The sequence below is a fragment of the Mobula birostris genome, chromosome 3, assembly GCF_030028105.1.
Source record: "Mobula birostris isolate sMobBir1 chromosome 3, sMobBir1.hap1, whole genome shotgun sequence".
Classification (NCBI taxonomy): domain Eukaryota; kingdom Metazoa; phylum Chordata; class Chondrichthyes; order Myliobatiformes; family Myliobatidae; genus Mobula; species Mobula birostris.
This window is the reverse complement of record NC_092372.1, coordinates 32249324-32826039: the sequence shown is the minus strand read 5'-3', so window position 1 is coordinate 32826039 and position 576716 is coordinate 32249324. Positions and strand designations below refer to the sequence as shown.

General features: G+C 41.5%; 1 protein-coding gene across 3 annotated transcripts; it reads left to right on the top strand.

The window, feature by feature from the left end:
* The first annotated feature begins 118654 nt into the window (after positions 1–118654).
* Positions 118655–506358, top strand: LOC140194560 (GTP-binding protein Rit2-like). 3 transcript variants are annotated; one of them, XM_072251777.1, is made up of 6 exons: positions 118655–118903; positions 277139–277195; positions 294415–294488; positions 322478–322522; positions 343781–343972; positions 504212–506358. In XM_072251777.1, the coding sequence occupies exons 1-6, from the start codon at positions 118789–118791 to the stop codon at positions 504434–504436; spliced, it is 708 nt and encodes a 235-aa protein (XP_072107878.1). In that variant the 5' UTR covers positions 118655–118788; the 3' UTR covers positions 504437–506358. The 3 variants fall into 3 exon arrangements, with proteins under 3 accessions (XP_072107878.1, XP_072107879.1, XP_072107880.1); XM_072251779.1 differs by lacking the exon at positions 118655–118903 and adding an exon at positions 217721–217911; XM_072251778.1 differs by lacking the exon at positions 322478–322522.
* Positions 506359–576716: the final 70358 nt, after the last annotated feature.

Below are 576716 nucleotides of genomic sequence, written 5' to 3'. Positions count from 1 at the left end.
TCTCCGCTGCTGTGCGAGTGTAAGATTTACTGAGTTACTACAATTTCCAGCAGGTGAAAGGCTACACAATCTGTAGCACTAAGTGGCATTAAGCTGAATTCAAACTCTGAGGTATATAATTGTAAATTGATATTAAATTAAGGTTGTCAAATGATTAAGAAATTAATTGCAATTAATCTCTCAATTAAAATGTTAATTATAGTTCATCTTAATTTTAATTGCATACTTAATTGATACAATTAATGCATCATCTCTTTCAGGTTTATTTAATGATATTATTATTGTGATTCCATAAACTGAACAATTAATAGGGAAACGTATTTCTGTGATATTGGAATCCAATATAACAATAAAGTAACCTTTTTATTCAAATAACATTTTTTCCAATGAACTTCCAATTCACATATCCTTATAACTGTTCTTTTTTTGATAATGTTTCATTTTCCTTTCAATGGATATAGACTGTAGAACTGTACAGCACAGAAACAGGTCCTTCGGCCCACAATGTCATGCCAAACTAATTAAACTAGTCATTAAATGTCTAATTAGGCTAATCCTTTCTCCCCAGACAATATCCATAATCTCTCCGTTCTATGCAGTTCACTTTTATTTTTTCCAGCTGTTTATGTTGGTTATTGGTCTACACAAATGGAGATTCACTTGACAAGCCTAGTCTTTTTCTTCTTTTCTCTTTCAATAAGGCATGTTCATTGTCAATCTGCCATATTTAGGCTTTCTATCCTACCCACTTACTGAGCCTAAGCTGCTACCTTTCAGTCCAGTGGCCGACACATTTGTATTCAATATCAAGTATCAGGACCATTGCTCCCTAATTGACATTCTCCATTATTTATCTCCTTCTCTTCTTGTTCCTCCAGGGACAGTGTTTCAGATGGTATTCAAGTGGTGCCCACAAAGGCAGGCTCTCAGCATTAGTTGTCTGAATGATTGAAGTAACTTTAAGCTAAAACACAAAAGAACAGTTAGTAGGCAGTTGAAGGAGTTATGTTATAGAAAGAGTGTGAGGGACTTTTTAGAAAGAAATTATAGAAAGGAAGCAAAGTCCAAAGACTGACTGAGCTTATGAATCAGTGAGACTGAGGCCAAGTGTCTCAGGTCTTAACATCAGCAAGGCTGGTGTTTGGTCCTGGGGTTGGTGCAGAGGATCAAGGCCTGAGAATCAAGTCAGAAATCTAGAAGTCAAGGCCTGTTGGCCAGAGCCCCAAGTCTGCGAATCTCTGGTGAAGTTGAAGCCTGATGTCTGTGAGTCAAAGTTTGAGCCGGAATGAAGGAGCTGGAGGCTGAAGACGACCTATCCTGTGGTTCGACGACTGTGAATGTGTGCGTGGATGGTGGTGGGGGGGTGGAGAAGAATGGGGCTTGTTCAGCTGCTGTTGTTTTACTGCTTCTTGTGTTACATGCTGTTCTGCTGAGCATTGTGAACATGCCATGTTGGTGCCAAAATGTGTGGCAACACTTGCAGGCTGCCCCCAGAACTTCCTTGGACGTGTGTTGGTGTTAACGCAAACAATGCATTTCAATGTACATGTGATAAATAAATTTGAATCTTGATCTTGATTCTAGAAAGTATTATTTTATTAACCACTGTTGCTAAAGCATGAGAAAAAATTGCCCAAAATGAATGAACTCATTGCAGAGACTAACCTTGATTAATCAATAATGGCAGTTAAAAATAAAGAAGTCCCACGTGTTGACCACTGATTTCTTTAAATGAAGGTTAATGCACATTGTTAAGATCCTCTACTCTTAACCATGACATACCTGACTTAGAAATTCCGAGCCTAACACTAGAATAAGAAGTTCTTTCACCTTTTTATGAGCACAAAATATGCCTTTCAATTTAACCAAATTACAATGTGAAGGCAATCTATCAAACTGTTAATATCTGCTGTGTAAAGGTGTAAATTTATGTCAGTATACCTGCTTGCATGCTCACATAAGATGTTTTTCTATGGTATTTCTTGCAGTGAATTACATAGAATTTTATAAAAAATGTAACAGAGAATTAGGGCATTCTTCACCCATGGTTATTTATCATCTGCATGAGCAGAAGTCCTAATTCTGTCTACCCATTCTTTCCCCTATAATGTGTGCTTAAACCTATAGTCTCAGCTACAACTGTTAATTTAGCTACACCATTGCCTTACAGCCCGTGTGAAGAACATTTATCCTGAATACATTGAATCTAATATCTATCTTGCTTGGAAGCCAGCCATTTATTAACAACAGGGGTAATTAGACCACGTTGGTGGAAAACTTCATTGACAATGAGTAAATAAATTTCTATTTTACTTAATAATACTGAGAGTTTTGCGGATGCTTTTAAAATACTTTCTACATATCTGCATTATTCTGTGAATGCAGCAAATAAATATGTACTTTTTCAGTTCCCCTGTCTACGTATTTAATTTTAATGCATTGCTAGTTTTGTAATATAGGGTACATATGCAGGTGGGATGGAAGATGTAGCAGTAGCTAAAGATCTATAATCTGTATATTCAGCTTTTTTATGGCATTACTTTGATGCAATAAGAATGAAGGGACACAAGAATATGATGAATCCTGCTTCTGCCAGATTACTACATCATGCTCCTTCACAAATTTTATGGAAGGAGGATAATCACATTTTTTTTCCAACTCCTCTATTCAAGTGTCACAGTTTGGGAGAGGATTATTCATAAAGTCATAGAATTATACAGCACACAAACAGACCCTTGGGCCCAACACATCCATTCCTTTTTGAGATAGTCACATCTGCCTGTATTTGGTACTTATCTAAATATTTCCTATCCATGAATCTTTCCAAATGTCTTTTAAGCTTTGCAATTGTACTCGCCTCTATCACTTTGTCTGGCAGCTTATTCAATATACTCACCATCCTCTGTGTGAAAAACCTGCTTCTCAGTTTTCATTGAAATCTTTCTCTTCTCACCTTAAAGCTATACTCCCCAGATCTGTGCTCTGATTCCTTGGGGGAAAGAAAATCTGATCATCCATCTCATCATTCCCTTCATGATTTTTGAACCTTTATAAGGTTCTACTTCAGCCTCCTTCACTTCAGGGAAATCAGTCTATAGTCTATCCATTCTCTCTTCATTATTAAGTCCCTCCAATCCTGGCAACACCCTTGTGAATGCTTTCTGCACTCTCTTGTCTTATTGTCACCTTTCTTATAGCATGATGACCTGAACTGCACACCGTATTTCAGATGTGGGCATTCTTTATGGTTGCAAAATGTCATCCCAACTCTTGAACTTAATACCCCATCCAATTAAACCAGGAAAGTCATTTGGCTTCTTCCCTCATTCTGGGATCTTTACCTTGCTCCCCAGAGAAAGGTGGGAGTACCATCACCCGAAGGAGTGTGACTGTTGAAGTAAGCAGCTCCCTACGCACCTCAGGACAATTGTGGAGAGGGCAGTACATGTTGGTCTTGCCAGTGACACCAAGAGCCCAAGCAAATCAATCAGCAAGTAAGTGAACCCTGCTACATGTCATTAAAAGCTGATTGGCAAGATCTGTATACTCATACTGCTGTGAGCAGCTGACTGAAACAAAAAAAACTAGAAATGTTGCAAATTCAGTAACACTTTGGACATTAATTTTTCCAGCATCTTCCCTCTAGATTTTTAAAATCGAAGGCTTGGAGAAGAATCTGTTTTGAACATATGTTCAGTATATCATGTTCTTTGGTATCTCTGTATCTTTACAATTTCTTCATGCAGTATTTACTCTTGAAGGATATAACAAGTCTTCATTTACCACCCTGTGAAATCTCAGGTCTTGCATCAACTCTCTATATATCACCTTTTTTTTTTCATTCTATTATTTGAGAAGGACTATGGGGAATCCACTGAAAATTTGGCTGGCCCATGGGAATTTCTCCGCATTTTATGTTTGCTTCCATCTGTAGTCTTAATCCAGAGCAGACCCAATCTTTACTGCAGACTGCTGTCAACCAAAGTCGCTTTATCACTATAACATTTTTCTCTTCTTTTCAACTGCCTTTAATTACTTCAATTATTCATTTAGTCATTTCAAATTCCTCATTATACACATCACTGAGGATCTCACCTGGACTGTACGTACCGGCTGTGTGGTGAAAACAGCACAACAGCACCTCTTTCACCACCAACGGCTGAAGTTTGTCATGAGTCCCCAAATCCTCAGGACTGTCTACAGGGGCACCATCGAGAGCATCGTGACCGGCTGTGTCACTTCCTGGTATGGGAACTGTACTACCTTCAATAGCAGGGCACTGTAGAGAGTGGTGCAGACAGCCCAGCGCCTCTGTGGATGTGAACTTTCAGGACATTTACAGCAGTAGGTGTGTAAAAAGGGCCTGGAGCATTATCGGGGACTCCAGCCACCCCAAACACAAACTGTTTTAGCTGCTACTGTCTGGCAAACGGTACCGCACCATTAAGGCCAGGACCATCAGGCTCTGGGACAGCTTCTTTCACCAGGCCATCGGATTTATCAATACACATTGATCTGATTGTATCTGTCTTACTTACATGTTTAGAAAACAATTATGTATACAATCTGGGCAATATCATCCCACATTTCCCCTCTTTATCGCTGGTACATTGCGACATAAATACTTTTACTCCCTTGGATGTAAGAAATAGCTTTATTATTATTATCTTAAATAGTAGTTCAACATTAACAATCTTCCAATCTATCAGTACTGCTCCAGTAGCTAGGGAAGATTGTATAATTAAGCTCTATAAATTCCCCCTTTGTTTCTTTCCACTGTATATGGTATATTTCATTTAACCTAGCGATTTAAGCATTTTCAAAAACCTTTTACTAACTCCACTTTATTATGTTACCCCATCCAAATATTTCACATCCTTCTTATCAACAGCTTCAGCATCATCATCCTCCTTCTGAGCTCTTTAAAATCTACTGAAAAGACTTCAACTTATTTGCTTGACTGTTTCATGACTTCTGGTGACTAGTGATTTTCCACTAGGTTTAGTGCTGGGTCTGCTACTCTTCACATTGTATGTTTATGGTCTGGATGTAGGAATTAATGACTTTGTGGCCAAATTTGCAGATGATACGCAGATTGGCGGAGGGGCAGGCATTGTTGAGGAACCAGGGAGTGTGCAGAAGTACATGAATAGATTAGGACAATGGGCAAAGAAATGTCAGATGGAAAACAGTGAAAGGGAAGTATATGATAAAGCTATTAGTGAGATTGAAATATCGAAACAAATGCAGAGTGTGAGTGTCGGCAGCTTGCCTTTTGATCACTGGTGTGATCGCTCTGCTCCCGGAGAGGCAAGACTGCCTTCTGATCACTGGTGGAATCGCTCTCCTACCAGAGAGGCGACACTGCCTTTTAATTGCTGATGGATCGCTCTGTGACCAGAGAGGCGAGACTGCCTTCTGATCACTGGTGGGATCGCTCTGCAACCAGGGAGGCCAGACTGCCTTTTAATTGCTGATGGATCACTCTGCGACCGGAGAGGGGAGACTGCCTTCTGATCACTGGTAGAATTGTTCTGCTACCGGAGAGGGGAGAGTGCGTTTCGACTGCTGGTGGGATCGCTCTGCTGGTGGAGAGGGAAGACTGTTTGGCCTCCTGCTGTGCCTGGAGAATGTTATCCAGGTGTTCTGCATTTTGGATTTGGATATGGGCATGGACTTGGACTATAGCCCTTTTCTTAATTTCATATTTTTTTATATTCTGTGTTTTTCACCTGAACTTTCTGATTCTGTTTTTTTTTTTGTGTGAGGGAGAGAATTTGAGGATTGGTATGCCTGTTCCTTTTTTGTTCATTTTTTTGTGCTGAGAGGGGGTATTTGTGGGTTAATGATTGTACTGCCATTCTTTTCTATTTTGGTTTCATGGCTATCCAGAGAAGAAGAATTTCATTGTTGTATACTTTGATAATAAATGAACCTGTGAACATTTGAACCTTTAAACCTTCAGAGAAATAAAGGCGTAGATTATTTTATAAATGAGAAACAAATTCAGAAATTCAAGGTGCAAATAGCCTTGGGAAGTCCTAGAGCAAGATTCCCTTAAGTTGAGTCTGTAGTAAGGAAGGCAAATATTTCAGAAAGGACTATTTTTATCTCTCCCCAGTTTTTGCATTCATCCCGTTTGCCTATATTTTACCAGACAAAAACTTTTTATCTCAGAATATGGGCTGGCTGGTGGTGTAGTAGCATCAGAACTGGACTTCAAGGCGGATGGTCCTGAGTTCAATCCCAGCCGGGTCCCAACTTAGTCAGCAGCAGTAATTGCATGGAAGAAAGGCCTGGCAATCTACTTCTGTATCTTGCCATGAAAACCCTTTGGACCCTATGGTCCATGAGGTCACAAAGAGTTGGACTTGACTTAACAACTGAACAACATAGATCATGTGAAAATAATAAGCCTCGGAACATTTGATGGTATCAGAAGTGATGTGGTAAGTGTGGATTGCGACAGGCTGTTTTCTGGCAAAGGTGTACTTGGTAAGTGAAAGGCTATCAAAAGTGAAATTTTGAGAGAATAAAGATTGTATTGCCTGTCAGAATAATAAAGTAAGGATAAAAAGTGTAGGGAATCTCAGTTTTCAAGAAATATGAAGGCACTGGTTAAGAGAGTTAGGGAGGCGCATAGCAGGTATCGGCAAGTAGGAAAAAATGAGGCACATATGGAGTATAAGGAATGCCAAAGAATACTTAACAAAGATATCAGGAGGGCTAAAAGGAGTAATGAAGTTGCCCTTGCAGACAAGGTGACAGACAATCCTAAGGGATTCTACAGATATGCTAACAGCAAATGGATTGCAAGGAACAAAGTTGGTCCTCTGGAAGACCAGAATGGTAATCCATGTGTGGAGCCAAAACAGATGGGAGACATCTTAAATTAATTTTTTTGCATCTGTATTTACTCAGGAGATGGACACAGAGTCTATAGAAGTGAGGCAAAGTGGCATCAACTTCATGGACACTGTAAAGCTTACAGAGGAGTTGGTGTTTTCTGTCCTTAAGCAAATCAGGGTGGATAAGTCCCCAGGGCCTGACAAGGTGTTCCCTTGGACTTTACAGGAGGCAAGTGCAGAAATTTCTGGAGCCCTAGCAGAGATATTTAATTGATCCTTAGCAACAGGAGAGGTACCAAAGGACTGGAGGATAGCCAATGTTGTTCCGTTGTTTAAGAAAGGTTCTAAACATAAACCAGGAAATTACAGACTGGTGAGTCTGACATCAGTTTTAGGAAGGTTATTGGAAGGTATTCTAAGGGATTGGATACATAAGCATTTGGATAGGCATGGACTGATTAAGGATAGTCAGCATGGCTTTGTGTATGGTAGAACATGTCCACCCAATCTTATTGAGTTTTTTGAGGAAGTTACCAGAAAAGTGGATGAAGGCAATGCAGTGGGTGTTGTCCAAATGGACTTTAGCAAGGCACTTGACAAGGTCCCGAACAGGAGGGTGGTCAAGAAGGTTCAATTATTTGGCATTCATGATGAGGTAGACATTGGCTTTGCTGAAGAAGCCAGAGAGTGGCAATAGATATAACACACACAAACTGCTGGAGGAACTCTGCAGGTCAAGCAGCCTCTATGGAAAAGAGTAAATAGTTGATGTTTCAGGCTGAAACCCTGCATCTGATCTGGAAAGAGAAATCAGCTCAGATGAAGAAGGTGAGGGAAGGGGAAGATGGACTACAAGATGGTAGGTTTTAGGTGTAACTGGGAGAAGGGGCGGATTGAAGTAAAGAGTGAGGAAGTCGGTTGGTGAAAGTGATGCAGTCAAGGGCTGGAGAAGGGGGAATTTGATAGGAGAGGGCAGAAGGCCATGAAAGAAAAGGAAGGGGGAGAAACACGAGAGGGGGGTGATGGATAGGTAAGCAGATAAGGTGAGAGAGGGAATTGGGAATGGGAAATGGTGAAGGAAGGATCAATTACTGAAAGTTTGAGAAATTGATGTTCATGCCATCAGGCAGGAAGCTACCCAGATGGAATATAAGATGTTGCTCTTCCAACCTGAATGTGGCCTCATTGCCACAGTAGAGGAGGCCATGCACTGATATGTCAGAATGGGAATGGGAAGTAGATCTGAAATAGGTGGACACTGGGAGATCCCACCTTTCTAGTAGTAGATGGTTGCCTCTCTGACAGAAGGCCTGTGACTAGAGGTGTGCTGCAGGGATCAGTGCTGTACCCATTGTTCTTTGTCATCTATATCAATGATCTGGATGTTAATGTGGTTAACTGGGTCAGCAAATTTCCCAACGACAGCAAACTTGGAGTGTAGTGGACAGTGAGGAGGGTAAATATGGTTTGCAGAGGGATCTGGATCAGCTGGAACAATGAGCTGAAAAATGGCAGATGGAATTTAATGCAGACAAGTGCAAGGTGTTGCACTTCAGTAGGATCAGTCAGGGTAGGTCTTACACAGTGAAATGTAGGGCACTGAGGAGTGTGGTAGAACAAAGGGATCTGGGAATACAGGTATGTAATTAATTGAAAATGGCATCACAGGTAGATATGGTTGTAAAGAAAGCCTTTGACACATTGGCCTTCACAAATCACTGTACCGAGTACAGGAGGTGGGATGTTATGTTGAAGATGTGTAAGGCATTGGTGAGGCCTAATTTGGAGTATTGAAGGCCTGTGCCAACCACCTGGCTGGTGTGTTCATGGATATCTTCAGCAGTGTGTGGTGCCCACTTGCTTCAAGAAGGCTTCAATCGTGCCAGCATCCAAGAAGAGCATGGTAACTTGTTTAAATGACTATTGCTCAGTGGCACTTGCAGCCACAGGGATGAAGTATTTTGAGAGGCTGGTTTTGAAGCATATCAGCTCCTGTCAGAATGCTAACTTGGATCCACTCCAACTTGCATCCCAAAACAACAGGTCTACGGTAGACACTATCACGTTGGCTCTTCACGCAACTCTGAAACATCTGGACAGCAAAGATGAATACATTGGGATGCTCTTTCTTGATTACAACTTGGCACTTAACATCATCTGCTCAAAACTAATCAGTAAACTCCAAGACCTGGGACTCAAAACCCCCTCGCACAATTGGATCCTGGATTTCCTCACTTGTAGACCTCAGTCAGTTTGGATTGGCAAAAACATCTCCTCCACAATCTCCATCACCACAAGGACACTGCAGGGATGGGTACTTAGCCCCCTGCTCTACTTGCTTTACACCAATGACTGTGTGGCTAAGTACAGCTCCAACAAGTTTACTGATGACACCACTTTTGTAGGCCGTCTCAAAGGTGGTGGTGAATCAGCATAAAGGAGGGAGAGTGTAAATTTGGCTGAGTAGTGTAATAACAACAACCTCACAGTCAATGTCAATAAGACCAAGGAACTGATTGTAGACTTCAGGAGAGGGAAGCCAGAGGTCCTTGAGCCAGTATTCATCGGAGGATCAGAGGGAGGGAAGGTCAGTAATTTTAAATTCCTGGGTGTCACTATCTCAGAGGACCTGACCTGGAACGATGATATAAATATTATTGTGAAGAAAGCACAACAGCGCCTCTGTTTCCTCAGGAGTCTGCGGAGGTTCAGCATGTCATCGAAAACCTTGGCAAACTTCTATAGATGTGTGGTGCGAAGTGTGCTGACTGGCTACTTTGCAGCCTCATATGGGAATATCAATGCCTTTGAGCAGAAAATCTTACAAAAAGTAGTGGATTCAGCCCAGTACATCACAGGTAAAACCCTCCCAACCACTGAGCACATCTACATGAAATATTGCCGTAGAAAAGCAGCATCCATCATCAAATATCCTCACAACTAAGTCCATGTTCTTTTCTCGCTGCTGCCAACAGGTAGAAGGTAGAAGTGCATTGGGTTCAAGAGCAGTTACTACTCCTCAACCATCAGGCTCTCGAACAAAAGGGGATAGCTACACTCATGTAAGGACTCTGTTATATTGTTATTTCATGTTTATTATTTATTGCTCTTTATTTATATCAGTATTTGCAGTTTGTTTACAGTTTATATTTTCCAGTGTTTACAGATTACAGTTACTGTTCTATAGGTTTACTAAGTATGCCCTCAGAAAAATAATCTCAGGGTTGTATGTGGTGACATAAATGTACTCTGATAATAAATGTTACTTTGAACTTTGAATATTGTGTGCTGTTTTGGTCGCTTGCCTGCAGGAAAGATGTAAGTAAGGTTGAAATAGTACAGAGAAAACTTACAAGGGTGCTGGGTCTGGAAGACCTGAGTTATAAGGAAAGATTGAATAGGTTAGGACTTTATTCCTAATAATGTAGAAGATTGAGAGGAGATTTGATAGAATGAAACAAAATTATGTGGGGTATAGATAGGGTATTACAAGCAGGCTTCTTCCACTGAGGTTGAGTGGGACTACAACCAAAGGTCATGATTTAAGATTGAAACGTGAAAAGTTTAAGGGGAACATGAGGGGAAACGTCTTCACTCAGAGGGGTCATGAGAGTGTGGAATGAGCTGGCAGCCCAAGAGGTGCATGCAAGCTCAATTTCAACATTTAAGCAGTTTGGATAGGTGCATGGATAGTAGGGGTAGGGAAGGCTCTGATCCCGGTCAGTCAGATCGATGGGAGTAGGCAGTTTAAAATATTCTTGGCATGGACTAGATGGGCCAAAGGGCCTGTTTCTAGGCTGTACTTCTCTATGACTCTATTGGTCTATAACAATAATAAATTGATTAATTAATTAAAGTAAATAATTAATAATGAAACTATTAAAGAATAAACTGGGCTCGAGAACAGCTTCCACCCAACTGTCATAGCACTATTGAATAGTTCCTTAGTATGATATACTGGACTTTTGACCTCACAATCGACCTCGTTTTGCCCATGCACCTTATTGTCTACCAGCACTACACTTTTTTCTGTAACTGTAATGCTTTATTTCTGCATTTTGTAACTTTTTTATTTTGTACCTCCTCAATTCACTGTTGTAATGGTGTGATCTGTCTGAATGGTGTGCAGGTTTTTCACTATGCCTCATTACATGTGACAATAAAAAATGATTTACTAACACTGGACAGCAAATTTTTCAGAAGTATTGCTTCCTCAGAATTTTTTTGTGATTACAATAGACTGCTTGAAGCTGAACACAAATATAATTTCAGAGTACTTGTAGAAACAAGACTTTAATTTTTATTGAATATAATGTGTTTAATTGCATAATGGTGCTGATGCTTTGCAATAGATCAACTGAGCTTGAAATGTTTTGTTGATGATTTTTGTTTGCACTCAGTGTCTGAGACTTCTTGCACAAGCGTCCAACAATAATCAGCCAGCATTGATAGATTCCTGTTGTGCGTATATTTTTCCTCCATGACCACAATGTCCTGGTGAATCTTTTCACCATGCTCTTCTCTGACAGCACCAAGACTTGCGGGGAAGAAGTCTAGGTGGGAATGTAGAAAATTAATCTTTAGTGACGTGTTGCACTTCATGGTTTTGTGTGCTTGGAGCATTTTGTCAACCAGCTGCATGTAGTTTGGTGCTCTGTGGTTGCTAAGAAATTGTTCAACAGCATCCTTGAATGCCTTTCATGTGATTGCCTCCGCTCCCACTAGAATTTCTTTAAATTGCCTGTCATTTTTTAAATTGCTGTTTGATTTGTGGACCAACAAAATGTCTTCCTTAATCTTGGCATCAGTTATTCTAGGAAACATCTGTCTCAAGTATTGAAATCCTTCATGGAATTTTTTGTACCTGGTGACAGCAGATTCCATCCTTACAGTCTTGAACTCAGTAATTCTACTTTTGCCTTTGACAAACCCAGGTGTCTGACCAGGTCCTTTAACTCAGATTGAGTTATCAGAGGAGGCACACTTGACTTAAAGGTTTCAACATCTGTATCAGTGTCAGTGTCATTTTCCATTCCTGGCTCATGCATCATGGCATCTTTGTCTGCTTCATGTCTCTGGTGACTTCAGTACTGGAAGACTATCATCATGGCTGAAGGGAGATTGGGGTATTCAATCAATTTCTTGTTTTTAGCAGAGAAACCGGACACACTGGTGAGACGGAAGTAGCAGTCTGTCACATGATCCTTCTGTTCTCACCATATCATCGGGACAGTAAACAGCATTGACTTCCCAGTACCTCTGAGCCAAGCTCTAAGATCAACAGTGCATGTTGCGCAATAAATATGAGGCTTTGTCTTGGTTGGCAATTTTATGCCCAAAGTAGAGCCCAAAGGCTTTCTCAATAAGAAGAGTCATGCTGTGCCTTTTAGGTATAAGCATATACTCCTCAGTAATGTAACAGAAAATATCATGGCTGTTGGCAAGACATTTCACTATCACAAATACTCCTACAAATACAATGAAAACACACAATATGCTAGGCTTGTAGAGTATGTGCATCAAATTGATCGCAAACTGATATACAAATAACGCAATGCATTGAACGGTGTGTGCATGATGCTTTTATAGTCTTTCTAAAACCTGCCCTCCATGCAGCATCCTCCCTGTCTAAGCATGCCCAGGCAAGCCTGGACAAGGTAGAAAACTTTTCAGGTTCCATTGTGGGCAACATTTTAATTGACTTGAACTATGAATTGAAATATGAGTTATAGGTAATTTCAAAACAAATGCTGCATGATAGGGAAACTTCATGATGCTTTTCATGATCAGCAGCCCAAACTCCATAAGATACACCCAAAAGTATTTTGGAAGCAAAATCTTTGTTGTCCAGTATACTTTACCAATTGCTAATTCATGAATTTCACATGATTAGATCATTGCCTGTACCAGGATGGACCAATTCTCTGTTACCTCACTAATTTTTTCCTGATACAGTACTGACATGCTGACAATAATTATAGCCAGGCAAATGTGCTTCTCTCAACATCCCTAATGGCATAAGTGTTAAATCCAGACCACTCTTACATAATATTTTGTTCATGGAGTAGGATCTTAAGGCTTATATTCTGTTACAAACAGTTTTCATCGGAGAATAAAAATCTGCCAAACGTGAAATCACAGTTAGTGCTTTCAGTGAATCCTATTAAATAAAAAAATCTCTTGAGTGACATCTGTTGATTTTATGCTGCTGCTTTTTCTCATAGTAGTTGCAACTAACAACACTTCAATACATTTAGGATCCAATGCTTGGCTAATTGTTGAAATCTCAGGCTGGATCATGCTGGTATTGAATCGAGAGTTCCACAGAGAAATGCTCTCTGGCTATAGTGCATGTTCCAGACTGTACCTACGTATCTGACCTCTCCCTCTACTCTGATCTAGTTAATTAGCTCAGGAGTATTCTTTAACAACCTGAGCTGAGGGCTGAATACATGTTGTAACTTGTTGCTTGGCTTTACACCAGGCACACCAAGTGCATTAATCCACAATGGGATCTTTAACCCAAACAATAGAAAATCTGCAGATGCTGAAAATCCAAGTAACACACAAAAAGTGCAAGAGGAACTCAGCAGGTCAGGCAGCATCAATGTAGGGGAATAAATGGTCAACATTTTGGGCTGAGATCTTTCTTGAGGACCCTACAGATTGTACAGATTTCCAGCATCTGCAGGGTCTCTTGTGTTCATAATATACATACCTTGCTTGTATTTGTGCATGCTTGGAGTCAAAAATCCAAAGAATCATCACTCCTTCATTGAAACATTCACTGAGATTTTTGGTTTTTTTAAGGCAAAAATGTTAGAAAGAGATAATAATTTAACTTTAGACAACATGTGCACAAAATTGGATAGTGAATACAGTAGTGTAGGTATATCTGAATGTACACAGTATATAAAATAAGGTAGATAATCTAGTAGAGCAGTTAGAAATTGGCATGGAAAACAATGTAGGCATTGCAGTGCTGTCATTAAGAAAATATCACTACACTCTTTGAGAAGGGAGGGAGGCAAAATGTAGGACATTATTAGCCTAAATTCAGTGGTTGGCGAGATTAAAGATAAGTTTTTGAGGTACTTGGAGGCACACAATAAAATAGGCTAAAGTCAGCATAGTTTCCTGTTAGAATTCTTTGAGGAAACAACAGATAGGTAGACAAAGGAGAGTCACTGGATGTTGTTGTTTATTTGGATTTTTCAAAAGGTTGTTAACAATGTGTCTCACATGCAGCTGGTTAAACAAGATAAAAGCCCATGGTATTACAGGAAATATACTGGTATGGATAGAAGATTGGCTGACTGGCAGAAAACAGAGTGGGAATAAAGGATACCTTTTGTTGTTGGCTGCCCATAGTCGTATTCCGTAGGGTCAGAGTTGGATAAACCTGAATTCATTACGCTCTACACCTTGTCTTCAGTAATTTGTGATACATTTTCTCCATATATTCTTTCACCTGTGGTGAACTGACATTCACCTCAATCAAACTGCAGCTTTGTTTTGTTATTTATTTATCTTCTGGCTCGTATTAGGTATTTCTCTCTTTCATATCATTGGAGTCAATGGAAACACATTTCAGAAATAGATACAATTCTCCTGCAATAAGGATATATTTTCTGTAGTAAACTGAAGTTTCTGTCACGATTTTTTTAACTCAATGCATTTATTCTCAACTCTTTGGTCACTGGGGATTGGAGTGCAGAGCAAGAGCAAATTTCTGACTTCTCCAAATTTGAGCCCTCCGAACCATTGAGTACATCTACATGAAATGCTGTCATAGGAAAGCAGTGTCCACCATCAGGGAACCCCACCATTGGGGAACCCCCATCTCTTCTCACTGCTGCCATCAGGTAGAAGGCACAGGGTGCCTCAGGACTTGCACTACCAGGTTCAAGATCAGTTACTACCCCTCAACAAATAGGTTCTTGAATAAAAGAGAATATTGACACTCACTTGCCCCATTATTGAAATTTTCCTACAACCAATATTCTCACTTTAAGGACTCCTTTTCTCATTATCTCATGTTCTTGTTATTTATTGCTATTTATTTATATTTGCATTTGCAGTTGATTGTCTTCTGCACTCTGGTTGATCTTTCTTTGATTCTGTTACAGATACTCTTCTATAGATTTGCTGTGTATGCCCACAAAACATGAATGTTAGGGTTGTATATGGTGACATATATGTACTTTGATAATAACATTTACTTCGAACTCTGAAATTAATAAGAATGAATACTCAATGAAATGTATGAAGGCCAGCTGAATTGATATCACACACTTTATATTATCATTCAGGGCAAAATACCTATCATCTATTTAGGATATACTGTATGCTCATTCCATTGAAATTGCTCTTTTGAAAATTGTAAACCTGTTCAGAAATTGTAAACCTGTTCAGGCAAATGACACTTAAAGGATTGACGGTGGATATGCAATGGCAAGCATTTAAAGGTTGCATGGATGAACTGCAACAAATGTTCATCCCAGTTTGGCAAAAGAATAAATCAAGGAAGGTAGTGCACCCATGGCTGACAAGAGAAATTAGGGATAGTATCAATTCCAAAGAAGCAGTATACAAATTAGCCAGAGAAAGTGGCTCACCTGAGGACTGGGAGAAATTCAGAGTTCAGCAGAGGAGGACAAAGGGCTTAATTAGGAAGGGGAGAAAAGATTATGAGAGAAAACTGGCAGGCAACATAAAAACGGACTGTAAAAGCTTTTATAGGTATGTAAAAAGGAAAAGACTGGTAAAGACAAATGTAGGTCCCCTGCAGACAGAAACAGGTGAGTTGATTATGGGGAGCAAGGACATGGCAGACCAATTGAATAATTACTTTGGTTCTGTCTTCACTAAGGAGGACATAAATAATCTTCCAGAAATAGTAGGGGACAGAGGGTCCGGTGAGATGGAGGAACTGAGCGAAATACATGTTAGTAGGGAAGTGGTGTTAGGTAAATTGAAGGGATTGAAGGCAGATAAATCCCCAGGGCCAGATGGTCTGCATCCCAGGGTGCTTAAGGAAGTAGCCCAAGAAACAGTGGATGCATTAGTGATAATTTTTCAAAACTCGTTAGATTCTGGACTAGTTCCTGATGATTGGAGGGTGGCTAAAGGGGTAACTCCCCTTTTTAAAAAAGGAGGGAGAGAGAGACCGGGGAATTATAGACCGGTTAGCCTAACGTCGGTGGTGGGGAAACTGCTGGAGTCAGTTATCAAGGATGTGATAACAGCACATTTGGAAAGTGGTGAAATGATCGGACAAAGTCAGCATGGATTTGTGAAAGGAAAATCATGTCTGACGAATCTCATAGAATTTTTTGAGGATGTAACTAGTAGAGTGGATAGGGGAGAACCAGTGGATGTGGTATATTTGGATTTTCAGAAGGCTTTTGACAAGGTTCCACACAGGAGATTAGTGTGCAAACTTAAAGCACACGGTATTGGGGGTAAGGTATTGGTGTGGGTGGAGAGTTGGTTAGCAGACAGGAAGCAAAGAGTGGGAATAAACGGGACCTTTTCAGAATGGCAGGTGGTGACTAGTGGGGTACCGCAAGGCTCAGTGCTGGGACCTCAGTTGTTTACAATATATATTAATGACTTGGATGAGGGAATTAAATGCAGCATCTCCAAGTTTGCGGATGACACGAAGCTGGGTGGCAGTGTTAGCTGTGGGGAGGATGCTAAGTGGATGCAGGGTGACTTGGATAGGTTGGGTGAGTGGGCAAATTCATGGCAGATGAAATTTAATGTGGATAAATGTGAAGTTATCCACTTTGGTGGCAAAAATAGGAAAACAGATTATTATCTGAATGGTGGCCGATTAGGAAAAGGGGAGGTGCAACGTGACCTGGGTGTCATTATACATCAGTCATTGAAAGTGGGCATGCAGGTACAGCAGGCGGTGAAAAAGGCGAATGGTATGCTGGCATTTATAGCGAGAGGATTTGAGTACAGGAGCAGGGAGGTACTACTGCAGTTGTACAAGGCCTTGGTGAGACCGCACCTGGAGTATTGTGTGCAGTTTTGGTCCCCTAATCTGAGAAAAGACATCCTTGCCATAGAGGGAGTACAGAGAAGGTTCACCAGATTGATTCCTGGGATGGCAGGACTTTCATATGAAGAAAGAATGGATGAACTGGGCTTGTACTCATTGGAATTTAGAAGATTGAGGGGGGATCTGATTGAAACGTATAAGATCCTTAAGGGATTGGACAGGCTAGATGTAGGAAGATTGTTCCCGATGTTGGGGAAGTCCAGAACGAGGGGTCACAGTTTGAGGATAGAGGGGAAGCCTTTTAGGACCGAGATTAGGAAAAACTTCTTCACACAGAGAGTGGTGAATCTGTGGAATTCTCTGCCACAGGAAACAGTTGAGGCCAGTTCATTGGCTATATTTAAGAGGGAGTTAGATATGGCCCTTGTGGCTACGGGGGTCAGGGGGTATGGAGGGAAGGCTGGGGCGGTGCTCTGAGTTGGATGATCAGCCATGATCATAATAAATGGCGGTGCAGGCTCGAAGGGCCGAATGGCCTACTCCTGCACCTATTTTCTATGTTTCTATGTTTCTATATTGAATTCTAGTCATTTATTAATTGCTCCAGGCTTTTACTTCCTAAGGATGTCACGACCTCCACTCTCTGCATTTAGTCAGGGTCATTTACCAGCAGCAGTTTAAATTGTATGTTTTCTGTTGTAGTTTATCTGAGCAATTTGATTGTTACCTGGTTTACTTCGTGTTGACGACTGGTTGAAAAAGACAGAATTAACAATACATTAATCATAATAACCTTTTTGATTTGAACTTTGATTTGGAAACAGCAACTAATAGTGTGAGTATTGTGACAAACCAGAAGTACTGGAAATATACTATAGAACAATTTGCATCCATAACTTAAGACAGCAAAATAAGTTAATCTTTTAGTTGCTGCTTTTCATTAAAGGTCATTCAAGCACAATCTATACTTAAAGGGAAATCAATCACTCCCTTGTCTATAAGTTTTTACATCTAAACCAATGTGTTTTCCTTTATCCTCAGCCAGTAAAGTTTTCTCAGGTAGAAGAGATGATTATTGGAAGTCTGCCATCCATTGTAAAGGGCTGAGATATGAAGCAACAAGAGATTTCTGTTCATCCACTGCAAGTGGTGTTACATTGCAATTGCTTGTACTGAATCAAATCGATAGTAAGAAGTTGGACAAACACTTCTTTGCAGACTTGTCTTAAACTTAAATGCCCTGTGTGTTTAATACCACTCTCCTCTTTTTTTTCTGGCACACTGCATTTTATGTGGGTCACTTTTCATAATCTCATTTAATGAAAATGAGACAAAATATTTACCAACTAAGTTATAACAGTTGTTTCATTCAATTTTGAGACGGAAGAGACATTGTGCATTCTGATATTTTTGTAATAATGCCTGATTATCTCTGTAATATAAATTTGGTATGCAGTAGAAGGCAATATAAGTAAGATAATGCTTTACTGGAAATAAAAGTAGATGCAGAATGCAAAATTATATGTCTGTGAGTATTGTTACAACCTTCAGGCATTTATTTCTGCAATATTTCCTGGCCAATTGATGTTATTATTCATATAACCTTGAGATACACTTGTGAATTGCACTAAAAACAATAAAAGTATACTTCAAGAAAGATAAATTACTTATTGTTTATTTGGTAATGTTACTGCATGTTGATATGTTTTATTCTGTCCTGCTCAACTCAAAATTTATAATCACTGCCACATTTTCCTCCTAAGGAGCTCTCACCCCATCATTATGAATGCATCGCTCAGTGAAAGTATATGTAGCGCAAGTCCAGAATGAATGGCATAGTTGAGAGCAGTTTTTCTGTTGAACCACAGCTATCAGAGGTAATAATCTTGTTAAAAGAATTAACCAATATTCCTTAAAGGAATATTATGTTTTATAACTACAAAAAAAGCATGTAAGAATTTGCTTTGCTCAGAATGATGTTAATAATATAAAATTAAAGTAGTTCACTGCCTTCAAAGGATGCATAATCCATTAAAATTTTATCATTCTTGAGTGTTTAGCATTGTCCAATTCAAACAACTGAAGCAGAGTGCAGTGATCTTTGGCCAACAGTTTCATGGGGTCTGGCTGACAAACAGCAGGTTAGCTCAGCACAGCATCTGACTAGAGATCTCTGCGGTGAGTAAAATGGTGAAGGAAACATTCTGAGATGTCAGTCTCATTGGTTTCATTAGACATGAGACTCATTGCTTAGTCCTATGCCAGCCATAGTTAGCTTCAGCAACACTCTCCTATTCATTTGATTGTCAAGATTCAGAATCAGAATCAGGTTTATTATCATCGGCATGTGACGTGAAATTTCTTAACTTAGCAGCAGCAGTTCAATGCAATACATAATATAGAAGAAAAAAAAACAAAATAAAATGATAAAAATAATCAATAAATAAATTACAGTATATGTGTATTGAATAGATTAAAAATCATGCAAAAAGCAGAAATAACATATATTAAAAAATGAGGTAGTGTCCAAGGTTTCAATGTCCATTTAGGGATCAGATGGCAGAGGGGAAGAAGCTGTTCCTGAATCGCTGAGTGTGTGCCTTCGGGCTTCTGTATCTCCTACCTGATGGTAACAATGAGAAAAGGGCATGTCCTGGGTGCTGGAGGCCCTTAATAATGGATGCTGCATTTCTGAGACACTGCTCCTTGAAGATGTACTGGGTACTTTGTAGGCTAGTGCCCAAGATGGAGCTGACTAAATTTACAACCCTCTGCAGCTTCTTTCAGTCCTGTGCCGTAGCACTCCCACCACCCATACCAGACAGTAGTGTAGCCTGTCAGAATGCTCTCCATGGTACATCTATAGAAGTTTTTGAATGTATTTGTTGACATACCAAAAATCTTCAAACTCCTAATAAAGTATAGCCGCTGTCTTGCCTTCTTCATAACTGCATCAATATGTTGGGACCAGGTTAGATCCTCAGAGATCTTGACACCCAGGAACTTGAAGCTGCTCACTCTCTCCACTTCTGATCCCTCTATGAGGTTTGGTATGTGTTTCTTCGTCTTACCCTTCCTGAAGTCCATAATCAGCTCTTTTGTCTTACTGACATTGAGTGCCACGTTGTTGCTGTGATACCACTCCACTGGTTGGCATATCTCGCTCCTGTACGCCCTCTCGTCACCACCCGAGATTCTATCAACAATGGTTGTATCACCAGCAAATTTATAGATGGTATTTGAGCTATGCCTAGCTGCACAGTCATGGGTATACAAAGAGTAGAGCAGTGGGCTAAGCACACACCCCTGAGGTGCACCAGTGTTGATTGTCAGCGAGGAGGAGATGTTATCACCATTCTGCACAGATTGTGGTCTTCTGGTTAGGAAGTAGAGAATCCAATTGCCGCTGGAGGTACAGAGGCCCAGGTTCTGCAATTTCTCAATCAGGATTGTGGGAATGATGATATTAACTGCTGAGCTATAGTCAATGAACAGCATCCTGACTTATGTGTTTGTGTTGTCCAGGTGGTTTAAAGCCATCTGAAGAGCCATTGAGATTGCATCTGTCGTTGACATATTGTGGCAATAAGCAAATTGCAATAGGTCCAGGTCCTTGCTGAGGCAGGAGTTCAGTCTAGTCATGACCAACCTCTCGAAGCATTTCATCACTGTAGATGAGAGTGCTGCCGGGCGATAGTCAACAACCTGTCTCTGAATGTAAACAAAACAAAATAGATGGTTGTCTTCAGGAGGACACGGAGTGACCAGTCTCCGCTGAACATCGATGACTCCTCCGTAGAGATCATTAGAAGCACCAAATTTCTTGGTGTTCACCTGGCGGAGAATCTCACCTGGTCCCTCAACACCAGCTCTATAGCAAAGAAAGCCCAGCAGCGTCTCTACTTTCTGCAAAGGCTGAGAAAAGTCCATCTCCCACCCCCCATCCTCACCACATTCTACAGAGGTTGTATTGAGAGCATCCCGAGCAGCTGCATTACGGCCTGGTTCGGGAATTGCACCATCTCGGATCGCAAGACCCTGCAACGGATAGTGAGGTCAGTTGAGAAGATCATCGGGGTCTCTCTTCCCGCCATCACAGACATTTACACCACACGCTGCATCCACAAAGCAAACAGCATTATGAAGGACCCCACACACCCCTCATATAAACTCCTCTCCTTCCTGCCATCTGGAAAAAGGCACTGAAGCATTTGGGCTGTCACGACCAGACTATGTAGCAGTTTCTTCCCCCAATCTGTCAGACTCCTCAATACCCAGAGCCTGGCTTGACACCAACCTACTATACCCTCTACTGTGTCTACTGTCTTGTTTGTTATTTATTATTGTTTATTGTAGTGCCTGCACTGTTTTATGCACTTTCTGCAGTCCTGGATAGGTCTGTAGTCTAGTGTAGTTATTATGTTTTTTTCTTACGTAGTTCAGTTTAGTTTTTGTGTTGTTTCATGTGTCACCATGGTCCTGGAAAATGTTGTCTCATTTTTACTATGTTCTGTACCAGCAGTTATGGTTGAAATGACAATAAAAAGTGACTTGACTTGAAGACAGCTCACATTATTCTTCTTAGGCACTGGTATAATTGTTGCCTTTTTGAAGCAAGTGGGAACTTCTGCCCATAGCAGTGAGAGGTTGAAAATGTCCTTGAATACTTCTGCCAGTTGGTTGGCATAGGTTTTCAGAGCCTTACCAGGTATTCCATTCGGAGCTTCCGCCTTGCGAGGGTTTACTCCCTTTAATGACAGTCTTACATCGGCCTCTGACACAGAGATCACAGAGTCATCAGGTGCAGCAAGGATCCTCAAACCTGTAGTTATATTCTCCATTTCAAAGCGGGCATAGAAGGCATTGAGTTCCTCTGGTAACGAAGCATCACTGCCATTCACGCTGTTGGATTTTGCTTTGGACCCAAAACTGTTCACAAACCTTGAGTATTGTGAACAGTTTTGGGTCCTTCATCTTAGAAAAGATGTGCTGGCATTGGAGAGGGTCCAGAGGAGGTTCACAAGGATGATTCCAAGAATGTAAGGGTTATCATATAAAGAACATTTGATGGCTCAGGGTCTGTACTCGATGGAATTCAGAAGTATTGGGGGGGCGGGGTGGTGGGAATCTCACTGAAACCTATTGAATGTTGAAATGCCTAGACAGAATAGATGTGGAAAGGATGTTCCCATGGTGGAAGAGTCTAGGACAAGAGGGCACTGCCTCAGGATAGAGGGGCACCCTTTCAAAACAGAGATGCAGAGAACTTTCTTTAGCCAAAGAGTGGTGAATTTCTGGAATTCGTTGCCACATGCAGCTGTGGAGGGTAGGTTGTTGGGTGTATTTAAGGCAGAGATTGCTGGGTTCTTGATTGAACATGGCATCAAGGGTTACAGGAAAAAGTTTGGGAATTGGGGTTGAGGAGGAGAAAAAAAATGATCAACCATGATTGAACGGTGAAGCAGTCTTGATGGACCAGATGGCCTAATTTTGCTCTTAATTCTTATAGTCTTATTGTCTTATGGACCTGCTTCCATGTTTATGACTCTAATCAACAGAGATAGTCTTTTTCTCCAGTTGGGGAGTCAAAGACTATGAAACCAAGAGTGAGACCGTTCCACAAATAAAAGATTGTAAATGTTTAAAACTATTTTGCAAATAATGACTGATGCTAGATTAATTGCTAACTTTAAATAGAAAATTGATATTTTTGTTTTCAGTAACCAAACATATTGAGGGATCTGGGGGAAGAACTGCTCGACAGAGTTGATCACAAATTAATCATGATTTCATGAAAAGTAATAACATCCTCTTCCTCTTTTTATTCCATCATCCTAAAGCTAGTCAGTTCTCCTGAGTTCCAACTGTTATTGTGACAAAGTCCATTTTAAACACCTTTCCTGTCCAGTTTTCAACAACGTATCTGCGAGAAAAATAGACAATGTCAAATTAAATGGCTGGATATACGCACCAGAAATAAAACTACCTGGTAAGACCATGATCTATCTTAGGTAATACTACATTCCAGCCTTCATAAGTTGCTAGCTACTCACTGTGCATTTTGACCTAATTTTACCATATGGACAATAAGCAAATATTCTCCTGTGCATAGATTTACATGGTTCTACTATATATGCTTCAGTGTTATAACTAATTTATCACTGATGAAATAGTGAGTGGTTAGAAATAAGCATAGACCATTATCAATTTCACAATTCTATCAGATTAGGGCTGATCTATGTTTTCAGTCCAATTACCAGCCTTTAATCCATGACCTGAACCCAACAAAATTCAATTGGTTTCTGGCATCACTATTAAGCAGCACCAGAGAAGTTGAGAGAAGCTGATTTCCAATCTCCTCCTTCTGAAGAAAATCCTCTCTGATATCACAGTGAGCCAGCTTAGCTCCAGCTTTTTGATAAAGCATAGCTGAAAGTTACTGAATAGGTTTAAGCACTGACAACATAAATCAACTAATTAAAAGATTAGGACCTGTTATAGTGAGGATATTATCATTCACTTCAATCAACATTATTAATATGCAGAAGAAAAATCATTTCAATAAACAGCAAAGCAAATTGCTTGAACTACCAACGTGAAACACTGAGAAGAGCATTACTGTTAACTTTAGTTTCAGGTAATTTTAATTGGGGAATCTAATCTCTGTATGATTAAAACAAAGCCAAAATATAAAGCATTTTGAAGGCTGTATCTGGAAGTGAAAAGGCAGATACAATAGATGCAAGCAAAATATGACTATAGATAGGATAGAGCTGGCAGATGAATGTTAAAGACTATAAAAAAGAGATAGTGGGGAAGCTGTGTTCATCAGAGATGACATAACAGACAAAGAGATGGAAGCAGAATCTATAGAAATTGAATAATGTGTAGGGAAAATTCACTCACATAAGAGAGAAGGAAATAAACTGAAGATAAATATTGGCAGTCAAAGAAAACAACAGTGAGCAGCATTTAAAGGAGAGATCAATTAAGCATAGAGGCAAGAAATTTCACTAAAATAAGGATAAGCATACCAATAATACGATGTTCTGGACAAATAAAGAACTGAAGATAAAATAGAAGGGAAAGAAAAAGGCTCAGGCATGGTAGATAAACAACAAGGAAAATGATGAGCAAATATGAAGATCTTATGATTTTAAAAGATCACAATGAAGAAGAACGGAGATGCAAAATTAAAATATCAAAACTAGTAAGTATTCTACACAAATATAAGTGACAAAGAAATAACTTAAATTTTGGTAAGGTTACTGATGCAAATATCAACATGCTAATATTGAAATAATAAGAATAGAGAAAAAATAATTCACCTTAATTTTCATATTGGAGGTTTCTTTGCATATTTATGACAAGATGACATATGCTTTGAGATCTTCAGTGAAGGAACAGCAGAATCCTTATCCAAGAACCAAGCTGTGGGATAAAAGCAGAAAATGTCTGCAAAGACTCAACATGTCAGGCAGGATAGAGAATTTCAAAGATTCAGTCTTCCTTGGAAGAAGAAATTTCTTCTCATCTCCATATGAAGTGAGTGACCATTAATTTGGAAACTATCTTTGCTGTTTTAAATACCCCCTCCATGAAAACAATCTCATAGTATCAACCGTCTCAATCCTACCCAGAATCTTAGGTTCTTTAATAAAATTCTGAGTGGGTTTGAGAGTGTTAATGCATTAGCATCAACCCTCTTAATTCTTTTTATTCTTCTGATTCCAGTAAGTATAGGCCCAACTTACCTTCATCATATGTCAATCAGTTAATCTGCAGTAATCAAGCTTCACTGCAATACAAGTGCACACTTCCTTACATATACTGTACTCCAGGTACAGTCTTTCAAATGCCCTTTAAAATTGCATAGATCTTCATTACCTTTATACTCCTTATCCTTGCAAATAAAGGCCAACATGGAAATGTTGGTACTACAAAGTTTTGAAGTCTCACCCTATTTAATTATTTCCTTTTCTCTTCTTCCTTACAAAGTGGATAACCTCACATTACCACAATTTATATTCCATTTGCTCACTTGTTACCCGCTGATCAGCTGGCTTTTCCTGTCCGCACAATTTACTAACCCACCCACCTTTGTATCATCAAGAACCTTGGATACTGAATACCATTTCTCTTCATCTACTGTAATTCATCAATAAACATACATAGAACATAAAAATCTACAGCACATTATAGGCCCTTTGGCCCAGAGTGTTGTGCCGACCGTGTAACCTACTCGAGAAACTGTCTAGAATTTCCCTAGCATGTAGCCCTCTATTTTTCTAAGCTCCATGTACCGATTCAAGAGGCTCTTAAAAGACCTTATTGCATCCGCTTCCACCACCACCGCTGTCAGTGCATTCCACACACTCACCACTCTCCATGTGAAAAACTTACCCCTGACATCCCCTCGGCACCTTAAAACTATGCCCCCCCATGTTAGCCATTTCAGCCCTAGGAAAAAGCCTCTGGCTATCCACACGATCAATGCCCCTCATCACCTTATACACCTCTATCAGGTCATTTCTCATTCTCTGTCGCTCCAAGGAGAAAAGGCCAAATTCATTCAACATATTCTCATGAGGTACACCCTCCAATCCAGGCAACATCCATGTAAATCTCCTCTGCACCCCCTCTATAGTATCCACATCCTTCCAGTAGCGAGGTGACCAGAAATGAGCACAGTACTCCAAGTGGGGTCTGACCAAGGTCTTATATAGCTGTAAAATTACCTCACGGCTCTTGAACTCAGTCCCACAGTTGATGAATGCCAACACACCATAGACCTTCTTAACAACACTGTCAACCTGCGCAGCAGCTTTCAGTATCCTATGGACACGGATCCCAAGATCTCTCAGATTCTCCACATTGCCAAGAGTCTTACCATTAACATTATGCTCTGTTTTCAAATTTGACCTACCAAAATGAAGCACTTCACACTTACGTGGGTTGAAGTCCATCTGCCACTTCTCAGCCCAGTTCTGTATCCTATCGATGTCCCGCTGTAACCTCTGACAACCCTCCAGACTATCCACAACACCCCCAAACTTTGTGTCATATATATTATAAACAGTTGAGGCTCTGGTTTGACATGGTACCCCACTAATTAAATTAGTGATTGCCAAGCTGAAAACAAACCATTTATTATGACCTTAGTTAGTGACTTACCTATCTTGTCAATATATTACCGCTAATCCTGTGTACTCTTATATTTTGCAGTAATCATTTATGTGGCTTAGGCTTGTACCAGTTCTGGACTTCGTGAAAATTCCACTGAGAAACACAGAAATGCTGATGACCAGGTGTGTGACCTGTCCCCACATTCTATTTTAAGCTTTCATGAAATCCAAATATGCCACATTTATTGATCATCCTTTATGCACTCTTAGGTCCTTAAGGCACTCAAGGATATTTATCGTTAAGGCATGCTGACTCAGCTTGATCTTCCCCCAGTTTTCCAAATGTCTTATCTCCTCAGTAATGTATCCCTGCATTTTATTTGTTTTTGTATTTTATGTCATGGTCTATTGTTCTTGCAGATTTCTTTTAAACACTGTTTTACTAAATAGTCTATTACCTAAATATGCATAGGCATTAATAGTTATCGTGGGACATTTTGGATATTTCTTCAAGAGTGTCGAAGTGATTTATTTATATATTTACAGGTCTAATAATGATTTTGGTGCACGATCTATACTTTGACTATTTGACTGTAATACAGAAGAAAATACAGTTCCAAAATATAAAGGCTGGGGATCCTGCTGAGAGAACTAATGTGCAATCGCTCACTCTCACACCGTACACACAGTTTCTTGTCAATCTTTTCCTCAAGCTTGTTCTTTTTTTCTAGGAAATACTGTATATTTCTTCTGGTATTTCTTCCACTGCAAAAAAAAATCACACCCTAAACATTGCCAAATACATAATTTATTGAATTAATGTTTAAATTCCATACAGCTATGAACAGATGGCTGCATTTAAATTGACTACAATATTTAAACAGAGGAGACGCATTTGCATTGTGAGGAAGGTTATTGACAGTCTAAGAAAATGAAAAAGAAGTATTACTTTCATAACCGTTGTGGTAACATAACATTGGAAAATATAGCAATGTTTAAAGTGTGATGCAAGTACAAATGAATACTTTGGCCTACAATTGTGGACAGCAGCCAGCTGCTTTCTTTCTTCTTGATTGTGTGCACTTAATTTATTATCTCTTCTTAACCATTTCGACAGGACTGAGACTGACTTACTGCCATTCTAAATAGAGGCATAGGAACACGCCCTTCAGCCTATCTAGTCCTTGGCGAACTATTTAAACTGCCTAGTCCCATCAATCTGAACACGGACCATAGCCCTGCCATCCATGCACCTATCCAAACTAGTCCTAAATGTTGAAATCAGTCTCGCATGCTCTGGCTAAATCTATGGCTAACTGGGCCAGTGAGGGTCCTTTCAACTCCCACATGTGGAGGAGGAGCTGTTTGATAAGGACGGGACTGGGGTACATTTGTCAGGTTGTGCCTCACATTGTTTATGCTTCCAAGGAAGGGATTTGATAAATACAACATATCGCCCGATTGTTCCTCCTCTATTTTCAATAGTCAAGGACCAGAGATCCAATAAGGGAAACTTTAGGATTATAGACTCATAGAGTAATACAACAGAGAAACAGGCCCTTCAGCCTGACTGGTCCATGCTAAGCACAGACTCATCCCTGTCTGTGTCAGTTTATACTTTAAAGCAGTTTTGACAACATTGTTCAGCAGCTGCAACTTACTATTAAGGGCTAGGTCACACAGAAGGCTATTCCCACTGTCAGGAACTGACATGGAGAGGGAACTGACATGAGAGATTAACCACTCATAAAAATCTAAAACAATAAGCAGTAAGCTAAGCATTGACTCTTATTTTCTGTCACATAATTACAATGCTCCAAATATTTTTGACATTCAGAAACAAAACTATTACCAACATTTAAAATTAATAATCCAAAGAGTCTAAGAACTATGTTGTCCTTTAAGCATTTTTATATTTTTTCATTTGTTTAAAAAATCTTATGATTATTATGTAATACTTACTTCAGGAACAAACACCTCACAGCAATAACTGGTCAACCCTTCCTTTCATTAAAATGATTCCAGTGCAGAAGATCTAAGCAGTTTCTCCACTGTGAGTGGTGGGCAATTGCTGCATCCTTATTCTTCAATCCTGGACCGTTTGAAAAATCTCATGTTGCAAAAAGACATCAAACCACTCAAGGCAGCTTCAAAACCAATGTGTCGATATGGAAATTCCACAACTCAGATTTGTACAGGAAAATGACAAAACAGCCCTGTAAAATCTTAGTAACTAAATTATAAGAGATTAACCATTCAATAAAAATCAAAAACTTCAAGTTCCTTCCTTGGAACTGTAAAAAGTGTGAGACAGTACTGAACAAGCTATCCACACGCCACCAGCAACTAAAAAGGTAGACACACTTCCCCCAGCTGCTGTCTGACTGACTGAATGCTTCTAGAATTTTCTACTTATATTTTAGCACCCGCTTGCTTGTTTTATGCTAACAATAAAAGTTATAAACACAAACACAAGGAAATCTGTAGATGCTTGAATAAAAGTTATAATTTAGATTAAAAGTTAAAATATTGCATTCAGTTCTCATGATAAGGATTCCTTCTGTGACCAGAATACACATAGATAAGATGTTAGCTGTCCTGTGTGATCAGCAGTTGGTCTGCCACCTGTCTTCAAGAGAGAGATAAGGAACACAATGAAACAGCATCTGGAGATGTGTAATGAAGGGACGGGAAAGAGAGAGCTGTCTGGAGCGGCTCCCCCTTTGAACCCTGAACTGTTTGAAGTGATGGACAGGCGATACCCCAGCAGGGGGATAAAAAGGGACAGGTTCGCTAAGGCAGGACACACACGACACCCGAGGTAACGAGACCCTGGAAGCGGTGCGCCTCTCACGAGTCGGTGGGAAGTACCGGACCTTAAAAGCACAGGGTGGAAAGGTACGATCAGCGGGAACCTGGTGTGTGTCCGCTCTTGCTTGGGTGCCGGGTTCACTGCAGAGGATCGACCGCATCTGGAGGAGGGGTCACAGTTGGTGACCTCAGGTGACATCACCAAGGACCTGCCCGAAAGCTGCTTGTGAGCAAATATCGCCGGTCTGTGAGTGGAAGCTGTTTCTGAATGATCAGTCGTTCTCTCTCTCTCTCCCCCCCACGTTGTCCATCGCCATGGCAATGATTACTGCGAACTGAACTACTAAATTGGACTGAACTTTGTGTCACTTTGAAATTGGTCATTTATCCCTAGACAACGATAGAGCTTGATTGATGCTGTTAACTTAATTCTGTGCACATGTGTGTTTATCATTGCTGAACTGTTGCATTTATTATCCTTTCGATTACTGTGTTGCTTGTTTCTTTAATAAAACTTTCTTAGTTCTAGTAATCCAGACTCCAACTGAGTGATCCATTTCTGCTGGTTTGGCAACCCAGTTACGGGGTACGTAATGCATCAGCGAGATGATTAGTGCAGACTAGGCGATCATTTTGTGGAGCATCTTCACTCGGCCCACAACAAATACCTTGTGTTTCTGGTTGCATGAAACTTCGACTCCCCTTCCCAGACCAACTTCAGAATGAGAATTCTGCTTATTTACACTGACATATGCCGCCAAATTTGCTGTTTTGCAGCAGCAGTAAAGTGAAAAAAAAATTAAAATTACTATAAATTACAAACTAAACAAATTCTGCAAAAAGGCTAGTCTGTCCTGAGCCTTCTCCCCTTTCATAGTGAGGCCAAAGGAAAACTAGAAGGACAACTCTTTATACTCCACCCGGGCAGCCTGGAACCCAATGCTAGAAACTTCCAAATTTTCATTTCTGTGTTCTTTTCTCATTCTTTGTCCACCGAGGTTCTCCCTCTCTCAGTTTTTCTATCCCTCATTACTTAGATTCATCACCCTCCCCTACCTGATTCCATCCATTATCCCATCCTTCTATCATGGTTCCTTTGTCCGGTTCTACCTATCACATGTTAATCTCACTCGGTATGCTCCCACTGCCCCACCCCATTTCCATCTGTCTATTGGGTCTGTGTGTTTTTAGTCATCTAGTGAATAAAGCAGAGAGAAGTAAAATATATCAAAAGATGATATGATGAAGCTAATTCTGCCTGCTTTATCAGAATACTCCCCAGATTGTGTATTTAAAAACCTCCTGACTTAGATCAGTGCCAAGGCTCCATTCTTTCACGAAACTGCAAATTATTTATCCTTTCTGACAGTTCCTGTTCATAAGCTTGAGTTTGATCATCAGAAACGTTCTGGTAATATGAGGCAAAACACATGAAAATAGATGAAAACGATTACTTCAATTCCTCCTGAAAACTAAAATTCTTACAATGGAATTTAATGATTGAGAAGTTTACAGGATCATAATATACTGTAAACGTTAATCATGAAAAAAGAAGACTATTAAATCTATCTCAGGCACAGAATACGATATTTATCACCCATATGTGTTCAACATCCTAATGTGGTCTATTCTGCTTCTGTCTCAATTGTTGAATAATGACTAAACTTTCGCTATTGAATCCACATAGGTGTCATGCAGAGAAGGGCTGAAGGGAAAAAAGTCTTCCACTGGATGTACCAATATGAAATGCTGATGCGGATTTTGCTCATTGTATATTTGAAAAACTAAAGTACAACTTTCAGTGCTGAAGATTTCTCTAATTTGTTCTGCTTTTGCTTTTCATCATATCTGTTGTGACAGCAAGTTAGGTATTTTTTCCCTGTAAGTACTAATGCTGTTTTCCTTAATTTGGTCATTTATTTTCAGGCATAAATTGCCAATTTTGACAAAAGTCCACCTTGCAATATCACAAATGCTTTGACAAGATTACCAATGAAAGTGATACAAGTGATGATCCATTCTCTTTCTCCCATTTGAGATGATGGAATAATAATGAAATGCCTGATTAAACTACAAATAATACCTCATGCTGCAACTTTAAATTACTGAAGTAAAGCTTACAAAGTAATCAGTAGGACCTGACCCCTTGATCTCATTAATAAATTCAGGTGAACAATATATCTCAATCAGTTTGGGAGCATAATTGTATTATTGCTCAGTCTCTCAAATCCTCTCTGCCTTTCTACATCAAGAAGTTGCTTAAAACCAACTTGTTTGAGCAAGTATATGTCCCTTCTCCTGCCAGCAACATTCTTGCTCCTATACCGTCCGTATCTTCAGCATTTTTACCTGGCATGTCCTTCCTTACTTTCCTTTCAGGCTTTCACTGGCATTGTTTCTCTATGGATACTGGCATTTCTAGCTCAATTCCTGCTGCTAATCTCATTGGTATCTTTAATTATTGCTCCTTATTTCTGATGTATCCATGTTTAAATATCAGCCATTTTAACTCATCTTCTCTAGAATGAATCCATGGAACCACTATTAATTTTTTACAAGTTCCTCAAGTTCAGTAAACACATTTAGTATTATTGATGAAAGAATGAAGTCATGTTGCTCCTGGCTACTTGCAAAAATTGGTGAATTGAAATTAACTCCTCATGGGACATAGACCAGCTGTTCACCTTGGTCCCACAGATGCTTTCTCAAGATTTGAGCTAATATTTAATATGGCAAAACCCCCTAAGGTCAACAAACTGCTACATTTCATGGCTAAGTGAGCTTATAATATAGTAGTTATAAGTCAACTCTTTTAGTGCAAGAAGTACAAATTATAATTATGAAATAATGGCAAATAATTCTGATCAAATTTGATCATCACATCTGGAACTACTATTGCCACTTGAGAACTCCATGTGAAAACACATAATTGAGAAATTCTTCAATATCAGTTTGAGCTTCCAAGAGACTGGTGGTAAAAAAGGCGTTGAGGGTATTGAATCTCCTGTTGTTCACACTGTCTATGACGCAGATGCACTGAAATGAAATATAGAGACCTTAAGGTTCATCATGTACATTCTCAATTCTATCAAATTATTTAAAAGGACCTTAATTGACCTCCTGTGAAGTTTCTCAAAGCAAAGTATATTTTGTAATGATAAGACAGCTTCATTGTGAAGTAAAAATAAATTAAAATATAATATATTTAATGCCACACACCATTTCACATAGACACATAAATATCTCTGTTTACCTTCCATTCCAGTTATTTTGTGTCCACCACTATTTTTCATTTTTATTGCATTTCTGTTACAATATTTTTTGTTGGTTATTCAGATTATGCCTGTGAAGTCTCTATTTCACTGATTTGCAAATACTTCCTTGTTTCCGTGTCACCTCATCAGCACTCCTCTCTTTCTCTTCTTCCATAAATGTATCTTTCTGTCTCTGGCCTGGAAATTACAATGCAACAGTAGTGATTGCGTCAGTATTGGAACGTGAATTGGAAAGAAGCTTGAAACTGTGGCCTACTTGTAATTCCCAACAGCTGCCTATAGTATTGAAAAAGAAACTACCAGCAACACTCAGATAAAATGCACAGCATCAAAGTATTATTACTAATTCTCGAATAGTTGCTAGCTTCTGGGGTGGGGCGACCTGTACAAGAAGGACAGGTTGCACCTAAACTGGTGGGTAACCAGTATCCTGGCAGGGAGGTTTGTTAGTGTTACATCTCTCACGTTTTAAATTCTGAACGGGAAACTGTTCAGTTGAAACTGCTCAAAGTACATTTATTATCAAAGAATGTATAAATTAGGAGAGAGGAGAAGATGGCAGCGCGACACAGCTTGCAGCGGCCACTTCGGTGAATAATATCTGTTATCTGTCAAGTAGGGTGCCGTGTACGATCCTGATTTGATGGAGACAGATGTGAGAGTACGGAGGAACATCTGGTGAAACTTCTGAAATGCCTGTTTCGCTGCCGCTGCTACTGTGTGATCCAGAATCTTCGGAGGGGAAGGCCCCGAGTCCTCGGCTTTGCTTGTTGCTCGGCGGCTGGGGCGGGGTTGAAGTGCTCGGCAGAGATGGTGCTCGGTGCTTGGTGTCGGAGGGCTGGTCGGAGGCTCGAAGTTTTTGGATGGACTCAGAGTCGGCTGCAGTTGGGTGCTTCCAATGCATCGGCAAGTTTGCGGCGCTTCCGTCTGCGTGAGATGATGGGGCTATCGGGATTTGAGACTTTTTTTACTGTGCCCATGGTCTGTTCTTTATCAAATTACGGTATTGCTTTGCACTGTTGTAACTATATGTTATAATTATGTGGTTTTGTCAGTTTTAGTCTTGGTTTCTCCTGTGTTTCTATGATATCTTTCTGGAGGAACATTGTACCATTTTTTTAATGCATGCATTTCTAAATGACAATAAATGAGGACTGAGTGTCCTCATAATCTAATCTAAAACAAATTATACACCTTGTAAGCAAACAAAGGTTGTAGAATTTATACATTCTTTGATGATAAATATACTTTGAATCTTCGGTTAGTAAATGTTGGAAAAGCTCCTGGAGGCTTATACCATGTCAACTTGGAATTTGGAGTGATGTCAAGTTGAACAACACTTGACCATTTCAGTATGGGTTATGGGTTATGATGATAATTCGTTCCTCTGGTTCTTCTCATACAAGTCCTGCTCCCTTTCTATCAGTCTGAACCTCATCACACAACAAAGGACTAGAAACAGTTGACACTACAATGGTTGCAGTATCAGTGTCCTTGACTTATCCATGACATAAGGTATATATAGAAGATCTCAAGGCTCCAGAGCATCTGGAATGGAATTGCTTGGGGCACATAATAACCGATGGAAACAACAGGAATTCTGCAGATACTGGAAATTCAAGCAACATACATCAAAGTTGCTGGTGAACGCAGCAGGCCAGGCAGCATCTCTAGGAAGAGGTACAGTCGACGTTTCAGGCCGAGACCCTTCGTCAGGACTAATTTGAAGGAAGAGTTAGTAAGAGATTCTCTCTTATATATCCCTTACTAACTCTTCCTTCAGTTAGTCCTGACGAAGGGTCTCGGCCTGAAACGTCGACTGTACCTCTTCCTAGAGATGCTGCCTGGCCTGCTGCATTCACCAGCAGCTTTGATGTGTGTTGCCTAATAACTGATGGTCTCGTTTCTGATTTGTCTCCACATCGGCAGTACCATTACATTCACAATGAGGTTGTACTTGAGTTATAAGCCCCTTTATGCCTGAAGCAGGACCCAAAAAAAACCCATGATTTCCTACCGTTATCCTAGTACTCCCATCTTTTCCCCCATATCATCATTACTCAACTTTGATTAATGGCAGACATTGGTCTCACTTCTTTTACAAAATTTCATCTCAGTTCTTCATCAATTCATACCACCTTTTCACTTTTCTGATCTACACAGTCCACTGCTTCTAATGGAATTCAAATAGACTTTTCCATGAATGTCGTGAATAGTTCATCTGCAGCCAGTCTAAACTTCTTACTTTGCATTTCTCCAGATGAATATATAATTAGCCAATAATACACTTTAACCTTCAGCAAGGCCTTTGATCACTATGAGGCCACTCAATAGGACTATTTCAACATCAATCATTTCCTAATGTGTGAAGAAAGTGCAGTTTTTGTACTTAACTAATCATCTGATGCTTCATCTTATTTCAACTCTTCCGTCTCCCACTGTATTTCCAGGATATGCGGTGATAAACGCAGCTTCTCTCTTCCATTAAGTCTGCCTTGGCTTGGGTATTACAGTGATTACCTTGCCTTAGCCCTCCCCTGTTGATACTGATGTTACCTTTAACCTCCGGATGCAAGCTGGAGGTTGTCGCCCAGCTCACTAAGGCGGCAACTGCTCCTTCATCCTCGTCATCATCGATGGCCTGAAAAATAAATCTGCGAGCATCATCATCTCCTTCTAGAACATTCCACTGACAATGTGACTTACGGACCTCAGCTATTAGAGGACATTGACTATCTCCAAGTGGTTTCAGTTAGTTAATATGATACTAACCTAACTTATTAGCAGCTGTCCGGATTTGATATCCTGATGGACTAGCTCTGTCAAATGGTCCTACAAATCTCAAAGATATAAAAGGACCCAGTTGATGTACAGAGATCATAATCTTCTGTCTTATTTCCAACTCCCTAGGTTTTATTCACACGTCAAAATAAGCTTTACCTTGCTGACTCTTCCATCCCATATTATGGACTGAGACATAATGGGCATCCTTCATAGTGACAATTAATTGCCGTACACATATGTCCTTTACAAAACCATCATACTCAGGCTTTGATAAATCTAGCCCAACCAAGAATTCTATCTCTGTCATTTCTCTCCGGATCATCAACTTAAAAGGTGTAAGTCCAGCAATTAAGCTTCAGTGTTACAGGTTATCATAAGGACGTGGGGTAAGACAGTGACCTATGTGGTCCTGTGCTGTTAAGCATTTTAGTTGACTCTACAGCGTTAAAGTCCTGTTCATCTGTTCAATAATTCCTCTGGGTTGGGGTCAATAAGTGACACAGAACTTCTGTTTTACCAAGACTGATAATCAGATTTTGCATCACCTGTGCGATGAAATAAGGAACTTGATCTGATTCTAGACTCTTTGGTGATCCCCAATGGGTGAAAGCTCCCTCGAACAAAATCCTGGCTGTAACCTTAACATAGTTATTTCTAGTTGGGAAAGCTTCTATCCACAGGGCGTGTGCATCTTAAAACTGCCTTTCTATCCAACTTATCTGGATTTTATTGGACACAGATCAAACAATTCTGGCCGCATCCTTGACCATTCTCTCTCATAGGTGGCGCTGCTGAGCACAATGACGACATACCCAGACAGACACCCCATCTCTCTTTATTCTGCCACTGCACACCTTGCTCTTTTATAGGGGCCATTTTAGAACCCTGTTTCCCCTTAACCTCCTTAGTGCCTTTCTCTCTTACTTCCTTTTCCCATACTCATACCATCCTCTGAGAACCCGTGCTTCAGTGTGTGTGGGATCCATGGGATCAAATTTATCACACACTTGTCTACTCTTCTCAGTACTGTATGATACCAGGGTCCTCAGCTAGTTACTATTCCGTTGAGTCAAATTCCACCTATGGGATCACAAATATGTCATAACTGCAGTGGGGTGCTCGCCTTTTTGCTGTCTACACTTACACAAACCCTCCAGCAGGTCACTTTGATTAGACCCTGCAGCTACTAATATCACCTCCTGTAAATCACCCAGTGTCCTCTGGACGTGCCTGTTCCTCCGGCAGGGCTGAGCGTAACACTGAGGTCAGACACAGGAGGGTTAACTTCTTCTCTTCTGCTTCATCTAAGCCATGAATTATCCTATGCTGCAGAATGCGCCAGAAACGTTCAAGGGTCGACTCCCAGCCCATACTTTTATATATTTGCAACTCTAGAACAAAATTGGACCATGTCAAAGGGGAGAGAATACTGTGTCACAACTGATCATCCTGGATCTGGTGTCTCCGGAATTCTCTCTGCTACTACAGGCGCCATTGGGAAGGACATACAGATAGTTGCCTCCCTGCCTCTCATCCGGAAAAGTACAGAGGTAGGTGGGCCACTTCTCCAATCATCCTCATTATTATGTCGAGAAGTCTCATCCAAATCTCCCTGATCTATATCATCATCATCATCTGACCACACCCCAAATGCACATATCACTCCTCTCTAAGATGAAAGTTTTTGATGTGTTTTAAACACTTGTTGTGATCAGTGCTGCCTTTCTTCTCAGCTGCCAATTTCTACGTGACATTCATAGTAGTCCATAAATTCTGACACTGACTTTTCCATTTCTCTACTTCCATATTTGCCTTTTTACACTCCTCTTCACTTTTCTCCTTTTCTCTTGTCAAGTGTTCACATGGAGATTAAAACTGATTCATGTGCATCAAATTCACCTGACCCTGCTCCCTCAGCATTTAATTTTCTTTTCTTTCTCTCTCTAGCTCCTTTCTCTCTCTCTAACTTGTCTCTACATGTGCACAATTCTTCTACTTTTTTCTCGTCACTTCAATTATGTTTTCCAGCAAATATTCCCTTGTAACAGCTTTTTAAGATCCCTTGTAATATCTTTTCACTAACTGCTTTCTACAATCACAAACAAGTGAAAATTTGCAGATGCTGGAAATCCAAGCAACACACACAAAATGATGGAGGAACTCAGTAGGCCAGGCAACATCTATAGAAAAGAGTACAATTGACATTTCTAGCTAAGACCCTTCATCAGCACTGAAGAAAAATAAAGATGAGGAGTCAGAGTAAGAAGGTGGGAGGAGGAGAGGAAGAAACACAAGGTGATAGGTGAAACCAGGAAGGGAGGGAAGGGTGAAGTAAAGAGCTGTGAAATTAATTGGTCAAAGAGATACAGGGCTAGAGAAGGCGGAATCTGATAGGAGAGGACAGAAGACCATAGAAGAAAGAGAAAGGGGAGGAGCACCAGAGGGAGGTGATGGGCAGGTAAAGAGATAAGATGAGAGAGGGAATTGGGAATGGGGAATGGTGAGGGGTTGGTGCATTGCCAGAAGTTCGAGAAATTGACATTCATGCCATCAGGTTGGAGGCTACCCTGACGGAATATAAGGTGCTGCTCTTCCAACCCGAGTGAGGCCTCATCGCGACAGTACAGGAAGCCATCGACTGACGTCAAAATGGGAATGGGAATGGGCCACTGGGAAATCCTGCTTATTCATGCAGGTAGAGCATAGGTGCTCAGCGAAGCAATCTTAGAAGATTAAGATGCATGGGATCAATTGTGAATTGGTCGTTTGGATTCAGAACTGGCTTGCCCATGGAAGACAGAGGGTGGTATTCAAAGGGACTTACTCCAGCTGGAGACCTGTGATTAGTGGTATTTTGCAGGGATATGTACTGGAATCTCTGCATTTTGTTCAGATGATAAAAAGATTGGTGCTGTTGTGAATAGCATAGCTGACTGACAAATAATAGAGTGGGATATAAATCAGTTGCAGATATGGACAAAGAAATGGCAGTTAGATTTTAACCCAGCTAAATGTGAAGTGTTTCACCTTTGTAGTCCAAATGTAAAGAGCCAGTCCACTGCTAAGGGCCAAAACAGTGCCAAAAGCAGAGGGATCATGAAAGTGGCAATGCAGGTCGATAGGGCGGTGAAGAAGGCATATAGCATGCCTACCTTTATTAGTTGAGGCACTGAGTTCAAAAAATCAGTAAGTTATGTTACAGCTTTATAAAAGACTAGTTAGGCTACATCTGTAGTATTTGCATATAGTTCTGGCCACCCCATTATAGGAAGGATGTCAAAGCTTTGGAGAGGGTGCAGAAGAGGCTTACCAGGATGCTGCCTGGATTAGAGCACGTGTTATACCAAGAGGTTGGGCAAACTTGTTATTTTCTCTGGAGCATCAGCGTCTGAAGGGGGATCTGGTAGGGGTTTATAAGTTTATGAGGGGCAGAGATAGAGAGTATCCTTTTTCCAGAATTGAAATGCCCAATGCATTTCAGGTGAGAGGGGCTAATTTTAAGGGTGATGTGCGAAGCAAATTTGTTACACAGGGAGTGATGGATAGCTAGAATACACTGCCTGGGGTAAAGGTAGAGGCAGATACATTAAGGACTTTTAACAGATGTTTAGATAGGCACATGAATGTGAGGAAGGTGGGACATTGTGTCGGCATAAGGGATTAACTTAGTTGCCCACTTGATTATTAATTGGTTCATTGTGGCTGAAAAGCCTGTTCCTGTCCTGTATTTGTTCCATGTTCTATATTCTATGACATAGGGAGTTTGAATTGATATTATATTCTTTCCACTCAGATAACATGAGTTTTAGGAGTGAAACTGTGACCTGTAACCACAGAGAATTTTTCAGTTTTCTGCTCCTGACATCTGTTGCGAAGTAACTGCCACACGAGCAATCCACTTATTGTGATAATTCCACTAAAACAATCAAGGTAAAATCTTCTTGGCACATTTAGCTGATCCCATCAAGAGCAGTTGTTTAAGCAGAACTCAAAATGAGTTTTAATATGGAAATAGACAAAATATTTGTAAAAGGAAACTAAGAATTTGGGAGGAAAGAGCAATGGAATTGAAGTGATTAATGATTCTATGTACTGTAAACCCTTACTGTTACCCAGCCATCTCCATTCCATTTCTGACCACTTGCTGTTGGAACTTTTGATCAATGCTTTCGTCTCCAGCAATGCCAATGCCACCACTCATTTCAGAGATTATTTTTCTTTAATGGAGGATTCCTTATCACTGTGTTTAACAAGGCCCTTATCTATTCTATGTTCACACAATTCAGGTTCTGTTACTTTAGTCCTCCATCACCTCCCAGAACTACAAGGTTGCCCTATTCCTTAATTCCCAAAATCCATGCTCAAAGGTACATCCTCCACTAATTGTGCTGCCTTCATCATACTGACACCACAAACACACCCTCTCCGCTCTTAGTATTCCCTCGAAGCTGCATGTTACGATTTAATATTTCTGAAACATTTGATTAGACTTGTAAATACATTGTTTGATGAAGCATACTTGTTCTTTTCAAGAATCATTAGAGGTTATATGTATAAATACATGAATTGCATATGTCATCACGCTACCACATGGCACGTACACACACTGCTTAAAGAAGACACTAAGTTAGACCCGCATTTCGGACTCCCATGTCTTCCTGTGAATCAGTTTAATGCTTTGAAGTTACAAAACATTACATTGCTCTTTTACTGAGATATTCTGGTTCATTTTCCATTATCCTGTGCACTGAAGACCAATCCCATAAGTGCATGAGAAACAAAATCTTGCATTCTCCCACAACTCATAGTCGGTGTTCCCATGCACTCTTGCCAGGTGAGGCAGTGATTCATTTGTTTGTTTTTGCAATTATTTAACGCACTGCAAATTGGTAAATGGGTTCAGTGTTTTCACGTGCACCCACACACAGTGAAATACTGTGGTTTACACACCATGCATACAGATCTTTATATCACACCACTGAGGTCGTACAAAGAGAAAATCAATAACAGAATGCTAAGTATTTTTCTCCACGCATCTATGCAAATGCAGATATCCATCATGATATGAACCAGAATGCGAAACGCAGAACAGTGTGTGGAGGGACTTATGAATAAAAGCTGGAAACACTTTGAGAAGAGTTCCTGCATCATCCAGCAGAACTTTGCTGATATCACTGTGCTGAAGAATACCTTATCCTGGATAAGGAGATGAGAGGTCTAGGGCAGGAACTCTGGCTTCCTATTTAATGTGGTTGCAGGGCTTCATGGTACCCATTCAATTGTTATGCTTGACGTCTAGGCCATTAACAGCACTGCTTTCTTTTAAGGATTGCCTGACCTCCTGACTATTTCCAGTGCTTTCTGCTCCATTTTTATTTTCAACAACTAGAAAGGATTGGAAACTTAATAGGTTGATTGGCCTCTTTATGTGCCTTTAATGCTCTAAACCCAAAACATTACAATTGTTCAATAATGTGGGACAGATTCTTAAAAACTGTTAACTGCCCATCTACATGACCCCTTATCATCAAATCGTTTCCAAAAGCTAAATCTAAAAGAGCAGTAACTTCATGTGAGGATAATCTAATCACGTCAAGTCAGAAGCATTTTTTGGTTAAGAATCTTTCTCCAGTAGATCTTAAATTAAATAGACCTTATATATATAAATCTCATCACATAGAAATATGGAACAGTTAAAGCTCTTTTTGTGTTGAAATTATTATTTTTAAGGAAAATATTGTTTATTGGAAATGTACAAGCTAACAGTTCGAGGTCAGATGGGGCACGTATCTGGCTCACAGCAAACAAAGTCAATTCACTCAGAAAACAGAGTCTGTTCAAGAGTCAAGGAAACACAATTTTATGAAAGAAAGTAAAATAACTTCTCCCAGTATATTTAGGGCAATTTTAACACAGTGAATAAATTAGTTGCATACAAATGATGTGCATAAAATAATTTTCAGCAATAACCATCTCCAGGTTTGACTGACAGAGAAATTTTCCAGTCTTCCCCACGATGTCTGTAAATAATGTTAGTCTGACATGCAGTCTTTAAAAATAACAGATATTTACTTACAGAGTTTAGTGAGAAGAATATACTTGTTTTTCATTACAGGTGATATTTCAGCACAGTGTGATGTTTCACAATGGTAATCAGCAATCATTTTTTCATTGCTGCCCCTGCAGAAAAGAAATTCTGTAAATATAAGGCATTAAGACCATAAGACATAGGAGTAGAATTAGGCATTTTGGCTCATCAAGTCTGCTCCATCATTCACTCATGGCTGATCTTTTTCTACCCTCTTCAGCTCCACTCCCCGGCCTTCTCCCCTTAACCTTTGATGCCATGTCCAGTCGAGAACCTATCAAGCTCTACCTTAAAATACATCCAACAACCAGGCCTCTACAGTTGGTTATGGTAACAAATTCCACACATTCTCAGCACTCTGGCTAAAGAAATTTCTCTGCTTCTCTATTTTTAATGGATGCCCCTCTATCCTGAGGCTCTGCCCTCTTATCCTAGACTTCCCCCATCATGGGAAACATCCTTTCCACATCTACTCTGTCTCAATGAGATCTCCTCCCCCCATCCTTCTGAATACAGGGCCAGAGCCATCAAATGCTCCTTATCTGATAACCCTTTCATTTCTGTAATCATCCTTGTGAACCTCCTCTGAAACCTCTCCAAAGCCAGCACAACTTTTCTTAGATAACGAACCCAAAACTATTTATAATACTCAAGGTGAGGGCTCACCATTGCCTGAAAAAGCCTCAGCATCACATCCCTGCTCTTATATTCTATACCTCTTGAAATTATTGCTAACATTGCATTTGTCTTCCTCACCACCAACTCAACCTAGAAGTTAACCTTTAGTGCGTTCTGCACAAGGACTTCCAAGTCCCTTTGCTTTTCATATTTTTGGATATTTCCACATTTAAAAAATATTCTGCACATTTATTTCTTCCACCAAAGTGCATTTTCGAACATCGTATTTCATTTGCCATTTCCTTGCCCATTTACCTTATCTGCAAACTTCCTCAACACTACCACCAATCTTCATATCAACTGCAACCTGGCAACAAAACCATCTATACCATCATCTAAATTATTGATTTGCAGCATAAAAAGAACCGGTCCTAACTCTGACCCTTGCAGAACACCACTAGTTACTGGCAGCCAACCAGAAAAGGATCTTTTTATTCCCACTCACTGCCTCCAATGAATCAGCCAATGCTCTAACCATGCTAGCAAATTTCCTGTAATACCATGGGCTCTTAAATTGGTAAGCAGCCTCATGTGTGGCACCTTGTTAAAGGCCTTCTGAAAATCCAAATATACAACATCCATTGCATCCCCTTTATCTATCCTACTTGTAATCTCCTCTAAAAATTCCTACAGGTTTGTCAGGCAAGATTTTTCCTTAAGGAAACCATGCTGACTTTGTCCTATCTTGTCCTGTATCACCAAGTACTCCATAACCTCATCCTTAATAATTGACTCCAGCATTTTCCCAACAACTGAGGTCAGGCTAACTGGCCTATAGTTTCCTTTCTGCTGCCTTCCTCCTTTCTTAAAGTGTGGAGTGACATTTGCAATTTTCCATTTCGCCAAAACCATTACTAATGCCTCTACAATCTCTACAGCTACCTCTTTCAGAACCCTTGGGTGCAGTTCATCTGGTCCAGGTGACTTATGTACTTTTATGTCTTTTTAAGCACCTTCTCCCTTGTAACAGTATCCACGATCACTCCTCTTCCTTCACTCCCTTCAACACCTGGTACACTGCTAGTGTCTTCCTTAGCTAAAGGAGGGATTGGACAGGGTCAAGATTATTTTCTCTGGAACATCAGAGGCTGAGGGGTGAACTGATAGAAGTCTATAAAGTTATGAGAAGCATCAGTAGTGTAGGTAGTCAGAGTCTTTATCCCAGTGTGGAAATGTCAAATACCAGAGAGCATAGATTTAATGTGAGAGGAGGAAAAGTGAGATCTATGAGGCAGAGAAAGTGATGGAGTTAGATAGGATAACAATGTTTAAGAGGCATTTTAGACAGGCACATGAGCAGGCATGGAATGTGGAGATATATGCTACTTGCAGACAGATGGGATTAGTTAACATTGATCTGGTCAACACGGACACTGTGGGCTGAAGAGCATGTTTCCGTGCAGTATTGTTATATGTTCTATGTTCAATATGCTGTCGGGAACAGTATCATTGCTTCCTTTCCAAGCTCAAAATTGCAAAATTGTTTCTTCGAGAAACCAATTTTACTGAATGGTGTCAGAATATTTTTAACAGCCTTTACTTTTCCACCTAAGCAACAAGGTGATACATCAAATATTGAAAATTTGCTTTTGTTTGAATAATACGGGATATATTTTCAAAAGAGTCACAGAAGTGCTCAGCCAGTTTTGCAAAATAAGCAATGGATACTCAACCATCATTGTGTTTCCATCCAGAAAGTTATATAACAACAGGACCCTCTCTGAAATATCGTTGCTCAGACCAATCTGCAAAATCCTTCTTTTTTCCATAATGTTGCATCTTTATTAAATGATTTGTGTTTGCTCAATGTCAGCTTTGAATTGAATGATTCAGCATCAGATGTTAAAATGTTTTTGAATTTTGTTACCATCAGTATCAGAAACATAGTCAGTGAGTGTTCTTTATAAGGATTTACAGCGCCTTCCAATCTGATCAATCTTTTAGGCAAGGAAATGCACTATCCTTACCTAACCTGGTTGTATATCACCCAAGATCTACCAAAGCTGGTGAATCTTAACTGCAGCCTCAGTTCAGGGGTAATTATGGATAGACAATGTTCCCTCTACATTGTAATGACCAGTGTGTGCAAAAGTCTTGTGCTGTGTAAATTTTTGCCCTGTGACAACAACATGTGCACACTGAATTTTTAAGTGAAAGTAAACCAGAAACCATTATAAGACTAATGAGCCATTCCGCTTTAAATGAACTAGCAGTTCATTCCCTTTGTTTCTTTGGAATTTGACATAGTGAATCAATTTTTTTTCAATAAAAATAGTATAATTAAGGCAGTTGTAAAATCTGCAGACAAATCATCTCAAACTCCACATTGTCAACACAGTCCACATCAGAAACCAGACAAAGAAATGCAATTGTGTACAATCATGAAATATACTTACCATGCCAACGAGGTAGAAGGTGACAATCTCGGGATTGCTACCTGTGCCACGTGCTAGCGAGGGCAAGAGTAGTCGGATCAGGCAGATGAATGCGTGGCTGAGAGACTGGTGTAGGGGGCAGGGCTTCAGATTCTTGGATAATTGGGATCTCTTCTGGGGGAAGTATGACCTGTTCAAAACGGACAGGTTACACCTGAACCTGAAGGGGACCAATATCCTGGCGGGAAAGTTTAATAGAGCTGTTAGGGAGGGATTAAACTAATTTGGCAGGGGGATGGGAACCGGAATGATAGAGCAGAGGAAGGGGAAAACAGAAATAAATCTAAGATAGTGAGCAGTAAAGATGTCAGGAAAGACAGGCAGGTGATGGGGCAAATGTGTAGCCATTGGGATGAGTTGCAGTGCAATAAAGTTGCAGTGAAATCAAAGCAAAAAGTATCAAATACTGGTCTTAAGGTGTTGTACTTAAATGCACGCAGCATTAGAAATAAGGTCGATGATCTTGTTGTACAGCTACAGATTGGCAGGTATGATATTGTGGCCATCACTGAGACCTGGCTAAAGGATGCATGTCTCTGGGAGCTGAACGTCCAAGGATACACGGTGTATCGGAAGGATAGGAAGGTAGGCAGAGGGGCAGGCATGGCTTTATTAGTAAGAAATGATATTAAATCATTAGAAAGAGGTGATATAGGATCGGAAGGTGCAGAATCTTTATGGGTTGAGCTAAGGAATAGCAGGGGTAAAAGGACCCTGATGGCAGTTATTTATAGGCCTCCAAACAGCTGCAGGGATGTGGACTACAAATTACAACAGGAAATAGAAAAGGCTTGTCAGAAGGGCAGTGTTATGATAATTGTGGGGGATTTTAACATGCGAGTAGATTGGAAAAATCAGGTCGGCACTGGATCTCAAGAGAGAGAAATTGTAGAATGTCTGCGAGGTGGCTTTTTAGAACAGCTTGTTGTTGAGCCCACTAGGGGATCGGATGTACTGGATTGGGTATTGTGTAATGAACCGGAGGTGATTGGAGAGATTGAGGTGAAGGAACCCTTAGGAGGCAGTGATCATAACATGATTGAGTTCACTGTGAAATTAGAAAAAGGGAAGCCAAAATCTGATGTGTCGGTGTTTCAGTGGAGTAAAGGAAACTACAGTGGCATGAGAGAGGAACTGGCCAAAGTTGACTGGAAAGAGACACTGGCGGGAAAGACGGCAGAGCAGCAGTGGCTGGAGTTTATGCGAGAAATGAGGAATGTGCAAGACAGGTATATTCCAAAACAGAAGAAATTTTCGAGTGGAAAAAGGATGCAACCGTGGTTGACAAGAGAAGTCAAAGCCAAAGTTAAAGCTAAGGAGAGGGCATACAAGGAAGTAAAAATTAGTGGGAAGACAGAGGATTGGAAAGTCTTTAAAACCCTACAAAAGGAAACCAAGAAGGTCATTAAGAGAGAAAAGATTAACTATGAAAGGAAACTAGCAAATAATATCGAAGAGGATACTAAAAGCTTTTTCAAGTATATAAAGAGTAGAAGACAGGTGAGAGTAGATATAGGACCGATAGAAAATGATACTGGAGAAATTGTAATGGGAGATGAGGAGATGGCAGAGGAACTGAACAACTATTTTGCATCAGTCTTCACTGAGGAAGACAGCAGGATACCGGACACTCAAGGGTGGCAGGGAAGAGAAGTGTGCATAGTCACAATTACGACAGAGAAAGTACTCAGGAAGCTGAATAGGCTAAAGGTCCATAAATCTCCTGGACCAGATGGAATGCACCCTCGTGTTCTGAAGGAAGTAGCTGTGGAGATTGCGGAGGCATTAGCGATGATTTTTCAAAAGTCGATAGATTCTGGCATGGTTCCGGAGGACTGGAAGATTGCAAATGTCACTCCGCTATTTAAGAAGGGGGCAAGGAAGCAAAAAGGAAATTATAGACCTTTTAGCTTGACGTCGGTGGTTGGGAAGTTGTTGGAGTCGATTGTCAAGGATGAGGTTACAGAGTACCTGGAGGCATATGACAAGATAGGCAGAACTCAGCATGGATTCCTTAAAGGAAAATCCTGCCTGACAAACCTATTACAATTTTTTGAGGAAATTACCAGTAGGCTAGACAAGGGAGATGCAGTGGATGTTGTATATTTGGATTTTCAGAAGGCCTTTGACAAGGTGCCACACATGAGGCTGCTTAACAAGATAAGAGCCCATGGAATTACAGGAAAGTTACATACGTGGATAGAGTGTTGGCTGATTGGCAGGAAACAGAGAGTGGGAATAAAAGGATCCTATTCTGGTTGGCTGCTGGTTACCAGTGGTGTTCCACAGGGATCAGTGTTGGGGCCGCTTCTTTTTACATTGTACATCAACGATTTGGATTACGGAATAGATGGCTTTGTGGCTAAGTTTGCTGACGATACGAAGATAGGTGGAGGGGCCGGTAGTGCTGAGGAAATGGAGAGTCTGCAGAGAGACTTGGATAGATTGGAAGAATGGGCAGAGAAGTGGCAAATGAAATACAATGTTGGAAAGTGCATGGTTATGCACTTTGGCAGAAAAAATAAACGGGCAGACTATTATTTAAATGGGGAAAGAATTCAAAGTTCTGAGATGCAACGGGACTTGGGAGTCCTCGTACAGGATTCCCTTAAAGTTAACCTCCAGGTTGAGTCGGTAGTGAAGAAGGTGAATGCAATGTTGGCATTCATTTCTAGAGGAATAGAGTATAGGAGCAGGGATGTGATGTTGATGCTCTATAAGTCACTGGTGAGACCTCACTTGGAGTACTGTGGGCAGTTTTGGTCTCCTTATTTAAGAAAAGATGTGCTGACATTGGAGAGGGTACAGAGAAGATTCACTAGAATGATTCCGGGAATGAGAGGGTTAACATATGAGGAACGTTTGTCCGCTCTTGGACTGTATTCCTTGGAGTTTAGAAGAATGAGGGGAGACCTCACAGAAACATTTCGAATGTTAAAAGGCATGGACAGAGTGGATGTGGCAAAGTTGTTTCCCATGATGGGGAAGTCTAGTACGAGAGGGCATGACTTCAGGATTGAAGGGCGCCCTTTCAGAACAGAAATGCGAAAAAATTTTTTTAGTCAGAGGATGGTGAATCTATGGAATTTGTTGCCACGGGCAGCAGTGGAGGCCAAGTCATTGGGTGTCTTTAAGGCAGAGATTGATAGGTATCTGAGTAGCCAGGGCATCAAAGGTTATGGTGAGAAGGCGGGGCAGTGGGACTAAATAGGATAAAATGGATCAGCTCATGATAAAATAGCGGAGCAGACTCGATGGGCCGAATGGCCTACTTCTGCTCCTTTGTCTTATGGTCTTATGGACAACCTATTGTGTGCTGTTTAAATTCCTTTAAACAGTGCACAAGTGGCAAAAGATGTGTGCACGTGCAGCCGTGCACACCTGAGAGGAAACATTATGGATGGGCATCCTTGACAGCAATATCACATGAATTGAATGAAACAAAAAGTATAATTCCAAGAGTCTGTTTTTTTGTTTTATAAAATTCCTGAGCCAAAATGTGATATTGCAGTAATGAAATGAGTCTTGTATTTACACCCTTGAGGTATTCTTATTATTTACTTTAATATTGGTGGATTGATTTAAAATAATTTTCAGATTAATTCTTTATTCCTCGGGATAAAATATAGGAAGGATCAGAAAATGACTGCCTTTTGCTGGAATTATCACTGAAAACTGTACGTATTGGAAATTACATGGGTTTTCTAATTCAAACAAAAAAAGTCACTCGACGAACAGAGGAAAATTAATTCACTATCTAAGAAAACTTGTAGGATTTAAAAGCCTTGGGGGATAGAAATTCCCCAGGCTGCTGTGTATAGCAACAGTATGGTCTGGAAATTTGATAGTGCATGAAAATAAGAGCAACCGAGGTCTTCTTCTCATTCTCATTTGTAATTCCAGGGACTAGGAGGTGAATATTAATATCCCTTATCCTCATTTCTCCCCACTTGGTTTCTCCCTCCTGGAGATGACAGCTAAAATAGAACAAAGGATTTACCTACTCAATTCTTAATTCAAGTTGAGTTTTAAAGCTTTTTCAATGGCTTGGCTAATATGTGAATCTGAACAAAGCAATGTGATCATTTTAATTGCTGACTGAAATGTTTGGCAAATCATCCAGTTCAGGGTCAATTAGGCATAGGTAATAAATATTAGCCATACTTGTGTCAGTAAATGAAAGGGAATCATCTCTTCTGAAAAGTTTTATTTCATGACTTTAACCCCAATGATTTAACTTTGAACTGTAATCCTTGTCATTCTATAGATGCCTTTTCTTCTATTTTCACTGCTGTCAATAATACAACGGATGCCAAGAATTCTGAAATAATTGTGTTTGCAAACAAGTGTGTTGAGGGGATGTATCCATTGATTTGAAAAAAAAGCTGAACTAATGCAGTCTATGAAACTTGATTAACCAGTTTCTAAGTGGCACCTCACATCAAAGGGTCTCGGCCTGAAACATCGACTGCACCTCTTCCTACAGATGCTGCCTGGCCTGCTGCGTTCACCAGCAACTTTGATGTGTGTTGCTTGAATTTCCAGCATCTGCATAATTCCTGTTGTTTGCGTCTAAGTGGCACCTGCTGCTTTCTTGTTTGCTTCATTTGGTCTGGCATGATGGTGATGTAGATTCTTCCTCTAAAGGGAAGAAGTTAATCTCCAATCTGGAAAAGCAGAGAACAGGCAGCAGTGGGATGCAATGTTCCTTCTAATTTGTAATGACCAGTGAGTGCAAAAATCTTGTGCTGTGCAATTTTTTGCCCATTGACAACAACATATGTGCACTGAATAATTTCTTCATAAGAAAACAGTATAAGTAAGCCATTTCTAAAATCTGCAGACAAATCACCACAATCTCTATGTTGTCAGCACCGTCTGCATCAGAAACCAGAAAAAGAAATAAGACTGTGTACGATCCTGAAATATACTTAACATGCCAACGAAGGGAGAGGGCGACCACCTTTTGTGGGCAGTTTAATTCATTTGCGCACTAGTGGCAAAAGATGTATGCGTGCACACACATGCACATCTTAGAGGGAACATTGATGGGATGCCACATGCTGAAGGCTGTAATGGCTTCTTGGGACAATAAGTAAGGGCCATGGTTACCCTGAACGGCCCACATTCAACATTGTATCTGCGCTGCTTTGGTGTGCAGACATAATTTGATAGGGTGCTGATATGCAGACTGCCCCTCGATCACAGGATACAGTCTCCCTCTCATTCATCTTCTCCACGCTCCTGTCTTAGTTGCAGACTCCAACCCCACCCCACCCCCATCTCTTCTTCAACCAGGAAGATACACCTATCAGGTCACTACATTCCTTCCCTTACCTTATCAGAGGCCTCTTTCCCTTTAGCTCTCTTCCTGTAAATCACTACCTACCACCCACCATCTTTGAGCCCTACCGACACCTACATAAAAGCTGATCACCTCTAACTGCCAGCCACTCTAAAGGAAGCATATCAATCCTGTCATGTTAATTTTGCTTCCCTCTCGAGATGCTGCCTGATATTCTGACTGGTTTACCACACTTTTAGCTTCAGATACTGTATATTCCATTCACCATATTTTGCTATTAATATTAAAGCCTCCTGAGTAATATAAAATATATATTAGATAATGAAAGCCTCCTGGCACTTTTATGAGAGCTCTTGAGATAGCAGAGTTTGGTGACCTCTAGCAGTTCTGCCCAGAGAGAGTCCAGCTGTCACATTTCAGCTGCTGCAGTGGGGCATGTGTTGCCTGATGTCCAGCACCACAGCACACAATGATTAACATCCTAAGGACGAGTAACGCATATTACTCTTGTCCCCTTCTTTTGCAGGCCGGAGCTCATCTCCAAATGACTTGCAGATATTTCTAACCCACTCTTTGAAGCAAGCAAGCTTGGGCTTTTCATTCTGCTGCCTGGGAAAGGTGTCATGAGTACTACTAATTTTCCAGCAACATTCATTGGCACTGTAATACAACACCGGGCTATAATGTGAGAACTCCAGAAGTAAGAGAAATGTTGAGAACATTAGGTAGGTATCAATACAGCTTCTAAGCTCAGCAGCACAGAATACCTTCGAGGCCCTCTGGCCCATCTATTTGTGGCCTCAAATGTAAGCTGGTCATCCCATAGGCTTAGTTCACTCTTCTAATCTGGAGCAGCCACTCTCCTGCAGAGAAAGAGAGGAATTGAGTTGTATGTTATTTTTCTTTAGGATTGTGTTTATGTATTAGGCTGCTTCAAATTAGATGCATGCTGAGAGGAAGAGGGTGGAGAGTGAGGCACATGGAAAATAGCTTCAGGGTGAAGAGCAAAAGTCAGCGGGGTCGGGGTGCGGGATAACCTCCATGCATTTGCTGCAAGCAGAAAGACACAATGGTATTATAAATACAAGCGATCCCGCAGATGCTGGAAATCCAGAGTAAAACTCAGCAGGTCAGGCAACATCTATGGAACTGAATAAAGAGTCAAAGTTTCAGGCTGAAACCCTTCATCAGGACTGGACAGGGTGGGGGGGAGGGGGAGAAGATGCCAAAATAAGAAGTTGGGGGGAGGTGAAGGAGAACAAGCGAGAAGGTGATAGGTGAAGCCAGGTGGGCGGGGGAAAGGGGATGAAGTAAGAAGCTGGGAGGTGATACATGGAAAAGGCAAATAGTTGAAGAAGAAAGAGCCTGATAGAAGAGGAGAGTGGATCATGGGTCATGAACCAACATGTCCGAATGGGAATGGGGATGGGAACTGAAGTGGTTGGCCACAGGGAAATTTCACTTTTTGCAGCTACAGTTGAGGTGCTCAAAAGACTGCCCCCCCAGTCTATATTAGGTCTCACCAATGTAGAGAAGGCCACATCAGGAGCACTGTATCTGATCCATGACCTCCTCTTCTGCCATAATGAGGCCACTCTCAGGTTGGAGGAGCAACACCTTGTATTTTGTCTGTCTCCATCTGATCGAATGAACATTGATTTCTCCAACCTCTGGTACTTTTCCATTCCCTCTTCACTCTCCTTCACTTCCCCACTCTGGCCCCTCACCTCTTCTCCTCACCTGCCTATCACCTCCCCTGATGTCCCTCTTCCTTCCCTTCCTCCCATGGCCCATTCCCCTCTCATATCAAATTCTTTCTTCTCCAGCCCTTTGCTTTCTAAACTGATCGCTTCCCAGTTTCTTACTTCATCCCCTCACCCCCACCCACCTGACTTCTCCTATCACCTTCTAGCTTGTCCTCTTTCCCCTTTCACCATCTTGTTATTCTGGCATCTTCACTCTTCCTTTCCAGTCCTCATGAAGGGTTTAGGCCTGAAACATTGACTGTTCATTCATTTCCAGACATGCAGCCTGGTTCCTTAAGGTTATTATAGCTGGGGTTGGTAATTGGACAAGCTCCTACAAACAATTAAATGTGGCTCATCAGCAATGCTTGGCTCCTTACCAAGGAGAATGAAAATGCTGATCTCAAACCATTTCTGCCTTGGGGCTACACCCACTCATAGGGAAGGCTTTGGGAGTAAACCCTAAGGGACAAATCTGGAGCTGGAGTCCCTAAGGCAGTCTTATGATGAGTTCTGCAATGCTGCTGGTGCCAAATTCTATTTCTCTGCAGTTCCATTGGGTTCATCAGATGCATGGAAGCGGGAGCTTGTTACATGGACAACTGCTAGATCTCCACATTGTACTGTCCAGGTTAGCATACCTAGACAGCTAGAATGCAACATCCAGAGTTGTACCTGACAGACACCTCAATCAGATGCTGCTTGACCTGCCGAGTTCTCCATGTAACAATGGTATTATACCTGTTTTAAGAATTGCAGCAAGTTGTGCTATTAGCAACTTTTGGGTAATGGTGAGGAACTTCTCCAGTGATTCAGTGAACTTACACCATAACTTCACAAACTCTGGGTAAACTGATATAACCATGTAACAATTACAGCACGGAAACAGGCCATCTTGGTCCTTCTAGTCCTTGCTGAATGCTTACTCTCACCTAGTCCCAATGACCTACACTTAGCCCATAACCCTCCATTCCTTTCCTGTCCATATACCTATCCAATTTTTCTTTAAATGACAATATCAAACCTGCCTCTACCACTTCTGCTGGAAGGACGTTCCACACAGATACCAGTCTATGAGTAAAGAAGTTCCCCCTCGTGTTACCCCTAAACTTTTGCCCCCTAACTCATAACTCATGTCCTCTTGTTTGAATCTCCCCTACTCTCAATGGAAAAAGCCTATCCACATCAACTCTATCTATCCCCCTCATAATTTTAAATACGTCTATCAAGTCCCCCCTCATCCTTCTATGCCCCAAAGAATAAAGACCTAACTTGTTCAACCTTTCTCTGTAACTCAGGTGCTGAAACCCAGGTAACATTCTAGTAAATCTTCTCTGTACTCTCTCAATTTTGTTAACATCTTTCCTATAATTTGGTGACCAGAACTGTACACAATACTCCAAATTTGGCCTTACCAATGCCTTGTACAATTTTAACATTACATCGCAACTCCTATACTCAATGCTCTGATTTATAAAGGTCAGGATACCAAAAGCTTTCTTCACCACCCTATCCACATGAGATTCCACCTTCAGAGAACTATGCACCATTATTCCTAGATCCCTCTGTTCTACTGCATTCTTCAATGCCCTACCATTTACCATGTATGTCCTATTTTGATTAGTCCTACCAAAATGTAGCACCTCACACTTATCAGCATTAAACTCCATCTGCCATCTTTCAGCCCACTCTTCTAACTGGCCTAAATCTCTCTGCAAGCTTTGAAAACCTGTTTCATTATCCACAACGCCACCTATCTGAGTACCATCTGCATACTTACTAATCCAATTTACCACCCTATCATCCAGATCATTAATGTATATGACAAACAACATTAGACCCAGTACAGATCCCTGAGGCACACCACTAGGCACCGGCCTCCAAACTGACAAACAGTTCTCCACCACTACTCTCTGGCGTCTCCCATCCAGCTACTGTTGAATCCATTTTACTACTTCCATATTAATACCTAACGATTGAACCTTCCTAACTAACCTTTCGTGTGGAACCTTGTCAAAGGCCTTACTGAAGTCCATATAGACAACATCCACTGCTTTACCCTCACCAACATTCCTAGTAACCTCTTCAAAAAATTCAATAAGATTTGTCAAACATGACCTTCCACGCACAAATCCATGTTGACTGTTCCTAATCAGACCCTGTCTATCCAGATAATTATATATACCATCTCTAAGAATACTTTCTATTAATTTACCCACCACTGACGTCAAAATTACAGGCCGATAATTGCTAGGTTTACTCTTAGAATCTTTTTTAAACAATGGAACAACATGAGCAATGCTCCAATCCTCTGGCACCATCCCCGTTTCTAATGATATTCGTAATATTTCCGTCAGAGCCCCTGCTATTTCTGCACTAACTTCCCTCAAGGTCCTAGAGAATATCTTGTCAGGACCCGGAGACTTATCCACTTTTATATTCCTTAAAAGCACTAGTACTTCCTCTTCTTTAATCATCATAGTATCCATGAGATTTTTGATTGAAGAAAGGCTAACTTTGTGGAGATGCGAGGATTTAGGAGTGGATTGGGACAATTTGTTTTATGGGGAGGATGTAATAGAGAAATGGAGGTCATTTAAAGGTGTAATTTTGAGGGTACAGAATCTTCATGTTCCTGTTAGGTTGAAAGGAAAGGTTAAAAGTTTGAGAAAGCCATGGTTTTCAAGGGATATTTGAAACTTGGTTCAGCAAAATAGAGATATCTACAATAAATATAGGCAGCATGGAGTAAATGAGGTGCTCAAGGAATATAAAGAATGTAAAAAGATCTTAAGAAAGAAATTAGAAAAGCTAAAAGAAGATACAAGGTTCCTTTGGCAAGCAAATAAGGTGAAAATAAATCCAAAGGGTTTCTACTGTTATAGAAATAGCAAAAGGATAGTGAAGGATAAAATTGGTCCCTTAGAGAACCAGAGTGGACAGCTATGTGTGGAACCAAAAGAGATGGGGGAGATTTTGAACAATTTCTTTTCTTCGGTATTCACTAAGGAGAAGGATATTGAATTGTGTAAGGTAAGGGAAACAAGTAGGGAAGTTATGGAAACTGTGATGATTAAAGAAGAGGAAGTAGTGGTGCTTTTAGGGAATATAAAAGTGGATAAATCTTCGGGTCTGACAGGATATTCCCTAGGACCTTGAGGGAAGTTAGTGTAGAAATAGCAGGGGCTCTGACAGAAATATTTCAAATGTCATTAGAAACGGGGATGGTGCCAGAGGATTGGAGTATTGCTCATGTTGTTCCATTGTTTAAAAAGGGTTCTAAGAGTAAACCTAGCAATTATCAGCCTGTGAGTTTGACATCAGTGGTGGGTAAATTAATAGAAAGTATTCTTAGAGATGGTATATATAATTATCTGGATAGATAGGGTCTGATTAGGAACAGTCAACATGTATTTGTGCTTGGAAGGTCACATTTGACAAATCTTATTGAATTTTTTGAAGAGGTTACTAGGAAAGTTGGCAAGGGTAAAGTGGTGGATGTTGTCTATATGGACTTCAGTAAGGCCTTTAACAAGGTTCCACATGGAAGGATAGTTAGGAAGTTTTAATTGTTAGGTATTAATATTGAAGTAGTAAAATGGATTCAGCTGTGGCTGAATGGGAGATGCCAGAGAGTAATGGTGGATAACTGCTTGTCAGATTGGAGGCCGGTGAACAGTGGTGTGCCTCAGGGATCTGTACTGGGTTTAATGTTGTTTGTCATATACATTAATGATCTGGATGATAGGGTGGTAAATTGGATTAGTAAGTATGCAGATGGTACTCAGATAGGTGGCGTTGTGGATAATGAAACAGGTTTTCAAAGCTTGCAGAGAGATTTAGGCCAGTTAGAAGAGTGAGCTGAAAGATGGCAGATAGAGTTTAATGCTGATAAATGAGAGGTGCTACATTTTGGTAGGACTAATCAAAATAGGACATACATGGTAAATGGTAGGGCATTGAGGATTGCGGTAGAACAGAGGGATCTAGGAATAATGCTGCATAGTTCCCTGAAGGTGGAATCTCATGTGGATAGGGTGGTGAAGAAAGCTTTTGGTATGCTGGCCTTTATAAATCAGAGCATGGAGTATAGGAGTTGCGATGTAATGTTAAAATTGTACAAGGCCAAATTTGGAGTATTGTGTACAGTCCTGGTCACCGAATTATAGGAAAGATGTCAACAAAATAGAGAGAGTACAGAGAAGGTTTACTAAAATGTTACCTGGGTTTCAGCACCTAAGTTACAGAGAAAGTTTGAACAAGTTGGGTCTTTATTCTTTGGAGCGTAAAAGGTTGAGGGGGGACTTAATAGAAGTATTTAAAATTATGAGGGGGATAGATAGAGTTGACATGGATAGGCTTTTTCCATTGAGAGTAGGGGAGATTCAAACAAGAGGACATGAGTTGTGAGTTAGGGGGCAAAAGTTTAGCGGTAACACGAGGGGGAACTTCTTTACTCAGAGAGTGGTAGTTGTGTGGAACGAGCTTCCAGCAGAAGTGGTAGAGGCACATTCGATATTGTCAATTAAAGTAAAATTGGATAGGTATATGGACAGGAAAGGAATGGAGAATTCTGGGCTGAGTGGAGGTCAGTGGGACTAGGTGAGAGTAAGCGTTCGGCACGGACTAGAAGGGCTGAGATGGCCTGGTTCTGTGCTGTAATTGTTATATGGTCATATAACTTCTCTACTTGTTTCCCTTACCTTACACAATTCAATATCCTTCTCCTTAGTGAATACCGAAGAAAAGAAATTGTTCAAAATCTCCCCCATCTCTTTTGGCTCCACACATAGCTGTCCACTCTGATTCTCTAAGGGACCAATTTTATCCCTCACTATCCTTTTGCTATTTATATGACTGTAGAAACCCTTTGGATTTATTTTCATCTTACTTGCCAAAGCAACCTCGTATCTTCTTTTAGCTTTTCTAATTTCTTTATTAAGATCCTTTTTACATTCTTTATATTCCTCGAGCGCCTCATTTACTCCATGCTGCCTATATTTATTGTGGATGTCTCTGTTTTTCCGAACCAAGTTTCTGATATCCCTTGAAAACTATGGCTCTCTCAAACTTTTAACCTTTCCTTTCAACCTAACAGGAACATAAAGATTCTGTACCCTCAAAATTTCACCTTTAAATGACCTCCATTTCTCTATTACAGCCTTCCCATAAAACAAATTGTCCCAATCCACTCCTTCTAAATCCTTTCGCATCTCCTCAAAGTTAGCCTTTCTCCAATCAAAAATCTCAAACCTGGGTCCAGACCTGCTCCGTAATGATATTGAAACTAATGGCATTGTGATCATTGGACCCGAAGTGCTCCCCAACCCATACCAAGACATTTATTTGCTTTTTATAGTAACAAACCTGCAGTTCGCAAGTATTGATGCTTTTTGCCAGAAATATCTCTGTTCTATCCATGGTGGCCACACATGATGCTTATCACTTCAACACAATTCTTTTGCTCTTCTTCCTGGAACTACTTCTCTGCAAGTTCCTCATTCTCTAGCTGTTCATATGTTACTTCTCTCTCTCTCAGCATGCATCAGATATGAACTGGATATTGTCAAGCTTCAGGGTGCTGTGGAACCATGCCTGATTATAAGGAGATATTTGATTGCAGTATATGTGGTGCTCTGCTGCAACGGAGCATTAATCTATTATCTCCCATGGAATACTTAGTGAGCTTGATAGACAGCACTGCCAGATTGCCTCTACCTGGGAATGAAAGGGTTTGTTGGCTCTGGGCCTGTACTCTCTGGTATTTAGAAGATCTCATTGAAACCTATTGAATATTGGAGTAGGAGGAGAAGATGGCGGCGTGATGCAGCTTGCATTCACTCCAGTGAATGATATCTGTAATCTGTCAAGTAGGGTGCCGTGCACGATCCTGATTTGATGGAGACAGATGTAAGAGAACGGAGGAACACCTGGAGAAACTTCTGAAATGCCTTTTTCACTGCCGCTGCTACTGTGCGATCCTGAATCTCCGGAGGGGAAGGCCCCGAATCCTCGGCTTTGCTTGTTGCTCGGCGGCCGGGACGGGGTCGAAACGCTCGGCAGAGATGGTGCTCGGTGCTCGGTGTCGAAGGGCGGAGGCTCAAATTTTTCGGAAGGACTCACAGTCGGCTGTGGTCGGGTGCTTCCAATGCATTGACAGTAGTCGGTGTCTGGAGGTTTATGGCAGAGAGAGTTTCTCCCTTCTGCCGCCTGCTATCGGGGACTATCGGGAGTCAATCGGAACTTTCAGACTTTTTTTTTACCGTTCCCATGGTCTGCTCTTTATCAAATTATGATATTGCTTTGCACTACTGTAACTATATGTCATAATTATGTGGTCTTGTCAGTATTAGTCTTTGGTTTGTCCTGTTTTTTTTGTGATATCACTCTGGAGGAACATTGTATCATTTCTTAATGCATGCATGCATTTCTAAATGACAATAAACGAGGACTGAGTGTCCTCATCATCTAAATCTAATCTAATAATCTAAATATTGAAAGGCTAGATAGAATGGATGTGGAGAGGATGTTTCTGATAGTGTGGGAGTCTAGGACCAGCGAGCACACCCTCACAGATTAAAGGACATCCCTTTCAAACAGAGATGAGGAGGAATTTCTTTAGCAAAGAGGGTGGTTAATCTGTGAAAATCACTGCCACAGACAGCTGAGGAGGCAAAGTTATTAGGTACATTTAACATAAAGGTTGATAGATTCTTTATTAGTAAGGGTATCAAAGGATACGGGGAAAAGGCAGGAAACTGGGGCTGAGTGGGATAATGAATAAGCTGTGATAGAATGGTAGAGCAGACTTGATGCACTGAGTGACTCAATTTTACTCCTATGTCTTATGGTAATCATATCAGGGATCTATGTCACCAGCTCCTCAAAATCTGATTGTAGTTACTCCACCTTAAGACTGCAGTTTTCATCATATCTCAAATTCTGGAGGAAAGACTTTCACAGTCATGTTACAGATCAGTAACAGTGAGTACACAGCAGTGATGAACAATGGCCCAGAGAGCACCAGTTAGTAATATCTCCTTCATCTTCAACAAAGCTAAGAACTGAATTCACCCTCCAGTGAGTCAGCTTCATGTAGTACTCTACCTCTGAGATTCAGTTCCAAATCCTTTATCTAATCCTTTTATTTCTTCAGAGAGCTTAATAAGATTCATTAAATATGACCTTCCATCACAAAATTCATGTTGACCAATTTTGTAACATTTCAATTTCCAAATGTTTTGGGTATCTGGGCTCCTAAAGCTGGCTGATTTGTCTGTAATCTCTTTTCTGACCTTATTAACTTTTGTACTATCTCTCTTGACATCTACTTCTGTCATTTCTTTTTTGATAATCTTAGCAGTGGAGAGAGGCAATGCTCTTTTTTCAGTATTTCTGGCAATTGCTGAATCATTTCTTTTGAATTTATCTTGCTCATTCCTTTGTGACTCTGCCTTTAATTTAATTTTCCTTCCAGTGCTAATGTGCCTTTAGAAGACTTGACTGTTTTTTTTACATTCATTGATAGTTTCATTTTGTAATTCCCCCTTACCTCCAAATTGATATGTTTCCCTCTTCCACGTCCCATCATGTTCCTTTATGTCACCCTCCTGTGCTTGTTTTATTACTTCTGACATTTTGGCAAGAAGCAGAAGTGCCCGTAGTCAAACTGCGAAAGCACTGGGAATTTCTGCAATCAGCTTTCAGGTCAGCAGCTTTTAACTATGGTTAGATACGTCCCTAAGGAGACTCATTCAGTTGGATATAGTGGAATACACAGCAAATTGAATGTGGTCTTTAGAGGGAACATGCTTCATCGAAGAAGTGATCTTTTATCATTCCATGCTGCTTTATCACCTTAAGTAACCACATTACTGTTCCTCTAAAGCTCCTAATGCTATTGATGATTCTCCTGGTGTTACCTGCCTCATTGCAGCAAATGAAGAAGCTAATCTTGGCTTCCGTATTTGTTACTATTGTAGCATGTACAAAGGTAATTACTGCAACAGAGCTGAAATAACTGTAGTGATACTGAAAATGAATATTTCAACATACCCTTGTGAAATTCTTCATTCTGCTTTTTAATTATTGTTAACCTGTGGGTTAATGTTTTCCTCTGAATAACAGATAAAAGCTTTCTAACAAATGCATCAATATGCCAGTGTAACTCTTGGATCTCAAACTTTAAATCATGCAAGAAAATGAATTAGATTTAGATTATGAAGACAGGCAGTCCTCTTTTATTGTCATTTAGTAATGCATGCATTAAGAAATAGTCATAGTCATAGTCATGTCATACTTTATTGATCCCGAGGGAAATTGGTTAAATTGAGGGAAATGATATAATATTTCCTCTGGTGTGATATCACAAAACACAGGACAGACCAATACTGAAAAAACTGACAAAACCACATAATTATAACATATAGTTACAACAGCGCAACAATACCATAACTTGGTGAAGAAGTCCATGAGCACAGTAAAAAGTTCAAAGTCTCTCAAATGTCCCACATCTCACACAGACGGGAGAAGGAAGAAAAACTTTCCCTGCCATGCCTGACCACAATCCGTCTCTGAGTCATCCGAAAACTTCGAGCCTCCGAATCAGCTCTCCGACACCGAGTACTGAGCTCCATCTCTGTCCGAACGATTCGACCTCAATCTCGATCGCCAACAGCAGGCAAAGCCGGGGATTTTGAGGCATTCCCTCCAGAAGATTCCCGACCGCGCAGTAACAACAGCAGCGAACAAGCATTTCAGAAATTTTTCCAGATGTCCCTCTGTGCTTTCATGTCCGTCTCCATCAAATCAGAATTGTCCACAGCCCCTATTTAACGGATACAATATCATTTTTCACCGGAGGGCTGCGCACGCGCAGTGCACTGCTCTCTCTCCTCCCGCCTCAAAGTCTATTTGTGAAATATACTGTATCAGCCAAACTTAGATCAAGATTTTTTTTCTCTCAGTTCTATAGCAAATAACCACAAATGTCTGTAAGTGACTATACAGGTTGAAACAATCTGGTCCAGCATTCCATGGTCCAACATGTTTTGAATCTACAGTACAAAGAAATAAGATATAAAATTAACTCAGATCGGTGTTAATCTCTAGCTAATTAACCTACCAGTGTAACCTTTGCAAGTCTTAGCCAATAGTGATCTCAGTGTTTCCCACTTAAGGGAACTTTGGGTTACCAACAGTTCTTAGAATCCTGCAGGACCCAGGGAGTGTCTATTCTTAAAAAGAATAATTTTCCTGCTCAGAAGAAACTTCTGTGATCTGGATATTCTGTTGTCCAGCACCAGTCATTTCCCAAGGATGTCAAACTAAAGTTTCAACCTGTAGTACTAAATGGAGTTTGACTGTTCAATAATTATTATCGTTATTTCTTCCCAATTTTAGAAGTCCAAAATGGAATTCTTTAAATTATTAATATTGCACCTTGATAAAGAGATTTCACAACCATAAAGAACAAGTGGGCTAGATTGTAAAATCCTCAAAAACAGACAGGAGTTCACAATTAATTATCAACTTGCTCACACTTGACTTGATGTAGCAAGGCTTTGCTGCTTCTTCCTAATAATGAATCAGACATTCTGTTGTGCAACAAACTTCTGGAGCTTGTGAATTTAACATTGAATATATTACCTGGAAAACAAACACTAGATGTAAGCTTTCATTACAAAACTGACTGCCTGCTACTTACTGAGTCCAGTGACATTTTGATTATCAGAGAAGAAACAGCAGTTAGCACTGTTGACTCGGTTTCAGGGAACCTGGATTCAATCCTTACCCTGGGCAGTGTCTATATGGAACATGCACACTCTCCCAGTGATCATGCGGGCTTACTGATGCTCTGGTTTCCCTTCACGTCCCAAACACCTACAAGCAGGTTAAATGACAGCTAAGTGACAGAACAATCAAAGGGGACTTGATGGGTGTGTGAGTAAAAATACAGGTCCTCAGGTATACAAGAAGAATGGGATGGATGGAATTGCTCTGTTAGGAGCTGGTAGGAAACTGAATAGCAAATCTCGAGACATGGCCAGAATCAGCTCTTTTCTTTTGAAGCAATGCTGTTTCTAATTGTAACGAATCTGTATGTTTATTACATTAATTTGCATGCCAAGTAGTTTTACAAATGCATTTTTAGTAAAGAATTTTCTTCAAGCACAAGTCAGAAATGAAGTACATACCAAATATTCAGGTGGATGTTTCCAGCTTTAGCCCCTCAGGAATTGTTTCAACAAATCCATGTAATTTCAAGTTGAGGCATTTTGGTACACCAGTCCAGGTCTTGTTTGGCCGTCGAGGTGTATATTTGGATGGATTGGTTAATCTTCTTGGACAGCAGCATGCTCTGGATGTTGGGCTGGACCCCATACCGGATGATGGTGACACCATACAGCTTGTTGAGCTTCTTGTCATTGAAGACATTGAACTGCAGATCCTTGTCTTCTTGTTAGCTCAGGCCGCGATACCCACCAGCTGCAAGATCTCAGTTGTCAGGTTCTCAAGAACTGCTGCTAGATAGATCAGATCTCTCATTCCCATTCATTCAGCATAGTTCCCTCTGTGAAGGAGTCAGCAAATGCAACCCAGCACAAGATGAGTGTGTCTTGGCTTAGGCATGATTATTCCCAACAGCTTCATCTTGCCCTAACATCCTCCTGTCTAAGCAAAGACCGAGACCCGTTGTGATTTGCCTATCCCCAGAATAGTTCTACAGCATATGCAGTCTCCCTGGCTCTCCATCATCCTTGGATCACCTGGACAACAGCAATACCTACATTAGGCTGATGTTTATTGATTACAGCTCAGTGTTCAACATGTCCATACCCTCAGTACTTACAAACAAGCTATAGAACTGAACCTCTGAACCTCTGGACCTCCCTCTACAACAGGATCCTTGACTTCCCCCACTGGGAGACCACATTCAGTGCATATTGAAGATAACATCTCCTCCTAGCTGACAACAGCAGCACACCTCAGGATGTGTGCTTAGCCCAATGCTGTACTCTCTCTTCACCCATGACTCTGTGGCTAGGCATAGCTGACACAGGATAGCGTGAAGCTGCTACCCTTACCTTATCTGGACTCCATGTGATTATAAACCCACCATTTTATGTAATTCACATGCCCTCTGAAATGGGCCGCCAAGCCACTCAATTCAGGTGCAAATGATTGGAAATCAGTCCTGTCTCTAAAATGAGCACTGCAGCACCAATTGATGCCCTGTTCTGTATTTCCAGTTACTGTTCTGCATTTTGTGGTGATTATCAGATGTGCATAACATAGCATTCATAACATAATCAGTTGTATAAAATGGATAAAAAATTAATCCCTCACAGTCACCCAAACATCCCAAGCAACAGACACAAATGTGCCTGTTTTGTGGTCAGGCAAGTTACTTTCTGTGTGATGGAATCCAGAACATAATGGTGAGAAGTAAATGTAGAATCTGGACATTTAGAAGTCAGGAAGTATTTTCTTTTCAATGTTATTTCCCCCAAAATTTGTATTGACATTCACCTGATTCTACCATGCTCTTACACAAAATGAACAATTTACAGCAGCTAGCTGAATGATCTGTACGTCTTTGGCAGATGTGGGAAGGACACTGAGGCAACTGAAATCCATGTGGCCACAGAGAGAATGGGTAACCTCCACATGGATGGCACCAGAGGTCAGGATTGGGTCCAGATCCCTGCTACTGCTTGCACTAATATGCATCCCCAAAAATTGTTAGCTGTATTTCCACCTAAAATTGGAAACAAAAACTATCTACAGATTAGGAAAGCGAACCCTACTCATTGAACATAGAACAGGACATTCACTAAACAGGCAATTTGGCCCATTATATAATGCCATTTGTTATGCCAATTTTCAATAAATGTCTTATTCCAGAGTATTATCCTCCAATCCCCTTATGTTCATGTGGCGATCTAAAAGCCTCTTAATCTCCAGCAAACCTCCTGCCTCCACTATTGCCCCTGCTAACCTAGTCAAAACACCTTCCACTCTCCATGTAAAAAGCTACCTCTGCTAACCTTAAAATCATATCCTCTGCTGTTTGACGTTTCTACCCTGGGGAAAAGATTCTGACTACCTATCCTATCTATGCCTCTCATTGTTTAAAAGCCTCCTTCAGGTCTCCCCTCAGCGTCTGATGCTCCAGGGAGGACAATCCAAGTTTGTCCACCCTTTGCTTATAGATCATCGTCTCTAATCCAGACAGCATCTTAGGAAACCTCTTCAGCCCCTTCTCCACAGGTTTCACATCCTTCATTTAATGGGGCAACTAAAATTTCATGCAATACCTGAAGTCCAGTGTGAGTAAAATTTTATATAACTGCATTGTGATTTCCTTACTGTTGTTATTAGCATCCCTATCAATGAAAGTAAATATGCCATACAACTTCTCTGCTACCTCATCCACTCGTATAGACACTTTCAGGGAAATATGGACCTGGACCCCAAGATTTCTTTGCATCTCAAAACTGTTAAGGGATCTAACATTAATTGTATTATTTTTTTCATTTGATCTAAAAAGGACAATAGTTCAGAATTGCCTGGATTAAACTCCATCTACCTTATAGGTAACTGATCTATATCCTGCAGTATTCTTGGATAGTCCTTTACACTCCACAACTCCACCAATATTGGTGTGTCATCTGCAGACTTGCTAATCCAACCATCTACATTTACAATCCAAATAATTGATTTATATCACAAACAACAGAGGTCCCAGCACCGATCCTTGTAATACACCACTGGTCACTGACCTCCAGCCAAAAAAACAGCCTTCTATCACTATTCTTTGTTCTTTAAGGGCAAGCCAGTACTGAATGCAAGCTTGCAATTCACCCTGGAGTCCTTGCATCTGTATCTTATAAATAAAACTAGCACTAAGGACCTTATCAAATGCCTTGATAAAATCTATGTAACACTTCTGACCATCAAACTCTTTTATCACCTACTCAAAAAATGCAACCACGTTTATAAGGCATGACTGCTCTGCATAAAGACATATTACCTCTCCTAAGGAGGCCATGGTTTTCCAAATGTTCATAAGTCCTATACTCAACTTTGTACCTTCCTGCAGGATCCAATCCCTATTCCAATCCATTCACATTGTCCCTATGTCGACAGGCAGGAATTCTACCTATTATACTAACATTGGTAACTTGTTCTCCAAAAAGACTTTCAATTAACTCTCAAAATTTAGATACAGCTAAAATTTTATCTAGTACTGTAATTCTGTCAAGTGATCAGGAGAGAAATTTAGATCGCTGTTGTGGGATAAACAATTTAAATGATTTGCATAATAGAATCGTGAGATTGAGTGACTGATTTGGTTCTCATTTCCCATCAACATTGGCATAGATTATGAAATGTGAAAATGTACAACATGCAGATAAATAATCTGCCATATAATAAGGAAACATTACATTACATAGGTTCTGTCACTTCTGATTGTGTTACATTATTTTATCTACTCTATTAGTTGAGCTCTGTGCTGTCTCTGTAATTCAGACAGTCCACTAACATGTTCAAGTCAGCAACATCATTTGGAAGGACTGTCTGGGTTTGGTGTGGGGTAGGGGGATTTTGGGCTGGGGAAGGAATGTGCAGGGATCACCGCTCCACTCCCAACAACGCCAAGGTTTCTGGTCAATATAGAGCCAGGATCAGGAAAAGAATTCTTTCTCATTGATCAACAAAAAAAATTAAATCACATTTAATGAATTAAAGACAAAATTCCACCACTTTATATGGGAACTGACCATAAATTATGATTATACAAGACCAGATACACCTACCATTATATGTGCCAATAACTGCACTGGCATTTCATTAATGATAAATATATCATGGATATTACTGCCATGTTTAATGTGACCAAGCTAATTTTCAATCAATTATGCTTTGATATAGGGGATTTGATCTTTGATATCCTCTGAAGGCTGTGTGCTTAGTGCCCTGCTCTACTCACTGTATACCTATGATTGTGTGGCTAAGTGCATCTCCCATGTCATATTTAAGTTTGCTGGCAACACCACTGTTGTGGGCCAAATCATAGGTGATGATAACTCAGCAAATAGGAGAGAGATTAAAAATCTGGCTGAATAAAGCCACAGCAATAACTTTTCATTTAATGTCAACAAAACCGAAGAACTGATATTGGTGACAGGAGGAGGAAACTGGACTTTCATGTTCCATGAGCCAGTCCTCTTCAGGGGATCAGAGGTGGAGAGAGTCAGCAACTTTAAATTCTTCAGCATTTTCATTTCAGAGGCTCTCTCCTGGCTCCAGTATATTACTACCATTATAAAGAAGGCACTGCAGCACCTCTCGTTTCTTAGAAGTTTGTGCTGACTTGGCATGGCATCTAAAACTTTGACAAACTTTTATAGATGCATGGCAGAAAATATACTGACTGGTTGCAACGTGGTCTGGTATGGAAGCACTAATGTCCTTGAAGGGAGAAACCTACAAGAAATAGTGGATATAGCATAGACCATCACAGATAAAGCACTCCCCACCTCTGAATACAAATACAAGGAATGCTGTCAAAGGAAAGGACTGCCACCACCCAGGCATGCTCTCTTTCCACTGCTGCCGTCAGGAAAGAAGTGAAATCCTTAGGTACAGTTATCAGATCTCAATCATAAGGCTCTTGAACCAGAGGTGATAATGTCTCTCACCTCAGTACTGAAACAATTCCACAACCTATGGATTCACTTGTAAGGACTCTACAACTCTTGTTCTCAATATTTATTGCTTATTTATTATTATTTATTTTAATATTTGCACTGTTTGTTTTCTTTTGCACGAGTTGTTTGCCCTTTTCTATTGTGTGCAGTTATTCATTGATTCTACTGTGTTTCTTTGTATTTACTGTGAATTCCTGCAAGAAAATGAATCTTGGAGTAGTATATGGTAACATATACCGTATGTACTTTGATAATAAACTTACTTTGAAATTTGAAAATATTTTACATTACATAAAATATTGAAATTTACTCTCTAAGACATTAACCTTTGTCTTAATGTTTCTGTCACGAACATCTAAAGAATGTGAAATAAATACTTTAGTGAAAGGAAGAGAGCACATTTAGCATTGTCCGTACGTTGGTTAAATACATGCACAGATGGTAAAACATTAAGCAATGGCTTAATGTGAGGCAAGGAATGCCCACCTCCCATTTAGAAGGATGGATTTTGCTTTGCTTCAGTTAATACATGGGCTGAAGTGAATTGAGGTATTAAAATTTAATACAAGCAATGCCTTTGTTGGATGCTCCTTACTCTAACAGTTATATTCTTCCAAAACACAAGCATACTTGATATTTCTCCTAATTTGATTTGTTTGCTGTACCTTGTAAGTTTTTGGAAATTTCAGCCTTTTATTGGATACTAATTCCTTAGCCAGATGGACTGTTGAAGATCAGATCATAAGGTAAAATTGGCTATAATCCAGAATCTGAGTGAACTCAATTAATTTGTTGCAAGTCAAGGTAACCTGGACTGTGTTGTAATGTCACCAGTGATCCAAAGGGCAAATAGTTTATTCTGGGTTAACTTGAAGGCAGATCTAGCAACTGCTGTAGCTGCTGTAAATATAAGAAGATTAAAACTTGCTGGGATCACTCATATTTTTGTAGTGAGAAAGAGGGAGCGTGTATTTATAGTGAAACATATTTAAATCAAGTGTAATTTTGGTTTTAGATGGAACATAAATTTAATTACAATACAGCAGTGAAAACCTGGACCTATTAGTACAGCTGTTAGTTGAGGAACAAGTTCAAAATCTGAGATATAATGATTAGACTAATTCACATGGATTTCAGAAAGACCTTGGACCAGGTCTCACATTGAACACTGGTTCAAACGATGTGATTGAAGGGAAGTTGGAAAATTGGGATTAGTACTTGATGGCCAGCATGGGCATTCCCGGATATTATTTATTCCTCCATAGTAGAATTTATACGATAAAGATTGGATTAATGACCTCAATGAGGAAGTTCAGTGCATGCTAACCAGCACACCAAACCTCACTAGTGGTTCTTATGAGACTACCAGCTAAGCAACAGTCCAAGTTAGCCAATTAATTTTTGGAATGGTTAAATGTGTGAGATTAAATAGCCCTTTAAACTTGTTACTTGGACCCTTACTTGTAAAGACTCATGCAGTGATATCAAAGTGACATCTGAGTGTGGTATTAGGGACTCAGGTAAGATCTATCAATAAGAATGAGAGAGTACAGAGAAAACATGGGAGGAATGTTGCCGAGACTTGAGGACTTCAGTTATAGGAAAAATTTGAATAGATTACAGCTTTATTCCTTGGAATGTAGGAGAATGATGAGAGATTTGATAGAGGTATATAAAATTATGAGAGATATAGGTAGGGTTAATGCAATCAGGTTTTTGCCACCAAAGTTGGGTAAAACTAGAACTAGAGGTCATAGGTCAAGGGTGAAGTACTTAAGGGGAATCTGAGGAGGAATTTCTTTAGAGGGTGGTGGGTGCGAGTGTGGAATGAGCTGCCAGAAGAGGTGGATATGGGTTTGATTGCAACACTTAGAGAAATTTGAATAGGTTCCTTGATGCAAAAACCAATTTCCCCTGAGATCAGTAAAGTATGACTATGACTATGAGAAGGGTATGGAGGGCTGTGGTCCTGATCTGGGTCAATGGGACTACACAGAATAGAAGTTTGGCACAGACGACATGAACCGAAGGGCCTATGTTTGCACTGTAGTGCTCTATGACTCTATGAGCTCAATGGATATCAAGAAAATGCTCTGAAACAACTGGTCATATTTCACACAAAGGAAGCTGTGGTTGTAAGAAGTCAATCACATCAGATCCTCAGAGCAGAACCATAGAGCAGCCATCTTCAAATAACTTATTAATAGCTGTCTTTCCATTAAAGGAGGGCTGTAGAGGTGTGGCAGAGTCTCGGACGAAAGGGCACGGCCTCAGAATAGAAGGACTTGCCTTTAGAAGAGAGATGAGGAGGGATTTCTTTAGCCAGAGGGTAGCAAATTCATTGCCAAGGACTGCTATGGAGGCCAAGTCAATGGGTATACTTAAAGTGGAGGTTGATAAGTTATTAATTAGTAAGGGCAGCAAGGGTTGTGGGGAGAAGGTGAAAAAATGGGAAAAATACATCAGCCATGATCAAAAGGCTGAGCAGACTCGATGGGATGAATGACCTAATTCTGCTCTTCTCTCTTATGGTGTGTCGGTCATTTGCTCGCTCAACTTTCACTTCCATTCAAAACTCCTTAGCACATAAAGTGGTTCAGGAGGCATATCATCATCACTTTCTTAAATGAAAATAGAAATGTACACAAATGTTTCCCTGCTTGCATCCCAGAAATGAAAGAAAAGAATGACAGTTACCAACAGGAGACAGCAGGATTGAATTTAACTGGTGCAAGGTAGTTGGTGGAACATCTCCATGTTCTCTATTGACCACTCTCACCCATCTTAAAGCTGCAAATCATTTTGAAGATCAGCTACCTTGCACCATATTGTCTACCTGCACCGAACTTTATTTTTAGCTGTTACACTTCATTCTGCATTGTTATTATTCTGCTTTAATGTATTGTGTAATGATTTGATCTGTATAAACAGTATGCAAGACAAGCTTCCACAGTACCTTGGTGCATTCGGCAATAATAAAACAATTCCAATTCCATTGTGTGCAATTCTGATCGCCATGCCATGGGAAGAATGTGATTAGGCTGGAGATAGTGTGAAAAGACTCTCAAGGATGTTGTTTGGACTGTAGAGTTTGAGTTATAAGAAGTGGCTGGATAGGATGAGACTTCCTTGGAGTGAAAAATGTTAATAAAATCATGAGGGATGTGTATAAGGTGCATGGTCACAATATTTTTTGCCAGTGTAAGGAAGTCAACAACTAGAGAGCATAGGTTTAATGGGAGAGGAGAAAGATTTAAAGGAGACCTGAGAGGCAAGTTTTTAACATGAGTATGTAGAATGAGCTGACGCAGAAAATGATAGTGGTGGGTACAGTTATAGGTTTCAAAAACACAGTAGATTCTGCAGATGCTAGAAATCCAAAGCAACACACATAAAATGCTGGTTGGACTCAGCAGATCAGGCAGCATCAATGAAATGAATAAACAGACAACATCTCGAGCTTGTCTCGGTCTTGGCCCAAAATGTTGACTCATATTTATTTCCATAGATGCTGCCTGACCTGTTGAGCTCCTCCAGCACTTTGTGTGTGTTGCTAAAGGCTTCAAAATATATTTGCACAGGTACATGGATAAGCAAGGCTTAGTGGAATATAAACCAAACACAGGAAAATGGGACATGCTTGGGGACTTTGGTCTGCATGGACAAATTGGGCCAACATATCTGTTTCTGTCCTGTATAATTCTATATTTCCACACTTCAAAATTTGTGAGAGGTCATCTATAACTCAGAGGTCAGGAAGTTCAAATACAAAACTAAATTGGGCATCAGACAGACAAACATCAGGCCAAAGATGTGTTTTTTTTTGAGACCTTGAGAGAAGTTTGATTCCTCCTGCCCCCACCAATAAAATCACTTGTTTCTTGGATTGTTCTCTGAATGTGTTTAATTCACCAGATCATGTATCAATTAATGCAGTATATCATCTATCATTGGTGCCTCAAACTTGTAATGAGGGTAATTGGCATATCCCATTCAAAGAAACCTTTTAGGTATAGTAGGTATTGGCCGCATTCCTGGCTTTTGTGTCCTTCAGCCAGTTACAATAAATAAAAATTGGTCTTGGGCCAACAGAGTATCAGAAAAAAAAACATTTATTTCTGAAGTGAATAAAATAAATAATACCTATCCAATCAATACTTATCTCAAGAGCATGATCCTCTAAGTCATTGGGAACCGAACTGGTGATCCTGTAGCAGAAGCCACCAAAGATGGCATGGTTCCTCCTCATTACAAACTGCCACTGAAAGTGGTGGATGTAGGTATACTTTCAACATTTAATAGAAATTTAGACAAGTACTTAGATGGGAGGAGTAAGGATGGCTATGATCCAGGTGCATGTTGATGGGATTAAGCAGAATAACAGTTCAGCGTGGACTACACGCACAAAATGCTGGAGGAACTCAGCAAGCCTGGCAGCATCTAAGGAAAAGGGTAAACAATCAATGTTTCAGGCCTTCATGAGGACTAGAAATGAAGTGGGAAGGAGACAGACTAAGGAGGTGGAGGGAGGGGAAGATGTAGTACAAGGTGGCAGGTGATAGGTGAAAGCAGGAGAGGGGGAAGGGTGAAGTAAAGAACTGGGAAGTTGATTGGTGAAAGAGATAAAGAGATGGAGAAGGAGGAATCTGATAGGAGAGGACAGAAGGAAGAAGCACTAGAGGGAGATGATGGGCAGGCAAGGAGATAAGGTGAGAGAGGGAAACAAGAATGGGGAATAGTGAAGTGGGGGGTGGGCAATTACCGGAAGTTGGAAGAATCTATGTTCTTGCCATTAGGTTGGAGGCTACCCAGAATATGAGGAGTTGCTCCTCCAACCTGAGTGTGGCTTCAATGTGGCAGTAGAGGAGGTCATGGACTGACATGTCAGAATGAGAATGGGAAGTGGAATTAAAATCATTGGCCACTGGGAGATCCTGCTTTTTGTGGCATACGGAGCAAAGGTGCCTGACTAAGCAATATACACAGGTTCTCGCCGATATGCAGGAAGCCATGCGGGGACACCAGATACGGTAGATGATCCCAACAGACTCACAGGTGAAGTGACACCTCACCTGGAAGGACTGTTTCGGGCTCTGAATGGTAATGATGGAGGAGGTGTAAGGGTAGTTGTGGCACTTGTTCTGCTTGCAAGGATAAGTAAGAGGAGGGAGATCAGTGGGGAGGGATGAATGGAGCGATCCCTGTGAAAAGTGGAGGGGGGGGAGGGAAAGATGTGCTTGGTCCTGGGATCCATTGGAAATCACAGAAATTACAGAGAATTTTGTGCTGGATGTGGAGGCAAGTGAGGTGGTAGGTGGGGACAAGAGGAACCCTATCCCTGGTGTGGCAGCAGGAAGATGGGGTGAGGGCAGATGTGCACGAAATAGAGGAGATGCAGGTGAGGGTACTGTTGATGGTGGGAAAGGAAGTTATTTTCTTTGAAGAAGGAGGACATCTCAGTTGTCCTGAAATAAAAAGCCTCATCTTGAGAGCAGATGCAGCTGAGATGGAGGAACTGAGAGAAGGGAATGACACATTTATAAATGACAGGGTGGGAAGAGGTATAGTCCAGATAGCAGTGACAGTCAGTGGAGTTTTAAAAGATCATTAGATATAGACTGTCTCCAGAGATGGAGACAGAGAGATCAAGGGAGGGGAGAAAGGAGTCGGAAATGGACCAGGTAAATTTGAGGGCAGGGTGGAAGTTGGAGGCAAAGTTGATGAAATTGCTGACCTTAGCATGGGTGCAGGAAGCAGCAGCAATGCAGTAGCAGATGTAGTGTAGGAAGAGTTGGAGAGCGATGCTAATGTGGGCTTGGAGCGTGGACTGTTCCACGTAGCCAACGAAAAGGCAGGCAGTGCTGGGACCCATCCAAGTGCCCATGGATACTCCTTTGGTTTGACAGAAGTGGGAGGAACCAAAGGAAAAATTGTTAAAGGTGAGAACCAGTTGAGCCAGACAGAAAAGAGTGGTGGTGGAAGGGATCTGGTTGGGTCTGTTGTCCAGAAAGAAGTGAAGAACATAAGGCCCTCCTGGTGGGCGATGGAAGTGTGGTGTCCAGAGCAAAGGTGCTTGATTGAACAATATATGTTCATCCCAGTAATGGCATGAGCATCAACTTCTCCAACTTCCGGTAATTGCCGCCCTCTCTCCTTCACCATTCCCTATTCTTGTTTTCCTCTCTCACCTTATCTCTTTACCTGGCCATCAGCTCTCCCCGGTGCTCCTCCCTCTTCCCTTCCTTCCATGGTCTTCTGTCACCTCCTATCAGTTTCCCCCTTCTCCAGCCCTTTATCTCTTCCTCCAATTGACTTCCATCTGTTCACTTCATGCCTCCCCCTCTCCCACTTTCACCTCTCACCTGCCACATTGTACTGCTTCCTTCCCTCATCCCACTTCTTTGTCTGACTCCATCCCCCTTCATTTCCTGTCTGGTGAAGGATCGCAGCCCAAAATATCGAGTGTTTACTATTTTCCATAGATGCTGCCTGGCCTGCTGAGCTCCTCCAGCACTTTTTGTGCTTTGCTTTGGATTTCCAGCATCTGCAGGTTTCCTCAAGTTCAGCATGGGCTGGTGGGCCAAAGAGGCTGTTTCTATGCTGTTCTGATTCATTAGGAGAGCATCATGTCTGAGATTTTCCATGCAGTAAAGAAACACAAATGCTATATTATCTAGGACTGTGTAGTGAGCTCAAAATGAGTATGATAAAAGGTGTGAGGTACATACCCAAGGGCATCTGGATTGGCAGTTGTGGCCACATGACTGATATCCAGACCTAAGAAGGTACTCTGGGTCAAGACGAATGGCAGAATTTGTTGCAAAATTGATGTTAATCCGCTTAAACATGAATCATTAAAAATCAGTATGGCATGGTAGCATAAACCTATTCAGCACCAACAACCCAGGTTCATTTTCAGCCACTGAATGCAAGGGGTCTGTGCGTTCTCCCTGTGAATGTGTGGGTTTCCTCGAGGTGCTCTAATTTCTTCCCACATTCCAAAGAAGTATGGGTTAGTAGGTTAATTGGTGACATGGGTATAACTGTTGGTGCAGACTCATTGAGCCTGAAGAGGCTGTTACTGTGCTGTACCTCTAAATAAAATGAGTAGATAAACAAAATCATCAATGTGGAATCTAGGATTGGAAAATAACACTTTCAGAGGAATCATGCAGAAAGATACAGCTCAAGAAACTTAATAAACAAGAATCTTGATCTAATTGTGCTATCTTACATCAAAAAAAGAGTTCCCAGCTTGTGGAGGATAATATAAAATGATAAATTAGGGAAGAATTTAGCTCTAGCAGGCTGAAATGAGAAAATTTATTTGTATCCATTGAGAGTTCTGCTGCCACACGAGTCACCTCGAGGCACCCCAGAAGTTAGCATTCAGCATACAGGAGTGAGATATGCCAACCAGTGGAGTGGTGCCACAGCAACAACCTGGCACTCAACATCAGTAAGATGAAAGAGCTGATTGTGTACTTCAGGAAGGGTCAGACGAAGGAACACATACCAATCCTCATAGAGGGATCAGAAGTGGAGAGAGTGAGCAGTTTCAAGTTCCTGGGTGTCAAGATCTCTGAGGATCAAACCTGGTCCCAACATATTGATGCAGTTATAAAGAAGGCAAGACAGCGACTACACTTCATTAGGAGTTTGAAGAGATTTGGTACGTCAACAAATACATTTAAAAACTTCTATAGATGTACTGTGGAGAGCATTATGACAGGCTGCATCACTGTCTGGTGTGCGGGGGGTGCAGTGGGGGGCTATTGCACAGGACTGAAAGAAGTTGCAGAGGGTCATAAATTTAGTCGGCTGCATCTTGGGCACCAGCCTACAAAGTACCAAGGACACCTTCAAGGAGCCGTGTCTCAGAAAGGCAGCGTCCATTATTAAGGACCCCCGGCACCCAGGCCATGCCCTATTCTCACTGTTATCATCAGGTAGGAAGTACAGAAACCTGAAGGCACACACTCAGCGATTCCTAAATGGACATTAAACCCGTGAACACTACCTCACTTTTTTAATATATATATTATTTCTGTTTTTGCTTAATTTTTAATCTATCCAATATACATATACTGTAATTGATTGATTTATTATTATTATTATTATTTTCTTCTATATTATGTATTACATTGAACTGCTGCTGCTGTTAACAAATTTCACGATAGATACCGGCGATATTAAACCTGATTCTGATTCAGATTCTAAATTAGGGCCTCATGGATTTATCAGATAGAAAGCTTACACAAGACCTATTCCATGAGAAAATAAAGAAAAGCAGTGCAGTGGTAGATCTCAAAATAATTGCCAGTAGATTAGTGCCTCAATCATCAAATCCTAACACCATACCTTCACTGAACACCCTAACCCTCCCCTCCCCTCTAACACTATCGACCCTCTTCCCCCCTCTGATCCCAGCCCTAATCCCTGCAGTCCCGTCATCATTCCCTTCAACATTCCCCTATCTAAGATGGAACATTCTGTTCCCAGCTAGGGTCTTACCTTTGTCCCCCTTTGCTCACACCTCAGTGAGTTCCATGTTCATCACAATGCTGAGCTCTTCTTCTGTCACCCCAGTCTCTGGGCCCACTTTATTGGCAAGAATGATGACCCCTTCTCCTGAGCCCAACCCTCCTCCTCTTCTTGGACACCCTGCTCTGGTTCTCTGCCTGCTCTGGATCTTTTCTTCTCTAATTGCCAACAAGACATCAACTGACATAACTTCTCTCTCCTCTTCGAACCTTGCACTCTCTGAAGGTACTGCCCTCCACTCTCTCCATATCAATCCCAACCTTACCATGAAACCTCCAGAGAAAGGGGTGCTGTTGTAGTGTGATAGACTGACCTCTACTTTGCTGTTGCCAAGTGGCAACTCTCATATATCTCCTCTTACTTACCTCTTGAAGTGGACCCCACGCAGGACCATCAGAAGATTGTCTCTGACAACACACCAACCTCATCTACTTTGGAGATCTCCTATCCACAGCCAACAAACTTTTAGTTTCCCTTACCCCATAATGCTCATTTCTACCTCTGAGCCAAAATCCTAAACCTAACTCCCTAGGTAAGCCCGTTCATTTCTACCTGCTCCTGCCACACTAAACTCATGTCTGCATAACTTGATTCCATTTTACCCCCCTTGGTTCAGACCCTCCTCACCTATACCTGCAGCACTTCACATGCTCCTGATCGCCTCAATAACTTTCAATTCACTGGACCTAATCACCTCATTTCACCATGGATGTCCAGTCCTTATTCACTTCTATCCACTATCAAGAAGGCTTTAAATCTCTCCACTTCTTTCTTGACAGCTCACACAACTAGTTCTCCTCCAGCACCAGCCTCCTATTTCTGGCAGAACTGCTCCTCACCCTCAATAATTTCTCATTCCAATCTTCCCACTTTCTCCAAACTCAAGGTAACAGCACAATCCCCAGCTATGCCTGATTTTTTGGTGGCTATGTGAAAATTCCATGTTCCAAGTCTTCCCCGGTAAATCTCCTCAACTCTTTCTGTGTTCCATTCAGGGCTGCATTGGTGTTGCTACGTGCACCTATGCTGAGCTTGTCAATTTCATCAACATTGCCTCCAGCTTCCTCCCTGCCCTTAAATTCACTTGTTCCATTTCTGGCACCTCTCTCTTCTTTTGCAATCTCTCTGATTTCATCTCTGGAGACAAATGACTATAGATGTACCCATCAATTACCATGATTATTTTGAATATGCATCTTCTTACCCTGTCATAGAGTCATAGAAAACTACAGCAGAGAAACAGGCCATTTGGCCCACCTAGTCCATGCAGAAATATTTAAACTGCTGAGTCCCATTGACCTGCAGCTGGACCATAGCCCTCCATACATCCCCCATCCATGTACATATCGAAACTTCTCTTACTCTTACAACCCTCTGAGTGAAGAAGTTTCCCCTCATCATCCCCTTAAACTTTTCTCCTTTCACCCTCAACTCATGACCTCTAGTTATAGTCTCATCCAACCTTTTTGCATTTACCCTCTCTATGCTTCTCATTATTTTGTGTACCTCTGTCAAATCAAAGGTTCAACTTTAAAATAACACCCCAACACCTGTACCTCAGTACTTTGATATATGAAGGCCAATGTGCAAAAGCTTTTACGACCTTTTGTAAATGTGACACCACTTTCAATGAATTGTGGACCTGCATTCCCAAATTACTTTGCTCTACTGCTCACTGTGCAAGACCTAATCTGTGTGGCCTCCTAAAGTGCAAGATCTTAGATTTGTCTGCATAAAATTCGATCTGGCATTTGTCCATTCATTTTTCCAGCTGGTCCAGATTCCGCTGTAAACTTTGATAGTCTTTCTCACTGCCCACTACATCCCCAATCTTGGTGTCATCTGCAAATTTGTTGATTCAGTTAACCACATTATCATCCAGATTGCTGATACAGATGACAAAAAAACAAAGGATCCAGCACCGAGCCCTGCAGCACTCCACTAGTCACAGGCCTCCTGTCAGAGAGGCAACTATCTACTACCACTCTCTAGCTTCTTCCACAAAGCCAATGTCTAATCCAATTTACTACCTCATCTTGAATGCCAAGTGACTGAAACATCTTGACCATATTTCCAAGTGGGACCTTGCCAAATGCCTTCTTGACATCCATGTAGACAACACACTGCCTTGCCTTCATTAACTTTCCTGGAAACATTCTCAAAAACTCTATAAGTTTGACTAGACACGATCTACTATGCACAAAGCCATGCTAACTATCCCTAATCAATCCCTGTTTATCTGAATACTCATATTTCCTGTTCCTTAGATTATCTTCCTATAACTTCCCTACTAGACTTAATAGGCCAGTCTTACTGGCCTATAATTTCCTGGTTTATTTTTAGACCCTTTCTTAAGCAGCAGAACAACATTAGCCAAAACTCCAAGCCTCTGGCAACTCACCTGTAGCTAAGGATAATTTAAATATCTCTGCTAGGGCCCTTACAATTTCTGCATTTGCCTCCCACAGGGTTTGAGAGAGTATTTTGTCAGGCCCTGGAGATTTGTCCACCCTGATTTGCCTTAAGACAGCAAACACCTCCTTCTCTGTAATCTGTATAGAGTCTATGACCTTGCAGCTGTTTTGTTTCACTTCTATATACTCTGTGTACTGAGAAAGTACAGGTGGAAAAATTCCATTTAAGATCTCCCTCATCTCTTTTGCTCCAAGCATAGATTACCATTCTGATCTTCCTGATGATCAATTTCGTCCCTTGCCATCCTTTTGCTCTTAACATATCTATAGAAGCCCTTAGGAGTCTCCTTCACTTCGTCTGCCAGAGCAATCTCATATCTTCTTTTAGCCCTCCTGATTTTTTCTTAAGTGTTCTCTTGCACTTCTTATACTCTTCAAGTGTCTCTTTTGTTCCTACCTGCCTATACCTGCAATGCAGCTCTTTTCTTTTTTAACCAGGGCCTCAATATCTCTCAAAAACCAAGGTTCCCTAAACCTGTTATCCTTGTCTTTTATTCTGATAGGCACATACACACTTGTGCTCTCAAAATTTCACTGTTGAAGGCCTTCCACTGACCAAGTACACCTTTGCAGAAAACAGCTGTCCCAATCCACTCTTGCCAGATCCTTCTGATAACATGAAACTTGGCCTTCTCCCAATTTAGAATCTCAACCCGCAGACCAGACCTATCCTTTTCCATAATTAGCTTGAAACTAACAGCATTATGATCAGTAGATGCAAAGTGTTCCATGACACAAACTTCAATCACCAGCCCTGTCTCATTCCATAATAGAAGATCAGGTTCTGCATACTCCTTCACTGAGACTTCTACGTGCTGAATAGGGAAACTTTTCTGAACACATACGATAAACTATATCCCATTTAGTCCTTTGAAAGTATAGGAGTCCCAATCAATACATGGAAAGTTAAAATCACCTGATGACTCTTTCAATCTCTCTACAAATTTATTCCTCTAAACCCTGTGGACTGTTAGGTGGTCTATAATATTGCCCCATTAACATGGTCATACCTCTCCTATTCCTCAATTCCACTCATATATCCTCAATAGACGAGTTATCCAGTCTGTCCCGGCTGAGCACTGTTGTGACATTTTCCCTGACTAGAAACAGCACAACTCCCCCTTTAATCTCACCTGCTCCATCATGTTCAAAACAAAAAAACCTCAGAATATTGAGCTGCCAGTCCTGCCCCTACTGAAGTCATCTCACTATTAGCTACAATATCATAATTCCATGTGTTGATCCATGCTCAGATCTCATCTGCCTTTCCTACCATACTTCTTGCATTTTAACTCAGATTACAAGTCCCACAATACTCAACCTTTTGATTCCTGACTTTGTCTGAGGTCTTAACAACATCTGTCTCCACAACCATTCTACTCTCTGTTCTGTCAACTCTGGTTCCCATTTCCCTGCAACTCTAGCTTAACACCCCACCCCCACACACTCCGTGCAGTACCAGCAAACCTTCTCACCAGGATATTAGCTCCCCCTCCAGTTTAGGTGCAAACTGTCTCTTCTGTACAGGCCCCACCTTCCCTGAAAGAATGCCAAATGATACAAAAATCTGAAGCCCACTTGTTAACCTGTATGATCTTCATATTTTTGGCCTCACTGCATTTCATTGGCTTTGTATCTGTACTCGGCACAATGACAATGAAGTTGAATCTAATCTAATCTAATCTAATCACTGGCACGTAGCATCCGTAACAATCCTGAGATCACAACCCCAGAAGTCCTGTCCTTTAACTTAGCACCTAACTCCCTGAACTTACTTTGCAGAATCTCATCCCTCTTCCTACTTATGCTGTTGGTACCTCTATGAATCATGCCCTCTAGATGCTCACCCTCCCACTTAAGAATACTAAGAACTCGATCTGAGATATCCTGGAACCTGGCACCCAGGAGGCAACATACTATTCGGGGATCTCATTCTCTTCCACTGAACCTCCTTTCTGTTCCCAATAACTGATGAATCCCCTGTGACTACAGCTTGCCTCTTCTCCCCTCTTCCTTTCTGAGCCACAGAGCCAGACTCAGTGCCAGAGACCTGACCACTGTGACTTTCCTCTGAAAGGTCATTTCCCTCACAACGGTATCCAAAGTGGTATGACTGCTGTTGATATGGATAGCCAGAGGTGTATTCTATGCTGGCTGTTTAACCACTTTCACCCTTCTGACTGTCACCCTGTGTCACGTGCTCTGCACCTTGCGTGGAACTACCTCTCTATCAACCTCATCCTCCTGAACGATCTGGAGTTTATCCACTTCCAGCTCCAACTCTTTAATGTGGTGGGTTAGAAATGTTTCTGGATGCACTTCTTGCAGTCATCAGTGACACTGGAGGACTCCTCATCTTCCTTCATCCCACAAGAGGAGCATTCACCTATACTGCCTCCAAATCTACCCACAGCTTTTCGCCTTCTTTCACTAAAGTCTCTTCTCCTTGAAGCCCCAAAAAGCTAAAGCCTTAAAATCACCACTTTAACACTGTCCCCTCCAACAACGGCAACACCATCAAAGATCTCTCTACTTGCCCATGTCTTACTTTAATTTGCACGTGATGAATCTGGATCTCTTCTTTGTCTCCTGTAAAAATGACATTCCACTTTCTCAGTTCCTTTGTCTCTGCCACATCTGTTCCCACAATGAGGCTTTCCTTTTCAGGACATTAGAGTGGTCCTCCTTCTTAAATGAACAGGGATTCCCTTCCTCCACCGTTAATGGCACCCTCATGTGCATCTCCTCCATTTCCTGGATGTCCATGCTCACCCTATCTTCCCATTGTAGTAAGGCAAATCAAGTACAGAAGTGGTAGGAAAATTCAGTGCTGTAGGATTCAGACTGTGAACTGCAAGAAATGGGAACTGGAGCTCACTCTATGTTAATGTTGATGCCAGATTTTGTATCTTTCCAGTAACTTTTTTGGGAAACCAGCAAGAGCGACCCTACTGTTACCACCAACATTCTTTCCTGCAGATCTTTGGGATAAAGGCATGATGTGAAGTTTATTAGATAGAATCTACTAGAATTTGAAATATGCTATTCCAAGAAAGTGGTGAATAATAAACTGCACTATTTGTTTAGAACAAACCCCGGGTTATACAAGTGAGCATTTAGAAATATTTTGAAAGTCAAAAAGAAACACAAACACTAACATGTCACAAATTTAATTGAGTTTACTTGCTGAAATGACTCATTATAAATATAAATTGAATGCAACACATCTCTTGGATGCATTTTCATGAGGCATTTGGCAAGACGTCAAGCAGAAGGCTTGTTAAAAAATTCAGGTAGAAAGGTGCAGAGGGAGAGAGAGTAGTCTGATCAGGTTAGGATTTCTAAGTCTTGTTCTGTTTGAAGAATTGCAGTAAGCCTTATGCCACAGGGAACAATGGTGGGCTTGGCATAAACTGCGCAAAATTAGATTTTCTCATAATGCATATGTAGGTAGTGAGTTTGCGAAACAGTGGGCAGGACTACAAATGATTTAAGGTTGACATAGACAGATGAGAAAAAGGGGCAATCAGATAGAAAATGCTATTTCATATTGAAGAGCAGGAGATGATGTATTATGGCAGGCGAAGCAAGAATTAGGGTGTATCTCAGTGTCAAAAAGTGAAATATATTGATGAATGAAGAAAACTTGGGAGTCAAATACAAAACTCTTGGGTTGGGGCTGAGCAAGAGAAGCCCTAGAATAGATTACATGCAATGGTGAGAATAGACTAATGATGATGTTCAGGGTAAGATTCTGGATAGCTTTCAGTGTATCGTGTAGCATGCTTTCAGCACAATGTTGCAAAAATGGTGCCATATTGTAAACTTCATAACTTTGCAGAATGAAATGATAAAGGTCAGCTATGAGAAAGAAGGGTGACATTTCTAATGAGGGAGTGAGGGAGAAAGCTAACATTGGGTTCAGCAGAAGCAGAGACAGACAACTGAGGGGATGATAAATTCAAAATTTAAAGAAAAACTGCAGATGCTGAAAACTAGAACTTCAGATCTCCTGAGATCTCACGGGCTTCTTCAACCTACCTTCATAAATGAACATTGCCCTATTATTAGAATTCACAGCTGTACAAGAAAATAGAATAACGAGTAGGTAATTTGTTCCCTCTAGTCTTTCCTTCCATTCAATATCATTATAGTGAATCTGCTCCAGGCCACATCTCCTCTCCATGCCAGTTTATCAAAGCTCTTAATTCCTTGATCTTTTAAAAATGTGTCTACCTTTAAATACACATAATGATTTAGCCTGCACGACTCCCCAGTGTAGAATTCCAGAGATCCACTTTACTCTGCAAAAAGAATTTCCTATATACCTCAGTTTTAAATGACTACCCCCTAACATTGTGTAATTTTTCTTTGAGATTCTCCTACAAATGGAAGCATCTTAACATTTGCCCTCCTGCTCCCTAAGGAGCTTTTATGTTTCAATAAGATTACGTTTCATTCTTCCAAACTCAAAAGAATATAGATTTATTTTTTTAAGCTGCTTGTGGTACAACAACACTGTGACCTCAGGAATCAGCCTAGTGAATCTCTTCTGGACTGCCTTCAATACCAGAAACCCTTTCTTAAATAAAGAGACTAAAACTGTGTATCCTCATCAGTACCCAGCACGATTGCAAAAATATATCCCTATTTCTGCAGTGCAGCCCTCTTGCAATAAAGGCCAATATTTCTTTTGTCTTCCTAACTACCTTCTCAAACATTCCCCTCACCACTGTGGCTAACTTCTTGCTCCTCAAAGCCAATCATTGGGAGTCAGTGTTTCTGATGCCCAAGTACACCGGTAAAAGTCAAAGGGAGCAGACTATTTCAACCAGACGTTTTCCAAGTGTAACTCCCCAGATGGTGGCAATTCCTTAGTTGATTAAGAAAGAATGTATCTAAATGTAAGTGACATGCCTGAATGGCATTCACAGCTGCTCTGCTCATTCAGATACTTACACGAGGCTTCTGTTTGCTCCCAGTGCACGACAGGTGTTTGTGTACTGGCCTGAATGTTCCTTTTCCATGATGAGTGGAAATGGGTCAGAGATTCTCAAAAGTGGGGACATTGCACTTCAAGCAGGCTTGAATATTTCCTTCTGTGTACCAACTAATCTCTTCCCATGAAAGAATTTGGAATAGAATGTCTGTTTACTCACCCTGGTGTTGGGCTTGCAAGTGACCAAATGCAATTATAGCCTTAATGTTCAAGATATCGGTCTGGGAGAGCACTCTGACATTGATTTACTTATCTGCCCAGTGAACTGAGGATTTTGAGTTAATAGTAACTGTCCAATGCTATGTTACTGCCGCAGGTAGTCCAAGTCTTAGAAGCAGATGGGTGTGGGAAGTCACTGCTGTCATGTGGCTCATAAGCAATGTATCATCTGGTCAAAGATATTCTCAATCAACAAAATCCTATGCTGACAATGGTGAATTTCATCGATGAGAGGTAGTTGGAAATAATTCAGAAGATGTGTAGCTCAGGCGGTTGATGTTTGGGTTGAGTTGTTCTCCAATCTTGGCAATTTACTTGCAAACATTTTGTTGCAATGCTGTGATGACAGTCCCTGCTGAGGATGGTTTGTACCCAATTGCTGTACCCAAGGCTAGGATCGAGACACGGAATAAAACTGGATCAAGAACTGAGCACAAAACAGAATGCTAGGCGATATACCTGGTTGGGCTTATGATTGAGCACTGAGGCTCCGTTTCATGTGCTCTTTAAATACTCAATTCTTGGCCCCCAAAACATGATTGCCAATGAGCGGGACAGTCTTGAACGCTTAAAGGGACCATGCCAGCTAGCTATACTCTGCAGAGTTAAAGGTCTAAACCCCAGAAGCTGGTGCAACTGGGAGCGTCTCAGAACACGTGCGAGGACATATCATCAGTGCACTGTTGAATGTGGGATGTCCTCTGATTGTTTGGCCTTTATATGCTTTTCGACATTGAATCAGCTGATTGAAAAGTATATAAGGGCCAAGCAATTGGAGGATACACCACAATCAACAGCACACTGCCAATGTCTTCTCACATGGTGATGAAATATTTGCGAATAAATTGCCAAGATCAGAAAACAGCTCAACCCAACCTTGAGAGGTAGTTGCTAAAATATGAGAAAGGGTGCAAGATCTCTCTGTACGTTTTGTTGTTGGGAGCAGAGTGGCATAGTGAGGACAAAGTTGCTGAAAGAACCTTGGATGTGCAGATGCAGGCCATACTGGAGTGTTGTACTTAATGGCAAAGTATATAACTGTGAAAGTTGCTAGCCATAGTTGCCTCCTTACTGGAAAGTGTGAAAGTAAGCATATAAAGCTTCTGAAAAATCAATAGAACTTTGTGTTTTATTAATACTAGGGTTCAAAGAAATGGGGCTGTAACAAATGATTGCAAATGCAAAGTTAAAGCAGTACATACAGCTCTGGATTAGAAGGAATGTAATGACAAATAAAGTTCAAGAGGTTGTCAGGAAAAAAAAAGTAAAGGAACTTTGTTGGATTATTTGATAATTTTTGGGAAATGAGAGATGGAGAATTAAGATGAAGTTAAAATTGCAGGTACAATTTTTGACAGTTAAAGTTTAAAGTGTGCAAATATTAAATTAAGGAGACACAAGAGTATAGATGCTTAAGGTCTGGATCAACACACACACACACGCACAAAATGTTAGAGGAACTCAATGGATCAAGCATCATTGATGGAGGGAAAAGAACTGTCAATATTCTGTGTCAAGCCCTTCCATCAGGACTGGAAAGAAAAGGGCAGAAGCCAGAATATAAGAGTGGGGGGGTGGTGGAGCAGGAGTTGACACTGCCAGGTGGTAGGTGAATCCAGATGGATGGGGAAGCCGGAGGGTGATCAAGAGGAATAAAAGGAAATGATGTGAGAAGCTGAGAGGTAATAGATGAGGAAGGCCTGACTGAGGAATCTGACAGGAGAGGACAGTGGACCATGGAATAATTGGAAGGAAGTGGGAAACCAGAGGGAGGAAGCTGAAGGTGAAGGGCAGACCATGAAGTTATGTAATTTGCATTCCAAAAAGACATATTTATATCACTTTTTGTATCAAAAGATGAGGAGATATGAAATGATAAAGGGACTTAGACTGCCCTATGCATATATAACTAAACACTAAGAGATAGGTACCATTGCAGAGACTAAATGTTTAACTTGAATTTGAGGGTGGGAAAATGGTAGGGAGCTATGTCTAAGTTGAATAGTGTAAATTCTATCTAGATCATTGATTTTAGGAAAGCCATATTGATTGTGGATAGGAGAGTGTGCTAATAAAGAATTCAGGTACCACTACAACTTTCAAACTTGGCTTGTATCCCTTGATCAGTGTTGGAAAAAGCTTAATGATTTCACTAGGTCAGCAAAAGTAGTTGAGGAGTGATTAATTGGAGGGCATAGAAAGATAAGGGGTAACTGATGTGAGAATCTAGAAATGCGTTCAAGTGAAAGGCAAATTAGCCATGAAAATGAAAGGGCTGTTCTCTGAAAGGACTGGGGAAGCCTACAAATGTCTTCCCAATGGCTATGGTTCAGAGTGAATTAATATGTTTGAGGCTAAGATCAATAGATTTTTGTTAGGATAAGGCATCAAGAGATATTGATCCAGCAGAGATAAATGCAATTGAGCTACAGATCGACCACAACCTGACTGAATGACAGTAGTTATATGCCTGATCGTCTGGGTGGTCTACGCTTATTCTTATGCTACTTTTCAAACAAAAATGACCAAACTTGAAAGGGTATAGTAACACCCTTCTAATCCAACACACTTAGAATTTGGTGTTGGCAGATTTTTCAGATTATGTTTTTCTCTGTTAAAGGCAAAACAATTTTAATTCACTTTGTTCCTGTATGTTTCATGCATGTTAATATATTTTCTATTGAACCAGGTAAGGAAAACGGAACGCTGGAATCTAACCCCAGTGAACTGAAAAGCAGAGCAGGCACCAGAGATTGATTGGAGCTTCTCAACATCTTGCAAAATATTTAGCTTGGATAGGGAAACAAGGGTATGCATGCAAGCTTAACTGGGGGTGGAATGGAAGTATGCATACACACCCCATAATACTAAGCATGTGCTTGGCAAGAATTGGCAACTTCCAGCTGGTAAGCTGATGTGAAATTTAAGACTCACACTAAGAACACTGTTTAATGCTCATACTTAATTATTTATCTTAATGATTCAATGAATCCAGTAAAAAAATAAATAGAGCTTTGAAGTAAAAGTATATAGATATTGGGGGAGAAGATAAAGCATTTAGAAACACATTTTGGCAGCTGTAGCAAAAAGATGTCAAGTAGAGCAACTAGATTCTATGCTGTAAGTCTCTGTTCGTCTTCAAGAAAGGAAACCAAGCAGTGCATGTGGCCATCTATTAAAAATGAGGTGGGATTATACATTGGCAGTAGAGATCAGCACTTGATGGGCATGTAGACAGGAGATTAAGTTGTAACACTCAATCATAGTTTTTACTACCACCTTCCTGTTGTTTATGTTTCCCAGTTGGAAATATGACATACAAAACCATGTAAAATTAAATTACTTATCAGAAGAGTGTTGATAAAATTGCAGAAATTAGATTTTTAAAGGACATTGATAAAATTAGTATTAAGTTAAGAATATTTTTAATTATTCAGTTTTTGGATCTGGATGTTGCTGGTAAAGCCAACATTGATTTCCCATTGAGAAAGGAACAACCTTTCTGAACGACTATAAACATTCAAGTGAAGGCACTCCCACAGTGTGTTGGGTTCCAGGATTTAGATACAGTGTCAATGAAAGACTGATGATGATGCATAACTTCGAGGGAAAACTAAAGCGGTGATGTTCCTATGCACTTGCTAGCTTTATCCTTCTTGGTGGTAGATGTTGCATGGCGACAGAGTGAGAAACAAAATTCTGCACTGTCTTTGTATGAGCTTTCATATTATAATTATTCTTTTAGTAATTTACAACATTCATTTACGGCCCAAGGCGTACTGACTTGATAACATGCACTCAAGCAGGCAGCAGAAAGAGACCAACACAAGAGATTCTGCAGATGCCAGAAATCCAGAACAACACACATAAAATGCTGAGGATCTCAGTAAATATAGTAAATATAGTATAAGTAAAGTAAATATATGTCATCACATACAACATTGAGATTCATTTTCTTGTGGGCATAGTCAATTAATCTATAGAATAATAACCATAACAGCGTCAATGAAAGACACATTAAACCAAAGTGCAGAATACTACAAGCTATGTAAATAAAAAAGAAGAAATGATAATAATAAATAAGCAATAACTATTGAGAACATGAGATGAAGAGTCTTTGAAAGTGATTCCATTGGTTGTTGGAATATTTCAATGATGGGGAATTGAAGTTGAGTGAAGTTATCCCAATTGGTTAAAGAGCCTAATGGCTGAGAGTTAATAACTGTTCCTGAACCTTGTGAGTCCCGATGCTCTTTACCTTCCTTCTGAAGGCAGCAGCAAGAAGAAGAGAGTAGTATGAAGAAGAGGAGGAAGAAGGGGAAGAGAAAGAAGTGAAAGAGGAATAACAAGAGGAAGAAGAAGAAGAAGAAGGAGGTAAAGAGAAAGAAAAAGAGGAAAATGAAAAGGCAGAAGAAGAAGCAGAGGAAGCAGAAAACGTGGAAGAAGAGGAAAAAGATGAAAAGGAAGGAGAGGAGAAGAAGAGGATAATGAGGTAAAAGAGGAAGAAGAAGAATTGGAAGAAGAGGAGAAATAAGATGAAGAAGATGAGGAAGAGGAATAAAAGGAAGAAGAAGCAAAAGAGGGAGTGGAAGATGAGGATGAGGAAGAGAAACAAGAAGGGGAGGAAGATGAAGTAGAAGAAAAAGAGGAAGAGGAAGAAGAAGAAGGAGGAGGTAAAGGTGTTGGGAGTAAAAGTAACTTATTAAAAACATTTCAGTAACTTTTTTGTTGTTATCCTTAATCTGTGATGCAATTTAACCAAACTGGCAGTCGGAGCAGTGCAATGTTTATATGCGTACAATGAGGAAAGGGTTATTTACAGCCTTTGAGTATATCAAGGCTCTAGAGAGAATGGCCATGTGGCTCAGAAGTGTAGGGAAAGGAAGAGGAAGGCAGTAGTGATAGGTGACTCTATATTTAGGGGGTCAGACAGGCGATTCTGTGGACCCAGGAAAGAAACTCGGATGGTAGTTTGCCTCCCAGGTGCCAGGGTCCAGGATGTTTCAGATCACATCCAAGATATCCTGCAGTGGGAGGGAGAACAGCCAGAGGTCATGGTACATATTGGTCCCAATGCCATAGGTAGGAAAATGGAAGAGGTCCTGAAAAAAGGGAACAGGGAGTTAGGAAGGAAGTTGAGAAGCAGGACCGTAAAGGTAGTAATCTCGGGATTACTGCCTGTGCCACGCGACAGTGAGAATAGGAATAGAATGAGGTGGATGATAAATTCGTGGCTGAGGGATTGAGGCAGGGGACAGGGATTTAGATTTCTGGATCATTGGGACCTCTTTTGTGGCAGGTGTGACCTGTACGAAAGGACAGGTTGCACTTGAATCCCAGGGGGACCAATATCCTGGCGGGGAGGTTTGCTATGTTTACTGGGGAGAGTTAAAACTAGAATTGTTGGGGGCTGGGAACCGAACTGAAGAGACTGGGGAAGAGGAGGTTGGCTCACAAATAAAGAAAGCTTGTAGAAAGTGCAAGAGGGAGGACAGGCAGGTGATAGAGAAGGGACGTGCTCAGAGTGAAGGATTAATACGCGTCTATTTTAACACAAGGAGTGTTGTGAACAAAGCGGATGAGCTTAGAATGTGGATCAGTACTTGGAGATATGATGTGGTGGCCATTACAGAGACTTGGATGGCTCAGGGACAGGAATGTTTATTTCAAGTGACGAGTTTTAGATGTTTCAGAAAGGAAAGGACAGGGAGGGAGGCAAAAGAGGTGGGGGCGTGGCACTGTTGATCAGAGGTAGTGTCATGGCTGCAGAAAAGGTGGACGCCATCGAGGGATTGTCTATGGAGTCTCTGTGGGTGGCGGTTAGGAACAGGAAGGGGTCAATAACTTTATTGGGTGTGTTTTATAGGCCGCCCAATAGTAACAGGGATATCGAGGAGCAGATAGGGAAACAGATCCTGGAAAAGTGTAATAATAACAGAGTTGTTGTGATGGGAGATTTTAATTTCCCAAATATCGATTGGCATCTCCCTAGAGCAAGGAACAAGGGGTGAAGTTTATTAGGTGTTTTCAGGATGGTTTCTTGACACAATATGTAGATAAGCATACAAGAGGAGATTTGGTATTGGGAAATGAACCTGGTCGGGTGTCAGATCTCTCAGTGGGAGAGCATTATGGAGATAGTGATCATAATTCTACCTGCTTTAGAATAGCATTGGAAAGAGATAGGAACAGACAAGTTAGAAAAGCGTTTCAGTTAGAGTAAGGGGAATTATGAGGCTATCAGGCAGGAAATTGGAATCTTAAATTGGAAACAGATGTTCTCAGGGAAAAGTACGGAAGAAATGTGGCAAATGTGCAAGGGATATTTGTGTGGAGTTCTGCACAGGTACGTTCCAATAAGACAGGGAAGTTATGGTAGGGTACAGGAACCGTGGTGTACAAAGGCTGTAATAAATCTAGTCAAGAAGAAAATAAAAGCTTACAAAAGGTTCAGAGAGCTAGGTAATGTTAGAGATCTAGAAGATTATAAGGCCAATAGGAAGGAGCTTAAGAAGGAAATTAAGAGAGCTAGAAGGGGCCATGAGAAGGCCTTGGCAGGCAGGATTAAGGGAAACCCCAAGACATTCTACAAGTATGTGAAGAGCAAGAGGATAAGACGTGAAAGATTAGAACCTATAAAGTGTGACAGTGGGAAAGTATGTATGGAACCGGAGGAAATAGCAGAGGGACTGAATGAATACTTTACTTCAGTATTCACTATGGAAAAGGTTCTTGGTGATTGTAGTGATCACTTGCAGCAGACTGAAAAGCTTGAGCATATATATTGAGTATATCCCTTACTCACTCTTCCTTCAGTTAGTCCTGACGAAGTGTCTCGGCCTGAAATGTCGACTGCACCTCTTCCTAGAGATGCTGCCTGGCCTGCTGCGTTCACCAGCAACTTTTATGTGTGTTGCTTGAATTTCCAGCATCTGCAGAATTCCTGTTGTTAGCATATAGATATTAAGAAAGAGGATGTGCTGGAGCTTTTGGAAAGCATCAAGTTGGAAAGTCACCAGGACCGGATGAGATGTACCCCAGGCTACTGTGGGAGGTGAGGGAGGAGATTACTGAGCCTCTGGCAATGATCTTTGCATCATCAATAGGAACAGAAGAGGTTCTGGAGGATTGGAGGATTGCAGATATTGTTCCTTTATTCAAGAAAGGGAGTAGAGATAGCCCAGGAAATTATAGACCAGTGAGTCTTACTTCAGTGGTTGGTAAGTTGATGGAGAAGATCCTGAGAGGCAGGATTTATGAACATTTGGAGAGGTATAATATGATTTGGAATAGTCAGCATGGCTTTGTCAAGGGCAGGTCGTGCCTTATGAGCCTGATTGAATTTTTTGAGGATGTGACTAAACACATTGATAAAGGAAGAGCAGTAGATGTAGTGTATATGGATTTCAGCAAGGCATTTTATAAGGTACCCCATGCAAGGCTTATTGAGAAAGTAAAGAGGCATGGGATCCAAGGGAACATTGCTTTGTGGATCCAGAACTGGCTTGCCCACAGAAGGCAAAGAGTGGTTGTAAACGGGTCATATTCTGCATGGAGATCGGTCACCAGTGCAGTGCCTCAGGGATCTGTTCTGGGACCCTTACTCTTCGTGATTTTTAAAAATGACCTGGATGAGGAAGTGGAGGGATGGGTTAGTAAGTTTGTTGATGACAAAAATGTTAGAGGTGTTGTGGATAGTGTGGAGTGATGTCAGAGGTTACAGCGGGACATTGATAGGATGCAAAACTGGGCTGAGAAGTTGCAAATGGAGTTCAACCCAGGTAAGTGTGAAGTGGTTCATTTTGGTAGGTCAAATACGATGGCAGAATATAGTATTAATGGTAAGACTCTTGGCAGTGTGGAGGATCAGACGGATCTTGGGGTCTGAGTCCACAGGATGCTCAAAGCACCTGCGCAGGTTGACTCTGTGGTTAAGAAGGCGTACGGTGTATTGCCCTTCATCAATTGTGGAATTGAACTTAGGAGCCAAGAGGTAATGTTGCAGCTATATAGGACCCTGGTCAGACCCCACTTGGAGTACTGTGCTCAGCTCTGGTCGCCTCACTACAGGAAGGATGTAGAAACCATAGAAGGGTGCAGAGGAGATTTACAAGAATGTTGCCTGGATTGAGAAGCATGCCTTATGAGAATAGGTTGAGTGAACTCCGCCTTTTCTCCTTGGAGCAACAGAGGATGAGAGGTGACCTGACAGAGGTGTGTAAGGTGATGAGGGGCATTGATCGTGTGGGCAGTCAGAGGCTTTTTCCCAGGGCTGAAATGGTTGCCACAAGAGGACACAGGTTTAAGGTGCTGGGGAGCAGGTACAGAGGAGATGTCAATGGTATGTTTTTTACCCAGAGAGTGGTGAGTGCGTGGAATGGGCTGCCGGCAATGGTGGTGGAGGCGGATACGATAGGGTATTGTAAGAGACTTTTGGATAGGTACATGGAACTTAGAAAAATTGAGGACTATAGGTAAGCCCAGTAATTTCTAAGGTAGGGCATGTTCAGCACAACTTTGTGGGCCAAAGGGCCTTTATTATGCTGTAAGTTTTCTATGTTTCTATGTAAAGGACTGACTTTCATGATTTTATGAATTTCTGATTTATCTCTCTTTCTCCTATGCTCCATAGAATAGTCAACTTATCCACTCTATACCTCTGAATCTTTAAATGATAGCATTTCTGTTGAGCATTTCTTAAATAGTTTAAGTATTCCTTCGCTTTCTCCTGATCTCAAAGTAAAACTTAATGAGCCATTATCACTAGAGGAAATGTCCTTAGCCATTTCTGCACTGCTGTCTGGTAAATCTCCTGGACCTGACGGGTTCTCTGCAGAATTTTATGAATCATTTTCCTCACTCCTCTTGCCTCAATTAATCTTAGTTTTATCCGATTCGTTTAAACATGGTAAATTACCAGCATCATTTAATGAGGCAAGTATCATTCTTTTAGCGAGAAAAGGTAAAGACCCAACAAAGTGTTTTTTATATAGGCCGATTTCTTTGTTAAGTATTGATGTTAAAATTTTGGCTAAAGTTTTGGCTCGTAGATTGGAGAACATTGTACCCTCAATTATCTCTGAAGATCAAACTGGTTTTATTAAAAATCGCCTCCCTTTTTTTAATATACGATGTATATTTAATATCTTATATTCACTTTCAACTGGGACTCCTGAATGCGTCATCTCTCTTGACGTGGAGAAAGCGTTTGATTGTGTGGAGTGGAACTATCTTTTTGCGGTTTTAGAAAATTTGAGTTTGGACAAAATTTTATTACGTAGATTAAATTACTATATTTATTCCCCATTGTCTCTGTTTTGACCAGCTCTCAGCAATCCCACCCTTTAAACGTGGCACCCGGTAAAGGTGCCCTTTAAGTCCCTTACTTTTTGATCTGGCCATAGAGCCATTGGCGATTGCCTTTCGTAGCTGTGCTGAATTGACGGGGGTTCGGAGGTGGGTGTTGAGCATAAATTTTCTCTTTATGCCGATGATCTTTTACTTTTTATATCAAAACCGACTACCTCCTTACCTACAATGTTTTCACTCCTTAACAAATTTTGCCAGCTTTCCGGATACAAACTTAATTTACATAACAGCAAACTTTTCCCAATTAACAGAGAAGCACAAATATTAGAAATTCATAACCTCCCTTTTAAAGTAGTAAACAATCAATTTACTTATCTCAGTATTACAGTAACAAGGAACTTCAAGCGTCTTTTTCGAGAAAATTTCACCAATCTTTTAAACCATACAAAACAGAGTTTGGCACACTGGTGACCTCTGTCCATGTCTCTGGTAGGTCGAATTAATGTTGTTAAAATGTATATCCTTCCTAAATTTTTATACTTATTTCAATCTTTACCAATTTTTATTTCTAAAGCTTTTTTTGATTCATCAGATTCTATTATTTTGTTCTATCTATGGAAGGGAAAACATTCCAGACTTGATAAAGTTCACCCTCAAAAACCTAAAAAGGAAGGTGCATGGCCTTGCCTAATTTTCGCTTACATTACTGGGCAGCCAATATACATTGTCTTACTTTTTGGTCTTTCTTTTATAATCAGTCTGACTGCCCAAAATGGGTGGCAATGGAGTTGAACTCTTATAAGGATTTCTCCATTTCCGCACTCCTTGGATCTGCACTTCCTTGTCATTTGCCTAAACTAATTGTTAATCCTCTCATTAGACATACTCTGAGAATATGGGCTCAGTTCAGAAAATATAATGGTCTTCACGGTTTCTCTCTCTCTAGTCCTATTTTACATAACCATCTTTTCTGACTTTCTATGCAAGATTTAACATTTCATTTCTGGTACAGAAAGGACATCAGGCGCTTTGAAGGTCTTTTCATACATAGATAGATAGATAGATAGACATACTTTATTGATCCCGAGGGAAATTGGGTTTCGTTACAGTTGCACCAACCAAGAATAGAGTATAAATATAGCAATATAAAACAATAAATAATTAAATAATTATATGTAAATTATGCCAGATGGAAATAAGTCCAGGACCAGCTTATTGGCTCAGGGTGTCTGACCCTCCAAGGGAGGAGTTGTAAAGTTTGATGGTCATAGGCAGGAATGACTTCCTATGATGCTCAGTGTTGCATCTCGGTGGAATGAGTCTCTGGCTGAATGTACTCCTGTGCCCAACCAGTACATTATGTAGTGGATGGGAGACATTGTCCAAGATGGCATGAAACTTGGACAGCATCCTCTTTTCAGACACCACTGTGAAAAAGTCCAGTTCCATCCCCACAACATCACTGGCCTTACGAATGAGTTCATTGATTCTGTTGGTGTCTGCTACCCTCAGCCTGCTGCCCCAGCACACAACAGCAAACATGATAGCACTGGCCACCACCGACTCGTAGAACATCCTCAGCATCGTCCGACAGATGTTAAAGGACCTCAGTCTCCTCAGGAAATAGAGACGCTCTGGCCCCTCTTGTAGACAGCCTCAGTGTCCTTTGACCAGTCCAGTTTATTGTCAATTCGTATCCCCAGGTAATCCTCCACCATGTACACACTGACCACCTGGATGGAAACAGGGGTCACCGCTGCCTTAGCCCTCCTCAGGTCCACCACCAGCTCCTTAGTCTTTTTCACATTAAGCGGCAGATAATTCTGCTCACACTATGTGACAAAGTTTCCCACCGTAGCTTTGTACTCAGCCTCATCTCCCTTGCTGATGCATCCAACGATGGCAGAGTCATCAGAAAACTTCTGAAGATGGTAAGACTCTGTACAGTAGTTGAAGTCCGAGGTGTAGATGGTGAAGAGAAAAGGAGACAAGACAGTCCCCTGTGGAGCCCCAGTGCTGCTGACCACTCTGTCTGACATACAGTGTTGCAAGCACATGTACTGTGGTCTGCCAGTCAGGTAATCAATAATCCATGACACCAGGAAAACATAATCGTTTTGCAACTTTTGAACAACTGTCTGCAAAGTTTAACCTACCTAATACTCATTTTTTAAGATATCTTCAAATTAGACATTTTATTAACCCTTTAATACCAAACTTTCCTGAGATGCCCGAGAAAAACATTGTGGACTTGTTTCTTTGTATAAATCCATTGGGTAAAGGTTTAATATCTACTATTCGCGATAAGTTAGTGACCTTGAGGCGTGCCCCCTTTGATAAAATTAGAACTGTTTGGGAGCATGATTTAGATATTTCTCTGTCTGACGAGGTTTGGGATTCAATTCTTAAGTCAGTTAGCTCAACCTCTTTATGTGCTTGCCACTGCCTTTTGCAGTTCAAGGTTGTACATCGGGCTCATATGTCTAAAACTAAATTATTACGGTTCTATCCTGATATTAGGCCCTTTTGTGAAAAGTGTAAGGGGGACGAAGCTTCTCTCATCCATATGTATTGGGCTTGTCCTAGTTTGGAGAAATTTTGGAGAGAAGTCTTTTTAACTTTATCCCATATTCTTAATTGCCACTTGGTACCTAACCCTTTGATTGCTCTTTTTGGCATCTCGGGTGAAGTTGACATGCATTTGAGTCTGACTAAACATTGAACGTTATCTTTTGCCTCTCTTTTGGCTAGACGTTTAGTTCTAGATGGAGAGATGTTGCTCCACCCACTGATGCTTATTGGCTTAGAGACATTATGTCCTGCTTAGATCTTGAAAAGATTCATTATTCACTTCTTAATTCGGACATAAAGTTGCATAAGGAGTGGGGACCTTTTCTTGAGTATTTTCATAATTCCTCCTAGATTAAAGGTTTATCTTCCTTTTTTTGTATTTTATTCCCTTACTTTCAGCTTTTTTTTCTGGTTAAGTTTTACATTTTTTTCATGTGAAATATATTACAGTTTAGGTAGTAGGCATTTTTTTTTATATTTACAGCTCTGTGATGACAACAAAAGGTCTGTTTAACTTTTCTTTACATTGAAGTTGTTGGCTTGGAGTTGCGTAGTGGGAGGGTGGGGAGGATACTAACTTTATATTATTTTATTTTGTGTGCTTTTTCTTTACTGTTATGAATTATATATTAAACATATTTGTTTTGCACTGTATAAATCTCTTTTTTGCTCGTGTTTTTTTTGTCGTATTGTAGAAGCTCATAAAATTTTTGAAAAAAAAATAGCCAACTTATCCCTATTACTCAAGTTCTCTAGTCCAGGCAGCATCTTTGTAAATTGCCTCTGAATCCTCTCCAACTTGACAGCATCTTTCCTATAACAGGGTGACCAAATCTGCACAGAATGGATCACATGTGGCTTCAATAATGACAAATATAACGGCAGCACGATGTCTCTGGTCCTAAACTCATTGCCCTGACTGATGAAGGCCAGTAATGCTAAACGCCTTCTCTACCACCTTATCTACTTGTGTGACAATTTTCAATGAACTGTTACACAACATTCGTCAGTGCTCTGCCATCCACAGTCTAAAAAGCATCACTTCACACTTCTTCAAGTTGAAATTCAGCCCATCTCCCTAATTGATCAAGATCTGTTTGCAATGCCTATAACAATAAGACCCCCTCTCTCATGCAGAATCATTTGTAAACTTGCCTTATACGTTCACTTCCAAATTATTTACATAAATAATAATATCAAGGACCCCGCACTGACCCCTGAGGCACTACACTAGTCACGGGTCTCTAGTCAGAGAATTAACCTTCAACCATCACCTTCTGCTTCCTATTATTGAGCTAATTCTGAATTCATTTAAATAGTTCTCCCTGAATCCCATGCAATCTAACTTGCTACATCAACTTACCATGTAGGACTGTATTCAATACCTTCCTACCTCAAGTCCATATAAACAATATCCATGGCCCTATCTTTATCCACCCCTTTAGGTACCACTTCAAAAACCTCCAATGGATTAATTAGACTTTTGCAATGAGCGAATGAAGTGAACCCAAGTGCAGGACACAGGCACGGAGACTGAGTTAGAATGCTTACGCGGACATGAACGTTGAACAGCAAACAGGAGGGATCTTGACATGTACCCTTGACACAGAGAGGCGGAATTTCATAGGTAAACCTTGAAACTGGAACAAAACTTAGAACACATGGTCCTAAGAGGTCGGGAAATGTTAATTACCACACAGGCAAAACCAACAATCTGGCGACTAGTGGTTGTAACGCTAAGGTTCTTATGATGCAGGTCTTGATGGAAACCAGGCGTGTCGTCATCAAAGAGAATTAGAAGCAAATGGGAAATTAACGGTCGGAACCATGGCACAATCAAAGGAAATTAGGAGAAAAATAGGGAATTAACGATCTGGACCGTGACATAGACATGACTTCCTATGCACAAAACCGTGCTGACTACTCCTGATCAGGCCTTGATGATCTAAGTGATGTTAGATCCCGTCCCACAATTCCCTTTGGAAACTCAGCTACAACTGAAGTCAGGCTCACCATTCTGCAATTTCCTGGCCTGTCTTTATACTACCCCTAATGAACCATAGAACAACAGTAACAAATCTCCAGTGTCCTGGAACTTCAGTGGTTCATGACAAAATAAATATTTCTACAAAGGCCTCACAATTTCTTCACCAGCCTCCCAGAAGGTTCAGGGGTGTACTTAGTCACACCCTGGGGATTTGCCTACTTTGATATACTCAAAGGTTGCAAATAACCCTTTCCTCATTATGTGCATACAAACATTGCACTGCCCCGACTGCCAGTTTGGTTAAATTGAATCACAGATTAAGGATAACAACAAAAAAGTTACTATCACTCCCAACAGCTTTACCTCCTCCTCCTTCTTCTTCTTCCCCTTCCTCTTTTTCTTCTACTTCTTCTTCCTCCCCTTCTTTTTTCCTCTTCATCTTCATCTTTCATTCCCTCTTCCTTTTATTTCTCTTCCTCTTCATCTTCTTTCTCTTATTTCTCCTCTTCTTCCAATTCTTCTTCCTCCTCTTCTGCCTCACTATCCTCTTCTTTTCCTCTACTTCCTTTTCATCTTCTTTTTCCTCTTCTTCCACATATTCTGCTTCCGCTGCTTCTTCTTCTGCCTCTTCATTTTCCTCTTTTTCTTTCTCTTTACCTTCTTTTTCTGCTTCCTCTTTTTATTCCTCTTTCACTTCTTTCTCTTCCCCTTCTTCCTCCTCTTCTTCATATTACTCTTCTTCTTGCTGCTGCCTTCAGGAGGAAAAGGCATCAAACTCACACCACAAGGTTCAGGAACAGTTATAAACTCTCAGCCATTAGGCTCTTGAACCAAATGGGATAACTTCACTCAACTTCAATTCCCAATCATTGAAATGTTCCCACAACCAATGGAATCACTTTCAAAGACTTTTCATCTCATGTTCTCAATTGTTATTGCTTATTTATTATTATAATTTCTTCTTTTTTATTTACATAGTTCGTAGTATTCTGCACTTTGGTTTAATGCATCTTTCATTGATTCTGTTATGGTTATTATTCTATAGATTTATCGACTATGCCCACAAGAAAATGAATCTCAATGTTGTATGTGGTGACATATATTTACTTTGATAATAAATTTAATTTGTACACTGCACTTTTTACTTTGTACTCTTCTTCATCTTCTCTTCTTTCTTTCTACTTCTTCTTTATCTTCTTCCTCTTCCACCTCTTATTTGTTTCCATCTGCTTGCTCTTCATCTTCTTATTCCTCTTCTTCCTCTTCTGCTGCTTCTTCTTCCTCTTCCTCTTCTTTTCTTACCTCTTCCTCTTTCTCTTATTATTCTTTCTTCTCACAGATGTTGTTTGACCCTTTGAGTTGCTCCAGAAGATTGTTGTTTCAGATTTCAGCATCTACAGTCTCTTATGTGTCCAAAATGCTTTATTTGAACTGTCTAGACTCACACCTAGATATAGTGGTTAAGTAAAAAAGCAGTGCAGACTCTTTAAATTTTTCAACAAAAAAATCTGCAATGCCATGTATAAGCATTGGAGATGATTGTTAAAGGAAATGAACACTAAATTGCCAATTTTTACTTAGGTAATCAAAATGATGATCAGAAACAGATTCTGTTGGACAGTCATACAGAGGCTTGACTAGTAAATAGACAGCATTTTCATTTCTGGCCAATCAAGCCTATCAAGAAATGGAAGAAAGAAGCTGCAGAGGGTTGTAAATCTAGTCATTTCCATCTCGGGCACTAGTCTGCAGAGTACCCAGGACATTTTAAGGCAGCAGTGTCTCAGAAAGGCAGCGTCCATTATTATGGACATCCAGGGTATGACCTTTTCTCACTGTTACCATCAGGTAGGAACACACTCAACGATTCAGGAACGGGTTTTTCCCCTCTGCCATCCGATTCCTAAATGAATATTGGAGCTTTGGACACTACCTCACCTTTTTTTTTAATATAGAGGTTTTCCCTGCTATCCGAAGGTAGAACATTCCTATGAAACGGTTCGTAAGCCGTAATGTCGTAAAGCGAAGAAGCAATTACCATTTATTTATATGAGAAAAATTTGTGAGCGTTTGCAGACCCAAAAAATAACCTACCAAATCATGCCAAATAACACATAAAACCTAAAATAACAGTAACATATAGTAAAAGCAGGAATGATATGATAAATTCACAGCCTATATAAAGTAGAATTACTTTTCTACAATCATTGCCGCCCTGTTCTCCATAGCAAAAATCTCACACAAGCGCTCTCGGCAGAAACACTCTCTCCAGTAACCTTTAAGCTATGAAGCTGCCAAATCATACCAAGTAACACATAAAAATACACAGCCTATATAAAGTAGAAATAATGCATGTACAGTGTAGTATCACTTACAAGAATTGGGAAGACAGCGCCGAGCACACTGATGATGGTGTGTTAGGCTGAGTCGTCGGAGGTTGGGGTGGTGCAGTGGACCCTAACCTCCAGGCCGCGGACTCATACCAATCTGCGAAGAATGCAGTGGTGTAGCGGTAGCCGGGATGCACCCAGCACATCTTTAAGAAAAAAGCCGAAATAAACAAGTTAATTGATTAAGTGCTGCCCGGCACGTAAATGTCGGCCCAGATCAAAGGCGACACAATCAGCTTTTTTCTTAAAGATGTGCTGGGTGCATCCTGGCTACCGCTACATTCTCCGCGGCAATGTATCAGTTGGCGGTCTGGATGTTGGGGTGGTGGGATACTGGGGTGTCATCTCATCGTCGTCTGTTTCCGTCAGGCAGGCAGGTCATCTTCTTCTATGTCTGCCTGCCTCGATGTCGAAGGTTGTGGTTCATTGTCTGCTGTGGCTGATGTGGAAGGCTCGAAAAACTACAGTATGCTTGGCTGCTTAGCCTCGCGCATTTTTCTATCATACAGTTCTTTGTAAGCACTCAAACCATCCTGTAAATATGCCCTAAAGCTACGTACCCTTTCAAAATTGAAGTTGTACTTTTCTGCAATCATTGCAGCAAAATCTCATGCAGTTGCTCCACATTCAGTTCCTGGATGACTTCACTTTCGGTCCGTTTGCTACTGTATTCCGTTTCGATTGTTATCCTTTCCTTTTCCAATTGCGTCAGCTCTTCATCTATCAGTTCTTGGTCATGGGATGCCAAAACCTCTTCAACATTATCTTCGTCAACTTCCACAAGCCAAACTCATTTTGTCCTTACTTCGTTAACCACGATCGGAACGCTTAATTATGTCTAGTTTTACACTAAGTGTATCACCCTTATGAGCTCTTTTAGGCTTTTCCGATACCTTAGAACTCATCTTGCAAACGGAAGCTCAAAATAAATCCACATAAAGCACAGATGCTCACAGGCACGTGTTTAAGCAATGCCGGCTAGAATGCAGTTCCGGGGGAGGAGCTTGGCTGCTCGGGGCGCGTGCTGCCTTTTATCGCTCAGTGCTTTTTTTCGTAACAGTGAAAACATCTTCTGTTAGCGAAAACAGGTAACTAATGTAGGTCTTTCGTAACAGCGAGGTTTCGTAAAGCGAACGTTCGAAAAGCGGGGGACACCTGTACAGTATTTCTGTTTCTTCACATTTTTAAAAATATATTCAATACATGTAATTGATTTACTTGTTTATGTACTATTATATTTTATTTATTTTCTCTCTCTCTCTCTCTCTCTGGTGGATTACGTATTGCATTGAACTGCTGCTGCTAAGTTAAAAAATTTCACATCACGTGTCGGTGATAATAAACCTGATTCTGAAGTCATGACTAGTCACTAAGAGCATCCACCAAAACGTGAAGTTGCTGAGAGTAAATTGACCTCCAAATGGGATGTATCTGATCATTTTATTGTTTTAAAATGTTTTTCTGATTCTGCATTATCTAGTTTCAAAGCATATGTGTAATCATGTCAATAATATTAGCTGCCCTTCAAGCATTTGGGAAGTTGTTTTGTTTGAGGGGAAAAGTTTCGGGGAAGATGTGAATTCCATTTTAAACCTTGAGAAAGAAGATCGCTGCAAATGGAAGAGCCTATTTAATTTTGACTGAAACTGTAAGTAATAAAATATATGAAATAAGTTTTGCCAATGCGGCTGTAGCATGCCAGCTACATCTGCACACACTGGCGTAAATGATGCCAGTCTTATCTCAGAACCTAGCAGCTCATCAGTTTCAAATAAATTATGTGCCGGTGGGTCCTTCCACTGCTATTGGCGAGATTTTAATCAAGTGACTTTGACTTCCTGCAAATTATGGCAGATAATAATTATCTTGTTGGGTTATGTTCCACTGACAGTGCAAACTTTTAAATACCATTTAGCTGCTGTATAATTTGTGCTCATAGGAATGGACTGAGGTAATGAGAGGACCCAGATTATCATCAATTCTCTCCTGTTCAGCTGCAAGAAGCATGTTTATTGCTGCCTGAGGCATCTCCCAGAGCAAAAAAAATTACTCTTAAATCTAAAGAGAAATTATTTATAAATGTGCATTCTTAAATATATGGAAATTTTACATGTAGTAGCTTAATTAAAGCATGGCAGCTTCACTGTGAATCGATAAATATTTAAGAACATCCAAGGTTAAGCTAAGACTCTGTACCTCACCCAACAGGTTTAAAAATGGTCACAAACACCAGGAAGTTCTGTTCCATATGCAAATTCAAATATAAAAAATGTTTTGTGCAATGTATCTGCAGGGAACAGGAGTCATCCATAAACTTCATGTGTATTCTAACATGTACAACACTGTTGTTATGACAGTGGCAGGATAGGTTTTAAGCAACGTATTTATTCTTATAACATTTTAAAGCTTATAGCTGCCTACAACTTTCTAGCTGCTAGTTATACCCAAAAATATAATGTGATATTGATTTTATGATATGCATGTATTATTCTTAGGATATAGTGCATGTATGTAAAGCAACTTTTGCGATTGGAGAGTAAAGTATTAATTTTCATTCTTAGTTTCTAATAGACTGTTCTTAAAAACAATGACCATCCACAAAAATCTAAAAGCCCACGTTTGAACCAATTAATAACGCTGTGCATTTTTGGATGAACAATTAAGATAGAGACACCTGACAGCAACAGAAACAATCGCATGTCTTCCAGGTGTAGATTTCTCTCATAATTGTATTACTGACTAAGGTATATTTGCTTAAATGCATGATGAATAGTTCATCTAAAATACTATATTTGTACATCAATTATTTTTAAATATTGCAGTAAATATGTAAGTGTATTTTGGCAAAGAGCAAAAAATAAGGCCATTCTTGATCTTACTGGCTCAAATATTAAAAATATAAGTCATATCAGAGGATTCTTTTTTCCTCCTACGTTCTTGTAGTTTACAATGTAAGATCTTAAAGTTAACCGCTTTGGAAAACTCTCTGGTTAGACCATGATACTTATGTATGTCTGGCAGTTATGCTTATTTAAGAACATAGGAAATAGGAGAAATAGGAGAATGTCTGGCTCTCTGGCCTGCTCAGCCTTTTAAAAGATCATGGCTGATCTGGCCATTGTCTCAGCTCGATCTTCCTGCCTTTTCAATGTGATCCTTAATTCTCCTACAAGGCAAGAATCTATCTAACTGTGTCTTACACATGTTTATTAAAGTAGCCTCTACTGCTTCCCTAGCCAGAGAATTCCATAGATTCACTGCTTCTTGGGAATAGCATTTCCTCTTCATCTCTATCCTAAATCTACTCCACTGAATCTTGACGTTATGTCCCCTAGTTCTTATGTCACATACTAGTAGAAGCACCATTCCTGTTTCTACCTCTTCCATAATGTTAAATACCTATAAGATTCCTTCTCATTCTGCCTCTTACGCAGTCTCTCAGGACTGAGCGTAACTTGTGTTCTCTCCAGTTTTGTAGGATCTGAGGTAACTGAAGAAGTCAATGTGACGGCATGCACATTGGCAAGAGGGACGAGTACACTTTGTACTCTTTTCATTACTGTCATCAGGAAGGAGGTAGAGGAGCCTGAGGACCCACACTCAATGCTTTAGGAACAGTTTCCCCCCTCTGCGATCAGATTTCTGAACGATTCATGAACTACCTTGCTATTCCTCATTTGTGCTATATATTGATTCTTTTAAAATTATAAATTAGAGCAATTTTTATGTCTTACAGTGCCCTGCTGTCACAAGTCAACATATTTCCTGACATATATGAAATATATATGGTAACATATGTGATAATAAACCTGATTCTGATTCTGGAACTGTACACTCCTACATGGCAATGTGCTCCTTTCACCACTTACACAGGCCTTCAGTGAGCTCCCAATGCGTTGAATAGAGGCTCTCAGCTTATTACATATGTTCCTTCTCCCCCTTTGGTTGGTTATCGAGCAGCAAGTCCTAGCAGTTTGTGGTAATGTTCAATTTTTCAAGGAGACCTGGAGGATATCTTTGATTGTCCTTTTCTCCATCTGCTTGCCCAGACAGGATTTGGACAGAGCATCTGTTTCAGGTGTTTGGAGTTTGTGTGGCTTGCCCAGAGGAAATAGCAGTGTGTGACTAAGGCCTCAATACAATGGATACAGACACGGGACACAGATGTTGTTTTGCCTGCCTGTTCAAGTAAAAATGGAGATTTTTCCAATACAGCATTGATCATTCACTCAGTGATTCATAATCTGCATCTTTTTCATCAATTGTCTAAACAGCGTAGAATTCCATCATTGTTATGTTACTTCTGTTTAAACGTACGGCGGGTTAACAGTAAAGAATCATATTCTGGAAGAATTAAAGAACTTTTATTTACAGTAATAAACAAACAAGTCTTAACCCAGCCATGCGCTGGAACATTCTGGCAATACCATGCATGCTCAGTGCTCTGTCCAATCATGTACTGGCACATCATTGCACGTGATATCACCACAATCATCACTCTCTGGCTTCAATGGGTATGAAGATTCTGGGTATGAGAAACAGCATTTAGTGGCTGTTTGGTTTGGTTGGAACTTGTAGTTCTCAGTTTTCCTAGAAATTAAATTTGTATGATTATACATTCAATTTACATATAATGGTTCAAGGGACTGGCATTTTATTGTAACAAAATATACATCATGGATTTTGTTTAGTTGAAGTTCAGCTGAGCTAGAAGATATCATAATCAACAATTTCTAAAAGCAACTGAAAAATTTTCTCCATTTCATCAACTTGTCTCCCTAAGGCATTGTGTGCATCATTCGCTCTGTGATGCTTTATATTGGTAGCTAATATCCTATTGTGAACTATGTAGGGAACTGATCCATTTTCTGATTGTTAAATCACTACAACAAAACAATATTAGCTGAACAGAGTCTATGGAACTGCTTAGACCCATGTAAAATCATGCTCTTTTGTTACCTGTGCTGGGTTTGTAAACTGATCCTTTCCACTCCCATGTTTTGTTCATCAAATCATTCATTAGCAAGGCCAGCCGGTCTTATCCACCCCAAATAGCTCTGTCAAAGAACTCAGTATACTGGAAGCACTCAGTAACGTTAAGCAGCATCTGTGGAGGTGAAGGACTGGTCAACACTGAGAGGGAAAATGGACAGTAAGGAGAAGTAAGGGGAGAAGGGCGAGACAGGAGCTCGTAGATACCAGGTGAAAATAGATAAGATGGTGGGGGGGGGGGGGTGTGACAAGGCAGATGGAACTGGATGGTGAGGATGGAGACAGATGGTGATACTGAATACCTGGTAGGATACTCTGACCCCTTGCCTCACCCTAATATCCCAAGATTCTACCACTCCTAGGGAAATATTACTGCTTATTCACCGCAGGTTGTTTTCACATCTCAGTTGACAGCTGATTGCAAAATAATGTACCCTTTAGTCTGTATATTAAGCCACAGATCATTCATGTTTGCTTCTCTAAAACTAAAAGATTCCTTAAAACCCCCTTTCCATGGGTGTTCCAGGTTGTTCCAGGTAGGGATAAAAATCATGTATCACTATCTCCGGTCCCAAAATTCAAAAAGTTTAATGTAAATTTATTATCAAAATACATACAGTATATGTCACCATATACTAGCCAGAGATTCATTTTCTTGCAGGTGTACACAGTAGAACAAAGGAATACAATAGAATCAATGAAAAGCTACACACAAAGACTGGCAGGTAATCAGTGTGCAAAAGAAAACGAACTGTGCATGTACAGATAAATCTAAATAATAAATAAACAAATAAATAATACAGAAAACGTGAGTTGTAAGTCCTAGAAAGTGAGTTCCTAGATTGTGTTCTGTGATCAGTTCAGTGCTGAGTTGAGTGAAGTTATCCATACTGGTTCTGGAACCTGATGGTTGTAGGATAATATATAACTGTTTCTGAACCTGGTGGTTTGGGATCTAAGGCTCCTGTACCTCCTTTCCAATGTCAGCAGTGAGAAATAGCAGTAGGAAATTGCTATAAAAATCTTAGGGAATAGAGTTGGAAGAGTAATGTTCATATTGGTTGCTGGTTATCTACTTCAATAAAGAAGGTTCTGATTAACTGCACCTTTTTATTGAATCAAGTAGCTTCTTTAAAGATGTAAAACACAAGAAATTCTGCAGATACTGTAAATCCAAAGCTACATACATAAAACGCAGGAGGGAGTCAGCAAGTAAGGCAGCATGCGTGGACATAAACAAACAGCCGACATTTCAGGCCGAGATCCTTCTTCAGGACAGAACCCTTGTCTTGAAGAAGGGACTTGGCCTGTATGCTCGTCTGTTTGTTCTTTAAAGATTTGCCATCTTTTGTTTTGACGGAAACATTACCAATCTGTTTTATTGGAGGGATTGTTACATTTATTGAACGACTATTTATTTCTTCATTAGTAATTATAATCACATTCTGCTGGCTTTCCTCCTTATTTGAATATTTTGTCTACATTGCCAGAAAGTGTCGCTTTGGGCGATTTTGTACTCTTTGAAGCAAATATTAATGTAAATGAGATTATAATATGCAATATTCTAACATCGATAGACCAAATTAACTTCAGAATCATTAGTTATTACTGAGATTCTCCATTCATTAGAGAAAATTAAAAGAAATTTACATTATTTTGAGATGATCAAGGTCTTTTATTTACTGCCATTAGAAATACCAGATTTATACACATTTAATTGACATAGCGTGGGAGCCACAGTTTGGTTTGCCTTGAGAATGGAAGGATCTAAAAATATGCTGGAGGCAGCCTGCACGTGTCATCAAAGGTTTCAAAGGTACATTTAATGTCAGAGAAATGTATACAATATACATCCTGAAATGCTTTTCTTTCGCAACCATCCACGAAAACAGAGGAGTGACCCAAAGAATGAATAACAGTTAAATGTTGGAACCCAAAGACCCTCCAGCTCCCCTTCCTCCTGCCCGTAAGTGGCAGCAAACAATGATCCCCCCTCCCCGCACTGGCAAAAAAAAGCACTGGCACCCACCACCGAGCACTCAAGTGCGCAGCAAAAGCAACAGCAAAGACACAGACTTGCAGTACTTCAAAGACTACATGTTCACTCCGTATTTGACATACCATAGTCTCTCTCTCTCCCTAATAAAGGAGAAAGAGTGTCTCCGTTACACAGCGAGAGGGGAGACATAACAAACATCTCGCTGGTTTACGATGTTAAAAATCCGTTCCGAGCTCTGTGCCCAAAGATCTCAGGTCTCTAGGCACACAGCCAAAGATCCTCTAGCTCCCCTGACACACCATTCCGGGACACTGACCTTTGATCTACCCATCTCCACAGCCCCAAGATCTTTTGCCTCCAAAGGCAAGCTGAACTCTTACGCCGCGTCCTTGACATGTCGGATAACAGCCAGTCGTGACACACCGAGAGCGGGTCCCATTCCTGCAAAGAACTGAACTCAGCGTGTAACTCCAGGTCAGGGTCTTCAAAAGAACCCTGAAAGGGAAAAATAGTGATATTATTGGAAACTGCTCTATTTCCATTTTTCTATTTTCTATTTATGATTTATAATTTAAATTTTTAATATTTACTATTTTTTACTATTTTTAATATTTAATATTTGTAATCCAGGGAGTGGGAAGCGCAGAATCAAATATCGCTGTGATGATTGTATGTTCCAGTATCAATTGTTTGGCGACAGTAAAGTATAAAGTATAAAGTATTTACATCTTTAACCAAAACAACAAGAGCAAAACAAGCCCCTTTCCTCCTTCCCACCTAGCCACTGCCATACATACATAGTCAGACTTTCAAGCCCAGGACTGTTTACCTCTGGGCAGTCTTCAGTAGACCCACATAATCGCAGACACAGAGCTTCAATCATCGGGCCTCGACATCTGGAATCGCTGACTTCGGTCTCCAACCGCTGAACATCAGCCCTAGTACTTGCCAGTGACTGGATCCTAAATTCTAGGCCTTGAACTCCAAACTCACCAACCCATTGACCTGGGGGTTCACCAAGCCTTGTGTTTTCTACCTGCATGGACCTCCAATCCTGGAACCTGCCAGCTTGGGGAGACTTAGCGAATTTGGGGTCACCAGTCAACATCACAGCAGGTCTTTGTCCAGAGCACTTGCTGACCCAACATCAGTCCACAGGGATCACTGGCCTTTAACCGCAGAGTGCTCCAACCTGGACTTTGGCCTGATCTCCAACTTCCCCAAATATCTGTCACTAAACCCTTACCTGACCTCTAGTTTCCTGCTCTGTCCCAAAAACCATTCCTATGAACTTAAGAAGCAGCTAAGTCTGAGCCAGGATATCGCAGCACAGCTCTGTCTAAACTTGAAGTTGACCAGAATGCATGAGAAAAGGAGTTAGAGAGATATGAATGGGATTGAGACAATTGACCAGAAAGCAAACATACACCTGATGGGATGAAAGGTCTCATCTTAGACCATAAGATCACAAGACATAGGAACAGAGTTAGGCTATTCAGCATATCGAGTATGCTTTACCATTTGTTCATGTCTGATTTATTTTCCTTCACAAGCCTTTTCTCTTGCTTTCTCCCCATAACCTTTGATGCTATCAACCTCTACTTTAAATACACCCAATGATGTGGCCTTCACAGCTGTCTGCAACAATAAATTCCATAAGATTCATTGCCCTCTGGCTGAAGAAATTCCTTCCTTCTATTCTGAGGCCTTTCTCTCTGGTCGTAGACACTCATCACACTATTGGAAAATATTCTCTCCACATCTAGGCCTTTCATATTTGGTAGGTGTCTATGAGATCCCCCTCATTCTCCTAAACTCCATTGAATACAGACCCATAGACATCAAAAGCTCCTCATACTTCAATACTTCCATTTCTGAGATTATTCTCATAAACCTCCTCTGGACCCTTTCAATGCAAACACGTTTCTTCTTACATAGGGGGCCTGAAATTGCTCATGGTCTGCCCAATATCTTATAAAGCCTCGGCTTTCAAAGAAAATACTAAAAAAAAATCTGTAATGATCTGGACACAGAATAACAGGAGGAATACTTAGAGAGGAATGGCAGAGAGGTATTTCTGTGATTGGACATTATTGGGGTCAGGGGAGTAGATAAGGGGGTAAGCAGCAAATCACAGGAAAAGACTGGTGATAAAGTCAATAGTTTTGAGGAGAGAATCTTAATTAGGAGGTAAAAGGGGAGAAGAATTCAGAGAAATGGCATGAAGATTAGAGGTGAAAAAAGATTAAAATAGGATGGGAAGAAGATGATAGAGGTTGGTAAAGAGGAAGAGAAGAGGAAGCTGGGAGAAAGCAATGAGAAATTCAGAGAAGGATTATCAGGGAAGAGATCAATGGGTCAGAGAGATTAGAGAGGAAATAGAGGAATGACTGATGAAATTAAAACAGCTAAAATTTTACAGGGGCACCAATTACAGCTATAAGGGTTGACACAGAATATTGAAGGGGAATAAACACCAAGGGCAGAAGAGAGTGGTGGGTTGGTCACCATGGCAATATTCAGAGAAAGTACAAGCATATCTCAAGGGCAAAGAATGCATTCTGGGAATATTCACTGATTGACTGCCTGGCAGTAGTATCGGCACAGAGAGGCTATTTAATGTAACTCAGGGTTAGGCCTAAATCCTCTATTTGATAGCTGCCCACTTCATTGTAATTTGAGAAGAAAATTAAGTATTGTGCTTACTGGCTTCTGAGTTGATCAAAGCTGACAATGCTGCAGTGCCACTTCTGGCATTCTGGCTGTCACTTAGCATGTTCAGGACAATGACTTCACTTTACATGGAGATTCTGGTAAGTATCATATTTATTTTGCTACAGGCTTGGTTTCTTCGATGCATCATTGAAGCCAATTTTCTAATGAGGCATTGAGAAAGGCCTGAGCAAATTCCAAACGTCTGCTTCAGACATGAGTAACAGATGCTTTTTTGATTGTTTTTATCCAGTATGTATTCTTTCTGATCTCTTCTTGTCACCCTACAGACCACAATGCACCAGTTGCTAATACTCCTTGACAACCAACATCTACATTTTATTTTTATCTATTTAACAACTTAACAAATCAATAAAAGCATGTTTCTAAAAATGTTTTTACACATCGGCCACCACAACTCCATGTGACAACTAAGATCTCTATCTTTTTGACCTCAGCTTTTCTTAAAATCTGCCCATTATAGTCGCTACAAAACATTCTTAGTACTAAATGCTAGGCAGTTACATATAAAGCAATAAAATCATTCTAATTGTGCATTTCATCCCGAAAACTTTTCACTGCATTTCAGTAGCACTGTTCCCTGTTCACCAAAGCACAATTACTGCAGTCCAGGCTGTCAGGACCATTATAATTATGCAAAGCATTACCTTTTGGCAACAACAGTAACCATGGAATTAACCTTATAAAGCTGGAATTCTGCTGGCAGGATTTCTGTGATCAGCTAATGGGGAGTTGGATCTAATTCAACAGTTGTTAAGTTCTTGATTCTGCTTAATATGTCTTCCCAGAAGGACTGACAGTTGTATAACACAGCCACGTCATATTTTCCTAACAACCCACGAGAAAATTAGAGTATGGAAGATAAGCTCTACCACATGTAGCTGATTGAGTATTAAATCTCCTTTATGCAGTAACTTAATCTCTATGAGCCTCAGTGTTGCTTTTGTGTAGGTTGCCACATATTCATATCTTTCTTTACTAATCTGTATGTCAGTTTTTTCCCCCTTGTTTGCACTACAGCTCAAAATGGAGGCCTAGGTTTTAGCCTGGAGGATTGCTGTGTGGGGGGTTTAGAAAATGGACAAAACTAGCTTCCCGGTTGTCCTACAAATTATAACTACAATACTGTTTTCAGGAAGGTTCCTGCATACAGACAGCCTGATCAATGGGAAGGATGCTTTATAAGGCCAAAGTAGTCTAAAGCAGGCATGTGTGTTTGGTTGGGAAAGGAGTGAGGAGACTGTGGGGGGAACAAGTTAGTTTGAGTGTCCCACCTACAGTCTTCTTCATCCCTCACACAACCAAAACTTGATTGTAGAGGAGGAGGGAGATGGATCACAGAATGAGGTCCAGTTCACAGGAGAGTGGAAAGAGGAGCTATGTTTACAGCTAGTAGGAGTGAGGGTGGTATTTGGGAGGAAGTGACTTGATGGTAGAGTGTGAAGTTCGAATTCTGAAGGGATATCCCAGTTGGAGGGGTGTCTTAATTACAAGATGATTTAAACTGAATAAAGGTTTGGAATTTGTTAATGGTAGGAGAGTGATGATGGTAGTCATGGGGTCCAAATATGGACTAAGCAGATAGTAGGGTGATGATTGGTGCTCATTTTGTAAATTCATAGTAATGGAGTAGGGTGCATGGAGACATTTCATGGCCAACAAGGTCTGGTAATGTTCAGGAAGGAAAGTAATGGCTTCTGAGGGTACAGAGTGACTGAATGCAACATCTTACTGGTTGATGTGGTTCTGAAAATAAAATCTTGGACCTCCTTTCCCTGCACACTTTCTGAAGCCACTTCTGTCTGAGACTCAATCCTAATTGCCAGTTTCTGGTTACCTGTGAAAACTACTGAATGCTGAAAATACTCTGCAGGTCAGGCAGCAACTGTGCAAAGATAAACAGACAATATTTCAGGTTGAAGAACCTTCACCAAAATTGGAAAATTTCATCCAAATTACCAACTTGTTTCCTGTGAAAGTACTAATGGCCTTCCTTTCTCCCCATTTTTGCAGTATGACATCTGGATACAGTTGGCTCAAGGCAAAAGGCAGATATAGGAGCTAAATTAGGCCATATGACCCATCAGGTTTGCTTTTCTATTCAATCATGGCTGAGTTTTTTTCAACTCCATTCTCCCGCTTTCTCCTCATAACCTTAACACCATGACCAACCAAGAACCTATCATTCCCTGCTTTAAATACACTCAATGACTTGGCCTTCACAGCTCTTGCCCCCATGCCAGTGAATTCCACACATTCATCACCCTGTTTCTGAAGAAATTCTTCATCATCTCAGCTTAAAAGGGACATCCCTGCAGGCTGTGCCCTCAGATCCTAGATACTCTTACTAATGGAAACATCCTCTCCAAGTCCACTCTATCCAGGCTTTTCAGCATCCTGCAAGTTTCAATGAGATTCTCCTTCATCCTTCTGAAAGCAATTTCAGTTTGTGCTTCAGATATTTTGCAAAGTCCTAATCCCAACTGCTTTTGAGGATTAGAATGCCATCTATACTATCTCTAGTGAATTGTAATCAGTTATATGTTGTCTAATAACTATTGAAATATTCTCACTCGCATTAACATAATATTGATTTTACCTGCAAAAATCAGTATATTGATTCTTCCCTTCCACTTCAGATTAATCTGATATTTAGAGAAGCTTCAACAACTGGAAGTGTAATATAGTGTACTCTTCTTCCAAAAGGTAGGATCTTGTTGGGTAAATGCTTTGAAAAATGGAACCAAAAGATGAAGGTAAGGACAAAACATCGTAAAAAGATATTTCTAAAAAGGCTTCAGTGCGGTTACAGATATTATAACCAAATTCAGAACCATGCAAAGTCAGGAGACAGACAGATTGGGTAATAAACTAGCTGAAAAGAAAAAGCCCACAATGGCAAATGGGAGGGAATGATGGTCCACAAGGAATTTGCTGAGACAGCTGCTGTAATACTTACATGCAATTACAAAGTTTCCTACTATACCCCAGTACATGTTATATTTATAAACCAATTTACCAATTAGGACTTGAGAAACATAAGTTTAATTTCAAAGTCACTAGATGCTGCCAAATCTGAGGATGCTGTTATACAGAGGATCCTGATAAAACATGTTAATAAATAGCAAGGGATATGCTTGGCAGGCATTAATGAGGAAAGGCCTCAGCAGAAAGAATAAGGAGATTGAAAATGCTTTGGATCATAAATATCAAAATGAGGTATAGGAACAGAGGAGCTGAGGCGATAGTTGCAAAAATTAGAGTGATTGTAATCCTATTCCCACAAGCAGTATTTTACTACTGTTCAAGTGCCAACAGCCAATAAATGCTGATTGTTGCAACCCTGGCTGAGGCAATATTGTTGAAAGCTTCATTGATAAGTCTTCTGGGCACTGATCATTGATTTCATATTCACCGTTATTCTCGCATTGTGTTCATGCAGGTGCTGTGACGGTCAGGAAGAGAGGACAGATGAGATCAAAGATGTAGATATAGAGGAATTGTGCTTGAGATTATTGGTAAACAGAAGGAATAAATGGATTCCTTCTTCAGGCCTTTGCCTCCTCCCCCTAACACCTCCCAGCTTCTTGCGTCATTCCCCCTCCCCCACCCCACTGGCTTCACCTATCACCTTCTAGCCTGCCCTCCTTAATCATCCCTCCTCCTTTCCACTCCTGGTGAAGGGTCTCAGCCCAAACCGTCGACTGTTTATTCATTGCTAGAGATGCTGAGTTCACTTAGCATTTTTGGTGTATTACTCTGGATTTCCAGCATCTGCAGAATCTTTTGTGTTTTTAAACAGGAATAACCTGGTCCAATTGAGCTCATTTTCTCCCTTCTTCTCCTTCCCCTCTTCCTCTTTTTCCTTAATACCTGCTCAGAGACGAGTCACTCACTGCAAGTAATTAAGCCCTTGTGTCCATGGTATTTATAAGTTTCTGTTCAATGGAGAACCATAGGATATTGATGATTATGGGTCTGGAGGTGGGCATTGCCTTTGAATGCCAAGGTGAGTGGTTAAATTCTTTTACTTTGTGCATGGTGATTGCTTGACACATTTGTGCCCCTAATGTTATATGCCATTCATTAGTATTTACCGGAATGTTGTCTGGGTCATGCTGCACGGAGGCAGGGGTGGCTTTTATTTGTTGAGAAGTTGTGAAATTTAAAATCATCACCTGACCTTACAATGGAAGAAAGATTGTTGATGAAGCAGCAGAAGGTGAAGGGGGGCACAGACACTGTCTTGAAGAAATGGGGTCAGGATGGTTGACCTCCAATAACCACAACCATTGTATTTGGTTGACAAGTGATTACAGCCAAATGAGTGTTTTCACTTGCCAGTGATGTCAAAAACAGTCACTCACATGAAACCTTTACAATTTAGCTCTTTGGTGCACATCAAATAAAATTGCAAGTGAGGGTAGATTCTTGTTAGTTTTACCTCCAATTTGATTTGAATGATTTGAAGATCCAATAAATGCAGTGGTTTTGCCCATTTGTATTTAGAGAAAGTGATCAGAGCAGGTGAGATGACAAAATATGGTTAGTAGAATAGAAATATACTAGAGTTTTTTTCTTTGTCAGCAATGATCTATTATGGACTGTTTTGGCACATGATGGAAAGATTAATTAAAGACTGCTGTGGTCTGGCAATGCATAAATAAGTGAGAAACATGGCTGCATTAGCACCCATTGGACAATAATGGGAACCTGGGGACAGAAAAATGGATGTAAAGGTTTTATTGCACATCAAAGATATCAAGAAATTAATTTTCTTTGTTGCATTTGGCTTAACTGTGATAACGCTTGCTTTTTTCCCCCAGGTTAAATGCATTAACTTTCAATTCAGCAAAAACATTCACTGCCTAAAATGTTCTCTTCTGTATAATAGGAAGACCAAATGAAGATTTGGGTGACTCCCTGCTAGTACGTTTCCATTCAGATTCTATGTGATCAAGGTGAATGAGAATCAGAATCAGGTTTAATATCACTGGCATAAAATTCATCATGAATTTTTTCTTTTTGCAGCAGTACATTTCAATACATTATAATAAAAACTACAAATTTACAATAAGAAATATATATATATATACTCAATTAATAGGCAGTGCAAAAAGAAAGCAAAAAACATAGTGAGATATTGTTCATGGTTTAATTGTCCATTCAGAAATCTAATGGCAGAGGGGAAGAAGCTGTTTCTGAAACATTGAGTGTGTGTCTTCAGGCTCCAGTACCTCCTCCACGACGGTAGCAATGGGAAGAGGGTATGTCCTGGCTGAAGAGGGTCCTTAATGATGGACGCAGCCTTCTTGAGGCATTGCCTTTTGAAGGTGTCCTTGATGTTGGAGAGGATAGTGCCCATGATGGAGCTGACTGAGTTTACAATTTTCTGCAGCTTTTTCCAAACTTCTGCAGTGGCCCCTGCATACTAGATGGTGATGCAACCAGTACTCCTGTAGAAATTTGCGGGAGTTTTTGGTAACATGCTCCCAAACTCCTAATGAATATAGCCGCTGTCATGCCTTCTTCGTAATTGCATCAATATGTTGGGCACAGAATACACCTTCAAAGGTGTTGACAGCCGGGAACTTGAATCTGCTCTCCCTTACCACTGCTAATCTTTTGATGAGGATTAGTGTGTGTTCCCTCAACCTCCTGTTCCTGAAGTCCACAAGCAATTCCTTGGTCTTACTAATGTTGAGTACAAGGTTAACCATCTCAAAGCAATGTTGCTTACTGAAGTACCTATGGCAGTTTCTGTGGATTTCACCTGCAGTAGTCCTAAACAGGAATATTTTATGATTCCCATCGGAGCTGCACGCATAGAATCACCACTTATCTGCGACATATTCGCCAACTTAAACCAGCTGCCTTAACTCTATGTCTCACTGCCAGGTTTCTTGATCTATTGTACCGTTCTATTACACAGATCTATTCACTGAGGCTCACCAGCAAAAAACTTCGTTGAATTTAGCACATTACAACACCAAGTTGATCAATGGTTTTAGCCCATTTTTTTTTGTTTCTGTGCATGTTCCATTGTCATCCCCTTTTGCTCTGCAATCTTTTGACATTAAATCTCATTGCCTTCTGCTCTGTCTCAAATCTTCCTTTTGGGCTTTCATCCCACCTTTCATTCCTTTGCTTCTTAAAAGCAGCTATATATTTAACTTTATCCACTTCTGATGAAATTACCTTAAACATCATCCTTGTTTCCCGCCATAATATTGTCATATGTTTTTGTATTTTATTACAAATTTAGAACATCCATTGTATTTTGCTTCTACATAGCTTGCATAGCGAATGTAGAATTGATGTAACATTTTCCAATAAGTTATTGTTGGCAGCCATGGAGATTTTACTACATAATAGGCAGGAGCTTATTTCAAAATTTGTATTTCCTTTGAAAAAGAAACATAGTTACCACATGAAATATTCACTCCTTCTCATCAGTAATACTCTATTTTGAGTTCACTTTAGAAAACTGGAATGAAAGGTGAGTATATTTGCAACAGAAAATCAAGACAAAATTTGAAATTGGAATGCTTTTGTTTGACCATCAAGATTCTTTGAATCTATTAAGAGATTCCTAATCGTTTGCATAAACTATTTTTTCCAAGTATTGAAAATATCCAAGGATTATTGAGTATATTGACCATTGTTTCATTTTCTTTATGTAGTTTGTATATTTAAATTGCACTGATCTTTGATGTTACTGTGCACTAATTAACCCAGATTTTCTTTCGGGTAGGAGGGTTAACACCCATATGTATATATGTGTGGGAGGGGGAGGGGTGGGAAATGATGGAAAAGGGGTTGGTGTTGTTGCTGTTGTTTGTTGTATGATGGTTGTGTATTGTTCTGCAGAACATAGCGGGCATACTATGTTGGCGGCAGAATGTGTGGTGATGTTTGCGGTTTGGCCTGAGCACATCCTCAGATTGTATTGGCTATTCGTGCAAAGGATGCATTTCACTGTATGTTTTGATGCGCATGTGATAAATTGATAATAGACGAGAGAAACATCAATTGTTGTCCTAGTTCCTCAAGAATCTCCCAATATGGTTCAGAAAATGGGATGTATTTGGAGATTTCCTTCAAATGGTATAGTGCTGTTGATTATAATAGTAAAAAATAGCGCAGCTTATCAAAGAACAGCTTCCATCTTTGCATTACCTCTGTTGCCATTCTCCCACTCAAACTTTCTGCCTGAAATGGCTTTAGATCTAGCAGATAAGCCCAACTCGGGCTATATACTTCATTAATTGTTAATATATCTAGATCTGTAAAGTCCTTTGAGATGCTATCCTCTGCTCCAATGCTCCACTAGTTTAACGTGAAGAATGAAAAATTTACATTACTAAGTTGTTAACATCAACTCATCTTTAAGTATTGGATGTTGTGTCTGAATTCTGCATTTTGGAATGTAATATAATGGGGAAAAAACATATTACATTGGTAATCAAGAACCATTACCTGTAAAGTAAAAGGTTGCTTATTTTCTTTCCATTTATAATGACCAGAAGGTAAAATTTCCTCTGGTTTCTATGTAAAATTCCAGATGTGTGCTATTTCCAGCTAAATTGTAAACGTGTTTCAGAGCTATGCTGACTTATTATTCCTCCCTCGACTTTTCATTACTGCTTCCTCTAAGATGACCTGTAAGGACCAATTTTATGGATGGGGCAGCTATGGATGAGAACCTCAATCCCAGTCAATGAATATCAGGAAATTATAATCACAATGCCTCTGGGAAGTGTGACCATGAATCTTAAATATGCAAAGCCAGCAAGATGAATAATGTGTCGATATCATTCATTGGCAAATTAACTCTCACCAGCTGAAGGTTATCCTTGTACACTAGTTGTATTGCATTTGTTCTTTTGTAATATCATATCATAACCCAATGCAATCATTTGCCCATGACTCTAGTAAAATCAGATCCCTTTCATTAGCTACTTCCTCATGTTAGAAAAAACGGGGTGTCCTGTCCATGTTTACTGGCATCTGTCTGCCTGTCATCTCTTTATTCATAATTTCTATCATTATTAATATTTTATGGGATTGTCATTAAGGTATCTTCCCTGCACTGAGAAGACAGCTCATGATTTCCTTCGTGAATGTGAAGAGAAATCATAAATATTGGATTATCCCTCAGCCTCCAGTGTTGCATCATCCATTGAATTCATAAAGGCTTCTTCTGGGACTTCCTCTATTTGCTTCAGATTTGCATCTACAAAATACTTTCATGTTTTATATTTATTTTTTCTCATAAATATGCTAAACTTATGGATAGTATATGTTTAAATAAATTACATCTTGGAAAGCAAAACTGGCAAATACTATTGTGAACATGAGAAAATCTGCAGATGCTGGAAATTCAAGCAACACACACAAAATGCTGGTGAACGCAGCAGGGGGGCAGCATCTATAGGAAGAGGTACAGTCGACGTTTCAGGCCGAGACCCTTTGGCAGGACCAACTGAAAGAAGAGCTAGTAAGAGATTTGAAAGTGGGAGGGGGAGGGGGAGACCCGAAATGATAGCAGAAGGCAGGAGGGGGAGGGATGGAGCCAAGAGCTGGGAAGTTGATTGGCAAAAGGGATACAAGGCTGGAGAAGGAGGAGTATCATGGGATGGAAGGCCTTGGAAGGAAGAAAGGGGGAGGGGAGCACCAGTGGAAGATGGAGAACAGGCAAGGAGTTGTAGCCTGAGAAGGTTGGAATATTGCAACTCTGCTGACAATGGCCCCATGCAGTTTGGTCGGAAATTAGTCCAACAGTGATGAAGGAGTAATATGTAGTTCAGGTAACAGTAGAGCCTATCTTGAAGGTGACATCATTTTTATATCATGGCTGATCTTGCTTTTCTCATTGGTAGGGGTAAATTTACAAGGATGTGCTTGGTCTGGAGGATCTGAGTTATAATGAAATATTGAAATGGTTAGGATTTTATTCCTTGGAACATAGAAGATTGAGAGATTTGATAGAGGTAGACAAAATTATGAGATACTGTTCACATTCACAGATAGGGTGTGTGCAAGCAAGCATTTTCCAATGTGGTTAGGTGGAACTACAACTAGAGGTCATGGGTTAAGGGTGAATGGTGAAATATTTAAGGGGAACATGAGGGGAATCTTGTTCACTCAGAGGATTGTGAGAGTGTGGAATGAGTTGCCAGTGCCACTGATACATGCAAGCTCAATTTCAATGTTTAAGAGAAGTTTGGATAGGTACACGGATGGTAGGGGTATGGAAGCCTATAGTCCCGGTGCAGGTCGATGGGAGTAGGCAGTTTAAATAGTTCAGCATGGACTAGATGAATCAAAGGGCATTTTTATCTGCTGTACTTTTCTATGAGTATATGACTCCATGACTCTAACAGGGATCCTGTATCCCATGAGTTCCCCTATTTTAACATTGCATCTAGTTGTCTTCTTCAATAATATGCTCCTCTAAGTACGTTATGCTATTTACCAGTTAAGCATTCTAAGATCTCCTCACAACCTCTCAAAAGTCAATTGTGAAAATGAGGAAAGAATTAAGTCTTTATTCATAAAAAAAAAATTGTCATATTGAACTGAGATCAGATTGGTTGAGTTGGCCTTAAGGATGAACTTGTGAAATGTATACAGGGCAATTTCCTAGAATAATATGTGTAGACCCAAATTGAGAATGGCCTTTTTGAATCCAGTCTTGTTTAAAGAAACAGAATTAATTAGAAAAGGGAAGGGTGATACTCAAGAAGTCAAGATGCATCTGTAGAGGGAGAAAGAGTTAATATCACAGGTCTTGGCTTTTGACTGGCTGGCTGCATCACAGCCTGTTATGGAAACACCAATGCCCTTGAATGGAAAATCCCACAAAAAAAGGTAGTGAATATGGCCCTTCCCACCATTGAGCACATCGACACAAAGTGCCGAGGCAGGAAAGTAGTATTCATCATCAGGGTTCCCCATCACCCAGGACATGCTCTCTTCTTGCTGCTGCCATCAGGAAGAAGCTCAGGACTCACACCCCCAGGTTCAGGAACAAGTATTACCCTCAACCATCAGGCTCTTGAACTTAAGGAGTTAACTTCACTGGACCCATCATTGAAATGTTCCCACAACCTATAGACTCACTTTCAAGGACTCTTCATCTCATGTTCCCGATATTTATCATTATTCCTTCTTTCCTTTTATCTGCAGTCTGTTTTCTTTTGCATACTGGTTGAACGTCCAAGTTGGTGCGGTCTTTCATTCATTCTATCATGGATATTATTATATTAAGGATTTACTGAGTGTGCCCGCAAGAAAGTGACATATTTGTACTTTGATATTAAATGTACTTTGAACTTTTTTCCCATTAGGATTCAGCTCTACCAAGTATTTCCAGAATTCTCTGTTTCTATCCCTTCACCAACATTCGTAGGTCCAGGGAGAAAATAGATCTGTCCATCTTCCTGATTTCGGCGTGGCTCTTCTCGCACTTGATTAGCCACGGGGCTGTCTGGCTGAAAGACAAGCCGCAGGGCCACTTGTCGATGTGTTGCTGCAGCCCGAGGGCTCTGTGGCTGCTGGTTGCTGGGAGACCCGCGCCGGCAGCACTGCTCACACTCAAACGGGCTGTGGACTCAGCGCCTGCCAACGCGATGTAGTCAGTTGCCAGCACTCGTTCGCTCGCCACCACTTTGCTTTTCTTTTGTCTGGCCTTTTCTTCTTCGATTCAACTTTATTTATTTTGTTTGTTTGTCGAGTGGATCGCAATGGACGACGAAAACGAGTCGAACAGAAGCAGCGGCGGCGGCGGCAGCAGTCTATCGGGCGGATCGAGAGAATATAAAGTTGTCATGCTTGGCGCTGGTGGGGTTGGGAAAAGCGGTAGGTTTGAAACGGGCCGATTTGTGCAACCTGCTTGTCAGTAGCGCGTCTCCCCTTCACGTGGAAAGTAGGAGGGCGGGAGGATCCTCACCTGTCCTTGGCAGTGCCCAGTTCAAGCACCCGAAGTTTAATAATGGAGCTTGCCGACGGACGTATATCAACGTCCGTTCAAGGAAGAGTCGTGCAGCCCGACGGGGCGGTTTTATTTAGTGCTTGTGAGTGCAGAGAAGGGTGGGGTTGGAGGCGCTGCTTCAAGTAACACCGGTGCATTGTAAGGTGCAGCCCATTTACCACTTGCACAACATTGACATTCAAATGTGTACTTAGCTCAGGCTGAGTGTTCGCCATTGCCGCGGAAAAATTAATGCTAAGATGCGGTGACTTGACAGTTACAAAGTAACGCAGTTCTCTGATATTTAGAATGCGACCGCCCACTCGGTTCCTATTTGGGGAGTTTCAGATAATCTTAACAGAGTTGATGCTGTGCGTACACAGAAAAAGAAACAACCACAATGGGACCTATGCAACCGGTTTACTTTTTTAACTCGTAAAACTAATAAGGAATTTCGCCTTCGTGGAGAACTCTAATCTTGTACCTAAACCGAAAGAGAAAATGAAGGTGAATTAATATAAGAATATCTTATAGACTAAATTAGAATCGACTGTGTCAATATTAGCCAGTTCAATGACATCCTGATACAACATATTGACAGTAGGCTTGATTATGGGCGCTTCGTGATGCTTTTGATTTGGAAAGCCCCTGAGTACATGAGGTAAGCGACGTGCAGATTGCATGGTCGTATGCAGACAAGCGACTTTCCCAAGGGTCGGATTTGTAATGTACCAATTTGACATTCTCCTTGTATTTCTGAAAGAATTTCTGCTATGGTTTAATTGAACAGCATTGCTTATTCCAGAAGTAAATTCATTAATTCTCATCCCTTCATGCCATGCGCACTTTCCATTTAGTCTTGTTTTGCTTCTCCATGATTACGTAAATATATTCACACGGTCATCTCAGTTCAGAGTTTAATTGGCATCATTAGTTTTTCCTGCTAAATTTATGAAATTGCTACAATTTAAGTTCCCCCTGCTGCAGTGATAAGATTCAAGTTCCTGTCTCATCTTTAGTTCACTTATGTGGATTATTAGTGCAGTAACACTATAATAATAATGCAACATGTTTTAACAATATATTTTGAAGAATGCTGCACACTTTCATTTGGGATTTGAACACAATGACCTGATAAGCCAAGTTTGTTGGCAATTTTCCACTTTTGAGAAACTTTATTCTCCCAACTGGTAATTTCTTGGTGTGGTTTTCTTTGAATATGTATCCAGTTAATAACTTGTGAAGATCCACCTTTTCTGTTTGACACTTCTGGTTTGCCAAATGGGTCTTGACACTGTCAATTGTTCATTGTCTCTACTTAATGGTATATTTTAAAGACAAAATTGAACAATTTTATTACAGTTTTTTTGAGAGAAGTGGGGCCAGCAAAAATAGAAAATTGCTGTGGCATTCATTATGCCAGATTTCTTTTGGTTAGTGCTAAAATTATTTTCTGGCATTACTTGCTGTTAGAAGCATCCATCCAAACACTAATGGTTGGGTATATTTAAATGGAGGAATAATGACTGTGGTGTGTAATATGTTTGATGCGTTTTGTCTTTACTTCTTTGGCAGCAACAGATGTTAGGAACACATGTATACAGCATGAATCAAGTATCAAGTTTGCTATTGGTAGTGGAAGTGCATTGCATCTGAAAATTGAAATGATTTGTAAAAAATTACCTAGTAGTGACTTACGTTGATAGAGTTTTTATTCAATGACTTCTTGTTATAATTAGTTGATGTTTTGTGTTCTTACTATCTGCTACAGCTAACCAATCCCTATAACCGCAATCATTTCTTGCTGAGTACCACAGTGATAAGCTCCAGGCCCATTTAGAAATATCACCAGAAGCCAGAAGTCACTACACTAACTTGTCTGACTCCAGAATTTGCACAATGATAAGCAGTAAAAGTTATAAATGTACAGATAGCATACCCTATCAAACCTAGTCCAGAAATTGCCTCTGTGAGGTAAATTCTGACATTATTCTTACTGTTGAATTACAGATTTCTGGCAATTTCACTTAAAGTGATTATCAAACTAATTAATAAGAGCCCTGTAAAAGTGTATTTCATTTAAAAGGTGTCAACACAGCCAACTGCTTTTTAGATTTCTGCTGAAGCATTTTACCGTAGTTTGTATTTAATTGAAGGTTTTACTTTAACTACCAAGTCTGAAATCCATAAGTCTAGTTTGAAAAATATGAAATTATCCATTTTAGTAGAAACACTGGCCATTTTTAAATGGTGAGAGACCAAGAAATGGTGATGTTCAAAGAAACCAACATATCTTTGTACACAAGTCATCAGAAAGTAACATGCAGGTACAGCTGTCAAATAGTATATTGACCTTTATTGGAAAAGGATTCAGATCCAGGAATAATGATGCTGTACTGTAATTATATTCAAAGATTCAAAGATTCAAAAAACTTTATTGTCATTCTAACCATACATCAGCTCTGCAGGGCAGAATGAGACAGCATTTCCCAGGAGCAGTGCAATCATAACATAACAAACGTAACACTAAATAATAAGCATAACAATAAATAGTAAAACACAACAGCCACATGTCAGTTAAAATCAAGTTATAAGTGTCCAGTGCAAGTTAAAAGTGTCCAAAGCAGAGTCAGGTAGAGCAGCTATTTAGCAGTCTGACTGCCTGTGGGAGGAAGCCGTTTAGTAGCCTTGTGGTTTTAGTTTTGATGCTCCTGTAACATTTGCCTGATGGCAGAAGAACAAACAGTTCATGGGGAGTTTATATGAGGAGTTAGTAAAGGTATATTTGGAACATTGTACACATTATAGGAGCCTTTGGTCCCACACAACCAGGTTCAGGAATGGTTATTAAGAATCAGGCTACCGAACCAGTGTGGATAATTTCACCTCACCTCAACTTCAAACTGATTTCAGAAGCTAGGGACTCATTTTCAAGAACTCTGCAACTCATGTTCTCAGTATTATTTAATTACTACTTTTATTTTTTTATTATTGTTGGATTTGTCTTTGTATCTGCACAGATTGTCTTCTTTCGCACATTGTTTGCTGGACAGAAACAGGCCCTTTGGCCCAAGCCGTCTATACCAACCAAGTTGTCTATTTGATCCTGTCCTGCTCACCTATGTTTAGCCCATGTCCTTCTAATCTTTAATATCCCTGCACCTGTTCAAATACATTTTAAACATTGCAATTGTACTCACTGCTACCACTTTCTCTGGCAGCTCTTTCTAAGTATACAATGCCCTCCATGTTAAAAAGTTGGCCCTCAGGGCCATTTTAAATCTTTCCCTTTCACCATAAGTCCATTCCCTTTAATTTTAGACTCCGTTACCCCCGGGGTGGGGGGCGGGGTGGGGTGGGGGGAAACTCTTGCCTATCCAGTCTCTACTTACAACTCAGGTCCTATTGCCTTGGAAGATCCTGTATAACAAGTATATCCTATTGTGCAAAACGATATCAGAATCAGAATTAGGTTCAATATCACTAGCACATGTCATGAAATTTGTTAACTTTGTGGCAGCAGTACAATGCAATACATGATAATAGAGAGAAAAAAACTGCAAGTTACAGTAAATATTATATATAAAATAGTTACTGAAGTAGTGCAAAAAATAGGATTGAGGTAGTATTTATGCGTTCGATGTCCATTCAGAAAGTAGATCAGAGGGGAAGAAGCTGTTCCTGAGTTGCTGAGTGTGTGCCTTCAGGTTTCGGTACCTCATTTCTGATGGTAGCAATGAGGAGAGGGCATGTCTTGGGTGGTGTCCTTAATGATGGATGCTGTTTTCAGAGGCATCGCTCCTTGAAGGTGTCTTGGATACTACGAAGGCTAGTGCCCATGATGGAGCTGACTAATTATATAACTCTCTGCAGCTTACTTCAGTCCCGTACAGTAGCCCCCATACCAGAGGATGATGCAGCCAGTTAGAATACTCTCCACAGTATATCTGTAGAAATTTGCGAGTGTTTTTGGTGACATACCAAATCTCCTCAAACTCCTAATGAAGTATAACCTCTGTCTTGCCTTCTTTATAGCTGTACCGATATATTGGGTCTAGGGTAGGTCCTCCGAAATTTACTTGTTTTATAGGGATTGCAGCAAAGATTCAGACTTGAGAGTGCATATTTGCGGGACTGTATTATGAGCAGTTAGTTGTTGAAGAAAGTGCAAAAATGGGTCCATCTATCAATCGCAAAAAGGCAGAATGTATGGTGATATCCAAAAAGAATGAGAATCCCATCTGCAGGCTGAAAATAAATGGAAAAGACATAAAACAAGTACAGAACTTTTGCTACTTAGGAAGCTGGGTGACATCAGATGGCAGGTGCGACATGGACATCAAAAGAAGAATAGGGATGGCAAAAGACACCTTTACGAGAATGAAGAGTATACTGACCAACACTGAACTAGGCATGACAACCCACCTCAGAGTACTGAAATGTTACGTTTATCCAGTTATGTTATATGGATCAGAATGTTGGACAATATCTAGTAACATGAGGAAATGAAGTGAAGCAGCAGAGATGTGGTTTTTGGGGAGGATGCAAAGAATATCATGGATGAAACGAATATCTAACGAGGATGTCATGAACAGAGCAAGCACCAGAAGAGAAATAATGTATGAGATCATGAAAAGGCAACGTAACTTCATTGGACATGTGATTAGGAAAGAGAAATTAGAATGCATGGTAATTATGGGAAAGATTGAAGGGAAGAAAGCAAAAGGAAGGCAAAGACAAATGATGATGGAGACAGCAGCCAGAGAACTGGAAATGAATACTAATGAATTGATCCACTTGACCTGAAACAGGAGGGTGTGGGCCATGGCAGTCAAAGCTCAAATTGGGCATGGCACCTGATGATGATGATGATGGTTATGAACAGTAGGCGAGCTACTAATTTTTAGAATTTATAAGAAATAATGATGACTCCAATGACTCAAAATTCCAAGAGGGCTTAAAAAGCCCTCTTGAAGTGTGGTTGTATCGCAGTCTAGTATGCAAACATCAATGCCAAAGAATGGAAAAGCCTTCAAAAAGAGGTGGCTGCTGCCCAGTCCATCAGAGGCACATCTACAAGGAATGCTGCCTCAAGAAAGCAGCATCCATCCTCAGGTACCCCTGCCACCCAGGCTGTGCTTTCATCTCACTACAGTACTGCCATTGGGAAGGAGGTACAGGAGCTTAGTTCCCACACCATCAGGTTCAAGAACACTTATTACCCTTCAGTCATCGGGCTACTGAACCAGTGTGGATAGCTTCACTCACTTCGACTTCGAGCTGATTCCACAAACTATGGGCTAACATTCAAGGACTTTGCAACTCATGTTTTCAGTGTTATTTATTTATTTACCTATCTATCTATATCAATCAATTAATCTATGAGTTTGTATTTAAGCAGATTTGTTTTCTTTTGCACAGTGGTTGTTTGTCAGTCTTTGTGCATAGTTTTACATTGATTCTATTGTATTTATTTTTTTCTATTATGAATGCCTGCAGGGAAATGAATTTTGGGGTAGTATATGGTTACACGAACGTACTTTGATAATAAATTTACTTTGAACTTTGAAGAGATAGATGCAGGGAAGGAGCTCACAACTAGGGGTCACAGTCTTAAATGAAGGCGTAGGCCACCTAGGACTGAAATGCGCAGACATTTCTTCATTCAAAGAGTGGTGAGTCTCTGGAATTTGTTACCTCAGAGTAGGGATTCCCAACCTTTTTTACCAATACCAATAAGCAAGGGGTCTGTGGACCCCAGGTTAGGAACACCTGCATTAGAGGATTGTGGAGGCCCAATCACTGATTACGTTCAAAATTAATATTGATTGGTTTCTGAATTTTAGGATATTGGAATAGAACTAGAAAATGAAACTTAGTGGAAGATCAAGATGAGCTATGGTTGTATTGAATTGTAAAGTTAATCGAAGTAGCATGCTCTTGCTCCTGGTTCTTAATTCCATCAGCAAATGAGAAAGGGCATATTGTGGATTTAGACTCTAGGTACAAGATTATCTCCTTTTTAATGATGTTCATTTCATGTGATAGTCTCTCCCTTCCGAGTATCAGCCTGAAACTATGTTATCTAAGAAATTCTAATACATATTCACTGTGCTAAAGATCAATAGCACTGGAGTTTATTGGACAATATGTCATGAATATCATGATTTATTAATGAATTTGAACCTCTGTACCTTGCCTTACAGGCAAGGTTTATGTTCATAAGAACGATGACCTCGCTAAGAGGGCAGTTTTGACATGTAAGACCAAATTATACAGAGTTCTGAAATATAATTGTCTAACTCAGAAGTGGCACCACTGATGCAAGACGAACAGCTGATTTCTTTGAAGGCAGTGAAAAGCAAATTGGCCAGGGTTTTCCGTGTAAGTTGTTCTTTGCTGCTTTTAGTGATTCTCTCCTCCGCCTTCATGGATATATTGTTTCTCTTTGGTCCTGGTTGCATTATTTAAGGCTCAACATGGGACATAAAATCTGACAAAGAGTGCAACAATTTATTTGTTTTTCCAGTTACTGCTTAGCAATGGTTCTTTGCTTTCTTGGGTACTTCGATACCAATAATTTGAAAATCAATTGTACCCTTCTGTCTGTTTTCTCTTTCTCAATATTTAACCCCTTTACATATTTTATCCATCTTATTTCATAGAGATCCTAACAGTAATGGTTTCTGTATTCTGCTAACAGACATGTAATACTTTCTCTTCTTCAGATATTTTCTTAAATCATTCCCAGATCAGCTTTATGTTTATGTATCAACTTCTCACCCAGATAATTTTTAGATGGTTTAATTTCAAAAATTTTGGTATCTGCTGAATCACTGGAAATAGTAAGGGCAGTGAATGTGCTTTGGTTTGGAGACCACACAGTTCATCAGCAAGAGTGGCTTGAAAGTAACATCGAAAACTGAGTCTGTGGCCCATAATGAGGGAACCACCCTTTCATCTTGTCTTCCTGTGGCAGAAACATGTGAGGATGCAGAAAGCTAGACATGACTGTGCGCAGTGAACACCAAGTGCCACCTTCACTGGAAGGATGCCCATCACTGTGTTGAGTTTCAGAGCAAACAATCAATGGAATAGAGTTAGGACAGATATAACCGCTCAAATCTGGGCATGCATGTCATAAGAATCCGTCATTGGCAGCAGAAATGTACATCACAACAATCATTGACTAGATAACCCAACATATCTATCACTTTATTGCCATCAAACCAATGAATCAACCCTGACTTAACGTGGAGTGCAGAGAGTAGTCAAAAGAGCAGCACTGGTTATATTTAAAGATGATGAAGTGCCAGCTCAGTAAAGCTGCGATACAGATCTCCCAGTGGCCACACATTTTAATTCCACATCCCATTCCCATTCTGACATGTCTATCCACGGCCTCCTCTACTGTCAAGATGAAGCCACACTCAGGTTGGACGAACAACACCTTATATTCCGTCTGGGTAGCCTCCAACCTGATGGCATGAACATTGACTTCTCTAACTTCCGCTAATGCCCCACCTCCCCCTCGTACCCCATCCATTATTTATTTATATACACACATTCTTTCTCTCTCTCTCCTTTTTCTCCCTCTGTCCCTCTGACTATACCCTTTGCCCATCCTCTGGGTTTCCCCCCCTCCCCTTTTTCCTTCTCCCTGGGCCTCCCGACCCATGATCCTCTCATATCCCTTTTGCCAATCACCTGTCCAGGTCTTGGCTCCATCCCTCCCCCTTCTGTCTTCTCCTATCATTTTATATCTCCTCCTCCCCCTCCCACTTTCAAATCTCTTACTAGCTCTTCCTTCAGTTAGTCCTGACGAAGGGTCTCGGCCCAAAACGTCGACTGTACCTCTTCCTACAGATGCTGCCTGGCCTGCTGCGTTCACCAGCAACTTTGTTCTTTCTCAATCTTTTTATTAATTTCAGAATACAGAAACAAAACATAGCAATAATACAGATAATAGGAGATACATTGTTACACTTAAAAAAAGTAATTGCAAAACCAAATAGTGGAAAGCAACTTTGATTTGTGTTGATACAGAACTACTGTTCATGGGCACTAGCTTCCCTACCGTCAAAGACACCTTCAAAAGTCGATTGTCGAAGAAGGCGGCATCGATCATTAAGGACCCTCACCAGCCGGCATATGCCACCTTCTCATTACAATTGTCAGGGAGGAGGTACTGGAGCTTGAAGACGCATACCCAACGTTTTCTCACTGTTTTGATTTCTGAACTGTCCATGAATCTGTGAACACTAATTTAATATTTTGCTCTCTTTTTGTATTTCCTATTGTATGCTATAATAATTGTTTAATATATTGTACTATACTGCTGCCACAGAACAACAAATTTCACGACAGTGAGGTTCATGCGTTCATGGACCATTCAGAAATTTGATGCTTTAATGTCGAGGTATGTTAACAACAAAAAAAAACAATAGAGAGAAGTTCTGCGATCTTAAAACATGTATTCATGAAAGATGGTGGATAATCACCAAGCAAGAGAAGGAAGCTCAGTAATGTCCCCATCCTCAGTGTTCGCAAGAAGGTCCAGCATGGAAGTGCTGAAGAAATGACGAGACCATTCATAACTCCACTCAACAAAAGATGCTGTATAGATTATCTTTAATTATTGAATAGATGAACAAAAATGGCTCCCTCCTGAGACCACAGAATTGAGTCTTCAATCAATTAGACTCACGCTGTGTAATATCAAGAAATTCTGAGAGTGTAGTGAATCCCATTGGACTACCTCCACATCCTTGCTGTAACAGAAGACTTGAGCTCCAGATTTAGCTATGTGTCTAGCCAAGACGTTGCAGAACAATTATACCCCTAGTTTCTATCCCATTACTGTAGATGAATGGCTGGGTAAATACTAATCACAAGAGCAGGGCAATTCCAGCTTGGCTGATAACCCACCCCCCCCCAATTAGTTTGTTCTTGATTTTCAACAAGGAGGTGGAAGCCATTATTAATAATGCTGTCAAGTGGCACTCCCTAATATGGTACCCAGCACCGTTCCGTTCCAAGCCACATCATGGCCCTTGACAAACACAGAATAAAGAGAATACAGAACAGTTCCAGAGGGAAAGTGAGAGAGAGCTGCTGCCCTCTAAGTCAAGGCAACATTTGACTGTGGGAATGCCATTAACCACTCAGCTGGATCAGCTGTAAGATATGAGGGCATGTAGAACTGACTTGTTTTCTGATGCCCTAAAGCCTTTTCACTACCAACAAAACACATTTTAGGATTATCATGGAGCACTCCCATTTGCCTGAATGACTGCAGCTCCAATAATTCTTAAAAAGGTTGACACCATCTATGTTTGTAGTTCAATAAGGCCTTCTTAAACCCAAGAGATTCTGCAGCTGCTGGAGGGAAATGAACAATGTACACAGAGTGCTGGAGGGAGTCAGCAGGTTAGACGGACTGTTTATTTCCCTCCATTGATGATGTGTGACCTGCTGAGTTTCATGAATACAAGAGATTCTGCAGATGGTGGAAATCCAGATCAATACACACAAAATGCTGGAGGAACTCATCAGGTCAGGCAGCATCTATGGAAATAAATAATCAATCAACATTTCAAGCCGACATCCTTCATTGGGACTGGAAAGGAAGGAGGAAGATGCAGAATAAGAAGATGGGGAGGGGCAAGATGACAAGCTAGAAGGCGATAGGTGGTCAGGTGGGTGGGACAAGGGGAATGAAGTAAGAAGCTGGGAGGTGATAGGTGGAAAAGGCAAAAAGGCTGGTGAAGAAGGAATCTGATAGGAGAGGAGAGTGGACCAAGGGAGAAAGGAAAAGAGCAGGGGGACCAGAAGGAAGTGATAGGCAGGTAAGGGGAAGAGGTAAGAGGTGAAAGGGAGGAATTGAAGAAAAGGGAGATGAAAAAAAAAAATTACCAGATGTTGGAGAAATCAATGTTCATGTCGTCAGGTTGGAGGTGTTGCTCCTTCTACCTGGGAGTGGTCTTATTTTAGCAGAAGAGGAGACCAAGGCCGGACTTATGAGAATGGGAATTCTGCTTTTTGCGGATGGAGTGAAAGTGTTCAGCAACGTGGTTCCCCAATCAATGTCAGGTCTCACCAATATAAAGAAGGCTACATCAGGAGCACCGGATATAGTAGATGACCTCCAAAAGATTCTCAGCCAAAGTGTTGCTTCACCTGGAAGGCCTGTTTAGGATCCTGAATGTAGGTGAGGGAGGAGGGGAATGGGCAGGTGTAGCACTTTTGCTGCTTGCGGGGTACATACCAGGAGAGACATTAGTGGGGAGGAATGAATGGACAAGGGAATCATGGAAAGAGCAATCCCTGCAGAAAGTGGAGAGTAGTGTAGGGGAAGGTAAAGATGTGTTCGGAGATAGGGTCCCATTGAAGATAGTGGAATTTGTGCAGAATAATGTGTTGAATGTAGAAGCTCATGGGGTGGGAGGTAAGGACAAGAGGAACTCTATCCTTATTAAGGCATTGGGAAGATTGGTGAGTGCTGATGTCCGGGAAATGCAGGGGATGTGGGTGAGGGCAGCATCAATGGTGGAGAATGGGAAACCCCGTTCATTGAAGAAGGAGGACATCTCTGATGTCCTGGAAAGGAAAGCCACATCCTGGGAGCCGACACAGTGGAGACGAGGGAACTGAAAAGTGAGTGGCATTTTTACAGGAGACGGTGGAAGAAGTATAGTCAAGATAACTGTGGGAATTGGTGGGTCTATAAAAGATATTGGTAGACAATTTGTCTCCAGTGATGGAGACAGAGAGATTGAGAAAGGAGAGGGAGGTGTCATAAATAGACCAAGTGAATTTAAGGGCAGGGTGGGAGTTGGAGACAAAGTTGATGAAATTGATGAACTCAACATGGGTGCATGAAGCAGCAAGAATGCACCCATCAATGTAAAGCAAAAAGAATTGGGGAGCATTATCAGGGAACACTTGGACTGTAGGTTCTTGCACATTGGCAATGAAAAGGCAGCCATAGCTGGAGCCCATGTGGTTGTCCATGGCTACACCTTGAGGTTGGACAAAGTGGGAGGAGCTGAAAAAGAAATTGTTTAGGGTGAGGACCTGTTGCCCCAGATGGAGGGTGGTGGTGGTGGAGGGTAACCAGTCGAGTCTGTTGTCAAGATAGCAGCGGAGAGCTTTAAGGCCTTCTTGATGGGGGATGCAAATGTATAGGGACTGGACGTTCATGGTGAAAAGGGTCAGGGAATTGAAACTTGTTGAGGAGCTCGAGAGCATGCAAAGTGTTGCAGATGTAAGTGGGAAGGGCCTGAACCTAGTGGAATAAAATGGAGTTGAGCTATATGCACACAAGTTCAGTGGGGCAGGAGCAGGCAGAAAGAATGGGACTACCTGAACAGTGTGTGTGTGTGTGTGGTTCAAAAAAACCTTCTTGATTGGTAGTCCATTAGCTCCCATAAACAGACATTTCCTTTATCACTGGCACAGAGTAGCTGCAATGATAATCATCAATGGAATGTACTACCATTTTTCTTTCCTCAGGTTACTCTGACATTATTTCTTAATCTGCAACATTTACCAACAAAAAGAATAAAGGCAGTAATTGTAGGAGAGCGCCACTATCTGCAGCTTTCATTTCCAGTTGTATGTTATCTTGATTTAGAAATGATAGACACAAGAGATCCTGCAGATGCTGGCAATCCAGAGCAGCACCCACAAAATGCTGGAGGAACTCAGCAGGTGAAGCAGGATGTATGGAAGGGAACAAACAGTCGACATTTCAGGCTGAAACGTCATTAGGAATCAAGTTCAAATACTGTGACTCCATGACCATTAGCACAACGGGACTACTTTCAAAAAGAACACAGTAGCTGTTCAAGAAGGTATCTCAATACTACCATCTCAAGGGCATTTGAGAATAGGCAAAAAATTATAATTATTTATGAGCAATGTCTAGATCTTGTAAAAGTAGTAAGATAATGCTTTAATAATTCACTCAGAATGTGAACTGTAGAAGATCTCAGACTGTTTATTTTCTGTTTGCAACTGTTTATTGAGTGTTTACAGTAAGTCACCACCTGTACTCCCAGCTCAATAATGCAAATATTTAATCAGCAAATCCTCTGACTCAATGCAGAAAAGCATGCAGATGCCATCAAGAGGTTCAGTTGTTAGACTAAATATTGTAATGGGGAAGAAATGTGATCAAATGACTTTAACCATGGAATAATTGTTGGTGCCAGACAGAGTGGCTTAAGTATCTCAGAAACTGCTGATCACCTGGACTTTCACTCACAATAGTCTCGAGAGTTTACAGAGGGTGGTGCAAAAACCAAAAAAAACATACGGTGAGCGGCAGTTCTGTATGGAAAAGCCTTGTTACCGAGGGAGATCAGAGAGAATGGTGAGATTGGTTCAAGCTGACAGGAAGGTAACTTAAATAATCATGCATTACAAAAATGGCATGCAGAAGAGCATCGCTGAATGCACAACATGTCAAACCTTGAAGTGGATGGGCTATAACAGCAGAAGGCCACGAATATATACTCAATGTCAATATCATTAGGTACAGGAAGTACCTAATAAAATGGCCACTGAGTGGATATTGCTGCTGGGTCCAAAACTGTAACTCCATGACCAATACCTCACCGGGGGATCTTTATCAGGAACTCTAGCAGTTTAAGGAGGCATTTCAGTACCACCGTCTCAAGCACAGTTAGGAATGGGCAAAAAAAGCTGTTTTTACCAGCAATGTCCAGATCCTGTGAAATTGATGTTTTAAAATAATGTTATTATCTTTTCATAATTCACTCATAATGTGGATTCTAGAAAAGCTCAGACTGTTTATTTTCTTCCTGAAACCATGTTTGCAATTACTTAAGTATTTATCTTGCAATTGGTTAATGAGCTTCTGTTAGTCACTGTATTTATAATCGTAATTGCTATATTTATTATTGGTGGGTGTGTGGATTGTTCTCCATTAATTCCTCTCTTACAAGCCTATATTTATGGCCTCCTCCTCACTGTTGCCATCTCTCTATGCCGATGTTATAATTACAGTAGAGCTTCGTAATCACTTACTTGCGATGCTTTTCACCTTCTTCCTCCTCCCAGTTCTAAATCCTTTTATTGAACAAGTCACTTGAGGCTGTACTTTCAACTAAAATATTTCTGCCAATAACAGTTTGTTGAGACCTTCACTTTTGGTTCTCATTAAAATCATTTGACTCCATTCTACTGGCTGTTTCTGTTATAGAGTCATATAGCACAGAAGCATGCCGTTCAGCCTATCTAGTCCCTGCTACCTGCACCTGGGCTATAACCCTCCAAATGCCTTTGATGCATGTACCTACCAAACTTCTCCTAAATGTTTTATTTGAACCCACATCCACCACTTCTGCTGGTATTTCATTTCACAGTTGCACCAACCTCTGAGTGAAGAAGTCGTCCCTTCAATATTTCACCTTTCTCCCTAAACCTATGACCTCTTGATCTAATCTCTCCTAATTTAAGGTTAAAAACCTGCATGCATTCACCTTATCTATATATCTCATAATTTTGGATACCTCTAATATCTTCTACATTTATAGGATAACTCTGTAAGGTTACCCTACATACTGCTGCATTCCAGGGAATAAAGTTTTAACCTATTAAATTTTCCGTATACCTCACTATATAACTACAGCACGTTTTGACCCCTATCTGTTGCTATAATGTATGTCTGATCCCATAAGTCAGAGATAGAGACTTGAATTTTTTGAGCAGATAACTTGTCTGGCCATTAATATCACATAAACAGCAATAATTCAGTTTCCCAGCCTTCTTTTTTAAACCCTTTTCTCTTGCCTTCTCCAACAATAAGTGAAAAGAGCTTGTTATTTTTTCACTAAGATTAAGCCATTCAATCAGTGGTCTTTAATATTCTTTTTCTTCCCCAGAGTGGCATATGTACTTCTTACATTCATTTCACTTTGAACTTTATTTTTTTTCCTCCAGCTTCTCTCTCCTGTTTACTCCTAATGCTGCTTAACACATCTTGACCAAAGGAAATTCATGCTTAGTTGGAATTGGAGGGAAATTTCCTGTACTAATACCATCCTGCTCCATGGAATCTTAGTGCTGTTTTTGACACCTATCTGCTTCACCTCCAAAATCATCTACTTCCACCAAGGTTACAATTTCTGCACCGAAAAGCAATAAAATTAAAAACAAGATGGTAGAAATCCGAAACAAATCAGATCCCCAGGCATGAATAAGGTTCACATTATTTTCAACTTTTACCCAATCATTCCACATTCAATGGATTTTCCTCCTTAATTTCTATCATTTACAACATTATGCCACCACCAGTCACATCTTTCCCTCCTGTCCACTTTTGGAATTCCCTAAGGACCAGTCCTTTCACCAAGTCTTAGTTTGTTCATACATCTCCATCAGCAGCAGCTCCACTTTTTATAGCACCTTCTTACATTTGTGCAGGAAATGTAAACCCAGCCCTTTTAATTCATTCTTTACCACTGCCAAGGGACCAAAGCATTACTGCCAGGTGAAGCAAAATATTCTATTGTAGTCAACAGGTTCGCTGCACTCAGTGTTCACCATGTGGTCTCCTCAGCACTGGAACAGCCAAACACAGGTTTGTTGACCACTTGGTAAAACAATTCTGTTCAGTCTGCAAGGCATGACTCTATCTTTAATTTTCTATTCCACTTCCTCACAGACCTTTCCATTTTTTAACCTCTTACACTGTTCCAACAAAGTAGAATAAGTACTCAAGGAACAGTTTTTTTTCCCCCACTAGGCAAGTTACAGCCCTCATGACTCAACACTGAATGCAGCAATTTTAGATAACTAGCCTTCTCAGTTTGTATCAGAACTGGCCCCCACACACAAAATGCTGGAGAAACTCAGCAGATCAGGCGGCAACCTGTTCTTGATTGCATTCTTTGTGATGAATAATAGTGAGTGGTGACTGTCTCTGAATTTTGCCTAGCATGAGCTTCAGAGAGTTCATCATGTCAATAGCTGAGACTGTGGACAACATACTACTCTATATTCTCGAGACACTCAATGCCACTTCTTTTTTTTTATCTTTGCAATGATCTGTGCAAAAATCTGAAATTTTATTTTTGCTATGTAGAACATAGAAAACCCGCAGCACAATACAGGCCCTTCAGCCCACAAAGCTGTGCTGAACATGTCCTTACCTTAAAACTACCTAGGCTTTACCCATAGCCCTCTATTTTTCTAGGCTCCATGTATCCATCCATGTATCAGCATGGCCAAGTGGTTAGGGCGTTGGGTTAGGTCGTGGGTTCGAGTCTCGGCCAAGGCAGCGTGTTGTGTCTTTGAGCAAGGCACTTAACCACACACTGCTCCAGTCCACCCAGCTGAAAATGCTGGGGGTTAACTTCGCGATAGACTGGCGTCCTATCCGGGGGGGGGGGAGGAGTCTTGTACCCTCAGTTGCTTCACGCCTCAGAAACCGGCATAAGCACCGGCCTGATGGGCCACAAAGCTTGGGACAGACTTTAACTTTTATTAAAAAATGTATCCAGCTAGGAGTCTCTTAAAAGACCCTATCATTTCCGCCTCCGTCACGGCTGCCGGCAGCCCATTCACACACTCACCAGTCTCTGTGTAAAGAACTTACCCCTGACATCTCCTCTGTACCTACTTCCAAGCACCTTAAAATGATGTCTTCTCGTGCTAGCCATTTCAGCCCTGGGAAAAAGCTGCTGACTATCCACACGATCAATGCCTCTCATTATCTTGTACACCTCTATCAGGACACCTCTTATCCACCGTCACTCCAAGGAGAAAAGGCCAAATTCACTCAATTTATTCTCATAAGGCATGCTCCCCAATCCAGGCAACATCCTTGTAAATCTCCTCTGCACCCTTTCTATGGTCTCCATGTCCTTTCTGTATTGAGGCGACCAGAACTGAGCATAGTACTGCAAATGGGGTCTGACCAGGGTCCTATAAGGCTGCAACATTACGTCTTGCCTCTTAAACTCAATCCCATGACTGATGAAGGCCAATGCACCATATGCCTTCTTAACTACAGAGTCAACCTGCGTAGCAGCTTTGAGTGTTTTATGATCTTGGACCCCAAGATCCCTCTGATCTTCCACACTGCCAAGAGTCTTGCCATTAATGTTATATTCTGCCATCATATTTGACCTAAAAAAATGAACCACCTCACACTTATCTGGGTTGAACTCCATCTGCCACTTCTCAGCCCAGTTTTACATCCTATCAATGTCCCGCTGTAACCTCTGACAGCCCGCCCAACTATCCACAACACCTCCAACCTTTGTGTCATCAGTGAATTTACTAACACATCTCTCTACTTCCTCATCCAGTTCATTTATAAAAATCACAAAGAGTAGGGTCCTAGAACAGATCCCTGAGGCACACCACTGGTCACCAGCCTCCATGCAGAATGTGACCCGTCTATAACCACTCTTTGCCTGCTGTGGGCAAGCCAGTTCTGGATCCATAAAGCAATGTCCTCTTGAATCCCATGCCTCCTTACTTTCTCAATAAGCTTTTCATGGGGTACCTTATAAAATGCCTTGCTAAAATCTATATACACTACATCTATGGCTGTACCCTCATCAATGTGTTTAGTCACATCCTCAAAAAATTCAATCAGGCTCATAAGGCATGTCTTTCACAAAGCCATGCTGACTATTCCTAATCATATTATGCCTCTCCAAATGTTCATAAATCCTGCCTCTCAGGATCTTCTCCATCAACTTACCAACCACTGAAGTAAGGCTCACTGGTCTATAATTTCCTGGGCTGTCCCTGCTCCCTTTCTTGAATAGGGGAACAACATCCGCAACCCTTGAATCCTCTGGAACCTCTCCTGTCCTCATTAATGATGCAAACATCATCACCAGAGGCTCAGCAATCTCCTTCCTCACTTTCCACAGTAGCCTGGGGTACATGGGGTACATCCCGTCCAGTCCCAGTGACTTATCCAACTTGATGCGTTCCAAAAGCTCCAGCACATCCTCTTCCTTAATATCTACATGCTCAAGCTTTTCAGTCTGCTGCAAGTCATCCCTACAATCTCCAAGATCCTTTTCCGTAATGAATACTGAAGCAGAGTATTCATTAAGTACCTCTGCCATCTTCTCCAGTTCCATACACACTTTTCCACTGTCACACTTGATTGGTCCTATTCTCTCACATCTTATCCTCTTGCTCTTCACATACTTGTAGAATGCCTTGGGGTTTTCCTTAATCCTGTCCGCGAAGGCCTTCTCATGGCCCCTTTTGGCTCTCTTAACTTCATTCTTAAGCTCCTTCCTGCTAGCCTTATAATCTTCTAGATCTCTATCATGACCTAGTTTTTTTGAACCTTTTGTAAACTCTTCTTCTTGACTAGATTTACAACAGCCTTTCTACATCATGGTTCCTGTACCCTACCATCCTTTCCCCATCTCATAGGAACGTATCTACACAGAACCCCACACAAATATCCCCTGAGCATTTGCCACATTTCTTACGTATGTTTCCCTTAGAACATCTGTTTCCAATTTATGCTTCCAAGTTCCTGCCTGATAGCCTCATATTTCCCCTTACTTCAATTAAACGTTTCCCTAACTTGGCTGTTCCTGTGTATATTTCCAGGTATTAATTTTCTGATATTTTTGGTGAAATCAAAACCATACAAATATGCAAAAGAATGATCGATAGGAATAGAATGCCTGGTGCTTCCACTTAATCCAATAAAACTACAATGCTTTCTGCATCAAATAGAGTCCTTATCCATACTGAAATCAAGTGATTTGCAGGATAACGAGAAACATCTGAGCTATTATCAGTGAAAAACTGAGAAGTATCTCTGACAAGAATATCTGAACAAAATTACTCTGTAAGTATGATTGCACTGTGGAGTTTGCACTCTGAAAATTTAAATGACGCCTGAAAAAAATTAGTGGATTGCCCAATACCTTCTCATTCTATGTTTTTGTGTATGAAATTCTGACTTTACTTTTGAAATGTTGTCTGCAATTAACTTTAATGCAATGGGTGCTGTTCTCATGTCTTAATTACATTTTTTTAAAATTTGCTGAAATACATTTTTGTCCCCTTGAGTTGTGCTGTGGTCAGTGCATTGAGTTCATTTAATGAAGCTGAGGTAACTGAAGAAATCCCTGTTCTAATGTACTGACAGGATAGTGGAGAATGTGCAACTAATACTCAATGCACGGACTGGGTTAAATTTCTTAATATAGAGCTATAGATTTCCTAACTTAGAAGATTATGCCCACATCTTTTCTCCTACTTCTACTGCTCCTACGTTCTGTTAGTTTTTAGTACACTCTAGAGCTCAATTTTTGACACTGATAAAGCAAAAAGGTAACAGAGAAACACACTTCCAAGAAAGTGGAAGATATTTTAAGTGGGAAGAATAATTATATGTATCCTTTAACAGTGAATACCAGTTAATGACTGAGCAGATCAGGATTTTGAGCATATTTTGCTGGTGACCAGCCTACTAGCACTGAAGACATAAAGAATATTTGAAAGGTGTGGAATTATTCATGCCTTGATATCTTACAGTCTGGATGTTAAACATGTGGTTCATAGAGCTAAACCTGCCTTTAAAGAAATATAAGTATCCAAAATTTCACTGAGATCATCTTTATTTAACCATGAATACAGGAATTGAATAAGAAATGCACCTTTTCTGGAATCATCTTTGTCCAATTAGTCAAACCAGTGATCTGTCAAAGTCTGAATCTATAAGTAGCTCCTTTTTGTTATTCTATGACACATTTTTTCATACCCAACTGAAGTGAAAAACCAAGTTATCAATTATCTTTTATATTTTTTGAATCTGTACGTCCTTCATGTTTTTTACATGAACATTTCAATTATTAGTTCCTTCAGGCATGCCCCTGCCAAAGGTTTGTTCCGTGTTTAGTGAGGTTACTTATTTTACATATGGTTTCCTGTAGTTTAATGGGGTCTTATCTCAAGACAGTGGCACTTTGTTTGGCTTGCTTCTTAGCAACATAATATTTATCCTTAGTAACAAGTAGCATTTGTTCATAGATGATGGCTGTTAATGTTCATGTTTCTCAGCTTGCAATTTAATGTGGCTTGCGATCATTAAAGACCATGTATTGTTCAGATATACAACATACTCAATATGGAGCAACCATATTAAAGTTCTCAGAGTTCTCAGTATAGATGGGGATATAGAACACACAACAGTCAGGCACAGGAACAGGCCTTTCAGCACATGTTATCTGTGCAGACCATGATGCCAATTTAAACTGCACATCTGCATGCACATGGTTTAATACTCCTGTTCATACGCCTGCCTAAAAGCCTCTTAAACATTGCATTGTACTAACTTCTGTCATCAATGCATTCCAGGCAGCTAACACTCTCTATATCAAAAACTTGCCTTGTAAATCTTCTTTAAATATTCTTTTCTCACATTAAAGCTTTGCCCTCTAGTATTTGACGTTTCCACCCTGAGAAAAAAAGACTGCCTATCCTATCATAATTTTATATACTTCTATCATGTTCCCTCTCGAACATTGTAGAGAAAACAACCAAGTTTGTCCAACTTCTCCTTATAGCTATTAGCTGGCTGGTGACGTAATGGCATCAGTGCCGGACTTCGCTGTTTGAATACAGCTGGCTTCCTAGGCACGCTTTTCATCCATGCTGGATTGAGCATCGAGCTAGCAACTCGACCTTGTAAAAGAGAAATTGCCTGCTACAGAAACATCAACAGCAAAAAGTTGATGGCCTGTGCTCTCTTGTGAGTTTAAAAGGCAATTTCCTTTTCCTTTTCCTCATAGCTATTACTTTGTCATTCAGACAATATCCTGGTGAACCTCTTCTGCATCTTCTCTAAATCCTCCACATCCTCCTGTAATGTAATGACAAACACTCCAAATGTGGGCCCAACCAAAGTCTTACAAAGCTACAAACATGACTTCCCAACTTTTATAGTTCATACCCCGACTGATGAAGACAAGTATGACTGACAGGAAATCTGTTATTTTTCTTATATTTCACTCAGAATTAGCATATTTTCAATTAGATACTGTATAAACAGGTTTTTTTACATTCCACAGAAATATAATATTAGCATTAATTTCAAGAGGACTATGATATAAAAGCAAAGATGTAATGCTCAAACTTTACAAGGTATTGGTCAGATCACATTTGGAGAATTGTGAGCAGTTGCATGCCCCACAGCTAAGAAAGGATGTGCAGGCATTGGAGAGGGTCCAGAAGAGGTTTACAAGGTTTCCAGGGAAGAAAGAGTTAACACATGTGGAGTGTTTGATGGCTTTTGGGCTGTACTTGCTGGAGTTCAGAAGGATGGGTAGGGTGATTTCATTGAAACCTGCTGAATATTGGAAGGCCTGGATAGAATAGACTTGGGGACAGGATGTTTCCAGTAGAAGGAAAGTCTACTGTTTTTCCACTTCTGGAAACATCCTTAATATCCGTAAATGCTTGGAAAAGAAATGAGGAATTTCTTTAGCCAGAGGCTGGTGAATTTGTGAAATTCATTATCCCAGATGGCTGTGGAGGGTTATTGGGTATATTCAAAGCAGAGGTTGATAAGGTTATGTGGAGAATGGGGTTGAGAGGGAAACTAAATCAGCCATGATTGAATGGCAGACAAGAACCGATGGGCTGAAAAGCGTAATTCTGCTGCTATAGCTTATGGTCAAATGCATACTTAAAATGAAAACAATAACCTGAAGAGCTTGAATAAAAAATAGTAACATACACAAAATAAAATCTTTGGAATCTTTTACCCAAGGGGAAATGGCAGCTAGATCACTGAGTATATAAAAAAGAGATATCGATAGATTTATGGATATTAAGGGAATTGAGGAACATGAGATTTGCCGGGGAAAATAGTGCTGAGCTAACAGATCAGCCATGATCTTATTGAATGGTGGAGTAGGTTTATGGAGTTTAATGGTGTATTCCTGCTGCTGCTTCATATGTTCTTGCCTTAAAATAAGATATACACAATTTATCACTACAAGTATACCTTGCTTCTTACATTTATTTCACCCCTTGCCTACAGTTCATTCAAGGTAGTGAGTATACAGAGCATGGTTCAATACACTTTTCCAAACAAACATGATCGGCTTTAGCACTTTAAGTCAAGATCAGGCAACATCTATTTCTGACCCATCCATCCCCTCTGACCTTCCCCTCTCTGAGGCAGAACATTCTGTCCTTAGCAAGGGCCTCATTTTTGTCCCCCTCCGTCCACACCTCAGTGAGTTCTGTGCCCGCCATGACACTGAACTCTTCTTCCATCGCCTACGTCTCCGAGCCTACTTCTTTGGCAAGGATTCCCCCCCCGCTATAGATGACCCCTTCTCATGTCTTCAACCCTCCTCCTCCTGCTGGACACCCTGCCCGGGCCTTCGATCTCTTCATCTCCAACTGTCGCCGAGACATCAACCGCCTCAACTTCACTCCACTCTCCTGTTCCAACCTCACTCCCTCTGAACGCACTGCCCTCCACTCTCTCCGCACTAATCCCAACCTCACCATTAAACCTGCTGACAAAGGTAGTGCCATAGTAGTCTGGTGGACGGACCTCTACCTTACTGAGGCAAAATGTCAGCTCTCTGACACCTCCTCTTACTTACCACTGGAACAGGACCCTACCAAAAAACATCAAACCATTGTCTCCCGCATCATCACCGCCCTTATCAACTCAGGAGACCTTCCATCCTCAGCTGCTGAACTCATTATTCCCACACCCCATACCGCTCGGTTTTACCTCCTCCAAAGATACACAAGCCTGACTGCCCCAGTAGACCCATAGTTTCTGCCTGCTCCTGTCCCACTGGACTTGTATCTGCCTACCTGGACTCCATTTTGTCACCCATAGTTCAGTCCCTCCCCACCTACATCCGGGATACATCCCATACCCTCCACCTCTTCAATAACTTCCAATTCCCCAGTCCCAACCGCTACATTTTTACTATAGATGTCCAATCCTTATACACCTCCATTCCCCATCAAGAAGGCCTCAAAGCCCTCCGCTACTTCCTGGATAATAGACCTCATCAGTTCCCCACCACCACTACCCTCCTCCAGTTGGCGGAACTGGTTCTCACACTTAATAATTTCTCTTTTGGCTCTTCCCATTTTCCTCAGACTAAAGGTGTAGCTATGGGAACTCGTATGGGACCCAGCTACGCCTGCCTCTTCGTTGGTTATGTGGATCAGTCTGTACTCCAGACCTATTCTGGCACTGCTCCCCAACTTTTCCTTCGGTACATTGACGACTACATTGGTGCTGCTTCCTGCGCCCATGCTGAGCTCGTCAATTTCATCGACTTTACCTCAAACTTCCACCCAGCCCCCAAACTCACTTACTCTATATCGGACACTTCTCTCCCCTTTCTCGATGTCTCAGTCTCCATCTCTGGAGACAGACTGTCCACTGACATCTTCTACAAGCCCACTGACTCTCATAACTACCTCGACTATACCTCCTCCCACCCCACCACATGAAAAAATGCCATTCCCTATTCCCAGTTCCTCCGTCTCCGCTGCATCTGCTCCCAGGATGAGGCTTTCCATTCCAGGACATCTCAAATGTCGTCTTTCTTTAAGGATCGTGGTTTCCCTTCTACCGTCATCAATGATGCCCTCACCCGCATCTCCTCCATTTCCCGCACTTCGGCCCTCACCCCATCCTCCCGCAACTACAACAGGGACAGAGTTCCCCTTGTCCTTACCTACCACCCCACCAGCCTCCGGATCCAGCACGTTATCCTCCGCAACTTCCGCCACCTTCAACAGGACCCCACCACTAAGCACATCTTTCCCTCTCCACCCCTCTCCGCTTTCCGCAGGGATCGGTCCCTCCGCGACTCCCTTATCCACATGTCCATCCCCACTGATCTCCCGCCCGGCACTTATCCCTGTAAGCGTAAGTGCTACACCGGTCCCTACACCTCCTCTCTTGCAACCATTCAGGGCCCCAAACAGACCTTCCAGGTGAGACAACACTTCGCTTGTGAGTCTGTTGGGGTCATCTATTGCATCCGGTGCTCCCGGTGCAGCCTCCTCTACATCGGTGAGACCTGACGCAGATTGGGGGACCGCTTCATCGAGCACCTCTGCTCCATCCGCTACAACAGACAGGATCTCCCGGTTGCCACCCACTTCAACTCTGCTTCCCATTCCCATTCAGATATGTCCGTACATGGCCTCCTCTACTGCCATGATGAGGCTAAACTCAGGTTGGAGGAGCAACACCTTATATACCGTCTAGGTAGTCTCCAGCCCCTTGGTATGAACATAGAATTCTCCAACTTCTGGTAATTCCCTCCCCCTCCCTTCCTCTATCCTTGTTTCACTCTACCCCCTCCCCCAGCTCCCTCATGGTTCCACCTCCTTCTTCTACCACCCATTGTTTTCAAGGGCTATGATGTCAATGCTTCCCCTCCCCCACCCCTTTGTCTTTCAAATTACTGGTCTTTCAACTGACGCTACAAGCATTCTTCAAATCCTTCCCCATATTTCATTCTTCAGCCCTGACGAAGAGTTCCGGCCCGAAACGTCGACTCAGCGTTTCCGACTGATGCTGCCTGACCTGCTGAGTTCATCCAGCGTACTGAAAGTGTTGCTTTGATCTTTTACAGCATCTGCAGATTATTTTGTGTTAACATTTATTTCTGACTAGTTAATCGATTTCATACGTACCACAAAGCTGTATATGAGAGATTTTTGTATATGAATTTGCCTTGATGGACATAGATACAATCTTTCTCACAAATCTTATCTCTATGGAACCATTAATACATAGATTAATCAAATAGATTTGCTCTGCAGCCTTCAAGTCTCCAGTAAGGCAAACCTTCAGTCACTTGAAATTGAATCATTAGACATCGTTTAGTTTGGCAGCCATTTAACCCAGACAATTTCATTTAAAAATGCCTTATGTTTAAATCATTTTTCTCTTCTTTGTGTCTACATTTATTTCATATTTATACGTACAGTTCAAATATGGTTCTTTTTGGTGTGTGAGGACTGTGGTTGTTCATGGTTGGTTCAAAGTTCAATGTTGTTAATTTATCATATGTGCCACTTGTTGCACTTTAATGGTGCCTTATCTCTAGACTGTCTCATTCTATTCACCTGCCTCCATAGCAACCCAGGATACGTCCTTGATTACTAACTTTCTTTGTCTGACAGACGATGTCTGTTAATGTTTCTGTTTTTCACCTTCCAGTTTAATGTAGCTTATTCAAACTTGAAAGTCCTTCTAACCTTTTATATTATTTAGATTTCTGGCATCTACAATATTTTATCTTTACATTAAAATTCCTCTGGTTGGTAAGGAGCTAGGATCTACCCCAGTACTTGATGAGATGTATCCCAGGCTGCTGTAGGACGCAGGGGAGAGGAACGACAAGAGCAAGGCAGCATATTTTGTCTGCATTATCTTTAACAAGGCCTTTCACAAGGTCTTGCATGGTAGGCTGATGCATAAAGTTAGCAAATATGCAACCACGTTGACATAACAAACTCGATACAAAATTGACTTGGTGGTAGAAGGCAGAGGGTGATACTGGAGGTGATTAAGAAACTGCAGATGCTGCAGTGTAAAGGGAAAGGACAATCAACATCTTTGGTGGAGACCATTCATCTGGGCTGGGGTACTGAAGGGTTGCTTTAGAGACTAGAGACATGTAACCAGTGATGAATCACAAAGATCCCTGCAGGATCCTTTATGATCTGTCACACTAATTAATGATTTGGAAGACAAAAGTGGTGACATAGTTAATAAAGTTTGCAGATGATCCCAAAATGATCAGAATAATGCTTTAGGTTCTCTAATAGTCTCAGATCAACTGGAAAGATGGGCAAAAGAATTGCTGAAGGAATGTAAGAAGACAATTGCAAAATGATACATCTTGGTGAGTTAAACAAGGCCCGGGCATACTTAGTGACTGTCAGGGCCTTAGAGAAAGGTATTGAATGATGTGGCTTTGGGATATCAAGTGAAAGTGTTAATACAGGTATAAGATCATAAGACATAGGAGCAGAACTAGGGCATTTAGCCCATCAAGTGTGCTCTGCCATGATTGATTTATTATCCCTTACAACACCATTCTTCTGCCTTCTAGCCTTACTTTTTGATTCCCTTACTAATCAAGGATCTATCAGCCTCCACTTGAAATACACCCAATGACATGGCCTCCGCAGCTACTGTATCTGTGGCAATGAATTCCACAGATTCACCATCCTCTAGCGAAAAAAAAATCCTCCTTATCCCATTTCAAAGGACATCCTTGTACTCTGTGGTTGTGTCCTCTGGTCCTAGACTCCCCCACTACAGGAACTATCCTCTCCACGTTCACTCTATCTAGGCCTTTCAATATATGATATTTCAATGAGATCCACCCCCTTATTCTTCTAAAATCCAGTGAGTACAGGCCCAGAACCATCAAGTGCTCTTCATACACAGTGGTGAAGATGGCAAATGGTTTGCGTACCTTCATCATTTGGGGCACTGAGTATAGGTGTTGTGATGTCAAACTACAGTAGGTTTGGCCACATTTGTATTATCGTATGCAATTCTGATTCCACTGCCATGGAAAAGATGCCATCAAGTTAGCGAGGCTGCAGAAGTAAAATTACACAGATATTGCCTGGACTGCAGGGTTTAAGCTAATAGGAGAGATTGGATGGGCTCGGGCTCTTTTCTCTGGAGCAACGGATGCTGAAGCAGAAAAAAAGGTTTAAAAATTTATGAGAGGCATTGATAGTGTTTATTATCAGAGTCCTTTTCCCCATGGTAGGAGAGTATGAAACTAGAGGGAAGGGTTTGAAGTGAAAGGGAAATACTTTAGAAGAGATCAGAAGAGCAGGTTTTTCTCCTGCACGGTGTGGTGACTATATGAAAATGAACTACCTGCAAAGGTAGTGGAGGCAGATACGAAAAACAAATGACAGATACGTGGAAAGGAAAGGTTTAGACTGGGATACAAGCCAAATGCAAGAAAATGGGATTAGTGAGGATAGGCATCTTGGTTAACATGTGAAGATGGGCTGAAGAGCCTGTTTTCTATGCTGTACAACCCTGGGTCTGTGAATTGCTGGAGTATAAGAGATTTATAACCGTCTGCTAGATGCCAGATTTTTGGAAGGGACGAAACATGGTACTTTAATTGAAGTATGGCAGAATTTGAATTACGGACCAAGTTCTAGTAAATGGGAATAGTATAGACGGGTAGTTGATGTTTGACAGAGACATGGTGGCACGAAGGTCCTCTTTCTGAGCTGCATAAATCTTTGACTCCATAATGTGAATGTTGTGTGTGATTCTTAGTTGTCGACATACAAGGCTGACTCATTTTACAAGTTTATTTGGAATGCAAATAATTGCTGGTATATTCTGATCTGATAAGCATTATATGTTAAAAGTAAATTTATGATTCAGAAGATGTCATGATCCTGAACCAGATTCTGACAGTTTGGTTTACATTTGAGATCTATTCACTATGATTTATGTGCTTTTGGAGCTGGAAATAACTTCTTGGCAGGGCCAGCCCTTCTGGTTTTGAATAATAGCTACACTTTATTTAATAGTCTGGACTTTATTTATTGGAGAGAATAATAAAAGTGCTTTTACTCTTTAAACAACTTGGCGGGCTTACCTGTATTTTCTCCAGGACTTCTGTTTTTCTCCCACATTCCAACAACATGCTGGTTGAAAGGTTAATTGAATTGCTGGAAACTACTCATTGGAGGTAGGTGGAAGGAAAGTCAGAATAGAGTTGGGAGGCATGCAAGTGTAACTGGGGTGGTTGCATGGTTGGGTTTGAACCGGGGTAGTTATGGTAAAGTTCTGCATCTTCAACCAGTGAACCACCACGAGAGACTTGACTAGGTGGTCCCACATGCAGGGGAGACCAGAGATGAGGACAGAATTGAACAAAGAATCTTTACTTGTGGATGAGTTTGTGGAGAACACAGGCTAGGAATTGATAGTCACTATGCACAGCTAAGCTCAAGACTGAGCAAGATAAACAAACAAAGGAAACTTAAATAGAGAAGCAAAACAATACAGAGGGGCACGAAAACTTAAAAGACTCAGGTGAAGGTAATCAACTAATAATCAGGAAGGAGGAGCGTTGGAGACTGGGGACTCTGTTGCCCCTGGTGATCAGACTGAAGCACGACAGGAGAACCCCACACCCCACACCTGGTGGGCCAGGACAATCCTGATGGTGGTAATGGAAGTCTCTGATCAGGACTGGACTCAAGATGTTACTGGAGGGAACCATTATGATTTCCAGTGGGCTGTAACCTTCTCAATTCACCAGGGACTGAAACCGGTCACAAACCAGATGGGAGTGCAGAAGTCAATGGATGGTGTTTGGCAGCTGACCATCAATGATGCGAGGAGCCAGGGGCTGTCTCAGGACTGGTACCAGCAGACCACGCAGAATTGGCTTTAGACAGGAGACATCTAAGGTAGGGTTGATATGCACTACTTGTGGCTACTGGAGATGATAAGTGACCGGGCTGATCCGATGGAAAATCTTCAACTGCTTGATGTAGCATGGCACCAATTCCAAAACTCTATCTGCAGAGGACAGTCCTTAGTGGAGAGCCAGAACCTCTGCCCAGGACAGAACAAAAGGTCCAACCACCTTCAATGGTTGGCATGCTGTTGTTCCTGCAGAGTGACCTTCAGAAGGGCTGCCCAAGCTTTCCTCCACTTCTGCCAGAAACAACAGAACAACTGGGTCTCTGGCTGCCAATTCATCCCACAGTGAAACATGGTTGTTAGGGCTACAGTGGCCCAACCACTCTCTACCACTGGGGTGCAGAACTCAATTGCATAGTCAGCCATACTCAGGTATCCTGACAACATTAGAGGGGTCTGCTGACTGAGTGGGGAAACACCCTCCCCATCCTTCTGCTGAAGAGGCATACATGTTCTTCTCCCAGAGTGCCATAGTCTGAGTGGGAGCTTTGCCACAGAGGAGAGAGAGATGATATGGACCACTTTACAGCAGGCAGAGAGGATCCATGTATTGCAGCTCGAAAGCCAGAGAACACTGAGTATAAAAATCCTCCACATGCTCCTTGGTTGCCATCAAATCAGTCAGGTGCCGGCAGGTATGGACACTCGATAGTTGAGATGGTAGCAGTAGTTTGCTCACTGAGGTGGATGAGCTCAGTGAAATTCTGCTGGAGCATATACTCATGGCCACTCACCAGACTTCCTGGCTGGCCCACAATGATCACAGGTGCTCCTATTTTGCTGGATCCAAGATTTGGCTAAGTCTTAATGAAACAAGGGTGGTTACCAGCCTGGACTTGATCCAGGGTTGTTTTGGTGAAATTCTGTATCTTCAACCAGGTGAATTTCCACTGACTATGACTAGGTGGACCCAAGTGCAAAGGAGATCAGAGGTAAGTATGGAATTGAACAAAGGATCTGTACTTGTGGATGGATAGGTTAGTAGAGAACACGGGCTAGGACTTGGAAATCACAACATACAGGGCCAGTAAACTCAAGACTGAGCAAAGACAAGCGAAACAGAGGGAACTTAAATAGAGAAGCAAATTAAGGCACAGGTGCACTGATAACTAAAACAAGACACAGGTGAAAATAATCGGAACAGGCGTATCGGAGCCTGGAGGCCTCTGGTGCCCCCCACCCCCATGATAGATCAAAGCATGATGGTAAGAGAGAGTACGTTACATTGAAGTAGGGAGGGAAAGGGATTGATGGAAATGTTCTAGACGCTGACACAGCCTCTATGAGCCAACTGGCTTCCTCTGCAGAAGGACACATGAAATACATACTGTATAAATATATGCCATAGGCTGCAGAGACTTCTCAATGGTAGGGACCATTTCCTTAATTCACGTTTGTTGTGTTTAGCCTCCAGATATGGAATTGTTTTCCCTGTGGACCCAAAACTGCTCACAATGCTCCAAGTATGGTCTGACCAATGCTTTATAAAGCTTCAGCTTTACATCTTTGTTCTTATATCCCAATTCTCTCAAAATGAATGCTAATATTGCATTTGCTTTCCTTACCACTGACTCAATCTGCAAGTTAACGTTTAGGGAATCCTGCACAAGGACTCCCAAGTCCCTTTGCACATCTTTCAGTTTAAGATGGTGCTACTGAAGTGGGTGACAGCTTACTGGTATTCAAAAGGCAGGAAATATGACTTAAAACATCATTAATAATACCTTTTCTGAGGTAAATTGTGGTAGACTATCACTGCAAACATTGAAGAGGCAAGCAAAGGTGAAGCTGACTGAAAGGATAAGCTGTGCTGGTGTGTTGCAAAGTCGGAACTGAATGTGTTCAAGACTGCTTCGCATCTGTGGAGTGAACGATTCGGAGGGGTGTTGAGGTGGAGGAGTTTGATGTCCATACATCTGAACCAGGAGCAAGGTTTGATCGATCTAAACATACAGCCAATTTGGAAAATTCGAGGGATCTTTTGGAAAGGTTTAGGTTCAGACTGTATCACTGCACTGGAGCCTGGGTCCTAATGTGAGACACTACCTGGTATTTGGACAATTTAAATGCTGGCTCAGATGGTCTGGAAAGACTGGTGTTTGGTTGAGAGGCAAAGATAGGGCTGATTCTGCTCACTCTCCCATAATGTTCACTCCTCTCTCCATGGCACTGAGGCTATAAGACTGCTCTGGCTCATACATGCTTCTTGTCTGTGAGCTTCACGACAATTTGCCCATTAAATGATGAACTGAGACCAGGACTTGATCCTACTCCAGCTGCTCTGGGATGCATGTTTATCAACTCAGTTTTGGTTTTGAGTGCTGTTGCTTGTTTCTATTGTTTGCATGATTTGTGTTTTTTTCCTTCTTCTCTGCACACTGGGTGTTTGTCTTTCTTTTTTTATAATTGGGTTATTTTGAGTTTCTTGCTTTTTGGCTCCCTGTAAGCAGATGAATCTCAAGGTTGTATAATTTATGCATAATAAACGTACTTTCAACTTGAACATTTGATTTTTGATTATTTTCTCCATTTAGAAAATAGTCTATGTCTGTACTCCTTCTACCGAAGTGTACAACCATACACTTCCCTACACTATATTCCATATACAACTTCTTTGCTCATTCTCTCAATCTTAAGTCCTCCTTCAGACTCCCTGCTTCCACAGCACTAACTGCCTCTCCACGTTCTTTGTATCATCCACAAACTTGACCACAAAGCCATCAATTCTGTCATCCAAATCATTGATATATAATGTGAAAAGATTCAGTCCCAACACCAACCCCTGTGAAACATCACTAGTCAATGGTAGCCAACTAAAAAAGGCCCCCTTTATTCCTACACTTTGTCTCCTGCCAGTCAGCTAATCTTCTGTCCATGAATGTACCATTCATGTAATACCATGGGCTCTTATCTTGTTAAGTAGCCTCATGTGTGGAACCTTGTTGAAGGCCTTCAGAAAATCTAAGTAACCAACATCCACTGACTCTCCTTTGTCTGTCCTGACTGGTATTTCCTGAAAGAATTCCAAAAGATTTGTCAGGCAAAATTTCCCCTTGAAGAAATCATGCTGACTTTGTCCTATTTCCTTCCAAGTACCTGGAAACCTCTTCCTTAATAATGGACTCCAACATTTTCCGAACTACTAAAGTCAGCCTAACTGGCCTATAATTCTTCTTCTTTTGTTTCCCTTCCTTCTTAAAGGATGGAGTGTCATTTTCAATTTTCCAATCCTCCGGAACTTTTTCAGAATCTAGTGATTCTTGAAAAATGATTATTAATCTGTGGCAAGATGGCACTAGTGAACCATGGCGATGTACTGTGTTATATGGACAATACTTCTAAATATACCTCTTTCAAATTACTCTCACTGCAATCAGCAGCATGCAATTTCCCTTCAAGCTATGTACTTTTAAATCAACTTAATCTATTGAGTTCGTGATCTTCTGAAGGACTGAATGGACCAAGGAGGTACAGACCTTTAGCAGAAGAAGGTTCATCGCCATGGCTGGAAGTGAGGCAGGAGGAGGAGACTGCAAGCCAGGCTGAACCACAAAGGGATGAGGCCACCACTGCCCGGTATCTTGCTAGCAAATGTGCAATTGCTGGAGAACAAACCTGAGGACCTGAGGCCAAGATTGCTGTATCAGAGGGAAATGAGAGATTGTTATACTCTATGTCTGAGCAAGATGTGGCTTTCTCTGGTTATTGCAGATGCAGCAATCAGACCAGAAGGCTTCTTGATTAACCATATGGATTGAACTTCTGATTTGGAAAAGGCAAAATGTGTTTCATGATAAACTCTCAGTGGCAGTCTGGTCTGGTGGTTTTGTCGAACTCATGTTCCCCTGACCTGGAACACCTAATGATCAAGTGCCATCTATTGTATTTACTGAGGAATTTCTCCTCCATAATCCTGACCACAGTTTATACCACCAGCAGCCAACTATAATCAAGTGCTTGAGGTCTTCAAACAAAAAACTTAAGCCAGGCTCATTTGGAAAAAACCCTACCAATTACCGTCAGCATATAAACTGTAGCTCCCAAGGTCCCAACACACCAGACCACTTTTATACTAAGGTAAGGAATGCCTACCGTTCCATGCCCAGACCGCATTTTGGTAAATCAGATCACCTTGGCTGTCCTCCGCCTACCTGCATACAGGCAGAGGCTAGAGAGCAAAACTCCAGAGGTTAGGAAAACGAAGAAGTGGTCGCAGGAGGCAGAGAAGCGGCTGCGGGATTGCTTCAAGTCAGTGGATTGGGCCTTATTCAAGGACTCATCTGTGGATTGGTGTGAGTACACCACAGTTGTCGTGGACTTTATTGAACAATCGTAGATGAGCGTGTACCCACAAAACCATTTAGAATATTCACCAGTCAGAAGCCCTAGATTAACCATGAGACTGGCAATCTGCTGAGGGGCAGGTCAGAGGCATTCAAGTCTGGTGACCAAGAAAGTTACAAGACGTCTAAGTACAATCTCCGGAAAGCTATCACATGTGCCTAATGGCAATTCTAGTCTAAATTGAATCAATGAAGGATGCTCAGCAATTGTGACAAAGCTGTAGTACTATCACCTCTTGTGAAGTTAAATCAAGCGACATGAGCGACAACAGGGCTTCACTTACAGATGAGCTCAATGCCTTCTCTGCTCGCATTGACCGTCAAATGTGAATGTACCATCATGAACTTCCACAGCCCCTGATGACCCTGTGATTTCAGTTTCTGAGGCTGATGTGCAAGCAGCCTTTGGAAAGTGAACACATGAAAAGCACTCATTCCGTTGGGTACCTGGTCAAGAACTAAAGAACTGTGCTGATCAACTGGCTGGAGTGTTCACTGAGATCTTTAACTTCTTGCTTTGGTAGTCTGAGGTACCCAACTACATCAAGCAGACTTCAATTATACGAGTACCAGTGAAGAAAGTGGTAACCTGCCTCAATGGATATCATCCAGTAGCACTTACTTGGCTTCCCATTGGTAGCACCCCCCCCAACAGAATCCAAAGCGGTATACATTATTGAGGGGAATGGCCATAGGATACTCTGCATTGCTTGCCCATCCTCTTTCCCTCTCCTGACAGTCACCCAGGTACCTGCCTCCTCCAACTTAGGGGTGACTTCTTCCTTGTGGCTCCAATCGACAATCTCCTCATTTTTGTGTATGAACCAAGGTGATTGAGCTGCAGCTCCAGTTCCTAACACAGTCTCTAAAGAGCTGCAGCTCAATGCACCTCATGCAGATATGGTTATCAGGAAGCCTGGACACCTCCCAAAATTCCCATAAAGAGCATATCACTAACTCTGGACTCACTCTTAGCACATTAGCTATATACTAATAGACAAACAAGTGAAAAAAATACTAGAAACTTACTTAGAACCTGCACCTGTGCTTGTCCAAGCTTGTTCTCACACAAGCCAGACCACTCTAATATTGGCCCATTCACACAATGGCTGCTCCATTTACACCTCCCTTCTTTTTATTGGCTCAAATAAAACTCACTCCCAATGAGACTGATTCTTTCAAATGGCACCCACCTTGTAACAATCTCCCTCTCCCTCTCTCTCTCCCTCACTACTTCATATGACACTCCCGGTAAAACCTGTTTTTTTCTAATCGATGAAGGTAGAGCTGTTGTTGATCTCTACAAGGATTTTAGTTAGGTGCTTGATAAGGTCCCTCGTGAGAAACTCATCCAGAAAATTAAGGTGCATGGGATCCATAGTGAATTGGCCATTTAGTTTCGGAACTGGCTCGCCCATAAAAGGTCAAAGGTTGATAGAGTGGTTAAGAAGGCTTTTGCAATGCTTGCCTTTATTAGTTAAGCCATTGAGTTCAAAAGTCAAAAAGTTATTTTGCAGCTTTATAGAACTCTGGTTAGTCTGCATCTGGAGTATTGGTTGCCCACATTAGAGAAAGGATGTTGAAGCTTTGGAGAGAATTCAGAAGAGGTTTATGAAGACGCTGCTTGGATTAGAGGGCATGTGCTATAATGAGAGTTTGAACAAACTTGGGTTGTTTTCTCTGGAGTGATGGAGGCTGAGGGAAGATCTGATTTTTAGCACTACTATATTTTGAATTTAATAAAAACTGTAGTTTTCCAAGAAAAATATAATTTGTGCAATATTTCCTTCATCCTTCTCTCACTCAAAAAATGCACATTTTCTGCAGCTCAGTTGAATTCAAAAGGCAATACAACATTGGTTTTAATATTCCCTCAAGTATTGCAGACCTTGTAGGCTGTTAGCCTTTAATTGCTATCCCTAGCTGCCCTGAGGAAGGTGGTGGTGAGTTGTCTTCTTGACCTACCGTAATACTGCTGGGAGAGATTTCCAGGATTTTGTCTCCATGACAATGAAGTGATTGCGACATATTTCCAAATGAGTATGGTGCTTGGCTTGGAGAGAAACTTTCAGGTGCTGGAGTTCCCAAGATTTTGTTGCGCTTGCCCTTCTATCTGGTAGATGTTGTGAGTTTGGATAATTTTTTCTGTAATAATATGTCTTGCAAAAGTGCAGCGGATACCAATCCTGCCAATTTCTCCACAAAACCACAACGTATCAGTCTGTGTATGCAAAATGCTATCTTTCATGTTCAGGAGGGATTGCTCGCTTCAGAGGCTTTGGGCAGCTGACTGGTTGATTTTTTACATGGTTAGAGAGACATTGAGCAAGGGCAAAGGATTGTGAGAGGAATAACTGTGAAAAACCGATGTCAATCAGATATGAGTTATGTGATGTTTACAACTTAAGTGTGTCTGAGAAGGAGTTACTGCCATCTTCCTAGTGCGTGTCATTTGGCTTGGCTGAAGGTCCTTCTTGTGGGTTGATGTCATGAAGTAATTGTTGGACAGAGAAGATTTGTCACTCTTTCACTTGCTGGTAACTTGAAGGAACACCTGTACGTATTGTAGCAGAATGAGTTGGAAATGAGCGGGAGGAGAAGATGGCGGCGCGCCTGCGTGTGCGCCGCCCTCCGGTGAAAAATGATATCGTATCTGTTAAATGGGGCCGTGGACAATTCTGATTTGATGGAGAATGGACGTGAAGGCACAGAGGAACATCTGGAGAAATTTCTGAAATGCCCGTCCGCTGTTGTCGTTACTGTGTGGTCGGGAATCTTTCGGCGGGTAGGCCTCAAAATCCCTGGCCTTGCCTGCTTTTGGCGACCGAGAAGGAGGTCGAATCATTCGAACAGAGATGGCGCTCAGTACTCGGTATCAGACAGCTGATCAGAGCTCGAAGTTTTCAGATGACTCAGAGTCGGATTGTGGTTGGCATGGCAGGGAGAGTTTTTCTTCCTTCTCCCGTCTGTGTGAGCTGTGGAACATTTGAGAAACCTTGAACTTTACTGTGCTCACAGACTTCTTCATCAAGTTATGGTATTGTTACACTGTTTGTAACTATATGTTATAATTATGTGGTTTTGTCAGTTTTTTCAGTCTTGGTTTGTCCTGTGTTTTGTGATATCACACTGGAGGAAATAATGTATCATTTCTTAATGCATGCATTACTAAATGACAATAAAAGAGGACTATGTGTCTTCATAATCATAACTCATAAATCTCGATGTGGAGGGATACAAAACTTCAAAGGTATTTATGGTTCAGTTCCATATGTTGATCAGTAATATAGATGAAGCAGAATGCTTGCTTCATGTCCAGAATGACTGGCCAAAGACTCACTGACTCCTTAGTGGATGACCAGACAAGGGCTGCAATGGTCCACATGATCCTTATTTCCAATGGATATGAAGATAGAGGACCTACTGGTGCAACAAAATGAAGTTTCAAGACCGCATTAACTGAAAAGAAAACTCACTGAATGACGTAAGAAGTGTCACAAAACTGAGCAACCAAAATTGGTCTCTGTAATATCTTCCAGTCTTAGAATCGTATAAATCTGGCCTTGGGCTATCAAGGTCTAAGCACTCAAGTCAAGGATAACAGGAGTGTTGAAATCCCAAAAGGAAGATGTGGCACCCTTTTGGGAGAATGTATTTGGGTCTTGACCTATATCTCAGAAGAAACTTTGAAACCTTGCCTTTGTACCAAGGTGGTAATGGTTGCCCTGAATAGTGCGCACATTATAAAAGTCAGGGATGGAGGCTTGTCTGTATCTATGGGAAAGCAACCAATGCTTCTTTTCAAAGACTAATTAACTCTATGTTGCTTTAGGGATTGGAAAAGCCTGTTTGAAATGATAATATATGCAGTTAACAGATAGTCAAATAGTCAATTCTAGTCTCTCTGAATGATAATTTCAGTTTAACCATCTAGAGAGAATCACAGCTTCAATTACTATTAAGTGTCAAAGACAAACATCCTATAAGAGGAGTAGAATATTTCCATTCACACCATATTTACTTAAGCATTAAAATAGTTACCATTGTGAAGGGCTGTTCATGCATTAGGGATCATTTGTTCATCAAAATAACATACATTTACATCAAAGAAAAGACCTTAATGTAATTCACAGACAGCTTCATGGTCCCTGGGTCCTGCCTTGTCTGTGCACAAGAAAGTGAAAGTGCTGAGATGAGTTTTTTTTGCCATTTTTCGGGTAAGGTGAAACTCTCCCTCAGAAACTTCTGAAAAAGGAAATTTGAAAATAACCAGGATTCTGCATTTTGTGAAAAAGATGACGGAGTATAATTAAAATAAAATTGTTAAATATGTGACTTATTAAAACTATTTTTGGATTACAAGTGTCTGATTGATGGCCCTGACAGCATATCAGCAGGAATTCACCATATGTAATTTAAAAACTATTAAACTAGTATTTAATATTAGGCATGGTTCAGTAGTGTAGTGGCTATTCTAATGATATTACAGTGCCCGCGACTGGGTTCAATTCTGCTGCTGTCTGTAAGGAGTTTGTATATTCTCCCTGTGACAATGTGAGTGTCCACCCACATTCCAAAGAAATACGGGTTCATAGGTTAGTTGGTCACATGTGTGTAGACGGTGGTGGGGGCTGGGTGTGCTCATTGGGCCAGAATAATCTGTACCATGCTGTAGCTCTAAAATAAAATCAGAATCAGAATCACTTTATGGCCACTATATAGAACATACCAGAATTGATTGTAGTTTGGTGTCAAGCATAAATCATAGGACAACACCATTACAGACTACACAATAGCAACCAACAATTTACAAGATAACAGTGCAAAGCCATGAGCAATCAACAGTTAGCAGAGTGGTCGCATGTGTAAGCATCAATAATCAAACTCAAATAACTATGAACATATGAACAGACTCAATAATTATGAACAGAACAAGGAAAGCAGGAAAGTCATTTAACGGACGTTGTGCAGGGACAATTCAGCTGTTACACCTGAGTGAGTTTTTTTGAGAAGCTGGATAGCTATAGGAAAGAAGCTTTTGAGATGACATGTAGTCTTGGTGGTAACAGACTTAGACAATAGACAATAGGTGCAGGAGTAGGCCATTCGGCCCTTCAAGCCAGCACCACCATTCACTGTGATCATGGCTGATCATCCACAATCACTATCCAGTTCCTGCCTTATCCCCATAACCTTTGATTCTGCTATCTTTAAGAGCTCTATCCATCTCTTTCTTGAAAGCATCCAGAGACTTGGCCTCCACAGCCTTCTGGGGCAGAGCATTCCATATATCCACCACTCTCTGGGTGAAAAAGTTTTTCCTCAACTCTGTTCTAAATGGCCTACCCCTAATTCTTAAACTGTGGCCTCTGGTTCTGGACTCACCCATCATTGGGAACATGCTACCTACCTGCAGCGTGTCCAATCCCTTAATAATCTTATATGTTTCAATAAGATCCCCTCTCAGCCTTTTAAATTCCAGAGTATACAAGCCCAGTCGCTCCAATCTTTCGACATATGACAGTCCCGCCATCCCGGGAATTAACCTTATGAATCTACGCTGCACTCCCTCAATAGCAAGAATGTCCTTCCTCAAATTTGGAGACCAAAACTGCACACAGTACTCCAGGTGTGGTCTCACCATGGCCCTGTACAGCTGCAGAAGGACCTCTTTGCTCTTATACTCAATTCCCCTTGTTATGAAGGCCAGCATGCCATTAGCTTTCTTCACTGCCTGCTGTACTTGCATACTTGCTTTCAGTGACTGATGTACAAGAACACTTAGATCTCGTTGTGCTTCCCCTTTTCCTCACTTGACTCCCTTTAGATAATAATCTGCCTTCCCGTTCTTACCACCAAAGTGGATAACCTCACATTTATCCACATTAAGCTGCATCTGCCATGCACCTGCCCACTCACCCAGCCTGTCCAAGTCACCCTGCATTCTCATAACATCCTCCTCACATCTCACACTGCCACCCAGCTTTCTGTCATTGGCAAATTTGCTAATGTTACTTTTAATTCCCTCATCTAAATCATTAATATATATTGTAAACAGCTGCGGTCCTTGCACTGAACCCTGCAGTACCCTACTGGTCACCGCCTGCCATTCCGAAAGGGACCCGTTAATCGTACTCTTTGTTTTCTGTCAGCCAGCCAATTTTTCATCCATGTCAGTAATCTGCCCCCAATACCACATGCCCTAATTTTACCCACTAATCTCCTATGTGGGACTTTATCAAAGGCTTTCTGAAAGTCCAGGTACACTACATCTACTGGCTCTCCCTTGTCCATTTTCATAATTACATCCTCAAAAAATTCCAGAAGATTAGTCAAGCCCGATTTCCCCTTCGTAAATTCATGCTGACTTAGACCAATCCTGTTACTGCTATCCAGATGTGTCGTAATTGCATCTTTTGTAGTGTCTTGTAGTGGCTCCTTGATGGCAGTTTGCTGAATAGATAACTGCTGGTTATAAACATTGTTTTCTTGAATTTCCGGTAATTGCCCCTCCCCTTCATCATTCCCCATCACTATTTCCCTCTCTCACCTCATCTCTTTACCTGCCCAACACCTTTCTTTGGTGCTCCTCCCCCTTCCCTTTCTTTCATGGCATCTGTCCTCTCCTATCAGATTCCAACTTCTCCAGCCTTTTATCTCTTTCTCCAATCGACTTCCCACCACTTTACTTCACCCCACCTCCCTCCCAGTTGTACTTCTTCCTCTTCTTCCCCCACCTTCTTACACTGACTTCTCATCTTTTTTCTCCAGTCCTGATGAATGGTCTCGGCCCAAAGCGTTGACTTTTTACTCTTTTCCATAGATCCTGCCTGGCTGGCTGTGTTTCCCCAGCATTGTGTGTGTGTATTCCCCAGATAACTGCTACAGTGGGTAGAGTCAACAGTTATTTTTTCTGCTTTCTTCTCTCTGGCAATGAATAGGTCTCTTAATGTCAATAGTTTACAGCAACTGATCTTCTCGGTGGAGTGTACCACTCGCTGCAACCTGGACTTGGAGAAGGAGGAGGTGGCAGGAAACCAAATGGTGATAGAGGTGGTCACATACCCTCAATGATGGCTCAATAAAAATAACAAAAGTATAATTCTATGGCCAGTTAACAATCAAAGTTGGAAGTTAAACGTACACTTATTATCCAAGTATGCGTATTATCTACAATCTTGAGAACCGTTTCTTTACAGGCGATCACAAGATGAATTTCAAGGTTGTATATAATATACACACTCTTGCAGCTAGTGAGCCACCTCTGCAGTGCTGACTAGTCAGTACTGTAATAATGGGTGAAACTAATAGTAATCCCTAGACTGCCACTGATAAGGTCAGAGTGGGAGAAGTCAGATAGATTCTGTACCTTGTCATTTAAATGTGACAGGGAAAAGTGAATCTTACTTAGAGGTTTCTGCAATATTCAGAACGTATTACTACACCTCTTGCAATAACAATGTCTGCACTTGTACTCGCAATGGTCCAGGCACGAATTCACCATGACATCAATTGCTATTTGATTTGATTTGCTGACTTTTAGTTCAAACTACTTTCTCTGGTACTTAGCATGCCTCCTTCTCATACCGCCAGCATTATTGTAACCTGAATAGTATTATAATCTTCTTCATTTTCAAGCTATGTGGACAACTACACTAACTGTTGCTGCGTGAATGAAATCACCCGGAGAAAATTCCTGGTAGATACAAAGCAGTTTCTTTATTCGACAAAACAAGGTACAGCAGGCATCATATGGAGATGCTTTCGGTGGAAGGGTCTGTTGGCCCAACGTGGGGCTTGATATTTTATGTGCCAAACATCAAAGGACATTCCATATTTACAAAGTATAGACAAAGCTTTCTTTTGAAACTACATACAAACTGCACACCTCCTGATTCGCATGCTTACCACAGACACCAGCGTCGTCTGGACTGGGAGTCACTACTTTTAGGGATCCACTGTTCCAAATTAAATCCACAATACATATTCAAAGGCAGAAAACAAGTAACCAAAGCCATTTGCTAAATGTAAATGACCTAAACCCAAAAATCACTCTAACACTGCCAACGCAAGTGTGTTCATCCATACATTGTTGTCAACGATCAGTCCGTTAATGACAAATAATTGATTCCGATTAAACAGGACAGGTCTTTCTTGATCAAGCCTTTCTCAGGCATTACTCTGCATGACTCCTCTTTCCTTTTGTTGTTGTATGGTTGCTGACAACTTTGAGGCCTCACCCTCATAGGAAGGTGGTTTGCCAGCTGTGGTGGGCCTCAGATGTTCGATCCCGAGCCTTGCCTCAGATTTGTCTGGTGGCATTTTGAGAATTTGTGCTGATCACAGATATTCAAAAGCAGTTAAAAAACAAATTGAAACAATCAAAGAGTACTAATTTCAGGTATTAAATATGTGGTTTGTTACTGAAAATTAATATCAATTAAAATCTAAGAAAATCAGTCACGTTTTTTCCATGGAGGTCAGCAATTCCAACCAAATGGATAGGATTTTGCAGGTGTTGCTGGTGTAGAGTTGAGGAAATGAATAGATTGAAAAAAAGATTCCCCACCAGCACCCTACTTAATCCATGCTCATTTCAATGGGCTCTATCTCAAATAATGATGAGTGGGAATACTGGAAGGAGATAGTGAGCCCAGTGCCATGCTGTCATGACAACAATCTTTCCCTTAATGTCAGCAAAGCAAAAGAGCTGGTCATTGGCTTCTGGAAGGGGTGGGGTGGGAAATGCGTCACATGCTCCTGTCTACAGCGACAGTGTTGAAGTGGATAGGGCTGTGAGCTTTAAGTTCCTTGGAGTGAACATCAACAATAGTGTTTGGGATGAAATGGAAAATTGGTTTATGTGAGCTAAAACTCATATGCCTGCTGACTTTCAGAATAATGACACAGGGTCATTTGAGTCAACTTGAAAGAGCAGGGATGCTTTAATTTCAATTATCATCTAAAAGACAGCAGCCCAAACAACACAGTTCTCCTTAATACTCACAACACGCTGGAGGAACTCAGCAGGTCGAGCAGCATCCATGGAAAAGATCGGTCGACGTTTTGGGCCGGAACCCTTCGTCAGGACTGTAGAGGGAAGGGGCAGAGGCCATATAAGGAAGGTGGGGGGAGGGTGGGAAGGAGAAGGCTGGTAGGTTCCAGGTGAAAAACCAGTAAGGGGAAAGATAAAAGGGGTGGGGGAAGGGAGGCAGGGAGGTGATAGGCAGGAAAGGTGAAGAAAGAATAGGGGTAAACACAATGGGTAGTAGAAGGAGGTGGAACCAAGAAGGAGGTGATAGGCAGCTGGGGGAGGGGGAAGAGTGAAATAGGGATAGAGGAAGGAAGGGGGAGGGAATTACCGGAAGTTGGAGAATTCTATGTTCATACCAAGGGGCTGGAGACTACCTAGACGGTATATGAGGTGTTGCTCCTCCAACCTGAGTTTAGCCTCATCATGGCAGTAGAGGAGGCCATGTATGGACATATCTGAATGGGAGTGGGAAGCAGAGTTGAAGTGGGTGGCTACTGGGAGATCCTGTCTGTTGTGGTGGACGGAGTGGAGGTGCTCGACGAAGCGGTCCCCCAATCTGCGTCGGGTTTCACCGATGTAGAGGAGGCCGCACCAGGAGCATCGGATGCCATAGATGACCCCAACAGACTCACAAGTGACGTGTTGTCTCACCTGGAAGGACTTTTTGGGGCCCTGAATGGTGGCAAGAGAGGAGGTGTAGGGACAGGTGTAGCACTTGCGCTTACAGGGATAAGTGCCAGGTGGGAGATCCGTGGGGAGGGACGTGTGGACCAGGGAGTTGTGGAGTGACCGATCCCAGTGAAAAGCGGAGAGGGGTGGAGAGGGAAAGATGTGCTTAGTGGTGGGGTCCTGTTGAAGGTGGCGGAAGTTGCAGAGGATAGTGTGCTGGATCCGGAGGCTCGTGGGATGATAGGTGAGGACAAGTGGAACTCTGTCCCTGTTGTGGTGGCGGGAGGATGGGGTGAGGGCCAAAGTGCGGGAAATGGAGGAGATGTGGGTGAGGGCATCATTGATGATGGCAGAAGGGAAACCACGATCCTTAAAGAAAGAGGACATTTGAGATGTTCTGGAACGGAAAACCTCATCCTCGGAGCAGGTGTGGCGGAGATGGAGGAAGTGGGAATAGGGAATGGCATTTTTGCATGTGGCGGGGTGGGAAGGAGGTATAGTTGAGGTAGTTATGAGAGTCAGTGGGCTTGTAGAAGATGTCAGTGGACAGTCTGTCTCCAGAGATGGAGACCGAGAGATCGAGAAAGGGGAGAGAAGTGTCCGAGATAGACGGTTCTCCTTAGTTCTACACTGGAGGTTAGCCTAGATTTCTGAGCTCAATTTTCAGCAAAGGGAAATATTTCATATTAATCTTTACCCTTCTAACTTTCAAAATGTTGCAGTCTAGGAATCTATTGTTCTAATTTACTTTTCTTTTTAACATGCTAAGCTCTTTGTGATGTTATGCAATACACAGAAATATATTTTAAATAAACAGGAAAACCTTAGATTTGCTGAGGGGTCTTTGACCTGAAGCTTTAGAAATGTTTTTCTTTTAATAGTTGCTGCCTGACCAGCTGAGTGTTCCAGTGATTTCTGGCCATATAATAGGAAAAGGTATGCGTTGTAACAAGTTACAAGAGTTTAGAAAATCTCTGTACCGATCATCACCAGTTGCAAACGTCTGTTGCTTTGGTCGCCAGAAAAGTTTTGTTTAATTCATTTTCAGTCTTGATGTTGTTAGCAAGAGGACTTGTTTCCCATCCCCACTTATTCTTGAGAAGATGACAGTGAGCTGCAGGTGTCAATGAGCTCCTTTGCTTGAAATTCTGAAAGCCTTCTGGTGAAGGAACTCCAAGGCAATTTGGAAGGGTGTTTCTGTATTTAGACCCAGTGACGGTGAAGAACTGGTGATAATTTTTCTCAATGCGGATAGTGAATAACTTGGAATCGATTATGAAGGTGGTGTTCCCATACATCCACTGGGCCCTTATCCTTCTTGCTAATCATGGGCTTGTGAGGCACTGTCAGTCAACTCCAGAGTGGGCAAAGGTCTGGCAGTGGACGAGGGTCTGACAGATGGTGTACAATGTTGGCAAATGCACTTTGAAAGGAAAAATTGAAAGAGCAGATTAATATTTAAATGGTAAAAAAAATTGCAGCATGCTGCTGTGCAGAGGGACTTGGGAGTGCTTGTGTATGAATCACAAAAGGTTGGTTTACGGGTGCAGCAGGCTATCAAGAAGGTAAATAGAATGTTGGCCTTCATTGCTAGAGGGATTGAATTTAAGAGAAGGGAGTTTATGCTGTAACTGTACAGGGTACTGGTGAGGCCACACCTGGAGTACTGCCTGCAGTTCTGGTCTCCTTACTTGAGGAAGGATATACTGGCTGTGGAGGCGGTGCAGAGGAGATTGACCAGGTTGATTCCAGAGATAGAAACATAGAAACATAGAAAATAGGTGCAGGAGTAGGCCATTCGGCCCTTCGAGCCTGCACCGCCATTTATTATGATCATGGCTGATCATCCAACTCAGAACCCCGCCCCAGCCTTCCCTCCATACCCCCTGATCCCCGTAGCCACAAGGGCCATATCTAACTCCCTCTTAAATATAGCCAATGAACTGGCCTCAACTGAACTGTTTCCTGTGGCAGAGAATTCCACAGATTCACCACTCTCTGTGTGAAGAAGTTTTTCCTAATCTCGGTCCTAAAAGCCTTCCCCTCTATCCTCAAACTGTGACCCCTCATTCTGGACTTCCCCAACATCAGGAACAATCTTCCTGCATCTAGCCTGTCCAATCCCTTTAGGATCTTATACGTTTCAATCAGATCCCCCCTCAATCTTCTAAATTCCAATGAGTACAAGCCCAGTTCATCCAGTCTTTCTTCATATGAAAGTCCTGCCATCCCAGGAATCAATCTGGTGAACCTTCTTTGTACTCCCTCAATGGCAAGGATGTCTTTCCTCAGATTAGGGGACCAAAACTGCACACAATACTCCAGGTGTGGTCTCACCAAGGCCTTGTACAACTGCAGTAGTACCTCCCTGCTCCTGTACTCGAATCCTCTCGCTATATATGCCAGCATACCATTCGCCTTTTTCACTGCCTGCTGTACCTGCATGCCCACTTTCAATGACTGGTGTATAATGACACCCAGGTCTCATTGCACCTCCCCTTTTCCTAATCGGCCACCATTCAGATAATAATCTGTTTTCCTATTTTTGCCACCAAAGTGGATAACTTCACATTTATCCACATTAAATTGCATCTGCCATGAATTTGCCCACTCACCCAACCTATCCAAGTCACCCTGCATCCTCTTAGCATCCTCCTCACAGCTAACACTGCCACCCAGCTTCGTGTCATCTGCAAACTTGGAGATGCTGCATTTAATTCCCTCATCCAAGTCATTAATATATATTGTAAACAACTGGGGTCCCAGCACTGAGCCTTGCGGTACCCCACTAGTCACCGCCTGCCATTCTGAAAAGGTCCCGTTTATTCCCACTCTTTGCTTCCTGTCTGCTAACCAATTCTCCATCCACATCAATACCTTACCCCCAATACCGTGTGCTTTAAGTTTGCGCACTAATCTCCTGTGTGGGACCTTGTCAAAAGCCTTTTGAAAATCCAAATATACCTCATCCACAGGTTCTCCCCTATCCACTCTACTAGCTACATCCTCAAAAAACTCTATGAGATTCGTCAGACATGATTTTCCTTTCACAAATCCATGCTGACTTTGTCCGATGATTTCACTGCTTTCCAAATGTGCTGTTATCACATCTTTGATAACTGACTGTAGCAGTTTCCCCACCACCGATGTTAGGCTAACCGGTCTCTAATTCCCCGGCTGTCTGTCGCAATGATTTCCACAGATTTAATCCCCTTTGGCTTAAGAAATTCCCCCCCATTTCTGTTGTAAATAGACGTCCCTCTATTCTGAGCCTGTACTCTCTGCTCCTAGACTCCCCCACTGTCGGAAACATTCCCTCCTCATCCACTTTATCCAGGCCTTTCAATATTTCATCAATTCTGTCATCCAAATCACTGTTACACAGTATAACATGAAAAGAAGTAGTCCCAGCACTACCTCTGCAGAACATCACTAGACACTGGCAGTCAACTAGAAAAGGCTCACTTAATTCCCATGTTTTGCCTCCTGCCAGTCAGTCAATCTTCTCTCCATGCTAGTATCTTTTCTGTAATACCACGGACTCTTGTTCAGCGGCCTCATGTGTGGCACCTTGTCAAAAGTCTTCTGAAAATTCAAGTAAACAACATCTACTGACTATCCTTTGCCTATCTTGTCCATTATTTCCTCAAATAATTTCAACAGGTTTGACAGGAAAGATTTGCTCTTCAGGAAACTCTGCTGACTTTGGCCTATTTTATCATGTGGCTACAAGTAGCCCAAAACTCATCCTTGATAATGGTCTTCAATATTTTTCCAACCACTGAAGTCAGGCTAATTTGCCTATAATTTCCTTTCTTTTGCCTTCCTCCCTTCTTAAAGAGTAGAGTGATATTTGTAATTTTTCAGTCTTCTCGAAGCAATCTAGTGATTATTAATAACCTAGTGATTATTGAAAGATAATTACTAATGCCCCCACAATCTCTGATGCTACCTCATGTGTGGCACCTTGTCAAAAGTCTTCTGAAAATTCAAGTAAACAACATCTACTGACTATCCTTTGCCTATCTTGTCCATTATTTCCTCAAATAATTTCAACAGGTTTGACAGGAAAGATTTGCTCTTCAGGAAACTCTGCTGACTTTGGCCTATTTTATCATGTGGCTACAAGTAGCCCAAAACTCATCCTTGATAATGGTCTTCAATATTTTTCCAACCACTGAAGTCAGGCTAATTTGCCTATAATTTCCTTTCTTTTGCCTTCCTCCCTTCTTAAAGAGTAGAGTGATATTTGTAATTTTTCAGTCTTCTCGAAGCAATCTAGTGATTATTAATAACCTAGTGATTATTGAAAGATAATTACTAATGCCCCCACAATCTCTGATGCTACCTCTTTCAGAACCTTGGGGTGTAGTCCATCCAGTTCAGCTGACTTCAGACCTTTCGGCTTCCCAAGCACCTTCTCCTTAGTAATAGCAACTGCACTCACCTCTGCCCCCGACACTCTCAAATCTCTGGTATACTATTGGTTTCACAGTGAAGGCTGATGCAAAATACTTCTTAAGTTCATCTGCCAATTCTTTGTTCCCCATTACTATCTCTTCTACGTCATTTTACATGCATCCAATATCATTTACTCATTTACTCTTTATAAATCTGAAGAAAATGTTTGTTACCTTTTTTTATATTATTGGCTAGCTTACCTCCATATTTCAGATTTTCTGTCCTAACGGTTTTTTTATTTGCCCTCTGATTTTCAAAAGCTTCCAAATCCTCTAACTTCCAACTAATTTTGCTACATTATGTGCCACCTCTTTTACTCTTATATTGTTTTTGATTTCCCTGATCAGCCATGGTTGCCTTATCCTCCCTTTAGAATACTTTTCTTTAGAATGTACTGTACCTATTCTGTGCCTTCTGAATTGTTCCTAGAAACTGTCCATTGTTGTTTTGTCATCAACTCTGTTGGTGCCTTTTCCAATCAACTTTTGCTCGTTCCTCTGTCATGCCTCTGTAAATTAATTTACTCCACTGTAATACTGATACATCTATCTTCTCCTTGTCAAACTGCAGAATTCTAAGTTTGACTCCTCAGGTTTCCTTTACCTTAAGCACCCTAAACGAATCTGGTTCATTACACAACACCCAATCTAGAATTGCCTTTTCCCTAGTAGGCACATCCACAAACTACTCTAAAAAGGCATCTCATATGTATTCTACAAATTCTTTCTCTTGGGATCCATCAGCAACCTGGTTTTGCTGATCTGCCTGTATATTGACATCGTCTATGACTATCGTAACTTCCCCCACTTTACGTGCCTTTCCTATCTCCTGTTGAAATTTGTACCCCGCATCCTAGCTACTGTTCAGAGGCCTGTATGTAAATCCCATCAGATTCTTTTTAGCTTGCAACTTTTTAACTGACCCTAGGGGGTTTGATAGTGTGTGGGGGGCGGGGGGCGGGGGGATCTTGGTAATGGGAATGCCACTAAATGTCAAGTTAGGTGATCAGTCTCTCTGTTGTTGAAGATGGTCAATGCCTGACACTTGTGTTAAGTGAACATTTGCCTTTTATAAGCTCATGCTTGGATGCTGTCTAGATCCTACAGTATCCTTTCCTGAGGATTTGGGAATTGTGTGATCAACTGCAAACATTTCCATTTCTGGAATTACGTTGGAGTGGAGGGAATGATGAAGCAGCTGAGATGGCAATACACTGATCAATTCCTGTGCTTGGGCAGGGACTATTCACCCCCAACATCCCTAACATCGTCCTTCTCTCAAGGTATGACTCCCAAGACCAGAGTGTCTTATCTGCAATGTTCTTAAACTTAAGTTTGCTCCAACTGGTTAAATATATTTTATTTCACATAATATCTTGAATCAGTTAACATTTTGTTTTATATTCAATGTCATAATTTTTCTTCCTGTTCTTTTACATCTTTTTCATGAGAAACACAGCCAACTGTTTCTTTAACTCATTTAGTTGCAAGAAAATAATTGAAGAGCAGCAAAAAATGTTGAGAATCTGTGCCGTCATTGTTGCCAGAGTAAGGCTCAGAAGTACAGAGGTTAGCATATTGTCAGTCTGGTAGTTGCCATAGAGATTGTTCTGTTATTAGCCCACAATTTGTTAGATATATTAATAATCAGTCTCAGAATTTGCCATGGTAGCTTTGAACCTAAGGAAATGACAAGGTTGTTAATTAGTTACCTTGTATCAGTGCCGCCAGTGGAGAAAAGGGATAAAATGTTAGTGCTCTGAGGACATCTAAAAATAAATCAGGGGATGAAACTTGCAAGACTTCCTCTGAAGAATGGAAGGGAGATATGGAACTGAAAGCAAAGATTATGTAGAGATCTAGTGGATTTAAAAGAAAACTGCATGTACTGAAGAAGTGAGTACAGGAAGATGGTTTAAATTACAGGTTGAATACCCCTTAACCGGAATGCTTAGGGCCAAAAGTGTTTTGAATTTTAGATTTTTGGGAGACTTTGGAATACATAATGAAATGCCTTGGGATCACCATCATTTCCGACTCTGCATTTATATGCTACCACTAAGCAGCCTTCGTCTTACACTTGTTCATCACACATATGTACTTAACCCTAAGAATTATGACATACCATTAACTGCATTTATATGCTACCACTAAGCAGCCTTCGTCTTACACTTGTTCATCACACATATGTACTTAACCCTAAGAATTATGACATACCATTAATATAATGAAAATATAATGTGTGCAGGGTAACAAAAGCAGCACAGCAGCACCAGGAGAATTCCTGAATCAGCTGTTCACCAACAACAAACAGCAAACAGGCTTCAGTCTCCATCTCTGATTTGGTGTTTAGATTAAAATGTTACAGTACACAGTATTTGTATTTTCCCTTTTTAAAGGTTTTATGTAAGGTATAAAAACAATCAGCATTGTAGACTTGTTCTTGTGTCAGATTTTCATCAGTGATGTTGAAAATTTAATGCTGTTATACAGGGTTAAAAAAAAGGAATCAGCATCATAAACTTGTTTTGATGCTAATTTTTTATGGTCAGTAGGCACTTTAAAATTTAATGCCATGCCTTTTCTTAAATCTCTGCAACCATCCTGGTAGGTTTTCACAATTGCCTTCAATGTTCAGTTCCTCGTGAATAATCTTTGCTTGTTTCTTTATCAGCATACTGTTAAGCAGCCTATGTTCACTCCGACACCGATGGTACATGTTCAGGATCTTCTCTTTTTACTTTAGGCAGTTTTTATTTTCTATATTTCATTAACTTCTGTTCATTACATATGCGTGAGGTCACTTCTCAGAACTGTCTGTGGTGCGCAGAGACTTGTGTATTGCCCAGGATCCTTCCCAGTGTCTTGTGGCATTTTCCATTTGTGACTTTATGTCAGCGTTCAAAAAAAAAAATCAGATTTCAGAGGTTTTTGGATTTTGGAATTTCGGATAAGGAGCACTCAACCTGTATAAGACAAAGTGATATTCTTTTCACTGAAGAGATAAAAGAGGAAATTAATGTTCTTTTCCAAAGTTTTCCAGATTTCCAGAACAGGATGCTTAACCATACTTAATCATGGAACAAAAAGACTGTAATATCATTTAAAAACAGAGGTGTTAATAAATATTCAGAAAGAGGTTACATATAAAATGCAACACCCACAAAACACTGGAGGAACTCAGCAGGCCAGGCAGCATTTATGGAAAAGAGTAAACAGTCGATGTTTTGAGGTGAGACCTTTCTTCAGGACTGAGAGGGAAGGGGGAGGAGTGGGGATGCCTGAACAAAAAGATAGGGGAGGGGAAAGAGGCTAGCTGGAAGGTAATAGGTGAAGCCAGGTGGGTGGGAGGGTCAAGGGGTGGAGAAGAAATAATCTGATAGGAGAGGAGAGTAGGCAATAGGAAAAAGGGAAGGAGGAGGGGATTCAGGGAAGTAGTAGGCAGATGAGAAGAATAGGCAGTGTGAGTGGGGTATGGTGGGGGGAATATAAAGTGTGTGGCAAGCAAAAAGAAATCAATTCAAACACCCTGATTTTAACCTGAGGCAAGGGACAAAATGGGGGCAAGAAGACAAATACAGAATCAAGTTTAGTATCACTGGCAAATGTGAAATTAGTTGTTTTGTTGCAACAGTGCATTGCAATACATAATCATAAAAAGCTATAAATAACAATAGTAAGTGCAGTGGATTCATGTTAATTGGGCCATCAGTTAATCAGGCCAGCTGCTTATTTTGGATGACTTTTAAAGAGCAAAAACTAATCAATAAAATTGCCGGGATTCTCTTTGTTTACTTGGAACAGTATGCCACTTAAGTAGGGCAGGAGAATGTTGCTGAACAATTTCTAACTAGTGTCAGTTGCATGCACTTGCTTGGCCATGAGACACTACTTCAACGAGTTAGGTACTATGAAGAGTTTGAAGGTATTGACTATCGTCTTGAATGTTACAATGAGAATGAAGATTTGGAAGATGCATTCATCAATAACATTGCATGAAGGCAGTCCATTATTTGCACTAGGTGTCTGCACTGATTTTGTTCATTGTGTATTCTGGATAAATTCCCCTGTTGATAATTAACAATTGCGGGGGCCCTGGCAGAAATATTTAAAATGTCACAGTCTACGGGTGAAGTGCCGGAGGATTGGAGAGTGGCTCATGTTGTTCCGTTGTTTAAAAAAGGATCGAAAAGTAATCCGGGAAATTATAGGCCGGTGAGTTTAACGTCAGTAGTAGGTAAGTTACTGGAGGGAGTACTAAGAGACAGAATCTACAAGCATTTGGATAGACGGGGCCTTATTAGGGAGAGTCAACATGGCTTTGTGCGTGGTAGGTCATGTTTGACCAATCTGTTGGAGTTTTTCGAGGAGGTTACCAGGAAAGTGGATGAAGGGAAGCCAGTGGATATTGTCTACATGGACTTCAGTAAGGCCTTTGACAAGGTCCCGCATGGGAGGTTAGTTAGGAAAATTCAGTCGCTAGGTATACATGGAGAGGTGGTAAATTGGATTAGACATTGGCTCAATGGTAGAAGCCAAAGAGTGGTAGTAGAGAATTGCTTCTCTGAGTGGAGGCCTGTGACTAGTGGTGTGCCACAAGGATCAGTGCTGGGTCCATTGTTATTTGTCATCTATATCAATGATCTGGATGATAATGTGGTAAATTGGATCAGCAAGTTTGCTGATGATACAAAGATTGGAGGTGTAGTAGACAGTGAGGAAGGTTTTCAGAGCCTGCAGAGGGACTTGGACCAGCTGGAAAACTGGGTTGAAAAATGGCAGATGGAGTTTAGTACTGACAAGTGTGAGGTATAGCACGTTGGAAAGACAAACCAAGGTAGAACATACAGGGTTAATGGTAAGGCACTGAGGAGTGCAGTGGAACAGAGGGATCTGGGAATACAGATACAAAATTCCCTAAAAGTGTCGTCACAGGTAGATAGGGTCGTAAAGAGAGCTTTTGGTACATTGGCCTTTATTAATCAAAGTATTGAGTATAAGAGCTGGAATGTTATGATGAGGTTGTATAAGGCATTGGTGAGGCCGAGTCTGGAGTATTGTGTTCAGTTTTGGTCACCAAATTACAGGAAGGATATAAATAAGGTTGAAAGAGTGCAGAGAAGGTTTACAAGGATGTTGCCGGGACTTGAGAAACTCAGTTACAGAGAAAGGTTGAATAGGTTAGGACTTTATTCCCTGGAGCGTAGAAGAATGAGGGGAGATTTGATAGAGGTATATAAAATTATGATGGGTATAGATAGAGTGAATGCAAGCAGGCTTTTTCCACTGAGGCAAGGGGAGAAAAAAACCAGAGGACATGGGTTAAGGGTGAGGGGGGAAAAGTTTAAAGGGAACATTAGGGGGGGCTTCTTCACACAGAGAGTGGTGGGAGTATGGAAAGAGCTGCCAGACGAGGTGGTAAATGCAGGTTCTTTTGTAACATTTAAGAATAAATTGGACAGATACATGGATGGGAGGTGTGTGGAGGGATATGGTCCGTGTGCAGGTCAGTGGGACTAGGCAGAAAATGGTTCGGCACAGCCAGGAAGGGCCAAAAGGCCTGTTTCTGTGCTGTAGTTTCTATGGTTTCTATTAGGAATGAATACACAGCTTTATAGTACTGTAGTACTACTGGTAGTGTTCTCATTTGTACCCTTTCATTGAAATATGTTATTTGTTACTCAGTTTGTCTTTTTTATACCTTTTTTAATTATTCCCATGAAACTTCAGCTAATTGGAACAGGCACTTAATTGGCCAAAATGTAGTGGTCCTGATGTGCCTCAGTTAACTGGAATCCACTGTATATATAAAGAATTAAAATTAAGTAAGTAGGTGCAGGAAGAGATTTTAAAAGATAGTGAGGTGGTTCATTGTCCATTCAGAAATCTGATGGGGTGTGGAAGAACCTGTTCCTGAAACGTCGAGTGCGTGCCTTCAAGCTCTTCTACCTCTTCCTTGATGGTAACAGTGAGAAAGAGGCATGTCCTGGCTGACGGTGGTCCCTAATTATGTATGCCATCTTTTTGAGGCATCACATTTGAAGGCATCCTCAATGTTGGGAAGGCTAGTGCCCATAAAGAAGCTTTCTGAGTTTACAACTTTTTGCAGCATCTTCATACCAGACCACTGCCAGGATGATGGCAAAAAACTCCCTCAGCTGATACAATGAACCAAACTGATTCTGAACTAGGTCAGTGAATGGATTAGGTCAATTTAAACCCTGGGCCTCATTAGATTATTTCACATGTTCCAAGAGAAATTTTGGTAGTTGGTGAGTGGCAAAGTAAGTGGGGGGAGGGGGGAATAGGAAGCCCTGGGGAATTTAGCAAAAGGAGGTAATGAAAGGAACTAACAGGTAGTTGTACCATAAGTAGATGAAGGAGGGAAGGTCAGGTCTGCCAAGGTCTGGGAATTTCTTGTTGCACCTCAAGAAGGATCCTGTTCTTTTTTGACTATATAGAAAGCATACAAGAAGATATTTAAACATCAACAAGAGGATGGCTTTAAGATTGTTAATTAAGCCAAAATGAAAGTGGCCCTGAAGTCCAAAATACTGTACTGCAGGTGGCTCGTAGTACTTCATTGCATGCCTCCCCAAATTTCAGGAAGGGTAGTAGCAGGTTGATGTGAAGGTGGTCGTGGTGATGTTACTGTTATTTTCAGCTCATAAAGAGCCCTCTGTGATATGATGAGGAAAAAAAGTAAAGGAGTTAAAGTGTACTGTGCTATTCAGATGAGTATTGTGTGTATTCTGTGTTCATGCTGGAATGTGTGGTGGCCCAGGAAATCATTATTATTAATAGGAACAACACATTTCACTGTATGTTTCCATGTACTTGTGGTCAATAAATCTGAGCCTGAAGTAAGTTAATAGCTGCTGTGGCACATTGGTACTGGTAGAAGAACCTTATCCCATTTGGTTTTCTTCAGTATTGTAATTTAACTCTCAGCAAAATATTGGCTTACACTAGTTAGCTTAATTTCCACAATAATGTACCTATTTACTGAGAGCTTGTCTAACAAGAAATTGTTCTTTTATGTCTGATAGCTGGTCTTATTAAAGTTCATGAAGAAAATGTAAACCAATAACTGTAGTAATTTCCAAAGTATAACCTTTGTGTTTTCTGATATATCCGAGTTCAAACATGTTTGGGTCTTTGATCAACTTCAATCAGCATCGGTATAGTAGCCGCTAGTTCATTTGAATCTGACAAATAATGACATATCTTCAGAGGCACAGTGTTCTCATAGACGAAATTACTGCAGATTTATTGAAGGCAAGACTTGCAAGTAGAACTGATTTCATTTCCAGCAGGGTGTCTTTGGTCCCAAGTACATTACAACCTGAAGCACTGCTACAATAATTATGCGAAGAGCTGTAAAATATGAAGTTCTGTCAACTTAATATACATGAAGAATATTAAAAACCAAGACAGAAAGCCTCACTTTGCCGCAGAGAGACTTTTCAGCTAATAGTGAAAAACCTACTACATCTTGAATGAATGACCACTGCAGCAGAGTAGTAGAATGTGTTCTAATTAGTAACATGTCAGGATAGATTTTCCAGATTTTGTGACTAGAGATTATTGGAACCACTGAGTGGCAAAATCAGTAAGATCTCATGTCCAAACAGTGCTTATTCAGCTTGCTGACTAATAGTCCAGTGGATGGCAAATTAGGCTGGCTGCATGTAGTGTCTGTTTACCTCTTGGTCTGCTTTTCACCAGCCGTATTTACTGTAGATGGCTCAGGACAAAGATCAGCCTTCTGAAAGCATTAAAGCCAAATGTTGTTCATAGCAGCTATAAAACATAGCAACTCCTTTGTATTTTGTATAGCAGCCATCTGCTACTTCATAAAATATAATTTTAATATACCAATGAAATCTTCATTTGTTGATCTCACCTTGTACTTAAGGACATGACACTCATCACCAATGATTTATCCTGATATTCTTTATCCTTGGTACTTAGCCCTTTTTCAACCTGAAACTACTATAATAATTATGTGATGAAATACAAAGGCTTAACATAAAGTTCTGTCAACTTAATACACATGAGTAATATTAACAATGAATCCCTGCTGATCCTGAAATCAGCTCTGCTTCCAAGACTTGCTTTGAATACCCTTGGAGTAATTAAGTTCATGAGAACATTGCACCTCTAAAGATCATTTGGCAAATTCATGTGAACCTGGTGTCAGCTGTGCATAAAGCTAATTGATGTTGATCAAAGACCCAAACGTATTTTAATTGGAATATTGTAGTAAATACTAAGCTTACACCTTTGAAATTTTTGTAATATGTTACTGTAAATATTGCTTTGCATTTTCATTACCAGCTTTAATAATTACAGGAACCTGCTGTAACCATGAATATTTGGCTATAGTAGCAAACTAATTCAGGGAGTACCAGGAAACTTCAAAGTTCAAAGTAAATGTATTATCGAAGTACACATATGTCACCATATATAACCCTGAGATTCATTTTCCTGCAGTCATTCTCAATAAATCCATAACAGAATATTAACATTATAGAATCAATGTAAAATGGCACCAACTGGGCAATTATGCTGACAGGGTTAGCGGAAGAGAGGGAAGTGGAAGGTGCTGTGTAGCATTAGCATTAACATTAGCATTAGTATTAGCATAGACCAGTTATGTTGAATAGTTTGCTTCTGTGCTGTGCTGTATTTCATATAAACTCATGTGAAATGAATTAGAGAACTACTTTCTCCTCCAATAAAGACCCGGAAGTTTCTAATAGTCTTAATTCAAAATGGATCAGCATCAAGTTTATTATCACCGGCATGCGGCATGAAATCTGTTAATTTAGCAGCAGCAGTTCAATGCAATACATAATCTAGCAAAGAGAAAGAATAAATAAAATAAAACATAATAATATATAAACATGTAAATCAATTGTGTATATTGAATAGATTTTTAAAAAATGTGCAAAAACAGAAATACTGCATATTAAAAAAAAAGGTGAGGTAGATGGAGGATAATTTATTTTGGCTGTAGAACACTCATTTGCATCCTCCTAAAACACTGTGAGTGGCAGTAGCAGCTTATTAATCAATGAAGCAAGGGTGACCACCTCAGGATTTACAGAAAAGGTTTCTATCATGTAGGATGTGTGGAATCAGACTGTAATTCAACAATGTAACTCACGTGATATTATCCGAACCCCTTACTTTTGAATTATGTCAAAAGTAGATGGACCTTATTGAAAAAATTCACTAAACATTCTAACCGCAAATTCTGAGACTTCTTAAGAAGTTAATGGGCAGTAGTCCAATAGCTTCAGTCAGCCCTTTCATATCTGACCATGCAATAACCTCCAGGCATTTGGCTAAGCCAAAGCTCAGTGGAAAAGTCCCATGAATGTCACAAGTCAAACTAATCATTGCTAATTCTCCTGCAGCATCCTTGCTTGTCTCTCCTTTTACAATTTTGTAGGTTGATAAGACTAGTAGCCTAACCAAATAAGGAAAGGCAGCTGGTAGAGGTGGATTACTGCCAGACTATTGGTATAAATTGAGCATAAATGTTCATTAATGGCTTGCAAAATGCACAGTCTACAAGTGTCCATGAAATCATGGTCTTCACTATAATAATAATCATTAAGCAAAAATCTCCCTGCATTCTGTATACACCGTCCCTTTCTCTGTACAAACCAGAAGTAAATCACTTCCAAAGTAAACTGCTCCATACTTTTCCAGATTTAAAACCATCTGCCACTTTTCAGCCGATCTTGGTAACCCCATTGTAATATAGAAAATACATGTCATTATTTTTGATATAAATATCATGCATGTACATACTTGGTCATCCCATCCAATGTTATGTTCACTTAAGCAAAGAAACTTCAGAAAAACCTGTTGTGGTGGTATGGGTTCTTTTGCACCTGATCTTTCTTTTGCCGCATTTGATGCGGCCTGTTACCAAGATAAAGCCTTGATCAGATGGATAAATGGCCAGATACAAAATTATTTTCTGCCTGCTCACATTCTTCCATTTAAAAAGATGCTATGTACATACTGAGGTCCTTTGAAGAATAAGCTTTTATTTAGGAAACATTAGTCTCCAGTTTAGACTCCACATGAACATCTTTTTGCATTGGGAAGTAATAGGGTTTTGACTTTCAGAACAACGGAAAACATTATTTTAATGCTGCGAGATGTCTTATTGGGTTTCCAGTTGTGTAATTTTAAATCACAGATCTTGAAATATTGTTCCCTGTCACTCTTCCTTTCATTCATCAACTATCGTCATAAGCTGCCAGCCGTCATATATCATCAACCCTCCAACCACTAGTGAGCTAGTGATGAACTGGCAAGTTTGCAAAGTTACCAGTACAGAGATTACCAAGGAACTCTGTCAGTCTGGCAACTTTTCAATCCGAATAGCAGATATGTTTTAGCAATTATGGCAGTAACTTCACATCAGGGAATCAGAAAATTATCTGAATAATAAGACCATAAGACTTCGGAGCTGCCCCATCAAGTCTGCTCTGCGATACCTGGAACTAATTTCTCATTGTAATATTGTGCTCACAAAGGAACATTCTAAGAATGTTTTTGCACATGCTGGATGTTGCAGTCTTACTCCTCCTTCAGTCTCGGCTCATGAATTCTATTAGGAACCCATTGTAAATACAGAACTAACCTACGATGAGCATATGAAGCTAACTGTTGGCATGCTTAAGTAATGCAGACATATCTGAAAGATTGACAACAAGCTTTGCAAACAGCACTGACCATCTTTTGCAAATATGTGGTCATATACTGCATTTTGCATAACTCTGCAGTGACTACAGACCAACCCGTCCCATACCTGGACATCAGAAATACAGAAGCAAGTCCAGTACTGAGAGGAGAAGATGCTGTTATTAGAGCTCTTAGCGATGAACTCATCCAAGAAAATAAGCTTGATATTAAGAGCAATAACCACCACTGTTATTCACATCTTATTTTCACATTTGGAATAGGGCTGTAATGAGATGTAATGACTGTAATGGAATACAAACTGAGCACTGATGAGCCTGTTGCAGTGAATAAGTGCTGCTTGAAAGCACCGTTGATTACACGTGCTACCACTTTGCTGATTGTTGGCAGTTGCTGGATTGTAATTAGTCAGTTATATTTTCTTTGCTTTTTAATGGTTATGCCATGCCTTCACAGAATTCCACATTGCTGGATAAATGCCAGTCATCTTTGGATGCAGCTAGTTCTGTAGCACTCCAGTACAGCAGGATGTTTTCTGCTGGATTCAGGCATCAGGCACTTTGAACTGAATTGGCCAAAGAGAAACACATGTATTACAGGGGAATTCTAGAGGAGATCAAGTGATTGAATATGCGTGCAAATGTTTTAACTTTATTTTTTACAGCCATACTGGACTCTATGGCTGTGAATATTCATGGGGCCTGCTTCTCCTGTGAGTTGTTTAATTGTCCATCTGTCAGTCATGACACGAAGTGATAGGAATGCTCCTTTCACTGTTTAGCATGTCTTGTAGATTCATCAAGCTCATATCTCATTTTAAAGTATTCCTAGAGTCGTAGACAATCTGTTCATTGATACACCTCATTGAGCCAGGCTTGATCATCTGTTCTGATGGTGACAGAGGAATGAGGGGTATGACAAGTGGTCAGGTGACAGATAGTAGTGGTGTGCAGCTCTGCTAATGATGGCTCTTAGCACTTTATGGATTCCCAAGTTCAGTTAGTAGATCTGTTATAGATCTTTGTTAGCATATTAGTAAGGCTAGCAAACAGTGTTTGTTGAAATCTGGGCTTCACCTTTTGCTGCTTAATTACTCATGAGATTGCCTGTTTCTTCACAGCAAAAAACAATCTTGCTCTTTTAATTATGAATAAAATGGAGATTGAACCAAATTCTCTGAATGTGATTGACTGTTAAATTGTGACATTTTGTATTTATGCCTTTGGAACCTCATTTAATGAATATATACATATGCTGTATATAGAACAATATCTTAAAGGAAAGCAGTTTTTCTCTGTTACCATTTCCTCGCATTGTTTTAGTCTTCTCTCTAAGTTATGTACATAGCGCCATGTCCAAAACATTAGTCGTATTTGTCAGTCAAGAAGCTAATTTATGGCCAGGGTTTGTCCTTATACTTTAGTTCAGGGAAGAATCGATGATGCTGGCAACATGTCTATTGCTTTTCACCAACAAGTATGGAGCCTTCTTTCCTTTCTTCCATGGTCCACTGTCCTCCCCTAAAAGATTTGATTTTCTTTAGCCCTTTACCTCTTCCAACAATCCCCTCCCCCACATTTTTGGCCCACATTGCGGCCAAAAAGTTCTATTTTAACTTCATCAGTCCACAGGACTTGTTTCCAAAATGCATCAGGCTTCTTTAGATGTTCCTTTGAACCTTTTGAATAGAACTTTTTGGCCGCAATGAGCAAAGGTATATTTGGGGAAAAAAAGATGCAGTATTTCATGAAAAGAACCCCTCTCCAACTGTTAAGCACGGGGGTGGATCGATCATGCTTTAGGCTTGTGTGGGAACCAGTGGCACAGGGAACATTTCACTGGTAGAGGGAAGAATGAATTCAATTAAATACCAGCAAATTCTGGAAGCAAACATCACACCATCTGTAAAAAAGCCGAAGATGAAAAGAGGATGGCTTCTACAACAGGATAATGAACCTAAACACACCTCAAAATCCACAATGGACTACCTCAAGAGGCGCAAGCTGAAGGTTTTGCCATGGCCCTCACAGTCCCCTGACCTAGGGCAAGCATTAAAAAGGGCCACTTTTCAGCATAATTGTATAAGGGCTAAGAGAGTTGTAAAAGAGCGCCTGAAGGCTTTGTGTGTCAATGCAAGGAGCATTCGTAATAAGGTGGATGAATTGAAAATGCAGATTGTTATTAATGATTATGATATAGTTGGGATCACAGAGACATGGCTCCAGGGTGACCAGGGATGGGAGCTCAACATTCAGGGATATTCAATATTCAGGAGGGATAGACATGAAGGAAGGGGAGGTGGGGTGGCGTTGCTGGTTAAAGAAGAGATTAACGCAATAGAAAGGAAGGACATAAGTCGGGAAGATGTGGAATCGATATGGGTAGAGCTGCGTAACACTAAGGGGCAGAAGACGCTGGTGGGAGTTGTGTACAGGCCACCTAACATAACAGTAGTAGTGAGGTCGGAGATGGTATTAAACAGGAAATTAGAAATGTGTGCAATAAAGGAACAGCAGTTATAATGGGTGACTTCAATCTACATGTAGATTGGGTGAACCAAATTGGTAAAGGTGCTGAGGAAGAGGATTTCTTGGAATGTATGCAGGATGGTTTTTTGAACCAACATGTCGAGGAACCGACTAGAGAGCAGGCTATTCTGGACTGGGTTTTGAGCAATGAGGAAGGGTTAATTAGCAATCTTGTCGTGAGAGGCCCCTTGGGTAAGAGTGACCATAATATGGTGGAATTCTTCATTAAGATGGAGAGTGACATAGTTAATTCAGAAACAAAGGTTCTGAACTTAAAGAGGGGTAACTTTGAAGGTATGAGACGTGAATTAGCTAAGATAGACTGGCAAATGACACTTAAAGGATTGACGGTGGATATGCAATGGCAAGCATTTAAAGGTTGCATGGATGAACTGCAACAAATGTTCATCCCAGTTTGGCAAAAGAATAAATCAAGGAAGGTAGTGCACCCGTGGCTGACAAAAGAAATTAGGGATAGTATCAATTCCAAAGAAGCAGCATACAAATTAGCCAGAGAAAGTGGCGCAGCTGAGGACTGGGAGAAATTCAGAGTTCAGCAGAGGAGGACAAAGGGCTTAATTAGGAAGGGGAAAAAAGATTATGAGAGAAAACTGGCAGGCAACATAAAAACGGACTGTAAAAGCTTTTATAGATATGTAAAAAGGAAAAGACTGGTAAAGACAAATGTAGGTCCCCTACAGACAGAAACAGGTGAATTGATTATGGGGAGCAAGGACATGGCAGACCAATTGAATAATTACTTTGGTTCTGTCTTCACTAAGGAGGACATAAATAATCTTCCAGAAATAGTAGGGGACAGAGGGTCCAGTGAGATGGAGGAACTGAGCGAAATACATGTTAGTAGGGAAGTGGTGTTAGGTAAATTGAAGGGATTGAAGGCAGATAAATCCCCAGGGCCAGATGGTCTGCATCCCAGGGTGCTTAAGGAAGTAGCCCAAGAAATAGTGGATGCATTAGTGATAATTTTTCAAAACTCGTTAGATTCTGGACTAGTTCCTGAGGATTGGAGGGTGGCTAATGTGACTCCACTTTTTAAAAAAGGAGGGAGAGAGAAACCGGGGAATTATAGACCGGTTAGCCTAACGTCGGTGGTGGGGAAACTGCTGGAGTCAGTTATCAAGGATGTGATAACAGCACATTTGGAAAGTGGTGAAATGATCGGACAAAGTCAGCATGGATTTGTGAAAGGAAAATCATGTCTGACGAATCTCATAGAATTTTTTGAGGATGTAACTAGTAGAGTGGATAGGGGAGAACCAGTGGATGTGGTATATTTGGATTTTCAGAAGGCTTTTGACAAGGTCCCACACAGGAGATTAGTGTGCAAACTTAAAGCACACGGTATTGGGGGTAAGGTATTGGTGTGGGTGGAGAGTTGGTTAGCAGACAGGAAGCAAAGAGTGGGAATAAACGGGACCTTTTCAGAATGGCAGGCGGTGACTAGTGGGGTACCGCAAGGCTCAGTGCTGGGACCTCAGTTGTTTACAATATATATTAATGACTTGGATGAGGGAATTAAATGCAGCATCTCCAAGTTTGCGGATGACACGAAGCTGGGTGGCAGTGTTAGCTGTGAGGAGGAAGCTAAGAGGATGCAGGGTGACTTGGATAGGTTGGGTGAGTGGGCAAATTCATGGCAGATGCAATTTAATGTGGATAAATGTGAAGTTATCCACTTTGGTGGCAAAAATAGGAAAACAGATTATTATCTGAATGGTGGCCGATTAGGAAAAGGGGAGGTGTAACGTGACCTGGGTGTCATTATACACCAGTCATTGAAAGTGGGCATGCAGGTACAGCAGGCGGTGAAAAAGGCGAATGGTATGCTGGCATTTATAGCGAGAGGATTTGAGTACAGGAGCAGGGAGGTACTACTGCAGTTGTACAAGGCCTTGGTGAGACCGCACCTGGAGTATTGTGTGCAGTTTTGGTCCCCTAATCTGAGGAAAGACATCCTTGCCATAGAGGGAGTACAGAGAAGGTTCACCAGATTGATTCCTGGGATGGCAGGACTTTCATATGAAGAAAGAATGGATGAACTGGGCTTGTACTCGTTGGAATTTAGAAGATTGAGGGGGGATCTGATTGAAACGTATAAGATCCTAAAGGGATTGGACAGGCTAGATGCAGGAAGATTGTTCCCGATGTTGGGGAAGTCCAGAACGAGGGGTCACAGTTTGAGGATAGAGGGGAAGCCTTTTAGGACTGAGATTAGGAAAAACTTCTTCACATAGAGAGTGGTGAATCTGTGGAATTCTCTGCCACAGGAAACAGTTGAGGCCAGTTCATTGGCTCTATTTAAGAGGGAGTTAGATATGGCCCTTGTGGCTACGGGGGTCAGGGGGTATGGAGGGAAGGCTGGGGCGGTGTTCTGAGTTGGATGATCAACCATGATCATAATAAATGGCGGTGCAGGCTCGAAGGGCCAAATGGCCTACTCCTGCACCTATTTTCTATGTTTCTAAACATCATCGAAAATCTGTGGATAGACCTCAAAAGAGCAGTGCATGCAAGGTGGTCTATGAATCTCACAGAACTAGAAGTCTTTTGCAAGGAAGAATGGGAGAAAATCCCCCAAACAAGAATTAAAAGACTCTTAGCTGGCTGCAAAAAGCGTTTCTAAGCTGTGATACTTGCCAAAGGGGGTGTTACTAAGTACTGCCATGCAGGGTGCCCAAACATTTGCTTCGGGCCCTTTTCCTTTTTGGTTATTTTGAAACTGTAAAAGATGGAAATAAAAAAGTTTTCTTGCTTAAAATATTAAAGAAATGTGTCATCTTTAACTTTGTGCCTTTTGGAAATCAGGTCATCTTTTACTGGCTTAGCTATTCACAGTAACAGAAATATTGACCATGGGTGCCTAAACTTTTGCATACCAGTGTATCTGCTATCATGTTTATTGAAGGGATCTGGGCAACTGTAAGTGAGCTGAATGCAAATATTATGAATTCTGCTGTTCTTTAAAAAAAAATTGACAATGCTGGAATGGTAATGGCTTATTAACTTCCGAATGAGCAAAAAGAAACTATTATTTTCTTACAGGTGTTGATGGAACTGTTGTAAATTGCCAACATCTATGTGAACATACATTCATATTCTAACTGTAATGAATATGTTAAATTGGGAATTATCCTTTATATATGGGCTTAAAATTAACCTTGTGTTAATAACATAATATTCCTGTTACGATTGAGACTAAGGGAGGAAATTCTTCAACTTAATGCTTAAATCATAATGTCATAAAATGACTTTAGTCTTATTCATTACTTAACCATGAAATGACAATTCATAAAACTGGTTGTGAAATAAATGATCAAATAGAAGCAATGCAGGGGTTGTAAGAGAAATTGGTGAAATAGAACTGGGTGTTGCACGAATTTACAGTAATATCTTTCAAAGGTGTTGTCAGGAGGAGCATCTAGCCAAGAAATGGGGTAGAAACAAGGATAAACCCGTGGGGGACTTGGCCTTACTGTGCTTCGATATTATGGAAAGCCACGGCAGGAAAAAGATCATATGGATCTCACGATAATGCCTTGTGCAAATAATCCAATGCAATCTTTGTAAATCCCACCAGAAACTATTTAACTAGAGTATCAGGTAGAAAAAGATAAGGCTCTTAAAAGTTCAGGACTTACATCAGTAGATGAATATAGAAACAAGAATGTGGTGCACCAGCTGGATTTACTTTGATGTCAAGCTAGCAGAAAGGAAGGTTTAGAAATACGTTCTTCCTTAATTGCAATGCCAGAACTGGCTCAAAAGAAATACACATGTGTAAACTCTATCAGCACTGTACATTCCCAATATCTGATTAAATTAGACTTTAAAAAACTCTTCAGAAATCAGTCACTGTTTTACACAATAAAGTTAACTGAGGCAGTTGAATTTAATGCACTGTGCTCCCAGACAGGGTTGTACATTATGTTTTACACGTCTGCCTCCCATACTAAAATAAATATAATTTAATCAATTACATCAGACAATATCACTTAAACTATTCGAGAGAGCAGGCCAAGGATATAAATTTCTATAAATGGTTAAAATAAAAATTCTTATATGTCCTTATAAGCACATATTGCACGGTGCCAGTGTAGCCTGAATGTTTGTTTGCTGATTCACTTGGGAGATGCTGTTACAGCTCAGGGGATCGGAGTTGGAGTACAGTACTGGAACCATTCAGTAAGGAGGAGTCTCTGTATATCCTCCCCTGCAATGCGTGGGTTTTCCCTGAGTGTTCCGGTTCCCTCCCACATTCCAACTATCTATAAATAAGTAAATAGATTACAAACTGCACAAGACAGTTTCAATGCCATAGGGCTATATCAAATTACAGAGGAAATACATCCTCAGCATAACCTCGATTTCTGCATCTGTGTACAATAATGCAGAAATCACACATGCATTGGAGGCACAGAACATAAAACATAGAACATTACAGCACAGCACAGGACCTTAGGCCCACAATATAGTGCCTGTCATGTTTTATAACCCCAAAACATAAAATTAGTTGAAAGATAAAAAGGGGAACTGGGGATAACTCAGTTTTAATTTAGTGAGGTGTGCACTTATGATGTGGTAGCATTATGATGTATGCCATTCATGTACTTCTTACATATAACCTATAATGAATAATATATACACACCTACTATTTAGGCATCTACAGCATAGTAAATTTTAAATTCTCTCCCATTCAGGCCTCGAAATTAAATTGTTGTGGAGGATTTCTTACTCTTGTGCGATAATGTCTTTCCTGACAAGAGTCAGGGGGAGGTCACTCTACTTGGCTGGTGATACATGTGGCTGTGAACCAATCTCTGGTTCTGGGGCCTCTTCCATGGTGGTTGTAGGGGTTGACTCTGGGACTACAGGAAGTGGTTCTGACAGTTCTGGATGCCTTTCTTCTCTAAGAATTAACTCTACTCTCCTCAATTGATCAATGTGTCACCTCCAGATGATATATAGGACAGTAGCCCAGTTCTGTATTTAATCCTTCCAAGTACCATTTCCGATCACCTCCGTGGTCCCTCACCAGGACTGCTTGTACAGGAGTGAAACATCAAACCTCATTGTTTGAGGAGCCCTCAGTTTGTCTCAGCCAGTTGTCCTGAATACTCCTTCTGAGATTGGGTTTGAGGAGATCCAAGCATGAACGCAAGGGTTGACCTAGGAACAGCATAGCTGGTGGGTTGTTGGTTGTGCATTGTGCTGCACTGGGATGTGCAAGGAGGAAATTACCGAACTTTTGATTCAGTGTTAGTGTACTGTGTCCTACTGACACTGCTCGCAGTTTTAGATTCTGGATAAACCTTTCTGCCAAGCCATTTGTAGCTGGGTGATACAGTGCAGATGTAATATGTCTTATTTCATTCATTCTCAGGCATACCTGAAACTGTTCCACAACAAACTCTGGTCTATTGTCACTGACTAAGTGTTCGGGAACACCAGTCCTTGAGAAGAGGCTATTGGGAACACTTCCGGACATTCTTGTAGCTGCATCCACTACTACTGAGAAATTTGTGCCCATGAATGGTCTGGCAAAATCCCCATGAATTCTCTGCCAGGGCAATGCAGTCTATTTCCAAGATGGAGAGGTGCTGCCCTTGGTATCTTCTGGACATGTTGGCAACTCGAACAGTGCATAGTAAACTGCTCGAACTGCTGATCTATCCCAGACCACCAGATAAAACTTTGAGTCAATACTCTTTTTGACCGTGCCTAAATGACTAGCATGTATTTCCTCCAGCATGCATTTCCTCCAGCACTTTAGCTCTCAGCTTGCATGTACAACAGCTCCCAATCCCCATGAAGGGAAAGTTCATTCCTGCATTGGTAAAAATGGGGGAACTGGAATTTACTGTTCATTCCATCCATCTTGCTTGGCCATGTAGACCTGAGACCGTGTGGGGTCTTTTCTGGTTTCCCTTTTGGTCATCTCTGTCATAATAAGAAGAATTTTGATTTGCATTAGAGAGAACATGTCAAGAGGAATGTCATTTTTGGTAAATTTTTCAAGTACAGTATTGTCTTTTCCAAGGGTAAACGGAACAATTCATCAACATTTTCGTAATTAGTTGTCCTCTTGAATTCAATCTTCTAATAGTGTCCTCCCAGAAAAAAAGAGACCATTTCTTCATTCATGCTGCTGCTGTTAATGGAACACCCTTCTGTGGATTGAAAGTGAATTCTAGTGGTTGATGATCAGAAATGAGGGTAAATATTCTCCCACACAAGTACTGAATGAAATGTGTTAAACCCTAAACCACAATCAAGGTCTTTCTGTCAATCTGTGCATAAGTTTTCTCTATCGTGTAAGGGAGCATGCTGCAAAGGCTATGCTTCCATTATTCATAACATTACATGATTGCACCTATACCACAAGGTGAAGCACCACAGGTGTCACAACCATGGATTCGGCAGTGCAGTAGATACAGGAATTGCGCTTGTGAATTTGCACTTCGCATTTATTATTTAATCGTGATAGTATTTAACTCCATACTGGTCGTCGTAGTGCTTGTCAAGACTTGGCAGAGCACAGCAACACTTTGCTGCCTGCTTGCATCGGCCTTGCCTGAGAAATTGGACTGTGGAGTCAACTGACTCTGAAGAATAAACGGTATTTGTTTGATAATTAAATGTTCTTTTCAGCGCAGTGTAGGCTTTGTTTCCCATTTGAGAGTTTTTGTTAATGTTCGGCCTGGCACTTATTGTTTTATTTTCCCTTGAACACTGTTCGCATTAAAGTTTTGTGAACTATTGACCCGCTTCAGTGTCTCACTCTGCACTTGGGCCCTATCCGAACCACGGTGACAGCAAGTCTCGAACACACAAAGATGGACCCAGCAGGAAGGGAGAGCAGCTGACCTTGGCTGTGAGATTCATTGGTCAGGTAGGAGACAAGCTACAAGCAATGGAATCTGTTCTCAGTGAAGATACGGAGGCAATGAGGCAGATAATCTCGTGCCGACAAGCCCAGTTTCAGTTGGAGGAACAGGTATTGTCCCAAGCGGCAACTGTTCAACAGCTCACCACAGACAATCGGACTCGGGTGCCTGCTATTTCCGCACTCAGGGCTGCCGTCCACGAACTTACTGTGAACAGCCAGCATCAGCTGACAGCCATTAAAGTTCTCGCCAAAGCCTCAGGTCACCTCAGTCCCACTCCCAGCATCTCGCAAGCTCCGACAACCTCTGCTAATAATGCTCCCGCTCTCGGACCAGAGCTGACTCCCGCATTCAGACACCTGTGTCTGTACAAGAACCGAGTATTCCACCACCAGGCAGATACTCTGGTGATCCCAATGGCTGCCAGAATTTTATTACCCAATGCGAGCTGACATTCCAAGCCCAGCCTGGTCATTTTGGTGATGATGTGCAAAAACTGGCATACAGGGTCATCCTTCTTGACGGACCTCCACTCAGCCTGTTCAATGTTTTATGGGAGCAAGGATACCCTGTAGCCCAGTCGTTTCGACATTTCGTGGCTGAATTAAGGAGGGTTTTTGATCTTCCAGTGCGGGGTCAGGAGGCTGCCCACTGACTCTTGAACCTACACCAAGGCAGAGGAACAGTGAGAGACTATGCAGTTAAATTCTGTACCCTTGCAGTGGAGATGGGATGGAATGAGAGATCTCTCATCACTGCCCTCCAGCGTGGACTGAACACAGGGGTCTGGTGTGAGATTGCCGTCCGGAACGAGCAGGGTAGTCTGGATGACCTGATTAACCTGGCTATTCGAGTTGACGATGGGTAACAGAGTGATGCAGGGAAAGAATGTTTCAGACTTTTTACATGCCGCCTGATTATCGTCTTTCCTCGCCCTCTCCCCCTCCATCATCTGATCACCGTCGTTCCTTGCCCTCTCCCCTTCCTCACCCCCCAGCACCCAGCCCACGGAGGAACCTATGCAAGTGGGCTGCATGCACTGGTGTCAGGAGGGACGAGAGCGCGCCAGTGAACAGGTTCCTGCCTCTATTGAGGTGATCTAAGACACTTCCGGGCAACACATTCCAAATGTCCAGTGAGAGAGAATACCCGTCAGCAGGGAGAGGAATCCTGACGGGTCGGTTCTCTCTTCAGTCAGCTTCCCCTGATTCTGTAATGCTCGCAGCTTCCTTGTTGTGGAGGTCTCAGACCCATGAACTTAAGGCGCTTATCGACTCTGGTGCAGCCGGGATTCTCATGGACATTTTTCTCGCTCGAAGATGGGGAGTTCCAACTCAGGAATTAAGAGAAAAGATCAATGTCAAGGCACTGGATGGTCGACTTCTGGGAACCGGCAAGATCCACCTTTCCACCCAACAGGAGGAGAAGATGGCGGCGCGCCACGCGTGCGCAGCTCTCTGGTGAAAAGTGATGTTGCATCTGTTAAATAGGGGCCGTGGACAATTCTGATTTGGTGGAGAATGGACGTGAAATCACAGAGGAACATCTGGAGAAATTTCTGAAACATAGACCTTCTACCTGGCACTTGTCCTCCATGGGGCCAGCTCTTTTCCCTCTCTCCTCCTGAAATGGTGGCCATGGAGGAATACATCAAGAAGGCATTGAGCATGGGGTTTATCCGTCCGCCCATCTTGCCAGCAGGAGCGGGCTTCTTTTTTGTGAGCAAGAAAGATGGCAATCTCCGTCCCTGCATCGATTATCGGTCCCTGAACAACATCACTGTGAAGAACCGCTACCATCTTCCCTTGCTGGCGTTTGCATTTGAACATCTCCAGGGAGCAACCATATTTTCCAAACTTGCTCTTCGCAATGCTTACAATCTGATTCGCCCAAGAGAAGGGGATGAGTGGAAAACTGTGTTTAACAGCTCTAATGGACACTATGAGCACCTGGTGTTACCTTTTGGTCTGCCCAACGCCCCCACTGTATTCTAGACCTTGGTTAACGATGTGCTCAGGGACATGATGAATCAGTTTGCTTGTGTATTTAGATGACATCCTCATCTATTCCCGCTCTCATCAGGAGCACGTCCAGCATGTCCGGAGAGTACTCTGATGCCTTCTTGAAAATGACCTGTACGCCAAGCCTGAAAAATGTGAATTCCATAAAGACCAGCTGTCGTTTTTGGGCTATATGCTTACCCCATCCAGCGTTCAAATGGACCCTGGTAAAGTTCAGGCAGTTGCAGAGTGGCCCAAACGGTCTACAGTCAAACAGGTATGGTGCTTCATCCGGAATCTTGGCTTTATCGTGGCTCCAATTAATGCACTCACCAAGAAGATCTTGGCAGTATTGCATTGGATGGACGATGCCAACCAAGCATTTTCAGAGCTAAAGCGATGTTTCACCACTGCCCCACTGCTGCAACACCCAGACCCATCTCAGCCATTCATTGTCGAGGTGGATGCATCCGATGTAGGCATTGGAGCTGTCCTCTCTCAGCGCTCATCTGCAGATAGCCAGCTGCACCCTTGTGCCTTTCTTTCCCGTCGCTTGACTCATTCTGAGAGGAATTATGATGTTGGGAACAGGGAACTTCTGGCCATCAAGGAGGCCCTGGAGGAATGGCAACACTGGTTGGAGAGGACAGAGCATCCATTCTTTGTCTGGATGGATCACAAGAACCTCTCCTACATTCACGATGCTAAGAAACTCAGCTCTCGTCAAGCCCGGTGGGCTCCCTTCTTCACATGGTTCAATTTCATCCTCACTTATCGTCCCGGCAACAAGAGTACAAAGGCCGACGCTCTCTCCTGACAGTTCGATGGATCTGAGGACATTGCCGATCCAGAGCCCATTCTTCCTAGCTCGTGTATCGCTGTTCCGATGATCTGAGGAATAGAGGCAGAGGTGAGCACTGCACAACAATCAGATCCAGGTCTGGATGGGGGACCTCCCAACTGGCTGTTTGTCCCTGCTGCGGTGTGTTCCAAAGTGTTGGAATAGGGTCACTCCTCCCGTCTGGCTGGACATCCTGAAATTCAATGTACTCAGGAGTTTATAAAGAGACAATTTTGGTGGCCATTGATGTCTCAGGATGTCCATGACTTTGTATCTGCTTGTCCCACCTATGGTTGGAACAAATCATCTCGCCAGCATCCTGCGGGTCTGTTATGTCCACTGCCTTGTGTTCCACCGCCCCTGGTCCCACCCCTCAGTAGATTTCATCGCTGGTCTTCCCCCGTCTAATGGAAACACCACCATTTTGGTCGTTGTGGATCGATTTTCCAAGGCTGCCCACTTCATTGCCCTCCCCAAGCTCCCATCGGCTTGTGAGACTCATGGTTCAACGTGTGTTCAGTCTCCATGGCTTTCCTCAAGACATAGTGGCTGATCATGGGCCCCAGTTCACTTCCTGCTTTTGGAAGGTTTTCTGCTGCATCGTAGGAACCACGGCCAGCCTCTCGTCTGACTTCCACCCAATCTAATGGCTAGACTGAGAGAGTGAACCAGGAGCTGGAGACAACCCTGTGCTACCTTGCCTCTTCCAACCCCACGTTTTGGAGCTCCCAATTGGTTTGGGCAGAGCTCGTCCAAATAACCTCCAGTCGTCCTCCACTGGCATGTCTCCCTTTGAATGCCAGAAGGGATTCCAGCCTCCATTCTTCCCTGATCAGAAGATCAACGTAGAAGTTTGTGCTGCTGAACAGCTGATCCAGCGCTACAAGTGCACCTGGAGACGAGCCAGGGCTTCTCTGCTGCGTGCCCAGAAACAGCATTCCCAGCAGGCTGATCAGCTTCGTCGACAGGTAAGGCCATTCAAGCCAGGAGAGGAGGTCTGGTTGGCATCAAGAGATCTTCCCCTGAAAATCGAGAACTGGAAATTGGCACCGCGCTATGTGGGAAAAAGCTGTAAACAAGGTGTCCCTTGTAGATTGCATCTACCGGCATCACTGAAGATCGACCCAGTATTCCATGTTTCCCAGCTCAAGCTGGTTACTACCTCTCCCCTGGCTCCAGTCACCCCACCTCCCCCTCCTCCCCGCCTGGTAGATGGCTCCCTTGTCTATACTGTGAGGTGCCTCCTGGCATCTCACCGGGTATGTGCTAAGGTCCAGTACCTTGTGGACTGGGAAGGGTATGGCCCAGAAGAACATACTTGGATCCCGGCGAAGGACATCTTGGACAAGTCGCTGATCCGGGACTTCCAGCGGACACAGGTCTGTGGTGCTTCAGTGGCTGTGAGCAGTCCCTGTCTCCACCACGGATTCGGCAGCACAGTAGATACGGCAATTGTGCTTGTGAATTTTCACTTGTCAGCTAATTATTATTTAATTGTGATAATATTTAACTCCATACTTGTCATCATAGTGCTTGTCAAGACTTGAGGCAGAGCACAGCAATGCTTCGCTTTTGTTTGCATCAGCCTTGCCTGAGAAATTGGACTGTGGAGTCAACTGCATCTGAAGGCTCACGGTATTCGTTTAATAATTAGATGTTCTTTTCAGCCGTAGTGTAGGCTTCGTTTCCCGTTTGAGAGCTTTAGTTAATGGCCCTGTTTGGCCTAGTGTTTATTGTTTTATTTTCCCTTGAACACTGTTTGCATTAAAGTTTTGTGAACTATCGACCTGCTTCGGTGTCTCTCACTCCGCACTTAAGGTTCAAAGGTTCAGAGGTACATTTAATGTCAGAGAAATGTATATAATATACATCCTGAAATGCTTTTTCTTTGCAACTATCTACGAAAACAGAGGAGTGCCCCAAAGAATGAATGATGGTTAAATGTTAGAACACCAAAGTTCCCCTCAACTCTCCTCCCTCCGCATGTAAGCGGCAATAAGCAACAATCCCCCTCCCCCCACCGGCAAAAATAAAGCACACCCGCTGCCAGCACTCAAGCGTGAGCAAAGCAATAGCAAAGACCCAGACCTGCAGTTACCCCAAAGACGACATTGTTCACCCGATAATTCAACATGCTGCAGGCTCTCTCTCTCCTAATAAAGGAGAAAGAGATGACTCCATTTTCCAATGAGTGGGGAGAGATAACAACCAACTGGCTGGTTTACGATGTTAAAAGTCTGTTACATCGCTTTTGTCGAGCTCTGTGCCTGGAGATCACAAGGATCCCGGGTCCCCAGGCACACAGCAGATGTTCCGACTCCCCCAATGACACACGGATCTCCATTGGCGACACCGACCCTTGATTCGCCCATCTCCGGTTACTCGAGATCCTAGGCTCCTGAATTCTGTGCCAAAATCTTAGGCCGAGACGTTGGCATGCCGAATAGCGGCTGATTGTGGAACCCCGAGAGCGGGTCCCATTCCTGCAAAGAACTGTAGTCAGCATGTAACTCCAGGTCAGTGTCTTCAAAAGAACCCTGAAAGGGAAAAATAGAGATATTAAAGATGGAAATATGACTGCTTTTGAAGATGCAAGCAAAGGAGTCGCCGTTGGGCATGTGACGGGATCCTGGATTACCCCTATGAACTGTGCTTTTGAAAAGAGAGAGAGAGAGTTATTTAACACCGACATGTTGTTTTGAAAAGAGAGAGAGAGAGACGAAGACAAACTGTTGGACTGTCACCTTAAGGAACGAGAAAGAACTGGTTAACTGTTGGATTTCTGCTGAAGTGGAGATAGCACCGAGCAGCTCGTAAGTTGCTGTGGTGACCGAGGGCATTATTAAATGGACAATTGATGTTATGATTTTTGGCAGGTTGTTGATACTTCTTCAAGGACTTTTGCCTGCTTGCATTTCTTTCACAGAGAGAGGAAGGAGGGATTATTTGAATGACAGTTGATGCTCAGCATGGGAAGATAAAATAGGAGGTCAGATAATAGACCTCAGACACATGTTCTGGACACTGAATGAGCACTGTTGTGCCCGCAGGAACAGTGGGTTTTGGAGGATCGATCCATCGCTTTTGCAGTGGAAAGGAGGAAAAGTGTTGACTGGTGGGGAGTTGTCCATGTGTCCACCCTCGCCTGGGGGAATGGCTCCACCACAGAAAACCGGTCCCCTTTGTTAGTCATAGTCATAGTCATAATCATTGTCATAGTTTATTGATCCCGGGGGGAAAATGGTTTTCGTTACAGTTGCACCATAAGTAATGTCACAGTCACAGTCATAGTCAGTGACTTTTAAAGGATTTTGAAGGACAACGGAAAGATCGACGGTGTCAGCTCACCTGAAGACTCAAATCTCTCCCTCTCTCTCCATCACTACTCAACTCAATACCACGAACTGAACTGAACTGAACTTTACTCATCATCGTAAGGCTGTATCTTTTTACCCCTAGACTTAACGAAGCTTGGTTTTTCATATATATATATTCCACACTTACTTTTATGTAATCATTGCTAACCTGTTTGATTTATCTACATTTATATGACTGTGTTGTGTAGTTACTAATAAATACAAACGGTATCATTAGTTTATAGCAATACTGGACTCCAAAGTGTTTTCCATCTCTGCTGGTTCTTTATTCCTGTCACGGGGTTCGTGACAGGCGCCATAACTACTTAGCTCAGCCTCTCCACTTGGGTCATATCCGCACCGCGGTTACAACAGGCAAGCTTCACTGGACGATGTGGATCATAATGTATGAGTACAGTGTCTGATGTCGGCATTTCCTTTGTTTTTTGGAAAGCTGCTTTGCATCATTTTGTCCATTGCCTTTTCTTCCCGATCTGTAGTAATGAGTTCAAGAGGTGGAGTTCAGTTCCCAGATTTGGTAGGAACCTATTATAGTAATTGACAAATCCTAAAAAAGCCCTCAGCTGTGACACACCCTTTGGCCTCAGGGCATCCACCATCGCTTGAATTTTCTCAGCACACTTGTGTAAACTTTATGGGTCAATGGTGGGACCACAGTGATGCTTGGTTTGAAGAATTCACACTTGTTGCATCCTGTTCTGAGTCCATAAGCTTTGAATCTTTTAAATACTCTCTTGAGATTTTGGAGATGTTCCATGGCATCTTTACTGGTAACAAAGTTGTCATCCAGGTAACACTGAGAGCCTGGGCAGCCTTGCAGTACTTGGTCCACAGCTTTCTGCCAAAGTGCAGGTGCAGATGCTACTACAAAAATATGCCTATTATAGTAATCAAGCCCTCTTTTTAAGTGATGATGGTGCAAAGCACTTTGGATTCTTCTTCCATCTTCAGCTGTAGGTTGGCCTCAACTAAATCAACTTTGCTGAAGTGTATCCTTCCAAGAAGGTTTGCAAAGATATCCTCGATCTTGGGTGGATGGTATTGATCTACTTTCAGTATTAGGTTAATGGTGACCTTAAAATCACCACAGGTGCTGATACACCCGCTCTTCTTGGCTACTGGGACCATTGGCATTGCCGATGTACTCCATTCAACCTTGGGGAGAATTCCTTCAGCCCCCATGTGGTCTAGCTCACTGGCTACTTCATCATGGATGGTATAAGGAAGCAGACAGGCCTTGTAATTCTTGGGTGTGGCATTTTCATTTAACACTATTTTATTCTTGATATGTTTGCTTTTCAGTGCCTTTATTGAACACTACTGTGGCATCGTAGAGTACCTTTCTTAATTTGCTTTTAGTTTAGTCTGTTGCAGAGGGTGTGGCATGCAAATTGTGGATGGATCTCTGATCAAATTGTACTTGCCTGAGCCAATCACAGCCCCACAATGTGGCCATCCTGTTTTTACCACATATGAGCCCAATGTGGCTTGCTGGTGTATTTTACTGTTGCGAATATCATTCTCACAGGAGTTATTTTTCCTCCAGTATAAGTTCTTGGTTGGATATCTGTAGGCTTCAGTTCAGTATCTTTGAAATGCCGTTCAAACTGATTTTGTGAAAGCCAAGCCAGTGTCCAATTCCATTTTAATTATTTTGCTGTTCACTTCTGGTGCAAACCATATTACTTGTCTCAAGGCTACTCAGTCCTGTGTCACTCTCATCAATATTAGATATTTCATTGAGATCATGCAGATGAGTGCTCCTTTTGAAACTGTAACATGACTTTTTATCTTTATTGCTTCCCTGTGCAGTCCATTTATTTTTGTCTGCTTGACATGCTCTCTTTGTACATCCTAGTTTGTTGTATCTTCTTAAACAAGAGAAAATCTGTAGATGCTGGAAATCCAAGCAACACACACAGAATGCTGGAGGCCAGGCAGCATCTATGGAAAAGAATACAGTTGACGTTTCAGGCTGAGACCCTTCAGCAGGACTGGAGAAAAAAGACGAAGACTCAGAGTAAGAAGGTAGAGGGAGGGAGGAAGATATACAAGGTGGTAGGTGATAGGTGAAATAGGAGGAGGGGAGAGGTTGAAATAAAGAGCTGGAAAGCTGATTGGTGAAAGAGATAATGGCTGGAGAAGGGGGAATCTGATAAGAGAGGACAGAAAGCCATGGAAGAAAGAAAATGGGGAGGAGCACTGGAGGGAGATGATCGGCAGATAAGGAGATAGGTGAGAGTGGGAAATAGGAATAGAAAATGGTGAAGGAGGGGGGAAGTTTGAGATATTGATGTTTATGCCAGCATATTGGAGGCTACCCAGATGGAATATAGGGTGTTGCTCCTCCAACCTGAGCATAGCCTCATCACGGCAGTAGATTTTCTACAAGTTTCGCCTTTAAACCTGCATTAGTCTGGTGTATATGAGCTGCTGTCATAACAGCAACACAATTTGTTCGGTCTGGCAGGTTTCTGTTTAGATGTTGCAATTTTGTTCACCCACATTTTCATTCCTGACTGCAACTCAATTGCATCTATGTCTGCTGTTTCCATTGCTACAACGATTTCAACTGCTCTTTTAAATGGGAGTTGTTCTTCAGTTAGGAGCTGTTTTTGAATGCTTTCTTGTAAGATTTCACAAAGTAAATGATCTCTCAATGCATCATTAAGTCCATTACTGAACTGGCAATGCTCAGATAATATCCTCAGTTCAGCCCTGTCAGGTGAAACAGCTCCACTGCCTTTTGATTCCATTTATGAAACCTAAACTGTTCTGCAGCAACAATGGTTTCAGTTCCAAATATTCCTGTACTTCATTCATGATATCAGTAAAGATTATTTTGCCTGATTTGGTTGCAGCATTCAAACTTCTAAGGAAGCTGTATGCTTTACCCCCTACAGTATTATACTCAGCAAAACTGGCACTTGTTTCTCATTGGCTATTTCAGTTGTTTCAAAATACTGATCAACTCATTCAGTATGCATTCCCTAGCTATATGCTGTGTAATGTAACTTATCTATCTTTCTGATATAGCCAATCATTTCAGCTTTTCTTTCTTTATTATTATTATCACCCAGTACTCACTGTTTATGAACCCGTGAATTCTGTCTGTTTTCTGTCTTTTCTTGATTATCTTTCTCCCCTTGCAAAGAAAATTAATGTGCTGCACTTTTTTTTAACTTGAATGTTTCACTGCACTCGACAGGTTGGTCGTCATCTGGGGTTCATTTTAAAACTTCCTCATTACCGCAGTTATGTTTTGTAACTCTAAACCAGAAAACTAATTGAAAGAAAAACACCAGAGCCAGTGATGATTGGCAGTGGGCTAAATTTGATGGAAAAATATCCCCAGGCAGGTTATTTTAGGTCATATGAGTTATATAATTTCAGTTTTGTGCCATACACCCCCCCCCCCCACGTGAGGTATTTTCAGTGCCAGAAATTTGCCCATGTAGCAGCTGTGAGTAAGGCTAAACAGAGTATGGTAGATGTGGTGGAGGACATGATTTTGGGAATCGTGGAGGTGGCGTTCAGCTAAAATATACCAACTGTGGAAGGGAATATAGCCTTGTTTAAGGAGCTGTGGAAGTACAGCGTATTTGGGTGGAAATGGGCATATCACACGCAGAGAGCTCAGAAGACAGTGTCATCATCTTTTATCACCCTATTAAGTTAATATGTAAATTGCATGATTGTATAATAAAGGATTCCTTGATTTTTGATAAACTAGTTTGTCACTTTTATGGCAGGTGTGGTAAATTGTACAGTAAAAATTAAAAGTGGGACAGAAAATATAGTAAAAGAAAGACCTAAGAAGTTATTAATGAGGCTTTAAAAGGTAAATAATGTTCAGACTTCAAACGAGGGTTAATGGTTGTTTTAATTTTACAGTGAGATCTAGAAGTTTGTTAGCTAATGATCAAAAATAGAAGAAATTTATTGAAGGTTTATCAAATAAACCTGATATTATTTGTGTACAGGAAATCTGGTGGAAATCTTATCTCAGTTTTAAGATACAAGGTTATATAAGGTGTGATTGTAAATTGGGTAGTGGAGGAGGACTGGCTACGTGTGTCAGAAATGGGATAGCACATAGAATTATGGAAATTGGAGTTGTTTATGAGTCAATTGTGGTTGGAATTTGGGGAATGGCTAACACCTGATATATTTGAAAGTGTGGGTGGAAATGGGAAAGATCTGGTTTTGTGGTGTGGGGCTTTTCGTGCTAGTATTATGAGGGGTTGTAGTGACATAAATGTGAATGGGATGCTGATGGGAGACTTTTTAGCAGTAATGTATTTGGTGTGCTTGAAAGATGGTATGAGTACAAGGATAAATCTATTTAACCGCAATGTTTCTGCAATAGACATTACACTGGTACCTGAGGATTTAGTAACTGTGAGTAACTGGAAAGTGCATAATGATACAACAGTAGGGAGTGATAATTTCACCATTATCTGTACAATGGGAATAGATGTGTATCAGAAGAAAAGTTCTCCTATCTCCAGGTGGAATTTTGAAAAGGCAAATTGTATGTGAAAGTAGATTTTCTGATCATTTGTTTTTTTGTGGATATTGAGTTGAATAATAATACTTTGTGCTCTGTATTCAACCCAACAGGTAAGGAATCAATTCCTAGATCTTTGGGAGATGATAAAAGGAAAGCTGTTCCCTAGTGGATGGATGAATGTAAAAGAACTGTGAAGGTGCTGAACAGAGCTTTTGGAAAGTTAGGCAATGTTAATCCTATTCATCTTTCATTCAGTATAAAAGAGCTCAAGCCACAGTTAGAAAAGCAGTGAGAGGAGCAAAGAAGATGTATTCGAAACTGTACTGCGATAGTATTGAGAATGAGATCCTGGTTGGGGTATGATACAGAAAATGGGGGTCGTTAGCAAACTTGATATATTGCTGGTTTTGTATGGTGGAGAGAGGATCACAATTACTGACTCTGAAAAAAGCAGAATTAAGCAAAAACACACATCAGTGTGCAAGCTCAGTCAATTTAAGTAGAGAGGTCTTATAGGGAAGCAATTTTGGCAAGCAATCTTTAGATCGCTGAGATAAAGGAATGAACTAGTTCTTGCTTTGATGTTGAATTTACATTGTCTGAACTTAAAAGGACTATGAATAATGATGGACACATCACCTGGGAAAGATGATTTTTGTTATAGTGTGTTTACATGGTTATCGCATTTGAAACTTGTGTTGATTTCGGAGTTTTTAAATACAACTTGGATTGAAGGATGACTTCCTCCTTCCTGGAAATTAGTGGTTGTTATCCCTGTATTGAAAGCTGGTGAGGATCAATCAGGTCCATCCAGTTATAGACTAATATTTGTAAGATGCAAGTTAATAAAGGATCAGTGATAGCAGTTTTCTTTGATGTACAGAAAGCTTGTGATATGCTATTGACACAAGGGTTGCTGTTTAAACTTAAAAAGATGGGAATAGGTGGTAGAATGTTCAATTGGATTCAGGATTTTTTATGTGATACAAAGATATGTTAAGGTGGGAACAACTTTCTCCGAGAAGTATGAGATAGAGAATGGGACACCACAAGGTTGAGTGTGTAGACCGCTCCTTTTTAATAATATGATTAATGATCATTTTAATGGTTCAGTGGTTCAATTTAGTATCAGAGAATTTATACAGTATACAACTTGAAAGCCTGACTCTTTGTAGACATTCAGAAAAGAGAGAAAAAAGCCCCAAAGAATGAATGACAGAAAAATGTTAAAACCCTGAAACCCCCCAATGCCCTCCCATGCACAAGCAGCAACAAAAGCATCAATCCTTCTGGCCCCCCAACTTGCTCCAGCAAAAACCACCACCCCCACCACCCACCATGGAAGCAATAGCAAGTCTTCAGAGATCATGCTCTAGAGGCCATCAAAACTACTGTCCATCCCATTCGACATCTCAACAGGCTCTCACCCTTTCACTAACGAGGGAGAGAGAGATCCCTCCCCCACAGTGAGAAGGAGGCCAACAACTTGCTGTTTCAATGTTGTAATCCGTGGCGTCGCTTTTTCGAGTTTCCCTGACTTGAGAATCAGCAGACTGTCTCTCACCATTGAGAGAGGGAAAGAGGTGGCTCATGTGCAGAGGCCTCCGACAGCTGCGCCTGCTGTCTTGATAATTCAATCTCCTGTGATGCTACTGTCGGTGACATCGATGAGGAATTGGGTCGCCTACAGTGCCTCACCCCAAAGGCATGCATCTTCCAAGCCGCTTAGCGAGTTCGTGAAAAACGTAGTTTGAACGCAGCTGTAGATCGTGGAGTCTGACAGGACACGAGCCACCTTGAAACAGGAAAAGAGACATGAGAACAGGAGGTTTAAACTGTTTTGCGGATGAACTGGAAGAAGTCGCCCAGGCTCGCAAAAATCTCTGGCGCAATCTTTAGCTCCTCCACCCCTCATTTTCGTAAATTTGACTCAGACATTTCCAAATTGTTATATGCTGATAAAGCAGGAATATAAATTATATAATTAAGAAAATGCAGGCAGCTATTAATGAAGTAGAGGAATGGATTCTTCGGTGGAGGTTTAAATTTTCTGTTGCAAAAACTCGAGTTATTTGTTTTTCTGAAAGGACCATTTCACCCACAATTGATCTCAAGTTAAATGGTAAATCTCTTAAACAAGAGTCAATGGTAAAGTTTCTGGGTATGTGGATGGACGTGAGACTAACATGGAAAGTGCAGATGAATAAAATTCAAGAGAAGTGTATAAATGCTGTTAATGTGGTCAGGAGCTTAGTTAGGTGTGATTGGGGTGCAGGGTGAAGGTCACTTAAACAAATATATATTGCCTTTAATTAAGCAGATATTATGGCTTTTTTAATTATCTGTATGGCTGGTTCAAAAGATCCAGTGATAGGTTGTTCAGGTGTTTCTGTTATTGTTCCAAAATTTCAGATGACTTCAGAAAAGATTGTTAAACAGAACATCAGAATTCACATCTGAGATGGTTGCTTCCATTTTAGCTTTGGAATGGGTCAAAGATCTATCCCCTGATTAGATACTACTATGTTCTGATTCATTCTTGGTTTTCACATCTATTAAAAGAGTTACAGTGGGTTCTGCTTGACTGGGACACAACGGGACCAGTACATCTTGGCCCAATTAAGCACTGCTCTAGTTATTTGAAGTTTCATACAAATAGTTATAAAGGCATAAAAAGACAATCTACTGTTTAATTGAGAAACCAGTTATGAATTTAAATGAACTACAGAACAAATTAGAACTCTGCCAAAGCTACTACAGTAGTATCAGACTATTAGTTCCTAATAGTTATCAACGAAGGAATTCATCCATTGTATGCTATGATGCATGGGCTGTACAGGGAGTGGTAGTACCTCTGATGAAGGGGCTTGTCATGACCATTCTGGGGCAGTTTACTCACCTTTGGTCACCACTGGACACTCAGTTCTCACTGTCGCTCCAAGTAGCTGTTTGCATGTGACAGCAGCCACACCCCAGTACACTGCTTTGATAGGTGGGCTAAGCTAGGTGAGGGTAGCCAGCAGGCCTTATACCCTCGTGAAATAGGGACATTCCTGTCCTAGCATGTGAAGTCACCTCCAGCGGACTGAGTGGGTGAGATCAACAGTCAGATACAACTGCTGAGAAGACAGTCTGAAACTTTTCATGGAGAGTGAAAGGCCTGATGAGGCACAGATCAAACCTCTACAACTAAGGAAGACCCTAGTTTGTGACAACTAGTCATACCAATGGACCTGGACTTCTGAGGTCTACAGAGTGGAGCTGTCCTACTGCAATGGCTTTTCCACTTTAAAACTCTTCCACATGGGTTTCAGTCATTGTCGGATACAACGGACAACAAAGACACTGCAATATCCTTTTGATTGACTGTAACTGAACAAAATTAGTGTGGACACCTAGTGCAGATAATGGACCACCTTCATACAATGCTTTCAACAACTGCGTCCGCCAAATCTTCATTTTCTTTGTAACATTCAAGATAATTGTTGATACTTTCAAATTCTCTGTAGTTCCGAACTTGTTGAAATAGTGAAGTCATTTAATTTTAACTCCCAGCCAGTCATTCATACCATCTCCAAGCCTGAATGAAACAAGTTCACACAACTGAATCTAATTAGAAACTGTTTGGCAACAGTCACCTGTCCTAATTAAGTGGCATAGTCTCCCTAATAAAAGAAGAGAATCCTGGCTTTTTTCTTGATTAGTATTTACTCTTTAAGAGTTGTCCAAAATAAACAGCTGCCTCGATTAACCGGTCGACCAATTAATTGGAATCCACCATATTTCAAATTGTAGGCCAGACATTCTTCTTGAGATTGAGCAACATCTGTTGAGGCTGCAGGGTCTGGGCTTGTGTATCCATATCCGTGGTGCAACATAACTTGTTTGAATGCAGTTTCTATTAGGTGCAAAGGAAACATCTAGTTGTTAAATTGAGATCTTTGTAACAGACAAAGTTTAACATGGAAAGTTTGTTAGGATAACACTGCCATCATAATGTATATAAGTGGGTATTTGACTTTCTGAAAAACATTAGACATTTTGATATTATTTGAGGTTTTTTTGGGGGGATGGGATTTCATGCATATACTTCCTGTCTCTTTGCTGCACACTCCACTCAGCAGGTGGCAGTAATGCACCTTATGTTGATCTGCCAACCGCCATTAAACATTACAAGATGAAGAAAGAGAAGGGCCTTATTCAGCCTGGATGACGGCACTATGTCTGTACACTATCTCTGTCAGCTTATCATCTTTACTGTTGCCTGACTAAACTTCCCCACTTAGCAAAGGGGAGTTCAGCTCTTAAAGGTTATTGTTCAGCTCAAGAAGGTACTGTGTCTGCACTCTGTTCTGTCAGCACACCATTTTAACTCTTGCTGCAACTTTCACATCTCGTTTACACTCTAGTTCTGTGAATTTTGGGATAGCAGCCGAGGAAGCAATAGATCCTACCACTGAATGTTTATTTAAATACAGCACAGAACAGGCGCATCCAACTGATGAGCCATGCCACGCAGGAACAGACGTATTTAAACCTAGCCTAATCACAGGAATCTACCTGACAATTTCAGTACCATCCTAAATGTTTGTCTCCATTTTACATTGTCATGGATCAGGATTTCCCAGGAATTGATGGAAGTGGACACTTTTTGCAGGAGGCTCTGTCATTGTTGAATCGCTTTCTTTGTCCACCTGTTTTTCCTATCTGGTGACAGGTCAGATTTGATTGGAAAATAGCACTGGCAGGGATGATGGCAGAGCAGCAATGCCTGGAATTTCCGGAAGCAGTTCAGAAGGCGTAGGATATAATCATCCCAAAGAGGAAGAAGCATTCTAAGGGCAGGACGATTGAACCGCAGCGGACAACCAAACTCAAAGGCAACATAAAAGCCAAGGAGAGAGCATATAATAGAGCAAAAATTAGTGGGAAGTTAGAGGATTGGGAAGCTTTTAAAAGCCAACTGAGGGTAACTAAAAAGTAATAAAGAAGGAAAAGATGGACAAGGAAACTGTGGACAAACTGAATGAGCATTTTGCATCAGTCTTCTCTGTGGAAGACATTAGCGGTATGCCGGAAGTTCAAGGGTGTCAGGGTGCAGAAGTTTGTGAGGTTGCCATAAATAGGAAGAACGTTCTTGGGAAACTGAAAGGTCTGAAGAGGGTAGGTAAGTCAACTGGACCAAATGGTAATCACCCCAGGGTTCTGAAAGAGGTGGCTGAAGGCATTAGTAATGATCTTTCAAGAATCAGTTGAGTCTGGCATGGATCCAGAGGAATAGAAAATTGGAAATGTCAGTCCACTCTTCAACAATGGCGAGAGGTAGGAGAAAGAAAATTATAGGCCAGTTATTCTGACCTCAGTGTTTGGAAAAATGCCAGAGTCAATTGTTAAGCATGTGCTTTCAGTGTACTTGGAGGCACATGGTAAAATAGGCAGTAGTCAGCATGGTTTCCTTAATGGAAAACCTTGTCTGACAAATCTGTTTGAATCCTTTGAAAAAAATAGCAAGCAGGATAGACAAAGGAGAATCTGTGGATGTTGTATTTTTAGATTTTCGGAAGGCCTTTGACAAGATGCCACAGATGAGGCTGGGTCGGGACAGACTTTGACTTTGACAGATGAGGCTGCTTAACAAGCCTCAAGCCCATGGTATTACAGGAGAGATTCCACCATGGATAAAACAGTGGCTAATTGGCAGGAGGCAAAGTGTGGGAATAAAGTGAGCTTTTTCTGGTTGGCTGCCAGTTACGAGTGGTGTTCCATAAGGGTCTGTGTTGAGACCACTTCTTCTTACATTATATGTTAATGATTTAGATGATGTAATTGATGGCATTGTATCAGGTTTGTTGATGATACAATGATAGGTGGAGAGGTAAGTAGTTCTGAGGAAGTAGAGAGGCTACAGAAGGACTTAGACATATTCGGAGAATGGGCACAGAAGTGGCAGATGGAATACAGTGTCGGGAAATGTATGATTATGCACTTTGGTGGAACAAATAAAAGCCGAGACTATTTTCTAAACGGAGAGAAAGTTCAAAATCTGAGGTACAAAGAACTTGAGGGCCCTTGTGCAGGATTCCCTAAAGGTCAATTTGCAGGTTGAGTCAGTGGTGAGGAACGCAAATGAGATGTTGGCATTCATTTCGAGAGGATTGAAATGTTAAAGTTTTATAAAGCACTGCTGAGGCGTCACTTGTAGAATTGTGAGCAGTTTTGGGCCCATTATCTAAGAAAGCACATGCTGGAAGTGGAGACAGTTCCAAGTAGGTTCATGAAAATTATTTCAGAATTGAAAGGCTTGACACATGAGGAGCTTTTGATGGCTCTGAGACTGTACTTACTGTAATTCAAAAGAATGAGGGGTAATCTCGCTGATACCTATCGAATGCTGATAGGCCTCGATAGAGTTAGCGTGGAGAGGATATTTCTTTTGGCAGGGGAATCTAGCACCAGAGAACACAGTCTCAGAATAGATGGGTGTCCTTTTAGAATGGAGATGAGGTCAGAATCAGAATTTTTATCACCGGCATGTGTTGTGAAATTTGTTAACTTAGTAGCAGTAGTTCAATGCAATACGTAATATAGAAGAAAAAATAAACAAAATAAAATAATAATAAATAAATAAATTAATCAATTACAGTACATGTATTGAATAAATTAAAAATCTTGCAAAGAAACAAATAATATATATTAAAAAGTGAGGTAATGTCCAAGGGTTCAATGTCCAATGGCAATGTCCATTTAGGAATCAGATGGCAGAGGGGAAGAAGCTGTTTCTGAATCGCTGAGTGTGTGCCTTCAGGCTTCTGTACCTCCTACCTGATGGTAACAGTGAGAAAAGGGCATGCCCTGGGTGCTGGGAGTCCTTAATAATGGATGCTGCCTTTCTGAGACATCGCTCCTTGAAGATGTCCTGGGTGCTTAGTAGTCTAGTACCTAAGATGATGGAGTGGAATAAATTTACACCCTCTGCTGCTTCTTCCGGTCCTGTGCGGTAGCTCCCCCGCTGCCCATACTAAACAGTGATGCAGCGATGAAGAGGAATTTCTTTAGAGAGGGAGTGGTGAATCTTTTGCCACAGGCAGCTATGGAGGCCAAATCTTTACACCAGAGGTTAATAGATTCTTGATTGGTCAGGTCATGAAGGGATATGGAGAGAAAGCAGGAGATTGGAGCTGAGAGGGAAAATGTATCAGCCATGATGAAATGGCGGAGCCGATTCTGCTCCTACGTCTCGTAGTCTTATAGTCTTATGGAATAACTTTTTGCTTCTGCATTTTGGTGCTCATTGACATGGCTTACCCCACAATTAACTGAGTAGTTAGCAGTAATACTCAGAATATGGCCCATGTAAAGTCGATTAGGTTAAACTTCCAGTGGATATGGGTGATTTTGCAGAAATACTATTCGCGTTATCTCTCCACTGCTTTGACGTACCTGCTCTTGGTAGTCCATAAGTCATAGGGAGAGTGGAGATTGCTGCTGTCTGGTGAATCACAAACTTTGTGTCAGATTTGAACTTTTGACTTTCACATGATCTTTATCGCTGCTGGGCGGAGACTGTGCTAGTGCATTGTCGGGAAATGTGAATTTTATGCATCATTGCTAGATCTCACCAAGAAACACCAAGACTTTTTTTGATTAACAGTGAAAGGGATCCTCACAATCGGATCTTTCCTGCACAGACATTGCATCATCCCTAATGCACGATGGCTGCAGTGTGGAAAAGAAGGTCATCCACATCTTTGCTGGAAGTGGATTTGCAATGAGGATGTGGAGATAGATGCAAGGGTTCGTGTCCCAGTTCATCTCCAGCAGCTGGCGGGACAGAGGTCTCTGATCTATGGACTGTTCCGAGGAAACACAGAGACGGACATCCAGTGCCAGTGTAAGATGTCCTTTGTTCTGCCTGAAACTTGTTGGCCTTCCAGCAGGTGAGATGTCTGTAAGAGAATGCTACAGACTAGCATAGTCCAGGCTGCAGGGGTGTGCTAAGGGATGCATTGAATCTTGCTACAGCTGAATCTAAGTTGCTGAGGGGGAAGGGCAAGAGTATAGGCTCTTTCTGCTGTACTCTGCTACATGGAGGGATAACATTGGGTGGCAAAGCCCATCAAACACTGAAAGGATTATTACCTTAGGTATTCATTTTCTTTAAAAGTTTACACTATTGAATGTAGCAATCTTAAATATGGAAGGTTTTTGAATAGTTTGTTCTTTTATATATATTTTTATTATGAATAAAATCTTTTTTGAAATAAAAATAGCAAAAGCAGGTTACTGGAGGACCTACTATTTATTGATAACACCTCTACTTCCAGCTGTAAGACCATAGGAGCAGAATTAGGCCATTCGACTGATCACGTCTGCTCCACCATTTTATCATGGTTGATCCCCTGTATCCCACTCAACCCCATACACCTGTAGTCAATTTTCCAACCCTGGGGGAAAGAAAACCTTCAAATGAATGCAGGACAATTGACATTATTTTCAGATATGCTAAAAACCTAAAATTTGTCAGAAGAAAAACACCAGCCACCAATTCAACACCTTTTCTTCCAAGTGTGGGGAGAGGACAACATGGCAGTGGATTTCATTGTGACTGTCTTCAAGATATGGGCAAGCCTAATCAGAAAAAAATACTACAGAGAGGTCTCCCCATCGTCTGACATATGAAAAGTCATTGCCAGGGCCCTTTTCAATTTCTCCTCCCAGTGACTGAAGACTTGCTCACGAATGGCATGATCTTCACTGTCAGCTTCAAGAGAAATACGGGACGCAGCATCAACATCTACCATGGAAGCAAATAGCACAGCTAGTCGTTCAGTCTTATGTTTTCTATGTAGAGTTTGCACATTCTTGCTGTGACTGCATCAATCTCTTTAGGTTTCCTCTAACAGCCTATAGGTGTGTGGATTGGCAGGTTAATTAACTGCTATTAATTTACTCTGCTGGACAAGTGAATGGTGGAATTTGGTGAGTATTGATGGGAACAAGAGGAGGGAATTAACACAGGATTAGTGATATTTGGTGCTTGATGGTTGGTGCAGACTCCCTGGGGCAAAGGGCCTGGTTGCATGCTAATCAATTCTATATCACCATTTGACCCTCACCCTTTTAGGATTGCATCCCATGAATGTGTATATAATTGAGCCAGATGCAACAATATAGACGGTTGGTTGGTGGTTATATTGTAAGTCTCAAAGCCAGCTAATTACCTGTTGTAAACATACATCTTGCAAGCATCTGTTCTGCAGCCAGAAAGGTCACCATCACAGCATTAGTCCCAATGTCACTTAAGGGATCCACCTGCCCCTCCAGATTCATTAGTTTAATTTTGTTGTTGTTTGTGTAACTGCTGGTTATTAAAGTTGACTCAACTTTACAAGGGTGGGGAAGGTACTGAAAGACTTTAGCTAACCTCAGATATCTGCAAATGTGCTTCCTCTGAATATAACTGCTCCAAAACATCAGTATTCACACAGAAATTCGACACAACTACTCAGACAGGACAGATTGAAGAATTGATTTACTGAGGCTTTGTAGGTGGAAATAAGGAATAAGAAAAGAGATGACCACATGAATGGGATTATATAATAGACCACCCAATAGTCAGTGGGATTAAGAGGAACAAATTTGCAGAGAGATTGTAGAATGTAGCAAGAAACATGAAGTTGTGATAGTAGATGATTTTAACTTTCCATATATTGATTGGAATTTCCAAACTGTAAAAGGGCTGGATGGGATTGAAGTTGTCATATGTATTTTGGAGAGTTCCATTAATCAATTATAGAGGTCCCAACTAGAGCGAATGCAATAATGGATCTCCTGTTGGGAAATGAGACAGCATAGGTGACAGAAGTTTGTGTAGGGAATCACTTTGCATCTAGTGATTACAATGCCATTAGTTAAAACAAGAATTATGAAGAAGGATAGGTCTTATTCAAGGGTTGAAATTCTAAACTGGAGAAAAGCCAGTTTTGATGGAATCAGAAAGGATCTGCCAAGTGTGGATTGGGGCAGGTTGTTCTCTGGCAAAGATATGATTGGTAAGTAGGAGGCCTTCAAAGGTGAAATTTTGAGAGTACAGAGTTTGTATATTCCTGTCAGGATTAACGTCAAAGTGAATAGGAATAAGGAACTTTGGTTCTCAAGGGATATTGCAACTCTGATAAAGAAGAAGAGGGAGTTGTATGACATGTATAGGAAGCAGGGAGTAAATAAGGTGCTTGAGGAGTATAAGAAGTGCAAGAAAATACTTAAGAAAGAAATCAGGAGGGCTAAAAGAAGACATGAGGTTGCCTTGGCAGTCAAAGTGAAGGATAATCCAAAGAGCTTTTACAGGTATATTAAGAGCAAAAGGATTGTAAGGGATAAAATTGGTCCTCTTGAAGATCAGAGTGGTCGGCTATGTGCAGAACCAAAGGAAATGGGGGAGATCTTAAATAGGTTTTTTGCGTCTGTATTTACTAAGGAAACTGGCATGAAGTCTATGGAATTAAGGGAAACAAGTAGTGAGACCATGTAAACTGTACAGATTGAAAAGGAGGAGGTCCTTGCCGTCTTGAGGAAAATTAAAGTGGATAAATCCCCGGGACCTGACAGGGTGTTCCCTCGGACCTTGAAGGAGACTAGTGTTGAAATTGCAGGGGCCCTGGCAGAAATATTTAAAATGTCGCTGTCTGCAGGTGAGGTGCCGGAGGATTGGAGAGTGGCTCATGTTGTTCCGTTGTTTAAAAAAGGATCGAAAAGTAATCCGGGAAATTATAGGCCAGTAAGTTTAACGTCGGTAGTAGGTAAGTTATTGGAGGGAGTACTAAGAGACAGAATCTACAAGCATTTTGGATAGACAGGGACTTATTAGGGAGAGTCAACATGGCTTTGTGCGTGGTAGGTCATGTTTGACCAGTCTATTGGAGTTTTTCGAGGAGGTTACCAGGAAAGTGGATGAAGGGAAGGCAGTGGGTATTGTCTACATGGACTTCAGTAAGGCCTTTGACAAGGTCCCGCATGGGAGGTTAGTTAGGAAAATTCAGTCGCTAGGTATACATGGAGAGGTGGTAAATTGGATTAGACATTGGCTCAATGGTAGAAGCCAAAGAGTGGTAGTAGAGGATTGCTTCTCTGAGTGCAGGCCTGTGACTAGTGCTGTGCCACAGGGATCAGTGTTGGGTCCATTGTTATTTGTCATCTCTATCAATGATCTGGATGATAATGTGGTAAATTGGATCAGCAAATTTGCTGATGATACAAAGATTGGAGGTGTAGTAGATAGTGAGGAAGGTTTCCAGAGCCTGCAGAGGGACTTGGACCAGCTGGAAAAATGGGCTGAAAAATGGCAGATGGAGTTTAATACAGACATGTGTGAGGTTTTGCACGTTGGAAGGACAAACCAAGGTAGAACATACAGGGTTAATGGTAAGGCACTGAGGAGTGCAGTGGAACAGAGGGATCTGGGAATACAGATACAAAATTCCCTAAAAGTGATGTCACAGGTAGATAGGGTTGTAAAGAGAGCTTTTGGTACATTGGCCTTTATTAATCAAAGTATTGAGTATAAGAGCTGGAATGTTATGATGAGGTTGTATAAGGCATTGGTGAGGCTGAATCTGGAGTATTGTGTTCAGTTTTGGTCACCAAATTACAGGAAGGATATAAATAAGGTTGAAAGAGTGCAGAGAAGGTTTACAAGGAAGTTGCCGGGACTTGAGAAACTCAGTTACAAAGAAAGGTTGAATAGGTTAGGACTTTATTCCCTGGAGCGTAGAAGAATGAGGGAAGATTTGATAGAGGTATATAAAATTATGATGGGTATAGATAGAGTGAATGCAAGCAGGCTTTTTCCACTGAGGCAAGGGGAGAAAAAAACCAGAGGACATGGGTTAAGGGTGAGGGGTGAAAAGTTTAAAGGGAACATTAGGGGGGGCTTCTTCACACAGAGAGTGGTGGGAGTATGGAATGAGCTGCCAGATGAGGTGGTAAATGCGGGTTCTTTTTTAACATTTAAGAATAAATTGGACAGATACATGGATGGGAGGTGTATGGAGGGATATGGTCCGTGTGCAGGTCAGTGGGACTAGGCAGAAAATGGTTCGGCACAGCCAAGAAGGGCCAAAAGGCCTGTTTCTGTGCTGTAGTTGCTATGGTTCTATGGTTCTATTATTCTATGTTCCTGTCAGAATTAAAGGCAAGGATTACAGGTTTAGGGAATGATGGTTTTCAAGAGATATTGAACCCCTGGTTAAGATGAAGAAGGAGGCTCATAGGAACAAATGAGGTACCTGAGGTGTATAAGACATGCAAGAGAACACAAGAAGGAAATCAGGAGGGCTAAACGAAGGTGTGAAATTGCTGCATCAGTGAAGATGAAGGAGAATCCCAAGGTCTTCTACATATTTATTGAGAACAAAAGGATTGCAAGGGGTAAAAAACAAATGGATTTATTGACGATCAAAGTGATCAGCTATTCATGGCACCAAAAGAGATGTCAGAGATTCTAAATTAACTTTTTTGCGTTTGTATGCACTCAGGAAATGGACGCGGAGTCTAGAGAAGTGAGGCAAAATAGCAGTGAGGTCATGGACTGTATACAGATTACAGAGGAGGAGGTGTTTGCTGTTTTGAAGCAAATTAGGCTAGATAAATCTCCAGGGCCTGACAACGTGTTCCCTCAGACCTTGTGTGAGCCTAGTGCAGAAATTGCAGGTGCCCCGGCAGAAATATTTAAAGCATCCTTAGCCAGGAGTCAGGTGCCAGAGGATTAGAGGGTAGTTTTTTTTAAGCATGTTGCACCAGACAATCAGCCAATCTTGTCTGGCGTGTGGTGTCAGGAATGATCTGCTTTCAGATTAACCGGGTCATGATTTGAACGTTCCTGACTTGACCCTTTTTTTTTACGAGGCTGAGTGTCTAGCTCGACGCCCAACCCGGCACGGATGGAAAGCGTGCTCGGGGGGGTGGCCCGATTTGGATTCGAACTCAGGAGCCTTCGCTCCAGAGTCCGGCGCTGATGCCATTGCACCACCAGTTGGCCGGTAATGAATGTTGTTTAGTTATTTACGAAAGACAAAAATAAGCCAGGAAATTACAGGCCAGTGAGCCTGACATAAGCCATGGATAAGTTATTGAAAGGTATTCTAAAGGACCGGATATATAAGTACAGGCATTAGCTAGACAGGGATTGATTAGGGATAGTTAACGTGGCTTTGTGTGTGGTAGTTTTTCGAGGAAGTTACCAGGGTAGTTGATGAAGGCAAGGCTGTGGATGTTGTCTACATGGAGTTTAAAAAGGCCTTTGACAAGGCTCAGTATGGGAGGTGTAATGTATGGATCTATTTCTTTTAGAGCAATGACCACCTCCCCCTTAGCACTACATATTGATCTGTTGTCTGTACACGTGCTGTTTTCTATGCTTGTGCATTGTACTCTCTCTCGCTGCATTGTAAGTACACCAGTTAAATCCATCTACTGCATGTTTGCCTTTATTTAATTGATATGTAGTTGCGCATAGACATAACAGGAGGTTGGTCAGGAAGGTTAAGCCTCTTGGCATTCAGGATGAAGGAAATTGGGTGAGACATTGGCTTCGTGGGAGAAGCCAGGGAGTGGAAGTAGATGGTGATTGCCTCTCTGACTGAAGGCCTGTGACAAATGATGTGTCGCAGGGATTGGTGCTGTATCTGTTGTTGTTTGTCATCTACAGTTCTGTGCAGAAGTCTTAAGCAAGACTTTTGCACAGTACTGTATTTGTCAAAGTGGAGTGGAGAGTGAGTTTGTAAATCTGACAGGAGTAAAGGTTGTTGGGAGTGGTGAGGGTGGCATTTTTTATGTGCTAATCAGAAACTTGTGTCCCACTTAATGTGGATTTCGGGATCCTGCCCAAGTTATCACCATTTGAGTCAAGTCTGGTCTGGGCCAGATGAGTCACTTGGATCTGGCCTGCATGGCAGCCTGCAAGAGTATCCTTAGTCAACTTGTGCTGTTCAGAAACATGGTTGTCTATGTACAAGATATAAGAGTGGACAATTGCCTGGTCAGCCTGGACCAGGAAAATGCTAGGATGGGACAGAGTATATTTCAGGACTTTTAGATACTGTACTGGAGGCCGTAGTGGAACAGATTGAAAGGCAGAGAGATACAAGAGGTGAGAAAGCAATATAATCATTGTAATATAAAGCAGGAAAGATAGCCATAGAGTTTAGTGTGAGGATTCACACTCCAAGGACCTGGATAGAGTAGTAAGTTTAATGACCATACATGAGGCAAAATTCTATCTTCACCTGTACTCTGCTTTGAAATACATCGCCAATTTTATGCATTGGTTGGTGCACTGAACAGCCCTCATTTCATGTACCCAGAATATCTCCTAATTCTGGCTTGTCTCCAGCCCCTGGTCGTTCTATTACACCTGCATTCAGTTATCACTGCTAAAGCGCGCCCTCAGAAAGATAATACATAATGTTTACATACTGCAAACAATACAACTACAGCAGCTGGATTTCTGAAACAGACTGTACAATGCCCAGGAACAATTTTCCCTCCCTCTTGCAGGACAGGGTGGTGCAAGAATAGATGCAGTGGTAACTAGATGTAAAGAGTCAGGCACAACCATATCCTGTACCCCAGAATATCCTTCTTGTGGTATAGTGTACTATGATTCTATGACAAACAGTGAATGGGCTAGTCCAGTAGCTGCACTGGGCTGGAAATAACTTGGTGATGCAGGAAGGGGTATGGAAAAGGTAAGAAATGTTTGCTTAAATTATACACTTTCAGAAGGTCTGGGTTGATCTAGCTCCATAGAGTGAAGTTTAATTGAAAAATTAAGTCCTAGGAATCTTCTTTGCCCTGAAGAAAAACACTGGAGTCAATGGTTGGTCCAGTCCTTCCTGCTTGCTCTCATCAAAACCCTGTGAGCTAAAAGGCAGGAAGTTCTGCGAGGCTGTCATTGAATGTAGAACAGTTTAGCATGTGAACATATCCTCAGGCCCAAAAATGTCTCTGCTTAACATGATGTCACACTAAAACAATTCCATCTGCCTACGCGTGATCCATATTCTTCTGTTCCGTTTGTGTTCATGTGTCAGTCCAAACACCTCTTAAGTACCACTATCATATCAAACACCACCCCTGGGAGTGCATTCCAGGCACCTACCACTCTCTGTGTAAAAAAAGTTGCCCCACGTAGCTCTCTTAAACTTTTCCTCTCTAACGTTAAACTTATGCCCCGTAGTATTTGACAGTTCTACCCTGGGAAAGAGGTTCTATCTTTCTGTAGCCTTTAGGGTAGTTCAGCACAGAAAGGTCTGTAGACACTTATCATGTCAAATTGTGAGGATCTATCTGCTTCTTTAAGGCTACCGATCATAGAGGTTCTTCTGTGAACGTATTGGCTGAAGGGTGCAGGCATGTACCATTGTGCTCCATAGATCTCTCTCTGAGCATCATCAGCTTGTTGCGTTGGAGCGGCTTCTAAGTTCCTGGGATCCAGAGAGCAATGCCATCTTCTATTTAGCAGGCTGGTCCCTCCTGGTGGTAAGATCAAAAGGGAGGTTCTAGACAAAGAGCAATTCAACCAAGAACTCAACGGTGGAGCTGGCGGAAGATGATGACACATTACAACAGCAGTGAAGGCAGAGGAAGGCTGCAGCAGTGAAGGTTCCCCAGTCATCTTGCACTCATTACCCCTGGACCCTGACCCTGATCTGTCAAGGGTAGTGTGGTGGCTGCCTGTGCATTAGCTTCCCTACATTAAACAAAGTCACGCATATGTATTCTCCATTTAGTGAATCCACCCTACCATCCTGGTTATATGTATTGATCAAGATCAGCCTCTATAGCCACTTGATGACCCATCAATAGATGACCCTTTAAGAGTACATCAAATTCAATTTGAGTGATTGCACTGCTACTACTCCATAGAACACACTCTGGATTGAAAGATGATCTGGTGGAATCGCAGATACCGTGAGGTTTTGTGGAGATCTACCTCTGTGCCTGACATGGAAAGTAGATTCTGAACCCCTTGAGGATGAAGAATCTCATGATTTTCTCCATGATTGCTTCTGACCAATGAATTCGATTTTTCTGTGTTTTCTGGGGTAGGCATTCTGCATTCAACTTTTATATTATTTACCAACTGTTGAAATTTCCTGTAGTGGTCAAAGAAGAACATTGTCTTGACGATGGCTCATTGAACATTGAAGCTTCTGGGCACAACATAAATTTCTATTCTGGGCAGGATTGGTGAGATGTATTGGTTTAGGTCAGATGTATTATCACGGTGCTCTATCTGCGGGGTTGCTGAAGACATCACCCAACTTTCCATCCTTTATTATTCTGCTCAGAAGTTCAGATGTGGTATTGAGTTTTGTGATGTCCCTGCTGTATTAGCAATTGGTTTAAAGATCACAACTATTAATATGAGTCCTTTCAAAAACACCAAACACTGTGTCTAGGTTATCTCACCAAAGTCACCTTGACACATTGACTACTGAAGTTAGCACTCAGAATGATTGGTGAGACATTGTCAGCAGCAGACACTTGAAGAACATGAATGGAGAGATTTTTCTTCCCATGCTAAATCTGCCATGAGACAGCTCCCCACCCTGTCTCTTGCGTTCACGTTCCTGCAGCAGAATACCTTGGAGAATGGATACCATTGTCCCTTTGTCAGGTCAGTTGATATGGAGCCATCTCCATGACCACTGCTGATCAATGCCGAGGTGTATTGAGCTGCATTCCAGTAAAAATAGCATGTTTGCCTTGACTTATGAAAGATGTACTCATTTTATGGTGTTTGTGACACTGTACGTGGTAATCATCATTACTGATGCAATCATTAGACCCCAATATCATGATAAAATATATGATTTAAAGTCACATCACAATTTGTTTCATGCCCAGTGTATATGTAAACTACAGGTGTCCCCCGTTTTCCGAACGTTCGCTTTACAACACCTTGCTGTTACGAAAGACCTACATTAGTTACCTGTTTTCGCTAACAGAAGGTGTTTTCACTGTTACGAAAAAAGGCAGCGCACATCCTGTAGCCAAGCTCGTCCCCCGAAACTGCATTCTAGCCGACATTGCCTAAACACATGCTTTATCTCGATTTATTTTGTGCATCCGTTAGCAAGTTGAGTTCTAAGGTATCGGAAGAGCCTAAAAGAGCTCGTAAGGGTGTTACACTTAGCGTAAAACTAGACATAATTAAGTGCTTCGATCATGGTGAATGAAGTAAGGACATTGTCCACGCGTTGAACTTGTCTGCATCCACCATTCGCACTATTTATACGCAGAGAGAAAGAACTTTGAACACAAACAAATACTGCAGATGCTGGAAATTCAAGCAACACACATCAAAGTTGCTGGTGAACACAGCAGGCCAGGCAGCATCTCTAGGAAGAGGTACAGTCAACGTTTCAGGCCAAGACCCTGACAAAGAATTTTGAAAGCCGCTGATGTTACTGTTGGTTCTGCTTGTAGCAAAGTGGTCTCTCTCAGTCGGCATCCAATAATGGATAAATTGGAAAGTCTATTGCTTGAGTGGATTGATGGGTGTACAAAACATGGTGTCCCGTTAAGTTTTCTTATACTTATGGAGAAATCAGTCAGTCTTTTTAATAAGCTGAAACAGAAAGCACTGGACGATGGTGAAAGTGTTGCGAAAGTGGAATTTAAAGGTAGTTATGGGTGGTTTGATGGGTTTCTGAGGCGAGGGCAGCTTCATAGTTTAAGCAGTGGTCCCCAACCTCTGGGCCGCGGACCAATACATTGCCGCAAAGAATGCATTGGTGCAGCGGTAGTCGGAACGCACCCAGCACATCTTTAAGAAAAAAAGCCGAAATAAACAAGCTAATTAATTAGGTGCCGCCCAGCCACGGAAATGTCGGCCTAGATGAGAGGCGATTACCGATTGCGTCAGGTGGTTATTCGTATAAGCAAGTGTTTAACTGTGACGAAACCGCAATTTATTGGAGTCTTCCCGATTCTGGTAGGTGAAACTACACTGTACATACATTATTTCTACTTTATATCGGCTGTGTATTTTTATGTGTTATTTGGTATGATTTGGCAGCTTCATAGCTTAAAGGTTACTGGAGAGAGTGTTTCTGCCGAGAGCACTTCCATGAGATTTTCGCTGGGCTAGACAGTGCTGTAGAAAAGTATTTCTACTTTATATAGGCTGTGTATTTATTATATCATTCCTGCTTTTACTATATGTTACTGTTATTTTAGGTTTTATGTGTTACTTGGCATGATTTTGTAGGTTATTTTTTGGGTCTGGGAATGCTCAAAAATTTTTCCCATATTAATAAATGGTAATTGTTTATTCACTTTATGACATTCCGGCTTATGAACCGTTTCTTAGGAACGCTCTACCTTCAGATAGCGGGGGAAACCTGTACTGTCTTGCTCAGGACTTAGATACAGGCCTTGATCTGCTACAGTTGCTGTCTCTGCCGCAGAGAAACAAATACTGATTCACATCTGAAATTTACTCTTAGGGTAAGTCCACACTGCGCCGGATAATTTTGAAAACAAAGCTTTTTCTCTTCATTTTGACCTCCGGTCCACACTGAAACGGCGTTTTCAGCCCCTGAAAACGGAGATTTTCGAAAACACTCTCCAGAGTGAATAAATCTGAAAACGTTTAATATCCGGCGTAGTGTGTACGGGGTAGACGGCTAATTTTAAAACCGCTGTCATGACGTGCCGGAACAGATGGTGGCGGCAGCGCGGCATTTCATTGTTTTCTTGAACGCAACTTCCACAACAACAATGGCGGACGGCCTCATACTTGTGTTGTTTACCTTCTTGTATACGTTAGTAGCTTGTTTGGAGTTAAACATAGCTATTTACCATGCACAGACAGCATATCTACGTACGAAAGGGCGTCGCTTGTGCTCGCATTTGCTGTGCCATGGATCTACACAACGTCAACGTTGTAATCAACCGTACAAAGACTGGTGGTTTTGGAGACGACCCGGCCCAACCAGTGTATGGTGGGACAATTTTGCAAATGAAGTAGTGGTTCCTGAAGAATGGTGTGATAACTTTAGAATGTCCAGCAGCTCCGTTCTTCGTCTAAGCGAACTATTACGTCCTCACATCGAAGCACAGACAACACGAATGAGATCACCGGTGGATGTGGTTAAAAAGGTCGCTTGCACTTTGTACTACCTAAGCGACGAAGGAAGGCTCAGGAAAATGGCTAACGTGTTTGGATTATCAAGGCAGGTGGTGTCCAAGATAATTAGAGAAGTATGCAAGGCTATAACTGCGCATCCGGGCCCTGCATATATCAAGATCCCACGCAGAGTCTGAAGTGAAGCACCTTGTAACCAACTTCCTCCATGCTCACGGCATGCCACAGTGTTTGGGATCGGTTGACTGCACACATATCGAAGTTAAACAGCCTACAACAATCTCCACAGATTACCTGAACAGAAAGGGCGGGTTTTCTTTGAACATACAGGCTACATGTGATTACAAATTCTGCTTTATGGATGTTGTTGTGAAATGGCCAGGCAGTGTCCATGATGCTGGTATATTTGCAAATCCAAAAATTAATGACTATTTGAAAAACGCTAGGATCCCCTCTTACAGACGAGTTGTGGTGGAGGGTGAGGATGCCATTCCTGTTTTTATGCTGGGAGGACCTGCATACCCCCTGATGCCTTATGTTATGAAAGAGTATACTAAAGGTGGTGTGACCCCACAGGAACAGTACTTTGGCATGTCCCTCTGCAAGTCAAGAATGGTAATTGAATGCTGTTTTGGACGTTTGAAGGCAAGATTTGGTGTTCTGCGCAAAGCAATGGACATAAATATGGAGGACCTTCCCTTTGTTATTTATGCATGCTTTGTGCTGCACAATTTCTGTGAGACAAACAAAGAGACTGTTCCTGAGCAAAATGTTACTGCAGCTTTGCAGTATGACAGAGAATTTCAACCCCCCACACAACCTAACAATTTCAGAACAGACGCCAACGAAACTGAAGCCAGAAGAGTTAGAAATGTACTCACCAAATATTTTGACCCATAGCTTACTGAATAAATAAGTTTACTCACTTCGCTGTTTTCTGTCTATTTATGCAAGTACTTCTCTGACAATAGATGTGCAACAGCCTTATGTAACATAGTACGGAAATACAAGATAACACTGATGCAGACATGTTTTATACATTTAACAAAGTGCTTTATTATTGTATTTCTTTTGCAAACATTCAGTAGATGCAATTGTCACTACTTCCAAAATGTCATTTTAAGTATTAGCTTATGTTTGGCATGGATGTGAAAATGTTAAGGGCACAAAAGGAAAATGGTAAGTTTCACTTTTACTCAGGTAAAAATAAAATCACTTTTGCCCAGTAACTCGTTTCATTGCACATGTTAAGTACAGCAAAATACTACAGAAAGACGTGGCAAAAGTTAAGGCAAACAAATGAGGTAACAGTAAAATCACTTTTGCCCAGTAACAGGCCTTATTGCATTTCGTTGTAGCTTTCATCCATGAAGAGACTATGGCTGTAGGAACTGTTTTCAGGGTGACCCCCCTGTGGGAGCGGGGAAGATGTTGGTGGGGCCACCTGGGGGTCTGTGTGCCCGTACGTGTAGCTATTGTAGTGGCTGTGAGGCTGGTATTGTGGCGGTGAAATACTGGGGGGGAGCCATCATATTCGTCATCTTTGCAAATGCCTCTGCAACAGAGTTAGTCAGTTTTTCAATGTTTGTTGTCAGTCAGGTCATACTGTCCGCGAACTCCTGGTCGGTTGCCTCCATACGCTCCAGTATTTGCTTCTTTAGTTTTAAGTCCTCTTGCACAAGAGCCAACAGCTGTCCGTCTTTTGGCAATTTTTTTTAAGTTTTTCCTGTCTGTATCTGGACAAGCGCACAGCAAGTCTTTCACGGCGATTTTCGACACCAAACCTGTCACAGCCATCACTTGTTGCTAGGTCCAAACTGTCAGAGTCGGGCGTGCTCGTCGAAGCGGGTGATGAGGCTGTACTTTGGTCGCTGTGATGTGGGTCGACCCTATCCTCCAAATCGCAGGTTTCAATGCCGCCTTGAATTGCCGTGGTTACTGGTGAGCCCCCCCAGATCTGCTCACATAACTCAAAGTACAGTAGAACAACTCTACCGTGTCCACTTTTACGTCCCGCGTCCACTGCCTGCCAGTATTTGTGGCGAATCGACTTAAGTTTGGTTATAATAACTGTCTTGGTTGTATCGTCCAATTTGTGTGGGTAGTCCTTACCAAGAGATTCTGACTGCTCTGCTGCGAGGTACTGTTCTTTATAGCGGTCGAGGATGTCGTTGTATTTGGTTTGGCACGATTCCCAGTCCACGTTCTCCACTGCTTTGCTGACTTTGTAGTCGATTATAACTCGCAAAGTAGCTCCAGTTCATCATCTGTCCAAACAAAGAAGTTTGGCCTGCTTTTTACTGCGGAGGTTTTCTTTGTATCCATTGCAGGCGTTCTTGAAAACTTTTCTTCGCTGCTGTTGTTGTAGATACTCCAGTCTTTAACCAACTGCAAAAGCACAAGGCTGCAGCAGAAACGGAAATAGAATACCGCCTCCTCTTCGGGTGTTTCCTGTAGATGTGTCTGCGTATACCCAGTAGGAGGAGATTCACCCAAATATCTTGTTCAGAGTGGATGGAGATATTTTGAAAAACGCCTAGTGTGGACGCCTGTTGTTTTTACTCGAAACCAGCATTTTCAAAATTATCTGGAGTAGTGTGGACGTAGCCTTAATCTTTCTTCAAAAGTTTGCAGCTTCAGGATTGGTGGAGTTGGGCTGTATTACGGGAGCTCAGATGTGTTGTTCCTAAGACAACTCCTGGAAGTGCACTGACTCCGGACACAGGGATTGGTGGGCTTGTCCTTTGCCATTGCCACTCTCAGTGTACAGAGATGGGTTATACTGGCACTTTTGTTCCCAGCGCTTCATTCCTGTTGTGACTCTTTTTCCTTTGAGGTATGTGTTCAGTTTAACCTCCTTCTCCTTCTAAATTTTGCATTCCCTTCTGCTTTTCCTGCCACTCCTCTACAGAAGAAGTGTCACGTTTGCTCTGTAGGGGCAACAGGCCATCTCTTAGTGCCTGGGTTCACTTAGATTTGTGGGCATTTCTTTTCCTCCTTTGAGTGATCCAGCCTGCTCCTGCATCTAGGTTGTATTCAATCTTCTCTCGGACAATGGACCGGGTTTGCTGGTAGTCAGTATGTTTGCACCATGTACACCCCATGCTCTTGTGCTCATTTGTGCTTTTCTGCTCCTCATTTTCCACCATCGCTTCCTGCTCATCCTGAAATTCAGCACATGGGTGATGGCCATTTTAATTTCTTCTGCTACCACCCTGACTAGTTGTGTGTTCATTTGTTTGCTCCTGTCTCACTGACTGGACATTGTTGCATACTCCCTTTGGGCAGTCTTTGCAGAAGTGAGCAGCCTCCTCCCACAGGTTCCTCCTGTAGATTGATTGTTGAACCATGTTGCCAACAGAGGCCTTGAGTCGGTGGTAACGAAGGCAAGTGCAATGTTAGCATTCTTTTCAGAAGGACTAGAATGTAAAAGCGAGGCAGTGTTGGTGAGGCTTTATAAGCCAGAGCAGGAAGGGATACGGGGAGAAGGTAGGAGTTTGGGGTCGAGAGGGAAAATGGATCAGCCATGATAAAATGGCAGAGCAGAGTAGATGGATATAGTGTATGGTTCTATTTCTTTTAGAGCAATACCTCCCCCCACCACCAGCACTACATAACTACGTATTGATCTGTTGTCTATGCATGCGCATTGTTCTTCTTTCTTGCTGCAATATGAATACACCAGTTAAAGACATCACCTCCATGCTTGTTTTTATTTAATTGATATGTAGTTGGGCACAGACAAAACAGACTGGTGAAGAGTACGAACCTGAATGTCTGAGAATATTGCGAACTGCACTGACAATTATGGAATGAAACAGCGAGAGTTAAACAGTACCAGAAGGCCATTTCAGATGCTAACAAACGCATGAGTACAGTGCATAGTATTAGTGAAAGTTGAACTGAATTTAAAGTGAAAATAATGTGGCAATGGCTTCAGTCAGGATAGATGGCAAATTTGATAATGGTAATGAAGGCTGGGAGTCATATATCGAGAGGGTTGAACTGTATTGTAATGCAAACAATGTGAAGGAGCAAAAGAAAGCCACTTCTTAGCTTAATGGGCCCAAAAAGGTACAGTCTCTGATGCAGCCTAGTAACCCCTGCAAAGCTAGCAAGCCAGATGTTCGATGAAATTGTTACAATTTTACAAAATCACTTGAGCCCTACACCGCTGGTAATAGCTGAGGTATTTAGCTTTTATAAAAGGAACCGATCAAAAGATGGAAGACTTTTTGAATACATTGCAGAATTGACAAACTTTCCCAGTACTGTGAATTTACAGATGGACTTTCTGATGCATTAAGGGACAGGCTTGTATGTGGTATGCACACTCAAAAGAGGCTACTGAATGAAAGAGACCATTGCATTATCATTAGAGTCAGCAGCAAAGGATGCAGCAGAACTACAGAAAAGGACGTTAGAATGTGAAATGCACAAAATGTCTCTGAATGGTGTAAAAAGCCAAAAATGTTACAATGTGGCAAATTCTTCCATAATGCAAATACTGTTGGTTCAAATAAAAAGTCTGTAGAAAGTGTCACAGACAATATCACATAGAGAGACTGTGCAAGGCAGACAGAAAGCACAACCGAGTGAGAAGTCTCAAATGCAAAAGTAAGCAAATGAATAACGTTACTGGATGTAAAACAGAATCAGTCAACATAGAGTCTGACAAACTTGAAATGTCATGCTTAGAACTCCACAGTATAACTGAAGCAGATCACAAAAGTCATCTGTATTACAATAGATGTGTCTGATGTAAAATTGAAAATGGAGCTGGAAACATGGTCACCTTGTCCATAATTCCAGAGGCTGACAACAATCGATTGTTTTCTAAGATACCATTAGAGAAGACCTCAGTGATGCTAAAGATTTACACAGGGGGTGAAAATGTATCTCCCAAAGACAAACTGAAAGTAAATGTGATGTATGGAGGCCAAACACAGCATTTAGAGCTTTATGTATTGAAAAGTGGGGAGCCAGCATGTTATGGATGTGAATGGCTGAGAAAAATCCAAGGAAACTAGCAAATCAAAGCTCTAGTGTGACATCAACAGGCAATGGCAGCCCAAGTGGTAACACTAATCAGAGACTAGCATAGCTGCTTAATGCTAATGAGAAGGTGTTTGAGAAGGGGATTGATAAACTCAAAGACATGAAGGCTAGAATTGAACTGGATGAAACAGCAACACCAAGATTCCATAAAGCGTGTCCAGTGTCTTCGGCACTATGTCCTAAAATGGATGCTGAACTGCAGAGTTTGGAGGCTTCTGGCATTCTCTCCAAGGTTGAGTAGAGTGATTGGGCCATGCCCTTTGTCCCAGTGATCAAGAAATGGAAAGCCGGAGCCATTTGCATATGTGAAATTTCAAGGTGAGCATCAACCTGGTGCCGCGTACTGTGCAATATCCCCTACCACGAATAGAAGACATTTTTGTATCTTTGACAGACAGGGAGAGGTTTTCAAAGATTAAGTGTCACAAACCTATCTGCAGATGGGGATTGAAGTGTCAAGCAGGAAGTGCTCCAGCAATCTGACAAACAGCAATGAACCAAGTGCTCCAAGACATCCCAGGAACACAATGCTACCTTGATGACATCATCGTGACTGGCAAACATGACGAAGAGCACCTCCAGGAACTTGGTAAAATGTTTCCCAGGCTGAGTGAGTATGGTTTGGATGCAAGGAGAGGGAGAAATGTGAGTTTTTCAAGAATGAAATCTTTTATTGTGAACCTGTTATTGATAAGCATAGCTTACATAAGTCACAAGAGAAGATTGGAGCAGTGCTATCGGCACCCAAACTGGAAAAGTAGTCAAAAACTCAGGTCATACTTGGGCCTTGTAAGCTACCACCACTGGTTTCTCCCAAACATTACTACAGATGGATCTGAACGCCCGATTGCGTTTGCTTCAAGACCACTAACAAGCACAGAACACAACTACGCACAGATCAACTGAGAAGCCCTTAGCCTAGTATGGCTAATAAAAAAGCTCCACTGCTAACTCTATGGACAAACGTTTATGCCAGTGACAGATAGCTTCTTGTGTCCATTTTTAATCCCAGGAAGGGAATTCCAGTGATGACAGCTACCTGGTTACATCGTTGGGTACTATTCCTAGGAGCCTACTCTAATGGCATAGAGTTCATGGGTACCAAACAACACAGCAATGCTGATGGCTTGTCAAGTCTTCCACTATTGGCCACTGAAGAAGAAAATCCTTCATACTGTGACCCAGCAGAAGTGTTCCTCACTGCATTGGTGGAGAGGTTGCCAGTAACAAATTCCAAAATTCAAATGGAAACAAGGAATGATTTGACATTGTCAAAAGTCTATGAAATCAGCATGCAAAGATGGCCAGCTCATGGTAACCCTATGTTTCCAGATTTCTCAGCGAGACGAGACCAACTGTCGATATGTCAAAGAACGCTGATGTGTGGATCTCATGTTGTGGTTCCCTCTAAACTGTGCACCAGGTTGTTAGAAAACCTGCCTGAAGGACACCTGGATACTGTCAAAATGAAGAGTCTTACCTGGAGCTATGTGTGGTGGCCGAGAATAGATAAACAGATTGAAGACTTGTCCAACACTGCTTAGGATGCCAAGAAGTTTAAAATGCACCCCCACAGGCACAGTTACATCCTTAGGAGTGGCTGCTGTCACCATGGCAAGAACTTTGCTGGGCAATTCATGGATCCATGATTCTGATTACTGTGGATGCTCATTTGAAGTGGCTGGAGGTTATACCAATTAAATCAACCACTTCACCAAAGACTGTCTCACCTCTGAGGACTATCTTCACCTGAAAAGGCTTACCAGAACAAAAGTGTGAGTGATAATAGACCACAATACACATCAGAAGAATTCCGACTGTTCATGAAGAAAAATGGCATCAGAGATTTCAAGTCAGCTGCTCTCCACCCAGCAATGAATGGGTCAGCTGAAAAGTTTATCCAAAGCTTCAAGAAGTCCATTAAGGTGATGGACAAGGAGGACATTTCTGTGCAGCACAAGGTGGACACCTTCCTTTTTGTGTATTGGAACCCTGTACATCTGATGACAAATCAAACACCTGCAATGCTGGTCATGAACGGGAATTTGTCGAATTCCGATGAAATGGAAAGCTTTTGGGGTATCTTTGGTCTGTGTCTTTGCTATTGCTTAGCACATACTTGGGCTTGGTGATAATACTGATGCACATTTTTTTTGCTGGTGGAAGGAGGGGGTATCATTGCTGGCTGCCGCTTACGCGCGGGAGGGGGTAGTTGGGGGACTTTGGGGTTTTCATGTTTAACTGTCGTTCATTTTTTTGGGGCACTTCTCTGTTTTCATGGATGTTGTACGAAGAAAAAGCATTTCAGGATGTATATCGTATGCATTTCTCTGACATTAAATGACCTTTGAACCTTTGAAAGGGAAATTGAATGTTTTGTACATATACAGTTTTATGTTGCATTAATCTAAAGGAAGGAGGAAGTGCAATGTATGGATCTATTTCTTTTAGAGCAATGACTCCTCCACAGCAGTACTCATTGATTTGTCTGCGCACACGCTGTTGTCTACGCATGCACATTGTTCGTTCTCTCTCTCTCTCTTTTTATCCCCCTCTCTCCCTCCCTCTCTCTCTATCTCTCTCCGTCTCTCTATCTTTATCTCTCATGCGAATGCTCCAGTTAGAGCCATCTGCTGTGTGGAATTGTGCCATGATGGAATGGTGGAGCTGACTCAATGGGCTGATTGGTCTAATTCTGCTCCTATGTCCTATAGTGTTCAGGGGATGTTTCCAATAGTAGGAGAGTCTAGAACTAGAGGGAACAGCTTCAGGATAGGTGTCCCTTTAGAACAGAGATGAAGTAGAATTTCTTTAGCCAGAGGATGGTGAATCTGTAGAACTCATTGCCACGGATCGCTATGGAAGCCAAGCCATTGGGTACATTTAAAGCAGAGGTTTATAGGCACTTAATTACATGCCATCCATATGGATGCTGTCAGTTATGGGGAATAATTCAGCCATAACTGATCATGGCTGCCATGATGGAATGGCAGAGTAGACTTAATAGGCCAAATGTCCTGATTCTGATGCTCTATCTTCTGATTTCAAACCAGTGATAAAACATTGTGGCAGGTGGATGACATTGCTACCTTTGCCTTTCAAGGAACCCAAAGAGATCAAGGATAGGCATATGTGAATTGTACATATGGACAAGAATGTGTTGTTCAATTCTATGGGAGAATCTCAGTGGTCAGTAGTACCAAGAGTGTTTGACGAGGGTGGTTATTCAAAGGATCTCAAAATCTTCAGACTGGCATCTAGCTTCCGAGAGGTGAAGTTGATATACATACTCTGAGTAAATTCTCAGAACAAGGTCCTCATTTTGTCTAAAGGCACCCACTTTAAGTAATAACTTCTTCCTAAAGATACTTCACTTCTAATTCCTCCAACAGTGTTCATGCAAAGATGAGTGTTTTACATACTTATTTTGAATAGCAGATTTAGTTTAGAATTGCTGTTTCTTGCTATGGTGTGATTGGAGCTATAATCATCAGTCCAGGCCTCCAGGTTACTATACTGTTAATTCAGCTGGTGTGTGCTACCATTGTACCTTGATATTGGAAATTCAAAATAAATAGAAAATGTTGGAAATACTCGAATTGAAATGAATTGAATTGTATTGACTTTATTTCTTACATCCTTCACATACATGAGGAGTAAAAATCTTTACGCTATATCTCCATCTAAATATGCAATGTACAATCATAGTAATTTATAATAAACAGAACAGTCAGTGTAATATAGAGTACACTCAAATCAGCGTGAGTTCATCAGTCTGATGGCCTGGTGGAAAAAACTGTCCTGGAGCCTGTTGGTCTCAGTACCACTTCCTGGATGGTAGTAGCTGGAGTAGATTGTGGTTGAGATGGCTTGGGTCCCCAATGATCCTATGGGCCCTTTTCACACACCTGTCCTTGTAAACTTCTTGAATCATGGGAAGTTTACAACTATAGATGCGCCGGGCTGTCTGCACCACGAGTCCTGCGATTAAGGGAAGTACAGTTCCCATACTAAGTAGTGACGAAGCCAGTCAGGATGCTCTCAATTGTGGCCCTGTAGGATTTGGGGGCCCGTACCAAACATCCTCAACCGCTGGGGTGAAAGAGGCGCAGTTGTGCCTTTTTCACCACACAGCTGGTGTGTACAGACCTCGTGAGGTCCTCGGTGATGCGGATGCCAAGGAACTTAAAGCTGATTATCTTCTCAACCCCAGATCCATTGATGTCAATAGGCGTTAGCGTGTCTCCATTCCTCCTGTAATCCACAACCAGCTCCTTTGTTTTTGCGACATTGAGGGAGATGTTGTTTTCTTGACACTACTGTGCCAGAGAGATAACTTCATCTCTGTAGGCCACCTCGTTATTGTTTGAGATAAGGCCGATTAATGTAGTGTTGTAGGCAAATTTATTTAGCAGACTGGAGCTGTGGGTGGCGACACAGTCATGGGTATACAGAGTGTAAAGGAGGGAACTTAATATGCAGCCCTGGGGGGCTCAGTCAGCATCTGTGGAGAGAGAAAAAGAGTTAACTTTCATATTGAATAAATAAATTTTAACATCATTTTTATAGAATAAAAAATTCAGAATAGGGGCTTTGTGGAGGTATTTTTTTTTGTTTATTTTAGCAGTGTGCCATGACAAATCCCGAGGACATGTGAAGCATCTTTGACTGCTTAAAATGCATGAGTAGGTCACATTTTAGAACCCCAGTGAGATCCAAATTAATAAATGAAACTAATGGGGCAGCAAATTCATTGTTTTTTAAAAGATTTTGCAACCACTTACGTATCAAATTGCTTTCCAAACTAGTAACCGTGGATTCAGTATTCACAGGGTAAATGTCTGTATATACAGTAAAAATTGGCTCCACAAAGCCCCTATTCTGAATTTTTTATTCTATAAAAATATATAGAAATATATAGCAAATATATGAAACAAGTTTATGGTATTTGGTCATGTCTTATTTGCAGTAACTCATCTTATATATAGAGTTTCAAACTGCCAATGCCTAAGGCTTCCAGAGTGGGTGATTTACTGAAAACCATTTGAGCTCCTAGTTGATTGCAACAGTAAATTCTAAGGATGGCTATGAAATGTTTGCAGTTTAGCTTCTATTATACACCATTTCCAGGAAATGCACTGAAATATTGCACAAGCATCTGTCATTGGTGAATAGTTGTTTATTGTAAAGTTATTTGTGTCCTTGGAGTATGTTGCACTCTTTCTTGAATTTATTGCTTAAGATCATGTGCTGTCATTCTGCAGGCAAACAACTTTGTTGAAATCCATTTTATTTTTAATCTCTGTGCTTTTTGAAAATTCTTCATGGACTTAGAATATTTGAAGGCCAAAATTGCATGAGCTTTATCAATTGCAAATTTCAATTTGGGTGCAATTAAGTCCTGAGCAAGCAATGCTCTTATCTTACCCATTATTCAAGGGCAAATCTAGCATCATTGCAAGAATTCACTGGTGACAGGTTATGTGCTTTGCAGGATACTAGCTTCTGGAGGGAAATGGGTCTTAGTTGGGATTGATACCAAGGAAAGAAAAATGCTTACAAGCATGGGAAAGAATTAAATATTAGAATACTTACGTTTACACAGCCTTTTATACAATTTCAGGGCATCAAGAGGGGGCAAAGGGATCCACAGGCAAGTGGGAAGCTTTTAAAGGTGAGCTGGTGAGAGCTCAAGGTCTTTCTGTTCCTGTTAGCATGAAGGGCCTGCAAGAAAATAAACCTTGGAGTAGTGTATAGTGACATATATGTAATTTGATAATACATTTATTTTGAACTTTGAAGGTTGAGTATAAAAGTAGGAAGTAGACATCCCACCCTGAAAAAACTCATTTCAGGGAAGTAGCACCATCAATTTGTGGGAGACTCCCAAACTTCCGGGAGAGGTGGGATGTCTACAATAGAGTAGCTCCTTAGCAGCTAGCCAGCTAGTTTAAATAACGTTAGCTACGCTAATGAATGAATGACACCTGTTAAACTCACCTCAATATGTCTTTTACAGTCTTAACCCACCATGGGCAGTATTTTTGACCCCTATTAGTCAGGGCTACACTTTAGGGTAGTCTGGGGTGACGTACGTTTTATATTTTCTTTTTTTGGAACACACTGCCATGGCGTGCCCTTGCTCTCTCTCGCTCGTGCTGTCTCTCTCCTGGTCGCTGTTGCGCTCTGTCTTGCTTTCTCTCACTCGCTCTCAAAAAAAAATTGATTTCCGTGATATTGTATATAACTTGCAGGCATCAGGGAGCCACTATTAATATGCGGGAGACACCTAGAACTTCCGGGAGAGGTGGGATGTCTGTAGGAAGTCATGGTACACTTGTACAGAACACCAAAACTGAACAAGTATTTTTTTCTTTTGATTGCTGGAAACGAGGAATAAGAACAGGTGTTACGGGAAATACACAGCCGGTCAAGCGGTGTCTATGGAGATGGGAATCAGAGTTGACGTTTCAGGAGTGACATTGCTAGTGATATTGAACATAGTGCAGATGTTTTTTTCTGGAAAAAAAACCCAGCTCCTTTTGGAGTACAACACTCACAGTGCGGAACTACAGACTGAACTTGTAACAAATGCCATGGCTCTAGAATCGGGCTTGGTCACAGTTAGGAAATGGAGGAGGAAATAATTTAATTTGTAAATTTAATGTTTCTGTAGAAAATGTGCACTTGTACCTGATTGGAATTGTTTAGCTTGATCCTACCGGATAAGTGCAGTAAAAGGCAGGTTGCAGTGATCTCTTATTAATATAAAAAGCAGGTGACCTCCAGCTGAAGGGTTCTATATTTGCTCCATTACTTATTGAAATCAGAAGACACAAAATATAGACTATGTATAGACATAAGAATGGGCTGTACTCATCATTTTATTGTCAGGTTGATACATAAATAGATTCACCAAAAATATCAGAACATAGAGGTTTGTCCATGATCATCTGTAGAAAAGATTGTCATGCTCCTTTTCCTTGGTCAAAATACACCATATATTGGAACTCTGATCTCATTAACTTTGGCTAATGAGCTGTAACTGATAACAGAATAAATCTCTGGAAAACCAAGATTAAAGATTGGGCAGTTTACAACAATATTGGTGACTGTGTGAATAATTAAGGGAAGTGTTGCAAATCAAGGTAATTGTAAGGGGGAGTAAATGATTTAGAAATTAAGCAGTCACTGTAAGGCGGAGGGACTTAACGATGTTGAATGGTGGGGAGAGGTTACTGCATTGAAAAGCACACCAGTGGATTAATTTGCCAGGTCAGTCTGCTGTTACGGATATTGGTTTGCAAGGCAAACTCCTCCCCTGCAGTACAAGCAGGTGAATATGTTTCATAAACTTAACTTGTTGGATGAAATCTGCAATGTTCTCCTTACAAAATGCCTTTTAGCCACTTCTCTTGAATGCAGTTGATGCCAGCTACGTTATGACATGCTAATTGCTAGCATGAGACATCATCATAAGACATAGACATAGACATAGGAGCAGAATTGGGCCATTTGGCCCATTGAATCTTTTCCGCCATTCACTCATGGCTGATCCTTTCTTCCCACTTCTCATCCCCACCCCCCATCCTTCTCCCCGTAATCTTTGATGCTGTGTCCAATCAAAAACCTATGAAGCTCTGCCTTAAATACACCCAACAACTTGGCCTTCATTGCTGCCTGTGGTAATAAATTGAACAAGTTCACCACCCTCTGTCTAAAAAAAATCCATATATCTGTTTTAAATGAATGCCCCTCTATCCTGAAGCTGTGCCCTCTTGTTCTAGACTCCCCCATGATGGGAAACATCCTTTCCACATCTACTCTGTCTAGGACTTTCAACATCTGAAAGGTTTCAATTAGATCCCCCCTCATCCTTCTAAATCCCAGCAAGTACTGACCCACAGCTATCAAACGTTCCTCGTATGGTAACCCTTTCATTTCCGGAATCATCTTTGTGAACATCCTCTGAACCCTCTCCAATGCCAGCACATCTCCTCTTAGATGAGGAGCCCAAAATTGTTTAGCATACTCAAGGTGCCTTTTAAAGCCCCAGCATCACATCCCTGATCTTGTATTCATTCCAGACCTCTTGAGATGAATGCTGACATTGCACCTGCCTTCCTCACCACCAAATCCAGCTGCAAGTTAACCTGCTTCCATAATAGACAATTGAATTGAATTGGTTTCTTATTATCACATGTGCTGAGAGAGTGGAAATTTTATTTTACATGCCATCCATATGGATGATTTCAATACGACAGTGCCATCAGTTAGTACTAGGGGAAAGAATAACAAAATGCAGAATAATGTATTATACTTACAGAGAAAGCACAGTGCAGGTAGACAATGATGTGAAAGGGCATAACACGGTGGATTGTAAGGCTTGGGTTCAATCTTTCTGTACTTGGGCCCCCATACAGTAGTCTTCTAACAGTAGGTGGAAGCTGTTTATGACCTTGGTGGATTGTGCTTTCAGGCCTTCATATATTCTTCTTGCTGGGGCGAGGGAAGTTGGGATAATGTTTGGAGTGGGTGGGGCCTTTTATTACTTTGGCTGTGTTTCTGAGGCAGTAAGAAGTGTAGACAGAGTCCAGAGAGAGGAATCTAGTTTCAGCAATGTGCAGAACTATGTTCATAACTCTGCAGTTTCTTAAAGTCATGGGTAGAGCATTTGCCATTACAAGCCGTTATGTATCCAGATAGGATAGTATCTGTGGTGCGTCAATAAAAATTTGTGAAGGACAAAGATGACATATATACCAAATTTCTTTAGGCTCCTGTAGAAATAGAAGTATTGGTGAAATTGTTTGACCATGGCATCTGCATAGTTGGACCAGGACAGGCTTCTGGTGATGTTTACTCCTAGAAAAGTGAAACTTTCAATGCTCTTGACCACAGCAGCAATGATGTAAACAGGAGCATATGCACCAACCTCCTTCCTGAAGTCAATGACCGGCTCTTTTGTTTACCTCACCTTCCTTTCTCTGTTTGGCTACTACCCATATGGTGGTTGGCTTACATCCAGTTTATAATGAGGGGTGTTTCCTGACTGTCATATTCATGGGTTTTGGATACAAATAATGACCAATAAATGGACACTGGGCAGCCCAATTGTTGATTCAAAAATACCTTTTCTGAAGCTTCCCTTCAAATGGCACCTCATTATGGAGGAGGCTGCCAAGGAAGTCAATGCTAGGGGGTTAGAACTGAGGACATGGCAGGAATGGAGTTCATGAGTTATTAAGGTAAGATTCCTATTATCCGCAAGAAATAAGTACTTCCTGCTTCCCGTCTCTTGCTTATAAGCCTTCCACCAGTTTTGAGTCCACCTCCTAATCACCCAGGCAGACTCCATTTCTCAGTGCTGTTGAGCCATACCTTCACACCTCACATCTTAAAAACAGCAAATAAGCATCCTGCCTTACCATGCATTCTTCTTGTAGATCTCAAATTTATGCTATTGGCAGGCACCCTTCTGTACTCCACATGATTCATTTATTTATTTATTGAGATGCAGCGTGAAGTATGCCCTTCTGTCCCTTCGAGCCATGCTGCACAGCAACCCACCAATTTTAATACCAGCCTAATCGTGGGACAATTAACTTACCAACTGGTACACCTTCGGACTGTGGAGGAAACCCACACAGTCTTGAGGAGAACGTACAAACTCACAGGCAGCATTGGGAATTGAACCTGCGTCAGCTGTACTGTAAAGCGTTAAGCTAACACTACACTTCCGTTGCCGCCCAGTGGTTACAAATAAAATTACTAGAGGCCATGAACAATCAGAATCTGAATTTACTTGCATATCCTGGGTCCAATGGTACAAAAATGTGGGGTATATGAACGGAGATCAGTTGTGTTCATGGCAATGCAAGTAGAGGTGACGAATTGGAAAATGTATATTACTCTGTCACTTTAGAGAGCAGAAGCATGCTGAAGGTACAGTGCTTCTTGACCTTATGCTAGTACATACATATTGTACAGATATATTCATGTGGTGTTCAGGAACCAGGTACGTAGAATTGGATTTCATATGTGTCAGTTTGCCTGAAGGTGAGATTGAAAAAATTCATTCTATAGCCAGACTTAGATGTTAACTTTCACAAGTTAGGTCACCAAGAATGAGTTGACAGCTATACTTTGAGGGTCATGGATAATCTGCCAAGGTGTTGGCTCGCTGTGGCTCAGAGCATAAGAAATTCAGCTCCACTCTTGCCTTTGATTTGTGGAACATGGATATATTTTTATCCGAAACATTGGATTCGGAGCAAGAAGGCTGTGAGTGGAATGGCTGAGGATATCTGGATCGAAGGCATTTTACTACTCGGGGTAAAAGAGAGGCAAGAATGCGCAGGCGCGTGGCGTCAGCCAGTAGAGCGGGAAACGTTTAAAAAGGCGAGGTAGGTTTACCTGTGTTAATTGTGGAAAGGAAGTACTACGTGTGTGAGGCCGGTTTTCTGTGCTCGGTGTCAGATGTGGGAGGTCCTGGAGCCTCCCAGCCTCCTGGACGGCCATATCTGCACCCGGTGTGTCAACTGCAGTTCCTAAGGGACCGCGTTAGGGAACTAGAGACGCAGCTCGATGACCTTCGTCTAGTCAGGGAGAGTGAGGAGGTGATAGAAAGGAGTTATAGGCAGGTGGTCACACTGGGGCCACAGGAGACAGACAAGTGGGTCACAGTCAGGAGAGGGAAAGGGAAGAGTCAGGTACTAGAGAGTACCCCTGTGGCTGTACCCCTTGACAATAAGTACTCCTGTTTGAGTATTGTTGGGGGGGGGACAGTCTACCTGGGGGAAGCAACAGTGGCTGTGCCTGTGGCACAGAGTCCGGTCCTGTGGGAAAGGAAAGAGAAAGGCAGTAGTGTTAAGGGACTCTAAAGTTAGGGGGTCAGACAAGCGATTCTTTAGACTCAGGAAAGAAACTCAGATGGTAGCTTGCCTCCCAGGTGCCAGGGTCCAGGATGTTTCAGATCGCGTCCAAGGTATCCTGCAGTGGGAGCGAGAATGGCCAGAGGTCATACTACATATTGGTACCAATGACATAGGTAGGAAAAGAGAAGAAGTCCTGAAAAAAGACTTTAGAGAGTTAGGAAGGAAGTTGAGAAACAGGACCGCAAAGGTAGTAATCCTGGGATTACTGCCTGTGCCATGTGACAGTGAGTATAGGAATAGAATGAGGTGGAGGATAAATGCGTGGCTGAGGGATTGGATCATTGGGACCTCTTTTGGGGCAGGTGTGACCTGTACAAAAAGGACGGGTTGCACTTGACTCCCAGGGGAACCAATATCCTGGCGGGGAGATTTGCTAAGGCGACTGGGGAGAGTTTAAACTAGAATTGTTGGGGGGTAGGAACTGAACTGAAGAGACTGAGGAAGAGGCAGTTGACTCACAGATAGAGAAAGTTTGGAGACAGTGTGAGAGGGAGGATAGGCAGTTGATAGAGAAGGGACGTGCTCAGATGGACAGTTTGAGATGTGTCTATTTTAACAAAGGAGTATTATGAACAAAGTGGATGATCTTAAAGTGTGGATCAGTACTTAGAGCTATGATGTGTTGGCCATTACAGAGACTTGGATGGCTCAGGGACAGGAATGGTTACTTCAAGTGCTGGGTTTTCGATGTTTCAGAAAGGACAGGGAGGGAGGCAAAAGGGGGTGGGGGCATGGCACTGTAGATCAGAGATAGTGTCAGGGCTGCAGAAAAGGTGGACGTCATGGAGGGATTGTTTACGGAGTCTCTGTGGGTAGAGGTTAAGAACAGGAAGGGGTAAATAACTTTACTGGATGTTTTTTATAGTCCGCCCAATAGTAACAGGGATATTGAGGAGCAGGTAGGGAAACAGATCCTGGAAAGGTGTAATAATAACAGAGTGATGGGAGATTTTAATTTCCCAAATATCTATTGCCATCTCCCTAGAGCAAGGGGTTTAGATGGGGTGGAGTTTGTTAGGTGTGTTCAGGAAGGTTTCTTGACACAATGTATAGATATGCCTACAAGAGGAAATTTGGTATTGGGAAATGAACCTGCTCAGGTATCAGATCTCTCAGTAGGAGAGCATTTTTGAGATAGTGATCATAATTCTATCTCCTTTACAATAGCATTGGAGAGAGAGAAGTTAGAAACGTGTTTAATTGGAGTAAGGGGAATTATGAGGCTATCAGGCAGGAAATTGGAAGCTTAAGTTGGGAACAGATGTTCTCAGGGAAAAGTATGGAAGAAATGTGGCAAATGTTCAGGAGATATTTGTGTGGAATTCTGCACAGGTACGTTCCAATGAGACAGGGAAGTTATGGTAGGGTACAGGAACTGTGGTGTACAAAGTCTGTAATAAATCCAGTCAAGAAGAAAAGCTTACAAAAGGTTCAGAGAGCTAGGTAATGTTTGAGATCTGGAAGGCTATAAGGCTAACAGGAAGGAACTTAAAAAGGAAATTAGGAGAGGAGAGGAGTCATGAGAAGGCCTTGGCGGCTGGATTAAGGAAAACCCCAAGGCATTCTACAAGAATGTGAAGAGCAAGAGGATAAGACGTGAAAGAATAGGACCTATCAAGGGTGACAGTGGGAAAGTGTGTATGGAACTGGAAGAAATAGCAGAGGTACTTAATGAATACTTTACTTCAGTATTCACTACAGAAAAGGATCTTGGTGATCGTAGTGCTGACTTGCAGCAGACTGAAAAGCTTGAGCATGTAGATATTAAGAGGATATGCTGGAGTTTTTGGAAAGCATTAAGTTGGATAAGTCACCGGGATCAGAAGAGATGTACCCCTGGCTACTGTAGGAGGCGAGGGAGGAGATTGCTGAGCCTCTGGTGATGATCTTTGAATCATCAATGGGGACGGGAGAGGTTCCGGAGAATTGGAGGGTTGCGGATGTTGTTCCTTTATTCAAGAAAGGGAGTAGAGATAACCCAGGAAATTATAGACCAGTGCGTCTTACTTCAGTGGTTGGTAAGTTGATGGAGAAGATCCTGAGAGGCAGGATTTATGAACATTTGGAGAGGTATAATATGATTAGGAGTAGTCAGCATGGCTTTGTCAAGGGCAGATCATGCCTTATGAGCCTGATTGAATTTTTTGAGGATGTGACTAAACACATTGATGAAGGAAGAGCAGTAGATGTATATGGATTTCAGCAAGGCATTTGATAAGGTACCCCATGCAGGGCTTATTGAGAAAGTAAGGAGGCATGGGATCTAAGGGGACATTGCTTTGTGGATTCAGAACTGGCTTGCCCACAGAAGGCAAAGAGTGGTTGTAACCGGGTCATATTTTACATGGAGGTCAGTCACCAATAGGGTACCTCAGGGATCTGTTCTTGGACCCTTACACTTCGTTATTTTTATAAATGACCTGGATGAGGAAGTGGAGGGATGGGTTAGTAAGTTTGCTGATGACACAAAGGTTGGAGGTGTTGTGGATAGTATGGAGGGCTGTTAGCAATTACAGCGGGACATTGATAGGATGCAAAATTGGGCTGAGAAGTGGCAGATGGAGTTCAACCCAGGTAAGTGTGAAGTGGTTCATTTTGGTAGGTCAAATATGATGGCAGAATATAGTATTAATGGTAAGACTCTTGGCAGTGTGGAGTATCAGCGGGATCTTGGGGTCCGAGTCCATAGGACGCTCAAAGCAGCTGCGCAGGTTGACTCTATGGTTAAGAAGGCATACGGTGCATTGGCCTTCATCAATCGTGGGATTGAGCTTAAGAGCTGAGAGGTTATGTTGCAGCTATATAGGACCCTGGTCAGACCCCACTTGGAGTACTGTGTTCAGTTCTGGTCGCCTCTCTACAGGAAGGATGTGGAAACCATAGAAAGGGTGCAGAGGAGATTTACAAGGATGTTGCCTGGATTGGGGAGCATTCCTTATGAGAATAGTTTGAGTGAACTCGGCCTTTTCTCCTTGGAGCAACAGAGGATGAGAGGTGACCTGATAGAGGTGAATAAGATGATGAGAGGCATTGATCGTGTGGATAGTCAGAGGCTTTTTCCCAGGGCTGAAATGATTGCCACAAGAGGACACAGGTTTAAGGTGCTGGGGAGTAGTTACAGAGGAGATGTCAGGGGTAAGTCTTTTTATGCAGAGAGTGGTGAGTGCGCGGAATGGGCTGCCAGCAACAGTGGTGGAGGCGGAAACAATGGGGTCTTTTACGAGTCTTTTGGATAGATACATGGAGCTTAGAAAAATAGAGGGCTATGGGTAAGCCTAGTAATTTCTAAGGTAGTGGCATGTTCAGCACAACTTTGTGGGCCGAATGGCCTGTATTCTGCTCTAGGTTTTCTATGTTTCTATGTTTCTATGAAACTGAGTAGGTTATTAGAACAACAATGTGCCCAGCTTAAATGAGCCACTAGAGTTGGCTTAGTTTGCTTCTATGCAGCTCAGAGTTCAAAGTAAATTTATTATCAAAGTTCATATATGTCTGCTCCTGGGTATGAGGATAAACTACATCTGGCTGTGGAGCATTTGCTTTGGGTAATGAGGTTACCATTAACCATAGCTACCTCCAGGTCACCCTTAGGCAAGATGTAGCACCTGTTAGCCTCCCTACTTGGGTTACCGTAGGGATAAATTGAGTAAAGCACAATGCAGCCTTGTGGAAAACACTGGGGAACCAGAAATGCAACTTTCATGCTATGGATGATCTGTGAATGAGCCATCCAGGTACAAGAAGACATCTACCAATGTTTTATTGACAATACAAAAGCTTTTGACACTGTCAGACAGCAACATCTTCTGGAAATGCTTCAAGATCTTGACATAGATGGGAAAGATATACGTTTCTTAAGAAACTTATACTGAGACCAGACAGCATCCATCAGAATAGAAGGAGAAGTGAGTGAGTATGTGAATATCATGAGAGAAGTCAGGAAGGCTGTGTCTTTTCGCCAGACTTACTCAACCTGTATAGTGAAAATACCTTGAGAAGTATCAAAGACATCGAAGGATTCACAATTGGAGACCATAATATAAATAACATCAGATATGCTGATGACATCGTACTAATAGCTGACTCAGAAACAAAACTTCAAGAACTACTTACTATAGTGGCAGCAGAAAGTAATCGCAGAGGCCTCTCAATCAACACCAAGAAGACAGAAAGCATGGTCACCTCCAGAAAGACAAACATCCCACAATGTGTGATCAAGATCAGAAATACAAACATCAAACAAGTCAACAAATTCAAATATCTTGTCAGCATAATAACAAGTAATGGCAGGTGCGACACAGATATCAAATACAGAATAGCAATGGTGAAAGAAGCTTTCCAAAAAATGAAAACCATATTAACAGACAGAAAGATGAGCACGTACACTAAAAACAGAATACTGCAGTGCTACATTTATTGTATCCTGACTTATGGAAATGAATGCTGGACCATTTCCCCAGCAATGGAAAGGAGACTAAAAGCAGCTGAATTATGGTTCAACAGGAGAATGTTAAGAATACCATGGACCACACACACACATCAAATAAAGAACTTCTCAGAAGAGTCCAAGCAGTTCGATCACTCATACCAACAATAAGAGAAAGACAACTCAGATTCCTAGGACACATCATGCAGAAAGATGAGCTAGAAAAACTCATACTCTCTGGAAAGATCGAGCGGAGCAAACCTAGAGGAAGACCTCGGCTTATGTACATCAAAAGCCTAGCCAGGTGGCTACACATCGAGGAAATGGAAGTCATCCAAAGAACGAAGGATAGATCTATATGGAAAACCATGGTCACCAACGTCCGCATCGGATATGGTACCTAGACAGACAGACAGACATCTATGTCACCATATATCACACTGAAGTTCATTTTCTTGCAGGCATTTACAGTAGTACAAATAAATAGAAACAATAAAAAAACATACAAAGACAGACGAACAACCAATGTGCAAAAGAAGACAAACTGTGCAAATGCAAACAAAAATAGATAGATAGACAGATAGATAGATAACTAACTAACACTGAGAAAACAAGCTGTACAATCCCTGAAAATGAGTCCATTAGTTGTGTTCAGTGATCAGCTGTAGCTCCCACTAAAAGAGCTCTCACATGTAGCGCCTTAGTCTTCACAGGGCTTTGAGAGCTGTATTTCCCGCTTGATGCTGTTTCATGTAGGCCAGTAAGATTTGTGCTTCACAGCTGCGGAAAGCTCCATAGGAATAGCTCTATAGAAATCTGTTGTGTATTGGAGTGGTAACACACCTGCCCCTTTGCTGTTCAATCCACCGTTGCCTTTGTTAGGAAAAGTACTAATTTACTCAGATTCGTACTCAAGCCCAAAGTGCTGAGGTCATTCTCTGCAGCCATTTGAAATATTCTGAATAGAAATAAAATAAAATAAGTTCAACAGCTTAGTTCTTCCTACATCGGATACAGGTCAATGAGGCACCAAAGGTTTTCACATTGGGTCAACCAGATTTCTAGGCCTACGCATTCCGATTGACATTACTATGCATGAATGAACTACTCTAAACATAATAAGTAGGATCAGAAATAGGATAAATTGCCCATCGTATCTGCTGTGCCATTTAGCACTATCGTACTGAATTTCTGTAATATATCCACATTTCCCTTGATCCTGGCAATTTCAGCTGTGGAGTTTGTTTAATGGCCCAGAGCACACCATGTCTCCCTTCAAGGCTTATCGAACATTGGATAGATAGACGTCAAGAAGCAATATGCCATTTTTTCTGTAAGATTAACAGATGTTACACAAGAATGCACATTAAATGAAGCAGTCCCTCATGCTTCTCCGCTCAAAGGGCAAGCACCTCCAAAATTGAATTAGGTTGATTTATTGTTTTCCTCAAACTGAAGAACAAATATAAAAAGCCCCCAAAACACATGCTAAAAATCTGCAATAGAAACTGCAGTTATTTTTTTGAGAAGCTCAGTAGTTCTGTCCCTTTCTATCGACATAACACAAATCAGTTGACGTTTCAAGGATAAACCGTTCTGTAGAACTGAAAGATATCACAGATGATGAACATTTACAAAGGAACAGGGATAGAAATCTGGGAGGAAAATAGAATCATACCCTGGCAATGCATACAGGAAAAGCCAAAGAAATGTTTGGATCATGCTAAAAAAAAGATTGGAACATAGTTAAAAGCTTAAATGGTATGTGTAGGGAACAAAATGAAGCATAATCCGAGGATCAAAGACAATGTAACATTGAGGGTATCAGAAGTGCTATAAATGGCGAGGTGAAGCATGTTCATGAAGTTTCTTTCTTTCTCTACGTTCATGTTAATTTTTCATTCCATACTATAATGGACACAGGAATTAAGTGCTATAAACGTTAACAAAAGATGCTAGTGTTGAAGAATTTAATTTCATTCTATTTTTCGCCTTTGTAATCAACATTGGGTATTGGTTGGTCAGGAATGCCCTGACTCAATGTCCTTTGCTCGTTCTCTATAAATTAGCCAAGCCTGTAGTTTCAGAAGTCTCTTCCCTCCCATATTATTTCAATAAATATATTTAAGACAGAGTTGGATAGATTTTTGCATAGTAGGGGAATTAAGGGTTATGGGGAAAAGGCAGGTAGGTGGAGATGAGTCCATGGTCAGATCAGCCATGATCTTATTGAATGGCTCGACAGGCCTGCTCCGGCTCCGATTTTCTTATGTTCTATATTTATGTTAAATAACTATTCTTCTGATATGATTACATGGAACTTGCAAATTAACATTATGCTGAATCAAGAGTAAATCTCTGATATGGACACATGTCCGGTAGGATTGGTTTTATAGTGCCCCAAACCCATATGTACTTGGAGCTGGAGAACAGAGTTGACTTCTGTGGTCTCAATTTGGTTTGATTTAATGCCAGATTCCACTGCTGAAACAATCTATTTAATTTGCAGAGTACCGTTTCCAGTCATTTCTGATATTTATATTGGTACCATTTGTTTGGTTTGCTGAAAGGTGTCCAACTAAGTAAAGCCTCAGTCAAATAGCTTTCACAAATCTATCTTCAAACAATAAGTGAATAGATAAAGAAATTGACTGGATAAAAGCAGACCTATGAAATCTCAGCGGAGCAAAATACTGGTTATATGTGTACTGCTGGGGCATTTAAAGCATGCTCACCTTTGGATAGGATTTGCTGCATGTGAGCACAGATGTCCAAATGACATTCTCTAATATTCAATATTGAGGTCTTCAACATAAAGCATGAAGACAAAGCCATTGATTTAGGAAGCAGTGTTTTATAATGACACTGAAACAGTAAGGGCTTTTATAAAACTGTTGAAATATTATTGAAACTATAATGAAGATATTTATTCAGAGTTCTGAATCATGAAATTGTTCAGCATGAAAAGAGGCAGTCAGCCTGTTGGCCCATATGGGGCTCTAAGTAAGTACAATTTTGTTAGTCATACTCACTCACTGTTTCTGCATAGCCCTACAAAGTCTTTCTTGTCATATACTTATCCATCTTCTTTCTGACTGCTGCAGTTTAACCTACCACCATTATTAGTCATTCTTGTCTATTCTAGACCATAAGCTCTCGATGAACTTAATATTCCCTTTGCCATTCTTTCCTTCTCTCTGCACTTGCAACTAATACATTGCCTCACTTTTCCACTTCTGATGAAGGTTTTTTAACCTGAAACCTTAACTGTCTCTTTTTACAGACGCTGCCTAACCTGTTTCCAGCATTGTTAGTTGTTATTTCAGATTTCTGACATCTGTAGTTCCTTGAGCTTCAATTACTATCTACCTCACAGCTTCAGTTTTCCTCTGATCTTTCTGTCATCTGCAAGCTGGCAGAAGTTAGTTGGTAGCAAGTTGACTTGAGTGCCTCATACACCCATACCCAAGTCGTTAATATATATTAAGGATAGCAGTGATCCTACTGGGAACGCCTGGTGAAATTCATTGTATAATTCTGTTCTAAATGCTCCTTGTTACTTTACTTCTCAGGCACACTTCTTCACAATTAATATAAAACCCTTGGCATTCTGTGCAGGTGTTGATGACTCAGTAGCAGAAACTGCATTGCATTTGCACATATTCACTCATTTTGACTGCAGGCTCTTAAATTAAGACGGCATCATGCCTTCCATTGACCACAAAGCAGTGATCCTGTGGTGGCATTATCAAAGCTTTCTACTGATGCAGAATGACAGACACTATGAACATTGATATTTTTCAGAATTTTGCAATTCAAGGAAAAGGGCTATCGAACCTATAAAATAAAACTTTTGGATACAATATACTATTCATTTATTTAAAGAGTTCTACTTTCAGAGAGCAGTGTTTAATATAGCAGGTGTCGTCTCCAGTTCAGCATGTGATGGCAATGTGATTTATCAGCTTGTGACATTTCTGCAGATGAATTTACTTTAATTGTCTGTGAGCTTCAAATCCATAATGAAGACGAGTGACTTTGTCAGCAAGCTTTTGATAAATTCTCTGGCTTCATAACTAAGCAATTAGCTGTCACTCAGTGTTCTGTCTATTCATTTTGGGGTAAGGTTTGTCAGTCTTACAATTCTTGGTTTCAAGGCAAACTGTTGATTTAAATAAGGATAGCAGCAGAGGAACTAGAATTAGCTTTCTTTGTGAGCTAATAAAGGGAAACTAAGCCGATTTTATTTTTGTTTAATTGCTATGGGTATTGCTGTAAAAATAGAATTCATTGCCCATGTCCAATTGCCATTTGAAGGGTGGTGGTGTGCTGTTTTCATGACTTACAACTGTCTTCTGGAGAAGATACTCTGACGATGATGTTGGATAGGGAGCTCTAAGAAGACAAAGAAGAGCCTTTGATATAGTTCAATATCTGGTAGGTATATGGCTTAGAGGAGGACCTGCAAGATGGTGGAGTTCCAATGTACTTCGTCCTTGTTAGTTGTGGTCGTGATTTTTGGAGTTGCTATCAGAGGAGGCGAGGTGAGTAGTTGTTATGCATTTTATAGATTAGATTAGATTATGAGGACACACAGTCCTCGTTTATTGTCATTTAGTAATGCATGCATTAAGAAATGATACAGTGTTCCTCCAGAATGATATCACAGAAACACAAGACAAACCAAGACTGAAAAACTGACAAAAACCACATAATTATAACATATAGTTACAACAGTACAAACCAATACCATAATTTGATAAAGAACAGACCATGGGCATGGTAAAAAAAAGTCTCAAAGTCTCTCGAAAGTCCCATCATCTCATGCAGACGGTAGAAGGAAGAAAAGCTCTCCCTGCCATGAACCTCCAGCGCCGCAAACTTGCCGAAGCAGCACCCTGGAAGTACCTGACCACAGCCGACTCTTGAGTCCATCCGAAAACTTCGAGCCTCCGACCAGCCCTCCGACACAACACCGAGCACTATCTCTGCTGAGCGCTTCGACCCCGGCCCCGGCAACAGGCAATAGGCAAAGCCGAGGATCTGGGGCCTTCCTCTCTGGAGATTCTGGATTGCACAGTAGCGGTGGCAGCGAAGCAGGCATTTCAGAAGTTTCTCCAGATGTTCCTCCGTGCTTCTCTCGTCTGTCTCCATCAAATCAGGATTGTGCACGGTACCTACTTAACAAATACCAATATAATTTCAGAGTGGCCGCACGCGCTGCGTCGTGCCGCCATCTTCTCCTCCCCTCCAGATGTTAGTTATTATGCATTTTATAGATGTTTAAATGGTGGCATGAGCTGGTAATTAAGCTTACTACTATTTTGGATGGCACGGTATTGTAGCAGTTAGCACATAGTTTCACGGAGCAGCGATTGGGGTTGAATTCCTGCCGCTGTCTGTAAGGAGTTTGTATGTTTTCCCTGTTACCGTGTGGGTTTCCTTTGAGTGCTCCGATTTCCTCCTACGTTCCGAAGACGTACAGGTTAGCTGATTAATTGGTCACATGGACTTAATTGTGTGACATGGGATCTTTGGGCCAGAAGGGCCGGTAACCGTGTTGATTCTCTGAATTAAAAAAATAATCCTGCACAACATTAGGACATTTGCAGATCAGGCAAGATTGCATACCAGGTATGTAGCTGAGATATTTTTAATTGGAAATCTTTAAATTAACTGAATTTAAATTCTTCAGATGCAATGGTAACATTTGAACTAGCTTGTTATCCCAGACCACTGGATTATTAGTCCTATAATTTAACTTTCTGACTTTCATTTCCTAGTTGAGTTCTGCAGAAGACATGTGCATATAATTATCAGTTGAATGTTACTTAAAGTACAGCAATAATAAGAGCATAAGACATTGGAGTAGGATTTGGCCAAATGGCTCATAGAGTCTGCTCTGCCATTCCAACATGGCTGATTTCTTATCCTTCTCAACTCCATTTTTTTGGCTTCCTCCTGTAACTTTTGATGCCCTGACTAACCAAGTACCTATCAACCTCTGCTTTAAATATGCTCAATGACTTTTCCTCCACAGCTGTATGTGGTAATGAATTCTACAGGTACATGATTTCGCGCACATCTGCTCTCACCCCGTCCTCCCGCCACCCCACTAGGAATAGGGTTCCCCTCGTCGTAACCTACCACCCTACCAGCCTCCGGGTCCAACATATTATTCTCCGTAACTTCCGCTACCTCCAACGGGATCCCACCACTAAGCACATCTTTCCCTCCCCTCCCTTTCTGCTTTCCGCAGGGCTCGCTCCCTACGCGACTCCCTTGTCCATTCGTCCCCCCCATCCCTTCCCACCGATCTCCCTCCCGGCACTTATCCTTGCAAGCGGAACAAGAGCTACACATGCCCTTACACTTCCTCCCTCACCACCATTCAGGGCCCCAGACAGTCCTTCCAGGTGAGGCGACACTTCACCTGTGAGTCGACTGGGGTGATATACTGCGTCCGGTGCTCCCGATGCGGCCTTCTATATATTGGCGAGACCTGACGCACGCTGGGAGACTGTTTCGCTGAACACCTATGCCAGAGAAAGCAGGATCTCCCGGTGGCCATGCATTTTAATTCCACGTCCCATTCCCTTTCTGTTATGTCTATCCATGGCCTCCTCTGCTGTCAAGATGAAGCCACACTCAGGTTGGAGGAACAACACCATATATTCCGTCTGGGTAGCCTCCAATCTGATGGCATGAACATTGACTTTTGTAACTTCTGTTAATGCCCCACCTCCCCCTCGTACCCCATCCGTTATTTATTTATCTTTTGTTATTATTTATTTTTTTCTCTCTCACTCCTTTTTCTCCCTCTGTCCTTCTCACCATACTCCTTGCCCATCCTCTGGGCTTCCCCCCACCTTCCTTTCTCCCTAGGCCTCCCGTCCATCCCATAATCCTCTCATATCCCTTTTGCCAATCAACTTTCCAGCTCTTAGCTCCATCCCTTCCCCCTCCTGTCTTCTCCTATCATTTAGGATCTCCCCCTCCCCCTCCCACTTTCAAATCTCTTACTATCTTTTCTTTCAGTTAGTCCTGACGAAGGGTCTCGGCCTGAAACGTTGACTGTACCTCTTCCTAGAGATGCTGCCTGGCCTGCTGCGTTCACCAGCAATTTTTATGTGTGTGGCTAAAGAAATTCCTTCTCATTTCTGTTCCAAAAGGATGCCCCTCTATTCTGAGGCTGTGCCCTTTGTCCTAGACTCACATACTATCAGAAACATACTGTCCACAACCACTCTATCTAGTCCTTTCAGTATTCAGTACTTTCAATGGGAACAGCCCCCCCCAATTCTTTTAAACTGCATGGAATACATGCCCAGAGCCATTAAACTCCTCATATGTTATGCCTTTCATTCCTAGAATCATTCTTGTGGTCTTGCTCTAGATCCTCTCCAATGCTAGGATGTCTTTTCTTCGATAAGGGGCCCAAAACTGCTCACAATTCTCCAAGTGTGGTCTGACCAATGCCTTATAGAGCCTCAGCATCACATCCTTGCTCTTATATCCGAGTCCTCTTGAAATGAATGCTAACACTGCATTTGTTTTCCTTACCATCAACTCAATTTGCAAGTTAATCTTTAGAGAATACTGTATAAGCATTCCCAAATCCTGTTAACTTCTGATTTTTGAATTTTCTCCTCGTTTAGAAAACAGACTATGCCCTTAGTCCTTCTACCAAATTGCATGACCAGACATTTTCCAACACTATTCTCCATCTTCCATTTCTTTGCCCATTCTCCCAATTCTTTCTGCAGATACCTTGCTTCCTGCCCCTCTACTGATCTTTGTATCATCTGCAAACTTGGCCACAAACCATCAATTTCATCATGAGAATCATTGACATACCGTATATCATGGAAAGAGTGGTCCCAGTACCAGCCCCCGCGAACACCACCAGTCACCAGCAGCAAACCAAAATATGCCGCCTTTATTCCAACTCTTTCTCCTGTCAGTCAGCCAATCTTCTGTTCATGCTAGTATTTTTTTTTAATACTTTGGTTTCTTATCTTGTTAAGCAGCCTCAAGTGGGGCAACTTGTCAAAAATTTTCTGAAATCCCAAGTAAGCCACATCCACTGACACTCCTTTATCTGTTATTTCCTTCAAAGAATTCCAACAGTTTTGTCAGGCAAGATTTCCCCTGAGGGAAACTATTCTGACTTTGGCCTACTTTATCATGTGCCTCCAAGTATCTAAAACCTCATTCTTAATAATGGACTCCAACATCTTCCCAACCACTGCATTCAGGCTAACTGGCCTATAATTTCCTTTCTTCTGCCTCCTACCCTTATTAAAGAGTAGACTGACATTTGCAAATTTCCTGGTCCTCAGGAACCATTCTAGAATCCAGTAATTCTTGAAAGATCGTTAATCATTCCCCCACAATCTCTTCAGCTACCTCTTTCAGAACTCTGGGGTGTAGTCCACCTAGTTTAGGTGACTTATCTACCTTCAGACCTTTCAGCTTCACAAGCTTTGCCATACAGCTACTGTCTTCGGTTGTGAAGACTGCCACAAAATAGTTAAGTTTGTCTGCCATTTCTTTGTCGCCTATAACTTTCTCTCCAGTGTGATTTTTCCAGTGGTTCAATATTCACTCTTACCTCTCTTTTACTTTTCAGATATCTGGAAAAAGCTTTTGGTATCCTCTTTGATATTATTTTCTACCTTACCTTCATAATTCATCTTTTCTTTCCTTCTGATTGATTTAGTTGCCTTCCGTTGCTTTTTAAAAGCTACCCAATCCTCTAATTTCTCACTAATTTTTGCAATGTTATACACCCTCTCTTTTGCTTTTATGCTCTCTTCGACTTCTCTTGTCCACCATATTTGCCTCATTCTTCCTTCGGAATACCTCTTCATCTTTGTTAGCAACACAGCGATGTTGTTGTCTGACTGCATTCATTGTCCAGGAAGAGAGACAAGGAAAAATCTTCTTAGTCTTATTACAACAAAGTAGCTGCTTCTTGGATAACTATATGCTACCTTTAAAAGGAAGAACATCCTTAAAAAATATCTTTGTATTTGGATAGTGTTGGACTATAGTGTGGCATCGCACCACCAATGCTTTATGAGGCAACAACTTTTGAAGAGTAAAGGGAAAAAAAAATAGACCATTAAGCTTGACAATACATCGCACTGCAGGAGAGGTAATGGAGAAGCAGCAGAATGGCTGGCTGTATTAACCACACAATTCATGAAAGGATGTGAATCATTTCTTGAATTCCATTAGTTTTTGTTTTTGCCCTTGAAACTCCACATAAAGACAGAACACAACTTATTTTCTCAATTACCATTAAAGGCTAGCAGGGTGAATTCTAGCTTGTATCTACCCCTTCTGCAAATTTCACCCCCGTATCATCACATGATTGCTTAACTGAACTAAAAATTGCCGACGATGATTTAGCTACCTAAGAAATGCATATGACATTTCACTGTCCCTTTTTTAAAGCAGGTATTAACCTTTTACTTTAACTGGTTTACACCCTCATTAAAATGGTTAACAGACAAATGTCATATGCACTTGTTAAGCTTCCACTATTAATATTTCAGGCAGTGATTCCGAAGTTATTATACATGTTGTAAGAACAGTCATTGATCTAGATTGAGAATTAATCTTTGCTTTACTAGAAACGTAATTCAACTCTTAATCTTTAGCAAGCTGCTTCCTATTTAAAATGTGCATTTGAAACACCACATCATTTATTTGTTACTGAAGTTAAATGTTACAACTACTTCTAAATGGTTACTATAATTGGGTTAATGATATGGAGGCTAAGGGTCCAAAGGGGTTTGTCAGGTATCCTATCATTTCAGCAATCCTACCTGCAAAAGAATGTTCAGATTTGAGAGCCAGTGTTCCAAGGGCTTGGCATTGATTCTGTGGAACACTGATCAGCTGTCCTCAGGACCATAAAATATAGGAGCAGAATTAGGCCATTTGTCCCATTGAGGCTCCTCTGCTATTTCATCGGGCTGATCCGCTTGCCATCTCAGCTGCAATTTCCTGCCTTCTCCCCAGATCCCTCTTGCCCTGATTAATCAAGAATTTATCACCCGCCTGTGGCAAGGGATTTCACAGATTCACCACTCTCTAACTAAAGAAATTCCTCCTCACCTTTGAACCCTCTGCAATGTCAGCACATCCTTTCTTAGATAAGGGGCCAAAAACTGCTCACAATACTCCAAGTGAGGCCTCACTAGTGCTTTATAAAGCCTCAACAATACATCCTTGCTTTTATATTCTTGTCCTCTTGAAAGGAATCTAACATCACATTTGCTTTCCTCACCACTGACTCAACCTGCAAATGAACCTTTAGGGAATCCTAACTGCTCCCAAGTCCTCAGATTTTTGTATTTTTCTTCAATTAGAGAATAGTCTGTGCTTTTATTTCTTAAATCATGACTATACATTTTCTGACACCATATTCCATCTGTCACTTCTTTGCCTCTTCTCCTTCTGTAGTCTTTCTGCTTCCTCAGAGCTACTTGTCCTTTTGTTTTGTTGGAGTTCATTGGCTATCAGTTTCTCCAGCTGGAATGGCAAGGAATTTGGTTCACACCTGTTCAAACACATCTTTCAAGGTCAAATGCAGCTTCCCCCCCCCGAAGAACATAATCAAGGGAGCAGGGATATGCAACATAGCTCATTGACCATATGATGGATACTGATCTAGAACAAGTACAGAATCCTGCTTAGAGCACCCTTAGTCCAAAACTCAGATTGGAGGGAATTCAACTACTCAACACCCACATCCCTCTGAGGTTGAGAATGATGAATATTTACACTTAACTGTGTAATAAATCTTATGCTAAATGGTTGATCCTTTCTTATAAGATTCTTCCAAGTTCTAAATATGACTTGCCAACTCGTGTAGTTAATCTAATGCCTCTGGTAACTTTGCATACAAATGATTCATCCATAAATGTGCTTATGTGCACGGTTCCCAAATACATACACTGCAGAGTAGTTGGGCACTTCCTTCTTTTATTAGGCTCTTTCTGTTCAACTGACTGAAAATTATTAGGCGTTGTATGGAATAGAAATATAATATATTGCTGGACCATTAACTTTTACACTTAAACCATTGTTTTTCCCCTTTATTTTAGCTTCTAACTCAGTGATTGAAAATATTCTGGTTCCTGTCTTCTCTACCTAGAAGATAAGCACCTCCAGAGTAATGTTTATAAGGAGCACAAAGTAATGTAGGTTAACAGTGACATTGATCATATTCATTATAAATATTTGATTCACTTTGGAAGAAAAAAAACTTTATTAGTCATTAAACATTTGCCTTCCTTTAGATGTTAATGGTAAATATAATCCTTATAGAACGTACTTGGTGGCCTGTACTGGGAAAATACAGAAAAACAAATGTGAGAATTCAGACCTGTTGTATGATGCAAATGACATCTGGTTCACCAGTGACTTCCAGGAAAGTCTGAATTGCAACCAAGAAAGGTCGGTGACATTGAAAAGACAGCTGAACTCCAAAACAGACTGGTATGGGCACACAAGTCTAGCAACTTTGCATGCAGCACCCGCAAGAGGGCACCATACAAGCTACAGATGAACTAAATACGCAATACCCTGAGTCTCCTGGGGGGAGCGGGGGGAAGGATGACAGACTCAATAGGATGGATGTAATGGCAACGGCCAGGATTGAAAGTATGATAATGAGAAAGCTCAAGCAAATAACACTGACTAGGGAGGCATTCATTGCAAAGTGCCAATATGGCAAAATCTGCAAAAACATCAAAGGTCTCAAGATACACCAGAGCAGATCTAGTTGTGGAACGAAGGTGATTCAAGTGCAATGCACAGACTCGATATCCAGTGTGACAATGGAGAACTCCAACCAGGACGCATCCCACAGAGCTGAAGATTGTTCCGCCCCTGAGCTGTCCCAGTGCCAAAGAAGGGACTAAATGAATGCTCCCTCTTACACCTAATCTATTCCTTAAGGAAAGGGAGGATCAGGTAGCCGAGATCATCAGAAAATGTATCCTGAAGCATTTCAATGATGACCTGGATTGCATCTTGGAAGCTACATTAGTAGGACCTGCCTACAGGAAAGTTGATTCCCTCACAGTAATTGTGTTCAACATTGCTAAAGAGTGATTCACACCAATTGAGAAAAAAGGGGATCTTAAACCATCATGTCAACTAAACAGGAGGGAAAGGGAGATTTGCCACCTGAGAAGTGAGGTAAACACCCTGAACAAACAATTTAAGAACAGTTCGCCTGACGAAAAAAACGGTGTCAAAGATCTAACCAGCAAATTGCAGGAACACAAGCTCAGGAGGGTGGAGCAGCTGTGAATGCAAAGAAGGGAGAAAGAGCGAAGGAGAGCGCAGTTTATTAAAAACCCATTCAGGTTCACCAGGGCTCTTCTCAGCCAGCAAAAATCTGGCACCCTAACCAGCTCAAAGCAGGAGAGGGAAGATCACACAGCAATTCCCATAGGAATCAGGGATGAGAATTCAATCCAAAAGTTCCCAACCAAGAATCCTAGCAACTGAGCTGAACATGGCAGAGCTCATGTGGCAGGACGTCCAAGATATCATCAAGAGAGAAAAATCATCTGTCACCCCACGACCAAGTGCTATACCCTACAAGGTATATAAGAAATGCTCAATACTCCTCTGGAGGTTGTGGAAGATAATGAGGAAGATTTGGACCAAAGGCTGTATTCCACCAAGTTGGAAAATGGCTGACAATCTCCATCCTTATAGTGAAGTGCAAGATATCTTTCTCGGTGCTTGCGAGAAGGCGGACCTCTTACATAATGGAGAACTACTATATCAACATATCCATCCAGAAAAGTGGCATCCTGGGCTTTTCCGGGTGCCCTGAACATAACCTCAATAATCAGCCAATTGATCCACAAGGCCAGGCAGAAGAAAAAGTTGTCTGGCCTGGACCGCTACCATATCCCACCAGTAACGCAAGGCATGATCACCAGCTAGCTAGGAGGATTCAAGCTACACTTCACTTCAGCCCACTCATATCATCAACAGCAGGCCCAGTGTTGGAGCTCAGGATCCGACAACCTGCAATACGGGGGTTCGTGGATGATATCACAGTAACCACTGTAACCCATGTCCAAGCAAGTTGGGTATTGGAAACCCTGGACAATGTAGCTACCTGGGCTAGGATGACCTTCGAGACCAGGAAGTCCATTTACATGGTGATCAAAAAGGGCAAGGTTATTAGCAAGTTCAGTCTTCAAGTACAGGGAGAAATCATTCATAGAGGACAACCCAGTAAATTATCTTGGAAAGTGGGTAAATGCAGTAATGACAGACAGCACCAACAGCACTGACACTGTAAAGCAGTTGGAAGAGTGGCTGAAGAAGATTGACAATACTGCACTCCCTGGTAAATTTAAGACATGGTTGTACCAGCATGGTCTTCTACCAAGGTTGCTCTGGCTTTTCTTGGTGTACGAGTTCTCCATGACCACTGTAGAGGTAATTGAGAGGGAAGTTAACAAGCATCTGTGGAGGCAGCTGGGGATCCCCCCAGGTATTTCTTCGGTGGGTCTCTACATAAGATCAGGCCAGCTACATTGTCACTGGTAGTGGAGGAGTTCAAGTTGGCAAAGTGTAGAGTTGTACTAACACTGAGGGGCTCCAACAACAAGCTAATAAACCAAGCAGGAGTCAAAGCAAGATCAGGCTGAAAGTGGGCCGCCAACTCAGCCACTGACCAGGCAGTGAGCTTCCTGCAACTGACAAACATGAAGACGTCATCAGCAACCCATGACCAGGATGGCAAAGCCTCGACTCAGCACACTTCCAATGATGGGGGAGTGCACGTGCAAGGGATAGGCGGGACATGGTCAGGCAGAGGTACGGAACCGCGAGGACAAAAGGCGCTTATCGAAGGCAGTGGAGTAGGGGTTGCAGAGCACTTGGACAACATGAGATCTTCCTAAGTGCAAGATCACTTGGGCAGAGCTTTGGGGACTGCAGCCCTTTCGCATTTTTTTCTTCCTGCGGTCGGTCGATGATTCACTCCCTACACCATCAGAGCTGCTTATATGGGGGCTGAGAGAAGACCCTATGTGCAAGCTTTGTGCTCAGCGGGGTTCATCGGCGCGCACACTTGTCACGATGCAAAACAGCTTTAACACAAAGACAGTATTGGTGGAGCCACGACAGGGTCCTGCTGACACACTGGAGCGGGAGAGGTGTAAAAAGAGACCAGCTGGCAGAGGGGCAAACAGGGCAGTTAATTTCATCAAGGAGAGGGCCACACCAGTCATATAAAAGTGGCTTAAATCCAGTCTGCTGCAAACTGCCAAATCATGGGAGATGAAGGTTGATGTGGGGAGGAGGCTGCAGGTCTCGGAGATGGTGCAAACCACACTTACATCAGACGTTGAAGAAAACCGAAGACAAGAAAATTATCCTGGTGAAGCTCACAGAACCGTGGGAGGAAGAACGCGAGGAGGCAAGGAGAGGAAGGCCCTGAAGTACCAGTCCTTGGTCCAGGAGTGCAGGGACAAAGGATGGCAGATGTGGCTGTTCCCCCTGGAGATCGGATATACAGTAGAGGTGTTCCTGGCAAGGTCGGCTTGGACGTTGCTGTCTGCACTGGGCCTTCATGAAAAGAGCAAGAACCAAGCAGCACACAGGATGGGGGAAGAAGCAAAAAGACCCTATTGCTGGATATGGAGCAGGCGAGAGGAGTTGAGCTGGAAGTCAGGAGCAGATGGGCAGTGAGTTGGCCAGCAAAGCTGACTCACCAGCTGGAGAGTGTAGTGGTTGAGGGTTGAAACACACTATGAAGGATGCTCACCACCTGATGACATCTGCTCCGGACCAAATGATACGGTTACCTCATTGGGTAACAGTAGAGAGCACCCCGATGTATGATGTGAGTACCTATGTATTTGTAAAACTGCTTCACTTTTTCTCTCATTTTCATCACAGGCATGACCCGTAGTTCTGCATTTCACAACTTTGAATTTCCCTTGTTTTCTCTAACTGCCCTCTTTTCATGGTTGTTTTGTTTCTTTGCTTATATTCTCTCTCACTGCGCCCCCCCATTAACACATTGAATAAATAACCTCAAGTACAACTTATTACAAAGGCAATCTTGGCCTCACCTTATCAGATGTATTCTATCCATTTCCCCCACCCCCTTCCCTGCAACTTAAAACTGACTTGTATTCTCTCTTTGCAAATTCTGAAGAGGTGCCTTCATCCTGAAATACTAATCTCGATTCCCTTTCTGCAAGTGCTGCCCAGCCAGTTAAGTGTTGCCAGTATTATTTGTCACATGCACCTAGCTGTAGTGAAAATCTATGTTCTGCATGCCATCCATACAGATCATTTCAAAACATAAGTACATCGAGGTAGTAAAAGGGAAAGCAATGGCAGAATGCAGAATATAGTGTTCCAGTTACTGAGAAAGTGCAATTCAGGTAGACAATACGATGCAGGCGCTACGATGAGGTAGATTATAAAATCAGAGTTCATCTTTAACATACAGGAGGTCCATTCAAGAGTCTAAAAATGAACATAGAAGCTGTCGTTGAGCTTGGTGGTGCATGCTCCAAGTATTTGTGTCTTCTACCCAATGGAAGAGTGGAGATGAGAAAGTCCGGGGTGGGAGGGGTCTTTCATTTTGATAGCCTCTTTTCCAAGGCAGTGAGAAATATTGATGGAGTTAATGGAGGAGACTGGTTTTCGTGATGGGCTGAAGTTTGTCCACAGCCCTCTTTAGTTTCTTGCGATCCTGCGCAGAGCAGTTGCCATACTGAGTTATGAGATCAGAATCAGAATCAGGTTTATTATCACCGGCATGTGATGTGAAATTTGTTAACTTAGCAGCAGCAGTTCAATGCAATACATAACCTAGTAGAGAAAAATAATAAATAAAATAGAGCATAATAATAAATAAACAAGAAAATCAATTACATATATTGAATAGATTTTTAAAATGTGCAAAAACAGACATACTGTATATTTTTAAAAAAGTGAGGTAGTGTCCAAAGCTTCAATGTCCATTTAGGAATCGGATGGCAGAGGGGAAGAAGCTGTTCCTGAATCGCTGAGTGTGTGTCTTCAGGCTTCTGTACCTCCTACCTGATGGTAACAGTGAGAAAAGGGCATGCCCTGGGTGCTGGAGTTCCTTAATAATGGATGCTGCCTTTCTGAGACACCGCTCCCTAAAGATGTCCAGGGTACTTCGTAGGCTGGTGCCCAAGATGGAGCTGACTAGATTTACAATCTTCTGCAGCTTCTTTCAGTCCTGTGCAGTAGCCCCTCCATACCAGACAGTGATGCAGCCTGTCAGAATGCTCTCCACGGTACAACTATAGAAGTTTTTGAGTGTATTTGTTGACATTCCAAATCTTTTCAAACTCCTAATAAAGTATAGCCGCTGTCTTGCCTTCTTTATAACTACATCGATATGTTGGGACCAGGTTAGGTCCTCCGAGATCTTGACACCGAGGAACTTGAAGCTGCTCACTTTCTCCACTTCTGATCCCTCTATGAGGATTGGTATGTGCTCCTTAGTCTTAACCCTCCTGAAGTCCACAATCAGCTCTTTCGTCTTACTGATGTTGAGTGCCAGGTTGTTGCTGTGGCACCATTCCACTAGTTGGCATATCTCACTCCTGTACGCCCCCTCTTCACCACCTGAGATTCTACCAACAATAGTTGTATTGTCAGCAACCATTCCAGTCAGTTCCGGTGCACATAGCATCTATATGGCCAGACTAGGAAAAGATTTATTATCTTTTTAATTTGAAAATACAGATGGCTACAGGCCCTTCTGTATCAATGAGCCCACGCTGCCCAAATACACCCACGTGTCCAATTAACATACTAACCGGCAAATCTTTGGAATGTGGGAAACCAAAGCAGCCGGAGGAAACCAACATGTTCGGAAGTAGGTTTTTTAAAGACAGTGACGGGGAAATGAACCTGGGTCATTGCAGCTGTAACAGCATTGTGCTAACTGCTACACTATCATGCCACCTCCACTTTATCCATCCTCTTCACCAATTCATCATTGTTTGAGATTTGGCCCGCTATGGTGGACTTGTATGTGGAATTACTGCAGAATCTGAGCACACGGTCATGGGTGTATGAAGAGTAGAGAAGAGAGTTGAGCACACAGCCTCGTGGAGCACCCGTGTTGAGGATAATTATGGCGGAGGTGATTTTTGCCTATTTTTACTGATGGTGATCTGTCAGTCAGGAATTGCAAAGTATGGTGCTGTGTCCTAGGTCTAGTGGTTTGGCAATGAATTTGAAAGTGAAGATATAATCAATAAATATCAATCTGACCTAGGTAGCTAGGTTAACTAAATGCTCCAGAGGTAAGTGTAGGGCCAGGGAAATGGTAACAGGGAAATGCTGTTGTGTGCCGGGGCAGCAGGCTGAGGGTAGCAGACACCAACAGAATCAACAAACTCATTCGTAAGGCCAGTGATGTTGTGGGAATCGAACTGGACTCTCTGACGGTGGTGTCTGAAAAGAAGATGCTGTCCAAGTTGCATGCCATCTTGGACAATGTCTCCCATCCACTACATAACGTACTGGTTGGGCACAGGAGTACTTTCAGCCAGAGACTCATTCCACCGAGATGCAACACTGAGCGTCATAGGAAGTCATTCCTGCCTGTGGCCATCAAACTTTACAACTTCTCCCTTGGAGGGTCAGACACCCTGAGCCAATAGGCTGGTCCTGGACTTATTTCCTGGCATAATTTACATATCACTATTTAATTATTTATGGTTTTGTTACTACTTAATTATTTATGGTGCAGCTGTAGGGAAAACCAATTTCCCCCGGGATCAATAAAGTATGACTCTGACTATGACTATGACTATCTATCATGGACCTGTTTCAACAAAGAGCAACATACCATTGTACGCCCATCTGTCCGCCACTGAATTTCAACTTCCAGTTACTTGTGTACAAGATTACGCAGATCTCCTGAACATTATTTTTTCCTAGTATCTCAAGATTCAAAAACATATGTTACATCGCTGTAAAATAGAGATATAGGGCAAAGTACATTGGGTTCACCAAATATTTCATTGTTCCTGGTTATTTTCACTTTTGCTGAAAGGTATGTCTCGCAAACCTTTTAAAGAGTGATGAAATTATAATTCACATACCAGAACCTTGTGGTAGTCTGACCCAGAAGGCTATGGTGACTTTGTTATTTGATTGCATTTAAAGTTGAAATTGCTAGATTTCTGGATACTGGAGAAGACAGGAGATCCCTAAATATGGGGATGGATAGGAGAGGGGTGTTGAGGTGGAAAATCAGCTGAAATCATTTTGAATGGTGGATTTGGCCAAATGGCTTACTCTTGTTGCTTTTTCTTAGCTTTGTATTGCTCTATAAGATGTGTGGTGAAAATTTTGGGGTTGACTTTGGCTGTAGCCACTGTTGGGATTTGGAAATAGGCTAGCTATTTTATCCAAGATTATTTTTTTCCCCATTGATTTGAGTTCCCCGTGTTACAATAAGCTCTACATTTCAAAAACTGCTTACCTTGGTGTAAGTATTTCAGGACATGTTGAAGATGTGAAAATCATTATATAAGTGCAGATCTTTTAAAGGAAATCAAAGCAGCCTCAGCCTAAAACAGTTAAATAAGCTTCTGATTTACTGTCAGCATTTTGTGCCAGTGGCCAAGACGGAATTCTTAATCGGACATAGAATAATCAGCTGGGGTCAGGGGTGCCAGCTGAAACTTTTCTTCCATCACACTTGCTGTGCATCAAGAACCAAGCAGGAAATCTTTGCCAATATATTTGTCTGCTGATATAAGGAAAGTCTTTGAAGTGATCTTGAGAGGAAGAGTGAATATGGAAATATATACCATGTTAAAGGGCAGTCAGTACAGACTCAAGAACTGGGAGTCACATCTAATTAATCTAATGGAAATTTTCAAAGGCATGCTAACATGTTGAACATAAAATTGATAGATTTGTAAATTATTCATGGGTTTTTCTTTTTTTGGCACTGAATACAAATGCCCTGAAATTCTGTTCACCGTCATAAAAGATAGGAAAAGATAGAAATTAATCCAACCCCTTTTATATAGATGGGTGTGTTTTTTATAGATAAACACAGATTATGGTTTCCTTTTCTTGCCTGAAGCTGCTTTTTTGTTTATTATTGTACAATATTTATGCACTTGGTAGGGAATAAAAGTAATAGAATTAAGATTGTTTTGGATGCTTCTGCAAAAATTGACAGCAGTTAATTGGGAACCTGTTTCTCAACTGAAAATAATACCAAACAAGGAAGAAAAGAGAAATAGAAATAAGCATGCTGGTAAAGCCCAGAAGGTGAGGAAGCATTTAGACAGTAGACAATAGATAATAGGTGCAGGAGTAGGCCATTCGGCCCTTCGGGCTAGCACCGCCATTCATTGTGATCATGGCGGATCATCCACAATCACTACCCTGTTCCTGCCTTCTCCCCATATCCCTTGACTCCACTATCTTTGAGAGCTCTATCTAACTCTTCCTTGAAAGCATCCAGAGAATTGGCTTCCACTACCTTCTGAGGCAGAGCATTCCACAGATCACAACTCCCTGGGTAAAAAAGTTTTTCTTCAACTCCATTCTAAATGGCCTACCACTTATTCTTAAACTGTGGCCTCTGGTTCTGAACTCCCCCAACATTGGGAACATGTTTCCTGCCTCTAGCATGTCCAATCCCTTAATAATCTTGTATGTTTCAATCAGATCCCGTCTCATCCTTCTAAATTCCAGTGTATACAAGCCCAGTCGCCCCAATCTTTCAACATATGTCAGTCCCGCCATCCCGGGAATTAACCTTGTGAACCTACGCTGCAGTCCCTCAATAGCAAGAATGTCCTTCCTCAAATTTGGAGACCAAAATTGTACACAGTACTCCAGGTTTGGTCTCACCAGGGCCCTGTACAACTGCAGAAGGACCTCTTTGCTCCTATACTCAACTGGAAAGAGAAACAATCAAGGATTTGTGTGTCTTACTGTTTGTCAAAACAGGTCAGAATCCAAGACACAAAATGTTGACTGTTTCACTTTCCACAACTGCTACATGACCTGCTGAGCTTTTCCAGCATTTTCTTTTTTTTTAATTTCAGATTTTCAGCAACTGCAGTTTCTTTCTATTTTCAGGAAAGAAACTAGTTTTACAAGAGAATTGCCAATTCACACATGAGATGGCTTTCTGGATATCATTCCTGGGCCTTTTGTATCTTACGTGGTCACTAGACCTAAAAGCCACTGATCTGGCTGTCAGCAGACTGCGGATCTCATCGCACATCTAGGGCTTCTGGTTGGGGAATGCTCTGAATGATTTTGTGGAGCCACCCTCGTCTATGACTGTTTTTATAAAGTCCATAACAATCATAATGTATTCATTCAGATCCTCTGATGAGTCCTTGAACATGGCACATTCCACCAACTCTAAGCAATCCTGCAGACGTTCCTCTGACTCCCGCGACCACCTCTTCAGACTCCTTACCTCTGGAGCCTTGCTCTTTAAAGCCCCTGCCTTATGCAGGTAGCAGAAGGACAGCCGAGTAATCAGATTTCCCAAAATCAAGTTCAAGTTTATCACTTAACCATACAGGAATACCTATGAATATAGCCAAATGAAACAGCATTACTCAGGGGCCAAGGTACAAAACACAGCAGTCATACCCAGCACAAAGCACATATAGCAGTAAAATACAGTCACATAAAAAAAAATAGTCCAAGTCCTTGAGTTCATGGGTGTTGCAGCAGTCTGCAGCTGAACAAAATAAAGTATGTCTTCTGCCAAGTGAACAGCAAAGGTTCCAGCATGCACACCACATCACTCTGCCTCTGGCACTCTGGTGGAGCCCCCAGATCCGACGCCTTCCCCTGCACAGCTGCAAACAGACAACACTATGGCTAGAGGCTCAGTCCTGTGGCCACACAGCTGCCCTGCTGTCCATCCCTGCCAGGCCAATAAATCAATGAATAGATCTTGCAACATTCCACACCACCGATATCCAACAGGGTCTTGTGATCTCAAGGAAAGCGACTAATCTGATCCCTCGCTGTTAGACTGTACACACCCCTTTTTTGCACCAATGTCTCTCTGTTAAAAGCTGCATCACGGTCCACACCATGTCCAGCACATTCTATTCCTTCACCAAGGAGGTGATGTAGATGATGGGGTAGGCCTGCAGTACCTTAAGTTTTTAATGTCCAGTAAGGTCCTGCTATCATAAAAAAGACATTTAACAAGAGCAATATCACCTTTGGTTAGCCACATAGACATGCTGCTTCCCAGCATACCACCATCTTAACAGAAGTAAGATGTGGTAAGGTAACCAGAAATGTGGTCTAGGGTATGAAATGGTAGGCATTCCTAATCATAGTATAGCAATGGTCAAGTGTGTTTGGACTACTCTTGGTTCTGCAGGTTATATGCTGATGATAACTGGGCAGAGATTTCTTCAAACAAGCCTAATTGAAGTCCCTGAATATGATTTGAAATGCATCAGGGTGGGCTATTTCTTGTTTGGCAATAGCAGCATCAATATCTTGAGTACATGACTAACATCAAGATTACGGAGGACAACTCTCTTGGTAATCAGAATAAGAATTAATATCAGTTGTAATATCAGTGGCATGTGTCGAGGAATTCACTGACCTTGTGCCAGTAGTTCAATGCAATACATAATAATAGAGAAAAACTGTGAATTATAGTAAGTATATCTATACATATAAATATATATTAAGTAGTTAAATTTAAAAAGTTGTGCAAAAATGATAATATAAGGTAGTGCGGTAGTGTTCATGGCTTCAATGTCCATTCAGAAATCGGATGACAGAGGGGACGAAGCTGCACATAAATCATAGAGTGTATTTATTTAGGCTCCTGTAGTGCTTTCCTGATAGTAGCAATGAGAACAGGGCATGTCCCGGGTGATGGATGCTGCCTTTTTGAGGCATTGCTTTTTGAAGATGTCCTACAGGCTAGTGCCCATGATGGAACTGACTAAGTTTACAATTCTCTGCAGCTTATTTCAATCCTGTGCAGCTGTCACACACACCCCCACCCCACTGGCCCCATACCAGACAGTGCTGCAGCCAATTAGAATGCTCTCCTTGGTCCATCTGTAGAAACTCATGAGTGTATTGGGTGATATACCCAAATCTCCTCAAGTTCCTAATGAAATATAGCAAATGTTGTGCTTTCATTGTAGCTGCATCAATATGTTGGGTCCAAGATAGATCCTCAGAGATGTTGACATCCAGAAACTTGAAATTACTCACTCTTTCCACTGCTGATTCCTCTTTGAGGACTCGTGTGTTCCCCCCATCAAGTCCACATTTGAGCTTTGCCTAGCCACACAGTCATATGTACAGAGAGAGTAGAGCAGTGGGCTAAGCACACATTCCTGAGGTTGTAAGTAGAATAGTTGGCAATTAATAGTTAGATATTTCAGGTCAGGGGAACAAGAATGCGACGAGACCAAGATCAGCGAGGGAGTCAGTGATTGTTATGGTAGCTGTTGATTGCTGTGGGGGAGGCGGGATTTTTGGGGTCTGCAGTGGGAGGGGGAGTTGATGTCTTTTCTTTCATACATATCCATGTTCTTTCTGTATTTAATAGCTATCTGGAGTAAACAATTATCTGATGGACTATACATGCATACTTTGACAATAAGATGAATGTTTGACCCTTTGAGAACCAGAGAGAGTTTATCATGAAACACAGACCTACACTTTTGACCTCCGAATCAGCAGATCAGCCCATCATGTGAATCCAGAAGCCTTCGGGTCTGATTACCAAATGTGGTGTGTTTGGAATGAGCCATATTTTTGTGAAACAGAGAACACAGCAGTTCCTCATTTCCCTCCAATACAGCAATCTCGCCCTTAGATCCTTAACCTTGTTCTCCAGTGACTGTACATTTGCTAGCATGGCGCTGGGTAGAGGAACTTAGTGTTTCATTCTGATTTGGAGTCCTCATCTCCTCCTTCTCTTCTGGCCATGGCGATGTACATTGATCTGCTTAAAGGTGTCATACCTGGGTGCTTGAGAGTAAGATCCACTGAGTCCATCAAAAGATCGTGAAATTAAGACTCATTAAGATAGTTCAAAACTACGTTGCTTGAAGGGAAGTTTTAGGTTGCTGATTGCAGTGAGCATAATTCAGAAGAGATATTTTTGGAAATTTTGTAAGCAGCCTGCAGCAATGTTACCGTGGTTCACTGGCACATTCTTTCTAGAGAGAGAGAAGAAGAGAGAGATGGAATCTTTTAGGTTGATTTCCTCCTTATCAGAATTAGGAAAAGCTAAACATCTAACAGATTTTAAGTTGCAAAAAAGATGAAGGGCTGGAGAGAATGAAGAGAATATCTGTGATGGGGCAAAGTACAAAGCAATACTAGAATCGTGCAACACACATCAAAGTTGCTGGTGAATGCAGCAGGCCAGGTAGCATCTCTAGGAAGAGGTACAGTACGAAGTCCTGTACAGGAGTCCTGATGAAGGGTCTCGGCCTGAAATGTCGACTGTACCTCTTCCTAGAGATGCTGCCTGGCCTGCTGCATTCACCAGCATCTTTGATGTGTGTTGCTTGAATTTCCAGCATCTGCAGAATTCCTGTTGTTTACTAGAATCTTGGATATCTTATATATACTGCAAATGCTGATAATCTCAAATATTAAGGAATGCCTGAAATACTCAGCAAGTCAGATGGCATCTGTGGAGAAATATAACTGGAGTTGAAGTAGCAAGTTGATACTCTTCTGTATAAAAAAAGTTAAACAGAACAAAGAGGCAGAAGTTGAATACATATAGGACTTGGACTGCGACCAATCACTGAGCGGGGTGTATTAGAAAAGGTGAATAAAAATAATGCAAGCGCGAGTGGAGCGGCCACTGTTGTGAGTGTGCCAGTGTTTGGAGTGGCTTTGGCTCATCAGGCTTCAGTGAGGTGAGCATCTGGTAGATTTCTTTTTCCCTTCATTCCTTGTCTGTTGAAGAGAGGTTTTAGGGAGCCAGATAGAAAGCCAAAAAACGGGACCTCCATGGTAATAATCTCCAGATGGCTGCCCATGCCACATGCCAGTGAGTATAAGAAGAGGATGATTTGCCATAAGAATGTGTGGCTGAGAAACTGGTGCAGGGAGCAGGGGTTCAGAGTTAGGAATCCTCGGGATCTCTTCTGGGGAAGGTACAACTTGTACAAAAGGGGCAATTTACATCCGAACCCAAGGGGAACCTGTATCCTTGCAGGCTGGTTTGCTAGAGCTGTTCCAGAGTGTTAAAACTAATTTGTCAGGGTATAGGAATTCGAGTGATAGTGTTGAGGGTGAGGTAGTCAGTTTACAAACAGAGGAACTTTTGTAGTGAGACTCCCAGCAAGAAGAGGCTGATGATCGGGCAGAATTGCAGACAAAAGGATGAATTGCAATGTAAAAAGCGGACAAATCGAAAAGGGTGAATACATGACCGAAAGTGTTATATTTGAATATACTTTATAGAATATGTGCAGTATATGGAATAAGGTAGATGAACATTTATAGATTGGCATGTATGACACTGTGGGCATCACTGAATCATGACTGAAAGAAGATTACAGCTGGGGGCTTAACATCCAAGGATACACATTGTATCAACAGGACAGGGGAGTAGGCAGAGGGGGTGGTGTGGCTCTGTTGGTAAAACATAAAATCAAATCATTAGAATGTGGTGACATCGGGTCAGAAGGTGTTAAATTGTTGTAGGTAGACCTAAGGAATTGCAAGGGTAAAATGACCTGATGGGAGTTATATATAGAACCCCAAGCAGTAGTAAAGATGTGGTCTACAAGTTACAATGGGAGATAGAAAATGCATGCCAGGAATGTTCCTCTGGCATGGTTGTTGAGGAATGTTCCTGTGGCAAGGTTCCTGAGGAATGCAAAATTGAAAATATCACCCCAACCTTCAGGAAGGGAGATAGGCAGAAGAAAGGAAATTATTGGCCAGTTAGTCTGACCTCAGTGGTTGGGAAGATGTTGAATTCAGTTGTTAACGATGAGGTCTCTGGATATTTGGAGGCACATGATAAAATAGCCCATAGTCAGCATGGTTTCGTTAAAGGAAAATGTTGCTTGACAAATCTGTTGGAATTCGTTGAAATCACAAGCAGGATAGATTAAAAAAAAGAATCTGTGGATATTGTGTACTTGGATTTTCAGAAGGTCTGTGACAAGATCCCACATATGAGGTTGCTTAACAAGCTATGAGCCTATGGTATTACAGGATGACACAAAGGTTGGGGGTGTTGTGGATAGAGTGGAGAGCTGTCAGAGGTTACAGCGGGACATTAATAGGATGCGAAACTGGGCTGAGAAGTGGCAGATGGAGTTCAACCCAGATAAGTGTGAGGTGGTTCATTTTGGTAGGTCAAATATGATGGCAGAATATAACATTAATGGCAAGACTCTTGGCAGTGTGCAAGATCAGAGGGATCTTGGGGTCCAAGTCCATAGGACACTCAAAGCTGCTGTACAGGTTTACTCTGTGGTTAAGAAGGCATACAGAGCATTGGCCTTCATCAGTCGTGGGATTGAGTTTAAGAGCTGAGAGGTAATGTTGCAGCTATATAGGACCCTGGTCAGACCCCACAGAGTACTGTGCACAGTTCTGGTCGCCTCACTACAGAAAGAACGTGGAAACCATAGAAAGGGTGCAGAGGAGATTTACAAGGATGTTGCCTGGATTGGGGAGCATGCCTTATGAGAATAGGTTGAGTGACTGAGGCCTTTTCTCCTTGGCGTGACAGAGGATGAGAGGTGATCTGATAGAGGTGTACAAGATAATGAGAGGCATTGATCACGTGGATAGTCAAAGACTTTTTCCCAGGACTGAAATGGCTAGCACGAGAGGGCATTTTTTTAAGGTGCTTGGAAGTAAGTACAGAAGAGATGTCAGGGGTAAGTTTTTTACGCAGAGAGTGATGAGTGCGTGGAATAGGCTGCCAGCGGTGGTGGTGGAGGCAGAAATGAATAGGGTCTTTTAAGAGACTCTTGGGTGGATACGTGGAGCTTAGAAAAATAGAGGGCTATGGGTAAGCCTAGGTAGTTCTAAGGTAAGGACATGTTTGGCACAGCTTTGTGGGTGGAAGGGCCTGTATTGTGCTGTATGTTTTCTATGTTTCTATGAAAGATTCTACCATGGATAAAATGGTGACTGATTGGTAGGAGGCAAAGAGTGGAAATAAAGAGAGCCTCTTCTGGCTGGCTGCCAATGACTATTGGTGTTCCCCAGGGGTCTGTGTTGGGACCGCTTCTTTTTACATTATATATCAATGACTTAAATGACAGAATTGATTGCTTTGTGGATGATATGAAGGTAAGTGGAGAGGCAGGTAGTTTTGAGGAAGTAGACAAGCTATAGAAGGACATTGATTAGGAGAATGGGAAAGAAATAGCAGGTAGAATATAGAGTCAGTAAGTGTATAATCATGCAGTTTTGGTAGGAGAGGTAAAAAGGTAGACTATTTTCTAAATGGAGAGAAAATTAAAAAATCTGAGGGGCAAAGGGACTTGAAAATCCTTGTGCATAATTCCCTAAAGGTTAATTTGTAAGATTAGTCAGTAGTGAGGAAGTCAAATGTGATGTTAGCATTAGTTTCAAGGGAATTAGAATTTAAAAGCAAGGATGTAATGTTCAGTCTTTATAAAGCATTGGTGAGGCCTTACTTATAATATTGTGAGCAGTTTTGGGTTGCTTATCTTAGAAAGTATATGCTGACTCTGGAGAGGGTTCAAAAGAGTTTCATGAAATTGATTCCAGAATTAAGCAGCTTGTCGTATGAAGAGATAAGATAGCTCTGGACCTGTATTGACTGGAATTCTGAAGAATGAGGATGGCCTCATTGAAGCCTTTTGAATGTTGAAAGGCCTTGATAGTGTGGATGTGGAGAGGATGTTTCCTATGGTGGGAGAGTCTAGGACCAGAGGACTCAGGCTCAGAATAGAGGAGTGTCCTTTTGGAATGGAGATGAAGAGGAATTTCTTTAGCCAGGGAGTGGCGAATCTGTGGGATTTGTTACCTAATACGGCTGTGGAAGCCAAATCATTGGGTATATTTAAGGCAGAGGTTGATATGTTCTGGATTAGTCAAGGCATGATAGGTTATGGGGAGAAGGCAGCAGATTGATGCTAAGAGGGAACTGGATCAGCCATGATGCAGACTCCATGGGGCAAGTGGCCTAATTGTGCTCCTATATTTTATCATCCTAAGGTCTTATGCCATATTGTTGAATGCTGAGTGCTAAAATGTGCTGTCTGAAGGCAAGATTCTGTTCACTGAGAGTGAATGTTTGTTCTAATGTCAGTTTGCATATATGGCCCCTAACATTATAGTTACATTTATTTTGCTTGGCTTTTTGAAAACCAAATTACTATACAAATGTCTTAGTGCAATCAAGAGCAGCTGCATTTAATTCTCCATTTGACAAGGATAATTAAAAATCTGCAGTTTCAAACAATAAAACTACTTTATGTTTGTTTCTGCACTGTGTTTTTTCCAAAGGCAATAAACATACTGGTGAATTCATGTGAATTTTATAGAAGAGTTCATTTGTTGCGCACAGTTAAACAAATAGTAAAACGAATCAAAGAATTTATTACATGAATGAATTAGTAAAAACATGAATTCCATGTTATCTAATACTTTCTAAACTGATGTAAAGATAAATAAATAAGACAAAATTTTACAAAACTTTTTAAATGAGTTTGATGTTTAGATTGTAAAAGAACAAATAAAAACAATAGGATATACACTCAGTGGATACTTCATTACGTAACACAGGAAAAATTCTGGAAGAACTCAGCAGGCCAGGCAGCATCTGTGGAAAAGAGTAAACGGTCGATGTACTGGGCCGAGACCCTTCATCACGTTCTAATGAAAGGTCTCGGCCTGAAGTTTTGACTGTTTACTCTTTTCCATGGATACTGTCTGGCCTGCCGAGTTCCAATAGTATTTTGTGTGTGTTGCTTTGGATTTCCAGCATCAGCAGATTTTCTCATGATTGTGATTTTATTAGGTACACCTGTACACCAGCTCATTAATGCCAATGTCAAATCAGCCAAACAAGTGGCAGCAACTGAATACATAAAAGCATGCAGACATGGTAAAACTTGCATTTCTGGTCTCGACTGTGTGCAGTTCTGGTCTCCTTACTTGAAGGATATACTGGCTTTGGAGGCAGTGCAGGGGAGGTTCATCAGGCTGATTCCAGAGATGAGGGGTTTCAACTTTGGGGAGATATTGAGTTGCCTGGGATTGTACTCACTGGAATTCAGAAGGATAAGAGGAGATCTTATAGAAACATATAAAATTATGAAAGGGATAGATAAGATAGAGGCAGACCGATCTAGGGGACATAGCCTCAAGACAAAGGAGTTGGTTGTGGACTACAGGAGGAATGGTGACAGGCTCGCCCCTATTGATGTCAATGGATCTTCGGTTGAAAGGGTGAACAGATTTAAGTTCCTCGGCATAAACATCACCGAGGATCTCATGTGGTCTGTACACACCAGCTGTGTGGTGATAAGGGCACAACAGCAACTCTTTCACCTCAAACGGTTGAAGAAGTTTGATGTGGGCCCCAAAATCCTAAGAACTTACTATAGGGAGCATCCTGACTGGCTGCATCAATGTCTGGTACGGTAACTGTACTTCTCTCAATTGCAGGATTCTGCAGAGAGTGGTGCGAGCAGCCCAGCGCACCTGTAGATGTGAACTTCCTACTATTCAGGATATTTATAAAGACAGGTGTATAAAGAGGGCCCAAAGGATCGTTTGGTACTAGGGGGATTAAGGATAATGGAGAAAAGGCAGGTAGGTGGAGATGAGGCCATGGCCACATCAGCCATGATTTTATTGAATGGTGGAGCAGGCTCACTGGGCTAGATGGCCTTCTCCTGCTCCTATTCCTTATGTTCTTGTGAAGAGGTTCAGTTACTGTTCAGACTAAACATCAGAATGGAAAGAAATGTGATCGTAGTGACTTTGACCATGGAATAATTGCTGGTTCTGGTTGGTTTGGTTTGAGTATCTCAGAAATTGCTGATCTCCTGGTATTTTCATGCACAACAGTCTCTAGTTTTTACAGAGAATGGTGTTAGAAACAAAAAAACATCCAATGAACAGAACTTCTGAGGGCTAAAATGTTTTGCTTGGTAGAGAGGCCAGAGGAGAATGGCCAGACTGGTTCACGCTGACAGGAAGGTGACAGTAACTGACATAACCGTGGGTTACAACAGTAGTGTGCAGAAGAGCATCTCTGAAAGTACAACATGTTGAACCTTGAAGTGGATGGACTACAGCAGCAGAAGACTTCTCAGTGACCACATTATTAGGTATAAGAGACATCTAATGAAGTGCCACTGAATGCATGTCAACTTACTAAATCATACTACTTGCTACATAGTATATCTAGGAAAACTACACCATATTTGATGATGGGGAAAAATATATTAAGTTGGAACCGTCCTGATGTTCCATATTTGGAACATAAATACCATGGGTTGACTGGATCTGGTAGGGCCTCATATTTCTGAAAGGAAACATTAGCATTTGCCACTCCTGGGATAATTTGCTTGAAGATTTCTGGCTCTGTTAATTAGATGGGAGAAAGTTAACTAAAGTCATTTGCTTAATTTATTTATTTCAAAGTCTATAATTAATTTGGTATGTTTAATGTGTATCATGATTCTTTATATCTTTTACATTTTGCTGTTTGTAATTTGTTTAATTGTTGGCAGCAATTTTGACGATTTTAAATATCTCTTGCACAAAATGCTGCCTCAACTTCATGTCAAAAGCTGCTCTATGGTGGGATGGGGTTTAACATTATGTTGCCAGATGTGTACCAACAGCTGGGCCTGGCCTTTTCTTGCTGGATGCCTCCCAGGTGCAAAGTGTTGAGCTTGCTAATCACTGGACATCTGGCCCAGGTACTTTCAGACAGGCAGGTCTGGTGGTAGCAAATCCTGGATGTGATCCAGCTTGATATAACCCATTAAATAATTGCTTGAAGGTTCAAAGTGGGAGGACATTAATATGTAATCTGACGAATCCAATGTGATTATATTATGAATTGTACATCTGGCATTAACAAATAGAAGTTTTCCTAATTTCTTCCCTTTTGACAACACTATTTTCATCACAGAATGCAATGCTTTAAATGAGCTAGATATGGTCTGGGAAAACAGAATCGTAATGTATACAGGCAGAGAGGAGGTAAGAGTTTGAAGGGATTTGGTGGTCATCAGCATCGATTTTGCCTTCAGATTGAGATCAACTGTACCTTATACTTAAGTTGAGCAACAGCAAATCCACACCATTTCTGCATTTTAGGCTTATTGTTTAATAGCAGTGGTATGGGAACACAGAAAAAAGCACATCTTTCTCATTGTATGAATGGCATTTATGTTGCTGAGATTATGTTGCTATTGTAGAAGAAATAATATAGTAAAATCAAAATCAGAATCACTTTATTGCCAGTACATGAAATTGATTATGGTTCAGTGCCAAGGATAAAATGAAGGACAATACCATAACAGACAACACAGTAGCAACCAATAATTTGCAAGACAAATTGTACGAACAGGCATGAGCAATCAACAATTACTGCTAACGTCAATAATCAAAGTTTAATACATGTAAAGGTATGAATTATCTAAATAGTTATCAACAGAACAAGGAGAGCAGGAAAAATTATTTAATGGATGTTGCGCAGGGACAGTTATGCGTGAGTTTGGTTGAGACACTGGATAGCTAAAGGAAAGAAGCTTCAGAGGTGGCGTGTAGTTCTGGTGGTGATGGGCTTATAGTGTCTCCCTGATGGCAATTTGGTGAAAAGATGACTGTGAGGTTGGGTAGACTTAGCAGTAATATTTCCAGCTGTATTTTTTACTTTGGTAATGAACAGGTCTTTAGCCAATGATCTTCTTTGCTGAGTGTACCACTCGCTGCAACCTGCACTTGGAGAAGGAGGAGGTGGCAGGAAACCAAATGGTGATAGAGGTGGTCACAACACTCTTAATGATGGTTGAGTAAAAATTCAACAGGATACACCCTGAGATGTTGAGTTCGTAAACTGGCGGAGGAAGAACAATCTCTGCTGGGCTTTTCTGGTGATGAGCGTAACATACTTATCCCACTTCAATGTATTAGTAATGGTAGTCTCCAGAATTTGAATGACTCGACCACAGACACAGCCTGACCATTAATTTCCAAGGGGGGGGGACATGTAGGGGGGGTTGTCAGCAGAATTCAGTCCTCATTTCTATTGTCTTGATCGCATTAAGCTTCAAGTTGTTATGTGCACACCATCCTCCAAGATGATTTACCACTTTTAGATGGAAGGCTGCATTATTATTAGAGATGAGAGGAACTACAGTTGATTTTAATGGATTTGTCTGTGGAGGTACCTTCATTTGTATAAAGAGAGAACAGGAGGGTTGAAAAAAACAGAGCCCTGGTGAGAGCCTGTGCTTTTAGACATTGGATCGGACATGTAGGAGCCCAGCCTTACACACTTCTTCCTTCCTGTCAGGAAGTTTGTAATCCGTAGACAGACACTGTAGGGCACAGCTAGCTGGGTTAGCTCGCTGTGGAGCAATTCTGGAACAATAGTGTTGAAGGTGGAGCTAAAACTCACAAACAAGATCCCCACATAGGTGTTGGAGGAGTCCAAATGTTGAAGAATGTAATGAAGACACAAATTAACTGCATCCTCAATTGAACAATTTGCCCTATAACCAAATATGTGTTGGGTCAAGAAGAGGATCAGTAACGGATCGAAGACAGGCCAACATTAGACATTCAAAAGTTTTCTTAACTACTGAATTCAGGGTGACTGGCCTATAATCATTAAGTCCAGTGATCTTGTTTTTCTTCAGAACTGGAATGATTGATGCAACTTGCAGGGACATGTTAAATATCTCAGTGAAGATGGATGCTAGCTGATCCACACAGAGTACCAGGTGACACACCATCAGGGCCTGCTGCTTTCCAAATAGTTTGCAAACATCTTCTTGCATCAGAGAAAGTATAGGGTGGGAGGGATGGAGGGGGCAAAGTGGGGGAAGGCTGAAGAAGGTGAATAGGACTGGGGTGAAGCGGGGACTGGTGACATTGGAGTGGCTGTGAAAGGGAGAGGGTAAGGGACTTCAGAGGAAGTGAGAAGAGATAGATGATGATTGTCCTTATCAAACCGGAAGTAGGTAGATGAACTTGCAGCACAATTGCAGGTTGGCAGGTATGATGTTGTAGACATCACTGAATCATGGCTGAAAGATTATAGCTGGGAGCTTGATGTCCAGGGATACACATTATATCGAAAAGATAGGCAAGAAGGTAGAGGGGCCGGTGATGTTCTGTTGGTAAAACATGAAATCAAATCATTATAAAGAGGTGACATAGGGGTCAGAAGGTGTTGAATCATTGTGGATAGAGCTAAAGAAGAGTAAAAAGGCCCTGATGGGAACTGAATACAGTTCCCCAAGCAGGAGTAAGGATGTAGTCTACAAATTACAATGGGTGATAGAAAATGCATGCCAAAAGTGCAATGTTATTATAGTCTTGAGAAACTTCAATATGCAGGTAGATTGGGTAAATCAAGTTGGCGCTAGATTACAGTAAGAAGAATTTCTAGAGTGCCTGTGAGATGGCTTTTTAGAGCAGCTTGTGGTTGAGCCCACTGGAGGATCAGCTATTCTGGCTTGGGTGCAGTGCAATGAACCAGAATTGATTACAGACCCTAAGGTAAAAGAACCCTTAGGGACAACTGATCAAAATATGATCGAATTCACCCTGACATTTGAGGAGAAGCTGAAGTAAGGTATACCAGTATTACAGTGGAATATTGGGAATTACAGAGGCATGAGAGAGGAGTTAGTCAGAATTGATTGGAAAAAAACACTGGCAGGGATAACAGCAGAGCAGCAATGGTTGGAATTTCTGGAAGCAATTCAGAAGGCACAAGATATATACATCTCAAAGAGTTCTAAAGGAAAATGACACAACTGTGGCTAACAAGAAAAGCCAAAGCCAACATAAAAGTCCAACAGAGGGCATATAATAGAGCAAAAATTAGTGGGAAGTTAGATGACTGGGAAGCTTTTAAATATCAACAGAAGGCAACTAAAAGCTCATTAGGAAGGTAAAGATGGAATATGATAGCAAGCTAGCCAACAATATTAAAGAGGATACCAAAAGTTTCTTCAGATGTATAAAGTGTAAAAGAGAGGCGAGTGGATATTGGACCGCTGGAAAATGATGCTGGAGAGGTAGTAATGGGGGCAATGAAATGGCAGACAAACTGAATAAGCATTTTGCATCAATCTTCACTGTGGATGACACTAGCTGTATGGTGGAAGTTACAGGTGTCAGGCGTCATGAAATGTGTGAAGTTACCATAACTAGAGAGAAGGCTGTTGGGAAACTGAAAGGTCTGAAGGTAGATAAGTCACCTGCACCAGATGGTGTAGACCCCAGGGTTCTGAAAGAGGTGGCTGAAGAGATCAGGAGGCGTTAGTAATCATCTTTCAAGAATCACTAGATGCTGGAATGGTTCTGGAAGACTGGAAAATTGCAAATGTCACTCCACTCTTCAAGAAGGGAGAGAGGCAGAAGAAAGGAAACTACAGGCCAGTTAGTCTGACCTTAATGGTTTGGAAGATGTTGGAGTTGACCTTTAAGGATGCGGTCTCAGTGTACTTCGAGTCACATGATAAAATAGGCCATAGTCAGCATGGTTTCCTCAAGGGAAAATCTTGCCTGACAAATCTGTTAGAATTCTTTGAAGAAATAACAAACACGATAGACAAAGGAGAATCGGTGTATGCTGTGTACTTGGATTTTCAGAAGGCCTTTGACAAGGTGCCACACATGAGGCTCCTTAACACACCATGAGCCCATGGTTTACAGGAAATATTCTAGCATGGATAAAGTAGTGGCTGAATGGTAGGAGACAAAGAGTGGGAATAAAGGTAGCCTTCTCTGGCTGGCTGTCGGTGACCATTGGTGTCCCATGGGATCTGTTACATTATTTGTAAATGATTTGATGTTGGAATTGATGGTTTTGTTGCAAAGTTTGCAGATGATATGAAGATAGATGAAGGACCAGGAAATTTTGAGGAAGTAGAGAGGCTACAGAAGGACTTAAAACAGATTAAGAGAATGGGCAAAGAAATAGATGGTATACAGTGTCGGGAAGTGTATGATCATGCACTTTGGTAGAAGAAATGAAAGGAATGACTATATTCTAAATGGATAGAAAATACAAAATACTGAGGTGCAAAGGAACTTGGGAGTCCTTGTAAAGGACTTCCTAAAGGTTAGTATGCAGGTTTAGGCTGTGGTGTGGAAGGCAAATGCAATGTTAGCATTCATTTCAAGAGGACTGGAACACAAAAGCAAGGATGTAATGTTGGCACTTTATAAAGCATCGGTAAGGCCTCACTTGGAGTATGAGAGCAGTTTTGTGCCCCTTAGAAACATAGAAACATAGAAAATAGGTGCAGGAGTAGGCCATTCGGCCCTTCGAGCCTGCACCGCCATTCAGTATGATCATGGCTGATCATCCAACTCAGAACCCTGAACCAGCCTTCCCTCCATACCCCCTGATCCCTTTAGCCACAAGGGCCATATCTAACTCTCTCTTAAATATAGCCAATGAACTGGCCTCAACTGTTTCCTGTGCCGGAGAATTCCACAGATTCACCACACTCTGTGTGAAGAAGTTTTTCCTAATCTCGGTCCTAAAAGGCTTCCCCTTTATCCTCAAGCTGTGACCCCTCGTTCTGGACTTCCCCAACATTGGGAACAATCTTCCTGCATCCAGCCTGTCCAATCCCTTTAGAATTTTTTACGTTTCAATCAGATCCCCCCTCAATCTTCTAAATTCCAACGAGTACAAGCCCAGTTCATCCAGTCTTTCTTCATATGAAAGTCCTGCCATCCCAGGAATCAATCTGGTGAACCTTCTTTGTACTCCCTGAATGGCAAGGATGTCTTTCCTCAGATTAGGGGACCAAAACTGCACACAATACTCCAGGTGTGGTCTCACCAAGGCCTTGTACAACTGCAGTAGTACCTCCCTGCTCCTGTACTTGAATCCTCTTGCTATAAATGCCAGCATACCATTCACCTTTTTCACTGCCTGCTGTACCTGCATGCCCACTTTCAATGACTGATGTATAATGACGCCCAGGTCTCGTTGCACCTCCCATTTTCCTAATCGGCCACCATTCAGATAATAATCTGTTTTCCTGTTTTTGCCACCAAAGTGGATAACTTCACATTTATCCACATTAAATTGCATCTGCCATGAATTTGCCCATTCACCTAACCTATCCAAGTCACCCTGCATCCTCTTAGCATTCTCCTCACAGCTAACACTGCGGCCCAGCTTCGTGTCATCGGCAAACTTGGAGATGCTGCATTTAATTCCCTCATCCAAGTCATTAATATATATTGTAAACAACTGGGGTCCCAGCACTGAGCGTTGCGGTACTCCACTAGTCACTGCCTGCCATTCTGAAAAGGTCCCGTTTATTCCCACTCTTTGCTTCCTGTCTGCCAACCAATTCTCTATCCATATCAATACCTTACCCCCAATACCGTGTGCTTTAAGTTTGCACACTAATCTCCTGTGTGGGACCTTGTCAAAAGCCTTTTGAAAATCCAAATATATCATATCCCTATCCAGTCTACTAGTTACATCCTCAAAAAATTCTATGAGATTCGTCAGACATGATTTTCCTTTCACAAATCCATGCTGACTTTGTCCAATGATTTCACCGCTTTCCAAATGTGCTGTTATCACCTCTTTGATAACTGACTCTAGCAGTTTCCCCACCACCGATGTTAGGCTAACCAGTCTATAATTCCCTGGTTCTCTCTCCCTCCTTTTTTAAAAAGTGGGGTTACATTAGCCACCCTCCAATCCTCAGGAACTAGTCCAGAATCTAAAGAGTTTTGAAAAATTATCACTAATGCATCCACTACTTCTTGGGCTACTTCCTTAAGCACTCTGCGATGCAGACCATCTGGCCCTGGGAATTTATCTGCCTTTAATCCCTTCAATTTACCTAACACCACTTCCCTACTAACATGTATTTCCCTCAGTTCCTGCATCTCACTGGACCCTCTGTCCCCTACTATTTCCGGAAGATTATTTATGTCCTTCTTAGTGAAGACAGAACCAAAGTAATTATTCAATTGGTCTGCCATGTCCTTGCTCCCCATAATCAATTCACCTGTTTCTGTCTGTAGGGGACCTACATTTGTCTTAACCAATCTTTTTCTTTTCACATACCTATAAAAGCTTTTACAATCAGTTTTTATGTCCCCTGCCAGTTTTTTCTCATAATCTTTTTTCCCCTTCCTAATTAAGCCCTTTGTCCTCCTCTGCTGGACTCTGAATTTCTCCCAGTCCTCAGGTGAGCCACTTTTTCTGGCTAATTTGTATGCTTCTTCTTTGAAATTGATACTATCCCTAATTTCCCTCGTCAGCCACAGGTGCACTACCTTCCTTGATTTATTCTTTTGCCAAACTGGGATGAACAATTGTTGTAGTTCATCCATGCAATCTTTAAATGCTTGCCATTGCATATCCATCGTCAACCCTTTCAGTGTCATTTGCCAGTCTATCTTAGCTAATTCACGTCTCATACCTTCAAAGTTACCCTTCTTTAAGTTCAGAACCTTTGTTTCTGAATTAACTATGTCACTCTCCATCTTAATGAAGAATTCCACCATATTATGGTCACTCTTAACCAAGGGACCTCTCACGTCAAGATTGCTAATTAACCCTTTCTCACTGCTCAATACCCAGTCTAGAATAGCCTGCTCTCTAGTTGGTTCCTCGACATGTTGGTTCAAAAAACCATCCCGCATACATTCCAAGAAATCCTCTTCCTCAGCACCCTTACCAATTTGGTTCACACAATCTACATGTAGATTGAAGTCACCCATTATAACTGCTGTTCCTTTATTGCACACATTTCTAATTTCCTGTTTAATACCATCCCCAACCTCACTACTACTGTTAGGTGGCCTGTACACAACTCCCACCAGCGTTTTCTGCCCCTTAGTGTTACGCAGCTCTACCCATATCGATTCCACATCCTCCCGGCTTATGTCCTTCCTTTCTATTGCGTTAATCTCCTCTCTAACCAGCAACGTCACCCCACCTCCTTTTTTTTCATGTCTGTCCCTGAAAGGATGTGCTGAAACTGGAGAAGGTTCAAAGAAGGTTCACAAAAATGATTCCAGGATTGAATGGCTTGTAATATGAAGAATATTTGATGGTTTTTTGCCTGTATTCACTGGAATTCAGCAAAATGAGGAGCGAACTCATTGAAACCTATTGAATAGTGAAAGGCCTTGATAGAATGGATATGGAGAGGATGCTTCCTATGGTGGGAGAGTTTAAGACCAGAGGACACAGCCTCAGAATAAAGGGGCATCCTTTTAGCATGGAGATGAGGATGAATTTCTTCAGAGAGTGGTGATTCTATGGAATTCTTTACCACTGGCTGCTGTGGAGGCCAAATCTTTATGTATATTTAAGGCAGAGTTTGATAGTTTCTTGATTGGTCAGGGCATGAAGGGATACAGGGAGAAGGCAGGAGACTGGGGCTGAGAGGAAAATTGGATCAGCCATGATAAAATGGTGGAGCAGACCAAATGGGCCAAATGGCCTAATTCTGCTCCTACACAGTATCTTATGGGCTCATAAAACTGATTGAGCTGATTGGCCATGGTAGGGGAGGAGGAGACTTGGGAGCACTTCTTCTTGATGTTGGTAAGACTTTGTAGGGAATTACAGACTGTCCAGCTATTGTTGTTGAAGTCTGTCTCCAGTTGATCCTTGCAGGTAGCTTTCGCCACTTTCAGAACGTTATTGAACTGCTGTTTTGCAGGGCTGTATTCCTCTCTGTTTCCAGCCCTGTAGGCATGATACTTTGCAGAGCTGAGAGTCCTCAACTCCTTGGTGAGCCACGACTGGTCATTATTATACCTGACAATGATATTTTTAGGAAGACACATGTCTTCACAGAAAGATCTGTACATTGTTACAGTGTCAGCGTATTCATCTATATGGCTACACCAGCCTTCTATGTCTTTCTAATCCATGAAGCCTAAGTAATCTCTCAGCCTTCCAATAGCATCAGGAGTCCTTCACTATCTGATGGTCTTGGTTGGTCCAGATTTTTTTATAGCTGGGAACAAGCATGATCACAGCATGGTCAGAGTTGCCAAGGGGCATCCAGGAAAAATGGCAGAATGCCCCTTCAGTGTTGGTATCGAAGTGGTCCAAAGTTCTGTTCCCACATGTGGGGTAGCTAATCATTTGGTAGTATTCTGGCAGATCATGTTTTATGTTACAATGGTTTAAATGTCCCATAATAACAAAGTATGGCAATCTAGCAGACTTGGGACTTTGATGGTGCTGGATTTTCTGGACTTTTGGATGTTGTTTGTTATCACTATATATTTCCAATTGATTTTTTTTTATGTTACATGGTATCATAATAAATTTACTAGTGAAGTGGACAAGTTTAAAGAGAGTGTGAGACCAAGGCCTGGATACGTAAAAGGAAATTTAGGAACTGGGATGCTTGTAAGTGAGAGAGGAATGAGGAAATCAGAGTGAGTGTAAATGGAGTGCAGTAAACATTACCTGGTGTACCAATTTTTTTTGGTAGGGGAGAATTCTGATCTTGGACAGCAGATTATTGGAGTTATTCTATGAATTCAAAATCCCCAAACAAAGTGATCTGACTAACATATTAAATTATAACATAATTAAGCAGCCATTTTAACCATTCTGATAAAAATGGGAGCCATGACATGTTTTGTTTGGTCTCGATCCTTTATATTGGGACTCCAAGCTGCATTTTATTCAAATTGTTCTTAAATATTTCCAGACATCTGCTTAGAAATTCTGAGCATCTGTTTCCTGCTGGGATTCAGTTCCATAGCTCCAGTGCCGAGAAATAAGCTTGTTAAATATTACTCAATTTCAAATTATCTTAAACAATACATACCAATCATTTCTTGCACAGCATTGTTGATAGAATCAGGAAAAATGGAGTGTGACTACTTCAAAAACAGGTCAATTGCTGCTTTTTAAATTTTGAGTGTTATTTAGATGAAATAGGTTGATGAGATACATGAATTGTGCACACAACATCAACCGTATAAATTTAAAATCCTGTGAAAATCTATTCAATATGATCTATATTAGTTCCACCTTGTCTGTCGTTTGATAGGTAATACATATGAACATTTAATCAAAAGGCAAAGAACAAGGAATGCTGAGTTCTCATGTCATATGAAATATAACCTCAACTGCCTTGTGTATTAAATGTAAACCCAGATAACCCGACAATTTTCCTTGGTGAAGGAAATTCTTCTCTTCTGCACCTTTCTATGTAACCATAAGACCATAGGCAAGGAGCAGAACTTGGCTATTTGGCCCATCAAGTCTGCTTTGCCATTCTATTATGGCTGATTTGTTATCCCTCTCAACCACATTCTCCTGCTTTCTCCCTGTAACCTTTGACACCCTGAGTATGAACCTATCAATCTCCGCTTTAAATGTACCAAAGGACTTGTCTTCCACAGGTATTTATGGTAATGAAATCCATAGATTCACTACCCTGTGGATAAAGAAATTCCTCCTCATCTATGTTTAAAGTGTAGGTCCCTCTATACTGAGGCTGTGCTCTCTGGTCCTAGATGTCCCTACTATAGGAAACATCCACTCCATATTCACTCTATCTAGGCCTTTCAATATTTGATAAGTTTCAATGATATCCCTCCTTATTCTTCTATACTCCAGTGAGTAATACAGATACAGAGTCATCAAATGCTCTTCAAATGCTGTCGACCCAAAGACCTGAGATCTTTGCAATCTTTGGGCACAGAGCTCATAAAAAGCGATGGAACGGACTTTTAACATCGTAAACCAGCATGTTGTTGTTACATCTCCTGCTTGCTGTGAAAATGGGGGACACCACCCTCTCCCTTGCCAGGAAGGGAGAGAACCTGTAGGTTGCCAAATGCCGAATGAATTGCGATAGTCTTTGGGGTAACTGCAAGGTCTGTGTCTTTGCTCACACTTGTGCTCGGTAGTGGGTGCGCCTTTTGTTTTGCTGGTGAGGGGGAATTGTTGCTCGCTGCCACTGATGCGCGGGAGGGTGGAGTTGGTGGGGGGTACTTTTGGGTTCTCATGTTTAACTGTCATTCATTCTTTGGGGCACTTCTCTGTTTTCGTGGATGTTTTGCGAAGAAAAAGAATTTCAGGATATATATTGTATATATTTCTCTGACATTAAATTGAACCTTTGAACCTTTGAAATGTTAACCCTTTCATTCCTGAAGGTATTCTTGTGATCTCCTCTGGACCCTCTCCAATGCCAGCACATCTTTTCTTAGATATGGAGCCCAAACTTACTCACAATATTGCTAATATGGTCTAACCATTTCTTTATAAATCTTCAGCATTACATTCTTCGTCTTGTATTCTAGTCCTCCTGAAATGAATGCTAACATTGCATTTGCCTTCCTTACCACTGACTCAACATGCATGTTAATCTTTAGGGAACCCTGCATAAGAACTCCTAAGTCCCTTTGCACCTCTGATTTTTAAATTTTTACCCAGTCTAGAAAAAAGGCTATGCCTTTATTCCTTCTACTGAAATGTATGACCATACACTTCCCTACATTATATTCCATTTGCCAATTTTTTGCCCATTCTTCCAAACTGTCTACGTCCTTCTGCAGATTCCCTGTTTCTGCAACAACACCTGTCTCTCCATCTATTGCAGCGTCCAAAAACTTGATCAAAGATCCATTAATTCCATCATCTAAATCATTGACATATACCTTGAAAATAAATGATCCGAATACCACCTCCAGTGGGACACCACAAGTCAGCAGCAGCCAACCAGTAAAGGCCCCACTCTATGCCTCCTGCCAGTCAGCCAATCATCTATCCATGTCTGTATTTCTGTTTGGCCCCTTAAGCAGCCTCATGTGTGACACCTTGTCAAAGGCCTTCTGAAATTCCAAGAATACAACATCCACAGACTCTCCTTGATCTGTCTTACTTGTTATTTCTTGAAGAATTTCAGCAGATTTTCTGCTAGGGAAGCCACGCTGACATTAGCTTACTTTATCATTTGTCTCCAAGTACCCCCAAACCTCATCCTTAATAATGGATTTCAACATCTTCTCAATCACTGACGTCAGGCTAACTGGCCTATAATTTCCTTTCTTCTTCCTCCCTTCCTTCTAAAACAGTGGGGTGATGTTTGCAATTTTCTAGTACTCCGGAACCATTCCAGATTCTAGTGATTCTTGAAAAATCATTGCAAAGGCCTCTACAGTCTCTTTAGCGCCTCTTTCAGAACTCTGCTGAAAGTTTATTTTATAAACTGTGAGAAAAAGCTTCTCTAGGCTATTGTTCTCTTTTTATTTGTTACCTTATTACTACCAGTAGAGCCAAATGTCATATTTTCATTTCAAAGGACACAATTTTATTAAAATATATCAAGAAGTACTAAAATTGTTCCTTTGTCCTGTTACAGCAATGACAATGCAGTTCATCAGCCACCGTTTCCCTGACTGCCATGATCCAACAATAGGTAAGCCAGTAAGCTGCTTTATTTTTTTCTTCTTCCAAAATAGTAAAATGTAAAAGGAGCTTTACTGGTGTATATGACACATAAACTGTTCCCAGGGTTCCAACCAGGTCCAGGTGTTAATTTTAACTGAGGTTTTGATGACAAACTCCGCCATCTTCATCAGGGATAATGCCTAGGCACGTCTAGTCTGGTGGTATAGACACGCAACTCCCGTTATCTCTCCCTTCTGATTGGTTAGTCCTCAACCAATCAGGTTTCGCTGTCCCACCTTGTCATATCCTAGCAGAAAAGACAGTGGAACAGCAATGGCAGGTATTCTTGGGAATAATGCAAAGGTGCAAAATCAGTTCATCCCCTCGAGAAGGAAGGATTCAAAGGGGAGAAAGTGGCCACAGTGGTTGACAAAGGAAGTCAGAGATAGCATAGCATTAAAAAAAAAGAAGTATAACAGAGCTAAGGTGAGAGGGAAGACGGATGATTGGGAAATTTTTAAGGAGCAACAGAACTTAACTAAAAAGGCTATACGGGGAGAAAAAGTGAGGTATGAACTCAAGCTAGCTAGGAATATAAAGGAGGATAGCAAAAGTTTTTTTAGGTATGTGAAGAGAAGGAAGATAGTTAAGAACAATGTTGGGCCCTTGAAGAATGAATTGGGAGAAATTGTTATGGGAAACAGAGAAATGGCAGATGAATTTAATAAGTACTTTGGATCTGTCTTCATTAGGGAAGACACAAGCAATCTCCCAGATGTATGGATGGGCTAAGGACATAGGGTAACAGAGGAACTGAAACAGATTGACATTAGGAAGGAAACGGTGATGGGACTGAAGGCTAACAAATCCCCAGGTCCAGATGGTCTGTGTGCTAGGGTACTAAAGGAGGTGGCTCTGGAAATTGTGGATGCATTGGTGATCATTTTCCAATGTTCCTTAGATTCAGGATCAGTTCCTGAGGATTGGCGAATGGCTAATGTTATCCCACTTTTTAAGAAAGGAGGGAGGGAGAAAACGGAGAACTATCGCCCTGTTAGCCTAACATCAGTAGTGGGGAAGATGCTAGAGTCCATTATTAAAGATGAAATAGCGGCATATCTTAATAGCAGTGATAGGATTGGGCCGAGCCAGCATGGATTTACCAAGGGCAAATCATGCTTGACTAATCTATTGGAGTTTTTCGAGGATGTAACCAGGAAGATAGATGCCGGAGATCCAGTAGATGTGGTGTACCCTGACTTTCAGAAGGCATTTGATAAGATACCACATAGGAGATTGGTAGGTAAAATCAGAGCTCATGGCATTGGGGGGAGGATATTGACATGGATAGAAAACTGGTTGGCAGGTAGAAAGTAAAGGGTAGCAGTGAATGGGTGTTTCTCGGAATAGCAGGTGATGACTAGTGGGGTGCCACAGGGCTCGGTATTGGGACCACAGCTGTTTACGATTTACGTCAATGATTTAGAGGAAGGCAATTGTGAATAACATCAGCAAGTTTGCTGATGATACTAAGCTGGGTGGCAGTGTGACATGTGATGAGGATGTTAGGAGAATTCAAGGTGACTTGGATAGGCTGGGTGAGTGGGCAGAAACTTGGCAGATGGCATTTAATGTGAATAAGTGTGAGGTTATTCACTTTGGGAGCAAGAACAGGAAGGCAGATTATTATCTGAACGGTGTGGAGTTAGGTAAGGTTGAAATACAAAGAGATCTAGGAGTACTTGTTCATCAGTCTCTGAAGGTGAATGAGCAAGTGCAGTAGGCAGTGAGGAAGGCTAATGGAATGTTGGCCTTTATTACAAAGGGAATTGAGTACAAGAGCAAGGAAATACTTTTGCATTTGTACAGGACCCTGGTGAGACCACACCTGGAGTATTGTGTGCAGTTTTGGTCTCCAGGGTTAAGGAAGGACATCTTAGCTGTGGAGGAGGTGCAGCGTAGGTTCACTAGGTTAATTCCTGGGATGTCCAGACTGTCTTACGCAGAGAGGTTAGAGAGACTGGGATTGTACACGCTGGAATTAAGGAGATTGAGGGGGGATCTGATTGAGACATATAAGATTATTAAGGGATTGGACAAGGTAGAGGCAGGAAATCTGTTCCAGATGCTGGGAGAGTCCAGTACCAGAAGGCATGGTTTAAGAATAAGGGGTAGGTCATTTAGGACAGAGTTGAGGAGGAACTTCTTCTCCCAGAGAGTTGTGGAGGTATGGAATGCACTGCCTCAGAGGGCAGTGGAGGCCAATTCTCTGGATGCTTTCAAGAAGGAGCTAGATAGGTATCTTATGGATAGGGGAATCAAGGGTAATGGGGACAAGGCAGGAACCGGGTATTGATAGTAGATGATCAGCCATGATCTCAAAATGGTGGTGCAGGCTCGAAGGGCCGAATTGTCTACTTCTGCACCTATTGTCTATTGTCTATTCCACTTCTTACTTAGAGTAAGACTTTCGTCTTTCTACTTTGATTAACCATGCAAAAATCTGTCAAGAGAGGGAAGGGAAATGCCCGGATAGTGGAGAGCACCCCTGTGGCTGTCCCCCTCAGCAACAAATATCTTGTTCTGGATGCTGTTGAGGGGGATGACGTGACAGGGGACGCCCACGGTGACCGGGTCTCTGGCACTGAGCCTGGCGCTGTTGTGCAGGAGAGAAGGAGGGAGAAGAGAAATGTGGTAGTTGTGGGGGATTCCATAGTCAGGGGAACAGACAGGAGATACTGTGAACCTGACAGAGATACCCGCATGGTGTGTTGCCTCCCAGGTGCCAGGGTACGGGATGTCTCGGATCAGGTCCTGAATATTCTAAAGGGGGAGGGTGAGCAGCCAGTTGTCTTGGTACATGTTGGTACCAATGACATAGATAGGACAAAGGAGGAGGTCCTGAAGAGAGATTTCCAGGAGTTAGGAAGGAAACTGAGAAGCAGGACCTCCAGAGTAGTAATCTCGGGATTGCTACCTGTGCCACGTGCTAGCGAGGGCAAGAGTAGTGGGATCAGGCAGATGAATGCCTGGCTGAGAGACTGGTGTAGGGGGCAGGGCTTCAGATTCTTGGATAATTGGGATCTCTTCTGGGGAAAGTATGATCTGTTCAAAAAGGACAAGTTACACCTGAACTCGAAGGGGACCAATATCCTGGCGGGAAAGTTTAATAGAGCTGTTAGGGAGGGTTTAAACTAATTTGGCAGGGGGATGGGAACCGGAATGATAGAGCAGAGGAAGGGGAAAACAGAAATAAATCTAAGATAGTGAGCAGTAAAGATGTCAGGAAGGACAGGCAGGTGATGGGGCAAATGTGTAGCCATTGGGATGAGTTGCAGCGCAATAAAGTTGCAGTGAAATCAAAGCAAAAAGTATCAAATACTGGTCTTAAGGTGTTGTACTTAAATGCACGCAGCATAAGGAATAAGGTGGATGATCTTGTTGTACAGCTACAGATTGGCAGGTATGATATTGTGGCCATCACTGAGACCTGGCTAAAGGATGCATGTCTCTGGGAGCTGAGCGTCCAAGGATACACGGTGTATCGGAAGGATAGGAAGGTAGGCAGAAGGGGAGGCGTGACTTTATTGGTAAGAAATGATATTAAATCATTAGAAAGAGGTGATATAGGATCGGAAGGTGCAGAACCTTTATGAGTTGAGCTAAGAAATAGCAGGGGTAAAAGGACCCTGATGGCAGTTATTTATAGGCCTCCAAACAGCTGCAGGGATGTGGACTACAAATTACAACTGGAAATAGAAAAGGCTTGTCAGAAGGGCAGTGTTATGATAATTGTGGGGGATTTTAACATGCGAGTAGATTGGAAAAATCAGGTCGGCACTGGATCTCAAGAGAGAGAATTTGTAGAATGTCTGCGAGATGGCTTTTTAGAACAGCTTGTTGTTGAGCCCACTAGGGGATCGGCTGTACTGGATTGGGTATTGTGTAATGAACCGGAGGTGATTGGAGAGATTGAGGTGAAGGAACCCTTAGGAGGCAGTGATCATAACATGATTGAGTTCATTGTGAAATTAGAAAAAGAGAAGCCGAAATCTGATGTGTCGGTGTTTCAGTGGGGTAACAGAAATTACAGTGGCATGAGAGAGGAACTGGCCAAAGTTGACTGGAAAGAGACACTGGCGGGAAAGACGGCAGAGCAGCAGTGGCTGGAGTTTATGCGAGAAATGAGGAATGTGCAAGATAGGTATATTCCAAAAAAGAAGAAATTTTCGAGTGGAAAAAGGATGCAACCGTGGTTGACAAGAGAAGTCAAAGCCAAAGTTAAAGCAAAGGAGAGGGCATACAAGGAAGCAAAAATTAGTGGGAAGACAGAGGATTGGGAAGTTTTTAAAACCTTACAAAAGGAAACCAAGTAGGTCATTAAGAGAGAAAAGATTAACTATGAAAGGAAACTAGCAAATAATATCAAAGAGGATACTAAAAGCTTTTTCAAGTATATAAAGAGTAAAAGACAGGTGAGAGTAGATATAGGACCGATAGAAAATGATACTGGAGAAATTGTAATGGGAGATGAGGAGATGGCAGAGGAACTGAACAAGTATTTTGCATCTGTCTTCACTGAGGAAGACAGCAGGATACCGGACACTCAAGGGTGGCAGGGAAGAGGAGTGTGCGCAGTCACAATTACGACAGAGAAAGTACTCAGGAAGCTGAATAGGCTAAAAGTCGATAAATCTCCTGGACCAGATGGAATGCACCCTCGTGTTCTGAAGGAAGTAGCTGTGGAGATTGCGGAGGCATTAGCGATGATCTTTCAAAAGTCGATAGATCCTGGTATGGTTCCGGAAGACTGGAAGATTGCAAATGTCACTCTGCTATTTAAGAAGGGGGCAAGGAAGCAAAAAGGAAATTATAGACCTGTTAGCTTGACGTCGGTGGTTGGGAAGTTGTTGGAGTCGACTGTCAAGGATGAGGTTACAGAGTACCTGGAGGCATATGACAAGATAGGCAGAACTCAGCATGGATTCCTTAAAGGAAAATCCTGCCTGACAAACCTATTAAAATTTTTTGAGGAAATTCAGTAGGCTAGACAAGGGAGATGCAGTGGATGTTGTATATTTGGATTTTCAGAAGGCCTTTGACAAGGTGCCGCACATGAGGCTACTTAACAAGATAAGAGCCCATGGAATTACAGGAAAGTTACATATGTGGATAGAGCGTTGGCTGATTGGCAAGAAACAGAGAGTGGGACTAAAAGGATCCTATTCTGGTTGGCTGTCGGTTACCAGTAGTGTTCCACAGGGATCAGTGTTAGGGCCGCTTCTTTTTACATTGTACATCAATGATTTGGATTATGGAATAGATGGCTTTGTGGCTAAGTTTGTTGACGATACGAAGATAGGTGGAGGGGCCGGTAGTGCTGAGGAAACGGAGAGTCTGCAGAGAGACTTGGATAGATTGGAAGAATGGGCAGAGAAGTGGCAAATGAAGTACAATGTTGGAAAGTGTATGGTTATGCACTTTGGCAGAAAAAATAAATGGGCAGACTATTATTTAAATGGGGAAAGAATTCAAAGTTCTGAGATGTAACGGGACTTGGGAGTCCTCGTACTGGATTCTCTTAAAGTTAACCTCCAGGTTGAGTCAGTGGTGAAGAAGGCGAATGCAATGTTGGCATTCATTTCTAGGGGAATAGAGTATAGGAGCAGGGATGTGATGTTGAGGCTCTAGAAGGCGCTGGTGAGACCTCACTTAGAGTACTGTGGGCAGTTTTGGTCTCCTTATTTAAGAAAGGATGTGCTGACGTTGGAGAGGGTACAGAGAAGATTCACTAGAATGATTCCGGGAATGAGAGGGTTAACATATGAGGAACGTTTGTCCGCTCTTGGACTGTATTCCTTGGAGCTTAGAAGAATGAGGGGAGACCTCATAGAAACATTTCGAATGTTAAAAGGCATGGACAGAGTGGATGTGGCAAAGTTGTTTCCCATGATGGGGGAGTCTAGTACGAGAGGGCATAACTTCAGGATTGAAGGGTGACCTTTCAGAACAGAAATGCGAAAAATTTTTTTAGTCAGAGGGTGGTGAATCTATGGAATTTGTTGCCATGGGCAGCAGTGGAGGCCAAGTCATTGGGTGTATTTAAGGCAGAGATTGATAGGTATCTGAGTAGCCAGGGCATCAAAGGTTATGGTGAGAAGGCGGGGCAGTGGGACTAAATAGGATAAAATGGATCAGCTCATGATGAAATGGCAGAGCAGACTCGATGGGCCGAATGGCCTACTTCTCCTTTGTCTTATGGTCTTAATTACGAGGGGTGATTGATAAGTTCATGGCCTAAGGTAGAAGGAGTCAATTTTAGAAATCCTAGCACATTTACACACTTAGTCCAGCGGTTGTTGAACATATGGCCTAAAGTAGAAGGAGATGAGGAGAAACTTAAAACTTTCTGCATTTTCACTCAAAGTTGAACTGCACATGCATGTAACGAGAGCTGTATAACTCACCTCCTTCGACCTGAGGCCATGATCTTATCAATCACCCCTGCTGTGGACCACCTGGAGGTTCAAGATGCTCTCGTTACATGCACGTCCAGTTCATCTCTTTAAACTAATTCTAGATTCTGCTACAGGAGAAAATAACCTCTCTACATCTACCTTGTCAAAACCCCTTAATATCTTACCTGTCCTTAATATGGACTGGGGCCTCCTTAGTGCAAAAGATTTTGACTGGGTAGAATTTGTTAGGTGCATCTAGAGGGTTTCTTAAATCACAATGTAAATAGTTCAATGAGAAAAGGGCCTATACTGGTCCTGGTCTTCAGAATTGAACCTGGTTAGTTGATTGACCTTTCACTGGGAGGACATTCAGGAACAATAATGACAATTTCTTAAGTTTTAAGATAGCCATAGATGCCATCTTATAGACTATGCTTATCTATTAAATGGTCTTATGGTCTATTATAGACCACTATAATGGCTTTAATACAGCCAGATATAAGGTATTGCACTTTGGAAAATATAATGTGAAAGGACACTGGTAAAGCCATTAACAGTGTTGGTATACAGAGGGATCTTGGGGTCCAAGTACATAGCTCCCTGGAAGTGGTTGTATGCATTTGTTTAGAGTGGTGAAGGTAGTGTATGGCATCCTTGCATTTATTTGTTGAAGTGCTGAGTTCAAGGGTCAGGAAGTTAGGTTACAGCTTTATAAAACTCCAGTGAGGTCATGTTTGGAGTATTGCATTCAATTCTAATTGCTCCTAATAGGAAGAATGTTGAGGTTTTGGAGAAGGTGCAGAGGAGGTTTTATCAGGATGCTGCCTGGATTAAAGGACTTGTGCTTTAAGGAGAGGTTGGGCAAACTTGGGTTGTTTCCCTGGAATGGCAGAGGATGAGGGCAGACAGGACAGAGGTTTATAAGATTATAACAGGCATAGATAGCGTAGGCAGCTGATATGTTTTGTGCAGGGTCAAAATATCTAACACTAGCAGACATTGATTTAAGGAGTCAGAGTGTAGGTTCAAAAGAGATATGCAAGCAAGTTATTTTTATAGAGTAGTGGGTACCTGGTATTTGCTGCCGATGGCGTTGGTGCAGGCAGATATGACAGAGGTGTTCAAGAAGCTCTTAGACGGACACATGAATGTGCAGAGAATGGACAGATACGTTTAGTTAGGCATTTAATTACCAGCTTAACTAATTTGGCACAACGTCATGTACCAGGGGCCTATTTCTGTGCTGTATATTTCTGTTTTATCTTCTATATTTCAATCTAATCAACAGACACTGTTCTAATCTCGAGCAGATACAAGCCTAGCCTGTTTAACCATTTTTTTCATATGACAACTGGCACATTCCAGGTTTAGTCAAGCATGAACTGATTCAAATGTTGGCATGGCTGACGAGCTGAAACTGTTGAACGAAATGTTAAATCTGCAAGCTGTAAAAATGTGCCAATTTAGAGGATGAAGTGCTGGCCCCTGAGCTTACATTGCTCTTGGAGCGGATTGGGGAGTAGATGGAAGGGTGAGTGTAGATCATGGGTCGAGAATTCAAGTAACTGTCTACTGGATGCTCAGGGTCACCCACATATACTAAAGAGAGCAAAGCTTTCCCCAGTTTGCATTCTGTTTCCCCAGATTATCATGAGCAACGAATGTATTATGATTATCCTTGTAAGTGGCGTCACAGGTAGATTGAGTCATAAAGACAGCTTTTGAACCACTGGCCTGCATGAATCAAAGTATAGGATAATATAGTGGGTAACATATGCTGTTCATAATAGAAACAGTTTTACATAATTCCCAAACACCGCCATTGAGTTGTTGTGTTCACTTTAAGAGACAGTGTCTGAAGAAGCACCTAAAACAACTCTTGCATGTTTTATTAACAAAGTCCTACATTGGTGACCCTGATGCTCTCGGATGATTCCAGAGTTATTCAACAACATCTCAACCAACACGGTCGCGATGATGATGTCAGAGTTTTGGAAGTGGCACGGTGCCATGTGGATTACACAGGCGGAAACCCAGTTCATGCTGTGAGAATTCACCGCTGACACGACCCAAATTATACTACATCATAGCATCGCTAAGTAGCTCCACTGCAACCAGAGTGGTGAGCCTACTGGAAGACCCGCCTGCATGTGGGTTTGATTTCAACATCTAATAGACGTGAGACAGTGGGAGGAGAAGGTGGCAGCTCGACGCAACTCGCAGCGGCCACTCCAGTGGTGATGTCTGTTATTTGTCAAGTGGAGTGCCGTGCACAATCCTGATTTGATGGAGACGGACGTGAGAGCATGAAGGAACATCCGGTGAAATTTCTGAAATGCCTGCTTCGCTGCTGCTGCTATTGTGTGGTCCAGAATCTCCGGAGGAAAAGCTCCGAGTCCTCGGCTTTGCTTGTTGCTCGGCAGCCGTGTTGGGGTCGAAGCGTTCGGGAGAGGATGGTGCTCGGAAAGGCTGCGTTGGAGGGACTGGTCGGAGGCTCGAAGTTTTCGGACAGACTCAGAGTCCACTGCGGTCAGGTGCTTCCAATGGTGTTGCATCGGCAAGCTGGCAGTGCTTGGAGGTTCACGGCAGGGAGAGTTTCTCCCTTCTGCCGCCTGCGTGAGGTGATGAGTCTATCGGGACTTTGAGACTTTTTTTTTACTGTGCCCGTGGTCTGCTCTTTATCAAATTATGGTATTGCTTTGCACTGTTGTAACTATGTTATAATTATGTAGTTTTGTTAGTCTTAGTCTTGGTTTGTCCTGTGTTTTCTTGTGATATCATTCTGGAGGAACGTTGTTTCATTTTTTAATGCATGCATTTCTAAATGACAATAAACGAGGACTGAGTGTCCTCATAATCTAATCTAATAATCTAATCTGTTTGGACGAGTACATGGACATGAGGGGTTTAGGGGGGATATGGTCCAGCTGCAGGCTGGCAGAATAACAGTTTGGTATGGACTGGATAGGTTGATGTGCTGTAGTGCTTTGTGACTCTATAACTCTAAAGGAAGGTTACATGTAGTCAACAAATCAGCAAGCACTTGTGGAACGAGAGAAACAAAGTAATATTGCAGCAGGGTGACCTTCCATCAGAACAAACAGTTCTGACGCAGATAGGAATAACTGGTTAACTAAAATGGTTGAATTCAATATTGAGTCCCAAGGACTGCACCTTGCCTAGTTGGAAGGCAAAATGCTGTTCCTTGAGTTTACATTGATCTAGACATATGAGCTGATCACAGAGTTTAGGCTCTTCTTCCAAAGGCATTAAGCTGTTAGTTGTATTCCATGTAGTTTCTGAAGTACACCCAACACACATTGAGATACTGCTTTGCATGTTCTCATTCTCTCTTTCTTCATCAGTTCCTTGTAGCTGCCAACTCACTGTTTCCTAAAGTTGGTTTGTCCAGGCAGTACCCTGTTACCATTGTATGCTCAGAAAAGGTGAGTCCACCTGGGAGTATGGGTGTGCTGGATCCCCTTACTTTCTAAGGCTATGATATTTACTAAAACCCAGTTCCTTAATTCAAATAACTTCATCCAGTTGACTCTCAGGATCACTAGTGCACACATATGTTCTCCACAGTCTTGGAATAAACATGTACTGGAACACACACAGTTCCCAAAATTCTGAAACCCACACATTCTCCACTACCTGGAAGCCGCACACTTCCCACAGTCCTAGATTCCCCACATTCCCCACAGTCCTGGAATCCACACATTTCCCACAGACCTGGATCCCACAAATTCTTCACAGTTTTGGTACCCACACGTTCCCCACAGACCTGGAACCCATGCGTTTCTCATAGCCCTGGCACCCACTCATTCCTAAAGTCTTGGAACCGATTAGTTCCCCACAATCCTGCCACCCACATGTTCCTCACAGACTTGGAACATGCACATTCTCGTAGTCCTGGAATCCACACATTCCCCATAGTCTAGGAACACACACATTTCTCACTGCCTTGGAACCCACACATTCGCTGCACTTGGAATCCATGCATTCTGCTGTGACCTGGAAGCCACTATTTTCTTTATGTTTATTATACAATCCCATTGCCTTTTCCTGTAGATTTCGAATTTTACCGTATCATCAAGACATTTAGCATTGTACTCAGTTGCTAAAAGGGGGCAGAGGCTATTGTTTCGTCTCATTTTGCAGACGACATTTAAACATTAGAATAAATCTCTGTTTCAACTATTTCTGAAGCTTTAGAACACAATGTTTCTGTACACCGACTGAAAATTAAATAGAGAAACTGTAGATGATAGACAAATTGAATAAAGAGATTATATGCTGGGAATACATTCAGTCACAGAATTGTAAAACATAGAAACAGTTGCTGTGACTTCGCACATCTCTTCTGATCATTTTGCCCACGTACATTTATCCCATTTGTTCATATAAAGACCTTCTCCTTCTATGCCTTGACTATTTAAGTGTCTGCATATTTCCTATATGTAATAATTCTATCTGATTCTACCTAATAGTCTAGCAATCACTCTCTGTGTTAAAAAAAATCTTGTCAAAATCTCCTTTAAAACTTCTATCATTCACCCTAATACATACCCTCTGCTTTGATACCCATGCCATGGGGAAACATATCTAGCCCATCTGTTCCTCTCACGTTCTTATATACTGCTATCAGATCACCTCTCAACCTCACTTGCCCCAGTGTAAACAAGCCCAGTTTATCTAATCTCTCCTAGAAATAAAGTCCTACTATCCATGCAATATTCTGGTGATCTCCTCTGCACCATTTTCAGCACAATCACATCCTTCTTATAAATACAAGGCATTCTGCAAATGCTGGAACACATACAAAATCCTGGGGGAGGGGAACACAGCAGGTCAGACAGCATTTATGGAGAGGATTAAACAGTCGACATTTTGGGTCAAGAACCTGACCAGAACTGCATACCATCCTCCAGGTGCAGCCTAGCCAATGCTTTGTAAAGTTGCAATATTACATTCCAGTTCTAACATTCTATTCTCTGGTTTATGCTAGATCAGCCATGATCTTATTGAATGGTGGAGCAGGGTCGACAGACAAGATGGCCTTCTCCTGTTCCCATTTCTTATGTTCTTATTTGTCTTCTTTAATGCCCTCTGCACCTGTGTTGTAACCTTTGGGGAACTATGGACTTAGACCACTGAAACTCTCTTTTTGTTAATACTCATTGGTGCCTTACCATTTACTGTATATGTTCTACCACTGTCTGACTATCCAAAATCAATTACTTTGCACTTATCAGGATTTAATTCTATCTGCCAGTGTTCTGCACAGTCTTCCAACAGGTCTATATCCTGTTGCAGCTTTCAGTGACCAGCCTTGCTATCCACACCACCACCAATTTTTGTGTCATTGGTAAACTTACTTTGACATTCATGTCAGACATCATCATCATCAGCGATTACTCATGGTCAAGTATGATTCTTCTCCTGTTGATCGATGTGATCACTTGTTGGTCATGAGATGACTGAAGAGGCCGATCAGTGATCCAGAAGTCCTCTTGCAGTGTTGGCAGGTATAGGTCATTGAAGTGGTGGCTGTAGCTGCTTGGGCCTTTCCCAGTCTCTCCTTACTTTGAAGCCACTTTGTCTCAGTGGCATGGTGGAGGTATTCTTCAAGCTGTCCATTCCCCTCATAGACAGCCCTTTTCTAGCTTTCCCTATCCTGTACTAATTCCTCCCATCCATTCAGGTTGATTTGGCACTTCCTCCGCTGGGTCTTGATATTGTCCTTGAACCACTCTTTCTGCCCTCTAGGCGTGCGCTTTGCATCCTTGAGTTGGCCAAACAGGAGTTGTTTAGGGAGCTGGAAGTCAGAGATGCGGATGATGTGGCCGACCCATCGCAATTGCTGGTGAGTCACAATTGTGGCTATGGAGTTAATGTTAGCTTCCTCCAGGATGCTGGAGTTAGTGCACCTGCTCTTCCAGCTATCTCTCAGACACTTTCAGAAGCATCTTTGATGGTAAGTTACTAGGGGTTTTATGTGTATGCTGTATGTTGTCCATAACTCCGCTTTATATAGAAAGGAGGGGAGGACTTTAGCTTTATAGACCCAAAACTTAGTGTTCATCCTGATAGCCCAATCTTCAAAAACACTCTTTCTTAGGCTGGCAATAGCTCCATTTTCACAGCCTATTCTGCAATTTATTTCAAAGTCAATGTTGGCTTTTGAAGAAAGAAGGCTGCCAAGATATGGGAAACGATCAGTGTTCTCCAAAGGGATTTTGCCAACTTGGATGGTTGGAGATTCAGAAGCTTGATCTGGAGGAGGTTGGTGCAGGACTTGGAATTTCTTGATGTTTTGATCAAGTCCCAGGAGATTGTACGCTCTGCAAAAGCATCCATTATGCACAGCAGATCCTCCTCAGAGTGAGCTATGATGGCATTGTTGTCTGCATGTTGGAGCTCCATGATGGAAGTAGTTGACACCTTGCTCTTTGACTTGAACATGTTAAGGTTAAAAAGCCCCCCCCTATCTGTCCTATAGAGAATCTGGACTCCATGTGGGAGGTCTTGACCTGTAAGATAAAGAATGGTTGCAAAGAAAATGGCAAACGGTGTTGGGACAATGATGCACCCCTGTTTGACCCCAATCTTAGCCTTAAAATGTTCTGTTTCAGAGCCGCTGTTGCTGATGACTGTATAAGAGCTGAAGGATCTTGGGGTATTTCTCTGGGCACCCGATTTTGGACAGTACCTGTCAAAGGGCAGGATGATTTACAGAGTCAAATGCTTTTGTAAGGTCTATGAAGGCCATATAAAGTGGGAGATTTTGTTTCTGGGCTTTCTCCTGCTATTGATGTGCTGTAAAGATCATGTCAGATGTTCCTTTGGCTGGATTGGAGCCATGGTGAGATTCAGGCAGGAGATCTTCTGCCAGAGGTGAAAGCCAGTCACATAAAGTTTAGGTGAGTACCTTTCCTGTAGTAGAGAGGAGGGAGATGCCTCTATAATTACTGCAGTCAGCTTTGTCACACTTTTGGAAGAGTGTGACAATCCCTGAGTTCAGCTGGAATCTTCTGGTCCCAGATCTTGACAAGCAGGTCATAAATATGATTTAAAAGTTCCATGCCACCTTCCTTGAAGATTTCTGCTGGAATTCCATCAGGGCCAGTGGCCTTGTTGTTCCTCAATTTCTTGCAAGCCGTCTGCACCTCTTTGATACTTGGAGGCTTACTCATGTCCTCCTTCATGGGTTGTTGTGGAAGCTGGTTGATTACTTCAAAGTCAACAGTGATGTTACGATTAGGTAGTTCCTGAAAGTGCTTCTTCAATCAAGAATTGATGGCATCGTTGTCCTTCAGCCCCCTTTGTCCATCTTTGGAGTGAAGGGGGTTTAGGCCACAATGGTTTGAGCCATACACTGCCTAGGTAGCAATAGAGAAACCCTTGATATCACCAGAGCCAGCAAGCTGCTCTATTTCTAGGGCCCTCTCAGTCCACCACTGATTCTTTATTTCGCTTACTCTATGCCAGACTATGGCCTTAGCTTTGGAGTTGGTTTCTCTTTTTGCCTTGCAGTTTGATGTCCTTCTGTCAGGCACAGAAAGCTTTCTCTTTGTCATTGATGAACTCTTCTATTTCATTGTCATTTTCATCAAACCAATCTTTGTTTTTCCTGGTCTTGTATCCAATGATGTTTTTACAAGTATCAAGGGTGGTGGTCTTCAGTGTGGTCCAGTGTGCCTCAATGTCCTATGGATACTGTCTTGGGAGTCTTTCAGAGAGGGCAGCCTGGAGATGTTGTACCTTTGCTGTGTCTTTTAGGCTCTTGATGTTGAACCTGGGATGGCTCAGCTTCTTTTGCACTCTACTCTTCCACAGGATTTTGATGGACATTGGTGACCGAATAAGCCAGTGATCTGTCCAGCCCTCATCAGGACTGATCTTGACTCTTGTGCTCTTCATATCTGTGCATTCCCTCCTTTGAACAATGACATCATCTATAAGATGCCAACTCTTTGTACAGGGATGCATCCACAAAGTTTTCATCTTATTTCTGTGGCAGATCCGAGTGTTGGTGATGTTCAGCACACTTGGAGAGCAAGAGCACGCCACTGGAGTTGACGTTGCCAGCACCTTCCTTCCTAATTGTGCCTTTCCAGGAGTCGCTGTCCCTGCCAACTCTAACATTGCAGTCTCCAAAAAGAATGACTTATCTTCCTTGGGAATATCTGACAGTATGCGGTCCAGGTTGGTGTAGAAAGTGTCCTTAACATCCACTGGTGAGTCTAGGACTGGAGCGTAGGCACTCGCAGCTGTAGCCGTTTGGTTGTTAGCAAGCTTAAGGTGCATTGTCATTGATGCTAACTGGCAATATCAGACATATGACATTCAAGTCTGTCATTCATATCCATGTTGTTCATATATGTATATCAGAAATAGAGATAGTTCCAACACCGATCCCCTTAGTACACCACTAATCATAGACTTCCAATCAGAAACCAAATCATCCTTCCTCTCACCAAATCAACTTTAATCCAATTAATTGTTTCATCTCAGATCTCAAGTACCATAACTTTCTTAAATTGCCTATTATTTGAGACATTGACAAGTACCTTATGAAAATCCACTAAAGACATCTATCACCCTGCTTCATTAACCTATTGATTACCTTCTCAAAAAATATATCAGTCATTACCGACTGGGACTAAAATGAACTGTTTCTGCAGAACCTTGTTCCACATTGGTGATTAATCCAAAGATATACATGTTAATTTTTTAATATTCTAATGGGTTAAAATGTATCATTACAGTTTTCAATTCTGCAATCATATCTAAATTCAAACCATTTCTTCTAAGGTTCCTTAACCACAACATAGGAACTTCTGATATTAACTTCACAAAATCCTGTTAATTTATCCATGCACTTAGAGCAATTTGACACTTTTTTTTTACAATTAGATCATTGCTTTCCTTACAGCTGCTCTGCGAGAAGTCTTCAGGGATGCTTTGGTCCTTTGTTCTTATCAAAGCTTCAATGCAACATAGTTTTTGTTATATATAACTAAAAGCTATTGGAAAGGTTGACACAAAATAGGTACTTTGCTTTCAGAACTGGATACATTTAGATATGAAGAAAATATAGTGTTTTGATCTTGCAGCCTTTTGGCACCAATAAACAGCTATCACTCATGTATTACAGTTAGTATCCATTGATATGAGTGCTTTGTGTGAAGCAATGGTCTTAACTGTCAAAGCCTCAGGACTGCACACATTTATGCTCCAGGAATTCCACAATTTAAGAGCAATAGTAGTTAACCCATCCTGTTGCAAACTATTTTCTAATATTGTGTCTGGAAGATAAATAGTAACACAATACAGAGCAATTCATAAATTAAATGTTGTTACTAACCTGCAGGAATAGAAATTCAATGCTAATTTATACAGCACAATCTTTGATCATACAAATTACTCAAGTAGTCAGTTCTGTGAATATCTGCAAGACCAGAGTGAGTCAGTTTCATTCTTTTTAATAATAATTTGTTATGAGGGTCAGTCTGCTTGTGGTGCTGGTCAATATAACAGCAATCTTTCCTGAACCCTGAAGTAGTAGAAGCTATAAAAGCTGTATGATTACTTGTCATTTTGTAGAGAACCAACAAAATATTATTTTCACTCAGAAAAGACAGTACTTTAAGCAATTCCACATAGACCTTAGATGAAAGAGTATTATCTTCTTGAAAGAGTGCCTGGTAAAGTGTTTTCTTTGCTTGGAAGGAAGAGACAATAGACCCATATGTCACTTTCATCCTAGTGAAATGCTCCAAGAAACACAGCAGTACAAAACCTTGAACAGGCTAGATGATGACAAATGACTATTGGGTATAAGGATGAGGCAGAGGTTTTATCATGACAACCTTGAGATGAGTTTATTGCTGCAATCAGTAGCAATGCCAAAGGGGAATCAATGGAGTAAGGATATTTAAAAACCTATATCATTATAATTAACAATCAATAAAATATTTGATCCATAATCAGTGTCCTGAGATACAAGGTGGATAACAATGAAACAAAGAAGAAGCTGATATCTCGCTTGGCACTGGAGTGTTTGCAACAGCACACAGGACACATAGAACTGGCTATTCAAAAGGCAGTATTTCTTTAAACTTAGTTTCCATGCGCATGATTCAATTTGTGTGGCCAATACTGCTAAGTTCTAGTTCAGAAAATTGGCAACTGGATGAAACTTGTGCATAGAATTAAAATCAAAATCCAAATGTAGTCATTAGACCTTGACTCGAATCAGTTCCTGAAGCAATCACCTCTTTTGGTTGGAAGTAAAATTAGCAGCCAGGGAGTTCTGAACCAAGAGTGTAGAAAGTATATTTTGAAGATTGTATTTGCTCATTTTCAATGTTGTATTCTGAGGAATGGGGCAAAGTTGTACTCGTAATTTTGTGATTTCTCTAAATGACCGTTACTAGAACCAAATAATCTGCAAGCTGGCTTTTAGATTCACTGGTAAGAACAGAACACTGTTTAGTAGAGTATACATTGGTTTATTCACAATATTTAATTGCAGATGTTTTTAAAGATTTCTGCAAAAGATGAAATAATTTAGAAGTCATGAGCTTCTAATTAAAACAGAAGAAAGTTTTCATCTTCCAAATCATTTTATTTTCAAATGGAAAAGGGCAAACATTTGGAAATGTGCAGTTCCTGAAAAGGGATGTATGTCAGAATGAACTAGTTGTTGCTCTTTGATTAATAGCTGGGACCATAAGCCACAAAGGATCAACTATTTTATGTGTGTTTTACTCTCTTGCAGAAGATGCATACAAGACTCAAGTACGTATTGATGATAATCCTGCATACTTGGACATATTGGACACAGCTGGCCAGGTTAATTCTATTTATGTGTTCTTTTTCACCTTTATATCAAAGCAACCACAAAAATATAAAGCTTTCAAACAACCAATTAGGTCAGAACAAGGCTGAAGGGAAAGAAAATGATTGCTAAAAGATTGAATAAATGAACAGTTTATTCTTGAGTACCAAGCAGGTTAAAATTAAAATTTTCTCATTTTACCCACAAGAATCCAGATTCCAGCATTTTGTTTAATTGCTCACTCACAAAACTGACTAGTAAGTTCAATCTATTTTCCTCCCTGTAAGGTAATTTTGAACTGGCTTCAAAATTTTAATAGCTAATGTAGTAAATCACTTATGCCTAAAATCCATCAAAATATTTTGTTTGAAGGATTATTTGAGTGCTTGTCTCCACTGAAGGTAAGCTGCCATACCAAGTGCAAGGGGCAAAGGAACAATTATAGCAAGATAGGGACATGAGCTATTCCATGCAGCAACATTGCAGTCTATCTTTCACTGCCGTAACTAATATTTCCAGTGAATAAGTTGAGGGAGAAAGATGGGTTTCCAAAATCTTGTGTTTTTTGGTGATTCTGACAATGCATAGATCAAATTCTCCTGGAACCAAAGAGTAATTTGGATGGTGGAAAGGAGAGGAGGCTAGATGCTGAGGCAAGAATTAAGTAGCAACTGGTCAGGGGATATAGAAAATAAATTTAATATATTAATGCTTATGGATTGTCAAAGCCATGTATTTGTGCCAATACTGTAAGTGTATTGTGTTCAAATATAAACTTAAAGCTGTAGAATAATACAAAATTTTAGAATATAATCTAAATTGTGAGAAATTACAGAGCTATGTGGTGAAGAGGGGTTTAAATGTCTGAATGGATGATTCATAAAAGTCTAATTTTGCATGTGCAGCGTTGATTAGGAAAGGTAAGTAAATGTCATCGTATACTGTGAGAGGAGTTGAATTATGGAGGTTATGGTTTGTTCATTTAAAGCATTGGTGAGACCACACCTAGAATATTAGTCCTGATATACCATCCTGATGAAGGGTCTCAGCCCGAAATGCCGACTGTTTGGGGGATTATATGGGAGGCAGGGTTTGAGGGTCGGCACAACAATGTGGGCCGCAGGGCCAATACTATGCTGTACTATTCTATGTTCTGTTTACTTTTGTCCATAGATGCTGCTTGACCTGCTGAGCTCCCCCAGCATTTTGTGTGAGTTCCTGGAATACTAAGTGCAATATTGGGCTCTGCATTCAAGGATGGATGTTAATAATTGTAACCAGTTGACTTTACTAATTCCAGAAATAGATGGGTGTCTTATGAGCGAAGTTTTGACAAGCTAGCTTTGCACCTGATACAGTTTGGAAGAGTGAGATGAGACATAATTGAAACACAAAAGATTTTGAAGGATTATGATGGGGTGAATATGACTAGAATATTTCTTTTTGTGGAAGAATATAGATTAGAATTCTTGTTTAAAATGAAGGACTGGTTATTTATAAGAGATATAAGGCATTCTTTAGTCTTTGAGGGTTATGTACATTACTGCATCAAAGGACTGAAGCAAAGTTTTATGTTGAGGCACAGGCAGGTAGATTTCATGATGTACAAGGAGGTGGAAGGTAAACAATAATAATTTACTTTCAGAATGTGGAGTTCAGGTTACAATCAGATAAACCATGATCTTATTAAATGACAGAACAAACGTGAGGGGCTAAGTCATCTTTCTCCTGCTCTTAATACATATGTTTGTATGATTCAGGAGCGGGCAAGTCAGTTTTACATTGTGCTTGATTTTCTTTACTAAGTGAATGCAAACCTGAAAACCATGTCTGCGTGACTTAACAGGCAATTCTTCAAAGAAGCTGCTGCAGCTGCCACCAAAATGGTGCACTGGTTGAAGATAATTACCTGTATTTAGAGCTGCAAGAAGCATACTTGGTCTTTTCGTGTCTGATTAAGAAAAGAGGTTTGTTGTAGACACTAGCCGTCACTTAGCCCTGATTGACTAAGCCATTAATCACCCCATATAGCCCAACTATCCACTGATATTGTCTCTAAGCTTCCACCCTAATTACAGCTCCTCTCTCCTATCTGAATTATCAGGTAGGTAAGAACTTTTTCCTAGTGTGGAAATAGCTAATACAAGGAAGCATAATTTTAAGATGATTGGAGGAAAGTATAGGTGGGGGGGGGGGTGACAGAGGTAAATTTATTTGCACAGAGAATGCTGGGTGATTGGAGCATCCTGTCGGGTGGTGATAGAGGCAGATACAATAAGGGCATTTAAAAAACTCTTGGAAAGGTACCTGCATAATAGAAAAAGTACAGGGTTATTTAAGATGAAAGATTAGATTGATCTTAGAGTAAGTTAAAAGACTGGCACAACATCTTAGGCTGAAGAGGCTGTATTGTGCTGCACTGCCTTATGTTCTTTGACTAGAGTCATTCCCCTCCCAGCCAAACTAATCATCCATTTTAAGATAGCCCTATTTCAATTGCCTGCATCCCCATTGTTTCATGATTTGACCCCCCTCCTATCTAAAGGCATATCAATGCATCTTTTGGATAATGGAGACACATGATCATCATAGTGAGCTGCCAATTGGCACCCGTTAAGTGTCACAGGTCATTGATTTCCCTCGTCAAATGTGACTGCATTTCTGGCAGTGGATTATCAGAAATAAAAACAGACAAGAAAGTGTTAGTGATACTCAGCATGTATGAAGGGGAAAAAAACTGAGTGATGGCTTCATGTCAATGACCTTTCAGAAGAATTTTTTGGCATTTGTTAACGTTAAATATTGAATGCACTGAACTTGTGCTACATTGAAAAGATGCAGTAACTGCATTAGACAGTTAATCACCGCAAAATAATGCAGCTTGATCTACATGGTGAATAGCCTAGCCCTACAATGTCCCCTTGTAAGCTGCAACTTCTTGATTTTATGTGGAAATACTTATAGCAGCAGTCAATGGATGCGTAATTGTTTTGAGTAATACTCTGGAATTCATTGAGTAAATGCTTGACATGGTACCCTATACCACCCACCCTAACATTTATAGAATCTTGTAAAAAAAATTGTACAGTGCGGTCTTGATAAAAGTACGAAAAATCTCAGCTTGCATCAATGTCCTTTTTAAAATGGGATTCATTTTCCATTTCTCAGGCTTTTTAAAATAACTTGTGAAGATTAATTAATGAAAATACTAAACTTGAATGTCTTCAGGACATGTAGAGTAAATACAGGCATTTGGCTCTCTTGTCTGACCCAATCTAATTAAGAGAGGACCAGATGAATTTGATTATTTAGATAAATTGGTGTGGTGCTTGTGTTACCAAGCACATCTGCCAAAATAGAAAGCCTGCCAAACATTATTTAACTTTTGCAATTGAGGGGACTTATTTTCTGCAGGGTAGGAGAATCAAAAACCAGGCGCAAAGGTTTAGGGTGAAATGTTAAGGGACCTCAGGGCCAAGTTATTTTATGCAGACACTGCTGAGTATACAGAATGAACTGCCAGAGGAAATGGTTGAGGAAGGTACTATTGTATCATTTAAGAAGTATTTGGATTGTACCATGGAGGGGTGGAGCTTGGACAGATATTGTCTGAATGCAGGAGATTAGGCCAAGCTGGGTGAGCACCATGGTTGGTGTGCACTGGTTAGGCCAAAGGCCTGTAACCATGCTGTATTGTAATACGTGTTAACCACTTTAATGGTGGAGTGAATTTTAAAAAAAATCATACATGTACTATTTGCATTTTTGAAGTACAAGTAGAAAAGTTTGGGACTTATTTGGCAGACTCAGGCGGCTTGTGTGAAGACAGAAATAATTAGTTTCAGATTAATGATCTATTTATTAAAGTAATGACTTGTTGAATATTTATAGAAAAAAATAATTTTTATTCAAGTTTTCCAGCATCCATGGTATTTAGTTTCAAGTTTTAATCCCCGTGATTTTCAGTTAACATTTCTGTTGTCTCTTGGTATACAAGGTATGCCAGTGACATTTAGGTCAAATGATATGACCGTGCCTAAACATTCATCCTCCCACATTAGTGACATTGTATTGGAGAAAATGGGGTCTCCTCTATTTACAAAGTTCCAACAAACTGATGGAGTACTCTAACACCCAGTTATATCTGTGGCCTCTCTGCTAGACTGTCACCAGACTTGATTAGACCAGAAATTTGTTGGGAAGATTATAAGTTTTCATCTAGAATGAATATTTATAAGATGATTTTGGAAACGAAGAATGCTGTGTCTGCCATGTGTTCTTACCACTTTATTTCTTTCTTTGCCCATAATTCTCCATTTCTCGTAAAAGTACTGACTCACAAGAGGTTGATACCTCACTGAAGTGGCCCTGTGTCACCTTTGAACCTTGACGGGCGATATGTTGCCATCAGATTATGTCTATAGACTGTGCTAAAGAATGGGGTCACTGACTAATTTGACCCAATCATAGCCTTGATTTTGGGCATCCAGTGTAAAACATCTAGGTTAAATGGAAAAAAAATGATCTCAGTTAAGGCAGCAGACAAAGCTTCTGCCTTTGCAATCTGCATGCTTTATTCCAATCCAGCACTTGCCAATAAAATCACTTGACTGTTGTTACTGTTTGAATTACAATCTATACGAAATTAGAATACTTTGTGAGCAAAAGTGAGCAATTGAGAACCGTGCTGTGCGTATCCAATTCCAAGGAAGAACTAAAGGTCACAATAAAATAAGTCTTCTCACTGGCTTGAACCTTCTGTATGGAAATATTGGTATTTATCTTCATAACATGCAGACTCCCATGCAAAGGTAAAGTCCTGAAAACACTGCCGATTACTACTGAGCACAAACACCCACCAGTTACCCAGCACTTGAGCTGCAAAGTCACTCACCTCAACTCTGAACTGATTCCACAACCTATGGATTCACTTTCAAGGATTCAGTAACTCATGTTCTCAGTAGGATTTAGTTACTCTTTATTATTATTATTATTATTATTTGTATTTGCACATTTTGTCTTCTTTTGCACATTGGCTTACAAGTCTTTGTGTGTAGCTTTTCATTGATTCTATTGTATTTCTTTGTTTTACTGTGAAAGCCCACAAGAAAATGAATTTCAGGGTGATATATGGTGACATATATGTACTTTGATAATAAATTTTGAACTTTAAAAAACCATGAGTTAGAACAGTAGATTATTCGAGCATTTTTATTAAGTTCAGTGGAGACAGTTTGTATGCATTAGCTTGTGTTTTCTGGTGTTTAAAATCTGATAATTTTTTAAAATCTGTAATGTAACTTCATTTTGATATTTTAATCTTAATCTTTTGTTGAATATTTGGGAATGTTGGATACAAAGGCTTTGGGTCTTTAATATTTACCATGTGATGAGCCTCAGAAGTGTGGTCTAATCCACTGTCAAGGTAATTCTGGGGCAGGCTCATCACTTGCCTTTGGAAAGACTGCAATGCATTGGTCCTGGTTTATCTGCAGCTCCTTATACCTGGGGAATTTACCTTTTTCTGCAGCTTTTTCTGATTCTGTGCACGCACTGCCCCTCCATACCACACAGTGATACAGCCAGTTAGAATGCTCTCCAATATATATCAATAGAAATTCACAAGTGTCATTGATGATATATCCAACCTCCTCAAGCTCTTAATGAAATATAGCTGCTGCCGTGCTTTCTTTGTAATTGCATCAATATGTTGGACATGGGACAGATCTTCAGAGACGTTGACACTCATGAACTTGAAATGGCTTACCCTTTACTCTGCTGATCTCTCAATGAGGATTGGTGTATCTTCCCTCAACATCCCCTTCCTGGACTCCGCAGTCAATTCATTGGTCCTACTGACGTTGAGCGCAAGGCTGTAGTTGATCCATCTTGCTCCTGTGTGCCTCTTCATCACCATCTGAAATTCTGCCAATATTGGTTGTGTCACTGGCAAATTTATAGGTGGCATTTGAGCTGTGCCTAATCTTGGGTGTAGAGACAGTAGAAGCAGTGGGCTCAGCATGCATCCTTGAGGTGAGCCAGTGTTGATTGTCAGCAAGGAGGAGATGTTATTTCTGATCTGCACTGACTGTGATGACTTGGCTTCCACGGCCATCTGAATGTCATAGATTCACCTCCCTCTTGCTAAAGGAAAACCTCCTTATCTCTATTTTGAAGGGACATCCTAATATTCTGAGGCTGTGCTCTCTGGGCTTAAACTCCCCACTACAGAAAGCATTCTCTCCATCTCTACTATTTCTACGACTTCCAATGTTCAATAGTTTTAAATGAGACCCCTCATCATTCTTCTACACTCTAGCAAGTTTTATTTGAGTTGCTGCTCCATATTCTACAGTTCAGTCAAGTTAATTATCTAAATGAGGTTTCTGCCTATGTAATTCGGGAACAGCTCATTTGATCAGAAAATTGGAGCAGTGAGGTTATGGTGTAACACCAGCCCAAATAATTTATGCTGTAATTTCTTTGAACATAAAATTGTGCAACATGGTCTTGGTGCTATTCACAAGAATCCCCCATAAAAAGAAACAATGAAACAATCACTTGGATTTATAGAGCAATACAGCTCTTCGGCCCAACTAGCCTACGCTGACCACGTTGTCTACCTAGCTAGAGCCAATTTCCCTCATTCATCACATATTCCTCCAAGCCCCTCTTCTCCCTATACTTATTCAATGCTATTGTACCTGCCATAACTACTGACAGTGTTGGCATGTGGCCAAGTGGTTAAAGCGTTGGTCTAGTGATCTGAAGCTCGCTAGTTCGAGCCTCAGCTGAGGCAATGTGTTGACCACACGTTGCTCTGTGACGACACCAGTGCCAAGCTGTATCGGCCCTAGTGCCCTTCCCTTGGACAATATCAGCGACGTGGAGAGGGGAGACTTGCAGCATGGGCAACTGCTGGTCTTCCATACAACCTTGCCCAGGCCTGCACCCTGGAAACATTCCAAGGCGCAAATCCATGGTCTCACGAGACTAATTGCTTACAGTACTCTGGCAGCTCATGTACTCCAGATGAAGCCTCACCAACAATTTTTATACAACTGCATCATAGTGTACCAGCTCCTATATGGAACGCCCTGACTGATGAAGGCTTACATGCTGAACACCTTTTTATCACCCTATCTTCTTGTGATGCCCATTTATATAAACAACGTACCTACAGTATAGTCGCCTGTTCTCATTTCATTCCTTTTCAGTTATTATGTATTCTTCATACCTTCATAATTATGTTACTCAGCCAAAATGTCCTCTTTTTTTATTGCCACTGCTCCTTTAGATATTATACCATGCTCTTTGCCTTCTCAATATCAATTCTGCTATCATTGATATTTGACTAATCAAGCATGCACATAAGCCTTCTCCTATTCCTAAGTAATAGCATGTGGAATAGTCTAGTATATTTATAACCCTATTGAAAATCAGCCAGTTACGTAGGATAAATATGGCCATAAGTTAATAGGATGGTTACCTCCAAATGAGCAGAGCCTGCTCATAACCTCATCACATCTGAGTTATAGAGGTCAGCCTACTCAAAGAAAATATGCGGTTTTCAACATAGAGTCCCATATTTCCCTATTTAAAGAAATAGCTTCATCATTTCTCTATTTGCAGATTAAATCAATGTTTAAATGTAATTACTGGATCATTGCTGGGAAGATAAATACCAACACTATCAGTACGTGATGGCCTACCATATGTTCTAATGATTCTCGATTACAGCTTTTTTTCCTTGGGATTGATTAATAGTGTCACCCCTTTGAAATATAGTTACGCATCATCCTTAGAAACACATTATTGTGGATGACTACCTCAAAACTGTTCTTTATGTTGACATAAGTGGCTTTATAATTCATTCGGGTTGTCAAGCCTGCGATATTACACAACAACACAGCTGGTAAACTGTGGTGAAATGCACATCAAGGAAAACCTCTAAGAAAATTAAAAAAACGCAGAATTGCCTCTACAGATCACTTGAAAATCTGTAACATGTTCAGTGTAGTAAATGGCGGTTTTGCAGCAATTTAAAAAAATGTTCATTGTCCATATTTGGAAAGTAAATCAGATTAATTTATTTAGATAATAATATAACTGGCAGGAAATAATCGATCTCTACAAATTAGACAATCCACTGAGCACTCTGATTCTCACCAGACAAAGGAAAGGCTACAAGCTGCAGCCAGACACTTTGCGTATAGAAGTCTGATAAAGTACAGTGGTATCAATTTCAGTAGTGTCTGCCAAGTGTAAGCTGTTGGTAGCACTCTGAAATGACACTGGGTCATTTACCATCCCATTTAAGTGGCAGACCCCACAGCTGTCACCGTGGTGGAAGTGTATGGCAAGATGGCCAGAGCATCTGCCTGCTACAGGCAGGAGACTATTCTTGATGGCTCAAAGACATTCCCTGTACTTCATTACATTCTTGCGGTCCAATGGCTAGTCTTAATGTTGGACCTGCTTCCTAAACTGGTCTGGAGCAACTTTGTTATTTGTTTGACTGGGACAAGGGAGAAGGTGCAACATGATTCCATTTCCCTCCCAGGGGCTGGACTATTGACTGGGTCTGTATTCCTGTGTTTTTTTTCCTGTTTTCCTCAGAAAACCACTTAGCTTTTCAGAGTTCAGGAGAGCAAATATTTTTGATTTCAGCTTTAAATTAAGGGAAATCCTAAACAAAGATTTTCTCAATGTGGCCCTGTTACATTTTTCATTTGGTGGCACAGTAGTATAGTGGTTAGCACAGTGTTTTCCAGCAGCCAGCTGTAAGACCGGGGTTTATGGTTTTTATAATAAAGTCATTTTGCACTATACTACTACCACAAACAACAAATTTCACATCTTTCATATAGGATGAAATAATAAAACCTGACCCTAATCCTGATGCTGAAAAGTATTTGGGTCTTCCAAGATGTAAATGTAAGAGTCAAAACTGTTCGTCATCCAACCACCTCCCTGCCTCTTCATGGCTCGTTCATCTCGTCATTCCTTGGATGAAGAAGACTGTCTGAAATTGAAGTCATTGCTCTATTGAGTCTCCTTGAGACCGTCTCAGGAGTGTCTTGATTGCGCCACAAATCAATTTCTATCAGGGATTCAACCTCTTGATTTGGGCATGCACTGTCTGAGCAATACCAAGTCTGAAAGAGTTTAGACTAAATTCTGCCCCTCATAATTTGCATGTTGTGTATGTAACATTTGCTTCAGCTAGTGGCATATATAGGGGGTGATAGCCCCTGGCCCGGCCGAACTTAAGAAATCTCGTTTGGGTGGATGCTGTGCGATGTGTCCCCTGTTACAAATCAGTACCCCGAAATAACAAACAGTACACAATATGCGACTAAACAATTAAGCTTTATAATTCCTACTTTGACTATATGGTTAGTAAAGAAAACGAAAAAAAAGAAAAAGGGCCCAATCTTATGAAACAGTCTATTGCGCAATGCTGGAGCTCACTGATACGCCGATTGTCCACCATCGAACTCCTCCGATCGTCGCTGCCCTTCGGACCCTCGCTCCAAGTCCACCCCATCCAGTGGTCTACCAACTCCCTCCATTCGTGTCTTCTCTCCTCGTCTCCTCCTGGCAAAAGACCGCGAAAATCTCTCTTCCAGACTCACAAGAAAGAACAACAGCATTCCAAACCCCATTATCTCTAGTCATAACCCAAACATTGCGGCTACAGGGAAACCATTATATTATCAGGGAACCCCTACAGCATGTTACTCTCTCCCCCCCACCAAATTTAATCATGTCCTCATGAAGTTGTGATAATTCGCCAACCCTTCCTGCAAAACACAAAGCCCAATCCAGGTGTAAAAGGCAGTGACATAGCTCCCCAACACAGTAGGGGTCACACTCTGTTCCCCTGGTGCTATGTAGGCCAACCTATCCGGTGGTCTGCTAATTCTCTGAGACCTCCGCACCTTATCATCTAACTCTTCAGGTTCCGACACTGCTGGGGATACTTCCAGTCTACCTGGCGAGCCCTCACTCGATCTATCACTCGTGCCCATCTGCAACTCGGAGCCCTCTGTCCCATGATTAAAGCCCACTTCCTCCCCTGCAGAGTCCCGCTGCAACCCAGGCTGCCCACATATAGACCCCGCCCCCCCCAACTTCACCTGTCTCAATGGGAGAAGGGCCAGGAGTCTCCTCCTCAATCAATGAGGAGTTAGCAAAAGGTCCTCATCCTTCGAATCAGTACGCTTCTCAGGGGTGGGGGCCAGCCTAACCTCTCCTGTTGGGAGCCCGGTAGTCACCCTGCGTTTCTGAAGAGTCCTCTTACTAGGTGTAGGCTCCAAGTCAGGCTCTGGGTCTACCTACACCTCTTTACCCAGGAGCAACAGGTGGTTCCGATGAAGAATCTTGACAGGCCCATTCCCATCCTCTGGTTTCACCTGGAAAACTGATAGGTTTGGCATCTGACTCTCCACCACAAAGGGCGTAGCCACCCAGTAGTCAACCAACTTATGCTTTCCAGGTAGCCCCAAATTCCTTATGAGGACTCTGTTTCCTGGCAGGAGTTGGGAGAACCTCACCTTTTGATCATACCTCCTCTTATTCCCTTGATTCTGCTTGGCAGCCGCGACCCCAGCTAATTCATAAGCCTCTTTCAACTCTCTTCTCATGTCAGACACATACTTCAGATAAATCTTTGGTGGTAAGTCACCCTCGTCAGTCCCAAAACAAAGGTCAATTGGCAACCTTGCCTTGCGCCCAAACAGCAGATAATATGGCAAGTACCCAGTAGCTTCATTTTGTGTACAATTATAACTGAACCAGGTGCCCAATATGTTGACTGCACCTGTTCTTCTTGCTGATCTCCAAGGTCCCAAGCATGTCTAGCAAGGTCCGATTAAACCTCTCAGGCTGGGGATCGCCCTGTGGGTGATAGGGCATGGTCCTCGACTTTTCAACTCCAAGCATGCCCAGTAACTCACGGATGAGTCTGTTCTCGAAATCCCATCCTTGATCACTACGTATTCACCTGGGGAGGCCATAATAAATGAAATACTTCTCCCATGACACTTTTGCCACCGTAGACGCCCTCTGGTCCTTGGTAGGAAAAGCCTAAGCATATCTGGTATAGTGGTCCGTGATGACGAAGACATTCGCCGTGTTGCTGGCATCAGGTTCTATTGACAGGAAGTCCATACACACCAGGTCCAGAGATCCTGCGCTCTGCAGGTGGGACAAGGAAGCTGCCCACATAGACAGTGTCTTGCGCTGTATGCAGCGAATGCACGACTTGCAGTATTCTTCGACCTCGGACTTCATTCGGGGCCAGTAGAACCGGTCTCTGAGAAATCCATAACTCTTTTCCACCCCCAAATGTCCAGAATCATCATGAAGTGATCTCAACGCCATCCTTTGATACTTCTCGGGCAGAACCAGCTGGAAACACCGGGCTCGGTCTGGGGGTGACGTGACCTGGCATAAGATCTGGTTCTTCACTCCAACTGAGGCCATTCTCATAGTAATGGAGGCACCGACACATGTTTTGTCCTCTCCGCCTGAGCCATGTCTCTTCTTTCGACCGCTGCCCAAATGGTACCAATGCCCAGATCATCTCGCTGAGCAGCAGCCACTTCCCCAGAACCCAATTCCGGCAGCTGATTTGTCTTAAGCAGTCAGGTTACAATAAACTTGGGGGATGGCGTCATCAGAAGTTCCAAATTGATCCAGCGGCCTCACTTCATGTTCTTCCAAAGTGGATCCAAATATAATGAGGTCATCCAGATATACCAATACCTCAAGCAAGTTCATATCCTCCACCGTCTTCTCCATGACTCGCTGGAAGGTTGCAGAAGCTCCCGAGATGCCCCGGGGCATCCTTTTGAACTGGGAAAATCCCAGGGGACATATAAATGCCGTTTTCTCTTTCTTGGCCTCACTCATGGGGATGTGGTAATATCCACTTCTCAAGTCCAACACATTGAACCACTTTGCACCACTCAGGCAGGCCAGCGTGTCTTCAGTCCTCAGGACAGTATACTGGTCAGGGATGGTGTGCCTGTTGTTACGTAGCCCGTAACTGGGTTGCCAAACCAGTAGAAATGGATCGCTCAGTTGGAGTCTGGATTACTAGAACTAAGAAAGTTTTATTAAAGAAACAAGCAACACAGTACTCTAATCAAAAGGATAATAAATGCAACAGTTCAGCAATGATAAACATACATGTACACAGAATTCAGATAACAGGATCAATCAAGCTCTATCGTTGTCTGGGGTAAATGACCAGTTTCAAAGTGACGCAAAGTTCAGTTCAATTCAGTTCAGTTCAGTTCACAGTAATCGCTGCCGTGGGAGATGGACAGTGGGGGGAAGGAGAGAGAGAGCAAAACGAATGAATATTCAAAACGGCTTCCACACAGACCTTCGATATTCTTCGCAGTCAGCTTTCGTGCGAGCCCTTTGTGATGTCATCTGAGGTCACCGACCGTGACCCCTCCGTTTCCAGATACGATCGTTTCTCTGCGGTGAACCTGGCACCCAGGCAAGGGCGGACACACACCAGGTTCCCGCTGATTGTGCCTTTCCACCCTGTGCGTCTATGGCCTGGTCCCGCAACCGGCCTTCCAAAACTTCCCACCGACTTGGGGGAGACGTACCACTTCCAGAGTCTCATTACCTCGGGTGTCGTGTGTGTTCTGCTTTAGTGAACCTGTCCCTTTTTATCCCCCTGCTGGGGTATCGCCTGTCCATCACTTCAAACAGTTCAGGGTTCAAAGGGGGAGCCCATCTTGACAGCTCTCCTTCCGTTACTCTCTCCCGTCCCTTCATTAACATCTCCAAATGCTGCTCCATTGTTTTCCTTATCTCTCTTTCTCCTGAAGACAGGTGGCAGACCAACTGCTGATCCCACTGGTGCCAGCCCAGGCTAGCTAACATCTTAATTTATGTGTATTCTCGTCACACTGTTCAGAGTCCTATAGTCCACACACATCCGTACCTTCCCATTCTTCTTTCGGGCCACTACTATTGGGGACGCATAGGGGCTTCGGGACTCGGTGATGATCCCAGCTTCCTTTAACTTACACAAATGCTGCCTTCTGAATGTCCTCCACCTCTACGGGGACCAGTCACCGTGACCGTTCTCTGAACGAGCTATCCTCAGTCACCCAGATAGTGTGACAAGTGCTCTTGGAACAACCCACATCAAACTTGCCAATGGAAAAGACACCTTGCAGTTTCAACATCTTCTCTACCAACCTCCTCTTCCAACCCACAGGAACCGGAGGGTCCCCGAAGTTGAATGATTCAGTGGTCAACATTCTCTCCTTTTCCAATAGTTTCTCCCCGATGTGTCTCACAGGGGTACTAGACATTACCGTCACCGGGAACAAATGCACCAGGGGCATCCCCTGCTTGAAGGTGACCTCCCTCTTCATGGTGTTCCTGACAATCACTGCTATCCTGCTCACCTGGACAACCGAGGGCTTCTGCAATTCGGGCCTCACCAGTACCCCAGCAGGAAATCCTGACTCCCCCTTGTGCTCTTCCAGAGCATCTGCTAAGAGAGCTTCGCCCTCAGGCACTCCAGGAAGTTTTGGGGTCCCCATCACTCTTGCTACTTCCCCAGGCCGTACCACCATTGGCTTCGACTTGGTGAACCACACAGTCCCTCGTCTAAATTCGGTATCTGGCCTGATGCAGCCACGCACTTCCTGAAAAGCAGCTCCTAACACCAGGTGCACGGACAATGTTCCCAGAAAGCTCTCGTCAGCTTTCTCCTTGCAGGCCCCCACGAGCCTCCTCACAAGAGGGGTGTTGGTCCCCATCAGAATTGAAACGCCACCCATCTCAACAGGGTCCAGACAAACCAGCACCAGTGTATCAAGAACCTCAGACACTCCCACATCAGCCTCTGAGAACTCCAACTTCACTGACAAATAACCGCCATATGGATAATCAATAGCACTAAGCCCCCAGATCTCCAATGCCCTGAATAGTGTCAATGGTAAATGCTTCAGATACCGGTTGTAAAATGAACGGTACAGTAACGTGACCTGTGACCCGGTGTTGAGTATGGCTTTTGCATAAATATCCTCTGTCCATAGCGACACGCTGGAGCATGGTCCCACTAAACCTTCAGGAATAGGGTCTTCTGCTTTCAGGGGTTCTTTGGTACATTGCTGGGAACGTGTTCCTCCAGAGACACCGGACTGTTTCCTCACTGGGTCTCCTCTGGGTTTTCCCAACGACTCCCCTGCTGAGGTACCCGGGGACTCACTCTCCTTCTGGCCTGCCACCTGCTGCCAGCAGCCCTCCACATTGTTCATCCACTTGGGGAATCCGCCCCCCCCCATCAGCTCCATCATATGGGAGGGGGGTCATATCCACTGATAACAGCTGACACACCTCCGTTCTCAACTCTGCTACAGTCTCCTCTACCACTCCCCGTGGTAGGCTATCTGTGGTCACTTCACCACAAGGATGACTACCGAGGACTGTACCCTGCTGATTGAGTCCTCCCTCGCCTCCACCACATTCTCCTCTTCCTGTACCTCTCTGATCAGCTCAACAAAAGATGGAGGGGGGCGCATCTTATGAGACTGTCGGAGACCCCATGCGATCCGGTCAAGGGACTGGGCACCCCTGGCTATCTGGTTCATTCTTAACTGATCCACCTCAGCCGCCTGAATGATTCCTCTGCGCTGCAAGCAATTTACAGGAGCTCCATTGGGCTTCCGGTCGGGCTAAAAGCATTGTCCAGTGCTTGCATGTAATTGACAGTTGTCGCTACGGGATATTTCAACCTGACAGCTCTCACAACGTCAACGGCCCGCCCGTTCAAACTTTCAACCAATCTCTGTCACTTTTCATCATCCGAGCACTGCTACTCATCTAATAACTGACAGATCCGCTCCACCCACGTCTCATACTGCTCCTCCCCTTTAGGGGTGGGCATTATTTCAGGGAATAGGCGGAGCCTGCCGTAGCTGGGACTTTGGATCTGATTTTTCCATTTATTCGCCAGAGAAGAAAGGGCGGATACTAACTCAGAATTCTCCTTCACCGGGGGACATGGACTAATTAGACATTCCAAATCCAACCACTCTTTCCCCTCAGTTCTCGGAAATGAGAGAACCCTGTCTTTGAAATCTCCACACCAGCCACCACTACCTCAGCTCTGGTCTGCATTAAAACGAGAGCTGCACCAGCCATTTTATCAACCCTCTGCCCACAGTCACAACTTCAACAGTTCTTAACAGGTGAATTAACAATTCATCTGGAGTACAAATATCTGCCCCACTGGTTCATTACTCAGGGTAATCGCACAGCATCCAACGGAATCAATCCCGGATAAGCCCCCACAAATGTAACTCTAACTTCAGCTAGCGGCTTAATATAAGGGGTGATAGCTCCCGGCCTGGCCAAATTTAAGAAATATCATTTGGGTGGATGCTGCGCGATGTGCCCCCTGCTTAAATCAGTACCCCGAAATAACAAACAGTACACAATATGCAATTAAACAATTAAGCTTTATAATTCTTACTTTGACTATATGGTTAGTAAAGAAAACGAGAAAAAAGAAAAAGGGCCTAATCTTATGGAACAGTCTATTGCGCAATGCTGGAGCTCACTGATATGCTGATTGTCCACCATCGACCTCCTCTGATCTTCGCTGCTCTTAGGACCCTCGCTCCAAGTCCACTCTATCCGGTGGTCTGCCAACTCTCTCCATTCAAGTCTTCTCTCCTCATCTCTCCCTATCTCTCCCTGGCAAAAGACTGTGAAAATCTCTCTTCCAGACTCTCAAGAAAGAACAACAGCATTCCAAACCCTGTTATCTCTAGTCATAACCCAAACATTGCTGCTACAGAGAAACCATTACACTATCAGTGAAACCTTACAGCATATTACACAGCAGTGAAACCCTACAGCATATTACACGTAGACTGAGCTTCTCTTTATCAGATAGCAGATCAGTTAATTTACAAGGGAAGGTCAAGCTAGAACTCAATATTGAATAAAAATTAAAGACTAGTGAAACCCGTTTTTATTGAGCGCCTCGGAAATGCTGCTTGCTTGCCCCTTGCGGACAGCTGCTGGATTCTGAGGTGAGAAACCCATCTTTCTCAGACTTCGTACATCTAGGGTGTATACGACTTTGGCCCTGCCAAATCCCTGAAGTTGGGATGCCTCGCCCACCCAAACCCCAGATAGTGTGAATGCTGTGTGATTTACTGCTCCTGGCAATCGCTCGTCAGCAAGAAGTAACAGATTGTACACTGCATACAATTATAAAGAGTATATTTAAGAATGTTAACTTAGGCAAACAGTTATTAAGGGAAAGAAAGTAAAAACCAAAGAGGGCCCATTACTCTTAAACAGTCAAATATGCACTTAAATTGGAGCTTATCTTGAACTTGTCTGTCACTCATGTCTGACCCTCAGTCTGCATGAATGCACAAACCGAATGTCGCTTGAAATCCATCTCGTACAAATGGGTCTTCCACGGGAGTATTGGTTCTCCTTGAAACCATTCATCTGCACAAAGCACCTTGTGCAACAGGGACAGCATCCTCAGCCATCTTCACTCCTGCCTTCTCCCAGCTCGGGCCAAAAAAGACCTCCCCGCACCAGTGTTTTCTAGAACTTTCTCTGAATTTCAGCATCCTGATTGGGTGACACCACATTCATTCCTAAGGTGAGCAACAAAGCCTCTTCTTATCTCAGCTCAAAACCCAAACAGGCTGAAAGCAGAACAGATTGCCGTTACAGAACTGCTGAAATGAAATACCTACAGTATAGTACTAAAAATATTAACCGGGGGTTACATTAGCTTTGATTGTCACATTGAAACACAAGTGAAATGCATTATTTTGCATCAAATCAAACCATCAAAGATTGTGCTGGGGGCATCCCACAGGTGTCGCCACAATTCTGTCATGCCCATATCTCACTGATCCTAACTATATGTCTCTGGAAATTGGGAGGAAACAGGAGCACCCAGAGGAAACTTATGCAGACAAAGGCATTGGAGACTGTAGCATGTATCCAGCTCCAATCTTACATGCACAAAATGCTGGGGGAACTCAACATATCAAGCAGCACTTATAGAGAGGAATGAACAATCAACATTTTGGGTTAAGACTTGAAACGTTGACTGTTTATTCCTCTCCATAGACACTGCCTGACTTGCTCAGTTTCTCCAGCAATTTGTATGTGTCACACGAGTGTTTATATATGGGTCAGAAATCTGATAACAAAGGGAAGAGGCTGTTCCAGAATCACCAAGTCTAGGTCTTCAGGCACTTGTACTTCCTCCCAGACAGTAGGAACAAAAAAGAGCATGTCTAGGATGGAGGGGGTCCCTAACGATGGATGCCAACTTTTTGAGGAACTGCCTTTTGAAGATGGCCTTGGTAATGGGGAGGGTTGTAAATATTTGGAATTGACTGAGTCTGTAACTCTCTGCAACCTTTTCCAATCCTGTGCATAGAAGTGTTGATACCAGCCTTTTCCAATCCTGTGCATAGAAGTGTTGATACCAGCCTTTTCCAATCCTGTGCATAGAAGTGTTGATACCAGGCTGTGTTGCAGCCAGTTAGAATGCTCTCCACCATACACCTGTAGAAATTTTAAGACTTTGGTAACATACCAAATCTCCTCAAATTCCTAATGAAGTAAAACTGCTGGCATGCCTTCTTCATAATTGCATCAATGTGTTGGGCCCAGAGTAGATTCTCAGTGATATTGACAGCCATAAACTTGAAGGCGTTCACCATTTCCATTGCTGACTCCTCAAAGAGGAATGCATGTTCTCTTGATGTCCCCTTCCTGAAATCGACAATCAATTCCTTGCTTTTGCTGAGTTGAGTCCCAGATTGTTGATTCAACACATTCAACCAACCAACCTATCTTGCTGCTGTACTCTCTCTTGTTGCCATCTGAAATTCTGCTCCAAAAATGACATCATCAGCAAGTTTAGTGATGGTGTTTCAGCTGTACTTAGCCACACAGTCATGAGTGTAGAGGGATTAGAACAGTGGGCTAAGCACACATGGTTGAGGTGTGCCTATATTGATTGCTAGCAAGGACGAGATGTTGCTGATCTGTACTGACTGTGGTTTCCCTATGAGGCAGTTGAAGATCCAGTTGCAGAGGGAATAGGTTTTGAACCTTGTTGATTACTAGTGAGGGGTTGATGATACTGAATACCAAGCTGTAATCGATAAACAGCAGTCTGATTATGTTTTATTGTTGTCTAGGTGCTCCAAAGCAGAGTGAAGAGCAGTGAGATTTTATCTGCTGTAGAACTGTTGTGGTGGTAGGCAAATTGCAACGGATTGAGGTCCTTGCACAGGCAGGAGTTAGTACTAGTCATGACCAACTTCACAAAGCACTTCATTACAGTTGTTGTGAATGCTACTGGGTGATAGTTGTTGGGGCAACTCACCATACTCTACTGTCAAGGTGAAGCCACTCTCAGGTTGGAGGAACAACACTTATATTCCGTCTGGGTAGCCTCCAACCTGATGGCATGTACATTGACTTCTCTAACTTTCGTTAATGCCCCACCTGCTCTTCGTACCCCATCTGATATTTATTTATTTACTATTATATATATATATTTTTTCTCTCTCCTTTTTCTCCCTCTGTCCCTCTCGCTATACTCCTTGCCCATCCTCCGGGCTTCCCCCTCCCTCTTTCTTTCTCCCTCAGCCTCCCGTCCCATGATCCTCTCATATCCCTTTTGCCAATCAACTATCCAGCTCTTAGCTCCATCCCTCCCCCTCCTGTCTTCTCCTATCGTTTCGGATCTCCCCCTCCCACTTTCAAATTTCTTACTATCTGTTCTTTCAGTTAATCCTGACGAAGGGTCTCGGCCCGAAACGTCGACTGTACCTCTTCCTATAGATGCTGCCTGGCCTGCTGCGTTCACCAGCAATTTTTATATGTGTCACCATACTCTTCTTGGCACTAATACGATTGCTGCCCTTTTGAAGCGGATGGAAACCTCCAGCTGCTGCAGTGAGAGGATTAAGATGTCCGTGACCAGCCAGTTTGTTGGTACTGGTTTTCTGTAGTCAACCAGGTATACCAACATGACTGGATACAATTTTTTTCTACTACTATTTAGATAGGGTATAAGATAATCATTAGCTTATTGCCAGGTTCCACCTACTTAAAACATCTACATTAATAGTACTGTATTTAATGATGTCCTCAGCGAACAATGAGATCAAGGGAGACACCCTTCAGTTGGTTCACGAAACTACTTCTTTCACTGCTTTTACTTCTTATCATTCAAACTTAACTCTGCTGCTGTTGCAATTTGTGATCTATACTTTGGCAGTGTGTTTTCCGATTGATTGAGCGATCTGGTGCTTTGCTGTCTCCGAGGGGGTTTGGTGAGGTTTCGAGCAAAGGGTGTGGCCTGGAGGCCAAGGAGCCCAGAGATAGAGCGCAAGCCCATGATTGACTCCATTCCTTTCCAATTTCGCTGATTAAAGCATCAAGGAAGATTGAAATTAACGAAGACTGGAGCGGAAGCTGGGCGGGCGTTCAGCACCATCTACCTGCGTGTGACTGGTCTCTATCTCCTGCTCTTGGAGAATGGTGCCTGAGTATGAATGGTCTCTCTCTCTGTCGCTTGATGCTGTCAGAGAGTTCGGCGTCTTGGGCACGATTTAATCAACGCCGTTTGTGGACTGGACTCTGTAGTTCACTTTATGAGTTGTTTCTGGTTTCTAGTTGCTCCTTTTTTGTTGCTATTTTGTGTGATTTTGATCGGGGCTGACAGGCTCTGTGGCCTGCAGGTAATGAATGGCACGGCACGAGATTGAACTGAACTGAAAATGCCTGAGCTCTTTTAATGACAATGTCGTTGGGTGTTTTATATTCTGTGTTTTTTTGCTACTATTTTGTTTTAGTTTGCGTTATTTGTTCATTTTGTTTGCACTTTGTGGATTTGATGTTTTTCTTTGAATGGGATCCATGTTTTTCTTTGTTTCATGGCTGTCTGTGGAAAGACAACTCTCAGCATTGTTTACTGCATACATACTTTAATAAATGAACTTTGAATCTTGAATCTTTGAATTATTACAGAAACAGTGCAAAACTGTAACCTCTAGAAGTCCTTTGAAATGGAGTTTCTGAAACAATCTGGAAGTAGAAATGGGCAATAAGGATCTTCAGTTACATCCTCTGAATGTAAAACTAGATTAAAGAGGTGGAATAAATTATTTATCAGTTTACAGACTGACATGATCATTATTTACTGCCCATCCCTCAGCCGTGTGGACTATTTCACTGAATTATTACAGCATAAAAAGAGGCAATTTAGCCTATTGGGTCTATACTGGCTCTATATAAAGAAATTGAGTTGGTTTCATTATTCTGGGCTATCTTGATAGCACTGAAAATTAATTCCACTGAGTATTTGCATTTCAACCACTTTTGAAGTTGGTAAGTTCCAAGTTATTACCTCTTGATGTATTTAAAGAAAAGGTTCTTCCTTACATTCTCCCCATAATTCTTTTCCAAAGCTTTAACTCACTATTTTCTGGTACTTTTTCTATAAGTTTTCTACTTTTCCTATTTGTTTTGTTTACTTATCCAAAACTGTTTTTATCTTGTACTCCTTATTGTGACTGTGAACGAAGTCACCGGAGAGACACTGTGGCTGATGGATATAGAAGTCCTTACTTCACAAAGCAACCAGGAATCATACTGGAGACACTCTTGGAAGAAGAGGCCATATTACATGACATTTTTGTATACTCAAGATCAAAGCTAACCATGTCTATAGTTACAGTGTATCCATAATGTTTCCTTTGAATTACATAAAATTTTAAAACACCTCCATCTTCCTACCAATACTCCAGACACCCAAAATGAATATTACTCCCCAATGACTCTGAGCTGCATTCATGCATATGCAGGCATCTTAGGTCAAATGGAGTGTTTCTTTGTTTGTAATCTACCCCATTCTGCAGCTCCAGAATGACCTTTGTTCTGTGCTGCATTTTAAGCTCAATCCACAATCCATGTTCAGGTCTGAAGATTGGTTGCTATTGAAATTAGTATTTCGCTATATACCATAATTGTAGAATACACCCTAACACGCCTCAACATTCAATTCAATCCAAGTAATTTCACAAAATGGCCAAAAAATGGGAAGTCAAAGAAGAAATTACAGAAGCCGTCTCTGAGATCTGTGTATTATTGTTAGTGCCAGAAGACCAGAGGGTGAAGTGCCAAGATATACCTTCTTAACCATCCTATCAGCTTGCATGGCAATTTTGGGTGATCTATGGACATGAACTCCAAAATCTCTCGGTTCCTCCCTGCTACTAAGAATCTTGCCATTAACCCTATACTCTGCCTTACAGTTTGACCATCCGAAATGACTCACTTCCCACTTTCCTAGATTGAACTCCAACTGCCACTCTTTAGCCCAGCTCTGCACCCTGTCAATGTTCCAATCTAACCTTCTGCACCATCCATAATCCTACCAACCTTCGCGCTATCTGCAAACTTACTAATCCACCTTTCCACCTCGTCATCCAAGTCAGTTGTAAAAATCACAAAAGTCAGGAGTCCCAGAACAGTGAATCACTGATCACTGACCTTCAGGTAGAATACGCTCAATCAGCTACCCCCTCTGTGGCCAAGCCAATCCTGAATCCATGCAGCCACTTTTCCCTGGATCCCAAGCCTCCTGATTTGCTGTATGAGCCGACTATGGGGAACCTATTCAAACACCTCACTAAAATCCGTATGCACTTGCTCTACCTGCAATTTGCTTTGTCACTTCTTTGAAAAATTCCGTCAGGCTCCTGAGATACAACCTGTCCCTCACAAAGATATGCTGACTAATCCTAATCAGCCCGTGTTTCTTTAAATGATCATAAATTCTCTTTCTAAAAATCCTCTTCAATTTTCTCCCTACCACGGACATATGATTCACTAATATTTAACTCCCAGGGTTATCCCTGTTCATTTTTTTTAAACAAAGGAATAACAGTTACCACCCACCAGTCATCTGGTACTTCTTTAGTGGTCAGTGAGGGTGCAAGATTCATCACCAAATGTACAGCAATCTCATTTCTTGCTTTCCATAGTAACCTAGAATATATCTGTCCAGCCCAGGTACTTACCCATCCTAATGTTTTTCAAGAGTTCCTGCACATCCTTATTCTTAACATCAGCATATACCAGCATATTAGTCTGTTCTACACTGTCCTCACATTCATCAAGCTTCCTCTCACTAGTGAATACTGAAGCAAAATATTCATTAAGAACCCCGCCAACTTGAGGCATATATCCTCATTTATCATCGATCAGCCGTACCCTCGCTCTCATTATCCTCCTGTACTTCAGGTACATGTAGAACACCCTGGACCAAGGCCTTTTCATGTCACCTTCCAGCTTTCATAAGGTCCTTTCAGGCTGCTTTATAACTCTCCAACATCCTGTCTGATTCTTGCTTCCTAATCCTTAAGTATACTTCTTTCAAACTCTTGACTAGATGTACTACATTATTTGTCAACCATGTTTCCTACACCCTAACATCCTTTCCCTGCCTCAGTTGACAAACCTATCTGGAGGCCCATGCAAGTGTTTCCTAAACAACTTCCACTTTTTCACTTTGTATTTCTCTGAGTACATCAGTTCCCAGTTTATGCTCCCAAGTTCCTGCCAAGTAGCATAATTCACACTCCTCCAATTAAATACTTTCCCATATCGTCTGCTCCTATCCCTGTCCAAGGCTATGGTAAAGGTCAGGGAATTGTAGTCACTGTGTCTGCACTGCTCACCTACTCAGAGATCTGTTACCTAACCACATTCATTGCCTAGTATTAGATCCAGTATGGCTTCCCCTCTAGCTGTTCTGTCTACATATTGTGTCAGGAATCCTTCCTGGACACACCTAACAAAATCAATCAATATCAGGGATCATATCACTTTCTATACCAATATTCCATGTGTTTTGTTAACTGTTGTAACGTGAGCAAAGTCACTGGAGAGACACTGAAGCTAGTGGATGCAGAACTGTTTTATTCAACAAAATGAGATCTCTCAGAGGGCCTGTTTCACCCAATATTACATGACATGTTATATGCTAAAGATCAAAGGTAGTGGCAGGACAATTCTATAGTTACAATGTATCTACAATGCTTCCTTTGAATTACATATGATTTTCACAGCTCCTTCTTCACACCCACACTCCAAACACTCAAAATGAATGTTAACCAGCATTGTCTGGTTTTCAATTAACTGGTGTCCACAACTCCAGGAAACTATTATCAAGGGCTGAATTTTAAATTTATTCTACAATCCACATTCAGGTCTAAAGATTGTTTGCCGAAGGTTATATAAAAAAATATTAACTAACTCCAGAATGTTGGTGTTCAACTTGGAGGAGTGTGAGATGGTACACTTTGGAAGGACAAACTCCAAAGCAGAGTACAAAGTAAATGGCAGGATACTTGGTAGTGTGGAGGAGCAGAGGGATCTGGGGGTACATGTCCACAGATCCCTGAAAGTTGTTTCACAGGTAGATAGGGCAGTTAAGAAAGCTTATGGGGTGTTAGCTTTCATAAGTCGAGGGATAGAGTTTAAGAGTCGTGAGGTAATGATGCAACTCTATAAAACTCTGGTTAGGCCACCCTTGGAGTACTGTGTCCAGTTCTGGTCACCTCACTATAGGAAGGATGTGGAAGCATTGGAAAGGGTACAGAGGAGAATTACCAGGAGGCTGCCTGGTTTAGAGAGAATGCATTACGATCAGAGATTAAGGGAGCTAGAGCTGTACACTTTGGAGAGAAGGAGGATGAGAGGAGACATGATAGAGGTGTACAAGATATTAAGAGGAATAGATAGAGTGGACAGCCAGCGCCCCTTCCCCAGGGCACCACTGCTCAGTACAAGAGGACGTGGCTTTAAGGTAAGGGGTGGGAAGTTCAAGGGGGATATTAGAGGAAGGTTTTTTACTCAGAGAGTGGTTGGTGCATGGAATGCACTGCCTGAGTCAGTGGTGGAGGCAGATACACTAGTGAAATTTAAGAGACTACTAGACAGGTATATAGAGGAATTTAAGGTGGGGGTTTATATGGGAGGCACAGTTTAAGAGTCGGCACAACATTGTGGGCCGAAGGGCCTGTACTGCACTGTACTATTCTATGTTTTACTATTCTGTAAAAGATTTTATAGATATGTGAAAAGAAAAAGATTGGTTAAGACAAATGTAGGTCCCTTACAGTCAGAAACAGGTGAATTGATCATGGGGAACAAGGACATTGCAGACTAATTGAATAACTACTTTGGTTCTGTCTTCACTAAGGAGGACATAAATAATCTTCTGGAAATAGTAGGGGACCGAGGGTCTAGTGAGATGGAGGAACTGAGAGAAATACATGTTAAAAGGGAAGTGGTGTTAGGTAAATTGAAGGGATTAAAGGCAGATGAATCCCCAGGGCCAGGTGGCCTGCATCCCAGAGTGCTTAAGGAAGTAGCCCAAGAAATAGTGGATGCATTAGTGATAATTTTTCAAAACCCTTCAGGTCCTGGATTAGTTCCTGAGGATTGGAGGGTGGCTAATGTAACCCCACTTTTTAACAAAGGAGGGAGAGAGAAACCGGGGAATTATAGACCGGTTAGCCTGACATCGGTGGTGGGGAAAATGCTGGAGTCAGTTATCAAAGGTGTGATAACAGCACATTGGAAAGCGGTGGAATCATCGGACAAAGTCAGCATGGATTTGTGAAAGGAAAATCATGTCTGACGAATCTCATAGAATTTTTTGAGGATGTAACTAGTAGAGTGGATAGGGGAAAACCAGTGGATGTGGTATATCTGGACTTTCAAAAGGCTTTTGACAAGTTCCCACACAGGAGATTAGTGTGCAAACTTAAAGCACACGGTATTGGGGGTATGGTATTGATGTGGATAGAGAGTTGGTTGGCAGACAGAAAGCAAAGAGTGGGAATAAAAGGGACCTTTTCAGAATGGCAGGCAGTGACTCGTGGAGTACCACAAGGTGCAGTGTTGGGACCCCAGTTGTTTACAATATATATTAATGACTTAGACGAGGGAATTAAATGCAGCATCTCCAAGTTTGCCGATGACACGAAGCTGGGCGGCACTGTTAGCTGTGAGGAGGATGCTAAGAGGTTGCAGGGTGACTTGGATAGGTTAGGTGAGTGGGCAAATTCATGGCAGTTGCAATTTAATGTGGATAAATGTGAGGTTATCCACTTTGGTGGCAAGAACATGAAAACAGATTATTATCTGAATGGTGGCCGATTAGGAAAAGGGGGAGGTGCAACGAGACCTGGGTGTCATTGTACACCAGTCATTGAAAGTGGGCATGCAGGTACAGCAGGTGGTGAAAAAGGCGAATGGTATGCTGGCATTCATAACAAGAGGATTTGAGTACAGGAGCAGGGAGGTACTACTGCAGTTGTACAAGGCCTTGGTGAGACCACACCTGGAGTATTGTGTGTAATTTTGGTCCCCTAATCTGAGGAAAGACATTCTTGCCATTGAGGGAGTACAAAGAAGGTTCACCAGATTGATTCCTGGGATGGAAGGACTTTCATATGATGAAGGACTGGATTGACTAGGCTTATACTCTCTGGAATTTAGAAGATTGAGGGGGGATCTTATTGAAACGTATAAAATTCTAAAGGGATTGGACAGGCTAGATGTAGGAAGATTGTTCCCGATGTTGGGGAAGTCCAGAACGAGGGGTCACAGTTTGAGGATAGAGGGGAAGCCTTTTAGGACCGAGATGAGGAAAAACTTCTTCACACCAAGAGTGGTGAATCTGTGGAATTCTCTGCCACAGAAAACAGTTGAGGCCAGTTCATTGGCTATATTTAAGAGGGAGTTAGATATGGCCCTTGTGGCTAAAGGGTGAGGGGGTATGGAGGGAAGGCTGGTACAGGGTTCTGAGTTGGATGATCAGCCATGATCATACTGAATGGTGGTGCAGGCTCGAAGGGCCGAATGGCCTACTCCTGCACCTATTTTCTATGTTTCTATGTTCTATAGACTATGCCCTAATACTATTTCCAGTGCAGAAGGAGCCCCAGGTCCCTCTTTAAACCTGTGACTCTACTGTATGTCTCTGTTGCTTCTCCCATCCTCTCTCACAAAGTGCATCAGCTGACACTTTTCTGTATTAAACCCTCTGCCACTTTCTGCTATTCTTTTGCATTCCTGATGGAAGTCTCACCTGAAGCATAAATGTAGTACTTTTTTCCTGCAGATGAGACCTGACTTGCTGAGGATTTTCATTTTTTTTTCTGTTTTTGTTTGAGATTTACAGCATTTGCAGTTCTTTTGATTTTCTCCTTACAGTTAACTGATTCTCATTGTTTCCATGCCAAATGTGGTATGATTAGCAAATATTAATATTTTTGAATAAACATCAAGTCATTTACTTAATACTTTCTTGAATATAGGCATCACGTATGACACTTTGGAAATTTATAGAACTTTCCCCATGTCCCTGAAGACTGTAAACTCCTCAGTTGTATGCATGTAAACTTACCTTAGCAATATGGGATCAGAGTACCTGATTTACCCACTCTAACTGGAGGCATGTTTTACATCTTGCCTCTTGGTTTTCACTCCATTCATTACCTCCATCTTTTCCAATTTTTTATTAACTTACAGTTCTCAGTAAACTGTATTATAACATACTCATTGTATTGTAGGGTTACTTTGTGATTCTATGCACACATAGAGGGACATGATTTAAGAAAGAATTGAGAAAGAATTTCTTTAGTCAGAGTCTGTGGAATTCATTGCCATAGATGGCTGTGGAGGCAAAATCATTGAGCATTTTTAAAGAGGAGGTTGATAGGTTCTTTATTAGTCAGGGCATCAAAGATTACGTGGAGAAGGCAGAAAATGGGATTGAGAGGGATAATAAATGGACTGGTGGAGCAGACTCGATGGGCTGAATGCCCTAGTTCTGTTCCTGTGACTTATGGTCTTATATCACTTCTTGTTCCCAGAGACCCCACTGTGTATTCTGCTGCCCATTTACTGCTTGTATTCGAGTCAGTCACAATGTCATGTTTCTGCCTTTACACACAGCACACACGAGGTAAGGGTGGGAAATGAGTGAATTAGATAGATTCATCACAACAATCCAATCACTTCATGGTCACAGTTGTACACATTTAAACCCCAGTCTCCATGTCATTCATCCAGGCTTCTGGATAACAGTCAAGTCAGTGTTTCACCATTTTACTGAATCTGTCATAATATCATATTTAATATTGCAACTTCAAACAGAAAAAAATGCTGATTAATAGAAAAGGCAACAAATCCTCTACTACCTGGAATTGAACGTGACCCAAATTGACACTTTTTCATCTGTTTTTATTGTACACTGAATTTATTGAGGTTAAACAATCATCACAAAATGACATTATTGATGCTTTCTTTTTTCTCTGGTTGTCCAAAATGTCAAAGGAAATGAGTTTAGTCAAACTAAATGTCGGTGGAGAATCCACTGCCTATCCCTCAAGTATAAATGGAAAACTCTTGCTGACAGGTGGAATATGGACAGAGGTACTCGAGTGAAAGCTTTATTTTTGTGATTTGGATTGAGATCTGCAGAGTATTGTTAACATGACAGATATGTTTTTAAACTCCATTTTATGTTTCTTTCCTTGGTATTAAAGACAAATTAAATATTCTAACATGATCTCCTAGTAGCCTTATTGGCAAAGGCAAGTGACCCAGAAAGACAAAGGCAGTTTAAGGTTCATTTTTTCCTCTTTATTGATGTTAACTGATCACAGATAAAGTAAAGTAGGAAACTCCTGTTGGTTTCCGTGCTCTTGTTCCACAGAAGGAAAATAGATGATGCTGATGACCTTGGTGGAAGTGGTACATTTTGGTTTAGAGAGAAGGTCAAATTAGAAATGATTTTCCTGTTATTGAGCCAAATTGCCTGCCAACTTCAATATTTGCCATTCTTTCTGTTCTTTGTATTTTGCTACATTAGGCTCAGAAGTCCACAGTTAAGATACCGTCCAGAATAACATGTACTGTAAGTACACATCAGAATACTTGATTACTTATCACACATTCCAATACCCTGAAGGTATCATAAAAGATGCTGCTTGAAAAGTATACTCTCCAAAATACCAATCATCAGAGTATGGGAATACCTAGGATGTAGTTTGGTGATGGGGGGGGGAATTTTGTGGGGGGGGGGGGAAGTTGGGTGAGTTATATGAGGACAGATTACACAGACTTGACATGAGTCTAAATGTGCAAGAGGTGATCTCATTGAATTCTGAAGAGAGAGGGCATAGTAGAAGCAGAGTTGCTATTTCCTGGCTTGGCTAACTCGAGTCAGTAGTTAACCAGACTTCATCAATTCAGGACAGAGTTGAAAGGAAATTTCTTCTAAGCATCTGAACATCCACAAACCTCTCAGATGGAGAATGGATAGAGAATCCTGAAGACTATACATCTTCTGGAATATTTTACCGCACCCCTATACAAATCATTATCCATCAGGTCGTAATCTGCATGGAAGTCGGTGACAAGTGGTGTGCCTCAGGGATCTGTTCTGGGACCCCTACTCTTCATGATTTTAATAAATGACCTGGATGAAGAAGTGGTGGGATGGGTTAGTAAATTTGCTGATGACACAAAGATTGGGGGTGTTGTGGATAGAGTGGAGGGCTGTCAGAGGTTACAGCAGGACATTGATAGGATGCAAAACTGGGCTGAGAAGTGGTAGATGGAGTTCAACCCAGATAAGTGTGAGGTGGTTCATTTTGGTAGGTCACATATAATGGCAGAATATAGTATTAATGGTAAAACTCTTGGCAGTGAGGAGGTTCAGAGGGGTCTTGGGGTCCAAGTCCACAGGACACTCAAAGCTGCTGCGTGGTTAAGAAGGCATACGGTGCATTGACCTTCATCAATCGTGAGATTGAGTTTTAAGAACCGAGAGGTAATGTTGCAGCTATATAGCACCCTAGTCAGACCACACTTGGAGTACTGTGCTCAGTTCTGGTGGCCTCACTACAGGAAGGATGTGCAGAGGAGATTTACAAGGATGTTGCCTGGTTTGGGGAGCATTCCTTATGAGAATAGATTGAGTGAACTTGGCGTTTTCTTCTTGGAGCGACAGAGGATGAGAGGTGGCCTGATAGAGATGTACAAGATGATGAGAGGCATTGATCGTGTGGATAGACAGAGGCTTTTTTCCCAGGGCTGAAATGGCTAGCATGAGAGGGCACAGTTTTAAGCTGCTTGGAAGTAGGTACAGAGGAGATGTCAGGGGTTAAGTTTTTTATGCAGAGAGTGGTGAGTGCGTGGAATGGGCTGCCAGTGACAGTGGTGGGGGCGGAAACGACAGGGTCTTTTAAGATTCTCCTCGATAGGTACATGGAGCTTAGAAAAATAGAGGGCTGTGGACAATCCTAGGTATTTTCTAAGGTAAGGACATATTTGGTACAGCTTTGTGGACTGAAGGGCATGTATTGTGCTGTAGGTTTTCTGTGTTCTGTGTTTCTAAATCAATCTAGTGAACTTATGCTCCACTCTGTAGAAAGAATAAACTGGAAGTGTATTGGGCTTGAGATGGATAGGTCAGACCTGTAGGCAATATTCATGATTAGAGTTTCATCAAAGAAGGGCTTTGCCACTCTTGCACCCAAGTATCCTTGTAGCATACCAACATACCTTACGCTGAACATGGTCATCCCCCTGCACAATTTCTCTAGTGCTAGATCTCAAAGCTGATTTCTTTAAATGGTTCAATTACATTAGACCATTAGTTTTCCACTATGTCTCGAAGGTTTTCCGTTTTTTCTTCGTAAGGACATACACAAATGATATGTTTGTCTTGCTATTGTTTAGCTTTTCCTGCTTCAGTATGCCATGTACCCACATGAGCCATAGCCAATCTTTTTGTTGTATCTATGGAAGCCTTAACAATGTGTTTTTATGTTTTGCATTAGCTAGTTCTAATATTCTACTTCCCTTTTCCAGCCAAATCCCACACTGCATTATATTGCTAAGTAACTAGAAATCCCACTATTTTTAAATCAGAACTGGCATATCCTCACATTGATAAGGAGCAATTCCTTGTCCAGGAATCTGGGAATAACAGGAATAAAATGACAAGACCTCATTCCTACTGCTGGTTGAAACCATTTGTGTCCAAACTATTGGATGTTATGGAGAACATGTCATTAGTGCTTCACTGCTTGACAGAGCTATCTGGTGTTTGTCAGGACGGTATCTTGGTTGATGTACAGTCTGCAGTGTGCTGCAAAACTTATCTTCTTTTCTGGAAAAAGCCACATTTGGGGAAAACTCTTTTTTTTTCATTTTCCAGAACGCCTCTCTTACAGCTTGTATGTGCACTGCATGCCCTCTACTGAGTTGTAAACTATGAATCAGGAACAGATTATTGATAGGCAGCTGACGGAAATCAGCTGTGGTCTGGTTTTGCTTTGGGCTGTGGCATGAGGATTCTTGGGGCACAAGCCAGGCATGTGATGGAATACTCTGAATGTGCTGGAGGGAGTGCAGCACCACCAACTCTCAGGAAGGTTGACACCATCAGAAAAAGCAATCTATTTAATTGTTAGTACCCCTTCCACCATCCTAAAAAAAATCATTCTGCACAGCACAGACCCACAGTGGCCACAAGGGGGCCACCTATAAAATTCACTGTAGCTCAGGCAATTCTGATAGCATCCCCAACTTCTAACGTCAGCAAGTTCAGAGGAGCAGCCGCTGGGAAACGGCACGGCCTGCAGGTTCCCTTCCCTTCCTGGATTAGATATATATTGTCAGTTTTTCATCATCACTAATCCAAAGCCTGGGACTCCCTAACCAGCAGCTCAATGGGAGGCACATTCACCAGGAGCACTGAAGCAGTTCAGAAGGCATCACCACCCATTAGAGGTGGAAAATAAACATGGTCTTTGGCAATAGTATTCAGAACCTGAAAAGTGAATAAAGAGAAAAGTATAAATATGTACTTGTGGGTGGCATCTTTGAGACGGATTGGCTTTATCTTTGAACCCAGGAATTTCTATTTTATAGAACCATAGAACATTACAGCACAGAAACAGGCCTTTTGGCCCTTCTTGGCTGTGTATTATGCAGATCCCTCACGTGGTAGGCTTTTCAGTGTCAATAACTGTTTAAATGTCTACTGGTGCATTACTCACAAAATTGCTTTTTGTTGTTCAATAACGTGAATATCCTATGTTATTCATTTATTTATTGATGTACAGCATGGAAGAAGCCCTTCCAGTCCTTTGAGCCACGCCTGTCCAGCATTCCTCCAATTTAATCCTAGCCTAATCAAGGGACAATTTATAATGACCAATTAACCTACCAACCAGTATGCTTTTGGACTGTGGGAGAAAACCCTTGCAGTCATGGGGAGAACGCACAAACTCCTTACAGGCAGCAGTGGGAATTGAACCCGAGTCTCTGGCATTGTAGAACATTTTGCTAGCCATGACACTACGCTACGCAATATGATTTACATTATTCTGCTGATAAGTGGACTGTGGTTTACAGTGGCCTGTTCCTTGAAAGCTTACCTTTGGTGTAAATTGACACACAGCAGATTAGAAATTAACCGTAGTCGGTGATGGAATATAAGGAGCTGTCGGAACTTTCCAGTCCTAGAAATGAACTGGGATAAAATTATGAAAATAAAATAACTGCTCATGCTGTAAGTGTCTTAACCCTTATGGCCTATGTTTCATTCTAGTTAATAAACATAAAATATCCTATTCTCATAGACTCCGAAATTGCAACACATTTATGTAGTTACCAGTGTAACAGCTTAACCTCCTTATTGTGGCTTCATACCAGCTGTCATCTCTACACTATCACACATGTACTAGTAACCCTATGGGCAGCAAATATGGATCACCAGGGTTTGTCTTACACTGGTTCCAATGCAAAAGTTATCACAGCAACACACAATGACACTACTCAATTATGCTTGCAAATTGCTATAATAGCAACCTTAGCGTCAGGGAGCAGGTTTATAACAGAATGCTCTTTTTAAAGTGCAAATGGTCTACTAAATTTAGACGTGAAATGCCTACAAAGCTGAGTATGCAGTAAAATAATTAAAACTGCATCTCATGCAGAACAAAGGGGAGGCTTTTGAATGCTAAATTTTCTTTACAGCTTTCAAATGACACATTTCCCACCTTTGTAACTGTACAATTGCCAGTCCAAAAATATCTAGGTGACAGCTGTAGTTCATATCCAAAAAGACTATTTTCCTTAATGATATTTCCATTATAAAATGTCCGTTTATTACCTTGGTAATTGTTTTGTTACATTCTGAGAAATCCTTAATGTCTTTATTTAATATGAATGTAATGTCCAAGGGTGCAGTGTGGCTGTGTATTATCAAGCTGTCCCCTGTCTGGACGTGGATCTGTACTAGAAGCCTGCTGCACGGGGAGCATCCAATTTCAGCCAGGTCACAGGGATGCGGAGCGCGACCTGTTTCCCCGAGCAACTCCCAACCCCCTTCCCAGCTGCCACAGTATTCCAAGGGCTGCATCAATTTTCAACCTCAAACTGTGAGAAGCAGGCTAATGAGATACATTTATTGTGCAAATAAGTTCACATTTAAGATTCAGTTTAGCTGCAGCGGAAGAGATATGCATTCAGCGTTTGGCACTGACTGTGAGACCACCGGCAGGAGCAAGCCTTCTGCTGCTTTGGCAATGTCGCATTGCTTACAGCTGTACTTGGTGCAAGGCCAATTTTTAAAGTTTTTAAGATAAATAACGATCAGCTATTTTTTAATGGAGACAAAACTTACTGATTGGCGAACAGGGCAGTGGCCACGTGCTTAATGGATGTGTAGAGAACTCCATTTTGCACCAACTTGGGAGAACTTTGTTGTGTTGGCAGTTCATTGCTAAAATTAAGTAATTGTCTTCATAAACAGGCAAGCAGCTACATGGATGAAACTTCCTGAAGCCTAGAGGATTTACTGTGGCCAAATTTGCAACATATCCTGCCAGAAGACAATCAATTCATTTAAAGCAAGCACAGGAAAAGGGAATCCAGATTCAGATTCAGATTTAATTGTCACATACACATCAGAACTTTCAGTGCAATGCGTCGTTTGTGTTAGCAACCAACACACCTAAGGATGCGCTGGGGGGAAATATGCAAGTGTCACCACACAACCAGGTGCCATCCATAGCATGCCCTCAATGTTCTGCAGAACACCACAAGGAACAACAACATCAAAGCAAAATAAGATAGCAACAACAAACATCTACATGGAGCGATGTCGCTGGAAAGCAGCAAACATCATCAGGGACCCCCACCAACTCAGCCATGCTCACTTCTCGCTGCTGCCATCAGGAAGGTGGCACAGGAGCCTCAGGACTCACACCTCCAGGTTCAGGAACGGTTATTACTTTGCAACCATCGGGTTCTTGAACCAGTGGGGATAACTTCATTCAACTTCACTTGCCCCAGCTCTGAACAGTTCCAACAAACTATGGAGTCACTTACATGGGCTCTTCATCTCATATTCTCGATACTTATTGCTTACTTATTTACTATTATTATTATTATTATTATTCTCCTCTCTTTTGTATTTGCACAGTTTGTTGTTTTTGCACATTAGTTGTTGGGTTTGCTCTTCTATTGATTCTTTTATGGTTCTTGGATTTACTGTGTATGCCCATAAGAAAACAAATGTTAGGGTTGTATGTGGGGACATATGTGTACTTTGAACAAAACAAGATCCTTTCTGTGCTCTCTCTGTCCCATCGATCCAACTACTCACACATACAGACTGGCTTCCAGTCCCTGGGAAGGCCATCTCCAGCCCTCCAGTCCTTGGTCCCGGACTCTCAAATTTACAGATATCAGGCCTCCATCTTCAGACTTCACCGCAAGACTCGCTGATCACAGATTTGACCTTTGGGCCTCGACTTCTGGACCTCCGAACCCCGTGACCTGGGTCCTCGTGACACCTTCAGCCCTCTACTTTCAGGCTTTGACCTTTAGGTTTCTACCTCCTGAATTGCCTGCTCTGGATTTCAACCTTTGGTTTTACTCTCTGGACATCACTGGGTTTGACCCTCTCGCCTCAGATTCCAGGCTTGTATGGACTTTGACTTCAGGACTGGCACAGACCTCCAACCCTGACCTCCCATAAGTACCTAGGACTGGTCTGTGACTTGGGGAATGCTGGTTACCTCAGTACTTGCTGACATGACCTCCAGGATCAGTGAAGAAGTCTAGGTTGGAGGACACTGAATATTTCAGATGTTTATTGTGCTGCAGGATTTTGCAAATATTAGCAAATGTTAATAACAAACATTGAGATGCAAAATTGCTTAATTTTAAGTTGGAAGTGGAATGGCGAGGATATTGTGAGTTAAGGGACAGTTAAGCTTGGAATGACCTCCAGTTCACAGAGATGGGAAGGAGATGGCTGACCATGAATACAATATTATTGTCAGATCTAGAGGGAAATATTCTGCTAATATTTTCAAATCCATTACACCCCACAGTATCACAATTTCTGACTAAGAAATCTGAACAAAGAAAGCATGGCTACACCATACTCAAAATATTTCAACGTGTTAACATCCCTGTGTACTTTTCAAATATGTATCAGCATGTGTACTTGTTTGTTTTCTCTCTCTCTCTCTGAATGGTCTCATTAATCTGTTCACTAGATATCTCAGTAACCTCAGCCTCATCCCAACAGGTTTTCCCCTTGTTTTATAATACCTAACTATTCTTTCTGCAACACAATCCTAACTTATTTTCCTTCTTTCAAATTCTGATTCAGATTTACTTATAATATGTAATAACAAGCAGAAACATGTAATTACATGAAATAGCAAGCAGGATAGACAAAGGAGAACTGGTTGATGTTGTGTACTTGGGTTTTCAGATGGCCTTTGACAGGGTACATGCGTGAGGCTACTAATCAAGATAAGAGTGCAAGATATTACAGGAAAGATTCTCACATCAATAAAGCGGTGGCCGATTGGCAGGAGACAAAGCATAGAAATAAAGGGATCATTTTCAGATTGGCTGCCATGACTAGTGGTGTTCCACAGAGGTCTGTGTTGGGATCTATTCTTTTTACCTTGTACGTCAACAAATTGGATGATGAGATTGACGGCTTTGCGGCCAAATTTGCAATGATACAATGATCAGTGGAGGAGGAGGTAGTGTTGAGGAAGCAGAGGGGCTACAGAATGACAGACCGATTAGGAGAATGGGCAAATTGGTGATGGAATACAGTGTTGGGAAGTGTCTGGTCATGCACTTAGGCAGAAGGAATAAAAGCATAGACTGTTTTCTAAACAGAGAGAAAATTCAAAAATCCAAGGTGCCCTAAGGTTGAATCGGTGGTGAGGAAGGCAAATACAATGTTAGCGTTCATTTCAAGAGGAGTGGATATAAAAACAAAGATGTAATGCTGAGGCTGTATAAGGAAGGCATTGGTGAGGCCTCACTTGGAGTATTGTGAGCAGTTTTTAGCCCCTTATTTAAGAAAGGATATGCTGACATTGGAGATGGTTCAGAGGAGGTTCACAAGAAAGATTCCAGGAATGAAATGGTTATCATATGAGTGGCATTTGTTGGCTCTGGGCCTGTACTCACTGGAATTTAGAGGATCTTATTGAAACCTATTGAATGGTGAAAAGCCTAAATAGAGTGGTTATGAAGAGGGTGTTTCCTTTGGTAGGGGACTCTGTGACCCAAGGGCACAGACTGAAGATAGAGGGACAACCATTCAGAACAGAGGTAAGGAGGAATTTCTTTAGCCAAAGGGTGGCGAATCTGTGGAATGCATTGTCACAGGCGGCTGTGGAGGTCAGGTTATTGGATGCATTTGAGGTAAAGGTTGATAGGTTCCTGATTAGCCAGGGAGCAAAAAGTTGTGGAGAGAAGGCAGGAGAATGGGGTTGAGAGGGAAATGGACCAGACATGATGAAATGGTAGAGAAGACTCAATGGGCCAAATGGCCTAATTCTTTTCCTGTATCTTATGATCTTATGGTCTTGTGTATATTGAAATATACAGTAAAGTGTGTTCTTTGTGATAACAACCAACACACCCAAGGATGTGCTGAGGGTAGCCCGTAAGTGCTATCATACAATTCTGGTGCCAACATGCCCATCATGCTCAACAGAACAACATAGAACACAACAAAACAGAACACACCAATCTTCAAAGGAACAACAGCAAAGTAAGTCCCATTCCTTCTTACCATGCACATACACTGTCTACTCATCCTAGAACAAGTCATCTTCAGCCTCCAGCCTTCAGCTGACTCATGCAGACATTGGGCCTTCACCTTCCCCTGCAGAATCCTAGAAATTCAGACTCAGGGCTCTGACCATCTTGTTTTGACTTTTGGACTTCCAAATGACTTTCGGGCCTCGATCTAGACTTTTGATTAACCTTCAAGCTTCAATCCTCGGTATCAAGTCAGCACTCACTGATGATGATGAATGAGGAGCTTTGATCTTACTTCTGATGATGGATCGTCAACCTGAAATTTCTTCCCAGATGACCTGCTGAGATTTAGCAGTAAAACAAGAACTGCTGCAGATGTGGGAAAATGCTGGAGGAATTCAATGAGTAAGGTAGTATCTCTGGAGGGAAATGTACAGGTCGATATTTTTGGGCCAAAACTCTTCTTTGCAACACTTTTTTTTTCACATGAATTATTAGAACTTTAATCACATTAAACTTAATCAAATGAACATCTGTTTAGCTGTTAAAGTGTTAACCCTTTAAATTTAAAACATTCAGGCCTCCCATTTCTTCTGAGGTGTGTGCATATGTGCCCCACTTCTCTCCCTTTATTCATCTTCTTTTCCCACATCCTTGGTCTTTGTTGAATACTTCTGCGCTCCTTTAATGCCATTTCAGCTTAATGCTCTGCTAGGTTTTGGCTATTCATGTGCCGTGCAATAGCAGGAATGGATACTAGAATTGCATTTCAAGATACATGGAAATGCCATAAATATTAACCTCCCTGTTGGCACTATTCTACTGTAGGAATGCACACATTTATCTGCAATACTTGCTACATCTACAGACGAATATGTGATAACACTTTCAACATTCATAAACTGTGAGGCATATAGCATAAAGAGTTATGCCCTGTTGAACTGTACCTTTTTACAAAAGAAAAGTCTGATAATTTCAGTCAGCAGAAGACCTTTGATCCATCTAGCCCACCTCTCTGTGGTATTCCCTTGGTGCAGTTCTAATGACTCTGAATCATTTTTGTTGACAAGTGCATGACTAATTTGTCCTTGAAACCCATTATGTTACTTACTTCACTATACTATATGTACTTGCTGGTAATTTGTTCCCTATTATTTCGTGCTTGTTGTAATGGCTCTCCACCACTTTGTATGCTCAGTAAGGTGGTGTTAATAGCTATTCATTTTTAAAGTTATTTCAATGGTCTAATTGTTCACATTCTTTTTAACTTCAGGCATTCTGATACTTTGCTTCTGTGCCTGTGAGGACACAGCCAAAGTGAAAAACTTGCAAACTTCTTTGCTTTTGATATTTTCTTTGTTACCTGATTAATTGGAGATGATGCAACATCATAGTCAGAATCAGAATCAGGTTTAATATCACCGGCATATGTCATGAAATTTATTAACTTTATGACAGGAGTACAATGAAATATGTGATGAATATATATAGAGAGAATAAAGACTAAATTACAGTAAGTATATATATACATAAAATAGTTACGTTAAAATAAGTAGAACTAGAAAAGTAAGGAGGTAATGTAAGGAGGTAATATAAGGAGGCAAATAGCACCAGAACATTAACTGCAGAGACCCTGAAAGTGAGTCCACAGTCACACAGCCAGTTCAGTGCTGAGACAAGCGAAGCTGGTCCAGGAGTCCGGCAGCTGCAAGCTATAGTCACGGAGCCAGTTAGCACTGTGCTGGTGACTGCAAAGTCAGATCAGTGGTGAAACATCCAGGTGAAAAAAAAGTAAGCAAAATTACATGGAAAATGAATTGCAGAATCTCCAAAAGTTAGTTCACTCCTGTTCAGCGCTGACGTGAGTGAAGCCGGTCCAGTAGCACAATGGCTGTGAGGCAACAACTGCTCCCAAACCTGGTGACATGAGACCCAAAGTACCTGCACCATCCATCAGCAGCAGTGCAACCAGTTAAACGCAGGCAGAGAGCACTGAACACATTCATTTTCCCCTCCCGTCCATGACAGTTTTAATCTTGGTTGAGGCTTTAATTGGAGTGGAGTAATGGAGTCGATCATTGGACCATTAGAAAGGCAAACCCCAGCAATGGCCGCCCCGGCCGTTCATGTAACTCTCATCCTTACAGAATTCCCCTGGAGACAGAAAAGTGCCAGGTCTTTTAGTCATCTTAAAAGTATATTCTTAAAAGGGAAATTACAGGCTGCAATTGATCACAGTTCAGAAGGAGAAGTACATCTAGAAGAAGAAGAGGATCTAATTGTTTTCTGAGCAGTCTGCAAAATGTGGCTGTTGTTTGCTGGTGTCATAAAATAGGAATTACAGCTTTAAAATGAAGATACAGTTAAACTTACATCCTGAGTGTTGTGTTGTCATTCCATAATGAGGAAATGCTCTATGCCTTTTCATAGAGTTATAGAACACTTCAGCACATTGGTTCATCTAGTCTGTGCTGAACCATTATTCTGCCGAGTTTCATCAATCTGCACAAGGACAACAGCCTCCATACTTGTCTCATCCACGTACCTATCCAAATTTCTCTTATATGTTGAAATTGACCCCAAATTCACCACTTCCCCTGACAGCTCATTCTGTACTCTCATCACCCTCTGATTGAAGTTCCCCTTCATGTTCGCCTTAAACAATTCGCCTTTCACCCTTAAGCCATAACCTCAAATTGGAGTCTCACCCATTCTCAGTGGAAAAAAGCCTGCTTGCATTTACCCTATATACAATCCTCATAATTTTGTATACCTCTTTCAAATCTCCCCTCAATCTTCTACATTCCAGGGAATAAAGTCCGAACCTATTCCTGTAACTCAGGTCCTCAAGTCCAGACAACATCCATGTAAATTTTTTCTGCACTCTTTCAATCTTATTTACATCTTTCCTGTAGGTACGTGACCAAAACTGCAATACTCCAAATTAGGCCTCACCAATGTCTTATACAATTTCAACATAACATCCCGACTCCTCTCAGAAACAAGAGAAAATCTGCAGATGCTGGAAATCCAAGCAACACACACAAAATGCTGGAGGAACTCAGCAGGCCAGGCAACATCTATGGAAAAGAGTGCAGCTGATGTTTCAGGAAAACACCCTTCAGCAGGACTGGAGAAGAAAACTTGAGGAGTCAGAGTTAGAAGGTGGCGGGAGAGAAGGGATAAAAACAAGGTGATAGGTGAAACTGGTGGGGGCTGGGGGCCTGGGGGGGGGCGGCAGGTGGAACTGTAGTAAAGTGTTGGGAAGTTGATTGATGAAAGAGATACAGGGCTGGAGAAGGTGGAATCTAATAGGAGAGGACAGGAGGCCATAGAAGAAAGAAATCAGTGTCATATAGGGTGACATACTGTATATGACTCCGATGTTGGCATTCATTCCAAGAGGACTAGAATATAAAAGCAAGGATGTAATGTTGTGTCTTTATAAAGCTCCGCTGAGGCCTCACAGAGTATTGAGAGCAGTTTTGGGCTCCTTGCTTTAGAAAGCATATGCTGACACTGGAGAAGGTTCAAAGGAGGTTCCCAGAAATGATTACAGGATTGAATGGCTTGTCATATGAAGAGCATTTGATGGCTCTGGGCCTGTATTCACTAGAATTCAGAAGAAAGAGGGATGACCTCATTGAAACCTTTCAAAAATGTTGAAAGGCCTTGATGAATTGGATACGGAGAGGATGGTTCCTATGGTGAGAGAGTCTAAGACCAGGGGACACAGCCTCAGAATAGAGAGGCATCCTTTTAGGATGGAGATGAGGAGGAATTTCTTTAGCCAGAGAGTGGTGAATTTGTGGAATTGTTGCCACAGGTGGCTGTGTAGACCTAGCCTTTATGTATAGTGCCTATAAAAAGTATTCAACCCCTCCTTGAAAGTTTTCATGTTTTATTGTTTTACGACATTGATTCACACTGCATTTAATTTGGCTTTTTTGACACTGATCAACAGAAAAAGACTCTTTCATGTCAAAGTGAAAACAGATTTCTACAAAGTGATCTAAATTAAATATAAATATAAAACGCAAAATAATTGATTGCGTAAGTATTCACTCCCTTCAAGTCAGTATTTAGTAGATGCACCTTTGGCGGCAGTTACAGCCTTGGGTTTGTGTGGTTAGGTCTCTATTAGCTTTGCACCTCTGAACACTGCAATTTTTTTCCCATTCTTCTTTACAAAACTGCTCGATATTGTCAGATTTCATGGGGATCATAAGTGAACAGTCTTTTTCAAGTCCAGTCACAAATTCTCAATTGGATTGAGGTCTGGACTCTGACCTGGCCACTCCAGGACATTAAATTTGTTGTTTTAAGCTATTCCTGTGTAGCTTTGGCTTTATGCTTGGGGTCATTGTTTCGCTGGAAAACAGATCTTCTCCGAAGTCATATTTCTCTTGCAGACTGCATCAGGATTTCCCTGTATTTTACTGCATTCATTTTACCCTCTACCTTCACAAGACTTCCAGGGCCTACTGTAGTGAAGCATCCCCACAGTTTGATGCAGCCACCACCATGCTTCACAGTAGGGATAATGTGTTTTTGATGATATGTGGCGTTTGGCTTATGCCAAACATAGAATTTAGTCTGATGGCCAAAAAGTTCAATGTTGGTTTCATCAGACCACAGAACCTTCTTCCAGCTGACTTCAGAGTCTCCCACTTGCCTGCTGGCAAATTCTAGCCAAGATTTCATGTGAGTTTCTTTCAACGCAGGCTCTCTTTTTGCTATTCTCCCGTAAAGTTTTGACTGGTGAAGCACCACAGACAACAGTTCAAAGGTCCAACTTAATGTCGGAGAAATGTATACAATATACATCCTGAAATGCTTTTTCTCACAAATATCCACAAAAGCAGAGAAGTGCCCCAAAGAATGAACAGTTAAACATGAGAACGCCAAAGTCTCCCCAGTTCCCCCCTCCCACGCTTAAGCAGCAGCGAGCAACAATCCTCCCTCCCTACACCAGCAAAAAAAAAGCAAGCATCAGCTCCACCACCGAGCAGAAGCGTGAGCTAGGCAATAGCAAAGGTACAGACCTGCAGTGACCCCAAACACTTTGCATTTCATCTGGCATTCGACAAACCACAGGTTCTCTCTCTCCCTAATGAGGGAGAGGGAGGTGTCCCCCATTTTCACAGCAAACGAGAGACAGAACAACAACCCACTGGTTTACGATGTTAAAAGTTTGTTTCATTGCTTTTTATGACAGGTTGTATGCACAGTCTCTCCCATCTCAACACCTGAAGTTTGTAACTCCTCCAGGGTTGTCATAGTGGTGGCTTCCCTCACTTGTCCCCTTCTTGCACGGTCAGTCAGTTTTTGAGGATGGCCTGCTCTAGGCAGATTTACAGGTGTGCCATATTCTTTCCATTTCTTAATTGTACTCCAAGGGATATTCAGTGACTTGGAAATGTTCTTGTATTCATCCCCGACTTGTGCTTGTCAATAACTTTTTCGCAAGGTTGCTTGGAGTGTTATTTTGTCTTCATGTGTAGTTTTGCCACGATACTGCCTCACCAACAGTAGGACCTTCCAGATACAGGTGTATTTTTACTGTAATCGATTGAAGCAACTTGACTGCACACAGGTCTCCAAAACAGATCTCTATTTAACTAATTATGTGACTTATAAAACCAATTGGCTACACCAATGATGATTTGGAGTGTCATATTAAAGGGGAGGGGTGAATACTTATGCAATCAATTATTTTGTGTTTTATATTTGTAATTAATTAAGACCACTTTGTAGAGATCTGTTTTCACTTTGACACGGAAGAGTCTGTTTCTGTTGATCAGTGTTAAAAAAGCCAAATTAAATCCAGAGTGATTCAATGTTCTAAAACAATAAAACATGAAAACTTCTGGGGGCGGGAACGAATACTTTTTATAGGCACTGTATATCTAAGGCAGAGGCTGATAGGTTTGTGATTAGTCAGGGCATGAAGGGATACGGGGAGAAGGTGGGAGACTGGAGCTGAGAGGGAAAATGGATCAGCCATGTTGGAACAGCAGAGCAGACTGAATGGGCCAAATGGCCTCATCCTGCACCTATATCTAATGGTCTCATATATGTACTTTAATAATGAATTTACTTTGAACTTTGAACATATATGTGCTTTGACAATGACTTTATTTGAACATAAAAACTTTGAGAGATTGAATAAAAAAGTTTGATCAGAGATTAGCCATGATTTAATTAAATGGCTGAACTAGGACAAGTGAGCTGCTACTTTTCCTTTGCTCCTCAATAAATAGACTGGAGAGAGATGGAGATGTGTATTCTGTAAAAGTCTGATAATATTATGACCATCATGGTATTCCTCATTTATGTAGCACTGTCTGGGTTTCCAGATGTTTAAGTACCGTGGTTCAGTTGAAAACATTCAGGAACTTAACCCAGGGAGCATTGAGACCAAGAAAACAACTACAATTCTCAGTAGTAGAATGCTGTCAAAATATCTATTTTACAAAATGGAAAACAAGAAAGGAAGTTTTTATTTTTTGATTTAAGGTGCTGCCACTTGGGTCATTAGTGTAATGATTGGAGGAATTGTAGGCACTGTGTCAAAATTGAGAAGTGGAAGCCTCACAAGAACAGTTGTTCTGTGACAGTCTGGCAGGAGGGTAGGAAGTACAGAATGCTTTTTACATTTAATATACATGTGGTGCTGAACAGTTGTAGCTCTCTTCTCACTGCAACACAATCTGACAATTTCCATGCATTGTTCCTTTGGGTTTCATAAAAAAATCTGTCTGAATTTTGTCACAAAGAAACTACTTTCAACCTAGAGCCAATCCAAAACAGGTCTCAGGAGGATACAAATAAACACAAGACTAACAGTATATTATTTTTGTTTGTTTACCCCCATCTTTGATCATAATGCAAATAAACTCTCAAAACACATATCTGGTGGATAGTGGTAATTGAGAGGTGGGATCCAGGTCATTTTTATCAGGGAAGTTTCACTCAAACAGGTTTGATAGATTGCATTTTTAAAAAACTACAGAAATGTAGCAGTATTTTAATTCTAGAAATTCTGTTATGTTTTAATGGTTTGGATCATGTTTATCACAAGTGTGAATTCTCATTAAAGATTTTAACCAATGCTTTCAGAGCAGCCCTGAACTGGAAAAAATGTTGAGGTATAATAGATCAAACATTAAGTATTTTGATGCTGCACTGGCATTGTTGCTTGCAAACGGGCTGTCATGCCTATAAAGGCAGCACTCCATAGTTCGAGTAACTGACAGTAGTATTATTCTGCCTTCAGGGTAGAGAAACTGAAGAAAATTATTCAAACACAAGTTTTCCAGCTGTGGGCCCCAGAACAAGCCAGAATACACACTGACTTAAAGATATTAGAGATGCATAATAATGTGAGAAGTTGGAGAATTTCTACAGCAAAGTTGAGGTCCTCAGTACCATTAGGCTAGTGTTGAGGACTCAGGAAGGTGAGTGAGGACAGGAATATTAAGTAGCAGGAGTACGTGGAGCTTAGCTGATATTTTAAAGCCTCATTATGGGCAAAACTTACTGGTCCGTTGGCACTCACAAACACTTTAATTTTGTGCCTGATCCTAGAATATTCATTGTTATATCAGGTTGATAGGATCTTACCTCATTGAATAGGCTCAAGACACTAGAGGGGACAGTGGAAGTGGATGGTAGGGTCATTGAGGAAAGAATCCACGGTGGTTGTAATGAGGGCACAGAGGCCGATTGGTGGGAAGAGAAGTTGGAGAGTGGGTTGGTTGCTGAATTTCCTTCTTGGTAACCTGTCCTAATTCAGCAAAGACTCAACAGAGTTGAGAGGATGTTTCCATCAGGGAGACTCTAAGACCAGAGGGCACAACCTCAAAATACAAGGACATAACCCTTGAATAGAGATGAGGAGGAAATTCTTCAGCCAGATTGCCGTGAATCTGCAGGATTCGTTGCCACGTTTGGTGGTGGAGACCAAGTCATTGGGTATATTTAAAACAGACTTTGACAGATTCTTAATTAGTAAGGGCGTCAAAGGTTATGTGGTGGAGGCAGGAGAATGGAGTTAAGAGGGTTAATAAATCAGCCATGATTGAATGGCGGAGCAGACTCAATGAGCCAAATGGCCTGATTCTGCTCATATGTCTTGTAGTTTTGTGATCCTATGGACTCTGGACACGTGCAATGATATCTGAATATGTACAATATCCACTTGAACTCCACTTTAGCTTGATACAATCTACAGGCTGCTTATGCAGAAGCAGGTCATGTGCATAAATACATCGTGTGATCAGATCATCGGATGCTTATTGCACCTCCACATCTCCTCTCCCCTAAAATGACCTGCCACCACAACAACTGATTACTAATATTAAACTGACTATCAAGCTCACTCCTCTCCAATATTCAGCAGCTGCCCTCACCCCAACCTCTCTTCCCATTAATTGGCTTCAGACACTACAACCCTCTGAGATTCTCTCTGCTTGGACCTGACCATCCATTTCCATCATCATCCTCTGTGTCTGAAGCTCTGTCATTGATACCCTCTTCAGTAGAATCAGATGGTAAAACATATCAACTGCATCACTATTCAATCCAATTTATAACTCCTGAAGTATTTGATGAATATGAGTTTGTAAACTATGACATCAATGGATCTCGGGTTGAGAGGGTAAACAGCTTCAAGTTCCTCAGTATCTACATCACTGAGGACTTCACGTGGTCTGTACATGCCATTTGTGTGGTGAAAAAGGCACAACAGCACCTTTTTCACCTCAGACGGTTGAGGAAGTTTGGCATGGGCCCCGAAATCCTAAGAACTTTCTACTGGGGCACAATTGAGAGCACCTTGACTGGCTGCATCACTGCCTGGTCTGGGAACTGTACCTCCCTTAATCACAGGACTCTGCAGAGAGTGGTGCGGACAGCCCAGCGCATCTGTAGTGGTGAACTTCCCATGATTCAGGACATTTACAAGGACAGGTGTGTAAAAAGGGCCTGTAAGATCACTGGGAACCCAAGTCATCCCAACCACAATCTATTCCAGCTGTTATCATCCAGGAAGTGGTACTGCAGCATAAAAGCCAGGACCAACAGGCTCCGGGACAGCTTCTTCCACCAGGCCATCGGACTGATGAACTCATGCTGATTTGAGTGTACTCTATGTTACATTGACTGTTCTATTTATTGCACTTTGCACATTTAGATGGAGACGTAACATAAAGATTTTTACTCCTCATGTATGTGAAGGATGTAAAAAATAAAGTCAATTCAATTCAATCCAACCCAACAAGAGACACATGTTGATGCTGGAGGGAAAAGAACATTAACTCAATTCTTCTATGATATTGCAAGTGAAGTGAGCACAGACAAGGGCAAGGAAGCAGCCTTATTGACAAATTGGATTTACAGTTTCAAGTTCAGGCATCTATGGAAGATTTATGGAAGAACCTGGACATGTAAACTGTCCTTCATGAATTCAGGGCTTACCTGTGGAGCATTTCCAAGTAATCATTTACTGCAAAATTAGAGTGAAGAGAAGTGATTACAAATTTTGTCACAATCTCTGAAAATAGGATGTAGATCTTTGTGAAGAAGTAACAAACTACATTAATAATCATCACCTTCATTAACAAGAGAAAGGAGCTCAATGCAAAAACTGAGATAAAAGGTTACAACTGATCTGGAACAAAAGCACAATAAGAAAGAATTTTCTGGGGACACTGGAGTACTGAGAACAATAGAAGCATAGAAAACTTACAGCACAATACAAGCCCTTCGGCCCACAAAGCTGTGCCAAACATGTCCTTATCTACCTCGGCTTACACATAGCCCTCTATTTTTCTAAGCTCCATGTACCTATCCAGCAGCCTCTTAAAAGACCCTATCGTTTCTGCCTCCACCACCGCTGTCGGCAGCCCATTCCACACACTCATCACTCTCTGCATAAAAAAAACTTACCTGCCATCTCCTCTGTACCTGCTTCAAAGCACCTTAAAACTATGCCCACTCGTGCTAGCCCTGGGAAAAAGCCTCTGACTATCCACGCGACCAGTGCCTCTCATCATTTTGTACACCTCTATCAGGTCACCTCTCATCCTCCATCGCTCCAAGGAGAAAAGGCCGAGTTCACTCAACCTATTCTCATAAGACATCCTTATAAATCTCCTCTGCACCCTTTCTGTGGTTTCCACGTCCTTCCTGAATTGAGGCGACCAAAATAAACGTGAGAGAACATGCAAATGCTGGAAATTCAAAGCAACACACGCAAATTGCTGGAGGAACTTGGCGGGTCAGGCAGTATCTATGGAGATGAATGAACAGTCAATGTTTTGGGCCAAGACCCTTCTTCAGAACTGGAAAGGAAGGGGGAAGATACCAAAAGATGGGGGAGAGGAAGGAGGATAGCTAGAGTAGGTGAAGCCAGGTGGGTAAGAAAGCTAAAAGGCTTGAAGGTAGGAATCTGATAGGAGAGAAGAGTGGACAATGGGAGAAAAGGAAGGAGGAGGGGAACCAGTGGGAGTTGATAGTGAGGTAAGAAGGGGTAAAAGGCCAGAGTGGGGAAGAGAAGAAAAGGGGTGAAGGAGGCAAAAAAAATTACCAAAAGGAAAAATTGATATTCCTGCCATCAGGTTAGAGGCTACCCAGACGGAATATAAGGTGTTGCTCCTCCAACCTGAGTGTGGCTTCATCTTGACACAAGGGGAAGCCATGGACCAAACTGCTGGAATGGGAATGGGAATTGAAATTAAAACGTTAGACCACTGGGAGTTTCCGCTTTTGCCTGATGGTGCGGAGGTGCTCAAGGAAGCGGTCCCTCAATTTATGACGGGCCTCACTAAGGTAGAGGAGTCTGCATTGTGAGCACCGGACACAATTGATGACCCCAGCAGATTCATAGGTGTAGTGCTTCCTCACCCAGAAGGACTGTTTGGAGGCCTGAAAAGAATGAAGCATTAGGGGGAGAGGTCTTGTAACTCCTGTGATCTTTTGATTACTTGAGTAATTTTGCAATTATTTTCAGTAAGTAACTGACAAATATAATTCAACCAGATAGCCATTAAAATAATAACTAATGCTAATGATACGTACAGTAGCACTGGTGTGTCTTAGCCTCAGGGTCCACTGTTCAGTGCAATTCTTCAAACAACAGCAACAATTTTACTTCTATAAACTTTTATTGTTACAAAATTAAAAAAAAAGACACCAGCTCTATGAGAAAATACAAGAGCCTGGTCAAATTGAGTGATTTTTTTTCAGTCTGAAAGAGAAATAAAGAAGCTAAAAATGTTTAGAGACTGAATTCCAAAGTCTAAAGCTTCAGCAGCTGCTGAAAAAAGAATCAATTAAATTCGAGGCAATCAAAAGTTCTAGTTTCTCTGAGCATTATATTGCTAGCATAGATTAAATAAACACAAAAGGACAAAGCTGAATTGGAAAATAACAGATTCTTTTAAAAAGATTAAGTTATGCTGAAACAATATTGGTCAGAAAGCACAGGTGAAGTAGGCAAACAGAAACTGGGTGGGCTAGAATAGGGACAGCAGAACTTGAAGTACCTCAAAGTTGAATGAGACCCAAAATGTGTCGGAATACTGCAGTCCAGAGGTAACAAGGAAATTGGAATTTCTGCTGAAGGTGAGCTGAGGCAGAGCAGAAAGGGAGTGATACTTTCTTGTAGTAGCCCAGAGGAAAATGGAAAGCGAAGCCTATGCAGTTGATTTACGAGCTTTGGCCAGTTATGAAAAAGCACCTAGGTGTTTTAGTGTCTAGCACTGAGCAAGCCTAGACACTAAAGCGATAAAATAATTAATGCAGAGCCTTTATTTTGGGTCATATTGGTGCTAGAGTGCAGCAATTTGTTGCAAGCTGCTCTCTGCAGATCCATTCATTTTATTCTAATCATTGTACTCTTTTAAATCTAAATTCATTGCCTTGAAGATGCTTTATTCTGCATTCTATTATTATTTTACCTTATACTACCTCAATGCACTGTTGATCAGTATGAGTAGTGTGCAAGACAAGTTTTCCACTGCACCTTAGTACATGTGACAATAATAAACCAATTTAATGATTTACTTTGCTCAGTATATGTGTATTTTGGAGAATCAGTTATGGAAGCAACTTAACATATTGAAGACACTCTACATTATTCAGCTATAAATTTTAGTATCAGCACTTGAGTAGTTTTTTATATCCCATCCACCAATATCCGTGTCTGTTTCTGCAGTGAGTAATCCCAGCAAACAAACTGGTGTACATAATTTTGAAGTTATATGGGCATATATAATATATGAACCTACTTGGGCAGGTAACTATGTAGGAAAGATTTAGAACAATGTGGCAAATGGGATTAGCTTAGATGGCTACCTTAATCTACAGTGACCAGTTAGGCCAAAGGACCTGTTGCCATGCTGTCTCCATGAAAGTTAGACTCCACAACTCTAATGCTATACTTATGTTCAGGACTTATGATAGCTTAGTGGTTAGCCTAACACTTTACAGTATCAGCGACCCAGGTTCACTTCCCACTACTGTCTGTAAGGAGTTTATACGTCCTTCCTGTGACTGCAAGGGTTTTCTCTGGGTGCTCTGGTTTCCTCCCACAGTCCAAAGAAATTAATTGGTCATTGTAAGTAGTTCTGTGATTAGGCTAGGATTAAGTCAGGAGTTGCTGGGCAGCGTGGCTCGAAGGGCCAGAAGAGCGTACTGCAAGTTGTATCCGATAAATAAATTTGGTTGGAGGGAAGGGGTTGCTGGAGAGTGTCATCAGACTGATATACAAGAGGGAATAGTTGTTTCCTCTCATTAACCGAAAAGCAATTTCCTTTATCCCAGAATCTGAACAAGAGTAGTTAACTCAGTATAAAGAATCAAATTGAAATCTTGCTTCTAAATTTGACTTTTCTCTATCATAAAAAATAGTTAATCAAATCATTTCCAATTACCTAGCAGAAGAAGCATGCAGGTCATTTCATCAAAGTATAGGAGAATTTACACTTGAGTGTTGGAGGCTTGTATTTAAATGTTCTCCTTTCATTTATTGGTAATATTTTCTGCTCTTCATGCTTATCTGCAGGCAGAATTCACAGCCATGAGGGACCAATACATGAGAGGTGGAGAAGGTTTTATAATTTGTTACTCTATTACTGACCGCCGATCATTCCAGGAAGCTGCAGAATTCAAGGAGCTCATCTATCGTGTTCGGCACACATATGATATTCCAATAGTTTTGGTTGGAAACAAAACAGACTTGGAAGAATATAGGCAGGTAAGAAAACTTCCCTTGCTAATAATAAACTTTATAGTGATTCTTCAGGAGCAAATGAAGTTAACAATGAATTTGATGGCTTTTGTCAATTTCATTACTTTCTAAACATTTTTGTTTGAAGTGTGGGCATTGCTACCAAGGCCTGTTCTTTTCTCCATCATTAGTTATCATTGAGAAGGTAATGTTGCAATCTGGAGCTGGTGAATCCGTCTTGTGGAAATATTCCCACAGTGCTGTTGGGACTTAGACATTGTGAGAAATGAAGAAACAACAATACATTTCCAGGGAGAGAATATTTTCATAAATATTTAAATTTACATCTATATTTCCAAGTTAGAGAATGCAAGGGGTGCCACAGTGGTGTGGTGATTAGCATAACACTATTATAGCACCAGCGACCGGGGTTCAATTCCACTGTGGTAAGTAAGGAGTCTCTACTTCTCCCTGTGATTGTGTGGGTTTTCTCTGGGTGCTCTGCTTTCTCCTGCATTCCAAAGATGTATGGGTTAGTAGGTTAATTGGTCACGTGGCTGTAATGAAACCTGTGGTCTCATTGGGCCAAAAGGACCTGTTATCACGTTATATATGTGAAAAAGGGACTCTGCAAGTGGTCATGTTCCTGGGCATCTTCTGCCCCTATTCTTGGTGATGCAAGTCAAGAAGGTGTGGTTGCAGTAGAACAACTATAATGTATTTTGTAGGTGGTACACACTGTAGTCAAAATAAATGTTGATGTTGGTGGATGGTGTGTAATCCAGTGGGCTGATTTCTTCTCAGTGGTATTAAGCCTTTAGAGAGTTGTATCTGCACTGGGTTGACTGGAGTGTTACAAGTTATATCACCCACACAGGATGACATGCCTATGATCTGATTTTGCAGCCACTATTATAATTCTGACTGTCACAGAAAAAATGCATTGATGAAACAGTTGAAGGACTGCCCTGAGGAGCTTCTGCAGTGATGCCCTGGGGCTATGACTGACCTCTAACAACCACAGCCATTTCTGAATTATCACAAAACAGCTTGTGGTTCTTTTAGAAAAAAGTAACCTGTCTTTCATTAAATAAGTTATATTTGTGTTGAATGATCCAATTGTAACTGAACAAATACAAAAGGAAAAGAAATACATGGAAAGAAGATTGTTTGACACTGATAAAACATTATGCCAAAAATGAATGTCTGTTTTGCAGAATGTATATTTTATTTTTAGAATGTTCCAGTTAACTTTAAAAATGTATATATGGTCTGTTCAGTAACATGATTGAGATGAAAAACAGAAAGTAAAAGCACGAGCAGTGCATAATCTTTATCAAATATTCATATCAGGAGTCTATGTGTAAAATATCCAGAATTGTTGACAGAATTTTGAGCGCAAGCGTAGGCTGTGAGGAGATAGCCGAGATCCCTCAGGGGATGTAAGCAGGGGAATTGAATAGGCAAAGACATGAGAGATGAAATATAATGGAGAGAAATGTACATTGAGCACATCTACGTGAAACACTGTCTTAGGAAAGCAGTATCCATCATCAGAGATCCTCACCACCCAGGCCATGCCCTGTTCTTGCTGCTGCCATCAGGTAGAAGGTACAAGAACCTCAGGACTCACAGTACCAGGTTCAAGAACAGTTACTACCCCTCAAACCATCAGGCTCTGGAACAAAAGAGGATAACTACACTCATCTATTGAGATGTTTCCGCAACCAATGGTCTCACTTTAAGGACTCATTAATTTCATGCTCTCTTTATTTATTGCTATTTATTTATATTTGCATTTTCACAGTTTGTTGTCTTCTATGCTCTACTTGCTTTTTTATTGATCCTACTTATATTTACTATTCTATAGATTTGCTGAGTACGTCTGCAGGACAAAGAAACTCAGGGTTGTATGTAGTGACATGTATGTACTCAAACATTTTACTTTAGTTTAAAAAGTGGAATAGCTTTTAAAATGGTGAACATTTGAAAGGTGTCAGTGTACAGAAGGACCTGAGTGCCCTTGTACACAAATTCCTGAAAGTTAACATACTGCTACAGCAGGTAGGTGTAAAGATGTCTTACTGTAATTACATTGGACCCTACTACTGAGACCACACTTAGAGCGCTATGTACAGATCTTGTTTCCCTCCTAAGAAAATGTATAGTCTAACAGAGAGAGAGGAAAAAAATGATCACCAGATTGAGCCCTGAGATAAGGAGATTGTTGAGTCAGAAGAAATTGCCTATATTTTTCTTGCGCTTAGAAGACTGAGAGGTGTTTTCATTGAAATGTACATTGTTTGTCGATACCAAGGGTAGATGCATAATTGATGTACCCCCTGCTTGGGATATGTAGAACCAGGAATTACAGTCTGATGATGTAGATTCAGGACAGAGATGACAAGAAATTCATTCATCCTTGCAAGTTTCTGCTGAAAAGGACTGTTGCGGCTCAGTCACTGAGTGTGTTCAAGGTGGAGGTGGATAGATTTTTGGATACTGTGGGAATCTAAGGATATGGAGTTAGTGCAGGAAAGTGATGCTGAGGTAAGAGATCATCGAATCTCTCAATAAATAGATCATCAGGCATCAAGGCCCTATATCCATCTTGTGCTTCTCATTCTTGTATTTTTGTGAGTTCAAAACCTAAAAAAAACAAAAATTTCCAGTAATGCCAGAGTTTTATTAAAAATATTGCAACATTTGAGAGAAGAATGCTTGGTTCATGTGGCATTTAATTAAATATTACCATATTTATTTTAATACTGAAGGATATGTTAAGAATTTTAGATCCATATTAAAAGTAAATAGTATTCAGATCCTTTCAGAAATAATGAACATGATGTGCTTGATAGTTTTATTTGTTATCCATTTCAATGTACTCAGCATTATCTGATTGTCAAGATTCATAGTCAAACAATCCTTTATACTGTGTGTTCCTGCATGTCTTGGAGAACATTAATTGTTTATACATTTTATTGCCAACTCCATTGAATTATTTTAATATTTTATTGATTGCTTTTTATGTGATTTCCCCAGTTAATTTGCTGTCTGTCTCCTGTTCAGGTAGTGATGTGTATTGTATTCTTCCTTGGTTTGTGCCTGAGGGCAGGTCTGAAGCCTTTGGATGAATTTTCTTTGGTCTTTTTCCTCTTTGCTGCAATAGGTTCAGCAGAAACTACACTTTTATCCATTAGCTAGCTTTATAATGAGGGGGCAGAACTTTGCACAAAATTTACCCCCAAAATGAAAGCCTTCAGGATGCAATTAAAGTCTTTTTTTTGGAGATTAAATGAGTTAAGATGTAATTAAGTTATAATTAAGAAATAATCAGAATTAATTAACCATACGATAATAGTCATTTTGTATTTTATGGGATATAAAATAATTATGCATTACTCTGCAAATGGGCTGCAATCTTTGAAGTTCTTTAATTAAACAGAAGAAGATGTGCGTTTTAAATTGCCTTCTCAGAATAAGCATAATTAAAGTTGCAACCAAAGATCTACTTTCTTTTCCATCTGGAAAAAAAAATTGCACTCGACATTCTTTATTGCTTTTCCATCATAATGTTTGTTTTAATAACATTTTGATGTTAAAGATTTTTCTCTCCCTCTCTGCTTTTGTTGTACAATATAGAGAAGTCACTACTGCAGTGGTTCTCTCCCAGTTTGAAGTTTTATGTTCCAGCAACATTTATTGACAATTCAGACAGCAAGATCCATGCATGTACTTTGCACCCCAGGTGGTTTTCTACCTATTAAAATCAATTGACATATCTGCAAGGACCACAAATTAGGTTCATTGGTCTCTGCCCCTTAATTCCCTGCAGGCAGTCCCGTTGCACAAGGTGGTGCTCCAAGTTTACTTGTAAAATTCACATTGAGTATTTGTTTGGTATTAGTGAGTGAACCTTCCATGACAACAACCCTATTTATCATCATACAGTGGCCTGGACTCAACTCTCATTCTGACAGGGGTTAAAAGGCTGGTATTGCTGTTATGAATATAAGTGTAATTTGCTTGAGAGCCAATATCCCCAGCTGACCTTTTTTGATCTGAAGTCAGTAATACTACGGCTTTTACTGAAAATTGCAGTTCGGTGGAGTTATGGGTCCATATATCTGGGCCAAGATATTCAGAGCAGTGGGATGGGAGTGTTTCTACGAGAGACAAACAGAATATTGGAAATATCCAACATCCTTTCTTGTCAGTCCTACAGATTTTCCTTTTGAAGGTTTACTTGAATGACAAGCTGCCTGATTCTTGTGAAGGAAATCCTGTGACATTGTGATGGATCTGAACAGGGAGTTGATCAGGAGAGTTGAAACTGTATGGTATGAATACTAACTGGAAGGGAAAGCTCAAGTGGACTTGAGAGTCTTAAGGCAGTGAAGAATATCGGTACATAGGACAAAGTCTGGTTGGGCGTTGGTGATACTTAGTGAAGATTGGTAGACAGAGTGTATATGGCAGTGGAAGAGACTCCAGGCATTGGTTTGTGATGGGTAGATGGACTTGGGAAGTAGAGTGGTTGTGGAAGGATGAATTGATGATAGTTTGGTGGGTCAGGGATTTGAATCAATGAAGAGAAAGATAGAAAGCACAGAAAACGGAAGTGTGTGTTAGACTATTCATCTGAGGGTAATCTGCTATTCAATATGATCATGGCTAATCCCTTATCACTGTGATACACTCTTTCCCCACAAGCCCTTTGGACACAAATGCAGTGTCGATTATTAAGGACCCCCACCGCCCAGGATATGCTCTCTTCTCATTGTTACTGTTGGGACGGAGGTACAGAAGCCTGAAGGCACACACTTAGTGATTAGGAACAGCTACTTCCTCTCTGCCATCTGATTTTCTAAATGGACATTCAACCTATAAACACCATCCCACGATTTTTTTTTGTTTTTTTGCAGTACTTATTTTTAAACCTATCTATTTAATTGTCATATACTTTAATTCAGTTTTTCCTCTATTTATCATGCATTCGTAGTACTGCTGCTGTGAAGTTAGTGACTTTCACAACATATGCTGGTGGTTTTAACTCGATTCTGATTCTTTAAGCTTAGAAAATTATTATAAATTTATTCAGCTACTTGAACTCCACTAGGTTCTGTGGCAGAAAATTCTACAAGTTCACCATGTTTTGCATAATGGAATCACGTCTTAACTGATATCCTGAGTTCATGACCCCAGACTCTTGAATCCCTAGCCAGGGCAAACATTCAGACTGCGTAGCCCTATCAGAAATGCTACCTTTCAATTACGTCTCCCATTCTTCTACGCACTAATGAACATTGGCCTGATCAACCTAATCCTCATTCAACACGTTGCAAGGATCAGTCTGGTCAGGCTTAGTTGCACTCCCTCAAATGCAAAGACCTCTTGTTATGTTAGAGAGTCAAATCTTCCAGTTCGTTTCGGACAAAGCCGTGTATAATTCCGATAAAACATACTCGCTCCTTTGCTCAGAACCTGGTCATGAAGCCCAATGTATCATTAGCCTTGCTTTTATTTTTTTTAAACTTTAGAGATACAGCACGTTAACAGGCCCCTCTGACTCAGCAAGCCCACACCACTCAATTACAGCCACCTGTCCAATTAACATTCTAACCCATAGAACTTTAGAATATGTGAGGAAGCTGGAAGAAACTCACACAGTCCCAAGGAGAACATAAACTTTTTACGAGCAGTGGTGGAACTGAACCTGAATCACTTGCCCTGTAATAGTATTTCATTAACCACTATGTTACCGTATCATCTTTCTTACCTGCGTACCAAGTTTCCATGCTTGCTTTCAGTCACTAGCGTACAAGGACACCTAGATCTTCTACAGTAATTTGCCCTTACAGAATTCACAAATCACTACCAAGGATTTGAGATATGAAGTACAATTTGCTGTCATGGAAGTTAAGTGAAAAAAGAAGAATATTTATAAATAAACAGAAGTTTTTTTTAAAACTTCCATTTCTTGACAATAGTCATAGTCATACTTTATTGATCCCAGGGGAAACTGGTTTTTATTACAGTTGCACCATAAATAATAAATAGTAATAAAACCATAAATAGTTAAATAGTAATATGTAAATTATGCCAGGAAATAATGTCCAGGACCAGCCTATTGGCTCAGGGTGTCTGACCCTCCAAGGGAGGAGTTGTAAAGTTTGATGGCCACAGGCAGGAATGACTTCCTATGACGCTCTGTGTTGCATCTCGGTGGAATGAGTCTCTGGCTGAATGTACTCCTGTGCCCAACCAGTCCATTATGTAGTGGATCACAAGTGCAAGTGACACAGCTTTGTGTTCCAGAACTATTTCCTAGTTGTCAACCAGTTTTCAAACTAGTGAAGATAGTAGGCAGTGGCACTGATGGTAGGGGGAAATGGTTGACAATGGGGAAAGGTGATGATTGGAGGGAGGGATTTTAGTTGGACTAGGATAGTCAGTGTGGAGAGATGATATGCAATGGAAAGAGATGGTGATGGTGGGATGGATGACACCACTTGAGAGATGGTGATAAAGAGAGAGGTGGTAAGCGGTCGGGAGAGATAGTGATTGGTGAGAGGAAACAGCAGTTATAAGTGAGAAATAATAGTGTGGAAGATGGTAATAGTGGTAAGGATCAAAAGAGATCAGTGGGGAGAGGGATGATGGTGTTGGGACAGTCTGTAAGAAGAGGCAGTAATCATGGTATGGTTGGGAAGATGCAGCATTTCAATTGTGGGTACTTGAGGAGAGAAACTATGGTAAAGAGAAAAAACATGGTGATTAGTTGAGAGAAGTTGTGGTCAAGAACAGGACAAGTAAAAGGCAGTGAAAGTAGGACAGCATAATGGTGTTGAGGGCAAGCAGAAGTGGTCCAAGGGGATAAGTTTGCAGAGTGTAGGACTCATGTTTTAGCCAGGTGAAGAGCATTCCTGCTCCTCTTAAGTCAGAGAATGCTTGGCAGGCTCTTACCTTTTAGACGTCTTGTACCTTCTGCCTCCTGCTGTTTTTTTGAGATCTAGGAAACTTGGCTGAGATCAATAGAAAATAAGTGTTTTATGATGGGGAGAGGGGCATCCTTAGCAGCTTCATAGATGCTCTTCATGGCATTAGCTGCCCACTCCAAACATTGTCTGTTAAAACCAAAAGCAATATTGAAAGATAACTTTTACCTCACATAACCCTCACCGATTTTAGGGATTAATGTAATCTTAGAAGAATCACATTGCATCTATTCTGGCTGTACTGGTTGAACTATTAGCTTACAATATATCCAATTCCATTTGAAACTACTTTGAATTATTATCATTATCCTCTCAGAAAATACGTTCAAGATCACAATGACTCACTGTGTGAAGTAATTTTTCAATCCTGCTGTCCTTTCTTGCACTTCATATCTTTTCTCATCAAGACTCGATGAGCCTGTCAAAGTGAGTTGCGCAGAATATCGTATGTTACGGCCACTTTATCAGATACACCTGTATACCTGCTTATTAATGCAAATATCTAATCAGCCAATCATGTGGCACTAACTCAATGCAGAAAAGCATGTAGACATGGTAAAGAGTTTCAATTGTTGCTCAGGCCAAACATCAGAATTTGGAAGAAATATAATCTCATTGACTTTGATCGTGGAAGGATTATTGATGCCAGATGAGGTGGTTTGAGTATCTCAGAAACTACTGATCTCTGGGGATTTTCATGCACAACAGCCTCTAGAGTTTACAGGGAAAGGTGCAAAGAGAACAAAAAAATCATCCAGTGAGTGGCTGTTCTGCAGGCGAAAACACTTGTCAATGAGGGAGGTCCGGGGAGAATTGCCAGACTAGTTCAAGCTGACAGGAAGGCAACAGTAACCCAAATAGCCATGTGATATAACAGTGGTGTGCAGAAGAGTAGCTCTGAATGTACAACACGTTGAATCTTGAAGTGGATGAGCTACAGCAGCAGAAGACGATGAATGTACAATCAATAGCCACTTTATAAGGTACAGCAGTGTATATATGGGACGCATAGTTGGTGTTGCAGTTGACAAAATGCTTTTATGGTGTCAATCACTGGGTTCAGTTCTGCTGCTATATGTAAGGAGTTTGTGCATTCTCCTTATGACAAGTGGATTTCCTCCAGGTCCTCCGATTTCCTCCCATATTCCAAAGATGTACAGGTTATTAATTTAGTTGGTGACATGGATGTAATTGGACTGTGCTGGCTTGTTGGGCTGGAAGAGTCTGTTACAGTGCTGTATCTCTCTAGATGAGTATACATCAGGATATAATGCAGATCTTTTGCCTCGATTTAGAAAGGCAAGGCTGCCAGATACTTACTGCATTTTTTAAAAAACTTATCTTTTCAACTTGTGGGTAAATGCTGATTATACTGGACATTTAAGGAAGATGTCCTTAAAAGAGAAATAGAGAAGCTCAAGGAGTAGACCACTACTTAAGTATCAATTTGCATATGATGAACTTGTACAGTAAGTCACTCAGGCTACATCCACACTACGCCAGGTAATTTTGAAAACAAAGCTTTTTCTCTTCGCTTTGACCCTCCGTCCACACTAAAGCAGCATTTTCATCCCCCAAAAACAGAGATTTTCAGAAACGGTCTCCAGAGTGAATAAATCTGAAAACGCCTAATATCTGTTGTAGTGTGTACGGGGTAAACGGAGAGATTTAAAAACGTTGTCATGACAACACCACAACAACAATACTTTTTCTGCTTCTGCTTGGTACTGTGCAAGCACCGCAGTACGGCTGTTATAACGCGCAGTCGGTGTGAACGGCGTGAGAGTTAAATTGTAAAGTGAGCTTTTTTGACTATTTAAAAACGCTGTCATGACGTGTTGGAACAGATGGCCACAGCGCGGCATTTCGTTGTTTTCTTGAACGCAACCCCCAACATAACCTAACAATTTCAGAACAGACGGCAACGAGACTGAAGCCAGGAGGGTTAGAAATGTCCTCACCAAATACTTTGACCCATAGCTTACTGAATAAATAAGTATACTCACTTTGCCCTGTTTTCTGTCCTTGCTTGTATGAAGGTGGTTTACCTATTTATGCAAGTACTTCTCTGGCAATAGATGTAACATTGTATGGAAATACAAGATAACACTGATGCAGACATGTTTTATACATCTAACAAGGTGTTTTATTAATGCAATAGAGTTAGTCAGGTTTTCAATGTTTGTCGTCAGCCGGGTCATACTGGTCATAAACTCCCTGTCGGTTGCCTCCATATGCTCCAGTATTTGTTTTTTTTTAGCTTTAAGTCCTCCTGCGCGAGAGCCAAGAGCAATTCCTTTTAAGTTTTTCTACTCTGTAACTGGACAAACGCACTCCAAGTATATCGTTTCCTCTGTTTGTTTGCTGAGTCCTACGCATGCCCAGTAGGAGGAGATTCACCCAAATATCCGTCTAATGTGGACAGAGATATTTTGAAAAACACTTAGTGTGGACGCCTATCATTTTTACTCGAAACCAGCGTTTTCAAAATTATCCGGTGCAGTGTGGACGTAGCCTCAGTACCAAGTAAAGACAGAGAGGTTACAGTTTTTATTATTTATAATGATTTCACAGAACACACATTAGTTAGATAAAGACAAGTAACAGGGTATAGGAGACTGTAAAACCACACTCAGTGACAATTTTTTCACTTGCACTCTTGGATTTCTGAATGACCTCATTTTTTTCCTCTTTTGTGCCATTCCGTTATTTTTGTAACTTACTGTAATTTTTTTGTCTTGTACTGTACTGCTGCAGCAAAACAACACATTTCATGATCTATAAGTCAGTGATAACCAAGGTGATTCTGATTTAAATGCCATAAAAGCTGTTGTCATAATGAAATTCAATGAGTTGTTAAGTGGTAGATTAGACATGCATTCCTCACATTTGGCAATTTAAACTACTTTATTCACAACCCTTTCCCCATGTATTGATTCACATCCAGTTCTTGGGGTCAAAGAAGATCCACATTAATCTCTTTCTCCCAGACTTGTGTCTGATGTCAGTGCTGCATTTTAATGACCACGGATAAAGTTACCTCTGGTTCCCGCTTCCCCCTCTCTCAATACAAAGGAGCAGAGCATCACTATGTCCAGCGGGGATGCAATTGATCGAATGACTGAAGATTAGATCTATACTGGAATGTACCTATAAAGATAATTGCTGGATTTCAACAGTTCTTTGAGACATCCGGTCAGAGACAATTTCATGGCCTGAATTTCAAACTTAGAGTGTGGTAATATGCTCACAATTGTCGCTAGTGACACGATTCAGTGTTTGTTATTAAATACTGGAATTCCTATTGCCTTAATAACATTTGCAGTTACTGTTCTGCGAGTGGAGGCTCACAATACCTTATGCCCTTTGCTCATACTCTGCGTCAAGCCATATTCAGAAGGAATGCACATCAGATTGCCTGTATCTGGACTATCCAAATGCAAAATGGTCTTTATCTATCACAGAGTATCCCTGTAAACTTCCCTAATCATTTGGAAGTAGAAACAAAATGAAATGTATAATCAGCAATAGCCAAATAAATTAATGAGCTGCTGGAATTGTGAGATCATAGAAAAGTTATGATACAGACTCCATTATGTCCATGTTAATTAGACCTTATCTTGCCTAGCAGAACTAGGGCAATGGTGTTCCATGTCACAGATTTTCAAGATCTGATGCCCTTTTCCAGTCTTTCAGAAAGTGATAGCCGGTCCCATGCTGCCCTCTAGATGAAAATATTTATCCAAATCCCCAATTTGGCCTTTTTATCAAAACCCACTAACTACAGAAGATGGTACTCACCTTTTTCAGACTTCCTGAGTGTAACTTGTTGGTCCAAGGTACAGTACTGTGTAAATCTCTTAAAGAAAACATATATATAGCTAGGGTGCCTAAGACACTTTGCACAGTACTGTATCCTAATACTTACAGGCTGCTCTTTATTGACCACGGCTCAATGTTTAACGCAATCATTCCTACTGTTCTGATCAAAAAGCTCCAGAACCTAGGCCTCTAGACCTCCCTCTGTAACTGGATCCTCGACTTCTTCACCAGAAGACCACAATCTATGCAGATCGGAAATAACATCTCCACCTCACTGACAACCACCTCAAGCATGTGTGCTTAGCCCACTGCTCTACTCTCTCAACACCCATGATTGTGTGACCAGGTACAGCTCAAACACCATCTATAATTTTATTGACGACACAACTATTGTTGGCAGAATTTCAGATCATGATGAGAGGGAACAAGATAAATCAGCTGGTTGAGTCGTGTCGCAGCAATATCCTGGCACTCAGTATTAGCAAGACCAAAGAACTGATTGTGGACAAGCCGAGGGAACACACACCAGTCCTCAATGAGAGATCAGAAGTGGAAAGAGTGAGCAATTTCAAGTCCTTGCGTCTCAACATATCTAAGGATCTATCCTGGACTCAACATATCAATGCAGCTACAAAGAAGGCACGACAGTGGTTGTATTTCATTTGGAGTTTGAGGAGATTTCTTACGTCACCAATGACACTTGGAAATTTCTACAGCTGTATCGTGGAGAGCATTTTAATTGGCTGCATTACCATCTGGTACGGAGCAGGGTGGGGCACTGCACAGTATCAAAACAGGAGCAAAGAGTTGTAAACTCAGTGAGCTCCATCATGAGCAATAACTTCCCTAGCGTCCAGTTCATCTTCAAGGAGCGATGCCTCAAAAAGGCAGCACCCTGGACATGCCCCCTTCTCACTGCTACCACCAATGCCCCAAGGCACGCACTCAGTGATTCAGGAACAGCTTCTTTCCTTCTACCATCAGATTTCTGAATGAACATTGAACCCATGAACAATATCTCACTTTTTTTTTGCTTTCTCTTTTTGCACTACTTATTTAGTCTATATATACACAAAACACACTAATTTACAGTATTTATTATGTATTGCAATGTACTGCTGCCACATAACAAAACTTTCACAACATATGCCAGCGATATTAAACCTGATTCTGATTATATTATAACTTTTCAGTTTCTAAATAGCAATTAATATTACTGAGCTCATACAAAGCTAAGTACTTTTATTTCTGTTTCCCAACCACCTTCCCATTTTAACCAATATATAGTACTGTGCAAAAGTCTACGGCACCTTAGCTATAGGTATGTGTCAAAGACTTTTGCACAGTACTGTAGTTCACTACTTTGTGTGAGGTCCTAAATTATAGCAATTTCCAAATATAAATACTATCATGTGGGAAGACAAACACAAACCCTATTCAAACAGTTAAGATATGCCTATGGATTATAGGGCTTGTCAAACTATCAGAATGTTGATGCCAAGGTATTCAGTTACGTAGTTTTTTCAGTTTATTTTTTCCCAGGGTCATGAGATTGAAAGTTGATTATCTTTCCAATATATGTGATGACACAAAGATTAATGGAACTGAGGGCAGTGCAGAAGATTGGCAAAGGATACAACAGGATATAGGACAGTCACATATATGAGCAGAGAAATGGCAGATGGAGATTCATCCAGGGAAGTGTTAAGTGTTGCACTATGGCATATTAAATGTAAAAAGAAAGTACGCAGTTAATGGCTGTATCCTGAACAAAGGGATCTTCAGAACGCTGAAAGTAGCCACACAAGTTGGGAGGGTGGTGAGTAAGGTATTGGGCATGCTTACCATAAGATTTAGGAGCAGAATTAGGCCATTTAGCCCATTGAGTCTGCTCCATAATTCTATCATGGCAGATTTATTGATCCCCTCAACCCCATTCTTCTGATTAATCAAGAACCTATCAAACTCTGCTTTAAATATCCCCAATACTTCACAGCCATTTGTGACAGTTGGTTGCAGAAGGAGAAGGACTGACAGCTCAATGTTCCAGGTTTCCATTGTTTTAGATGGGATAGAGTGGGAGGGATTAAAAGAGGTTGGGTGAAAAGGAAGGTTAAACTGTAACTCACACAAAATGCTAGAGGAACCACAACAGGCCAGATAGCATCTAAGGAAAAGAATAAATAGACGACGTTTTGGGTCAAGACCCTTTATCAGGACTGGAGAGGAAGGGGAGAAGTCAGGTCACTCTTTTCCATATGCTGCCTGGCCTGCTGAGTTCCTCCAGCATTTTGTGTGTGTTGCTTTAGATTTTCAGGATCTGTATATTTTCTCATGTTTGTTAAAGTGTAACTACCCAATCTCAAAGACTATTTTCTTCCCTGTTTATTCTCTTGTGAATTTAGCTGCCAATATCCACTATTCAACCAGTGTTTTCTGTCTCTCTACCATGAAGAAGATACTTCCAGCTAACAAAGCAGTTTAAAACACAGTTCATTTATTTTCAGTGAAACACGTCTAAATCCAAACAACTCAAGCACATTTAAAACTCAAAGGATTTCCATCTGAAATATTTCCTAAACACAAACCACTTCCTAAACATAAAGCATTTCCAATACTCAAATGATTAAAGATTTCCAAACCACAGGTACAATTCCTATAAGCTAAAAAGACATACCAGTGATGCAAGATGAATGAATTGTTCATTTTAGAAATCAAAGGCAGAGGGATGTTTCTTTTACATTTCTTGATGTCCCTTACCCCATTCCTAATAAGTTTGAACACCTCTCTACACTTATACCCTTTCTTCTCAATTGGGTGAATTCATATGCATATAATAATTCCTGAGATATCACAAAAGGTCTAAAAACTCTTGGAGACATAGACCAAAGTTAATGCTATAAATGCTGTGAAGAGTTGGCTTGTCTTTTGAAACAATCCAAATTAAAATCCAAATCCAAATTAAACAATCCATTGTCTTATACCACATCTTAAGCAGTACTAAAGCAGTTGCATTGAGTTTACACAGACAGAGCATTTTTGTATGCATATGCATACATACATATGTTATAATATATACATTTTCCTCTCTAGAGAGGCCTGAGAGCTTAAGGGTTCAGCACATTAAACCTTGCTGTTCCTAATAGTGCGCTCTTCTGGACCGAGATCCAGAAGATCTTTTCTTGGGATTTGCTGGAGCCTCTCTCCCAGTCCAGTTCACAGCTCCAAGTTCTCCTGTCACCACCAAGATTACTCTGGCTTTAACCTTTCACATCCTTTCTATCTGATCTTTCAAGCTTTGGCATTTCTCCAGCTTCTCATATTCTTCTTGATGTTACTGTCATTTGGGATTGCCACATCTATTGCTATTGCCTTCTTCTGTTCCTTGTCCAGTATTACAATGTCTGGTTGGTTAATATCTGCTTATCAGTTTATAATTGAAAGTCCCACAAATTCTCCACTGCTTTTTCAGGTGTTTCCCATTTGGACTTGGGAGTGTGGGCCTGACGCTTCCACGTCCCCATCCTCCTTTATTCCGGTGAGCGTATAGTCGCTTGATGTTGGACTTTGGATGGAATCCTCCATGTATTGTTAGTAATTTCCAGGTCTTGATATCAGCGGCTTCCAGTTTGTTCCTATACCAGCGTACTATTGCAGCTGGGTAGGATGAATGTGTTGATGGTTCTGATCTTGTTCTTCCCATTCAGCTGGCTTTGTAGTATATGTCTCACTCTTTGGAGATGCTTGAATGTTGCAGCCTTCCTTGTGTCCTCATCATGACTTCCGTTTGCCTGCAGGATCCCCAGGTCTGTGTAGCTGTCCTGTACTCTGGTATGTGGCCTTCAGGTAATTCAACTCCTTTGGTCTTGATAAGTTTGCCTCTTTTCACTATCATCCAGTCCAAATGACATCCTGATGTCTCTGCTGTACACCCTTGTCAGGTGGATTGGTGAGTCAATGACTCTTTCATTTCCAGCATACAGCTTGATGTCATCCATGTACAGGAGGTGGCCGATGGTCACTCCACCCTTGAACCTGTACCCATATCCACTCTTTCAGATGATCTGGCTGAGGGGGTTCAAGCCTATGCAGAACAGCAGTGGGGATAGTGCATCTCCCTGGTATATTCCCCTTCGGATGGTCACTTGTGCTATTGGCTTTGAATTAACTTATAACATCGTCCTCCAACAGCCCAATGAGTTCTTGATGAAGGTCTTTAGTGTCTTGTTGACCTTGTACAGAGACAGGCATTCCAGGATCCATGTGTAGGGCAGTGAGTTGTGTGCTTTCGGGTAGTGAAGCCAGGCTGCACTTAGACTGGTTTACCTGGTCTTAGAGTCTCGCATGACTAATTTGTCTAACAGTAGTTGGTGCTTGGAGCCTTTGATTCCATTACCAGTTCCCCTCTGATCAGGGCTCAGGTATTTACACACACGTTCCTTCAGCTTGGTGGCTATGATGCCTGGTAAGAGCTTCCATGTTGTTGATAGGCAGATTGTAGGCTGATAGTTTGATAGTGTTGCTTCTTTGTTAGGATTCTTCATTGTGAGTACTCCAGTTCCTTGAGTTACCTAGTCAGAGTGGGAGCCTACTTCAAGCAGTTGGTTCATTTGATCTGCCAGCCGTGTATCTAATGCTGTTAGTTCCTTCAGCCAATAGGCATGGATCATGTCAGGCCCTGATAATGTCCGGTTCTTCATACCTTCTACCCGTCTCTGGACATTTACTGCTATGATGGTGACTAGTTCTTCCCCTGGGAGGTTGCAGAGGCTTGCTTGTAGGTCTTTCAACCATTAGGCACCAGTGTTATCTGATGTTTCTTTCTCCCATATACTCTTCCAGTACTCCTCAATAGCTGTTTTGGTTGGTTCAGGTACTGGCATGTTGTTATGCTGGAAATGTGCCAATACTTTTCCTGGTTCTTTGGAGAAGAGTGCACTTACTCGATTGGCCTCTGCATCCTTAGTGTACCTCTGTAGTCTGGTAGCCAGAGTTGTTAACTGTTGCTTGGCAGTTTCCAGGTCTTCGGCTATGGACATACCTCTGGACTTCCTTAATAGCTGAGATGAGTCTTTGGTCATCACACCACTCTGCAGCTCAGTTAGTCTGCTGACCTCCGTCCTTGTGGTTTTCATCTTGGCATTTTGTAGCCCAGCATTTCTAGGACTGCTGCTGCTGAGGGTTATATCAGATTATTGGTCTCAATAATGTTGGAGGTAGCAGTTGTGAATAGTACTTCATTGGCTGCCTCTAGCATGCTGTCTGATGGAATTTTATGACAAAGTCTGGAGAGCCTAGTTCGTTGATTAACAGTCACCAGTTTAGCTATGATCCTCTCTCTGATTGCAGCAGCCAGGGTTGATGTGCCACAAAGTGAGGTTCAAAGTTGCATTTCACATGTACAAGGTGATGCTATTACTTTTGTGCTACCTGTGAGTTGTGGAGATGGGGTTTGAACTTATATTTCCCTGTTGGCTGGGTTCTGCAATGATGTTGCTGTGTGCATCGTGATTGTATGTCTTCCAATTCGAGATGTGATAGCAATCCTCTGTTAAAAATATTTGATTGCTAGGTAACCAGTTGTTTTTCTTTGAATGTGGACAACAATCCTTATTGTTGCCAGAGTCCCCACGTGCGCTTGATGTATCCTTTTTCACGTGGCTTGCTGTTAAAGTAGCATTCCATTAATTCCATGTTGTCCAGTCTCATCCATTTATGGTTTGTTCTGGCATAACCATATAACCATATAACATTTACAGCACGGAAACAGGCAATCTCAGCCCTTCTAGTCCGTGCCGAACTCTTACCCTATCCTCGTCCCACCGACCTGCACTCAGCCCATAACCCGCCATTCCTTTCCTGTCCATATATCTATCCAATTTAACTTTAAATGAAAACATAGAACCTGCCTCAACCACTTCTGCTGGAAGCTCGTTCCACACAGCTACCACTCTCTGAGTAAAGAAGTTCCCCTCATGTTACCCCTAAGCTTTTGTCCTCTAACTCTTAACCCATGTCCTCTTGTATGAATCTTCCCCACTCTCAATGGAAAAAGTCTAACCATGTCAACTCTATTTTTCCCCCTCGTAATTTTAAACACCTCTATCAAGTCCCCCCTCAACCTTCTACGCTCCAAAGAATAAAGACCTAACTTGTTCAACCTTTCTCTGTAACTTAGGAGATGAAACCCAGGCAACATTTTAGTAAACCTCTTCTGTACTCTCTAAATTTTATTGACATCTTTCCTATAATTCGGTGACCAGAACTGTACATAATACTCCAGATTTGGCCTTACCAATGCCTTATACAATTTCAACATTACATCCCAACTCCTATACTCAATGCTCTGATTAATAAAGGCCAGCAAACCAAAAGCTTTCTTCACCACCCTATCCACATGAGATTCCATCTTCAGGGAACTATGCACCATTATTCCTAGATCCCTCTGTTCTACAGCATTCTTTAATGCCCTACCATTTACCATGTATGTCCTATTTTGATTAGTTCTACCAAAATGTACCACCTCACATTTTTCAGCATTAAATTCCATCTGCCATCTTTCAGCCCACTCTTCTAACTGTCCGAAATCTCTCTGCAAGTTTTGAAAACCTGCCTCATCATCCACAACACCACCTATCTTAGTATCATCTGCATACTTACTAATCCAATTTACCACCCCATCATCCAGATCATTAATATATATTACAAACAACATTGGACCCAGTACAGATCCCTGAGGCACACCGCTACACACCGTCCTCCAATCTGACAGACAGTTATCCGCCACTTATCTCTGGCATCTCCCATCTAGCCATTGCTGAATCCATTTTACTACTTCCATATTAATGCCTAACGATTGAACCGTCCTAACTAACCTTCAATGTGGAACCTTGTCAAATGCCTTACTGAAGTCCATATAGACAACATCCACCGTTTTACCCTCGTCAACTTTCTTAGTAACTTCATCAAAAATTCAATAAGGTTTGTCAAACATGACCTTCCACGGACAAGTCCATGTTGACTGTTCCTAATCAGACCCTGTCTATCCAGATAATTATATATACCATCTCTAAGAATACTTTCCATCAATTTACTCACCATTGACGTCAAACTCACAGGCCGTAAATGCCAGGTATACTCTTAGAACCCTTTTTAAACAATGGAACCACATGAGCAATACGCCAATCCTCCGGCACCATCCCCGTTTCTAATGACATTTGAAATATTTCTGTCCGAGCCCCTGCTATTTCTACACTAAATTCCCTCAAGGTCCTAGGGAATATCTTGTCCGGACCCGGAGACTTATCCACTTTTATATTCCCTAAAAGTGCCAGTACTTCCTCTTCTTTAATTGTCATACTTTCCATAACTACCCTACTTGTTTCCTTTACCTTACACAATTCAATATCCTTCTCCTTAGTGAATACCAAAGAAAAGAAATTGTTCAAAATCTCCCCCACCTCTTTTGGCTCCACACATAGCCGTCCACTCTGATTCTCCAAAGGACCAATTTTATCCCTCACTATCCTTTTGCCACTAGCATAACTGTAGAAACCGTTTGGATTTATTTTCACCTTACTTGCCAAAGCAGCCTCGTATCTTCTTTTAACTTTTCTAATTTCTTTTTTAAGATTCTTTTTACATTCTTTATATTCCTCGAGTACCTCATTAACTCCAATCTGCTTATATTTATTGAACATCCCTCTCTTTTTCTGACCAAGTTTCTAATATCTCTTGAAAACCATGGCTCTCTCAAACTTTTAACCTTTCCTTTCAACATAACAGGAACGTAAAGATTCTGAACCCTCAAAATTTCACCTTTAAATGACCTCCATTTCTCTATTCTCCACATATCTGGAATACCCTCCCAGAGGATCTGAAGTCTGTCCTAACTTTAAGCTCTTCTAAATAGAGGTTTAGAATGTTTCTTTTTGCTGTAGCTTTTAATTAGGATGTCCTGCACTGTAACTTCTAGTTATCATATTTATCTTTGTGTGATTTTTTTCTTATATTATCTGAAATTTGATGTTTGATTTTTATATCTTGTAAAGCACTTTGAATTGTCTTGTTTGAAAAGTGCTACACAGATAAACTTCCTTGCTTGCTTGCTTGCATCAGCTCCAGAAATTTAGACCAATTGCTCCAGGATATCCCAGGAACACAGTGTGACCTTGATGACATCATCATGACAGGCAAGAATGATGAAGAACACCTTCAGAACCTTGGTAAAATGCTTACCAGGCTGACTGAGTGTGGTTTAGAAAGAGTAATGTGAGTCTTTTAAGAATTAAATCTCATATTGTGGACATGTCATTGACAAGTCTGGCTTATATGAATCTCAAGAGAAGACTGAAGCAATGCTACAGGCACCCAAACTGGAAAATGTGTCACAACTCAGGTCATACTTGGGCCTTGTTAACTACTACCACTGGCTTCTCCCTTAAATTGCTACAGTGCAGCAGCCATTGAACACACTGTTGCAGACAGGAGCAAAGTGGGGATGGTCAGAAAGATGTGAAAAAGCGTTCAAGGAAGGAAAGAAACTAGTAACATCAGATGAACTGCTCACCCATTATGACTCATCTGTGCCCATCAGGCTGGTGTGTGATGTATTTCCGTATGGTATTGGAGCTGTTTTGTCACACATTATGAAAGATAGATTTGAGTGTCCAATTGCATTTGCTTTAAGATCACGGAAGAGCACAGGATGCAACTATGCACAGATTGTTTGAGAGGCCCTTAGTCTAGTCTGGGGAATAAAGTTCCATCACTACTTCTATGGACTGGAGTTTACACTAGTGATAGATCGCCAGCCCTTTGTGTTCATTTTCAATCCCAGGAAGGGAATTTCATTGATGACTGCTGCCAGATTACAACATTGTGTACTGTTGCTAGGAGCCCACTCTTATGACATAGAGCTCAAGGGTAGCAAACAACATAGCAGCGCTGATGGCTTGTCATGTCTGTTGGCAACGGAAGAAGAAATGTCCTCATAGTGTGACCCAGCAGAAGTGTTCCACACAGCATTGGTGGGCCAGTTGCCAGTAACAAATTCTGAAATTACAGAGAGATGATAGTATTGAATGCCGAGCCATAAACCATGAGATTAAAATGGCATTTCAAAATCTGGACAATCAATCTTGAGACAACAATTCAAGTTGTACAATGGCAATTGTATATTTTAAATTAATAGTAAATTTGAACATTAGGCCATGAACTCACCAGGCTAACTGCCCACTTATTCTAATCCCATTTGCCTAAACTTGATCACTACTCTGCAAGTGAACACTATCCCCTTTGATCTAATTGAAATAATTTTTTCTGTAATCTGACCCTTACTTCTGTCTGCTACCCTGTCCCATCCCTTCACTTTTGTAAATAATTTTAATTATATTCCCCATAATTTGCATTAACTAAAAGTAAAATGTCCAAGTTTAAAGTCATCCTGTAAAATCAGAGTTGCCTTTATCACTAAAGCTGCTTCTACATGTGTCAAAGTTCCATTATGTTTATTACACTGTGCAGGCCGAAACTCCAGGCAGCATTATAACTGAGATCTTATTAAGAATTTATAGGTTGGCATTACCTTTTCTTTAAATATTCTATGCCTCTTGAAATAGCGTCTAGAGTACTACCCTGTTCATTATAGTCTTGTAAACCTAAGATGGTCTTTTAATGTCATGCTAAATCTGACTGCCCTTTAAGAAGATTAAGTTAATTTTCATTCTGAATTTAATTGCTGCTTTTGCATTTTTTTAATATATATAAATCAACCGGAGTGCAACACCTCACTTATTGGCATGAAATTGCATCTTCCACATTTATGCCTTTTTATCCAATATTATCAATAACCCTATGTAGCATTCCGTGTGGTCTGTTGATATATTGGTTCCTGATTACATTGTGCTTAATGCATATTTCCAATCCTACTGGATATGGGTATAATTAATGGAAGGATTGCTGTATGTAAGTACAAGGGAAAGAATTTCAACCAAGATTTTCATGGCTTATTTTCAGTCATGAAAACATTCTGTACAGCGGTGGCAGAAGTAAGCAGTCATCTTTTCTGATTTGGATAACGATAAATACCCTACTGTCTTCAAAGCATTTCTGCCTTTTTTTCTCTTACATAATTTCCGGCTCTATGTGTCATGAATTTTTTTTAACAGCAAATGCCATTATAGTGTCCTGAAACATAGACTGCTGCAGGCTTTAAGAAATAAACTGCTCTAGAACATATGTTTTATTGTTGACAGCTTTCACTTAGAGACTATGAATAAAAATCAGGCATGTACTGAATTAAAGCTTTAATAATAGTTTAACTTCATCTTAGTAACACGCATAAAATGCTGGGGAACTCAGCAGGCCAGGCAGCATCTATGGAAAAGAGTACAGTCGACATTTTGGGCTGAGACCCTTCAGCAGGACTGGAGAAAAAAAGTATGTACTCTTTTTCATAGATGCTGCCTTGCCTACTGAGTTCCTACAACATTTTGTGTGTGTTACTTGGATTTCCAGCATCTGTAGATTTTCTCTTGCTCGTGATTGGTTAACTTCATCTTAGTCTGGCCATTTTATAGCCACACTGTATTTTACTGTCTGAAACTCAAGGGGCTAGAATTCCTTGTAAAATTAAATTAAAGCAAGTTAATAGGTCAGACTGTTAGTAATTTGCAGGAAAAAATCTCTAGCTGATTGTGTCAAAATCAAGATATTTGAGTTACTGCCGATACTGCTCATAAATTAACTTAACAGGAACCAGAACTTGTTATACACAGTCACATGCATATAACCAATTTGCATTATTTAATCTATGACTAAAACTTAACACTGTAAGTAAGGTTAAAGGCCAAAAAGTCAGCAAAAAAAGTTATGTATGCCTCTTTAGGTCTTTGTATTGAGAAATCAAATATACACTAGTAAGATGGATAGATGAGTGGTTGTCTGGACGGATGGATGAATGGAAGGAACAGAAATCACAGAATTAGGATGGCAGTTCACTGAAATATTAACTGTCTTTCTCGTACCATTAGATGCTGCCAGAAGTGCTGAATGTTCCCAGTGTGTGCAGTGTTGGAGGAAGCCACTTCAACAGTGTGGGCTTCAATGTGCTCCAGAGTGGAGTCTGTTGCTGAATCCACAAAACACTATTATCTACTACTTGTGACCTGTATGGGCTGTATTCTTTTCCTTTTGCATTTTGCATTCCAGTTATCCTTTTATTTTCCTGTCTAGTCAGGCTTACTTAACAAAGATAATTAAAATATATGAAAACAGTCAGCAGGTCAGGCTGCAACGGTGGAGAGAGAGCAAAAGTTAACATTTGGGTTGGAGACATTCATTGGACCTTTCATCATTTACCACAGTACTGTTTCTGCTACTGCAATGTTTTAGTCTAAAAATTCCAGCAAATAATGTATGTTTCATTTGCCTTTTATCCAACGATACTCCTCTGCCACTTTCTGCACCGTCCAATTAGTTTGTTGCATATTTTGGAGAAGCCAAACTCACTGCTAAATTCATTTCAGCTTATCAGTATTTAAAATTATCACCAATCACAACACTTAAAATATGTGGTTCCCAAACAATAACCATAATGTTGACTTCTCAACTATCACATTCTTTCCCTTCAAACCTTACATTAATTTATAAATCAATGAAAATTAAATCCAAAATTATATTAAAAATTAAAATAAATAAAATAAAATTTATGTATATTAATGAAGATTTTAAAAATATTAATCATAAAAATGTTGGTTTGGAGGCTATCTTGCTCATATATTTACGTTCATAGTGGATGCTCATACTCCATAGGCAAAAAAACCTTGTGCATTTCCCCACATGCACTTAATTAGTGAACAGAAAGCATGTCAAATGAATCCATGCAGACTATGAACATGCTATCCCATTTGTGAGGCCCACTTATGTTCCATGTGGCTGCTTGCCACACCAACAGCCCCCCTAATGCCAGGGACGCAGATGGGCCAGGATGCAGGCATCCAACGGGCCTGGGACAAAGGATCATGGACCAGAGATCAGAGGCCCAAATGATTCACTGTGCTATCAAACGGTCACATGCACACTTGCCATATTCTCAGAATTGATCTGATACAGTACAATAGGTATTTTTTAAATACCTTGACTGCGCATTCTGGTTTAAGATGGCACTGGTGCAGCACAGCGATAACTTGCTGGTAGTAAAAACAACCATTAACTATATTACTAATCATACTTTTTCTTGAAAACAGTCAGTGAAATTAATAGCCTGTAGCTTCCCTTTCGGAGTCGAGCTTTTGAGCTGCCTGTATGACCTGGCATTTTTGCGGTGTGAATTGAAGTCTCAAAGGTGCAGGATGTTTGCAGCATGCCATGTACGGGTCGAATCGAGGCTGTGTGTTCCGGGCTGGAGAGCATGGAGCAACCTGCTGTGAGCTGATTTACACACTGGGTCAGATTGAGAAGGTCACGGTGTCAGGGCCAGAGGCAAGGGACAAGCCGGTGTTCAGCTCACTGCTCCATGAAGTTTATTTGTCTTTGTGTTGAGCTGAGGCTGTGACCTGTAACTAATGTGTTCTCGGATCAGCTGTGACTGGTCTTGTGGCTATGGACTCACCTTCTGAACTTCAGTTCTGAATGTTATTTGCTTATTTCTATTGTTTGCACAATTTGTTTAAACTGCACATTGGGTGTTTGACAGTTTTTTTTATTTTGTGGCTGTCTGTAAGGAGACAAATCTCAAGGCTGTATACAATACACATACCTTGATAATAAATATATTTTGCATATAAATGTTCATGTGGTGTAGGGTTCTTTCCTCTGGTCAACTCAATGATATTTATGTGGAGATCAAAAACTCCAAGCCCAATCTTAACAAATGCTCGCTGGAGAATATGTTCAGTGGAATAGCACAAAAAGTAACTGTAAATTTCAGGGGTATAATTATGATCAATAACAAGGATAAAATTCAGCATTTCTCAAATTCTTAACATCGGTTATCTACTCCACTTCCTCACAGTTACAGTGTGCTGAAAAGTCAATTTCCACTGACTAGGGTTTTTAATAACTGGTCAAAATTCCTTATTCTTTGGCTAAGTATCCTTCTGAGATTCCAGGAACCTTAATGCAACAGATGACACCAGGATGTCCTTTCTCTGCCCCCTTTGTGTTCTGAGCTAATTAACTGAGTGACTGGGTAGACCACTCTTCTTCACAGCAACCCCTGTATCTACTGACATCTTCTAATAACTGACCAGGGAACTTTTTATAATGGCTGAGACCTTTTAAGATAAAACTGTGCTAGCTATTAAAAACTGAAATTGTAGCTTTTCCTTTAATATTCCACTAGATTTCACATTTTGTACCCCTTCCTCAACCTAGTATCAGTTCACTTCATTCTAATGTCTGTTATCTGTGTCAGTTGTTCATTATGATTTCAATGTGTTGTAAAATCATAATTCTGCATGATATCCCAGGTTGTCAAATGCACTTTAGATAGTTACAGCAATATTATACCTCACTTCAATGGGAAAAGTAGCTCTAATGAAATTAAGAATTTATAAAAATGTTAATTGGGGAAAATATAGTGGATCCAGTTAACGGAGACACATCGGGACCAGTACACTCTGGCCAATTAAGCGGCTGCCCCAATTCACCGAAGTTTTGTGGATGTTACGACCTCCCTGATTTGGGTTGCAATCTTATTTTGAAATTCCTAACCCATCATGACCTGCTGACAGCCAGACTCACCAAATTCAATGACAAGCCAGTAAATTACTGGGCTTGGAAGTCCACATTCTCCAAAGTCTCTGAAGACCTCAGCCTCAAACCTAGTGAAGAACTCGACCTGCTGGTGAAGTGGCTTGGACCCCAGTCTGCTGAACATGCAAGAAGAATAAGGCCAGTTCATATTGAACACCCCAGTACCAATCTCAGTTTAGTCGGGCAGAGATTGGAAGAGTGCTACAGGTCCACAGAGACCATGGAAACTGCTCTCTTCAACAAACTTGAGCCCTTCCCAAGATTTCTAGCAGAGATCCCAATGTCTCCGAGAGCTAGGAGACCTGCTTTTAGAGTTGGAGGCAGCCAAAGCTGAAGGCTACTTACTGGCTTGTCTTACCTAGACACTGAACGAGGGGTTAGTCCCATCATGGAGAAACTCCCCTTTAGTCTACAGGGGAAATGGATCTCACAGAAAACCAGATACAAACTGGAAAAAGTTTTTTTTGTGAAAACCCTGAGTTCAGTAGGTGGCATCCTTTACAGACGTAAGAAAGATGATTTAACGTAGGGGTTGCCTACCTTTTTTTATGTCGTGGACCAATACAATTAAGCAAGGAGTCCATAGACCCCAGGTTAGGAACCCTGATTTCGAGCAAGGTTGTAAAAGTATAAGGGTGTAAAAACTGAAGAACAGTTCTGATCGTCATGCTCACATCGTATGTATTTCAGTTGTCCATATATTATACTAATCGGATTTCTAATAAAATGGCAAAAAGCCATATTGGATTTTCAGATAGCTTAGCTTGGAGACAAAGGACTAACAAATGCCAAAAGTAATTATACAATTAAGGTTTATTTGTTCTGGGTTGTAATGAAGTTTGATGGCTCATATCATGCAGCAATGTATTGTCCATAATTAGAAAATATAACTTGAAGCCTTACAATACATCAGATTCTGGAACTAACTCAAAGTTCAAAGTAAAATTTATTATCAGAATAAATACATGTCACCACATACAACCCTGACATTCTTTTTCCTGCAGACAACCTTAGCATATCTATGGAACAGTAACTGTAAACAGGATCAATGAATAACAAGCTGTGCAAATGCAAATATAAATAAACAGCAACAAATATTGAGAGCATGAAATAACAAGATAATTGCAACACATGGAGGTCTTAACTCATTTTATATACCATATGTCAACAGTCCATGTGATCTTCATGAATTGATCATATTTTGTGTATAAGCGAGCTGCAGGGAACACCATATACTAGTCACAAATTTCCAAGAAAATAATATATACACATGCCTGGGTATCATTGCCACGTTCATTTTGAGGATGTAGAGTTTCAGCTGGATGAGATGTTGGCCCATCACCACGGAGCCCAGATTAGTTATCCTTTTTTTGCCCTTGCATCACTTCCCTGTGTTGACGTCTTATGGTGTTAAATGAAGCTAAGAATTGGCAGTGACCTGAAGGAAAACTATATTCACATTATATTTACACTATATTCATATTAGGTTTGATATGCTGGAGCCGATTCTTGCTAGGAAATTGCTTCTGCATTCTTGCTTCTACATTTTTTCCACTCTAGTTTCAAAGGAACGTGAGCAAAAATCCTGACAACCATTTGAGAAAACTATTTATACTGTTTCGCCAGAGGTTACCAAACACCTGTTAAAGTCATAGCAGGAGGCTAAGAAAGTCATCTTATTATTTTACCTCATTACATTTTGGGGAGTGTAAGAAAGATAAAAATTTTCTGAAATGTTTTGTAATCTGACTAGCATAATTCTTTCCATACAAAGGACTAATTAAGATAATCTTCACCATAGGCAGATGGTATAGGTAACAGCCAAAAATCAGTATCCAAATAGTATATGCTTTTATTTACAGATCTACAGCAAATTTTCTCTTTTTTTCAACTCATTTGTAGTTGATCAAATAACATTAATGCACTCTCTGGAAAACATTAAGACAAAGTATACATGCCAGGGTCTACATTTTAGAGCACTTAGATCTCTAGTTACTGACAAATGAGTTTGCATTAGAATAATTCATTTTCTGTTCATTGTGCTTCAAAAATTAGAAGCTGGAAAATGGGAAAAAAGGTTTTATTTATCATAACAAACATTAAATTGCAGATCATGAGTGTAACACTCGCTTTGCCTAGCGGCTTAATATAGGGGGTGATAACCCCCTGCCCGGCCAAACTTTAAAAATCTTGTTTGGGTGGATGCTGCGCGATGTGTCCCCTGTTACAAATCAGTACCCCGAAATAGCAAACAGTACACAATATATGATTAAATGATTAAGCTTTATAACTCTTACTTTGACTATATGGTTGACCCACGCTCCAAGTCCACCCCGTCCGGCAGTCTACCAAATCTTTCCATTCGCGTCTTCTCTCTTCATCTCTGTCTCTCCCTCTCGCAAAAGACCGTGAAATCCACTGCTTCCAGAATCACAAGACAAGGGCAACAAAATCCTGATTGGCTAACATGCATCCATAGTCCTGTTGTCTCACGAGTATGATAAATAAATGTTTTTCTATTAGTTTTTAAGGGCTTTTGTAACATTTCCTTTGAATAATATGTGTGACTGACAAACATTATGCCATTATCTATTAAAACTAACTCTTATCGTGAATTCTATTCCACGTGGGATTGATATGAATGTGGATAAAATAACTTATTTTTAATGCAAATGAAGTGCAGTTTAGTTTTGAAGACATCCTGATCAATGTAACTTTTGGCTTAATTTTTATATGCAAAACAAATTTGTAAAGAATTCTGATATAGTTACAGATGTTAATGTTAAATATGCAGTACTGTCCAAAAGTCTTAGGCACGTATATATAGCTAAGGTGCCTAAGAGTTTTGCACAGTACTGAAGTAATTTTCTGTATTACATTGTACTGCTGCCACAAAAAAAACATAATATATGTGATGATAAACTTGATTTTGATATGGGTTTCTTTTGTAGACTGAGAGTGGAAGGGAGTAAGGAGGAGAGAATCATGGTTGGGAAAAGAGGAAGAGAGAGGGGAAGGTGTGGGAAACAGCAGAGAGAGATCCTGTAATGATCAATAAACCAAATGTTGGAATCAAATGAATTGCCTGGTGTTTCAGGACTAGGTGTGTTTGTACCCTCACTGCCCCCCACCTCTGTCAATCTTTTCTCAGTCCCATACTCCTCTCCACTGCTCTCCACCCTCACCATTCCCAACATCCTTTGCTCCCACCAAATTTACAAACTCACTCTCCTCTCTACATTGACAAAGACAGTACTATGCCAAAGTCTTAGGCACTCTAAACCAAGACTTTTGCACAGTACTGTATGAATTTATGATTTAATATCAGTACATCCTTTTGTTAAATGCTATAGCATTTTGTTTTGGCACGTGGCCAAGTGGTTAAGGCATTCGTCTAGTGATCTGAAGGTTGCTAGTTCAAGCCTAGGCTGAGGCAGTGTGTTGTGTCCTTGAGCAAGGAACTTAACAGAAAGCGGCCAGTGCGTGACTGGGCCAGTGAAGGTGTGGAGCTTTGAGGTTTTGACTCGAGAGATTTTGGCAGTTATGGCAGTTGGTCTGTGCAATCAAGTCAATCAAGATTTGAATAGATCAGCAGAAAGCCATTGATTAGACAATCAAGGTTTGAATAGCTCAGACTCAGCAGAAAGCAACTGATTGGGCAGTCGAGGTCAGGTGACAAAACATTTTGAAAAGCTCAAACAGATAAATAGAGGGATAGCTCAAGCGAAGCGGCCAGCGCGTGAGTGGGCCAGTGAAGGAGTGGAGCTTTGAGGCTTTGACTCGAGAGGCTTCGACGAGAAGAGGCGGAGGACAAGCTAGCTCGCACTTAGTTTTTACAATGTCTCCTGAGACGGTGATGTGCCTCTCATGTGAGATGTGGCAGTCTTGGGGGAACTCCCCTCTCCCGCAGAGTCACATCTGCCAGAAGTGCATACGGCTGGGCGATCTGGAAAACTGTGTAAGGAATCTGGAGCAGCAGCTGGATGACCTTCGACTCATAAGGGAGAATGAGGCAGTCATAGATGAGAGCTACAGGGAGGTAGTCACACCTAGGCTGTTGGAAGCAGGTCGTTGGGTGACAGTCAGAGGGGGGAAAGCAAAGGTGAGCAGACAGATAGTGCAGAGCACCCCTGTAGCCATTCCCCTGAATAATAAATTTACCATCCTGGATACTGTTGGCGGGGATGACCGACCAGGTGTGAGCCACGGTGGCAGGGCCTCCGGCACTGAGTCTGACCCTGTGGTGCAGAAGGGTGGGACAGAGAAGAGGAGAGCTGTCGTCATTGGAGACTGTATAGTCAAAGGAGATTTTGTGGACGTGAGAAGGACACCTGCATGGTTTGTTGCCTCCCGGGTGCCAGGGTCCGGGATGTCTCTGACCGGGTGCACAACATCCTGGTACGAGAGGGGAAGCAACCAGAAGTTGTGATACATGTTGGGACCAATGACATAGGCAGGAAGAGGGATGAGGTCCTGAAGTGTGAGTTTTGGGAACTAGGCAGAAGGCTGAAGAACAGGACCTCAAGGGTGCGTTCTCAGGATTGCTGCCAGTGCTACGTGACAGTGATGGTAAGAATTGGAGGAGATGGCAGTTGAATGCGTGGCTGAGGAGTTGGTGCAGGGAGCAGGGTTTTAGATTTTTAGATCATTGGGATCTCTTCTGGGGAAGGTGGGACCTGTACAGATTGGATGGGTTGCACCTGAACTCGAGGGGGAGCAATATCCTTGAAGGTAGGTTTGCTAGCTTGGTTCGGGAGGGTTTAAACTAATTTGCGAGGGGGATAGGACCCAGAGCAATAGAGCAGTGAAAGAAGTGCATGGAGTAAAGCCAGATCTAACATACAGAGAGGCTTTGAGGAAAGAGAAGCAGAATAAACGATGTGAAGACAGTAAGGTAGAAGGGCTGAAATGTGTGTGCCTCAATGCAAGAAGCATCAGGAACAAAGGTGATGAACTGAGAGCTTGGAAACATACATGGAATTATGATGTAGTGGCCATTCCAGAGACTTGGCTGGCACCAGGGCAGGAATGGATTCTCAATATTCCTAGATTTCAGTGCTTTAAAAGGGATAGAGAGGGCAGAAAAAGGGGAGGAGGGGTGGCATGACTGGTCAGGGATACTATTACAGCTACAGAAAGAGTGGGTAGTGTAGCAGGATCCTCTTTTGAGTCAATATGGGTGGAAGTTAGGAACAGGAAGGGAGCAGTTACTCTATTGGGGGTATTCTATAGGCCCCCTGGTAGCAGCAGAGATACAGAGGAGCAGATTGGGAGGCAGATTTTGGAAAGGTGCGAAAATAACAGGGTTGTTATCATGGGTGACTTTAACTTCCCTAATATTGATTGGCACCTGTTTAGTTCCAAGGGTTTAGATGGGGCAGAGTTTGTTAAATGTGTCCAATCACAGTATGTGGACAGGCCTACCAGGGGGAATGCCATACTAGATCTAGTATTAGGTAATGAACCGGGTCAGGTCACAGATCTCTCAGTGGGTGAGCATCTGGGGGACAGTGACCACCGCTCCCTGGCCTTTAGCATTATCATGGAAAAGGGTAGAATCAGGGAGGACAGGATAATTTTTAATTGGGGAAAGGCAAATTATGAGGCTATAAGGCTAGATCTTGCGGGTATGAATTGGGATGATGTTTTTGCAGGGAAATGTACTATGGAAATGCGGTTGATGTTTAGAGATCCCTTACGGGATGTTAGGGATAAATTTGTCCCGGTGAGGAAGATAAAGAATAGTAGGGTGAAGAAACCATAGGTGACAAGTGAGGTGGAAAATCTAGTCAGGTGGAAGAAGGCAGCATACATAAGGTTTAGGAAGCAAGGATCAGATGGGTCTATTGAGGAATATAGGGAAGCAAGAAAGGAGCTTAAGAAGGGGCTGAGAAGAGCAAGAAGGGGGCATGAGAAGGCCTTGGCGAGTAGGGTAAAGGAAAACCCCAAGGCATTCTTCAATTATGTGAAAAAAAAAAGGATGACAGGAGTGAAGGTAGGACCGATTAGGGATAAAGGTGGGAAGATGTGCCTGGAGGCTGTGGAAGTGAGCGAGGTCCTCAATGAATACTTGTCTTCAGTATTCACCAGTGAGAGGGAACTTGATGATGGTGAGGACAATATGAGTGAGGTTAATGTTCTGGAGCATGTTGATATTAAGGAAGAGGAGGTGTTGGAGTTGTTAAAATACATTAGGACAGATAAGTCCCCAGGGCCTGACGGAATATTCCCCAGGCTGATCCATGAGGCGAGAGAAGAGATTGCTGAGCCTCTGGCTAGGATCTTTATGTACTCGTTGTCCACGGGAATGGTACCGGAGGATTGGAGGGAGGCGAATGTTGTCCCCTTGTTCAAAAAAGGTTAGTAGGGATAGTCCGGGTAATTATAGACCAGTGAGCCTTACGTCTGTGGTGGGAAAGCTGTTGGAAAAGATTCTCAGAGATAGGATCTATGGGCATTTAGGGAATCATGGTCTGATCAGGGACAGTCAGCATGGCTTTGTGAAGGGCAGATCGTGTCTAACAAGCCTGATAGAGTTCTTTGAGGAGATGACCAGGCATATAGATGAGGGTAGTGCAGTGGATGTGATCTACATGGATTTTAGTAAGGCATTTGACAAGGTTCCATACGGTAGGCTTATTCAGAAAGTTAAAAGGCATGGGATCCAGGGAAGTTTGGCCAGGTGGATTCAGAATTGGCTTGCCTGCAGAAGGCAGAGGGTGGTGGTGGAGGGAGTACATTCAGATTGGAGGATTGTGACTAGTGGTGTCCCACAAGGATCTGTTCTGGGACCTCTACTTTTCGTGATTTTTATTAACGACCTAGATGTGGGGATAGAAGGATGGGTTGGCAAGTTTGCAGACAACACAAAGGTTGGTGGTGTTGTAGATAGTGTAGAGGATTGTCAAAGATTGCAGAAAAACATTGATAGGATGCAGAAGTGGCAGATGGAGTTCAACCTGGAGAAGTGTGAGGTGGTACACATTAGAAGGACAAACTCCAAGGCAGAGTACAAGGTAAATGGCAGGATACTTGGTAGTGTGGAGGAGCAGAGTGATCTCGGGGTACATGTCCACCGATCCCTGAAAGTTGCCTCACAGGTGGATAGGGTAGTTAAGAAAGCTTATGAGGTGTTAGCTTTCATAAGTCGAGGGATAGAGTTTAAGAGTCGCGATGTAATGATGCAGCTCTATAAAACTCTGGATAGGCCACACTTGGAGCACTGTGTCCAGTTCTGGTCACCTCACTACAGGAAGGATGTGGAAGCATTGAAAAGGGTACAGAGGAGATTTACCAGGATGCTGCCTGGTTTAGAAAGTATGCATTATGATCAGAGATTAAGGGAGCTAGGGCTTTACTCTTTGGAGAGAAGGAGGATGAGAGGAGAAGTGCTAGAGGTGTACAAGATAATAAGAGGAATAGATAGAGTGGATAGCCAGCGCCTCTTCCCCAGGGCACCACTGCTCAATACAAGAGGACATAGCTTTAAGGTAAGGGGTGGGAAGTTCAAGGGGGATATTAGAGGAAGGTTTTTTACTCAGAGAGTGGTTGGTGCGTGGAATGCACTGCCTGAGTCAGTGGTGGAGGCAGATACACTAGTGAAGTTTAAGAGACTACTAGACAGATATATGGAGGAATTTAAGGTGGGGGCTTATATGGGAAGCAGGGTTTGAGGGTCGGCACAACATTGTGGGCTGAAGGGCCTGTACTGTGCTGTACTATTCTATGTTCTATGTTAACCACACATTGCTCTGCGACAACATTGGTGCCAAGCTGTATGGGTCCTAATGCCCTTCCCTTGGACAACATCAGTGACGTGGAGAGGGGAGACTTGCAGCATGGGCAACTGATGGTCTTCCATACAACCTTGCCCTGCGACCTGGAAACCTTCCAAGGTGCAAATCCATGGCTACGAAAATAGCATTTTGTATGTTAGAAAAAAAGTCCAAAATTTTGGAGAATTACAGGGAAGATGGCAGGTGGGTTCTCAGTCAATGGAAAAAAAACAACAGCTTTCCGAACCAAATTGAGTCCTTAGATCCAAATCTCCGGAGCAGCTCGGAGTAGGCCCAAGGCCTCGGTATTCAGTTCATTATATTAGTGGGGCAAGTCACTGCAATGTTCGCAGACACGAAGTAAGCAGCCAGGGGCAGCCTCATAGCCTCGTCGCGGAGAGTGGAGCTTCCATACAACCTGGGCTGACATTTATATTGTCCAAGCCTCATCACAGGACGTGGGCCCCAGAGCGATGAATCATTCCAGGCCCGGGTTTCGCTGCCAGAGAGGCCGTTCTCGACCTCTCCAAATCAGCTCAGTGCTTAAAGCAATCTAACCTCAGCCAACTCTCGACACCCTGCCTTTCCAGTCTGTCTGGGCAAGCATTTAAATTATCCAAACATCATATTATACCTCACATAAGGACCCAGACCTCATGACAGTGAATCACTCTGGACCTAGAACACGCCGCCCAGCGATTCACTTCGGACCTAGATTTCATTGCCGATGAAGCTGTTCTTACCCTCACCAAATCAGCTTGCTGCTTAAAGATATCCACCCTCCTACCCAGGTTAGTTGGTTGGACATTGGAACTCCTCCGTCTCGTCTCCTTCCCTCTGTTATTCACTCAAACCAGCACAACTCAAGCTCTAAGTGTGTTGATTTCGCAGCACAGCAGCGGGGCACCTCTTGAACTAGAAGAATGCATGAGTTATAAATCCTACACTGAAATATTTGCCATTTTATTTTGGTTAAAATATATGTTGGTGCATATGTTCCATTTGGCCAAGATCAGTGATTCTGTGAACTTCTTTGACTCTGGCTTGTGGTGGTGATTCACAGATTTTGCATCAATCCATGCAAGAATACCCTGTGCCATCAGCACAGTCACCTAAGTTCAATACTCCCTGTACTTATCTTCTGTTGGACTCCAACTGATCTATCATTGTCATGTAGTAAATATTATAATGCTAATAAAGAACATTTCTCTTTTACTTCTCATAGCACTCAGTAATGGATCAATAAAACAGAGCATATACCATCCTCAATTATTTTTCTGTGGATCCAACTCTTCCAAGTTTCTTAGTTGGATACAAGATTTGTGACTGTATACAAATGTGGTCAGACAGATTGGAGATGCATAATTGCACTTAATTGTCAGTCAGACACCAACCTCAGACTACTGTAGGGATCTTGAAAGAGGCTTATTGGTGGAATACTTAGGATACTAACTGCTCAGGGGAATAGGGATCCAAAAAGAATGTGTCAGGTTAACACCCCTAATCCCACCTGCCAACCTATCTGAATATAATTAGACAATAGACAAGAGGTGCAGGAGTAGGCCATTCGGCCCTTCGAGCCAGCACCGCCATTCATTGTGATCATGGCTGATCACCCACAATCAGTATCCAGTTCCTGCCTTATCCCCATAACCTTTGATTCCGCTATCTTTAAGAGCTCTATCCATCTCTTTCTTGAAAGCATCCAGAGACTTGGCCTCCACAGCCTTCTGGGGCAGAGCATTCCATACGTCTACCACTCTCTGGGTGAAAACGTTTTTCTAAATGACCTACCCCTTATTCTTAAACTGTGGCCTCTGGTTCTCTGGACTCACCCATCAGCAGGAACATGCTTCCTGCCTACAGCGTGTCCAATCCCTTAATAATCTTACATGTTTCAATAAGATCCCCTCTCAGCCTTCTAAATTCCAGAGTATACAGGCCCAGTCGCTCCAATCTTTCAACATATGACAGTCCCGCCATCCCGGGAATTAACCTTGTGAACCTACGCTGCACTCCCTCAATAGCAAGAATGTCCTTCCTCAAATTTGGAGACCAAAACTGCACACAGTACTCCAGGCGTGGTCTCACCAGGACCCTGTATAGCTGCAGAAGGACCTCTTTGCTCTTGTACTCAATTCCCCTTGTTATGAAGGCCAGCATGCCATTAGCTTTCTTCATAGCTTGTAGTTACCTTTCTGCAATTACCATGCAGCTAAAGCATTAGAACCCTTGTCCCTCTGTATTATCTTCTCCTCAGAGTTTAAATGGTTCAGCATGGACTAGATGGGCAGAAGGACCTATTTCTGTGCTGTAATTTTCTTTAACTTCATGACTCTATAGTCCTATTTGTCTCTCCAGAGCACCTAGTAGAGCATGTCCATCACAAATATCAACATTTCAGCTCAGTGCACTGTAATGTGTGAAGATTTTTAATTCCAGACCCATCAGAAATGTTCACAGGAGACTGACCAAATTGATACTAGATACAGAGACAAAGTTATGAAGAAAACCTCAAGTGACAAATTTAATTTTTCTCAAGAAAAGAAGATTCCGGTGATATGATTCAGTTTTCAAATAATAAAAGACATAAATATGATGGAAGTAATGAAGCTTGGAACCTAGATCAAGCAACATTAGGCTAGAGGGCAGATATATAAAATTCACAAGGCCAAAACTGCTTTAGAGGTAAAGTCATTTTTTCTCTCCATGGGGACTAAGGCATATCAAACAGATATTCCAAGAATGTAATTGATGTGAGGTCATATTACAGCAAAAAAAAAGTCATGTTTGTTTGCAATGCATAGAGTCATAGAACACTACAGCAGGGGTCCTCAACTTTTTTTGCACCGTGGACCAGTTTAATATTGACAATATTCTTGCAGACCGGCTGACGGGGAGGGGGGGGGGGGAGGGTGGTGTTAGTCAACAATGGGCGTGACAGGAATTGAGGAAAGGTGCAGCTGACTTATATTGTTTCATATCGCCAAATCATATCATTTCCTCGCGGCCCGGTAGCACATGCTTTGCGGCCCGGTACCGGTCTGCGGCCTGGTGGTTGGGGACCACTGCACTACAGCACAGAAACATGCCCCTTGGCCCATCTGGTCCATGTTGAACCATTAATCTGCCTAGTTTCAGTGACCTGAACCCAGACCATCGCCCTCCATGCTCCTCCCATCCATGTATCTATCCAAATTTCTCTTAAACATTGAAAACAAACCCACATCCACCACTAGCAACTCATTCCACACTCTCACTACCTTCTGAATGAAGAAGATTCCCCTCATGTTCCCCTTAACCATTCCACCTTTCACCATTAACCTTTAGTTGTAATCTTACCCAACCTCAGTGGAAAATCCCTTTTCCCCCTCTTGGTAGTCACCCAGTTACCTGTGTCCTGCATCTCGGGTGTAACTCCCTCCCTCTATGTCCTGTTGAACAACCCCTCGGTCTCCCAAATGTTTTGGCTCCAGTTCCTTAACACAGTCGATTAGAAGTTGCAACTGGATGCACCTCCTGCAGGCGTAGTCATCACTCAGCTCTCTGATTGGCTGGGACCCAGCAGGGACTAGTGACCAGCATGACAGCCAAGCAATCAGAACAATCAGTCAGACCAATATAAATACGAGCGCTCAGCAGAAGCAACACTCAATTGTGCACTGATGATGTCAACGCGACTGGTGGCAAAACGTTTGGCTCGGTGAACAACCCAGCAAGCCAACATCCCTTATCGTTCTCGCAGAGTACGAATGAGCTCTTCTACTTGGTTCAAGTGGTTGATAAAAGCATCTCTGTCAGATATTCAGGTTAGATTATGATTTTATTCAGATTTTTTCTGATTTGAATTGAATTTTAAGTACAAAATTAAGCTGAATTCCATTTAGTTTGTATGTTTTGATCTACTGTATTTTGGCTCAGACAGCGAGTGCTTCTCTAGAGGCTGGAGCGACCTATTCTTTCTTGGGATTAGCTGTTATATTGCGGCTAGATATGAACTACCTTCCAGACTAATCTCCCATGAACTCTGCCCACCTGTATTTACCTGAGCTGGCTACAGACCCACCTACTGAGTCATAAACAATAAGCATGCAGCAAGGCCTCACGGGTGAGTAGGTCTGGGGTGATATACCTCTGAGTTCTGACCACTTCCGACAAGAACATTTCTAAAGACAAAGATTTGCAGAAGTTATTTAGACTCTGAAACTGTTTTTAAACGACTTTGATAGTCAGAGACATTCAAAAATTCTTAAGGTTTCTTGAAATAATGCAAAATATATACTGACAAAGTGAATAAAAATAGTTGGAATACATTAGATTGTGAAATTATTAAAATCATGAAAACAAATGAAGACTGAAATATAAAGAACTTGGTTTCTTTAAATTTCCATTCTGGGAATCCAGTTCAAATGAATGGTGTCTCTGATCCTGTACCAACTCAGACTGACTTAGGACTGGAGAAGCAGATCCCTCTGCTTTGAGCAGCTGGAGTGGAGAGACCAATCCTTTATTTGCCCTCAGTTTACAGTCTGTGAGTGACTTTACACTAATGGTTTCCAACAAGACTACAACAAACACAATGCATCATCATTCACAATCATTATATTGATGATATGGGTAAGTAAGACAGAATAAATGGGAATGTTTGTGAGAATCTTTGATCTGTTGGATTGGATGGTGTACATTGTCTTACAAATGCTGTATTATAATATATACATTTAATCCCATTTTTCTTGCTTACATTGCAAATAATATTGACAATATACAATCAAACTTTCCTAAGCATTATTCTAAAATAAACTGGATAGATTCAAGTTTCAGGTTTATGTGTCATGTGTACCTTGAAACATAAGGTGAAATACATTGTTTGTGTTAACAACCAACATACCAGGGGTGTGCTGGAGGCAGCCCACAAGTGTCGCCAACATAGCCTGTCCACAATGCTTGGCAGAAATGATAATATTTGAAACATTAACCTCTCTTAATATTTCAATTCATGGTTGTTCTGTTACTTCTGCTTAAACAGATATTTGCAATGCAAAAAAAACACAAAGTAAAATGGTTTATAAGGATAGAGTGCAGCCAGTCTTCCTCAGCAAGATCAGTTTTGTAATCCTTTCTTTCCCCACTGAGAATACAGAATAAGATTATAAACCAGGGATTAATACTTCCCCATTTTAAATCTTCAAGGATCCATATGATGTTTGAAGCCCTCCTCCTTGATTTGTGAGAATTGTAATTATATTGGCTTTAACTAGTCCATAGTTACTTGATATAGATTCATTTGTTTATTATCTGCCATGCTGTATGATGTAGGCGATCATGGTCTACAGGTTTCCCCCGCCATCTGAAGGTAGAGCGTTCCTATGAAACAGTTCGTAAGCCGAAATGTCATAAAGCGAAGAAGCAATTACCATTTATTTATATGGGAAAATTTTGTGAGCGTTCACAGACCCAAAAATAACCTACCAAATCATGCCAAATAACACATAAAACCTAAAATAACAGTAACATATAGTAAAAGCAGGAATTAGATGATAAATACACAGCCTATATAAAGTAGAAATACTTCTCTACAACGATTACCTGCACAGATCTCTGTAACGAAAATCTCGCGCAAGCGCTGTTGGCATAAACACGCTCTCCAGTAACCTTTAAACTATGAAGCTGCCAAATCTACCAAATAACACGTAAAAATACACAGCTTATATAAAGTAGAAATAATGTATGTACAGTGTAGAATCACTTACCGGAATTGGGAAAACAGCGCCGAGCACGCTGATGATGGTGTGTTAGACTGAGTCATCGCAGGTTGTGGTGGTTCAGTGGCCCCCACCCTCCGGGCCGCTGACCTGATACATTGCCGCAAAGAACGTAGCGGTAGCTGGGAGGCACACAGCACATCTTTAAGAAAAAAGCCAAAATAAACATGCTAATTAATTAGATGCTGCCCGGCACGTAAATGTTGGTGCAGATCAGAGGCAATTGCCGATTGCATCGCCTCTGATCTGAGCCAACAATTACGTGCTAGGCGGCACCTAATTAATTAGCATGTTTATTTCGGCTTTTTTCTTAAAGATGTGCTGTGTGCCTCCCGGCTACCGCTGCATTCTTCGCGAATCGGTGCAGTATCTGTCCGGGGCCGAAGTGTTGGGGTGCTGGGACATGAGGGTGTTATCTCATCGTCGATCAGGGCAGGCAGCTCATCTTCTCCTATGACTGCCCGCCTCGATGTCGAAGGTCGAGGTTTGTCGTCTGCTGTGGGTGATGTGGAAGGCTTGCTCGACTGCTGAGCCTCGCGCATTTTTCTATCATGCAGTTGTTTGTAAACACTCAAACCATCCTGCAAATATCCCCTAAACCTACGTACCCTTTCAAAATTAAAGTCGTACTTTATCATTGCAGCGAAAATCTCACGCAGTCACTTTCGGTCCATTCACTACTGCATTCAATTTCGATTGTTATCCGTTCCTCTTCCAATTGCATCAGCTCTTCATCTATCAGTTCTTGGTCATGGGATGCCAAAACCTCTTCAACATCATCTTCGTCAACTTCCACAAGCCAAAGTCACTTTGTCCTTGCTTCGTTCACCACGACCGAAACGCTTAATTATGTCTAGTTTTACGCTAAGTGTAACACCCTTACTCTTTCAGGCTTTTCCGACACCTTAAACTCATCTTGCTAACGGCTGCTCAATGCAATGTGTTAAAGCAATGCCGTTCCAAATCTGGGGAGAGCGGCTGCTCGGGGCGCTCTGCCTTTTATCACACGCTGATTTTTTCGCGTGCTGTCTTTCTTGGTAACAGTGAAAACACCTTCTGAAAGCGAAAACAGGGTACTAGTGCAGGTCTTTTGTAACAGTGAGGTTTTGTAAAGCGAACGTTCGAAAAGTGGGGGACACCTGTATTCCATGATCATGATTGTTCTTGGGAAATTTTTCTGCAGAAGTGGTTTGCCGTTACCTTCTTCTGGGCAGTGTCTATACAAGGCGGGTGACCCTAGCCATGATTAATACTCTTCAGAGGTTGTCTGCCTGGCGTCAGTGGTTGCATAACAAGGGCCTGTGATATGCATCAGCTGCTCACATGACCATCCACCACCTGCTCCCATGGCTTCACTTAACTCTGACTGGGGTGGGGGTGGGAAGCCAAGCAGGTGCTACAACTTGCCCAAGGGTGACCTGCAGGCTAGCAGAGCGAAGGAGTGCCTTACATCTCTTTGATAAAGGTGTCTCTCTCTCTGCCACCTGATAAATTAAGGAAGAAAATTATTTTGTGGTCAGCCTCCTTCTGCACTGGAAATATTTATATTTAGTTAGGAAAGTTATCTGTATGCTAAATAATGTGAGAGAAAACACCTGAAGCGATATTCTAAATACTTGAATTCTGCAGATGCTGGAAATCCGGAGTAATACACACAAAATGCTGGAGGAGCACAGCAGGTCAGGCAGCATCTATGGAAAGAGTTGACCCAAAATTTATTAAGGAAACAATATTAGTAATTTCACAGAAATCTTGACAATCACTCCAGCAGTGTTAAAGTCTTAGGCTAGGGTGCAGACCCTTGCACAGTATTGTATTTGACAAAGTGGATCAGACAGCAAGTTTGTAAATCTGGCGGGAGCAAAGGATGTTGGGAATGGTGAGGGTGGAGTGGCGGGGTAGGGGTTTGAGCCAGGTGGCAGACAAGGAGTGCCAGGGGTGGAAGTGGCACAGGCGGACAAACCCAGCACTGAGTCACCGGGCAGGTCATTTGATTCCAAAAACAGCCTCAGCTGTCACTGCTGTTGGGCAGGTGCTGAACTGTGCAAATCCCTCGCCAAAACAATCCTTCTCCATTCCTTTCATTTATTTAAGATGCTGCATTAAACTTACAGGGTTTTATACCATAGTCCCATTGTTTCCTTTCCATCTGCAGTATCTTGGGTCGTTCCACCTTGTTAAAATGTTTCTTCATATTGTTGAGTTGTAATCAACCTAGTTTGACTTGATTACCTCTTCGCTGGGTATTTCACCTCCTAAGTGAGTCACAGACAAGAGGTGGTGCCATTTTAACTTGAACTGTGTAAGTGACAAATCACACTGTTTAATATCTGTGCGAATATGTTTATTGTGATTCAAATATGTTGCATACGGCTTCAATATGTTCTGTCTATGGTCACTCTTTGCAGTGGGCCATGCCCCTATGTTGATGCTGTCAGAGGATTTTATCGAAATTCTAGGAGTTATGTGATTGTTGGTGTGGACTGTAGTTCACATTGGTCTCCTTCAGTTTTCTGTGTTCCCTTTCTTGTTGCCGGTTGACATGTAAAGGGGCGAGGTTTGATGTGCTTGTTGCCATTTTCCAGGCTGGGGGATTTGGGGTTTAATGTCCTTAACCGGTGCTTTTCTGTGTGGGTGATCTGTTAGTTTCTTTGTGTGTGAAAGAGGGGGTTGGGGGTTTGATGTTAATATTGTTGTTGTTTTCCATGTCTGCTATATGTTAGTTTTATTTGTGCGTGAGAGAATTGAGGATTTGGGGAATGATGTTCTAGCTGCCCTTTTCTGTGTGGGCAATCTGTTACTTTTTCTGCGAAGGAGGGGATTGGGAGTTTAGGAAACGATGCTGTTTTCTGTGTGGGCGATCTGTTACATTTTGTGCAAGGGAGGGGGTTGAGGGGTTGGTGAATTTTTGTTCCGCTTCATTTTTTTGCGCAGCAAGGGGTTAGTGCCTTTTCTTTAATGATCTCCATGGTTTTTCTTTGTTTCATGGCTATCTGGAGAAGATGAATCTCAGGGTTGTATTCTACATACATACTTGGATAATAAAACGAACCTTTGAACTTTTTTGAACCTTTAAAACAACTATTCACTTGTTCAAAAGTAATGAAACCCAACGATCTGCCTATGCCTATTGATTTCATTAAAAACACTTCACCTAAAACGTTAGGATGTGGAATAATTAAAGTTTGACAGTTCAAACACTCACTGTTCCCCACATTGTTATGCATGGGCATGGAAACATTTTACCGAAGTGCCTGCTTGAAATACTTTCGTAGTATTCTAACAAGCTTAACAGACCATGTTAAGTAGTCATTGGTACAATAGTAAAGTATAAAACACAATTTATTTTCTTTCCAGGTTTGTCAATAGTAAATATAGGTTTACTTGGACTCCAATTGTGATTAAACATTCAACTGTCAAAGCTTCTAGTGGAGGAAGCTGTCACTCAGGTAATCACATCCAAAGTGACTGTCTACAAGGGCAGCCTAAATTAAACTAACCCTCTCTTCTCAAGCAAACAGTATAGACTGAGAAGTAATTAACACAGGTCACAGTTGAAATTATATTAATTAAATTTCTCAGAGGTAGATAATTTTGGTCAGTGCTAAAATTCAGTACAAATAATCTGTTGGCATCATCTGAAAAATGGTTGGGCACTGCAGTATCTCTGAGCTGCCTTCTGCACCAGTTCATTACTCCAGTTCTGTGAACTCTTTCAGAACGATCATTTGTGCAGACATCTGTAAGGGCCCAGTGAGTCTCCTTCCTGATTAGTTTCATCATTGGTATTCACAGTCCAGATTCACACAGGCAAGACACTCTGCTGGTATTTACTGATTTATAATCCAATCTGGGAGAAAGGAAAGAGGAGAAAAATTCGATCCAAAATGGAATGCTTTTTCCTCGAACATTGTCAGAGAACAAAGAGAACATTGGAGTGTGACTGTAGCATTAAACATTAAATTCAGATTGGAAGACTTTGGAGCTCTGCTGCTGCGTCATTTGAGCCATGTGATGTTTCTTGTTAATTGTTACAGTGTAATTTCACTCAATTGCTTTTTAAAGTCATTTTATGCATAGCAGAATACAAAATCTGACTCAGTAAGAAATTGCTAGGAAAACTGGAGTGCGGTGGGGGGAGGTGGAGGTAGAGGGCCAGAGCAGATCTTGCTGTGAGGGAGCACTGGTTTAATTGATTTACGCAATAGTTCTGTGACATAATTTGCCAGAAGTGCAAAATGGTGTACCGGAAAGAAAATTAACCAGACAAGCAACCGCACTTAAAAATGTAAAGCAGTACAGCAATGGTCAAGCTATTCAGTTCAAGGTGTTGGACAAGCTGCTGTCCACCTGAGGATCATCCCTATCCCTCCATCCCTCCGTCCCTTCATATTCATGTGAAGCTTCTTAAACTCAGGTGGAGTCTAAAAGCCTCTTAAACTCCAAACTCCCTGCTTCCACTACTGCCACTGGTAATCCATTCCAGGCACCTACCACTGAGGAAAAACAACCTTGACTTTCACATTGTCTTTACACTTCCCTCCACCAACCTTAAAAGCATGATCTCTAATATTTGATATTTCATCCCTGGGAAAAAGATTCTGATAATATATGCCATCTATACCTCTTGTCATTTAGAAAACCAATTTCCCCTCAGCTTCTGATGCTCCAAAGAGAATAATCCAAGTTTGTCCAAACTTTCTTTTTAGCTCACTCCTCCTAGTCCAGGCTATATCCTGGTAGACCTCTGTATTCTCTCACAGTCTCCATATCTTTCCTACAATGGTGCACCCAGAACTGCATGCAATGCTCTGCACTGGAACAACCCAAACTGCACACAGTACTCTAAATGCGGGCTGAAGGAAGTTTTATATACTGTAGCTGTAGGAAGACTTGCTGACTCTTATATTCAACACCACAAACAATGAAGATAAGTGTTCCATAACCCTGCTCTACCACATTATCCACTTGAGTACCCACTGTCAATGAATGGTTGATTTGGACCTCTGGAACCCTCTATACTTCAGTATTATTAAGGGGTCTGCAATTAATTGTCTCCTTTCTCCTTTCATTTGACTTCTCAAAGAGCAACACCTCACACTTGCCCAGATCAAATTCATCTGCCACTCCTCTGCCCACATCTGTACTAGATATGGTGTAGAGATATATCATATCTATAACAGATCTATATCCTGCTTTGATAGATTTTTATCCACAACTCCACCAATCATAGTATTGAGGACACAAAAAATCTTTGTCAAAGCTCCAGCAACCTCCTTACTTGTGTCTTTCAATGTTCTGGGATATACAGTGGCATGCAAAAGTTTGGGCACCCCTGGTCAAAATTTCTGTTACTGTGAATAGCTAAGCAATAAAAGATGACTTGATTTGCGAAAGGCATAAAATTAAAGATAACACATTTCTTTAATATTTTAAGCAAGATTACTTTTTTATTTCCATTTTTTACAGTTTCAAAATAACAAAAAAGGAAAAGGGCCCGAAGCAGAAGTTTAGGCACCCTGCATGGTCAGTAGTGACACCCCCTTTGGCAAGTACCACAGTTTGTAAATGCTTTCTGTAGCCAGCGAAGAGTCTTTCAATTCTTGTTTGGGGGATTTTCACCCATTCTTCCTTGCAAAAGGCTTCTAGTGTTACAAGGAGCGAAGGAAACGAACCCAAGTGCAGGACACAGGCACGGAGATTGAGTTTGGATGTTTACACGGGCGTAAATGCCGAACAGCAAGCAGGAGGGTTCTTGACACGGAGCCCTGATATGGAGCCTTGACACAGAGCCATGTCTCAGGGAAACAGAGTCTCATAGGTAAACCCTGAAACCGGAGCTAAACTTAGAACAAACGGTTCTAAGGGGTTGGGAAACGTAGTTTACTCACAAGAAGAAGACCAATGAACTGGTGACTAGTGGTTGTGATGCCGGGGTTCTTATATTGCAGTTCTTGATGGAAACCAGGTGTGCTGTCATCAAAGCGAATTAGAAGCAATTTGGAAAGTCAGGAGGAGAAGATGGCAGCGCAGCTCAGCACGCAGTGACCACTCCGGTGGTGATGTCTGTTATTTGTCAAGTAGGGTGCTGTGCACAATCCTGATTTGATGGAGACAAACATGAGAGTACGGAGGAACATCTGGTGAAACTTTTGAATTGCCGGCTTCGCTGCTGCTGCTACTGTGTGGTCCAGAATCTCCAGAGGAGAAGGCCCCGAGTCCTCGGCTTTGCTTGTTGCTCGGCAGCCAGGCTGGGGTCGAAGCGCTCGGCAGAGGATAGTGCTCAGAGAGGCTGTGTCAGAGGGGCTGGTCAGAGGCTCAAAGTTTTCGGACAGACTCAGAGTCCGCTGCGGTCCAGTGCTTCCAATGGTGCTGCATCGGCAAGTTGTTGGTGCTTGGAGGTTCATGGCAGGGAGAGTTTCTCCCTTCTGCCGCCTGTGTGAGATGATGAGTCTATTGGGACCTTTAGACTTTTTTTTTACCGTGCCCATGGTCTGCTCTTTATCAAGTTATGGTATTGCTTTGCACTGTTGTAACTATATGTTATAATTAAGTGGTTTTGTCAGTTTTAGTCTTGGTTTGTCCTGTGTCTTTCTTGTGATATCATTCTGGAGGAACGTTGTATCATTCTTAATACATGTATTTCTAAATGACAATAAACGAGGACTGAGTGTCCTCATAATCTAATAATCTAATTAAGGGTCGGAACCGTGGCACAATCAATGGAAATTAGGAGTAAGATAGGGAATAAACGATCGGGACCATGATAGTACCGCCCCCTCAACGAGAGCCTCCAGGCAATCCACCAGGCTTGTCCGGATTGTCCCGATGGAATTCCCGGATGAGGGAAGGGTCCAAGATGAAGGAGCGGGGAATCCAGGAATGCTCCTCCGGCTCTTATCGCTCCCAATCGACCAGGTATTGGAGGCCTCTGCCTCGGTGGCGCATATCCAGTGATCGCCGGATGGTGTATGCTGGGTGGTCGTCAATGATCCAGGCGGGTGGAGGAGGTTCAGCAGGAGAGCACAAGGGGCTGACAGATACTGGCTTCAATTGAGAAACGTGGAATGTTGGATTGATGTGCATAGATTTGGGCAGTTTGAGTCGGACCGCTGAGGGGTTGATAATACTCTCAATCTCGAATGGTCCCAGGAAGCGGTGGGGAGGGGGGTGAGTTTCTTGGGCTCGATCTGGAGGGGGATTTCTTTGGAAGAGAGCCAAACCTTCTGCTCAGGCCGATAATCAGGTGCAGGAATCTGATGGCGATCGGCAATCCTCCGGTTGCGGTCGGCTGAGCAGAACAGGACCGCGCGTGACTTTCCAGATCTTGTGGCACCGGCAGAGATGGGCCTGAACAGAAGGCACAGCAATGTCATCTTCATGAGCGGAGAACAGAGAGGGTTGGTAACTGAGGGAGCATGCAAAGGGAGATATTCAGGTGGCGGTGCTGACCACGGAGTTGTGGGCATACTCGACCCAAGCGAGATGGGTGCTCCAGGATGACAGGTTGTCGGCGGTTATGCAGCAGAGTGCTGCTTCCAAATCCTGGTTAGCCTGTTCTGTTTGACCATTCATCTACGGATGGAAGCCGGATGACAGACTTACTGAGGCTCCAAGGGCTTAACAAAAAGGTCTTCAGACATGAGAGACGAATTGGGGACCCCAATCAGAAATAATGTCAGAGGGAATCCTGTGATGGGCAAGAAGGTCGGCTGTTTCACGGGCTGTAGGGAGTTTGGGAAGGGCTATGAAGTGCACAGCTTTGGAGAAGTGGTCCACCACAGTGAGTACGACAGTGTTCCCATGTGAACGGGGTAGTTCAGTAACAAAATCCAGTGCAATGAGAGACCAAGGACAACGAGGAACAGGTAGGGGACGAAGCAATCCAGCACGTAGTCGGTGGGAAGTTTCTCCATGGGCACAAACAGAACAGGCAGAGACAAAGGAATGGGTGTCAGCATCCATGGAGGGCCACCAGAAATGTCTCTTCAGAAGAGACAGAGTTTGATCGATTCCGGGATGGCAGGAGAAACGAAACGTGTACCCCCACTGGAGAACCTGAGATCGAACAGAATCGGGCACAAAGAGGCGAATGGAGGGTCCATTGCCTGGGTCAGGTTGAGTCCGTTGGGCCTCTTTACCTATGGCCTTGATCTCCCAGGGAGAGCAGCCACTAAACAAGATGGTGGAAGGATGGTCTCGGGGTTGGGAAGGCCCTCCTCGGAAATGTATTGAGGTGAGAGAGCATCGGGCTTCCCGTCCTTGGACCCTGGACGATAGGTGAGTGTAAATCTGAACCGGCCAAAAAATAATGCCCAGTGGGCTTGGCGGGAATTCAGGCATTTGGCAGTTTGGATATATGCAAGGTTCTTGTAATCGGTCCAGACGATGAATGGATGTTCCGCTCCCTCCAGCCAGTGGCTCCACTCCTCCAAAGCAAGTTTGACAGCCAGTAAGTCCCGGTTCCCTATGTCGTAATTTTGTTCGGTGGGGGACAGCCGACAAGAAAAGAAGGCACAGGGATGAAGTTTCTGATCAGGGCCTGAATATTGGGAGAGGATCGCTCCCACCCCAGAGTCGGAGGCGTCGACTTCCACAATGAATTGGCGGGGGGGGGGTCAGATTGAACCAGGATGGGAGCAGAGGTGAAACGCCTCTTCAGCTCCGAGAAGGCAGCTCTTGCTTCGGGGGTCCAGTGAAAAGGGTTCGTAGGAGAGGTGAGTCGAGTAAGGGGTGCTGCCACCCAGCTGTAATCCCTGATGAAACGATAATAAAAGTTTGCAAACCCCAGAAATCACTGGAGTTGCTTGTGTGTCATGGGTGTTGGCCAGTCCACCACCGCCCGGATCTTTTCGGGATCCACCCTCACTTGCCCGCTCTTGATGATGATCCCAAGAAACTGACTGAAGGAACGTGAAATTTGCACTCCTCGGCTTTTATGAATACTTTGTTCTCCCAAAGCCTCTGCAGAACTTGACGGACATGGTGGGTGTGTTCCTGAAGACTAATGGAGAAGATTAAAATGTCATCCAAATAAACAAACACTAAGTGGTTAATAAAATCTCTAAGGACATCGTTTATCAGGGCTTGGAAAACAGCGGGAGCATTGGTGATGCCGAATGACATGACCAGGTATTTGAAGTGGCCAAGAGGGGCGTTGAATGCTGTTTTCCACTCATCTCCCTCCCTTATCCTGACCAGATGATAGACACTTCGTAGATCCAACTTGGAGAAGATGATGGCTCCGTGAAGTGTTTCAAAAGCAGAGCTGAGAAGAGGTAGAGGATATTTGTTCTTTATGGTTACGCTATTTAGGCCTCGTTACTCAACGCAGGGATGCAGTGAGCCATCTTTCTTCCCCACAAAGAAGAAACCTGCGCCAACAGGGGAGGGTGAGGGCCGGATAATGCCCGCCACGGGAGATTCATTTAGGTAAGCCTCCAATGCCTCCCTTTCTGGCCGGGACAGGTTATACAGCTGACTGGTGGGTAGAAGGGCTCCGGGGAGAAGGTCAATTGTGCAATCGTGAGGGTGTTGTTTGCTAAACACCTCTCTCAGATCGTGGTACTCTGCAGGAACCTTGGATAAGTCGGGGGTTTCAGCAGCAGACGAGGTCACGGTGACTTTCACAGGGGAAAGGGCCAATTGAAGACAAGTGGAGTGATAGAACGGTCTCCAGCTGGTTGTCTTCCCAGTGGAAGAGTCGATGTGAGGATTATGGCAGACCAACCAGGGATACCCAAGTACTATAGGAGCTTGAAGAGAAGAAATTAAGTTAAATTGTACCTACTCCCGATGGTTCCCAGAGAGAATTAAATACAGGGGTGGTGTGCAGTGTGTGACCCAGTGTGGGCCAGAAGTCTGCTGTCTAGTGTCCAGGCTTCCAGAGGGGTACCCAACAGCTCCTGAGGAATTCCAGCCCGGGAAGTTATATCTTCATCCAGAAGATTGCCGTCAGCACCGGTGTCGACTAGAGCTGACAGAGGCAGGGATTGTTTGTGGTAACATAAAGTTGCCGGAATCTGCATCCGGGTTCTGGGAATGGAAGGGAATGTTGTCTGGCTCACCAGGGTCGCCCTCTCTACTGGTGAGCCTTTCTCCTTTGGCCGAAGGGGACAGGTAGCACAGAAGTGGTCGGACTGACTGCAATATAGACACTCAACCGCTCTCAATCTGCGGAGTCGCTCAGCAGGAGAGAGGCGATTCCGTCCCAGCTGCACGAGTTCCTCTCCCGGGGCAGTGGAAGTGGCCGGGCTGGGAGCTACTGTTGGAGCAGGAGGAGGAGAGGGACTTGTTCTTGCGGGAGACGGAAGTGAGTGCCGTGTAGTGGCCAATGGTGGTGGACGACCAGATCTTTCCCTATGGTGTTCTCGGAGACGATTGTCCAACCTGGTGGCTAGGGATATTAAGGAATCCAAGCTGTTGGTGTCGTCTCTTACCGCCAACTTGTCTTTCACCCTGTGGCTGAGATCATCCCAAAGTACCTCTTGGAGTGCCTTGTCATTTCACCCTGAGTCGGCCACTAACGTCCGGAACTCCACGGAATACTTGGCAACACTGCGGGAGCCCTGACAGAGGGTGAGTAGATGCTTAGTGGCATCTTTACCACGGACAGGGTGGTCGATGATCTTTCTCATCTCTGTGATAAAGGTGGGGAATGAAGAGCAGAATTCTGGCTGATTATTCCAAACAGCTGTAGCCCACGCTAAGGCACTTCCCCGCAACAACCCCATGATAGATTTGTCCGTGCAGTACATGGATGACTGCTGTTCAAACACCAAAGAGCATTGCAGAAGGAAGGCCCGGCACTTCCCCAAATCCAGCGTAGTGTTCAGGTGCAGGTATGTGCGACTTTCTTGGAGAGGGTGTTGCTGACACGTAGGGGGTTGCCACTACAGACTGTCTGGACTGGTTTGACAGAGTTTCAGGGGTGGATGGGGTAAGATTAGTGGATACACGGTCCACCTGGTCACTGATCTTCGTTATGTTAGCGGACAGGGAACGGAGGTTCTCCATGACATCCTGGAAAAGTTGATCGTGCAGACTCAGTAGGGAGCCCTGGCTGGCGAGGTCTTGTTGCAGGGTATTTCATGTCTGCTAGGTCCATTGTGGCCAGTTCGTCCTGTTACATGGAGAGAAGGAAGCGAACCCAAGTGCAGGACTTAGGCACAGAAATTGAGTTTGGATGTTTAAACGGGCGTAAACGTCGAACAGCAAGCAGGAGGGTTCTTGACACAGAGCCCTGATATGGAGCCTTGACACAGAGCCTTGGCTCAGGGAAACAGAGTCTGATAGGTAAACCTTAAACTAGAGCTAAACTTAGAACAAACGGTTCTGAGCGGTCGGGAAATGTAGTTTACTGACAGGAAAAAGACCAATGAACTGGCGACTAGTGGTTGTGACGCCGGGGTTCTTTCCTGCAGTTCTTGCTGGAAACCGGGTATGCTGTCATCAAAGCGAATTAGAAGCAATTGGGAAATTAACGGTTGGAACCGTGGCACAAGCAATGGAAATTAGGAGCAAGATAGGGAATAAACGATCGAGACCATGACATCTAGTTCTGTGAGATTCTTGGGCTGTCTTGCTCTTTTGAGGTCTAAACACAGATTTTCGATGATGGTTAGGTCGGGTGACTGTGAGGGCCATGGCAAAACCATCAACTTGTGCCTCTTGAGGTAGTCCATTGTGGATTTTGAGGTGTGCTTAAGATCATTTTCCTGTTGTAGAAGCCATCACTTTTCACCTTCAGCTTTTTTACAAACAGTGTGATGTTTACTTCCAGAATTTGCTGGTATTTAATTGAATTCATTCTTCCCTCTACCAGTGAAATGTTCCCCGTGCCACTGGCTGCAACACAAGCCCAAAGCATGATCGATCCACCCCTGTGCTTAACAGTTGGAGAGGGGTTCTTTTCATGAAATTCTGCACCCTTTTTTCTACAAATGTACCTTTGCTCATTGAGGCCAAAAAGTTCTATTTTAACTTCATCAGTCCACAGGACTTGTTTCCAAAATGCATCAGGCTTGTTTAGATGTTCCTTTGCAAACTTCTGATGCTGAATTTTGTGGTGTGGTCACAGGGAAGGTTTTCTTCTGATGACTCTTCCATGAAGGTCATATTTGTGCAGGTGTTGCTGCACAGTAGAACAGTGCACCACCACTCCAGAGTCCGCTAAATCTTCCTGACGGTCTTTTGCAGTCAAACGGGGGTTTTGATTTGCCTTTCTAGCAATCCTACAAGCAGTTCTCTTGGAAAGTTTTCTTGGTCTTCCAGACCTCAACTTGACCTCCACCATTCCTGTTATCTGCCATTTCTTAATTACATTGTGAACTGAGGAAACAGCTACCTAAAAATGCTTTGCTATCTTCTTATAGCCTTCTCCTGCTTTGTGGGTATCACTTATTTTAATTTTCAGAGTGCTAGGCAGCTGCTTAGAGGAGCCCATAGCTGCTGATGTTGGGACAAGGTTTGAGGAGTCAGGGTATGTATAAAGCTTTAAAATTTGCATAACCTGGCCTTTCCTAACGATGACTGTGAACAAGCCATAGCCCTTACAAGCTAATTAAGGTCTGAGACTTTGGTAGAAGTTATTTAAGAGCTCAAATCTCTTGGGGTGCCCAAACTTTTGCATGGTGCTCCTTTCCTTTTTTTCACCCTAAAATTTTACTAAACAAAAATAATACACTAATCTTGCTTAAAATGCTGAAAAGAATGTTTCATCTTTAACTTTACGACTTCTGGAGATCAGTTCATCTTCTACTCACTTAACTATTCACAGTAACAGAAATTTTGATCGCGGTGCCCAAACTTTTGCATGCCACTGTATGCCATCAGATTGTGGGGACTTACCTATCTTAATGCTTTTCAGAAGACCCTACACCGTCTCCTCTTTAATCTCAAAATGTCACAGCTCTTTAGCATGCCCCAGTTTGCTTTCACTCTCCTTTAATTAATTTCCCCTATAAAATCTGATGCAAAGTATTATTTAGTATCTCAGCTACTTGCTCTGACTCCAAGACAAATTCTCTCCTTTACCTTTGAGTGACCCGCCCCCTCCTTGGTTGTCGACTTTTCTTTAATATAAGTATAAAATAACTTGGTATTATCCTTCACACTGCTCATGAGGGATACTTCGTGGCCCTTTTATTTTTCTTCCCAATTGCCTGTTTTAGCAGTTTCCTGCTACCATTATATTCACAAAGTGCAATTTTATTTTAGCTTCCTAGACCTTACGCATGCTTCTTTTTATTCCTGGCCAAATTCAGGACATCTTGGATCATCCAAGGTCCCCTTACCTTACCCTCCCTGCGCATACTCCTTACCGGAATATACCGATCCTGATTGCTGATTAACTGGTTTGTAAACAGATCCCACATGTCAGATATTGGTTTGTACAATAACGGCTGCTCCCAAACAATGCTCCTTAACTCTTGTCTTGTCACATCAGAATCTGTTCTCCCCAAGTTCAGTACCTTCCCACAAGATTGAATTTTATTGTTACTGTAATTATCTTAAAGTGCAAGATGTGGTTGACGCCAAGACTGGAGGCACTGTATACAGCAAGGAACACTATCAAAGCTTACAGTTTGATCAGGACCAGCTAGAAAAAAAGGGCTGATAAATGGCAGATAGAATTTAAGACAAGTGTGAGATATTGACTTTGAGAGGATTAACCAGGGTAGTACTTGCAAAGCAAACAATAGGGCACTGAGGAGTGCATTAGAACAGAAGGATCTGTAATTCCTTGAAAGTGGCATCACAAGTAGATAACATCATAAAGAGAGCTTTTCACACATAGGCCTTCTTGCATATGTGTAGAGTACAGAGGCTGGGATGTTCAAGGTGCTGGTGAGGCTAAATTTGGAGTATTACGTGCAGTTCTGGTCACCTACCTACGGGAATGATATCATACGATTGAAAGAGTAGAGAGAAAATTTACCAGGATGTCGTTAGGATTTGAGGACTTGAGTTATAAGGAAAACTTGAACAAGTTAGGACTTTATTCCTTGGTGCATCGGAGAATCATGCCATGCTTCTTGCCTGCAACCTTACCATCTGTTGCCCTGCTGCTGTGTTTCCCGTTTGCCTGCCACTCTAGTCTAAAACCTCATGAGTAACTCTAACAAACTTCCTGGAGAGGATATTGGTTCCCCTCCAGTTCAGATACAAACTGTTTTTTTTGTATAGGTCCCTCCCACTCTTGAAGAGAATCCAATAATTCATAAGTATGAAGCCCTCCTTCCTGCATCAGGTGCTTAGCAACGTATGGAACTGCACCATCTATTTCTGACCTCACCAACACATGGCCCAGGTGGTTATCCTGAGATCACAACTCTGGAAGAAATGCTCTATAACTTTTACTACCTCACAAAAGTCACTTTGCAGGACTGCATCCCTCCTCCTGCCAATACTACTCTGGAACAACCAAGGACCACATTCTGAAGTTGATCATGCTCCCTCCTCAGAATGTCCTGTCCCATTACAAGACATCCTTGACCCTGGAAACACACATCCGGGAATCCTGATTGCAGTCACAGAAACGCCTGTCTGCGCCCTTTACTGTCAAGTCCCCATCGCCATCGCTCTACCTGACTTAAATCTACCCTTCTTTTCCTCAGAGAGTTTATTTTCTGTCTGCTGTGAACGTAAGGCAACTTTATATCATTCAATGCATTTCAATGTGATGGAGAAGCTTTAAACTTTTAATTTCAAATCTGCCTCTGACTGATGTTGCTGCAGAATGAATGCTTAAATAAGACAAGTTCAATTCAGTCTATCCATGTGTTCAGCAAAATGTGGGCAAATAAAATATTATCAATGATTATTAATTCATAAAAATAGCATTGTGTGAAATAGAAAGCATGAGCTCCAATTGTCAATTGAAAGCATTCTCTTAATCTATTCATAACTAAGGCTTTTACCAGCTACCTTAGAATAATCTTTGTTAAATAACATAATTCAGATGTCCACATTAAATCTCAATTGAGTAAAAAGTGTAATTCTATACTCAAAATTCTGCAGAATTCTGCAAAATTCTGCTATTTTATTGGTGTATGTTACAGTGCCTATCCTCAGAATTAACATGGAGCAGCAGTTGTAGAAGAATTAACCATTAATTTAGTCAGCGTACAGAACAAATATATGTTTTCTGCTCATTGTTATTTGACTCCTCTTATTTACTTGGAGTCCTAAAGGTACTATTTTTCTCATAATCATCCACAAGAATTTCTTCTTTTTGTGGTTCAGCAGAGTGCTGCTTGTGTAGAGATAAACCACCAACATATTCGGTTATAATGAAGACGTTTCCCCCCACCATACCCACTCTGTTCTTTCAACAGGTTTCACTACGGTGGATTTGCAACTGAAAAATGTTTGATAATAGCCAAAGAAAATAAGAACTACATTATTTCACCAGTACATCGCCTCAGACTACTTAACGCTTCAATTGAAAATGCATTGACAACCACCAAGTGATTATTTTTAACAGAATTCTATTCACTGTGATATAATAGAGAATTAAGTATACAAGTCAGAATTGTAGAATTATAAACCGGAAAATCATATGCATGAAAGTTCCCTCAAGGAACTTTCCTTGTTCAAGTTATCTGTTTTCCTTCCCTTTCAAAGTAGCTTCTCTGATTGTGTGACATTAATTGTACATTCTTAATTTAGATAAAGTGGAGTCATGATGTAGGTGTGAGGTATCAGTGATGATGAATTGCTTTGATATTTTACACTGATTTGTGCATATTTCTGCAATGTTTTTCTTCATTTTGTATTAATAAATTGAAATTGTCCAGGATCACTGAATAATAGTTAAGCAATTAGCAAAAGCAAGTGGTGACTTATTCTCTGGTGAACAAGTGGTAGCTCTGTTTGAACTGTCATAGCTCATTTATTCAAACACTTGCTTTTAATCAAACTGCCAGCTCAAAATACATCTTCCTTCCCTGGTGATGTGTTTCTACTTCACAAGTTCTCCTTCACTTCAACGGAGAGAAATTTTGGGCTAACCATATTTTCATGGCCTGACATCTATGCAATTACAACGCTAACAATGAAATGAGTGGGTTCGACAGCCAAACAAGGAAATTAATTAGGTGCCACCCGGCATATAAATATCGGCCCAGATCTGGGCGGCACTAATTAGTTTATTTATTTCAGCTTTTTTCTTAAAGATGTGCTGGGTGCATTCTGGCTACCGCTGCACCGCTGCATTCTTTGTGGCCCGGTATCGGTCCGCAGGCCGGAGGTTGGGGTCCACTGGTCTAGATCATCAAGGATCAAAAGGAAACTAAGTTCTGTTCTTGGGAGCCCAGTGGAAGCTCTACCTTATTTCCTGCAGTTTTAAGAGCGTAATACGCCCTTTCTTTGAAATTTCCTTTTCTACAAACTTGTCTCATCCTCTTTTGATAGTCGCCTCTTATACATCCTTCATTTTAATTGCTCCACTATTGGTAGACTTGCCTTCAGCTATCTTAACTCTGGAATTCCTTTCCTCAAGCTTGATGCCTGTTCATATTTCTCTCCTCATTCAGGATTTTTGAAATATATAAATCTACTTCTTTAATTGCCTTTCAAGTATAATCTCATGATTTCATAACACCACTGCTCTGGTATTGAAGCTGTGGGTTACATGGTAGTAGAATGGTTAGCATGACTCTCTAGAGTGTCAGGGACCAGAAGATTAGAGTTTAATTCTTGCTGATCTCTGTAAGGAGTTTGTACGTGAAAAGGTGTGCATTAGAGCACTAGAGTTAGAAAACTGACAAAACAAGTCTCTTACCTTTTCTGTTCTGTCTAATTTTCTGGAACTAAGTACTTACATGGCATTAGGCAAGCAAAATTCAGTTTGTTTTTAATATGAAAGGTACCAGAGAAAAACTAAAAGTAAAAAAAAAACGTTACTTAAGGATATAAGTATGGAAGTAGCAGCCCACTTTCACTCTTAACTTTCCTTGTATTAATATCAATGGAAACACACATTGTACAGTACAAGATGCAAAATCAGCTGCTATGATTTGACTTGCATTATCGCCCTAAACAACTTTATACTCCAGAGTCCCGATCTTCCTCCCTGTCACATATTCTCAGATATTTTGTGAGAAAATAAACAGAATTCCTCCTATGCAATCTAGGAATGGTTGATGAGGCGAAATATTTACAGAGATCATGTCAAAGAAAAGAGATAGCTTATTTGATAATTTGTGCTTTGTGTTCATTATGGAAGCGGGGTATCAAAGAAACCTGTCTCAAAAAACTTTAAAGAGTTAGATGGTATTATGTTGCGCTACCCTTTGATTTTTGGTATTACTTTAAGGGCAGGAGATTATTTTGTGACTTTCGTGACACATTAATCTTCAAGGTGGTTTGAATGCGGAGGGATGTTTTTATTCTGCCATACCTTTGCTTATCATTTTCCTCCATAGCTTTAAGCAAATGAAGGAGTTTGGGGTAAGAAGACCAATTCCCGAGAGAAGGGGTTTCCAACCTTTAGTATGCCATTGTCCACTAACATTAACCAAGAGGTCTGTGGACCCCAGGTTGGGAAACCCTGCCCTGCAGCACTGTTGAAATCTGGTGGAGTCAGAGATGCACAGCAACAGATTAGTAACTTGAGTAACCTATAAATTTAGTTTATTAAAATTCAAGATCACCTTCCACTTATTTGAGAAAATGTTTGCAGAATCTGGTTGGTATAATGATTGTCAAATCAGCAGCTATTTTTCCTTCTTCACCTTTCCTGCCTATCCCCTCTCTGCTTCCCCTCCCCCACCCCTTTATTTTTCCCCTTACTGGTTTTTCACCTGGAACCTACCAGCCTTCTCCTTCCCACTCTCCCCCCACCTTCTTTATAGGGCCTTGGCCCCTTCCCTCTTCAGTCCTGACGAAGGGTTCCGGCCCGAAACGTTGACTGATCATTTCCACGGATGCTGCCCGACCTGCGGAGTTTCTCCAGTGTGTTGTGAGAGCAGCTATATCATTTTTGGAGTGATCTTCCTCTTGCAACTATATACTTCCCAAAGAAAAGTCGGTTCTTCTCTTGTTTCCATCATAATAAGGATGCTGATTACAGAAAAATAGTAGCAGAGATAAAATTGTTTCTAAAATATAAAAATTAAAAATGCATGTCTGCCTCAGATGTCCTCCCTGATTAAAGTTACTGTCCAAAAAGCAAGTCTATACTCTTCACAATCAGCAGTTTATTTTCACATAATGCAGAAGAGTTTCTAATAATGAGATCCCCTTGCCACACAAGGCCTTTCTAGATTTACTGCATTAAACAGGTTGAAACTCTCTACTCCAGCACCGCTAGGACCTTGTTGGAACTGGACTACAGAAAATCTGGACAGAAGTTGCCTCCAGTCATCTTTCTCTGAGAAGGAGAAATGTTTGATTTTAATTATAAACCATCTCTGGGTCACAAAAGAATTCTGAGAACTATCTGTAACTCAGTTTTCTTAAATTGGAAACACTGTAGTCTGTGATCACTGTCAGCTGAGATTGCAGAAGTTACGCTAGTGTGTTAATTAGCTACAGATTAGTACATAGCAGAGTTACTTTTAGTCCTTAGTTAGAATTTGTTAATAAAAGTATAGCCCTGTACCACAGATACAAAATATGTTGTTCTGTGGAAGCTGCCATACCACAGAATGCTGGAACAGAGACTTTCAACCTGTGTGTCCTTGCTGATACTCTCAAAGAGCCTCTTCAATCTTCTGAGAATACATTAGGCTATTTGGCTATTCTCCTGCCTTGTCTTCATAACCATTGATGCCCTGACTACTTAAGAACCTATCAACCCCCGCTTTAAATATACTGAATGACATGGCCTCCACAGCCATCTATGGCAATGAATTCCGCAGATTCACCACGCCCAGGCTAAGAAATTCCTGGCCAAGTGTCCTGACGAAGGGGCTCGGCCCGAAACGTGGACTGTACCTCTTCCTATCGATGCTGCCTGCAGCAACTTTGATGTGTGTTGCTAAGGAATTCCTCCTCATTTCCATTTTAAACCCTCCTATCCTGTGGCTGTGCCCTCTGATCCTAGACTCCCCCACTAAAGGAAACATCCTCTCCATATCCACTCCACCTAGACTTTTCTAAAAAGACTTTGACACCTAAGTGAAATAAATGCCAGATACAAATTATTAAACTTTTTACTGTCACCAAGTGATTGCATACAGTTGCAGTATCAAATCTTACATGTCTTCTGATTCACTTTAGTTTCTGCTTGCTGTGAAGAAACCAGTAACATAACCAGTATGCTGTTAGGCCACCTGTATAACAATTTCTCTTGATCAGCTATGCTATTTTATCAGACCTAGTCCTTTTCTGATTTTTCAGATTTTGGGAGGCAGTATGATGAATCATACCAGAATCCTTCTGCTTTAAATTTGTCAACATTTTCGAGATAAAGCATGCTATTTGAATCATATTGGATAGAATTTGTTTAACATTGAGCACTTGGTGAAATTTGCCTTAAATTTATTCAGCTGTAAAATTAGCCCTAAATTTATGAGACATTCATGTCTGCATAATAGTTCCATAGCTGAATTTCAGAAGCAAAGTATGGTGCTGAAATTCATACTTTGTTTCACATTTTAGCTTTCATGATTCAAAGAGACATTTCTATGCAACATCACCATCTGAAACATATAACATATTTATTGCATCAAGATCTATTCTTGAAATGCTTACTACAGATTGTTATGCACCCTTTCCTCCTGTAATCCCCCAACATAACTTAGAAAAACAGCTCTACTAATTCTTTAGTAGAGGTTAGTTCAATTCCTTTACAGCATCAGCTGTTAAATTGGGGTTCAATTCCCACCGCTGTTCAGAAGGAGTTTTTACGTTCTCCCCGTGGCCACATGACTTCTTTCGGGTGCTCTCGATTCTCCCCCCCCCCTCCATTCTAAAGATGTACAGTTAGGGTTAGTGTGGCACTGGAAGCATGACACATTTCAGTGCGTCAATATATGTGTGAGAAATAAAGCTAAATCTCTTATTTTAACTGGAACTATCTGTTCTAATCCTATTTCTCTGCTTTCCCCATTATCTTTTTTATATTTTTCTCTTTCAAATGCTTATCATACTTATCTCTGAATGGTGCTGTTATCTATCTCAGCAGTCATTTACAGGAAAGTATGCTAGCCATATATTTTCATTTTTACTCCTTAACTGAAGGAGCAAGACATCCACTCATTATGGAGCCCACTCAATTTTCACTTCAACTGATTTCACAAAAAAAATGAAAATTGGACAAGTTTAGTAAGAGGGTGGGAAGCCCTTCTGCCAGTCTACCACTTGAGAAGGTGATGGTGAAGATTACCCTGACATATTGAAAAAATCTGTATGAGAAAGTTTCTACTAACTCTTATTTAATTTCTCTGATGATAATTCTGTGTCTAGAAAAAATTGTTGCTGAGTGCACATAAGTGAATTTCATGAAAAGACACAGAATCCCACAGGAAACATAAGAAATAGGAGCAGGAGTAGGCCATGTGGCATGTCAAGCCTGCTCTGCCATTCAACAAAATCATGACTTATCTGACCTTGAACTCATCTTCACCTACCTGCCTTTTCCCATAACCCTTAACTCCCCAACTATGCAAAAATCTATCCAACCTTGCCTTAGATATATTGACTGATGTAGCCTCAACTGCTTCATTGGGCAGAGAATTCCACAGTTTCACCACTCTTTAGGAAAAGCAGTTCCTCCCTATCTCCATCGTAACTTTACTCCCTCAAATCTTCAGGCTGTCTCCTAGTTCTAGTCTCACTTATCAGTGGAAACAACTTTCCTGCCTGTATCTTATCTATCCATTTCATGATCTTATCTGTTTCTATATGATCTCCTCTCATTCTTCTGAATTCCAGCAAATACAGTCCCAGGTGCCTCAGTCTCTCCTCATAGTCATATCCCTTCATCTCTGGAATCAATATGGTGAACCTCCTCTACACCGCCTCCAACAGGAGTATATCCTTCCTCAAGTAAGGAGACCAGAACTGCATGCAGTACTCCAGTTGCGGCCTCACCAGTACCCTGCCCAGTTGCAGCATAACCTCCCTGCTCTTAAATTCAATCCCTCTAGCAATGAAGGCCACCATTCCACTTGCCTTCTTGATAGCCTGCTGCGATTCATGCACAAGCACTTCCAAGTCCTTCTGCACAGCGGCATGCTGCACTCTTTTACCATTTAACTAATAATCTGATCTCCTATTTTTCTTTCCACAGTGGGTGACCTCTCATTTACCAACATTGCACTCCATCTGCCAGACCGTTGCCCACTCACTTACCCTATCTATATCTCTCTGCAGACACCGTATCAAATTTACTTTTCCTCTCAATTTAGTATCATCAGCAAACTTAGATATACTACAGTTGGTCCCCTCTTCCAGATCGTTAATGTATATTATGAATAGTTGTGGGCCCAGCACTGACCCCTGCAGCATGCCACTCACCACTGATTGCCAACCAGAGAAACACCCATGTATCTCAACTCTCTGCTTTCTATTGGTTAACTAATTCTCTATCCATGCTTACACATCATCCCCAACTCTACACATACTTATCTTATGGATAAGCCCTTTATGAATGCCTTCTGGAAATCCAAGTAAATAAGATCCATTTACCACTGTCCTTTGTCCTCATTATATCCTCAAAGAACTCCATTAAGTTTGTCAAACAGGACCTGCCTTTGCTGAACCCATACTACATCTGCCTGATGGATCCATTTCTTTCCAGATGCCTCGGTACTCTTCTTGCGACCCTTTTCTACCAATAGGCTACCTTAAATTAATCAGCCTGTGGTTTTGTTGCACCTTCAAAGTGAAGACTAAATTCAATCAGCAGGTCAAATAGGATTAGGGGATTTATTGGACCAATGAGGATGAGAGTGAAAAGGAAGTGGGTAGAAATGGCTCGGAGAAAATAAGGAGAATTGAGGTGGAATGGGACAGGAAAAAAAGGTAGGAACAATAATGAGCCATAACATAGATTTTGTAAGACTGTGAGGGTTACATGGTTAGTCATAGTCATAGTCTTACTTCATTGATCCCAGGGGGAAATTGGTTTTCGTTACAGTTGCACCATAAATAATAAATAGTAATAGAACCATAAATAGTTAAATAGTAATATGTAAATTATGCCAGTAAATTATGAAACAAGTCCAGGACCAGCCTATCGGCGCAGGGTGTCTGACCCTCCAAGGGAGGAGTTGTAAAGTTTGATGGCCACAGGCAGGAATGACTTCCTATGGCGTTCTGTGCTGCATCTTGGAAGAATGAGTCTCTGGCTGAATGTACTCCTGTGCCCACCCAGTACATTATGTAGTGGATGGGAGACATTGACCAAGATGGCATGCAGCTTAGACAGCATCCTCTTTTCAGACATCGCCATGAGAGAGTCCAGTTCCATCCCCACATCATCACTGGCCTTTCAAATAAGTTTGTTGATTCTGTTGGTGTCTGCCACCCTCAGCCTGCTGCCCCAGCACACAACAGCAAACATGATAGCACTGGCCACCACAGACTTGTAGAACATCCTCAGCATCGTCCGGCAGATGTTAAAAGACCTCAGTCTCCTCAGGAAATAGAGACGGCTCTGACCCTTCTTGTAGACAGCCTCAGTGTTCTTTGACCAGTCCAGTTTATTGTCAATACCTATCCCCAGGTATTTGTAATCCTCCACCATGTCCACACTGACCTCCTGGATGAAAACAGGGGTCAGCAGTACCTTAGCTCTCCTCAGGTCTACCACCAGCTCCTTAGTCTTTTTCACATTAAGCTGCAGATAATTCTGCTCACACTGTGTGACAAAGTTTCCTACAGTAGCCCTGTACTCAGCCTCATCTCCCTTGCTGATACATCCAACTATGGCAGAGTCATCCAAAAACTTCTGAAGATGACATGGCTTGTTTTATGGCTTGTTTGCAGTGATAGCAATTATGGTGGAGATAAGGTGATAAGTTTTAGCCAGGTGAGCTCAGAATCATAAAAGCTTTTTGTTTGGGACTATCTTAACCGTGGAGTTGAGCAACACTATGAATGCAAAGAAAGTCATGCACTGTTTCCCTGTCTTCCTTGTGTTTATTTCTGTGAATGAAGTTTACTTTGAAATAATTTATAAAAGAGTATTTACTCAAGAAGTCTCCCACTTGCAGTGGGTATGATTTCAGCATCAGGGATTGCAAGCACACCAGAATCACTAAAGGGCAAGGAGGTAGACAAGAACAAAACCATGTAAGTTGATGCCATTTGTCAACCTCATGTTACCAGTGAATAACTGTTGTTTTACATCCTTCAACTTTACTCCTATGATTGAACTTGAACACTCAAGTAACCACAAAATACTGAAAGACTTATTGAATTCTTGTCATGTAAGTGATTGCATTAAGGTTAATTTTAAAATGGAGTAATAATTGGAGGACACTGCCATTGGCAAACTTCCACCCTGTGAGAAATAAGAGCTTTTTATCAATCTATATCATTGGCCTGAGACTGGAAGCTGAAGTAGGCTGGAATGATAACCCTATCACCCCTAATGATTGAACCAGAACCAGGAAATAACTAATAGTTTGTAACATTTGAAAATTTTCTGATTGAGAATTGAGAAACCTATTGAGTCATGATCCAAGATTAAGTAATAAGGCTAGAAAGTACCAGGAATATATTTTTTTTAATCTGCAATTTCTGGAAAAGTGAAACAGAATAAGAAAATGTTGGAAACACTCAGCAGATGAGGTTGTTAATGTTTCATAGATGTTACCTGACCTGAGTATTTCCAGCATTTTTTGTTATTGATACAATAAAGAAGAACTGCAATAAACTCTCTCTCTCAATAATGATGTTGAAATATCGAATAATGTTCCTGAACAATAATTTGGAGATCTGCTTTGTCACCTAAAACACTCAAAAACATCTACAGGTGTACCGTGGAGAGCATCCTGACTAGCTGAATGGCCATTTAGCATAGGGGGGCTACCGGAAAAGATCAAACGAAGCTACAGAAAGTTGTAAAGTTAGTCAGTTCCAGCTTTGTTAGTTGCTTCCATAGTATCCCAAACATCTTCAAGGATGCTCAGAAAGGTGGTGTCTTTAAAGAGAGTGAACCCTCGCAAGGCAGAAGTACCTGGTAAGGCTTTGAAAACCTGTGCTAACCAACTAGCAGGAGTATTCAAGGACGTTTTCAACCTCTCACTGCTACGGGCAGAAGTTCCTACTTGTTTCAAAAAGGCAACAATTATCACCCGGGAGCACTCACATGGACAGTGATGAAATGTTTTGAGAGGTTGGGTTATGACTAGACTGAACTCCTGCCTCAGCAAGGACTTGGACCCATTGCAATTTGCCTATCGCCACAATAGGTCAACGGCAGATGCAATCTCCATGGCTCTTCACACGGCTTTAGACCACCTAGACAACACAAATACCTACGTCAAGATGCTGTTCATCGACTATAGCTCAACATTAAATAGCATCATTCCCACAATCCTGATTGAGAAGTTGCAGCACCTGGACCTCTGTACCTCCCTCTGCAAATGGATCCTCAACTTCCTAACCGAAAGACCACAGTCTGTGCGGATCGGTGATAACATATTGTAGTAACTTCTACTTTGAAAAAGGCACACTCGACAACTTCATACCAAAGAAACAACTTTATCTCGAACTTCAAAAAGTTACATATATACAGAGGGTTTCACAACCCGTATGGCATGGCGGGAACACTATGTACACGAGGGTCACCGAAAGAACAACAAACGGAAGTAGACCCCCCCCCCCGATACCCTAATTAGTATTAACTTACTTTTAATTACGCTCACATTACAACACTACTCCCCCTTTAAAATCCAATATCCCCAAATGTAAAAAACTAGGAAATAAAAAACAGTGGTGTTATTAACTTGCGTACCCCTGTAAACTTATACTAGTACCTTAGCAACAGTTTACCAATACAAAACATCTGGAAAACGTGACAGATTCAACATTCAATCTAACAACACAAAATAAACTGTCCCATCAAAGATCCAGTCTGTCAGGAGGTTTACGAGTGCGCTCTGATCTGCGCACTACCCCCCGGTGACCCAGCAGGTACTGCTGGTGAGGGTGTTTTCGGTGGATCTGGTGTTGGGGGCTTGAGAGGGGTCTGTGTGTCTGCGTGAGAATGTCCATCCTCTTCAGGGGACTCTGACCCCTCTGCCAGCGTCTTACCCTTTGGCAAAGTCACTGGTGGACATGCTCCCACCGTAGTCTGACTCACAAATGGAAACTCCATGGATCTGTCTGCCTCTGAGCCGGTATCATGACGCAGACGCACATGGTCCTGATGTCTGCAGAAAACATATCCATCAGTCAGCTTAACAACATAGGAGATGGGACCACTCTGCTTAAGAATAACCCCAGGCAGCCGTTGCTGATTGTTTCTCACATAGACATTGTCATCCAGTTTTAACTGCCTCTCTCGCACATGTTGATCATGTCCCTCCTTCTGCTTTTCCTGCTTTCTCTCCACTTTCGCCTTCATGTCCGGGCGCAGCAGATCCAATCATGACTTGGGCCTATGCCCCATCAGCATCTCTGCTGGAGTGCGGGCAGTCGTAGTCTGTGGTGTGAGGCGGTATTTAAACAGGAAACGTGAAAGCTGCATGCTAAGGGAGTCCCCAGTCATCCACTTCAGGCCTGCCTTCACTGTCTGAACAGCCCGCTCAGCCAAACCATTTGAGGCAGGGTGGAAAGGGGCTGACCGAATGTGACGAATGCCATCCTGCTGCATGAACTCACTGAACAGTTCACTAGTAAACGTCGAGCCATTATCAGTGACCAAAGTGTCAGGTAGCCCGTGGACTGCAAACACTTGCCTGAGTTTGTCTATGGTTGAGGGGGCTGTGATGTTGCTCATAATGTGAGCTTTGATCCATTTAGAATGCGCGTCTGCTATGACAAGAAACATCTGCCCCATAAAAGGGCCAGCAAAGTCCAAATGTAGCCTAAACCAGGGGTGGTCTGGCCACTCCCATGGGTGCAAAGGAGATGATGGTGGCATATTCTGATTAGTCTGACATTGTGTGCATGATTTTACCTTGTTCTCCAGATCCTGATCCATTCCTGGCCACCAAACATAGGATTTTGCAAGGCTTTTCATTCGAGACGCTCCTGGGTGAGCCTCATGAATTTCCTCCACAATCTGTGAATGGCCAGGGGGAGGCACAATGACCATCACACCCCCCCCCCCCCAGAAAATGCTGCCATCCTGCAGACTGAGTTCTGTCTTCTGTTTGGCATAAGGTCTCAGTTCCTCTCTTTCCACAACTCTGGGCCAACCTTGTAAACGAAAAGTCTTGACTTGGGACAGGACTGGGTACCTTTCTGTCCACTGCTTGATCTGGGTCACCTTTACAGGTGTTTCTGACAACCTCTCCAATATATACACAGTCTCTGGAGGCACATGTGTAGTAACAGGTGTCTCAGATAAAGGTAGTCAACTCAGTGTATCAGCATTTGCATTATTCCCACCCGCTCTGCACACTATAGTGTACTGGTAGGCTGACAAGGTAAGAGCCCAACGCTGTATCCTGGCTGAGGCTAGCGGTGGGATGCCTCTAGTCTCACTGAACAGGCTCATCAGTGGTTTGTGGTCCATATAAATTGTAAATGCTCGTCCATAAAGGTACTGATGAAAGCGTTTGACTGCAAAAACAATGGCCAGACCTTCTTTGTCTAGCTGTGAATATCCCCCCTCTGCAGCTGTCAGAGTACGTGAAGCAAAACCAATAGGCTTCTCTGAACAGTCCTCCATTACATGCGAGAGAACTGCCCCGACTCCATAGGGCGAGGCATCGCATGCCAGGGTGATCTCCTTGTCTGGGTCATAGTGAACAAGCAGCTTCGCTGAGTGGAGGAGTTCTTTCACTTCCTTGAAGACTTTCTCTTGCTCTTCACCCCATTGCCACTTAGTGTCATTGTGAAGCAGCTTATACAGTGGGGTCAAAACCCTTGACAGGTCAGGAAGAAACTTGCCATAATAATTCACCATGCCCAAAAATGATCTGAGTTCTGTGACAGTCTTGGGGCTTGGGGCTTCCTTAATAGCTCTCACTTTGTCTTCCACAGGGCAAAGCCGCTCAGCTGTGATCTTGTGTCCCAGGTAAGTCACACTCAATGCTAGGAACACACATTTTCCGTGTTTCAACCACAGCCCTGCGTCTGAGAGCCTCTTCAGCACCCGTCCTAAGTTAGCCAGATGCTCCGCCTCTGTAGCCCCCATGATCAAAATATCATCAAGGTACACTGCTACGTGCGGAATCCCCTGCAGCAAGGTGTCCATTGTCCTTTGGTAAATGGCAGGGCGTCCTCCACGTCGGAAACGTTCCACCCACTTTGCCTGTTTACCAGTCTCCCTCCTGACTTGGTGCACCGCCGCTGACTGCGACCCGATATCCTTAACATTATTAGCAGCCATCTCCATGCCTTGGGCAATCTCTAAGGCTTTCTTGAAAGTCAACGGTGGGGTTTCCCCTAACAGGTGGCGTTGTATGTCAGCATTATTAATGCCGCATACCAATCTATCACGGAGCATGTCTTCCAATACCGCTCCGAAATCACAATGCTCTGACAGCTGCCGAAGCTCGGCCACAAAATTAGTCACAGACTGACCTGGCTTCTTGAAATGGCTGTGAAACTTACACTGTTGGACTATCACAGAAGGTTTTGGATTGAAATGGTTCCCGACGATTTTCACTAGTTCGTCAAGTGGAACTTCCCCCAGTTTCCGCGGTGCGGCTAAATTCCTTATTAGCTTGTAAGTCTTTGACCCACACACACTCAGGAGAATAGAGCGCTTCTTAGCCTCCACGTTATTTCAGTAGCACAGAAAAAGTGTCCCAGCCTTTTCTCATACTCCAGCCAGTCCTCGGCTTCTTCCAGGAACTCAAAGATAGTTCCAAACGTAGCCATACTGAATGTGAAAGCTCCCGTTCAAAAAATGTGCCAATACGTTCACAAAACCAGTTCAGCTTGTCGCCAAAAATATGTGGTAACTTTTACTTTGAAAAAGGCACACTCGACAACTTCATGCCAAAGAAACAACTTTGTCTCGAACTTCAAAACGTTACGTATTTACAGAGGGTTTCACAACCCGTACGGCATGGCGGGAACACTATGTACATGAGGGCCACCGGAAGAACAAACGGAAGTAGACCCCCCCCCCGCCGATATCCTAATTAGTATTAACTTATTTTTAATTATGCTCACATTACAACACATATCCTCTTCGCTGACGATCAACACTGGCGCACCTCAGGGGTGTGTGCTTAACCCACTGCTCTACTCTCTGTATACTCATGACTGTGTGGCTAGGCATAGCTCAAATACCATCTACAAATTTGCTGACGATACAACCATTGTTGGTAGAATCACAGGTGGTGATGAGAGGGCGTACAGGAGTGAGATATACCAATTAGTGGAATGGTGCCACAGCAACAACCTGGCACTCAGTGTCAGTAAGACAAAAGAGCTGGTTGTGGACTTCAGGAAGGGTAAGATGAAGGAACACGTACCAATCCTCATAGAGGGATTAGAAGTGGAGAGAGTGAACGGCTTCAAGTTCCTGGGTATCAAGATCTCTGAGGATCTAACCTGGTCCCAACTTATTGGTGTACTCATAAAGAAGTCTAGACAGCAGCTATACTTTATTAGGAGTTTGAAGCGATTTGGCATGTCAACAAATACACTCTAAAACTTCTATAGTTGTACCGTGGAGAGCATTCTGATGGGCTGCATCACTGTCTGTTATGGAGGAGCTACTGCACAGAACTGAAAGAAGCTGCAGAAGGTTGTAAATCTAGTCAGCTCCATCTTGGGCACTAGCCTACAAAGTACCCAGGACAACTTTAGGGAGCGGTGTCTCAGAAAGGCAGCGTCCATTATTAAGGACCTCCAGCACCCAGGGCATGCCCTTTTCTCACTGTTACCATCAGGTTGGAGATACAGAAACCTGAAGGCACACACTCAGTGATTCAGGAACAGCTTCTTCCCCTCTGCCATCAGATTCCTAAATGCACTTTGAATCTTTGGAAGCTACGTCACTTTTTTTAATTATACAGTATTTCTGTTTTTGCACATTTTTTAATAATCTATTCAATCTACGTAACTGATTTACTTGTTTATTTATTATGTTTTATTTTTTTTTCTCTCTCTCTGCTAGATTTTATATTGCATTCAACTGCTACTGCTGCTAAGTTAACAAATTTCACATCACATGCCGGTGATAATAAACCTGATTCTGTTTCTGTCCTATTAAGTACCCCCATTACTCAGGGCATGCCCTCTTTTCACTGTTACCATCAGGTAGGAGGTACAGAAGCCTGAAGGCACACACTCAGCGATTCAGAACAGCTTCTTCCCCTCAGCCATCCGATTCCTAAATGGACATATTAACCTCGAACACTGTTCACTTTTACTATTTCTGTTTGTGCACTATTTTTTATTTAACTATTTAATATATATACTTATTTACTTAAATTATCATCTATGGCATTGTACGGCTGCCACTAAGTTAACAAATTTCATGACATGCTGGTGATATTAGACCTGATTCTGATTCTGATACAGCAGCTTTGAAGTAATAACCGGTTTAAAAGATTAAGTTAGGAGGTGGGCAGAGGAGTGGTAAATGGATTTCAATACAGTTAAGGGTGAGGTGATGCTTTTTGGAAAGTAAAACGAGTACAGTCGACCTTCACTAATCCGACTCCCTCTAATCCGGTTCCTTCGATAATCCGGCACTGATTTCAAATTTTCCGGAGAACTGTAATTTCAAATTTCCTGGGCCACTGTACCAATCTCCTGCGCATTGTTCTGGTTGCGCTAGATCTGTTCATGTGTTGGCGCGCTCTTGTAAGCACAGACAGGTGATCCCTGCTTGTTTTCCTGCATTTATTAATATCATTGGTTCTTTTTTAGCCCCAATTATGCGCCCAGTGACTAAAGGAAATGCACCTGGTGCTGTGAAGCAAAAACACTGCACATTATCCATTAAAGATAAGGTTGAACTCTTGAAAAAACTGGACGGTGGTGATTGGTGAAAAGCTTCTGCGAGTGTTACAACATTGGCTCTTCCACAGTGTACGATATAAAGAAACAGATCGAAAAACTGCTACATTGTGGGGTACCGCAAGGCTCAGTGGGGTACCGCAAGGCTCAGTGCTGGGACCCCAGTTGTTTACAATATATATTAATGACTTGGATGAGGGAATTAAATGCAGCATCTCCAAGTTTGCGGATGACACGAAGCTGGCTGGCAGTGTTAGCTGTGAGGAGGATGCTAAGAGGATGCAGGGTGACTTGGATAGGTTGGGTGAGTGGGCAAATTCATGGCAGATGCAATTTAATGTGGATAAATGTGAAGTTATCCACTTTGGTGGCAAAAATAGGAAAACAGATTATTATCTGAATAGTGGCCGATTAGGAAAAGGGGAGGTGCAACGAGACCTGGGTGTCATTATACACCAGTCATTGAAAGTGGGCATGCAGGTACAGCAGGCGGTGAAAAAGGCGAATGGTATGCTGGCAATTATAGCGAGAGAATTCGAGTACAGGAGCAGGGAGGTACTACTGCAGTTGTACAAGGCCTTGGTGAGACCACACCTGGAGTATTGTGTGCAGTTTTGGTCCCCTAATCTGAGGAAAGACATCCTTGTCATAGAGGGAGTACAAAGAAGGTTCACCAGATTGATTCCTGGGATAGCAGGACTTTCATATGAAGAAAGACTGGATGAACTGGGCTTGTACTCGTTGGAATTTAGAAGATTGAGGGGGGATCTGATTGAAACGTATAAGATCCTAAAGGGATTGGACAGGCTAGATGCAGGAAGATTATTCCCGATGTTGGGGAAGTCCAGAACGAGGGGCCACAGTTTGAGGATAGAGGGGAAGCCTTTTAGGACCGAGATTAGGAAAAACTTCTTCACTCAGAGAGTAGTGAATCTGTGGAATTCTCTGCCACAGGAAACAGTTGAGGCCAGTACATTGGCTATATTTAAGAGGGTGTTAGATACGGCCCTTGTGGCTACGGGGGTCAGGGGGTATGGAGGGAAGGCTGGTACAGGGTTCTGAGTTGGATAATCAGCCATGATCATAATAAATGGCGGTGCAGGCTCGAAGGGCCGAATGGCCTACTCCTGCACCTATTTTCTATGTTTCTATTTGTTTTGCTGATAGTGGCTCAAAGAAACAGATGTGCGTAAGAAAAACAATGAAAGACGGAAGAAGTTCGGAACTAGATAAAGTGCTGATAACGTGGTTTAATCTTCGTGTAAGTGAAGGTGTTGAACTGTCTGTAGATATGGTGAAGGAACAAGCAAAAGTGTTTCATGAAGAACTAGGACTAGATTATGAGTGTGACTATAGTGAAGGCTGGCTTCATCGGTTCGAGCAGCGTCAGGGCTTACAGTTTTGTGCAGTGTGTGGTGAAAAACATTCAGCAGACAAGGAAGCAGCAGCAGAGTCTGTTGAAGAAGCTGCTGTGCCAGTTTCAGCACCAGTTCCTGATGCTTCACTCACTTTTCAAGATGAAGGTGTTGATGATCCTGACAATCCCACACTTACAGACATGTAACTTTGCCTGAAGGTATATTAAACGTCTCACTTTAGAAGCAGAAGTGCTCAACTTTTCTGTATAAGTTAATTCCTGTACATTTACCTGTACCCTTTATTTTATCTGTGCCTGTACAGTATATTACTTTATTAAAATTTCACTTGCTACTCCTCATTTAATACTTCTGTTTCATTATTATCTAACTTGTACTGATTTACATGATATCTTAAAGGTATGATGAGGCGGTTAGCTATTGCTTCATGTGATCCTTCTGTAATTCGGCATTTTCACTAATCGGGAACTCCTCAGGTCCCAATGGTGCCGGATTAAAGAAGGTCGACCTGTATTACCATATATGATAAGGAACCAGGGAATGCAAAAGACAGAGAGACCCAGGAGTACCAATGCATTGTTCATTGAAATCAGCATCACAGGTAGACAGAGTGGTGGAAAAGGTATTTAACATACTAGCCTTCATCAGTCAGGAGTTGAGACATAATGCTGTTGTTGTACAAGTCATTGGTGAGGCCGTATTTGGAGTACTGTCAGCAATTTTGGTCACACTGTTATAGGAAAAACACGGTTAGACTGGAAAGAGTACAGAAAAGATCTACAAAGATGTTGCCCGGACTGGAGGGCTTGAGTTAGAGAGAGAGGTTGGCCAGGCTATGTCTTTGTTCTTTGGAAAGAAGGAGAATGAGTGGTCACTGTAACGTATGGATTTATTTCTTTTAAAACAATGACTCCCCTTAGCATTACTTACTTACTGAAGCGCAGTGATTTGTTGTCTATGCATGCGCATTGATCTGCTCTGTCTCTCTCTCTCTCTTTCTCTCGATGCAATGTTAATACACCATTTAAAGCCAACCCTCACGTGTGTGCTTTTAATTAATTGATATGTAGTTGCTCAGACACAACAAATTGGTGACAAGTATGAACCTGAATGTCGGAGAATATCACCAACTGCATCAACAGCGACGGAGAAAGGGAAAGAAACAGTGAGAGGAAAAGTTAAACAGTATGAAGAAGGTCATCATGAACTCTAACAAAGGGACACATGAGTAACTGCATCGTACACAGTGAAAGTCACAACTAGCAAAGTTAAAGTGAAAATAACATGGCATTGACTTTAATTGGGAAAGTTGATGAATTTGATAGAGCTAATGAAGGTTGGAAGTCATATATCAAGAGGGTTGAACTGTATTATAAGGTGCATGATGCGGATGAGGAAAAGAAAGACTCCACGCTTCTTAGCATAATGGGTTCTAAAACGTGTAGGCTCTTATGTAACTTAGGAACTGAGAAGCCAGCAAGCAAGAAGTTCAACAAAATTGTTGCAATTACAGGTTTCCCCTGCCATCCGAAGGTAGAGCGTTCCTATGAAACGATTCGTAAGCCAAAATGTCGTAAAGCGAAGAAGCAATTACCATTTATTTATATGAGAAAATTTTGTGAAGGTTTGCAGACCCAAAAATAACCTACCAAATCATGCCAAATAACACATAAAACCTAAAATAACAGTAACATATAGTAAAAGCAGGAATGATATGATAAATACACAGCCTATATAAAGTAGAAATACTTTTCCACAATCATTGCCGGCACTGTTCTCCGAAGCGAAAATCTCATGCAAGCGCTCTTGGCAGAAAATCTCACGCAAGCGCTGTAGGCAAAAACACTTTCTCCAGTAACCTTTAAGCGATGAAGCTGCCAAATCATACCAAATAACACGTAAAAATACACAGCCTATATAAAGTAGAAATAATGTATGTACAGTGTAGTATCACTTACCAGAATCGTGAAGGCAGCGCTGAGCACACTGATGTTGGTGTGTTAGACTGAGTCATCGCAGGCTGGGGTGGTGCAGTGGCCCCCACCCTCCAAGCCGCCGACCGATACATTACTGCGAAGCATGCAGCGGTAGCCGGGAGGCAAACAGCACATCTTTAAGAAAAAAGCCGAAATAAACATCCTAATTAAATAGGTGCCACCCGACATGTAATTGTCAGCCCAGATCAGTGCCGATTGCGGATTGCATCGCCTCTGATCTGGGCCAACGTTTATGTGTTGGTCGGCACCTAATTAATTAGCATGTTTATTTCGGCTTTTTTTTTAAAGATGTGCTGTGTGCCTCTTGGCTACTGCTGCATTCTCCATGAATCGGTATCTGTCCGGGGCCCAGAGGTTGGGGCGGTGGGACATTGGGGTGTCATCTCATCATCGTCTGTTTCCATTAGAGCAGACGGCTCATCTTCTGTTATGACTGCCCGCCTCGATTTCGAAGGTCGAGGTTCATCGTCTGCTGTGGCTGATATGGAAGGCTTGCTTAACTGCTGAGCCTCGCGCATTTTTCTATCATACAGTTCTTTGTAAGCACTCAAACCATCCTGCAAATATCCCCTAAAACTACATACCTTTTCAAAATTAAAGTCTTACTTTATCATTGCAGCAAAAATCTCACGCAGTTGCTTCACGTTCATTTCACTACTGCATTCAGTTTCGATTGTTATCCTTTCCTCTTCCAATTGCATCAGCTCTTCCTCTATCAGTTCTTGTTCATGGGATGCCAAAACCTCTTCAACATCATCTTCGTCAGCTTCCACAAGCCAAACTCACTTTGTCCTTACTTGTTCACCACAATCAAAACGCTTAATTATGTCTAGTTTTACGCTAAATGTAACACCCTTACGACCTCTTTCAGGCTTTTCCGACACCTCAGAACTCATCTTGCTAACGGCTGCTCACAGGCACGTGTTAAAGCAATGCCATTCTGAATCCGGGGGAGAGTGGCTGCTCGGGGCGCGTGCTGCCTTTTATCGCGAGTTGATTTTTTTCATAACAGTGAAAATACCTTCTGTTAGCAAAAACAGGGTACTAATGTAGGTCTTTTGTAACAGTGAGGTTTCGTAAAGCAAACGTTCGAAAAGTGGGAGACACCTGTATATAAAATCGCTTGAGCACTAAACTGCTAGTAATAGCAGAGGGACTTAGATTTTACAAAAGGAACCACTCAAAGGATGAAAGCATTTCTGAAAATATTGCAGAACTGTGCAAACTTGCCCAGTACTATGACTTTAGAGATGGACTTTCTGATGCATTAAGGGACAGGCTTGTTTGTGGCATGCATAGTCAAAGCACTCAAAAGAGGCTACTGACAAAAAGAGACCTAACTTTAGATCGGGCACATCAGAAGAGTTCAGACTATTCATGAAGTAAAACGTCATCAGACATTTCAAGTCAGCTCCTCGCCACCAAGCAATGAATAGGTCAGCTGAAAGGTTTATCCAAAACTTCAAGAAGTCTATTAAAGCTATGGACAAGGAGGACATTGCTTTACAGCACAAGATGGACAATTTCCTTTTTGTGTATCAGAACTCTGTTCATGCAATGACAAAACAAACACCTGCATAGTTGTTCATGAGCAGGAATCTGAGATCTCGCATAGACCCCCTGAAATCAGACCTCCGGAGAAGGAAGTACATAATAGACAGTTTAGCCAGTTGCCAAGTGAAGCAACAGGGGGCTTCATGATTGAACAAGAAGTCCTAGTGCATGATTACTGAGAAGGTAGGTGGACACCCTGTAGAATAGCTACAAGAATTGGACCACTGATGTACACAGTAGATGTTAGAGATCAGACATGGAGACATCATGTGGACCAAGTGTTAGACGCTTAACCAAAGAACATATCTGAGTCAACTAACTCCAACAAGACAGACACATTACAGCCACTGGATGTATCTCTCAGTGACGATCATGTCACTAACAGCAACATGACACCAGCAACTGAGAATGTTGTCTTTGACAAGACACTTGCCAGACCTGATTGCTCTCCCACTCCATAGGTCCTGAAAGAAACAGAGCACCACCCAAAAGACTGAATCTTTAGTTCAATGATGTTAGTTATGGACTGTTATTGTGAAATCATGTTTACTTGAATATGGTTTGTGAAAGGGAAATGGAATGTTTTCTACACTTACAGTTTTATGTTAATGTATAGATCTATTTTATTTGGAGCGATGACTCTGCTTAGCACTACCTATGGACAGATAACTTACCTATGTGAACTGATCTGTTGTCTACGCATGTGCATTGATCTGCTCTCTCTCTCTCTGCAATGTGAGTATACCAGTTAAAGCCATCTCTCGCATGTGTGCTTTTATTTAATTGATATGTAATTGCACAGAAACAAGTCACCTCATAGAAATGTTTAAAATTATGCAGAGTATAGATGAGGTAGATCTTCACAGTCCTTTTCCCAGCATATGGAGTCCAAACCTAGGGGACAATGATTTAGGGTGAGGGGCAAGAAATATTGAAAAGGGACCCGAGGGGCGACGTTTTCCATGAAGAGGGTGGAGAAAGTATGGAACAAGCTGCCGAAGGAAGTGATTCAGTCAGGTAATAAGCAGCTTGATGGATACATGAAGAGGTGAGGCATGGATACGTGGGTTGAAATCAGGATATTTGGATGAGTTGCATGGGCTCAGTGATCACTAAAGACTCGGTGAGCCAAAGGGTCTTTATCTGTGTTGTATAGCTCTATGACTATAAGGTTTGAGCTTGAAACTCTAATTCTGCACTATTAAGGAAGCAACATTTCAGATGAGATTTTAAACTAACGCTATAAATGCTCATGTGAAAATAGAAGATCACATCCCAATACAATGGATTTCAGTTAATTGGGCCAGCCATTAGGAGAACTCTTTGTAATGCCCTGGTTCACATTGTTACTGTTATGCTGTAGTATTTCTTTTAGCAGCTCTGTAAGAGCAGTCTGTTCTGCTTTCAGCCTGTTTGGGTTATTGCTGAAGATAAGGAATGATGTGGAATGTGTGCCATCCAATTAGCGGGAGGTTTTCTTGGTGAGGGACTACAAGGTTGGTCTTGGGCTTGTGTTCGGTGGGAAATGGAGAGAGAAGAAGCTGGGGAGAACCAGTTGTAGCGTACGATTCGGTGTGAGACCTGTTTGTTCGAGATGGATTGCGAGTGACGTTGGGAAGGTGGTGTGTGCTTTCACGTTGACCGAGGGCCCAGCACGTGAGTGAGAGAAGTTCAAGAAGAGCTCCAACTTGTGCACATTGGACTGTTTAATTAGAATGGGCCCTTTTCTTTTTGTTATTCTTTACTAATCCCTTAGTTAAGATTCATAAATATAATTCCCTTAATTGTATGCAGTGTACTGCCTGTAATTGCATGTCATTAATTTGTAACAGGGTAGCAAATTACACAGCATCCACACATACCAGGGTTTGGGGTGGGATGAGCCGTTTCAATCTCATGTGTTTGGTGGGACTTGAGAGTGTCTTCCCTAGACTTATGCAGCCAAGGAGACCAGGGTGTCTCATTGTGGGTGTATCATCCGGGATCGATTTCGTTGGATGCTGTGTGATTGCCCTGAGCATTATCAAGTGGGTGTGTTTAAGAATGTGTTAAACTATTGTCCGGTAGAATGATTAAGATACGTGGTTATGGATGCTGCAGGGGTTGAGCTGAGGTTTGATAAAATGGCGAGCAAAGACTTGGTTCTGGTTTAGACTAGCGCTGACATAACGGCAGTGGAACTGCCTGGTACTATTGGGGCCCCGCGAGAGGGGTGGCTGTGGGCTGTCCATACTTTCCCGGAGAAGGGGAGTAAAAGTGAGTGTGCCGAATCACAAACTGAGTCTCCTGTAGATGGAGGCGAGACTTCAAAGGTTGCTCCCGTTTCTGCAGAGCAAGGGGTAGGAGTGGTTAGTAAGCTGTGAGCACTCTGTGTTGGCATCAGAAGCATGTGACACTTATGTGCACACTGATTTGATTTGATGCAAAACAACACATTTCACTGCATGCTTCGATGTACGTGTGAAAAGTAAATCTAATCTTTATCTTTAAAAACTCTTCTATTTGGCAGAGATGTAAATAGAAGGAAGTGAATGAAAGCAAAGAAAAATATAATAGGAAAAATAGAAACAATGGCAGGATCTGTAAGAAGCAAAACATCAGAGGATCAGAACACTGCACATACTAGAAAATGGAAATAAAAACATAATGCTGAAAAGAGTGTTATTTAGTATCTCCTGGTCTCTATATCATCACAGACGCTACCCTACACTTCTCTCCACAACCCAAAACCTGTTGGATCTCTAACCCTTCCTAAGTCTGATTCAATCAATCCAGAATACCAGCTGTGCTTACTTCTCCATAGATGTTTTCTGTAATGAAGGCAACCCCAGTCTTCTTGGAATCAGGTTTATTGTCACCGACATACGTCATGAAATTTGTCGTTTTGTGGCAGCAGCACATTGCAAGATATTTAAAAAGTTACAATAAGAAAGGAAATAAAGAAATAGCACAAAAGAGGAATAGTGATGTCATATTTGCAGGTCAGTCAGAAATCTGATAGCAGGGGGAGAATGCTCGTTCCTAAAATGTTGAGTGTGCATCTTCAGTGTCCTGTACCTCTGGCCTGATGGTAAAAATGAGAAGGTGTAAGAATCCTTAATGATGAATACTGCCTTCTTGAGCAGCCGGAGGTTTATGGCCGTGAAGTCTCAGTTTCCAAGCTCCCAGTGTATAGCTTCTCTGTAAAGTGTCTGACCAGGCATATCAGATATAGATCACTTTATGTGTCAAAAAATCATTACAGGACTTTTGGCAGGATTGAATTGATGCAGGGTTTGTAATCAAGCACAGTCAGAGAGACTGGAGGGCACAATTTCCAGCAATCTCTACGTTTATTTCAGAGCTATAACATCTGTAGGTTTATTTCCATCTCCATTGCTTACACCTCAAAGTTTCAGCGTTTTCCTTTGTTCTCTTTCATCCATCCCCTGCAATTTACATCTCCTCCAGAGATCATCTATGATTAACAACTTTCACCTATCCTCAGCCTTCAAACCCGATACATACATATCATTCAGTCTCACCTGGTATCATCTTATCACAGACATTCTCCTGGTCCTCTTAAACCCCCCTCCAACCCCTCCCCTGTGTATCTGATTTCCAACTGTTCTTGATTTTAATTAAAGATCACTGACCTCTGTTCAGATACTCTCTAACCTGCTAAATGTTTCCATAATTTTCTACTTTGATTTTAGTTAATCTCACCTTAGTAGCAGTGGTTCAGAAGGCCGCCTTGGTCTGGAAGCAGGAGAATTTCCTCATAATCATCATATAGCATTCAAAACCTTTAACTTTCATTTGAACAGCACACAAATCTTCATATGTAAGTACAAAAATAGAATGTGCTGGAAACACACAGGAAGCCCTTTTGGAAAGAGATATAGAGTTAAAACTTCAGGTCTAATTTCCTTCATAGATTTCTCTCTGTCCTGATCAAAGGCTCTGACAAAGTTTCTTGGACCTGAAGCTGTTTCACTTCCCACAGACGTTGCCTGTTCTGCTAAGTGTTTCCTGCATTTTCTGATTTATTTCATATTTTTGCAACTGAATTTTTTTTAAATCTTCCTCGGTTTATTTTTGGTCTCTTCTGCATCACAGACTTTCTGTAAGCACTTTCTTAATGGAATGTCACTCTGTGTTATATCTGAGTTCTAAGCAGGTTCAAGAGCTGCTAACCTTAGCAACAAGAGAGGACAGATTTGTGAGCACAAGTGAGGAAAAGCAGCCAGATTTAAACTTTTGCAGCAGATACACTGGATAGGAATTCTGTCAATGGCACACATAAAAGTGACATTCACTGCTACCAGGTTATCAGCAACTTGTTAAGCCACATTTTGATTTACCAGGTTCTGCAGACTGAACAGCAAGCAAGCTTAGTATGAAAAGTCAAGGTGAATTTGTGTAAAGGTGCAGCCACACTTAAAGCTGCAGTGATGATGACAGTACTATGCTGGGATTAAATCAGTTGCCCCAATGTGACTGTGACTGTCTCATGGAATGGAGCTCATATTAGCTCAGATGCCGTCGTAACCTAATATAATAAAAGTTAAACCAATTAATTTTGCCCTGACTGGAAAATAGAAAACAGCTGATTCACACAAATCTTTTCCGCCCCTTAGTCTAATGGATGCATCACATGTGATATTCAACTGATTTTGTTCAGTGATTTGATTTCCATGCTTGTGCTTTGGTCATATGTGCAGTTATAATTACTTAGAGTCAGAGCAATACAGCAAAGGTACAGGCTCTTTGGCCTAACCAGCCCATGCAGACCATGGCTCCAACCCTACTAATCCAAATTTCCTGCATTTGGCCCAAATACTGTACTTCCGTTGCTCTCTCTACAGATGTACAGTAGTAAGCATTCAGACTGGTTGTATCACCACCTGGTATGAAGGCTCCTAACCAACACAGATGTCTTCAAAAGGCAGCGCCTTAGGAAGACAGCTTCTATCATTAAGAACCCTCACTACCTGGGACATGCCCTCTTCTCACCACTACAAGGAGGAGATACACAATCCTGAAGACCTGCATTTTAGGAGCAACTTCTCCCCCTTGGCCACCAGATTTCTGAACAGTCCATGAACACCATTTTACTATTACTCTATTAATAGTATTAACTGTACTAATTTCTATTTTAACTTATAGTAGATTTTCCATGTCTTGCACTGCATTAATTCTCCCAAAGCAACAAATTTCATGGCATACAGTATGTCATGTACATTTCTGATTCCATGTACATCTCCAAGTGCTCCTTAAATTATCCTATTTTACCTGCCTCAACCACTTCCTCTGGCAGCTCATACCATATACTCATCACCCACTGCATGAAAAAAGTTACCCCTCAGGTCTCTTTTAAATCTGTCCGCTCTCACCCTAACTTCTACCTTGGCGAAAAGCTCGGCCATACTTGCTCAGCATATTGATCCCAGGCTACTACTCAAGCTATAGATAAGCAAGAAATTGCATTTGTGTAATCAGAATGTATCTAGATTTGCTAGATCTATCAGAATCTTGATTTATAATGGTACAGCTTCATATATCTTAAATTTGTTATCATGATTTTCTTATCCAGCATCAAATACGCAATACCAGGTCCTGCCACATAACCAATTGAACATTTTCAGGTAGGAAGAGAGGAAGCAGCCAATGTTTGCAGGCTAAGATCTATGTGCAACACTATGATAATTAGTTTAACTAACTATGGCTGAGGGACAAGTGTTGGTCAGAATGCTCTTCCTCCAAATAGAGTTATTGGATCTTTTTAGACCAGCTCAGAAAATAAACTGAGACTTAAATTAACCTAACACACAAAAACACACCCGAAGAGCTCAAAGTTCAAATACATGTTATTATCAAAGTACATATATATCACATATACAACCCTGAGATGTCTATAGAATAATAACCTTAACAAATTCAATGAAAGACTGTCCAACTAGGGCATTTGACTAGAGCACAGAAGACAACAAACTGCAAATACAAAAAGAAGTAGAAATAAAAGTTAATTTATTACTTTTTAAATAGGTTGTGGAAGATTACACAAAGTATATTTCTTATTGAAATGGGGTTTTAATTTAATCAATAAATATTTTAGCTGACGGACATTTACTTTGTTTACCGAAATAATTTCTCAAGCTTTCATGTTATATAGTCATAGAATTGCATGGCATGGAAACAAACAATTCAGCCCATCTCATTAGCCTCTGAATCCAGTGCTGTAGAATATCAGTGTTGGGTGCACAAAGTTTATTGCCTGCTTTTGGAAACATTTCTACCATTGCACATATGGTACTAAAAATCAATTCAATAATGCAGAAGGGAAAGACATGTTGAAAATATAATGTAGACTTGTCAATATTTTTCATGATAATGTGCTGTTTTAGCTTTCACTAATGTGGTATGCTTTCGTTTGGACATGATTTTGCTTGTAATTGTTCCCTGGATGTTTTGTTATTGTACATGAAATTTTATTTTAATGAGACTTTATGTTCCTGGACCTAACATTGTACAATGTGATATTTTATCAAGCATCACGTCCCACTCTGTGCAATGACAGTGACGGCCTTCTTCCTCTTTCCAAGTGATTGATTTTCCCCAGTGACTGGAATTGGTATCTCACAGTTCTGCTGCAGGGCTCTGTGTTTTCTGAGATCTCACTATATCAATTTGACTGTAGACATCTTTCTCTTTTACATAGGAACATTGGTGGTGGTCGGGGGGGCAGTATTCTTTAATCTGTTGCCAGTGCTTATGGATATTTTATGCATTTTCTGCGAAGGTTATTAATTATTTAATGGCTCACTACCTCAGATGATCTCAGTGATGTTTTTATTTCAATTGAAAATAATAGAGAATAAAATTTGGATCAAAGTGCCCATTTTTGAGCTGAAGTGGACAAGAGGGTTTGAGTTACAGTCACGCCTACCTGAGCTGAACCCTGAAAGGAGCCAGGCTCACTTATACTTGAGTTGAACTACTTTTAACTGTCATGAATAGCTGTTCAAAGTATTCAGGTGGATAATCTGGTTCTGCAATACTCTGTTCCATTGGAAGTGGTAGGACAAGAATGTGAAACTGAGCACCAACAAATGTCAAAATATCTGCTGGGTGCTTAAAGCTTCAACCATTAATTTGTCAACATAGATTAGACTACAAGATGTAAGAGATCTATAGAACTTTACAGAACTCTAGTTAGGCCACATGTGTACAGTTCTGGTTGCCCCATTAGGACAATGATGTCAAGGCTTTGGAGAGGGCGCAGAAGAGGTTAGCAGGATTTATGTACACAGAGAATGGTGGGTGCCTAGAATGCATTGTCTGGGGTGGCGGTAGGGGCAGATACATTAGGGATTTTTAAGAGATGTTTAGATAGATACATGAATGTGAGGAAAATGGAAAGATATAGACATTTATAGACAGAATAGGTCAATTGGTTCCAATGACATCATTGTTCAGAATGGTAGCTTAAATCAACAGCTCCTCTGGAAAAACGCATATTTTGCCCTGTTAATCCATCAAGTATAAGATCTTTTGAAATTCTCTGAATTGATAAGGGGGGCAAGAATGGGGATACAGAATGGAGATTAAAAAAGCACCACTGTGGAGCCTATGAAAGAGAGAGGTACAACGAGCGGCTCTCCTACACGTGCACGTGGCAGCGAGGCTGACACAGGGCCTCGTGCAGGCGAAGCAGCAAATATGATAAGGATTCCGGAAGAGATAAGAGAAGTCCAAAAAGATATAAAGCAGCAACTCAATGATATAAAGTTAGAGCTCGCCACCGTTAATCAGAAAATAGCGGTGCCAAGACTTGAATTGAGAAGGTGGAAGATCACGTGCAAAACGTAGAACAGATACCAAGTAAGACGATAAAAATATTAAATCAACAGGAAAGTAAATTGCTTGACCAGGAGGGGAGATCACAATGGAAAAATATCAGGATTTATAATGTTCCCAAAGGAGTGGAGGGATTGTTGATGATGGATTTTGTAGACAAGCTGCTGCGGGAAGCGCCAGAGATTCCCCAGACTATAGAGATTGAAATTGAGAGGGTGCATCTTTTGCTTGTCTAGCGGCCCGCCAGAGACAGAGAAAGTAAACCTCGCTCAATAGTACTTAAATTCCTTTGATACAAGAGCAAGGCGGAGATCCTACGAAGGGCCTGGGGTAAGAAGAGGGTTTTTTGGAACGGGAAGTTAATATACTTCGATCATGATTACCCCCCGGTGGTCCTGAGAAACGGAAGGAATATTCTGAAGCGAAACGACTATTAAAGTAAGAAAAGATTAAGTTCCAAACCCCGTACCCTGCTAAACGGAGGGTATTTTACCAAGAAGGGATGCGACTGTACGAGACGGTGGAGGAGGCGACTACAGACATGAACAACAGAGGACTGTTCATTAGCGTGGTCAAACCAAGGGAAAGTCTGGCTGAGTAGCTGCTTGGGAAATAGTAAGAGAACCTAGAATGCTGGGGTCGGGAACAGGATGAGAGAAGGATATTAGGAAGAGACTGTCAGTTCTCCGAGGGCAGCCCTCACCTCCTCCAGAAGAGCCATAAGGTTTGGCTAACTTTAAAAGTGCTGATAAACTAAATGGAAGCAAAAATAGACGGTGATATACTTATCTCCAGAAATACGTGTTATAATGTGGATTTTATATTACTCAATTTTTCAAAATTCATTTATTCATTCCTTTTACCCCACCTAAATGAGAATATATACATGGGAGGAATATACAAGGAAATCCTTTCTGTGTAATGGACATAGTTTTTTTTACTTACTTTTATAGGTATTGCAACAGGGGCCCTCAACTCACAGGTAGGAGGGGCTATCCCCCATGGCTAGACTCTTCTTCTAGCCCAACCCAGGATCATCTAGAGACCCCAGCCTTGGAATCACACCTTTGTTACCTTTTCTTAATTATTCACATTTCTTGGCTCTTATTTGTTCAGGGAGTAGACTGATTAAGTTATATTCTGCAAATTTCAATCATATACTAACAGATAAATACACATGGCTAAGGACAAAGTAAAATTCATTTCTTTTAATGTCAATGGGCTGTTGAATCCAGTCAAGCGCAGTAAAATTCTATCAAAAATGAAAAAAAGAACAAGCCCATGTAGTATATTTACAGGAGACTCACTTAAGTGATAATGAGCATGGAAAATTAAAGAGAATAGGCTTCACTAATTTGTTTTTCTCCTCATATAAATCAGGACATAGAAGAGGAGTTGCTATTCTCATCTCAAGTAAGCTAAATTTAAAGGAGGGAGAGAGAAACCAGGGAATTATAGACCGGTTAGCCTAACATCGGTGGTGGGGAAACTGCTACAGTCAGTTATCAAAGATGTGATAACAGCACATTTGGAAAGCGGTGAAATCATCAGACAAAGTCAGCATGGATTTGTGAAAGGAAAATCATGTCTGATGAATCTCATAGAATTTTTTGAGGATGTAACTAGTAGAGTGGATAGGGGAGAACCAGTGGATGTGGTATATTTGGATTTTCTAAAGGATTTTGACAAGGTCCCACACAGGAGATTAGTGTTCAAACTTAAAGCACACAGTATTGGGGGTAAGGTATTGATGTGGATAGAGAATTGGTTGGCAGACAGGAAGCAAAGAGTGGGAATAAACGGGACCTTTTCAGAATGGCAGGCAGTGACTAGTGGGGTACCGCAAGGCTCAGTGCTGGGACCCCAGTTGTTCACAATATATGTTAATGACTTGGATGAGGGAATTAAATGCAGCATCTCCAAGTTTGCGGATGACACGAAGCTGGGCGGCAGTGTTAGCTGTGAGGAGGATGCTAAGTGGATGCAGGGTGACTTGGATAGGTTAGGTGAGTGGGCAAGTTCATGGCAGATACAATTTAATGTGGATAAATATGAAGTTATCCACTTTGGTGGCAAAAACAGGAAAACAGATTATCTGAATGGTGGCCGATTAGGAAAAGGGAAGGTGCAACGAGACCTGGGTGTCATTATACACCAGTCATTGAAAGTGGGCATGCAGGTACAGCAGGCGGTGAAAAAGGCGAATGGTATGCTGGCATTTATAGCGAGAGGATTCGAGTACAGGAGCAGGGAGGTACTACTGCAGTTGTACAAGGCCTTGGTGAGACCACACCTGGAGTATTGTGTGCAGTTTTGGTCCCCTAATCTGAGGAAAGACATCCTTGCCATAGAGGGAGTACAAAGAAGGTTCACCAGATTGATTCCTGGGATGGCAGGACTTTCATATGATGAAAGACTGGATGAACTAGGCTTATACTCGTTGGAATTTAGAAGATTGAGGGGGGGATCTGATTGAAACATATAAAATCCTAAAGGGATTGGACAGGCTAGATGCAAGAAGATTGTTCCCGATGTTGGGGAAGTCCAGAATGAGGGGTCACAGTTTGAGGATAAAGGGGAAGCCTTTTAGGACCAAGATGAGGAAAAACTTCACACAGAGAGTGGTGAATCTGTGGAATTCTCTGCCACAGGAAACAGTTGAGGCCAGTTCATTGGCTATATTTAATAGGGAGTTAGATATGGCCCTTGTGGCTAAAGGGATCAGGGGGTATGGAGGGAAGGCTGGTACAGGGTTCTGAGTTGGATGATCAGCCATGATCATACTGAATGGCGGTGCAGGCTCGAAGGACCGAGTGGCCTACTCCTGCACCTATTTTCTATGTTTCTATGAAATGGGAGATAAGGAGGGCAGATATATTCTGGTAAGGGGGAATATAGATGGAAATCCAGTTACTTTATTGAATATATACACATCCCCAGGAAGTGATATTAGTTTCTTCCAGAAATTTACTATATTATGTTAATGGAAACAGAAGGTCTCTTGATATGTGGCGGAGACTTAAATTTACAATTACAACCAAGGTTAGGCTCTTCCAATAGAAAAACTTAAGAAACAAAGTCCTTGCATAAGAAAGTTAACACTCTTTTTGAGGATATTGGTCTAATTGATATATGGAGGGACCTTTTCCCCGACAGAAGGAATTACACTCATTATTCTGCCCACCATTCCGTATATACAAGAATAGACTATTTCATAACGTTTGGAAAAGATAGAGACAAAATAATCACCTGTGGAATTGGGACAATAGATGTAAGTGACCATGCACCTATATATTTATCTGTTGATTTTGACCTACAACCAAAGAATACTATTTGGAAACTAAATTCAAGTCTACTCAATGATCCCTATTTTAAGTAACAAATTAAAGAAATTGGTCTTTACTTAGAATTCAATGATAATGGAGAGGTTTCACCTCCCATTCTATGGGATACTCTGAAGGCTGTCTTAAGAGGGAAAATTATAGCGATATCTTCATATAAGGAAAAAATAAGGAATAAAACATAAGAGGAATTACAAAATAAGCTGAAGGAACTAGAAAAAAAAACACAAATTGGGTTTGGCACTAGAGGAAATCAAAAATATTAGGATTGAAATTAATAATTTGGCTACTCAAGAAATTAGAAAAAAATAGATGTTTCTGAAACAGAGACACTATGAAAGTGGATCTAAATCTATAAAAATACTGGCGTGGAAACTGAAAAAAAAAAGATAGCAGAAAATACAATTCATAGAATAAGGGATCCAAGAACAAAAGTGATAAAAAATAAGCTAAGTGAAATTCAAGAAGCTTTTGAAATGTTTTACAAAACTCTGCATAACCCAAACTGACACCTTCCTGAATTCTTTAAAGTTACCCACTTTAAGAAAAGAACAAAATAGAACGATGACTGCTGACATAACTGAAGCTGAACTAAAAACTGCAATTAGTAGGCTTAAATTAAGCAAGTCACCAGGATCAGATGGGTAAACAGCAGAATGGTATAAAGAGTTTAGAAGTGAGTTAATTTCTGTTTTACTCCCCACACTGAACAGGGCCCTAAGAAAGTTGCAAATGCCACCCAGCTGGAAGGAGGCGATAATCTCAGCTATACCGAAAGAAGGCAAGATAAAATGGAACGTGGGTCATTTAGACCAATATCTGTTCTTAATGTGGATTATAGAATATTTACCTCCATCATGGCCAAATGATTAGAAGAGTTTCTACCCACACTTTTGGCTGATAACAACCTACAAAGTTACATAAATAATATTGACAACCTGTGGGTGAAATGGACTCTTAAAATATGGAAAACGATTATAAAAGAATATAAACTAGAGAAAGACATTGCAATGCTTAAATGGTGTGCACATGACTCGGATTTTACGCCGAATAAACTGGATGCTAGATTTAAGGACTGGACAGCTAACGGAATAACACCTATTTGCAATATAATGAAAGAAGGAACACTGTTCAGTTTTGAAATGCTCAAAGAGGAACACTTATTAGAAAAACAAGACTTTATTTACAGATGCGACAGTATGTTAATAGGACGGTTAAAAATGTAACCAAGGCAAGTACATGTCTGATAGAGCTATTTAGAAAAGTGTAGTCGCACGCAAACTCACTACTGAAGAAACACACAGAAGCAGAGAGAGCTGAACTCAGAATGCCTTTACTGATTCAAAATCACACACTTAAATCTCCCCTCCCATGGGCGCCTGCGACCTGTGGGGCGAACATGACATCAGACCGTCCCCGGAAGGTCCACCCCAAGCGGGTAGTTCCAAACTCACTACCACGTGTCTGCCCCCGGTTCCCGATGGCGGTTTGAGTCCCACGTGTGGGGTCCACCACACCACCACCCCCAGAAATGTCCATCGGAAGAGTAGAGCCCCCAGCCTGTGTGGCTTGCCTGGGTGGCCAGCCTCGCTGGCGCAGTGCAGGTACCCTCACTGGTTGCTCAATGTCCAAGTGCGCCAGTTTGAGGCGGTCCACTGTAAAAGTCTCTTCCCGGCCACCTACCTCCACGACACACGTGGTTCCGTTGTGCTGGATCACGTTGAAGGGTCCCTTGTACGGCCACTGTAAAGGTGACCTGTGCATGCCCCTGCGAATAAAAACATACTTTCAGTCTCGGAGGTCTTTAGGGGTGAAGGATGGTGTGGGACCATGCCTGGAGGTCGGGACCGGTGTCAGGTTCCCTACCTTGTCCCGCAACCTCGTTAGCACTGCTGCTGGAGCTTCTTCCGAACCTCAGGCCTCTGGTATGAACTCACCTGGAACCGTCAGGGGAGCGCCATAGACCAGTTCTGCCGAGGAGGTGTCCAGGTCCTCCTTGGGGGCTGTGCGGATGCCCAATAGGACCCAGGGAAGCTCATCTGTCCAGTTGGGGCCCCTGAGGTGCACCATCAGGGCCGACTTGAGATGCCAGTGGAATCGCTCTACCAAACCGTTGGACTGGGGATGGTACGCTGTGATGTGAAGCAGCTGGGTGCCCAGGAGCTGCGCCAGTGCTGTCCACAAACCAGACGTGAACTGTGCCCCTCTGTCAGAGGTGATGTCCATTGGGAGGCTGAATCTGGCGATCCAGTTTGCAATGAGCGTCCTGGCGCAGGACTCAGTAGACGTTTCTGTGAGCGGTACAGCTTCCGGTCACCTGGTGAACCTGTCTACCATGTTAAAGATATACCTGGCGCCCCGGGAGACTGGCAGGGGGCCGACGATGTCCACGTGGATATGCTGGAACCTCCTATGCATCGGCTGGAACTGCTAGAGGGGAGCCTTCACGTGACGCGGGACTTTAGTTGTCTGGCAGTGTACGCAGGTCCTGGCCCAGTGTCCGACCTGTTTGCGCGAACCGTGCCAGACGAATCTGTCCACTACCAGCATGATAGACGCCTGGGTGGACGGGTGGGCCAGGTCGTGCAACATGTCAAACACCCGGCACCTCCATGCTGCTGGTACCACAGGTCGGGGTTTGCCGGTAGACACATTGCACAGGAGTCGATCTGCTGCCGGGCCGATGGAGACGTCCTCCCGCTGGAGCTCTGAAACGGCGGTGCGGTAAGCCGGGATCTCAGTGTCCGACCATTGTGCTTCCGCCAGTGCTGCGTCGTCTATTCCTGAGGACAATATGCATACTGAGTGGAGGCAGGGGCGAGACAGTGTGTCGGCGACGACGTTGTTCTTCCCTGCGATGTGGCGGACGTCTGTGGTGAATTCTGAAATAAAGGACAGGTGCCTCTGCTGCCGAGCCGACCATGGGTCCAATACCTTAGCCAGTGTGAAGATGAGGGGCTTGTGGTCCGTTTACATGGTGAACTCCCTTCTCTCGAGGAAGTACCGGAAATGCCGGACAGCCAGGTAGAGCGCTAGCAACTCTCTGTCGAAAGCGCTGTACTTCACCACTGGTGGCCATAGGTGTCGGCTGAAGAAAGCAAGTGGTCGCCACTGGTCCTCGACCAGCTACTCCAGGACTCCGCCGACTGCCGTGTCAGAAGCGTTGACTGTGATTGCCATGGGTACATCGACTCTTGGGTGCACTAAGAGGGCCACCTTTGCCAGCGCATCCTTGGCCTGCTCGAACACCTCCATGGACTCCGTGTCCCCTGCCACTTCTTTGGCCTTGCCGGCCATCAGGCTGAACAAGGGTCTCATGATGTGTGCTGCCGCCAGCACGAACCGATGATAAAAGTTGACCATCCCTACGAACTCCTGCAGGCCCTTGACCGTGCTGGGCTTGGGGAACTGGGGGATGGCCTGGACCTTGTCCGGTAGGGGAACTGCGCCATGTTGGTTGACTCTGTGTCCCAAGAAGTCGATCTCCGTCAGCCCGAACTGGCACTTCGCCAGATTGATTGCCAGTCCGTGGTCACTCAGGCGTTGGCAGAGCTGGCGCAAATGTGCCACGTGCGCTTGGTGCAAACTGCTGGCCACCAAGATATCATTCAAGTAAATGAAAACAAAATCCAGGCCGCGTCCCACCGAATCCATGAGCCTTTGGAAAGTTTGAGCTGCATTCTTGAGACCAAAAGGCATCCTCAGGAATTCGAACAAGCCGAACGGGGTGATGAGGGCTGCCTTGGGCACGTGGTCGGGGTGCACTGGGATCTGATGGTATCCCCTGACCAGGTCGATTTTCCAGAGGATGGTCACTCCGTGCAGGTTCACCATGAAGTCCTGGATGTGGGGTACCAGGTATCTGTCGGTGGTTGTGACATCGGTGAGCCTTCTGTAGTCTCCGCAGGGCCTCCATCCTCCTGTGGACTTGGGCACCATGTGCAACGGGGATGCCCACAGGCTGTCTGAGCGGCGTATGATTCCCATCTCTTCCATCTTACGGAACTTATTGGGTGGGAGCCCTGTGAGCGCGGGCGTGTAGCGGCGGTCCTTGCGTGGGGATGTGGTGCTACACATCGTGCTTGGGGTCGGCCGTGGAGAACTGCTGGGTGACTATGGAGGAGAATTCCGCTAACACCCTGGCAAACTTGTTACCCGAGAGGGTCATGGAATCCAGGTGGAGGGCTGGTAGCTTAGCTTCTCCGAGCTGGAAAGTCTGGAATGTCTCGGCGTGGACCAAATGCCGGCCTCTTAGGTCGACCAGGAGGCAGTTGGCTCGTAGGAAATCTGCCCCTAGCAGTGGCTGTGACACCGCTGCAAACGTGAAAGTCCAAGTGAAATGGCTGGACCCGAAATGCAGTGAGATAGTTCGCAGGCCGTACGTCTGAATACTGGTGCCATTTGCAGTGGTGAGTTCAGGGTCTGGGACCGCGTTACAAATGTCCATGTTCGGGGGGGGAGTATGCTGACTTCGACCCCAGTGTCTACCAGGAAGCGCTGCCCAGAGTGTCGGTCCCAGAGGTACAGGAGGCTGTCTCGGTGGCCAGCCGTCGTAGCCATAAGCAAAGGCTGGCCCCAGCGTTTCCCAGAAAAGCACATGGTGGACGGCAGCGGTGCGCGCCTGAGTGATAGAAACACCGTTGTTCCGAACTTTCGTATTTTTACCCCCGTGGGTCTCGACGGCCTCGGTTGCGGGGCCTGGGCTTTGGGTGCGCAATCGTGCTAGGCCAATGGAGGCTGCTCCACGTTGCTTGCTCTGCCAAAGGATGTCTGCTTTAGCCGCAACCCTGCATGGGTAGCTGAAATCCTCACGCGCGAGGAGGAAGCGAATGTCTTCTGGCATTTGCTCGAGGAACAACTGTTCAAATAAAAGGCACGACTTATGGCCGTCCATGAGCGCCACCATATCATTCATGAGCTCGGATGGCGTGTGGTCGCCCAGGCCGTCCATGTGTAGGAGCCGCACGGCCCGCTCGCGGCGGGAGAGTCCGAAGGTACGGATCAGGAGCACCTTAAGCTCAGTGTACCTGTGCTCCGTTGGTGGCTGGCGTAGGAAGTCGATGATCCGGCCTGCCGTCTCCTGGTCGAGCGTGCTGACCACGTAGTAGTACCGCGTGGCATCGGCTGTAATGTCTCTGATATTGAACTGGGCCTCAGCCTGTTCGAAGCAAACGTGAGGCTGAGTGGCTCAGAAAGTCGGGAGCTTCAGAGAGACTGCGCTGTACGAGTTGCTCAAACTCATGGCTGGTCGCTGAGTCGCCGGCTCTAGATGCCGTCTGGAACGTCGGGGTCACCAATGTAGTCGCGTGCAAACACGCTACTAAAGAAACACACGGAGGCAGAGAGAGCTGAACTCAGAATGCCTTTACTGATTCAAAATCGCGTGCTTAAATCTCCCTTCCCATGGGCCCCTGCAACCCGCGGGGCGGACGTGACGTCAGACTGTCCCCGGAAGGTCCGCCCCAAGCGGATAGTTCCAAACGCGCTACCGCGTGTCTGCCCGCGGCTCCCGATGGCGGTTCGAGTCCCGCATGTGCAGGCCGCTACAAAAGCATGTAATTCATCAATGGTAGTAGAATAGTTTCAAGCATTTATAAGGGTTTGTCAAATGTTAAAACACATACAACTTAATACATTAAAACAAAATGGGAGAAGGAAGGAGGGATAATAATATCTGAGGAGGTCTGGACAATAATATGGAAGTATCAATGGAAGTGTACCAGTTCACAGAAATGGAGGGAGTTCGGGTGGAAAAACTTGATAAAGGTATTTTATTACACTATCTCGGAAATCCCATTATAATAGTAACCCCCCGCTTGCTGGAGAAATTGTGGAAATCAAAATGCAAACTATTATCATATTTTCTGGGAATGCCCTGTTATCACAGACTATTGGAGTGGGATACATAATGCCCTACAAGACATCTTTAAATGTGAAATACCCTTAGAGAATAAGACCATATATTTTGGGTATATACCTCAAGAATGGTTGAAAAGAGGTAAATATTTAATGAATGTACTGCTGGTGGCTGGTAAAAAGACCCTTACCAGGAAATGGTTATCACAGGAGAGCCCAACTTTAAATGTATGGATGGAAATTACAATGGACATTTACAAAATGTGGAAGATAACAGCATCTGTTAATCATAAGCTGGAACAATTTTATTCATACTGGAAAAAATGGTTTAACTACAAAACACCTCATACACCTGATTATATTCTCACAAGTCAATGAATATGTTGTAAAAAAAAATCACTCCCTACTCTGTACATAGTTTTCTTCTTTCGATTGTTCTTTCTTTCCTCTCCTTTCTATAAGTGTATACCTCAGATAAATATTATGTGGAGATTTGTGACAGATATGATTATATCATATATATGTACAGTATCTGAAATACATCTTATGGAAATGTTTGTTTGATGATGAAATTCAATAAAAAATAAATAACAAAAAATAAGAATAGGTTAATTAATTTGGTCATTTGATTACTAATTTAATTGGTTCAGTATGACATTGTGGGCCAAAGGGCCTGTTCTTGTACTGTGTTCTATTTTTTATATGTCCCACATCCATCGACATTGAGGAAGGTGCTTCTTTCAGGTGCCCCAATATTTGTGGTTTAACCCCAAAGGAGCCTACTGCTGAGGTTATTACTGAACTGGGCTCCACTGCACCTACATCATTGTGGGCGCAAAACTACTTTCTTCCAACTTTGTCTTAGCTCAATTTTGTGCATAGAACTCTAGCCACACTTTATGTTATTGAGTGAAGGCTGTTATCATAGTGAACCAGTATTACTAATGACAGCAGCACACACTGATGGACCTGTTTAAGTTTCCATGAATGTCTGAATTCTTCATTCAATTATCAATTTAACCAGATTCTGGATTCAATAATCTGTGTTAATTCTTGCTTGGAATTTTTCAATTTAACTACGTCATTTGCGGAGTCATTGAATCAGCTTTCAGTCATTACTACGACAACAACCTTGTTGCTCTGGAAGGACTACTTCTACTGAATTTACAAATTTCATGGACCTTGACATAATGTGGTCAAGGAATCTTAAAGCATAATACAGCTGATGGCCAAATGCAACCTAACACTCACCATTCATAATATTATCTGAACTTCTAGATTGGATTTGGGTTGTAATGCCACAAAGTGATCCGGTCTTCTCTCTGTGTGGGGAAGGATATAATGAGTAATTTAATTCTTTGTTTTCACACTTTAGATTTAACATCCTAGCCTCTGGCTTTCTGCTTTGGTTATGTCAACTCCACTGCAACCTGGTATCAAATATTATTGTGTAATGAAAGTAACTTCACATGTAAGTATCTAGCATGAAAATTTCTGGAAGCAACAAGGATAGTGTAAACAGCTTAAGGCCAATGATGCTAAGTAGGCCGTAATAGGTCACTAGTTTTTAAACAAGATATGATTGTGATTTTTTTGTAGGGGTTCTTTTATTCAGCAGTCACCTACTTAGTCATGGAATCATAGAGCAATTCAGCACGGAAACAGACCCTTTGGCCCAACCAGTTCATTCTGACCACATAATCTATTTTTGTAATTGACGATGAAACAGTAGAATAGCTACAGGGGTGTAGAGTTGAATATAACTTGGATTTTCTATACGTACAAATTCCTAACATTGCCAAGTTAACTGATGGCATTGGCTACTTTCTTACCAAAGTTCAAGATTCAAATTAAATTTATTATCAAAGTACGTGTAATTCACCATATACATCTCTGAGATTTATTTTCTTATAGATAGTGACAGTAAATACAAGAAACACAATAGAATGAAAGACTGCGACCAACAGGGTGGACAAACAGCCAATGTGCAAATGACAACAAACTGCACAAATACAAAAAGAGAGGGAAAAAGGGGAAAATTAATAATTATAAACAAGCAATAAATATGAACAGCATCAAATGAAGAGTCCTTGAAAGTGAGTCCATAGGTTGTGAGAACAGTTCAGTGATGGGGCGAGTGAGGCTGAGTGAAGTTTTCCCCTCTGGTTCAAGAGCCTGATGGTTGCGGGGTAATAATTGTTCCTGTACTTGGTGGTGTGTGTCCTGAGGTTCCTGTACCTTTATCCTGATGGCAGCAGTGAGAAGAGCGCATGGCCTACATGGTGGGGGTCCTTGATAATAGATGCTGCTTTGCTACAACATCGCTCAATGTAAATGTGCTTAATGATGGGGAGTACTTTACCCATGATGCACTGGGCCATATCCACGACTTTTTGTAGGTGTTTCCATTCAAGGGCATTGGTGTTTCCAATGCAACCAGTCAAAATACTGTCCACGCACATCTATAGTGGGTTGCCAAAGCTTTAGATGACATGGTGAACAAAGCAGTGCCTCTACTTTCCAAGAAAGCTGTGTTTTCATTGTAATGGCACTTACATGCTGTACCTGGGACAGATCCTCTGAAATATTAATCTGAGGAATTTAAAATTGGTGATGCTGTCCACCTCTGATCCTCCATTATGGACAGGCTCATGGACCTCCCGTTTCCTCCTCCTAATATCAATGATCAGCTCCTTGGTCTTGTGACATTGTTAATTGTGACCCCACTCAGTCGGATTTTCAACCTCCTTCCTGATTCGGCCAATGACAGTGGTGTCATCAGCAAATGTAAACATGGCACTACAGCTGTGCCTAGCCTCACAGTCATAAGTTGTTGCAAATCCAAAATGACTGGGGTCTGCAAGTGAGGAAATCGAGGATCTGATGGTTGGTAAATTGATGGAGAAGATCTCGAGGGGAAGGATTTATGAACATTTGGGGAGGTATAATATGATTAGGAGTAGTCAGCATGGCTTTCTCAAGGGCAGGTCATGCCTTACAAGCCTGATTGAAAATTTTTTGAGGATGTGACTAAACACATTGATGAAGGAAGAGCAGTAGATGTAGTGTATATGGATTTCAGCAAGGCATTTGATAAGGTACCCCATGCCAGGCTTATTGAGAAAGTAAGGAGGCATGGGATCCAAGGGGACATTGCTTTGTGGATCCAGGACTGGCTTGCCCACAGAAGGCAAGGAGTGGTTGTAGATGGGTCATATTCTGCATGGAGGTTAGTCACCAGTGGAGTGCCTCACGGATCTGTTCTGGGACCCTTACTCTTCGTGATTTTTATAAATGACCTGGATGAGGAAGTGAAGGGATGGGTTAGTAAGTTTGCTGATGACACAAAGGTTGGAGCTGTTACGGATAGTGCAGAGGGCTGTCAGAGGTTACAGTGGGACATCGATAGGATGCAAAACTGGACTGAGAAGTGGCAGATGGAGTTCAACCCAGATGAGTGTGAAGTGGTTCATTTTGGTAGGTCAAATATGATGGCAGAATATAGTATTAATGGTAAGAATCCTGGCAGTGTGGAGGATCAGAGGGATCTTGGGGTCTGAGTCCATAGGACGCTCAAAGCAGCTGTGCAGGTTGACTCTGTGGTTAAGAAGGCATACGGTGTATTGGCCTTCATCAATCGTGGAATTGAATTTAGGAGCCGAGAGGTAATATTGCAGCTATATAGGACCCTGGTCAGTCCCCACTTGGAGTACTGTGCTCAGTTCTGGTCGCCTCACTATAGGAAGGATGTGGAAGCCATAGAAGGGGTGCAGAGATTTACAAGGATGTTGCCTGGTTTGGGGAGCATGCCTTATGAGAACAGGTTGAGTGAACTCGGCCTTTTCTCTTTGGAGCAACGGAGGATGAGAGGTGAGGCATTGATTGTGTGGATAGTCAGAGGCTTTTTCCCAGGGCTGAAATGGTTGCCACAAGAGGACACAGGTTTAAGGTGGTGGGGAGTAGGTACAGAGGAGATGTCAGGGGTAAGGTTTTTACTCAGAGAGTGATGAGTGCGTGGAATGGGCTGCTGGCAACGATGGTGGAGTCGGATATGATAGGGTCTCTTTAAGAGACTTTTAGATAGGTACATGGAGATTAGTAAAATAGAGGGCGAAAGGTAAGCCTAGTAATTTCTAAGGTGGGGACATGTTGGGCACAACTCTGTGGGCCGAAGGGCCTGTATTGTGCTGTAGGTTTTCTATGTTTCTATGTTTCTAATTGCACAAAGGCAATTAGGCTTGGGCAATAAATACTGAACATGCCAGCAAAGATCAATTTCAAAAAAATAAATAGTAAGAATAGATCTACTATTTGAAATTCATGGATATGGAAAAAACTAGGCCCACTGTTGGTAGTTAGGCAATGATGGATCAGGACAGCTCTTTCACCTACAAGTATCGAAGTTAATTATTTCAATACTGAAGGATTAAGCAAGTGTCTGAATGGTATTGTACATTCACACAGTTAAATTAAATTTAAATTAGGTTTTTGAATTTATGATTCATCTCTAACCTCTAACTTCTCGTGAGGAGATTTATCAAACAACCTATATATCAATGCTGAAGGACGAAGATGATTGAATTGCTCAGATCTAACATGCAACTTGAATGACATGTTCTTTGTGCTTTGATTTCTCTTCCCTTTTAAAATTCTGTGGGTATTTTCAAAAATGAGAGGTCCAATGAAGTGTGTTCCAAAGACGCAACCTTTTGCTATAGACCTTGATCAACTGGTTTATTCTGTTCCAGTTTCCCGACTAGACATTTTGTTTACAGCTAGCGTGCCTGCCAGAGTCAGATTTAGTTGTCTAGCCTTTATCATACCAGCAATATCAGATGATATAACTTGCTGCCCATTATGCTGCTAGCATTTAGGCTAGCAATGAAGGTCCTCCATCCCTGTCTGTAGAGAAGGATTCTTCACTGCTCTTTCCTAACTATTGTTTTTTGATCAGTCAGTGTTGTTAGACCTAAGCTGAATCCCGAGCCTGGAGGACCAGTGGACCACTCTTAGTTTGGCCTCTACCCTTTGACCTGGTTGGCATGGGTGACCCTACGAAGAGTCAAAGCACAAGGCCCAGACTCCAGCCAACATCAGATGATATAATTTTTCACAAAATCTCTGTACTCTATTAAGGCAAACATTTATTTTTCACTTCTGTGATTATTTTTTCTTCAGGGAGATTTTATAATGCTGATGCTAAGGCCCTGTGATAAAGTCTACCAGTTTCCTAATTTCTCCCATATGCAACAGCTTTAATTACTGTTTGTAGTGTCACGTACCCCGTGACGGGAATAAAGAAACCTTCAGAAATAGAAACCACTTTGAAGTCTAGTATTGCTAATAACTAATAATATTTATTAATAACTACGCAATACAGTAAACTAAGTGAAGATAAATCAAACAGGTTAGCAAGATTATATATATAAGTAAGTAAATCAGTAAGTGTGGAAATATATGTATGAAAAACCAAGCTTCTTTAAGTCTAGGGGTAAAAAGATGCAGTCTTATGATGTTGAGCAAAGTTCAGTTCAGTTCGTGGTATGTAGTTGAATAGTGATGGAGAGAGAGAGAGAGAGTGAGTTGAGTCTTCAGGTGAACTGTTGCCGTCGATTTTCTCATCGTCCTCCGAAATCCTTCACAAGTCACCGACTGTGACTTTAACAACAAAGGGGACCGTACTTCGGTGTGGTTGAGCTGTCTACCCACGCCAGGGTCGGACACATGGACAACTCCCCACTGGTCTTGCCTTTGAGTTTTCACTGGCAGAGCACTTGGATCAATCCACCTGATTGATCCTCCAAAACCCACTTTCTCTGCGGGCACAACAATGCTCACTCAGTGTCCAGATCATGTGTCTGAGGTCTGTTCCATCTGACCTCCTATTTATCTCACCGGCTGAGCATCACCTGTCATTCAAAGAGTCCCTCCTTCCTTTGTCTGTAAAGGAATGCGAGCAGGCAACAAGTCCTTAGAAGTAACATCAATAATGTCTTGTTGGTTACCATAGCAACCTTCGAGCTGATCAGTTTTTATCTCCAAAGTTACCTCTCGTGACAGTCCAACTATCAATCTTCGTCTCTCTCTCTTTTCAAAGCAAACGATCAATGATAAATGACTCTCTGTCTCTCTTCAAACAGTTAATAGGGGCACTCCTGGATCCCCTCACAGTGGAAAGTTGCTTTGTTGCGTATTGTTTGGCCTTTTTCCGAACAGTGACGATAGCGATACTTCATTCGGGATAGTCTGTGGTCATGAGAAGTGCTTTGTATTTCTGACGCTGCACTAATTTCTTTCATGTCCGTGCTTTGGTACATTATGATAAATCAAACTTTTTAAAAAATTTACTTGTCTCTTTCATATCTCTGTTTTGATACAAGTATGTTTCAGTGAAGATCTGGCAGTGTTCTCAATTTCTGCTAGCTTCACTCTATTTTCTTAAATACCCAAATGGAATGGGAATCAGAAAAGCCCCTTGCGTATTGCATAATGTAGCTTGCTTATCTCTATTTCACTTTGAAGTTTACATCATCTACTTTATATCATGAGGACACTTTCAACCCTGCCCTAATAGGTTTACATTGTGTAGGTGAGCAGCTAAGATATTAGTAACACACACAGTTATTAGTAGATGCTTACTAGACTGAGATCCTTTTACACTCTCTGATCAAGATTTTCTTTCAAGACATTCTTTTGGACATGACAGTGAAATGCATCTTTAATCTTTGAGGTTGAGTCCAATGATTTTGCTATCATTTTAACAATCTAGAACAAACGCAACTTTCTGGTCAAGGGAGGACTGGACAAGGAGCTGTGTAGAAGGAATCAGGTTAAATGCTTTATTTGTCTGACCAGAGTGCACTTTTGAGCTTCATGCTTGGAGCACTCCCAGCTGGACTCAGTCCAGGACGCACACTCTTGTCATTCTCCTGAAAATTTCTTCTTAACAGTCAGCTTGATATTTGGGTCGCAGTGCTTCTGACCCAGCCTGAGGGACAACCTGGCATTAGCTTGTATCATATTTGTATACAGTGACCTACAATGTGAAAAGTATAGAAGATGTGAGTTGATAAGTGTATTTGATGATGCATTGCACCTTGTCTACATCCTGTGAAGAGATACAGAGCAGGAGGAGATTCATTGAAAAGTTTGCAAGCTTACAGGTGTGAGAAAAGGACTGAATAGATTTAGAGGGATATGGTCCAAATGCAGGCAAGTGGAAATCACTGATACGAATATGTTGGTCAGCATGGAGGAGTTGGGCCAAAGAGCCTGTTTCTGGACTGCGTTACTCTATTCCTCTATGGCTTTCGGTGGGTGACCAATAAATTAGAACACAGAATATAGAACTGAAAAGCACAGTACAGGCCCTTCAGCCCACAATGTTGTGCTGATCTTTTAACCTATTCCAAGATTAATCTAACCCATCCCTCTCACATAGCACTCCATTATTCCTTCATCCATGTGTCTACCTAAGTGTCTCTTAAATGTCCCTAATATATCTGCCTTTCCCACCACCCCAGCACAGGATTTCCATGCACACACCACTCTTTCTGTAAAAAAACAACTATCTCTGACATTCCCCCTATATTTTCCTCCATTCATCTTAAAATTTGCCCTCTCTTATTAAGCATTTCTGCCCTGGGAAAAAAGTCGTTAGTTGTCCACATTATTTATGTATCTTAAATTGTAAGCAATCATATGGTAATCCCTATACACCTCTACAGTAATAAAGCTTAAACTCACTGCTTGGTTTCCCATTTTTTTGCATGTACATTTAAACCCCTACAGGGCAAGAGAGTGCACTAGCCAGAAGGGTGACATGAGACCAATGTATGAAATAAGCAAGTAATTTCTGACCCATTCATAAAGCGACAGCCACAGGAAACAAATTATCTTAATTGGCTCAGAGTGGGAGTCAGTCAGCAGTGATATGTAAAGAATTTCAAAGGATGTGATTGTGGCAATTCTGTTCAAACTGCCACAAAATAATAACGTTCTGTCCTCTACAATTTTACTTAAAACATCTTTTTGTAAATGCCCTCTCCTTAAGATCTTCAGACTGGTTAATTAATCTCAAATTCAAAGCTCAAAGCACGCAGAGTATATGTCACCATATACTACCCATTATTTTGTGGTCGTTCACAGTAGATACAAAGAAATACAATAGAATCAGTGAAAAAAAATACACACAAAGATACACAAACAGCCAATTACAAAAGAAGATAAACCATGAAAATACAAAAAAAAATTATTAATGACCAATAAATTAGTAGTAAATAATATTGAGAACATGAGTTTCTGAGTCCATGGGTGTGGAATCAGTCTAGAGTTGAGGTGAGTGAAGTTATCCACGCTGGTTCAGGAGCCTGATGGTTGAAAAGTAGTAAGGTTCCTGAACCTGGTGGTGTGGGACCTAAGGCTCCCGTACTTACTTTCCAGTGGCAGCAGTGAGAAAGTGCATTGCCTAGATGGTAAGTAGATGAAATGGAAAGAATGATCCTAATCATTAATTTGAAAACCACTGTTATAAGCTTTAAATTATGCAACCTTATGTTCAGGTTGTGCTGGCTGTTACCATTACAAGTAAGCTGAGTGCTTACCTCTAATTGGAATGGAAGTCCAATGCAAAGGATGTTTTGGTGTACCCATAAGGGAAATTCTCCTTGCATCCAACTTATTCCTGCGGATCAAACATCAAGTTTGAGCACTGCAGAGTAAAGCTTCCTTTATTTTGAATCTTTTGTGAAAGGTTAATTCGTTCTGACTTGTTTCAGCCATCTGACTGAAGGTCTCAAGAGATATAGGTAGGCTGCAGAGTCTCCATAGACTGTCAACAGTGAACTGTTATTCAAGATACACATGTTAGAGCAGATCAGGTTTGATTTTTAGTCCAGCATCCAGATTATTTTTCACATTTTCCTTGGAAGGATAGCTAAGTCTGTAGCCACTCTAAATGATACGAAGTATCCTTGGAACATTTGTAGATCAATCTGTCATTTTGTAGCTTAAACCATAGTCTAATGGAATATTTATTCCAATCCAAAGTTAAGAATCATGTAACCATGTGCTGAAATAGAATGATGAAGGGCCTCTCTTTGACCTATTCCCTCATTTGTACATAATCTGGAAGGAGCTCACCTTGACTCATAGGATTGACAGAATGGTCTGAAATATTGAAACCCCCCCCCCCAAAAAAAATAAAAGAATGTCTGTCATTTTGACCTTGCCCGTTATTACTTACCCTCATTTATCTGTATACTGAAGGCTGCTATGAAGTACCTCTGAGCCTTGAACAAGATTCAACTCATCCATCATACCCGTAAATGCAATTTCTTGCCAGAAAATGGAGCTTGTACTCTCCACCACACATCCCACTTAATTGACTTCAGTAGAGTTGGATCTTGAGAGTTGATGCCTGGGCATATGAAATGACTGGTGACCAGAGCTGAATTTCTCTTCAAAACTGCCGTTTGTGATATCTAATTTTGCAATATCCTTTTCAAGTAAGTTACTGCTGTTACTGGCTGTTATTTCTTTGATTTAATGTGGTGCTTGAACTCTTGCGTATAATGGGATCTGCATTTGCTGAATTCTGCAGTGACACAAATGGTTTCAAATTGCTTCTATATAACTTAACGCTGCAGGGTTTTGTGAATAAAATGTGAGAGTCGTTTTATGTGTTAACAAAAGCCACATCCCTTTACATCGAAAACCAGTTGCCTTACCGACATCATTACATCAGACACTCTCACTTAACTGAACACAACTCAGTGATGGTGTTTGTGAATTATGTAGAACAATTCCTATTATGAACAATATGTGTCATCTGTTACCAATTACAATACCCTAAACAGTGCAACACCCACCCACCTCACCCCCAGAATTCACCAAAACTGGCATTGCAAGTCTGTCTGGAGCTCGTACAAGCCCCCTAGCTCAGGTCCGTGTGTCTTGGTTGGCATAACAGCAGGTTTCTCTGACTCATCCAGGGGTATGGTAGTGGACCGATATAAAGAAAGTCCATAATAGCAGTGATCTTTAACAGCAATGTCGCACCTTCTGCAGAACTGTGCTGACTGAGAAAGTCAACAGTAAACAACCCGTCCTGGCATTTAGTGGGATTAATAATCAGCCCGTGTTGGCTGAAGCACTTGAAAAGTGTGCAGAGATGTGATAAGTGTTCAGTTTTGGATGTGTTGATGACAAGTATGTCATCAGGTAAAATAAAAGAAAATCTATGTCTTTTAACACAGAGTCCGTTAGTCTCTGGAAAGTCTGTGCTGCATTTTTCAGCCCAAATGGCATGCACGGAAACTCAAGTGGGCCAAACAGGGTGTAACAATAGTTTTGAGAATCTTCAGTGCATCCAGACGCCTGATATACAGCCCCTGACTAAGTCCACTTTAGAAAAAAATTATCTTTCCAGCTAAACATGCTGAAAAGTCTCTAGTCCCATTATGCTGAGCACTGACACACCCCAGAATTGCAGCATTCAGCTCAAACTGTATCAAGGTTGCAGATGACCCAACTGTGATTGGCCTCATCGGCAATGATGACGAGTCGGAGTACAGAGAGGAAGCGACACAGCTGGTAGACTGGTGTGAGACAACAGCCTAAGTCTGAACATGGAGAGGACAAAGGAAATGATTGTGAACTTCAGGAAGGTGCTGATGAACTAACCCCCTCTGCGTTTACATGGCTCTTCCATAGAGAGAGTTAAGTGTACCAAGTTCCTGGGAGTTCACATCACAGATGACCTCACTTGGTCCCTCAATATCCCCTCCCTGAATAAGAAGGCACAGCAGCGCCTCCACTTCCTGAGGACATTGAGGCAAGTGAGCCCCCCCACCCGCCCATCTTAACTGAATTTTGCAGAAACACCATTGAGAGTCTCCTGACAAGCTGCGTCGCCATCTGGTATGGGAGTAGCCGAGCATCGAGCTAGAGGTCCCTACAAAAGACTGTGAGAATGGCCAAGAGGATCATAGGGACCATCCATTAGGGACATTTATAAGGAGCACTGCACACACAGGGCCTTTAGTACTATCAAGGATTCTATCCATCCATCCAGCATCATCTTTGATGTTCAGGAGACTTTGATGCATAAAAACAGAATATTCAGGATGGGAAGCAGCTTCTTCTCTTAGGCCATTAGGCTATGAACTCTCTGCTGCATCACATTTGAAGTGTCACTGGATAATTTGTGTTGTACCATACAATATTTAATTTATACCCTTTATTTTGTTTATTTATTCATAAATCATTTGTAGATTTAATTCTTACTTCCCTAAGTTATTGTGTTTAACGTGTGTGTATTGCTTTATACTGTGGTCTGGAGAAACATTGTCTCATTTGGTAGTATACATGCATATAGTTAAATGACAATAAACTTGACTTGAATATGTGAGATCGGGTAACAATTCGGGGTGGTGGCTTGTAAAGGCCGGGTAATCATCGCATGGACAGCAACTAGCATTGGGCTTAGGGACTATGTGGAGGGCTATTCGACCTGCATATGATGCCAAGCATTGCCGTGTTAGCAAACTCAGCCTTCACGCTGGCCAGCTTTTCTGAGTCCAGTCTAAGTTCACGGTTGTAGACTGGTAAGCCAGTTGTGGAAAGGCAGCGCTCAACCAGAAGCTGAGTGACTGTAGTGCAAAATGTGGGCCTGGTGAGGTTTTTAAATTTGCCCCTCGGGCGATTGAGTTCACATGAGGTGGTGCATATGCTAGATAGTCATCGTGGAAAACTAACTGGAGTACAGGGTAAGGACCCAAAGTCCTTTGCATCCGCAAGAAAACAGTTCTTAAGATTTACTAACAGTCCTTTGGTGCAGAGAAAATCTGAGGGCTGTGCAGAAGTCTAGCAATTTTACCCAAGACAAAGTCCCGTGTGTAACATCGTTTACTAAAGCAGAGCATCACATGTCATAGATCATAAATCCATATCCAGCAAAGGTCCATCAGCCTCTGCCTTATAATCAATGGGTGATGCTGGCAGCACACTTAATTAAACACCCGTGTCACACAGGAAACATTACCCTGAAAAGGTGTCCGTAATGAACATTAGACAACCCTGACAGTTGGAGCCCATACCGTTCACAGACCTCCAAAAATCCAACAGCTTCAAAGCAAATGCGTTGATCTACATGTCACTGAGTAACTCTGGAATCGTCCAAGAGTGTCACAGACACCAATGTAGGGTTTTGTGAATAAAATATGAAAGAGGTATTTTACGTGCTTAACAAAAGCTGCAGCCATTCAAACAAACATTGCAAACAACCCAAAAAGCAGTCGCCTTACATTGACACTATTACGTCAGACACTGGCCCTTACAGTGAACACAACAACTCAATGATGAATTACTTTGTGAATTATGTAGAACAGTTTCTATAATAAACAAAATGTGTCATCTGTCACCAATTACAATATCCTACAACCACATCTGTGATGACTAAATTATATTCATGGTTACAATTAAAGGAAAAAAGGCAGCACATTTGCCAAAGCAAGCTCCTGCGCACAGCTATATATTGATGACCAGAGTGTTGACTGCATTTTGGGAAATCTTGAGAAGGAAATAGAAAATCACACAAAACAAATGTTAACCTGCAATTTGAGTGTAATTGGGTAGTTTCGCTCAGATAGAAGCACAGCTTAATTGGAGCGAAGATAGATGTTTTAGTTCTGCTTTTCAGATAATTAAATTGCATCAAAACTGTGGTTAAGCAATTCTTCCATTCACCCATTACAGGAGTAATTTGAAGATTTGGGCCAGGGATATTACATATTTTTCTTAATGGCTTTTCCTTATCCACACACAGCCATTGCATTATGGGCAACATGTTAATCAATGCTACAGACAATTGTGCATGAGGTCACAGTTTATTGGCTGCAGGGGAAAGTGGTCAGGAGTTGCTGATGCTATGTAAAGGTAGTCTGCGTTGTTTAAAGAGAAAGTCAATTGTGCTGTCAGAAGTGATTCCTGTACTTGATCCTGAAGATTTTTAGAACTATAAGACCATAAGATGTAGAGCAGAGTTAAGCCATTTGGCTCATTGTGTTTGCTGAACCATTTCTTCATGGTTGATCCATTTTCTCCCTCAGCCCCAATCTCCCTACCTTTTTTCCTGTATTCCTTCATTCCCTGACTAATCAAGAATCCAACAACTTCTGCCTTATATATACTGAGTGACCTCCACAGCCACTTGTGGCAACAAATTCCACAGATTTACCACAGGTTCCAATAATTTAAATTATCGGACAATGTACTGAAGGCTTGGTACAAGACTGAGAGAGCTAAGCTGTATTCAGAACATGCTGTCTAGCCCTCCAGTCATTGGCATAAGAGCAGTGGGGAAGCATAGCAGTTGAAGACATTGCCGGGAGTAAAACTCTATGACAGTGGATACTGTTTAGGAAGAGGATTAAAGTGAGGCGGAAAGGTGAGTAAGCTCAAATTTCAAATGGCTTATTCCACCATGTGCGTCCCTCATCTTGCCTACCCCTCAATTCCCAGCATTCCCTCTCGCCGAACAACATCCAGCAGCCTGCACTTTGATGAAACTTTAAACATTTTGTCACTTAGGTGTGCATGATAGAAGCTGAGGGGAGATTCAGACAACACATTTATTCTTCAGACAGCTTCACCAGCAGATTATTTGGTAACTGCCACTGGAGGGAATTCAGAGTAAGTTTATAAGAATGATCTTGGGAATGTCTGAGAAGCATTTGAATGCTCTGGGCCTGTACTAGAATCAGGGAGGAACTCATTGAAAGGCATAGATAGAGTGGTCAAGGAAAGAAAGTTTCCAGTGGTGATAGGGCTTCCAGTTTTATCATAATTATATTTCTGAAAGTACCTTATTGGCTGTAAGTAACCTTAATAGAAAGCACAATATAAACATTTGCTTCTTTTAACTCTTTTAATTCAGATGAATTACCTCTCCAACATATATCTGTCAGGGATACAATCTGCAGCTCATGAATATTGGCAGCTATTTTTGCAAGGGAAAGAGGTATACAAGGCTAGATAACAACACCTCTGGCATCAGTTAAGTTTGCAGTTGATACTAAAATAGGTGGTATTGTAGGTAGTGTTAAAGGTTATGAAATATTACTGAGGATCTTGATCAGTTAGGCTGAAAATTGGCAAATCCCTTTCAATCCAGGTAAATGTGAGGTGTTGAATTTGAGGAGATCAAACAAGGTCCCAGGAGTGCAAATGCATAGCTTGGGGATTACAGTGTTACGTGTAGATATAGTGGTAAAGAAGGCATTTGGCATGTTGGTCTTCATCAGTTGGAGCACTGAGTATAGGGATTGGGACGTTATATCATGTAAAATGCTGGTGAGGCCACACTTGGAGTATTGTGTGCAGTTTTGGTCACCCTGTTATAGGAAATGTGTTATTAAAGGTATTTTCTAGAAAAAGTGTTGAAAATACTTACCAGATTTTTACCTGGACTTGAGGGGGGCGGAGGGTCTGTATTACAATGAGAGATTGCATAAACTAGAAGTTTATTCTCAAGACTATAGGAGATTGAGGGGTGACCTAATTGGGCAGAGAAAGGGGAAAGAACATAATCTTTTCTTCTCTAGGAGGGAGTGCTAAAAACAAGGAAGCATAAGTGTTAGATCAAAGGTAGATTTTAAAAGGGACATCAGGGGCAGCCTCTTCATGCAAATGGTAGTGCGTATCTAGAGTGGGCTGCCAGAAAGAGTAGCTGAGACAACTACATTTTAAAGCAATCTAGCTAAGCACATGATTAGAAAGGATTAGAGGGCCATGAGCCAAACACAGAGAGGTGTGACTAGCTCTCTGGGTAACAGAGTCAGGATAGACAAGACGGGCCAAAGGGCCTGTTTCCATTCTGTATGACTCTTTGACCATACGATGACAGCTAGAAATGCCAGCATTTCCATCTCCAATTGTGATAAAACCGCAGAGATAATTAAGAGTCAGCCCCACTGATTTTTAACCAATGGAGCAAGATGATTGAGCAATTGGTATTTGTGGAAGTGTTGTAATTGAAAGTTGGGTGGTAAATCATTTTCTAAAAGCTTTCGACAGTTGCACAGGAAGTGAATATGAAAGTAAAAGTCAGGAAATGGTTTGAGACCGATCCCAGGCAATGATTAAACCTGATTTGATCTAGCATTGTGATAGTTGGAGTAGCAAGATCACCTGAGGTGATGGATTCAGGAACTTAGGTGTCAATGAATGGTTGAGGGATTATGTGGAGACACATTGAATGAGGAACTGAATGGCAGCAGACTCAGAGGGGAAAAAAGAGAGGGAGGGAGAGGAAGAAATCGAAGAATGAATAGAGGTGGTGGTTGAAATCACAAATCGTGTGGAGACACTTGTGCAGACGATGAGGGAGAAGTGCAGTGAAGAAACCTTAATGAAAAACCATTCAGATAAGTGGTAAAGTTGAAACTTTTAAAAAAATATGAGGTGAGAGGTGTTAAGTAAGCTGTTATGCTCAATGAAATAGAAAATGGCAAGTATAATTTGCTAATTGTATTCACACTGACAGTACAGTATTTGAATGCAGCAACTGGTCAAAGCTACAGTCAACTGAAAAAGCTCCAATTAAATGGCAGATGGAGTTGACCATAAGATATTTTTTTGTTAAGCCCAGTATGTTCGTTCAAGTAGACTCAAAATATCCCAGGGAATGAAGAGGAAGTAATTTATGCATAGGAAATAACAATATTTAGGAATAGAAGCTAGCCATTTGACAAGAACATCAATAACTTTCTCCTATGTACAAACTGTAACACAGTAAAGTATCACAAAGTATGTAGTGAGTGCCCAATCAAACTACATTTGACAGCAAGCCAATGATCAAAAGCTTGATGGATTTTGAAGAGTCTTCTGGAGAAAGAGGAAGAATGATGAAGGTTTTAGGTGGGTAAATTCAGAATCGGTCTGAAAAATCTGAAACCGTGAATGTTATTGATAACTGGGATGTATGATGTTATCAAGGGCTTACAAGACTTCGAAAATGGGGATGAAAAATTTAAAATTATAACATTTCTGGGTGCAGATCCAATACAGTTCAGTGAGCACAGGAGTGAGAGGTAAAAATATGTGGAAATCATAGAAAGGGTACAGAGGAGATTTACAAGGATATTGCCTGGATTGGGGAGCATGCCTTATGAGAATAGGTTGAAGGAACTCAGCCTTTTCTCTTTGGAGCGACGGAGGATGAGAGGTGACCTGATAGAGGTGTACAAGATGATGAGAGGCATTGATTGTGTGGATAGTCAGAGGCGTTTTCCCAGGGCTGAAATGGCCAGCACAAGAGGGCACAGTTTTAAGGTGCTTGGAAGGAGGTATAGAGGGGATGTCAGGGGTAAGGTTTTTACGCAGAGAATGGTGAGTGCCTCGAATGGGCTGGCGGTGATGGTGGTGGAGGCGGATACGATAGGGTCTTTTAAGAGATTCCTGGACAAGTATATGGAGGTTAGAAAAATAGAGGGCTATGGGTAACCCTAGGTATTTCTAAGGTAAGGATATGTTCAGCACAGCTTTGTGGGCCAAAGGGCCTGTATTGTGCTGTAGGTTTTCTATGTTTCTATGTTCTATGTTTCTATGTATAGAAATTAGAAGCAGAAGTGGGCCAGCTGGCTCGTCGAGTCTGCTGCACCATTCAATATGATCAAATTTAATGATCTGGCCCTAAATGCTTTCTGAGGTAGAGAAATCCAGTGGCTGTGCTTTGGAGTATGAATAGCAGTGTTCTGCATGAACTCACACTGATGGAGATTGCAGCATGGCAGGTCAGTCAGGAGACCATTAATACACAAAATGATGACACATTACCTTAGGCAATAATTCAAAAGCACTAATAAAGTTTATTGTCATTGACTTAAAGTTGTTTATGCGATTTCTTTCAAAGCATTTTAATGAAATATTAGCAGTAAGGTAATAGGCTGCAAACTTAATTACAGATGTCCATCAAATATATTAGTTTAAATTATATTTTTATTCATTTGAAGCTGTCACTGGGATAACTCTATCTGCCACTCCTGCAAGCACATCTGGCCATTTACAAGGTCAAGGACAGCAGCAGAGTTGCACCATCACATCTTCAGTGGTAATTGAGCTGAGAGGTTACAGTAATGCAAAGGAATACCCGCACATTCCAGTTGTTTCTCTGAGAAAAATATTCTTCTAAGTTATTTCTATATGAATGAAAATCATAATGGCAGGAGCACATCGTTTAATGAAAGCTGACCGAAGAACAGGTGAGCCTGGCATAACAATTTTGCTTTCAGCATTATGCAACTGAAAATAAATCTTTCCGCAAGGGAAGCACAAATATGACTACTTCTGTGTCATTTGGCACCAACGAGAAAATTTGGCTTGACACTTTGTGCCATGGGTCACCTTTGAGATTCTGACGTGATTTCTCTTTCACAGATGCATGGCATGAGGTGACTCCCTACACGGCTCTATTTATGCAGCTTTGCAGTCTTTGGACAACATGGTTTTAAAACCTCAACACTGGCTGGGAAGGCCGGCAAGATAAGCAAAATGTTTGCCTTGTTCCCTTGACATTAAGTCTACATCACAACAACTCATTGACCTACAATCAACTCCCTGACCTATCGACTAATCTGCATCTCCCTATCGCTGCAATCTCCTCCAGGTGTCCAATCAGTGATCCTCTATCCCATCCAAAAGCTCTGCCAAAGCTACCCCAGAATTTCACGCTGTAATGCTTAGTTTCTAATGCAGCCTGGTTGGCCATCATTTATTGTATTTTTTTCTGAATTTTCCCAGAAATTTTGAATCTGTGATTATGACCAATAAATTCCTCAACTCTGGTACCTACTGTAAGTGCAAAGGCTGATTAAAACATTAAAATAAGTGTTTTAGTTATACAAAACCCTCACCTATTCCTTGCTGAGGTGTTTTAGCATCAACCAGACAATCAATCAAACACCACTCAAAAATAACATGAGAGTCAGGGTATGGCCTCCTAGCTCCTTGGTTTCATAAACAACAGGAATTCTGCAGATGCTGGAAATTCAAGCAACACACATCAAAGTTGCTGGTGAACGCAGCAGGCCAAGCAACATCTGTAGGAAGAGGTGCAGTCGACGTTTCAGGCCGAGACCCTTCGTCAGGACTAACTGAAGGAAGAGTAAGGGATTTGAAAGTGGGAGGGGGAGGGGGAGATCCAAAATGATAGGAGAAGATAGGAGGGGGAGGGATGGAGCCAAGAGCTGGACAGGTGATAGGCAAAAGGGGATACGAGAGGATCATGGGACAGGAGGTCCGGGAAGAAGACAAGGGGGGGGTACCCAGAGGATGGGCAAGAGGTATATTCAGGGGGACAGAGGGAGAAAAAGGAGAGTGAGAGAAAGAATGTGTGTATAAAAATAAGTAACAGATGGGGTACGAGGGGGAAGTGGGGCCTAGCGGAAGTTAGAGAAGTCGATGTTCATGCCATCAGGTTGGAGGCTACCCAGACGGAATATAAGGTGTTGTTCCTCCAACCTGAGTGTGGCTTCATCTTTACAGTAGAGGAAGCCGTGGATAGACATGTCAGAATGGGAATGGGATGTGGAATTAAAATGTGTGGCCACTGGGAGATCCTGCTTTCTCTGGCGGACAGAGCGTAGATGTTCAGCAAAGCGGTCTCCCAGTCTGCGTCAGGTCTCGCCAATATATAAAAGGCCACATCGGGAGCACCGGACGCAGTATATCACCCCAGTCGACTCACAGGTGAAGTGTTGCCTCACCTGGAAGGACTGTTTGGGGCCCTGAATGGTGGTAAGGGAGGAAGTGTAAGGGCATGTGTAGCACTTGTTCCGCTTACACGGATAAGTGCCAGGAGGGAGATCAGTGGGGAGGGATGGGGGGGACGAATGGACAAGGGAGTTGTGTAGGGAGCGATCCCTGCGGAATGCAGAGAGAAGGGGGGAGGGAAAGATGTGCTTAGTGGTGGGATCCCGTTGGAGGTGGCGGAAGTTACGGAGAATAATATGTTGGACCCGGAGGCTGGTGGGGTGATAGGTGAGGACCAGGGGAACCCTATTCCTAGTGGGGTGGCAGGAGGATGGAGTGAGAGCAGATGTACGTGAAATGGGGGAGATGCGTTTAAGAGCAGAGTTGATAGTGGAGGAAGGGAAGCCCCTTTCTTTAAAAAAGGAAGACATCTCCCTCGTCCTAGAATGAAAAGCCTCATCCTGAGGGCAGATGCGGCGGAGACGGAGGAATTGCGAGAAGGGGATGGCGTTTTTGCAAGAGACAGGGTAACATCGACTTCTCTAACTTCCGCTAGGCCCCACCTCCCCCTCATACCCCATCTGTTACTTATTTTTATACACACATTCTTTCTCTCACTCCCCTTTTTCTGCCTCTGTCCCTCTGAATATACCCCTTGCCCATCCTCTGGGTCCCGCCCCCCTTGTCTTTCTTCCCGGACCTCCTGTCCCATGATCCTCTCGTATCCCTTTTGCCAATCACCTGTCCAGCTCTTGGCTCCATCCCTCCCCCTCCTGTCTTCTTCTATCATTTCGGATCTCCCCCTCCCCTTCCAACTTTCAAATCCCTTACTCACTCTTCCTTCAGTTAGTCCTGACGAAGGGTCTCAGCCTGAAACGTCGACTGCACCTCTTCCTACAGATACTGCTTGGCCTGCTGCGTTCACCAGTAACTTTGATGTGTGTTCCTTGGTTTCATTGCAGATTCAGTGACATGGCATAATGAATAAGGAGAGAAAAAGGTCTGAAAAAGCAATGCTTCTGCTGAGAAAACAATAGAATAACTTTATTTGGAATTCACTCCTAACATAAAACTCTGGCCTACTGCCAGCCAATGTGCTTTTCTTCTTACTACTTCCTGACTGCACAGGAAGTGACCTAATACAAATCTGAAACTGCTCATTTTAAAAAAGCTGAATGTGCTTAGCATAAAATAATTGCCTGGAAGGCAGAACGGGGTCATATTTGTATCAGTTTGTTCAATTTAAATGTTATGAATGAAAAAAGATGTAAGTTGGCATGAAAGTCATGTCTGGCTAGCACAAATAATTTGCATTTAATTAATCAATTAAAAGCTAAGAAATCAAGCTCTGGATGCCCACATCAGGCAATATGGGAGGATAGCTAAATTAACATGGAAAATAATTGGGTTCTTTCTCCCCTTTGTGTTTCCACAGCCTGCAATTTTAAATTATCTGAACTCAAAGAATGGTTTAATTTCAATGGCTGTGTCATGATGGAGTGGGTGAATGGGTACTTATATTCAGATACTAAGCTGGGGCGATATCAGTGTTAAGTGTCTATGTGCAGGAGTCAGTGTCACAGCAATAGGAGCATTTTTCTGTCATTCTCTCAGTGTGCTCATGGTTCCTGTACACATCCACATTTCCAAAAGACTGTTTTTGACTCAGTTAAGCAATGCAAAAATAAACTAATAGGGAGCAATTGGAAGTTCAATAACAATCACTTGCATTTACTTAGCATCTTCTGTAAAACAGATTTTAAGATCAAACTACATAGAGATTTCAGGACACTGAATCAGGCCCTATGGATTACTGAGTCATGCTAGCCATCAAATGCTGATTGTTATTAATCCCATTTTCCAACCAATGCCATGGAATTTCAAAGGTTCATCTAACTCCTACTTATCTCTCTGCCATCTCTCAGGTAGTTTCTCCTAGATTTCAAACACTCAACACCCTCGAGGTGAAGAGTATCTTCCATGTGTGTGTGTGTATGTGTGTATATATATATATATATATAAAAAACCATATGACCATATAACAATTACAGCATGGAAACAGACCATCTCGGCCCTTCTAGTCCATGCCGAACTCTTACTCTCACCTAGTCCCACCGACCTGTACTCAGTCCATAACCCTCCATTCCTTTCCTGTCCATATATCTATCCAATTTAACTTTAAATGACAACGTCAAACCTGCCTCAACCATTTCTGCTGGAAGCTCGTTCCACACAGCTACCACTCTCTGAATAAAGAAGCTCCCCCTCATGTTACCCCTAAACTTTTGCCCTTTAACTCTCAAATCATGTCCTCTTGTTTGAATCTCCTCCACTCTTAATGGAAAAAGCCTATCCACGTAAACTCTATCTATCCCCCTCATAATTTTAAATACCTCTATCAAGTCCCCTCTCAACCTTCTACGCTCCAAAGAATAAAGACCTAACTTGTTCAACCTTTCTCTGTAACTTAGGAGATGAAACCCAGGTAGCATTCTAGTAAATCTTCTCTATACTCTCTCAGTTTTGTTGACATCTTTCCTATAATTCGGTGACCAGAACTGTACACAATACTCCAAATTTGGCCTAACCAACGCCTTGTACAATTTCAACATTACATCCATATATACCTTGTAAATCTTCTACACCTTACTGAGCCATTTGGGTACAGACACCTCTGTCTATGCAGTTGAGACAAATTCTACAGAAGCATTTAAAAGGTTTTTAGATAGACACATGTATGTGCAGGAAATGTTGGGGGGGTGGGTATGGACATTGCATAGTCAGAAGAGATTATTTAGTTTGTCATCTAATTACTAATTTAATTATTTCTGCACATCAATGAAGGGCCTGTACCTCAGCTGTACTGTTCCATGTTCTTACCTTCCTCCTCTTATACTCTATGCCACGGCTCATGAAAGTATTTTGCCTCCTTAAAGATTAGTTTTATTTGCCACGTGCATTCAAACATAACAGTGAAATGCTTTGCTTGCATCAAATTAAATCAGCAAGTATTGTGCTAGGGGCAGCTGGCAAGTGTCACCATGTTTCTAGCACCAACATAGCATGTTCACTACTCACTAAACCTAACCCTAACAGTTCTTAGGAACATTAACTCTGCTTCTGTACCCCTAGGAGCTGCTGGACCTGCAATATATTTACAGCATTTGTTGATTTTACCCCGAATGCTTGAGGAAGTTACAATGATGGAGATGAAAAAGGCCACGGAGAGATATGAAAATAAGGATAAGAATTTTATAATTAAACTATGTTGTTCTTAAATACCTTATCTCCCTGTGTTGTTACCTTCAAGGATGTTTGGACATTTACAGCAAGTCCCTTTGTTTCTTAGTCCTGCCTTATGAAAAAGTTTGAGTAAAAAGAGAAGTTTAAAATGCGATAAAGAAGCCTAAGGGGCTTAGGGATGGACTTCCAATCTAAGTTTCCAAAGCTGAAGGCTGAACGGTTAACAGTGGAGTGATCAAGAGCAACAGAGACAGATTTGTAGGCAAGTCTGAGATACTTCAGAGGGTTCTAAACTAATTGATCCGAAGAACAATTTTTGACCTGAAAGATTAACTCTGCTCCCATTCCCCAAGGAGCTGTCAGACCTGCTGTGTAGTTAGAGCAATTGCTAATTTTACCCCTGAGTGCTTGAGCAAATTGCAAAGATGGAGATGAACAATGCTATGGAGAGATCGAGGATTTTATAGTGAAAGTATATCGCTCTTACAGAGGAATAATTCTCTCTGCTTAGATAAATCAGCGCACTTTGCAAAAACATGGCTTTCAACTTCAGAAGTTACGCACCTGTGGGTCCACAGAGGCTTGTGAGTGGCAATGATTACTGCAGATTACTTAAATAATTATCGCCCTCCAGCAGCGGCAGCATGGGAACAATCAAATTAAAATTCACTGACCTATGTAACACATTGGGATTAATTGTGGAATAAAGACCGAAAATGTTTGAAGTGCTCAGCTGATAGGAGGTATTTGCAGAAAAGTAAACAGTATTGTGCAATGTACTGTGTAATAGACAAATTAGTGGAAAACTTAGCAGATCAGGTAGCATCTAAGGGAGGGAAAATTGAGTTAATATTATGTTTGTACATGTGGGTAAATAGCATCAGAATTGGCCAATTATGTCACAAGCAAAACAGGTTGATGCTTGAAATTTTTGAATTCAGTATTGAGTCCAAAGTGCTGCAGCATGTCCAAGTAGAGGATGGTATGCTGGACATTGTGGTAAGGTAACGGCGTGTTTAGTCACAGCGGCCTCTCCAGGTCCAACAAATGGTCTAAGTGTTTGTCTCAAATGTGTTTCTTCTGATCACAAGATCCTATTGGACATTGGTAATACCAAATAGCGTGGGCCCAGTTGATTAGTTCATTGGTGAAACCATCGGCTGCATGCCCGCGGGCTGCTGCGCGAACCAGGCCCTCACTCTGCGGTAACGCCTGTTGCAGCAACCCTGGAGATGAGACATTAGAGGTAGCATGTCAGAGAGCAGGAGGCCTAGTGGGTGCTCCGGAATCTGTGCTGGATAGGGGGCTGGCCCTTTGCAGGCAGGCTGTTCAGTCAATGCTGCTCTCCAGTGCTCACTCATGGAAGACAAGCTGGATTACTTTTGTCTGCAGCTGCCCCAGAGTGAGATGATGAACTACTGCATGCTTGTTCTTGCGGAAAGGTGGCTCCAGGACGACATGCTATGCACCATCAATTTTCAGGTCATGTCACTCAGGGACTTGTGCTAACATTATTTGGTGACTGTATGTGCTATTGTAAGTATACGTGCTGTGTGATGGGTTTGACCGTACATACTGTTTTGAATCTTAGCCCCAAAGGAATGATCCAAAGAAAGGCCCCAAAGCTGTATACATGTGCTGGGTTGAATGAGAATTAAACTTGAACTTGAACTTATAATGGGCTTCCTTGGAATAGTTTAGATAGATAGGCAAAGTCTTGTCATGTGAAGTGCGTTTGATGGCTCTGGGCCTGTATTCACTAGAATTCAGAAGAATGAGGGATGACCTCAATGAAACCTATCGAATGGTGAAAGGCCTTGAAAGAGTGGATGTGGAGAGGCTGTTTTGTATGTTGGGAGAGCCTAGGACCAGAGGACACTGCCTCAGAATACAGGGGCATCCTTTTAAAATGGAGGAGGAATTTCTTGAACCAGGAAGTGGTGAATCTGTGGAATTCTTTATCATAGGCAGCTGTGGAGGCCAAGTCTTTATGTATATTTAAGGCAGAGATTGATAGATTTTTGATTCGTCAAGGCATGAAGGGATATGGGGTGAAGGCAGGAGATTGGGGCTGAGAGGAAAATTGGATCAGCCACGATGAATAGTGGAGCGGACTTGATGGGACAACTGGCGTAATTCTGCTCCAATGTCTTATGGTCTTATATCAAAATGGAATGTAGAAATAAAGTGAAAGGTGGCTGGAGCAATGGTCCTCCATATAGAGTGAACAAAGTGTTTGCAACGTAGTCACTGAAAATCTTTTAGCATCTGGTAACATCCATGTGCTAACTCACATCAAGATCTCTTATCCATCAGTCATGTTTCAATTGATTTATGTTGGAATTAGGTTAAGTAACATCTTGGTTTTAAAATTTTGTTTTTAAAATCAGTTCTTCTCATTAGTTGACTTCCAGATTTAGCCATCAGAGGTGTGTAACTTCGGCTTAGAAGGCCAAAGCTCTGGAATTACATTTCTGAACCTCTGCCCTGTTTCATGATACGTAGACACTGGATTTGGCCGCAATGAGGCCACCCAGGTTGAAGGAGCAACACCTCACACTCTATAAACATGAGATTGTCTGCAGGTCAGATGAATAAAAAGTCCATGTTTATGCCCAAGACCCTTCTCTCCTGAAGAAGGATCTCCACTTAAAATATCGACTACTTATTCATTTCCATAGATGTTTCTCAACCTGCTGAGTTCCTCCAGCATTTTGTGTGTGTTACCTCATACCCCAGCTGGACAGTCTCCAACCTGATGGCATGAAAACTAATTTCTCTAACTTCCTGTAATTTCCTCACCCCCATCCCTTTGCAGTTTTTGCAATTCCCATTCCCACTCACTCCTTCTCCTCACTTGCCCATCACCTCCCTCTGGTTCCCCTCCTCCTTTTGTTTCTTTCATGGTCTCTTCTATTAGATTCCTTTTTCTTCAACCCTTTCCCTCTCCCATCGATCCCCACCAAGCTTTTTTACTTCATTCCATCCTCCCCCCAACCACCCACCTTCCCTCTCACCAGATTTCAGCTATAATATGGCAGTTTGAACTCCTTCCCCTCCCCCCACCTAATTACTCTGGTTGTATCCCCCTTCCTTTCCAATTCCTGATGAAAAGTTTTGGCTGGAAACTTTAACTGTTTATTCCTCTGCCTAGATGCTGCCTGACCTGCTGAGTTCTTCCAGCATTTTGCCCTGAATTCCAGCATCTACAGAATCACCTGTGTTTATGACTTTCTGCTTTCTCCAACCTTTATGCCATCTGCCCTAACATAAGACTTGGTATCAGATTTTATTTGCTTTTGGCCCTGCAAATGCTCTTAGGACATACTATATTTTTAAAGACTGGATATAACTAGCCTGTTCTATTTATGATGATCATATTTTTCCCTTCAAAGAAAACAACCTTAATTTTCTTCAGCTTCATCATGCTTATTAGCTGGCCAGTGGCGTAGTGGCATGCACACGGGACTTCGAGGCAAGTGGTCCCAAGTTCGAGTCTGGCTGGCCGCTTGCATGCTGTCCATCTGTGCTCGTTATAGAAACATAGAAACATAGAAAATAGGTGCAGGAGTAGGCCATTCGGCCCTTCGAGCCTGCACCGCCATTTATTATGATCATGGCTGATCATCCAACTCAGAACCCCGCCCCAGCCTTCCCTCCATACCCCCTGACCCCCGTAGCCACAAAGGCCATATCTAACTCCCTCTTAAATATAGCCAATGAACTGGCCTCAACTGTTTCCTGTGACAGAGAATTCCACAGATTCACCACTCTCTGTGTGAAGAAGTTTTTCCTAATCTCGGTCCTAAAAGGCTTCCCCTCTATCCTCAAACTGTGGCCCCTCGTTCTGCACTTCCCCAACATCGGGAACAATCTTCCTGCATCTAGCCTGTCCAATCCCTTTAGGATCTTATACGTTTCAATCAGATCCCCCCTCAATCTTCTAAGTTCCAACGAGTACAAGCCCAGTTCATCCAGTCTTTCTTCATATGAAAGTCCTGCCATCCCAGGAATCAATCTGGTGAACCTTCTTTGTACTCCCTCTATGCCAAGGATGTCTTTCCTCAGATTAGGGGACCAAAACTGCACACAATACTCCAGGTGTGGTCTCACCAAGGCCTTGTACAACTGCAGTAGTACCTCCCTGCTCCTGTACTTGAATCCTCTCGCTATAAATGCCAGCATACCATTTGCCTTTTTCACCGCCTGCTGTACCTGCATGCCCACTTTCAATGACTGGTGTATAATGACACCCAGGTCTCGTTGCACCTTCCCTTTTCCTAATCGGCCACCATTCAGATAATAATCTGTCTTCCTATTTTTGCCACCAAAGTGGATAACTTCACATTTATCCACATTAAATTGCATCTGCCATGAATTTGTCCACGCACCCAACCTATCCAAGTCACCCTGCATCCTCTTAGCATCCTCCTCACAGCTAACACTGCCACCCAGCTTCGTGTCATCCGCAAACTTGGAGATGCTGCATTTAATTCCCTCATCCAAGTCATTAATATATATTGTAAACAACTGGGGTCCCAGCACTGTGCCTTGCGGTACCCCACTAGTCACCGCCTGCCATTCTGAAAAGGTCCCGTTTATTCCCACTCTTTGCTTCCTGTCTGCTAACCAATTCTCCACCCACACCAATACCTTACCCCCAATACCGTGTGCTTTAAGTTTGCACACTAATCTCCTGTGTGGGACCTTGTCAAAAGCCTTTTGAAAATCCAAATGTACCACATCCACTGGTTCTCCCCTATCCACTCTACTAGTTACATCCTCAAAAAATTCTATGAGATTCGTCAGACATGATTTTCCTTTCACAAATCCATGCTGACTTTGTCCGATCATTTCACAGCTTTCCAAATGTGCTGTTATCACATCCTTGATAACTGACTCCAGCAGTTTCCCCACCACCGACATTAGGCTAACCAGTCTATAATTCCCCGGTTTCTCTCTCCCTCCTTTTTTAAAAAGTGGAGTTACATTAGCCACCCTCCGATCCTCAGGAATCTAACGAGTTTGCTAATTAACCCTTCCTCATTGCTCAAAACCCAGTCCAGAATAGCCTGCTCTCTAGTTGGTTCCTCGACATGTTGGTTCAAAAAACCATCCCGCATACATTCCAAGAGATCCTCTTCCTCAGCACCTTTACCAATTTGGTTCACCCAATCTACATGTAGATTGAAGTCACCCATTATAACTGCTGTTCCTTTATTGCACACATTTCTAATTTCCTGTTTAATACCATCTCCGACCTCACTACTACTGTTAGGTGGCCTGTACACAACTCTCACCAGCGTCTTCTGCCCCTCAGTGTTACGCAGCTCTACCCATATCGATTCCACATCTTCCCGGTTTATGTCCTTCCTTTCTATTGCGTTAATCTCTTCTTTAACCAGCAACGCCACCCCACCTCCCCTTCCTTCATTTCTATCCCTCCTGAATATTGAATATCCCTGAACGTTGAGCTCCCATCCCTGGTCACCCTGGAGCCATGTCTCTGTGATCCCAACTATATCATAATCATTAATAACAATCTGCACTTTCAATTCATCCACCTTATTACAAATGCTCCTTGCATTGACACACAAAGCCTTCAGGCCCTCTTTTACAACTCTCTTAGCCCTTATACAATTATGCTGAAAAGTGGCCCTTTTTAATGCTTGCCCTGGATTTGTCGGCCTGCCACTTTTACTTTTCTCCTTAGTACTTTTTGCTTCTACCCTCACTTTACACCCCTCTGTCTCTCTGCACTGGTTCCCATCCCCCTGTTGTGAACTAACCTCCTCACGCCTGGCCTCTTTAATTTGATTCCCACCCCCCAACCATTCTAGTTTAAAGTCACCTCAGTAGCCCTCGCTAATCTCCCTGCCAGGATATTGGTCCCCCTAGAATTCAAGTGTAACCCGTCCTTTTTGTACAGGTCACGCCTGTGCCAAAAGAGGTCCCAATGATCCAAAAACTTGAATCTCTGCCCCCTGCTCCAATCCCTCAGCCATGCATTTATCCTCCACCTCATCGCATTCCTACTCTCACTGTCGCGTGGCACAGGCAGTAATCCCGAGATTACTACCTTTGCGGTCCTTTTTCTCAACTCCCTTCCTAGCTCCCTATATTCTCCTTTCAGGACCTCATCCCTTTTCCTACCTATGTCATTGGTACCTATATGTACCACGACCTCTGGCTCCTCACCCTCCCACTTCAGGATATCTTGGACACGATCAGAAATATCCCGGACCCTGGCACCAGGGAGGCAAACTACCATCCGGGTCTCTGGACTGCGTCCACAGAATCGCCTATCTGACCCCCTTACTATCGAGTCCCCTATCACAACTGCCCTCCTCTTCCTTGCCCTACCCTTCTGAGCTACAGGGCCAGACTCTGTGCCGGAGGCACGGCCACTGTCGCTTCCTCCGGGTAAGCTGTCCCCCCCAACAGTACTCAAACAGGAGTACCTGTTTATGCATCGAGCTAGCAACTCGGCTGTGTAAAATAAAAACAAATGCTAAAGAAATGGCAAGATTGCTGCCCGATGTGCCACAAGGAACAACAGTCATGCTTATCTCATGATAAATATTGGAGATATCCTGAGGTGATGAGGGAAATAAGGAGCATTATATATGTAGCAAAAATTAAAAAATATAAATAGTCTTTATTAAATTAATTGTTTTGGGAATTTATGATTGCTAGCTTAATGTCGAGGCAATTTGCAGCTAAGGAGATAAAATGGTTAACACTCTGGAGCATTCCATTTTCAAAGCAGCATTTGTTGTTTTCTTCAGCCATTGCTGCTGATTCAAGTAAAACCCCAAAGTTTCACCACAGAGTGTTTTTCTAGGTTCTCAGAAATGCTTGTGACAGATCATTACAATTGGCCACTTAATCCCTCTCTTGAGGCAGTACAGTATCCCCACTGATGGCTTTTAAATGAATTGATTGCAATGTAAAGTGGAATTCATGCATTATAAAACACTGACCAACCTAGAGTAGCTTGCTAAACTTTCTGCTCATAATTATATTTGCTTCATTTTAATAAGAAGTACCAGTAACATGTAAATTGAATCTAATTTAGTTCTTTGTACATAAAATTGTGTTGATATGAAGTAATAATATGTCAGTAATGTGAAGAAAATAAAGATTACAGTATATCTACCAATTGTCCTTTTTAATTCACATGGTCAATGATTTATCTTAGTTTTAACTCAGGGCATACAATGTGAGTTTCAATAATGAAGCTAACTATCACAGAAAAAGATATATACAAAGTAAGTATATACAAAGGAATTGCTGTTTTGAAGTTAAAAGGGTGCCTGAGAGTCAGAGAAATCCTATTTTATTGACATATTTGATCATTCCTGGAGGCTAAATCAGCATGTATAATGAAGTTCAGTAACTTTAAATTTCTGGCTGGCTGGTTAAGGAGTCTGAATCCTTTGAAGGGTCACTTTGAAGAATTTGCAAACACTCCCAACTATGGTTTACATTGGTAACATAGATTATTAGATTAGTTACTAGACTAGCTACAGAGTTTGAATCAGAGATGAAAGTTCAATCCCACCAGAGCCACTTGGGGTGCATAACTATAAATATTTGCTAACTTTCTGCTGAAAAAGCAATCCACTGTCCTTTACAGCTTCATTCTCACAGCGGTGTGATCAACCCTTTTTAAAACCTTCTTCAGCTGAATGAAGTGCATTTAGAGAAATGATAAGGATAAAAGCAGATGGACTGTTCAGTATAAACACGGCTACGTGACAGGATAAATGGTATGCAAAATATACAAGCAGAGATATAGGATTCCCCAATGATTTGCTGAAGCTATCACATTAAGAATTCCCTGCGAACGTTCACAAGTTTAAAATCCTTCCAATGCTCTTGGATGAATCAAAGGCAGACCCAGGCCAGACATCTCTGCAAATTCCACCTGATTAACATTTGGCAATGTCTTCCATTGGTGAACTGTTCTACAATCTAGTCAAGCAGTAATCTCCCAGCATTATATTTACAGAATCTTCCCTTCCAGCTGATGTCCAGACTTCTTTAACACGATCCCTGAGGCTCCAGTGACACACAAGAGTATAGACTTGGCAGTCCTCAAAAATGGTCAGAAATTTGCTGAAATTGACTTGAGGATGACTGCCTATAGCTCTGGAAAACAGTGAAACATTAGATTCCTATTGTTAGATGCTGTATTGCAGTGGTCCCCAACCACCGGGCTGCAAGGAAACCATATGATTTGGCGATATGAAACGATATGAGTCAGCTGCACCTTTCCTCATTCCCTGTCACGCACTGTTCAACTTGAAATAACCTACCAAATCATACCAAATAACACATAATACCTAAAATAACACTAACATATAGTAAAAGCAGGAATTATATGATAAATACTCAGCCTATATAAAGTAGAAATAATGTATGTACAGTGTAGTTTGACTAAACAGAATCGGGAAGATTAAGCAAAAACTGATTTGTAGAAAAAAACTCGGCACGTACACGCATGCGTACACAGGTGCCCGCACAAGGCTTCATGGTCATGGTAGTCTTTCTCGGGGTAAGCACAAGTGTCCCATATTTGACTGCTACTTTTGTCCCTTATTTGGGAGTGAGAATGTTGCCAACCCTACTTGAACACCCCGCTCCCGGTTGGCTGGTCCGCAAGAATATTGTCAGTATTAAACTGGTCCACCGTGCAAAAAAGGTTGGGGACCCCTGCTGTAGTGTGCAATGAATTGTCAGTAATTTTCATTTTTACATTGGTCATGTGTTTGGATGTTGGCTGGACATGGGATCCTAGATTTCTAACACCATAGAAGGAGGCCATTTGCCTGAAAGTCTCTGCATTGGACCCCTAAAAAGCAATTCATTTAGTCTCACACACAAAATGCTGGGGGAGACCCTGACGAAGGGTCTTGGCTCGAAATGTCAGCTGTACTTCTTCCTATAGATGCTGCCTGGCCTTCTGCGTTCCACCAGCATTTTGTGTATGTTGCTTGAATTACCAGTATCTGCAGATTTCCTCGTGTTTGCAAATTCATTTAGTCTCACCATTTGATCTTTCCTGAGGACTCTGCAAATTATTTTCCCTCAAGTGCAAATCCCGTTCATCTTTTGTAGCTTTGACTGACCCTGCTTTCATCATTATTGCAGACAAACATTACAGGTTCCAGATCATCACTATTTTTCTTCACACCTTCATTCTATCTTTGAATATTCTCTCTAAATCTGTCCTTTGTACCACAGGTCATTTGCATACAAGAATGGCTTCTCTGTATTTCCTTTGTCTAAACTTGTCATGATCTCATCAAATCAGCTAATTGATTCATCAGCCCCATTTCAAGTATTGTCCATTTCAAATATTGCAGTCATCCTCAAGTCAATTTCAGCAAATTTCTGACCATTTTTGACCATCCTACATCCATCAGGAAGTTTAGATGTTATCATTTTGTGGATGCTTTAGAGGGAGTGCAGAGGTGATTTGCCGGAATGCTACCTGGATTAGAGGGATTAGAGAGCATGTTGTGTGAGCAAGAGTTTTTCACTTTGAAATGAAGAAAGATGATGAGAAATGACTTGATGGAGGTGTACAAGAAGGTAAGAGGCATCAATCGAGTGGATAGCCAGAGAATTTTTCTCAGGGTGGAAAAGGCAAAAGGCTAATATGGGGGGGAGGGGCATAATTTTAAGGTGATTGGAGGAACGTATAGGGGGATGTCAGAGGTAAGTTTTTTTTTACAGATATTGGTTGCATAGCAGTAGATATGTTAGGAACATTTAAGAAACTCTTAAATGATAGAAAAACTCATGGAAGATAGAAAAATGCTGGGCTGTGTGGGAGACAGAATAAGACTGATTTTAGGGTAGGTTAAAAGTTTGGCTCAACATGATCTGCCAAAGGGCTTCTACTGTGCTGTGATGTTCAATGTTCTATAAGTCTTATAAATAAGTAAGTTCTGATCAAAGTCGTCGTATCTGAAATGTTAGCTAGTTGCCCTTCCACAGATGATACTAGATCTGCTATTTATTTCCACCATTTTTTGCTTTTCCCTAACAGTAATTCAAGTGTTGCTTTAATTTACATTTCCTGGCATAATGTTGAGACAATGACATTATCCCCAGAGACAAGAATGCCAGCATTCACAGCTGATATCTGTGATTTGTAGGTATAGAAACACTTAGTGTATTAGTATGAACTCCAGAAGCAAAGGTGAATTCAAAACAGAAAGAGATTACTTTAAGCCTGGATCAGAAAACATTCCTTCACATGAAGAATGATTGAACTGCAGAATAATGTCCAGACAGAGCAATGGGATGAAAAGCAAACCTAGGAAACATAGAAATCTACAGCACATTACAGGCCCTTCAGCCCACAATATTGTGCTGACCATGCAACCTACTCTGGAAGCTGCTAGAATGTCCTTACCACATAGCCCTTCATTTTCCTAAGACCCTATTGTACCTGCCTCCACTACCGTTGCTGGCAATGCATACCATGCATCCACCACTCTCTGTTTGAAAAAATTACCTCTGAAATCCCCCTTGTACCTGCTTCCAAGCACCTTAAAACTATGCCCCCTCATGTTAGCCACTTCAGCCCTGGGAAAAAGCCTCTGGCTATCCACATGAACAATGCCCCTCATCATCTTATACACCTCTATCAGGTCACCTCTCATCCTCCGTCGCTCCAAGGAGAAAAAGCCACGTTCACTCAACCTATTCTCAGAAGGCATGCTCCCCAATCAGGCAACACCTTGGCTTCTGTAATCCAGGTTTCTCTGTTTGAATGAACTACAATACATAAAAATGGCTTTCTTTACCTAGAAATATGTTTTGGCAGTGATATATTTATATCCTTATCTCTAAAGGAGATGCATTATTTTCTTTTATATTTTGATGAAAATATATTTATAGTTTTTAAAGTAGCTGAGGTTAAATGAATTACAGTGTAGTTAATGTTCAAATACAGACTGCATCTAAAATTAGCTTAGTGGTCAAGGCATTGCTTTGCTGTGTAAGTAAGCAATAGAAAACATATTTGCATTCACATTTTCCCCTCATGATAGATTACCAACGTTCACAATATTGTGGCGAAATGGCATTAGATCAAGTTGAACAATCATTTCCCCACAAAATATCGAAGGCAAGTTTTGCTTTTACTGACGAAGGGTCTCGGCCTGAAACGTCGACTGTACCTCTTCCTAGAGATGCTGCCTGGCCTGCTGCGTTCACCAGCAACTTTTATGTGTGTTGCTTTTGCTTTTACTGTCCACTCATGCCCAACAAGTTTACTTCAGTTTCAGCAGTATGTCTTTGCAGGTAGAAATTCAATGGATTTTTTGCTCCTTCATTAGAGTTCATATGCCTAGAAGTTTATTTATATTCTTAATATAGTGAATTAGTGCATTAAGCAGAGATGATACTTAAATCCACAGAAAAGAAGAATTAAATAATTGGTAGTGCAGATTACTTCACAATATAAATTAGAGTTCTCACAGTGCTCCAGTAACCAAGGCAACTATGCTTCAGAAATATCCATGGCTTAATTAGTGGTTTACTCAAGTGTTATCAGAAGCTTTCTAGGTGGTTCAGGCAACAGCAGGCTTAACTCAAAAATGTCAGTTTTAAACCTTGAACTTTTCTTGGTTTCAAACTTTAAGATTGGCATTTATTGATGCAAAGATGAGAAGAGCTGTTAAATAAAATTTAACAACTCTTTGCTTGTTACATAAAAACCAGAAGTATCAGGAAGAGGCCTTTAAGCACTTTTTTGTTTGTTCTTTTTTCAGTCCAATTGGCAAACAGGTATTTATTACCTATTTCTATTTGTCTGAAAGAGGTAATGGTGAGATGCCTCCCTGAACTGTTGTAATGCTTCTGCTGAAGGCATAATGCAAGAGCAGAGAGAGCTTCATCTGTAGATTCAGCACTGATGAAACAATAGCAAATTAATTTCAATGGAGAGCAACTTAGGTGGTGTTCCAATGCACCAGTTGGCCATCTCCTTGGTGGTGAAGGTTATGTGTTTCAGACATCCCCTCAAGGTAGCCTAGGTGGGTACTTATAGGATGGTTTACAGAAGCAGTGTGTAGTGGAAATGCATGTTCAGGGTGGTGGTTAGCATACCAACCAGGTTGATGGACTTGGCCTAGATTCTGTTGAGTTTTTTTTTCAGTTGTGCTTGAGATGCAGACATTCAGGTCAGTGGTAAGTTTTTGTTAATTTTGCCTTTTGACTTGTAGGTGCTGGAAAATGCTTTGGTAGTCATTAATCTTCCCAATTGCCACAGGATACTAGTCTCTGGTCTGCTCTTGTAGCCACAGAATTTACGTGGCTGGGCCCTTTGCATTTCTACTGAAAAATGATCTAAGGATTTTGACAGTTATACTCAATATTATACTCAATAATGGTCACTGAATAGCAAGGTTAGGTGGTTACGCTCATATTGTATGTTGTCATTGTGTGGTAACACTGAGGCACAAATGTTACTTTTCAGCATTCAGCCATGCATGAGTGTTGTTTAGATTACACTATCCACAGGCATATGCTGCTCCAAGTTACGAATACAATGGAACTTTTGCCATCATCAGCAAACAACTTAGCTTCCAGCCATACTGCTTGATGCTCATCCTCAGCTCCATCTTCCTGCATTATCACCAGATCCCTTAATTTCCCTTAGATTCCCTGAATTCTGACATGAATTTACTAAATGACTGAACATCCACAGCTCTCTGAAGCAGCAAATTCCAAGCTCCACGATCCTTTGTGCATGAAGATTTTTCTTGTAGCTTATTCTGAAGCTCTGCCCCTAGAGGCCAGACTTTCCAATCAGAAGAAACGTTAAAGCCCCTTAAGCATTATATATATCTGTGAGAGTACCTCTCATTCTTTTGAACTCTAGGAAATATTGGGTTAGAACAGTAAATTATTCCTCAAATCAAAACTGTCCCTTTGTTCCAGAAAGTCACTGCAATCCCTCTGAGACAACAGCATTGAAAGTGCCTAATGGAAGGAATAGAACAGACAACCTAGTCTACTTTAAATGTGCACCCCTGATCTTCAGTGATCATGTAAAAATAAAAGTGCCTGTGGTAAGAGATCAGTGGAAAGGAAGTCAGTGCAAAGTTGAGGATGGGATGAATGTGGAATGATTAGGAGAGATGAAAATAAAGAAAAGCCTGGAGAAAGGTAGTACTAATGGAAAAAGAGTAGGCTAGGAAAAACAACACACACACAAAATGTTGGAGGAACTCAGAGATCAGGCAGCATCTATGGAAGTGAATGAACAGTCAATGTTTCGGCCAGGATTGAGAAGGAAGGGAAAAGATGCCAGAATGAAAAGGTGGGGAAGGGAGAAGGAGGTGAACTGGATGTTAATAGGTGAAACCAGGTGAATGAAACAGGTCAACAGCTGGAGAAGAAGGAATCTGATAGGAAAGGAGAGTGGATCATCAGAGAAAAGGACGGAGGGGGATGTAGTAGGCAGGAGGTCAGAACAGGGAATAAAGGATGGCGGGGAGGGGGAAATTTGTTTATTGGAATGAGAAATCAAAATTCATACCGTCAGGTTGGAGCCTACCCAGATGGAATATAAAGTGTTGCTCCTCCACCCTGAGGGTGAGCTCATCTTGACACAAGAGAAGGCTGTAGACAGACATGTTGGAACAGAAAGCAACAAATACTGGACTGAAAGTGTTGTATTTGAATGCACACAACTTAAGAAATAAAATGGACGATCTTGAAATTCAGCTACAGAATGGCAAGTATGACATTGTGACCATCTCTGAAACTTGGCTAAAGGATGGCTGCCATTGGGAGCTGAACGTCGAAGGATATACAGTATATTGGAAAGATAGGTTAGTAGGCAGAGGGGGTGGTGTGGCCCTGTGTATAAGAACTAGTTTTAAATCATTAGAAAGGAATGACATAGGATCAGAAGGTGTAGAGTCTCTATGGGTTGAGTTAAGAAATGGCACAGGTAAAAGGACCCTAATAGCAGTTGTATACAGGCCTCCAAACAGCAGCCGGGATATGGATTACAAATAACAGCAGGAGATAGAAAAGGCCTGTCAGGAGGGCAATGTCATGGTAATCATTGGGGATTTTAACATGAAAGTTGATTGGGAAAATCAGGCCAGTACTGGACCTAATGAGAGAGAATTTGTAGAATGTCCAAGGGATGGCTTTTAGAACAGCTTGTTGTTGAACCCACTAGGGGATCGGCTGTGCTGGATTGGATGCTGTGCAATGATCCGGAGGTGATGAGAGCTTAGGGTTAAGGGACCCTTAGGGAACAGTGATCGCAATATGATTGAGTTCACATTGAAATTTGAGAAGGAAAAAATAAAATCCAATGTGTCGGTATTTCAGCGGAAAAAGGAAATTACACTGGCATGAGAGGGAAACAGACGTAGTTGACTAGAAAGGGACATTTGCAGGAAAGACAGCAGACAAGCAATGGCTGGAGTTTCTGCAAAAAAATGAGGGAAGTGCGAGACAGATATATTTCAAATAAGAAGAAATTGTCAAAGAGAAGAGGGATACTACCATGGCTAACAGGTGCAGTCAGAGCCAAAGTAAAAGCAAAAGAGAGGGCATACAAGGAAGCCAAAGCTAGTGGGAAGGTAGATAATTGGGGAGCTTTTAAAAACTTGCAGAAGGAAACTAAGAAGGTCACTTGGAAGGAAAAGATAAATTATGAAAGGAAGCTGGTGACTAATATCAAAGAAGATACTAAAAGCTTTTTTAAGTATATAAAGGATAAAAGAGAGTTGAGAGTAGATATAGGACCAATACAAAATGACGCTGGAGATATTGTAATGAGAGTTGCACAGATGGCAGAGGAACTGAATACGTATTTTGCATCAGTCTTCACAGTGGAAGATGTCTGCAGTATACCGGACATTCAAGAGCGTCAGGGAAATGAAGTTTGTGCAGTGAAAATTACGATGGTCTGAGGATGGATAAATCTCCTGGACCTAATGGAATGCACCCTCAGGTTCTGAAGGAAATATCTGGAGAGATTGCAGAGGCATTAACGATGATCTTTGAAGAATCAATAGATTCTGGCATTGTACCGGATGACTGGAAAATTGCAAATGTTACTCTGCTATTTAAGAAGGGTGGGAAGCAGCAGAAAGGAAACTATAGACTTATTAGCCTGACATCAGTGGTTGGGAAGTTGTTGGAATTGATTGTTAGGGATGAGATTACAGAATACCTGGAGGCATATGACAAGATACGCCGAAGCCAGCATGGTTTTCTGAAAGGAAAATCCTGCCTGACTAAACTACTGCAATTTTTTGAGGAAATTACAAACAGGGTAGACAAAGGAGATGTAGTAAATGTGGTGTACTTGGATTTTCAGAAGGCCTTTGACAAGGTGCCACACATCAGGCTGCTTAGCAAGATAAGAGCCCATGGAATTATAGGGGAGTTACTAGAATGGATGATCGACAGAAAACAGAGAGTGGGAATAAAGGGATCCTTTACCAGTGGAGTTCCACAGGGTTGGGACTGCTGCTTTTTACGATTTATGTCAATGATATGCACTATGGGATTAATGGATTTGTGGCTAAATTTGCTGATGATACAAAGATAGGTAGAGGAGCGGGTAATGTTGAGGAAACAGAGAACCTGCAGAAAGACTTAGATAGTTTACCCTAAGAGAATGGGCAAAGAAGTAGCAAATGAAATACAATGCAGATTCACAAAAATGATTCCAGGAATGAACCGGTTACCGTATGAAGAACGTCTGGCTGCTTTTGAGCTGCATTCCCTGAAGTTCAGGAGAATGGTGGGGGGGGGGGGGGGGTGGAATCTCATAGAAACATTCCAAATGTTAAAAGGCCTGAACAGATTAGATACGGCATAGTTACTTCCCATGGTAGGGGGGTCTAGGACAAGAGGACATGACTTCAGGATTGAAGGACATCCATTCAGAACTGAGATGCGGAGAAATTACTTCAGGCACAGGGTGGTAAATCTGCAGAACTGTTGGCATGAGCGGCTGTGGCGGCCAAGTTACTGGGTGCATTTTAGGCAGAGATAGATAGGTGCTTGATTAGCCAGGGCATCAAAGGATATGCAGAGAAGGCAGGGGAGTGGGAATGGCTGGAAGAATTGGATCAACCCATGATTGAGTGGCAGAGCAGACTCGATGGGCCAAATGGCCTACTTCTGCTCCTATATTTTATGGTCTTATGGGAAAGAGAATTGCAATTAAAGTGTTTGGCCACGGAAGTCCCGCTTATGACGGATGGAGCAGAGATGCTTAACGAAGCGGTCCTCCAATTCCCAATTGGTCTCACCAGTGTAGAGGAGGCTGCATCGAGAGCACTGGACACAATAGATGAAAAGAAGTAATTAGACATAGAGCTGGATAGAAGATGGAAACTGATTAAGATATTGAGGAGTAGATAACTGTTTTCTATAGGGAAAATCAACAGCCAGATTTACAGGGGAAATGACACAACTGGAAGATTGGTAGATTGACAAGTTAATTGTTTATTGTGGATGAATAAAAGAGAGGCCAATTGTTGTAAGTTACATACTGGTATCTGTTATAGCCACCTTATAAAAGGACATGCTAAGTTGTTGTTACTTCAAATTAGTTTCTTACATCTTCTTACAACTGCATGCAGTTGTGTCAAACTCACACTTACCTTGGAGGCACACTGCTGGAAACTAGCAACTACTTAACTTTAAGCAAACTCTTTATTGCCAAGACATTGCACACTAGCTCACATCTTGCATTCTTCTCTACCCACTTGATATGACATGATCATAAGACCATAAGACATAGGAGCAGAAATAGGCCATTTGGCCCATCGCCTGCTCCACCATTCTATCATGGCTTAGTTATTATCCCTCTCAAACCTATACTACCAACATCTCCCCATAATTTTTAACACCCTTACTAATCAAGAATGTATCAAACTCTGCTTTAAATAAACTCAATGACTTGGCCTCCACAGCCACCAATGGCAATGGATTCCACAGACTTACTACCATCTGCTAAAGAAATTTCCCTCATCTCTGTACTAAAGAGAAGTCCCTCTGTTCTGATACTAATGCGGATTTGACGACACTCAACAACAACAACCTCTTGAAATGAATGCTAACATTGTATTTGCCTTCCTCACCACAGACTCAAACTGCAAATTAACCTTTAGGGAATCCTGCACAATGTCCCCTTATGCCTCAGTTTTTTGCATTTTCTCTCCATTTAGAAAATATTCAACCCTTTCATTGCTTCTACTGAAATGCAAGACCATACACTTCCTGACACTGTATTCCATCTGCCATTTATTCGCCCATTCTAATCTGTCTAAGTCCTTCTGTAGCCTTTCAAAGCTTTTTCGGCTAGGGAACTGCTGCTCACTGGATTTTTTGGGGGGTTCTTGCACCATTCCCTGTAACCTCTAGAGAATTTTGTGTGTAAAAATCCCAGGAAAATCCCATTCTCTGCCTTCTCTCCAAGCAACACAGCCTGATTACACCAGATTTGCCTATGTTATGGAAACATGGGTTCATTTATTCATTTATTCTCCCAAGAGAATTTTGTATGTAAAAATCCCAAAACGTCTTGGCCCGAAACGACTGTTCGTTTCCACGGATGCTGCCCGACATGCTGAGTTCCTCCAGCGTGTTGTGCATGTTGCTTTGACCCCAGCATCTGCAGAGTATTTTGTGTTCTCAAACCCACGAACACTCATCTGCCATGAACAATCACTCCATGGTCAACTTTAGTTAGATCTCATTTTGATGTCTGGTCTGATCAACAGCTGGACCTCCACCATGTCTGTATGCTTTTATGCATTGAGTCACTGCCACATAACTGGCTTATTGGATATTTGTATTAACGCACAGATGTACCTAATAAAGTGGCCACTGAGTGGATATGATTCATTTTGCCCAGGAAGAACTGTTTCACCTGGACTATTGGTTGCCATTCTCCTGTCTCCTACTTTCATTCCACTAACAAGGTTTTTGTACTGAGTTATTCAGCTAGAGAATAGTATGGAATTGCTTGTTCCTTACAATTAATACTAAAAATGCTCATTCTCTAGGTTAGTCTCAAGACCAAATGTCTTCTGTTATATATTTCACTTTCTTAACCTCAGTATTTAATTATCTCTTATTAGCATACTAATGACCAGTTCTTCTGCTTCCTCTTGATGCTCTGCCTTTGAAGATGTCCTAAAACAGGCATATTTCTTATTTCACTACATCTGAATGAATATAACTTGTTGCTTCTCGTCGCTTCCAAGACACTGGATCTTACAAATGGAAGCTAACTTCCCAATTCATGATCATGGATGGTGAAGTTGTGAGAATGTTAAATTGGAGGTTTGTCAACTCTTATTTCTCAGTTTATCCTATGAGTCATTCCCGAGATTCACTCAATTGTTATTAACCTTGCTTATATTTTCTTAACATTCTCAGATAAATTCCAAAACTATTAACCATCTACCATGTAACAATCACCAAATGACTGTTAAGACCACTTACTATTCAATCTTGTAGTCTTTGATAGCTGCTTTAATCCTCTGAGCAGCATAATTCCCAACAGTCCAAATCCCTCACTAGCTTCTCTGTAACTCACTCTCTCTCAGATACTTGTCAACAGCACACCCCCATAGATTCTCCTATCACCTATATATACTAAGGTAACTTATGGAGAGCAGTTAACTTTGGGAAGTAGGGGCAGGAGGGGAAAGAGAGGTAGGTGTCCACACTCCGACACCCACTGGAAGACAGTATCAAAGTTGTTTCACTGGAGCTACTAGGCCAGCGGTCCCCAACCACCGGGCCGCAAAGCATTTGCTACCGGGCTGCAAGGAAATGATATGATTTGGTGATATGAGTCAGCTGCCCCTTTCCTCATTCCTTGTCACGCCCTGTTGAATTTGAACGCAGGCGAGGTCATTACCCACGCGCCAGCCATGTCAGTGCGGGAAGGAGATCAACTCCTCCAGCTTGCAAATGACGGCAGGCTGAAAAATATGTTTGACATAACATCTCTGCTGGCATTCTGGATCAAAGTCAAGGCTAAATATCCTGAGGTAGCCACGAAAGCACTGAAAACTTTGCTTCCATTTCCATCAAATCTCTGCAATGAATGCAACGAAAACTAAACTGCGGAATAGACTGGACACAAGGAACCCCCTTTGAGTATCGCTGTCTCCCATCACCCCTCGATAGGACTGTCTTGTTGCAGGGAAACAAGCACAGGGCTCCCACTGATTCAGCGATATTGGTGTGTTGCAATGAATTTAAATGTTCATACGGGGAAAATATGTGCTGTGTGTTTAATATCCAAACATTACTTAAAATGTTATGATGCTGTTGACTTATAAGTGACTTATATAACCATATAACAATTACAGCAGGGAAACAGGCCATTTCTGGCCTTCTAGTCCATGCCGAACGCTATTCTCACCTAGTCCCACTGACCTTCACTCGGTCCATAACCCTTCATTCCCTTCCTGTCCATATACCTGTCCAATTTTTCTTTAAATGATATTATCGAACCTGCCTCTACCACTTCTACTGGAAGTCCGTTCAACACTTACTTCAAGCTCCCCTGTCCTCCCCTGATAATTGACTTATCACTATATTCATGCGAGGAAAATATGCGCTGTGTGTTTAATATTAAATTTGTTAGATACACCCTTTTAGAAACGAAATTGAGTGTATTAGCCACTTATCACCTATATTCTGGTTATAATTAACACTCCCCCCCCCCCGCACAAAATCGCCAAAAACGATTTGTAGAAAAAAATGGGCACGTGCACGCATACACAAGTCACGCATGCACACACAGGTGCCCGCGCAAGGCTTCATGGTCATGGTAGTCTTTCTCGGGGTAAACACAAATGGTAGTCTTTCTCGGGGTAAACACAACGTATTTGACTGCTACTCTTGTCCGTTGGCAACACTACCCCCACCCCCGCCCCCGGTCGGCCGGTCCACAAGGATATTGTCAATAATAAACCGGTCCGCAGTGCAAGAAAAGTTGGGGACCCCTGTACTAGACAATAGCACTATCTGCTTGTGTGTGAGTAGATAGGTTGGTGGGGAGGAGGGAAAGGGACTTGTTTTTCTGTTGACATTTTGTTATTGTGCTATTGTTGCTTCTGTTGTTCTGCTGAATGTGGTGGGCATACTACTTTGGCGCTGGAATGTGCTGCGACACTAGTGGGATGCTCTCAGCACATCCTCAGGTCATGTTTGCGTGCTCAGGTTGTGTTGTTTGTTAACGCAAACAATGCATTTCACTGTATGTCCCGATGCATGTGTGATAAATGAATGAATCTGAATTGGAATCTGCTGTGTACTGCAACGTTCAGATCTGGCAGGTTGGCTACAACTCTTAACCTTCTGACGAATGTTGATTAGAACCATAGAACACTACAGCACAGAAAACAGGCCATTCGACCCTTCTAGTCTGTGCTAAAACATTATTCTGCTAGTCCCATTGACCTGAACCCAGTCCATAACCCTCCAGACCTCTCCCATCCATGTATCTATTCAATTTATTCTTAAAACTTAAAAGTGAGCCCACATTTACATGTCAGATGGTAGCTCGTTCCACACTCCCACACTCTCTGAGTGAAGAAGTTCCCCCTGTTCCCCTTTCACCCTAAAGCCATGTCCTCTCGTATTTATCTCTCCTAAACTAAGTGGAAAGAGCCTATTTGCATTTACTCTGTCTATACCCCTCATAATTTTGTAAACCTCTATCAAATCACCCCTCATTCTTCTACACTCCAAGGAATAAAGTCCTAACCTGTTCAATCTTACCCTGTATCTCAACTCCTGAAGACCCGGCAACATCCTAGTAAATCTTCTCTTCACTCTTTCAATCTTACTGATATTCTTCCTATAGTTAGGTGGCCAGAACTGCACACAATACTCCAAATTTGGCCTCGCCAATGTCATATACAACCACCCCATAACATCCCAACTCCTATACTCAATACTTTGACTTTTGAATGCCAGGATGCCAAAAGCCTTCTTTACAACCCTATCTACCTGTGACGCCATTTTCAGGGAATTATGTATCTGAACTCCCAGATCCCTTTGTTCCTCCACACTCCTCAGTGCCCTACCATTTACTGTGTATGTCCTACCTTGATTTGTCCTTCCAAAATGCAACACCTCACACTTGTCTGCATTAAATTCCATCTGCCATTTTCTGGCCCATTTTTCCAGTTGGTCCAGAACCCTCTGCAAGCTGTGAAAGCCTTCCTTGCTGTCCACAATGCCTCCAATCTTAGTGTCATCAGCAAACTTGCTGATCCAATTTACCATATTATCATCTAGATCATTGATATAGACAACAAACAACAATGATCCCAGCACAGATCCCTGAGGCACACCACTAGTCACAGGCCTCCAGTCTGAGAAGCAATCATCCACTACCACTCTGTCTTCTCCCACACAGCCAATTTCGAATCCAGTTTATAATCTCTCCATGGATACCTTGTGTTTGAGCCTTCTGAACTAACCTCCTATGTGGGACCTTTTCAAAGGCTTTACTAAAGTCCATGTAGACAACATCCACAGCCTTTCCTTCATCTACTTTCTTGGTAACCTCCTCAAAAAACTCTACAAGATTCGTTAAACACGATCTACCATGCACAAAGCCATGCTGACTATCCTTAATCAGCCCTTGGCTGTCCAAATACTTGTATATCCGATCTCTTAGAACACCGTCCAATAATTTACCTACTACTGATGTCAGGCTCACCAGCCTGTAATTACTCGGTTTAATTTTGGATCCTTTTTAAAACAAAGGAATAACATAAGCTACCCTCCAATCCTCCGGCACCGCACCCGTGGCTATTTTAACTATTTCTGCTAGGGCACCTGCAATTTCTACACTAGTCTCTCTCAAGGTCCGAGGAAATATTATGTCAGGCCCAGGGGATTTATCTACCTTTATTCGCTGTAAGGCAGCAAGCACCTCTTCCTCTTTAATCTCTATATGTTCCATGACACTACTGCTTGTTTCCCTTCCTTCCAGATATGCTATGCCAGTTTCCTGAGTAAATACTGATACAAAAATCTGCTTAAGATCTCCCCCTTCTCGTGAGGCTCCACACATAGACGACCACTTCGATCTTCTAGGGGACCAATCTTGTCCCTTACTATCCTTTTACTCTTAATATACTTGTAGAAACCCTTCGGGTTTACCTTCACATTATCTGCCATAACAACCTCATGTCTTCTTTTTTGCCTTCCTGATTTCCTTCTTCAGTATTTTCTTACATTTTCTATACACTTCAAGTACCTCATTTGTTTCTTGTTGCCTATACCTGCTATACACCTCTCTCTTTTTCTTAACCAGATCACCAATATCCCTTGAAAAACAAGGTTTCCTATGCCTGTTAACTTTGACTTTAATCCTGGCGGGAACATGAAAACGCTGCACTCAAAATTTCGCCTTTGAAGGCCTTCCACTTACTGAGCACATCCTTGCCAGAAAACAACTTATCCCAATCCACTCTTCCTAGATCCTTTCTCATTTCCACAAAATTGGCCCTTTTCCAATTTAGAACCTCAACTCGAGGACCAGACCTGTCCTTATCCATAATTAACTTGAAACTAATGGCATTAGGGACACTGGACCCAAAATGTTTGCCTACACATACTGCTGTCACCTGACCTGTCTGGTTCCCTAATAGGAGATCGAGTATTGCATTCTCTCTCATTGGTACCTCTATATATTGATTTTGAAAACTTTCCTGAACACATTTGACAAACTCCAAGCCATCTAGCCCTTTCACAGTGTGGGAGTCCCAGTCAATATGTGGAAAGTTAAAATCCCTTAATATTACAAATTTCTGTTTCCTACATCGGTCTGCTATCTCTCTACAGATCTGCTCCTCCGATTCTGCCTGACTATTGGGCTGTCTATAATACAACCCTATTAGTGTGGTCACACCTTTCCTGTTCCTCAGCTCCACCCATATGGCCTCTGTAGACAAGCCCTCCGGGCTGTCCTGTCTACGCACAGTGATATTTTCCCTGACTAGTAATGCCACTCCTCCCCCTTTCATCCTTCCCCCTCTATCACGTCTGAAACAACAGAACCCCAGAACATTAAGCTGCCAGTCCTGCCCCTCCTGCAACCAAGTCTCACTAATAGCAATAATGTCGTAATCCCACGTGCCAATCCACGTCCTAATCTCATCTGCCTTACCTACAATACTCCTAGCATTGAAATAGATGCACATGAGAACATTTCTATCACGTGCAATTTCTGTCTATACATGCAGTCCTCGCATGACCTTTATCCACCTCTACCTCACTATCTACTCTACCACTCTGGTTCCCCTCCACCTGCAAATCTCACTTAAACCACCCGAAGCAGAACTAACAAACCTACCCACAAGGGTGTTAGTCCCCCTCCAGTTCAGGTGCAAACCGTCCCGCCAGAACAGGTCCCACCTTCCCTGGAACAAAGCCCAATTGTCCAGAGACATGAAGCCCTCCCTCTGGCACCATCTCGTTAGCCACGTATTTAGTTGCATTATCTTCCTATCCACGTCATTGGTCCCTACATGGACCATGACATCTGGCTGCTCACCGTCCCTCCTGAGAATACTGAGAACTCGATCTGAGATCTCGCGGACCCTGGCACCAGGGAGGCAACAGACCGTCTGGGATTCTCGATCTCTCCAACAGAACCTCTTCTCCGTCCCCCTAACTATCGAATCCCCTATCATTACTGCTCTCCTTCCTTTCTGAGCTGAGGGTCCAGTCTCGGTGCCAGAGACACGACCACTACAACTTATCCCCTGGTAGGTCGTCCCCACCAACAGTATCCTAAATGGCACACTTATTGTTGATGGGAACGGCCACAGGGGTGCTCTGCTCTTTCTGTCTATTCTCCTTCCCTCTCCTGACAGTCACCCAGCTACCTGCCTCCTGACTTTTAGGGATCACTGTCTCCCCTAATGCCTAATGTTAACATTTATGCTGAAATAACTTTGATGGACTGGTAAGTGACTAAAGCATACAGTGTTATTTTTCAATGCAGGGATTTAACCACCAGGAGATTGATGATAACTTTGAAGACAATCCCTGAGGAAAAAAAAGCAGGAATAAACCATTGGTTCCTATCAGCAAAACTTAGGGTATAAGCTAACCCAAGTTACTAAAATATAAAAGCAAGGATGTAATATTGAGGCTTTATAAAACACCGGTTTTGTGCCTCTTATCTAAGAAAGGATGTGCTGACATTGGAGAGGGTTCAAAAGAGGTTCATGAAAATAATTCCAGAATTGAAAGGCTTATCATATGAGGATCATTTAATAGAAACATAGAAAATAGGTGCAGGAGTAGGCCATTCGGCCCTTCGAGCCTGCACCGCCATTTATTATGATCATGGCTGATCATCCAACTCAGAACCCTGCCCCAGCCTTCCCTCCATACCCCCTGACCCCCGTAGCCACAAGGGCCATATCTAACTCCCTCTTAAATATAGCCAATGAACTGGCCTCAACTGTTTCCTGTGGCAGAGAATTCCACAGATTCACCACTCTCTGTGTGAAGAAGTTTTTCCTAATCTCGGTCCTAAAAGGCTTCCCCTCTATCCTCAAACTGTGACCCCTCGTTCTGGACTTCCCCAACATCGGGAACAATCTTCCTGCATCTAGCCTGTCCAATCCCTTTAGGATCTTATACGTTTCAATCAGATCCCCCCTCAATCTTCTAAATTCCAACGAGTACAAGCCCAGTTCATCCAGTCTTTCTTCATATGAAAGTCCTGCCATCCCAGGAATCAATCTGGTGAACCTTCTCTGTACTCCCTCTATGGCAAGGATGTCTTTCCTCAGATTAGGGGACCAAAACTGCACACAATACTCCAGGTGTGGTCTCACCAAGGCCTTGTACAACACTGCAGTAGTACCTCCCTGCTCCTGTACTCAAATCCTCTCGCTATAAATGCCAGCATACCATTCGCCTTTTTCACCGCCTGCTGTACCTGCATGCCCACTTTCAATGACTGGTGTATAATGACACCCAGGTCTCGTTGCACCTCCCCTTTTCCTAATCGGCCACCATTCAGATAATAATCTGTTTTCCTATTTTTGCCACCGGTGGATAACCTCACATTTATCCACATTAAATTGCATCTGCTATGAATTTGCCCACTCACCTAACCTGTCCAAGTCACTCTGCATCCTCTTAGCATCCTCCTCACAGCTAACACTGCCACCCAGCTTCGTGTCATCCGCAAACTTGGAGATGCTGCATTTAATTCCCTCATCCAAGTCATTAATATATATTGTAAACAACTGGGGTCCCAGCACTGAGCCTTGCGGTACCCCACTAGTCACCGCCTGCCATTCTGAAAAGGTCCCGTTTATTTCCACTCTTTGCTTCCTGTCTGCTAACCAACTCTCCACCCACACCAACACCTTACCCGCAATACCGTGTGCTTTAAGTTTGCACACTAATCTCCTGTGTGGGACCTTGTCAAAAGCCTTCTGAAAATCCAAATATACCACATCCACTGGTTCTCCCCTATCCACTCTACTAGTTACATCCTCAAAAAATTCTATGAGATTCGTCAGACATGATTTTCCTTTCACAAATCCATGCTGACTTTGTCCGATCATTTCACCATGGCTCTGGGTCTCTACTCACTGAAATTCAGAAGAATGAAGCCTGTTGAGTATTGAAAGGCCTCGATAGAGTGGATGCGGAGAGGATGTTTCCTGTGGTAGGGGAGTCTAAGACCAGAGGACACAGGCTCAAAACAGAGGGATATCCTTTTAGAATGGAGATGAAGAGGAATTTCTTTAACAAGAGAGTGGTGAATCTGTGAAATTTGTTGCCACAGGCGGCTGTGGAGGCCAAGTCATTGGTTATGTTTAATCCAAAGGTTGATAGATTCTTGATTAGTCAGGGCATGAAGAGATATGGGGAGAAGTCAGGAGATTGGGTCTGAGAGTTAAAATGAATCAGCCATGATTAAATGGTGGGGCAGATTCAATGGGCCAAATGGCCTAATTCTGTTCCTATATCTTATGGGTCTTATGGTAACTGAAGTAAACCAGCTTGACTGATTTAATTGAGTGAAACTTTTACTTCTTAGTCAGAAGGTTAGGAGTTCAAGCCCTCCAACAAGACTTCAGCAAAACCTAGACAACCAAGTGCAGGAAGCAGTGCACCACTTTATTGAAAGTGTCAGTCTTTGAACAAGACTGTAAACTACGACTTTTTTGTACCAGTGATTGAGGTGACTCCCACACCACTATTTGAAGAGGAACAAACAGTTCTCTCAGTGCCTACCAACATTCTAATATGCTAAGTGAAAAGGTGAAGCTTTGTACTATATATGAGATTTTTATTTGCCTCTTGTAAGTTATTAGGCACCATACAAACACAAGTCTCCATTTTCAAATGCTAAGCACCGTGTGATACAGCTTAGACACTGATGGCTACACTTAAAACTTTAGCAGTGTTTTGAACAGCAGTCCTTTTGGTATTCTTGCTACATTATATACATTTTTTTTTATTATTCATTGATTCACACTACTTTAAATGAAAGCATTAGTCACTGCCAGTTATAGTGAATGATCTGCGTGTGAATGCAGGACCATTTTGCTGACCAGAGTAAGATCATTTGAATTTTATTAAAACATACATGACAAATATATTCACTCTATTTATTATTCTTTCTGAAACATTAGATTAGCATTTATTACTCAATGTTAACCAAAGGAGAGATATGAAGTACCTACTAGGTTTTCTGGAGGTCATCTCCAGCTTATTTACCTCTATCTTTACTTTGTAACACAAGACTGGGCAGTTAGAAAATATTATCTTCACAAAGCTCACTTTCAAATTGTGCTCTCACTGTGATCCATTTAGCATGTTGGTAATTTTGCATACTCTTGTGTGTCTATTGACCTGCAAGTACCCACAGAGTTTGATATCTGCAGTCACAGAATCCCACTGAAAATTTATATGTCTGTTTTATAATATTTTGTTCACAATATTAGATGAAATTTAATGCATTTGAAAGCAACTAATAATGACAAATGGAATGCATCTTTGGGTTTCATGAATAAGTATACAGGGCAAGAGATACCTGATTAAAAGTTGTTGTTAGCAGTAAACCTAGGTTTTAAGTTGGTGCAAAGTAAAGCTTTGCACATGAAAACGGGAGGCACTGGAAATGCTCAGCAGGTCAGACATCATCTGTGAAGTGCGAAATACCGTTAAGGTTTCGGGTTAATGACCTTTGCTTTTGAAATAGCATTTCTTCTTCTGCTGTAGAGTGTTGAGGGTGGAAGGCATGAATGACATCTCCTGCGATTTATTGGACTACAGGTTCTTCTGTAGTCATAGCAACTAGTCAAGTGTATTCCTCATCAAAATACACAATGCTTTAAGGGTAATTTTATTGAGGCCAACCTGTCTCTCACTCTGCCTGGCTATGGTTGGAAAACAGACATAAATTATAATTAGGTCATGCCATTCAAATCAGCTGAATTTGCACATCCTAACCTCAGAACAATTCCTCATATTCCTTGCCTACATCCAAGCTACTATCCAGCTCAAGGTAATGGAACTTCAATTGCTACTTAATACGAAATGCTGGGCAACAAATCCCCATCATTTACCACAAAGATTTAAAATTATTTGTCTACATTTTGCCGGTTTCCTCGTTCAATAATTCCCAGTTGAAACCAGATCAAGTTTGAATTTTCGACAGCAATCTTCTGATGCGGATACATACTACTGTGACAATGTTCTCCCATTGTTAGACAAGCAACTAATCACCACACAATACATACTTGAAACCAATGCAAATTAAATTGGGACTTCTGTGTCCAGAAAATAATTATGGTTTGAAATCAGCAAGGAGCAGTAGACATTTTCACATGGTCACCAAACTCAAAGCCGTGATCCTTTGTATCTCAATGGATTTCATTCATAAAACTCCCGTGCTCAGAGCATCCTCAAGCTAGAAACAAAAATTAGGAAAATTCATCTCCAGACAGTCATTTATTGGGTGCCTCAATAGATAATCTTCCATTAGTTAGTTAATTTATCTGCAAAGATATGCTGAAGGTCAGGAGAGAACCTGGCTCACTGGGGCCATGAGGCAAAACATCTAACATCTGCACCATCATGCTATTCTAAGAAGAGGTAAAACTTGTTCTCCTCCAGCCAAGTAAGCACTGTGGCCAAGAGGATTCACTCTCCTGTGTGCACACCCTTCCTTCAAGTCCTTTAAGTTTCTACATTAATGGAAACAATGAAGCAGATAACATCCTGGTTACATCACACAGAAAAGGGTCAAGTTCAATTTCTAAGCAGTTGTGTGAAGACAGTAAGTCCCACTAGAAAAATCTTTGGCACTTACCCACTAAACCTTTGCATGTCCCCTAATTTCCCATGCAGTAACAACTATGGCACCCTGAGAAATGAGAAGCTGTGGATATGAAAGTCTTTGTTCATCACGACAAACAGACATCTTGGAGATCCTCTCGATAGAGTCCCACTAACTCAAAAGTACATCACATTTTTATATCTTTAAGTTCAAAGTTAACAGTAGGCAATTAAATACAGTTTCAATTACATATTTTACTTAAATACTTTGGATTGACGGTGCTTCCTTTGAGTTGTATAGCTGCAGTGGGAGACTCCTCCGAGTGTTCAAATACCTTTTCTGGGACAAACTAATTCACACAGATGGTCTAAAAGCTCTGGGGACAGAGATCCCAGACCGCCCAAAATTAGTGTTGTTAGGGTCAAATCTTAGTACACAAATCTCACAAATATTAATAGATCAGCTATTTGACGTGCTAAGGGATAGCATTAGTCTAGTCTCCAAGCTTCCTTGACCTTGATTACAATGATGAAAATTACTTAAACCCATAGTTGCCTGGTTTGATGCAGGCCAATTGACATAACCCCGTTGTTGTAACGTTTGGCTGATGTGTGCAAAGTCATGTGATCATCATTTGACAAACCATATCTCCTAGTCTGTTGGCCAGCCTGTGACAGTATTGGTTATTTGTAAAGATGTGCTTTTAACTTCAATTTGCTGCTTGCAATTTACAATTTATATTAAGAACTGAAGACTGGTCCTTGCTTGAATTAATATCTTCTACATTCATATACATAACTTCAGAATACTCCCATACTCTCCACTTGGCCCCTGCCTAGAAATCTGTCCCAGTGAGGCCAGCAATAAGGAGGATCTAATTAAATAATGTTGGAAAACTGCTGTTCATTCCTGATCCCCTCCCCTATTACTAGCCCACAATGTCCCTATGTGTACTTATGTATGCACTATCATCGCTATCTGGCCTTCTGGAAGAGTCTTGCAGAGATGGCAGTAATGTATTCCATAAATTTGATCACATCCTCTTTTTGGACATGTCTGTATTCTCAGTTTCAACCAATCCTTAAAATGCGGTTTTGACATTCGTGTGCTTGTTGCCTCCTTCCCTGTCAGCCCATTACCCTTTAATCACATCCTTATCTTCATCCCTTCAATCTCCAATAGCTAAATCTATCAGCAGTGGCTATCAGTAGTTACTCTGTGGGTAGGGGTCATCAGCAAGGTTAACTCTGTTTCAGTTTCACAGGCAACAGTTTGCATTCCATGGCATGACAGGATTATCAGAATCTCAGTCCATTTGATCAATCTACAAGCGACCCTGAGATGGTCACTATTGGAATAGCTGCAAGAACCTCACCCCGGTGGCACACCCTCCCAGACTGTCCTATTGATCACTGGCCCAGCTCATTCGTGTTCACTGCACATTCAAGCTAGGGTGGCTGCTTTCAGATGCTGTGTGTCATTTCTTCTGTTTCTCAGTCTGACTTTCCATCAAGGCTGTTGAACTTGGTGCCACTCTCATAACTCGGATCCCTTCCCATCTAATTTCCTCTCATCTTTTTATTCAGATCTATATAACTAATCTCCCACCTCCCAGAACCAGACTTCACTACAAAGTACTGTTACCATTATATGTTAATGCATTATTCAGGTCACACACTCTCCATGTCTTTTGCATGTGTGTTCCCATTCCTTTTCATTCACAGGTCTTTTTCAATCAGGAGTTTGATGGTCATTATTTAATTTCCTATAATGAGATTGTTAGTGGGCTGACTCACTTGGTCTGCCTTCTCCCCCTGGTTCTCTATGGTCAGCAAGAGTGAATTCACATTTGCATTTTACCAAACACATGCAGGACTTCAATCGCATTCTACATCTGCATTCTAGGAGATAGAAATGATCTGAATCCTGGCTACTCATTTGCATTTTATGTGACACGTGCTGTAACTATGTCCTAACATTCCAAAAGAGCTAAAACTTATCCAGTGCTTCTGTCAAAGTACCTAAGATTATATATACACACACACATATATTTTAGCCTTATAGAACATTCCTACTAAGAAAAGCAGTGTTTCAGATCACTCTCCATGAGTTCCAATCTCTCTCCAAAACATAAATTCCAAGTTCCCAGTTTGAATGAACACAAATCACCAATTTTCCAAAATGCTAATTTCTTTCAATAATGTGAGAATCTCATATCCGAATAGACTCACTCACATTTCCATCACCTCAACCAGGATTCCACATGGCCAGTGTAGAACCAGGATCCCTTCTCTCTCCAACATAAATGCCAAAGCAAATAAGTAAACATACACAAATTTAAAAACAGATAAGACGAAACTCAAATCTGTGCTTGAACTTCTCTTCTTCTGAAGCTTTGCAAATAACTGAAAAATATGGAGCAACCATTGAATACACAGTATGCAATATTCCAAAGAACAAAGGAAGAAAAGATGGATAGGTGGGCCCCCTTACATACACATTCACCGGACTTTTAAAGAGACTGTCTCTTCGAGTAAGACATCCTACGGATTTATTTCACATCAAGTGACATGATCTTCCTCTGGAATAATTCAAAAGCACCTTTCTTATACAGATAACAAACACATGACAGACTTTGCGCTCCCTTTCTCTCTCTCTCTTTCTCTCTCTCACTCTCTCTCACACATACCCCTTGCAATGTTTTTGAACTCAAACCATTTATATTTTAGTGACTTTCTCTCAAAAGGTTAAACATTCAGCAAAGCATCTTAAAATACATCTTCTAGAACCTTAGACTTTAAGGCTTTGAAACAACAAATGCAGGAAATTGTTGTGCATTCATAGCAACAAAATGCTACAATCTATTTTGATCTGTGAAAGATTCAAGAAGTCTAACATGTCTTTATCTGAATATTTTTCAAATCTCACTGAAGTCCACATACACTAGTATCACAAGTATCCTTAGTACTCATGGTAACACAGTTGGGATTTCCAGGAATAATCTTATTACATTTTCAGTTGAACAATTCTACTACATATTTTCAATTTATACTGTCATCCCATCCCAGTTAGATTGATCTTTAAATTCCCTTAATAATGCTGACCCACAGTAGTTACCTTTGCACATCGGATTTCCATTCAATTCTCTCATCCTCTGATAATTCCTGTAAAATTAGACAAGTTCAACCTGATGATACACAGTTCTTGCAAACTGGAATTCTCACAGGATCATTGTCAGCAAGTTTGCCTTTACATTTAATCTCTCCCAATCTTAAAGCAGCATTCTGTTTCCCATAACTGCATCATCTAACATTTCATCCAAAATTAACACTTTTGTGTTTGGACAATCCAAACCTGACTCCATACCCTCTTACAATGCATTCTTTATAACCATTGTTACCTTATAAAATATTCTAACATTGTTAAATGCTCTTAATTCATATGCTCCCTGTAAAAGCTATTCTTTATTACATTGTGCTAGTAACCAGTTCGTTAGTTTGTTCATTATGTGCTGTGACAAATGACATTGGCGATCATGGTCTTTCCATGACAATGATTACTCTTGGCATATTTTTCTTCAAAAGTGTTTTACCATTGCCACATTCTGGGCAGTGTCTTTACAAGACAGGTGACCCAGCCATTATCAATGCTCTTCTGAGATTGTCTGCTGGCAGCAATGGTCACATAACCAGGACTTGTGATATGCACTAGCTGCTCATAGACCATCCACCATCTCCTCCCATGCCTTCAAGTGACCCTGCTCTGGAGGATAACTGATGCCACACCTTGCCCAAGTATGACCTGCAGACTAGGGGAGGGAAGGAACACCTTACACTTTCTTTGGTAGAGACATATACCCACCCTGCCACCCCAAGTAACTAGAACTGTTACTAAAAGTGAGGCTTTGAAAAACAACCAAACCAGTTTAAAATCCAGTTGCTTCTATTCACTGTAGATTTCGCCTAATAATAGTTTGCATCAATTTTCCACACTAGCATAGAAAATCATTCCAATAAATATTGAACCATATTTTGGATTAATTTTTAAAAACTGTAAGTTTTTACAAATTTTGTGACATATGCCAACCTGATTCCCTGTTACTGTGCATTAATATAGTAAGGTGAAAGTAATTCATCGGAGCATTATGTGAGCTTTGTATTAATTATTTAAACACCAGAAGGATAAAAAAATCAGTTCTTTACTGAATCTAAGCTACATAGCCTACGGGTTACCTTTAGCTGATACTCAGAAAAACTTTAGAAAGTAGTTTTCACATTGCTTCCAATTAATGGTTCAATGGTTCACATTAATATCGGAGAATGTATGCAGTATACAGCCTGGAATTGTTACTCTTCACAGACATCCACGCAACAGAAAAAAAACCCAAAGAATGAATGACGGAAATGTCAGAAGCCCAAAGCTCCCCTCCCCCACTTGCTGCAGCTAAATCACCTCCACCCTCCCCCTCACCCCACCATGTAAGCAATAACAAACACCAAAGAGACCATGATCTAGAATCCATCAAAAAACTACTGTCCATCCCAACACATCAATATCTGAGGCAGGCTCTCTCTCATTAGCAAGAGAGGGAAAGGTAACACTTCTGTAACAAACCGAGTGCTGTTTCGATGTTATAATCTGCCACACCACTTGTTCATTGTCCCCCAGCTTGAGGACCAACAGATTCTCACTCACCATCAGAGGGAGAGAGAGAGATCTCTCAAATGCAGGGGTCTTCCGACAGCAGTGCACACCACCTCAATATTTCAATCTCCCACGATGCTTCAGTCATTGGTGAGGGGCCACATCACCCCGAGGTGCATGTCTTCCAGGGCCAACTTGGAGATATCAAAATGAAAACCCACCACCCATAGAGAACTGTAGTTTGAGCTGCAGCTATAGATCGTGGACTCTGACAGGACCCCAGCTACCTTGAAAAGAAAAGAGAGAGATGAGAAAAGAAGAAAAAGCTGTTTGGCAGATGAACTTGAAGAAGTAGCCTGGGTCTGCAAAGGCCCCTGGTCATTTATTCAAGCTCCTCCCACTCGCACATTTTCCCATGTAACCAGATGTATAAAAAGTGTCAGAAATACATAACTAATAGTCTAGGTTTCATTTACACTGTTGCAGTGTAGACCATCAAATAATTATAATTATATATTACATTTCATAATTATATAATATCATATCTGAAGCTCACATCGAGATGTATCCATTCCCCTTTGCCTACGTGTACTTCTCAGTGGATATCAGAAGGACTGGCAATTTGCATTTGTAAATGACATGCTCGTCCATTCCATTGCTGTGCTCTGATGAACCATGTTCTTCAAATACTGCAATAGTTAGTGGCTGACCCAACCACAAAAAATGGTGATCACATTCAGTCATATAGAACCCAGGAAGAGCACCTTATATATTCTTCTGACTTCCAGAAAAGAAGTCCTGCTTCAGCAGATAGAACTAATAATTTTAGATTTAACTTTTTTTCTCTGGCCCCACACTTAAGCTGGTTCTCTGTGGTGCTCATTCTGCTGAGCAAACACTCAATCTTGCACTGGTACCTTGTATACGTGAGTGGTCACTAATTTGCATATAGAAATATATTCCACATTTAGCTGAATATCTGAGTGATCAAGGTAAAGTTGTGATAATGGAAGAAACAGGGAGTTGCACCCTTTGGTTTTAGCTCTGCTAATACCTTTTTTTCCCACAAAATAGAAAGAGTAAAATATTTCCCCTTGGGAGTTCACCTATATTTTCTTAAGTTCTTTCAAAGCTGGAAATGAATGTATCATTGTAACAGGTATATGCTCAGTCACACCAAAAATACATTCCAACAATAAAATTGCAAAAGTCAAGCTTATTTTCTGGACATATTTAATTGTTCTTTCAAGTAGTTTGTAACTTTTTGTATTAATCCTAGACCTTCAATATTTACCCTATACCATCAGGACTTTATTGATATTTCTCCCAAGGTCTTAGTTAAAGAAACAAACTGTCAGCTTCTGAAATATACATATGTATAGCACCGACTGCATTTATTAATGAATACCGCTGGGGCTCTAAATGCATGTCAGTAGCAGATGGGTTGCCTTTTTAAAAGGAAGTCTTGTAAAAGACATTAGTCGAATCCCGATATTCTGCTTATAAAAAATCTGAGAGATACTAGTTGATGGGAAGCTCAATGTGCTTCACCTTGGAATCAATTTCCACTCTGCCCTTGAAAAGTCATTACAAGAAAATTATGTCCTACTTAAGCAGTCTATTGAGTAACTCTGCTTTCCGAAACTCATTTGTCCTGTCTTGAGGTATATTTTTGGAAGGATGTTACTAATCAGACTGGAAGGCTCTCCAGTCAGTCTCTCTAAAATGTGACAAATTGTCATTTTGTACCAGAACTGCAGGATAGGCAATCAGCAAAGTGAGTACTCATGTTGACTCAGCTGTAGTTTCTATCAGTCAGTCCTTGCAAATATTATATTTTGTTCCTATTGTTAACTAGCGGCCATTGGAAGGTAGATGAAGATAAGTCCTTTGAATTAAAAATGAAAAATACGACGTCTTTTGAAAATTGCCTAGTTGCTAATGTGCCATAAATCAGTGCAAGCAAAGCTCTTAAAACATTGTGATAAAGGTAAACAGCTTAATTATCAGCCTGCATGAATTCTACTCAAAAGCATCAAATGTCTGATTGTGCTCACTTTCATAGCTCTTCCCCTTTGCAACATTGGTTGACTTTCCATTTAAAATCACATCCTTCCATGTAGGAGACAAAATAAACAGCAGTGACAAGTCAATGCTGTACTTTGCAACAATAGTTCAGAGCAGAGTTAGGATGCTGGAGATACTTCATGAGAACAAAGAAGGTTAAGGGAATATCTAAATAAGGATCAAAAGGATATGAAGAGTTAACCGAGTAAGACTATTTGGATAGGGTTGGTGATGAGGAGTAACCAATTTCAAATGGTTTCTACAGGAGAGAAATTGAAAGTTGTTTGGAGTTATGGGTGGTTGATGAATCAAATGCTTTCTGTCTGGGACTGGTTCACACACATAAACTACTCCAGTTTCCTCCCACATTCCAAAGATAGATGGTTAGTGTAGTGGTTAGTGAGATGTAGGCCTGCTATATTGGTGGCAGAAGCTTGGTGACACTTTCCCAGCACAATCCTTACTGATCTGATTTGACACAAATAATGTATTTTACTGGATGTTTCGAAGTTTTGATCCACATGTGACAAATAAAGCCAACCTTTATAACCAAGAGATTAATGTCAAATTAGTTTAGGATTATTGGAAGCTAGATGGTCAGAGTGAACATGGCAGGCGAATGCTCTTGTTTCCATGATGTATGACTATGCCCATCGCAAATGGTCCTATTCAATTCTAGGTAGTCATGGGCCTGATCTCTCACTGAGGACCTAAATACATTGTTGAAGTTTTTCCTCTGTCTGGCTGGAAATTTCTTATGTTGACAAATCCGCAAAAAGAGTGTCCTTTTTAGGATTCTGATGTCGGGCATGTGAAAGAAGTGGTCTGAGCGAGCGTAATTACAGCCTCAGTGTAGGAGGCAATGGATTTGAAAGGACATTGATGTTTTTAGCTTGCTTCAAAGGGTTTTGGAGGATAATGAAGATTCAGCAGATAGAGTCCAGGTCTAACAAGTATATGGAAGGTATAGGTTACTGCTATCACGAATAGTAGGAAGTTTGTATTAAATCTGAGGCTTTGCTTTTCAGAACAAGAAGGGCCTGTTTCAGTGCTGGAGTGCTCTATCAATCTATGTCTCTATCAATCTTTCCTTTAATTGTCCAAAATCTATACTGTGGCACTGAAGTTAATGGTGAATTTCATCATCAGTGTCACATATTCCACATTAGCTGGCTTCTGAGACATGGGAAGTGATGAACTTTTTTCAGCATCCCACTGTGAACCTTTACTGTTGGAGAGCAGTCTTGAACACTAGAGACAGATTTATAGAGGACCAGTATCTTGCAAAAGTTGACCGTAGGACCCATTTTCATCTGCTTCAGTGAACAAATTGACAGTGGCTTGAAGCTCGGCCTCTAAGTATGCACAAACATGATTACCATCTGTATACTGCAGCTCAGCTACTAAGGTTGAGTGACCTTGGTTCTGAAGTGTGATTGCTTTATGTGGAATAGCTTCCCATTAATTCTGAAGATTATCTTCACTCCCATGGGAAGCTGTTTGAGGTGAGGTGCAGCATTGCAGTAAGAAAGATTGGCAAAACAGTGTTTGGGCAATGATAGAGCTTTGTTTGACAAAGCATTGACATAACTCCGTACTATATTTGAATTTCTAGATCCTGCTTCCTCTGTGAATAATTTCATAAAATGTGTATGCTGTTGGCCTTTTGCACACATTGTTCAATTCTACACAAATTTGATTTATACTTGGTGTTGGAATAGACTGATGTGGAACTCCAAATTGATGCTCAGAATTTCAGCCAACATACCTCATTTAATTTTGAACAAGTAACATACTGTACAGACAAAAGTACAAAAGAATAGTTGGTTCACTCAACAAACAAGAGAAAATCTGCAGATGCTGGTTCACTCAAGATTATTTCTTCCAATGTTTTTCTTTGTCAATAAATGTTCAACAAAAATTAATGACCGTATGACTATTCCAGGATAGTACTCACTGTTAAACAACAGAACATTTTCCTCCTCAGATTTAACAAAGGATAACACATTTCTGTTTATGACAGACGGTTACATTGGTTGTGAAGTGTCACTTGATCTTGTAAAATTTAACAATAACTATTTAGAGTCTCGGTTTGATTATGAATCTCAGATACAAGGTATGAAGAAGACCTCAAAACTATTCAGCACAAATGTTACATTTTGCACCAAATGTTGCATTTTTTACAGTTTGTGATAGTGGTAAGGAAGGTAAATGCAATGTTAGCACATTGGACTAGAATATTAAAAGAAGATTTAACGCAGAAGGCATTGGTCAGACTGCACTTGGAGTATTGTGAGTAATTTTGGGCCCCTTAGGGCATGCTGGCATTGGAGAGGGTCCAGGTGAGGTTCATGAGAATGATCCAGGCAAAGTTAACATGTGATGTGCATTGGATGGTTCAGGGCCTGTACCCCTTGGAATTTAGCAAAATGATTGAAATTTATCTAATATTGAAAAGCCTAGTTGCAGTGAACCTGGAGAGGATGTTTCCTATGGTGAGGAACTCTAGGAACACAGGGCACAGCCTCAGAATAGAAGGACTTCCCTTTAGAACAGTAGCGAGGAATAGTTTCTTTAGTCAGAGAGTGTTGATTCTGTGGAATTTATTATCTCAAATGGCCGTGGAGGCCAAGTCCTTGGGTATATTTAAAGCAGAGGTTGATAGGCCCTTTATTAGTAAGGGTGTCAAGGGTCATCGGAAGAAGGCAGGAGAATGGGTTATGAAAGATAATAAATCAAGATTCACTGGGCTGAATAGCTTAACTCTGCTGTTATGCCTTATTTTCTTATGGCATAAATGCTTGGCAATTGGTGTGACACAGTTAAACAAACTAAGTTTCAGCAAATTTTTAAGTGCCGACTATAGATAAAGCTTATAATAGTTAGGAGTTCAATGTAAAATGGAGTGAAGCACAGTCCAGACTCAGGCTGGTCAAGAGTCACACCTTAATGTAATTATGAGTGTTACAAGCTGCGAGAAACTAGAGAAAGGCACTTTTTCTTGTCAGAGGAAGGAGAAAACTACTGCTACAGCAAAGTGAATTGTGGTCAGTGGTTGGCCAGGGATGACACCAGGGGTATTGATGACAATTGTGCATTAATGCAGAAAGTAATTTCATGACAAAACCAAGTTATGAAAGGTGAGAAGAGGCACCCACATTCAACCACATACTGTTCAGGATATCAAACTTTCACACACCCTCCACCTAATCTATGGCATCTTTCCTTGCTCTTTCCATTAAAAGCACATCATTCCTTTTACTCTGCACTCCCTCACTTTTCCTCCTAATTATGTGATTTTGTAACCCACTTTGTTGCTTGCAAATTGGCTGCACTGCTTAAATGAACGCAGTCACTCTGAATGCTGAGGAGAGAGAGACTGCAAAAAGGAGAAGTGATGCAGAGATGAACCATCACTGGTTTCAATCGCAGAGCAAGAGAGACATTAATCACTGGACAATGTGATTATCGCCATACCTGACCATAAGGATGACAGAAAATAGGCCTCATAGTCATGTTGCATCAAAATTTTAAAAATCACAGATTTATATCAGCTAATGATTGGATTGATAATGCAATTTTTCCCATTCATATATTTAATATTCATGTCACATGTCACAGAAACTATCATTTGACTTCCTAAACAACCAAGCATCAGGGAAACAGATTTGTCCTGAGGATCTGCTGTCACTAAGTGTGGCAGCTTGGATCCTTGCATGTAGTTGAGACCAGTTTAGGCAGATACTTAGAATTTCATCTGGTGACTCACACTACACAACTGAGAAAGAGCAATCAGTGGTGGGAAGGACAGCTGGGGAGAGTTATTGGCAGAGTGTGCAGACCTTTTTGACTTCTGCTCAGCCAGACGAAAGTGCTGCACAGAGGATAATTACTCTGAGACAGAAGAACATTTATGAGATATTGGTTAGCATTCCATGTGCACTGTAGAATGTTTCGCTTCCCTGGGGGGAGTGGCTGGTTCCATTGAAAATCAATTGTCAAAGTGAAAGATGAATTTATTGTCAAATGCACAAGTATATATATGCACAGGGGCAATGAAAAACTTACAAAAACAAGTCAATTCTAGTGCAAAGAGATCAATGTGGTAATAGCGTTGCGAACTTTAGTAATTAGGGTTATTTATTTATTTACTTACTGAGATACAAGATGGAATAGGCCCTTACCACCCTTCAAACCATGCCACCCAGCAATTGCACTCATTTAATCTGAGCATAATGTTGAGATAATTTACAATGACTGATTAACCTACCAACCAGTATGTCTTTGGACTGGGGGGGGAAACCGGAGCATCTAGAAGGAACCCACGTGGTCATGGGGAGGACGTATAATCTCTTTACAGGCAGCAGTGGGAATTGAACCCTGGTCACTTGTACTGTAAAGCGTTGTGCTATGCTACCGTTTTGTAAGTTGGTTCAACAACACAATGATTGAATGGAAGTAGAAATTCTTGAACTGGTGGTGTATGACTTCAGACTTTTGATTACAACAATCAAGTAAGTCAATGTCCATCGTTGACCTCTGACACATCTAATAGGTTGATGTCACCGACAAGTACCAAGCTGGTTTCCAACCAAGTGGAAGGACTGGAGTAAATCAGGCCTGAGACTGAGCTGATAGGGAAAAAAACGAAATGTGAAAATGGAATTAATTGATCGCAAATCCCATCTGCCTATCCATCCCAATGGACTCCTGTTGGAGAATGTTGTCAGAGATAACCAGGCCAAGATTTCCTTTGAGAGTACCACTAATTAAACTATCATATTCCAAATGATAAAACACAGGAAATTATGATCAAAATCTTAAAATTATTTAATTATTCTGTCCTGACTCAATGAAACTAAAAATTAAATACTTTCTGGGAAGATATCTGAAATTAAGACATGTGCTAGGAAGGAGCTGAAGAATGGAAGTAGGAGAGCCATAAGGGGCCATGAGAGGGGCTTGGTGAGCAGGATTAAGGAAAACCCCAAAGCATTCTACAAGTATGTGAAGAGCAAGAGGATGAGCTGTGTGAGAATAGGACTAATCATGTGCGTTAGTGGAAACGTGTGCGCGGAGTTGGAGGAGGTAGCGGAGGTAATTAATGAATACTTCGCTTTAGTATTCACCAGGGAAAAAGACCTGGTTATTGTAGGGATGACCTACAGTGGACTGAAATGCTTGAGCATATAGGCATTAAGAAAGAGGATATGCTGGAGCTTTTGAAAAGCACTAAGTTAGATAAGTCACCTGGACCAGATGAGATATACTCCAGGCAACTGTGGGAAGTGAGGGAGGAGATTGCTGAGCCTCCTGCGGAGATCTTTACACCATCAATAGGAACAGGAAAAATACCGGAGGATTGGAAGGTTGCAAATGTTATTCCCTTGTTCAAGAAAGGGAGTAGAGATAACCCAGAAAATTATAGACCAGTGAGTCTGACTTCAATGGTGGGCAAGTTGTTGGAGCAGATCCTGAGAGGCAGGATTTATGAGCATTTGGAGAGACATAATCTGATCAGGGATAGTCAGCATGGCTTTGTCAAGGGCAGGTCATGCCTTACGAGCCTGATTGAATTCTTTGAGGACGTAACAAAACACAGAGGTAGAGCAATTGATATAGTGTATATGGATTCCAGTAAGGCATTTGATAAGGTTCCTCATGCAAGTCTCCTTCAGAAAGTAAGGAGGCATGGGATCCAAGAAGACCTTGCTTTGTGGATCTGGAATCGGCTTGCCCATAGAAGGCAAAGGGTGGTTTTAGATGGTTTATATTCTGCATGGAGATCGGTGACCAGTGGTGTTCTACAGGGATCTGTTCTTGGACCCCTCCTCTTCGTGATTTTTATAAATGACCTGAATGAAGAAGGAGAAAGATTGGTTAGTAAGTTTGCTGATAACACAAAAGTTGGGGGTGTTGTGGATAGTCAGGAGAGTTGTCAGAGGCTGCAGTGGAACATTGATAGGATGCAAAACTGTGCTGAAAAGTGGCAGATGGAGTTCAACCCAGATAAGTGTGAAGTGGTTCATTTTGGTAGGTCCAATTTGAAGACAGAAGATGATATAAATGGTAAGATTCTAGGCAGCATGGAGGATCTGAGAGCTCTTGGGATCCGTGTCGATAGGACACTCAAAGCTGCTGCGCAGGTTGACAGCATTGTTAAGAAGGTCTATGGTATGTTGGCATTCATCAACCATGGGATTGAGTTCAAGAGCCGAGAGGTAATGTTACAGCTATATAGGACCCTGGTCAGACCCCACTTGGAGTACTATATTCAGTTCTGGTTACCTCAGTACAGGAAGGATGTGGATACTATAGAGAGTGTGCAGAGGAGATTTACATGGATGTTGCCTGGACTGGAGGACGTACCTTATGAGAATAGGTTGAGTGTACTTGGCCTTTTCTCCTTGAAGCGTCAGTGGATGAGGGGTGACCTGATAGAGATATATAAGATGATAAGGGGCATTGATCGTGTGGATAACCAGAGGCTTTTTCCCAGGGCTAAAATGGCTAACACGAGGGGACATAGCTTTAAGGTGCTTGGAAGTAGGTACCAAGGGGATGTCAGAGGTAAGTTTTTCATACAGAGAGTGGTGGGTGCATGGAACACACTGCCGGCAGTGGTGGTGGAAGCTGATACAATAGGGTCTTTTAAGAGCCTCTTAGATAGGTATATGGAGCTTAGAAAAATAGAAGGCTATGCAGTAGGGCGATTCCAGGTAGTCTCTAGAGTAGGTTACATGGTCGGCACAACATTTTTGGCTGAAGGGCCTGTAATGAGCTGTAAATTTCTATGTTCATTACTCCCTGCCCTCCTGACTTATCTAATGATGTGATCATCCACCTTGCCCATACCCATAAGACCATAAGACATAGGAGCAGAATTAAGCCATTCATTCCATCAGGTCTGCTTTGTATTCTATTATAGCTGATCCCGGATCCCACTCAACCCCATACACCTGCTTTCCACCATATCCTTTGATGCCCTGACCGATCAGGAAATGATCAACTTCTGCTTTAAATATACCCACGGACTTGGCCTCCACCACAGTCTGTGGCAGAGTATCTCACAGATTCACTACTCTCTGGCTAAAAAATTCTTTCTTAGCTCTGTTCTAAAAGATTGCCCCTTAACTTTGAGGCTGTGTCCTCTAGTTCTGGATACCACCACCACCACAGTAAACATCCTCTGCACATCCACCCTATCTAGTCCTTTCAACTGAGATGCCCCCACATTCTTCTAAATTCCAGTGAGTACAGGGCGAAAGCTGCCACATGCTTCTCATTCCTGGAATCGTCCTCATGAACCTCCTCTGGACTGTCTCCAATGACAACACATCCTTTCTGAGACATCGGACACAAATCTGTTGACAATACAATACAGACTGCCTTTCCCCATAATCACCATTCTCCCATGCCACTCCCCCAAATTCCCCACCCACCCCACCAAACTAGGCCTCAGCAAACATTGTATTCCCCTGTTAGTTCAGGAACTCACTATCTGCACAGTCTTTATTCCCAAGCTAAGGTTGGTTTTAGTGCTTCGTGAGGTCCACACAGCAGACCCTTCATTCTGCATGCTACACACATTGGAGTTTACAATGCAAGTTTCTCACACATAAGACTTAACATGCTTTATGTTAATTAAACACATTTTCTTATTTCAAAGTTTAAGTTCAAAATAATTTTTGTATCAACATGTATACAGTATGTCCCTTTACATGACCTTGAGACAGATGTTCTTGCAGGCATTAATAGGAAAATGAAGAAATATAATTGAATCAATTTTAAAAAATCCTCCTTGTATCAAAAGAAGATCACCAGATTTGGAAGAAAAGTGAGCCTCAAGTTCCCTTGCTGTGCTGCAGCTCACTGTCTGCACAAGCTAAGGCAGGTTTTCAGTTGTACAAGATCTCCAAAAGAGTTCAACAGCAGCATCCTACTATTGCAACCGGTGTAAACATTATTCTGAGATATCCCAGGAAATGGAAATACTGCTTATATAATTTGCTCATTGAATAATAAGATGACTTTCACTGAGAAGTATACAGTTCAGAACTTGCCTTTTCCCACTTTCATTCCTAAATCACCCATTCTGAACCAGTAATGAAAAATTAACTTGACCTGCTAATGAAATAAACCTAGCAAGTTAAACTGCTGCTTCCTCAGCTGTGCCACTGACATTGTAACTTGGTAGTAAGTGATAATCAATTAATATTTACTTCATAAATCATGAATTGATATGATAATTTACTTTCCTATGTAAATGATGATGACTATTATTTTAATATGTAAAGTATAGCATTGGAAGCTAAATGAAAACGATACCTGTCACTCTACCTTGTAAAATATGTGCACTTTATCATCATATCATTCATTAGTTCGTTCATTATGTGCCATGTTGTATGACATGGGCAATCATGGCCTTTCCATGGACCATGATTGTTCTTGGCAAATTTGTCTGCAGAAGTAGTTTACCATTACCTTTTTCTGGGCAGTGTCTTTACAAGACAAGTGAACCCAGCCATTACCAATACCCTTCAGAGATTGTCTGCCCGGCATCAGTGGTCGCATAACCAGGACTTGTGATATGCATCAGCTGCTCGTACCACCATCCACCACCTGCTCCCATGGCTTCATGTGACCTTGATCGGGGGGATGAGCAGACGCTACACCTTGCCCAAGGGTGACCTACAGGCTAGCAGAGGGACAAAGTGCTTTATACCTCCTTTGGCAGAGACATATCTTCACCCTGACATCAGCCATCTTATCCTACCCTTTCTATGTGCCGGCTGGCTGCAGATAGTCTGTTTTGAGCTTATAAATAAAGGGAATTGTTTTACATGACATACTGTATTTGATGCTACTTTAGCCATTTGGCTTTCACAATACAAATGCAGACACTGTCAGTGAAATGAATAGATCATTCTACAGCTCAGTGAAATCGGAAATTTATGTCAAATATCAATATTATAGCAATTCCTTTGAAACTATCTTCTTGCCCTGAGGTTTAAATATAAGTATTGCATCTCCTCCAACTATCGGCTCTATGCATTGGGTATGGACAATGCTGTGCTCATGGTTGTAGAGAGGTACTGCAGAGAAAGAAGGCCCTCAGGCCGCTGATTTCATACTAACCATCAGCCACACATTTATATTAATTCTATATTAGTGCCACTTTTATTCTCAACAACCCACCTGCACAACAGCCAGTTTACATAGCAACCTGCACACCTTTGGGGTATGGGAAGAAAGTAGAGCACCTGGACGAAACACAGGCTGTCACAGGAAGAACATGCAGGCTGCGCACAGACAGCAGCCGAGGTCAGTATTGAACCTGAGCCTCTGGTGCTGTGAGGCTGGGGTTCTACTAGCTGTACGATCCTGCCAGCACTCTCTCAGGCTGCAGGTTGGAACATGCACATTGGCGGCTAAACTCCAAGTCATCATTAACTCCTTCACTGAATTGTATACACAGTGAAGGCAGACATAAGTGGCAAGATCCACCACTGCTTCTCCTGCACCAAAACAGCTTCTTGGGGGAAAAAATGCTCAGAAGCTAGAATATTAAACCAAACTTTTAAGCATCAAACCAATGATCGACTGAGCATTGGTAACTGCACCTTCCTGAATCTGTTTGAACAAGGATAACCTACAATGGTCTCTTTAAAGTATTAAAGAATGCCCATTAACGTTATCTCATAAAACAGTCTAGATCCAAAGTCGTGTGTGCAAAGGCATGTACGTGCAGATGCAACGAAAAACTTACTTGCAGCAGCATTACAGGCCTATAGCATCTTATAAGCAGCCACCATATGAAAAAAATTATTTAAGTGTAAATTAGACTTAATTTTACAAGAATACTATTAAAACAAAAATAGTTCATTTTATTGCAAGTGATCAAAGTCATCACAGTGATTAGGATTGGTTCATAAACTGAATGGTTGAAGGGAAGTAGCTGGTCTTAAGAGTGAAGTCCTACACCACCAGGCCCTTGCCTGATGGTAGCTGTTAAAAGATGGGTAACCTGTATGGTAGAGATGTTTGATGATAGGTGTTGCCTCTTTGAGGTAGCACCTCCTATAGATCTACTAATGGTGGAGACTGATGTACCCATAATGTACTGGAGAGAGTGCACTACTCCCTGCAGCGTCTTACATTCCTGTGCACTCAAATATGAATCGGCAGCAGAGTCCTCTACCATGCCGACATACACGACATTGAGATGATGGTTATGGTCAACCATGGGCCAAATCACCCCAAGCCCGGCACTCTATTCTAATTTCCATCATGGAAAGTGGTTTCCAGGGAGGCAGCGAAAATGCTTCAGGGAAAATCTGAGAGATTACTGAAAACTGCAATAGATTCACCAACTCATGGGAAACCCTGGCCTATAACTAATAATCTGTTGTCTCCAGAAAGGAGGGCTTTGTCCATAAGGAGCAGATAGCCCAAACGTAGGACTGCTCTAGTAGATCCATTTCTCAGCATATTCTTGCCTCATAGAACTTTTTATTTACTTAGATTTCATCATTTTACCATGACCAATCCTCCTCCATCACCATCTATTCTCTGGTGGAATTCTTTCTTGCATTAAACAACTTTTAAAATCATTCACCATAACCAAATGAAAGATGTACCAATGGGACGCCATGTCCAGTTTATATCTGTCTCTTTGTTGGATATGTAGACTAGCCTTTGTCACATTCTTCCACATGGTATCACTCTCACATCTTTTCCTAATTGACTCTTCATTGATCCATCTCATACATCATCAGAATTAATCATTACAAAACACTTCTCTTACTGTATATTATTAACCTTAATATCAAAGCTTCAATGAGACCCAAAGGAATGGTGCAAAGTTCTGAAGTTGGGACTCCTCTGTGCTTCAGGAACAAAATCTGTCACCTGCACATTTAGTATGTACCTGCATACTACATAACTGTCAAGGATAAGATTGCTTTTAATGGTTTCAAAGGTACATTTAATGTCAGAAAAATGTATACAATATACACCCTGAAATGCTTTCTCTTCGCAACCATCCACGAAAACAGAGAAGTGCCCCCAAAGAATGAATGACAGTTAAATGTTAGAACCCCAAATTCCCCCTCCCCCAGCTCCCCTCCCTCCTGCAGCAAGCAGCAATCCCCCCCCCACTGGAAAAAAAGTATCGGCACCCACCACCGAGCACTCAAGCATGAGCAAAGCAACAGCAAAGACACCGACTTGCAGTATCCCAAAGACTACATTGTTTACCCGGCATTCAAAGTACCACAGGCTCCCTCTCTCCCTAATAAGGGAGAAAGAGGTGTCTCTATTTCATGGAACCACTCCATAAACATTAAATCACCTGATCTTCAGCTTCAGACTGCCAGTCAGAGTCCATTTGGCCCTTCTGATATGATGTATTACTGAAGTGCGGACCATAATATTTTGGTTGCCTTCGTTAGGCAAGAATATTATTTGCATATGAAAATGCAACATCAGCATATCAGTCATTGTGAAGACAGCAACAAAGCTACTATTTCAAGTTCTCGAAGGAAAGTACAGCCATCTGAATGAATAATGTTGTTTCTCTCTCTGCAGACGCTGCATGGCAGGTTGAGTGTTTCTAATATTTGCTTTACTTCAGATTTTCAACAGTTCTGTGGGGTACTGCTGGCATTTCTCCACGTAAGCACCAATAGCCCAGGGATTGCTGGTCCTGTGTTGCGTTCCTCATGGAGTGTAGTGGAGCATGGACATTGCAATATTCTTGCATGTAAGCTGAGGGATTTACTGATAGAGCATGCCCCTAGTTTAACCTGACTCAGGAAACAGTGGTTTCATTTATTTGAATAGAAGGGAACTGGCTATGGCTGAGGAGATAGGTATTGGAGAGTTTACATTGTTTTGAACAATTTTTTAAAATTAAATTATTTGTTCCTCATGTTCTGAAGTGATCCTTTGATTTCTCCAACAGATATTTTAACAAAGCTTTCAGTTACTAATTAACCTTTGCATGAAGTTTAGTGGCTTGGTAGCAGGGGACTGGATCAACATTGGTCATGCTAGTGCAGCCTGAAACATTTGGCAAAATATGTCAGATGTGACCAATGTCAATAATTGTTGGTGAATCCGTAGAATTCATTGACAGCAATGTCACTGGGTATCTGTAAAGCGGAGGTTGATAGGTTCTTAATTGAAAAGAGTGTCGGGGAGAAGTCAGGAGACTGGGGTTGAGAGGGATAATAAATCAACCATGATAGAATTGCAGAGGAGACTCAATGGGCCAAATGACCTAATTTTACTCCTATGTCTTATGGTCCAATTGCATTCTGGATCTTTGACTGCTTAAAAGAAATTGTCTTGAAAATTATTGGTCAAGTAATTAAAACCCATTTCCTTGATTTTAAAATTATGATTTTGAAAAGATTTAATTCAAAATAAACAGCAAACACTTTTAAAATTTGGCACAGACTGAATAGGGGTAAAAGTCAGCTTTCTGATTTACATATCTGAGGTAATTACTTGTGATTGTTTTAGATTTGAATACTAATAATTTATTTATTTATTTATTGGTTGATTTATTGGCACCCAGATTGGAAAAGTCCCTTACAGCCCTTCGCGACACGCCACCCAACATCCTGCGACTTAACCCTAACGTACTCACGGGATAATTTACAATGGCCAATTAACTTACTAAGTGACACATCTTTGGACTGTGGGAGGAAACTGGAACACCTGGAGATAATCCACGTTCTATGGGGAGGACGTACAGATGACATCGGAATTGAACCCCGAATTCCAATGCTCCGAGCATCATGCTAACCGCAGTGCTAGTTATCAATTAATTATTTGTGATACTAATAGCTGTGCTGAAGGGACACAGTAGTTGTCTGGGTATTTGTTGTTGATACAAGTGTTAATTAACTGAACAACATATCATTCCTGCTGTTACTTACTGTTGGAATTTTTAGTGCCAAAACAACAAGCATCTAGTCAGAACAAAGTACAGTAGAACACAATGATTTTGTTGATAATTAATGCATTTTATATTATTCATGGATTATTCCCCCAAGGTTTCCCGTGAAGAGGGCATGGCTTTGGCAAGAGAATACAATTGTCCATTTTTCGAGACTTCAGCAGCTTTGCGCCTCTACATTGATGACGTCTTTTATGGCATGGTGCGAGAAGTCCGAAGGAAGGAAGCTCTGCCATCTACTGAGAAGAAGATGAAGAGAAAGGGCAGTATCTGGAAGAAGTTAAAAGGCTCATTCAAAAAGAAAAAAGAAAACATAACATGATAGATATTTATCCTCTCTACTTAAGTGGATTAGGCATATCCAGTTGTAACCTTAAATTGGTGTGTTAGGAATAGCAAATGAAATTCTGTATTTTAATTTGTTCACTATTTTTAGAACACAGGTGTTTGTTACCTTCTGAAAAATTATGGGTCTTACACATACATTTTATGTTGTAAACAAGTTGTTGTCTGACTAGGTTTCAGCTATTTATAAGTGATCTTTCATACATAAAATGGTCGATGTGTTCAGAAGAATTAAATTTTATTCAATCAAATGCAGCTTAAAGTTGATCTTGTGATGATTTTTATCTAAGTACCAATGACTACTGTAAGCTTTGAACCTGAAACACAGATTAATAGATGTTTTTGTCCTTTGAAGCTTTTCTTTCTTACGTATATCAACATGAACAAATGGCTGGGGTCCTTTATTGTTCTGCAATGTAAGCATGATAAATTCAAATCAGATACTCTGTTTAGTAAACTGATTATTAACTGGAGACCTGCGAATTATAGATAGGACAAACAGGCATTCTGCATTGGGCTAAACTGGAAGATTGTTCAGAGAATTGGAGATTTTCTTTTTGCCATGCAAAGCAATTCTGTTCATATTGTCCATGCCAAACAGAAGAGTGCTATTTCGGCTAATACCAATTCTCAGTCCATTGTTTTGTATGTTATAGATCCTGATAAGTTCATCATGAAATTATTTAAATATGATGAAGAAAAGAGCCACCTTTCTGTCTCTTATCATTCTTTGCAACAGTAAACTCCAGACCCTACTATTTAATGGGTGAAAAAGGTTTTCCATAATTTTCTCTAATCACTCTACCAACCATCTTAAATCTCTGGCCCTTAATTATTGTCCTTGCTGATAAAGGAGATAAATACTTCCTATTTCATTCTGGTACATATCTTACAATTTTGCATTTCAGTTATGTCTGCTCAATAGAAAAGAAATCTCATTTTAGACAATCTATCCTCATTACTTAATTCCTAGCCTTGTCAGCATATTTATAAATTTAACCCTGATTGCTTTGACATCATTCTTGTTAATGACAATTAAATGATCTATTAACATCTAAAGTGACACACACCCAAAATGCTGGAGGAACTCAACACACCAGATGTCATTTGTGGAGAGGATTTAACAGTCAATGTTTTGGGCCAAGACCTTTCATCGGGACTGATGGAAGGTCTTGTTCCAAAACATCGATTGTTAATTCCTCTCCACAGATGCTATGGACCTGACGAGTTCCTCCAGTGCTTTATGTGTGTTTCTCCGGATTTCCAGCATCTGCAGAATCTCTTGTGTTTATTAATATGTCAACTAAATCTAACAGTAAGTTTTATTTTTGCTTCTAGAAAGATCTTGCTTTGAGTGAAACAATATAATACTGTCATGAACTAGTAATTAAATACCAGTTGCTAGTATCGAATAGATAATTATAATATTTGCAAGACACAAGAGGTACTGCAGATGCTGGAAATATAGATCATGGTCAGTATCTTAGGAAATCTACTTCATACTGGTGCTTGTCACCGATGTCTTAATTAAGTTTCACACTTACACCTATTTCAATTATTTCTCAAATTTAATATTCACTAACCAGTCAAAGAATTAGTTTTGATCAGATCATTGTGTTATTGGCATACTGGATTTCATTTCAGATCCTGCAGGTGAGTGTTCAAGACTGAATATTACAGCAACAAGTGTCATGTGAATCGATTTATCATTATAATATGTGATTATCTGTTTATTTCCTGTAACATTTCATCTGTCAGAATCTTCTGCTTTTGGATAATGTATTTATTTCGTATATTGGAATATATTGTACAAGTGTCCCTCTGGAGGATTCTTTACAGACATCACAGCAGGAAATAATGTTTGCATTTGTACGTACAATAGAGATAAAAAAAATAAATAAAAACCCTTTTACTTTCTTTAATTTCAACTATTTTCTGAATCAGTCATATATTACATGTAGTACTGCACTTGGTTGTATTTCTTCTGAGTGATACTCATTAATAAAAGGGCTGTTATTTCTGTAAAACTGCATCTATCACCATAATTGCATGTTCACTGAAGACATACAAAAGACACATTTCTCCTTTCATAAACCTTTATCATACTAACAAAGTGTACACGCCATGACTGTGCAAGGTCAGAGTCACTTAATTAAATATTTTAGTTATATTCTTCTAAAATAAGTTGTGTTGAGACATAGTCAATCTGTTTTAATTACAAGAAAGATGATTGGACTATTTCTATGAATTGCCTTTTGCTAAAATAGTGAGCTATTTGTTGCTTTTGAAAAGACAATCTTTAATAGCCCTCTTATAGTCAGGATAAAATTGTACACTCAGCAGTCTGGATGTTCTGCTGCATCTAGCAATATTTATTGTTGTTAAGCAACAGCTCTATAATCAGTTATACGGTAAGCGAATCATTTTATATGCTGTGAGATTACTGCTTTATATTCTTCTCCTTCAACTCCTTTGCTGCCATTGGGAGTTTAGTGTGATTTAAATTAAATAAACCTAAGTATTGCTCTTAAGTAGGCTCTAAATTCAGAGGGCACAGTTTTTTAAAAATCTTTTTAGGGGTTTATGAATTTAAAATGTAAAGGATGTCAATATTCACAACAAATGATTTTATATATTGAAGAGGAGCAGAGTAATAAGGGAAGCTTTGGGCCTATTTAAGGCAGATACCTTTAAAATTATAATGATCAATAATAATTTTGAAATTGCACATATGCAGGGGCATATCTATGGAAAATAGCGCCCTTGGCAAGCACTGAAATTGCGCCCCTGTCCAAACGTCTGACACCCATCTTTTAGATAACTTTACCATAATATCAGCACAAAAATACAAGTCAAGCTCATTAATCTTTTAATTAGCAAACTATGGCACTACATGAAAATTATAACTGCACCTTCCGTGCTTTCACTGATACAAATTGGTCTATGATGTGATCAAAGTCAGTTTTTTCAGGTTCTTCTCTTTCTACACTCAGCAGAGCAAGATCACACAGTCTGCCTTGACCCAAGGAGGCTCTCAAGTATGAAAGTATTAGTTTTAACTTGCTGAATGATCTCTCACAGCTGGTGATGGAAACTGCGATGGTTAGCATTATCTGAATAACAATGTGAAGACTGGGGAAGACACTCTCATCTCCATACCGAACAATAAATTCAAGGAGCTCTTCAGGTCTTGATATTTTCATGTTGACCCGCCTTGATAGCAACGTCTGCAATCCAAAATTTCTTCATATAGCTGCTGTCCATCGACATTAGAGCTGTACAATTCACCCAAATTTTCGCACTTCTTCTTTAGGTTGTTACTGTTGGCGCTGTAACACTGTCCCTTGACATCGAGAAGCAACTCAAACTTGGCGTCAGTGTCATGCAAATGAGCGAACCTTTTATCCATTTCTCTGTGAAGATGGTCGAGTGTTCCCTTCATGACTCTTTCCATTTCCTCCTTAGCTGTTAACCCAGCGTCTCTCAAGTTCTCATCAGACTCATTTCTTTCATCTCTGACGTCTTTCAACTTCAATATTCCATTCTTGACAGAGACCAACTCCTTCTTCAAGTGACTCACTGACCAACACTTCTCTTTCATCATAAAAATGATCTCGGAGGGCTTTCAAATCCAGGGCAGTATCGTGGAAGTTCATGCTAGGATCCTGCAGCCTCTTTTGAATATGGTCATTGCGAATGAGTACTTTGTTCCAAAATCCTAGCAAAATCAGAAAATCGTAACTCAACATGCGGTTGTACAGCTCCCTTGCATCACTGCTTGTTTCACTGGTCTCGTTTTCATTGTCTACCATGTCCTGGAGAACTTGAAGTATCTCCTCAAGGTACTTGTGACAGGATTCACTGCTTCTGTCCTTGCACTCCACCTGGTTTCAGACTCCGACTTAACAACCACAGGCACAGCGTTGTTGTGTTTTTCCCAGTGCTGTGTTGAACGAGAGAAAAACACGTAGAGAGCTTCGATGGTTCCAAAAAACGTGACCATCATTGTATCCTGCTTGGCTGCATGTACACCCACCAAGATGAGTGAGTGATTGTCGCAGTTCACAAACACTGCCAGGTTGTTTTTCTCACTTATTCTTTGATGAACACCACTTCTGTGTCCAGCCATCACAGCAGCATTGTCATAGCACTGTGACCGATAATCTTGTAGCTCCATTTTGTCCTTCTTTAGCTGTTTCAAGATGTCTTCAACCAAGCTCTCGGCATCCCTCTGGCTTATCTGGATAAAACCAAGGAAGGACTCTCTAACACGGACTGTTTTCCTCTCAAAATCAACTTCCACATACCTCACTACTTCTGACATCCGCTCACTGGTGAAGAGTGGATGCCATCATGTGGATGAATTCATTCTGGACACCTGGTGAAAGATAAGACGTGGATCCAGGATGACTTTCCAAATGAGTGAGGTGTTCTTTTAAGACAGGGTCAAAGATGGCCAGTAGATTGGTAAGCCAAGGAAATTTCCCACATTGGAGTCATTGTCTAGCTGAAGTGACTCCCTGTGTCCTCACAAAGCCAGGTTCTGAGTCACAAGGATTCTCGCCAAGATATCACGCCACTTTCGCTTTTTCTTCTCAATTTGTGACTGAAATACCGCGACAATAACTCCTCTGTTTCCAGCTAAATTTCTTTCCATTTCTTTCCACTGTGTGAAGCATTCCCGATGATTCTTGGCGTTTTCATGAACACTAATCCTTTCAGGTGCTTTCCACTGGTTGGATCCACTTTCCTGCTCCAATGAGGATTGATGGTCTGACCGGGAATAGAGAAGACAACAGATACAAAATGCAGACTTTTTAGAAGGGGAATAGACCAGCCATGAGCGAGTCACTTCCTCACCATGACCATTTCCCAATTTCCTCTTGAACCAAGTTTTGTTCATAGAGCGGTTACTTGTTGGTAGGAAAGACCCCTCACTGTTCTGGGAATACTTCGAACCCAGCTTTATTATTTCTGTTCTCAATGCGTCAGGCAGAGTTGCTTTTCCAGTATCCTTGTCGAACTTCAGAAGTCCAATGTCATGCTGTTCAATCACTTCTGATATGACAGTTTGAGGCTCCTTGACACCATCCATTTCACTAGGTTCAGTGTCGTCAGGTTCAATCTCGTCAGGTAGAATCTTGTCAATAAACTCAACATCACCACAACCACCATTGACTTCGCCTCCTGTCATGTCCACGTTCTCTGTGGCAGCCTCACTCTTAATCTCATCATACTCGGATTTATCTGGCATGACTTCCTCCTCGGCTTGTGATGCATTTGTACTTGATCCGCCTTTGGATTCTAACAAACTTGTCGCAGGTGCAGGCGACTCCATGGAACGAGTCAACCTACTTGTTCCGGGCTTTTTCAAAGAAGGGCATGAAGATCTTGCTCGACTTCTTGGCTTCCTCCGCCTCCAACTTTCGTCTCTTCCGTCCTTCAGCTCCACTTTCCTTCTTCGTGAAGAAACGTTTCATGGTCTTCTTACACAATGCTCTGAAATAAGGCCATCCTAGTGCTTCTCGCCCATGATAATCAAAGACAGGTCATACATCTGAAGAAAATTCTTTTTTTCACTATCAGAGGATGGCTTATCTGACTTTAATAGAAACCGCTCAGTGGCCTGCCATACCTTAGATACGCCACTGCACATATGTAACATCTATTTTCACAGTAGACAAAAAGGATACGAGAACATAGAGCATGGAATATATTCTGCCTGGAGTTCAGTGACTAGTAGTGTTCTGCGAGAACCTGTTCTGAGACCCCCACTCTTTGTGACTTTTATAAATGACCTGAATGAGGAAATGGCAAGGTTGATTGGTAAGTTTGAAGATGACACAAAAGTTGTTTTGCCCATTGAATCCCATGTTAAAAATGGAACTGTCGTGGAAAGTTTCTTTCTCCCAACAGGAATGTCCTGATGGGTGTGTCGTCTGTAAGCAAGGGGTTGCTGAATGCATTATAGACAGAAGAGGGAAGTTTGTTGTTTCAATGGACTAAATTTGGATGTTACATTGTTTGTTGAATATCATTGAGCAAGTATCAAGTTAGTTTCCAAAGTAATTTTCCTAAGTGACCTCCCGATGTAAGTTGGCAAACTACAAAGATTGTTCTTGGTAAACTAGTTCTGTTTTCCGTGTACATTCTGAGATTTTTTCACATAATTTTTGTAAGAGCAAACTTTTAACTCGTATCTCAGATTGTTTGATAGTAATTTGTAATTTCAGTAAGAGAATTACAAAGGGTGGGAAGTGATGGTAGGAAGTGAGGAGAGGATGTGTCTAGTAGTGGAATCTCACTGAAGGTAACAGAAATTCAAAGGGTAGTGGGATGAAAGGTGATGATCAGGACAACTCTCTCCTTGCTCTGTCCAAGAGGAGAGGGGTTGAAAGTGGAAGTACAAGAATTAAATAAGATTGCAGTCAAGGACACTGTTAAATATGATGGAGGTGAAGCTACAGTTCTGGAAGAAGGAAGACATCTCGGAGGCATTTGCGAAGAATGTCTTGTCATCAAAGCAAAAAGTGCAGGTCGAAAGTGAAATGCAGTTATATCAAGAGGCAACAAGGGGAAAAGGAAATAGAAACTACCAAAGCAGTAGTAGTTGTTAGAAGATAGACTACCAACAAATATTCATTGCAGGCTTACCAACACCTACAACTATCTCCAATACAGTTTCACTCAGATTCTCTACCTCTTTCCCTACCCCTGGTTGAGCAGTGCACCCTTCCTATTTGGACTGCAAACTTACGGCCAAGGAAACTCTCCAGACCACATTTCAGTAATTTTTGTCTCTGCTTTTTATCTTTAACAATTTTTCACTTAATGTCTGAGTCAGTAAATTCTGCCAATATTGCTATTCAATAATTCTTGCAAAACTCTGTAATTCCCTAGGAAATTGGCAGATTCAATATTTGCGTTAATGAGCAGGTGTACAGATGTTGAAGAAGTGCTAAAGAATGAAAAATGCCATGTTTTAAATATGTCAATGCACTTTGATGGATGCTAATTGTCTCATGATATATGTCAAACAACAGAGGAATTTTCTCTTAATATTTATTCCTCAACAGTTGTCATTAAAAACTCATTCTGGTTGTTAGATTTTGCTGTATGTACTCCTAGTGGCCAGTTTATAAGGTTTGACATGTGTGTTCAGAGACCCTCTTCTCCCCACTGTTCCATCCTCGGCTGCAGAGAGGAGGGACTGTCTTTCGTTCGGTGTGGGATCGCTATGCTACCGAGAGGGAAAGGCCTGCCGCTGTACCCAGAGGATCTTACCCAGGTTTTAAGTGCTTTGGATATGGACTTGGACTACAGATTTTTTTTAAAGACATAGTTCTTTTATATTCTGTGTTTTTCGCCTGGTCCTTCTTGTTTTATTATATGTGGGGGAGGGGTGATTTGGGGGTTAATGTGCCTGTTCCATTTTTGTTCATTTTTTTAATGCGGGAAGGAGGGATTTGGGGGTTGATGATTGAGCTGCCATTCAATTCTTTCTTGGTTTTGTGGCTACCTGGAGAAGATGAATTTCAGGGTTGTATACATCAATATTAAATGAACTTTTGAACCAACCACCCTTCCCCCTTTTTCCTCTAGCAGCCCCCCTTGTGGAGACATGCAACCATACTGTTTTGCATTGAATCACCACTTTGATCCTTCCTGTTGTCTCAGTGTTCAAGTTGCCTCTGATGTTATCTGTGATTCCATGCTCTCAAGCAGACATATGAAATTCAAGATGCAGTTACACTTTCAGGTGGAAGTATCCAGTAGTTTTGAACTGCTTCCAAACCATACTGTTCATGATCTTCTGCTGCTGTAAGAGAGCTGCCAAAAAGCGATGCCATGTATGTGATGGGAGGTGAGAACCCTGATACAATAGCTATCACTAAACAGGTAATGCTGAGCAACTTGTGAGCCTGAAGATAGACAGGTCCCCTGGTCCTGATGGAATGCATCCCAGGGTACTGAAAGAAATGGCAGAAGTTATAGTAGAAGCTTTGGTGATAATTAACCAAAATTCCTTGGACTTTGGGCAGGTCCCGGCAGATTGGAAGACGACTGACGTCATGCCACTTTTCAAAAAAGGATGTCTGTTGAAGGCAAGTAACTATAGGCCAGTTAGTTTAACATCTGTATTTGGAAAAATGCTTGAAGCTATCATTGAAGAAGAAATAGCAAAGCATCTAGAAAGAAATGGATCGATCAGGCAGATGCAACATGGATTCAGCAAAAGCAGGTCCTGTTTGACAAACTTACTGCAGTTCCTTAGGATATAATGGATACAGTGGATAGAGGGGAACAGATGGACAGTATTTACTTGGATTTTCAGAAGGCATTCGATTAAGTGCTGCATAAAGCACGTATCCAGAAGATAAGGTTACGAAGAGTTGGGGTGATGTATTAGCATGGATGGAGGATTGGTTAACTAACAGAAAGCAGAGAGTTGGGATACATGGGTGTTACTCTGGTTGGCAATCAGTGGTGAGCGGTGTGCCGCAGGGGTCGGTGCTGTGCCCGTGTCTGTTCATGATATACATTAATAATCTGGAAGAGGGGACTGAGTGTAATCTATCTAAGTTTGCTGATGACATTTAGTTGAGTGGAAAAGCCAGTTGTGCAGAAGATACAGAAAATCTGCAGAGAGATATAGATAGGTTAAGTGAGTGTGCAAGGGTCTGGTAGATGGAACACAATGTTGGAAATAAAAATGGAAGATCAGATTATTATTTAAATGGTTAAAAAAACCGCATGCTGCTGTGCAAAGGGACTTGGGGATGCTTGTGCATGAATTGCAGAAGGTTGGTTTGCAGGTGCAGCAGGCCAACAAGAAGGCAAATGGAATGGTGGCCTTCATTGCTAGAGAGATTGAATTTAAGAGCAGGGAGGTTATGCTACAACTGTACAGGATACTAGTGAGGCCGCATCTAGAGAACTGTGTGCAGTTCTGCTCTCCTTACTTGAGGAAGGATATACTGCCTTTGGAGACGGCGCAGAGGAGGTTCACCAGGTTGATTCCAAAGATGAGGGGGTTAAACTATGAGGAGAGATTGAGTTGTCTGGGACTGTACTCGCTGGAATTCAGAAGAATAAAAGGAGATCTTATAGAAACATGTAAAATTATGAAAGGGATAGATAACATAGAGACAGGAAAATTGTTTCCACTGGTAGGTGAGACTAGAACTAGAGGACATAGGCTCAAGATTCAGGGAAATAGATTTGAGACAGAGATGAGGAGGAACTACTTTTCCCAGGGAGTGGTAAATCTGTGGAATTCTCGGCCCAGTGATGCAGTGGAGGCTAACTCAGTAAATAGATTTAAGACAAGTTTAGATAGATCTTTGCATAGTAGGGAATTAAGAGTTATGGGGAAAAGGCAGGTAGATGGAGATGAGTCCATGGCCAGATCAGCCATGATCTTATTGAATGGCGGAGCAGGCTTGACAGACCAGATGGCCTACTCCTGCTCCTGTTTCTTATGTTCTTATGTCCACTTCAAGGTATGACATGTGTGTTCAGGGTTGCTCTTCTGACACCTCTGTTGTATCATGTGGTTCTTCCAGTTACTGTTGCCTTCCTGTCAGCTTCAGCCAGTAACCAGTCTGGCCATTCTCCTCTCACTTCTGTCACTAACAAGGCATTTTCACCCACAGGATTGCCACTCACTGAATGTTTTTTTTTGTTTTCTGCAGCATCCTCTGTAAAGTCCAGAGACTGTTGCGCGTGAAAATCCCAGGAGATCTGCAGATACTCAAACCACCGTCTGGCACCAACAAACATTCCTTTGTTCAAGTCACTTAGGTCAAATTTCTCCTCGTTCTGATGTTTAGTCTGAACAACTGAACCTCTTGACCATGCCAGCATGCTTTTATGCACTGAGATGCTGCCATATGCTTGGCTGATCAGATGCTTGCAATAATGAGCAGACACACAGTTGTACCTATAAAGTGACCGCTGAGTGTATATTCACTGCTGAGTTTCTTAATTTACAGCAGTGACTATTAGAAATTATTCATTAACATAGTGTTATTTTCTCTCTAATAAAAACATGTGATTTTCTGAACATTTCAGCAAGTAGGTACACTAGTTCTTGCACAATTCTTAAATTAGAACTGTGACTACACTTCATATATATTTGAGTGGATGTAAATTGCTTTATGACATTTGAGGTGCTCTAAATAAAGACAAAGGTTATATTATATGCACCTAACTTTACAGAAAAAACTAAGTTATGAGGCATAGTATGAATAGAGACAAGGGTAGTACAGATACCCTTAGAAAAATAGAGGGCAAAAATAGAGGTAACCCTAGGTAATTTCTAAAGTAAGTACATATTTGGCACAGCATTGTGGGCTGAAGGGCCTATATTGTGCTGTAGGTTTTCTATGTTTCTATTGTTATGTACCCCTAGGAGTTCTCCTGCAAGAGTCCCAGAAGATTATTTCACAGGTTGAGTCTGTGGTGTCATGTAGCCCTTTAGGGGTCATATTTTTTATGGACTATACCTTTAAAAAGAAAGAGAGAGTTGTTCAACACCAGGCACCTTGTCATTAAGAGAGAGAGAGGCGAAGACTGCTTTGAGATGGCGTTATGAACCGCTAAGGTTTATATTTTCTGTGGACTGTCACTTTAAGGCACGAGAAAGAACTGAGACTAACTTTTGGATTTCTGCTGACTTTGGAGAGAGAGGGCACCGAGCAGATCATGAGTCGCCATGGTGACTGAGGGCGGCGTTATTTGATGGACAATTGATGTTATGGTTTCTCTGCACCGTGTTTACTTTTTACAAGGACAGTTACAGACACAGAGAAACACATGCTTGGAGTCAAGATGGATTCGATCAATGAAAGACACCAGTGAGTGAGGTCCTGGTTTAAACTTTCAGTAGCCCGAAAAGGAATGGGTTGAGATCGATCCTGAGTATTGATAAGTGACTCTTACAAGTTTTCTGCAACTGGAACGAGTTTGCAGGGAGAGAGAAGGGAGGAGCTACTTGATGGACAGCTGGTGTTTAGCATGGTGAGATAAATAAAAGGTCAGCTGATAGATTGACAGACGTATGATTTTGGACACTGGATGAGCTTGGTTGTGCCCGCAGAAAGATGGGTTTTTGGAGGATCGATCAGGAGAATCGATCAGTGGCTCTCACAGTGTGGAGAAGGTGTGACTGGTGGGGAGTTATTCGTGTGTCCAAGCCTCGCGCGGGTTGATAATTCCACCACAGAAGAACAGTCTCCTTTTGTTGTGGTCCCATTCGGTGACTTTAAAGGAAGAGAAGAGAGGAGAGAAGGTTTGAAACAGAAGAAACCTAGTGATAAAGAGGTCACTGTTTGGACCCTCTCTCTAAGTAGCCCGTAAGGGTGAGTTTGATTCCATTCGAATACGAAGGTGTGGTTGTCACATAGTTAATCCACAGGAGTGGGTTCTCTGGTGTGGGGAAGTACCTTGTGAATACTACTTGTGGGTTACCCTTGTTTGGGTGCGGTAGTTCACTGAAGAAAGGCACCTCTGTGGCAAATCACTGTTGGAGTTACTTCATATGTTGTGGAACTGGATAAGTGGCTAACACAGTTGTGTGTTTGGGGTAACCTTGTGTGGAAACTTCCTGTGTGTGATAATCCTTACCTGGGTTGGTAGTTTTACCACTTGAAGAGGATCCCCTTAGTGATAGACTACTATTGGTGATAATCCCTATGTGGATTCTGTTGGAGTATCCTGTGGCCACCACTTTGGGATGACCCGTAGCTGAATTCGGGTGTGGTACCACTTGTGTTGAAAGGATATTCGTTGAAGATCACTGTCGGTGATACTTCGTGTGTGGAGTGGAACAACTTTGGATATAAAACCTACCACTATTTTTATTCTGTATTGCTGTCATGGAATCTGTGGAATATCGACATAATTGCCTTCTCACAACATTCGCCTTTGGATTACAAACATCTCGCATTAATTAACCTGAAGAATTAAATATCTCTCTCTCTCCATCACTATTCAACTCAATACCACGAACTGAACTGAACTTAACTCATCATCGTAAGACTATCTATGTACCACTGGACTTGAAGAAGCTTGATTTTAATATATTTCCACACTTACTTATATATAATCATTGCTAACCTGTTTTATATATCTGCATTTATATTACTGTATTGCATAGTTACTAATAAATAATATTAGTTAATAGCAGTACTGGACTCCAAAGTGTTTTCTATTTCTGCTGGTTCTCTAACCCGTCATGGGGACATGACACTATGTCTAAATGCAAAATCCAAATGAAACTGACACATTCCAATATGGAGTAGTGTGAAGTTCAACTCAAATTCAAATGAGAAAGACAAATCCTAATGACAATACATCAGGATCAGCACATTGAAGGTTTTATGAAGTTATGCATGCAAATAAATAAAAGCTATTGTGCATTAATAGTAGGACATTCTTTGTTGACAACTCTTGACAACTTGATCTGTTCCATAGTACAATCAGTTTGTTACTGACAGTAGGTCAACTCCATTTCCCCAACTTTGTTCTGTGTTTCTTGTCTAACTGCATCACTGCTAAAAATTCCCATTATCCCAGGTTTTGGGGGCAGAACTTCAGATTTCATCTGCTTTATTTTCACTTTCTGGTTTAATTCAAGAATTGTAAATTTGTGTCTTCTTGTGTTACATTCCCCACCTGAGGAAACTGCTCCTCTGTGTCCTCCCTATTCAACCACATTAATTTTGGAATCAGTTCAAAACCATTGGCAACTTCCACATGAAAGTGTTTCACAGAAAAGGTGTTACCTCATCTTGAATTTCATATGTCTGCTTGAGAGCATGGATTCACTGTTAACATTAGTAGCAACTTGAATACTTGGGCGACAGGAAGGACCTACGTGATGATTCAATGCAAAGCAGTGTGGCCACATAACTCCACAAGTAGGGCTGCTAGAGGAGGGTGGGGCTGGGAGGGGTGATGGAGTAAAGAAAGTCACCTGGGCCATTGCAGAGAGCAAAGGGCAGGCATTTATTGAGATTTTCCCTGATACGGATACTTAATATGTGCATGTGGTTATTGGCTTCCTCTTTTTCATCTGTATTTTGCTTCACCCTTTCATCTAGCCTTGAACCTTGCCATCTTCTCATTACAAAAGATAGCTGGAGACAAGTAAATAAAATGAACTATAAATGCACAAAGGACCTTTTACCATGGTTAGGCATGTAAAGTCTGCCTCATGAGCCAGAAAGCACACCACTATCAAAGACTTAAACATTTTGATAGGATTTTGTTTCAAAGTGCAAGTAAATGAGTTAAAGCTGTTGAACTCGAAAAATCGCACAGACTTCAAACATCGGGGAGTGGATCAGTGCACTTGATCATCTACCGGCTGTAAACGTTGATTTAAATGTAGGCTTTGAATAATCAATTATTCAGCTCCAGTGCATGGCTTATGCCAAAAAGGTGATGGGACATTAAACTGCTGTCCCATCCTCCCACGTTTATCGATAAATTATGAGCGTCTGGTGAATAATTAATAAGTCCTCCTGAAAATTGGAGAAATGACACAGTAATTGAATCCAAATTACCTAAGCCAAGAGCAACATACTGTTGCTAGTGGAGACTGTGAAATCAGCTGGTGGACCAGAAAATTCTATGGAACATAATTTCTCTACCCTCAAGCTGCAGAACTGAATGATTAGCAAATAATAGATATTTTCTCAAGTTCAGATATATTTAGTTTGTGTGAAATCGCATTTATTATTATTTTAATTTACTGCACAATTGCGCTCATTTTTATTAAATCTTTCTTCCATTTGGCTATACTTCCTTGATTAGTAAGGCTGTCAAGGGTTATGGGGAGAAGGCAGGAGAATGGGGTTGAGAGGGATAATAAATCAGCCATGATGGAAAGGTGGAGCACACTCAACAGGCCAAATGGCCTAATTCTGTACCTGTGTCTTATGATCATTTTATTAGATTTGATATTTTATTAAAATATCAAATCTACAGAGAAAGGTTGAACAAGATGGGTCTTTATTCATTGGAGCATAGAAGGTTGAGGGGGAACTTGATGGAGTATTTAAAATTATGAGGAGGATAGATAGAGTGGATGTGGATAGGTTTTTTCCATTGAGAGCGGGGGAGATTCAAACAAGAGGATATGAGTTGAGAGTTAAAGGGCAAAAGTTTAGGGGTAACATGACGGGGAGCTTCTTTATTCAGAGAGTGGTAGCTGTGTGGAATGAGCTTCCAGCAGAAGTGGTTGAGGCAGGTTCGATGTTGTTATTTAAAGTTAAATTGGATAGCTATATGGACAGGAAAGGAATGGAGGGTCATGGGCTGAGTGCAGGTCGGTGGGACTAGGTGAGAGTAACAGTTCGGCATGGACTAGAAAGGCCAAGATGGCCCATTTCCGTGCTATAATTGTTATATGGTTATATAGTTATAAAATGGAAACGAACTACTAGTGAATCAAACTATGGTTATAAAATGGAAACAAACTACCAGCTGTTTGTTTATGTACTGTTAAAGATTACATTATAGGTATACATACAATCTTCTAACTACTAATTCCTGTCGCGGTCCTAACAATGACAACAGCCTTACAAAATCCATCTCTGCTACTGGAAATGCAGTGGAAACAACTAGTGGGGTGTTCACAGACCTGAGTGTTTAGACTGATGTTAAGGCTTTTTCCAATGCAGTCCAGAAAGGGTTTCTTGCATTATTGTCAATTCATGACAGGCCAAGTAGAAGGATAAAGAGAAGCAGCTGAGGATGAGGAGAAAGAAGAAAGAGGGGAAGTGGATGGAGGATTGGACCAGCAGAAAATCAATTGTGAGAGGTCTCAATTAGATGCACAAGGAACATTTGATCACTTCTTGCTCCCATTAAGAAGCCCGACAAACATTAAGTTTAAGAGAATGAAGTAATCTCTGTTACCACGAGTATACCAGGACTGCATGCCATATCAACGTGCTTTAGTGTAATTCTCATAAGGCCCAGAGGCGGTGACCTCCTGCCAGATTGTACTTACTTCCAGCTGTTGACCTCACTTCTCCGAAGCTAGATGCAGATAAGTCAGACCCTGTGTGTTTATAATGGCACGGAGTTAAAATATTTGGGGTTTAATGTTGGCTGCATCACCTGAATATACATCCTTCATTCAGGATGCCTTAGAATAGAACTTTACTCTGCTTTCAGAATCAATTTGTTTCCTTCACATTATGCTTAATTTTGTGTATATTTATTCTATCTACTGATTCAATAATAAAGGTACAAAACTAACTTATCAAACAAAAGTTAAGCTTCAATCAGGTACTCATAGAAACATAGAAAGCCTACAGCACAATACAGGCCCTTCGGCCCACAAAGTTGTGCCGAACATGTCCCTACCTTAGAAATTACTAGGCTTACCCTTAGCCCTCTATTTTTCTAAGCTCCATGTACCTATTCAAAAGTCTCTTAAAAGACCCTATCATATCCACCTCCACCACCGTTACCGGCAGCTCATTCCACGCACTCACCACTCTCTGAGTAAAAAACTTAGCCCTGACAACTCCTCTGTACCTACTCCCCAGCACCTTAAACCTGTGTCCTCTTGTGGCAACCATTTCAGCCCTGGGAAAAAGCCTCTGACTATCCACACGATCAATGCCTCTCATCATCTTATACACCTCTATCAGGTCACTTCTCATCCTCCGTCGCTCCAAGGAGAAAAGGACGAGTTCACTCAACCTGTTTTCATAAGGCATGCTCCCCAATCCAGGCAACATCCTTGTAAATCACCTCTGCACCCTTTCTATGTTTTCCACATCCTTCCTGTAGTGAGTTTTTTAATCTTGCCCACCAAGGCCTTTTTATGGCCCCTTCTGGCTCTCCTAATTTCCTTTTTAAGCTCCTTACTGTTAGCCTTATTACTCATGTAATGATTAAAAAAACAAGAAGTAAAATCAGTCATATGGGAAACTATCCCACCACAGGATACTTAAAAATGCATTTAATGAATCAGTCTGGAAATAAAGAAACCCTTAGCAAAAGCAATTTCTATGAGCTGTTGATTCCAAGTGTATATTTATGACAACATATTTATTAATGCCACATTGAAAAATAGAAAATTGAACAGTGGTTCATGCTGAATCGGTGTCTTTTCTAATCTACTTTTGAAATTGCGGACAGTGGAATGATTGTTACATAAAGAGAACATGTCACAGCTGGTCATTTGACCGATTACGTGCACCGACAATGGGTTATGACTATGGATATTTATCTTATTCTTGGCCTGAACTTCTCTTCAGAATACGTTCCTACTGAACCACTTAAGCAGACATAGCCTCATATATTTGTCAAAGTTTGTGGCTTGTTCCTAATTGCCAATGATCAGCCAAGGTTTTGAGGGATATAGACCAAATGCGGTCAAGTGTGCAGTTTAAATTGGTGCTATGGTCAGCCCAGACATAATGGGCTGAAGGGCCTGTTCCTGTGCTGTACTGTTCTATATTCAAAGTTGAAAGTTCAAAATAAATGTATTGTCAAGGTGTATATATGTTACCTATTAACCTGTACGTCCTTGGAATGTGGAAGGAAACTGGGGCACCTGAAAGAAACCCACACAGTCATGGGAAGAACATACAAACTCCTTACTGACAGCAGCAAGAACCCATGTCAGTGGCACTGTAATAGCATTACGCTAGCTGCCACTCTGTTGTGCCACCTTTGCGATAGGCTTCATCTAAAGCACGATGTGCCCACATAACCCAATGAATCATATATCCCACTTGTAGATCAGACATTCAGTTAATTTCTAGAAAGGGGTTGGTTTCAAGTGACAGGAAGTTTAATAAATCGAAATAAGAGAGCACTGACACTGGGTAGTGAAAGGACGAATGAAAATTAAAGCATGACATGAAAGAGAAAATGCAAGCAAAGGTGTGTGATATAAAATAAATCTGGAGTACGTTGAGTAAGTAACAAATACAATAAGCCAAAACGTAAGCCTCTTTACCTGAATGTGTGCTGCATTTATAACAAGCTGGATGAGTTGAAGGGAGAAGAAGAAATGAATCTTTGGTTTAATAGCTATCACAGTGACAAGGTCTCAGAATGATCAGGAACTCAATGTTCCTGATTGTTCCAAGTACCAAACAAACGGGCATAAGAGTAACGGGGAAGTGTTATTCGTCAAGAAGCGAAAAGATTTCAGTGAATGGTGATGACTGAGATGGGTGAAGTGGAATTATTTTGGGTGGAAGTAAGGAATAGCCGGGGTGTGGCGGGGACAAAGGTGGACTGGTCAATAAGGCCCCCAAAGTGTTGCCTCACATTAAGACAAATGATAAATGGGGAAATATTAAAGCTACAGAAGAACTCAAATTATCATAGGTGATCTTCATCTGCACATTAGTTAGGCAAACCATACTGGGACATAAATTAATGGAATAAATCAGGGATTGTTTCTTGGAGCAACACGTTACGAAAGCATCCATTTTTTTAGACTTGTGATGTATTATAATGTATGATTGGTAAGAGAATGTAGAGGTTTTTTTGTTAAATTTTGTCTGTATTTTCTTGAAGTGTCAATTCAACCTTTCAAAGACTTTCAGATTTTATTTCTCCCCTTATAATGACACCTACCATTTGTTATCCTCATTCCCTTAAATTTCACTTCTACCCACAATTACTTAACATCATTAGATTCTACCTTAACATTACTCTCAGGATGAAGTAGTAACCACAATTTTAAACCATAGGGCAGGCTTTGTGGGGGTGGGGGGGCAGGTGACCTACTCCTGCACCTCTTTTCTTGTTCGTAATGCTCTGGGTGGGATGAATGACTTCAGCAAGAAAAACCATTCTCCTCTATACGAGTCATGACTCCAACCTACACAGTTCACCTCCCTGTGATGTGGTACAATGTGACCCTAATACAATGTGCACATGATTGGAATTCCAATGCCATCCCTGACGGGAGAACACCATGAACTTCTGAAGAAGTGGCCTTCCTCACCCTTGAGTCTAAAACTGGCCTTGATCACTGGTGAAGTCACTTTTAGAATATTGGTGGATTTTTTTTAACCAAAAATACTTTGATAAATTAATGCAGTTTGCTAGAGTTAGATTGTATAGCAAAGTATTAACTTCAGCAATCAAACTTTAGACATGAACATGGATAATAGATTAAATTTAAAATGTAGCTCTGGACAATAGGCTGTGCCCTGCAGTTAAATTAAAAAAAGACTATTTTTTTAACATTCATTTTTGGTGTCTGGAGTGAAGTGTGAAAGTTATATATATAATTGAAAGGAAACATTGTAAATATAGAGTTGCCATTTGATTTATAGCATATAAAATGTCATGCAATATTGGGTTGAACAGGCCTCTTCCTCCGAAAGAGTCTCAATATGATGCCTGTTATTTTGTCAAATAAAAGACTACTTCACATCTACCAGTTACATCTCTCTGGTGACTTTGTTCACATTACAATACAGTACATGAATTTTTAAATATTTGAGATCTAGTTAAGACAAACTCAAAGCTAAATTTGTCATTGGAACAGCAATGATCTAAGAGGATATAATACAGGTCTTTGCAAATGCTGTTAGCGTACTTGAAAATAAGCCATTTGATGTGTACTATGAGCTCAAACTGAAAGGACAAGGATTCAAAATTAGCTGCCAGAAACAAGATTATAATTTGTTAAAGAAAAATCACAGTGAGATGAGACCAAGAACCAATTGGTGTGCAAATAAGTTTCATAAAAATTATGAATAAAATGCCTGAGAATAATGTTGAGGTGCAATGAAATGATGTTAATGAAATGTGGATACGAGAGAAATTTAAAGGAATGGGGATTACTAATGGTAGGTGTCATGATGGGGGAAACTATCTGAAAGCCTCTGAAAGGCTAAATGGGTACTTCAGGCAATTACATAGAAAATAGAACATAGAACATAGAATAGTACAGCACATTACAGACCCTTCAGCCTACAATGTTGTGCCGACCCTCAATCCCTGCCTCCCATATAACCCCCCACCTGAAATTCCTCCATATACCTGTCTAGTAGTCTCTTAAACTTCACTAGTGTATCTGCCTCCACCACTGACTCAGGCAGTGCATTCCATGCACCAACCACTCTCTGAGTAACAAACCTTCCTTTAATATCCCCCTTGAACTTCCCACCCCTTACCTTAATGCCATGTCCTCTTGTATTGAGCAGTGATGCCCTGGGGAAGAGGCCTGGCTATCCACTATATCTATTCCTCTGAATATCTTGTACACCTCTATCATGTCTCCTCTCATCCTCCTTCTCTCCAAAGAGTAAAGCCCTAGATCTCTTAATCGCTGATCATAATCCATACTCTCTAAACCAGGCAGCATCCTGGTAAGTCTCCTCTGTACCCTTTCCAATGCTTCCACATCCTTCTTATAGTGAGGCGACCAGAACTGGACACAGTACTCCAAGTGTGGCCTAACCAGAGTTTTATAGAGCTGCATCATTACATCGCGACTCTTAAACTCTATCCCTCGACTTATGAAAGCTAACACACCATAAGCTTTCTTAACTACCCTATCTACCTGTGAGGCAGCTTTCAGGGATCTGTGGACATGTACCCCGAGATCCCTCTGCTCCTCCACACTACCAAGTATCCTGCCATTTACTTTGTACTCTGCCTTGGAGTTTGTTCTTCCAAAGTGTACCACCTCACACTTCTCCAGATTGAATTAAATGTCTCTGTCAGTGATGGAATACCATAAATTTCAAAAAAGACAGATAAAAATTCAGGCAATTTGTCAACATTCAGGTTTTGTAGCTGTTCAGTTTTGGTGATTAGTTCACTGTGGTGAATGTTAACAGCACTGCAGTGCATGCTGAGCCAGTGAGGAATCTTCACTGAGGGTGTTAATGCCTAGAAATATGATTGGTGGCATCCACCAGGTGCTGCCAGTTTGGCCGTGCAGCTGAGTATTATCCTGACACTCGTTCTTCCTTGTAGCTCTACACGAGCTTGATATGCTGGATCGGGGTAATCTGAAACACCAAACTGTCTGTCAAAACAATTCTCATGGCTTCAGCTTCAGGAAGGTGATGTATCACTACTGCCAGGCTCGAAGTCTTTATCTTTTTCCCAGCACTTTCCTGTCAAGAGATTTCCATTGGAAAACCCATTGGAGGTTAAAAATAAGTTGTAACAATGAAAAAGAAAATAAGGAATTGATCCAAGGAACCCATTCGGTGATTTTCATTTGTTGCCTATAACATGGATTGCTCATGGTCAACAAGTGGAGGTTGCGAAATCTTGCTAATTCCATTGAAGCCTCAAGCCCTGAAGCTTAGAGTCCTGAAGAAATGTCTCGGCCAGAAATATCAACTGTTTATTCTTTTCCACAGATGCTGCCTGACTTGCTGAACTCCTCCAGCATTTGGTGTGTGAAGCTTAAAGCCTGGCGGTTTGTAGGTTATGATTTGGAGTAATTGCTTAGTACGTGGCTTTGTGAAGTGCAGCATCAATCATAAAATATCTTGCATTTTTTCAGGTATAAATAAGGAAGATGGACAACTGTTTAACATTTAGTTATTTAGGGAATATAGACAACTACTCTCAGAAAAGTCCAAGCTTTACTTTGTGGAATTTTTCTTGATCTTCCAAATCATTCAATTTCCTCTCTGCTCTGTAAAAAAAAAGCAGCAATGGTATATCAAAAAAGAATTTTGGAAACTAAATCTATGCTGTTTGCTTCTGTCTTCTGACTTTCTCCTGCATTCAGAATAATTTGCACCAAATGCTTTGAAAGCCTAATCTCTATAGGTTGGCAAAGCATACATTATTTAATGATACATTTTTGCCTTTGTGTGTGTATAAATCTACCTTTGAGGACATTACTTCACACATTCAGTCCTTAGTAGCTCAGCAAGTTTGTGTAATTAGATTGTTCTCCGAGTTTAGAAAGGTTTGGAATTCATTAATTCTCTATACTGTGTCTCAAATGACAAACTGTATACTTTGACTCAACACCCTTAAGGGAAAATTTGCCAACCTTAAACCATTTCCTTGTGAACCCTCTTGGACTTTCATAATTCAGATTTCAGGTGAAGGTAAAATTATTTGACTCTAACTTCTTCCATTACAGCCTGCATACTGACATGCCCTGTTAAACTTTATGTAGAAATATATAGCTACAAAGCTGATGCATGGAAGGGTGTCCAATTTTCACTTGAAATCAAAGCATGCAGCGAAACAGTAGGAAGATATCAAAAACATTTTCTAACTGTAGGTTATTTGAGCCAGCCAGATACAATATCCATTTAATGGTCAGACCTCTTAAGTTAATTGCTTTATTTTCTACCTAGAGTATATTAATCATAGTCCTTTCAATTGCCTTTTCTGGAAAGAAATACCTGGTTCAGTTTTTATTTTATTTAGCGATAAAGCACAGTAACAAGCCCTTGTGGCCCAATGAGCCTGCATCTCACAATTGCACCCACGTAACCAATTAACCTACAACGTCTTTGGAATGGCGGAGGAAACCGGAGCACCCAGAGGAAATGGGAGCACCCAGAGGAAACCGGAGCACCCAGAGGAAACCCATGCGGTAATGAAAAGAACATAGAAGATCAAAAGTTCAAAGTAAATTTTATTATTAGAGTACGTATATGTCACCATACAAACCTGAGATTCATTTTCCTGTGGGGATACTCAACAAACCTATAGAATAGTAACTATACCAGGATCAATGAAAGATCTACCAGAGTGCAGAAGACAAACTGTGCAAACACAAATATAAATAAATAGCCATAGATAACAGGAACGTGAAATAATAAGATAGAAAATCCTTAAAGTGAGATCATTGTTTGTGGGAACATCAGAATAGATGGGCAAATGAGTGCAGTTAACCCCTTTTGTTTAAGAACCTGATGGTTGAGGGGTAGTAACTGTTCTTGAGCCTCATGGTGTGAGCCCAGAGGCTCTTGTACATTCTACCTGATGGCAGCAGCAAGAAAAGAGCATGGCCTGGGTGGTGAGGATTTCTGATGGTGGATGCTGCTTTCCTATGACAGTGTTTCATGTAGAGACGCATAATGGTTGAGAGGGATTTAACCATGATGTACTGAGCCATATCCACTATCATCTGTAGGATTTTCTGTTCAAAAGCATTGTCGCTCCCATACCAGGCCATGGCAGTCAATACACTCTCCACTACACATCTATAGAAGTTCATCAAAGTTTTAGATGTCATGCTGAATCTCCGCAGACTCCTATGGAAGTCGAGGCACTGCCATGCTCCTTACAGACAGGCAGATCTGACCGTGGTCGCTGGTGCTGTAGAAGTGTTACACTAACCGCGACACTATCATACCTACTTCAGTTTTGTTAGTTTTATTCCGGCTATTTAGATAAAAATATCTCACTGACTCCACTGAAGTTAAAGCATCATACACGTTGCCATTACAAACATTATATCTCATTGATTAAGCCCCTTAATCACGACTCTTTGTGGAGGGTCCATAAATACAATCGTTAACTATTGAAAGTAGTCCATCTTATTCATTCATATAGAAAACAGGAGTCAACAACCTCAAAATTAAAATATCTTAATGAGAAGATATAAATGAGAAAAACTCATTTGATCACTGCACTACCATTGAATATACTTTGTCACATCAATGCATAAAGTCTGATTATTTTTAGCATTTAAAACTGTATACTATTATTTTTAGGAAAGGCTATTCTGTGTAGGCTATTAATGCAAGTGACATTTTCCATCTAACTGCAGGACTAGCAAGCTGCTAAAAACACCCAGGGGCCAATGGTTTTTGTGGTGCTGTTGAAGCTCGTTTGACATTATACCTCTTAAATCTGGTCTGACATTCTAGTGCTGCAAACTAATTTCAGTTGTGCAGGGCAGATCCAGCTTGTCTCCATCTCCTTCTCCCCAGACATGCAAATCCTTCTGATTATTTCTTAGTAATTACTTCCTGTTTGTCTCCTTCCCTGAAGAAAATTCTATTTTCTTTAAATTAAACTTCTGATTGCTGCATGTGAGCTCTGCCCAACTTGGCAATATTATTTTGTTTGGCTTTCATTTGGAAGATTAAGCTTTTGTTTCTTCCTTTTTCTTCAACTGTTATCTTCAACACTAATAGGCACAAGACAGTTAATCTTCAATAATGTTTAGTCAAAGCCTGTTAAAACCATTTAAGGTTTTAATTTTCAAACCGTGGATACATCATCAATCTTCCATCTCAATCCAAAAAATAATTATTGCTCTTCTAGGGCTCAACAGTTCATATCGTCACTTGTGTCTGGTTACAAAATATGTATCTCCGTTAAATAATATCAACTGAGGATTCAACAAAACCAAATGAAATCCTTAATATACATTTATTAACACTCAGTAATTTCAATTACCCTATTGGCTCGTGGGGACTTCACTGTCATCAAGAGAGCTTCCTTAAGAGCAAAATTAATTCAGAGTAATTTAGTAATAATAATAAAGAAATCCTGGCTCCTGTGCGCTCTTGCAAAGTAAGTGGTTGTAATGGAGAAAATCTACACCTGATTCAACAGAAGAAAAGCACAGCGACCTTCTTCAGTCCTGCTGAAGGGTCCTGGCCTGAAATGTCGACAATACTCTTGTTACATTGGTGATGCATGGCTTGCTGAGTTCCTCCAGCATTTTATGTGTTCCTTAGATTTCCAGCATCTATAGATTTTCTTTTGCTTGTGACTGTGATCTACTGCTAATTTTTGGAATCCACTGTCAGCATGTAGCCTGAGAAATGGTTTTCACCCCATCTTTTTGTGTTTATTTACCTTTCACTTACTATGTTCTTAAATCTGTTCCACCAAATCCACAACCCATTGCCCCTCCTCTGCATCTCATTTAGACCTACATTCTGTTTTCAAACTTGTCTAATTGTCACTATATTTAGTTATGCAATTTTTTTCTTCTTAGCTTAATGTACACCAATCAACTTTGTTCTTTTCCTTGGCTCTTTAGGAAATGACTGGTTTTAAGGCTCTCCTATCTTAAGGAAAGCTCATTTCTAAGCATCCCCTAATGTCAGTGGATTTTGGTAATTCTGCAGCATCTTCTCACAGATTCATCAAGAGATATAACATAACTCATTGAGTATGTGCCAACCAAACGCCCATCCTACCCTAATCCTTCATTACTCCCATTTTTGTCCTGAACATGGTGACTCTATCCAGCAATTTCTGAGTGGACTTCCATGTGTACCTTTATAAAAACATCTACATTTTCTTCAGTTTCCTTTATTGCTTTCACCAGATTGTGGAAGTTACAGAGCAGAAGCAATTTGGATTCTCACCCGCTCCCTTTCAAATAACTGCCATTGCCTGTCATACTTGCCTGGAAGTTCAAATTTTGTTTGGCTATAAAATCACTTTTTAATTGTTTGTAATAGTGGTTAATCTTTGTAAAGCTTAATAAGTTTAAGCATAAAGGTCTTTTTTGTTGAAAATGGACTTTCCATTTGACAAGCAATTAAGAAGAAAGAAAAGCTTCATTGACGAGTGGGAGGAGGCTCAATTGCAGGGAGACCAGAGACTAGAGATGAGCAGTTGGCTTCAGCCCACAGTTACATAACTGCCCTCTCCAAGGCATAGTTTGACAGAAGACTCTGCGAACACAAGAGATTCCATCCCCTTCATGTACAATTGGTCTGAGATCTTACCACCAATGCACAACACACATCTGTTTACATTTTCATAGACTTTATATTTTTTCCAATTTACCACTTTTTGCACCAAAACATATTGGTGCATTCTTTCACCATCATTCATGGTTTTGAAAATGTTTTCTTAATACTTTGATTAATAAGGTATATCAAAGTAGGCAGATAGAATTACCGGACCAAAATAATTCATGGGTCATCTAATTCACCTTCTAACTTTCTGGTGTGCCAATGATGTAAGGGAGCTGTTGATCAATGTATCTCAATAGTTTATCTACAACAGACCCAGACCTGAGGCGATGAAACCTCTAGTAGTGGAGAGCTTTGAGAAACATCTTTCCAAAATCATCTGTTCCTCCCTTTCATACCAGACTCGATCTATATTACACTTATCTATTATCTTCTGAAGTAAGTGTGTGTGTGTGTGTGTGTGTGTGTATATATTTCACTTGAAGTAGCAAAGTTGACTTCCTCAGATTCAAAAGGACATCTATACTATAGATTTTCCAATAATACTGTATTTCCAAGTGTTAGGTTTGAATTTATCTATCTAATAATGGAGGATTTCCTTTGGTTCTTTCCCTTCCAAAAAGGCAAACCAACTTGTCATGGCTATGGCTCACAAAATATGGTATTTTTAGAATCCTAAGAACAGCTATCATATCAGCTGTCATTCTTTTCAGTAAGAAGGTGCCCTTTTTTTAAGGTGTTCCTCCAAATCCAAGCCCTCTGTCCCCTCAGTCATTCTGCTGCCATTCTCCATGTTCTGTCAAAAGCTGGAATTGATTTCTGTACAGCAATAATCAGAAGTGTATGTCAAGAGAGCTCGCACAGTAGGTTTGTTACCTGCATTCTCTATATATGAAGGTGTCAAGCTGAGAAAAGACAGAGACACTAACCAGTTATTTCTGCATTCGTTAGTCAGGGTGAATCCACGGTAACTTTGAATGATAACAGTATGGACTGGAAGATCAGTTGACCTATTGAGTTTGTTACATTGCAGATTCAAGCTGTTACATTTGATGTCCCAGAAATGTGATGAAATCTTGTTTGTCTATAGCTTGATTGCATTACTTTAATAGGGAGAGTAAATCATTGAGGCTGACTTTAGTCCTTTTACATGCAGCATATCATTAAAAGTGACATTGTCCATGACACTACCCTCAATGGAATAATAAACCTCATCTGGAGTATACATACACAAATCTGTGTACTAACAAATGATATTATCTTCAGCTCTAGGAGGTGAAAACTTTTAGTTCTTCTGGGAAAAGTAGTCTAAAGTGTTACACACCCAACCCTGGTCCATAAAGTTAAGCAAATTTATTTATGACCAGCTCATTGGCTCACATTAATATTCAATGCAGAGAAAATAGTAAATCAAACAAAGAAAATTGTGGCATATTATATAATAAATAGGAACTCATGTTTATAATTCCATGAATTTATAAGGGAAGCAGTACGGTGCAAAACATCAAATTTCCATAAGTTTGTGGAATGCAGCTTCTCATAAAAAAGGTAATTTTCCTACTCCACTGCTGTAATTTTTATACAGGAGTTGCTTCAAAGCAGGTACTCTTTCCTTCCTCATGCATATACTTATTTATATAATATTCTGTCCTACTTGAATATAAATTTTCATTAAAAAGTTGATTACTACACATATTATCGAATGTATAAAATCTGATTTAGTGCTCTAGCAGACATGTTGACTCAACTTTCAGTATGTGAAGTGATATCTTTCCCATTTATTTTTGTGAGGCGACTGCCATTTTAATGCCCTGTTCTCCTCAACATATCCCATGAACTTGCTGTCATCACTTTCAATTCCATTTATTTGTGCATGTTTCATACTTAAAAAAATATATTTCCTTCTCAGCTGGCAGGTCGGATGAGCATTTGATTCCCATGGGAGTATTTTCTAGATGGCTGATGTGTCGGTAAGGCACCAACTGAGTGATTCCCACATTTACACATGAGTATCTGCAACTCACGAGTACTTAATTGACAGCAAAGTAGTTTGATCGCAAAAGCTGTTCTACAAAAGCAAGCCAAGAAAGATTCCAGAATTAGGTCCTGAGTTATTCTGAATTTCAAATTGTCCAGTACTTGCAGGGTCAAGAGTCCGTAGTTAAGGTCCCTTACCAAATGGGCCATGCCCTCTTCTCATTGCTACCATCAGGGAAGAGGTTCAGAAGCCTGAAGACACACACTCAATGTTTTAGAAACAGATTTTTCCTCACTTCTGTCAGATTTCTGAGTGATCCATGAATCCATGAACACTACCTCGCCACTCCTTGGTTGTGCTATTTATTTATTTCATTTTTAATGTAATTTATAGTAGCTTTTATATCTTGCACTGTACTGATGCCACACAGCAAAAAAAAATGTTACATCTTGTATGTCAGCAATTCTGATTCTGATTGATGGTTCTGGTTGCCCACCAGTCTTTCAACATTGTGCAGTTACCTAGCTATCTCTGGAGATGGGGCCTATTATACACATTGGTTTACTTGATGGATATGCAAGATTTCGGAAGACAGAGTGTACAAAAGCACTGTGGGCATATTATGCTGGCGCTGGAATGTGTGACAACTTGTGGGCTGCCCCCAGCACATGCTTGGGTGTGTTGGTTGTTAATCCAAATGACATGTTTCAATGCACATGTGATAAATAAATCTAAAGTTATCCAATTAGAAGTCATGATCTATGCTGATTTGTTAATTTGAATCATGCCAATAGAAATGATGTTGCCTCTAGGAAGGAAAAATTCAACCAGAATTCAGTCCTGCTGAAGTGTCTCGGCCTGAAACGTCAACTGTACTCTTTTCCATAGATGCCGCTTGACCTGCTGAGTTCCTCCAGCATTTTGTGTGTGTTGTTCAGTCATGCCCTAATCAATTTCTGTGATCCTTGCTTAAATGTGTATTGAGTGGATGTCGGCTGACAACAGCATTATGCTTTTAAGTCTCCCATGGTAAGTAACCTACATTCAATGGAAGAATAAGGACAGATGAAGAATAAAGGGATATCAGTGATGGTCAGGTTTGCCATTAATAATGGTTCTCTTGCTTTTTTAAAAATAGATTAAATATGTTTTCTTACTTTTTTCTTCCCTTAATTACAGAATCAATGCAATCTTATCACTAATTTTCACACTTCAGCACTTCAGGGAAACTATCTGGATATCTGACTGGTCGCCTGAGTATTTTTAAACTTACAAATGAGAAAGAGTCACAATAAATTTAATCTTCCCCTTGCAGTCTTTTTTTCCCTTCAACTTTACTGTCTTAAGTTACAGTCGACTATACTGCTGCATTCTTATTAATTATTAATTCAGATGCATTAAGAAAATTCAAATCCACTGTGCACAAACTGCATTGCAACTGATTTATTTATTCTTCTCCTGATAGTTGACCAATTTGATCTTAGTTCATGAACTGGGAATGCTCTCCATTATATATTACTGGGGCAGCAAAATAAGATTCTTGAGACTTTGATGATTGACTCAGGAATATTACACACATTCTCAATGTCAAAAAAAAGTTTAATGACCTTAAATTAGGTGGTCATTATGAAATACTGATTATCACCCAAGGGTCAGTGGAAGCACTCTTGTTTCTAAGTTAGAGAAATGTAGGTTCAAGTTCTTCGCCAGAGATTGCAGCCAAAAAAAAAGTGACCAGTAAAATCTTAGACACAAGGGAAGCAACACAATATGGAATCCTGGATCAACGGACACAAAGTGCTGGAGGAAATCAGTGGCTCATCTGAAACAGTTGACATTTCAGACCAAAGGGCACAATCCTGATAAAGGGTCTCTGTATGGACGGCATGCAAAATAATGTTTTTTAATTTACCTCAGTGCCTGTGACAATAATAAACTAATTTACCACATCCTTCTGTTTCCGAGAGCTTGCTATTTGCAAATTTATTTGCTGTATTTCCAATGTAAGTATAATGATTATCCTTCAGAAGTACTTTGAAGAACTTTGGGGTCTCTTGGGATGGTGAACAACACCAGATAAATGTAGGTTTGCCCTCATTTAACACTGTCCAATTATGCATTCCCTTGATTTTAGTTTATATTTAAAGTTGTATCTTTTTAAGCCTTCAGTCTCTAAGGATCCATCCACTTGATAAGATGCTAAGATTTAATTAAAATAACAAGATTTAATTAAGAAGTAGAATGAATGGTAATTGTATAATGTAGGTTAACCTCCAGTTACAAATTTAAAGGCTTTAGGTGTCTCCTTGGTCCCTATGAAGCATGACAGCATTTCATTTGATGATCCTTCAGCCAATCCATGATAAACCTCTCACCTAAAATTATTTTCTAAATAAGTTATGGGTTATATATAAGTTCTATATAGCCAGGAGGCAACAGCACTTACAGGCATCCCAACGTTTGATGGCTCTGGCTCTGTACTCACTGGAATTTAGAAGAATGACAGAGGATCTCAGTGGAACCTATCTAATACTGAAAAAAGCCCAGATAGAGTGATATGGAGAGGATGTTTCCAATAGTGGGAGAGCCTAGGACCACAGGGCACTGCCTCAGAAAAGAAGGATGTCTCCTTAGAGCAGAGATGAGGAAGAATTTCTTTTGCCAGAGGGTAGCAAACCTGTGGAATTCATTGCCATAGATGGCTGTGGAGGCCACATCATTTGCTTTATTTAAAGCAGAGATTGATAGGTTATGTGGAGAAGCAGGAAAATAGTGTTGAGAAGAAAAATAATTCAGCCATGATGAAATGGTGGAGCAGACACGGTGGGCCAAATGGTATAATTCTCTTTCTTTCTTATAGTCTTATGGTCAGGGAACTGGGATTACAATACATCCACATCGTCTGTATGACTGACTATCCACTGATGTACTTATGAGGTTCACTTCAAATTTATTCTAGACATATCAAAAACATAGAATGCAGACCTTCCCTCACAAGGTCAGTTAAGGGTGTGAGACAGAGGCTGCAGGGTATGGGATAGAGACTAGATTGTGGGCTGGTGATGGGTCCAGAGTAGGTGTCAGGGATGCAGCTAGAGATGGCATCCAATACTTGAGCTTGGGTGGCTGAAACTGATATCAGGAATATGGACGGAGAGTGATGGTGGAACCAGTGTCAAGAATGTGGGCTGGAAGTGAGGCGGGAGCCTGAGTCCAGAGTGATTACTTTAGCAAGGTAGGATTAACTTCCTAGACTTGCTTATGCTGTAATGAACTAGGCCTTAATTTGAGCATAATCATAAGTTTCTGACCTCTTGCCCATAAAATCACTCCTTGCTAATGAAACCTCTGCAAAATTTACAGTGAGGCCACAGTCCTCAAGCAGTTACTCAAATATTTTCTTCAATCTTAATATTTTAAGAAATGAGCATTTTGTGTGAATTCATCAATAGTTCTTGACAACTGTAAGTATTACCTTTTGGTTGTTGCCTTGAAATTCAGCAACTATCCACAAGAAGCTGCAGAGAATTACGGACACAGGAATCAGCCTCCCATCAATGGACCCCATCTATACCTCTTGCTGCCTCAGTAAAACAGTAAGCAGAATCAAAGACCCCCACCCTACTGCAGACATTCTCTCTTTTTCCTTTTCCCATCAGACAAAACATACCTTAAAGCATGGACCACCAGGTTCAAGGACAGCTTCAATCCCATTGGTATCACTCTCTTGAAAGAACTCGGCCTCACAATCTACCTCATTATGATCTTGCACTTTATCGTTTACCTTCACTGCACTTTTTCAGTAGCTTTTACACTTTGTTTTATGTTGTTATTTCTTACCTTATTGTAGCTCAATGCAGTGTGTAATTATTTGATCTGTATAAACAGTACACAAGACAAACTTTTCACTGTAACAATAGTAAACCAATACCAATACCATCTGATGAAGTTGGAACCAGAGGTAACTTGCTCATGTTTAAGTAATTGTGTAAGTAATTCCTTTTAATTTAATGGAAGTTCTCAGGCATTTTTCTACACCCTGCCCCTGTTCCTCAGGGCCCAATTCTCTAATAATGCACAACATTAGACTGGAAAACCCTATTATGATCCGTGACTAAATTATTGACATAATCCCTGCAGTTACGAAGGCAAACCATAAACTGGCCTTTCTTATGGGAGAATTAGAATATGTCAGCAAAGATATCCTATTGCAATTACTTATGCAGTTTTGGTCAGTATTGGTCTCCTTATCTAAAGAGGATTCTTGCCACAGATTCATCTCGTGCTCCAGAGATGGTAGATTTGATGAATGAGATGAGGTTGAGTAGTTCAAGGAAAAGGTTTCTCCTAAATGAAGAGTCTAGAGCCAGGGGAGGGAGGGAATGTCGACTCAGACAATGAGAGGCCTGTGTCGGGCATTTTCATGCCTTACAAGGCGTTTTCATACCTTACAAGGCGCAGATTGGAAGTCTGTGTGGGGCGCCACTCCTCGCACAGACACTAGAGCAATGTGTGATTAAGTGCCTTGCTCAAGAACACAAACACACAGCCACAGCTGAGGCTCGAACTAGCGACCTTCAGATCACTGGACGAACGCCTTAACCACTTGGCCACGTGCCCAACTCTAGAGCCAGGGGAACAAGCAAAGGTATATTATGGCAAAAGGCTGTTAGTGATAAAATCATAGAATCATACTGCACAGAAACAGGCCCTTAAGACCAACAAACAAGCTGCTGCAGAAACCTACATTGGCCATGAGGACGATTTAATCCACAGTGACCATTAGTTACCTATTTTCAGTAATCCCATCTTATTCACCCCACAATTCAATTTATTTTCTTCAGATTCTACACAGGAGGAGCAATTTACAGTGGAGAGTTAACCTATCAACCTGCATATCTTTGGGATGAGGACAGAAACTGGAGCACATACAGGGAACCTATGGGGTCAAAGGGAGATCATACACACTCCATACAGACAGCAGGGGGAGTGGTCATGCTTGAACCCAACTCACTGGAACTGTGAGGTAGCAGTTTGATCAGCTTTACCATTCATTACTAGTTAAATTTAGCACTCAAAAGGTTAACCAGAAAATGATTATGGATATATTCTGTATCAGTAATGGACAGATAACTTGCAACGCAAGTTTCATGCCCAGGCAGCTAGCTGAAATTCTAATACACAAGCACAATATTTTCTTGTTCTATTTCTCTTTTGCAGATAAGTCCTTTCATCTCAGATTAATATTTGAAATCTTATATCAATAATATATTAAAAATCTCGCAGCCATGCACACACTCTGCCAGTAGACCTTCTCATTATGAATTCCTCTGTCTACATTTATAATGTATACCATCAAGGAACGTCAGAACAGGAGATGCTTGTGTTGCCCGTTGAGCTACTTCCGTCATTTAATAAGGTTACGGCTGATCTTTCACATGGTCCATTTTCCTCCATTTCACAAAGAAAAATAAAATTAACAGGTGACTAAGAATTATTGTGCAAAAGATGATTTCAAAATACCATTGTAACATGCTTTTAATAATATCAGAATCAGAATCAGGATTATCTACAACATAGTGTCATGAGACCATTCCCTATGCGATTCCCTTGTCCATTCGTCCCTCCCCACTGATCTCCCTCCCGGCACTTAACTTTGCAAACGGAACAAGTGCTACACCTGCCCCTACAACTCCTCCCTCATTACCATTCAGGGCCCCAAACAGTCCTTCCAGGTGAGGCAACACTTCACCTGTGAGTCTGTCAGGGTCATCTACTGTATCCAGCGCTCCCAATGTAGCCTCCTGCATATCGGTGTAGATTGGGAGACAGATTCACCAAGAACCTACACTCCATCCACCAGAAAAATTGGGGTCTCCCAGTGGTCACCCATTTTAATTCCACTGTCCATTCCCATTCCAACATGTCCATCCATGGCCTCCTCGGCTGTTACGATGAAGCCACACTCAGGTTGGAGAAGCAACACCTTATATTCTGCCTGCATAGCCTCCAACCTGAACATCAGCATGAACATCAGTTTCTCAAACCTCCAGAATGACCCCCCCACTTCTCTATTGCCCATCCCCTTTTCCCCCTCTCACCTTATGTCCTTGCTTGCTGATGGCCTCCACATGATGCTCCTCCCCTTTTACTTTCTTCCACACGGGCTTCTGTCCTCTCCTATTAGATCCCCTCTTCTGCAGCCCTATATCTCTTTCACGAATCACTTTCCCAGCTCTTTACTTCACCCCTACCAATTTCCTCTATCACCTTGTGTTTTATCTTCCGCTCCCCCGCATCTTCTAACTCTGATTTCTCATCATTTTTTCGCCAGTCCTGCTGAAGGGTCTCGACCCGAAATGTTGACTGTACTCTTTTCCATAGCTGCTGCCTGGCCTGCTGAATTCCTCTAGCATTTTGTGTCCTGTCAAAGGGTTTCGGCCCAAAATGTCAACTGTGCTTTTTTCCATAGATGCTGCCTGGCCTGCTGAGCTCCTCCAGCGTTTTGTGTGTGTCGCTCTGATTTCCGGCATCTGCAGATTTTCTCCTGTTTGTGATTTTGTGTGTGTTGCTTGGATTTCCAGCATCTGCAGATTTTCTTTTGATTGTAATGAAATACAGTTCAATAGAATACCCAAAAAATTGTTAGAAGTTACAACAAAAATATTGTAAAAAAAAGTGTAAAAAAAGAGCAAAATAGTGTGGTAGTCTTCATGGGTTCATGGACCTAATGGCAGAGGGGAGAAACTGTTCCTAAAATGTTGAGTGTGCAACTTCAGGCTCCTCATCCCTAATGGCAGTAATGAAAAGGGAGTATGTCCTGGATGGCGAGGGTCTCCAATAATAGATGCTGCCTTCCTGGGGTACCACATTTTGAAGCTGTCCTCAATGGTGGTAATGATACTTCATTTCCTAATTGAGTTTTTCCTCTAACTTTTAGATAGTGTCCTGAGTACAAAATTTCCTATCAGATAGGTATCTATGCCGTTAGTTTCCCTTAAACACAAATCTCTTCTTACGTTTCCAGCTGAGAGGGAACACAGCATGATTATTCATATACTTAATTTAACCCTTGGACAACATGTATTATTTTGGAAAATCGAGTTTTCACTCCTTCTAAGACAAAATCAATGCAACATAAACATTGTTACACTATTTCTGCCATAGCTTAACCATAGACTTGCACAGTTGCAACATAATCTCTGCTCTTTTTCTTTACCTGTCTATGACAGTTCATTGAGACTCTGGGTATTAGTAGGAACTCTGTAAGACCATAAGACCATAAGATATAGGAGCAGGAGTGGGCCATTCAGCCCATTGAGTCTGCTCCACCATTCAGTCATGGGTTTATCCAATTCTTCCAGTCATCCCCACTCCCCTGCTTTCACCCCATACTCTTTGATGCCCTGGCTAATCAAGAACCTATCTATCCCTGCCTTCAATACACCCAATGACTTGGCCTCCACAGCCACTCGAGGCAACAAATTCCACAGATTTACCGCCCTCTGACTGAAGTAATTTATCTGCATCTCAGTTCTAAAAGGACATTCTTCAATCCTGAAATCATGCCCTCTTGTCCTAGAATCCCCTACCATGGGAAATAACTTTGCCATATCTAATCTGTGCAGAACTTTTAAAATTCAGAATATTTCTATAAGATTCCTCCTCTTTCTCCTGAACTCCAGGGAATACAGCCCAAGATCTGCCAGTCATTCTTCATACGGTAACACTTTCATTCCTGGAATCATTCTTACGAATCTTCTCTGAACCCTCTCCAATCTCAGTATATCTTTTCTAAAATAAGGAGCCCAAAACTGCACACAATTCTCCAAGTATGGTCTCAACATCACATCCCTGCTCTTATGTTCTATACCTCTAGAAATGAATGCCATTCACATTCTTCACAACTGACTTAACCTGGACTTTAGAGTATCTTTCACAAAGACTCCCAAGTCTCTTTGCATCTCTGCATTTTGAATTCTCTCCCCATCTAAATAATAGTCTATCCATTTATTTCTTCCACCAAAATGCATGACCTTACACTTTCCAAGATTGTTTTTCATTTGCCACTTCTTTGTTCATTCCCCTAAGCTATCTAAGTCTCTTTGCAGGCTCTCTGTTTCCTCAACACTACCTGCTCATTCATCTATCTTTGTATCATTGACAAATTTAGCCACAAATTCATTAATAGCACAGACCAAATCTTTGACATACATCATAAAAAGCAGTGGCCCCAACACCGACCCCTCTGAAACTCCACTGGTAACCCGCAGCCAGCCAGAAAAGGATTCCTTTATTCCCCACTCTCTTTTCTGCCGACCAGCCAATGTTCCACCCACACTAGTAACTTCCCTGTAATTCCATGGACTCTTATCTTGCTAAGCAGCCTCATGTATGGCACCTTGTCAAAGGCCTTCTGAAAATCCAAGTACACCATGTCTACTGCATCTCCTTTGTCTAACCTGCTTGTAATTTCCTCAAAAATTGCAGTCGGTTTGTGCCGCAGGATTTTCCTTTCAGGAAACCATGCTGGCTTTGAGGGCCGGATTAAGCTAGTATTGGGCCTGTAGCATATGTTATCAAGGGGCCCTAAATTTTAAAAATGCACGTAAGTATTAAAACATAAATTATTTACTTGCATAGTAAAGTAATTCAATTTTTTCATTTGCTATACACCCAGATAATATGACAAATATCTGACACTTCAGTAAAAGTATTACTTACATGTAGGTATTAATTTCAAATGTCAAAAGTAACAAAACTACAATTTAAAAGTTACATTTTCTAGATTTAGCATGAGCAAATTTGTTGGAAATGTCTATTTCACGCAGAAGTTCATGTTCAATGCTCATTAGATTGAGGTTATTCAATCTGTTTTGACCCATGGTGCTCTTTAGTTCATTTTTAATCCTTTTCAGTTTTGAAAATGAGTGTTCTCCATTGCAGTTGGTTACAATGAGTGACAAATAGATGCGCTAGGCATTTGGAAAACATGACTCCAAAGAATTGTCAGTTATCAAAAGTACAACTGTAACTCTACAAGGTCTTGTTTGGCGCCAATATGAGAAGCAAGATCAGTTTTCAACAATTCAGTAAACAGCACAAATTCTTCATCAAGACTTTCTTCAGATCTTCCGGATATGATTTAATAAGATTTGATGACCTCTTTATGATCTCTTCAGGTGTAAACGACTGTAAATGATGAAGGAATCCAAAAACACCATTCACCTTTAGATAAGCTTTCTGCCTTTTTGACAGGGCAGAAAGCAAGCTATCAATAATGGCAAGAAATGTTCAGCTGTTAAACTTCTGAGAAGGCATTTGAAATTCAACAAGTGAATCAAGAGTGCTGGAACCACTGACATCATCGTACGCACGATTTTGCTTGTGTTTTCTTCGAGTTTGCTGTTGATAATCTTCACACTTAGTCAGATCCTTGGCTTTTTGCTCAATGTCTGAAAAGCAGACCGCATAGCTTGAATATATCCATGCAAGGATTCATAGGGTGCACAAGCTGTGTTCAAGTCTTGGCCAGAAGATTGTAAAGAAGCACTGGTCATTTGAAAACATTGTAATACTTGATCCCACAATATGACCATTATTCCTGTTTCCAACTTCATCATGGTTGAAAGTAGCCCATGAGCCTATTGTTGACACTCTACCTTCTGATCGTTGTTCTTTGAAATGTCACCCAAGACTTGTTTTATTGCAGAAAAGCTGTGTAAAAGTGCTTTTGTTGCATTTGCATGAGCTGGCCACCTGGTATCTGACATTCTTTTCACAATGGGCAAATGAGCACCACCATCTGATAATGCAGCAGAAAGGAGATCCCACGGATAAGTAGAAGTAGAAAAAATGTGTACAGACTTTCTACAAATTGAAAGAAAATTAATGCTTCTTGACAACATTCAGCAGCACATTGCAGCTAAGTAGCAGTATCAACAAAGACTAGTGAACAATAACAAATTTATGTGAATGTTGTGGCTATGAGCGCGTATGGATCACACGCACTAAACAACCAACTAGGAATAGCGTTCTGAAAATTATCTGTTTAGTTGCTTATTGAAACTTATTTAAATTGGGAAATACAGGTTGAAACTCACAATCTAATCTGATCTTGTATGTTCCTGAGCTGTTTGGACTACCTAAAATCAGGGAAAAAATGAACAATCATGAACTAGGTCACATAAAACTGTTGAGTTGCACATCCCTTGTCACAGTTGCCAAGGAAGGTACAGAGGCCTAGCCTCTGTAGCCTTTCAACCAGGTAAGGCAGTGCTAACAACAGCGAGGGCCAAACTGTCCCAGGCCATCAGAGAGGCAAAGCGTGCACACGCCCAGCAAATCCACAGCCACTTCCAGGACAGCAGCGACACACAGCGCATGTGGAAGTGCATTTAGGACATCACCAATTACAAGACAACCCCACCTGCCTGTGCTGGTGATGCCTCCCTCCGAGATGCATTAAATAACCCCTACGCTCGTTTTGAGACGGAAAATGACGTGGCGGCAAGGAAGACTATCTCTCCTCCAAACGACCAGGTGCTGTGTCTGACCGTGGCTGATGTGAGGACAACCCTGTGCAGGGTCAACCCATGGAAGGCTGCCGGACCAGACAATATTCCTGGCAGAGTGCTTAGAGGATGTGCAGACCAGCTAGCTGAGATTCTCATTGACATCTTCAACATCTCCCTGAGCAGCGCCATCGTTCCTACGTGCTTCAAGGCCGCCACCATCGTCTCCATGCCGAAGAAGTCTTCAGTGTTCTGCCTCAACGACTACCGTCCCATCGCACTCACATCCATCGTCATGAAGTGTTTCGAGAGGCTGGTCATGAGGCCATCAAGACCCTGCTTCCCCGTCACTAGACCCCCTGCAGTTAGCGTACAGTCCCAACCGTTCAACAGATGATGCCATTGCCATCACCTTCCACCTGGCCCTAACCCACCTGGACAAAAAAGACACGTATGTTCGAATGTTGTTCATAGACTTCAGTTCAGCAGTCAACCCAATCGTTCCTCAGAAACCGATTGGAAAGCTGAGCCTACTGGGTCTGAACACCTCCCTCTGCAACTGGATCCTAGACTTTCTGACTGGGAGACATCAGTCAGTCCGGATTGGAAGCAGCATCTCCAACACCATCACACTGAGCATGGGGCCCCCCAGGGCTATGTGCTCAGTCCACTACTGTTCACTCTGCTGACCCATGACTGTGCTGCAACACACAACTCGAACTACATCATCAAGTTCGCCAATGACACGACCATGGTGTGTCTCATCAGCAAGAACGATGAGTCAGCATACAGAAAGGAGGTTCAGCGGCTAATAGACTGGTGCAGAGCCAACAACCTGTCTCTGAACATGAACAACACAAAAGAGATGGGTGTTGACTTCAGGAGGACACGGAACGACCACTCTCCAATGAACATTGATGACTCCTCCATAGAAATCGTTAAGAGCACCAAATTTCTTGGTGTTCACCTGGCGGAGAATCTCACCTGGTCCCTCAATACCAGCTCCATAGCAAAGAAGGCCCAGCAATGTCTCTACTTTCTGCGAAGGCTGAGAAAAATCCATCTCCCACCCCCCATCCTCACCACATTCTACAGAGGTTGTATTGAGAGCATCCTGAGCAGCTGCATCACTGCCTGGTTCAGAAATTGCACCATCTCGGATTCAAGACCCTGCAGTGGATAGTGAGGTCAGCTGAGAAGATCATTCGGGTCCCTCCTTCCGCCATTGGAGACATTTACACCACACGCTTCATCCGTAAAGCAAACAGAATTATGAAGGACCCCACGCACCCCTCATACAAACTCTTCTCCCTCCTGCCATCTGGCAAAAGGCACCGAAGCATTCGGGCTCTCACGACCAGACTATGTAACAGTTTCTTCCCCCAAGCCATCAGACTCCTCAATACCCAGAGCCTGGACTGCCACCAACGTACTGCCCTGTACATATTGTCTTTTTCATTATTTATTGCAGTGCCTGCACTGTTTTGTGCACTTTATGCAGTCCTGGGTAGGTCTGTAGTCTAGTGTAGTTTTTGTGTTGTTTTACCTAGTTCAGTGTAGTTTTTGTATTGTTTCATGTAGCACCATGGTCCTGAAAAACGTCTCCATCACTCCAAGTCAATTGCTGGAGAATTTTTATAACATAGTGGTATTAGTCACGTTTTGAGGTGGAGGAAATGTTGTTTTGTCATGCGAGGAACACCTTGTATTTTTCTTTGAGAATTCTGGTAAAGTTTTCATCATTTCCATTGAACCAATCTTTATGGTGTCTCCAAGATCAGAATTCATTATGGATTGTTTTTGATCACATTTTTAAGTTAAAATTTTGATTCTTACAGGTTTGAATGCTGACACAGCGTATCTTGCTTTCTCTGGCAGACAGAGCGTATCCTGCTTTCTCTGGTGCTCTGTCCGCCAGAGAAAGCAGGATCTCCCAGTGGCCACACATTTTAATTCCACGTCCCATTCCCGTTCTGATATGTCTATTCACGGCCTCCTCTACTGTAAAGATGAAGCCACACTCAGGTTGGAGGAACAACACCTTATATTCCGTCTGGGTAGCCTCCAACCTGATGGCATGAATATTGACTTCTCTAACTTCCGCTAATGCCCCACCTCCCCCTCATACCCCATCTGTCGTTTATTTATTTATAGACACACATTCTTTTTTTCTCTCTCTCCTTTTTCTCCCTCTGTCCCTCTCACTATACCCCTTGCCCATCCTCTGGGCTTTCCCCCCTCCCCCTTTCTTTCTCTCTTGGCCTCCTGTCCCATGATCTTCTCATATCCCTTTTGCCAATCAACTGTCCAGCTCTTGGCTCCATCCCTCCCCCTCCTTCTCCTATCATTTTGGATCTCCCCCTCCCCCTCCCAATTTCAAATCTCTTACTCACTCTTCCTTCAGTTAGTCCTGACGAAGGGTCTCGGCCCGAAACGTCAACTGTACCTCTTCCTAGAGATGCTGCCTAGCCTGCTGCATTCACCAGCAAATTTTATGTGTGTTGTCTGTAGCCTAGTGTAGTTTTTGTGGGTTTTTTTTTTACGTAGTTCAATACAGTTTTTGTATCGTTCATGTAGCACCATGGTCCTGAAAAACGTTGTCTCGTTTTTGCTGTGTACTGTACCAGCAGTTATGGTCGAACTGACAATAAAAAGTGACTTGACTTGAGGACTGTTTGAATGATGGTGTTAAATGCTGAGCTATAATCAATAACATATTGACATAGGTATTTGCATTGTCCAGGTGATCCAAGGCTGTGAGGAGAACTATTGAGATCACATCTACTGTAGACCTATTGAGGCAATAGGCAAATTACAGTGGGTCCAGGTCCTTCCTGAGACAGGTGTTGGTTCTAGCCATAACCAACCTCGCAAAACATTTCATCACCAAAGATGTGAGTGCTACTGGATAGTAGTCGTTGAGGCAGATCACACTGCTCTTCTTGAGCACCGGTATAACTGTTGCCCTTTTTGAATCAGGTGGGGATTCCTGACTGTAACAGAGAGAAGGTTAATGAAATGTTAAGGTTAATGAAAATGAAATGGTAAAAAGGTGATAGATACAGAACCCCCTGATACATTTATAAATAGCTTGAAGAATCATAAGTCACGAACTGGTCCAGTGTCAGAAATTCATAATTCTATAGATCATAGAGACAACCAGCACTATATTAATAGAACATTTCTTTCTAATTGACAGGTAATATAACACTCTTTGAATGTCTCAAGTTATATTTTATTAATTCCATATTCAGCAACAAGTCAATTGCTGGAGAATTTTTATAACATAGTGGTATTAGTCATGTTTTGAGGTGGAGGAAATGTTGTTTTGAAACGTGGGGAACACCTTATATTTTTCTTTGAGAATTTTGGTAAAGTTTTCACCATTTCCATTGAACCAATCTTTATGGTGTCTCCAAGAACAGAATTCATTATGGATTGTTTCTGATCACATTTTTAAGTTAAAATTTTGATTCTTACAGGTTTGAGGTAAAACAATTCTTATTTTAATCTGTGTGCTTTTTAAAATAATTTTCTAACAAGATCCTTAAAAATTTCGAAATTAATTCCTACTTTCAAATTTGTTCAATATTTGTGAAATCAGTTTCATGAAAAAGGGAAAGAAATCTGAAATGTGCTATATTTAATAATGTGTAAATAAACTTTCCATGCTTTTTCTATTACAAGATACTGTAATAATTCATTTACTTAACTTGTCCAGTACTGCTTTATTGACTGTCTCAGAAAAAGGCCATGTGGTAATTTGAGGCTGGGGTGCAATACGACAGAAGTCAGAAGCATAGCCTGGTTTCCCTCAGCAAAACCAACAGAGGCTGTCGAGTTCTTATTCTCTCTCCCTCTGAGGTCACTTTGGATAAGTTCAACACATTGGCTGGGCTTTGCATTGTCAAAGACCTTAAAAGCAGCCACAAAGGAACTCCCTGTAGTGGGCATATGATGAAAGTTGGATGAGAGATTTCTTTCTCACGGTGACTTAGCATTCAGGTTTTTCTCTGTCTCACTGCTCCCAGCATTTATTACTCATTCCAAATTATTACTGATAAACAACAGCAGGCAATCTTCTTAAACCTTTGCAATCAGTCTGTTAAAAAAAAAGCCCAGTGGTGTTGCTAACTAGGGTTTTCAGGATTCTAGTTGAAAGATGATGATGAAGCAATTCAAAAGTTCCTGTCAGTACCCAATATGATTTGGATTGGAAACTGCAGGTGATGGCGTTCCTGCTACCCTTTTCCTTCCAGATGGTCTGGTCACAAGTTGGCATGATGTTGTTGAAAAGCCCTTGAAGATTACCCGTTCTACAACCCCACCACCCTCCTCTGGTTGGTGGAACTGGTACTCACACTTAAGGTTCTCTTTCGGCTCTTCCCACTTTCTTCAAACTAAGGGTGTAGCTATGGGCACTCGCATGGGCCCCAGCTGTGCCTGCCTCTTCGTTGGTTATGTGGAACAGTCTGTGCTCCAAACCTATTCTGGTACTGCTCCCCAACTTTTCCTTCGCTATATTGACAACTACATTGGTGCTGCTTCCTGCACCCATGCTGAGCTCATCAATTTCATCGACTTTGCTTCTAACTTCCACCCAGCCCTCAGATTCACTTGGTCCACCTTGGACACTTCTCTCCCCTTTCTCGATCTCTTGGTCTCCATCTCTGGAGACAGACTGTCCACTGACATCTTTTATAAGCTCACTGACTCTCATAACTACCTCAACTATACCTCTTCCCACCCTGCCACATGCAAAAATGCTATTCCCTATTCCCAGTTCCTCCACATCTGCTCCCAGGATGAGGCTTTCTGTTCCAGGACATCTCAAATGTCCTCTTTCTTTAAGGATCGTGGTTTTCCTTCTGCCGTCATCAATGATGCCCTCACCCGCATCTCCTCCATTTCCCGCACTTCGGCCCTCACCCCATCCTCCCGCCACCACAACAGGGACAGAGTTCCCCTTGTCCTTACCTACCACCCCACCAGCCTCCGGATCCAGCACATTATCCTCCACAACTTCTGCCACCTTCAACAGGACCCTACCACTAAGCACATCTTTCCCTCTCTACCCCTCTCCGCTTTCTGCAGGGATCATTCCCTCTGCAACTCCCTGGTCCACGCGTCCCTCCCCACGGATCTCCCACCCAGCGCTTATCCCTGCAAGCGTAAGTGCTACGCCTGTCCCGGTGTGGCCTTTACATCGGTGAAACCCGACGCAGATTGGGGGACCGCTTCGTCGAGCACCTCCGCTCCGTCCGCCACAACAGACAGGATCTCCCAGTAGCCAACCACTTCAACTCTGCTTCACATTCCCATTCGGATATGTCCATACATGGCCTCCTCTACTGCCAGGATGAGGCTAAACTCAGGTTGGAGGAGCAACACCTCATATACCGTCTGGGTATGTCCAGCCCCTTGGCATGAACATTGAATTCTCCAACTTCCAGCAATTCCCTCCCCCTCCCTTCCCCCATCCCAGTTTCACTCTGCCCCCTCCTCCAGCTGCCAATCACCTCCCTCGTGGTTCCTCCTCCTTCTACTACCCATTGTGTTTTCCCTTATTCTTTCTTCACCTTTCCTGCCTATCACCTCCCTGCTTCCCCTCCCCCACCCCTTGATCTTTCCCCTTACTGGTTTTTCACCTGGCACCTACCAGCCTTCTCCTTCCCACCCTCCCCCCACCTTCTTTATAGGGTCCCTGCCCCCTCCCTCTTCAGTCCTGACGAAGCGTCTCAGCACAAAATATTGACTGTTCGTTTCCACTGATGCTGCCCGACCTGCTGAGTTCCTCCAGCATGTTGTGCGTTTTTCCTTGAAGATTATACAGGCTAAACATACTATAACTTTATATTGTGTCAGAGGAAGGCAGCACGTGTTTAGGGTGGCTGTACGGATTGTGATCAAGTGGATTGTTTTGTACTGCGTGGTGGCTGAGCCCTTTGAGCATTGTTGGAGCACCCCCACCTGGGAAAGCGGAGAGTATTAACACACACTCCCAACTTTCATATTGTATTAATTGGAAGGATCATGGAGAATGAAGAACTGAATCCTTCCGCAAAGCATTTGGTTTTTGAACTGCTCTGTAGCCCTTATACTTATGCAGTTGGACCAGTTTAATTCTGTTCAAAGATAATGGGAGATACAACAATATTAATGCCATTGAATGGCAGAGGTTGGTGGTTGTAGTTGGAGATTAGCGGTTGGCCTGTTCCAGTTGAAGATGACTGTTGCCTGTTATTTGTGTGCTCAAAGTGAAACTTAACACTTAACATACCAAATCTCAGTCTTTGCATTGCAAGCACATTTCACACCCTTGCTGTCCTCTGCTTGCTCAAAGTTTGCTACTGGTTAAAATCTGCTGTTCAAAGATCTTCATATTTTAACATAACTTTTGACAAATCTGATTTATTGTAATTAAAGGCACATTTTGATTCAACAAAGACAATTCTTCAGGGCCAAAAATTTTATTATTTTATTATCTTACTAAATAATACATACAGCATTGTTCAAAAGACTTAGGAATATATATATATATATATATATATATATATATATATATATATATATATATATACACACACACAAACGTATATATAGTTAGGATGCCTAAGATTTGCACAGTACTGTGGAAATTTTATGTATTGCACTGTACTGCTGCAAAAAATAACAAATTTCATGATATAGGTGAGCGATGATAAACCTGATTCTGATATGGGTCTGTATTGTGGACTGAGAGTCAGAAGAGGGGTGGAAGAGGGGAATCATGTTTGGGAAAGGTGGAAAGGAGAGGGGAGGGAGCAAGAAGCACCAGAGATACATTCTGCAATGATAAATAAATCATTGCTTGGAATAAAGTCGCCTTGCTTGATGTCTCAGGGCTGGATCCGCCCACCCCAACCCTGGCTACCTGCCCCACACCCCTGCAGTCGAACTTCATCCTCACCATTTCCAACATCCTTTGCTCCTGCCAGATTTACAAACTCGCTCTCTGCTCCACATTGACAAATACAGTATTGTGCAAATGTCTTAGGCACCCTATCTATATAGATGTGCCTAAGATCTTTTGCAGAGTACTGTATATAAATAATCATGGCCATCGAGGTCACCTCTGATCGGTACCTATTGTACCTATTACCGTGCACTGTAATGTTACTCAAGTAACCTGACAAATCTTTCTCAGCACACATGGGTAATCAGATAATAATTTTTGTGAAATAGTCACAACAGGTAGGACTTATTTGTGAAAATCTAATTTTCTTACCTTATAATGAGAGGAAAGCCGTTGATGAAATGGCTACAATCCAAATTAAATATAACTGTTATCTTATTCTTTCACATCATTCTTTCAATAAATCACATTTATTTTTTCACTCATTGAGATGGTGGAGTTTGTTGGTAAAACAGCATTTATTGCCCCTCCCAAATTGCCTTTGAGAAGGTAGAGGCGAGACAACTTCTTAAATGGCTACAGTCTTTCTAGTGTTGGTACTAATCATGGTTGTGTTGACCCATTGATGTTGAAGGGCCACTGTAAACAATTTCTTGGATTGGAACCTGCTGGTGGGGTGTTCACATGCATTTCATGCTCTTGTCCTTAGTAGTAGATTCCGGAGTTTTGAGAGATGCTTTCAGAATACCTTAAATGTGTAAATTAATATATTTGTACTAGATGACAGATACTAGAGTTGCAGTGCACTGGTGAACATCCGAGCCAAGTTGGCTTTAGAAGTTTCATTCATATGGGGTGCTTTGTCCTGAATGATTTCAAGCTTCTTGGCTGCTGTTGGATCTATACTCATTCAGGCACATGGAGGGTATTCCATTACACCCCTGATGTGTTTCTTGTAGATGACGGAAAAGCTTAACCTTGTCAGGAGGTGAGTAACCTGGTTTACAAAACACTAAGTGTCTCTGTCTTGCTCTTATGGTGTTCCCGTGGCTTGACCAATTCAGTTTCTAGCATTAATGAGCTTCGGGTGTTGATGGCAGGGTTTCAGTGATTACTGGTTTACACATCCATTCTGTGAACATCAGTTTCCATTTGACAGCCCATGCCTAACTTCTGTCTTGGCTGTCCTGTCTTCACGAGTGGACAGCTTCATTTGCTGAGTTGCAAATGGAATTAAGCATTATGTAATTATCAGTGTAAACCATCTCCCATTTTACCATATAATGGACGGAAGGTTTATGGTGAAGCAACAGAAGAAGGTTGGGCCTAGGAAGCTTGTCGAGGCACTCCTGCAGCTTTGCCCATGAACTAGGATGAGTGAGATCCAGCTTTTTATTTTGCTGGAGGTATGATCCTACCCAATATCCTGATTTCCCATGATGTCCATTGACTTCAGTTTTAGCAGAATTCCTGGATGCCACACTCACCCAACTGCTGCCTTGATGCCTGGAGCAGTCACATCCACGTCATCAGCTGGAATTCAGCTCTTTGGTCCATATTTGAACCAAGGAAGGGATGAGCTCTAGAGATGTGTGGTTCTGGCAAAACCAAACTGAATGGCAGCATGCAGATTATTGAGAAGGATTGCTTCTTGATATCACTGTCGATGACAGATGTTGTCACTCTGCTGATGGCTGAGAGTAGACTGATCGATCAAGTTGTAACTAGTTAGATTGGTTTGGTCCCATTTTTGCAAATAGCCCGTGCTTGCATTTCTCCACATTGTCAGGTGAATGCCAGTGTTGCAATTCCTTTGGACTAGTTTGGTTAGCATGAAAAAGAGCAAGCAAGAATTAAATAGTCAAACCTTTAAAGTTTATTTAATTGCATATTGTGTGGTTAAAGTATAGAAATATAAAACTTGTTGGCCTATTTTAAAAGGGATTATCATTCAATTTTAAAAAGTGGGTTTATTCGCAAGTGTGATCTTTCACTGAATATTGAATTTTCCATTCAGATACAACTTAGAAGAAACCATTGGATAAAGAAATAATAAAGAAATAAAGAGCACTTTTCTTTGACAAAAGGATCATTTAATTATCTATTGGAATGGATCTATATCAGACTTTGCACTTTTACTGTTATGTTAGTCTCCTTCAATAACAATAGCTCATCTTCCTTGGCTCATTTGCCCTGGAAAGTGTTGGATGGGACATTTTGTGCATCTCGATACACAAGAAACGCTCTCTCGTAGCTATTAATGTTAGAAGCAGTGACCTAGAATGACTGATACTGATGTTGGAATGACAGCAGACGAGTACAGCACAGAATCTGTAGAGCAGGCTTACGTTGCTTACATCCACATTGTTCATTTTCCAAAGAACACTGAAGCATGGAAACATGTCTTTTTGCACAGTTTCACCCTCAGAATGATATAGAAATAGATCTTGACCACCTATGTGGAAATAAAAATTGGAAGATATTGAAAGCAGGCAGGTAAACATGTTACATGATCAAATACAGTGAAGGCATATTCCACTGAAAAAGAACTTCAAATCTCTGCTCATGCAAAAGAAACAAAATGATTTTGAAAATCTCGGGTAATAAGGAACACATGTTGTGTCACACTGCCTCCTGGAGGTGGCCTTCCATCTTACCTACTAATGCTGTTTGCAGTCAGAGTGCTGACTACCCATGGGTTAAACTCACAGATTTTGATGATGGTTCATCCAACAATACTTCACAGTGATGCAATTTCATTAGTATAATTAGGCAACTAACTGCGAATTAAACTGAGGCGTTCCAAGTAGAATTCTTGTAGTTGTCAAATTATGAGTAACTTCTCCTAAGAAATTGTGTGTGTGTGTGTGTGTGTGTGTGTGACAGAGAGAGAGAGAAGAGAGAGGAAGGGAGGGAGAGAGACTTGAAAATGAATTACCTTTCATAAATCTTCCTGTAACCAGTCCAAAAGCATATGACCTTATTGTCCTTTTGGCCTAGAATTATACAGAAAATGGGAGCATGCGAAAATAAATACAAGTCAAAGGAAAGAAATAATAAATTGAATTTGAGAAAAGAAATCAATGAAATATTTTAACTTGTAAATTTTCTTTCCTTCTGTCCATTATGCAAAGCTCAGGGTATGGAGAAAACCATTCAAAGTGATTAATTAATTCCTAAATATTACCAATATTAGATAAATATACTTTTATTTTTATATTTTTATAAAATATTTTACATGAAAAGTCTGAACACTGATGCTGCACCCTGTAAGCGTATTGTCAAGCTGAACACCATTTTAGTTAACATTGTTTTCAGATTTCGACAGCCCATAAGAAAAGTTACAAAATGTCTTTGAATCTTAATCCACAGAAACGTTCCCATAATTCAATTATAGTTGCAAATGTGATGGATTGGATATTTGCTCATTTCATTCTGACAAGGTAGATGAAAAAACACTCTGTGAGAAGCTCACACAAAAGTGCCTTCATTTTATTGAATATCTTGATAAGGGACCATTCTTCCACTTTAACAGCTATATGAAAATGATTCATTGTTTCATGCTTATTTCACTCAAGGCTGTAATTCCATATGTAAGATGATGATTAAAATTAATTTTATAATCCCGCAGAAATGTTATGCTAGATATTGTACAGAATATATCACTGGGTGTCAATGAGCTCTATCCAGAACATAACCACTCTCTGTTAAAACAGATACTTCTCTCATTTCCCCTTTACATTGAATCATTTTATCCTCACCCTTAAACCATCTACTAATGAGAGTAGCTTCTTTCTAGTTAACTTATCTACTGTAATAACAATTACCTCCACTTTGTCTGTTCCCAACCTCCCTTTTTCCAAGAACTACTCAAGGTTCCTGAATCTTTAATCACAGCATTAGAAAAAGCCACAGAAAGCGGCAAACCCAGCTGGCTCCATCATGGGCATTAGCCTTCCCAGCATCAAAGACATTTTCAAAAGGGAATGCCTCAAACAGGCTGTTTCCATCATTAGGATCTCCATCACCCAGTACATGACCAATTCTCATTGCTACCTTCAAGGAGGTAGTACAAGAGCCTGAAGCCACAAACTCAACATTTTAAGAACAACTTCTTCCCCTCCACCGTCAAATTTCTGAATGGACAATGAACCCATGTACACTACCTCAATATTTTTTGTTCTCTTTTTACACTATTTTAAAACTTTAGTTTATGATGACAAAGGCATCCATCTGACTCAAAGGACAATAGATAGGGTCGCTAGAGTGACCTCTCCAGGGTGTAAGCTTGTATGGAAGTTATGGAGATCCTGGGATGCCCGGTCATCAAGATCCCCCTCTTGGCCTCACCGGCATAGTCTAAGGAAATGCAAAGCAATGCACTTGGCACCAGCTTGGCTGCAGGAGCTGCCAGGAGGATGTTCAATGATGTCCAGCTGCCTTAGGGGCTCCACTCCAGATTTGCTGTCTGGGTTTACTCCCTCCCGTAGCTTTCGTCTCTCCCAAGGCTGCCCACAAGTTAGTGGGGCTAATTACCCATAGTTGGGGATCTGGGTCATGAGCACCAGGGCATGTTCACACACTGGTGGACCTGTGTGCTACATGTGCAGGGGCCAGACCCCCTTCCCATCCTCTGTAGTTCAGCCTGTGTCCAAAAGGAATCCAGTTTCCGTGTGTCACCAGCGAGGAGGCACTACACGAGGCTTGCTGTTGGAGATGCTATGTACTGGTGGGGAGAGACTTGCACATTCAGCTCTCCTTTTCGCGAGACTGCTACTCAGAGGTGGAAGCTGAAGCGAGATCGACAAGCACTACCCACTTCACTACCACACTAAATGCATCACAACCAACTATTTGACACATATATATCTTATTGTAATTTATAGCATTTTTATTACACATTGCCATGTACCGCTGCCACAGAACAAATTTCATGATAGTGATATTAAACCTGATCCTGATTCAAATTTGTCTTTCTCAGAATGATTCTGTTAAATCTTTTCTGTGCACTCTGTAGAACATTCCCATCCTTGCTGGAGCATGGCAATCAGAATTCAAGGCATTACTCCAGCTGTATCCTAGCTGGAGCTTTGGAAAGGATCAACTATTTTTACACCCTGTGCATCTATTTATCAACCATATAAGATTACACACTTCCGACATTTCCCAAGATTTTAATGCATACGCATCTCAGCTGATGTAAATATGGATACAGAGAAACAGAAAAAGGACAGCAGATGTAACGTCAACAAATGTTGCAGTAAATATACAATTGAATTATCCATCAAACAATATAGACTACAGCCATGTTGATGTTTTGAATCAATATATGTTGTGAATACGTCAGTCCTTGAGGAATATTTATATAAATCATAGAGCACTACAGCATAGAAACAGCCCGTTCAGCCCAGCTAGTCAATGTCAAACTGTTATACTGCCTAGAGTCTGCACCTGGATCATAGCCTCCATACCTCTCCTATCCAAATTTCTCTTAAGTATTTCAATCAAACCCATTTCTACTGGCAGCTCATTCCACACTTGCATCACTTTCTGACTGAAGAAGGCCCCCCACCCCTTGTATTTTATATTTAAATGCCAAGGCTATCTGCTATCTGGCAGAGTATAAACTTAAACTTTCATATTTCTCCTGCCTAATTATAATATAAATGTTCAAATATTTGCTTCCAAAAATGGCTCCCTGTCAACTATTCTCCAGTTTTGGTACATTATCCATAGTAGCACATACCTGGCATATGAAACTCCCCGGGGCAGAGGAGACAAAAACAAGCAGCACCTTCAGAAAGGAATGGATAAACATTGAACTGTACAACACAGTATGGATCCTTCAATGTTATACCAACCTTTTAACCTACTCCACAATCAATTGAACTCTCCCTTCCTGCACAGTACATAACCCTCCATTCTTACATTTATGTGCCTATCTAAGAGGCTCTTAAATGTCCCTAATGTCTCAGCCTCTACCGCCACCCCGATAGGAACTTACCACCCTCTGTATAAAAAAAACTTGCTCTAATATCTCCCTTAAACTTTCTTCAATTCACCTTAAAAGGATGTCCTTTGGTGCCATGGGAGAAAGGTGTTGGTTATTAATCTCTGCCTCTTATTATCTTATATACCTCAATCAAGTAGCCTTTCATTTTCCCTTCAGTCCAAAGGCAAAAGCTTAAGCTCATTCATAGAAACATAGAAACACAGAAAATAGGTGCAGGAGTAGGTCATTCAGCCCTTCAAGCCTGCACCGCCATTCAGTACAATCATGGCTGATCATCCAACTCAGAACCCTGTACCAGCCTTCCCTCCATACCCCCTGACCCCTTTAGCCACAAGGGCCATATCTAACTCCCTCTTAAATATAGCCATTGAACTGGCCTCAACTGTTTCCTGTGGCAGAGAATTCCACAGATTCACCACTCTCTGTGTGAAGAAGTTTTTCCTCATCTCGGTCCTAAAAGGCTTCTCCTTTATCCTCAAACTGTGACCCCTCGTTCTGGACTAATCCAACATCGGGAACAATCTTCCTGCATCTTGCCTGTCCAATCTCTTTAGAATTTTATACATTTCAATCAGATCCCCCCTCAATCTTCTGAATTCCAGAGAGTATAAGCCTAGTCGATCCAGTCTTTCATCATATGAAAGTCCTGCCATCCCAGGAATCAATCTGGTGAACCTTCTTTGTACTCCCTCTATGGCAAGGATGTCTTTCCTCAGATTAGGGGACCAAAACGGCACACAATACTCCAGGTGTGGTCTCACCAACATCACCTCATAAGACCTGTTCTCCAATCCAGGCAACATCCTGGTAAATCTCCTTTGCACCTTCTCTAAAGCTTCCACATCCTTCTTCTATATATAGAGAGAATTGAACACTTAATAAACATTTGAGTGAATTTGATTTACACTGATATGGGGAAAGAACAAGCAATGGTGTTGGCAGCATCATTCTATAAAGGTCCATCACAGACAGCGGACAGAAGGCATCCCTTCCCTGCTATAGGCATTCAATGATGTATGTGACCATACCATGGAATATGGATTCTCCTCAAAGTCCTCAAACCTCACGAACGACCACCTGCAATTGCCCACCCTCTTACTCCATTCAGTGGATATCAATTCAATTGATATCGGTTCCTGTGGAGAAACCATGAAGGACATGAGTCAAAGTAATATAAGATAGTTTAATGTAGTTAAAATAGGGACAGAGAAGGATGTGTCCCATTGCCGCAGAGGCAGTAACAAGAAGGATCAGTGATGAATTAGTAATCAGCAGAAAGCTTTTCTTTAAATTACTGGTTACAAAACAAAATCACCACGATCAAATCGGTCAAGTAATTATTCAGTTGTTGATCAAGATAGCTAAGTAGATATTGAATATATGGCATTCAAAAAACAATCAACACAGTATCAGATGGAAGGCTTATTAAGAAGCTCAATAACAGTAATCTGCTGATGCACAGGGATATTAATTCGAATTATCATAAACAGAGTCATCAGAAGCAGAGAGCAGGAGTGAGGGAATCAGTTGGTGCAGGTAAAGCTCTGGGAGAAGGATAAAGCCCTACAATTTCTGCAGGCCAATGTTCTGCATGATCATTGATTTCTATAACTTCCGGTGAGTTCTCTCCCCTCCATACCCCTTTTCTCTTTTTCCATTCCCCTCTTACCCATTTTCTTCTCCTCGCCTGCATATTACCTCCCTCTGGTGCCCTCCTTCTTCCCTTTCTCCCATGGCATACACTCCTCTCCTGTCAGATCCCTTCTTCCTCAGCCTATTTCCTCTTCTACCTTTCTCTACCTTCCTCAGCCTATTTCCTCTTCTACCTTTCTCTACCCAGCTTCTCACTTCATCCCCACTCACCACCTTCCTCCTCACCCAGTTTCTCCTCTTTCCCTCCCCTAATATCTTATTCTGGTTTCTCCCCCCTTCCTTTCCAGCCTTGATGACGGGTCTCCGCTGAAAATGCTGACTGTTTATTCTTCTCCATAGATGCTGCCAGACCTGCTGAGCTCCTCCAGCATTTTGTCTTTGTTACTTTACACTTCCTGCATCTGGAAGAGGCAGTTAAAAGGCGCTCTGTGTGGTAAGCCAAACCACAATTTATACAAGGGAAGGACGCAGCAATATCTCATTGTGCATGAGGCCCAAAGCATCTAAATAGAACAGAGCTCTTATTTTTCTTGGCAGCTGTTGGGACATGAAACATTATTTGAGACATTATTTGGCATAGGTCTTGTACTCATGATCAATTGTGGGACTGGGAAGATAAGCGAAGAGGTTGAGTTTGCGATATGGTGGCAATACTTATTTTGTAATTTTCATTCTTGGAATCTGGGCATCGATATAAAAGCCAGCATTTACTAGCATCTCTGTCAGTTCTTCAGAATGTGAGGAGGCAGATTTTGAACAGGTGCTGTCCTGGTGAAAGTGCTCCCATCATGTTGTTGGCCAGGAAGCTCCAGGATTTAGACCCAGTAATGAAGGAGGAGTGGATATGATGATGGCACATCAGCTAAGTTATTAGACTAGTAATTCAAAGATCTGATTTCAATTTCAAATGCATTTATTATCAGAGAATGTATAAATTACACAACCTTGAGATTTGCTTGCTCACAGGTGGCCACAAAGCAAGAAACATGAAAGAACCCAATTTAAAAGACAAAAAAAAGAATAAAAATAAAAAAATGAATGATTAACACTCGATGTGCAACAGAAAGAAAGAAACAAAGTACAGGTCATGTACTTTGAAGCAAACAACAGCATTTCGAACCAAAAATGAATCCCAGAGCAGCCCAGAGTAGGCCCAAAGCCTCGCTCATCAGTTCATCATATTAGCATCATATTAGTGGCATGAAGCACAGCAGTTAGGGCAGTCTTCATAGCCTCAGCATCATAGAGATGACCAGTGCAGGGAACAAGTGAAATAAGCTCTCATCCCTACCGACACTCTGTCTTTTCAGTCCATCTGGGACAGAGTTTAAATTGGCACAATGATGGAACAGCGAAAGGCTCTGCGTACTGGAGAGAGGAGTGAAGATCGCAGGGAGTGATCAAAATCACCTGTCACCTGAGAACCGTTCCAGATAGATTATCTAAGTACAAGGTATCAATTTCCCCCACAGGGCAATTCAATTATGGAATTTCAATTAAGACTCTGAAATTTCGGGGGAAAAAGTCACTAATTTTAGAAATAACAACCATATGGTACACTAATGGTTCTCAAGGGAGGAAATCTGTCCTCCTTGGCTGGTCTGGTCCACATGTAACACCAGATTCTTAAATGTCCCACATCCCTCTGCCAACTCTCTGAAACTGAACCAAACTGTTCAAAATTTGGTGTTATAGAAACATAGAAAACCTACAGCTCAATACAGGTCCTTCGGCTCACAAAGTTGTGCTGCACATGTCCCTACCTTAGAAATTACTAGGCTTACCCATAGCCCTCTATTTTTCTAAGCTCTATCATATCCACCTCCACCACCGTTGCCGGCAGCCCATTCTATGCACTCACCACTCTCTGACTAAAAAACTTACCCCTGACAACATCTCTGTACCTACTCCCCAGCACCTTAAACCTGTATCCTCTTGTGGCAACCATTTCAGCCCTGGGAAAAAGCCTATGACTATCCACATGATCAATGCCTCTCACCATTTTATACACCTCTATCAGGTCACCTCTCATCCTCCGTCGCTCCAAGGAGAAAAGGCCGTATTTACTCAACCTGTTTTCATAAGGCCTGCTCCCCAATCCAGGCAACATCCTTGTAAATCTCCTCTGCAACCTTTCTATGGTTTCCACATCCTTCCTGTAGTGAGGTGACCAGAACTGAGCACAGTACTCCAAGTGGGGTCTGACCAGGGTCCTATATAGCTGCAACATTACCTCTCAGCTCCTAAATTCAATTCCACAATTGATGAAGGCCAATGCACCGTATGCCTTCTTAACCACAGAGTCAACCTGCGCAGCTGCTTTGAGCATCCTATGGACTCGGACCCCAAGATCCCTCTGATCTTCCACACTTACCATTAATACTATATTCTGCTATCATATTTGTCCTACCAAAATGAACCACTTCACACTTATCTGGGTTGAACTCCACCTGCCACTTCTCAGCCCAGTTTTGCATCCTATTATTGTCCCACTGTAATCTCGACAGCCCTGCACACTATCCACAGCACCCCTAACGTTTGTGTCATCAGCAAACTTACTAACCCATCCCTCCGTTATATTTTGTTTAACATCTGACTCCATATTGTTATCATCACAATATCCTTCTCCATAAAATCATTCAACTCTATCCTTATTCAAATCTGCTGATGGAATGTTTTGATAGCTTTAGACTTGACTATTCCAGTACATTCCTAATTGGCTCTCCTTGTGTCTGTTGTAACCACGAGGTCACATTGAACAAATCTGATTGTGATCCCTGTAAATCATGCTCAAGGATCATCAGTTATGCATGTTAATCTATATTGGCTTCTGATTTATTAATTACTCAATTTTAAATTTCCTATCGTTGTTTCCATGTCCATTCATAGCCTCAAACCACACTGTCTCTAAAACCTCCTCCAGGTCTACAACACTCCAACATGTCTGCAGTCCTTAACTTTATGCCTTATGATCATTTCTGGATTTAGTTGCTTCACCAACGGTGACTTTGTCTTAGGCTGCCAGGGAATTAACCACTGGGAATATCATCCTGTTTAATGCCTACCAGCCCTGAAGAAGGGACTTGGCCCAAAATATTGACTGTTTGTTCATTTCCATAGATGCTGCCTGACCCACTGAGTTCCTCCAGCATTTTATGTGTGTTGCTTTGGACTTACAATATCTGCAAAATTTCTTGTTTCTAAACCTTCCTGCTTCTGTTTTGTTCCTACAAGATGCTCCATAAAACCTGACTTTTGACCAATCTTTTAGTCATCTGCTCTAATATTTTCTTATGTGGTTTGTTCTAAATATTTTGACAGAGTTTCTGCAAAGCACCTTCATTTGTCAGAAATGCAATGTTATTGCTGTTATTAAATATCGGCTGCCACCTCTGCTGCAATACATCCACTGTGTTTACCAGCTATGTGAGACACTACAGCAACTTGCCAAGGCCTCTTCTGAAGCTACTACTAAATCTAAGACGTTTTCACCAACATAAAATGCCAGAAACTGTATAAACAATCCAAAACCGTATCACGATTTAGAAATCTACGTATCACCCTGTCCAACACTGTTGTGGAAGTACTTGCACATATGTTCACGATTTTTTTCAATCACAATATTTAAAGTGGTAGGTATAATTATGAACTACAAATGGTGTAATAATAGAGAAACACATAGGTAAGAGGGGATAGGCCCTTCTGTACTACCTGGGCAACAAGGAAATTTAACATAAGAGATTCTACAGATGCTGGATATCCAAAGTAAAACACACAAAATGCTGGAGGAACTCAGTAGGCCTGGCAGCATCTATGGAAAAGAGTAAACAGTTGACATTTCGGGCTGAGACCCTTCATTAGGAGTTTCTCAGCTGAAGTGTTACCTCACCTGGAAGGACTGTTTGGGGCCCTGAATGGAGGTGAGGGAGGAGATGAATGGGCAAGTGCAGCACTTCTCTCATTTGCTGGGATATTTGCCGGCAGGGAGATTAGTGGGGAAGGACAAATGGCCAAGTGAATAACGGAGGGAGCAATCCATGTGGAAAGTGGAGAGTGGAAGTAAAAGTGTGATTGGTGGTAGGATCCCTTTGAAGATGATGGAAGTTTCAGAGAATGATGTGCTGGATGTAAAGGCTGATGTGGTAGTCAGAAATGGACCAAGTGAGTTTAAGGGGAGGGTGGAAGAAGGAGGCAATGGTGAAATTGATGAGTATCGTTGGGCAGGAGATGAGGACAAGAGGAACTATACTTGTTAAGTGGTGGAAAGAAGGGATGAGCGCAGATGTCCAGGAAATGGAGGAGATATGAGTGAGGGTAGTATCAATGGTCGAGGAAGAGAAACGCCATTCTTTGATGAAGGAGGGCATCTTTGATGTCCTGGAAAGGAAAGCCTTACCCTGGGAACAGATGCAGAACTGAAAACAATGAGAAACATTGGAAATTAAACTTTCATGCCTTCTTGTAAGCTCATGCAGCAACTGTAAATTTTACATTGGGCTCCCAGTTGCATTTGGGGATCTCAGTTATATAATATCTCTTCACAGTGATAGCCCCCCCAATGGTGACCATAACAAAATTATGTTGCTATATGTTCCCCATATTGACATATGTCTGAAATACAACTTGTGAGTGGAGTGACACACACAAAATGCTGGAGGAACTCAGCAGGCCAGACATCTAGGAAAAGAGTAACAGTCGACGGTTCAGCCTGAAACAACAACTGTACTCTTCTCTTAGATGCTGCCCGGCTTGCTGAGTTCCTTCAATATTTTGTGTGTGTTGCTCAGATTTCAAGCATCTGCAGATTTTCCCTTGTTTGTGAGTGGAGTGGGTGAACATTGAGGCCACAGCCTCTGCCTCACACGTTATCATTTTCTAATTTCCTTTGCTGCCAGTTATTTTCCATAATGCCTTCAATGATTTCAGGTGAGATTCCTGTGCTCAAAGTAAAGAGTATCTTTTCCAGGGACTGTGTTCATCTATCACCACTGCAAGCACACCGAAGGCCGAACTTCTGTCACTTCCTTTCAGCCTGTAGAAAGAACCATGAGCATGCTGCCTAATTTCAAATTAGAGGAAATTTACCCTCCAATGTCAACATGAAAGCTTTCAGGAAAAGTCCGAGTCGACTTAATCACCACTTCTGTGCAGCCTCAGAAGTGCACTTGAGAATGATCTCTTTCTCCAGATTGATCATTCAGTTTTCAAGTGGGATTAATTGCTAAATAGTGCCAAATGGGAGCAGTGGATAACTTTGTCTGCTGCATTTGTGTTATTTTTCGTACTTCATTAAAACTGCCTAAATACATTTTGTTTCTGTCTTTGATAACACTAGAAAATTTCCATTAGATTGGCCTGGATTTATATCTGTGTTCAGTGATCACAAGGTGGCAGAATACATACAGATGAGGTATACCATTGTCTCCTCTCACATTATTTAACCAAAGATGTTTTAATCTTCACTTCCCTTGACTACCATATGCTTTTATAATAACAGTACAGTATTTTACTCTTCACCACCCTACCCAGTAAACCTTTCCAAGCGTGATTCAGTCTGGTTAGTGTACTAAAACTGGTAATGATGGGGAGATATGGTAAGTATACCTCCAGCCGTCATCAGTGTTTACAACTGGATGCAAGAGATAGTGATTTTTTTCTTCTTCTGGAGGTAATAGCACTCTGGCTAGGAGTTCACATAAGCATAATCTGTACCATGTATCTTGTGTCTCAGTGTACTAGTTGACAGGTTTGTGCTTCAGTGGTCTTGAAAATGCATCAATAAACCATCATATATTGTTATATTAATTTGGTATGAAAATTATACACACAAACAGAAAAGTCGCTGCTGAATCAATTCCCCACTCATCCAGTTCCCCCTTGTTCTCATCTCCACTCTGCATTTGCAATTGGTACCAGAGGCAGATGAAAGCATTGTGACCCAACACCTGCAAAAAGAAGGGACTGACCCTTAATTCCATTTCAACACCAGTGCACTCTGATGATTGGCCAGAATTATTATCTGTTTATTCAAAGAAGCACTTACAGCATTTGTGCCCAGAATTCCTTAACCACTTCTTTATCTATGTCTTTTTGGCATAGAATTGTAGAATAGTTATAGCACAGAAAGAAATCATTTAGCTACAATTTCGATTACGAGTGTGCAGTAGCTGCTCTTCCAAATTCATTTAGCTCTTCTGACATTTCTAAGATATCAGGAGCCAAACACCAATTTTATCTTTGCTGTGTTCTTAAAACAAACTCTGATGCAGCAACTTGATGACCAGAATCCACAAACTTGTTCATTTTCATCTTCACGCTGACCTGACAAACATTGAAAACCCAGAGATTATAATTAACAATATGGAACTGGGAAATCACTTAATACCTTCTCTATGTTTGCCGAATGAGAATAAAATTATGTCAGATATAAAATCAGCTATACTAAATCATTACAGTAGTTCTCACTCTCCCACGTAATTACTCCAACTTGTGTTCCCATGGAGTCAACCACTATGCCATCAAGTTCTACTGGTCTAACAAACATGTAGATTCACGTGAGGTCTGAATTTTGGCCAAACATATTAGACCTCAAGGTCATAGGTTATTGGAGCAGAAGTAGGCTGCTTGGCCAAAAGAGTTGACTTTGCCATTCAATCAATCTGATTTTTTTTCCAACTGCAAAAGACCTTCTCTTTGCACACCTAACCCCCTTAACAATGAAGAACCTATCAACCCCTGTGTTATGTCGTACATTATTTTTAAATATGAATCTACTCATTCTAGCTGAGATTCAATTCTGCTTTAAACTTAATAATCACTCCAATGAATTTTCAACTACATCAGTGGGTTTATGTATTTTTTTAAATATTTAATGCATTTAGAGGTTCAATTCAAAGAAACTGAGGAAATGCAACATGTGGCACATGACACTAATGGCACTATGACAATACTCTTTTCATGAATCAATGCACAAGGGGTCATACCATTCTTCACAGATGTGCCATCTAAAGTTGTAGTCGTAGTGCAGCAACATGCTCATGGGGATTAGGTTACTTGTTGAGTACTCAGTAATAGAATTAAATTCCTGATTAACCAAAGAATTTCTTGAAGAGTATCTACTGTTGATACAGACAAAACATTCTGAGTAAGGACAAGTTGTCCAATGCTGTTCGCACTGAGATCCAGCAGTAAATTTACATTGAAAAGGCAAAGCTAACTTCTAGTAATAACATATGACATCTTTTGGCACAATGAGAGGGGAAGCTGCAAAGTTAACATAGAAACAAGCTGGAACAGTGTAGCATTTGCATTGACAACTATGCCTTAAATAATTTTAACACAGTTTTATCCCTCCTAGTTCAATCCGTTCCTACCTAGGTTCATGACACTTCTCACGCTCTTAAACTTTTCAATGATTTTAAGTTCCCTGGTCCTCACCGCTTTATTTTCACCATGGATGTCCAGTCCTTATATACTTCCATCCCCCATCAGGAAGGTCTCAAAGCTCTACGCTTCTTTTTGGATTCCAGACCTAATCAGTTCCCCTCTACCACCACTCTGCTCCGTCTAGCGGAATTAGTCCTTACTCTTAATAATTTCTGCTTTGGTTCCTCCCACTTCCTCCAAACTAAAGGTGTAGCTATGGGCACCCGCATGGGTCCTAGCTATGCCTGCCTTTTTGTTGGCTTTGTGGAACAATCTATGTTCCAAACCTATTCTGGTATCTGTTCCCCACTTTTCCTTCGCTACATCGACGACTGCATTGACGCTGCTTCCTGCACGCATGCTGAGCTCGTTGACTTCATTAACTTTGCCTCCAACATTCACCCTGCCCTCAAGTTTACCTGGTTCATTTCCGACACCTCCCCCCCCTTTCTTGATCTTTCTGTCTCTATCTCTGGAGACAGCTTATCTACTGATGTCTACTATAAGCCTACTGACTCTCACAGCTATCTGGACTATTCTTCTTCTCACCCTGTCTCTTGCAAAAATGCCATCCCCTTCTTGCAATTCCTGCGTCTCCGCCACATCTGCTCTCAGGATGAGGCTTTTCATTACAGGACTAGGGAGATGTCCTCCTTTTTTAAAGATAGTAGCTTCCCTTCCTCCACTATCAACTCTGCTCTCAAACGCATCTCCCCCATTTCACGCACATCTGCTCTCACTCCATCCTCCCGCCACCCCACTAGGAATAGGGTTCCTCTGGTCCTCATCTACCACCCCACCAGCCTCCGGGTCCAACATATTATTCTCCGTAACTTCTGCCACCTCCAATGGGATCCCACCACTAAGCACATCTTTCCCTCCCCCCCCCCCCGCTTTCCGCAGGGATCGCTCCCTACGTGACTCCCTTGTCCATTCGTCCCCCCCCATCCCTCCCCACTGATCTCACTCCTGGCACTTATCCTTGTAAGCGGAACAAGTGCTACACGTGCCCTTACACTTCCTCCCCTACCACCATTCAGGGCCCCAGACAGTCCTTCCAGGTGAGGCGACACTTCACCTGTGAGTCGGCTGGGGTGATATACTGTGTCCGGTGCTCCCGATGTGGCCTTCTATATATTGGTGAGACCTGACGCAGACTGGGAGATCGTTTTGCTGAACACCTACGCTTTGTCTGCCAGAGAAAACAGGATCTCCCAGTGGCCACACATTTTAATTCCACATCCCATTCCCATTCTGACATGTCTATCCACAGCCTCCTCTACTGTAAAGATGAAGCCACACTCAGTTGGAGGAACAACACCTTATATTCCATCTGGGTAGCCTCCAGCCAGATGGCATGAACATTGACTTCTCTAACTTCTGCTAATGCCCCACCTCCCCCTTGTACCCCATCTGTTATTTATATACACATATTCTTTCTCTCACTCTCCTTTTTCTCCCTCTGTCCCTCTGACTATACCCCTTGCCCATCCTCTGGGTTTTCCCCCCTCCCCCTTTTCCTTCTCCCTGGGCCTTCTGTCCCATGATCCTCTCATATCCCTTTTGCCAATCACCTGTCCAGCTCTTGGCTCCATCCCTCTCCCTCCTGTCTTTTCCTATCACTTTGGATCTCCCCCTCCCCCTCCCACTTTCAAATCTCTTACTAGCTTTTCCTTCAGTTAGTCCTGACGAAGGATCTCTGCCCAAAATGTCGACTGTACCTCTTCCTAGAGATGCTGCCTGGCCTGCTGCGTTCACCCGCAACTTTCATGTGTGTTCCTTAAATAATTTGTTAGTTCCACTGTACTAAATAATACCATCTTTACAAGTTCAGAACCACAAGCCCATAAAACCATAAGACAGCAAGCAGAATTTGGTCAATAAGCCAGTTGAATCTGCTCCACAATTCCATCATGGCCGATTTATTTATCACTTTCTCCTATTCTCCTGCCTTCTCCCAGCAACCATCACCAATCAAGAAACATATCAATCTCCACTTTACATATAGCCAATGACTTGGGTTCCACAGCCATCAGTGGCAATGAATTCCTCATTCACTACCCTCTGGTTAAAGAATTCCTTCTCATCTTTATTAAATGAGCATCCCTCAATACTGAGGCTGTGCCTTCTGGTCTGAGACTCCCTCAAGGAAACATCTTCTCCACATCTACTCTATCCAGACCTTTCAATATTTGATAGGTTTCAATGAGATGGCCCTTCATTCTTCTCAACTCCAATGAGACAGGCCCAGAGCCTTTAAAAACTTCTCATATGTTAATCTCTCCATCCTCAAAGTAATACTCATGAACCTTCTCTTGATCCTTTGTAATACCAGCAAATCTTTTCTTAAATAAGGAGCCCAGAACTAGTTACAATACTCCAACTGCAGTCTAACTAATGCCTTATACAGCCTCAACATTACATCATTGCTTTTATATTCTAGTCCTCTTGAAATAAACACTAACATTCCATTTGATTTCCTTACCACTGACTCAAACTGCAAGTTAACCTTTAGGGAATCCTGCACAAAGACTCCCAAGTCCCTTTGCACCTCTGATTTTAAAATTCTCTCCATTAGGAAAATAGACTATGCCTTTATTCCTTCTATCAAAGTACATGTCCATATACTTCGCTACACTATATTCTGCCTGCCACATCTTTGCCTTTCTCCCAATCTGTCCACGTCTTTCTGCGGACTTCTTGCTTCCTCAACACTATCTGCCCCTTCACACATTTTCATATCATCTGGTCACTAAAAAAAATCGTTAATACCTTCATACAAATCATTGACAGAACCTGAAAAGAAGCAATCCCAACACTGGTCCCTGTGGAAGAACTCTAGTCACTTGCAGCCACGCTGAAAAGGCCCATTTTAATTACACTCTTTGCTTCCTGCCAGTCAGCTGATCTTCTATCAATGTTAGAATCTTTCTTTAATACTATTGGCTCTTATCTTGTTAAGCAGTCTCATGTGTGACACCTTGTCAAAGGCCTTCTGAAATTCCTAATAAACAATATCCACTGACTTCCTTTATCTATCCTGCTTGTTATTTCCTCAAAGGATTCCAACAGATTTGTCAGGCAAGATTTTCCCCGAAGGAAATCATGCTGAAATAGGCCTGCCTCCTCATATGCCTCCAAGTACCTCAAAACCTCACCCTTAATAATGGATTCAAACATCTTCCCAACCACTGAAATTGTCAGGAAATGAGGGAGGCAGCTGGACCCAAAAGCAGAATAGTGGTGACAATTTAACAGCAAATGACAACTTTAACAATAGAACACAAAGTAAAATGCAATAAGAGGCCACAAAAAAGAGAGAATAGAAACCAAACATAACAGATAATAAGGTAACCTTTAAGCAGGGAGAGTAAAAGCTAGGAGCAACTGGTTGAGGTTGGCTGGTTCAGTGAGTGAACAAGGACTATCTTCTTCTTCTTCTTCTCTGTCTTGTTTTACAGCAGTTGACACCCAGCTTAATGGTGCATTACTGCCACCTTCTATTCCGGAGTGTGCAATAGACTTACATTCTAAATTCCTTCACCCAATCTCTCACACACACACACACACACACACACACACACACACACACACACACACACACACACACACACACACACACATACCCTAACATACACTTTACCCTCCCATCTTTGACCATCCTAGTACCCTATCCCTGCTTATCCATCATATCCTATAAAAAAAACCCTGTACCCCTTAAGAAAGCTAAAAATACCCTGACCTGTGCTCTCTCAACCCTTTTAATGTGAATTCCTGCACCCCCAATTCCCTTAGATTAATTCTCATCATCTCTCTTTGTATCCCATACTTCCTGCAACTCCGAGCTACATGTTCTACTGACTCCTCTTCCTGATATTCCTCACACAATCCTGTCTGGTGTTTCCCTATCATTTTCAATGTTTTGTTTAATGCACAATGTCCCAGCCTTAACCTAGTCCACACAGTTTCCTCTCTCCTGTATCCACTACCTACCCTAATAGCTGCAACACTCTTTTGTATTTGATATAAATGCCTCCCTTTCCCCTCCGTGTCCCATCTTTCTTGCCACATTTGGTTGATTTTTTCCCAGATTACACACTTAACCTCTGCTTTACTGATACTAATGTGCATTTCTATATTTCCTTTCTTTAACACCCTCTTTGCCAGCTCATCCACCCTCTCATTCCCCTTTACCCCTACATGTGCTGGAACCCATAGAAATTTTACCTGACCTCCCTGATCTACAATTCTTGTGACTGACTGAAGGATTTCATAAAGTACATCTTGCCGATTGTTTGAGCGAAAAGACGTTAAACTTGCTAGAACTGAGGATGAATCTGAGCATATCAACACTTTGACATGTCTAGCTGTCTCCACCCGTCGCAACGCAACCAACACTGCCAGCATCTGCACTGTATACACCCCTAACTTATTAGATGTTCTTCTACTGATTCCAATTTCTTTTGCTGGTGTAGCCACCCCAAACCCTATCACTCCTGTTTCAGGTTTCTTAGCATCATCTGTATAAATCTGAGTATAATCACTATACTTTTCCATCACCTGACAGTTAAGTGCATTTATCAAATCAGTTTTATATTTTCCTTTCCTTTTTACCTCTAACAAATGCCAATCTATGTCAGGCCATACAAGCTTCCATGGAGCTACAACTGGATAAACTACTGAAGGACTGATCCTTAGATCAAACACTCCACATTCTTTAGCAATATCATTCCCTACCCGACTAGAGTTATCCCTCAGCCCAGTAGTTTGCCATCAATTGCATCCTTCTTAGTTCCAAAGGCATTACTCCCATTTCTACCTGTAGCGCTGACAATGGTGATGTTTTAAAAGCCCCACTGCACACTCTCAAAGCCTGAGCCTGAATCACATCCAGTTTCCTTATAAGAGACCTAGCTGCTGATCCATATACTATATTTCCATAGTCCAGCACAGATCTCACTAAAGCCACATACATTCTCTTCAACGCTGAACAACTTGCTCCCCATTCCCTACCAGTCAAACACCTCATCACATTTATTACTCTTTTACATTTCTCCTCAACTTTCCTGATATGGTCTGCCCATGTTAATCGTGAATCAAATATAACTCCTAGAAATTTAAATGAACCAACCCTTTAATTCAATCCCATACATCCTTAACTTCTTCCCTACCTCAATTCTTTTCCTGGTGAAAAATACAGTTTGACTTTTTCGTACTGAAAATCTACATCCCCAATCATAACCCCACTCCACCACTTCATCAATTGCTCCTTGTAGTTTCCTGATTATATGCTCCATGTTCCTGCCTCTTTTCACAAGGCCCCATCATCCGCAAACAGTGACCTACCTATATCCACTGGTACCTCTGTGAAGACATCATTGATCATAATGATGAAAAGTAACGGGCTAATCACACTACCTTGAGGTGTGCCATTTCCCACTATGTACTGTTTTGATAATTCTGATCCAATCCAAACTTGAATTTTTCTACCAAACAAAAAAATTTTTTATCCAATTAAAAGCTCTCCCACCAACCCCTATCTTGTGCAGTTTAATTAACAATCCTTCCTTCCACATCATTTTAGAGGCTTTTTCTACGTCAAAAAACACTGCAACTACTGATTCTTTATTTGCCTGGGCCTTTCTTATTTCAGTGTCCAACCTTATCACTGAGTCCATGAAATTCCATCCCTTCCTAAAACCTCTCTGATAACTTGCCAGCATTCCCCTCTTCTCAAGCTCATACGATAACCTTTCTGTTATCATCCTTTCCATTATCTTGCATATATTTGATGTTAATGCTATTGGTCTGTAGCTAGTGGGTATTGACAGATCCTTGCTAGGTTTTCTTATTGGAATTATTACTGCTTCTTTCCATGCACTTGGTAATCTTCCCTCCTCCCACACTGTTATAAAAATGCAGCAACTTCAAGTGCACTCCTTCTAAATTTTTTGGCATAACATAGCGTATCACATCTTTCCCTGGGGAGGTTGGTCTTGATCTCTTTATTACTCTCACCATTTCTGCCAATGTAAATGGATCATCAATTATATCACCAGTTTCTTCCCTCCTGTTTAACACACCTGGGTGTTGACTCATTGTTCTTTCCCTTCTCCTTCTCCCTTCTTCAGACAAATTTTCTGAACTGCGTGTCTGTACAAACCACTTGGCCGTGATCTTAGCCTTGTCCCTACCGGAGAACTGCCATTTCCTCCTCAGATATCATTACTGGATATTCCCATTCACTTCTGTTTCCTCTCATCCTCTTAATCATTTCCCATACCTCTCCCACAAGTGTTGTTCTTCCTATTTTGTTGCAAAAACTCCTCCAACTTTGCCGAGGATCTCAGCTGGTCCCTGAACTCCTCCATCCCAATCACAAAGGGGCCACAGTGCCTTTATTTCCTGCGGAGCATCAAGAAAGCTCACCTCTGTTCCAGGATACTGACAGACTTTTACTGCTGTACCATTGAGAGCATACTCACCAACTGCATCTCAGTGTGGTATGGCAATTGTCCCGTACAGGACCGCAAAGCACTCCAGCGTGTGGTGAAAACTGCCCGGCGGATTATTGGCATCCAATTACCCACCATTGACAACATCTACCATAAGCGCTGCCTGGGCAGGGCGAAAAGCATTATTAAGGATGCATCTCACCCTAACCATGGACTTTTTGCTCTCCTTCCATCCGGTAGGTGCTACAGGAGCCTCCGCTCCTGCACCAGCAGGCACAGAAAGAGCCTCTTCCCTGAGGCTGTGACCCTGCTGAACCTCGCACCACAGCGCTAAGCAGTATTGCACCTATATTGTACTGTCTCAGTACTTTTATATTTGTGTGCTGAAGCAGTTACTTTTTATTCACAGTTATTTTGTAAATAACACTATTCTTTGCATTTCTGGTCAGATGCTAACTGCATTTCATTAGTTTTGTATCTGTACTCGGCACAATGACAATAAAGTTGAATCTAATCTAATTTGCCGTTTTTGCTTGACGTATAGTTCTTCTCACCACTGCCTGTGCCTTCTTATATTGAACCAAATGCTGCATATTATGGGTTCTTTTAAATAGCCTGAATGCTCTATTTCTGTTTTTTACAGCCTGACAACATTCCTCTGTCCCCCATGGTACCAGTTTTCTATTCATCCTATTTTTACTCCTGGGTATAGATCCTTCTGCTGCCATAATAATTGCTGAAGCCACCTGACTGTTTAATTCATCTATATTTCCAGAAATCTCAATCCTTGTCAATGCTTCTTCATTCAACTTCTGGAACTTACCCCAATCTGCTTTTTCAAACACCCACTTTGGGGTTCCGCCACCTGGTCTTACTTCAACTCTTTCACCCACTGAACACAAAACTGGGTAGTGATCACTGCCTACTGTTGAAGCAGTCCAAACTCCCCAGTTACTAATGCCAGCCAAGGTATTAGACACTAACGTAATATCTAACACTGACTCAGTTCCTGTTGTTATATCTATCCTTGTGCCGCTACCATCATTCATACACACCAAATCCCTTTCTTCCATCAAATCTTCAATTACCTTTCCATTTGGATCTGTAATCTGATCCCCCCATATTGTGCTATGAGCATTGAAATCTGCACACCACACTACTTTATGTCTGTTTTGTCCTTGTATCTTTAATAGGCTGTCCAAATCCAACCTTTTACATGGATTGTAGTAGTTAATTATAACCACTTCCTCCCCTCTCTCCCACACTTCCACCACTATGTATTCCTGATCATCTCCTTTTTCCAGTACCCTATATGGTATACCTTGCTTGATTAACATAGCAAAACCCCCTCCTCCCCCTAGATTTATATCTTTCCTTATCATTGTATACCCATATACCACAAAGTCTGAAGTTGGTTTCAGCCAAGTTTCCTGAATACACACTACATCCGGTTTTACAACCATTTCTTTAATAAAGTGCTTGAATTCCTGGCTATTGGCCAGTAAACTCCTCGCATTCCATTGCAAAAGAATTACCATAATTAGTATTAACCAACTCATGACACTTCCTGGCTTGACTGATTAGTGAGGTTCTCTCTCACTTCTTCCCATGTCAGTCCTACTAACCCTAAATGGTTCACTGCTGCTTTGACCACCAGCTGAATTTTGTCACTTTTTGACCTTACCTCAGTTGTACTATTAATCGCTCCTGCAATGAATGTTACTAGTGCCGTTATGTCTACATAAATCCTGTCATTTGTTCTTTGTTACATCTCTCATATCCCTATTGCTCCCTGTTCATTAGGAGCATTATTCTGTTCTCTTGACATTCTTACAGCTTCTGCAGAAGTGATCTTTCTTTTCACTCTTATTTCTTGAATTTTATTCTCCCGTCTCATAACCTCACACCCACTATATGCCACATTATGAGCTCTTCCACAATTGCAGCATTTTGGTTGAACTCCTGTTCCGCACTTTCCATATTCATGATCACCCCCACATCTAGCACATCTCCTCTGCCTTTTACAGTTTTTAGCTATGTGTCCAAACCTTTGACAATTATAGCACCTCAGTGGCTTTGGCACATACACCCTTACTGGGTAACTCATGAAACCCAGGAACACCCTCCTTGGCACTCTTTCTTCTTCAAATTCAATCAATACTGATTCACTTTCCTTTTTCATTCCCTCCTTTGTTGTTTTCAGTCTTTGAACAGTTATTACTTTTCCTCCTTTGATATTCCTCTTTATCTCCTCCATATTTATAGTCATTGGTATCCCCATGATCACTCCTTTACAACCACTATTTTGTGCTCCCACCTCTCTGTGTATTCCACCTTGCATTTTCCTATCTCTTTTAGCTTGAGTGCTTTCTCAAGTTGTTCCTCATTCGCTCATCTTACCAATAGGTTACTATCATTAGGACTTTTGCAAATACTGTTTCCCCTATCTTATTTGCTAGAGTTGTTGTTAGCACAAATGGGTTAATTTTCTTCATGTTTCCTTGAGCCTTCTCATTAAACCTAATTATGATAACACCTTCTCTCTGAACCTGTTCATCTTCCTCACATCAGAGCTCTGTCCACTGTCATTTCTTGTTCTTTTATTCCCTTTGTCTCGGTTTTCAATCATCCATCCCCTCACTATCTCCTCATTCCCTTTATTTCTCCCTTCACAATAATCCATTTCTCCCCAGCTGCCCACCTCTGACTCCGAACCCCTATCCCACTCCTTCTCTACTCTCTTTCCCTCAACGCCCCCCTCGCCTTGTCCGCCACCTCCTCAGTTCACAGCCGGCGCCCGTCCTTCCCGACCTTCCCTCGCTGCCAACCTGCACCAGAACCAGAAACACAAGCACGCACTCAAACAAGTACTATCAACGAGAAAGGAAAGGAAAGGTACCTCACATCCGGAGTTCCTCCGGTTAGCGGACGATATCCCTCCACGCCTCTCTGACATAGTGGGGAACCGTGTACGAGGCAAGTTACGGGGATTTGCCATTGCCTTCTGCCGAGTGAGTTTCCAAAAAGATCACCAGCTCGTAGCCCAGCACGGATGGAAAGTGTGCAGGGGAGCCAGCTGGCTGGATTTGAACTCGGGACCTCTCGTCCCAAAGTCCAACACTGATGCCACTACGCCACCAGCCGGGTCATGAATGAGAACCAAGGTTAAGTAAGCTGTGGGTGATGAGTCTGGACGAACTGCAGGTGAATCGTTTTGGCTGGATAGGGACTGGGAGGTACCTGCATGTGCAGACTAGGAAGTGTCACTGGGAACAGACCAGACAGAAGTCGGGCTAACCGGCCTATAACTTCTTTTCTTCGGCCTCCCTCCATTCTTAAAGAGTGGAGTGGCATTTGCAATTTTTCAGTCTTCATTAACCATTCCAATATCTAGTGATTCTTGAAAGATCATTACTAGTGTCTCAACAAATCTTTTTAGCTACCTTTTTCAGAACCTTGGAGTGTAGTTCATCTGGTCATGGTAACATATCTACCTTCTGACCTTTTTAAAACGCAAACAACAGGAATTCTGCAGATGCTGGAAATTCAAGCAACACACATCAAAGTTGCTGGTGAACACAGCAGGCCAGGCAGCGTCTCTAGGAAGAGGTACAGTCGACATTTCAGGCCGAGACCCTTCGTCAGGACCCTTCGTCCTTCCTTCAGTTAGTCCTGACGAACGGTCTCGGCCTGAAACGTCGACTGTACCTCTTCCTAGAGATACTGCCTGGCCTGCTGCATTCACCAGCAACTTTGATGTGTGTTACCTTCTGACCTTTCAGCTTCCTAAGAGTCTTATCCTTAATAATAGCAACAACACTCACTTCTGCCCCTGCCACTCTCAAAGTTCTGGCAGTGGAGACTGATATAAAATACCTATTGAGTTCTTCTTCCATTTCTTTACCCCCCATTACTAACTCTCCAGTGTCATTTTCCAGTGGTCTGATATCCACACTCACCTGTCTTTTACTGTGTACCTGTATATCTGAAAAATTATTCAGTATCCTCTTTTATATTATTGGCTAGCTTACCTTCCTATTTTATTTTTTCTCTCCTTATAGCCTTTTAAGTTAGCTTCTGTTAGTATTTAAAAGCTTCCCAATTTTCTAACTTCCCACTAATTCTTGCAATATTACAAGGAGCCAGCATCAATAGTAATACATTTTACTAATGATTATTGCCCTGTCAGTTCCAGGAGGGTAAGATACAACAGGTTAAAATTGAAATAGTGCCTTTTACAGCTCTTTGGAAAATCCCAAATTGTTCTACCGCCCGTCAAGTAATTCTTTAAGTGTATTTACAGTAACACAGTAATACTAGTAACACAGCATTAAATACAGACCAAAGCAGACATTCACAGACTGCAGTGTGATAATGGCCATTTGGTCCAATTTTAAGAAATGTAAATAGTTATAGAGTCATAGCACAGATGCAGGCCCTTTTGCTCATGTTGTCCATGTCAAACTATTAACTTGCCTAGTCCCGTTGACCTGCTTGCAGACCATAACCCTCCTTACCCCTCCCATCCATATATTTACCCACATTTCTATTAAATGTTGAAATCAAATCTGCTTCCACCACTTAGGCTGGCAACTAACCACCCTCTGAGTGATGAAATTCCCCCTCATATTCCTCTTAAACCTTTCACCTTTCACCCTTACCACATGACTTTGATTTCTAGTCTCACCCAACCTCAGAGGAAAAAGCCTGTTTGCATTTACCCTATCTATACCCCTCATAACTTTGTATATTTCTATCAAATCTCCCCTCATTCTTCTATGTTCTAGGGAATAAATTCCTAACCTTTCCCTATAACTTAGGTCCTCAAGTCCTGATAACATCCATTACATTTTCTCTGCACTCTTTCAATCTTATTGACATCTTTCCTGTATGCAGGTGACCAGACCATAACTGCACACAATACTCCAAATTAAGCCTTGCCAATGTCTTATACAACTTCAACATAACATCCCAACTCCTGAACTTAATATTTTGATTTGTAAAGGCCAATGTTCCTAAAGCTTTCTTTACGACTCTGTGTATCTGTGATGCCACTATCAAGGACTTATGGATGTGTATTCCCAGATTCCTCTGTTCTACCACACTCCCCAGTACCCTATCGCTCACCATGTAAATCCTACCCTGGTTTGCCCTCCCAAAGTGCAACATCTCACTCTTGTGCGTGTGCTTTAAATTCCATCTGCCATTTTTCCAGCTGGTCCATTCTAGATCCCACTGCAAACTTTATGACTAAATACTGGATTGCCCAAGGCACAAGAGATAACAATCCTACTTCCCTTCAATGTAGCCATGGGATCTTTAATGTCCATTTGAGGTGATTGATGGGTTCATATGAAAGATGTTATTCTCCCAAGAGCATTTCTCCCATAGCATGGAAACATTTCTGGAAAATGGTGTTACAGATAACTAGGGCCCTAAAGAGATCTTTCAGCACATTGACCTTCGTAAATCAAAGTAACGCGTACAGGAGTTGGGATGTTATGCTGAAGTCGTATAAGACATTCTTGAGGCCTAATTTGGAGTATTGTGTGCAGTTCTGGTCATCTACTTGCAGGAAAATGTCAGTAAGTTTGAAAGAGTGCAAAGAAAAATAAAGGTTGAATAGGTTAGGACTTTATTCCATGGAGCATAGGAGGATCAGATGAGATTTGATGGAAGTAAAGAATATTATGAGGGGTATCGATAGGGTAAACGCAAGCAGGTTTTTTCCACTGAGGTTGAGTGAGACTAGAACTAGAGGTTTTAGGTTAAGAGTGAAAGGTGAAATGTTCAAGGGGAACATGAGGAGAAACTTCTTCACTCAGATGGTGGTCACAGGGTGAAACAAACTGCCAGATGAAGTGGTGGAAATGGGTCCAATTTCAATATTTAAGAGAAATTTGGATAGCTGCATTATAGAAGGGGTATTGCAGGCTATGGTCTAGGTGCAGATCAACGGGACCATGCGGCATAATATTTCCGCATGGACTAGATGGGCTAAAGGTCATATTTCTGTGCTGGGGTGTTCTATGGCACTACGACTCTCTGAGTATTTGCACAAATAGACTCAAGATAGAAAACATGCAGGTTATGCTCTCTAAAATCCCACATCAGGCTTTTATTTATGCAAGATCCTTTTCATTTGCAGCTTAACGATTTCAACAATGATGTGAATTTGTAATTTTCTAAAAGGTGATAGAGTTCAGAGTATATTTGTTTACCATGATTAGTTTATCAGCAGGAAACATAATCTTTAATTCATTTCATTTACTTGAGATGTTTCCTAGGGGAAGAGGACAGTAAATTTTTCAAATGAGAGGCTGGATTCAGAATCACTTCAATAATCTACTTTCAGTTATATATTTCCATTTGGGACTGATATTGGACATCCCATTATATTCAGTAAAATATGGACAGGTAGATTGAAGATCGACATGATGGGAATACTCATTATACAATATATGTGTTATGTCTAAGAACTGCAGAATAATTGGTATTCAATTTTGGCAAGGTGGTACTGTGTCACGGAGGAGACAAGAAGCCAGTAAATGAAAACAAAGAAAAAAAACAACTGCAGATGCCGTAAGTCTGAAATAAAAGCAGAAATGTGAAAAAACATTCAGCAGGTCAGACAGGATCTGTGGAAAGCGAAGAGGTTAAGATCCCATGAA

What these genes read in the sequence shown, in the direction of transcription:
- LOC140194560 (XM_072251777.1), top strand. Translation starts at nt 118,789, where the DNA reads ATGGACGACGAAAACGAGTCGAACAGAAGCAGCGGCGGCGGCGGCAGC. An exon ending in CGTCCAGAATAACATGTACT is followed by an intron (nt 322,523 to 343,780) that starts GTAAGTACACAT and finishes GCTTATCTGCAG; the next exon opens with GCAGAATTCACAGCCATGAG. An exon ending in ACTTGGAAGAATATAGGCAG is followed by an intron (nt 343,973 to 504,211) that starts GTAAGAAAACTT and finishes TATTCCCCCAAG; the next exon opens with GTTTCCCGTGAAGAGGGCAT.